The 576,716-nt window shown below is 40.8% G+C and overlaps 4 protein-coding genes and 1 pseudogene across 5 annotated transcripts; 2 read left to right on the top strand and 3 right to left on the bottom strand.

Moving 5' to 3' along the window:
• Window positions 1-140,402: 140,402 nt before the first annotated feature.
• Window positions 140,403-222,029, bottom strand: LOC124731927 (annotated as a pseudogene).
• A 68,187-nt stretch (window positions 222,030-290,216) lies between these two features.
• Window positions 290,217-448,874, bottom strand: LOC124789979 (nodal modulator 3). The gene is made up of 16 exons (XM_047257524.1): window positions 448,520-448,874; window positions 427,659-427,758; window positions 427,456-427,584; window positions 427,012-427,344; window positions 403,535-403,783; window positions 389,794-389,962; window positions 385,656-385,947; window positions 365,879-366,084; window positions 361,395-361,573; window positions 331,961-332,250; window positions 315,162-315,503; window positions 314,740-314,863; window positions 314,464-314,657; window positions 292,531-292,699; window positions 292,237-292,320; window positions 290,217-291,051 (listed from the first exon to the last, which is right to left on the bottom strand). Exons 1-16 carry the CDS (start codon window positions 448,648-448,650, stop codon window positions 290,422-290,424), a joined length of 3,621 nt encoding a protein of 1,206 aa, XP_047113480.1. The 5' UTR covers window positions 448,651-448,874; the 3' UTR covers window positions 290,217-290,421.
• Window positions 448,875-448,922: 48 nt separating this feature from the next.
• LOC124789989 (sorting nexin-17) lies at window positions 448,923-536,406 on the top strand. The gene is made up of 10 exons (XM_047257535.1): window positions 448,923-449,362; window positions 449,525-449,717; window positions 485,459-485,634; window positions 500,605-500,695; window positions 500,821-500,905; window positions 501,688-501,850; window positions 513,971-514,183; window positions 524,217-524,426; window positions 532,690-532,809; window positions 535,741-536,406. Exons 1-10 carry the CDS (start codon window positions 449,303-449,305, stop codon window positions 535,900-535,902), a joined length of 1,473 nt encoding a protein of 490 aa, XP_047113491.1. The 5' UTR covers window positions 448,923-449,302; the 3' UTR covers window positions 535,903-536,406.
• Window positions 536,407-551,584: 15,178 nt separating this feature from the next.
• On the bottom strand, window positions 551,585-559,338 carry LOC124789899 (cytochrome b-c1 complex subunit 7-like). Its single transcript, XM_047257420.1, has 4 exons — window positions 559,230-559,338; window positions 559,097-559,144; window positions 556,211-556,380; window positions 551,585-551,799 (listed from the first exon to the last, which is right to left on the bottom strand). The coding sequence occupies exons 1-4, from the start codon at window positions 559,264-559,266 to the stop codon at window positions 551,722-551,724; spliced, it is 333 nt and encodes a 110-aa protein (XP_047113376.1). The 5' UTR covers window positions 559,267-559,338; the 3' UTR covers window positions 551,585-551,721.
• Window positions 559,339-559,805: 467 nt separating this feature from the next.
• On the top strand, window positions 559,806-563,011 carry LOC124789883 (lipoyltransferase 1, mitochondrial). 2 transcript variants are annotated; one of them, XM_047257410.1, is made up of 4 exons: window positions 559,806-560,488; window positions 560,599-560,706; window positions 561,266-561,479; window positions 561,682-563,011. In XM_047257410.1, the coding sequence occupies exons 1-4, from the start codon at window positions 559,943-559,945 to the stop codon at window positions 562,071-562,073; spliced, it is 1,260 nt and encodes a 419-aa protein (XP_047113366.1). In that variant the 5' UTR covers window positions 559,806-559,942; the 3' UTR covers window positions 562,074-563,011. The 2 variants fall into 2 exon arrangements, with proteins under 2 accessions (XP_047113366.1, XP_047113358.1); XM_047257402.1 differs by having other exon boundaries at window positions 560,596-560,706.
• Window positions 563,012-576,716: the final 13,705 nt, after the last annotated feature.

Raw genomic sequence — 576,716 nt, 5'->3', positions numbered from 1 at the left:
TGGATATAGTAGGATCCAGGTTTTCATTAGAAAATGCTAGGCTGTTAATGGAAGAGGCCATACCTATGCAATTTGATAAATTGAAATCTCACCCACTTCTCCCTCTGAAATTAGGAAAATAATAAACTTGCTTAAAAGCAAAAACTCACATGGAATTGATGGCATTTCCAGTAAAATACTAAAAGCTTGTTCACAACAAATAAGTAAGAGTCTCAGCCACCTGTGTAATAGCTCTCTGGAACAGGGCATTTTCTCTGATAGACTGAAATATGCTATTGTTATACCTTTGCATAAAAAGGGGGATAGATCTGATGTCAACAATTACCGTCCAGTCTCCCTTCTAACACCTTTATCCAAAATTTTTGAGAAAGTAATGTATTCAAGAGTAGCTTCACATATCTGTAAAAATGAAGTACTAACAAAATGTCAGTTTGGTTTCGAGAAAGGTTTTTGAACAGAAAATGCCATATATGCTTTCACCAATCAAATTTTGAATGATCTGAATAACCGAACACCACCCATTGGGATTTTTTGTGATCTCTCAAAGGCTTTTGATTGTGTATATCATGAAATTCTGCTAGACAAGCTCAAATATTGTGGCATGAGTGGAACAGTGCACAAATGGTTCAATTCGTACCTAACTGGACGAGTGCTGAAAGTTGAAATAAGCAGTTCTCATAATATGCAAAGATCAGCACATTCCTCAAACTGGGGAACTATCAAGAATGGGGTTCCACAAGGTCAGTCTTGGGTCCTTTGTTGTTCTTAATATGTATTAATGACTTGCCATTCTATATTCATGAAGAGGCAAAGTTAGTTCTCTTTGCTGATGATACAAGTATAGTAATCACACCTGACAAACAAGAATTAACTGATGAAATTGTCAATACAGTCTTTCAGAAAATTACTAAGTGGTTCCTTGTAAACAGACTCTCACTGAATTTTGATAAGACACAGTACATACAGTTCCGTACAGTGAATGGTATGATGCCATTAATAAATATAGACCTTAATCAGAAACATATAGCTAAGGTAGAATATTCAAAATTTTTAGGTGTGTCCATTGATGAGAGATTAAATTGGAAGAAACACATTGATGATCTGCTGAAACGTTTAAGTTCAGCTACTTATGCAATAAGGGTCATTGCAAATTTTGGTGATAAACGTCTTAGTAAATTAGCTTACTACGCCTATTTTCACTCATTGCTTTCATATGGCATCATATTTTGGGGTAATTCATCATTGAGGAATAAAGTATTTATTGCACAAAAGCGTGTAATCAGAATAATAGCTGGAGTCCACCCAAGATCATCCTGCAGACATTTATTTAAGGATCTAGGGATATTCACAGTAGCTTCTCAGTATATATACTCTCTTATGAAATTTGTTATTAACAATCAAACCCAATTCAAAAGTAATAGCAGTGTGCATAACTACAATACTAGGAGAAAGGATGATCTTCACTATTCAAGATTAAATCTAACTTTGGCACAGAAAGGGGTGAATTATACTGCCACTAAAGTCTTTGGTCACTTACGAAATAGTATCAAAAGTCTGGCAGATAACCAACAAGTATTTAAGAAGAAATTAAAAGAATTTCTGAATGACAACTCCTTCTACTCCATAGAGGAATTTTTAGATATAAATTAAGAAAGAAAAAAAAACAAAAAATTATAAAAAAAATAAAAAACACAAAAAATAAAAAAATTGTTATATTAACTTAAGTATGTTGTTAAATTAACTTAATTATGTCATGTATTGGAAAATTTGACTTGTTACACATCATTACGAAATATCGTATTCATGATCCATGGAACTAGTATTAATCTAATCTAATCTAATCAGGTGATCTTGCAAGCCATGCACCTGGAAAACCTGTCGAGAGAACACATTCGCAGAAAGGTTGCATGAAGCAGATCTTTCAGTGGGCGACCTATCTTGCGTGGAGAGAGTGGTTTCCAAACAGCTGCTCTCTTCCAAAGAATGGATCACATACTGTACAATGAGGTCTCGATAACATGCAAACGTCACGGTACACCTGACAAGTACTCTGCAGGTTTTCTTTTCAAAGACGTACGGAACGAGAACAAAGGTGCTTGTGAACCCATATCACACAGTCACAAGTAGCGAGTGCACTGATAATTCCTGTACAACACGCGTTTTGACACTATCCAAAAGTAGGACGTTTTGCGTATTCATTGCACCATGTAGTGCAAAATGTGACTCGTCACTTCATAGGTTATGCCCGCCAACATGTCATCAACATCGATCCGTGCCAGAATCCGAAGAACAAATTCAGTAAGTCGACTTGCATCATGAAGTTTCATTTGCTGCACTATCTGGATGTCGTAGGGCTCCCAGTGTAAGAAAGATCGCAAAACTTACCATACTGTTGACCATTTGCTGGACAGTTCTCGTAACACAGGTCGAACACTAGCACCTCCCCGGGCACGTGCTGCATGCTCAGATACGGTAACAGCAACCTCGTCATTAACATCCACCGCGATAGGACGCATTAATCTTCCGTGTGGCACAGCAAGCCCTCATGTGTTTTCGAATTTCATTGTCCTCTTCTTTAAACCATTTAATGACATCAGGCCTCTCCTCAGGTCTTTCATCGGCGATACTCTCACAATAAAGCACTGTAACTGCTGCTATTCGCATAAAACACTTTCGCTGACAGCACACGGGCCCCATTCTCGAGAGCCATACTGTTCACTCACGTTACAGCTTTTCAAATAACAGCGTGGATATATACAGTGTGTAGCGTCACAGTTGCACCTGGCGGCCAGAATTGGAATTAATTGTTTTTCCTGCGTAAATTACTTTCGCATTAACGCATTAGCATATCTAGCAAGTTTCGCTGCCATACAATAGTTAAGGCAAACAATGAACCTCCGTGAGTAGGTGCACTTTAATTATATTCTCCCTGAAGCATGGAAATTATTCCTTCATGTTGTAACATATGTCCTACCATACTGTTCCTTCATGACACTGTTTGCCACATAATCCTCTCCTTTCGGATTCTGCAGAGAACCTCCTCATTCCCCGTCTAATTCCTGATATCCTTTTACACCACCGTATTGGCTGGCTCTGAGCACTACTGGACTTAACTTCTGAGGTCATCAGTCCCCTAAAACTTAGAACTACTTAAACCTAACTAACCTAAGGACATCACACACACCCATGCTCGAGGCAGGATTCGAACCTGCGACGGTAGCGGTTACACCACCGTATTCCAAATGCTTAGGTTCTCTCCTTTTTCGATGATTCGCTACAGTGTAATTATGTGTTGCAAACGTACATTCTCAGATACTTCCTCCTCAAATTAAGGTCAATGTTTGATAGCAGAAGATTTCCTTTGGCCAAAAATATCCTCTTGGCTTGTGCTATTCTACTTTCTATGACTTTCTTGCATCATTCGTCGTGTGTTGTGTTGCGTCCAAGGTAACACAGCTCCTTAACTTCGTCTGCTTCGTGGTCATGTTTTTGATGTTAATTTTACCGCTAATCACATTTTCCCTGCTCGTAATTACTTTCGTCTTTCTTCGATGACCTCTCAGTTCATATTCTATACCTATTAGACTGTTCATTTCATTTAGAAAATCCTATAAGCCTTCTTTATGTTCAGTGGGGAGGGCAAAGTCATTAGCTATTTTTTATTTCTTCTTTTTTTTTACACGTCTAGATCCATAGAACCAAATTGAGGAGCGAATCCCTAAGGTCATGGAACATGTCAGTACATGAAATAACGTAAAAATAATAACAGATAAAATAAAATGTTTATGAACCGAAAAAAAGGCAAGCCATAACTTTAAGTAAAAGCAATCAACGATATAACATAAGTATTAGTTTAATTTGTCAAGAAACTACTCGACAGAACAGAAAGAGTGATCCATGAACAAAGCGCGTGGATTACTGCTGAAATTTTTGAATTCTTGTGGTAGTTTATTGAAAATGGATGCAGCAGTATACTGCACACCTTTCTGCACAAGAGCCAACGAAGTGCGATTTAAATCCAGATTGGATTTCTGCCTAAATTGAGTGAAAGCTGCTAATTCTTGGGAACCAGATGATACCCGGACTAGTAAACAGGGGTCGACAAGAGGTTCGTCGACGAGTGGTTCCCGAATTTAGACCACCTACTGCCCAAACTGCCTGCTTCTGAGCCAAAAATATCCTTTGAGAATGGAAAGAGTTACCCCAAAATATAATACCATGCGACGTAAGTGAATGAAAACAAGCAAAGTGGACTACTCTTCATGTCGAACTGTCACTTACTTCAGATACTGCTCTTATAGTAAAAATGGCAGCATTAAGTCTTTGAACAGGATCTTGAACATGAGATTTCCATGACAGTTTAATATCTATCTGAACACCTAGAAATTTGAATTGTTCACTTTCACTGATCATATGCCCATTCTGTGAAATTAAAATATTAGTTTTTGTTGAATTGTGTATTAGAAACTGCAAAAATTGAGTCTTACTGTGATTTAGTGTTGGTTTATTTTCTACAAGCCATGAACTTATGTCATGAATTGAAGTATTTAAAACAGCGCCAGTGTTGCACACAACATCTTTTACTACCAAGCTAGTGTCGTCAGTAAAAAGAAATATTTTAGAATTGCCTGTAATATTAGAGGGCATCTCATTTATATAAGTAAGGAACAGCAGTGACCCAAACACTGATCCCTGGAGCACACCCCATTTGACCGTGCCCCACTCGGACCCCACATCACAGCCATTCTCAACACTGTGAATAATGACCTTTTGCTGTCTGTTGTTAAAGTACAAGGTGAACCAGTTGTGAGCTGCTCTCCATATTCCATAATGGTCCTACTTCTGGAGCATTATTTTGTGATCAACACAGTCAAATGCCTTAGTTAAATCAAAAAAGATGTCTAGCGTTCGAAACCTTTTGTTTAATCTAACCAGTACCTCACAGAGAAAAGAGAATATAGCATTTTCAGCTGTTGAACCGTTTCTAAAGCTGAACTGTGAAGTTGATAGCAAATTATGTGATATAAAATGATCAATTATCCTTACACACACAGCTTTTCAATAACTTTAGGAACACCAATGGCATAGAAATGGTCTAAAATTGTCTAAATTATCCTTTCTGCCTTTTTATAAAGCGTCTACACAAATATGACTAAGTACATGGCTAACATGCGCAGCACAGTACTTTAATATGCTGTTAGGCACTCCATAATATCTACGAGAGTCCTTAGTGTTCAGTGATTTGATTATTGACTGAAGCTCCCCCTTGTCAACAACACAGAGGAATATTTCAGACATCAATCTCAGCAAGGCATTTTCCAAGAGAGTTACATGATTCCCTGTAGAAACTATGTTTTTGTTTAATTCACCAGCAATGCCCAGAAAATCGTTGTTAATTACTGTACGTATATTTGACTTACCAGTAAAAGAAATATTTTGTTACGAACTGACTTTATATTGTCGATTTTGTGCTCCTGACCAGACACTTTCTTCACAACTGACAATATAATTTTAATTTTATCCTGTGGGTTAGCAATTCTGTTTGCGTACCACATACTCTTTGCCGTCCTAATAACATTTTTAATCACCTCACAATACTATTTGTAACGGTCTACCGTAGCTTGACTGTGACTACCTCTAACATTTTGTATAATTCCAACTTTGTTTTACATTGCATCCTTATCCCACTAGTCAGTCACCCAAGCTGCCTTTCACCGCTAGTACCCAGTGCAGAACATTTTACTGGAAAGCAACACTCAAAGAGCATGAGAAATGTGTTAAGGAAAGCATTATATTTATCATCTGTGTTATCAGCACTATAAACATGCTACTACTCTTGTTCCTTAACTAAGTTTAAAAAACTCTCTTTTGCGCTGGATTAGCTTTTCTTCATAGTTTGTAATTATATATAACATTTGTTTGAGTACGAAAGACCTTTAGTGTTAAAATTTGTGCATCATGGTCTGAAAGGCCATTCACTCTTTTACTAACAAAATGCTCATATAGTAATGAAGAAAAATATTGTCTATGGCTGTGCTGCTGTTCCCTGCAGCCTGGTTGGAAAAAACACGATCTGCAACAGAACATATGAGTTTACGATCTGCCAACGTCCTTTTTCTTGCACAATCACATATAAAATTAATATTGAAGTCACCACATATAACTAATTTTTGGTACTTTCTATAAAGCAGAAGTAAGTAACAGTAGGGGGACAACCTTTGCGCCACCCCACTCTCCATTGTTGCCAAATTTATTCAAGATGGCGGCGATGATATCATCCAAGATGGCGGCATGTAGACTTGGCAACATCGCATGACGTCATCCAAGATGGCGGCTTTTGGCGGGAGAATAGTCCAATTGTGCTACCTCCACTAACCTAACCTCAAGAAAAAATGGCGGGAAGTTTGAATTTTGGCGGGAAAATAGTCCAATTGTGCTACATCCACTAACCTAAGCCTCCAGAAGAAAAACAAATGGCGGGAAGTTTGAATTCCAACAGGATAATGCATGCAAAGATCGTACTTGTCTTTATTATTATTATTGATTATCAGTCATTAACATTCATTATCATTCATTATCATTTATTAACATTCATTATCATTCATGGTCATTCATTATCATTCATTATCATTTATTATTATTTATTATCATTTATTATTATTTATTATTATTGACCCGCCTCCACTAGAAAATTCCCTCCAACTTCAAATTCCAACATGATAATGGCTGCAAAACCTTACTTTTGTTTATTATTCATTATCATTCATTATCATTTATTAACATTCATTATCATTCATTGTCATTAATTATCATTCATTATCATTTATTATCATTTATTATTATTGACATGCCTCCACTACAAAATTCCCTCCAAATTCAAATTCCTACACGATGCTGACCTCACACAGCCGTTCGCCACATGTCCCTGTGGGAGCGAGAACGCCGTGCTGCACTTTTGGCGGCAAAGTTTGCTCGACAGTAGAATCCGCCATGACTATATAACACCACCTTTGGACCGCACTAGAACGCCTGCTAATTCACTCGCTCTCGCGCGCGCGCAATAACTGTACAATCACTGTGCCGCCACCCCACCACGTCACACACACTCCATAGACACGACGCACATAGCCTTCTGTAAATACCTGGAATATGACTCTTTATTTCAGACATTACGGTCATGCAGGTGTCTCCCAAATGACGCACACCTTGTCCTCATAATAAAGCACACTGGCCAATCATGTGACAGCATGAAATTAGGAAAACATGCTGTCACATGATTGGCCAGTGTGCTTTATTACGAGGACAAGGTGTGCGTCAGAATATGGTTATCACTGGTTTGTGTTTAAGTATATAATATTAAATGCCTTATCCTCAGTGAGAGTGGTGTGTATGTCGGTAAAAGTATTTGCTTATTTGATTACATGTATGCGTAATTTAGTACATTTAAGTGTTCAAAAAATATGGCTGTCTGTGGAAAACGGAATTATTATGTTCTATTGAGCTGGGTTGTATGTGGAGGCGTAAATGCTTGTTCAAAATTATTATAACAGGGTGGGTGGCACATAAGTAGAACAAGTTCTGTGAAAGCATGTGTAGAAGGAGTGAGCGAGTGGATGACACGACTCACCTACGACTGTATTATTAGGACATGTAAATAAATGTCGGATAATCTAAATTGAGGGCATTTTTTTTCATTTTAATCATATGCATGACTTCTGCTTGGAGTTATGTTTGTCTATTTGTTCTAAATGAATACTCATCTTTGCTTAGAAAGTGAGTTTTGACAGAATTGTCGGCGCAACGTGAATGACGACGGGTTCGCTGGCTGGGGGAGATACTGTTTACATGTCGAGTTGGAGATGCAGGGGAGGATAGAGATCTGCGCTATTCAGGAATCCATCTGTGCAGTGTATGTCGTTAGACAATAGCTGGAGAGCAGGTATAGAGAGAGAGCCCACTACAGCATACTGGTCCTGGGGCTTAGTGGACGGCTGTTTAGATGGACAGATATATGGCTTTGACATGCCGCCAGCGGCGCTTGAATTTCAGGCGAATGGTCAAGATAAGGTCCTGTTGCAGTAACTGAGGTCATTCTGCTTGTAGACAGGCTGCAGAAGGTAACTGATATGTCTTTCTCCAACTTAAATTGCATATATCAGATGCGCAGAGATGTGGAAATGGGACCAGTTGAACGATGTGTAGGGTGTGACTAAAGCCAAGTTGGAATTTTAATGTAGCATGCAGGTTCGGGAAAGGTGACACATTTTTCACTGGGTGCAGCCATCTTGAATAATGGTAATTGCGTAATCAACTGACGTGATGACAGAGCACTCTGGTGGTTGTCATAGGAGCTAAACACAGTTGAACTAGGAGCCATTTTTGTTAGGTAACATGATATAAATAATAATAAATATTAAATCATAATAAATGAACATAAATGATAATAAATAACTGGAGCAGCTGTCTGAATGCAGAGACCTGTTGTGGTGTATGGATCTGTACGAGCGAAATTTGATGTCCTCTAGACGACCAAATAGCGAAGTAATATTATGTGTTGGGTGGCTTTGGTAATCAAGTCAGAATTTGAGAAGATGATTGATTTGGGTTGGAGTGTTATTAGATGGGATGTAGATTGTTCCGTTGACTACTTCTGCCATTTTCTTCCTTTGTTTAGCTGAGTGAAGATCGATTGTGGTGTGTTGGATACATGCTTGTCTGTTCTCTAGACCTGGGACAGACCTCAGTTGACATGTACATTATAGCCAAGATCTCGAAAATGTTTGAGACTGGTATTCGAGAGTGGAAATATCATTTTGCGTATGTTTGTTTCTAGTTAGTCAGTGGTTTACAGCATGCTGCACATAGATAAAGTTCGGCGTTTGTAGAGAATTCATTTGAAGTCTATATCTTGGGAATTATGATGAACTAGTGATCTGTAGGGTGTAGCCTAGTGCATGATATTGAGAAGTACAGCTAAAATGGTGTAATATTATGGAGGAGGGGACGATAACGAATTTGTAAAAAAGAGTTCTGAGGGTGACTTAGGTCCGCTGATGTAAGAGGGAAGATTAGCTCTGAGTGTCGGGTCTGTAGAGAGAACAGGTTGACGGTGCTTTCCTAGGATTGGGGAGCATTGCTGTATATAGACGCTGTAGGGATAGGATATTTTTTTCGCATGCTGTAGAGATATATGGGATAAGTGCACTGTTTTGTGTCAAATGTGTATATACTGTATTCCGAAGTTAATGTGGTTTACATTGTGTAGCGTTTGTATATACTGCACTGTAAAGTTAATATTGATTATGTTATGTGACGAGTAGAGAGGAAGTAGTAAGGACGGTAGAGATATTTCCAGAATAACAGCTGTCAAGAGAGTGTATTTCCGATACTTCGCTCATTGTGAAATGCCAATCAAATGAGACCGCGATCGTAAGATTTAACTGCATAAGTATAATGAGATCAACGACTTCGGTATTCGAGACTGCGAATATAATTTTTTGGTCTATTTGTTTTTAGTTATTGAGTGGTTTAAAGGATGCTGTACTTAGAAAAAAAATTGGTGTGATCTTGTAGTCTATGAGTCTGGATAAGTTTGTAGAAAAAAAGCGAGCAGTCAAGGAAGAAGAAGAGAGAGTAATGCATTTGTGTTGAGGGGAAGCGATCGCCGAATTTGTAGAACAGTTCTGAGAGGGACTTCCGTCCGTTGATGCAGAAGGGCTGATTACTGCTGAGTGTGGCGTGTGTAGAATGAAAGAGTAGTGGGTATTGTAAAGTTAATGTGGTTTACATTGTGTAGTGTTTGTATATAATGGATTGTAAAGTTACTAATGCTTATGTTATGGGTTGAGTAGAGAGGATGACCGTATGTGTGTGTGTGTGTGTGTGTGTGTGTGTGTGTGTGTGTAGATTGAGGGGGGCTGTGGAGGTAATTTAGCGATCTCTGTAAAAGTAAGCACAGGAAGCATCAGAAAGAAAAGCAGGATAGTACTTCGATAACGGGTCCTTAGGAAATTAGACCAGTAAATTCGATACGAAGGAATAAGAATGATTAATCGGTTGTGCTGGGATATAGGAGGGTTGAGAACATTTGCTTATGTTGAGAGCTGGAAAGGTAGGAGGTGGGGAGCGCATTCAGTATTATTTTGGTGAACAAGTTCTGTTAGGGTAAGAATTTGAATTTACAAATAAGCTTAGAAAACACGAAAGCGAGCGTCAACTATTTTTGGGGGCACTATACAGTTTCGGAGAGGTTGACTGGGCTCTTATTTTTCTTTTTTTTTAATTTTCAAATGATCGTTTTAGATTGAGAGGGGAGAGAAGCGCTGGGATGTGTGCGGACGGTGTGTGTGTGAACTCGCTCTCGGCTATTCTGACAACAGACGTGAAGGTGGAGATGTGTCGCATATAGGCCGGCGAGCAGTGTGTGCTGCACCGCACTGAGTTAGGGCGGTGACAGACGACTCGCGTGGCCTGGCTTGGATAGTCATGTTCGGCGTGTAGGTGATATGAATTTCTCAGGTGTTCGGTGTGAATGCGGCTGTCATCAAGTCATGTTTGAAGGGTCGAACAGAGCCCTTTGAGCAAATTGAGAGCTGTCGGACGTGGGACAGGTTGATTGTGCGCGTCTGTTGAGCTACTTTGCTGTGCGTTATTTGGACAGATTACGAGTACTGATGGTGTGTACAGTTATGTGTACTACATTATTTAGGAGCAGTTTGATATTGTGCACTGAAATTAGGAGCTGTTTGCGTGTCTGCCGACTTTGCAACATGACACCAGGTATATCAGGACGAATGTTTTTTGTATGAGAGTGATAGGTATACTCGATGCGTAAATAAAATGTACGTTAAGTATTTGTGGGACGATATAGAATATGAGAGAGTTCGAGTTGGTTGTTAGTTTTTCTACTTGGAAGGTTTGTTAGATCGAAATGCTGAGGAGGGTAGCTACGAGAGCGCGAAGGATGTGGTTGCAGCATATCTCCGTCTCTCAGCGGTTAACTAAAGATGGGGCGAGCAATGTTCTCAGCTTAGGTACTGGGGGTGTGCTCTGGCCATGTGCTAGACCGTGTGTATTGAACAACAGTATTAGGGTCATAGTTTAGCTAGAATATTTATACAGGAGTATGTCCGACGCTAGTATAAAGGTCCAGACTGTGATGTGGAAGGTCTCGCGCTCGGGGTGTGTGAGAGAGGGAAAGCAGACGATTTTGAGTCATCACAGGTGACTTAGGTTAATGGCTTCATTTGCCACAATTTTCTTGTGTTTGGTAGCGAAACACAAACTGACCATCAGAATTGAAGCTTGGCTTATTTGTATAGACAGATGGTATGTAAGTTAATGTGGGTTAGTACACGTTAGTGCACTTTAGTAAACGGAAGCAAGCATTAGTACATGTTAGCCAACGAACACGGGTCGGTAAAAAGACGTGGTGGTCAGTAGGGACTTTAACTACACTCCTGGAAATTGAAATAAGAACACCGTGAATTCATTGTCCCAGGAAGGGGAAACTTTATTGACACATTCCTGGGGTCAGATACATCACATGATCACACTAACAGAACCACAGGCACATAGACACAGGGAACAGAGCATGCACAATGTCGGCACTAGTACAGTGTATATCCACCTTTCGCAGCAATGCAGGCTGCTATTCTCCCATGGAGACGATCGTAGAGATGCTGGATGTAGTCCTGTGGAACGGCTTGCCATGCCATTTCCACCTGGCGCCTCAGTTGGACCAGCGTTCGTGCTGGACGTGCAGACCGCGTGAGACGACGCTTCATCCAGTCCCAAACATGCTCAATGGGGGACAGATACGGAGATCTTGCTGGCCAGGGTAGTTGACTTACACCTTCTAGAGCACGTTGGGTGGCACGGGATACATGCGGACGTGCATTCTCCTGTTGGGACAGCAAGTTCCCTTGCCGGTCTAGGAATGGTAGAACGATGGGTTCGATGACGGTTTGGATGTACCGTGCACTATTCAGTGTCCCCTCGACGATCACCAGTGGTGTACGGCCAGTGTAGGAGATCGCTCCCCACACCATGATGTCGGGTGTTGGCCCTGTGTGCCTCGGTCGTATGCAGTCCTGATTGTGGCGCTCACCTGCACGGCGCCAAACACGCATGCGACCATCATTGGCACCAAGGCAGAAGCGACTCTCATCGCTGAAGACGACACGTCTCCATTCGTCCCTCCATTCACGCCTGTCGCGACACCACTGGAGGCGGGCTGCACGATGTTGGGGCGTGAGCGGAAGACGGCCTAACGGTGTGCGGGACCGTAGCCCAGCTTCATGGAGACGGTTGCGAATGGTCCTCGCCGATACCCCAGGAGCAACAGTGTCCCTAATTTGCTGGGAAGTGGCGGTGCGGTCCCCTACGGCACTGCGTAGGATCCTACGGTCTTAGCGTGCATCCGTGCGTCGCTGCGGTCCGGTCCCAGGTCGACGGGCACGTGCACCTTCCGCCGACCACTGGCGACAACATCGATGTACTGTGGAGACCTCACGCCCCACGTGTTGAGCAATTCGGCGGTACGTCCACCCGGCCTCCCGCATGCCCACTATACGCCCTCGCTCAAAGTCCGTCAACTGCACATACGGTTCACGTCCACGCTGTCGCGGCATGATACCAGTGTTAAAGACTGCGATGGAGCTCCGTATGCCACGGCAAACTGGCTGACACTGACGGCGGCGGTGCACAAATGCTGCGCAGCTAGCGCCATTCGACGGCCAACACCGCGGTTTCTGGTGTGTCCGCTGTGTCGTGCGTGTGATCATTGCTTGTACAGCCCTCTCGCAGTGTCCGGAGCAAGTATGGTAGGTCTGACACACCGGTGTCAATGTGTTCTTTTTTCCATTTCCAGGAGTGTATTTCATTTCGAGTCCAGGTAGATGTGGCAGTGGCGAAAATTGATTCCAAGTCTAGGTGGACGTGGCAGCTTTCCGCATCAGAGAGGTTAATTAATTGATCAGATTAATTAAATAGTCATGTGGATTTTGCTACATTCACTTGCAGAGGTACTAAGCAAGGTGCGCGCTATCCTCATGTGTACGGACGTGTAAGGTTTTGCAGCCATTATCATGTTGGAATTTGAATTTGGAGGGAATTTTCTAGTGGAGGCAGGTCAATAATAATAAATGATAATAAATAATAATAAATGATAATGAATGATAGTGAATGACAATGAATGACAATGAATGTTAATAAACGATAATGAATGATGTTGTTGTTGTTGTGGTCTTCAGTCTTGAGACTGGTTTGATGCAGCTCTCCATGCTACTCTATCCTGTGCAAGGTTCTTCATCTCCCAGTACCTACTGCAACCTACATGCTTCTGAATTTGCTTAGTGTATTCATCTCTTGGTCACCCTTTACGATTTTTACCCTCCACACTGCCCTCCAATACTAAATTGGTGATCCCTTGATGCCTCAGAACATGTCCTACCAACCGATCCCTTCTTCTGGTCAAGTTGTGCCACAAAGTTCTCTTCTCCCCAATCCTATTCAATACTTCCTCATTAGTTATGTGATCTACCCATCTAATCTTCAGCATTCTTCTGTAGCACCATATGTCAAAAGCTTCTATTCTCTTCTTGTCCAAACTATTTATCGTCCATGTTTCACTTCCATACATGGCTACACTCCATACAAATACTATCAGAAACGACTTCCTGACACTTAAATCTATACTCGATGTTAACAAATTTCTCTTCTTCAGAAACGCTTTCCTTACCATTGCCAGTCTACATTTTATATCCTCTCTACTTCCACTATCATCAGTTATTTTGCTCCCCAAATAGCAAAATTCCTTTACTACTTTAAGTGTATCATTTCCTAATCTAATTCCCTCAGGATCACCCGACTTAATTCGACTACATTCCATTATCCTCGTTTGGCTTTTGTTGATGTTCATCTTATACCCTCCTTTCAAGACACTATCATTCCATTTAACTGCTCTTCCAAGTCCTTTGCTGTCTCTGACAGAATTACAATGTCATCGGCAAACCTCAAAGTTTTTATTTCTTCTCTATGGATTTTAATACCTACTCCGGATTTTTCTTTTGTTTCCTTCACTGCTTGTTCAATATACAGATTGAATAACATCGGGGAGAGACTACAACCCTGTCTCACTCCCGTCCCAACCACTGCTTCCCTTTCGTGTCCCTCGACTCTTATAACTGCCATCTGGTTTCTGTACAAATTGTAAATAGCCTTTCGCTCCCTGTATTTTAACCCTGCCACCTTCAGAATTTGAAAGAGCGTATTCCAGTCAACATTGTCAAAAGCTTTCTCTAAGTCTGCAAATGCTAGAAACGTAGATTTCTCCTTTTCTTAATCTAGCACCTAAGATAAGTCGTAGGGTCAGTATTGCCTCACGTGTTCCAACATTTCTACGGAATCCAAACTGATCTTCCCCGAGGTCGACTTCTACTAGTTTTTCCATTCGTCTGTAAGGAATCCGCGTTAGTATTTTGCAGCTGTGATTTATTAAACTGATAGTTCGGTAATTTTCGCATCTGTCGACACCTGCTTTCTTTGGGATTGGAACTATTATATTCTTCTTGAAGTCTGAGGGTATTTCACCTGTCTCATTTATCTTGCTCACCAGATGGTAGAGTTTCGTCAGGACTGGCTCTCCCAAGGCTGTCAGTAGTTTTAATGGAATGTTGTCTACTCCCGGGGCCTTGTTTCAGTGCTCTGTCAAACTCTTCACGCAGTATCATATCTCCCATTTCGTCGTCATCTACATCGTCTCCCATTTCCATAATATTGTCCTCAAGTAAATCGCCCTTGTATGTTATTGTTGTTGTCTTCAGTCCTGAGACTGGTTTGATGCAGCTCTCCATGCTACTCGTTTCGACTCAGGTCTTTCAGTGCTATGTCAAACTCTTCACGCAGTATTATATCTCCATCTTCATCTACATCCCCTTCCATTTCCATAATATTGTTCTCAAGTACATAGCCCTTGTATATACCTTCTATATATTCCCTCCACCTTACTGCTTTCCCTTCTTTGCTTAGAACTGGGTTTCCATCTGATCTCTTGATATTCATACAAGCGGTTCTATTTTCTCCAAAGGTCTCTTTAACTTTCCTGTAGGCAGTATGTATCTTACCCCTCGTGAGATAAGCCTCTACATCCTTACATTTGTCCTCTAGCCATTCCTGCTTAGCCATTTTGCACTTCCTATCGACCTCATTTTTGAGACGTTTGTTTTCCTTTTTGCCTGCTCCATTTACTGCATTTTTATATTTTCTCCTTTCATCAATTAAATTCAGTATTTCTTCTGTCACCCAAGAATTTCTACTAGCCCTCGTCCTTTTACCTACTTGATCCTCTGCTGCTTTCACTACTTCATCCATAAAAGCTACCAATTCTTCTTCTACTGTATTTCTTTTCCCCATTCCTGTCAATTGTTCCCTTATGCTCTCCCTGAAACTCTATACAACCTCTAGTTTAGTCAGTTTATCCAGGTCCCATCTCCTTAAATTCCCACCTTTTTGCAGTTTCTTCAGTTTTAATCTACCGGTCATAACCAATAGATTTTGATCAGAATCCACATCTGCCCCTGGAAATGTCTTACAATTTAAAACCTGGTTCCTGAATCTCTGTTTTATAATTATATAATCGAACTGATACCTGTCAATATCTCCAGGCTTCTTCCATGTATACAATCTTCTTTCATGATTCTTGAACCAAGTGTTAGCTATGATTAAGTTGTGCTCTGTGCAAAATTCTACCAGGTGGCTTCCTCTTTCATTTCTTCCCCCCAATCCATATTCACCTACTACGTTCCCTTCTCTTCCATTTCCTACTGCCGAATTCCAGTCATCCATGACTATTAAGTTTTCGTCTCCCTTCACAATCTGAATAATTTCTTTTATTTCATCATCAATTTCTTCGTCATCTGCAGAGCTAGTTGGCATATAAACTTGTACTACTGTAGTAGGCATGGGTTTCGAATCTATCTTGGCCACAATAATGCGTTCACTATGCTGTTTGTAGTAGCTTACAGGCATTCCTATTTTCCTATTCATTATTAAACCTACTCCTGCATTACCCCTATTTGATTTCTGTTTATAACCGTTTATCACCGTTCACCTGACCAGAAGTCTTTATTCTTCTTCCACCAAACTTCACTAATTCCCACTATATCTGACTTTAACCTATCCATTTCCCTTTTTAAATTTTGTAACCTACCTGCCCCATTAAGGGATCTGACATTCCACACTCCGATCTGTAGAACGCCAGTTTTCTTTCTCCTGATAACGACGTCCTCTTGAGTAGTCCCCACCCGGAGATCCGAATGGGGGACTATTTTACCTCCGGAATATTTTACCCAAGAGGACGCCATCATCATTTAACCATACAGTAAAGCTGCATGCCCTCGGGAAAAATTACGGCTATAATTTCCCCTTGCTTTCAGCCGTTCGCAGTACCAGCACAGCAAGGCTGTTTTGGTTAGCGTTACAAGGCCAAATCAGTCAATCATCCAGACTGTTGCCCTTGCAACTACTGAAAAGGCTGCTGCCCCTCTTTAGGAACCACACGTTTGTCTGACCTTTCAACAGATACCCCTCCGTTGTGGTTGCACCTACGGTACGGCTATCTGTATCGCTGAGGCACGCAAGACTCCCCACCAACGGCAAGGTCCATGGTTCATGGGGGGGGGGGGGGGGGGGAATGATAATGAATGACAATGAATGTTAATGAATGATAATCAATAATAATAATAAAGACAAGTACGGTCTTTGCATGCATTATCCTGTTGGAATTCAAACTTCCTGCCATTTCTTTTTCTTCTGGAGGCTTAGGTTAGTGGATGTAGTACAATTGGGCTATTTTCCCGCCAAAATTCGAACTTCCCGGCATTTTTTCTTGAGGTTAGGTTAGTGGAGGTAGCAGAATTGGACTATTCTACCGCCAAAAGCCGCCATCTTGGATGACGTCATGTGATGTTGCCAAGTCTACATGCCGCCATCTTGGATGACGTCATCGCCGCAATCTTGAATAAATTTGGCAACAATGGAGAGTGGGGTGGAGCAAAGGTTGTCCCCCTACTAGTAATCTTATTACTGATATCACTTGAATTTGAATTCTGATGCGCTCCTGAACTTTTCTCTTCTTTTCGTCATTGCTTCTTCGGTGTATAGATTAAACAGAATGACGAAAGAATCCAGCACAATCTAAGATCCTTTTTAATCAGAACCCTTCATTCTTGGTCTTCCATTCTTACTGTTTGTTGCTCTCTTATTTATGTTAAACATATTCAGTGTTACCCGTTGTTTCCTATCGCTTACTCCAATTTTTTTCTCAGAATTTCGACTTCTTGCACCACTCGACACTGTCGGATTCTTTTACTAGATTGATAAATCCTATGTGATTGTCCTGCTTGCATTATAAAGCGCAACGTCTGAATTGCCTCTCTGGTGATTTTATCTTTCGTAAAGCCAAACTTATCAACACTTAAGAGAGTATCAGTTTTCATTTTCATTCTTCGCTACGTAATTCTTATCAGAAACTTCAATGCATGAGCTTTGAAGCTGATTGTGTGATACTTACCAGCCCTTGATATCTTCAGGAATGTATGGACGATATCCTTTCAAAAGTCAAATAGTATGTCTCCAGCCTCATAGATTCTAGACACCTACCTGAATTATTTGTTTGCCACTTCCTCCGAGCTGGCCGGAGTGGGCGTGCGGTTCTGGGCGCTACAGTCTGGAACCGAGCGGCCGCTACAGTCGCAGGTTCGAATCCTGCCTCGGGCATGGATGTGTGTGATGTCCTTAGGTTAGTTAGGTTTAATTAGTTCTAAGTTCTAGGCGACTGATGACCTCAGAAGTTAAGTCGCATAGTGCTCAGAGCCATTTGAACCACTTCCCCCGATAATTTTAGAACCATTTAGTAATATTATCCATCCCAGCTGCCTTACTTGATCGAAAGTCTTCCAAATCACTGTTAAACTCTGACTGCGGTTCTGGATCCCGTATATCTTCCATTTTGACGTCCATTTCTCTGTGCATCACGTCATCAGACAAGTCCTGTGACGTTGGTTTTCAATGTACTCTTTCCACCTACCAACGGCCTACCCATTGTTCAACAGTAGAAATACTCTACATAAATTTAGAGGTATTAGACATGTATTGTTATCGCTAACTTTAAAGTCCTCATATAACACTTTTCACATGGTAAAGATTATTTTTGAAAAATGGCGTTTCCACGAGTACCCAAATTAATCATATTCTTGGGTCTGAACTGCAGCAATAACTTACTGAAAAATGTCTTCATTACCCAGGAACTCTCTGCCACTGCACAAAATCGTCTAGCAACACTATTACAGAGCGATACACTGCAGTCTGCATCAAAATATCTAGGCGTAACTATTCAGAGCGACCTTAAGTGGAACGACCATGTAAAACAGATAATGGGAAAAGCGGACACCAGACTCAGATTCATCGGAAGAATCTTAAGGAAATGTAACTCATCCACGAAAGAAGTGGCTTATAAGGCGCTGGTTCGCCCGATTCTTGAGTATTGTTCATCTATCTGGGATCCCTATCAGGTAGGACTGATAGAGGAGATAGAGAAGGTCCAACGAAGAGCAGCGCGTTTCGTCACGGGATCGTTTAGCTGGAGAGAGAGCGTTACGGAGATGCTAAACAAACGCCACTGGCAGACGTTACAAGAGAGACATTGTGCATCATGGGGAGATTTACTATTGAAATACAGAAGCTACCGACAATCATTCTTCCCACGCACTATTCACGAGTGGAACAGAGTTGGAGGGATCAGATCGTGGTACCAAAAGTACCCTCCGCCACATACCGTTAAATGGCTTGCGGAGTATGATGTAGATGTAGATGTAGTGGCTAAAATAATGGTCTTGTAAGTAGTAGAGTAAGGGGATTCTGAGCCCACTTTTGATATCAGATTGATATGCAAATTAATTAAGACGATTAATTAATTACACCCCTCCACTATACCCATCACAACCTCCATCACCGGAATGACATCATGTATTTTCCTCAGCCCGCATGTTAGTCGCTGCCCCCTCCATCTTCTCACCCCTCCTGCTACCTTACCGTATTGGCAGGAGTTTCTAGTTTTTGAGGGAATTTCTGATTTTGACATTAATTTCGAATTCTGGTGAGAATTTCTTTGTCCCAGGGCTGTGCTGACATTACAAACCCCATATACATATCGCCAGTGTATAAAATTTAAAATAAAACTTCCACTATTTTGCTGCAAAAACTACAATTTACTGGAGAATATCCTCGTTATTTCTAAACCACCGTCGTAGTAAAGAAAAATCGAGACTTTAAACTCCGAAGAAAGAAGAAACATCTGTGTTAAGTGATTTCTTTCAGCTTGATGGGCAAATTTCAGGGTTTCAGAGCATCCCTCATGTTCAGATCAGTAGCTGTGAATAAACTGTTATGCATGCGTGTATTACAAACGTTTCAGACACATGAAACAACGTTCAGAATAGAGCCTTTCACATAATTTGCTCACATGTCGCAAAAAACGCAATCATTTTACATTCGACAACATCTAGCTATAATAATTCAAGAAGACATTACTGTTGTACTGTTGCACACTATGGTAAATCCCATTTCACCAATCCGATACTATACCACACTGGGTTTACGAAACAAATCGTGAGAGCCTGTCTTGTAAGAGAACTTTCTCTAAGAATTTATCGCATCTTTCTCTTCCGGTATATTGAAAACAAATACCATCTGAATGTTTATATTTGACATTTCTCCTCCATAACTCGCCTCTACTGACCTGCCTCTAAAGTTTCTTAATCCAGCAGACAATCATTCGCAACAGCAGCAGATTCTTGCGTTCTAGTTTCATAAGTAATTTGACCATCACAGCCTGTTTCACGCAATCTACTCACATGTTAATAAAAACACTATCATTTCTGGACTCCACAACAATCTGTAATTCAAGTGGAGTCCACTATATAATTAAAGGTTATGAAGTATGAAAGAATGCAGGACTTGAAGTGACAATTATTTTTAAACACACAATTGCGACGATAACAATAAAAACAATCATGATTCCATAAGAATATCTTCACTTCCATTAGTGTTATAAGCACAATGGGTGTAGTTTTGAGAGAACTATCTTAAACAAAAGTTCAACCAGTTATACCACTCCTTGTAACAGAACCTCCTGTAAGTTACTAAATCAATTTAGATGAATCCTAGGATGTTCCCTTAAACAATGCCATGCCCAAATGCTATCGCTGTCCTTGTCAGATCTAATCAAAAGGTCTGTTCTTAATGATCTTGATGTCGGCAGCACATCAGATTCCAAAGCCCTTAATGTGCTGTGGAGACAGAGTCGCTGCACTCACAACATAACTAGCGACTGCTGTGAATGTGTCTGTTGAGAGCAGCAGAACTGCGGTTAGCACCACTGATAAGGAACCCCTTGAGTGTGAGGTTGCAAGGTGAGTCTTCAGTAAGAGTCCTTTGAAGGTGTTGTGTTAATAACTGTGACAGGGAAAATATTAGCTGCTAATGACTAACCACGTGCATCAGAAAGGCGACAGAAGATGAGTATCCGAGAGGTGCAGAGCTCGAACTTCTATGGGGTGTATGTGTTATACCTCACAAGAGACAAAAGAGACATCGTCGAAATTCAAGAAGGTGTAGGACGTGAGGTCCGCCAGTTATACAAAACACATTTTTTTCTCAGTACCCAAACATGTTTCAGCACCACTGTGCCATCATCAATGGGTTTCCTTTTTATTTATTCTTTATACTTGAATAAATGAAACGGAAACTCACTGATGAAGGTACAGTGGTGCTGAAATATGTTTGGGTACTGAGAAGAAACGGTGTTTTGCATAGAAGGCAGACCTCACATCCTACAATTTTAACTGCAAACGCGGTCAACACAAGGAGCTGCAAATGCAAATGATGAATTAAAGAAATGTTCAGAACAATAAATTAACTTGCAGAATCAACACTGAATAAAAATGGCGCGCCTCAGTAACAGTGATAAAAAAGGTTCTCACCATCAAGATCGAATACGATATTTCAGTGTCTGTGTTATTCCAAATTATGATGCAAGGTTCCTTCAGACATGCATACATGTCCAAAGGACGAGACACTGTGGCGGCTACGACCGTTATTAAATGCAAGAAATGTATTCACAGTTGCGAACATGACCAATCATCAATTATATTATGGAGTGACGACAATGAAAGTCTGTGCCGAACCAGGGGGATTTTGCGTGTACCGCGAATGCTCGCCTTACTATTTGGCTACCCAAGCACGACTCAGGGCCAGACCCAAACTTCCATATGTCCACAGCCTGTACTCGTACGTTCATTATCTTGCATTGTAATCTGGAGTAACAAGGGCAAGCAATATCTCGTATTTATCTGCCATTTCCGGGCAAGCGACTTTCAAGTAAAGTGTCACTCCTGTACGGAAATATACATAATGGATGTACTTGTGGAGTCTGTAGAAAGATGGTTGGCAATGTATGAAGGTTTGCGTCTGGGCGTGAGTCGTGCTCAGGTAACCAATGGTAAAGCAACCGCTAGCGATAAGAGAAAAATCTGGGTTCGAGTCCCAGTCCGGCACAAATTTTTCAATCTGCCCTTAGCAGGGCAGCGTCTCGGACGTCCTGTTTACGTCCCTGCCACGCTATCGTGCGCGCAGTGTTGCTGTGATTTCCAAAAAAAAAAAAAAAAAAAAAAAAAAAATGGTTCAAATGGCTCTGAGCACTATGGGACTAAACATCTGAGGCCATCAGTCCCCTAGAACTTAGAAATACTTAAACCTAACTAACCTAAGGACATCACACACGTCCATGCCCAAGGCAGGATTCGATCCTGCGACCGTAGCAGTAGCGCGGTTCCGGATTGAAGCGCCTAGAACCGCTCGGCCTCCGCAGCCGGCTGTGATTTACAGCCGTCTCTGTGCGCCTTACTTCCTTCCACACACCACGACAAATTCACAATGAAAGTCGACACTTAAATTCAGTTTTACGACCGAGTATGCGCGACTGAAAGCATTGGCAATGGAACAGTTTTTATAAGATCCTTTTCACATTGATTGTTATAAAATAATAGGGTCTCAGCTCTCCACTGTGAGCAGCATGGTCTACGTGAAACAGGCGGACGACGAAACTTGTGAAAGGAATCTCAAAAAGACGAGCGACCTTCAATTCAGACATTTTTATGGACACATTGGCCAGATGAAAGTAGAACATGTAACTCTAGGCCACAGGACAGTCCGTGTCTTCGAGCTGCCATCTGAGGTGCCAGCAGAGATAGTGATCGCCGTGTTGAGACCCTATGGCTCTGTGATAACCCATATGGCGGAAAAATGGGCACGCTTTACCGCGTACCCAGTCCTGAAAGGCGTGTGCCAGATGAACATAGACCTGACTAAACACGTCCGATCCTGTTTGAATATCGTCGGATGCCATGCCGTCTTAATTTATGATGGCCAGCCAAAGACCTGTCGAGAAGCGGGCAAGAGGAACATCTCAGTTCAAGCAGTGTGCAACAGTACCTCAAACAATTTCCGACAGGGCAGCAGAAGTTGTCGCCCGATCTAATGGTGCTCCCGTTGACGTACGTGGGAGCCTTTCAAACAGCTCTTTCTGGTCACTGGCCGGCCGGAGTGGCCGTGCGGTTCTAGGCGCTACAGTCTGGAACCGAGCGACCGCTATGGTCACAGGTTCGAATCCTGCCTCGGGCATGGATGTGTGTGATGTCCTTAGATTTAATTAGTTCTAAGTTCTAGGCGGCTGATGACCTCAGAAGTTAAGTCGCATAGTGCTCAGAGCCATTTGAACCATTTTTCTGGTCACTGACTGTCCACAGAAGCGCCGCCTGCAGTCAACACTGAGCAGCCTCCGATGCGGCAGCAGGGCACTACAAACGGACATTCTGCACTGCCAGACCAACACTTGACATCGGTTTTGCAATGCAAATAGTGAACGTCCCTGCAGGAGAGGCTGGCTACCGCAGATCTGCTGATGAGAACCGGCACTTTTGTCCCTGACGACAACGACCTTCAGTCGTTGTTGGTTGCCAACATTCATGCGCAAAAACAGTTGTCTCCAAAGCGATGGGTGAAACGTCGACTGGCTCCATCCGATACCTGCAGTATGATGTCAACAGAAGACAAAGATCTACACGGTGATCACCATCCCCAGAAGGATCGTCAGTTCCCCTGATGGGATTCGATCAGCAGCGGATTCGAACGAGACCTCTAATAGTGCCATGTTTCTGGATGATGGACAGTGGATGGATTTAATTTCCGACCCTATCACAGACGTACTACAACCTTCAGCCACCCATTAATTCTGAGGGATAGTTGCAGCTCAAGCCTGATCGCATGGGCTGACGATGTCAAGTACGTGGCGTCTGCTGCCATAGCTAAAGCGGTTGCAGTGCTTCACATCACGAAAATTGAATGCCAGTGGACGTAGGAGTGACCTGTTGTTGACGGTGGTCCTTCTTCGAAGTCTACCACCCCCACTTCTCCCAACCGGTGCCAAGAATTCCGCCTCCCCGTGCCAGGCCTACCAGATTGGCGCCATCAACCACAATACAATCAGTCCTGAGATCAAGCCGCAGATGTTTTATGACTTGTTGCAGGTGGCAGATGTCGACGTCGTACTCCTCCAAGAAGTGCACCTCGACCAGTTCCTGTCTATTTATGGATATGTATTGCCATTCTTGTGCAGGAGGGTGTCGTAATCGATGATGTGATCTACTACCTTCCATCATCACGAGGACTTGCTACCACATATCATGGTGTCAGGATTGTGAATGTGTACAGACAAGAGGTGGGACCATTCGATATTTTATGGGGAAGATGTCACGCCCGTATTCGATTGATGCTATGATCATATGACGACTTCAACTGTGTCCAAATACAACATGTTAGCACATGCAGGGAACTGCAATGAATGGTGCAAGACTTACGTCTCGTCGACGCCTGATGGAGTGGTGGTCAACCACAAATATATGAATAGCTAGAGACTCCATTCCACGCATATGGTCGATTCTTCGTTTTGTCCACCGTGCCATCTACCTGACACAGATGAACACCGTCTGGACTTTGGATCTGCCATGAAGGTGTGGAGGTTGACGAGACGGTCCCACTTCAGCTAACGACCCCCATAACAGTGACTCTGACATCCCTTCTTGTCACAGATATGACGTTTTATCCACATACTAAGATTAATGCAGTGATATGGAGCAAGGGTTTGACAGTATTGTATCGCTATCGTGATGCTGAAAAACACTTTCTCGATTTTTGGACTTTCCTGTTGGAACATTCACTCGTCTATAACGCCACCCGTGCTACCACCAATACTTTGCTAATTATGTGGGTAGTGTCTTCTTGGACTTCTCCATAGTTGGAGTGTGCCGGGTATGAGAAGTTAACCTTATGTCTAAGTTAATTTTACGAAACGGAATAAGTCACAGAACCATATGAACGCTTTCTTTGTGAAAATGTGTCTGGCCCTAATGGTGGTTTAGAAGGATCCTTGGACATGTTGATCGATGGTAGCAGCGGGTGTAGTGTCAAATGTTGATTCCGTCGGAAGGGCGGCCTTTAGTTCTACTTATGCTTTAATTTTTTTGTTCCACCGCTTGCGGTCTCGCGGTAGCGTTCTCGCTTCCCGACGACGGGGTCCCGGGTTCAATTCCCTGCGGGGTCAGAGATTTTCACCTGCCTCGAGATGACTGGGTGTTGTGTCGTCTTCATCATCATCATTCATCTCCATTACGGTCGGAGGAAGGCAGTGGCAAACCACCTCCACTAGGACCTTGCCTAGTACGGCGGTGTGGGTCTCCCGCATCGTTCCCCTACGCTCTGTGAAGGAGTATGGGACTTCATCACCGTCATCACTTCCTTTATCCCTAGAAGGGTACATTTTAAGAATAAGAAGTTTTGTTTAACCCACCTCCCTGCTCCACACAGCAACAAAAAAAAAAAAAAAAAAAAATTGGATGAATGTGGTTCAGTGACGGAATCGGGGAGAGATTGTAGCCAGACATCGGGCCTGCCTACCCTGCGCCCACTGGCCTGAAGAGGACTGCTCTACTTCCTTTAAAAAGATGTGGCTTAGTGGCTAACGCACAAAACAAAATAAAGATGAAAATGGTTAGGCGACCGCGGAAAATCCGGGTTTGAGTCCCCGCCCGGTACAAACTTTCTGTCGTCATTCTATAATATTGCCGATGGTTGTTCATATCCGCTGCCGTGAATACCTTTCCTGCATATCAAATCGAAGGCGGACTCCTTCGGAGTTACAAACCGTGCAGGACGTTCAGTTAGGTATCCACTCTTAAAGAATGCATACGTATAAAATCATATTGTTGTAAAGGGGCGATGAGAACTGATGGGATGTGACGGCATGCAACCGAATGCGAAACTGTCCGTCGTGGAGCTTATCGTAAATCTAGCTATTCTTCAAGGCATAGCTGCAGATAGTGCGATAACATGTTTTATAGGAACGGAGCAAACTAACATCCATGTTGTTTGTTGTTGTGGTCTTCAGTCCTGAGACTGGATTGATGCAGCTCTCCATGCTACTCTATCCTGTGCAAGCTTCTTCGTCTCCCAGTAACTACTGCAACCTAAATCCTTCTGAATTTGCTTAGTGTATTCATCTCTTGGTCACCCTCTACGATTTTTACCCTCCACGCTGCCCTCCAATACTAAATTGGTGATCCCTTGATGCCTCAGAACATGTCCTACCAACCGATCCCTTCTTCTAGTCAAGTTGTGCCACAAGCTCTACTTCTCCCCAATTCTATTCAATATCTCCTCATTAGTTATGTGATCTACCCATCTAATCTTCAGCATTCTTCTGTAGCACCACATTTCGAAACCTTCTATTCTCTTCTTGTTCAAACTATTTATCATCCATGTTTCACTTCCATACATGGCTACACTCCATACAAATACTTTGAGAAACGACTTCCTGACACTTAAATCTACACTCGATGTTAACAAATTTCTCTTCCTCAGAAACGCTTTCCTTGCCATTCCAGTCTACATTTTATATCCTCTCTACTTCATCCATCATCAGTTATTTTGCTCCCCAAATAGTAAAACTCCTTTACCACTTTAAGAGTCTCATTTCCTAAACTAATTTCCTCAGCATGACCCGATTTAATTCGACTACATCCCATTATCCTCGTTTTGCTTTTGTTGATGTTCATCTTATATCCTCCATTCAAGACACTATCCATTCCGTTCAACTGCTCTTCCAAGTCCTTTGCTGTCTCTGACAGAATTACAATGCCGTCGACGAACCTCAAAGTTTTTATTTCTTCTTCATGGATTTTAATACCTACTCCAAATTTTTCTTTTGTTTCCTTCACTGCTTGCTCGATATACAGATTGAATAACATCGGGGATAGGCTACAACCCTGTCTCACTCCCTTCCCAACCACTGCTACCCTTTCGTGTCCCTCGACTCTTATAACTGCCATCTGGTTTCTGTACAAATTGTAAATAGCCTTTCGCTCCCTGTATTTTACCCCTGCCACCTTCAGAATTTGAAAGAGTGTATTCTAGTCAACATTGTCAAAAGCTTTCTCTTCGTCAACAATTGCTAAAAACGTAGGTTTGCCTTTCCTTAATCTTTCTTCTAAGATAAGTCGTATGGTCAGTATTGCCTCACGTGTTCCAATATTTCTACGGAATCCAAACTGATCTTCCCCGAGATCGGTTTCTACTAGTTTTTCCATTCGTCTGTAAAGAATTCGCGTTAGTATTTTGCAGCCGTGACTTATTAAACTGATAGTTCGGTAATTTTCACATCTGTCGACACCTGCTTTCTTTGGGATTGGAATTATTATATTCTTCTTGAAGTCTGAGGGTATTTCACCTGTCTCATGGTAGAGTTTCGTCAGGACTGGCTCTCCCAAGGCTGTCAGTAGTTCTAATGGAATGTTGTCTACTCCCGGGGACTTGTTTCGACTCAGGTCTTTCAGTGCTCTGTCAAACTCTTCACGCAGTATCATATCTCCCATTTCATCTTCATCTACAGCCTCTTCCATTTCCATAATATTGTCCTCAAGTACATCGCCCTTGGGTAGACCCTCTATATACTCCTTCCACCTTTCTGCTTTCCCTTCTTTGCATAGAACTGGGTTTCCATCTGAGCTCTTGATATTCATGCAAGTGGTTCTCTTTTCTCCATAGGTCTCTTTAATTTTCCTGTAGGCAGTATCTATCTTACCCCTAGTGAGATAGGCCTCTACATCCTTACATTTGTCCTCTAGCCATCCCTGCTTAGCCATTTTGCACTTCCTGTCGATCTCATTTTTGAGACGTTTGTATTCCTTTTTGCCTGCTTCATTTATTGCATTTTTATATTTTCTCCTTTCATCAATTGACTTCAATATTTCTTCTGTTACCGAAGGATTTCCAGTAGCCCTCGTCTTTTTACCTACTTTATCCTCTGCTGCCTTCACTACTTCATCCCTCAAAACTACCCATTCTTCTTCTACTGTATTTCTTTCCCCCATTCCTGTCAATTGTTTCCTTATGCTCTCCCTGAAACTCTGTACAACCTCTGGTTTAGTCAGGTTATCCAGGTTCCATCTCCTCAAATTCCCACCTTTTTGCAGTTTATTCAGTTTTAATCTACAGTTCATAACCAATAGATTGTGGTCAGAGTCCACACCTTCTCCTGGAAATGTCTTACAATTTAAAACCTGGTTCCTAAATCTCTGTCTTACCATTATATAATCTATCTGAAACCTGTCAGTATCTCCAGGCTTCTTCCGTGTATACAACCTTCTTTTATGATTCTTGAACCAAGTGTTAGCTGTGATTAAGTTGTGCTCTGTGCAAAATTCTACCAGGCGGCTTCCTCTTTCATTTCTTCCCCCCAATCCATATTCACCTACTATGTTTCCTTCTCTCCCTTTTCCTACTCTCGAATTCCAGTCACCCATGACTATTAAATTTTCGTCTCCCTTCACTGTCTAATAATTTCTTTTATTTCAACATACATTTCTTCAATTTCTTCGTCATCTGCAGAGCTAGTTGGCATATAAACTTGTACTACTGTAGTAGGTGTGAGCCTCGTGTTTATCTTAGCCACAATAATGCGTTCACTATGCTGTTTGTAGTAGCTTACCCGCACTCCTATTTTTTTTTATTCATTATTAAACCTACTCCTGCATTACCCCTATTTGATTTTGTATTTATAACCCTGTATTCGCCTAACCAAAAGTCTTGTTCCTCCTGCCACCGAACTTCACTAATTCCCACTATATCTAACTTTAACCTATCCATTTCGCTTTTTAAATTTTCTAACGTACCTGCCCGATTAAGGGATCTGACATTCCACGCTCCGATCCGTAGAACGCAAGTTTTCTTTCTCCTGATAACGACGTCCTCTTGAGTAGTCCCCGCCTGGAGATCCGAATGGGGGACTATTTTACCTCCGGAATATTTTACCCAAGAGGAAGCCATCATCATTTAACCATACAGTAAAGCTGCATGCCCTCGGGAAAAATTGCGGCTATAATTTCCCCTTGCTTTCAGCCGTTCGCAGTACCAGCACAGAAAGGCCGTTTTGGTTAATGTTACAAGGCCAGATCAGTCAATCATCCAGACTGTTGCCCCCGCAACTACTGAAAAGGCTGCTGCCCCTCTTTAGGAACCACACGTTTGTCTGGCCTCTCAACAGATACCCCTCCGTTGTGGTTGCACCTACGGTACGGCTGTCTGTATTGCTGAAGCACGCAAGCCTCCCCACCAACGGCAAGGTCCATGGTTCATGGGGAGTTATTAGTAATGAAATGTTTATGATTAAAGTAGATGATAGCTCTATTGTAAACCCAGTTCAACTGTAAGAGTGTTTAAATGAGTTCTTCATAAATGTGGTAAAGTTGGATGTTGATGTATCAGAATAAAGCAAATCCACCAAGAAGCTGAGTACCTTATGGGTTTAAAAAAAGTCACAATTAAGGATGTGGAAAATATTATATTATCATTAAAGAACAAAAAGTGGCATACCCACTAAAGAGATTAAAACGGTGTGTGGCACAATAGCACCTCCCATAACTAAAATATTCAACCAATGTTTTTAACAGGGATGCTTTCCCAATGTTTTGAAATATGCCAAAATCAGACTTCTGTTCAAGAAAGTGTCAGGGGAAATTATGGGAAACTATCGGCCTATTTCTATTCTTCCAGACATGTCAAGTGTGTTAACGAAAACGGCTGCAAACCAGATCAAAAACTTTATTGTAAAAAATGATATTATTATAAGAAACCAACTTTGATTTCAACCAGGAAAAAACACTCTATATGCACTGAATAACTTTACTGAAAAGATAGGCAAATCATTGGATCAGAGAAGTAAAGTTACAGATATCTTCTGTGACCTCACAAATGCATTTGACTACGAGAACCATGACTTGCTTGTCTACGTATTGGACAAATACGGGATTAAGGACAACGCTCTAAATTGGCTAACATAATAATTACACAACAAAAAACAAAGGGTACCAATCAGATGCAGTGAATTGTTATTCTAAATGGAGTACAGTATCACAAGGTGTACCGCAAGACTCCATTTTGGGGCTAATCCTGGTCCTATTCTACATAAATGACTTACCCATAAATATAAATTTCCCATCAGTTCTGTTTGCAGATGATACTTCTGTTTTAATTGAAGATGCCAATGCAGAAAAAATTCCGAGCTCCATCGTAAGCACGCTGGATACCTTAGAAAACTGTTTCCAATTAAATGGGTTGAAACTCAACATTGCAAAAGCATCCATCGGCTGGATTTATCCAGTGGTTCTAAGTGGTATGAATTGCAATGTCACACACTTTTCAGACGGGGTAGTTTGCTCCAAAGGAGTATGATTTTTATGTACAGACCAGGAATCAAGCAAAATTTTTATTTCGAGCAGCTATTGGCCAGTACTTGTAGTTCTCGTACGCCCATTTTCTCACCCTTGTTTGCTGTGACGTCAATATTCCCTACTACCGTTGCAAGATCATGCACACGAGAAAGAATCGTAGGGGGCAGAGCAGCTCCAACCGCTCGCAGCAGGCTGCTGTGGCCGAGCGGTTCTGGGCGCTTCAGTCTGGAACCGCGCCACCGTTACGGTCGCAGGTTCGAATCGTGCCTCGGGCTTGGATGTGTGTGATGTCCTTAGGTTGGTTAGGTTTAAGTAGTTCTAAGTTCTAGGAGACTGATGACCTCAGAAGTTGAGCCCCATAGTGCTCAGAGCCATTTGAACTCTCGCAGCGCAATAAATAACTTTCCAGCCAATTAACCATCCAGATTAACAGTTGGCATAATTGTATGCGAATGCGTTAAGGCATTGTTTTTCGTTGATTTTGGTACACCTCTCGTAGTACTTCTGATTTCCAGGGTTCCTTTCGTAGGTATTTCCTCTTAAAAATTCCGATTGGTCCGAGTTGAAAACAAATTCCTTTATGAACGATTGGATAAGTTCGTTTATCTCATCTAAAAATTTTCGGGCCGATTATACAGTTTGCTGTGCAACTTCAAGTTGACCCTTGTTTGAAATTTCGTTATCTTAGGTCTTCCATTTCTGTAACACTGTTTGAAGTTATACAATCATCCACTGCTTCCTTTGAAATCCCTGTAATCTATGTCGCGCGCATATTGATGTGCGTGACGTAGTAGGTTGCTGTCATGCACATCCTGCACATCCATGAAACACGCAAACACCACAAGTGCACCTTGTCCTGCCTTGAATATCCGTAGTTTTTCTTATAGTTTTTCTTATACACTACACGATCATATTGCTGCGGACTTATTTGAAATCTATGCATAAATGTTTTTTTACTGTGCTTCGGATAATCTTCCATGTACCCGCTCCTTGGATAAGGATTGTCCTTTACTACGTTTCACTGGAGTCGGGGTTTGTAGCTCCCTATCTGACAAGAATGATGAACTACATGCCTCGTCACCTGTTTCAGTTCACCTGTTAAGCACGTATCGTCGTCATTGTACTCCTCAGAAACATTATCCGCACAGACAAGCTTAGTAACTCATCTTGCAGAAACTCTAGTATTTCATCCGCCACTTTTTTCTCATTCTGCGGTATTGCTTTGGTTGTTCCTTTCTGATGAAATGTCAGTTTCGGCAAGTGCTGCTGCAGATATAATGCAATGTTTGCTTTGTTTATCGTTGCAGTAGACTTATGCTGTGCTCATGACTGGATACTTCCAGTCTCGCCCCCTGTTGCTATTAGCAGCCGTTATTGTGATAGCATGGCAGACAGTACGTGACCGTCGAATGCCGTAAACGTCATTGGCCTTTTGTGACCTAGCACTCAAGAGATTCCTTATAAGAGTCCTCAACAATGCCGAGTAGGAACGCATTGAGTACAGCTGGGCTGCGACCAACGGCATGGCTCTGGCTCTGAGCACTATGGGACTTCTGTGGTCATCAGTCCCCTAGAACTTAGAACTACTTAAACCTAACTAATCTAAGGACATCGCACACGTCCATGCCCGAGGCAGGATTCGAACCTGCGACCGTAGCGATCACGCGGTTCCAGACTGAAGCGCCTAGAACCGCACGGCCACAGCGGCCGGCTTTCATCACTGGTCATATTATTTAACTTATTTGACATTTGAGAGGTAATGTAATGAAAAACCCACGTGTATTTGCGTGAAGTTTCATCTTATTTGACTATTTACTATTTTTAATTAAATTTAATTATTAGACTACACATATTTATAACTATCGACAAGTAAATGAAGAAACGCATAGAGATTTCCTGAAAATGTATTCCTGTCGTGATTTGCGAAGGCCCTTATACATGTCATCTGGTAAGATACCAGGAACAGCTTTGCACCTCGGCGCTTGGAGCTGCAGACACAGAGGCAGGCCCCATTTGTCAGTTAACCTGCGTAGCGGTGACACGTTGCAATTTTTTTGAATACCATAGGATTTAGACTTGTATTACAAAAATGAAGGTTTGAGCGGGAGTCGAACCGGCGCCTCATACACTTTCGTGTTACGATGCTCGTACGCTAACCATCTTTTTTTTTTCGCTTTTGTTGCTTACACTTGGTCGAGGTGGACGTTGCATGACAGCCGTTCAAGTTCGTCGTAGATCCTTTCACTGAGTTCTTTTATTAGAGAGAGCAACCAGCCCTCTTTTTTTTCATTTTGTTCAGTATAGTTCGTTGCGTTTGGTCTGTGCGGACGTCACATGGCGTCCGTTCAAGTTGATCGTTGATTCCTTTACTCAATTTTTTTTATTACAGAGGACAATCGGCCCTCTGACCGAAAAAGCTTTTTTTTTCTTTTTAATCTCATTTTGTTCGCTCTTGTTCTTTGCATCTGCTCAGGGCGGACGTGGTAAGACATCCGTGCAAGTTCGTTGTTGATCGATTAACTCAGTTTTTTTTTTATTACAGAGGGCAGCTAACCCTCTGACCGAACACGCTGAGATACCGTGCCGGCTAAACCCTCTGACCGGGCACGCTGAGCTACCGTCCCGGTCCGGCCGATGTGGGCAAGCACTTCTAGGCGCTTCAGCCCGGAACAGCGCTGCTGCTACGGTCGCAGGTTCGAATCCTACCTCGGGCATCGATGTGTGTGATGTCCTTAGGTTAGTTAGACTTAAGTAGTTCTAAGTCTAGGGGACTGATGACCTCAGATGTTAAGTCCCGTAGTGCTTAGAAGCATTTGAGCCCACCATCCCGGAAACCGCTTGACTACCGTGAGCTCTGACGTCGAGCACCTACACACATAACAAACACGCAAAACTTCTCTTGCGATTTTCTCGGAATTGACAGAGTGGTGCACTTTAGTACTTGGACAAATGGTTCAAATGGCTCTGAGCACTATGGGACTTAACTTCTAAGGCCATCAGTCCCCTAGAACTTAGAACTACTTAAACCTAACTAACCTAAGGATTCGAACCTGCGACCGTAGCGGTCGCGCGGTTCCAGACTGGAGCGCCTAGAACCGCTCGGCCACACTGGCCGGCAGTACTTGGATATTAAGTCGTTTTCATGGCCTGTTAGAGGCGTATAAAGTTTGAAGTAAATCCGCGATCCCAACGTCGTGGCCTCTCCTTGTGAGAGTACAATTAAGCCTGTAAGCTTAGTTAAGCACGTATTGCCTCGATGTATCGATTTTAATTTTCTCGTTGACAGTTTTTGTTACTTTTTACTATTCATGTACGGTTTTGCTTACTTCATTTCGTACTTTGATACACGTGATCTGCCTATAGTCGATTTCAGACTGAAACAGTTTGATTAACGACAATAATTTGGACTGGACACCGAAGAGAAAAACAAAGCCTTGAGCACCATTTCAAACTAAAAACAAAAGTAGTTGCAAACTTAATACTTCAACAAAACCTTTGTAATGCCATTGGCTATGTAGTGTGACTGCCTTTTTTGTGGTCATCAGCCTTTGATTGGTCTGGTGCACGCTACGACTTCCTCTCCTGCGCCATTGTATTCCTGTCGCAGTAGCACTTACACCCAGCATCCTCTATGGTGTTTTGGGTATATTCCAGTCTCTGTCTCCCTCTACAGTTTCTGTCATCTGTGGCTCTCTCTAGTACCATGGAAGTTGTGCCCCATCTCTTCATCTCTTTAACAAATATGGAGTCAGTATTTTCCATAAATGTTCGTAGGACCTCATTTCTTATCTTATAAGACAGTTTAATTTTCAACATCGTTCTGTAACACCACATTCCAAACGCTTCGAATCTCTTCTTTGCAGGTTCCCATACACTCAATGATTCACCTACATGCAAGTAAATAACAGAAGCCAGTACGTTGTCCTGGGGGACGAGTCTTCATCAGAGACAAGGATATCGTCAGCAGTGCCCCGTGTAAATGTGATAGGCTCGCTCTTTAGCACTAACTATTCACGGTGCTCAAATACTTATATGATCCCCGAAGAATACAAGATTTTTGATCAGAGATTTAAAAAATTAGAATTAGTAGGAGACTACTGCTGTATTTTTTATATTATTCAGTACCTGATCACTTTTCGTAAAAAGGAGCAAATTGTGGACGGACTAAGCTTTTTTATTTGTCTGTTTTATTTGATCTTTTGATTGTACTTGTCTTGAAATGTATAATGTAAAACTATGAGGGGGTCGTAGAATTTTTGAGTCTTTGTTTGATGTCTACGTTTATTGTCGGAAATAATAGCGCTAAAAAACCTAAAATCGGTTATATCAGAAAGCTGTTATTTTGAGAGGTTTTAACACTCATGATAAACTGCAGATAAAAAAAACGGTTTAAGCGAAAACCAGTTGTTTCAGATATAACCGCCGTTTTTCCTGTTAACTTGTCGCTTTCCAAGGGCTACAGGCAAATATTATATAGACAAAGGCAGCAAATCAGCTTCTTTTTCTTTCTGTTGCAAACTATGAATGAATTGTTAAATTCTTGGTTTATTACTGTTATCATAACTGCTTTTGGCTTCTGTTATTTCGCACAAGTGACAGACAAATAATAAGATTTTTGTAAAATATGTAGTGTTCTTTTTGTTTATTTCGAATGAACACTCCGTTTTTAGTCAAACATACATTTTTACTTTTTAATATGGATTTGAGTACAATTGCTTTTTAAAAATCTTTCAGAAGGCACAGAACTTCTTGCCAAACTCGTTCTTAAGAAAGTTTTTTCTTTTAAAAGCAAAAATTTTTGCACCAGTGGTACGGCAAATTGATATCTCGGTTCTGTAGCCGGTAATTAGTGAAAAATGAACATACTTGTTAAAACCGAGGCCAAGCAAATACCGAAAAATGACAGTTACTCCGAACTGGAATGCCGGTATCAGTTTTAATTGGTCAGTTTTTCCCATCTCTACGTTCTTTCCCAAGAACACTATTAAGAAAATTTAGAGAACCGACATTGCAGTTTACATCTGAGCACTTCTACTGACGCCAGCGAACATTAAACATAGGGACCGCGAAGAAGAGATAATACATGGTGGGGCTCGCGCGAAGTTATATAGAGGGTCGTTTTTCCCTCGCTCTATTTGCTAGTGAAACAGGTAAGGGGATGAGTAGTAATGGCACAACATATTCGGGGCTACGCTCTGTATGGTAGCTTGAGGAGTAAAAAGCTGTGCTTCGAAAGTAAGTTCTCTGAATTTTCCTTCCCGCCTGTGTTCGATACTATAAGACTTCGTTTAGCGGGGAATGCCTTCTTTACCCGTGCTAGACTGCTTGTTACGCTGACAAGCGAGGCATTATGACCAGGTGTTTCAGTAGCATGTTGGCCACCTTTGCAACGTAATACAACAGCTCTCTGCGCGGCGTGGGTTCGGCAAGTCCTTGTTAGACTTACAGAGGTTTGTGGCATCGCGGTGGTTTGCGGGCGCCGAGCCAGTGCCCGATAGCATCCCAAATGTCTTCCATCAGTCAAAGATCAGGTAAATTTGGTGGTCACCAGCGCAATTTTCCTACCGTGATTCTCAGACAACTATAACACGTTTCTGGCCTTGTGACACTAGCAATTAGTCTCCTGGAAGACGCCACACTGTCAGGAAAAAACATCAAGCATGAAGGGATACTGTCCACGTAGTACACCATTATCATGGTGCCATGAAAACCCAGCTGAATTTTCCCCGTAGCACGATACTACCTCCACCGGCCTGCATCCATGGAGCTGTACATGTTTCGAGTAGCCCATCGTCTGGATGATACATCTAGACAATGCTGTCAACGTGGTACAGCAAGAAACGTGATTCATTCGAACAAGGGACACGTGTCCATTAATGCAAAGTCGAATGTAGATGATCCATACCCACTGCAATTGTAACTAACGATGTCGTTGGGTCAACATGAGAACACGTCTGCTGCGAACCTTCCTGTGCAATGTGCGCCGAACGTTGTGCTCCGAAATATTTTTGCCTGCGCTGGCAATATACGCTGTCGGCAGTCTTGCTTTACAGATCGGACAAATCTCTTGTCAACTACTCCTGTTTCATCTATTTTCAACCAGTAGCAATACATGCTCACGACAGTGGCACGTGAACAAGCGAGCAGCTTTGCCGTTTGCGAGATGCCAGTTCCCAGGCGCCGGACCATAACAATCTGCCCTTTGTAAAAAGTCGCCTACCACAGTGGATTTCCCCATCTGCGGTCGTATGGTCGCTATAATTCTTTCTCATTTGCCTCTGCTCCGCTTATATAATTTCCCTTTTTGCGTCACGTGTCCTTGATGCCACTTAAGCTGCATTGAATCTTGCGATGGGCAGTAGGGATAATACACTCTAAGAAAAAGGAAATGACGCACCACTAAGTATAAAATAAAAAAATAAAATAAAATATTGGTTATTGTATATGTATGATAGTGATTGGTTGTAATTAATATTTGCTTATCTGGAACGTGGACGTTTAATTATATGGTATCAGACGCTTGACAATGGATTTTTCGTAAATGCAATAGTATTCGTAGTTGACCGTGAAATAAGACTCAAATAATCGGACTTCGTATTTAAATCGTTTCCAAAGACTGCTGCGGTAGGTGCGGACTTAAAATCTCAACATTAGAATAATTTGCTAGCCATGTCAATACGTCGTACAGAGGTTACTGTCTACTAAACATAAAAAAGTTTACACAATTAGTTAAATCAGATATATTCAACGAATAAGCCTACAGTTAAATAATTCAACTTACTTTCATAAATATAGAATCTTTACAGGGTCGAGTGCCTAGCGATATTGCAACTCGCAGTGTTCTTATATAACATCAAATATAGCGGTGTGCCAGTTAATAACATATACGTACTTCCCGCACCAGTCATTGTACATGACCTACTTCTTCTTAATGAAACATAAGAGTGTCGTAATTGTATTTTGTTTTATCAGCGGCATAGCGCTACAGTTCTGTGCCATAGGCTTTATTTATTTGTCAAAGATTAATTATTTAATTAAGATTTCGCGTTTCCGAGGAAACTCACGCACGGCATGCAAATGTGCCTTTATATAATGAATTATCCAAATGGAAAGGAAACAGATGCGACACACATGTACAGCAAACAAATGACTTTGATTTCAGAAACATTGAATGATTTGTTCAAGAAAAATAGCTACAAAAATTGAGCAAGTTAATAACGTGTTGGTCCAATTCTGGCCCTTCTGGAAGCAGTTATTCAGCTTAGAATTAGTTGATAGAGTTGTAGGGTGTCCTCCTGAGGAATATTGTCCTAGATTCTGTCCATCTGGCGCGTTAGATCCCGAGCTAGTCGAAGGGCCCTGCGTATACAGCTCTACACGCTCTCAATTGGGGAGAGATCGGGCGGCTTTGCTGGCCTAGGTAGGGTTTGATATGCACGAGCAAAAGCAGTCGAAACTCTCGTCGTGTGCGAGCGGCATTATCTTGCTGAAATGTGGGCCTAGGATGGCTTTCCATGAAGGACAACAAAACGGATATCGTCGACTTACCGCTGTGATGCAACACGCCTTCGCTGTTCATCAGGATCTGAAATCTCATTGACTACAGTATAATTGTCTTCAATGATGCCGCGCGGGGTAGCCGCGCGGTAGAGACGTCTTGCCACGGTTCGCGCGACTCCCCCCGTCGGAGATTCCAGTCCTCCCTCGGGCATGGGTGTGTGTGTTATCCTTAGCGTAAGTTAGTTTAAGTTAGATCAAGTAATGTGTAAGCCTAGGGACCGATAACCTCAGCAGTTTGGTCCCATAGGAACTTACAACAAATTTCCAAAAAGATTCTTCAGTGATGAGTCACGCTTCGAACAGACCCCCGACAACCAGCGAAGACTTGACTAGAGACACCTCGCCTGACTCTCACCAGCCATATGGACCGACAACCAGGAGTGATGGTCTGGGGTGTCAATTATTTTTATTGCAGGACTCGTTTGGTTGTCATCCGCAGCATCCTTGCACCGTAGCGTACGTCGACGATATTCTACGCCCCTTATGCAATTTGAAGAAGGAGAGGGAGAAGGGAAAGGAAATGAAAGCGAATATTAATGTGAGCTGCGTCAGGACTGTGTGCGGCATTAGTGGCAACGAGTGAAGATGTGTCGCGGACCGGGATTCGAAGCCGGGATCTCCTGCTGTCTAGGCATTAGCGCTAACCACTGCACCACATGGACACAGTGTTTACTGAAACTGCGCGGACTATCTCGGTGAGCCTCTCACACTTCCACCGAGTACCACGTATCCACAGCCCATGTCCTCCATGCTCGCTATTTAGAGATTCCTTCAGGAGGTCGGACGTAATTGTGCGTTCACACCAAATATGGTGGATCCATTGTCCATCGAGGCGAATCAATTATATGAATGCGTTCTGTTGCGCTTCATGAAAAAGCATCCTGGGCATACATTTCAGCACATGGCGAGAGTTTCTTCGTGCTTCCTAAACCCTACCTTGGCCAGCAAGGTCACCAGATCCCTCCCCAATTGAGAACGTTTGGAGCTCGGGAATTTGACGATCAAACGCGTCTGGCACAGTATCACTCAAGAGGACATCCAACAATTGTATCAATCAACATCATGCCGAATAACTGCTTGCAAAAGGGCCAGAGGTGGACTATCGCTTTACTGGCTTGCTCGCTTTGTGAAGCTCTTTCTCTTGAAGAAATCATCCATTTTTTTTGAAACTGCAATCGTTTATTTAGCTTTGGGACCATTTCATGGTTGTATCGTGGTGGTTTTTTTATTTTTTTTAATTTTTTTCATGGCGGTGTATTTTGTTCATCAGTGTATATACTCCTTGTTTAGTTCGTCGTCATTCGTTATTTCCTTTCCAGACATTTCATCTAATATACAGCCCGCAATTCTGATAAGTCTATCACTCATCTCATTTCTACTACTCTTCTTTACTAAGGCCTCTCTGCTCTTCTCATTACACTAATCATTTAACAGGTCCTGTGAGCCTTCATGCCTTCATTGCGGATAATAATATCATCCAGAAATCGTATCATTGATATACTTTCATACCGGATTTTCATCCCACACTCGAGCCGTTCATTTCTCCTTTGGTGTACAGGTTGAGCGGTAGGCGGGAAAGGCTACATCTGTCTGCTGCCACTTTTTATCCAAGCAGTTCTTTCATAGTCATTTGTTCTTATTGGGTTTAATTCTGATTGTTATTACGCTTATGAAACACGCAAGCATATCTTTTATTTTGTCTGAAAACAGCGGAGGCATTCCACATTAATTATTTTCAACAAATAACGAAAACGAAGTGATCAGCGTCTAGCACCGCAGGCTCTGAGAACAATAATTGATAACTATTTTCCGTGTGACCTTTGTATTCCTTGCAAGCAAAATGTTACTTTTTGGATGTGATAGTAGTTCGAGGTGCCTGTGTGGCTAAAAAGATCGCAAAGATACCTATAGAAAAACTAGCCCTATATGATATCCTCCATTTGTAGGATTCTGTAAAAAAGGAACGGGGTTAGGATCTCTTTGATGTTCGCTCGTCTGCCTGCCTGCTTGTCCGGATGTTACAAACCCTTTACTTAGCAACAGGCAACAGGCTACTTGCTAAAATCTACGTCTGTTCGCGGTGCAAAAATTGAAGCTTCTAAGTCAATGCAATCAAAAGACGCGGCTATTTATGTCACGTATTTTGATACTCGAAAAATTACTCATCAGAAGCTATAGCCCGTTGACCTGCAGTCACGAAATCTAGCAAGGTTTCACGGTACTCCTAAAGGCAAAATGTAGAAAATTTTTACTTGTCATTATATCACGCGGAAAGAACATTTTTTGTCATTTGTTATCCGACTGTCCGTCCATCTGCTAAATTCCTTTTTTCTCAGGTATGGATAGACGTATCATCTTGAAATTTATGTCACATACTTACGTCTAATATCCCTTGGTAGTATAATAAATATAAGCTTCTAAGTCACTGTAGTCAAAAGATTCGGCTATATGTGTCACGTATTTTGACACAAACTTGCTCATCAGAATCTGTAGGGGACTACGCTTTGGCCTAGAATCATTAAATTTGGAAGAAGTAAGGTTTCGCAGTACAAGAAAGGGAAAAATCCGAGAACTTTTAATTATATCACATTAAAATATTATTTTTATTATTTGTTATCTGACAGTCTGTCGGACCGTCTGTTAAGACCCCCTTTTCTCTACATAGGCAGATGTATGGCGTTGAAATTTATGTCACATACTAGGGTCTATGGTCCCTTTATGATGTAAAACATCTAAGCTTCTATGTCAATGCAGTTAAAAAATACGGCTGTTTATGTCACACATTTTGATACCTTGTCAGTCTCAATATCAATAACAGACAAAAATCGTCGAAATTCTCAATTCCGGGGATGGATCTACCTATATACATAATTAAGTTTGTCTAGAACCCTCGGAGACTGATTCCTCCTCGCATTTATGCCATTTTTTCGACATACTCACTCTTATTCATCGAGTACTTTTTCTCAGTATTTTTAAATCCTTAGTACAGAATTACGATTACGGAGATTTCCGACAGTACAAAATTTAATTTTTCTTCATACACTGAACGTTCGAAACGTGTAGGAAGAAATGTTTTCTGAATATACAGGATACCATCATAACCAAATTGTGAACTCTGTCTCATATAATCTTCAGTTTTTGTGAAACTTATTTCGAAAGAAGGAAATGGAGGGTAGAAGTTAAAATTCCAGCTATTGTTCAAACGATAGTAGTAGGGCTAGGAGAGCATCGTCCCACTCTGCATTGTTGCCAATTTTATTCAAGATGGCGGATCCAAGATGTCAGCCATAGATGATGCAATGTCACACTGATGTCATGGTGGGAAAATAAAATTTTGGTGGGAAAAAAGATCAATTGAGCTATCTCCACCAACCTAACTCAACCTCCCCTCCCCTGTCCCCTCTCCTCTCCCCTCCTCTCCCCTCCTCTCCCTCTTACGGCAATAGGTGGGAGAACGAATCTGTGCTAGACTGATAGATAGGATGGATGTAAGTTTTTATTTTGTATGCAGTGTGGTATATTGTTTATTTAAACAGTTTGAGTTGCCATTGATCGAGCACTAGACAAGAGCTCCATCCAGTGTGTTCCGCTAGAGGTCCAGAGTCCAACTGACCTCATTCACAGCATCATGACCAGAAGGTGTTGTTGGCACTCTCCATCCCTCCCCGTGACATAATCCAAGAAGGTGGCACAGGGAAAAAATGGCGGGAAATCCGCTCAGTCTATGCTGAGCTTCCCGAGAGGATAATCATAATTGCTTATTATGTACTACGTGTTCAGTGGATGAGATGTCTGTAATGGAGAGGGAGGAGTTTAATGAGTGTATTAACGGTCATTGTGTAGCTGAGGACTGTGTCCAAAGCCACTTGCGTGATGGTTGGGAAGTGATGGTTTTCAGTGAATGAACAAAGGAGACAAATACGCTTCATCAAGTTATGAAGATGCAGCAGAAGGGGCCTAAGTTATACTTCGCAACTCATTCTGATAAATGCATGTGATGTAACTGTAGATCATTCACCATTTAGTCTTTTGAAGCTCAAGAGGCAAGATGTTCACCCACTCGGATGAGAGAATCCTTGTGTACAATTGAGGAAATACTGGTGATGAGCAGGGATGAATTTAATAAGTGTACTACATGCAAGCACGCAGCTGAGGACACAATCCATAAGAAAATATAATGGATGAGCGTGTGGTGAATACTTTTTGTCAAATAATGGTAATGCAGCGGGATGGAGTGAAGATGCATTTCAGAACTCATGAAGATAGATGCTTGTGCTGGAACTGCCTACCTTTTTTTAAATTGCCAACATCCCACATAAACTTTGTCTTGTTCCACAAAGAACCATTGGCGTTCACCTTGAGGTTTGGAGACCAACTGGCCTAGTTGACACCACCACCAGAGGATGCTGTTGGCCCTCCTCTCCTCCATCTTTCCATCCCTCCCATGATGTAATACAAGAGGGCAGTCCAGAAAAAGAGAGCACGTGATTGACTTCACAGTAGGATGGCAATATCTGGTGATGTCATCAGAGGAGATACAGTGTGGGCTCAGCAGCTCCATGGCCTCAGTCTCACTCAATCAGCTCACAGCAGCAGGAGAAAAAGCACCATTAAGTGTCAACAGCAGCAGTTGATATCCAGCACAGCCCTGCAAAACAGGAAGTAGCAGAAAAGTAATTATCCCATATCACATCTTTGTCTGTAGTTAGCATTATTATTGGCTGTTTTTGTGTCTTGGTCTGTAGTAACCCTTCCTCCTCCTTGTTTATCAGAAGCCTTTGACATGTTGAGGCCTGAAGGGCAGGCACCAGCATGTCGAGCACAGCCATATTTGGACATGCAGCAGCCTCGGGCACCATCTTGTCGAGACCTGCATCGACCTCTGGACCTGCAGCAGCAACAACCTCCATCATGTTTGAACCTGTAGCGAACATGTGCAATATTGTAGTGCACTCGCTGGAGCGGGACAAGCAGCTGATATTTTTCGTCCAACTCAACGATTTGGGTGTTGAGGACGCCCAGTCTGTTCTTGATGTCTCTAATGCTGCTAGTGGTCCTAAACAACAGCAAGATGGAGGTCAGTACTGGTCACTGAAGTATGACAGATCCCCCTGATAGTGCAGGGGCAGAGTGCAGATCCTGTGGAAAAGAAGGTTCCACACATAGCCCACTTACTGAAGAAGGACAAGGAGCTGTTATTGCCTGTCTCCCTCATCGATTTGTGTGATGAGGTTGCGCGGTCTGCTGGTGGTCCTAAGAAAAAAGATGGACGACAGTACTGGTCACTGACATATGATCCTTCCCAGAAAAACACCATTGTGCTAGCACAGGGACAGAGTGGAGATGCTGTGGATAAGAAGGTGTTCATACTTTCAGTTCTACTTTTTTTCCTGTATTGTATTTCAATTCCCCGCTCCCCCCCCCCCCCCCCAACGGGCAGCCTACAGATATAGTTAAAAAAAACATAATGAGGGGATGTAACAATAAAAAGAGGGATAAAATGGTGACTGTTTAAAACTGATACATGGAGAAAAAGTTGTGAAGAAAACATAAAAAACAAAGAGGTCAGTGATGCTGATTAAAAACACTTAGGAAATAGACAAGTACAATTAAAAAACACGGCGACAGTCTGGTTTCTGTTCGCAGCAAAAAGGGGACGCAGAGCACTGAACGCTCACAGAAAACACCACACTATAGAGTACGATGGGATTTGGGTATTGGCGGGGGAAGGGGGAGGACCTGGACAGATGAGGGGGCAAAGGGGGGTGCTGATAGAGGGAGAGGGCACAGGAAAGGGGGGGGGGGATCAGTTCCACATACAATTTAACTCCTATTGGAATGAAACGTGTAAATGTGGGTATGTAAGCACATCATGACTGGAGGTTTCATGTGAGGATAGAAATTGAAAATGCATCGAAGGGTATTAAAGTGCCTATTTCTAAGTTGGTCTGGGACGAAATATACATTATGTAATCAAAAGTATCCGGACATCCCCAAAAACATACGTTTTTCGTATTAGGTGCAATGTGCTGCCACCTACTGCCAGGTACTCCATATCACCGACCTCAATAATCATTAGACATAGTGAGAGAGTAGAATGCGGAGCTCCGCGGAACTCACGGACTTCGAATGTGGGCAGGTGACTGAGTGTTACTTGTGCCATACTTCTGTACACGAGATTTCCACACTCCTAAACATCCCTAGGTCCACCGTTTCCGATGTGATAGTGAAGTGGGAACGTGAAGGGACACATACATCGCAAAAGCGTACAGGCTGACCACGTCTGTTGACTGACAGATATATCGCCGACAGTTGAAGAGGGTCGTAATGTGTAATAGGCAGACACCTATCCAGATCATCACACAGGAATTCCAAACTGCATCAGGATCCACTGCAAGTACTATGACAGTCAGGCGGAAGATGAGAAAACTTGGATTTCATGGTCGAGCGGCTGCTCATAAGCCACACATCACGCCAGTAAATGCCAAACGACGCCTCGCTTTGTGTAAGGAGCGTAAACATTGGACGACTAAACAATGGAAAAACGTTGCGTCGAGTGACGAATCACAGTACACAATGTAGCGATCCAATGGCGGGGTGTGGGTATGGCGAATGCCCAGTGAACGTCATCTGCCAGCGTGTGTAGTGCCAACAGTAAAATTCGGAGGCGGTGGTATTATGGTGTGATCGTGTTTTTCATGGAGGGGGCTTGCACCCCTTGTTGTTTTGCGTGACACTATTACAGCACAGGCCTACATTGATGTTTCAAACCCCTTCTTGCTTCCCACTGTTGAAGAGCAATTCGGGGATGGCGATTGCATCTTTCAACACGTCGAGTACCTGTTCATAGTGCACAGCCTGTGGCGGAGTCGTTACACGACAATAACATCCTTGTAATGGACTGGCCTGCACAGAGTCCTGAGCTGAATCCTACAGAATAGTTTTGGGATGTTTTGGAACGCCGACTTCGTGCCAGGCCTCACCGACGGACATCGATACCCCTCCTCAGTGCAGCACTCCGTGAAGAATGGACTGCCATTGCCCAAGAAACCTTCCAGCAGCTGATTGAACGTATGCCTGCGCGAGAGTGAAGGCTGTCATCAAGGCTAAGGATGGGCCAACACCATATTGAATTCCAGCATTACCGATGGAGGGCGCCACGAACTTGTAAGTCATTTTCAGGCAGGTGTCCGGACACTTTTGATCACATAGGATATTGTGGAGAGCACTACATCAATCAGCAGATGACCACAGAGTGTTATCGAACTCGTACCCTCCCACCCATTGGACTTTTGCCTTACTGCTGTAACACTAGCTATTACAACAGTGTATGATGAATGCACAATGTTTGAAATCAGCGACTAGTGTGTTTATCTATGGCATTCCTCAGTTATGAACTTATATGATGTGAATACTGTGCTACACCTTGCATTGGAGAGACTGAGTCAGCCGTTGTCAAGCATACACTCCGCATGCAATGATGTTGTAAGCTTTCTACATGTTATAGTGTACATGTTGATGATTTAGAACAGTACCTTTTGTTTCCACATGAAGGCAGAGTTGTAAGAGAAACCGGTTAAATGTGCATGTAAAAATCCTGAGTGTTGTGAGGTGCCCATTGGTAAGAAGGATATACGCGCGGAATTTATTGCGCATCATAAAGCTTTATTTGGCAAACATTGTGCAGGTGCAAACAATATAAAGAAAGAGTATGATGATTTTTTTAAAATTCTACATACAAAGTACGATATTTAAATAAATAATGTCTATATATAATCTCAAACTGTGTTTGTGTTTTATTTTATAATTCTCTCACTATAGTCCAAGTATTACACTTATTAACATTATTATTTTCAGTGCTTCGGCTATAATCATGCAACTCCAGACAATTGTCTTAAACACTTCCTCATCAGTCGTTGGCAAACTGAATGATGAAGTTTCTAATAATATTACGAAAAGGTAAGCTGCTATTCACCATATAGCGAAAATATTGAGTCGCAGATAGGCACAACAAAAAGACTGTCACAAATAAATCTTTCGGTCAGTAAAGCCTTCGTCAAAAATAGACGACAACCCACACACACACTCACGCAAACGCAACTCTCTCTCACAGTCACACACACACACACACACACACACACACACACACACACATATGACTGCAGTCTCAGACAACTGAAGCCACACTTACTTGCCGAAAGCCTTATTTGTGACTGTCTTTTTGTTGTGCCTATCCACGACTCAGCATCTCCTCTGTATGGTGAGTAGCAACTCTCCTTTTCGTAATATTGCTACAGTCCATCCTGGATTTTCCATTGTTTGACTGATGAAGTTACTTTTCATTGTGTGTGCGCGCACGTGTGCGTGCGTGTATGCGTTTGTGTGTGTCTGTGTGTGTACAGCTGAATTCTCTGTGTAGCCAATGTCTCTCAGTTGGTTAAGTGATGGAGCTATAGTGGCTACACATATCATTACCATGCTTACGAGTTTGTCTTTCTATATATGGCCACTACTTGTCGGTGCTAGACACAGTCAGTATCATGGCGGGGTGGGTGAAACATTCTCGCAACAAGGACTTTGTTGAAGGTGACTGGTGCTGTGAAGATGCAAAAGAAGACCTGAAGAAGAGAACAATGGAATACTCCTTCCTGATAATATACGAGCAATCATTGTAGGTACATCCAATTTTGGCAAGACTAATGTTCTCATGACGCTGCTAACACACGTAGATGGAGTCCGATATGAACATGTTTGTGTATTTTCAAAAACACTGTTTCAGCCCAATTATCAGCTATTACAGGAGACACTGCGAGGTGTAAAAAGCGTTACATACACGACATTCGGCTAGAGCAGTGACATCCCCCACCTGAAAAAGTAAAGCCAAACACTTTGTTCATATTTGGCGATGTTGCTGTGGAAAACGAGGACCAAATTCGAAGATATTTCTCTTTCGGCCGTCATATGGGTGCTGATATATTTAACCTGTGACAAACACATTTCATAATCCCAAAACAGATGGTTGGAGATAATGCGAACCTCATTATAGCCTTCAAATAAGACGGTCTGAATTTAAAACACATTTACCAATCACATGTAGGAACTGACATGTCAATCAATGATTTTGTAGAGATATGTACCATTTGCTGGAATCATTCACAGTATAGGTTTCTCGTTATTGATAAGTCAAGAAAACTGAATAATTGCAGGTACAGGCGAAACTTCCACGAGTTTCTGTATATATAGCCCGGTAAGAGAAGTGAGTACATCAGTACAGGCTGCACGATGGACAAATTCGCGCGCATGTCTGGCTCTCAACCCGAGAGATTGGGTGTACATAGACAGAACATTCGCATGTACATGGATGCGAAAATTCGGGTTATGGTGCATAAAATTAGAGGCATGCGCAGGGAGCTGGAGACGTATTACCAGACTCTTTTGAGAATGATCAGCGCATTAAATGAGATAGTCAATGAAACCGGTAAGAAAGTAACCGACTTAACAGAAACGGTTGAGGTTATTGAGAGGATAATAGATGTAGAGGCCCTTGTTACTGACAAGGGAACCTCCCCATCGCACCCCCCTCAGATTTAGTTATAAGTTGGCACAGTGGATAGGCCTTGAAAAACTGAACACAGATCAATCGAGAAAACAGAAAGAACTTGTGTGGAACTATGAAAAAAATAAACAAAATATACAAACTGAGTAGTACATGTGCAAGATAAGCAACATCAAGGATAGCGAGAGCCCAGGAGCGCCGTGGTCCCGTGGTCGGCGTGAGCAGCTGCGGAACGAGAGGTCTTTGGTTCAAGTCTACCTTCGACTGAAAATTTTAGTTTTTTATTTTCAGACAATTATCAAAGTTCAGGCGCACACACACACACACACACACACACACACACACACAATCAACTTCGCTCTGCAAAATTCCAGGACATGTTCAGATTTGCTTGGACATATGCAGGATTTGACGGTCTACACGCGGAAAGATTTGAAAGCGTTAAAAACATATGTTTTGACACAGCACAGGGAAAACTGTGCGACTGTGAAACTGTTGCATTCATTTGTTGCAGTTTATGTGACAAACTCTTATGTTTTCAGCACTTTTTTGGGAGTGATTATCACATCCACAAGAAAACCTAAATCGGGCAAGGCAGAAGAATCTTTCTACCCATTCGCCAAGTGCACAAGTTAGGTGGGTCGACAACATATTCCTGTCATGTGACGCAAATGCAGTCACCAGTGTCGTGTAGAATATATCAGACGTGTTTTCCTGTGGAGGAATCGGTTCACCTATGACCTTGCGATCAAATGTTTTCGGTTCCCATTGGAGGGGCACGTCCTTTCGTCTACTAATCGCACGGTTTTGCGGTGCGGTCGCAAAACACAGACACTAAACTTATTATAGTGAACAGAGACGTCAATGAACAAACGGACAGATAATAACTGCGAAAATAAAGAAATTAAAATTTTCATTCGAGGGAGGACTTGAACCAAGGACCTCTCTTTCCACAGCTACTCACGCTAACCACGGGACCACGGCGCTCGCGATCTCACTTTGCATTTGATGTTGCCTATGTTTCACATAGACTACACAGTTTGTATATTTTGCTTATTTTTTCATAGTTCCACACGACTTCTTCCTGTTTCCTCGATTGATCTGTGTTCAGTTTTTCAAGGCCTATCCACTGTGCCAACTTATAACCAAATCTGAGGGGGGTGCGATGGGGAGGTTCCCTTGTGAGAAGCAGGAGTGGTCACAAAATAAGAGGAAGAAGAGCGTCACTCTGCAGAGAAGTCTGATTAGTACACATCGAGATGTCAACGAAGCAGAAAGTCATTCGGGCGCGAAAAGCCGTTCGAGAGAAATTACGGTTGCTAACTTTAGGGCATATGGATCAACAGAAACCACTAAGAGAGACCTTTAAGCCGTTACTGAATCTCTCAGGCAGCTCTCAGCAAAAACAAAACCACACGATAACGATGGTGTTGCCATTGACGAATTAATTATCGTCATGCCCCTGGCCTGATAGACATAACATTCCGCGTCAGCAAGGGAAGATTGTACGCAACCTATAAATGTAACTAATGACACAATACAGATTGGTGATAGGCACTTTAAGAGAACACCTGGCTTAATGAATCTTATTTTCCTAAGACCCATGAAAAAGCCCTTGAAGTTAATGATAGAGAAATGTACCGTGAACTACTGCAAAAAATGGCTCTAAGGACAATGAGACTTAACATCTGAGGTCATCAGTCCCCTAGACTTAGAACTACTTAAACCTGACTAACCTAAGGACATCACACACATCCATGCCCGAAGCAGGATTCGAACCTGCGACCGTAGCACAATGTGGTTCCGGACTGAAGCGCCTAGAACCGCTCGGCTGCAGCGGCCGGCCGAACTACTGCACTCAACTGCTGTACATAAGGTCGCAAAAAGCCTGAGCAACAAGAAATGTAAAACCATTATAAAACCAATACTTCATGGCGGAAATAACAACAGTAGCAGCAGTGATGGTATTGACATTAGGCATAAAGCAGTGAACAATCCAATCCTCCAATACATATGTTATGACGACTCCAACGAGCTCGTGGATCGACCACATCTGCTCATGGCATCAGTTGCTGCAGGTAATACAGCTCATTCGAATGAGGTTGTTTCAATAATCTCTGAGCTTAGAGAGAGGTTATCATCGAATAAATATGGAGACAGCAGTCCAAGAGCTGCAGAAAACAGCACGCAAATCATCCCCACGTAGGCATGTTATTATTAAAGGTTTGGATGACTTGTGGCAGACTGATCTTGTAGATATGAGGTAATATCCAAATGAGAATAATGGTTTCAAATATATTTTAATGGTTATTGATACATACTTCAAATTTGCCTGGGCGTTACCCGTTAGAAAAAACGGGGAGAAATGTTACGGATGTATTTGAGCGTTTGTTTGCAGACTGGGACAAATCAATGCCTGGACAACCTCGAAGCCGGCCGGTGTGACCGAGTGCTTCTAGGCGGTTCAGTCTGGAACCGCGCGACCGCTACGGTCGCAGTATAAAGGCACATTTGCATGCCGTGCGTGAGTTTCCTCGGAAACGCGAAATCTTAATTAAATAATTAATCTCTGACAAATAAATAAAGCCTATGGCACAGAACTGCAGCGCTATGCCGCTGATAAAACAAAATACAATTACGACACTCTTATGTTTCAGTAAGAAGAAGTAGGTCTTGTACAATAGCTGGTGCGGGAAGTACGTATATGTTATTAACTGGCACACCGCCATATTTGATGTTATATAAGAACACTGCGAGATGCAACCTCACTAGGCACTCGACTCTGTAAAGATTCTATATTTATGAAAGTAAGTTGAATTATTTAACTGTAGGCTTATTCGTTGAATATATCTGATTTAACTAACTGTGCAAACTTTTTTATGTTTAGTAGACAGTAACCTCTGTACGACGTATTGACATGGCTGGCAAATTATTCTAATATTGAGATTTTGAGTCCGCACCTACCGCAGCAGTCTTTGGAAACGATTTAAATATGAAGTCCGATTATTTGAGTTACATTTCTCCATCAACTACGAATAACATTGCATTTACGAAAAATCCATTGTCAAGCGTCTCATACCAAATAACTAAACGTCCACGTTCTAGATAAGCAAATATTAATTTCAACCAATCACTATCATACATATACAATAATTAATATTTTATTTTATTTTTTATTTATTTATTTTATAGCAGGTTCGAATCCTGCCCCGGGTATGGATGTGTGTGATGTCCTTAGGTTAGCTAGGTTTAAGTAGTTCTAAGTTCTAGGGGACTGATGACCTCAGATGTTAAGTCCCATGGTGCTCAGAGCCATTTGAACAACCTCCAAACCGATCACGGCTGAGAGTTTTACAGTAGATTTTTCAAGACTGTCATGCAGCGGTATGGAACACATCACTACTCAACATTCACCCACCTGAAGGCTAGTTCTGTGAAACATCTGAACAGAACAATAAAAGGTCAAGTGTGGATGCATTTCAATCTTCGCGGATCACATAAATGGACAGATATCCTCCTAGAAATAATTGCTCAATATAGTTGAACCAAACATGGGACAATAAAAATGAGACCAATCGAGGTTCGTGATAATAGACTCATGGATACGGTGTACTATAGCATTAAAATGCTGGATAAAGTCAAACATAAATTTAATGTAGGTGATTTTGAACGTATCTCAAAACACAAAACAGCATTTGAGAAATCATACCTGCCAAATAGTCAACAGAGATATTTACAGTTTCAAAGGTCCATAGAACAAATCCCAGAACATATATCTTGAAGGATAGTAACGGTGAAGAAATTGCAGGTTGTTTCTACACCGAAGAATTGCAGAAAGGCTCAGAACCGGATGTGTTTCTCATGGAGAAAGTCATAACACGTCGGGGAAAGAGCGTTAGTCAAATGGCTTAGTTTTCCTGCAGCACAAAACAGTTGGTTTGGTGATAACGATTTGCTATATAATGGGGTGTGCAGTTCACAACCACCGCACTAACAGAACGTGCGTGCTAGGAGACGCATTATAGGAGGTGGTGGTATTCTATACAAACTGCCAGTGGAATTACACATTCCGGGATATAACTTCCATGGACCTGGAACAAAGCTTCAAAAAAGTTTGGCACGAGATGATAAGGGGATTAATCTGCTCCAAGAAGCTTGTATGTAACACGACATCGCATACACTGCAAATAAAGATCTCCCAAGTCGTCACATTGAAGACAGAATTTAAGCTAATAAAGCTAAGGCGATATGCGGAAGAAAGGATATTGATATAAGTCAACGCATAGCAGCATTTGCAGTTGATAAAACCATCTATGAAAAATTTATGTTGGGCTTAGGGGTGATGAATTTCAAGCGAACTGTGAATGCTATATGTTGTGCACTAAAGAAGAAGAAGAATTGGAAGTAAAGGTGTTTGAACAACTGTATCCTGACAGCGCTGTATACAGCTATAAACGCTCTGAAGTGTAAGGGTGCGGGAAGAAGAAGTGGAAAGGTTACAGCACCTCGAGTTCTACCAACACCCAAGACATCTGGTGGTTTTCTTCCAGTGCTCATCCCAGCCCTCTCCGCGCTCTCGGCGGTAGGGTGCCTCGCCGGTGGCGCTGCAGCGCGCAGAACTCCTAAGCGCAGTTAGAAGAAACAAGAAGACATAACCGCATGACGGAAGCCGCAGCCATCAGAAAAGGACTATCCTTGAAACCGTACTGGAAAGGGCTTGGTCTGTTCATAAATAAAAAAAAGAACTCACTCGCAGTTACAGAGTACAAACCATTTACTGCATGCATACCTCTAAAATTGCTTACGAGTTACTTTGAGAACACGAAGCAGATTATTATGAGTGCTAAACAGGAACTCATTCTGGTACGGAGTCCGACGGATAATAACTCACAAATATTGATCTTCTTAAGTGTGTTAGGAAAACAACATATCAATATTCCGTGTGTCTTTATAGCGGATACATTACCGAAGACTATGTGGAAAACTGGTGAATGTGGTGTTGTGAATTCAGATGTTGCTGGAGGCCCCACACCCACTGGGTGTCATATGTTATGAAAAATGCAAATACCGTCTACTATTTCGACTCACTTGGTGACCTGTAACAATTACGACTATTTTTCACTCGCAGAAGACGTGTGTTCTACAGTTTTCTGCGCTATCAGGACTTTAATACACACCTCTGTGGACATCTATGCATAACGTTGCTCTTGAAGAAGAATGTATAAGGAAGAGCTTTAAACATTCTTTCATCAGTTGAGGTTCAGTCACAATGTCGTACAGTTCGACTTTAAAAAAACGAACATCTATATTTCATGCAAATTACTGCCCACCAATTGATTTGAGCATTGCTGAACGGAGCATTGCATTGATTATACTGAAGACGTACAACAGCATCCCAAATATCACCGAGGCTAACAACAAACTGCAGATGGACATTAATGATGAAAAAGACATTGTGGGAGTAACAACTGGTGCATACGATGTCGACGATTTAAACGAAAAAACAGTTTCGGAAAGGTATTGAGCTACGTGAAAAAACCAATACACTTAAATCTGAAATGAGAACTGTGAATGCAATGATTGACTTTAACCAGAGAGTTTCGGTAGGGCGCTTACTGGGTTTCACAAAAGGAAAATTTTTGAAGAAGGATCCTATTAAATTTGGCATGTCAGATCAGATTGTGGACATACTGCCTGTCTGCACAATCTGAGTCGAACTTAACATTGCAACAAACTCCTATCTCAGCTACAATCTGATTCATACTATTTACTGATTCTTCCCCTCAGTTGCAACAGGGTATAAGATTGTTGAGACTCCCATCAATGCAATATTCCTTTCCAGTGGCAGTTCAGACACTGGACTATTTGGAGTTGTGTATTGTGGACCAGAATAATCAACTTATCGACTTTCGCGATGAGGAAATCGTTGTACTACTACATCTCTGGCAGGATGGGCGTACGGTATAAAACCACAATCCACAGCGCATCACTTCACTGCCGAGCTTCTTAAATCAGTTAACTTGAAGCCTCGCAATAACGTCCTCACTCAATATAACCAGCCCAGTAGAGCACGATGAGCGAATTGTACGTCAGAAATACTTCTCGCATGAACCTTATGCTTCAACCACATTTAACAAGAATGATGAAATTAGGATTGTTATCCAGCATCAAGACATGGTGACCCTTCGATGCAAGAGTTTCATATGTTTGGAGGCATCATTAAAAAAACTGACAGCAGCGCAACTGTGGGATCCAAGCTTACAGGTAACCCTTTAGCATTCCTTGTTCAAGAAATACGCTATGAACTCCATGGGTCTGAGATCGATCGTATACGCAATGTGGGCATAACACCAACCCTTGAAACACAAGTCTCTGAATGGTTTATAAAATGCAAAATGATTCATAGAGGATCCAGTGGATAGAACAGTTACAGAGTACAAACTATTTACTGCATGCATACCTCTAAAAATGCTTACGGGTTACTTTGAGAGCGTCAAGCAGATTATTATGAGTGCTAAACAGGAACTCATCCTGGTACGGAGTCCGACGGATAATAAAACATACATTCAAGGAGCTCAAGAGGGGAATATGATCACAATCAACAAGATAATAGGGTAAATGTCTCACGTCAGTGTATCAAACGAGGAGTGTTTGAAGCTTTTAAAAGTTCTGAATTCCGGTACATATCTATCACTAACAATACTCTCTTTGGAGATTTTCGAGTACCCAGTGCTACAACTGCAAGCAGACAAACATGGGCTATTTAAATCTCTTCTCAGCTAGAGATTCACCACACTTGAATCTGAGACTCAGAGAAGAGGGAATAGAGCAAATGATTCCACTGTATTCGACAACTGCAAGTTAGCTAATGCTAGAGTCTATCTACATTCAGAATTCTACCCATACTACAGTTTACACCTGCAATGGGATGAAAATGTATACAGTCCAGCACATGATATGTATGCGTGGTTGCGTGCTTCTTGCTATGAAAGTGCCGAAGAAGGAGGAGGGTGTCTATTCAGTCAACGGAAAGTCAAGGAGCTATCACCGATCATTGTAAGAGACTGCCCAAAAATAGAACGATATAATTAAGTCTGGATCTACAGATGTACGGAATGTATTTGAATCTTTAGCAAAGTTCCCGGAACACATTGCAGCGTATGCCCTAGTTCTACATGACCGTGTGATCAACTACTGCCTGCTCACTGGTGTTATACAACGAGCTGTATAATTGAACAAGTGCTGTGCCAACCCAGAGCATTTCCCACTGCTATCTCAAGGTGTGAACATCGTTGCATACTATGTCTGTGGTTTTCTTCAAGCACAGGAGGAATAATTTTAAACGTGTTTGCTATATGTCTTTGGAAAAATATGTGAAAATAGAATACAGTTTCATCCAGATACGATGTCCGTGGATTTCTTCAACCCTGAGAGGGTTTCTATGATGATGACTGTAGAAAGTTCATATTTGACGTTGCGTTTGTAGTCTACACAGAAGATGCCGGAATGATAGACATTCTCAGCAAAAATTGCATCACGGTGGTCTTTCGAGGATGTGAAATGCTCTAAAACACGGAATAGTGTAATATGGTTGACATATTTCTACCATGGAACTCACTGGAAAGATCCTGGCATGCCCTATAAAGATATGGTGAAGTCGCTTCGATTATTCGAGTCCCACGAGGAGGACAGGCCGCGGCGTGTACGTCACAAAAGTAGTTCTGAACTCGCTCTCTCGCCCAGCTCAGCAGACAAAATCCACTTCAAAACTTGTTAACTAGCAGCTGGGCGTGTACGTACTAACGATAATTGCATCTTCCACTGGAATCTGCTATTATGAAGCCTTACTGATTAACAGTACTACAGCAAAATTTAATTTAAGATCAATACTCGATATAAATGGTATAACGGTTTGTTTATGGCATTTAATCTCTTCTGCTTAACAGTACTCATTACATGCTGGAAGTTGTGCCTTATGCAACTGATAATCATTTTAGCATGATTTTATTTTATTGTATGCCAGTACAGCTGTAACAAATTATAAGTGGGCCCATGGACTTCCCATCATTATAGGACTAATAACAGAAAGATTCCATAATAGCGGATTCCAGTAGAAGACTCAGTTTTAGTTTGTGCAGACACGCCTAGTTACGAGTTAACAGGTGTAGAAACGTAGTTTGTCTGCTGATTTGAGCGAGCGAGCAGGAGTACCTTCGTGACGCGCGCGCCGCGGCCTGTCTTTCTCGTAGGCCTCCGATTATTCGACCACAAGGATACCATCATTTACGTGAAGGGAAAGGAAAAGATCTCAGTGATGGGTCGAATCTTCAAGTTCGCTGCTATTCAAGACCTGGAATTCTATGGGTGTCCCGCTCACCATCGACTCAAAATAGAATACAGTTTCATCCAGATACGATGCCCGTGGATTTCTTTAACCCTGAGAGGGTTTCTATGATGATGACTGTAGAAAGTTCATATTTGACGTTGCGTTTGTAGTCTACACAGAAGATGCCGGAATGATAGAGACATTCTCAGCAAAAATTGCATCACGGTGGTCTTTCGAGGATGTGAAATGCTCTAAAACACGGAAAATATGGTTGACATATTTCTACCATGGAACTCACTGGACAGACCCTGGCATGCCCTATAAAGATAACAGGTGTAGAAACGTGTGGAATCTTGAGATACAGTAGAGTTCTTGAGGTACAATTTGGTTTCCAGCAGTACCGGTATTTTGCAGGTATATAAATCTGAGCTAAAACTTGATACAGAGATATTTCTTTTTCTTTTTTAATACTACAACTAAATTCCACATTCCCAGAAGCATAGCTTTTACAATAATTCCGATGGACTGTCTACACTTAGAAACTTATTTTGCACTGCCCCAATAACAACGTGAAAATAGTGTATAGTTTCGTCCAGACATGGGTCTGTGGTTTTCTTCAAGCACAGGAGATATAATTCTAGACATGTTTGCTATATGTCTTCGGAAGTGGACGCGGTTACGTGCCTCCTGCTCCCATAATCCAATTTGTACTGCACGATAGGCGTAATTCCATGCAAATATTCTATATATTTTGTTTTATATCAACTTTAATTTCACCTCCTCAACAACTCTCATCTTCAGAAAAATTGATGTCATTTGTGTCATGCACATGCTTTATATATACACACAAATAATAAAAATAAAGAAGTATGATAACGATTTTTTTCGTTTATTCAAATCACACAAATGCAATATAGTTCTTGAGATTACAATTCAGTTCTTAGGATTACAGTTCAGTTCTTGAGTTTACAATTCAGTTCTTGAGGCACAGTTCAGTTCTTGAGTTTACAGTTCAGCTCTTGAGGCATAGTTCAGTTCTTGAGGTACAGTATAGTTCTTGAGGTACAGTTTAGTTCTTGAGATACAGTAGAGTTCTTGAGGTACAATTTTGTTTCCAGTAGTACCGGTATTTTGCAGGTATATAAATCTGAGCTAAAACTTAATACAGAGATATTTCTTTTTCTTTTTTAATACTACAACTAAATTCCACATTCCCAGAAGCATAGCTTTTACAATAATTCCGATGGACTGTCTACATTTAGAAACTTATTTTGCACTGCCCCAATAACAAAGGTTTTCACAAAATTCTGATGGACTGTGAGCTATGTATACACTTAAAAACTAATCTGACAGGGATGGCTAGCGACATACATATATCCTTGTTTTTTTATCTTTTTTCCACACATGGCGTGTGTATATACACATATACACAGTACACATAAATAAATAAATATTTACACACACACACATACACAAAATCACTTACGCTATGATAAAAGGGTTATACTGCTACTCTGCAGACACTCTCTGTGCCTCTCTTATTCTCTCCCTCTCACTAAATCAACGTCCACCACCGCTTCTCCCGCTACAAGTGCTTAGTGTGAGTACAGGAAAGTTTCAATACCGTCATCACAAATTACTCTTTTATTGTCATGAGGTGACAGGCCGATTGTAGACTGCAGCACAGTGTACACTTTGAGTCCTCTCTATCGAATACTAGTTTGTCATGCAATATGCGCCAGCTGCAAGGCAGCACCACGAATACCGCTGTACAGGCATCGCAAATAGTCTTCGATAGAGAGGACTCTCGATGTCATATGACCCATACCCTTAGCCCGCCTCTGGGTGGCACCTTCCATCGTGTGATAAACAAACATTTTGAATGTAGATCTACAAACTCCACAATTGGCAATCCATTCGCTTTGTCCTTCATAAGACCGATAACCTTCTTGTTCTGTGGGATAACACCATAAGGATTATCGGCCATGTATGAGGACGTGTCGAGTTCATTACCGTGGTACCTCATCACTTCATATGGATCTCACTTCTTTACCCAATAGATGAGGCTATCTGCTATATGCTAAAGTAATTTACGACCTATGAAATGAGTTTTCGCAAATTCGTAATGACAGTGGTACGTGTGGAATTTGGGTAGGTCTTGTGTGCACATCCCCACACAAGTGGGTTTCGTAAACTTAGCTGCAGTCTTCGCCATCTCCACAACAACAGAGTTCTTACTGAATATGGTGACCCACTTAAAATTCGGTCTGGCAGTGTATTTTCTTGTGTCATAACCCCCATTCCATTCCGTTCTAACCAAACTTTCATGGCGTTCCTTCAAATTCTCCATTGCTTTGCCGAAAATTGAATTATTCGTTTATTTATAAAAATCTTTCACAGAGTCACATGTCGCGGAAGCTCCATGTCTTGTATTCAAACCAATATACTCCTTCAACCAGGGGGACTGCTTGAAGGAGATAGCCCAGGTGATTCTAACCAGCTCCATCTCCAAGCTGAGACTCTGCTCGAGATTGCCGGCCGAAGTGGCCGTGCGGTTAAAGGCGCTGCAGTCTGGAACCGCAAGACCGCTACGGTCGCAGGTTCGAATCCTGCCTCGGGCATGGATGTTTGTGATGTCCTTAGGTTAGTTAGGTTTAACTAGTTCTAAGTTCTAGGGGACTAATGACCTCAACAGTTGAGTCCCATAGTGCTCAGAGCCATTTGAACCATTTTTCTGCTGGAGATTACTGTATCTCCACTTATTTCCTAACATTGTCATCAGTTTTGGGGTGGAGCCTCCTCACGGAACTAGTTGCTCTGGACACAGCAGCACATCAGCGAGCACATCATGCAAAGTAATAGGATATATGAGTTCTGCCTCCACAACATACCCTACATCAGAATCAGCCACCATACGCCCATGATTTTTCTACCTAATCCCTTCCATTTGTCTTTGAGCACCCATCGAAACTCACTAATCGGCAGTGATTGTTTCATGGTGTGCCCGTATAAGTTATTTTACATCCAAGTACATTATGTAACTCGCATCAAGGGATGCGTCCAGCCTGGGTTATTAACCTTCTCATGCCTATGGACACAGCGGCAAAGTCCCCCACGGATCCCTCACTCAAAGAATAGCATGTCAGCATCGGTCAATAATTTGATGCCCGTTTTCTTGAGCATTGCATCCCAAGACAATCTAGGTGCCGTGTAATAAAAGGCGGGATACAGAGAATATGTGGTCATGCGTAGGCTCCGGAATTTCTCGAGTACGTCCGCAAGCAAGTGCACAGCTGTGTCCATGTAAACTGTGCGTACTCTCCTAAAGTGGAGATGTTGAATTCCTGCCAGACATTCACAGCAGAAGAGGGCAACCAGGCCACGAGCGGTCGTCCGACACAAATGTTGGCAACCAGCCAACGGGATATCGTTCTGCTGACCCCGGTGAAGTACTCCGGTATCTTTCCTCTACGAAGGCCCTCCTTGCGTAGCTCGTGGCTTCGGCCACCTGGACCTCGTGACCGCCTCTTGTCGCGACGTTACCGCCAGTCCCCGAACTTGGTGCATCCTTTCTCGGGCCAGCGAACCCGTATATACCGGGTGATCAAAAAGTCAGTATAAATTTGAAAACATAATAAACCACGGAATAATGTAGATAGAGAGGCAAAAATTGACACACATCCTTGGAATGACATGGGGTTTTATTAGAACAAAAAAAAAAACGAAGTATTGCTAGACGCGTGAAAGATCTCTTGCGCGCGTCGTTTGGTGATGATCGTGTGCTCAGCCGCCACTTTCGTCATGCTTGACTCCCAGGTCCCCAGACCTCAGTCCGAGCGATTATTGGCTTTGGGGTTACCTGAAATCGCAAGTGTATCGTGATCGACCGACATCTCTAGGGATGCTGAAAGACAACATCCGACGCCAATGCCTCACCACCATAACTCCGGACATGCTTTACAGTGCTGTTCACATTATTCCTCGACTACAGCTATTGTTGAGGAATGATGTACATATTGAGCATTTCCTGTAAAGAACATCATATTTGCTTTATCTTACTTTGTTATGCTGATTATTGCTATTCTGATCAGATGAAGCGCCATCTGTCGGACATCTTTGAACGTTTGTATTTTTTTGGTTCTAATAAAACCCCATGTCATTCCAAGCATATGTGTCAATTTGTACCTCTCTATCTACATTATTCCGTGATTTATTCAATTTTCATATTTATACTGACTTTTTGATCACCCGGTATATCGGCAAGCTAAGAGCTTCCGAGGACACAACCCACAGATACCAACTCCTTCTCATAGATAATGGCAACGGGACCGCAAGAGGGATAGTCGATACTACCCTTGAGCTAGTGGCACCAGACAGAACAGTCTACTAACTTAATGGCGCCACAGCTGAGGGTGGTTGAATTAAAGTGCAATTACTCACTGGCATCCAGAGTGAGCTGTAGTCATCATATGGCAGCGAAACTTGGTACATATGATAACGCGAATGACGAACCGATTTATGCAGCAAAAAATTTAGTATTATAATTATAGGATAAGATATTCTCCTGTGACATCTGATCAATGAGTTTGGCGTTTGTAGTTTTCTCTACAGCTTTTGCACTTAGATAATTTACCGGAAATTTGAGACGTACTGGCATCCTCTCATGTTTCACAGACAGAAATTTATTTCATGGGTAGAAATGTTCCGATTTCTCGGCGAAACCCCTTGGGTTTATGACAAAACTGTTTGGTTCAACACTTGAAGACTGCTGTATTAGTAGTTTGTCACGCCACAGCAAGGGTGTGTGTTGGAACGGCGTGAAAATTGGTTCAGAAATAATTGCACAGGTCTTGGAGACACTGTTCTTCTCAGAAGTCGTCTTGGAATGTAGTAATGGTTTGGTTTCTTCTGTAGATATTGTGTGCATTGCCGGTGAGGCGTATGCACGGTCTGTTCCACCATTCGGAGCGAGGAGACGATAACAGCACCATAGAGGTTGATTTACGATCCGTTAGTGGCTCTTTGGCGTGATTTTGATCTTGCCACCGATACCGTTGGGGGTATCTTGTGAGATGGATATGGGTTGTCCACGCCACAGGCGTGTTAATGGGTATGGTTTTTTTTCTCGCTGTGGTTCGATTAGGGTCATTGCCAGTGGAGCGATGTGTTGCCGTTGGTGGTTTTCGAGTGTGGTTACTCTTATGATAATCGCCTAAGGTGTGATTTTTTTCGCTGATTGTACTTTTTCATCTGTGGTCATCGCTTATGGATTAACGCCAGTAGTGCGATGATGTTTGCCTTGTGGTATTCGACTGCGGATCAGCAGCGCCAGAGGTGAGTCATCGGCGGAGTTTTGTAGTACGTGGCGTGAGCACATGGAGTGCGAGTCACGGTAGTACGTTTTTAGATGAATAGGAAGGAAATGGTGAAGGGGTTCAGATGAAAATGGAAGATACAAATCCTTATGCACTACAAGTTATAAAAAAACTGGTATTTTATGTCTTTGCAGCAGCTACTATTTTATAATATCTATACATAGATTTTTGATAGTTGTTGGTCAATTTCAGAGGGAAAGGTGAATTCTTGCCCCAAGTCTGATCTATCCTGAGAGCACAGTAAGGAGTGTACAGATGGCGGTGAGCGGTATTCGACACAGATTCTGCGCCAGATAACCGCATCAGCGACACTGTCCAATAAACTGGCATCAATAGAAGTATCAGAGTCCAAATTATCGTAAAGTAGAAAGCGTTAGAGATAGTTAGATTTGGTAACTGGTAGAATAATTAGAAGTAGGTGTTGCACGGTGTAAGAGTGTTTGAAGTATGAATGTGCAGGATGTGCCAGCTTAGTTCATTGCAGTGCATGAGTGATGTTGGGAAACTAACAAAACACTGACATATACTACAGCAACACGGTTTCACCACTAGAAAATGATTAGTTTATGTCTTTTAGGCAAGCGATTAATTGTCAAGGATTGGAATTTCCTTAAGAGAACCTTCGTAGAATATTGTTTAACTGAATCCATTAATAGAATTGTAAACTTTAACTACAAACTTCATATTTTTGTTACGATTTTCTGTTGTGTGTTTATTTAAGCATTCATTGGCAAAACACGGTACCAAAATACGCGCTAAGGATTGTGCAGAGGCATACAGCGTTCCAAACAGCGAGTGAGAATCAAACGTGGCTGGGCGCAGAGAAGGCAGCCAGCAGGTAACGGCGGCTCGGCTCGCCCCTAAGGTCACGCGACCACCTGGGGCACAGCCTCCGGTGTGACGTCACAGCAGAACTACCCCCGATCGAGAGATGAGCTGAGGCGACAGGACAGGCAGCTGGCTGACGTGATGACACTGGGCAGCTCAAAGGCGACAGAGCCGCACGGCGTCCCGCTCATCCCTTTGACTCGTGACAGTGGGGAGTGAAAGCATCAGCAGGGGCGCCTGGCCTGCAGGTAAGAGAGACTCGGCTCCCCTGCCGCTACGTGACCACCTGGAACCACCGTTGTTGACGCTAGAGTCTCGAGGGACCGGACCCGAATGTAACGCTGCTGCTGACCAGAAAGGAGGGATTAGAGAGCGCCGGACCAAGCGACTGATGTCTCCGGATACTTTCCACAAAACTGACCACAGTTGCTGGAGGAGAGTCTTCAACAAGAGCGACAGTTTGTCAACTGCTACCCCATTTGTCGTCTGTCAGTAGTCAAGATACCTACCTGTTGCTGTCATAGCCAGGAGACAGATCCTGCCACAGACACCGCTGCCACCACTGATGCTGTTAAGTAAAGGGGTAAATCTTCTCTTAGCACCAACCCACCCCCTTCAGCTGCCACGCCCAACTTGTTACAAACTCATGAGTCTACTGTTGTATTTATTTGTGAGACTTCCTGACGACTTTTGAGAAGGGGCCAGTAGGAGACCTAAAAATGTGTTTGTGTTTTTCAGTTCATATTTTTGTGTGTTTTCCTGTATTTATTTTATAACAAGTAGATTAAATGTAATTTTTTCACTTTTCTTTCTAACTATGTATGCCGTGAGGGACACCACCCTTTTTAGATGTGTACTGGGGTACAAGGTCACTCGCACCTAAAATCTAAGATTGACAAAAGGTTACACACAACAAATACACTAATATTCGAACCATTTTTTGAAACTGATTCGTGTTTTTATTTTGTCTTTGTTATTTGTTGTTGCGAAGTCTTACTATGTTCCACATGTCACTTAAATGGTTTTTTTTGTTAACACCATTTACTCCATTGTACTAAAAGAACTAGATTTGGTGGATGCATGGAAGGATTTGTCATATTATTGGTGGTGTTTCTGGTTTTTGGTTGGCAAAACTGTCATGGTCCAGCATGTGATTCTCGAAGACTCTGTTAAAGTGTGATAATTTTTCTGCTCTGTGTCACACCAACGTCCTTATTGAAGTACGACACTCACTATGCAGGAAATACAGGCTAATGGGGAGGTAGTGGGAGGTGGCGCACCACTCTTTCTCTTTAACAACATCGTCAATCACATTAAGTTCCTATTTTAGGTGATGATCTCTGTGTTCCCCAGGTATACATTTGATATGAGTGGCTTATGATCTTTTACACCAGGAAATTGTGAGCAGAATGTTCCTATAACTACATGTGTAATCTGTAGAGAACTTGAACCTGAGGCGCTGCAGTGGAGATGATGAAGAACAGAGGGAGAAAGATCGATTGGGTGGCATAAATGCTTAGCGCACGACCAGGCTCTGTGAGCGATTCTGGAAAGCAGCGCTCAGTGGATCGTACCTGCAGAGGAACTTCTGGCCATAGCCCTCTCCTCCTTCCACTTACGGTCAGGCAGGAGGGAGCTGGTTCACAAAACATTTCACATGGGCTAGGCAGCAGTCCATTGTGAAGGGGGACAGTTGGTGAAAAGTGGGTGGAGGAAGCCATTTAAGAGAGACTACAGTAAACCAAGTCTTTCTGCAAATGGTGGAAAGATCATATAACTCTGTGTATTCTTATGTGCGCACATGTTTGGTGGAGGAAAGACTGTCGCCCCCTGATGCCAGGGAGTCGCCAGGTTCTTTTAGCGAGTGGAAAAAAAAAATATATTTCTCTGGTATGACTGACTGGGAAGCTTAACAGCATCCTTTCAGAAATGGGAATTGGTCGAGCTGGAAAGATTAGATCTCTCCGTAAATGAGGGGCTGTGGTCCCATCTACTTAGATGTTTTTTTGCCAAAACATGGTCCTGCTTACTAGTCAAAAATATCCTTTTCAGACAGAGAGATTTGGAGGCGCTGATTGGCTCCTCTCGGGATATACGGAGTGGAGGAGGGATGCTCCCTCAGCAGTGGAACACCACTGCTGTTTCTGGATTGGCAACCAGGCCAACAGAACAATCAAGAGGGGAGATTCAATGAGGAGAGGATAGTTCGGTTGGTTTGTGCAATGTGGGGGCGGTTTCGTTTCTGCTAATTCAGCTCCCGTATCGAGACTTGGTGGAAGGTGGTTTTGATTCTTTGCCTTCTTCTTCTTCTTCTGGCCCTCCTCTGGTGGAGAACTTCAGGTCTTTCCCTAGTGTTTGAGACTTGTGGTCTGTACCTTGCGGTGGATTAAGAGCAAGTGCCAGTTTCCAACTGTACCGACAGTGGAACTGCATATCTTCTCGGACACACTGTGTGTCACGAGGGTAACTTATTCGTCCTGAGTCGGCCGTCTGAGGTTTGACAATTCCAGCACACACCGTCATGTCTGTGAGTCAAATTGGTTTGGCCAAAACAGCGAATCGGTGCACCTTTTCCCACGTTCGGATAATCAGAACGCCAGTCCACAGGTTTTCGTGGACGCTGTAATGCGCCAAAATTTTTTGTTACGATTTTTTCGTTTCGCATTACGTAATAGAGACGACTCAACTTAGTCTCGACAAGAAAATGGATGTTTAAACTTTGCAAAAGCTTTGTTTTAATGTGTATTCCTTTGATATGTTATAGCATCTAAAGACCGAGAGAGAAAAGCTGACGAAAACCAGGTCGCAGTCAGAGATCTTCCATCACCAGAGCGAGTCGGTAGCAGCGCGAGTCAGCGACGCTACAACTACTGCAGCAGGCCACCAGAAACGTTACCGAAGGCCACTAAGAATGAACTTAACACGTACAAGGGTTAATCACCGTTTTAAGATTGTTCGAAAAATGGTTCTTAGTTCGATCCTCGAGGAAGGAAGAGTGAGTAGTCGCTGTTAGGACGCAGACGGGTAACGGTCGGTCGTAGCGGTGAATACAGGACACTGATGTTTCATAGTTTGTTTCTGAATTCTCGTTCGTCATCAGTAATGATATACTCTGACAAGTTAATTGAAATTTATTTGTTCAAGATTCGGCAGCCAGACTTGAGGTCGGGAGTTTAATCGATCGGAATAGTACTGAGAAGTGTTGGTGTCTGCGTGGCAGAGCAACGTGATTGCTATACAAGCGCATGATAATTTAGATTCCGAAGATAGCTAGGTGGGCGTCCGTGTCACGCTAAGCACTGTGGATAATGAGAACGGAAACACTATAAGCAATTATATGGTAGATTTGCTGATGGCTTTTGAAGAATAGTTGGTCGTACCGGCTATTAGATGTTGCGGAGGTTTCTTTTCTTTGGTTAGGGATTTGTGTGAATGTTGGAGAATTCATCCGTTAACTATCCAATATTTTGGATAGTTTGAAGTATTCATTGCGTGCACCTTAACTGGTGACACAGATGATATAATAGTGGGTGTAGAAGAATACGGAGTGAGTATCGGCCAATTAGGATTATTATTATTGCGTGTTCTAAGGTATTTGAACAACGCTTGAAAACCCCACGACCACCTACTGAGTTGAGAATTGTAGTTTTGGGGTCCGGACGGCGGAACTTTACGTCATTATACATTAATATACTGTACCATACATCGCGATTGTCTTTGGAAACAGACTATCTTCCTATATTTTGAAAGTGTCATGGCAGGAAACGACCCAATCAAGAACCATTTAAAGGAGGGACGAACAGTGATTATCTTTTACGGTTCAGATGCTGTAAATGATGTAGTAACTTCAAGGTGTAATGGGTACGCGAATGTCAACGCCTAAAGAGGTCTGAATTTTGCGAAAATCTTAAATTAGAAAACAAAGTGGCGGTGGCACTCAGGTTTTATGTTTGTGTTTTTTTTTTAGTTTGTTTTCCGATTAGAAGGGGAATAGCTCATAAACAGCACTTGAACCAACCACTATAAATTGTGACCATTGAGATTTTCAAGATAAAAATAAAGTTGTTTAATTATGTGAATGTTTAAAACTGTATACTGCGTACGTCATTTGTAGTACAGAGAAACTACTAAATAAAGTTTTCATTTTCTTAGTAAAGAGAAAGAACGAGACAAAGAGACTGGGATAAAGAAAGAAAGAGAGAGAGAGAGAAAAGGTGATTATTTTTTCAGAGTTTCTATAAGGAACGTTAATTAAAATAAAGTTAAGCCCATTTATTGGACTTGGCACTGACCAAGAATATTATATTACGTGAACTTAGAAAACCAATGATTTAGCTATAAGTTATTTGAGAAATGTATAACAGTAACTGGATTGAGTCGGACTTGGGCAAAAGAAGAAATCATTGGAAAGCAAAAGATAATACAAATACTTAAATAGAGGCAACATTACGAAAGAATAGGTTCGCAATACTCTTGAAACTTTGGAATAAAAATGGTGATTTCTCAGGTTGCGAATAATACAGTTGCTGGTTCGCAGCAGAATGTAAGACGTAATAATAATATCGTTGCTTCATCAGTAACGAAGGGCGTACAAATACCTAATATTTCATGAAAGTATACTAAAGCTCAGCACTGTTAGATGGATTTTTTGAAAGTGAATAGAGCTGTTGGTTAAGTTAATATCAGTCGATCGCTATTACTGTGTGTTCCATCATAATACTCGGAGAGTGACGCTGATACGTGGTGTCTATGTGTCGACGTGAGTTGTTATTTTTTGACTACGAAAATCTGCATTCTAGTGAGGAGAACATACTCTGGTTTCAACGTCGTTGTATTTATTTAATACCTGCCAAACTAGTCTCATAGGTGTTGATTATCGCAAACTGTAATTCTTCTTGTTAGTTAAAGTCAGATGCGTTATCCTAAAACTTTTTCAACTGCGATATCTAACATCGGCCATCTCGCCCGAAATTAGTATTGTGTCAAGGTTCAGATTGGTATTGTGTTTGTCAGCAGCAATCTTCCTTCGGAGATCAGCTATTAGTTTCATCGTTGTAAACGAAATAACCACAGTTCACTTTTGAACAGGAGTAGCTCGTCTAACAAATCGTAACTGATCTTCCGACAAGTTTCATCATATGCAATGCGGTGTACCATCCATTGTTCGTTGTCAATTGGACTAGGTATACAGGGATTGGGAAGGTGGATTTTTCTAATCTGTCCGCTGCAACACGAGGTGTCAATCTAAAGTGCACGGCGCATTACAACACGTCAGAACATTACAGCAGCCGCAGCTCACCGCTCCCCTCCCACAGCCCTCCGTTTTCTGCTGCCGCCTGAATCAAGGTGAAAGGGTCTAGTATTGCTGCATCGGTGTAGGTTTGTTAAACAGCGTTCACAGCTCCCTGTTCTCTGGTGAATCATAGTTTTTGGTATACCTGGTCGTACGTAGTTGATTCCATTTGAATAGAGTTGGACCTCACACTGGATTAATGTAAACAAAATCAAACTGCTTTGTAACAGGGATTAATTCACAGGAGAATTTCTGTAGCTTGTATCCCAATGTATAATTTGGCAACCATACACTATTCCTTTTCTGGTAAGTATTTGTCATTTTTCTGTAAGATTTATCAGCGAGTTGTAGTCACGAAAGGATTAATAAAACTTGTCTTTATTTTGGAAATTCAAATACGCCACTATTCTCATTCATAGTCCCTCATATTCACTGTTTTTATTTTATCATGGTGGTACATGGGTACACCAGTAATTTAAAGCTCAGTCTTATTAAATTAATTAGTTTGATTAACAACAAAAATGCCATGTAGAAATTCACTAATTCATACATGTAAATTAAGGGTGTAGCTCACGATTTAAAGGCCACTGAGAAGCTAATACTTCTCTTTATGTAAAAATAATAATATTTAGCATTATTCAGACATATATTTATGATTAAAGGAAGTCACAGATTGCAACATTTACAAAAGTACATTTCTGTCTCAGACTTGAATAACTCTTTAATGCTGCTCTATATGCTGACTGCTTCAGCTGAGGTGACGAACTGGGCACAGCACTTCCAGGCTCGGTTCTATATTGACCTCTGTGTGAGGACACTGTTACACTGAGAGAGAGGCGTGGTGGCCGGCCGGTGTGGCCGTGCGGTTCTAAGCGCGTCAGTTTGGAACCGCGTGACCGCTACGGTCGCAGGTTCGAATCCTGCCTCGGGCATGGATGTGTGTGATGTCCTTAGGTTAGTTAGGTTTAAGTAGTTCTAAGTTCTAGGGGACTGATGACCTCAGTAGTTAAGTCCCATAGTGCTCAGAGCCATTTGAGCCATTTTGAGGCGTGGTGTACAGGAGCGCCTATGATTCGTCATCATGGATTGCAGCGAGACCTCGTTAAGTCTGTGGTTTCAATGTGCATTGTCGACTCCGGTGTGACACTGCAATTTCTGGTCGATACCGCATTAATCACGCATTCTTCCTGCTACACTGTATACGCACAATGATTCAATCTGCGTTATTTGCTCTTCTTACAAGGTATTGCAGTTTCAGAGACCAGCAACGAATTTTCCATACACACCTTATATCTTGTCAGATGGGTAAGGATTACCAAGCTACGCTACGATACGATGCGGTACAGAACACACCGACAGTACGCCTGCACTGCGTGTCGGCGCCTCCCGCGGCAGTCAGCCCACCAGAGCGGCTCTACAGCGCAACGGCTCGGCAACCTCCGCCCCCCCCGCCCCTATCTCCCGTTCCCAGGCCCCTGCCGGAGCGCGTTAGCCGCTGTTAGCGCCCGCTTCCGCGAGCCAGTCACGTCCGCTGCCGGCCTCCTTGTGAACAAACATGCCGCCATTATTGGAACAGGGAGCCTGCCTCAGCGCCAACTTATCCTCCGCCTCCGTCAGTTTACCCTCTGTGGTCAGAGCTACACGGTCCTAAGAGCTTGTTCCTTTCACTTGCAATTACAGTAGTTCAGTTTTCTCACATACTGCTCTATTTCTGGGAACATATTTCGCTTCCAAGAGTGTGTTGTTATTACGTATCTGAATTACAAACAAAGGTAGTCAAAAATTTTGTCCCTGCACCATGTCTTACACCAGTGCACACAGATAATATGAGGCGATCTCCAGGGTTTAGTATTAGGACCGATACTATTCCTATTATACACCAATGGATGTGTCGTGAGCTCTGTACCATTGTAAACAAATTACATATGCTCTTAAGCATAACACCAGCAGAAATCTGTCGAGAAGAATATCATGCATCCCCAAATGCATTGTCTCTATGGGCACAAAATATAAATTTAAAAATAAATCCCTCAACAATCGAAGCAGTACTGGGTGGCCACTCTTGGTTCATTAGTCCGATCTTTCGAGAATCGTTGCCCTACATCGTACTTCTTTTCAAACTTAAGTCCGCAGCTCGTGGTCAAGTGGCTAGCGTTGCTGCCTCTGGATCACGAGGTCCAGGTTCGATTCCCGGCGGGGTTGGGGATTTTCTCTGCCTGGGCACTAGGTATTTGTGTTGTCCTCATCAGTTCATCATCATTATCATCATCATCATTCGTGACCATGACTAGATTGGACTGTGTAAAAACTGGGACTTTGTATGGGCTCTGATGACCGCGCAGTTGAGAGCCCTACAAACTACACATCATCAAACTTCTTCAACAAATTTATGCATTTATATAATTCTGCAAGATTTAGTGGCAGTTCTCGTCTGTGACAAAGCCTTCTGAGTCGTTATGTTGCATTTTGTTCCTCTTCAAACTTCTTCAGTGCTCGACGTTTCTATAGTTCTGCTGGGATCTTCTTCAGGATTCCCCTGATCATCAGTGAGAGTGAGACAGGGATGCGGCCGATCCTCGATGTCTTTCAATCTGTAGACTGTACACTGATACACTGAGAAAGCAGTAAAGGAAACCAAGGAAAAATTGGGAAGGGAATTGATAGGAAGGGAGGGGGGAGGGAGGGGGGGGTCGGGATTGGTGGAGGTAAATGGAATTACTTTGGAACTAACGACCTTTTTTAAAACCTTTACAGCGGGATAACTTGGACACAGTGATCCTTGAGTGGAAAACTATTGGGCGATATATTTAGAAAACATTTATTAAAATCATTTAAGAAACATACATTGGTACTTAGAGCCTTCACAGGATTCCAAATCATGATGGTTTTACTGAAAACACATATACACACACACACACACACACACACACACACACACACACACACACACAGAGTTAACATTACCCAGGTGCGGCTCGTAATTAACGGCTCTGAGGTGGAGCTGTCCAAAAATATATATTACAATAAATTTCTCAATAACGTATTACAGAATTTAAATCATCAGAAAGCATTTCACATGTTTCCCAAACGGATTTAAATAATGCGGGTCAAAGTTTTTGGAACCGTTGATATGTGATACAAAACGATGTCTTTCGAACAGGTAGCGGCTAGTCTTAAGGTTGCCTATTGAAGTGCCGCTTAACTCTAGGTAGCAGGGTTTTGGGGGGGCATGGCTTTTTCGGAGTGCAATCCTCGTGGGCGTCCCTAAGTCTCTGGTGTTTCAGCCTACGGATGTCTTACGAACCTGCACATAATTTTCGCGTTCCACTGTTTACATCAAAAGGGAATGAACACAGTTGGTGAGACTCCGCTATCGAATCCCTGTCTCTATATATCTCTATTTTGCTTTGACGTGCTATTTATTGACGTTTAGTGTTATTTTTTTGACAGTGTTTTAGTTTTTTTTTTCTTTCTACCATTGGTTATTCTATCTACCATTGGTATAAGTTTGCAAATGTTCCGCCAGAGTGCTCTAGCGTACGGTAACCTAAGTCTTACCATCTAGTGAGAATTTCACGAATAATTTGAGGAAAAAGGGCGCGAAATATAGCCCGTGCGCGAAATACACTGAAGCGCCAAAGAAACTGGTATAGGCATGCATATTCAAATACAGAGATACGTAAACAGGCAGAATACGGCACTGCGGTAGGCAACGCCTATAGAAGACAAGTATAGGGCGCAGTTGTTAGATCGGTTACTGCTGCTACAATGGCAGGTTATCAAGATTTATGTGAGTTTGAACGTGCTATTATAGTGGGCGTACGAACGATGGTACACAGCATCTCCGAGGTAGCGATGAAGTGGGGATCTTCCCGTACGACCATTCCACGAGTGTAGCATGAATGTCAGGAATTCGGTAAAACATCAAATCTCGACATCACTGCGGCAGGAAAAATATCCTACAAGAACGGGACCAATGACGACTGAAGAGAATCGTTCAACGTGACAGAAGTGCAACCCTTCCGCAGATTTCAGTGCTGGGCCATCAACAAGTGTCAGTGTGCGAACATCATCGACATGGGCTTTCGGAGCCGAAGGACCACTCGAGTATCCTTGATGACTGCACGGCACAAGGCTTTACTCCTCACCTGGGCCCGACAAAACCGACATTGGACGTGTTGCCTGGTCGGATGAGTCTTGTTCCAAATTGTATCGAGCGAATGGACATGTACGGGTATAGAGACAACCTCATGAATCCATGGACCCTTGCATGTCAGTAGGGGACTGTTCAAGCTGGTGGAGCTCTGTAATTATGTGGGGCGTGTGCAGTTGGAGAGATATGGGCCTCCTGATACGTCTAGATACGAATCTGAAGAATGACACGTACGTAAGTATCCAGTCTCATCGCCTGCATCCCTTCATGTCAGTTGTGCTTTCCGACGTACCTGGGCAATTCCAGCAGGACAATGCGACACTCCACACGTCCAGAATTCTTACAGAGTGGATCCAGGAACACTCTTCTGACTTAAAACACTTCTGCTGCCTACCAAATTCCCCAGACATAAACATTATTGAGCATATCTGGGACGTCTCTCACCGTGCTGTTCAGAAGCGATCAGCCACTCATACGGATTTATGGAGAGCCCTGCAGGATTCCCCTCCAGTACTACTTCAGACGTCAGTCGAGCCCCTGCCACGTCATGCTGCGGCACTTCTGAGTGCTCGCGGGAGCCCTACACGATATTAGGCAGGTGTACCAGTTTCTTTGCCTCTTCAATATATATCCATTTACTGTAGTTTCCTTGCCTGCTGACTGCGAGTAACGTACGTTATTAGCAAGTTTCTTTTTCTGAGTGTGTTATGAATGTGATTTTCTTTCTTGCGAGTAACAGCAGCCTACCGCGAGTTAAAAGACAACAAAATACGAATTCAGAGTGCAATTTATCGGGTAAAATTTTGGTACATGCGGTTAGGATGAAAGTGAAGGAAGTAGATGCGCGCGGACCCGATGTAAACATGAATCAAGAACAAAAACAGGCAAGGGTATCCACGAAATTTTAAGAAAGTGATGAACAAAATGCATGTTTTCGTAATACATAAGTATAAATACGATAATTACTGTGTGTGAACTACCTTGGTCGCGCTTATCAGCCCATTATAGCACAAGATTCGTGACGTCAGGGCAACGCCGCTGTTTCGTCAAGCGAACTCATAAATCCCGCGGCTTGAGGGCACAAAACATTAAACGTCTGAAGCTTAGAAATAAAAGTACCAAGAACATAAAGCGTGCAGCGAAACTAACATACACCGCACTAAAGATCTCTTCTAAACGTGTCTTTGGTTACGATTTGTTGTGGTAAATTGTCGGGAAATGGAGTTAGCTTTTGATGTTATTTAGTAGGCCTAGTTCATTATGAAACGGAAGGAAGACATAGTATGTAAACGTTTGGCTAGAGTGTGATATTAACCCCCCCCCCCCCCCCCCCTCCCGCCCTGAAATTTTGGTTGCGGTGACAGACTGATTTGCAGCGTAGCCCGAGGTCAAGGCTGGTTCCGATCGATAAATTTCGCACCCTTACCCATTATGGAAACCACGAGCCGCACGTGGCATTACCGATTAGTGGTACTCAGTCGAACACAGGTACATCACTGGCCCGCTTTCGAAGCTCTCCGGTACGAGAGAACAACTGCCGAATACCGACTGCCGAGGCGCGGCCATGTCTACCGCACGGGATTCCGTCAAACCTCCTTACAAGGGACCTCTGCCGTTCACGACCCACGGCTCACTGTTTAAGCGCACGGCCAGAGGACTTTTTCTGTGCAAGGAACAGGTACGACCTCTGACTTAAGCCGCAGCCACACAACTACAAGGCCGTGTACCTCAAGTCTTTAGAGGAACGGAAGGTTCCAAATGATTGGAAAAGAGCACAGGTAGTCCCAGTTTTCAAGAAGGGTCGTGGAGCATATGCGCAAAACTATAGACCTATATCTGTGACATCGATCTGTTGTAGAATTTTAGAACATGTTTTTTGCTCGCGTATCATGTCGTTTCTGGAAACCCACAATCCACTCTGTAGGAATCAACATGGATTCCGGAAACAGCGATCGTGTGAGGCGCAACTCGCTTTATTTGTTCATGAGACCCAGAAAATATTAGATACAGGCTCCCAGGTTCTAACATTCTGCGTGGTGTCTGTTTGTTCTAAGTCGTGTCTCCCTACCACTTTCGCGCAACGACGCTCTGAGCGTGTTTTTTAGGGAATTGACTAGTTTGAAACTGGGACCTGTTGCTGGAAAGGAGACGCCAGACCACACATGACATGTAGAGTTCAGAACAGTTCAGTGAGACTAGCGATGATATAATCAAATACTTAATGATTTCAGCGTCAGCTCCACTGCACTCCCTGTAAAAGAATCTTAATACTAACTAAATTTAGTGGAAGAGGTTCAAGGCTTTCCTATTTTTAGTTAGCTGGTAAAACAACGTCGAAAAAGCAGTTAAGTTTACCACTGGAAATTTTATTCTACTCACAAAACATTGTTTATAAATTGCACTATTGATAAAAGGAAATATTTTAATACAGGATGATAAAAACCAACTGCGTTCAACAAAAATGTGAACGAATATTCCCTGAATGGGTTTCCAAGTTCTACACTGGATCGAAGGATGACCTATGCCATATCACATCTATAATCTAGATTTAAGTTAAGTCTACAGTGACCCTCAATTATCTTTAATTACTTATCTAACTTCTTGTAAATTACAATGGCTGATGTGGCTTCTCAATAATTATATAACAGAAAAATCATCGCGTTTCAGATTTTTACTTCGGGTAGCAAATGTGAACACCATGAGATTTAATTGACGATCGACACTAGTATTATGTAAAGAGGGGATGTAACAGATGAGACTTCTGCAGTTCTGAGTGAAGTCTTATGCGCTCAAAAATGCGGCATCACGTGCGTTCATTACCTTGACGGTGTTTAGGCAGCGTCAGGGGGCGGCGGGCGGCACAGCTCCACCTCTCGCCGTCTCGGAAGCAACTCTCTCCTAACTTCTCCTTACTACAATTTACCGAAGTAGGTTTAAAAAAAGCTATCTGGCTGTGTTTTCAACTGACCAATCAGGGTCTCAATGTTAACCTTAAGCTCCACCTACAAAAATTCTGTCTATCCAATGAGAAACGTTATACTTTTCGTGGTGGGGCAATGTTTTTAACGTTTGCAACGTACCAGAGACGCGAAAAAGTCTCACGTTAAAACTTGCAGCTGGTGTGGCCCTTTTAGTGTTATCGTAAGATCTATACTGTTCTTCTGGAGGGCTCTATCTTTTAACATGGGCTGGGGGGTGGTTTTGGCGGTCAGCTGGCGACGTGGGTGTCCGTCCCTTATCGTAGGGCCTCCTAGCCTACACGATTCTGCTCTCGGCTTCTGTTCTCGTTTCTCCCCTCGGAACTGCGTCTGTTTCACTGTGGGAAGGTGTGACATGCATTTAGGCGTTCTTGTGTTAGTCTGTGGTATTCCATTTGCTGACTCGGTGATCGTATTACTTTGGTTAATTTAATATCAGGATTTATTTGGAGCTATGTGACATACTGCCGTATTTGTATCATGTCAGGGTTTTCATGGAAGGTGTTGGATTTGCCTGACACCTTACAAGGTAGATACCATTTTCCTTGACTTTAGGAAGGCGTTCGATACAGTTCCGCACTGTCGCCTTATAAACAAAGTAAGAGCCTACGGAATATCAGACCAGCTGTGTGGTTGGATTGGAGAGTTTTTAGCAAACAGAACACAGCATGTTGTTCTCAATGGAGAGACGTCTACAGACGTTAAAGTAACCTCTGGCGTGCCACAGGGAATTGTTATGGGACCATTGCTTTTCACAATATATATAAATGACTTAGTAGATAGTGTCAGAAGTTCCATTCGGCTTTTCGCGGATGATGCTGTAGTATACAGAGAAGTTGCAGCATTAGAAAATTGCAGCGAAATGCAGGAAGATCTGCAGCGGATAGGCACTTGGTGCAGGGAGTGGCAACTGACCCTTAACATAGACAAATGTAATGTATTGCGAATACATAGAAAGAAGGATCCTTTATGGTATGATTATATGATAGCGGAACAAACACTGGTAGCAGTTACTTCTGTAAAATATCTGGGAGTATGCGTACGGAACGATTTGAAGTGGAATTATCATATAAAATTAATTGTTGGTAAGGCGGGTACCAGGTTGAGATTCATTGGGAGAGTCCTTAGAAAATGTACTCCATCAACAAAGGATGTGGCTTACAAAACATTCGTTCGACCTATACTTGAGTATTGCGCATCAGTGTGGGATCCGTACCAGATCGGGTTGACGGAGGAGACAGAGAAGATCCAAAGAAGAGCGGCGCGTTTCGTCACAGGGTTATTTGGTAAGCGTGATAGCGTTACGGAGATGTTTAGCAAACTCAAGTGGCAGACTCTGCAAGAGAGGCCCTCTGCATCGCGTTGTAGCTTGCTGTCCAGGTTTCGAGAGGGTGCGTTTCAGGATGAGGTATCGATTATATTGCTTCCCCCTACTTATACCTCCCGAGGAGATCACGAATGTAGAGAGATTAGAGCGCGCACGGAGGCTTTCCGGCAGTCGTTCTTCCCGCGAACCATACGCTACTGGAACAGGAAAGGAGGTAATGACAGTGGCACGTAAAGTGCCCTCCGCCACACACCGTTCGGTGGCTTGCGGAGTATAAATGTAGATGTAGATAGGTCCAATTGATACGCACACCAGAGAGAAGGAATAAAAACTTTGAGGGAGCATTTCGCTGGTCTCCTGTGTCACGAGTACCAGGTGGGATGGTTTGTTATAATTAGTACTCCTAAGATTTTTAAAAATTTGATGGTATGTTGCCTGCTCCAGGTGCCTTACTCCGACTTAAACTGAAGACATGCGCGGAAAAATAGGCTAACCCTCAAATGTAAAAACTTAGAGATAAGTGTTGCCATCTGTTGCTGGGTACGAGAACTATCAATATTGGCATTGGAGTCACCCCTACATATCCTAATGTGATATTTAGGGGTGAGACCAATGTCAATTTTTGATAGTTCCCGTACCCAGCAACAGATGGCTCAAAAATGGCTCAAATGGCTCTGAGCACTATGGGACTTAACTGCTGAGGTCATCAGTCGCCTAGAACTTAGAACTACTTAAACCTAACTAACCCAAGGACATCACACACATCCATGCCCGAGGCAGAATTCGAACCTGCGACCGTAGCGGTCGCGCGGTTCCAGAATGTAGCGCCTAGAACCGCTCGTCCACTCCGGTCGGCGCAACAGATGGCAACACTTATCTCTAAGCTTTTACATTTGTGGGTTAGCCCATTTTTCCGCCCTTGTCTTCAATTCTTCTCACTGTGCTTCACTTCCCTACCCCTACCCCCACCCTCACCGCCAAGCTTTAAAGAAAATGTAATTCATCCACGACTGAGATTCATAGGAAGAATCTTAAAAAAATGTAACTGATCCATGAAAGAAGTGGCGTACAGGGCGCTTGATCGTCCGATTCATGCTTATTGTTCATCAGTCTGGGACCCTTACTAGAAAGGACTGATAGAAGAGATAGAGAAGATCCAACGAAGAACGGCGCGTTTGTCACGGGGTCATTTAGTCGGCACGAGAGCGTTACAGAGATTGTCAACAAACTCCGGTAGCAAAAGCTACAAGAGAGGTTTTTGTGCATCACGGAGTGGTTTACTATTGATATTTCTTGATAGTGTTTTCTGGGAAGAGTCGGACCCATTATTACTTCCTTCCTCGTACATTTCACGAAATGACCACGATGATAAAATTCGAGAAATTGGAGCCAATACAGAGACTTGCCTAAAATCAGTCTTACCACGCGCCATTCGCGAGTGGAACAGGGAAGGGAAGATCAGTTAGTGCTGCCAGAAGTTCCCTCCGCCTCACACCATCAGGTTTTTTGCGGAGTATTGATGTAGATTCCTCTGTTCCTTCCCTTTCCATAACATTCCCTTCAAGCTTCTGTTCTTTATATAGCCCTTTTACACTTTCCATTCACCTTTCGCCCTTCCCTTCGTTGCGTAAAACTAAAGTCCCATCTGAGCTTTTGACGTTCATAGAGCTGATTCTCTTTTCTTCAAATGTTTCTACAACTTTGCTGTATGCGACATGTTACTTTCCCCTAGTCATGTCTGCTTCTATAGCTTTGTAGTTCTCCTGTGGGCATTCCTGATTTGCTAATGTGCACTTTCCTACATTTTCATTAATTTCCTTTAATGAAATAAGTTTAATATCACATGTGTGAGCCAAGTATTTCTACTGGGTCTTACACTTTTGCTTCGTTGTTTCTCTGCAGCCTTCTCAGTCGTTGCCTAATGCTCCCACTGAAACCCTCAACAACCTCTGATTCTTCCCCTTTATCCAGGTCATATCTCCTTGATTTCCTATCTTTCTGTGTATCTTCAGCCTTAATTTGCATCTCATTACTAATAAATTATAGTCATAATCCAACCCCCTACTGGAAATATTTCGCATTTTAAAACCTGATTTCTAAAATCTTAACATTATATAGCCTGCGTAAACGTTCTGATGCGTCCTGGTTTCTTGCGCGTATACTACCTCCTTTCATAATTCTTAAAGAGTGTTAGCAATCATTAAATAGTGTTCTGTACAAAATTCTACCAGTCGGCTTCCCCTTGCATTCTCTTCTCCCAGTCCTTGTTTTCTCACAATTTTGCCTTAGCTTCCTGTGCACCATAAAATTACATTTTCGTTCTTTTGACTTACTGAATAATATGTTTTGTTCCCTCACACATTTCTCCAGTATCTTCATCATCTGCGGAGCTATGCATATATCTTTGTTCTCTTGCAGTGGGTCTTGGATTTGTGCTTGTCATGGCTATGATGATCTATTCAGTATACTGTTCATAATACTTCATCTACATTCCTTGCTCATTGTTAGGTCTACTGCTACGCAGCCTAATTTTTTTATTTTTTTTTTTATTTTGATAATCAGAAATTCTGTTCTTCCTGCCATCAGTTCTCACTAAATCTACCTTCAGCCAAACTCTAACTTCATTTCTCTTTTCAATTTTTCTAACCTACCTACTAATTTCCCGTGCTCTGACTCGTAGAGCACCATATTTTTTGTTTTCGTGATAACATCCTCCTGAGAAGTGACAGCGCGAAGACCTTAAAGAGGGAGTGTTTCACCTCCGGAATATTTTATCCAGGAAGACGCTATCACCATTAAAGTTAGAGCAACATGTCCTCGGGAAATATAACAGCTCTCATTCCCCCTACACCTTCACCCTAGCGCAATACCATGGTGCCATGTTGGTTTGATGGTATATTAACTAGATCAGTCAATCATCCAGACTGCAGCCGTTGCAACATCTGAACTGGTTGCCGTCCCTTTTCAGCAACCATATGTTAATCTGACCTTCTCACAGATACCCCTTTGATGTGTTGTAACAACGATACGCAATCAACCCACCCTAGCAATGTCAATGGTTTGGCAGGGGCTGTACAGTCACACAAATTAGCCCTGTGACATTAATTCTTTATTGCATTGTACCTCGATATTTTTGAATATAAAAATGTCTCCTATTAGTGTGATGACTATAATTAGAACTTGGTGGTACTTATCTATGAAAAGTAGCTGCTTCTCCTTACACGCATTTCCAGTTGCGTCAGTAGCAGTGATAATAATTCTCCAATGTTGTCACTAATAAAAATGTATTTAAACAGGGCAAGTACGTGTAATAGCAGAGTTTAAGTCTTAGCTAAAAATGTGAACAAACAGCATTACAGAAAGCCGCGCGGGGCAGCCGAGCGGTCTGCGGCGCCTTGTCACGGTCCGAACGGCTCCCCTCGTCGGAGGTTCGAGTCCTCACCCGGGTATCTATGTGTTTGTTGTCCTTAGCGTAAGTTAGTTTAAGTTAGAGTAAGTTGTGTGTAAGCTTAGGGAACGATGACCTCAGCAGTTTGGTTCCATAGACCTTACCACAAATTTCGAATTTTCAAGCATTACAGAAATCATGAGAAAATCCTTTTTTGAAGATGAGGACAGGCGCAATGCGCAATACTCACCCGAGAAATACTTCTACTATATGACAGTGATGGCTCCAACAGAAGAAGTACTGTATATATTGCCCTTAGCAGCGTATGGGAGAGTACGGAACTGTGTTGCTATAACAGAATGATTATCACTGGGTTACATTGTGGATAATGGCACTGAATCCATATCGAATTGAGAGAGACTGACGAAGAAATTATTCGTTCATTTATAGGATTCGCTGGCCCGGGTGGCCGAGCGGTTCTAGGAGCTACAGTCTGGAACCACGCGACCGCTACGGTCGCAGGTTCGAATCCTGCCTCGGGCATGGATGTGTGTGGTGTCCTTAGGTTAGTTAGGTTTAAGTAGTTAAAAGTTCTAGGGGACTGATGACCTTAGACGTTAAGTCCCATAGTGCTCAGAGCCATTTGAACCATTTTTATAGGATTCTTTTACTCTTTCTATTTTTTGAGTACTCCGCTGTTCCCTATAACCACCATTTTTGGCACACAGCTTTGAATTGTTTTAAACTCCCTTACTACAGCACAACGTGAAGTGCAAGCTCCCTGTCAACGAACGGACTGTCAAAGTGAAAGCTTTACTGTTTATGGATTCTGAAAGAAAATTTATTCGAATTCCTTCACACTCTGCTGTATTTTCACCCATAAAGACCGAAGATCCTTTTGACTGTGTTCTGTATAAAGGTCCAGTTTGTAAATAATTGGTTCAAATGGCTCTGAGCATTATGGGACTTAACATCGGAGGCCATCAGTCCCCTAGAACTTAGAACTACTTAAGCCTAACTAACCTAAGGACGTCACACGCATCCATGCCCGAGGCAGGATTCGAACCTGCGTTCGTAGGGGTCGCGTGGTGCCAGACTGAAGGGCCTAGAACCGCTCGGCCAAACCGGCCGGCAGTAAATAATTCCTCGTACTTTCAAGCACTTATGTTTTATTTTTGACAAACCTGCAGGAATGCTCCAGGTATCGATTCTATACCCACTCTTCCTGTGGTGTCACCGCCAGACACCACACTTGCTAGGTGGTAGCCTTTAAATCGGCCGCGGTCCGTTAGTATACGTCGGACCCGCGTGTCGCCACTATCAGTGATTGCAGACCGAGCGCCGCCACACGGCAGGTCTAGAGAGACTTCCTAGCACTCGCCCCAGTTGTACAACCGACTTTGCTAGCGATGGTTCACTGACAAATTACGCTCTCATTTGCCGAGATGATAGTTAGCATAGCCTTCAGCTACGTCATTTGCTACAACCTAGCAAGGCGCCATTATCAGTTGCTATTGATATTGTAAAGAATGTACAGACAAGAGCTACGTTCAACATTAAGGGATTAAAGTTAAGTATTCCACCAGTTACTTCCTTTTTTTCTAGTCTAACTACCTTGTCCTGTTCCCGACCTCACGCCAGCCTGCGTGAGCTTAAACGCGTGCCTTTCGGCTTCCTCCAAACCCCGTGGGTTGGCTCCTGCCAATCCACAACACTTCCCTCTGCCTTACGCGGCTGATGTGCCTGATTAATCTGTTACGAATCACGTTCTTCAATGTGCTGATGGCACCCTCTGCCTGAACAACTGTGCTTACTGGTGCAAACGTTAGCACATAAAAACTGATTCTATCAAAAATCAAACAGTAATCGTAGTAAAAATCACGTGTCGGGCTCATCCTCTGAGTTTGATATCTCTCTCCAGAACCACCACAAATATGTTACCAGTCTACTAAATTATTTTAGACAAATTCTCGACCGCCACCTAGTCTGACGAACTTGTCTACTAATCATCCAACATATTACTCAGGATAGACCGAAAGTAACGGTAGGTGGACATCCGGCCACGATCCACCACCTATTAATAAGATATTGATGTAAAATTAAAGCCTTCAGATGGATAAACCCGTATTTTTAATATACGGCTGCATTTAATTATAAAAACACCTGTCATTTCATTGAAAACAGAAGCACAGACTTTTATAAGCAGCAAAAATGATAATTAAAGGGAGACAGGCAAAACCGCTGCTTTCAATAAACAGCTTTACCAAATTACCTTATTAAACAACCAGGCAAAGTTTTCTTGGGGGGAGGGGGGAGGGACAGTAACCACTTAATGCACTGAAAAATCTCAGCAAAATTCTTGATATACAGATACCATTAATTATAAAATATCTTTTCATATGTTGAAACCAAGTACAGGTTTTCGTAAGCAGCAAGCAACTATTTTCAAAAGCATGGAGGGGGGAGGGAGGGGGAGGGGGCAGGCAGGTAGGACAGCAACCTTCAATAAACAGTTTTAACAACTAACTTTATTACGCAGCAAGACCTGGAATTTCTGGACAAGAGCAGTAACCACTAAACGGACAATAATAGACAGTTAACTGCACTAAATAAATTGAGGATAATATCTCATACACAGCTGTCGTTAATTATGAAACACCTTTCATACCCTGAAACAAAGTACAGGTTTTTCATATGCAACAAACAACCATTTTCGAAAGGGCGAGAGGGGAAAGCAAGACAACAGCCTTCAATAAACAGTTATAGCAAAAACCCTTATTGCAGTGGGATTGATTATGCTTGTAAGTAACACAAAACCCACCAGAAGGTGAAAAAGGAGAAGGAGAGGCGAGAGGCAACGGCAATTCAGTTGTCTTGGACAGGACGAGGATGTTCTTCCGCTGCTTAAGACGCCAAGAGATTGGGACGCCTCTTCTACCGTCGAACCGGTTACAAAGATTTCAAAGTAGCTGTCAGTTCCAAGCCACTCAAGGATGGCTTCTAACAGAAAACACTTGCAGGGGCAAACAGTGACCGCTTGTGAATCAGCAGTTCCACCATCATCAGGGTTTTCCGTTGAGCCCCGCAACATCAAAAGCCTCGAGCCGCTCGCACTTCCAAAAAAAGCGCCAGTTTCTCATCGACCTCATTGATCATGTAGCCTTCCCGCATCGCGCTTTTATCGCTAGCGAGGGCGCCACTCGAGAGGTCCAAAGTTAAGAAGTTAAGAGGCAAGGACGGTCCTGGAAGGAGGAAATCGATTGAGTATCGAGCCTACACGGCTCAAAATGTATCAAGCAAACGTTCTTTAGATACCAGGGTCATATTAACCAGCATGAATGCGTTTCTTGTACCTTCGTTCGTTACGAGGATATGCACAGCAGTGCGTCTTTTTTACTCGGTAATCCACCTCCTCTCTTCAAGACCTATTCTAAAACGTACCTCGTATCCACATAAACACAACATTCAGTGCGATAAGAAGATGAAATTAGAATCTTTCATAGCATATTGTAGCGCTGTAATACGTCACAGGAACAAAACACGGGAGAATATTCAAAGCTGCTCAGAGTGGTATCGAAGCACAAGGATACAATGATCCACGCATTGGTTAAAAGAATTCATCGCTGCTACCAGTGTTCCCAGAAGAAGTGAATTCAAGGAAGCACTATATGTTCATACATGTTCTCTGTAGTTGTTGGAATATCGTGATAGACAACTTCTTTTATGCATCCCCAAAGGAAAAAAGTCCACAGGAGCTAAGCCAGGAGACAGAACAGATCAATACACTCTTTTTCCACGATCAGCCAATCTGACAGGTCGCAACACGACGTGCACGCTACACATTAAGCATTAGACATCCATCGTGTTGGTACCACGTAAGCATTCTGGTTCTTTGGAATCATGCTGGTTAATATCCACCAGGTAGCTAAAGAATATTTTTTTCTTCTTTAGGGCCAGCAGCGTAATATATGTCTGATAACGGCATGATTGTTAGAGTACATACACCAAATAGCTGCTTACAATTAGTAATCTTTATTTACGACAGACTGTTTCAGCTTAATCGCAATTTTCAAGTACGTCTAGACTGATGTGAGGTCCATATTGCGTCGTTAGTGGACTGTTTTGTAACTGGCCCTGCTTTATTAAGATCGTAAATGGTGTCAATATGTTGAAATTGGAAATGGAATTGAGCGTTTGGCATCATTGGCCGGGAGGACCCTTACGGGGCAGGTCCGGCCGCCTTGGTGCAGGTCTTATTACATTCGACGCTACATTGGGCGACCTGCGCGCCGGATGAGGATGAAATGAGAAAATCCCCGACCCAAGCGGGAATCGAACCGGGGCCCCTTAGGACGGCAGTCCGTCACGCTGACCATTCAGCTATCGGGACGGACATGTTGAAATTAAATGTTAGTTACGAAGTGACAGCAGTTTGACAGTACCACTCTTACGACGCTATATGTTTACAAAGTAAACATATAGCATCTTTGTAAACATATAACGTAGTAAGAGTGGAACTGTCAAACTGCTGTCACGTCGTAACTAACATTTAATTTCCACATCTTGACACCATTTACGATCTTAATAAAGCAGTGAAAGTTACAAAGCAGTCCACTAACGACGCAATACGGACGTCACATCAATCTAAATCAACTTGAAAATGGCGATTAAGCCGAAACATTATGTCCAGTCTGTCGTAAATAAAGATTACTTATTGTAAGCAGCTATTTGGTGGATATACTCTAAGAATCACGTCCTTAAAAAACATTTGCTTGATACTTTCTTTATTTTGCTTCTGAACAGAATGTTATTAGGGATGGTCAAAAAAATGGTTCAGATGGCTCTGAGCACTATGGGACTCAACTTCTGAGGTCATTAGTCCCCTAGAACTTAGAACTATTTAAACCTAACTAAGGACATCACACACATCCATGCCCGAAGCAGGATTCGAACCTGCGACCGTAGCGGTCTCGCGGTTCCAGACTGCAGCGCCTAGAACCGCACTGCCACTTCGGCCGGCTGGGATGGTCAAGAAAATCGGCTACCCTTTCACCTTGTTTCATGATCTGCACCAGCAAACAATGCTAATGACTTTGTATTCTAATATTTTGCTGCGTATTTAAATTTTCCTCTCTCGAAGATGAGAATTAAATTCCTGAATCTCCTTGCGTTCATGTCGACGAACTGTGGAATGAACTGTAACTGAAGCTGTTCCTTTGGTTTGTTAATAATCACGAATAATTACTCAACAAAGAATACGCGTCTCAGTAAAAGCTGTGGAAGTTGGAAGGGATGCTTCGCTTCCTCCGCGTACGCGCTCCCCCTCCCAAGATGGTTGTCCATCAGAGACTTGACGATTGCAGACGCAGACTGCCCGGGTGGTTGTCTGCGGTTAAAGTAGCCCCGCGCGCCGCCTGATGTGAATTAATCAGCCGGTGTGGCGGCGCCGTCTTGTAATTGAGTTTATAACTCCGGCAGCGGGATGAATTATTCTGTGCACCATAACCGGCGGAAGTTGGATCCTCTGAGCCTGCCTGCTCCGACGTCACTAGCGAGACTCCAGTTAAGAAGGCTGCCGCTCCGGGGACAGCTTAGTCTACCCACCTGGCGCCGCCCCACATGCTTATCTCGAGAACCCCCGTGACGGGTACGTCGCACTATGAAAAGACTTCGGCGTGAAAGAGATCCTCTCAGATGCAATTAGACACGGAAACGGTAGTTTGGTAATGGATACGGTGTTCTGTACGGCTCATTTATAAACTGCCTGATAAAAAAAAGTGAAACATCTAGAAGGGGAGGAGGAAAAGAAATGGACGTTACGAGAGCGTGTGGCGTTATTTTAGTGATTTTGTTTAACGTAACGTTGTGCCATCAGAGTTCCTTCAGTCACTACCAGCTGTGGCCTGTAGTCACACTCAACGGCTCCCCATAACATAACACAAGGAGTAACGCTGCTGTGATTCTGCAAAACACTGAAAGAATGGGATCTCTCCCCATGTCACCGTCGTCTTCCCTTACGATGGCCATCTGGGGCTGTGCAGAACAGCGATTGATTGGTGAACACAACGCGACGGCATTAATCAGCAGTCCATGCTTCCCAGTCACGACACCACTCCAAACGAAGCGCTTTGTGTTGTGGTGTCAATGGGGGGCCTACGCTTTGGACGGTAATTCCCTAGTCCGAAAACATGATATTTCAAAAGTTATTCCTATTCAGAAGTACTGTATTTCAAAATATTCGAATCTTAAACATATAATCCTTTAAACATTAAAATGGTACAATTTTGTAGCCCTAATTTTATTATTTCCAAAAAATAACTTTTACGAAAATGACATGTTACAGTAGTTAACAAGACATTCCAATTACAAAATTTAATGTGACTCTTGAAATTTTCCCGGCGTATCGAATATTCCAAAAGATTTCGGGATTGCAGCCGGATCTCATCGACTTCTTTCCACGAAATTTCGGCTGACAACCTTACAGCCATCTTCAGGCGAGTGTTTGACACTGGAGATTGCTAGTGCAACTCGCTCTATTTATACGTAAAAGTGCCGCAAGTTACCTGTCGATTCCAAGGCCCTCTACAATATTACTGAATCTATGGAGCGCAAACGAATGCGTGAAAAAAGTAAAACATGCACGCAGACGTGTCCAAAACAATAAAATACAAAATTTCAATATTAAAGATAAAATTACTTGTCGCTCGACATGTCAGAAGCCATAAAAAGTTTTCTTTTGGTTGAAATTAAAGAAATCAACGGGTCCCAGGCCTTATTCAATAAAAAGCCGCCATCACGATCAATGAGGTTTTCCGCTAAACGTTTTTCCACGAATTCCTTCACAACTGAATCCCAGAAGGATGTCGATGGGGCCAAGATTTTCGTGGCCGAATAATCCGTAGTATGTCCTGTGGAAATACAATGTTCAGCTGTGGCCGACTTACTGGGCTGTAAAAGGCAAGTGTGGCGCTCATATTCAACGCAGCGGCCGTGTACTGTGCGTGTGATTTGACCAATGTAGGCTTTCCCACACTCGCAAGGTATTTTATAAATTCCAGCCTTCCGTAATCCCAGATCATCCTTGGCTGAGCCCAGAAAAGCACGAGTCTTTGTAGGTGGCCGGAAGATTGCTTTCACACGATGTTTCTTTAAAATTCTGCCTACTTTCGATGGAATGTTCCCGACATATGGGAGAAATGCTCTGGACTTAAACACCTTCTTATCCTCTTGATCTTGTGGGTGGTCACGTTTTTTCCTCCTTAAAGCAGTACTGACCTGATGTGCAGAATATCCATTATGTTGAAATACCGATTTCAAATGCTCAAATTCGTCTGCAAGGCTGTCTTTATCAGAGTGAGACAACGTACAGGAAGCTTGATAAAGACCCTACTCGGAAAGTAGAAAGGAAAACGTCAGAGTTGCTAAACTCCTCTTCTCTTCCCCAAGAAGTTGTGAAAAGATTGAGACCTCACAGTTCTGTTCCACCGAGGTTATATGGTCTTCCAAAGATCCGTAAGGATAATGTGCCCTTACGCCCCATAGTGAGCAATGTCGGTGCTCCAACATATGATTTATCTAGTCATTTGGCTTCGCTACTGAGACCTTTTACTGGCAAAGTACATCCATGACTATTACCGTGCCAACTGGAATGCCTACCGGGACACCCTTTCCACCCAGGTCGGTAGTCACCCCTTCACCTACCACCATCCTGACGATGTAACCCATGCCGCCTCCTTTCTCCAGCAGACCTTGTCTGAGGCCATGGAGGCCCACGTCCCTACTGTCGCCATCCACCCCCACCATCCTACCTTACCCCCACAGGCCGTCCTCCTCCGTGAATCCCGCCGTCTCTACTGTGCCTTCCTCCGCAAGCATGACCCGGACACACTACGACGCCACCGGCAACTCCAGCGACACGCTCGTAATTTGCTCGCGGCTAAGAAACGCCGGGACTGGCGACAGACATGCACCCGTTTAAATGCTACCCTACCTATCAAGTACCCGTGGTCTAGGGGTAGCGTCTTTGATTCATAATCAAAAACGTTTTCGGTCCCGGGTTCGATCCCCGCCACTGCCTAATAAGAAGTCAGCCTCATTCTGCCAACGGCCTTGTCAAAGAGGGCGGAGGAGCGGATAGAGGTTCAGGGCAATCTCTTGTCCTAGGGGTGGGAAATTGCCCCTTAAGGCGGAAGAATCAGCAATGATCAACGACATGAGGATGCAGAAGGCAATGGAAACCACTGCATTAAAGACACGTAGCGTGTATCCACAGGACATGTGGCCTGTAATTGAAGAGGTGTCATGATGATCTCTCCATTGGCAAAAGATTCCGGAATAGTCCCCCGGTCGCATCTCCGAGAGGGGAGGTTACCATGAGAAAAAGTTTGAATAATCAACGAAAGGATAACGTTCTACGAGTCGGGGCGTGGAATGTCAGAAGCTTGAACGTGGTAGGGAAACTAGAAAATCTGAAAAGGGAAATGCAAAGGCTCAATCTAGATATAGTAGGGGTCAGTGAATTAAAGTGGAAGGAAGACAAGGATTTCTGGTCAGATGAGTATCGGGTAATATCAACAGCAGCAGAAAATGGTATAACAGGTGTAGGATTCGTTATGAATAGGAAGGTAAGGCAGAGGGTGTGTTACTGTGAACAGTTCAGTGACCGGGTTGTTCTAATCAGAATCGACAGCAGACCAACACCGACAACGATAGTTCAGGTATACATGCCGACGTCGCAAGCTGAAGATGAACAGATAGAGAAAGTGTATGAGGATATTGAAAGGGTAATGCAGTATGTAAAGGGGGACGAAAATCTAATAGTCATGGGCGACTGGAATGCAGTTGTAGGGGAAGGAGTAGAAGAAAAGGTTACAGGAGAATATGGGCTTGGGACAAGGAATGAAGGAGGAGAAAGACTAATTGAGGTCTGTAACAAGTTTCAGCTAGTAATAGCGAATAGCCTGTTCAAGAATCACAAGAGGAGGAGGTATACTTGAAAAAGGCCGGGAGATACGGGAAGATTTCAATTAGATTACATCATGGTCAGACAGAGATTCCGAAATCAGATACTGGATTGTAAGGCGTACCCAGGAGCATATATAGACTCAGATCACAATATAGTAGTGATGAAGAGTAGGCTGAAGTTCAAGACATTAGTCAGGAAGAATCAATACGCAAAGAAGTGGGATACGGAAGTACTAAGGAATGACGAGATACGTTTGAAGTTCTCTAACGCTATAGATACAGCAATAAGGAATAGCGCAGTAGGCAGTACAGTTGAAGAGGAATGGACATCTCTAAAAAGGGCCATCACAGAAGTTGGGAAGGAAAACATAGGTACAAAGAAGGTAGCTGCGAAGAAACCATGGGTAACAGAAGAATACTTCGGTTGATTGATCAAAGGAGGAAGTACAAACATGTTCAGGGAAAATCAGGAATACAGAAATACAAGTCGCTGAGGAATGAAATAAATAGGAAGTGCAGGGAAGCTAAGACGAAATGGCTGCAGGAAAAATGTGAAGACATCGAGAAAGATATGATTGTCGGAAGGACAGACTCAGCATACAGGAAAGTCAAAACAACCTTTGGTGACATTAAAAGCAACGGTGGTAACATTAAGAGTGCAACGGGAATTCCACTGTTAAATGCAGAGGAGAGAGCAGATAGGTGGAAAGAATACATTGAAAGCCTCTATGAGGGTGAAGATTTGTCTGATGTGATAGAAGAAGAAACAGGAGTCGATTTAGAAGAGATAGGGGATCCAGTATTAGAATTGGAATTTAAAAGAGCTTTGGAGGACTTACGGCCAAATAAAGCAGAAGGGATAGATAACATTCCATCAGAATTTCTAAAATCATTGGGGGAAGTGGCAACAAAACGACTGTTCACGTTGGTGTGTAGAATATATGAGTCTGGCGACATACCATCTGACTTTCGGAAAAGCATCATCCACACAATTCCGAAGACGGCAAGAGCTGACAAGTGCGAGAATTATCGCACAATCAGCTTAACAGCTCATGCATCGAAGCTGCTTACAAGAATAATATACAGAAGAATGGAAAAGAAAATTGAGAATGCGCTAGGTGACGATCAGTTTGGCTTTAGGAAAAGTAAAGGGACGAGAGAGGCAATTCTGACGTTACGGCTAATAATGGAAGCAAGGCTAAAGAAAAAACAAGACACTTTCATAGGATTTGTCGACCTGGAAAAAGCGTTCGACAATATAAAATGGGGCAAGCTGATCGAGATTCTGAAAAAAGTAGGGGTAAGCTATAGCGAGCGACGGGTCATATGCAATATGTACAACAACCAAGAGGGAATAATAAGAGTGGACGATCAAGAACGAAGTGCTCGTATTAAGAAGGGTGTAAGACAAGGCTGTAGCCTTTCGCCCCTACTCTTCAATCTGCACATCGAGGAAGCAATGATGGAAATAAAAGAAAGGTTCAGGAGTGGAATTAAAATACAAGGTGAAAGGATATCAATGATATGATACGCTGATGACATTGCTATCCTGAATGAAAGTGAAGAAGAATTAAATGATCTGCTCAACGGAGTGGACAGTCTAATGAGTACACAGTATGGTTTGAGAGTAAATCGGAGAAAGACGAAGGTAATGAGAAGTAGTAGAAATGAGAACAGCGAGAAACTTAACATCAGGATTGATGGTCACGAAGTCAATGAAGTTAAGGAATTCTGCTACCTAGGCAGTAAAATAACCAATGACGGACGGAGCGAGGAGGACATCAAAGGCAGACTCGCTATGGCAAAAAAAGGCATTTCTGGCCAAGAGTAGTCTACTAATATCAAATACCGGCCTTAATTTGAGGAAGAAATTTCTGAGGATGTACGTCTGGAGTACAGCATTGTATGATAGTGAAACATGGACTGTGGGAAAACCGGAACAGAAGAGAATCGAAGCATTTGAAATGTGGTGCTATAGACGAATGTTGAAAATTAGGTGGACTGATAAGGTAAGGAATGAGGAGGTTCTATGCAGAATCGGAGAGGAAAGGAATATGTGGAAAAAACTGATAAGAAGAAGGGACAGGATGACAGGACATCTGCTAAGACATGAGGGTATGACTTCCATGGTACTAGAGGGAGCTGTAGAGGGCAAAAACTGTAGAGGGAGACAGAGATTGGAATACGTCAAGCAAATAATTGAGGACGTAGGTTGCAAGTGCTACTCTGAGATGAAGAGGTTAGCACAGGAAAGGAATTCGTGGCGGGCCGCATCAAACCAGTCAGTAGACTGATGACCAAAAAAAAAAACCTATCAACTCGTCCAAGTTCTGGTCAGCCTTCCATCGCCTTACTGGAACTAAACCCTGCCCCTACTATCCTCTTCTCCATGATGATCACCCCTTCCCTGACTCCCTTAGTAAGGCCAATCACTTTGCCTCTTACCTCTCCGATGTCTTTTCCATCCCCGATGATCCCCAGTTCGATTACCCCCTCGTCCCGGATGTCCGAGATCGAACTGACACCTCTGTCCCTCCCCTTGTTCCTGGTTTCCAGTACTTGGACAACATTGCACACACGGAACTCAATGCCCCTATCACTACACAGGATCTCATTGCTACACTCCGCACGAAACGCAACACCGCTCCTGGTCACGATCGTGTCACCTACCGTCACCTTCATGAAGCTCCTGTCTCTTTCCTCTCCACCCTGGCCAGGCTCTACAATGTAGTCCTGTCCACCGGTTAGTACCCCGACCTATGGAAAACCTCCAGTATCCTAATGTTCCTTAAACCTGGCAAACCGCCGTCCGCCGTCTCCTCCTACCGTCCCATCAGCCTTACCTAGGTTTTCAGCAAGATCCTGGAATCTATCCTCACCCGCCGCATCCACCAGCATCTCCACCAGCACCGCCTCCTTCCCATTACCCAGTGTGGCTTTCGGCCGTCCTTCTCTTCCAACGACCTTCTCCTTCACCTCACTCATCTCCTTTCCGACCAGCTTAATTCCCGTCGCTCCGCAATCTTCCTCTCCCTGGACCTCGAACGAGCTTATGACCGCGTATGGCATTCCGGTCTCCTCTTCAAGCTCCAAACCGTCGCCCTTCCCATTAACTACGTCCGTCTGATCGGCTCCTTTCTCTCCCGCCGTCCTTCCTATGTCACCATCCATAACACAGATTCCTACACCTTTTTCCCCTCCGCCGGTGTGCCCCAAGGCTCCATCCTCTCCCCCCTTCTGTACCTTTTGTACACGGCGGACATGCCGCCGCCATCACCCCCCATCCACCTTCTCCAGTTTGCCGATGACACCACTTTCCTTGCCCTTGCCCCCACCCTGCAGCACTCCCAACACCTTCTCCAATCCCATCTTGACCGGTTCACCGCTTGGTGCAACCAGTGGTTGCTCAAGGTCAATCCCTCCAAAACCCAGGCGATCATTGTAGGCAAAACCACCCCTTCCTTCCGCCTCCTTGATTTCTATCCCACCATCTATGGCCGTCCTATCGCCCTCACTCCCACCCTTAAGTACCTTGGCGTCACCCTCGACCGTCGCCTCTCCTGGACTCCCCATCTTTGGTCAATCCAAGCCAAGGCATGCTCCTGACTCTGTCTCCTCAAGCTCCTTTCCAGCCGAACGTGGGGTCTGGACCCCTCCACCATCCTCCACACCTATAAATCCCTCATCCGCCCTATCCTTTGTTACGCCCATCCGACCTGGATCACCGCCCCCCTACCTTTTATAAATCTCTCCAAATCCTTGAACGCCATGCTCTCCGCCTCGCCTATCGCATCCGTCTCCCCTCCCCCACGTGGATCCTGTACGATCTCATCCCCTTCCCCCACCTCCTCCTTTTCCTTGAAAGGATACGGATCCTGTACACCTCCCGCAAACTCGATCCTCCTCATCCGCTTGTCTCACCCATCCTCTCCCACCCCCCACCGCTGCCGCGCCTGTATTCCCACGTCCCACCCGGTCTCCATCTCTCCACCCTCCTTACCCTCTCCCAAGGTGGCTTCCGCCAGCTCCCTCTCCCTGATGATGTCCTCCTCCCCTCCATCTACCCCTCCTATCAACTTTGATCCTTTCCCTCCCCTCCCACTTTCCGTGTCCTTTCCTTTAGGCATCCTCCCTCCCTTCCTTTTCCTTTTCCCCCATCCCCTCCCTCCACCCCTCTTCCCCCGGGCTTCCCCTCCCCCTTCCTCCCTTCCCCCTGTCTCCCCTGCCCATGGCATCTGCTCTCCCCTCTCCCTCCCTCCCCCACTCCTCCTCTCTTGGCAGGTCCCCGGAGTCGTACACGGTTAGTGAACATTCACGCGCCGGAGATCAACGCCTCGTGTTCTGTGTGTGCCGTCGTTTTATGCTTAAGTGGTTCAGTGTTATTCGTTTTGTGCACCTACGTTCACGTGTGACAATTCTCGTTTCTGTCTGTGTCCAAGTGTTTGAACAATTTTATCTTGGACTATACGCCCGTGAACGGCACCTTGTATTTTAAAAAGTGTTTGTCTCCGTTTATATGTCCACCATGTTTTTTCTCTAAATGTCTTCATTTGTATATCTGTGTTTCTCTGCGGCCAAAGAGCGGCGTCGTATGCTGCTGCAGGCCTGCCTGTACTACAGGTTTCAAAATAACAATAAAGAAAAAAACCTAGCAATCTCCAGTGTCAAACACTCGCCTGAAGATGGCTCTAAGGTTGTCAGCCGAAATATCGTGGAAAGAAGTCGATGAGATCCGGCTGCAATCCCGAAATCTTTTGGAATACAAAATTTAACTTTACAGAAAATTGTTGGCGGGCTTCGGAACGCCTAGTGCGAGTTAAAACGTTCCTCTGATAAGATAGCGTTTACTATTTTTGCCATTTTTAGGGTTCCATAATTTAGTTGGTAAAAACGGGAACCCCTTAGTATAACTTTGCTGTCCGTCTGTCTCTTTGTCCTTTTTTGAGGAAGGGGTAGAGTTATAAAGCTGAAATTTACGTCACATACTAAGGTCTATTGCCCCTTGACAGTGGACAAAATTTAAGCTGCTACGTCAAAGTAATCAGAAGATACGACCGTTTGTGTCACATATTTTGATGCTCGCAAACTCACGCGTCAAAACCCATAGAGTGCTTCCCGTCGACCTAGAATCATAAAATGTGGCAAGAAGCAAGTTTTCAGAGTAAAAGTAATGGAAAAATTAGAAAATTGTTAATCTGTAATTATATCACATAAAAATATACTTTTTCCATTTGTTGTCCGTCTCTTTGTCTGTCCACCTGTGGAAGACCGCTTTTTCTCAGAAACGGATAGACGTACCAAGCTGAAATTTGGGTCAAATAGTAAGGCCTGCGGTTCCTTGGCGGTGTAGGTCCTTTAATCTTCCAAGTCAGTGCAATAAAAAGATACGGACATGTGTCGATAGAACACACACGGGCGCGGTAATCAAACGGTAAAGCGTGTGCGTCGAATATGAAAGTTCGTGGGATCGAATTTCGGTCGGACCGCGGACTATGCAGTCCTCGTTTCAATCTAGCCTTCACATCTCGGCAATATGAAGAGTCGCCGAAAACAGTATATGGTTCTAGTTCGCGTTAAGCTGTAGATCGCCTTTCCCCGCTTGGACAATTCCGGCAGTTTAGGGACACGCAAGTGGAAGATGTAGCATCCAATAGAAAGACTTGCACCAGGCCACTCAGACACGCGCTGTTATTGTTATATTCAATTAAGTCTGTACGGAGTCTTCATAGCGCTAGCCCTTCTCACACATGTCCGTTTTTTTATTTTACTGCAGTTTATTGGTAAACAATATTACTTCATTGTCTAATGTGTATAGTGCATTAACTGATCAAAAGTGTCCGGACATTGCTGTGGGGTATGGTCACCCTTCGTCTTTATGACGTTTAAACTCTGCTGGGAACACTTTCAATGAAGCGTCTGAAGGTCTGTAGAGGAGTGGTTGACCATTCTTCCACAAGAGCGGAAACCAGAGAAGATGGTCATGTTAGGCGCTGGCGTCTGGTGCGGAGTCGACGTTCTAACTCACCCCAATGGTGTTCCGTTGAGTTCAGGTCGGAACCTTGGACAGGCTAGTCCACTTGACGAATACTATTGTCCACAGACGACTTTCTCGCATATGCTGCTTTATGACATGGTGCATTATCGTGCTGACAGAAACAGTCGTCGTCTTCGAACTGTTCCTCTGCTGTGTGCTGTACACATCGCTAAAAAATGTGTTCACATCCTTCCGCATTTAGCGTTTCCTTAACCACAAAAGGGGATCAATGCCTGGCACTTGCCAAACACAAACCCTGCCACTAGGTTGCCGCGGAGGATAAAGTGGTTCATCACTCCAAAACACTCGTTTCCAGTCGTCTACTGTCCAGTGGTTTCGCTCTTTGCACCACCTCAAGAGACGCATAGCGTACAGAAAACTGTGGCTTTTGAGCAGCCGCTCGACCATTCTTTTTAATTTCCTACGTAATCGTGTTAACTGGACTGCCGGTAGCTGTTTGCAGCTCGTGAGTGGTGCGGCTACAACGCGACCAAATACTGGCTGTAGCTAACTGGAATTTTAGCTCAACCAGGAGTTACAAAACTCATTATATTTTTCCGTTTAGCATATATCGTTGCATCCGACACATATAGTTATAAATTTCTTTATATTCACATGTTTATCAATTTCAAACTTTTACGACACCAATGCGAATCCAAGAAATAATTTTAAATCACATTTTGTGTGCTATCAAACATGAATGGGCAAATTTCACCAATGAGTGCTTGCACGATTACACATCAGTTTCACGCATACTCTTTCTACATCTACAGCGGTACTCTGCCACCTGTTGTCAAATGCATGGCATAGTGTATTTCCCATTACGGCCACGTATTAGGTTTTCGTTCCGTTAAAATTGCGTGCGGAACGCTGGAAGAACGTCGAAATGCCTCTGTACGAGCAGAAATTTGTCTGATCTTGTGTTCGCAGTCCCCGCGGGAGCGATACACACGACACAATATTTCTAGATAGCCCACTTAATACTGGTCCTCGGAACTTGTTATGAAGAATTTCGCTGGATACGTACCATTTATTTTTAAGTTCATACCGTTCGTCTTGTTCAGCGTTTTCGTGTCTCTCTCCTGTGGGTCAAACAAACCTGTAATCATTCCTACTGCGTTTCTTTGTATACGTTCAACATCCCTCATTATGCCCATTTGATATGAGTTACACACACTTTAACAGTATCCTACCACCTAACCGAAGTCTGCCAGTCGTATTACCCACAACTGAGCCTACGTGATCATTCCATTTCATATCCCTACAAATTGTTACACCCAGGTATTTGTATAAGTTGACTGATTCCAATTGTGATTAATTGGCATTGTAATGTTATGTTTTTATGTAATTTATTTAGCGTATGGCTAATACAGACATATCATAAAATTAAATTACATATACATATGTACACTTGACAGCAAAAAAAGTGGGTCACTGCCGAATGCAACCAACATAACGTAGCTGTGTTGCAGGTCCTCTAAACACCAAAATCCCATGGGGTACAGTCGTTTGACTACACACAATGGGTACCGCAAGAGACTACTAAGAGACCAAAGGTTTTTATGGCAGTCAATCTAAGAGTCAACTAATATCGTCATACAAAACATATTAGAAAACACATTCTTAGCGATGAGACACCCCATAACACTCATAAACTAACCTTAATTACAACAAGCGACATTCCAAAAGTTCTGAAAAAACGGATTATTTTACATATATCATACAGTAACCCTCAGTCAAAATTAAATACTTGAGACAATATATGGAGTCACAAAGCTGCACGGCAATTGGATAAAAGTTTTTCGCTCTCTTAAAGGTGCTGAAGGTCGCTCAACGGCGAGTGGCTCTAGAAACTGGATATTGAACGAACCAGTAGAAAAACGCGATTAACTGCAACAAGCACTCTAAGGAAATCTCAACATTAACAGCGAATCTCCAGTAATATCATAGTTCAAAAAATGGCTCTGAGCACTATGGGACTCAACTGCTGAGGTCATAAGTCCCCTAGAACTTAGAACTACTTAAACCTAACTAACCTAAGGACAACACACACATCCATGCCCGAGGCAGGATTCGAACCTGCGACCGTAGCGGCCGCGCGGCTCCAGACTGTACCGCCAGAACCGCTCGGCCACCAGCGGCCGGCAATATCATTGTTCTCGTAACGCATCAACAGCTACGTGTACACAAATTTGAACTTTAAATGACATGACCAACGTCGTCGTTCTGGACGTGGATTCAAACCCAGCACCTATAGACATTGCTAACTAAGCTAAGCTTTGTTTGTGCCTTATTGAGATTGGATCACTAGGCATAAAGAGAGGTGAAGTATAGACGTTTGCACCAGTATCAGTTATCAATTCAGATCCTGAAAATAAATGACGAAAATGTTTGTACTGAACTGGGAATCCTGTCATAACAGTTACCGTCCTGGGAACTACACCCAACGACGTTTAATATAGTGTCATTGACAAGGAAAAAGGTATGCTCATGTTTAAAATTGAAATGCCACCATATAAAACTTGTGACAGGGATGCAAACCCAGCACCTAATCGGATTGTTAACGAAGTACAGTCATGCTCAAAAGTATCCGAACGACCTGGATTGCATTTCGACTGATTCCCATGCAACCCACATAACGCAGCTGTCTAGCAGGTCCTCTAATCGCTCCATGATACAGGCGTTTGACTATTGAAAATGGTTCCAACAAGTCACCACTAGAAAACACTGCTCTGTATCGCAATAACTCAGGATGTAAAGTAATACCACGATACTAAAAATATGAAGGAACACCTCGCCACAGATAAGACAGTCCATAAGGCTTGTAAGCTCGCATTTATTGCAATAACTGACATACCTGAAATGTTAGCACTCTCATTATTACGTCAGATAGGTAATAGGAAATTTAAAAAGGGAAATGGATAGGGTTCAGTTAGATATAGTGGGAATTAGTGAAGTTCGGCGGCAGGAGGAACAAGACTTCTGGTCAGGTGACTACAGGGTTATAAACACGAAATCAAATAGGGTAATGCAGGAGTAGGTTTAATAATGAATAGGAAAATAGGAATGCGGGTAAGCTACTACAAACAGCATAGTGAAGGCATTATTGTGGCCAAGATAGATACGAAGCCCACACCTACTACAGTAGTACAAGTTTATATGCCAACTAGCTCTGCAGATGAAGAAATTGAAGAAATGTATGATGAAATAAAAGAAATTATTCAGATTGTGAAGGGAGACGAAAATTTAATTGTCATGGGTGACTAGAATTCGAGTGTAGAAAAAGGGAGAGAAGGAAACATAGTAGGTGAATATGGATTGGGGCTAATAAATGAAAGAGGAAGCCGCCTGGTAGATTTTTGCACAGAGCACAACTTAATCATAGCTAACACTTGGTTTAAGAATCATGAAAGAATGTTGTATACATGGAAGAACCCTGGAGATACTAAAAGGTATCAGATAGATTATATAATGGTAAGACAGAGATTTAGGAACCAGGTTTTAAATTCTAAGACATTTCCAGGGGCAGATGTGGACTCTGACCACAATCTATTGGTTATGACCTGTAGATTAAAACTGAAGAAACCGCAAAAAGGTGGGAATTTAAGGAGATGAGACCTGGATAAACTGAAAGAACCAGAGGTTGTACAGAGTTTCAGGGAGAGCATAAGGGAACAATTGACAGGAATGGGGGAAAGAAATACAGTAGAAGAAGAATGGGTAGCTTTGAGGGATGAAGTGGTGAAGGCAGCAGACGATCAAGTACGTAAAAAGACGAGGGCTAGTAGAAATCCTTGGGTAACAGAAGAAATATTGAATTTAATTGATGAAAGGAGAAAATATAAAAATGCAGTAAATGAAGTAGGCAAAAAGGAATACAAACATCTCAAAAATGAGATCGACAGGAAGTTCAAATTGGCTAAGCAAGGATGGCTAGAGGACAAATGTAAGGATGTAGAGGCCTATCTCACTAGGGATAAGATAGATACTGCCTACAGGAAAATTAAAGAGACCTTTGGAGATAAGAGAACGACTTGTATGAATATCAAGAGCTCAGATGGAAACCCAGTTCTAAGCAAAGAAGAGAAAGCAGAAAGGTGGAAGGAGTATATAGAGGGTCTATACCAGGGCAATGTACTTGAGGACAATATTATGTAAATGGAAGAGGATGTAGATGAAGATGAAGTGGGAGATATGATACTGCGTGAAGAGTTTGACAGAGCACTGAAAAACCTGAGTCGAAACAAGGCCCCCGGAGTAGACAACATTCCATTGGAACTACTGACGGCCTTGGGAGAGCCAGTCCTGACAAAACTCTACCATCTGGTGAGCAAGATGTATGAAACAAGCGAAATACCCTCAGACTTCAAGAAGAATATAATAATTCCAATCCCAAAGAAAGCAGGTGTTGACAGATGTGAAAATTACCGAACAATCAGTTTAATAAGTCACAGCTGCAAAATACTAACACGAATTCTTTACAGACGAATGGAAAAACTAGTAGAAGCCAACCTCGGGGAAGATCAGTTTGGATTCCGTAGAAACACTGGAACACGTGAGGCAATACTGACCTTACGACTTATCTTAGAAGAAAGATTAAGGAAAGGCAACCCTACGTTTCTAGCATTTATAGACTTAGAGAAAGCTTTTGACAATGTTGACTGGAATACTCTCTTTCAAATTCTAAAGGTGGCAGGGGTAAAATACAGGGAGCGAAAGGCTATTTACAATTTGTACAGAAACCAGAAGGCAGTTATAAGAGTCGAGGGGCATGAAAGGGAAGCAGTGGTTGGGAAGGGAGTAAGACAGGGTTGTAGCCTCTCCCCGAAGTTGTTCAATCTGTATATTGAGCAAGCAGTAAAGGAAACAAAAGAAAAATTCGGAGTAGGTATTAAAATTCATGGAGAAGAAATAAAAACTTTGAGGTTCGCCGATGACATTGTCAGAGACAGCAAAGGACTTGGAAGAGCAGTTGAATGGAATGGACAGTGTCTTGAAAGGAGGATATAAGATGAACATCAACAAAAGCAAAACAAGGATAATGGAATGTAGTCTAATTAAGTCGGGTGATGCTGAGGGAATTAGATTAGGAAATGAGACACTTAAAGTAGTAAAGGAGTTTTGCTATTTGGGGGGCAAAATAACTGATGATGGTCGAAGTAGAGAGGGTATAAAATGTAGACTGGCAATGGCAAGGAAAGCGTTTCTGAAGAAGAGAAATTTGTTAAGATCGAGTAGAGATTTAAGTGTCAGGAAGTCGTTCTGAAAGTATTTGTATGGAGTGTAGCCATGTATGGAAGTGAAACATGGACGATAAATAGTTTGGACAAGAAGAGAATAGAAGCTTTCGAAATGTGGTGCTACAGAAGAATGCTGAAGATTAGATGGGTAGATCACATAACTAATGAGGAAGTATTGAATAGGATTGGGGAGAAGAGAAGTTTGTGGCACAACTTGACCAGAAGAAGGGATCGGTTGGTAGGACATGTTCTGAGGCATCAAGGGATCACCAATTTAGTATTGGAGGGCAGCGTGGAGGGTAAAAATCGTAGAGGGAGACCAAGAGATGAATACACTAAGCAGTTTCAGAAGGATGTAGGTTGCAGTAGGTACTGGGAGATGAAAAAGCTTGCACAGGATAGAGTAGCATGGAGAGCTGCATCAAACCAGTCTCAAGACTGAAGACCACAACAACGACAACAACAACAACGAGCAGCTAGTTGAGAATATGTATCAATTTCAAATGACACGACAAACCGACTCGTTCTGCATATGGATTCAAACCCAGGTCATGTAAACTAAGATTTCGTGACTGACGAAAATTAACAGCCATTCCTGAATAGGCATAAAGAGAGTGATATACCTCGATTTTAAACAGTATCAGTTAACAAATATCAACTTTAAATTACATAACGTGAAACGTCCCCTTAGAAAAATTATACAGGACTGTGCTTAAACTGACACACAATATTTTTTAGCGCAACGCAATTTGACTTTCAAAAATCCCTACAAAAGAATGGCCCTGACTAACATTAACCTATACCTTTCACAAATCACTTACCTCACAAAAATCTTCGTTACTCGAACTACTGCAATACAGCGAGCGCCACTACTGCCAGCTGAATAAAAGATTCGAACTACGGAAGGCACTAACTACTGATAGGCATAGTTAGCAAATGAAAGATTTTAATAGAGAACAAACAATGTATTTACCTTAATAGTGTTGAAAAGTCATAATGTATATAGCAGTTCATGGCATCCAGTCTTACAAATTTCAAAACTCCGCCATCTCTCTCCCCACATCCACCACTGCTGGCGGCTCACCTCCAACTGCGCAACGCTACGCGCTGTTCACATCCAGCTGCCCAACACTACAATGGCAGACAACAATGCAAACTAGCCACAGACTGCACACAGTACAGCCAGTGATTTTCATACAGAGCGCTACGTGGCGTTACCAATAAGAAAACCTAAACAGCCTACTTACATAGCCCCCATGCTCCCCACAAAAAATTTTACAAATTTTTTGGGCAGTGGCCAATAATGACTTGATAAAATTTTTCATAATTACAATAACAAAGATATCAAATGCACACACTTATTGATACAATGTTGGTCAAAAGATAAAATTTTCTCACAGTCCATAAAGACAGTTCTGATCGTTCATCACAGTAAAATAGCTGTGTTTTTCTCAAAGTCTGAACAGTAAAAGAAAATGCACATAGAAGTAGTGGATTTCCATGCAGTCTTGAAGAAGTAGTGTTGTCCTTCCAACGGAAAGACAGTGCTGACTCTCGACACGCAGACAGGTAATGGGCCACAACAGAGCAAACCCACCGCAGAGTCAGTCGAAGTTTTGAAGAATATTGGTAGGCAGGTCATCACAGAGTAGACTCACTGTAGTCCTGGTAGAGATTACGGTATTGGTGGGCCACCAGAGGTGCAGACCCACTGCAGTCCTTGTAGAAATAATGGTATTGGTGGGTCATCAAAGATGCAGACCCACTGTAGTCCTTGTAGAGATGGCCAGCAGCCATCTGCTGCGACTTTGCAGGTGCACAATCACCATCGAAGAGTCTTGCGGACAATATAGCAAGTCCATAACCACCACTTGTGCACTCACAAAGTTTTTGGAATTGTCCTTAGAACCAGCAATGCTGTTATCCAGTCCCTTGCTGAATTATTAACACACGTGCAAACACTAACAGTCCCTACTTCTCACATATTGTCCATATACTATGACCAACAGAAACGTATGCAGTGAAATGGAACTTACAAGTTAATAATATGATGAACTGGTGTCAATTACAATTTTATAACATAAGAATACAATTACAAATGTACAAAATACATCATTAAAAACGTAATAATACAGGTAACATTTGTAGTAATAGGGGCTTTACAAAAGAATAGAAATAAACATATACATCAGTGTTACAGGAATTATGACATAAGTAAATACATAAAAGATCAGAATAATTATTGAAACATCAACTTCACACATGAGCATTAAAACAGAACAGAATTAATAATGTCTAACATCTTTACAAAGTAAATAACATATTACTTGAAAAATTCTACAACATAAATCTTATTAGATAAACATATAAAGCCAGGAAGAACATAAATACACAAGGGTACACAAACACATAGTGGGATAACACAAGGAAAGGACAGGGTTTGTTTTACTGCAGTATTTTGCAAACAAAACTTTCTTTACTTTTCGGAGATCTCCCTTCGTTCTTCATTATTTCCAAACAGTCCTATCTATACCTGCTTTCTGTACTTTTCTCGTATAATCTGTCAGTGTATTTCTTCAAATTCATCGCAACTCATTCTCTTATAGGCTACCCCCTCTTAAGCTAACTTAAATCTACTGAGCTCAGATGCATAAACTAAGGGACGAGGCAATTCAGCAGCACAAAACAATTAACACAAACAGCAATGACAAAAAAAAAAAGAAATTGGAAAAGCAAGCAGCAGCAAATGCAATAACTTATATCTAAACATGACAAAGCTCAAGCAGAAGAAATATTACAGCAAAAATGGCCATGTTTAATACCTATGTCACATCTTAACACTAGGGTGATGCATCACCTTAACTTACACTACTAAATAAGTTACCTAGTCATTGACAAAAATTATGTATGCAATTCCTGTCTGTGATTTTCATACAGAGCGCTACGTGGCGTTACCAATAAGAAAATCTAAACAGCCTACTTAAAAACGTAAACATTTTTAACGGGTGCGAATTCCTACCCAGCATCTTTTGTCCCTGTTAACGAACTACGAGAGATGTTAAATACTGCTTCTCCACAAGTAACTTACTTGAAATGCAGTGAGGTGAAGCTTTGTGTTGGACAGGGATTCGAACCCAGAACCTAATCGGATTGTTATCGAAGCACAATCAACTTTGACATATCGAATTTTCTCAGCAGTAGCTAGATGTATTAAATGAAATGACGAGAAGAAACATTAATTTTTCCTTTCCAGGATTCCAACCCTGCACATATCGCTGTTATATTCTAGAGAAAAGGAACGTTAAGTATGGGTTTGTTACACCAGCAGCGACATGTGAGCATGTTTGAACTAGAAATAATATGACGAAGTGTTCAGTGCTGACTGAGAATCGAACCCCAAAAATATCGTTGTTGACTACACACAAAGAGACGACACTTAGCGAATTTTTCTCCACCAGCAGCTCGGAATAACGTCCTTGAACTTACAGTGATCTCGCAAATAGTTCTGTGTCTCATTGGGAGTCAAAAACGTCAGATATCGTTAGTGTTGACAACGAATGAAAATGCATTAAAAATAAAAATTATTATCTACCAACAGATAGGTGTTCTCATGCTAGAGCTTGATAATACATAGTGAAAAGTTTAGTGGTGGGCCAGGATTCCAATCCATTCATGCGCAATATGTGGAGATGTTGAGGAATCTGCAGTTTTGAACAAACAACAAGTTGTAGTCGAGCTGTATTGTCACGAAGGGATCAAATTCCGCGTTAAGGACGGTCTGAGTTGCATTCCCAGTTCAGAACCAATTTTATCGACATACAGAAGCTCAAATAAAAGACGGAATAAGTGTCCTGTGACCATACACAGGGTTTGTTTCGTCACTAGAAATAAATAACTAGTATAAGAAAGTTTACTGGTGATAAAGTTTCTACATGTCGCCACTCCTTACTTTATTGTGGTTCCACCTAACGTCTACATGGTAGACAAGGAATATCATGTTTAATGTGATTTTCAGACCACAATGCCATTATACCTTCTTCATTTGGCGTAGCCAGAAGAGAATAGAATCTGCCTCTCCCTATTAAAAAACATCGGCAGAAGTTGGAATCGAACCGAGACCATCATCATGTGAAACTATCATAAGTCCAACAGACCACAAAACCCTCTTCTCTACGACTCCTTTCTCTACCATAACACCGCTGTGGCACACAAGATGAGAATTCCGACACACAGGCTCCCTGTAGTGTTTTGCAGGATGCTCAGTACATTCATTTACTTGGTTGACCGAAACGCCATGAACTAGCTGCCTTGGCTACCCAGTGCATACATTCGACTCTATTTTGTAATCACCGAAATAAAATAACGAAACTGCCACCTACACAGAACTGCCAATAGTGTAGGATGCAGAAATTTAAATAGGAAGTGTTCCTTTTCCATTGAGCTACTCTATTCCGTTATCTGTTTGTTGAAACCATCGTGCAGTGCAAAAGAAATGCTGTAATTGTCTGTCTCTCAGAAGTCTATATCCGGCCAATGCATTATCTCACAGAACTGTGGAATGCCGAAGTTCTGGAGAAACTGTTGTTCACTTCCAGAGGTGCTGTAGCTGTGTCACAGCTAGTAGCATAACAGTAAGCTTTGCGCACTGTTGATAAGACGTCGCGTGTTCTATTACATTCTCTACTACATTTTTTTAAAACGCAATTCTGATGTCTGCTGAAGTTATAAATTTAATGGAAGTTTGAACATAATTCACTTCTCAACCCAAAATAGTCGCATGTTGAAAAAAGGCTAACTTCTGCGTCATTTTGTTCTTCTCAGGCTTAATAGACGGCCAGGCAGCAGATGCGCTCGAAGCTTTTGTATTATGTATGGGGAGGGCGCATCGTGCCAAAATAGTCAGAAAAGTATTTTCTACATTAGCTGTCGTCTGGTAGTGGCATTTTATTCTTCTTCAAATCTTGTTTGACAGCATTAACTCAGAACAAGTTTTCTACATGCATGTAATCATTAAACTGCATGTGCATTGTCAGACCGTTATAGATAACATCAGAGAATTCGCATATATCGTTGATGATTAATTTCTCTCTCATGTTTAGTACTGTTTTAACAACACTAAAAGAAACCTTACGAAAACTGTGCACTGTATTGTAAGAAATGAAATAAAACTACCCATGATAACTTTACGACGAAAGTCTGTTTCAACAAAACTGAGTATCTGTACACAAGCGTGTCTCCATCTGCACGAATTAGTAAAACACTAGTCACTTAGATTTCGATTGGGTCTGTGTTTAAACGGTATGCTGTGTCATACTCAACAGGTATGCAAACGTGGCATTTCATAAATAATGTTACGTATTCCTAGAAACCCAAAATTTGCTTGTCAGCAGCGGAAAGAGGTTGTGCATCATTGTAAGTTTTTCACCATTGCACTTTGAGCTGAAAGTATTTTCTTACGATTTGCTTATCGATGTTTGATCTGACTGCTTGCAGCTCTTACACAAAAGGGAAGAAAAACGTTACATTCAGCGAGGCTGGAACCGCGAACCATAACAGTCGCGTTTCTACAGGTCAGCACGTCAACACAGAGCTAGCGGATAGATAGGGTTTGCGCCATCCTCTTACGAGGCCAATAGAGGCTGGAACTCGTATACCGCTATTTACAGGACGAGATTAGTTGCGATTGCCACGTTCAATGACTTTTCTGGGCTGAAAACCGTAAATTTACAATCTTCTGTTACACCTCAAGCGATAACAACTCAGGTTATTCAATGGAAATGACACGAGAAATCAAGTGAACTTTGAGGCTTAATTCCGTGTACACCAGGAAGTAACTCGTCGATCACAGAGTTGCCACACATACCTTGCGTTGTTGCCAAATTTCAGTTACATTACCAGCAGGAAGAAGACGAACCGATGTGATCCTACAGCGGGCTGGGAAGTGACCATAGCTGGCGCCTCAAATACGCGGCTGCTACGGCCTGGAATACGTAATGCGACTGATTCGCATTTCTGTAACTAGGTTTAGGGACTGGAGCTTAGTTGCTAATCACATTCAGAACTGACTGCTACTAAGCATCATAAATCAGTAACTCTCATAGTTGTTTTTATATTTCTTTCGTAACTGTACGCAAAACTAAGAAACTCATTCACGGACGTTTTCGTGACTCGCCGATAGTCGAGCACAACAAACAAATAAAAATAAAAAGAGAATGTGTGTGTGTGTGTGTGTGTGTGTGTGTGTGTGTGTGTGTGTGTGTGTGTGTGTGAGAGAGAGAGAGAGAGAGAGAGAGAGAGAGACAGAGAGAGAGAGGGAGGGAGAGAGAGAGAGAGAGACAGGGTAAAAAATTGTTGTAAAGAAATTGAATACTGGTATGTAAAGAAATCTTTCATTAAAATAACTCGTTCCACATCATTACGAAATGTCGTATTCATGATCTATGGAACAAGTATTAATCTAATCTAATCTAATCATATCATATTGCTGACTATCCATGAAGAGTCATGAAGTACCGAAATTTTCACCTATATCAGTGCCCAAATCTAAACTTGAAAATAAAAGACGACAGTTTTTGTAATAAACCGGGACTCCTATCAAGACCCTTTCATCCCTGTTAACTAACCATGAAAGATATCTGATATACCTCAATTCAGAAGTAACGAAGTGTGTGTGAATTTAAAGATGAAGCGCATGATGTGAAGTTCTGCGACGGAGATACAAACCCAAGACGTAATCGGATTGTTAACTAAGTAAAATCAAATGTTACGTATCGGTTTTTCTTGCCAGCTACTAGGTGTTTAATATAAAATAAAGACACACATTTTTGTGCCTGAGCGACAATCGAACCGCACTCCTATCGTTCTTCTTTATTGTCCACGAATATTGCTTAAGTATCAATTGCTTACTCACCAACAGTAAGATGTGTTCGTGTTTGTCCAGAAATTGTTGGCAACATGAACAGACATTAAAAATGCACGTTAATTTTCACTAGCAGGCCGGTGCGCACGTGATAGGGCTTGAAATGAAATTATGAATATTTTTGTACTGGATCAGGATTCGGTCCCACATATTTACTTTTGGAGGAGACCTAGAGAAGACTGCAGTCTTGGGGAAAAGGAATGAAATGATTGAACTATACTGTTCCGAGAGATTCAGATCCTCGAAAGAGGAGATACGAATTCGAATCACAGTCCAGCACCAAATTTTTCAACGTCTCTAGTGCAATTAAGTACAAGTAAAATAAGAGCCCTGTTCCTTTAGGCGGCTATCAGTTCATCAAATAAAATAAAATTTTCTAATGTAAGCAAGTTTACTGGTGACAGTATTTCTGTTTACCCTGACCTCCACCTATGTCATTTTCCAACGTAAACCGGCTCTGCCTAGTTTGGAATGAAGGGACGTGATGTTTAATGCGGATTCTGGATTATAACAGCTTTCTCTTGAGGTTACCAGAGGTAAAGTAAATCTGTTTGTGTCTCTTAAAAGTAAATGCCTTAACCCACGCATTGCACTTGAATAGTTCGTTCCACCAGACCATTGTGGCCACATTTCCCAGCCCCAGGAGTGTGCTGTAATGGATGATGTGCTTAGCTTACTAAACTAGTCACGGTGGAAAAAACGCGAGTCTATTAAATGGTTAAGTAGAAGCAAGCTTCTGAAGTGGAGATTATGCTATTCTCATGTCAGCAGGATGTAAAGACCCTTCTAGGCGTCATAGCCTCGATTTGAAGCCATTTTGAAATTTTCACTAATTCAGGAAATTTCTTAGTTCCAGAAAATCCACTGTGAAGTGTGAAGTTACCGGATAATTCGATTATCAACGTCATTATTACTATCATTTTCTTCATACCGCTGCTGGAACACATGTGCTTGAAGATCATTTAATTCCTTTTGGTCATTATAGAAGTAGTTGCCCAAGAACAAGTTCTTTCCCTGTCTACGGAATCCTTTTCATGTTAATATCAAACACCAGCAATTACTCGTAGATCACATTAAAACTAAAGTAATTGATGAAGACGTTACTTGATAACGAAAACGCGCTGCCTCTCTTCACTAACTTGCGCCTGTCGAATACTGCCAAACCAAAAGCCAAAGGATCTTACTGCCTTCCAATATACGTCGCTGTCGGTTCTTCCATATGATTTGGTCGACGTGACCTGTTTCAAGTTGTGTATGACACAGAATGTTTTAGAAAATCAGTTGTTTGTAATAAACAGAAAGATTTTCATTCTAAGCTATCCAAGTCCAAAATTTTCGCAATATTAGTTCAAATTTAATATTCGCTTCCATAATGTAAGGAAAGTATTTCACAGTTGCAAAACCCGCGTCCGACTCACTGTCCTTACACTTAGTCGCTGGCCATTAATTATAGCTCAAAGTGGCGGCAGTTTAAGTAACCTAATGTAGCGAAGACTGTTTGCGAGTGCTCTTTCTCACCGGAAAACATGCAATTCACTCATTGTGCTCCATAAGTACACTGTAACAGTAATTTCTGTGTGTATGCAATGCATACTGATTGTAGAATTTAGTGGTGCTCTCTCTTCCACTTCTGTGTACAATATGCGTGACCTAAACGGGCCATTTATCATTACAGGCCCTGGGCGGTGCAACATCATACTGACAACAGTAATGTGCTTATATTGACAACCTTATTGTTCGTTTTACACGATTTTGTAATCATTTAAGTAAAACAATATGACCTTCGAGTGGGAGACATTTCGTCCCCCTTTTCCTTCTGTGAGATTTGTCAGTAAGCTTTTCGCCTTCGAACCAGCGAAATGCGGCAGAGTACGGCTGGTAAACGATTTACAAACAACGATTTAGTGCCGTTAACACGATTCCTTTAAACACTGGCGTAGCTGAAGGAATTTAGTTTCTTCCTAAATCGTCTTATGCAGCAAAGTTCACAGATATCTCAAATAGGAAAAGCTCTTTATCCAGGTACGAAGTTTGTAAAACAAACTTCCCACAGATTGTGTCAGGTTGATCTTTTTGTCTGATAGCACTGCGTAAGTATTTTGTGCAAGAGGTATTAAAGTAGTGTTCCTGTAGCTGTGGGAATCATTGGTAGAAAACGAGTTTCACACCAATGGGCACAGTACTATAAAATATTCAAAATGATTATCAACCTAAGTCTGCGTTCATCCACAAACAGAGGCGTATTTGTAAATTGAAGCTAGACTAGGTATCCTTGTCTTCCTTGAGTGGGCATTGGAAGGCGTTTACACACACGTATACGAGGGTAATCCGAAAGGTAAGGTCTCCTAAGGGACACGCAAGTGCCAACGCAGGCACAAACGAGAGATCCTTAATTTTAATGGCAAGCAGAAACCACAGTGTTGGCTGCATGGTGGCAACGTGATAAAGAGCAAGATGATATATACGAAGGTCTCAGGTTCGATCCTACACCAGTCCCACGATTTTTATGTGCCGTTTTACACATATTTCCCCTGGGCCAGTGTTTGTTGATGTGAAAAATGCCGAGTTGCACCGTGGCCCGAAAGCCACGTAAAACTGTAGGTTCTCCTATTAAATGGCTAGGTAAGTCAACTCAAAGGTCGGATGAAAGCAACAGCATACCACCTCCAACAAGTCCGTGCCTATTAAAGCACTGTGGTGTTCAAACTACTCTTGCGACTGATGACTGCTTTACTTTCTATGGGTTCCAAAACTAATGATCTTCGGGTTATTAACATTTTTGTGTTTTCATGCTGTAGCTTTGATACCAGTAAACGTAAGTAACCGGCCGAGCACTGTCACCGTTCGAGCTGTCAAGGTGGTAGACGATGCTGTCGACCCCAGTTACAATTTTGGTCATGGCTATGTTTCAGTCGAATACCTCTATGGACCTTTCTGCGTATTTCAAGGTATACTTTTATACACTTGGTACGCTTCCAAATTGATATCTGATAGAGCTGTATTTAGCAACATGAATCAGATATGTTTTCCGTGCAATCTATCGGACAACACGTCAGTGCAGCGAGATTTCGTTTATGTGTTGCGCATAGTGCAAGAAATATTTGTGTTTTGCTTGCTTCTGTGATAGGTTTCACCCCACTGAATGCGAGCAAGCTCACGAATAGAGTGTCAATAACTGTAATTACGCAATAACACACTTAAAAGTTGTATTTTTGCATTATGTATCCCGATGAAAATAACTGTAAACAGGTTATATGCCTACTTGCTTATTATCGCACTTCTCGATGCTTTCCTCAAAAAATTAAAATAAAAATAAAAAGAGAGAGAAAACAGAAATGCATTTCAAATATCAGCTCAGTGACGCCATGTTCGTCTCGTGATGTAAAGCAAGGATAGTTGATAGGTAATATCTCGTTGTACTAGCGATATTTATGGCTACAGGGTTCTTTGTTTTCTCTCTGCAAACAACTAGAACAGAATTCAGTAACAAAGTGATAAGAACACCTACTCAGTGCGCCAATTAAATACTCAGCCATTCTTGGTTATTTTGTTAATCGCCTGTAATGCAGTAAACATCCTTGATTATTGATTTGTAATTACTACCATTGTTATTGTTATTCGTCACCCCACAACAGCTTTCCTATCACTCATTGCCGCCGATGCACGTAACGAATAAATCAGTATAAATGGAATGTGGGATGTTTCGTCACGGAGAATATACACATTTATCTCGGCATCATGTGTCAGGGTAATATGAAAATCTCAATAAGAAAAGACGACAATAACACCCAACTATTTCTGTCCACTTCACACCATGACGACAGACAAATTGGCGTCTCACTGTATTTTGATTACAATTCGTTAGGCTTTTTGCGACCTCATTTTAATACCTCGTGGAGCAGGCATAATATTTTGCTTTTTGAACACCGAACAATAACACACAAAGATAGTAGATGGAAGGATACAAAGAAAAAATCAGACTCATGGGTGTGGATCCAGTTCATCATAAGAAGACTAAACAAGAGGGAAACATTACGAAAGCAATGAATACGCTGGTTAGTATACATTATTTGTATAGATCCGAAGATGATAAAGCGCAGATCTGCACAGTGCCCGCATCTGCACTTTAGTTTCTGTCTTAATGGGCATAATTTTTAGTTTCTTCTGAATTATCAAATGAATTGGTTATTACGTGGTACAGAATAATTACGTAACTGTGTTTCTTACAGCTTCCATTCGCACCAACATTTTTCTACATTCTCGTGCAATTCATGAAATTGTACTTGGATGCTCACAAGACTGCACATAGATGATGCAATCGATTTCGAGGTGCAAAGTGTTTGTTATCTTACTTTTCGTGACAGGTTGGCAAAGTTGATTTCCAAAGACTTTTTATTGTACTGAAATAATCTTTTGTAACAAAATAACAAGGTAAGTGTTTTATTCGTATATATTTTGTGGGAAACTGGTATCGTGATGGAAGATTACACACCTGAATGTTTGACACACCTGGTAGGAGAAAACGCTGCATATTAACCAAACCCCGCGCCTCCTCTCCGTATCCTCCTATGACACGAGCACAGGATTCTCTTCCTATAACGCTACAGTGCTGTTCCTAGCACAGCTGAGAATTGGCAACATCGTCACAAACATTTGGCAACACTGTGACAGTGCAATCACTTCCGCGTATGGTAGTACTGCACTTACTCGCTAAATTCACTTGATATTCCCTTTTCATTTGAATGACTCGTGATATATATAATCCTCACGTAAACTAAGACACTGAGACAGAAATTTCAATTTTTTGGCTAAAGAAATGCTATTCTTCACATAAGTGACAACTTTTAATATCTTTCACGATGCGTTACGAGGCTGAGCGACCAATACCATGACGAGAGTGGCGTGCTGGCAGCAGTGTGTCCGTAGCCCCGTGGTACCGCCCGTGTCTCGTGTTCCAACAGTTAAGAGAATCGTCAGTTCTAACCGTGGTAGGGACAGCGCGTGCGAGCTTTTTTTGTGTATTATTTCATGGAGCTGCGAATTCCTAGAAAAAATTCTATAACAGAATCAGAAGAAAACCTTTACACATCAAATCCTCTTGGCAGCTCGACTCAGTAAGTTGTGTTAATGGTCGTAGATCTCGGCTTTCTGACTGCCAGGCTGCTATACAATACAAGCGTCTCTGAAGAAATTCGAATCGACCGTCAACGATACGAAATTCAATAATGTTCTTCACTTAAGACTCCCATGCCAGGGTGATACGTATAAAGGAAATAAACTGATTAGCAAATCGCAAGAAAATACTTTCAGCTCAAAGTGCAATGGTGAAAAACTTATAATGCTGCTCAACAGGTAACGCCTCTTTCCGCTACTGTCAAGCAAATTTTGGGTTTCTAGGAATACGTAACATTATTTATGAACTGCCACGTTTGCATACCTGTTGAGTATGACACAGCATACCGTTTAAACACAGACCCAATCGAAATCTAAGTGAATAGTGTTTTACTAATTCGTGCAGACAGAGGCACCCTTGTGTACAGATACTCAGTTTTGTTGAAACAGACTTTCGTCGTAAGGTTACAGTGGGTAGTTTTATTTCATTTCTTACAATACAGTGCACAGATTTCGTAAGGTTTCTTTTAGTGTTGTTAAAACAATACTAAACATGAGAGAGAAATTAATCATCACCACCAATAACGACGGTCCATGAATCGTTTACAGGCCGCAAGGGACTCGCCATCGACGCGAATATGTAACCACGACGAGAAAAAGTGGCCGGATATTTGTTACCTGCTGGGGTTGGAATTCTGCGAGAGGGGCGGGAATTCTTCACAGGATAGAAGGAACTCTGGATGGTTCAAATGGCTCTGAGCACTATGGGACTTATCATCTGAGGTCATCAGTCCCCTAGAACTTAGAACTACTTAGACCTAACTAACCTAAGGACATCACACACATTCATGCCCGAGGCAGGATTCGAACCTGCGACCATAGCAGTCACGCGGTTCCGGACTGAAGTGCCTAGAACCGCACGGCCACCGCGGCCTAGCCTGCATGACCTGGGTTTGAATCCATATGCAGAACGAGGCGGTTCGTCGTGTCATTTGAAGTTCATACATATTCTCAACTAGCTGCTCGTGAATAACGTTATTTTTTAATGACATTTTGTGTTAAATAACAAGTATGGTATGTTACTTTGAAGAGGAAATCATGAATACGACGAACTTACTACGTGCATTACCTATCTGACGTAATAATGAGAGTGCTAACATTCCAGGTATGTCATTTATTGCAATATGTGTGAGCTTACAAGCCTGAAGGACAGTCTTATCTGTGATGAGGTGTTCCCTGATATTTTTAGTATCGTGGTATTACTTTACATCCTGAGTTATTGGTGTTTTCTAGTCGTGACTTGTTGGAACCATTTTCAATAGTCAAACGACTGTATCAAGGAGCAATTAGAGGACCTGCTAGACATCTGCGTTATGTAGGTCGCATGGGAATCAGGTGAAATGCAATCCAGGTCGTTCGGATACTTTTGAGCACGACCGTACATAAAATCAGAGGTTAAATATCAAATGTTTTCACCAATAGCGAAATGCTGGAACTTTGACTATAGAATTGTTTTTGCCTGACTGGGATTCGAACCCAGCATCTAGCACCGTCGTTTTCTAGCCAGGAACAGACGATAAATAGCTATTGTTGTATCACCAGTAGCGAGATTGGCGCATGTTTGGCTAGGCATCAGGCGACGAAAAGTTTTGTGCTGAATGGAATTCAAACCTCGCACACGTGGTGATGAAGAAACTTTAACTATCAAATTCTTTTCCATTAATATCTAGGAATGGCATGTTTGTACTTCCAATGATGTGATGGAAAATACTCTGCTGGCTAGAAGTTGAATCCACAACATGTCGTCGTTGCTGATCACGACGAACACACGTCAAACTCAAATCTGTTTTCACCAGTAGGATGGAGAGGAATGTTTGAAATTGAAAAGATGTAAAGAAACGTTTGATCTTGGAATGTAGTGATAAAACGCTCATCATGTGGCTGTGAGTTGAAACGAACACGTTACACCTGACAACGCACGAAGAGACGTTGAAAATGCAACTATTTTTCACCAGTAGTTCGGAGAGCACATGCTACGGCTTGAAATGAAATAATGAATATTTTGTGCTGATCAGGATTCGAAACCAGATAGGTGCCTTTCGAGGACGCCTAGAAGAGTTTGCAATCTTCGGGAACACAGTGAAATCGAATTCTAATCCCAGTCCAGCACCACAATTTTCAACGTCTCAGTTTCAAATAAAGTAAGACCCTTGTGAACTTACATGGCCATTGGTTCATTAAATGAAATACGTTTTCTAGTTTACGACGGCTTGCTGGTGACAGAGTCTCTGCCTTACGGGGTTTCTCCATCTGTCACAGCTCAAACGAATGCCCAGTCGGCAGCGAAGGGAAGTTATCTTTACTGCGGATATTGAACTACGGAGCTTACTGGCGTTCTGCACTTGGCGTTACTAGGGGTGAAGGAGAGCTACTTGTGTGTGTTAAAAATCTACGCCTGACTTGAGATGCGAACCTACACGTTTTACACATCAATACAAGATTAATCAACCAGACCACAGAACCCCCTGCCAAGCACATAATTACGAATTGCAGAGTATTCACTTAGATGTAGCTGCAGATGTCAAGGGACACGTAACAGGAAGGAGGGCAGGATCTGGGAATGGATAGAAGTGCAGAAGTGCAAACTATAAGCGTGAAATGCTTGCAAAGTATTGCTTACTTAGACGTGTGCAACAGTTCGTTTTATCTTAGGACCGAGAGATAAGGAAGGACTGTTCTCAGAACGAAGAATGGGTTATAGGGAAGGGGAGATCAAAGGATACGGTTTCATAGGTGGTGAGAGAAATGATAAAGAGTAAAGACAGCAGCAATTAAAAGAGAAAATGTAGCGTCATTGGAAACCGCCAGATTTGTTTACAAAGTTTTGGGGGAGTGTAATAGAAGGGCACTTGCGGCGATAGTGTCAGAGAGAGAGTGTGTGAGAGAGAATAGAAGAGATATTAACAACGAGTAAACATAAATGTTCATATGTGTGTGAAATCTTATGGGACTTAACTGCTAAGATCATCAGTCCCTAATCTTACACACTACTTAACCTAAATTATCCTAAGGACAAACATATACACCCATGCCCGAGGGAGGTCTCGAACCTCCGCCGGGACCAGCCTCACAGTCGATGACTGCAGTGCCCCAGACCGCTCGGCTAATCCCGCGTGGCGAGTAAACATAATATGAAATCGTTGGCGTAGCGTGTGGAGGACGGAGGGTGTATTCATGGATGGAGAGGAAGAGAGAGACGTATTTGAAATAACAAAAACTACTGTGACAGAGTCCATCTACGCTGATTAGTTTGTAAGTATGTAGACACGGTATAAATGAAATCAAAATAGAATACTTAACAAACCGTATATTTAAAAGAAACCCACTTGAATTAAAAGGACAACTCAAAGGAAAGCTAACCCATATTGTATCTTTTCTGTTGCCACGCGATCTTCCACTAGCTCCCAATGAGGAAAAAAGACGAAAAAGAAGACATAACAAAACATTTTAAGAACTCCTCTAATATTTTATCCAGAATCCTTCATTATTTTGTACTTCTGTCACGCGTCTTGGCATAGAATGTATAAGCCGTCGGACGTAACAGCCTGAAGAAGCAACTTCCTCCCAGGCTTCCAGGACGCAGTCCCAAAGAGCGTCCGCAGTAGTTGGTTGGTTTCGTGGCCAGTTCTCTGTTAATGTTCTGGCGACCTCAGCCCACATATTTTCCATGGAGTTCATATCAGCCGCCCGTGGCGCCCAGTCCATGACGTTGACGCCAACCGTGGAGAGCGGCTGCTGAACAAATCCAGACTTGTGAATGGGAGAATGGTCCTCTTCCAATGTGACGTCCCCTCCTGCGTACAGCATTCGCACTGACGAAAGCATCACATTTTCCAATATGTGGGCATACTGCGCGCTGTCCAGAGTTCCTTGCCGGCCGAGGTGGCCGAGCGGTTCTAGGCGCTACAGTCTGGAACCGCACGACCACTACGGTCGCAGGTTCGAATCCTGCCTCGGGCATGGATGTGTGTGATGTCCTTAGGTTAGTTAGGTTTATGTAGTTCTAAGTTCTAGGGGACTGATGACCTCAGATGATAAGTCCCACAGTGCTCAGAGCCATTTGAACCATCCAGAGTTCCTTCTGTCCTGTGAAGAATTCCCGCCCCTCTCGCAGAACTCTAACCCCAGCAGGTAACAAATATCCGGCCACTTTTTCTCGTCGTGGTTACATATTCGCGTCGATGGCGAGTCCCTTGCGGCCTGTAAACGATTCATGGACCGTCGTTACTGGTGGAAAACACCTTCTCATCAGTGAAAATGACGTTGTCCCACGACGCCCTCAGATGGAGCTCCGCAAATGCTAGCCGGTATAAAACGTTGTCTTCGCTGAGCTCTTGTTTCACGGCGGATCGTCGTGCATGCCGTCCAGCGTCCCTCAGCCTTCGGCGAATCGTGTCACTGGAGCCGAGGAAGTTCGTCTCCCGCCGCAACTGCTTCGCGTTCAGAAAGGGATTTTCTCTGCTCCTAGACACTAGGTCCCTGTCTTCCTGCTGTGAGATCACTCTCTTCCTGCCTGAGCCAGGAGCCCTGTTGGTGGTGCCTCTTTCAAGGCAGATCCTCCACCATCTCGTTACAGTGGTATGTGGTATGCCATACCGTCTGCCAGCTTCTCTGATGGAACATCCTCCTTTCTCAATGCGAGCGACGACTCTACCTCGGCCGGCCGGAGTGGCCGAGCGGTTCTAGGCGCTTCAGTCTGGAACCGCGCGACCGCTAGGGTTGCAGGTTATAATCCTGCCTCGGGCATGGATGTGTGATGTCCTTAGGTTAGTTAGGTTTAAGTAGTTCTAAGTTCTAGGGGACTGATGACCTCAGATGATAAGTCCCATAGTGCTCAGAGCCATTCGAACCATTTTTTGACTCTACCTCGAATAGACCTCTCCCAATGAGCTATTACGGCAGACAGCCTGATGTGTATTTCTGCTTGCCGCTCTTATACTGATTCCAGGAGAGGGGGTAAACATATTTACGTCAAACGGAGCGGCAGAGGCAGAGGCATGCGGCGCAGCCGTGCTGGCTCGTCCCGGGCTGTTGGCCCACCAACTCCACCGTCAGCTCGCTCACTTGCGTCTCTCCTCGGCCAGCCTGGCTGGCCCGTAGCTCGCGAGCCGCGGCTAGTACAGACCCGGGCCGCATGGCCACGATCACCCCTTGAAGGATCAAGAGTTACAACTAACCTACCCAAGTCTGTAGTACAAACTAACGCAGCTGCAGCTATTATGCTATAACATGTGCAGGCACACCTACAGTAGACGATTTATTCAAATATTTGACGAACAGTACTTTCAAAAATACATTCATTTTAAACATAGCTACCACAACTTATTTCACCTAGCTAGCAATAGCATGACGCAGGAAACTATACTTTCTTGTAAGCGCTGTGCATTAGATGTATCCTTAAGAAAACCTGTATTCAACCACGACAACTAAGCGGAATGTAAAAGTAAACAGGTTTGGCGGCAGCTTCTCCAAATAATAGTATATACTTAGTATATAATACACGTTTTGTGTGCTTATAACATGTTCTCAGTGTCTCTGAAACAATACTTGCTGCACGACGGAAATACTTTCTGCTGAGGCACTTCATTTACATCTCAATGATACACATCTACTAGAGAACATTGCTCTTTACGGCAGTCAATCCACTTGTAAATTAACATCATGATATCGCAGATATTAGGCAACACGTTACTAGGGATGAGTAAGGCCTTAAAGTTTGCAACTAAACATGCTACTCCTAGCTACTACTGAATATGAAGTTGATTAATAACGTGTCTTCATAACCATGTGTGCGGCGTTCGACTCTCAGTCAGCGTAGACGTTTTCGTCACCTTATTTCTAGTTAAACGCGTGCACATCTCGCTGATGGTGGACCAACATTGGACATTTCTCGTCTGTTCCTGGTTAGACAACGACGGCGGTAGGCGCCGGGTTCGAATCCCGGTCAGGCAATACAACTTCAGTCGTCATTTAAGGTCCCAACCCCACTACTGGTGACAAACTGTGATATCTACATTCTGATTTTACGTACTTATTCAACAATCCGATTAGGTGCTGGGTTCGCATCCTTGTCCCCAGCATTACATGATGGCATTTCAATTTTAAACACGTGCATCCTTCATTCCTTGACAATGCAACACTATACAACGTCTTTAGAGGTTAATTACCAAGAAGGTAATTGTCATGTTAGGGTTCCTGCTTTAGTACAAACATTATCGTCATTTACGTTCAAATTGAGAAAAAATGGTTCAAATGGCTCTGAGCACTATGGGACTCAACATCTTAGGTCATAAGTCCCCTAGAACTTAGAACTACTTAAACCTAACTAACCTAAGGACATCACACACACCCATGCCCGAGGCAGGATTCGAACCTGCGACCGTAGCAGTCCCGCGGTTCTCAAATTGAGAATTGATAACTGATATTGGCACAAACGTCAATATTTGACGTCTCTTTCTGCCTAGTGATCGAGTCTCGATAAGGTACAAAGCTTTGCTTGGTTAACAATGGCTTTACGTTCTGGGTTTGCATCTGGATCCAGAACGAAGACGTTGGCCATGTCATTTAAAGTACAACTTCGTGTACAAGTGAACATGTGAACAATGATATTCCTTGTGATTCGCTGTTAATGTTGGTATTTCCGTAGAGTGGTTGCCGCCGTTAATCACGTTTTCTTTTAACTGCTAAGTATTACATAAAGTTGATGCGAAACCACTCCCCGTTGAACGTTGAACGACGTTCAGCATGTGTTGGGTAAACCTTTTAGACAGCAAAGAACTTGTTTCCAATTGCCATACAACTTTATGAATCCATATACTGTCTCAAATATTTAATTGTGCCTAGGCATTACTGGCTGATTTATGTGACAAAACTAGTTGTCCCATAATATTTGAAATGTCACTTATTGTAATTAAGTTTAGTTTACAAACGTTAAGGACTGTCTGATCTCTTCTGTACTATCGTGGATTTACTTTACATCTGGACGGACTGTCATAAAGACTGGTGTTCTCTAATAGTCTCTAGCGGTACCCATTGTGTACCTCACAACGACTGTACTGTGGAGGGTTGCGACTATGTGCAACACAGATATGCTATGTTGGTTGCATACATTCAGGTGCAGCCTACACGTTGGAATTCAGGGATGACCTACTTTTTTTTTTGCTGTCGAGTGTACATATTTACACACAAGAAACTTAAGTTTGGCTTTACAAATGAATATCCAGTCCCCCAATCCAGCGCACTGCATGTGGAGTTTCTAGCGGGAACAGTACCGTGATGGGCTAAAATTCTACATTCACTGACAATGTGGTGAACAGTCTGGTATGGAGCCCCGCAGTCACAGGCTGGATTAGGCAGCTTCTTCCACTTAAAGAGAGCATCCCTGCATCAGCCATGGCCGGTACGGATTCTGTTGAGGGTAGTCCAGGTCTTGCGTGGTAGGTCGAATCCAGTTGGAAGTTCAGCATCTGAGAAGACGTTATGCAGGTGCACATCTGTCACTGCTTCCCACCGATCTTTCAATTCTTCAAGGGGTTTGAAATCCTTAGCAACCATGTCAGCAGCATCGCACAGAGCTGGATGATGTGATTTCAGTCTCTTACGATTTAAAAGTGGCAGGTCGCTATGCAAGGGTAGCTTACAATTCCTGAATATCTTGTGGAATTTCCTCATAGTGGCAGTACTTGTCCGCAGATCAGGAGGCATTATACGGGTTAACAGTGGAAGCCAATAAACTGGAGTAGATCTGACTGCGCCAGATATTGTGTGCGTTGTCGCATTCAGCTGGGTGTCAACAAGCCTTTTATGATGACTGTTCATCCAAACAGGTGCACAATACTCAGCACTTGAGTACACCAAACCCAGAGCTGAAGATCGCAGGGTGGTTGCTGAAGATCCCTGGGTAGTTCTGCATAGCTTATGGAGGATGTTGTTTCGAGTCCTTAACTTTTGAGCTAAGTTAAGAAGGTGTTGTTCGAAGCATAGTGTACGGTCGAGGATGACACCAAGATATTTTGGGTTCCAATTATGGCGAAGAATTCTACCTCTGAAACTTACTTCCAGTTTTACGTTCGCCAACCGATTATTTAAATGGAAGCAACAAACTTCTATTTTACTCACACTGGGTTGGAGTCTCCAGATTTTGAAGTAACTGTCCAATACAGACAGGTCGTTGGTTACAATCTCTTCTGTTGTCTTCATTTCTCGGTATTGTACAGCTAGAGCCAGGTCATCGGCATAGCAGAATTTTCTGGACGAAGTGTCAGGTAGATCAGATAGATATCGGTTGAACAGTAATGGTGAGAGAACTGATCCTTGGGGCAATCCGTTGTTTAGCTTCCTCTCCTTACTTATGTTGCTTCCAGTGATTACCTACAGCTTCCGATCGCTTAGCATGCTGTTAACCAGTCGAACCATTGTTCTGCAGGTATGATGCGGAGAAATTTGTAGATAAGACCTTCCCCCCACACAGTGTCGGAGGCGGCAGTTAGATCAAAAAATGCTGCAGATGTTTTCTGCTTCATTTGGTATCCTGACTCAATGAAGGATGTGAGAGACAATACTTGGTTGCAGCACCTAAGCCCTGGTCTGAAGCCTGCTGGAGCATTCTCTAGGATAACGCTACTTACACTCCTGGAAATGGAAAAAAGAACACATTGACACCGGTGTGTCAGACCCACCATACTTGCTCCGGACACCGCGAGAGGGCTGTACAAGCAATGATCACACGCACGGCACAGCGGACACACCAGGAACCGCGGTGTTGGCCGTCGAATGGCGCTAGCTGCGCAACATTTGTGCACCGCCGCCGTCAGTGTCAGCCAGTTTACCGTGGCATACGGAGCTCCATCACAGTCTTTAACACTGGTAGCATGCCGCGACAGCGTGGACGTGAACCGTATGTGCAGTTGACGGACTTGGAGCGAGGGCGTATAGTGGGCATGCGGGAGGCCGGGTGGACGTACCGCCGAATTGCTCAACACGTGGGGCGTGAGGTCTCCACAGTACATCGATGTTGTCGCCAGTGGTCGGCGGAAGGTGCACGTGCCCGTCGACCTGGGACCGGACCGCAGCGACGCACGGATGCACGCCAAGACCGTAGGATCCTACGCAGTGCCGTAGGGGACCGCACCGCCACTTCCCAGCAAATTAGGGACACTGTTGCTCCTGGGGTATCGGCGAGGACCATTCGAAACCGTCTCCATGAAGCTGGGCTACGGTCCCGCACACCGTTAGGCCGTCTTCCGCTCACGCCCCAACATCGTGCAGCCCGCCTCCAGTGGTGTCGCGACAGGCGTGAATGGAGGGACGAATGGAGACGTGTCGTCTTCAGCGATGAGAGTCGCTTCTGCCTTGGTGCCAATGATGGTCGTATGCGTGTTTGGCGCCGTGCAGGTGAGCGCCACAGTCAGGACTGCATACGACCGAGGCACACAGGGCCAACACCCGGCATCATTGTGTGGGGAGCGATCTCCTACACTGGCCGTACACCACTGGTGATCGTCGAGGGGACACTGAATAGTGCACGGTACATTCAAACCGTCAACGAACCCATCGTTCTACCATTCCTAGACCGGCAAGGGAACTTGCTGTTCCAACAGGACAATGCACGTCCGCATGTGTCCCGTGCCACCCAACGTGCTCTAGAAGGTGTAAGTCAACTACCCTGGCCAGCAAGATCTCCGGATCTGTCCCCCATTGAGCATGTTTGGGACTGGATGAAGCGTCGTCTCACGCGGTCTGCACGTCCAGCACGAACGCTGGTCCAACTGAGGCGCCAGGTGGAAATGGCATGGCAAGCCGTTCCACAGGACTACATCCAGCATCTCTACGATCGTCTCCATGGGAGAATAGCAGCCTGCATTGCTGCGAAAGGTGGATATACACTGTACTAGTGCCGACATTGTGCATGCTCTGTTGCCTGTGTCTATGTGCCTGTGGTTCTGTCAGTGTGATCATGTGATGTATCTGACCCCAGGAATGTGTCAATAAAGTTTCCCCTTCCTGGGACAATGAATTCACGGTGTTCTTATTTCAATTTCCAGGAGTGTATTATGTTATATACTAGCCTTTCAAAAAGCTTGCACGCTTTTACGTTTTGTGAAGTGCACAGTTTTACATTTCTGAATATTTAAAGCAAAATGTCAGTCATTGCATAACTTTGAAATATTATCAAGATTTTTCAGGTAGCACTTCGTTGTAGATAACTGCATTGACTGCAAAAAGTCTGAGATTGCTTTTAACATTGTCTGCAAGGTAATAAATTTGCAAAATGAACAGCAAGGGGCCCAGCTCATTTCTATAGAGCACTCTTGAAATTTCTTCTACGTCTCTCGTCTCGACATCGAATATAATACGCTGCGTCCTCTATATCAATAAATTCACAATCCAGTTATAACTTTCTTTGGTACCCCCTACAAAGGGACTTCCGTTAGTAAACGTTAGTGTCATACTAGTCAAACGCTTTTCAGAAGTCAAAAAATACTGCTTCTGCCTGCTTTTCTTGGCGTATGGCTGTCAGTATGTTATTTGAATTCGGTTCCGCTTTACAGTTTTTTTTTTTTTTCGGGATCCAATCTAATTAGAACGGAGGCGGTCATACCGCCGTTGCGTTTGAGTTCATAATATGTTCTAATATTATGTAGTAATTCGATGTCAGTGATAATGCATGGTAGTGTACTGAATCCCTTCTGCTACCTTTTTTGTATGAGGATGTGGCTTGCGCTTCCTTCTAAATACTACGCATAGTTTTCTGTTCGAAGAATCTGTGGTGTATTATAGTTAAAAGAGTGGCTAACTAAACTACTAACTTTATGTATAATCTAAGACGAAGTCCATCGTATCTAGGGCCTTATTTCAGTTTCAACAATATATATTGTTTTTCTTCGCCAATGATACTAACATCTATAAAACTCACCTTTGCTGCGGTGCGACAATTAAACTGTAGCATGACTCCCCTACATATCTTCGTGAAGGAACATTTGAAAACAGTTCAGCATTTCTGCTTATTATTTGCTGTCCTCAGTTTCACTTCCTTTGGCATCCATAAGTGTCTGGACACTAACTTTGATGCCATTGGCGGAATTAACAAAACACTACAATTTCTTTTTTGTGAGAGGCCTTTCTGTTACGGCAGCTGTTGAAGGCCACACATTGATCTTTTAACAATCAAACTATTTCATGTTACATTTCGCTATAGCCCTATGCTTTGTTTGACAGTTTTTGTGCAATAGTCGATGTTTCTTTAGAGTCTTTTTCTTTTATTGTTACAGATATTGTACTCCATGCTGTGTTCATCCCATCATGACCTGTTCTACTAGCAACATGTCTATCCAGTGCTTGACCAATTATTCGTGTAACCTTGAACATTGCCTCTATATGCTCCTGGCCAGAGCTACGTGTTTCAAGTTCCTCCTCAAGGTACGACAATCCTGCGTCTTTATTCAGTTCAGTAAACATGTAAATACACTGACGGAAAAAACAGCAGCACCAGGAAGGAGTTGTGCGACATAAACGAACGTTGGTAAGCGTGTTTCTACATCTGAAAGATGATGTCTACACAAATTTCGCACCTGTTGCATAAGAGTGCAAATCAGGATTGCTTTAAATAAACACTGTAATCGTCGTGAGCATTAGTTATCTTTTACATTGGAAGCAGTGAGTTGAGGTTAGTCAATAGTGCCTTTAAGGAGGCAAAAGACGCCAAATCAGCAACACACTGAGCTAGGACGAGTTCGTGTAATAGGGTCACGGGAAGCTGGATGTTCCTTCTGTGATACCTGAGAAATACTTGGCAGGAAAGTGGCCATTGTACATAATTGTTGGCAGCGGTGGTCACGGAAGTATGAGGTCTCAAGAGGACCGGCTCCAGACGGCCACGTGGCACTACCAAGATGGAAAACCACCAAGTTGAACGTATGGATCTGGCGAATCGTACTGCATCTGCAGCAATTTGAGCTGGAGTTAGCACCACAGTGACACACCGAACCAATACAAATCGGTTACTTCAAGGACAGATCCGTGCCAGACGCCCTACAGCGTGCATTCTACAGGTCCCAAACTACCGCCATTTGCGACTTCAGTGGCGTCAAGCAAGAGCTCATTAGAGGGGAGGATGAGGTCTGTCGTCTTTTCTGATGTCTGTGTGTTGGTTAGAAGGAGGCCAATTGAGGACTTTTAACCAGCCTTTCTGAGTGCTCGACGCTCTTGGGGGTTGGGGTTGGGTTGTTTGGGGAAGGAGACCAGACAGCGAGGTCATCGGTCTCATCGGATTAGGGAAGGACGGGGAAGGAAGTCGGCCGTGCTCTTTCAAAGGAATCATCCCGGCATTTGCCTGGAGCGATTTAGGGAAATCACGGAAAACCTAAATCAGGATGGCCGGACGCGGGGTTGAACCGTCGTTCTCACGAATGCGAGTCCAGTATCCGACGCTCTTGGGGTCAGATTTCGTATGACAGGAGGAGCACTCTAGTGGTTATCCTCCGCGCCCTGACTGTAAAACTGTGCATCAGTCTGGTGATTCAACCTGTTGTGCTGCCATTCATGAACAGCATTCCAGGGGGTGTTTTCCAACGGGATAACTCTCGCCGCCGGCCGGGGTGGCCGAGCGGTTCTAGGCGCTTCAGTCTGGAACCGCGCGACCGCTACGGTCGCAGGTTCGAATCCTGCCTCGGGCATGGATGTGTGTGACGTCCTTAGGTTAGTTAGGTTTAAGTAGTTCTAAGTTCTAGGGGACTGATGACCTCAGATGTTAAGTCCCATAGTGCCCAGAGCCATTTGAACCATTAACTCTCGCCCACATACCGCAGTTGTGACCCAACATGCTCTACAGAATGTAGACATGTTGCCTTGGCCTAATCGATCACCAGATCTATTTCCAATCGAGCACATATGGGAAATCATGGGACAACTCCAGCCTCAAACAGAATTAACCGTCCCTGTATTGACCGACCAAGTGCAACAGCAAGGAACATCTCACAAACTGAAATCCGCCACCTATCCAACATAATGCATGTACATTTGCATGCTTGCATTCAACAGTGTGGCAGCTATGCCGGTTATTAATGTACCAACATTTCACATTTGCAATGGCTTAACTCGCGCTTACATTAACCTGTGCTCTTGCAATGTTAATCGCTTCAATATGTTGTGTAGATCACTGTATTCATAAAAATTCATTACTCTACATTAATCATTTTTTGGTGTTGGGATTTTTTGTCAGTGTGTTTATGTTTGTTTTATTTGTCCTTTGTACTTTGGTAATCATTATTACAACAACTGTCTGACGGCCATTATTATCGGTGAAAGTGTAGATACCCTCAGATCTTTTTGTTGCCATAAGATCTAACACATTTTTGTCATCAGAGGACTTCTGAACCACCTGTTTCTACTCGTTTTCAGAAAAATTATTTAGGATTGCATCACAGATTGTCTTATCACGACCTTCGCTTATGAAACTGTACTTACCCTAGTATATTGGTGGGTGGCTAGTCTCCTTCGGCGAGGATAATATGACTAGGGAACGTATGAGGTAACGAGCTGATGTTTCTTTAAAGTTTTCGATTGCAGCCTTGGATGAACCTAGTTACCAATAGAAGGAGTTAGTTTTAAGTTTTACACTGCGAAAACACGGGAATCCAATCAGTTAGAAGTAAAGCCCAACTGTTTCTTCATGCCTGACGATGTTGCAGTGGGAAACCAGGATTAAATACGTAAATATTTTCGTTTTGGCAGCTATATGGGAGTTGACGTCTTTTATTTAAGCCAAAGATATTCCAGGATACCGAAGCAATTTGAAAGTGAAAATAAGGTTCTCGTCATCTCTTATTGGGCAGTGCGTGATCAGTGCCAGATGCTATAGGCCTACATCACGTGTGACAGAGATCAGTTATTGCTGTCTCCAGAAAAGTTATCAAGCAAGTATGTGACTGCAAGCGCAGACTGAACGTTGCAACTCGGCGTCTCTTTCACATGCGAGGCGGCTGGCAAGACAGGTGTCCCTCCACCGTTAGCAAGAGTGCACAGAGCAGGGGTTGTCCGTCTCTTACACGTTTAGGATGCTCCTTACCGATTGCGTCTCGTATACGGGCAGCGGTGGCTCGTGACAACTGATGGCATATCGAGAATGTATCTCCCAGGCACGATCATTGTTACTGTGTCTCCGACCGAGTGCTGAATTACCACATTTGTGACACAGTAGCAGTGGCAGCTGGGCTGGAGTGACCCCTAGTCCCTCGTAGACTTGGTGCGTATTTCTTGTAGTGTGCTGATTGTTCGCCGTAGTATTTACTTGAGTCTTTGGTCGATGATCGGATGCAAATAGGAATGTGAAGTGCTTACAGAAAATGCTGTTAACATGTGGACAGCCACCCCTATCCAGCAAATCTTTACAAAACATTTGAATGACAGGATGTAATGGAGGAAATAAATATAATTTTGTAGGAAGAATTTTTTATTATATATACTTCCACAGATGATCAGTGATCATAATCAAATTACAGTCATTGTGTTTTTTGCAATATTTTGCGAATTATCTTTTACTTTATACTTTAAATTCACCCTGTACCGCATTGAACGCTATAGGAGTAACAAAGAACATGAATATTCTGTCTGTAAATTCCACTTTATAGTTCTGTACTGAGGGGAGCAAAAGTTACGTACTTTGGCACTGGATGAATTGACTTGTATTTACACTATGCTCATTAAAATCATATAATACGGCTCCTATATATGGTCAACAATGACTCAATGTGTCTGTCGCGACAACTAATGCCCTATGTAGGTCGCGCAAGTTCACTACACTTCAATGTACAGTGTAAATGCAAGTTTCTCCAGAAGTTAATCCTAGTATTGCTTCACTGTACACATCGACTATGGACACCTTCCTTCCAAAACAAATGAACCTTAATAGGTGTATGAGAAGCGCCATAATCGATCATCATTTTCCTGTGAGTGTATTCCATCACGCTACATAGAAAATCGCACTCAGATCACGTCTGCACTCTAGCACAAAACGTTGAACGTTTTCTATTTCAATTATTAGATCAAAGTCACTGTTAGATGCTTGACCTACATTCACGTGTTTCAGTCTCTTGGAGAACACTGCATTCTGGTCACTATGATGGGCCTCAGAATAGTTTGTGCTGAAAATCAATGCAAACTGAGAAATAACAAATTATATTGAATGAAATGTAAGAAGAAACTAATATTTAACCGAAGAATTATTGAAGGTTATTACTGTTGCCGTTAGCAACAAATCAGCAACAAAATGTTATGGCAAAATAAATAAGTAGTTAATATCCAAGACAGCTAAAAGTATTTGGGAATAAATAATTTGCCGATGAGTAATAACTAATTTAACTTACAACAATTGCGACTACGAAGAATTTATAAATCTATGAGTCGGAAGATAGACGGCAGAGACTACAAACGGCTGAAACTGATTCCATCAGCTCCACAACTATGCTACAATGATTAACGGAATCTGTGGCAGCTGCTCACCGCCAGATTAATTTTCAAACTGAATATTATTTCAAATTGGAAATTTGTGGGAAGGTCTTATAGCACCAAACCGCTGAGGTCATCGGTCCCTAAGCCTACACAGTACTTAATCTAACTTAAACTAACTTACGCTATGGACAACATACACACACCCAGGCCCGAGGGAGAACTCGAATTTCCGGCGGGATATTGTTTCAACTTCATGCCTGTATTGACTAGAAGTTTGGGGCAGCGTTTAGTAGATGTATTCAGAACCTTTATTGACAAGTTAAGAAAGCTAGGTGCAAATAAGTCTGCTTTAGTTAAACAATTAGACGCTCAAACTTCTAGATGAAAAAAAACTGTTCTGGAGTCAAAGAAATAGATGATCTTTGAACTTAACGACAAATTAGAGGTCACTAATGCAAATTTAAAAGCTTATTTAAAGGCGCAAGGGGATGATGTAAAAGATGAATTACAAGTAATTAACCAGAAAATCTATCAACATGCTACGAACTCCCGCAAGGGAAAGTTACAAATTGATAATAAGCAGAGACCGGATTATATGCATCATAAAAACCTTAAAATATGCATGCAAACATGCATGAAAAATGCTTAAAAATTCATGAAAAGTGTTGAAATAATAAAGAGACAAGGCAGCTACTGTGTGCATCATATCCCAAAGTCAAACCTGTGCATATCATTTACGAAGAAGAGCGCCGGCCACGTAAAAAATCGGTACATTTAGAACGCTGATATTATTTTCTGAATACTTTCTGCTAGAGGTTAGGAAGGGGGCCTTTTTGAGATTATTTTCTAAAAATTTGCAAAATGGTGACGCATAGCGTGTCGCAAGAATTGTTCCTTCTTTTCTATTGTTAGTGGTAGCAAGGGAATGCGATGCGAGTGAGTCTCAGCGAAACCAACAAGCGTCATGTGCAGGACCAACTTCGAGATCTATCGCACGCAGAGGGGCACTCTCAAAAACTCCGTAATATTTTGTAAAAAACGACATACAAACATGAATTTTTTTGAACAGCATTAACTTTTAATTAATGCTGTTGGGCCAAAGCATCATTTTCAATTTATTTTACATTTTTCTACTATTGTAAACAAAAACGACCAAGTATTGTTCCAAATGTTCGGTAGTAATATTGTCTCTTCGATTACTCAAAAAATTTTTATAAGCAGAAAAGGACTGTTCTACATAAAAAAATGGTTCTCATGGCTCTGAGCACTATGGGACTTAACTTCTAAGGTCACCAGTCCCCTAGAACTTAGAACTACTTAAACCTAATTAACCTAAGGACATCACACACATACATGCCTGAGGTAGGAGTCAAATGGCTCTGAGCACTATGGGACTCAACTGCTGTGGTCATCAGTCCCGTAGAACTCAGAACTACTTACACCTAACCAACCTAAGGACATCACACACATCCATGCCCGAGGCAGGATTCGAACCTGCGACTGTAGCGGTCACGCGGTTCCAGACTGAAGCGCCTTGAACCGCACGGCCACACCGGCCGGCAGGTAGGAGTCGAACCTGCGACCGTAGCGGTCGCGTGGTTCCAGACATTAGCGCCTAGAACCGCACGGCCACAACGGCCGGCTGTTCTACATCAACTAAGGTAATTGTACAGTATTTGAATTTGGGTGCTATGCTGACTCTTATTGTTTCTGGTAAACATTCACCCGTCCCATTAACAAGATTATCCGTTTGGGACAATGGTTATTGTTTAAAATGTGTTCAAACTTTCTTTAAGTGGAGTACCTCCGGCAATGAAGAGTTCACTAGAATAATTATATTCATTAATTGAATAGATTCATTCAACACCAAACCTTGAGTTTCAAGCTTTTGATATTTGCACGTATATGAGAAAAATGAGCGCTAATCACAGGAATGTCTTTTTTAATACCGGTATCATTAAATGCTTCATTGCACTGGCAAACTGCCAAAGCCTCTGCACTATCGATGTCGTTTACTACCCTCTAGTGGCCTCCAAATGTTCATTGTAAAACAACACAGCTTCGACCCACGTACCTCAACGAGTTACCACTGGTTCGGGAGGTAAAATCCGACGACCGTAGAATGATTTACTATTTCAAGTTCTTTGCGGGCTGCTAAATAGAAAGAAGAAGGCTCTTCTTTTAAAACACCAACAACTAAATTTGCAATGTAACGGCCACAAGTGTCAGTAGTTCCGTCAATTGAAATCCAGGTAATACTGTCCTTGGGTTCATTGTGTGTTTCTTCCAGAATATTTATGTAAATTATCGGTATGTAATTTTTACGCAATGTTGATTCATCTGGTATATTTTGATTTACGCAATATTTACGCAGAAACCCTTTGAGGATAGGGTTTGTAAGCTTGTGAAGAGGAATATTGCTTGCAATGAATGCTTCACATAGATCCATATTAAACCGACTTTTTTGGCTACCTTTGGACAAATCCCTGCCACTGCAACTTGCTGTCGTCAGATGCTGTTATCGTTGTCCTTTCTTCTGCATTCCTGCGATGAAGACTTGTCTTGACATGCTGGTCTATTTGAAACTTTTATTTGCACGAAACGTTTTTCTCGCAAACTCGACCATATAAAACAATTCCGTCATATGTAAATGTTCAAGGATGGTCAGCTCTCCAAGCAACGACATTTCATTTTTCGGGTGGCATGGCGGACAACACGTTCAACTGTGTACAAATAAATAGAAAGCTAAACTGGAAAAGTGGACGTGCGACTGAAAGCTTGCGTAGTTTAATTTAATTGTTGCCGACGCGTACTGTATGGCAGCGGAGGGGATTAACCGGGGGCGCGGGCGCAGGAGCACTGACTCTGTCTGCCTGTTCCTGTTCCTCTTCTGTAATGACTTCCCTAGGCAGTGGCCTCTCGGTTAGCGGCTGCACGCGGTTCTAGGTCGCGGTCAATCTGTGAGACACCGAAACCAATCAAGCTCGAGGCCGCCCGTCTAAATTTTTAAAATATTTTAAACATAGGGCGAAAATATGCGTCGTCACTGGTCGTTAGTTAAAATATGCAGTAACCGGTGAAGAGGAGCCAAATATGTAAATGTATATGCAACAAGCAAGTGCATATAAGCCGGTCTCTAATAACAAGATACCTCAATCACTATCTACAATTTCTAATTCAGGTTCGCTTACTCGACAATGTCAAAATCACTCCATTTTCTTCATTTAGCTTTATTAGTTACTTTCTGAAGTGTCAGCATCGAGGTGCTATAGGTTGTGAAAAGTATAACGCGTACCTGCTGGTGTGACAGTTTAAGCTGTGTTCTAGGAGTCAGTATGCAATGGTAAGTGTAATAAACAGTTAACTATATTTATTTACTACTTTTTATTTAACATTTTATGCAGTGTATGTAGTAATTTTTTCAGTGCAGGCTTGGTTTTTCTTAAAAATATCCATGTCGTAAATTTTACAATATCCGCCTGCTCGTGTGTCGACTTCAGGCGTGCCAACCAGAAGTTTAACCCTCCAGCGGGTGTGCTGTTGCGTGACGGACGACAGCAGTGGTTTGTACGCCTTATCGATGTCTTGACCTTGAGTTACTGCATCAGGTTTGCTTTCACTTAAAAATGTCCATCTTGTAAATTTTACAACGCTCACCTCAACACGTGACAATTTTTGGTGCGCTTGCTGGAAGGCTAAGAGAGAAGTTACATTCTGAAATGAATGAAAAAGATGTCTTAGTAAGAAATGAGATTGATGAACAATTTAGGGACATAATAAGGATTTAAAACAGATTTATTTCACTGAACAAGAATTCACAGAAGCACATGAACAAATATCATACACTACAGAAAGATAAAAAAAATTAGAGCAAAATATAGATTCCGAAGCAACTGCAAGCACAGGCTCTAACGTTGCAAATTTGGAGGAGCATGATGGTTATTTTACTCAACAGAAATTTCAGGAAAATTTTGACTCGTCTGTCACCACACCTCATCCATCTGCTGAGTGAGAAAGGACAGAAGCCGAGTTACACAGTTGCGGGATGAATGAGCTAAAAAAAGGATGAGGTTAGCAAAATGAAGTGTAATGGCAGTTGCAGTTCCCTCTATTAACAAGGGAATTGCACTTAGAAAATGCGACAAACTTATGCAAACATTTTCCTAAATTTAAACTGGAAGAGAATGTTCACACTCAGAGGATTTCGCTTCTTGGGGTGATTTCCAAGAAAATTAAAAAACAAATTGTCATCCAATAATCAAGAGAAGTTGACACACTTGAGTTATTGGACCTTAAATGTTGTAGTAATAGCTGGGGTAGTTTTAAAAATTTATCGAATGGCACGTAACAAAGACATAATACACTCCTGGAAATTGAAATAAGAACACCGTGAATTCATTGTCCCAGGAAGGGGAAACTTTATTGACACATTCCTGGGGTCAGATACATCACATGATCACACTGACAGAACCACAGGCACATAGACACAGGCAACAGAGCATGCACAATGTCGGCACAAGTACAGTGTATATCCACCTTTCGCAGCAATGCAGGCTGCTATTCTCCCATGGAGACGATCGTAGAGATGCTGGATGTAGTCCTGTGGAACGGCTTGCCATGCCATTTCCACCTGGCGCCTCAGTTGGACCAGCGTTCGTGCTGGACGTGCAGACCGCGTGAGACGACGCTTCATCCAGTCCCAAACATGCTCAATGGGGGACAGATCCGGAGATCTTGCTGGCCAGGGTAGTTGACTTACACCTTCTAGAGCACGTTGGGTGGCACGGGATACATGCGGACGTGCATTGTCCTGTTGGAACAGCAAGTTCCCTTGCCGGTCTAGGAATGGTAGAACGATGGGTTCGATGACGGTTTGGATGTACCGTGCACTATTCAGTGTCCCCTCGACGATCACCAGTGGTGTACGGCCAGTGTAGGAGATCGCTCCCCACACCATGATGCCGGGTGTTGGCCCTGTGTGCCTCGGTCGTATGCAGTCCTGATTGTGGCGCTCACCTGCACGGCGCCAAACACGCATACGACCATCATTGGCACCAAGGCAGAAGCGACTCTCATCGCTGAAGACGACACGTCTCCATTCGTCCCTCCATTCACGCCTGTCGCGACACCACTGGAGGCGGGCTGCACGATGTTGGGGCGAGAGCGGAAGACGGCCTAACGGTGTGCGGGACCGTAGCCCAGCTTCATGGAGACGGTTGCGAATGGTCCTCGCCGATACCCCAGGAGCAACAGTGTCCCTAATTTGCTGGGAAGTGGCGGTGCGGTCCCCTACGGCACTGCGTAGGATCCTACGGTCTTGGCGTGCATCCGTGCGTCGCTGCGGTCCGGTCCCAGGTCGACGGGCACGTGCACCTTCCGCCGACCACTGGCGACAACATCGATGTACTGTGGAGACCTCACGCCCCACGTGTTGAGCAATTCGGCGGTACGTCCACCCGGCCTCCCGCATGCCCACTATACGCCCTCGCTCAAAGTCCGTCAACTGCACAATCGGTTCACGTCCACGCTGTCGCGGCATGCTACCAGTGTTAAAGACTGCGATGAAGCTCCGTATGCCACGGCAAACTGGCTGACACTGACGGCGGCGGTGCACAAATGCTGCGCAGCTAGCGCCATTCGACGGCCAACACCGCGGTTCCTGGTGTGTCCGCTGTGCCGTGCGTGTGATCATTGCTTGTACAGCCCTCTCGCAGTGTCCGGAGCAAGTATGGTGGGTCTGACACACCGGTGTCAATGTGTTCTTTTTTCCATTTCCAGGAGTGTATTTCAAATGCATTTTAACAAAAGAATAAGAGCGGCAAACCAATAAATATCATTTAACTTAAAATGGGCGTCTTATTAGTTATTAATATACATTTTTTACCCTGAACTCCAAAACAGTTACCAAAAACTACTTTCAGCAAAACCAAATTTTACCGGTTTGTCGGTGGAGGACCCCAACTCTCCTTTTGTTAAGCGATATACCATTTTCACAAACCCCCTCCCCCCTCCATTAGCTCACCCCCCTTCACCGACTTCTATAATCGCCCCTGGGTAGCGAAGAATGCCATCTTGCGCAGTGCTGAGTGTACGGTTTCCACTTCGTAGGCCCATCGATCATGAGCTATGGTAGAATAGGGGATGTAGGTTTAGTTCAATGTTCAAATGTGTATGGATTGCTAAGGGACAAAACTGCTGAGATCTTCGGTCCCTAGACTTACACACTACTTACAGTAACTTAAACTAACTTATCCTAAGAACGACACACACACACCCCTGCCCGAGGGAGGACTCGAACCTCCGGCGAGAGGGGCCGAGCAAACCGTGACATAGCGCCTCAAACCGCGAGGTCACTCCGCGCGGCGTAGGTTTAGCGTTCTATGTCAAGCTAAGGTAAATAGAGACGGACCTTTGTTCGGATTTTTTGTTGTTGGAGGGGAAGGAAGCGAGCGTGGCCTTTTAAAGGAATCATCCCATCATTCACCTAGAGTGAACAAAGAAACCACGGAAAAGCCAAATCTGAATGGCCAGCTCTGGGGTTGAACCCTGCTCTTCTGAAAGCGAATCTAGTGCGCTAGTCCCTGCGCCACCGCGCTCAGTACTATGAGAAAAATGACAAACGAAAATCATAAGGTTTCTCAAAGGTACATAATAGGAACGCTTCTGTTCAAGTGAGATCCTTATAGTAATGAACACGAAATTAAATTAAGCGTGTTGTATCAATGCTAGATCGCTAAGGTTGGTAAGGTTCCTTAGTTCGCCGTCAGCACAAATGACCACACTCACGATATGGTGGAAACCGTTTTAATCACTCAAATAGGCCTATATGATATGAATAATGTGAGTTTTCCCGTATTTATGAGAGTAGCTTCAGCCGTGATGGAAAGAAAACAATAAAAATTTCGGACTTTTTCTACGTTTTCTCAAATTCTTCCGAAATTAGCCGTTTAATCGAAAACCTTAATATTACCAAATACGTACAGCATTAAACTCTGCATCGAATCATGTGTAGTAAGTTTGCACGAGCATTTCGTTACACATAATGCTCTAGATTTATTCTGTGAGGCAGTATTTAATTGCGTCTTCACTGTGAATTCATGTGTAAATAGCTTAAGTAAAAATAAATAAAAGCTTTTACTTTAACAATAAAATTCGAGGTAGCTTTCGATTGTACACGAAAGATAACATGCTTCAAAACAAATTGATGTTTGCAAGGAAAGAAGTATTTGCCATGAAAGAGTATACTCCAGATATGGTACTTCATTTTAAAGGAACTAGATGGTAAAGATTAACTATGGTATGCAAACAACTTAAAGAAACAGCATACTCTCCGTAATACGTACAAGGTAAACTCGAAGATAGGCAAATTCTGATCGAAACACCGGTGGCTGTCAGAAAGGCATTCCGTGAAGCATTCAATAACTACCGAAGCAAAACATTACCACACGGGTTCTGCCTAAATCCTAAAAAAATTGTCGTAAACTAAAAGAGTCAGTGGTAAAAAATAAATGTTCATACACTCGTTGTCGAGACAGGAACCGAAGTACAAAATAGGAAAATTAAAGCCGAAATGTTAAATTCGGTCTTGAGATGCCCCTTTTCAAAAGAAGATCAAGAAATATTGTCACCATTTAAAAATCGTACTCACACAAAGATGAGTAACATAATAATCAGCACTAGCAATGTTGAGAAACAGCTCAAATCTCTAACACAATAAATCTCAGGGCCCTTCGGAGTCCCTGTCAAATTCTATCCTGATCGATTTTGCCCCCCATCTTAACTATGATTTACCGTGTGTCGCTTTAGAAAGGAATTGCTCCTAGTGATTGGAAAAGAAAACAAAACCACACCCGTCTATATAAAAGAAATTAGAACGGATCCACAGAACTACAGCCCTATATCGCTCACGTCTATCTGCAGCAGAATACTATAACATACTCTGAATAAAAAGATAATGACCTACCTGGAGCAAAATAAACTTCTCCATGGAAGTCAGTATAGATTCCGAAAGTATCGATCAAGCGAAACCCAACTTTCGCTGTACACTCATGATATCCTCCTAAGCGACAGCAGCAGCCAGGTGGATTCAGTGTTTCTGGACTTCCAAACGGCGTTTGATTCGGTGACACATCATGCGACAGAAAATACTCTCGTACAAAATATGTAGACAGATTTGTGACTGGATCGAGGATTTCTTGACAGGCAGAACACTGCACGTTATCTTTACTGGAGAATCTGCCTCAGATGTTGAAGTAATATCCAGAGGGCCCAACGGGAGTGTAATAGCACTATTACTGGTCATGTTGTTTATTAATGACGCAAGGGATAAGACTGAAAGCAGATGACGCGGCTGTTTACGAAGAAATTCTGTAAGCGAAGAATAATAGTAGCATCCAGTTAGAACTTGACGAAATATCTGATAGTGCACGGTTCTGGCAAATAACTCTAAGCGTAGATAAACGTAAAATTGTGCATTTCACGAAACGTAAAAGCGTAGTAGCCTCTGATTACAAGATAAATGGTTCGTTTCTGGAATCAGTCTTGTCTTACAAATACTTAGGAATAATTATGTATAAAGACGTGAAATGGAGCGATCACCTGGGAGCAGTTGCTTGAAAGGCAAACGGCAGACTTCTACTCTTAGGTAGGATACTTGAAAACTGTGACTTGTCTACGAAAGAAATTGCTGACAAGATGCTTGTGCGGAATAGTTGAATATTGTACAAGTTTGTAGGGGCTCATATCAGGTCGACTGATGAGGGACATAGGGCGCGTACAAAGAAGAGCAGCGCGAATGGTTACAGTTTTGTTTGACTGTGAGAGAGCATGTCGGATACGCTGAGAAATCGGAACTGCGAACACTCGAAAAAAGGCGTCGCATATCTCGATAAAGCCTACTTAAAAGTTTCCACACGCCAGATCGTAAGACAAAAACGACATGCACCTACGTATAAATCCCGTGAATATTACGAAATTAAAATTAGGAAATAAGAGCTCACACAGAGGCGTATAACCAGTCCGTCTTCCCACGCTCCGTTCATGAATGGAATAAGAGGAAACTATAATATACGGTACAATATAAAGTACCTTCTGCCATGCACCTTGCGATAATACGAGAAGTCTAACTTTAGATGTACATGTGCGGCATGAGAAGTGGCCAGTGAAGATTTTGACAACCAAATTCGGGTCAATATATACTTTTTTATTAATATGGTTCCATCGTCGAAATCCAAGGGCATACCTTTACCATAATCCACTTTCTATCATTGTTTATCACCGATGTGTGGCCTTGCGTTGTCATGGAGAAGGAGACCTTCGTTTGCGTTCTTATGACAACGAAGAAGATGAAGTCGTTTATTCATTTTCCTGAGGATGTCGCAATTCACTTCAGAGTTGATCGTTGCACCATGAAGGAGGACACCAGACCGAATAACCCCTTCGTAGTCCCACAAGACAGTCGCCACGACTTAACCGGCTGAGAGTGCGGCTTTGAACTTTTCCTTCGGTGTGGCATCACTCCACAAATTGCCGTTCTGTTTCCGGTTCGAAGTGAGGAACCCATGTTTCATCGTCTGTGCAGATGTTCGCCAAGAAATTGTAACGATCGGCCTCGTAATGCGCAAGCAATTCCGCACAGATGGTCCTTCGTCGGCGTTTATGGTCTTCTATTAGGCAGCTAGGAACTCGGCAGTCACACAACTTTAAAAACCCCAACTGGTGGACGAGTGTGTCTCCACTACCAACAGAGACGTCCAACAGTGTATCGAGGTGTTTTGACTGTGATCCGTTGACTATCTCGAACGAGAGTGTCCGCACATTCCAACATGCAGGAGTCGTAGTTCTGTGCGGCCGGCCAGCTCGCGGGAGATCGGACAGGTTTGTGCGACCTTGTTGCGATGGCGAGACACGCCTCGCCCGTCGACTCACCGTGCTTTTGCCCATTGTCAGGTCTCCGTAAACATTCTGTAGGCGCCTATGGATATCTGCGATGCTCTGGTTTTCCACCAAAAGTAACTCAATAGCAGCTCTCTGCTTGGAATGCAACTCCGCTACAGACGCATTTTTGAACGCTACGTATAGCGCCGCCACCAATCGGAACTTCATGAAACTAAAGGGGCTGAAGCACGAATATTTCACAATGTCTCACAACAAATTCTGCATTTTTTCAACTGAAATTGACCGAAAAAATAAATATGTTGAATTACTCATTGAATACTTCTCAAACGAAGGTAAATGTAGAATAGTAAACAAACGAAAATAGAGAGATTGTCATATTGTTCATACCAGCCGTTCCTCTCTCCTACATAACGATACAACATCAGGAAGCGCGATGCCCTGTGAACGAATGTTTGCTCAACGCACGCATCCTTATCATCTGTGACAATTAGGTTAGCCCACATGCGAGGACAATGCTACCTGTAATTCCCAGGACTCCAGACAAACCATATTCCTTTGAGGCTCAGTCCACACAGTGATGCCAATATCATCACCAACGCTGGCTCATCTCTGCCGTAATTCCCTCGCATACTACTTCACGCTGGCAACAGTGGAGGTTTGAAAAACAGGTAAGTTTCAAATAAAGATTAAATTGCAATCGATTTTAAGATCACTTATCCCTTTTTTTTAGCTTTGTCAACCATTCGGGAGGGATCTGAACCTCCCAACCTACCCCCCCCCCCCCCCCACCTCCCTTCTGGGGACACCCAAGATAAACTTTAAACGTGAACAAATTAGTAAAACCTCTACACCTAGCAGTTATGACAAATATTATAGTAGTAGAGAAACAGAAGTAAGGAGGAGAAGAAATATTAGACAGTTTAAAATTAAAAGCACAAAATCTAACATATACTGATGTGACAAAAGTCAGGGGTAGCGATATGCACATATGCGGATGGTGGTGGTATTGCGTACACAAGTTGTTGGGCAGTTCATTGGCGAAGCTGTCATTTGTAGTCAGTCGATTCATGTGAAAAGGTTTGTGACGTGATGACACCTGCATGACGGGAATTATCAATCTCTAAATGCGTTATGGTAGTTGGAGCTAGACAAGTGGAACATTCCATTTCTGAAATCGTTAGGGATTCAATATTCCGAGATCCACAACATCAAGAGTGTGCTGAGAACACCATATTTCATCCACAACATCAAGAGTGTGCCGAGAATACCAAATTTCAATCATCACTTCTCACCATGGGCAATGAAGTAGCTGACGGCCTTCACATAACGACTGAAAGCAGAAGCGTTCACGTAGAGTTGTCAGTGCTAACAGGCAAGGAAAACTGCGTGAAAAAACCACAGAAGTCAATGTGTGATGTACGACGAACGGATCCATTAGGACAGCATGGTGAAATTTGACATTAATGGCCATGGCAGCAGACGACTGACACAATGCCCTATCACATTAGCATCAAACATTTATAACTGTTCCTCTTGATGCACAACATGTTACCAATATTAATTCACATTGCAGTGGTGTGTGTGTGTGTGTGTGTGTGTGTGTGTGTGTGTGTGTGTGTGTGTGTGAGTGTGTGTTACTAAAATGTAGACTTTCACGGCCGGAAATATCATGTCCATTATAATTATCCGGGCTGTTATGCCGTGGTCGGTTGACGAATTCTGTGTCGATTCCCAACGTTTCATCTCCAACTGCGGGAGACATCTTCAAGGGGGTCCATAGCTCAATGGAAGGTCCAACACACCCACTGGCTCACTCAGAGACAAAATTTTACTGACACTTCCCAATGACATTAGGAGTAATTTGGTATTCATCAGGCCTGAGCGGCAAGATTTCACTGAACTAACAGGGTCTACTAACCGGGTGTGTGACATACTTCCTACCCCAGTTAATTGATAGAATGATTTTTAGCAAGAAACCTTAAGAATGAGTGTCTCTAATTAAAGAAATGTATTTAAGAAGGAAATCAGGAACTTTAATTTTACTGGGCCTATCCCCTTTTGTATGGAGTGACAACTGGATTAAAGGTAACAAATAAGGCATACATATGCTGCAGAGTGTCTACATCCTGCCACATCTCAGGAGCACAAGCAATACAAAGGGATGTCTAGCATCAGTGTCTACGACTTTGATGCAAAGAAAATGAAACACACTTGCTCACCATGTAGCAGAAATGCTGAGTCGCAGATAGGCACAACAAAAAAACTGTCAAACAAAGCTTTTGGCCAAACAGGCTTCCATCAGAATTAGACAACATACACACATATTTTTGTGCAAACGCAACTCACACACACATGACCACAGCTTCTGGCTGCCAAGACCAGACTGCGAGCAGTACCCTATCATGAGACAAGCAAACTGGGTGATGGGGGCAAGGAAACTGGTGTGGGGAAGGATAGCAGAGTAGGGACGAGGGCAGTAAAGCACTGCTTGTGGGAGCATATGGGGACAAGATTTGGAGAGGGTAGGGCAGTTAAGCGCAGTTGGAGGGTTAAATGGAGAGTGGGGGCAGCAACTAAGAAAAGACTGAGGCCAGGAAGGTTACAGGAACATTGGGTATGTTGTAGGGAGAGTTCTCACCTGCGCAATTCAGGAAAGTTTGTGTTGGTGGGAAGGATCTAGATGGCATAGGCTGTGAAGCAGTCATTGAATTGAAGAAAGACGTAACGGGCAGCGTGCTACGCCACAGTTTGTTGGTGGCCATTCAAGCGGACAGACAGCTTGTTGGTATTCATGCTAATGTAGGGGTATGTGATGATTGAGACCGGAGGAGGTGGTGGTGGGAGGGTGTATGGGCCAGGTCTTGCATCTAAGTCATTCTCCTACCCCCACCTATGCCAGTTTTGTACAAGCATCACCTATCTCATCAAAGGCAGGGCTACCTGTGAAAACAGTCATGTGATCTACATGCTAAGCTGCAGCCACTGTGCTGCATTCTACATTGGCATGAAAACCAACAAGCTGTCAGTCCACATTAATGGCCACCTGTGAACTGTGGCCAAGAAACAGCTGGACCCCTCAGATGCTCAGCACACTGCCCAAAATGATGTTCTTCACTTCAATGACTGCTTCACAAGCTGTGCCATCTAGATCTTTCCCACCAACACCAGTTTATCTGAATTGCATAGGTGAGAACTATGCAATATATCCTATGTTCTTACAAACCTTTTAGCCTCAGTCTTCATTAGTCATTGTCCTTTACCCACCTTTCCCCTTCCCTGTTCCCATTCCAGCACTACACAGACCTCTGTTCTATCAATGCACCCACAGTCTTTGTACTTCTCTCCTTTTCCATTACCTCCCCCCATCCCCCCCTCCTCCCCAGTTCTGTCAACATTCCAACTGCACCTAGCTGCCCCCTTGCCCTATCCTCTTCCCACCTCATTCTTGCATGCTCTCGCAAGCTGCACTTTACCTTCCCCCACCACTACCCTGCTATTCCTTCCCCTGCACGACCCAGCCTCCTCCTTACCGCTCTACGCAGTTTGCTTATCCCATCATGTGCTGCTACTCACAATCTGGCCTCGGCAACCAGACTATGGTCATGCGTGTGTGCTGAAAGCTTCGTTTAACAGGCTTTTTGTTCAGCCTATTTGCGACTCTGCATCTTTGCTATATGTTGAGTAGCAACTATCCTTTTCATAATATTATCATTTTCTCATATTTGGGTTTTGTATATACAAAAGTGTAACTGCACTTGTCACTTTACAAATGAAGTTAATACTTACTGATAACTGAGAGCAGCATTCCTTCTGTCTGTGACAGATTCTGTCAGTTCTGCCATCTCAGCAAGATTCCTACTCACAGTTAAGGATCAGTACCATGATAGAATACATTCAAAGAGAACATTTAAACTTTAATTTTTTTTTATTTCTCACTGTTTACTTGGTATCATCTGACTTACATTTCTTAAAATAATATAACATTAGATAACTATAGACATTGTGCCTTAGAAACACTATTAACAAATTAAATTAAAATTTTTGTGTTGCAAGCACAGAATCATTCTTTTTTCTTCACAAGAGGCACAGCATACTTCTCATAAGCTGCAGACAAGGCCTTTAGTATGGGGCCAACATATTCCAATGATCTAGAACAAAAGATATTACGTATTGATAAGTACCTCTGTTCTGTGTGAGCAAATGAATTTTTTCTGATTAAAAATCTTACATAAAAATTAATAATGCTTTTTATCACAGGGAAAAAAAATAATAAAATTAGGAAAACAGAGGGGTGGGTCAAGTACTCACCGTCAGCAGCCAAAATACCTGTATTCCCAATGGACATATTCAAAAGTGAAAAAAACTATTCACAGCATTCAAAACAGTTATTAACATTGCTCTTGAAGATGTAAAAATATAGTTCCATCAAAGGGTAACCTTGAGTTTCAATATTATTTTCAAATGAAAATTAATTTGAAATATCAGACATAAAATGTATAGGCTCACATTGTATATACAGGGCATGAAAATGTATTTCAGATATACAGTGAAGGGTCAGAAACGCATCTAATGCTGCAGGCTGGTCAAAATTAAACTGGCACAGGAAATATTTCATGCACTTTAAAACAGACAGTCCAACTTATGTCACCCAGACCTGATGTGGATAATGTAAGTAGGGTTGCCTGTTTTAAGGTGCCAACCCTGTAGAAAGGAACTGTGCTAGATTACTGAAGTAACAGCAAACAAATTCAAAAATTTTACGTAATCAATTACAATTAAAATAACTCAGTTACATTGTGATTAACTTTCACTCTAATGATTTAACATGTAAGACTTGGTGGAATGTAAGCAATGAAATGAGAAAAGATAACTACCAGACATGCAGAGAAGTCATGTATCAATCGATTGGTATAAGAAAAGGAACTTAAAATTGTGGTACAAGGTTAGAAACTTGAATCTATCTTCTGAGCATACAAAATCAAGCAATGGAAACACAAAGTGGCAACATCAACAATGTAAGGAAAAGATAAATTGCTACTTACTGTAAAGATAACATATTAAGTTGCAGACAGACACAATTAAAAGACACTTACACATCAGCTTTTGGCCACGGCCTTCATCAGGAAAAGAAAGAGAAAGATACACTCATTCATTCACACAAGCAAGCACATGACCATCATCTGCGTCAGCTTGGACCAGCATACAGATAATCACTTAACATGTAGATCAAATTCGTAAGTGTAGCTGTGTATGTACATGTGCATCAGTGTGCTCTGAAGGAAAAAGCAACAGGGGATATTCAATGTGTACCAAGAACAGCACAGAAAAGGATCACAGAAATTCTGAAAAACCTGAATTACAGGCTCTTGAAGATAGATTCCAGCTATCCTGTGAAATTCTACTTGCAGTTTAAAGAGCAAGTATTGAGTGAGGAACTTAGGAACACACTACAGTCTCTTATATATTGCACCCCAAGGGATTGCAAAAACAAAGTTACACTAATTACAGCATGCTCAGAAGCATTTATCAATCATTCTTCCCATGCTCCAATCACAGATGGAACAAGGCAAAACCCTGCTAAATGTTGGTACACAGGAAGTACCTTCTATGATGCACTTCATAGTGTTTAGTGGAGTACGGATACAGAAGTAGATTTCCACCAGTCAACAATTTACTCCACTGTATGGTGAGTGGTTGCCTCCACTAATTTTTATTTTTTAATTCCACACAGTCTCAACTCCCCCCCCCCCCCCCTTCCCGCTCCTCTGGTACGTTTTAAGTGGGAACACAAACAGAAGTTGGTGGAAGGCGGATACTTGATTTCAGAAGGATTGCAAGAAAGAGGATGTGCTGGAGGGACAGTTCCCACCTGCATAGTCTAGAAAAAAAGAAAGGAAGAATAGAGTTTAACATCTTTATTTATTTTCACCAATTTCACTACTTCTTAGTCATCTTCTTTTTATTGCTGTCAGAGCCTCGTTCATAGAAAGTTCTGCTTCATGTTCTTCCTAAGCCTTCACATAAATACCTCCATAGGAAATTCTGCTTCTCATTCCCCCTAAGCCCTCACCTGTAACCTCATCCATATTTTCACCAATTTTAAACTGTCATATAATTAGCTAACATTTCAAACTTGTATGCATCAATGGATATGATATGCAACTGCAGGTGCCAAATAATTATCTTCTAAGAGGTATCTGAGAACAGCAGTCTTGGTTTCTGGTGAATCTCAGGCATGTTATAATCAGTACTAATAAATACTGGTATTTTACTCTTAGTCTTTATACTATTTGAACTGATTGCTGACAGGATTGTTGTGGCAACAACCACAGACCAGACTTTTCAATGTGTGAAGGGGCATGCAGGTGAGCAGCCTACAAAATCCTACCACCAGGCACTAGAACACTGCTGGCACAGCATGCTGTAACTTCGCAGTCTGCTGCAGTTGTGGGCTAGACTTCCACATGCTGTGGCATAGCACTGTGCTTCTGTAGTCAAACCTTGTGATCGGAGGTGGTCTCCTGTGACAACATAGGTGGCCTAAGCAACTATAAATACTTGCCACTCAGCTCTTGGCACAACTTGAATTTGTACTATGCCCTATTCCAGGACTACCAGCTGCAGCCGACACTTTGACAGGCTTCACATCAGCTGTGATCCAAGTAGCCCAAGCAGCTTCAGCTTCATCTAGCAGCAGCATCATACAGCCACTGGTCTGCAAGCCACTGATAGATCTGAAGTAGGTTCTGTGTCTTGAGCAATAGCCACGAAGTGAAGACCTGCTGTAGGATTTCTTTGACTGACACTTCAGATGACTCTGAGGACCCCCAGTTTGGTGCGGGGTGTCTGAAGTGCACAGCCACCAGTGCGTTAGTTCAGTGGCTACTGAGAATGTATTCCTTGCATCAGCCCTATGGCCTTGCTGGCCATAGCTGGCCATAGCTGGCCATAGCTGTGGCAGCTCTCCCCTGCTTAACACACACACGCACTGCCGTGGTACCTAGCACATCATGAAGAGTTATGCTGAGGTAGCAATCCAATGCCTGGATGACCACACACAATACTGAGATGTTGACAACAGTCCCTGAACAGAAGTCTTGCTGAATAAAGTATGTTAATACTGAACGTTCTCTTGTGATTCATCACTCACCGTGGCAAGGTAGAATGCAACCCCCAATTCGTGCACATGCCATTGTGGGGCAGAAATGACTATTCTGGCTGATAGTAGTAACAACATTGCACATTTGGTGTCAGAAGAAAGCCAGTAACACAATGATATCAAGGGACAGCAGCATCATTTCAACATGGTGATTGGAAACAAGATATTTTTTGAGTTTTTTCGTGTGATTGCACTGACGTGCCAAATTGCCTGGATTGGAGGATCGAATGGAAGGTTCAACTGGTGAAAGTTGTAACAATCCAAGGGTGATTTTCTCTTTTCCAGATTGCCTGTACTGATGACAGTCTCTTGGTTTATGAATCATCTGATATTCTTTTGATCAACATTTGCATGATTATCAGCTTTTGCAAAGAAGCTGATTTTTAAATTTATTTATCCCTTATTTCTACTTCTGTATCCTAATGGATAGTTATGAAAATCTTTGGTATTTTTTGGTATGCATATAAAAATTTATGCACTCTAAAAAGCTAGTCATCCGGATTTTTTGCATTTAATTTTAAAAAATCACATAAAATTAATTATTAATGTTAATCCAAATTATATTTTACATTAATGCATCCATCTCTACTTTTATAATTTACAAAATTAATCAAAAGACAGAGTCATTTTCCAATTTTGCTGTTTTATTACTATTATTTTCCACTTTCTGTAGTAATACAGCAAAAGTGGAAAATGACATCATCTTTTTACTAAATTCATTGCTTCAGTATCCACTATGAAGAAAATACAAAATTAATTTTATAGTGTAGATCAATGTAACTTCTTTGAAAATTATCTTTGGTGTATTATGGGCTTTGGCCATAAGTTGAAACCATGTGAGGCAGTTTGTTTTCTATTGTTGTTGTGGTTATGGCTCTGCTTGGCTAAGTCTCATTTCAAATCTGTTGTTTGAAGTTATGGCAGGTGTACATTGTCTGTTGTGACTCACAAAGACATAAATTCACTTCACGGAACTATGTAAATCAAAGAAATATTATGTGGTAGAAAGTGTGGCATGGAATGTGTTTGCAATCAAGTTTATGATTAAATACATCAGCAGCAGCAAATACAGTGTTTAGCCACTTATAAAGCAAACCCCTGACCTCTATACTGCAAAGTTTTACTCAAATGAGTTTCAGTCTCTGGACCACTGAAGCCACCAAAACGACAGGTAGAGGTTGACATTTTACGAAACTACCATTCAATGGACTATTTTTATTTTGCAAGAATGATATGATTGACCAGAGTGGCATGCTACATATTTTTCTAATTATTTTTCATAACACATTTATGATGGATAACTATAAAGTGGACTCCATCAGTGATTTAAGTGAGGAGGAGGAGGATATTGGTGTTTAACATCCCGTCGACAACGAGGTCATTAGAGACGGAGCACAAGCTCGGATTGGGGAAGGATAGGGAAGGAAGTCGGCAGTGCCCTTTCAAAGGAACCATCCCAGCATTTGCCTGGAATGATCTCCTAAATCAGGATGGCCGGACGCGGGATTGAACCGTCGTCCTCCCGAATGCGAATTTAAGTGACTTTAGGTGGCGCACTAGAGAATAGGTGGTGGTTTGTGTCCAGTTAGGTACAGGAAGTGTAACTTGTCAGGGCACAGTCCTCCATATGCCCAGGCCTTCCAGTGATTTGTTTTAAATGTATGAGGCTTGGACGTTATGTCAGAGAATGCTTTCTTCCAGGAGTGCTAGTTCTGCAAGGTTCGCAGAAGAGCTTCTGTGAAGTTTGGAAGGTAGAAGATGAGGTACTGGCAGAATTGAAGCTGTGGGGATGGGTCTTGAATCGTGCTTGGATAGCTCAGAGGGTAGAGTAGCTCAGATGGTAGACCACTTGCACGCGAAAGGCAAAGGTCCCAAGTTCGAGTCTTGGTCAAACACACAGTTTTAATCTGCCAGGAAGTTTCATATCAGTGCACACTCCACTGCAGAGTGAAATTCTCATTCAGTAAACATATTGTATGTGGTTGAGCCACTAAAAGTGAATTATATAAGACATGGCATTGCATGTGGTAGTGTACTTGGTGAGGATGTACTGTCTGTCAGAACAGATTACTTTGGGATCAATGACATAGACTTGTCTTAAGTGTTGATGGTTGCCAATTTGGAGATTTTAGAGGAACATGATCTGGACAGAATGAATTCAGACCCTTTACCTGTTACAATACATTACAGCAAAACATAAAACACTTGAAAGGAGTAATAAAGTTAGCAATGGCACTGTTGTTATTAGAGTTTGAAGATCTGTTTGATCCTCATTACTCTTTGCTTGTGACCCTAGAGACACAGCATCAAATCACAACTGGAAAGTCATTGCCCATGCATCATAAACTATACGGAATACAACGTCATCTGCAACCAGTGATGGAATAGTCCATTGATCAGGCATTAAAGGACAGTATTATTGCAGTAAGTAATAGTCTTAGGGGAGCACCATTGATGACCATTCCAAAAAATAGTACAGATGGCACAAAGGCCACAGCAGTTTTGTTGCGATTACAGTACCTAAATAGTTGCAAGATTACAGACACTTATCCAATCCCAAATATAATGTAACTTTGGATAATCTGGGGCAGTGCAGGTATTTCTCCACCATGTATCTGTGGAATGGCTATCATCATCTAGAAGCAGTATCAGAGAAACAACTGAAAACATTTTTGATTCCTTCCAGACACTACCAACATCGATGCATGCTGTTTGGATGAAAGAATGCACCAGTCACACTTCAATGTTGTCAGGTGGAGGTTTTTGAGGGTTCAAACCAAGGCAATGTATGGTATTTTCCAAGGAAAATGGCAAGTGTTTAAGTGGTTGCATGCAGCACATCTGACACTCAATGTAGAGAAAAGTCATTGCGCACTACTGGAGTACAATACTTAGGACATCTGATTAGTCATGAGAGACAATACGTAAATAAAATCAGTGCAGGAACTAAAATCTTGTTTGTGCCTAGCAAATTATTACAGAAAGTTTGTACCAAAATTTTCATAGATAAGATGGCCTCTTACTCACCTACTGAAAAAAGGAGTGAAGTTTCACTGATCATCAGAATGTCAAGATGCATTCAGTAAATGGAAAGAAATGTTGACAAGTGGCCCATTGTTGGTTTTTACAAATTATGAGTAGGAATTCATATTGTCATGTGAAACAAATAATCATGCATTTAGCTGTGTATTGGGTCAACAAGTGGATGGAGCAGAATATCTGGCTGTCTTTGCCTCACATCAGTTGAATAAATTGGACAGAAATTACTATAGAACAGAGAGACAAATGCTGAGTCTCATACATGGCATTACATACTTTTGATGTTATTTGCATGTTAGGAAATTTAAAGTGAAAACTGATCATGCAGCTTTAAAATGGCTATTAGATTTGAAAGATCCACCAAGCAGTTTAATATATTCTGCACTGAAATTCAGAGAGCTTGATTTTGAGGTAATCCAACGACTAGGAAAAAAACATTAGAGTGCACATTGCTTCAGGTGGAAGGTTTGTATCTTACAAGGAGTGGGTCACACTGCTGGAGAATGTCAAAAACTTTTGAGCTCAGGCAAACACCGTAAGCTATTTGCAATGCAGCCACAATTCATTGTGCATGACAGTGTTATGTAAGCAAACAAAACACAGACTTAGTGTTGTGGTTGCAACTGTGCTGTGGAAAGAAGTACTGAGATAGGCACAAGGTCATGTGTCAGCAGGCCATGGGGTTGAAGAACCTCAGAACGACATACACTCAAATAGTATTGGTGGCAAACACAAAAGCAGGCCATGGAGCAGTATGTCAAAAACTGTGTACAGTGTGTAAAGTGTGCTGAATTGAGCCATCAGCACATTCCTCTCCAAAGTTTACCAGAAGCCAGTAAACCATTTTAAGTGATTGGTTCAAATATCTTAAGTTCTTCTGGGGAAAATGCTGGCAGGGACTCACTATGTACTAACAATAACAGATCACTTTTCATGCCATGGGAATGGTGGCTATCCCTTATCAGCAATCTGACATGGTGGCTCAGATCATGGTGAATAATTCATTGTTGAAGTATGGTATTCCAAAAATGTGGATATTTACCAGAGTACTAATAGTATGTTAGTGTTAATGAAACAGTTTTGTCATTTGTTAGATATTTATAAATTAGGGGCAAGTGCTTTACATGCACAAGTAAATGGAAGAACTGAGTGAATTCATTGTACAATAGGGAAAATGTTAAGCCATTATGTCAACAGTCATCATAATGACTGGGATACCTTATTATCCTACAGTGTGGCAGTGTAGAATTCTAAAGTTCATGAGAGTATGGGTCTGTCACTGTATGAGGTAATATGTGGCTGGAAAATGCCATCACCAAAAAAAGGGAAAAATAGGAAACTGATACAAAATTTCCTGAGAACTTAATCAAGTGCAAAAAGTAAATATAAAATCCCTGGAAAATCAGGTACAGGTGCAGCAACAGACTGCTAAGTTATCTGAATACTGTGAAGGACAGTGGGCAATGTTAACAAGCCTTATAACCTGAAAGGAAAGACAAAGAAATTGTTCACTTATTATCAGGGTTCATACCATGTAATTGAGATGACCTCATCAGTGAGTGTGAAACTGCAACTTCCTATTTGTATAACAGTTGCCCACATTTGGCATATCTGAACTTTTTGTGGTATGCTGAGGTCTCTGCCACTGTTACCAGCTTCAGCCCCATATATGAGGGCAGCAGCAAGTGGAGAAGACCGTTCTTGCACAATCCATGCGCACGTTGTCTTATACATTAAAACGTAGGGTGAATGATATAAAGGAGACTTGAGAGGGTTTGATGCTTCCCTGCTTCAGGGAACACTGCCTGGGGAGATGTCCATGAAGGGAATCATGTTACTGATGCTGCTGCACTTCTCAAGCTGCAGAAGGATCAGCACCATGCAGGTAAAACCAATAGAGGGTGGGGTGCTTTTCACCTGGCAAAAATATGTCATCATGATGGATCATTGAAAGACATTGAAACTGACATACAATGCTGAGATTTGAAGAATGAGGTTGAGAAGCTGTCAGTAGTGGGTACCAACACAAGGTATGAGTGCTATGCAATTCACCTGTATCCCGTAAGATGAGTGAAACTTTCATGTGTTTGGACAAAGGTGATTGTCCTGGTTACACCAGATGGGAAGAGGCATACTTTGGTGACAGCAAATGAGCTGCAGCAATGCCAGAGGGAACATATTATGGTATGTCCTTCCATGGTGGCCCAGACTGTCACAGAGACATGCAAGATAGAATGTTTTTTGGGGGAAGAAGTGCAGGAGGATGTCCACATGACAAACTCGCAACACAATCATGTTTTCAGAAGGCAAGCTCTCATGATCATATATACTCCTTGTATGATTCGGTTGTATCTATCACCACTTGCTTCAAGCAAGGATGTTCAAGGGGAACAATACACTTAGAACTACATAACAGTGGGATATTACTGGATGGAATGAAGTATGATGTAATAGTGGATATGCTCCAGAACCTAATCGATCCTTAACTGTATTTATGTGATAATACTTTAGAAATCTGCCAGCCAGGAATCTGACATACCTGAATAATATCCTAGTCACCACCATACTCAGTTCTCTCAATGAGCTTATAGCCACCCAGAATTGGCTTATTAGGGTAGAACAGATGTTCCAACATCTCCAATAATACTGCAGTGAATAACAGCACAGGGTTCTGGTAACAGAAATTTCATCCTTGGGTATAATCTTAACCCCAGTCTTCACTTATATGTCTGTCAGTGGCAGAGAATCATCCGGCCATCTACACTTGCACGACCACTCTGCAGTTCACACTCAAATGCTTGGCAGAGGGCTCATCAAAGCACTTCCACAAATTTCTCTGCTGTTCCGCTCCTGAACAGCACACAGAAAAGAGAACATTTAAATCTTTCCATGTGCATTCTGATTCCTCTTATTTTGTTACTATGATCATTTCTCCCAATGAAGGTACACTTCAACAGAATATTTTTGCCTTTGGGCGAGAAACTTGGTGATTAAAATTTCATGAAAAGAGCTCACAGCAGTGAAAAATGCCTTTGTTTTAATTATTGCCACCACAACTTTTATATTGTATCCATGTTACTCTCTCCCTGTCCTTCTTTGAACTTTATCAGTCCCATCTAGTATGGATCTCATGCTGTACAGCAATACTCTAGCAGAGGACAGACAAATGTGGTGTAGGCCATGGATTCACTGTATCACCTGAGTGTTCTGCCAGGAAACCACAGTCTTTGGTTCACCTTATCCACAATATTATCTGTGTGATCATTCCAATTTAAGTTGTTCATATTTGCAATTGTTATAATTGTTAGGTATTCAGTTGTACTGGCAGCCTTTAGATTTGTGTGATTCATCATGTAACAGAAACTTAATGGGTTTCTTTTAGTACTCATGTGTATGACCTCCATTTTTCATTATTTAGGGTCATTTGCCACTTTTTGCACCATAAATGATAGGATCATCAGATAATAATCTAAGAGGGCTGCTCAAATTGTTTCGTAAATCATTTGTGTAGATTATGAACAGCAGACGGCCTATAATACTTCCTTGGGTAACATCAGACATTACTCGTTTCACGTGATGACTTAGCATCAATTTCTATCAACTGTGGCCTTTCTGACAGTAAAACACAAATCCAGTTGCACAACTGAGATGATATACTCAATAGGCTTGCTATCTGATTTGAAGACAATTGCAAGGAACAGTCTCAAAAGGAAATCAGGAAATCTGGAAATATGGCATCAATGTAAGATCCCCTGTCAATAGCACTCATAACTTCATGAGAATAAAGTACTTGCCTTTATTAAGTGATTTGAGTTGCTGAGGATGTCCAATTCTAAGTTAGGTTAGCAGCTGTTTTTGATTCAAGTTCTGGACTATTTACTTCATATTCTTTGGTGCAAGAATTTTGGATAACTATATTAAAACTACTTTTGTAGTACTGTCATTGGTAACATTACCAGCACTGTTGGCAATGGAATCATGTGAAACCCAACTCACATTTTTCTCGCATGATATACTGAAAGCTTTGGATCAAGGCAGTTAGATAGATGCAGTATTTCTTGATTCCTGAGAAGCATTTGACGCAGTACACACCTACGCTTATTGTCAAAATTACAATCATATGGGGTATCAAGTGATATTTGTGACTGGATTGTGAACTTTTTTGGGAGGGAGGACACAGCATCATCTCTTGGATGGAGAGTCATTGTCAGATGTAGAAGTAACTTCAGGTGTGTCCCAGGGAAGTGTGTTGGGGTCCTTGCTGTTCAGGATGTATATTAACGACCTTGCAGGCAATATTAATAGCAACCTCAGACTTTTTGCAGATGGTGCAGTTATCTATAATGAAGTACCATCTGAAAGAGGCTGTACAAATATTTGGTCAGATCTTGATAAGATTTTAAGGTGGTGCAAATATTAGCAACTTGCTTTAAATGCTCAGAAATGTAAAATTGTTCTCTTCACAATATGAAAAAAAACTAGTATCCTATGACTATCGTATCAGTGAGTCACTGCTGGAATTGGCCAACTCACTGGGTGTAACACTTTGTAGGAATATGAAATGGAATGATCTTGTAGGCTCAGTTGTGGGTAAAGCAGATCTTAGACTTTGGTTTATTGGCAGAATTCTGGAGAAGTGCAATCAGTCTACAAAGGAGATTGCTTACAGATCACTCGTGTGACCTGTTCCAGAATATTGCTAAAATGTATGGGACTCATAACAAATAGAACTAACAGATGGTGTTGAATGTATACAGAGAAGGGCAGCATGAATGATCACAGGTTTGTATGATCCATGGGAAAGTGTCACAGAGATACTGAAAGAACTGAACAGGAAGACTATTCTGAGAAAGTCTATTAATAAAGTTTCAAGAACCAGCTGTAAATGATGACTCTAGGAATACCCTGTGTATCACCCACACAAGGATCATGAGGATAAGATTAGAGTAATTACTTCACGTGCAGAGGCATTCAAACTATCATTCTTCCCATGCTTTGTACATGAATGGGATAGGAAGAAACCCTAATTATTGGTATAATGGGATGTACCCTCTGCCATGCACCTAATGGTGGTTTGCAGAATATAGATGTAGACGTAGATATAGAAGTACTGATTGTGTCTTGCTACTGGTGTACTTTACATATGAGCAGAATCTCTTTCGATTTTCTGCCAAATTTCGAGACAGTTTCATTGGGGAGTCCTTGCTAAATTTTGAGCTTGACAAATCTTGGCAGTTTTGCGTTGTTTTAAATTTAGCATGCTACTTCCATTGCCTCTGCAATTGCATTCTAATAAGTTTTATGTACCATGGGGAATCAGTTCCATCTCTTATTGATTTATTTTGTGTAAATCTTTCAATTGCCATTGATACTACTTTCTTGAATTCAAGCACCATCTGTTCTATGCTTACATCATTAGTTCAGAAGGAATGGAGACTTCCTCTTGGGAAGGTGCGAAGCAAATTTTTACCTACTCTTTTAAATAGATATATTTTAGATTTATTTCTGGTGGGTTTGGATTTTATGATATTCAGTGTCACTGTAACTACCTTGTGGTCATTAACCACTGTACCCATCATGATGCTCCCTATTTGTTCAGGATTATTTGTTGCTAAGAGGACAAGTATGTTTTTAGAACCATTTACATTTTGAGTAGGCTCCTAAACTAATAAGTCAAAATAATTCTCAGAGGAAGCATTCAGTAAAATTTTGGATGAAGCTTTATGCCTACCACCAGCTTTGAACATGTATTTTTGCCAACATATCGAGGGTAGACTGAAGGCCATCACCAGTTATAACTCTATGAGTGGAGTATCTATTTGAGATGATACTCAAGTAATCTTTGAATATTTTAGCAACTGTATCATCAGAGTCAGGGGGTCAGTAAAAGTAACCAATTACTAATTTATTCCAGTTTTCAAGTGTAAGCTCTACCCATACTATGAGTCACACTCTCCCGCAAGTCACATCATTATCAAAGGCACCTTCAGTGCTGGGTGAGAGGGTTTGCATGTTTCAGTGCAGTCAAGTGCAATGTCGGCAGTAGCATAGCTGCTGGCAGGTCACCCAAGCCAGACAGGCTTTGACAGAGGAGCAGGATGAATCATGTCTCACATAGAGCAGGGGGCACTCTATAGGTGAAGGGAAGCCAACCTGGTCCTCAAAGTTGGGGGCTGGGCATTCGGCTAAAAACCCCAGCTCGTAAAATGGAATTGTTGCAGATACTGCACATCAGCCTAGAAGGATATGGATTACAGGGTGCTGGCATGCCAAAGAAAAAGGTTAACAAGAAGTAAAATGGATATCATGATAACCACCTGGAACCTGAGGACACTTATGAGACCTGGCAAACTGCAAGCGATTATAGAAAAAATAGATAAGTATAGAGTAAAACAGCTGTACTACAACAAATACAATGGAAAGGACAGGGAAAGACTGATTCAAGGAATCGTATATTGATGTATAGTAGCAGGGATACAGGCCGTCACAGTATTGGCTCTCTTACATGTAGCTCAGTGAAGTCAAATATAATTAGTTTCAAAGCAATTAACAACACATTGCGTTCTTTGAGAGTTAGGGTAAAATTTTTCAGCGTTCAATGTATGTGCCTATGTCCCTAAGGAGAAATCAGATGAAGATGAGAAGGATGCAATTTACTCCAAACTGGAAGAGGAAATCAGCAAAGTCCAAAGGCATGATACAAAAATCTTTGGGGATCTGAATGCTAAAATAGGGAGTGAAGAAGTGTATAGAAACATAATGGGGAAAGAAAGCTTGCATGAAGACAGTAATGATAATGGACTAAGGCTGACAGACTTTGCCAGTGGTAAGCAGACAATAATAAAAAGCACATGGCATCAGAGGAAAGATATTAAGAAATGCATGTGGGCATTACCAGATGGAGTTACAAGAAACCAGATAGACCAAGTAATTATAGATAAATGGCACACATCAGACAATATGGAAGTAGTATCTGTAGAGGGGCAGATCGACACACAGTCCATTACTGTACTTAGTGTAGATCTGATACAGACAGTATGCAGATATGGCAAGAAACAAAAGGAGTAGGGTGAAAGTGGAACACAGTATAGAAAGTCTCCAAAATAAAGAAAGGTAGGAAGAATGCAAGAATAAATTAGAAGAGACTATTGATGCAAAAAAGACTGCATGGAAGGAAGGGGGTGTAGAAACTGAATGGGTGGAGATGAATATTGGAAACAGAAAACAGCCATCATGCAGCTGTGGCAAAAGTACCAGGAGGGCAGGATACCAGAGAACAGTGAAATTGTTCAACGTGGAAGTGCCCACTGGTACAAATATAGGAAGACAACAAAACTGGCAAAGGAAGACTATAGAGAGAAGAGTAAAAGAGTGGATAAGTAATGCAAGTTGAAGAAAAGGCTGTATGAAAGGAGTAAGAGCAGTTGAATGAAATGAGAGATAATAATGAGATACAAAAATTCTTTGAAAGATCTAGAGGGATGAAGAGAGGACTTCTATAAAGGTAAAGATGGAACTTATTGGAAATAAAAGCAAAGCTTTGGGAAGATGGCAAGAGTGTTTTGCAAGTTAATTGATGGAAAGGCAGGTGGGAAGAGAGGGGAAAGCTTGAGTGAACAACAGGAGGAACTGAATTTGGAACTGGAATTAGAATCTGAAGTGGGATGGCAATTTTAAAATTAAAGAATAGTACAGCAGCTGGAGAAGAAGGCTTAGAGGCTGAATTATTACAATTGGGGGTGGGGGGGGGGGGGGGGGGGGGGGGGGGGGAGAGGGGAGAGAGGGGAGAAGGTGGAGATGGCTGTTAATGAATTAATAAAGGAAATGTGGATTAAGTAAGGAATGCCTAAGGACTGGAGCATGGGAATAATCTGCACATTACTTAAGAAAAGTGTGCAACGAGTGGTTCTGGGACCTTTGACTGCAGCAGATGCTAAGAGATTCCTCCATGCCAGCCATTGGTCAAATGTGGGGTCAAGCAACTTCAGCTTCAGCTAGTATCATCATCAGCTAGCCTCTGTTCTGCAAGTTGCTACTAGATCTGATAGCTCCAGGTCTTGAGTCAGTTCCAATGAGTGAAGACCTTCTGTAGTGTGTCTTTGTCCAGGACTGAGGCAGCACCCCACTGCTTAACACACACATACACACATACACACACACACACACACACACACACACACACACACACACACACACACACACACACACTGTCGCAGTGCCAAGAACTCCACTGAGAATTAAGCTGAGGCAGCAACCTGCTGTCTGGATGACCACACACCCCACTGAGACACTGATAAAAACCCCTGTATGGAAGTCTTGAGTATTGGAGAATTTTAGTACTGAATTAGCTCTGCCCTCGCCATAATACTGATAGAGCACAACCCCACATTTTCTGCCCATATGGTTCTAGGGCAGAGGCGACTATCCTGGCTGATAGTGGTGTCCACATTGCTGATACCATGACAGAACTCAAATGACATATAATTTTCTTCTTTCCTTTTTTAAAACTAGTAAACTGTTTTCCTGAAATGATTAGAAATAACTGACATATTTCATTTAAAACATTTTAAATACTGAGTTTTGGTAAATTAGTTGTTACACACTCTATACAAGTAAGTGGAGTATCAGTGTCATAAAAATTGTTGTGCAAATTATTTTAACTTATTTACATCTGCACTACATACTTACTCTGCCAGCCACTTATAGTGTATGGTGGAGGATACCATATAGTACACACAGTGCTCCTCACTTCCTTTCCTATTTCACTCACAAATGGAATGAGGGGAAAACAACTGTTATATGCCTCCATACAAGCTCTAATTTCTTTTATCTTGTCTTTGCAGTCCTTATGCAAAGTAGTGATTCTCCAACAGAAAGAGGTTCCTACTCAATGGTCTGAAGATGACCACAGTAGTGGTCGAAACCGGTCACCTTGTTAAATAAATTGTGATCAAGACTGTTTTTAATAGTAATTATTTATAAGACATTGATCACTGCTGTTCCCATAATGCATTCAAAAGTAATTCTTATGCAAAGTGTACATTGGCAACAATAGAATTTTTCTGCAGTCAGCTGCAAGTACCTGTTCTCTAATTTTTCTCAACAACATTTCACAAATACGAATATCATCTTCCCTCCAGGGATTCTCATTTGAATTCACAAAGCATCTCCTTGACACTCACATGTGGATTGAACCTACTGATAACAAGTCTAGCAGTATGCCTCTCTATTGTTTTGATGTCTTGCTTTAATCTGACCTGGTGAGAATCCCAAACATTCAAACACCTCTCAAGAATAGTCACACAAGTTCTCTATATATAGTCTCCCTTATAGATGAGCTACAGTTTGTTAACACTGCCAGTAAAGTAAAGTCAACCATTCATATCCCCTACTACCATCCATATGACCTTGTTCCATTTCATATCACTTTGCAACATTATGCCTAGATATTTAATCAATGTGACTGGCGAGCAGCACACTGCTAATACTGTATTCAAATTTTACAAGATTGATATTCTTCCTCATCTGCATTATCTTATATTTTTCTTCATTTAGAGCAAGCTGACATTGCTTAAATATACAGCTAACAATTATTTGAATTTACTACAACATTATGTTCACTTATAAGTAGGTGCCCTTCTGCTGGCGCAGACAGTTCAGCACCATATGTGCTAAATAAAAGTGCTTTCAGTGTGAAGTGTTCTTGTTAATTGTGCTTGATTCAGATTTCAGAAAATGCCAGTCTGACAAATACTCTGTTCAGCTTGCTGGAACCAACCAGACGTTAGATTTTAAAATGTAATTATATTGAAACTAGATTTTTTAGCTCAGTTAGATAAATATGCTTTGTTATATCTTACCGCTTTTGGTACGCTGATGACGAATAAGCAGTTGAAGGAACTGGATTGTTAAAAGTGGCACCATTGGCATAAGCATCATATTGAGTTCCCACAGCACCAAGAGGCTGACTGAAGTAGGTGACATGTTCACAGGTGCCCAACAGGTAGCACAGCTTGATGCCAAAGAGTGGTAAGATAAGAGAGAGTATAGCACCTATCACCAGTACCCGCGAGAATGATAGCGCCAGCAGTAGCCAGGAAGTACATCACGTTGGCTGGCAGGTCTTCTGTAACAGTCCTCAGGCCCACTGATGACATGCATACAGTTACACTAGACTCTGGCTATTTCTAACTACATTAATGTTTATATGATAAAAGTCTAGCTGAGCATATCAGAAAAGAAAACCACACACTGTACAGAGAAGATGTTGGATAGTGGCCAGACACTTAAACAAAAGAGTTGAACAAGGCAACTGTGTGTGTGTGTGTGTGTGTGTGTGTGTTTTTGTGCACACATGCACCTGTGTGCTATATGAAGTTTAGCAAACATAACATCACAAGTATACAGTGTAATCTTCCACAGCTGTGTCTTCTTTAGTTAAAACTTCCAGGCTGAGAAGCCATAGTCAATGTACAAGACTGTTTCCTTACATTTCGTCTCTAACTGTGGGAGACATCTTCTGAAGTAAAATGACTACTGCCACTAAGGTTTGAGGGGCTCTCACACTTATTGGGTGCATAGAGGACACAATCATACGTCACATAATGCAGACTGTGTGACTCTCTCTGGATGGCATCATCGTTCTTGATCAAAAATAAATGATTGTCATTCTGTTGGTGCAATGTCGACATCCATATTTTATCTAACTTCAAAACTTCTTCTTTTCTATTAAAATTGTTATGGTGTTTACGAATCTCTATCTCTTATTTATACATGTGCACATGATAATGTGAGATGGAAACCACAAAACAAAATTCAGTGAGATGAGCATTTTAGCAATGACATTACATTATCATCAGACATGTATAGAGAAGCAATAGTGATTCATAAACACTGTAATAATTTTAATATAAAAGAAGAAGTAACTATGTAGGCTTTCCCGGCGTAATAAGTCTTGAAAGTCTTTTCGGGTTTGCTGCCGGATCTGGCAGCTGCCGGATCTGGCAGCAAACCCGAAAAGACTTTCAAGTCATAAAAGAAGAAGGTTTGAAGCTAGATAAAATACGAACATTGACTTTGTGCCAACAGAATTACAATCAGTTATTTTTGATTGAGAATGTTGATGCCTTCCAGAGTAATCACATAGTCAGCATCACATGATGTCTGGTGGTTCCCTCTATGACTCTATAAATGTATAAATGTGATATCCCTTGAAGCCTTAGTGGCAGTAGCTACATTACCTCCTGCAGTTGGAGGTAAAACATCAGAAAACTGTTTTATACATCAACACAGCCTCTCAGACCACAATTTTTAACTTAAATAACATCAGAAAGTCAGATGTACTACTTAGTGTCTATTTTATGCACCTGTTCAATGTTTTTACTTAAATTTGTGTTTTAACATCTAATAGAAAGCTCAAAATATCTTCACAGAGGCAACCTTGATGTGAATAGAAATTTTATGAGTAAAATTATATATTTAATTACAAAAACAAAGCAATGATATAATTACACAGTCAAATCATCTGTAGTCTCACTTTGTAATGTATCAATTCTATGAATATATTTGTAAAATGATGTCACACCACTCACACAACAACAATGATAGAAGGATTTTATTTAATGGCAAGTTCATAGAAACTATGAGTCATATCTAGACTCATGACACAGTGCGCATTTCCTTGACTCTGTGTGTAAAAAAGAAGATTGAACTTTAATTTGAACTGGTTTGGTTTTTGGAGAGGAAGAGGAAAGCTGTGATTTATGCTTGGCTCATTCAGAGAATTTTCTTGGTTAATTGGGTCCCATGACTGATTTTCATTGCACCTAAATGTGTAACTAAACTCTACAAGCATCATTTCATGTAGAGAATTGCTGTGAATCCAGGACACCCATACCTACACCTCTCAGGAAAGCAAAAATATTATTTAAAAGTCTGTATTGTGCAGACAGGTTCATAACTGGAACTTTTCTGTGGCTAACTACAAGTCACCATTCATCTTCCAAGACATTAAAAATACTCCATAGTTCCAGATCTAGCTAGCCCCCCCTCCCTCCCACCCCCCTCCCAAAAAAAAAAAAAATCAGAAACTCTCATATGGGTGTCCTTGCTACGAATGCTATGAAACATTATTAGTTGTGCAGATAAACAGAAATATTGTTCAAAGAATAGGTATTTACAAAATCTACCATGACTCTTGGAATGTTTAAGAGTTGGATGGTTGCACGTATAGACATCTCCACACCAAGAAAAGAGATCACTGGTACGTGCCTGCACCCAGTCCAATTCTGTCAGCTTAGGAATTCTCATTAATTGCAGTTGTGTTTTGTTTTGTCCAAATTCGTATACAGCACTCTCAATTGGAACTGCTGATCATTATTCTGGAGAACAGATCATATTGCACTAAAGCAATTTATGATATGTTTGTCATGCTACTTTGAAGAGACAAGTTCAGTTCTAGAAAGCCAGAGAGTTCACAAGCTGCAGCTAGATGGAGCAGAACAGAATTTTTGCTGAGTAGCAAATCTTATTTGAACTGTACAAGGTTTTGACAGGTGGTTTGAAACTCTCCCATGAATTATGGTCAAGTAGTATCTAATCAAAAAGCGTATATCTATTCACTGATTACTCAGAGGCTAAGAGTGAACTTCTGCCACAATTTTATGCCTAAGAACCTAATTGTTTTTACTAAGTACAAATTAGTAATCTCCTTTCATAGAACATATTTGAGAGTGATCCAGGTTAAATGTTGAAGCTCAGCAAAAATACTCTGACATATTTAAGGCTAACTAACTTCCAGTTGGTAGTGTCAGAACATTTTCATAGTTAACCCTGATTTTTGAGTTAAAATATTATCCAGTCATTGATCGATAAGAATTTTTTGACTCAGTGAGATAGTTTGTAACATATTCCACCATTGAGTGAAATACAATCCCAGTGATGCTCTTCATAGGGGAAATTTCCTAGAGCAATTAGAATATTTAAGTATAAGGACATAAGGCATCTGGTCAAGAACATATTGAGACATCATGTATGCCAATTGTGATTAAAAAATTCAAGAGTGTGGTATATTCAGTTGTGAGATCCTGTCCCTCAACAGGCCCATCATTACTGTGTCTGTATTTGAAAAGAGTATGTTCAATCTTTGTATGTTAAACCTTGCAATTGTATGTTAAACCTTGCTATGCATGACATATATGAAGGCTACTATATTCACAGAATTTCATGAAAATGACTGTACTTGTGAGCATACAACCAACAAGTAACTGTCATTGTGGGGAATTTGTGCACCTAACACACCAAGTGAGGTAGCCAGTGGTTGCCGTACTTGACTTATATTTACCAGGAGCAGGATTCATGTTTTAGATGTACTGTGGTTTCCTCACGTCAATTAATGCTAAATGTTGGGACAGCTCTTTCAAAAAGGACATAGCCAATTCCGTTCCCCAACATTACACTGTCTGAGCTAGTGCTTTATTTCTAATGACCATACTGCTGATGAGAAATTAAATCCTAACCATACCTTTTCCATGGGTAATTAATGACATTGTTATCTTTTCTGCTGAGAGATTGTCATATTTATTGATAAGAATATAACATGTAAGGTGGCTAAAACATCTCCAAAATCTTGACACTGTTAGATAGAATGATGCATATGATACGGCATCCCATTCAACATCAATCATTATCCTGCAGTTCTAAGCCCATAATGATAAACTTTTTTTTCATTCTTGCCAACAATTCAAGGCAGCCAAAACTAACAGCAGTGTGAGTACAAACCTGAAAAAGTTTTCTGATGTCACAGGCTAGGTATTTGCATAATAGCCCAATAATGTTTTCTTGTATAAATAAAAATTTGATAGTCCGTGACTATACTGTAACATCTCAATGCAACACTTCAAATGTGCTATCTCTTAATGATAAGGAATAACATATTTTTTGTGACATAATCAATTTATGCATGTTGCTTGATTGTCAGTGCTGATTTCATAGTGTGTTTCATTATTATTGACACACAGGTAATAATTTTTTACAGTTTTAAATCCACACTGCCCTAATTATGTCCCCTACATTACTTTAACGGTCCACAACTGCTGTTTGAATATGAGGGTCCTGCACCACAAACTCCCTCCCAGTCCAACTAAAAATTACTAATCATGATGCATGTACAATAACAACAGAAAATTGCAGTCAGCTATATCTGTATATTGTTAAATGAAACTATCTGATTTTCAAATAATGTAAGGTGTATAAACCTTGTGTATTATGCAAAATCAAAACTGCAGAAATAAAGTTTGTACTAAAATGAATAAGGCAAAAAATAGGACACTTGCAAATTCAATGCAATAACATACCAGGAAGATTCATCACAGGAAGAGAGTGTCTGTCAAGTGGTTCTGAATCATCTTCTGCTGTGTCATCTGCATATGAAGAAGCACTTATGCACAACAGAAGAATGACATAAAAGACGTGGAAAGCCATTCTGTAACAAAAAAGAAAAAAATTTGACATTAAAACTTTCTCTTAAATAATAAACAGTAATTTCAACATTGCAACCAAGGCTGTTTTCTACTCCACATCAAAACTTAACCAGTAAAATTACTGGAAAGACAAATACATCTATGGACTAGAAATGGAAGCTGAAACATTTAGGCTACTGCATAGAAATCTAGTTAACATAAAAGTTTTTAGAGCACAGACTAGCAACAAGTTCTACAATAACTGTCACTAAATGTCCATCACTTTTAGTAACTGACTCTGTCCAAAAATTCTGTACTCTTTCATGAATACAGTACAAAAAATACTGAAATACCTTAAATACTGCAAAAGAAAATTAACACAAAAGAGGTACTGAGATGTTTACAAAGCACATATAGCCATGTCACATAACTGGACAGATAAAAATAGTGTACTCACCAAGCAGCAGGGGCTTTGATGGGAAGGAAGAGCAGTGAAGGAAAAGGACTGGTGAAGTATAAGCGATGACGAGGGAAAAGTCACCCAGAACCCCAGGTTAGGGGAGACTCACCAGATGGGATGAGAAATCCAGTAATTCTTCACTGGCCCAGGGTTCTGGGTGACTTTTCCGAGCCCTCCCCATTTCCTACACCACACCAGCCCTTTTGATTAACCCCTCTTCCTTCTTCAACCTTTCTGATGAAAGAAGGAGCCATTTGCTTTGAAAGCTTGCAAATTTCAATACCTTTACATGTGGGTTCTCCTGCTGCCACTTGGTGAGTAGATTTTTTATGTATCCAGTTACATTCCATTCTCAAAAACTGATTATTTTTGTTCATATATATGAATGTCAGTGATTTTAAGAGGAACGATAACTAATATTGTGAAGCAAGATCACTGTGTTCCAAAATTATATTGTGTTAAATTAGCTATCAAAAATGGCAGAAAATTTTATCATCTAAGGAGAGACAGAAGGCACAGAGTGGTTCAATTACAGAAGTTACTAATAAAATTGAGAGAGTGTTGAAGAGTGAAGACAGCAGGGGGAATGTATTTCTGCACAAAAGAAAAATACAGTTATATTCATAATAAGATTATAAATAATATTATTATTAATAATAACACTGTGAAGATCATACTCCCAAACATGCTATATCTTTCAGACTTTTGCTAAGCAGACTACTGCTGGCTGGAAAGGAATTACAGTGATACCAAATGCCTACCTGATACTTCTGTCAAGTTATTGCTAAGCCCTAGGAAATTAATATGAGGTTGGAAGGCATTACAGGGCTGGCAATCTTTACAAGTGCTTCTTTGGAGTGTTAGTCATTGTCTTTCAGTCATGAGATGTGATACTGTTGTGAGGCATTTCTGAATTCAGTTCTGGAACTACTGTATATTTTACTTCATTGTCTGAGTTCTTCATATTGGTGCAAAGGTTTTAAACATGCTCCCTCAAATCATTATACATTCAAAAGGAAATTAAAAACATACCATATTAGCCACTCTTTCAATTCATCTGAGTATCTAAATTTATGAATAGAAGATTCTGGTTAACTTCACAAGTCATGTAGGGAGCTATTATTGTATGATTAATATTAATGTTTTCATTTAGATATTATTGCAGTTGAGGTCTTCAGTCCTGAGACTGGTTTGATGCAGCTCTCCATGCTACTGTATCCTCTGCAAGCCTCTTCATCACCAAGTAGCTACTCCAATCTACATCCTTCTGAATCTGCTTAGTGTATTCATCTCTTGGTCTCCCTCTACGATTTTTACACTCCAAGCTTCCCTCCGATACCAAATTGGTAATCCCTTGATGCCTCAGAAAGTGTCCAACCAACTGATCTCTCCTTCTAGTCAAATTGTGCCACAAATTCCTCTTCTCCCCAAGTCTATTCAATACCTCGTCATTAGTTACATAATCTATCCATCTAATCTTCAGCATTCTTCTGTACAACCTCTTTTCAAAAGCTTATATTCTCTTCTTATCTAAACTATTTATCATCCATGTTTCACTTCCATATATGGCTACACTCCAACTTTACATAACTGAAAATTCCCTCTGATTATTAAGATCCTTGGAAGAGCCAGTGGTGATTAAACTGTTCCACCTGGTGTGTAAATTATATGAGGCAGATGAAATACCCTCAGACTTCAAGAAGAATGTAATACCTCCAGTTTCAAAGAAACCAGGTGCTAACCAGTGTAAATATTAATAAGCCATGGTTGCTAAATACTGACACAAAATTATTTACAGGAGAATGGAAAAACTAGTAGAAGACAACCATGGGGAAGATCAGTTTGGGTTCCAGAGAAATAGATTAACACATGGGATAATGTTGACCCTACAACCTATCATAGAAGGAAGGCACACCTATGTATGTTTATAGCATTGGCAGACTTTGAGAAATCTTTTGACAATATTGAGTGAAATACACACTTCCAAATCCTGAAGATAGCAGGCATAAAATACAGGGAGTGAAAGGTTATATGCAGCTTGCACAGAGACCAGACTGCAGTAATAAGAAGCAGAGGATATGAAAGGGAGCCAGTAGTTGAGGAAGGAAGTGAGATAGGATTGTGGCTTATCCCTGATGCTATTCAGTCTGTACTTTGAACAAGTAGTAAAGGAAACTAAAGAAAACTTTGGGAAATGAATTAAAGTTCAGGTACAAGAAATAAAAACTTTGAGATTTGCCAGGAACATTGTAATTCTGCCAGAAACACCAAATGACTTGAAAAAGCAGTTGAGTGGGATCAGGTAAAGGACTGTAATTGAATTAAATCAGACAATGCTGAGGGAATTAAATCAGAAAATGAGACCCTGAAAGTACTAGATGAGGTCTGATATTTGGGCAGTAAAATAACTGATGACGGCCAAAGTAGAGAGGATATAAAATGCAGACTGGCTTCAGCAAGGAAGGAATTTCTGAAAAAGAGGATCTCTTAACACTGAACATAAATGTAGGTAGTAAGAAATCTTTGGAGAAGTTATCTGTCTGGAATATAGCCTTGTGGGAAGTGAAACACAGACGATAAGCAGTTCAGACAAGAAAAGAGCATTGAGTTTTGTAATGTGGCACTGTGGAAGAATGCTGAAAATAGGTTGGGTAGATCATGTAACTAATGAAGAGATACTGAATCGAATTGGGGAGAGAGGAAATTTATGGCAAAACTTGACTAAAAGCAGGGATTTATTGATAGAACACGTTCTGAGGCATCAAGGAACTGTCAACTTGGTGTTGGATGAAAATTTGGACAGTAAAAATTGTAGGTGGAGACCAAGGGATGATCACTGTAACCAGATTCAAGTGGATGTAGGTTGTAGCAGTGATTGGGAGATGAAAGGGCTTGCACAGTATAGATTAGTATGGAGAGTACATGAAACCAGAAGACTACAACAACAAGTGAAAAATCTTGTCACCAGCAGTTAAACTGTGTCAGCTCCTGATTCCAGACAGGAAGACAGTAAGCACTTATGCACACATAATATTATATTTCATGTGGTTGATGCACTGGGACTACAAAACTACCAAGAAAAATTGGTCATTTTATTGCTCTTCTTCATGAAAAATATTAAAAGCTAAGGGTTTCAGTCTACTTAAAACCCTATTTATCTTAGATAGGTTGCTTTGATTTTCAATGTTAGATGCAAATAAATACAGAAAGGGAAGCCCAAACTGTCAAAGGCTTGTTTGTCTCATGGGAGGTATTCACAAAAGTTCTGAAAAACTAAACTAGCAGATGCATGAAGACAGATGTCAACTATTCTATGTAATCTCTTGTATTGCATCCAAAGTGATCATTAGGGCAAGATTTGACTAATTACTGCATGTACAGAGACATTTAAGCAGTCTTCCCATAGCCCATGTGTGACTAGATTGGAAAGAAACCTTAATCTGTGATATAATAGGAAGTATCCTTAGTTGTGTACCTCATAGTGGTTTACAGAGTATGGATGTAGATTTGGATGTGGAGGAAGAAGTGTATCATCATTTGAGTCAAAATTAGTGGTTGTCTGCATCAGGACCACAGATGTGAATCAGCATTTCTTGCTAGCAGATGAGTGCATTGTCTACGCTGAAGTTTAATGATCAAGATACTGGATGCATCTCATATAAGTGAGATTCAACTCCATCTCCAGCTCTCCTGATGTACATTTCAGTGGTAATCATAGCCCATTCATGGTGACTGCCCATAAAAATGTGGCTTCTTCTTTGACTATTATCCACCAAAGACACTTAATTATAACACTTATTTTGAAGGAATATGCATACTGTATTCTATAGAGTCCAACTTGACTACGAATTTTCATTTATACTGTATGAGTCAAGGAATATAGTACTTGTAAGAAGACACCATTGCCTCTTTACATTGCACTGCTATCAATAATGCTACCGTCTTTTTGAGTTACTGATTAATGGCATGAGGTCTGTTATATATCTGATGTCACTGTAAACAAACACACAGAAAAGTCGCTACCTTAACATGAGCAGACTCTTCCAACTATAATATTAATTTATGTTTATCTTTTGTTACATGTTCAAAATTTATGTAACTACATGAATAGCTTCAAAACTATAAAATTGGATACTTATTTTACTATGAATTTTATATATAGATCAGGACACATATTAGATACTTCAATGCTGCAGAACAGTATCCCATTATGAGCTCAGTAAAAGAAATGAAACCAGTTTCAAAATTATTTTAATTTCTCATGTTTTGGTTTACACAGAGTGAGATGGCATAGTGGTTAAGGCAATGTATTCGAATGGAATGAATGAGCATCATATGAATCTCTGAAAACACAGATTTAGAATTTTAATGGATTTCCTAAATCACTTTAGGCAAATATCCTGCTCTGTTCTAGTCTAGTCTGAACTTTCCCTCCCTGTCTACTCACCTTGACCTTTCTCTATTTTTTGTAAGGATCAGTTCCACCTGAATAAACTTTTGTTAGTCAGTGAGTGAAAATAATGTCAGGGTCATTGCCTTAATGTATTTTTATTGCCTACTTTAGTAAAAAACTAAAAACTTCACCCAAACAGACCCCTGAAGGTCCAATGGTACTGACTGATCACTGTGTCATCCTCAGCCTATAGCTTCTCAATTTGTCTCACAGGAGTTGAATGCACCCCACTAGCCAACAGTGCTCAACAGACTGCTGGCCATGCCCGATAGCACTTAACAGAATAGAACACTTATAAAACTGTGGTGGACATTTTAAGAAGACATAAAGATATCACTCGTTCATTAACAAGTGAAACACTACTGATTATCAATAACAAAATAGATGCTGTCACCATGTTGTGACTATATGAAACAAACTCAATAATGTGTGACATAAAAGTATTTCAACTCAGATCACTGCATGAAAAAAACAAAGAGGACACAGAAACAAAGGAAACCACTGTCATTTCAAAAATTGGTAATGGCATGATGCAAATGACCAATAAAGCTGAATTACAGTTTACTTTTGGTGTGTTGAAAACAGCAATGAGTGCTAGCTGTAGCATTTTTCTTTTGTCCATAGCACAATGGATAAGGTACAGGAGACTGTAGAACTCAGTATATGCTGAACTGATCTTTTGAATTGCCTTGCTTGTTATCAATCTGGATTAGTGACTGCAAAATTGAGAAGTGAGAATTGCAAAGTTCTTGATTCCAACGCATTCTGGTTGTTCTCAAGAGCTGACCTTGGTTCTCAGTTTTTAGTTCTCTGTGTTTGGGTCTCGGTTCTCACTTCTATGTCGTTTCTCAGATCTCATTTCTTCCTTGTCACTTCCAAGTTCTCGGTTTTCAGTTCTCGTTTCTTAGTTCTCACTTGTTACTTCTTGCTTTTCAGTTTCGGCTGTGTATTCTTTTCCATTTACGAACAGGTGATCATAGTTTTCGGTTTTCAGATTTGTATTCGTTTTCAGTTTATGCCTGTTGCTTTTTTCTACAGGAATTTGAGCACGTCATTGATTTCTTTTGTTGAACAAGTTACAAAGTTGAATTGAAATACATATTAAAACAACTAATATAATTGCAACGATAAACACGTAGAACTATGTAACGACACTTCCCATTAACTTTCAAAAAAGGTTTTCCAAATAGAAATGGGTAATATATTTCTCAAACAAGTGTTACCGAAAATAATGAAGGTGTTTGTTTATGGGAAGAGGCAACAAACTCCGTGGGCGCCCCATAAATACGAGTAAAAGCCACAGAGAAACGACACAGAATCAGGATAGCTATGTGTCTAGGTGTTGTAAGTCGACCCCTGGCCGGGCACCTGTCGTCTACAGGTAGCGTTAATGTTCAGCGGGGATCGCGGTTTCCAGTTTCATAAGGGTAGGCCTATTTACGAGCACTGTTCGTTTTTTGGAGTCCGATCGGTCGCGAAATCGAAACCACAGTGAAGATCAAAAATGTTTCATTATCAAGAGTGAGCTACACCTTCCAGCTATTGCTACATAGTCGCCGCTCCAACTTGGACATACGTCGCAACGTTGTACCAACTTTCCGGAACCGCCTGTGCTTTCCGACAATTCCTTACGCTGGTCTGCAGCTCGTTGTCTGTACCAAAATGTAGTTTTCATAGCCAGTGGTTCATGTGTCCAGAGACGGAACTTACAGGGAGTAAGTGGTAATCCAACATGCTCACTGTACGTTCAGAACCGAAAGGAGCGACGTAATGCGATTGACGGGAATACTAAACACTGTCCAGCACAGCTGTGCAAAGTTTCGTTGGAGTTTCACTGTGGTTTCCATTTTGTGACAGATCGGACCTCAATAAACGAACACAATGAGATTGCTGGACACATCATTTGTATGGATCAGTTGCCAGATTTCAATTTGGTATGGCTTTAGTACGTGAGAAATCACTTCTAAAGCCTGGTTTACACAGGAGCGACCATAAGCAGACGAGAATATTCTCTCTAGCGTAAACGGTACCTAGACGAACGAGAGCGTACAACGTTTTGTCGTGTTCGATTTGCATTCACGGATGCCCGCTCGTGTTCCATTGGTTCTCTTTCGGCGAGTCGTCAAAGAAAGCCCGCGTCTGCTGCGCTTCAGCGCTAGCAGCACGAAGAGTATTCGTCTGCTGTTTTGATAGTGAACCTTCGTTATTGCATGAGTTGCGTGATCGGTGGAACGTTACGAAAAGAATATAACGTTTCTTAAAGCAGAATACAGAAGTCATGGGTGTCTGTGAGATCCAAGATATCCATAACACAAAAGCCGAAGGTCTCAAACTTCAAAGGTTCAAGTGGGGACGTGAGAAAAACGATAAATTAAAAAGATGCTTTAACCATGGAGGAACAGAGTGAATAAGCGCAAGTTTTGTGTTTATTTTTATTATAAATAACAGCACAGTTAAATCCTTTGAAAGTAAAGAAGTACGAATATGTAATTATGTATCGATTATTTTAATTGAATCAACATGCCGATTAAAATTAAAAATATACGAAGAACTGAACATTCTCTTTTGACTTGTTTATTGTGACTATAATCACATGGCTGATGTATCGCTGTTAGTTTAGAAATTTTTTATGTATTGGTAATAACCTAACAAATAAAAACCTTTCCCCGCGATTATGCTGTCTGCCTTGTAACAAAGTTTATAGAAGATTTTCACAAGTAATTTATATGACTTGTTGTATGTATATCCACATTTCATTATTGCACTTTACTGAAATTATCTACCTTATATGCACTTTAATAAAATCCTAAAAGTGCTTACCAAATGGCACTCGAGCCCCAAGAAAGTAACTGAGATACAACAGCTATTAAAATGTGAAACAACTTTCACGTAAATGTCTCCAGTTGTTAATAACTAGAGTGTAAACGTTAGCCTTTCTTTAAGTTCTGTTGCTCTTCAGTTATTCGTGTGCTGTTTTTAAATTTCCTCCTCAGTAGTAATGCGGAACAAGCGAAAATCGTCAACCACGATGTATGAAATGTTTTGAAATAATGCTAAGGTTGACTGGAGCTGCAATTCAGTGCTATTTTACTGTGTATCATCTCCCCCCCCCTCCCCCCCCCCCCCAACCCTCCAAGCGCGTCACATTGGTGTAAAAATTCTTCTTTTCGTACATTTTCCTTCCTTTGGCAAAATCAACACTGCTCCTTCCTGAACACGAGTTTTGCTTCTTGGCTAATGAAGCCTCCGTGTTGATTAATTATTAGGGCCAAAGATCAACACAGCGTTCAGAAACCCAAGGTTCAGGGAAGTCCGGTAGATGCATTGTTCGTCGTTTTTCTACAAGCATTTGACTACAAGTTGTCTTGGACACAGAGTCATCGACAGATGTAGAATTAACTTAAGGGATGCCCCAGGCAAGTTTGTTGGAACCTGTTTTATTCACAGGGCCGGTTCGAGAACATTTTTACACACAAGCATCATATCTTTTGGCGCCCGCGCCCTTCTCCATTTTTCTACTACACAAGCGGAAACTCATTCTTCCCGCGCTCCATACGTGAACGGATCAGGAAAAAACTCTAATAACTGGTACAATGGGACCTACCCTCTGCCATGCACTTCACAATGGTTTTCAGAATGTTGACGTAGGGTTGGCACGTCTTGCTCGGTACCTTGTGTTGTCTACTGTCCCCTCTAGTGTATACGCTTGTTCACAGGTACAAGCGATGGTAGTGAACAGTGAACAATGACAAAATGTGTGCAAATGCTCTCTCGATTCCATCCCTTACGCTGTAAAGGAGGCTTAAGGGGGAACAGCAGGGTGACGGTCAGAAAAACTCGAAATTTTTTAATTACATGTTACGAATTTATATACATTGAAGAATTATCCCCCAAAACGTTACGCGCAAACTCCAATAAGAACGATTATGTGAGCGTTTGAAGCCGAGCATGCACGGCACGCCTTGGCGTTGAGCGTCCATGGCTGACTCTAATGGTGCAAATGTTCACCAATGTCTCGAACACACAATTGACTTTCACTTTTTTCATGTAGCGCCCCCCTGTTCCATGCTGAATTAGCGTCAGTCGGCGTCATGCAGAGACGAGTGTTTTTATTGGTATTTTTTACATTTAAAAAATGGTTCAAATGGCTCTGAGCACTATGCGACTTAACTGCTGAGGTCATCAGTCGCCTAGAACTTAGAACTAATTAAACCTAACTAACCTAAGGACATCACACACATCCATGCCCGAGGCAGGATTCGAACCTGCGACCGTAGCGGTCACGCGGTTCAAAACTGAAGCGCCTAGAACCGCACGGCCACACCGGCCGGCTTTTACATTTAATGCACGTGGTAAATGCCCTTCAAATCAAAACCGGCGATGAAATGCACCAATTCTCTGAAGATTGAGATGCCAGCGGCGATGCGCTCAACGATGAGAAGCGCTGTGAGGACGAAAATGAGGGCTTATCAGGTCAGGGTAGCAGAAAGCGGCCATCCACTAGTCGGGGCGATAGTTACTATGGATCGGGCATCGATTATATCCCGTAAGTTTCAAGCTTTGTCACTCTTTTATATAATAAATGTTTGTCAAACTTTAAACGCGTTTTCCTCAAAACAATGTTTTTCGACATGGTTGTCATCGCCCACGATACAATTTTCATCCGATTTAAATGATTATTGAGTCTCCCTTGATGCAAACTGAATTCTCGTCAGTGTATCGCAGCCGATGTTTTTTATGTTGATATTTTCCAGTTTTTCGGGCAAAAAAGAGGTTTCTAAAAATGGCCATTTTTTTAATTTATTTTTTGCAAATGCTTACTATGAACTAAAGTTTCAGATAACCACAACCGGAGTTACAGCGACAACCGTCATCTACCTCCGTTCAGAGGTGCCTCGGGAAAATCCCAATTACACAGGGAAGTTATTAATATTTTTCAATGAAAAATACCAATAAAAGCTTCAATGTATGCTTTTTCCATCGCAGTAAACACCATTTGTCTACTACATTCCAGCACGGAGAAAAAAATCCTGAATTTGAGCAATGTTTTGGTGCGTCACCCTGTCGTTTTCCCTTAACACAAATAACTTATAGCATGTGATACGTAATTCAGTAGTGATGAGAAGATCAAACAGAATGTGTGGATGTATATTTCGAAGTGCGTCTGGAGCAATATTTACCTGACTGCTTACTTACTAATTGAACAAAAGTACTATGAGGATAACATTGTCGTAGTGTGTGATGGAGGGGGGGGGGGGGGGGGGGTACAATATGAAAGTGTTTACATGAAGCGAAAACTAACGACATTAGTATCAAATCCTCAGTTTTCATTGTCTCTAGGCCGATTGATAACATGCCTTCGTTTAGTCGAATAGAACATTATAAACGAACAGAACTCTTTAGAAAGTTCTGTTAAGAAATGAAATAGAAGACATTTTGCACCGTTATGTCCTGAAACATCAGTCATCTTCCCCTTACACGTAAAAACACAGATGAATATAAGTGGTCCGGTCGCGGTGACCGAGCGGCTCTAGGTGCTGTAGTCTGGAACTGCGCGACCACTACGGTCGCAGGTTCGAATCCTGCCTCGGGCATGGATGTGTGTGATGTCCTTAGGTCAGTTAGGTTTAAGTAGTTCTAAGCTCTAGGCGACTGATGACCTCAGCAGTTAAGTCGCATAGTGCTCAGAGCCATTTGAACCATTTGAATACAAGTGGTAACAATTTCCATCCAAATTCCTCGGATATTATCTTCAACTGAGTAGGAATGCCTCAGGTAATATCTTCAATTCGTCGAGTAAGAGTGATTGCAGAAAATTAGCTGCGGTTTACCACACATAACTGACAGTGCACTTAAAAATTTTGACTGTGTAATCGCAATACGCAGTGCAAACACTGCATCTCGAACGAATACATTCTTCTTTTAACTACGTAAATGAGCGCAAATAGAAGAATGAATTGCTTTAAAAAATTGCTGTTGTACGTATCAAAGTTTTGAGTTCTTGGATGTTTGTTCGATTTCTTTTGGTTTTCGAGGAAGGAGTTCTCGATTCCCTTAAAATATCATTTCTGCCCATTTTTAATCTGGATACTAAATAACCTCAAATATGGAATTCTCTGCCATGAAGGCACTGTTACCTAACTATACATGACGCATTGGTTAGGACACTGGGCTTATTTTGGAGAGGAACGAGATTCAAAACCCTGTCCAGTCATACTGACACAGGCTACCCATGATTAACCCGATCCGCTTAAGAGGAATGCTGGGATTATTCCTTTCTTTTTCAAGAAAGTTCTGTATTGACCTCAATTTCAACAATACGTTAAATCCTACCTGTTTTCATTTGTAATTGTTTAGAATTCCATAATATCCTCTCCTTCAAAAATATTCTTCTGACCGTGTATACACACAGCATCGCGTCGCAAGAAAGGCAATTTCGGTCATAGCTCAACATATAACGCATAAAGAGGCCAGTGTTACGATAATAAATCCATACATATTATAAAAATGTGTGTGTGTGTCTCCCACGTCTCCTCCTAAACCACCGGACCGATTTTAACCAAATTTGGTATACATATCCCTTACCGTCAGGCAATAATCGCTGTGGGGGTAAGAACTGCCTACCTATCGTAGTTCAGGAGATATGACGTCATGAACAGTGACATGCGTGAAAAATTGCCGCATCGTACATGACGTTTAAATGTATTACTTCTTTGCAAGTAACTGTATTGGCAATAAATTTCGCAGGCAGAATCCACATTTGCTGCTAAATGCATCTACAAAAGTATATCATGGTATGACACATAGTTCAGAAGATGTGACGTCATAAATAATGCGTGCGTCAAATACTGCCGCGTTGTGGATGACATTTAAATTTATTACTTCTTTTCTGCCAACTCTATTCGCAACACATTTTGTAAACAGTATCCACATACGCCCCTGAAAATACTTACAAAATTAGATCATTGTATGACACATAGATCGGGAGAAATGACGTCATAAAAACTGACATGCATGAAAAACTGCCGCATCATGCATGACGCTCAAATTTATTACTTGTTTGCTACTAACACTATTCGCAACATATTTCGCTGACAAAAATTCATTGAATGTATCTAACAAATATATAATTGTAATGGCTCTGAGCACTATGGGACTTAACATCGGAGGTCATCAGTCCCCTAGAACTTAGAACTATTTAAGCCTAACTAACCAAAGTGTATCACACACACCCATGCCCGAGGCAGGATTCGAACCTGCGACCGTAGCGGTCGCGCGGTTCCAGACTGAAGCGCCTAGAACCGCTCGGCCACACTGGCCGGCTATATCATTGTACAAACAAAGTTCAACAGATACAGCATCATACACACTGAGTTCGTAAAGAAGTGCCACAAAATGCACAATGTTTTAACACTTTTTTTCTGCTTAAGATATCCCTGCAATCGAGTCACCTAACGGAAGCCCCGGCACCTGGCAGCGCTCTTGACAGCTTTCAACTGTGAAACGCAAACGGCTGTAGAAGAAAACTATAGCTGTCAATAGAGTTTATGAAAAAGCGTTGCCATTGAGACGGTTACAAGATCGCGTTGTAGACGCGAAGCAGCTGTTCCCAGCGTACAGAAGCTGTCCGGAATCATGTTTGGATACCGTACTTATACATTTGTACGACTGTTTCATAATTTCAAAGTCGTTATCAAGAATACATGAAAATGAATTTTTTTCTCGATATTCCAACACAAACACAGTTAAGTTTTTGTTTGCGTCTCCAGTAGAAAATTACAAAAACAAGAGCAGGGCAATGCCGAGCTTGTCAGCGACTTTATTACAAACCGAGATAGTCTTCTAATCAGGTAATAATTGTAATATCCAGTCGAATCTTGCCAAGATATTAGTCCGATGCAGTAACAAGCAGTTGATGTACGTAAATATGAAGTTGTGAACTTCACAAAACGTAAAACTGTAGTAGTCTTCAACTACACGATTAACGCAGCTTGAGTCTGTTATCTCTCGATTAACACAATATGAGACAGTTAACTCTTACAAATAGCTGGAAATAGCAATATGTGCAGACAGGAACTGGAAGGGTTCCGTAGACCCAACAGTAGGAAACCGAATTCACTCTCAGTGCGTCAGGAAACTGCTGTAAGCCGACAAAAGCGATTGCTTACAAAATACTTTCGCGGTCTATGCTCAAGTGTATGAGAACAATGTCAGATCGACCTATCACGAGACTTGCAGAGTGTAAGTTAGAAAGGACAGCGTGTATATGGTTACATGTTTATTTTACAGGCGTAGGAGGTCTATTTTTTTTTTTTTGTTGTTTGTGATCTCCAAGCTTGATCAATTAGGCCCTCAGTTAAAAGAGGGTACGCCGGCCGGTGTGGCCGTGTGGTTCTAGGCGCTTGTCTGGAACCGCGTGACCGCTACGGTCGCAGGTTCGAATCCTGCCTCGGGTATGGATGTGTGTGATGTCCTTAGGTTAGTTGGATTTAAGTAGTTCTAAATTCTAGGGAACTGATGACCACAGATGTTAAGTCCCAGAGTGCTCAAGAAATGGCTCTGAGCACTATGGGACTCAACATCTTAGGTCATAAATCCCCTAGAACTTGTAACTACTTAAACCTAACTAACCTAAGGACATCACACACACCCATGCCCGAGGCAGGATTCGAACCTGCGACCGTAGCGGTCCCGCGGTTCCGGACTGCAGCGCCAGAACCGCACGGCCACCGCGGCCGGCCCAGAGTGCTCAGAGCCATTTGAAAGAGGGTACTGTCGGCTGTGAATATCTGACTGAAGATGAAAAAACGTAATTACATTCTCAAGGAGCGCCGGTTCGAGAACGTTTTTCCACAGAAGCGACTTATCATTTGGCGTCCGCCCCCCCCCCCCCCTCTTTCCCCCGCGCCTGTGCCCCTTTTCCTGTGTACATCATCACTCGTGTCAATTTTCGTTACCATTTGCGGAATGCACGGTATACAAATCTTGGATCTGGCACCAGGGGCGCCGCAAGTGGCCGCTGCTGGCTGTGGTACGCCCTGTATAGAAATCTTACAGTTGTGCCCCTTCCCCCCCCCCCCCCCCCCCCCCCCCCCCCTCCAGCATGGAGCCCCAGGCGGCGGCTTTTGTAGATTAGGCCTACAACAGGCCCTGTTCTCAAAAGGTTTCGACAGCAATATCGGCCATAGGCATCTTAATCAGCCGAGTTCAAGTTAATTGTTACTGGTCTGTGAAGTATCGTGTGCACGTCTGTGACACATTGAGGCAACATTAGGACTGTTGATGAAGAGTGTGCGGAGCACTCACTGTCGCTCCGTGTAAGTATTTCATTGAGCCTTGTCACTTAGCATGAGTGACTCTTTCATGCTTTGCTTAAAATGTAAGTTACCCTGCATTCGTTGTCTTGAATATTATTTGCATTTTCCCCGCAACAGAGAGATGCCGAAGTTGTATCCTATTTGCCTACTCATTTATGTACAATTAATATGAATTTAATCATTTACTCTTTTCCGAATATTACTCGTCAGTTTGATAGTATACAGATAGCTAAAGATTAGATGGATAGACCACATAACTAAGGAGGAGGTACTGAACAAATGTGCGGAAAAAAGAAATTTGTGGCACAACATGGCTAGAAGGAGAGATCGACTGATAGGGCACATTCTGAGACATTAAGGGTTCACCAATTTATTGCTGGAGGGAAATGTGGAGGATAAAAATCGTAGAGCGAGACCAAGAGATGAATACAGTAAGCAGATTCACAAGGATGTAGGTTGCAGTAGGTACTCGGAGATAAAGAGACTTCCGCTGAATAGAGTAGCATGGAGAACTGAATCAAATTAGTCTCCGGACTGAAGACCACAATAACATAGACAACTAAGGCAACATAAATGAAGTGCTTTCGTGAAAGCTGAGGCAGGCGTTAAGTTGGCTGTCTGGTAACCTTTGACTACGTTATTGGTGCAAAATTGTTCAAATGGCTCTGAGCACTATGGGACTTAACATCCGAAGTCATCAGTCCCCTGGACTTAGAACTACTTAAACCTAACTAACCTAAGGACATCACACACATCCATGCCCGAGGCAGGATTCGAACCTGCGACCGTAGCAGCAGCGCGGTTCCGGACTGAAGCGCCTAGAATCGCTCGGCCACAGCGGCCGACGACTACGTTATTAACTAGTCACAATGGAGGCAGTAATTTCATACAGATACCTGTAATTAACAGTGTGTTCATGCATAAAAGTGGAGCATTCACGTAGACTCAGTTACGTGGAAAACCTGTTGGAAGGATGTTGAGTAGCTTTGGTTTCGCTATGTAAGACATGCGCGCGAGAGAGTGAACAAAAATACTGAAAGAACTTAAGTGTTAGGTACTTGGAGATATATATGGAAATATACCACGTATATTTGCTTTGAAAATTCCAACAAATTGTTTTCACAGCGGGAACTGTGAACAACCTTCAGCCTCCCATGTATTGTTGCCTCAGAAACAGTACGAAATATATTAGATCAATTATGGCATTCACGAAGGTACATTGACAGTCATTATTCACAATCTTCATGCTCGGGTGGAATGGGAACAAATTGTAATACAGATACGTTACAATGTCACAATTAAATATAACCTCTGGTATGCACTTTTCAGTGATCAGCGGAGCATAAATGTAGATGGAGACTTGTTTCGTTTCTTCGATTAACTACCGGATGCCGATTTAGGTAAAAAGATATGGCCTATGAACAGTTTTGCTGTCACGTAAAGGAGACTTCCATTATTACTTGACCCTACCAAAATATAACACCTTACACTAAATAGGAAAGTAATAAATTTTCTGCTTAAAATGCTAGACGTTGTGTTGTCACGATTCACTTATGCCAACCTGCAAAAACATTAAAAAAAAAGAGAAATGTACACACGGTGAAAGTATTTTAAAGCTACTCGTAAATAAACCTGTTACACCTCAAGAGCTTGCTGAGCATCTTATAAATGCTTCTTTGTCCTAAAGGAAGCTTTACTTAAAAATTTGTACTAAAACAAATAATAAAAAAGAATTAAAATCGAATGGAGAAAAAAATATTCTTCGGAAAATTTGTACAGGAACATAGAGAAAAGGCAGTTACATACTAATAAGCAACATGGAGCTCTGTAAATGTGTCTTGAAAATCTCAGACGCAATCCAGGAGAGGTGTGCTATGTTCTCTCCTCACTTCGATAGTTTAGTTTGCGATGCAAGGGCGTGCTGGTCTGCGAGCATTATACGATGCTGAGCACATCCTGGCGCGCTTAGAGTAAGGCCCGTCACCAGAAAGTCGCCAATGATCGGTATCGTGGCATATGGTAACAAAAATCTATAAAGTTCGGAGCTCGAGCAGTGTTAAGGGTGTGCTCAGTTGAACACCTCAAAAGAATGAGAGGTTAATGAAACAAATTCCCTGATATTTCGATAGTGAAAGCAAGATAAGTAAATAAACCAACGGAACTAAAAACCAGAAGAAACGCAGAACTAAAATTAAACACTTCCAGAGTTTTTAAGGAATGGAAAAAAATCTTCGTCTTGGAATAAGGAAAACAACATAAAAGTGACGAGATGACGAGAAGACAGGTAACAGGACAGCAACTGAAAGAACAAATTATGAGTAACTATTTGAGTTGGTTCACTATTGGCTGGATGCGAGTGAAGGAAAGGTTAGAAAATTCAGTACGATGTGCAGAGAATCAACATGAGCGACGGAAATCCACTACAAAATTACGCGTCAAGAAGACTGCATACCTTTTAGTTCAGCAGGACACGGCGCCAGCAGCGAAGCTCCCCAGACACGTACGAGAGGCACCGAAACCCCTGTGCTTTTAAAGCGACACCCCCGCGCACCGCCCCTTAAAGGGTCCAGCCAATGGGCTGCGGATGCGACCACTGCCTACCCTCTTCTCGCTTCCCGTGCTCTTCCTCTTACATTTTTAAAGTGGTGATTCCAAGCAAATCGCGGGAAACTATTCATGATGACACTGTTTCTATACTCAGACCTCTTGTGAACTGTCCTACACTCGTAATTTAAGATCTTGTGGGATGTCATGTACGAGAAGATAAAGTACAGAAATGTGAACGCATTGAAAGCTGTCTCGGGGCAGACAGGTATCCAGCGGAAACTATTGAGGAAATATTGTAGACTTTTCCCGCGAAATATTCTAACTCGAAAAGTGATCTTACAAGGATCTCACACATTTGAGCGTTGTCAGACGACGTACGCCACAGCTCTCCTGAGCCTCCTCTGTCTCAGATGAACCGCAGTCTCCAAGTGCTCTTATTAATAAAGAAAGCAAATTTTCTGAACAGTTCTTTCAACCGTTGTGGGTGTTCTGTGAATAAGGCCATTTAGGTCGCTTTATTGTGTTTCCTCTTCTTATAACATCGCTTCGGCTGCTGCCATCATAAGATAAAATTTAATAAGTAAAGTATCTTACAAATGAAGAGATACATCAAACGATCTAAGGCGCTGTTTTCAAAATATCTGCAAGTAGTCTACAAAGAAATCGGAGTCTTACACTTGCTTTCACTATCACTACTATCGTCGAACTTCATATCTTCACCCACTTCACTCCCAGAAATGTGTAATTCATGACTAAGGGCAAGATATTTCGTTTTTTTAATGGATTTCAGTCCTTTTTAGGCATGTACAAACTATTTTACCCTATTATTTATTCGAGTTTCTGTCATAGCTACACGGAATATCTTAGTGATGACTATTTTAGAATGTTAACGTTCATCCTCATACCGTAGCCTCCATTTCGAGTGTTTGTTAGATTATTGACTGCATTTCCTGACTTTTGGTAGTGTTCGGCATAATACATAGCTGCTCAGACCCAGATGCACCAACGTATAAGTTTGGACTCAGGTAGGAAGGGAATGTTTGGAGCTATTTCATAAATGGACTGAACGCGGGCTGCAGCTCCGAGTAACACTTTCTTAAGAGAGGAAATGATGCTGTTAATCTCACTAAAACTATTCTTGACATCCTCTGTAAGACGCTGTAGGCCATGGACAATACATGTACAATGGATCATATTGGGATTGAATTCTTTCAGTATTGATCCCGCTTTTAGCACACAGGCAGTATGGTCTGCCGTCAACAGGAAAAATTTTCCATCCCTGCCTTCTCGTGGCCATAGTATATGTAGGGCAACCCCGACAGGGGAAAGAACACCTGTAGATAAAATTAATAATAGAAAACTTACTAACTTATTTGTTTTTGACAGGCTTGGTAAAAAAATCAGTTGTGACATTGTAATCTTCCTCAATCCACTGCCGGAAAAGACCAATTTTTGATTATATCTGTCTAGGCATGATGAAATTACATCTATAGCGCACTACTCACTGCGAGTCAATACGCTACGCAACTCTACTTAGTAACTATAAAAATAAATAGACTCAAGTGTTACCTGTCTCTAGTGTCCGACATCATTTAAGTAAAGGCTGTCTGGGTTTATCCCAATGCGCAGCGACTTGTAAACATATTCTCAAAGGGACTATGCATCATACAGTGTTGAATTCAGTGCGGGCTAAATTCTTATATGGGTGGGTATAATTAAAGTGCAGCTATTCAAGGTGTCGAGTGTGGGCTGTAATTATCGTATGGCAGCGACAGTAGGTAGATGTACTAATGTGTTACTGCGGAGCCGATTTACGCTGGAAAAAATTAGTTCCAATTTTGGCAACCATGTGCAAATGTGGCGCTGTGAATACAAGAAAGACGTATAGAAATATTTCCCTATGCGATGGATTAGGAAAGTGACTTGGGTGGAAAACGTTAAATAAATGAGGAAGGCATAATGTCCATTTTATTGTTAACGGCTACTTTCACAGAATGAATTGTTCAGAATGAGCACCAGAGACGGCGATGAAATGCTGTACGACGTCAGATTTGCGCTGGGTGGCCAAAACAGAAACTATTTTTTTTCAGTGTAAATCATTTCCACATTAACGCATTAGCCTATCTATCAACCCCTCCCCTTGCAGACTATTATGGACATATGTATTGTGAAATAGTAGTCAAAACAGCAAGGATTTCTTTTTTTTTTTTAGTGCATGTCCACCATCAGATATAATTCTTACGACACATTTACACACTTCTCTGTATTCTGAAAATACTGCCCTTGTATTATTAGTTTCTTCATTGTTATAAGAAAAAAGAGGATTACGATTTAACCTCCTGTCGACGATGAGGTCGTAAGAGAGTGAGAAAAAGCTCGGAGCAGCGGAAAGGAATCCACCATGTCCTCTTCGTAGGAACCATCCTGTAATTTTCCATTAGCGCTTCAGGGAAACCACTGCTTATCTAAACCTGAATGGCTGGATGTGAATTTGACCCGCCTTCCTCCCGAATGCGAGTCCAGTGTGCTAACTACTGTGCCGCACCATCTACAGCTGTACTCGCCAAACTACTGTGAAGTGCTTGACAAAGGGTACGTTCCATTGTAACAATTATTAGGGATTTTTTCCCGTCCATTTGCGTATGGAGCGCAGGAACAGCGATTGTTTCAACGCGTATGCGCACACTGTAATTGTCTAATTTTGTCTCCACGATCTCTGTGGCAGCGATACTTAGGGGGGGGGGGGAGGGGGGCAGTAGTAAACTCCTAGTCACCCCTTAAAGTTGGTTCTAGAAACCTTCTAAGTAAGTTTTCACGGGATAGTTTGCGCCCATAGTCAAGGATCTGCCAGTTCAGTTCTTTCTGCATCTTCGTGATACTTCCCTATGAATCCAGCAATGATGTGACCTTCTTTGTATCCACTCGTTATCTCCTCTTAGACTGTACGCGTCCCCCACGCTTTACCTATATTTAAGTCACCTGTAGTAAAAATCTTGCCTATCGCAAATGAAACTGAAATACGTGTGTCGTAAATTCTAGGATGTGAGATGTAGAATTAAGGGTGTGATATATCCACAGGCTCAGAAACTTAACAGTCTCTACTCCTTGTGAAGTAATGCATGAAGTAACGAACTATCGTGCATTTCCGCTACGCAGATTGATATGTCTCCGCTCCAAGACCGAACGCTTTCCTCTACATCTTGTCTCAGTGTAGTGTGAGTGCCAATCTAAACGAGTTGTAATTACACATTCTATGATTGTGTACGTTCTGTGAGGTCGAGGTGTTATTCAATCTTTGAATGCTCGGAAGTTGAAACCTGAAAATTTTTACCATCAACCACTCGAGGTATGAGGTGATACAAGAATCACTGTGATAAAGTGGTGTCAGATGTTCAATTATAGAACATATGCCCTTGAAGAAAATCGACTCGGACGCCCATCACACCATTAGTGTTTCGCTAGGTTCAAAAAATGGTTCAAATGGCTCTGAGTACTATGGGACTTAACTTCTGAGGTCATCAGTCCCCTGGAACTTAAAACTACTTAAACCTAACTAACCTAAGGACATCACACACATCCATGCCCGAGGCAGGATTCAAACCTGCAACCGTAGCAGTCGCGCGGTGCCAGACTGAAGCGCCTAGAACCGCTTGGCTAGGTTCCTGGCTAAACGTATATCTGTGTGTTTTGTGTATGTATTGTTACTAAATTATCCGCTAGTTTGGTTTTCATTTTATCAACAAAAAAAAGGTCTTCTGACCTGTGCTTTTCTGGATGTCATAGCATATCACACAGAAATGTGTAAGTAAAAATCGCGTTTCAATATGTTTCGTAACGAACTTTTTAGAACCATAAAACAAATCAAATTTGTAAATATGTTTCATTCAGGACCACTGAGGATATTTTACGTCAAAGCGAAATTCGTGTGATACGATAAATACGCATTTTTAAATAATTGCAAAGACCGATTTCAAATAGCTTTAATTACAGTACTGTGGGCACACAAATGAAGATTTCTATATAGTTTTCCCGAGGCCTCTCATCATCTTCACTCTTCTGCTACAACTCCTCCATGTTTCTTTGCTACCGAGAAAGTTTTCGATGATCGAAAAAGAAAAAACGCTAAAACTGTTTTATGGACCTCCCACTGAAACAGCCCCTTTGTTGCAGCTGAAGTTCGTGGACGTTGCATCGGATGGTCTTGCTGAAACTATAAAGTATTTTGAGCATCTGTTCACAGCCTTCAAGTGACGTCATTGACTGTCTGTGGAATCGCATCAGGGCGTCAACTGCCTGGCGAAATGGGCAGCCAGCAACAACGAATCCGTCTTCATAATCTACTTCAAGTAGTTGTTTGACATGTATAGGGGGTACCTCGTGCATGAGCAGATCTGCAGCGCCGAGTCTGATTTTTATCCCCAATTATTACTGTATGGAAAACTGGATGACGGTGCAGAGTGTCGCCGAAACTGCTCTCATTTGAATAAAGAGATTTAAACACGCGGCTGAAGGTGTTACAATTAATTCTCATACGCTGACCATCAGTCGTCCCACTCTCCATCCGAAGTAGAAGACAAAAATACGGAGAAAAAGCTTTGATCCCTGGCTTTTCCGCATGACATATGAGAAAAGTGGAAGTATCGCATTATAGATTTTTTTCGGTACACAAGATGGTTTGCATGAAGGTTGTCATTGTGTTCGAGATACCTTATTATGTTTGTGTTCACAATAACCTTCCGTATTCTTGTCGATTAAGATCTTTTTTTTCTCTAAAGACGGCCAGTTAAACACTAATCTTTCTACCTTCAACAATGAAATGTATTTCGGAACACACAGTTCTATCATCCGATAAACGTTGCTTCGATTTTATTTGTACTGTGGAGTAATTTAGAAACGTATCAAAAGTGATCTTGCACTCATTCATTATCGGATTTATAATGCGACATTCCTGAAACCTAACGTCAAATATCTAATGAAATAGACACGAGTTTATACTTTCTTATCATTTTGCTGGTGTCTTCCTTAGGTACACATACGATACCACGATAGGAAGCACTATGAAAGGCTACTTTCGGTATGACAATGTACAGGCTGGTGTAATAACATTTTCAACCTAATGATTACGGTTTTTTAAATACCCCAGCACCTGTCAAAGACAGAACTGTTGTCGATAACGAGACAGATTGGCGTTCTCCTCGGTTCCCGGATATGAGATCTCGGCGTAGCTTCTCCATCCCCCAAGTTTTTGTCTACCTGCCTAACGGATCTGCTGGTGGAGGGCAAAAACTCTCGGCGCAGAATAGGAAGAGATAATGTTCGTGCAACAGGATGTGTGGACCCCTCCACATAGCTGACCTCGTTTCCCAGGTATCCCTCGGGCCCGTCGCATCTCCAGTCGGGGTTGTTGCCCTATATCTGCTCTGCTCTAACAGCTAGTCTAAAAAAACCGCAGAAAGGCAGAAGGCGCCGCAGACTGTAATGAAAAGACGTCACATTAAGTATACTGTGTGTTTCCTAGTCAGTTACAAAACCATAATTTGAAAAAAAAAAATGCTTTAATTTCCTTTTCAAGATCATTTGCTGCTAACCCGATGTAATTATAAGGAGCAGCGTCTATGGATTCGTTTTAGCGTGTGTATGGTCCTATTGTAGTACTATATTTTTGAACTATGTAATGCGCTACGGCCGCAGGTTCGAATCCTGCCTCGGGCATGGATGTGTGTGATGTCCTTAGGTTAGTTAGGTTTAAGTAGTTCTAAGTTCTAGGGGACTGATGGCCTCAGATGTTGAGTCCCATAGTGCTCAGAGCCATTTGACTATGTAATGCGTTACGAAAGAGTGTAAACAATTTAGGTCTTGGACATAAATCTGAACTGAATATTCGTACCTGCTTATTCATCGGTTCGTCCCCGCTCTTTGACACAATCCTGAATAAAATCTTCGAACTTAATCACTCATTGCTTCGTCCCATGAACTTCGCGTATTTGGCACTGAGCGTTTGCAGTTGAAATGTCGGCCATATTCAAAAAAATGGATATAGCAATCGTTAGACAGATAAGATGAGTCAGCAACGAAAATGACTGCGTGATGCTACTTGAATCGTCCTGTCAAGATAGGCCAATGATGATCTGACCATACTCTCCTAACATAGTGTAATATACATTTTTCTCAAAATCTATTATTCAACTAGGTAAATATCTATTAGCAGCAATTTTATTTTTCCGCTAAGCATTTCGAAGAATTACACCTCAGCCATCAGCTGGAATTATTTTAAAAAATCAACGTAATGTAGATGTCGACTATTGTGAGTGCGATTTTCTGTGCATCTAGCGTACTGCCTTGTACCTTTTCTAACCGTGTGCGTATTACAGGCTTCACTGTTTATTTTCCGATCGTGTAATGGAAACATACAGATACGGGTGCATTTTATCTAATATTTATAACAGTCACGGTTAAGCGAACTGTAACGAAAATTTTCTTGTTCTAAGTTAATTAATTCCTTCAGCCAATCTTCATCATTACAACAATACTTTTACGAGGAAAGTAGAACTAAAACAACCAGACGTATCTAGTTACAGCTGCTCTTAGAAAGTGTTGTATGAAAATTAATTTTATACGTTTGAGTACAAAAACTTTTGGACAGATGCGGCAGACCCTCGTGATATTAATTCGAAAAATAGGCGTGGCTGTTAAATTGAACGTTACGATTCAAGCTCCTTGCAAGCCATCGTTCTTGCAGCCAGTCTCAGTAAGTTCTTACGAATCAAGTATCTGTGCAACGCGCGGTTCTCAGGCGTATTTTACTCTAATATGCCCAAGCAACTAACGTTAGGGGCTTTTTGAGAGTGTATACTTAAAGAGGCAGTAATATTTTAACATGTGCATAATTTTAATTGGCGTTTGTGAATTCGACTGCGCTAAGTAAAGTCTGCCGCGTATGTCAGGGGTAGCGTGGTATGTAGCGTGGCTACTATAGGCATAATAGAAGTGAGAGGGCCGGCCTTTGTGACCCAGCGGTTCTAGGTGCTTCAGTCTGGAACCGCGCGACTGCTACGGTCGCAGGTTCGAATCCTGCCTCGGGCATGGATGTGTTTGATATCCTTAGGTTAGTTAGGTTTAAGTAGTTCTAAGTTCTAGGGGCCTGATGACCTCAGATGTTAAGTACGATAGTGCTCAGAGCCATTTGAAACATTTTTAGAAGTGAGAGGGAGGAACATTTTATTGTTTGTCTTCCAATACTGACACCTAAAGAGCGTGCGCTGCTGTCGTCCTATTAAAATTACTTGATAGTTGACGTACGTCACTTACTGCTACGGTGTAGTCACGTGGGCTGCCGGCTACTGTTCTGTTATAGTTGACACACCAACATGGCGCGTCATTTCACAAATGATGTTAATGTGCAACGTGGAGCAATGCTGGAAGCGGCCGCTGCGATGTATGACGGAAATGCGAGGTGCTCTGTCAGCAGCTGATGTTAAGTGACCAAAGACTGAACTGCGGCAGACATGTTTTGAAGCTTCAACTTCGTGGTGTGCTGTGTAACTGTTACCGGCCAAATCCGATTTTAGGATGAACTAGTTTCGCCTAGGTCAAACTCATTCATCCTGTTACCGATAGGATAAAACACTTTAGTTTAGGTCGAATCGGTTTATCCTAGTTAGAATTTACATGCTTTAGGATAAACTGGTACGTCCTACTTTGAACTAATTTCACCTATTTTGTATCTTCAATAAGCTTTTCAAAGTAAACTGAATAAAGGAATAGAAATAAAATAACCATTATAATTCATTAAAGTTATTTATTAACTAATCAGTAATTTCACATTTATCACTAGATCAAATTACATACACTACTGGCCATTAAAATTGCGACACCACGAAGATGACGTGCTACAGACGCGAAATTTAACCGACAAGAAGAAGATGCTGTGATATGCAAATGATTAGCTTTTCAGAGCATTCACACAAGGTTGGCACCGGTGGCGACACCTACAACGTGCTGACATGAGGAAAGTTTCCAACCGATTTCTCATACACAAACAGCAGTTGACCGGCGTTGCCTGGTGACACGTTGTTGTGATGCCTCGTGTAAGGAGGAGAAATGCGTACCATCACGTTTCCGACTTCGATAAAGGTCGGATTGTAGCCTATCGCGATTGCGGTTTATCGTATCGCGACATTGCTGCTCGCGTTGGTCGAGATCCAATGACTGTAAGCAGAATATGGAATCGGTGGATTCAGGAGGGTAATACGGAACGCCGTGCAGGATCCCAACGGCCTCGTATCACTAGCAGTCGAGATGACAGGCATCTTATCCGGATGGCTGTAACGGATCGTGCAGCCACGTCTCGATCCCTGAGTCAACAGATGGGGACGGTTGCAAGACAACAACCATCTGCACGAACAGTTCGACGACATTTGCAGCAGCATGGACTATTAGCTCGGAGACCATGGCTGCGGTTACCCTTGACGCTGCATCACAGACAGGAGCGCCTGCGATGGTGCACTCAGCGACCACCCTGGGTGCACGAATGCAAAATGTCATTTTTTCGGATGAGTCCAGGTTCTGTTTACAGCATCATGATGCTCTCATCCGTGTTTGGCAACATCGCGGTGAACGCACATTGGAAGCGTGTATTCGTCATCGCCATACTGGCGTATCACCCGTCTCGGTCACCTCTTGCTCGCATTGACGGCACTTTGAACAGTGGATGTTACATTTCAGATGTGTTACGACCTGTGGCTCTACCTTTCATTCGATCCCTCCGAAACCCTACATTTCAGCAGGATAATGCACGACCGCATGTTGCTGGTCCTGTACGGGCCTTTCTGGATACAGAAAATGTTCGACTGCTGCCCTGGCCAGCACATTCTCCAGATCTCTCACCAATTGAAAACGTCTGGTCAATGATGGCCGAGCAACTGGCTCGTCACAATAAGCCAGTCACTACTCTTGATGAACTGTAGTATCGTGTTGAAGCTGCATGGGCAGCTGTACATGTACACGCCATCCAAGCTCTGCTCCACTCAATGCCCAGGCGTATCAAAGCCGTTATTACGGCCAGAGGTGGTTGTTCAGGGTACTGATTTCTCAGGATCTATGCACCCAAATTACGTGAAAATGTAATCACATGTCAGTTCTAGTATAATATATTTGTCCAATGAATGCCTGTTTATCATCTGCATTTCTTGTTGGTGTAGCAATTTTAATGGTCAGTAGTGTATATCCATCCACAGAAGTCATCTTATCTGTAATCTGCTTATTTACTTATTTTTGCAAGGTTTACTTTGGTGGCGCTTAGAATTGCGGAGTCCTTTGTTTTTCTTACAATTGCATTTGTTTGTTGTACAGTTTTTCATGCAACTGCATTTCACGAAACCTTGCCCTGATCCAACAGAATGTTTTGTGGCTGCAATCCGTAAAGATATTTCAATATCTTGGTCAATATCTCCCACATCTAAATTCTTGTGAATGCAGACGTCGAAATCAGTTCTAACAAAATAAAAAAGCTGTTTTTAATATTTTATTACAAAAAATTATGGAAAATTTTAATAAAATTATACCTGCAATAATGTTCTTGAAGTACGCCATGTTTGGTGCCAACTTTGTAGAAGCCCTCATCAGTCTTTTGAAGTATTACTCCAATTATGTTTCGAAGGTCACCTCTGCCTTTATCTACATCTGGAATAGGTATGGCTGCGTTGTCTCCAATGTCAGCTGGTGGATGGGGTTTGTCAGAGGAAGCTTTCATTCTTTTAGCTTGTCTTTTTTTTTTTAATTTCCGTCGCAATTTTTCTACCATTCTGAATGTCGTTTGTGTCAATTTTCACAATGCCATCATCACCACTGTCTTCGTACTATTCAGTATTGCTCTCATCTACGATTGCCTTCTGTAGGTCATCTTCATCCTGAATATCATTTATGATTTCTTGAGGCAACGAGGAAGCGGAAAGTCCTACTCTAGGTTCGATTCCGAATAATGCTTTGTAAGGTGATTTTTATATGCCAGAGTGGTAAGCTTGATTTTTCATGAATTGGACAACCTTAATCCTTCAGATCACTTCGTCGAATTGTTGTCCTTCAACCAAGAACTTATCATATTTTCAAATGTCTTGGTTGGCACGTTCAACAGAACCCTGACTTTGGCCGTGCCTTGGTTTTCCATGCACAATTTTCAGTTCTGACCAAAGCTTTGCGAGTTCACTTATAACATTATTGACAAAACATTACTGACAAATTCTCTGCCATTAACAGATAGAAGAAAGCACCGCGCCCCTACGGTTAGGAATATGTCATTCAAATGATAAGCCACTTCTTCAGCCCTCTTTGTGTTAACGCACGAAGGAGAACAAATTTTGTGAGATGGTCTTGGTAAACTAGAATGAATTTTAAATTCCCGTCTGGTTGTGTTTGGAACCCAATCAAATCGACTTGGTATCTGCTATTCATTTCCGAATGGAGAACTGGCTTTGAAACTAGCCCTCTTTTCTTTTTTGTCTTTTTTTGTTGACAAACATCACACATTGATAAATAGAGACATATCATTTCTTTTGTGATATTGGCATAGTTTTTTTCATGTCTCGGCTAACATCCTATCGCGGCCACCATGACCCACAACTATATGAGCTGCGTCAATCACATCATAAAGTTTATCAGCTGGAACAAAGTATTTTATATTTCCTTCACACCGTGCAATGAGTTTTTTCACATCGCCAATTTTCAAAACAGCAAATCGTTTTAGCCTTCTTTTCTGTAATGATGTTCTTTTTTCAAACTTTTCCGCGTCTTCTACTTGTTTAACCAGTCCCGCATATTCGTCTACTGGTAACATATCATAATGAGAAACTTTTTGTTTTCACTCTGCAAAATTTTCTCCAGAAACTTTTCTCTCCACAGCTTTTGATTGATTTGTCTACTAAGGCGCGCGGGGTAGCCGAGCGGTCTGGGGCGCCATTCACGGTCCACGCTGCTCCCCCTGTCGGAGGTTCGAGTCCTCCCTCGGGCATGGGTGTGTGTGTTGTCCTTAGCGTAAGTTAGTTTAAGTAGTGTGTAAGCTTAGGGACTGATGACCTCAGCAGTTTGGTCCCATTAGACCTTACCACAAATTTCCAAAAATTTGTCTACTACACGAAGGCTCATCCATGATGATGTTTGTTGTACACAGTAATTATGTTAGGAATATAATAAAATCTTTTAAACACAACCAGCAACTTAACACGCGCACTCGTCGATGCAAAATACCGTTCAAAACAAAGAACAGTGCAAGCGAAGAGCGGTTGAGAGGTGGGAGGGGCGAGCCAGAGATGATTCGGGGATAGCCCGTTCGTACAGGCACCGACATGCGTTCCGACTAGGTAAAATTAGTTCAGACTAGGACGTACCAGTTTATCCTAAGCATGTAAATTCTAACTAGGATAAACCGATTCGACGTAGGCTAAATTGTTTTATCCTGTCGGTAACAGGATGAATGAGTTTGACCTAGGTGAAACTAGTTCATCCTAAAATCGGATTTGGCCGGTAACATATACATTGACGGTAATGGAGTGTTGCACCACGTACACCTTGACTGCACACTACTAAGCTGAAACTCCAGTATTACCAAACTTAGGAGATATGTTAATTAAAGTTTCATCCTTACACTAGCTTATTTCCATTATTCTCAGAAATTATCCATTCCTGCAGGGAAGAATGGTATGTGTACATGATGCTATTGGATGTCTAACGTTCCTGGAACTTTTCAGCTAGAGGTCGCAAACAGCATAGCAAGAAGACGTGAACGTGTAGTTTATCATTGTCTTTTGGTGTTTGAAAAATGTCGGATCATTGGCAATAAGGGACATGAGCGAGTCATACCGATAGATCACGCTGAGAGCTGGCTGTAGCGCAATGACTGCAACACGACTGATAAAGGACGCGAACTTAGGCCGGCGATATGACAACAACAGTGGAAGGGAAGGAAGATTAGGTTTGATGTCCCGTCGACATCGAGGTCTTTAGAGACGGCGCACAAGCTGAGATTGGATCAAATATGGGAAAGGAAATCAGCCGTGGGCCTTCAAAGGCCTTCAAAGGCATTTGCTTGGAGCGATTTAGGTAAATCACGGAAAACATAAGTCTGGATGGCCAAACACGGGTTTGAACCGTCGTCCTTCCGAATTAGAGTCCAGTGTACTAATCACTACGCCACTTCCCTCGGTGACAATGAGAGTGGGCACGGGTCTGACCAGAAGGACTACAGCTCGAGGAGATCGTAGGATTGTTCGAAGGGCTCTGACGAATAGACAGTTCAAATCCGGGCAGTGGTTACAGACAGAACCGTCGGGAACAGATTCCTGAAAGCTGGGTTGGGATCTCGATCTGCCATACGTTGTTTACTGCTGACGCCGTGCCACAGAAATCAGTGAATTGCATGGTGTAGATCCAGACTCAGATGACATAGTGTGACAGTTGTGACAGTCGGTGGTATTTAGTCATGAGACCTGCCTCTGATCAACACCACCGTGTTTGTAGACGACCTGTTGAACGTCACAGGTAGCAGCGAAACTCGAGAGCCATACCTCCTGCAATCGCAGTGTATGGAGCTGTTGTATGTGACAGTAGGAATGATTTCGTAATTATGTATTATGCTATGAACCAAGACGCTGCTATATTCGATTAAAATTTTATTTTAATATGTCTATTTCGGTTTGTTTGCAATCTTCGCGTTCTTTGTGGAAATACATACTTTGGTACAATATTTCATATTTTGAAGTAGATAATTTAATGTATTGTGGAACAGCATTATGCTGTGCTACGTACCTCAGGTGGTCTTCATGTCTATATGGTATCGCAGTCACTACTGTATAAGTTTGCTCCGTTGATGTTAGTGGAGCTATACAAGGTGTTAAACTTTAACTGGAACAGTTATTTCTCAGATTGTCGAATCAAGAAAGTTTATTTCATAACGACTTTATGTGTTTATGTGGTTCTACACTCTTACGTAATCAATACTACTTTTTCTTTGGCTCTGAGCACTATGGGACTTAACATCTGAGGTCATCAGTCCCCTAGAACTTAGAACTACTTAAACCTAACTAACCTAAGGACACCACACACATCCATGCCCGAGGCAGGATTCGAACCTGCGACCGTAGCAGTCGCGCGGTTCCGGACTGTGGCGCCTAGAACCGCACGGCCACCGCGGCCGGCCTACTTTTTCTTTTTGGAATTGATTATGCCAGCTAGTGTTGTAGTGTGCGTTGTTCATCACAATTTTCCCCTGTTGTTTTATTCTCAGTGACATGTTTGTAGATATTTTTTTCCACTCGTCTCGTGTTTGCGAGGATAAATTCAATAACATTTTCAGTGTAATGTTTGTGTATAAATCGATTCGTTCATTCAGAATTATTTGAGGATGATTTTGGGTATGTGAATATATTTCGATCTCTTCAAGAATATTTATTAGTGATCCTGTTTGAGCAACGTATGAAACATAGACAGGCCGTTCTATATCGTCCGGTGTGTTTCGTTCTGTCTTTGTGGCGGAAGAAAGTTGACGTGTTACTGTTGCTCTCTCTAACGTCTTCTCGGTATCAAATATTGAAATTCCGTCCATTTTGACCTATATAGACTTCACCACACTCTTCACATTGAATTTTATATATGCCAGAATTAGAGTGTATAGTTGATTTTGTTAGTCCGGAGTGTAGTAGTTTTAGAGGATAGTGTCGTGTCTGCTACGCAAATTTCATGTTACTGTATTTTAATAATGCGTTAACTGTGTGAGATATTCCTAGCTGTGTAGTGGGTATATATGTATACATTTTTGTTTTGTTGGTAATACTATTGCCTGAGTTATTTCCATACGTATCGTGGATTTTATTGGCTTATTGGGTTTATCGTATAGGTGTATGGCAATTTTGGGATAAAAATCATTTCATTCTGCAACGTATTTTAGGATTTGCAACTGTTTTGCTTGGTATTTTGTTCCCAAGGCAGGTTACCATGAAGTTAAAAACAACCACTGGAAAGCATACGTTTGAGAATAAAAGAACATCGGAAAAGTTATCATTAACCTCACACACTACAACAGTATCTGGTACAATCAATTTTTAAAAAAAGGAAGTAGGATTAAATTACGTATGAGCGTAGAAACACATAAACACGAATCATATAAACAATATAATGTAGCTGATAAGAACAAAAATATGACCTATAGAATATGGTTCAAATGGCTCTGAGCACTATGGGACTTAACATCTGAGGTCATCAGTCCCCTTGAACTTAGAACTACTTAAACCTAACTAACCTAAGGGCATCACACACATCCATGCCCGAGGCAGGATTCGAACCTGCGACCGTAGCAGTCGTGCGGTTCTGGACTGAAGCGCCTAGAACCGCTCGACCACCACGGCCGGCCCTGACCTGTAGAATATCATAGAAACAAATAGCCTGTGACCATATAACATCGCTCACTCAACTGTCAGTACAGCAGTCAAGTACCGTTATAATGAAATAAACTTTGATATTTCGATAACTTCAGAAATTACTGCTCTGGTTAAAGTTCAACACCTACTATAGCTCCACTAACATCAAAGGAACAAACTTAAACAGTCGTGACAACTAAGACAGCAATATCATTTGGATATCAAGACCTAACAGAGCATAATTCTATTCCATAATACGTTAAATTATCTACTTCAAAATCTGAAATATTGTGCCAAACAATGTATTTCCACAGAGAACCTGAAGATGGGAATCACACCGAAATAGGCCTATTGTAATAAAAATATAATCGAACAAAGCAGTGTCTTCGTCTCATAGCATAATGTATAATGTCCTTATATGACGTATGCGTCGCGGCGGGCCCGGATGAGTATAGATTTGATAATTGTTGCACGTGGCAAGAACGGCAAACCCTGTTGTCGCACTTCTCATGGCCGTGTCAACGAATCCAAATCAAATGATTCGTATCCAAATCAATAAACGACTATCCCGGTACCCGTGGCGCGGTACACTGATATTTTGCGGGCTGCCTATCTAGCGGATTCCAGAGGCAACAAAATTTTGATTTTCAATATTTCGCGAAATTATCTGCCGAATTTAAAAATTTAAAACGCTGTCGTAAACACTCACAAAGAGGTACAATCTTATATCAAAAGTTAGAGCAATAAGACAAGTATTAAGATTAGAAACTGTGTTCGTCTGTAGGCAACGTAAGTGACAGCGTGCAAATGCCCGGACTTTCCTCAATGACAGCTTTTGGGGATTTCCAACTAACTTGACACATAGTTTCAAACATTTTAGAATCTTTTTCTCGTTGACACCACCCTCAAAATGATGAAATGAAAAAAAGTTTATCGCTTACTACATTTCGGCCGTTCATACAATAAAAATGGTTCTGAACACTATGGGACAACATCTGAGGTCATCAGTCCCCTAGAACTTAGAAGTACTTAAACTTAACTAACCTAAGGACATCACACACATCCATGCCCGAGGCAGGATTCGAACCTGCGACCGTAGCGGTCGCGCGGTACCAGACTGTAGCGCCTAGAACCGCTGGGTCCCACCGGCCGGCTCATACAATAAAACAACAGCATCAGGGGTGACGTTTTGAGTTATCACCTCTTTACTACTAACCCTGTTCGCAACACATTTTGCAGTCTGTATCCACATGTACCACTGAATGTTCCTGCAAAATTATATCATTGTACGACACACAGGAGATATGACATCATAAACATTGAGCACAAATTATCCAGTTTATATACATCTAATATTTCATAATGACAGCACATAGTGACTTCCAACAAACTTTAAGTATAATTTCAAACTCTACTAAACGTTTTCTCATTTACACGCTTAAAGGTATATATTGAAAATATTAACTTATTTGTAATCATACGTCTGAAGCTGCTTTATACATGCGAGTTCGATTCTTTAAGGAATCGGTAGTTTACTGGTATTTTAGAAGCTTCGGTATTAAGCTGTAACTTGGACTCGTTACATTTTGCGACCAAGTCGTGAAAAAGCTCCGTTTTACTGTAACGCTTAATTTGCAGTATATGCTTTGAGAGTGGAGAGCCCCCAACTGCTGCTATTACTCGCCTCGCAAATACAATCCTTTGAAAATATGTACATCGTTGCAAACCTGACCTACCTCTTCTACCTGGCCCCCGCTTTCCCACCGGGGCCCACCAGCCTTCAGCTTGTCTGAGCTAACAGCACATCGACCCCGGATTCAGGGCTCCGGAACGCGCGCAACCACAAAAAAAATGGTGCGCAAGGTGTGGGGGGCTGACGAAACACCCCCTACGCCCGTCCCCTACACCGTTAGGGCAGACAGACGCATTCCACTCGGGTCGTCTGCTTAGCCCCTTCCGGGAGCGAACAATATCACTGGACGATATTCAGCTTCTCGGACTTCTTAGTCCTTGCTTGCCCAAAAACTCTACAAAAATATATGCGTAGTAAACATTCAAACAATGTTTTACCCAGAGGAAGTAGTTAGTATATGATAATTAATTGGATTGCCTTCAGTCGTGTGTTTAAATCTCTTTATTATTATTATCACATCTTGACCCAATAGGACCACGCAAGGTAAAATCCAACAATGTCACTTTTGATGGTTGGCCTCCTTTTATGTCCAAATTTCTTTCATCCTCTGAGAATGAAATCTCCTTCTTTCATCAGATATTGGTGTTCCCGTCCGTTTTCTAATTTCCCCCTGACCAACTTTCCATAACAAATATCATTTGTCTGAATGTTTTTCTGTCTGTAACGTTTGCCTGAGTTATACCGGCTACTTTAAGATCCTCCTTATTGCAGTGATCCATTTAATTGGCTCAGTTTTGGCCTTAATTCAGTTTTCGTAGAGTTACATTATTTGTTTTGTCAACCTAATGAGTGCCATTCTTTTAGTGTGCCCGTAAAATTTAAGACTTCGCTTTCTCATATCACCATGTATGCCTGTGAATTCTTCTATTTCCTTATTACTTCTCAGCCTATAAGTTTTTCTATCAGAAATTTTGGGGCCTAATATTTTCCGAGTACTCTTTATTTCTTTCTTTTGAATTTCTTCATTGTCCCTCTTTCTATTTTAAATTAAAGTTTCTGCTCCATAAAGACATCCCGATTTGATTATAGTGCTGTAATGCCTAAGATTACTGAATTTAGAAAGTGATTTTTTATTATAAATATTTTGTGTTAATCTTAATGAGTTGCCATTTTTGACAGCGATCTTCGTTTGCAGCTTTCTGCAGACCGTTTTCTTGCATGATTACCCCCAAGTATTAAAACTGAGAAATTCTTTTTATTTTCCATGTTTTGTGTTCAAAAACTTTGGTGCTTGTTTGTTGCATGCCGTGTATTCCTTTCTTTCAAATGATATTTATAGCCCTACTTTTCTCGCAACTTCTTTAAGAATTTCTATTTGTTTTTGAGCTGTGATAATATCCCTAGTTCATATTTCCAGATCATCTGCAAAGGCGAGGCAATCTACACTAATATTACTTCTACCTAACTTGATTGATTGATCTATATTTTGACTTGACTTTTGCTCTCGCCATTCTGTAATTACCTTTTCCAAAACACAGTTAAACAGTTAAGGGGAGCGTCCATCTCCCTGTCTAACACCAGTCTTTATATCAAATGGTCCAGAAATTTCTCCTGTGAATTTAACTTTAGAGCTAGTGTCAGTTAACGGTTCCTTCATCAGTGTTAGAGTTTTATTATCTATCCCTTGTTCCTTTAAAATATGCAAAAGAGATTCATGATCAACTGAGTCGTAGCCCTTTTTAAAATCCACCAATGTACATACAATATTGTTACCAGAAATCCTTTGTTACCTAAGGATTAGTTTTAAATTAAGAATTTGTTCCCAACAAGATCTGTCTGGTCTAAAGCCTGCTTGGTATTCACCAATTTTTGGTTCTAACTGTTCTTGGGCTCGATAAAGTAAACATTGCGAGAGAATTTTGTATGTGACCGGAAGAAGAGAGATTCTTCGGCAATTTTTAACATCGGTTCTATTCCCTTTTTTATGCAGTGGATTAGTTGGGCAGTTTTCCAGTCCTCGGGTATTTTCTGTTTGCCTGATATGTTCTATTAGTTGAGTGATCTCTTTTGTAGTGTTAGGGCCAGCTGGTTTTAGTAGTTCTGCAATTATACCGTCTTCCCCGGATGCTTTATTGTTTTTAAGTCTCTTAATTTGTTAATTATTTGGATTTCGTCAGGTTCTTTAGAGTTAGGGTTGGTGTTATTAGTTTGCTGTGATTGGAATTTATTCGCTGATTCTGGGCAATTTATAGTTTTTCAAAATAATTAGCAAGTTCCTTACAATTTTCCTGGTTGTTAAGAGCCATATTGCCATTTTCATTTTTGAAACAAAGACTTTGAGGTTGGTAGCCATTTAGTTTTGTTTTGAATATTTCATAAAAGTTTCATGTATTGTTCTTTCGGAAGTCTTTTTGTATTTATAAAAGTTGGGGATCTTCGTAGTTTCTTTTAGTCTGTCGGATTAATTTAGATGTTTCTTTTCTCACAGTTAATAAGGTGTTGTACATATTTTCAGTTTTGTTACTATTCCAGATTTTGAATGCCTCATGCTTAGACTTAACTGCCATTACACAATCCGCATTCCACCAAGGCTGTTTTTGTTTCTTTCGATGCGGAATGAAATTTTGTGCTGTTTTGATGAACTTTTCTTTTAGGCTTTGCCAATTGTTGGATTTTTGGTCAAGTTCGCTTGTTAGAGTTGGGGTTATTTTAGCAGTGTGAAATTTTGGGATTTTTTGTTTTGAAAAGCCTTTGAGTTTGAAGTTTTATTTTTATTCGCTTTAAATAATGGTCAAAATTAACATTGGCCCCTTTCCTAACTTGGAAATTTAAAATTTCTTTGTTGTTAGGGTATGATCGATTTGAAATTCCCCAACAAATGTATTGGGTGCCCATCAAGTTTTTTGTTAAGAACTGCTCTTTTTAATTAAAATTTTTGCAAATTTCAATAAGTCTTTGGCCATTTTGGTTTGTCCATTTATGCGCAGGAAATCCATTCACCCCATTTTTATATTTTTTCTCTTTACCTAACTGAGCATTAAATTCACCCATAAAAATTTTAAAACGGTTTAAAGGATTTTTCGAGATGATGTGTTCTAACTTTTCCCAGGCTTCATGAACTTCTTCAGGTTTTTTACGATTTCCTTATTGACTGACATATCGACATTAATTAAAATGTATGCTTTATTTGCGCTTTTAAGAGAAACTGTCATTAGTCTATTATTAATGGATTTTTACCTCTGTTATTGAATTCAAAATATTTTTGGAGACTGCAAAAGCAACACCCAGACATGGTGTATTATTAAGTATTCTTTTATCAGTTTTACTTTTAAAAAGACGATAATTAACGAAATGCATGGTGTCATTGTCCGTCATACGCGTTTCTTTATGTGCCAAAATTTGAATCTTCTGTTCTTTTAATATATCTCCCAATTTATGATGTTTGCTTGGTTGCAAAAGTGTTTGTATATTAAGTGTTGAAAAAAATGTATTTGTTTGAGGTTTTAAGTTGGCCAGAGGACTCTTAACTTCCTGTGCTAAATCACATACTAGTTTAACCTGGCGGCCCCAAAATCCGCAAAACAAGTTGCATTAGTAATACTGGCGGTGGATTGACCACCTGGGGTAATATTGTGATTATCAAAATGTTCTATGATTGTTGTACCTGGAATCAGGTGGGATGGAGTAAACTCATTGAGTGAATTCAGAGTGTTAAGAGTGGAAGGATTAGTTCCAGAATATACATTTCAGCCGCAGCACTGGTGAACAGATACTGACCACTTTACCGCTTGCTACAAGACAGACGCAAAGTGGATTTGGTTTTATTTTGCCTCGGTCTGGGACTGCTTATTCTGTAATCACAGCTGTCCACCATATCTGACAGAACGTTCACTATCCGCCACCTGTGACCCGTCCAATACCCTGGGCAAGGTGGGCTTCTTAGACTTTTAGCTACAAATTCTTGAAGCCTGAATAATTCTCGTATACTGGCCAGCCGTTGTCCCACACTCCATCCGAAATAAAAGACGGATGTACGAAAAGAGTAGGTGGCGGGTCAGTGCAATAATTTTCTCTCGGGTGTCTTGTCTAGTCTTCTGGCAACGATGATGGTGGAGGGGTGGAGGGGAGGGAGAGTGTATGCCTTCCGTAATGTCGCGGACGTTTTCAAAACTGATTGTTCAGTAGATTGTTATTTCGTTCAGTTTTCCAATCGAGTGAAGTAACTAAAATGAAACTAGTCTTTGCGGCTACAGTCAGGTGCACGAATGTTTTTCACTCTCCGGGTTTCAGTGGTTTAACTTAATGTGAGACGACCCATCGGCACAATACTCCGATGCCTGCATCGGCGTCTGGATATTTTCATTCAGAGCCCAGGCAGGAGTGTATTTACTTTCATACTTATTAAGCCATTTAGGTTGTATATGAGCGGCGATTAGGGTTGCCTACTTTTTAGACACAAATAATGAAATTTATTTTAAGGAGAAGTAGAAAAAAAGCATATTTCTAAAAATTAATCCTTTTCATAATTTATGTAATTATTTACGTAAATACAAATGTCCCATAAATGTTGCCACAGACTTCTAGGGGAGGTGGGGCACGTCATAAGGTTTCAGAACTGCATAGCAACACATGGTCGCAGACGTTGGGGATAAGTGGTATCAGAGATCGAAAGTCGGAAAGGAAAGAAGAGTGTCACTAAACTGAAACATTTATTGGACATAATAAGTACACATATAAGACGCACCATGCTGTTGCAACGTGATGGAGCTAGCTGCTCGTAGGCATCTGAATAAATCATTCCCACATCGATGGATGGGCGTAGTGGACCAGTGCCCTGGCTCTCACGTTCACCGGATCTATCAAGCCCTGATTTCTTTCCGTGAGGAATCATAAAGTGTCTCATGTATCGCGTTCCTGTGGAGTCTGAAGGGGCTCTCGTCGCAAGAATCGTCGGCGCAACTGATACAATCAAAGAAATCCCGGTGTGTTCGTACATTTCCGGCAACCAATGCTCCGTTGGTGTCAGGTATGGGTGGCGTCTGATGGTGCAAATTCCGAGCGCCTGTTGCAAAATTAGTATTGTATTCATGTCGTACACGATGTGTACTCTTTACTTCCAATAAGCGTTTCAGATGACTCACTCTTTTGTTTCCTTTCCAATCTCCGACCTCTGGTGTATCGCTGACATTTGCGACCTTGGATCGCTATGCAGTTCTCAGTTCTCGTGATGTGTCCCACCTCCTCCAGCAGTTAGCCGCAAAATTTCTGGGCAACCCTATAGACGGAATGTAGATGACTTTACTTATACTCACATTGTGCAATTGCACTGAAATACTAATCATCTGCATAGCCAATCATCTAGCACGCTTCATGACGATTTACCTTTTATTGGATGACTTTCTTCATGGTTTGGCTCTGTACATAAGAGCTTGCACTTGACAACGCCCTCTTCCTGTTAGCTTCTATAATACTCTTCTCCTTCACGACATTTTTTCCCATTTAGATAAAATTATTCTGGGTTAATGATCCCATCATGGCCGACATTACGGCAGGTAACCTTCATCAGGAAATTCAAGTGACTCTGACTGTCGTCTTTGTAAGTTGGAATGTGTTGGTTATATATATATAAAAATAGTGCATCGGTCTACTTAAGTCGCGGAAGAACATCTGTGCCGTGATGTACCGCTTCCTCCCATGCGACAGCAACGATTCTCTAATACCTGTAAGGAATTGTTAAACAGACGGACCCGGATCAATATTCCGCACTGTTATCTTAGTGAAATAGATTTTTCGTTAACATAGTCAGCCTTGTATGAAACCGCCACGTTATGACACCTCGCAAAGCTGTTTTTAGGGATCCGTGCCCCAACCAGTAAAAACGGAATATTTATAGGATCGCTTTGTTGTCCGTCTATGTCTTACTGTCTTTCTGTCTGTCTGCCCGACTGTAAAGAACCCTTTTTCTCAGGGACTGGTTGACGCATCAAGTTCAAATTTATATTACGTATTAAGGTCTATCGTCCCTTGAATGTGTAAAAATTTTAAGCTACTAAGCCACTTCAGTCAAAAGATACGGCTATTTATATCAATACTTTGATAATGAAAAACTCAATCATCAAATCCTACATTGTACTTCTTGTTGACCTAGAATCATGAAATATGCCAAAAAGCAAGGTTTCACAGCACAAGTAGAGGAAAAAATCCGAATGTTGTTAATTTGTAATTATATCACACGAAAAATATTTTTTGGTCATTTTTTATCCGTCTGCCTGTCTCAAGACCCATTTTTCTCTGGGACAGGTTGGCGTATCAAATTCAAATTTTTGCCAGATACTTAAGTTTATGGTCCCTTGGCGGTGTAAAAAATTTTGGCTTCCAAGCAAATGGAACCAAAAGATTGGTCATCTGATCAAAATCTGTAGGGCACTTCCCGTTGACTTAGAATCATGAAATTCGACAACAAGCACGGTTGCTTAGCACAAGTGAAGTAAAAAATTCGAAACTTTTAAATTGTAATTATATCCCATACAAATATCATTTGCCATTGGAAAATACATTTCGTCCACCATCCGTCATAAGTACAACGGACGAACATCACTGCATGCAAACATAAAATACAAGTTGCAGTCATGTTTTAGTAAGTAAATAAAAATGTTTTATTTAATCTTCTATCTTTACATATATAAACTGAAGTCCCCTGCTAGCTTCTTTTTGTATGTCTCGGAACAAATATCTCGCCAGTACCGTTATCGGTAACAGGCAAAAATCGTCGAGCTTCTCGATTCCCAGGATGGGTGGACTATATACACTGTATATTATACAGGGTGAACGTTAATAAAACCGACAAACTGCAGGGACGGATTTCTGACTGGACATGGGGGAGAAAAGGTCCTGGTGTACATGTGTCCAGATATGCATCGTTGCCAAGGTAGATGGCGCTGGCGAATGGAAGTTCCTCTGACGACGTGCCGTGTGTTACTTGTGTTCTGCAGACGTCTGACTGACGCAGCGTACTGTAAGCAGCAGGAAATCCGGTATTCGTATCGGAAAGAAGCCGAGGCGGAGTTTGTGTACTCCCAACCAGATAAAAACGGTTGAGAGGCAGCACAGCTGTACCATAACAAGTACGCTCACAGACACCAACGCCGCCACACAAATTTTCACGCCCTGTTTGGTCGTTTGTGTGATTATGGGTCCTTTCAGACAAACGAACGTGCAGGGAGGCGGCGGTCTTTGCGTGCACCAGATGTGGAGGACCGGGTTCTGCGATTCTTACTCGCACCTGGCGATTTTTTCTTTTTACCAGCCCTTCCTTCACCTAACCATGAAACCATGACTTATCACTCCGAATAATAACAACCAAGGCCTAAGTCAACTTACAAAAAAATAACTATAAGGACTATGGGATTTAACATCTGAGTCTGGAACCGAACGACCGCTACGGTCGCAGGTTCGAATCCTGCCTCGGGCATGGATTTGTGTGATGTCATTATGTTAGTTAGGTTTAATTAGTTCTAAGTTCTAGGCGACTGATGACCTCAGAAGTTACGTCGCATAGTGCTCAGAGCCATTTGAACGATTTGAACTTAACATCTGAGGTCATCTGTCCCCTAGACTTAGAACTACTTTAACCTAACTAACCTAAGGACATCACATACATCCATGCCCGAGGCAGGATTCGAACCTGCGACCGTTCCGGACTGAAGCGCCTAGAACCGATCGGTCACAGCGGCGGTCTAAGTCAACTTACAGTCGAGTATGGAAACCACAACTGCCCGTTAGCTGTTACTACAGCAAAGCTGCCGCCATAAAAGAACTTTCCAGAATTTGCCTTAAGCGGTTTCGGGGAATCCCGGACAACTTATGGGTGGCCAGGCGAGGATTTGAACCGTCGTTCTCCCGAATGCATATCCAGTGTGCTAGAAACAGCGCCACCTCGCTCGATCTTTCACGTTATAAAATGGTAACAATTATTTTAACTGTAAATTTTTTTGCGTACCTAACACCAAGATATTATTTTTTCTCGAAATCTGGCAAATGATTTGATTTTTTAAAAATCTTGATGCTACTGCTACTGCATTTGTTTTCTGCAATGATGGCTGGCGCACATTCATGTTCTTTGAAAAAGTGGTTCGGATCTGAATAAGTTCCAGTCCCGATGCAAGGTTATAATGTTCGGTGAAGCATCTTTGTTGAATTACCGAAATAAATTAACACGCATTCTACTGCAGCTTTCTAATGTTAAACACTACAGAAATGATGTTTCTCCTTTGGAAAATGGAGTCGTTCGTCGGTAAGTGCCACGCTTAAGAAAGCCTGAAGACTGACACTCAGTAGTTAATCAGTCCTAAGACTTTTTTCGTGCCATGAAAAAGATATTTTTCTCTCAGAAATTCAATTCGTCGTTCGGTAAGTGCCACACTTCAATGTCAGAAAATTTGACATTCAATCACTGGTCAGTCCTACGACTTTTTCCTGCCATGAAAATGGTATTTCTCCCTTGGAAATTCAATTCGTTATTCGATAAGTGCCACATTTAAAAGTCTGAAGGTTTGACATTCAGTCATTAATCAGTCCTACGACTTTTTCCTGTCACATAATAGCTTCTTTCTCATCTGGCAATGTTAAGTACAATAGAAATGGTATTTTTTCTTTGGAAATTCAACTCGTTATCAGTATATGCCACACTTGTAAGTCCAAAGGTGTGACATTCAATCATTAGCCAGTCCTACGACTTTTTTCCTGTCATATAATCGCTTCTTACTCCTCTATTAGTGATATATGCGTATGAAAAATCCCAAGTGCCGCTGCAGCTCGCTGTTCATGTCGAGCTGTAGGTCCCCCTAAAACTGGCTGAAGAAGTCAGTTCAAAGATCGGAGGAAGGAACGGTATAGCGCCTTCTGGTTGAGGAAGCTTTACTTTTACCAGTTCTTTTTATTGCACAGTATTTCTTTTTGTGTACCTACGTGACTACACTATCGTAAAACATTTGTGATCGTTATACCACTTTTTCACAGACACAGTCACCCTGAAACTGTTTCCCACACAAAACAGGGTTTGAATCGTCCGAACAGATAGAAGTCCGACGGAATTAGCTCGGGACTGTAAGCGAGTTACGGTTCAGCTGTCCAACTCAGCTGACCAGTCTTCTGTACAATCATGGAGACAACAGGCAGCTTTCTGTTGTCGCGATAAGTTTTACGCCCCTTACGAGTAACTACAGCGTCCTTTGACTCTTACGAATACCTGGGTTTACAATTTGTAGGGATACTGAATAGCTCAGTCGTAAGTAAAGCAGGTGGCATACGTCAGTTCATCGGTAAAATATTAGGGAAATATAGTCACTCTAGAAAGGAGATTGTTAACAAAACACTTATATGATCCATCCCAAAACTGTGCTCAGGTGTGTGGGATTTGCATCAAATAAGACTGAAACGGGTACTGAACACATACAGAGAAGGGTAGCACGAATGTCCACAGTTTTGGTTGACCACTGGAAGAATGTCACGAAGGTGCTGAAGAAACCCAATTGGCAGACACTTAAAGTAAGACGCGAACTATCCCTAGAAAGCCTATTTACAAAAGGAACCACCTATGATTATCCCCATCCCAAGCCGTCAGCATACCGCTCCCGTAGCGATCGTGATGGCAAGACCTGACTAACAAAAAAAGGACGCACCACGAATGAATTATCCGAAAGGGACGGAAATCAGTAGATGTGATGCGCATGTACAAACAAACAAAAGATTACCATTTCAGAAAAAGTGCATGATTTATTCAAGACAATAAGCTTCACATATTGAGCGAGTCAGTAAAGCGTTGGTCCACCTCTGTTCCTTATGCAAACATTTATTCGGTTTGGGACTGATAGAGAGGATGTCTTCCTGAGTGATATTACGCCGAATTCTGTTCAGTTGGGCGATAGATTGTCAGAATACCGAGCTAGATGGAGGGCCCTGCCCCTAATGCTCCAAACATTTTCAACTGGGGAGAGATCCGCGACATTGTTGGCCAAGGCAGGGTTTGTTAAGCATGAAGACAAGCGCTAGAAACTCTCCAGAGTTATCTTGCTGAAATGTAAGCCCACGATGACTTGTCATGAAGGGCAGCAAAATGGGCGTAGATTATGAACGACGTACCGCTGTGCTGTATGGGTGTCCCGGATGATAACCAAAGGGATCCTGCTATGAAATGAATGGCACCCTAGACTACCACTCTTTGTTGTCAGGCCGTAGGGCAGGTTGGTATCCCACCACTGTTCGGGGCGTCTCCAGACACGTGGTATCTCTTTAGCTGGAGTGACCTGCGTATTATTCCCACACAGAAGCCTTGACAATTGGCACAATGGGGAATACACTGTGTCATGCAGCATCTTAATCAACAGTCTCGACAAGTAACGAGCTACATGAACGTGGCTAATCCTATATACCGCAAACACCATTATAAAATCTCTGAAGACATTAGACCATATTGTTTCAATTCATTATGTTGTCCCTGTCAACTCACAATACATTGTTGTGAACAGATGTTGCTGGGTGATTTCAGGATTCGTAGACGCATTGAATCTTTGCACGTTTCTTCAGCTTTGACGTCTGCGGTGGCTTTCGATAGGTGAAGCCGATCTTAGGTATGTGTTAGATGCTACAGGGCCAACGCTTCTAACTATAAACTATCATTTCCTTAGTGCGCATTATTGCAGGGCTACAGAGAATTGTGCGCTACTTTTGGACCGACCTTTGCATACATCACTACGAAAATCTTTAAAACATAGGTACTACGGTCATTCTAAAAGCAAAGAACCTTTGTTTTTACAGATAATTTTATTCGAAATAATCAAAGAAAAATAATTTTACAACATATTTTGATATGTTAACTGTTTTTCCACACGGTCGCCGGTTAAATTATGAAACATTTGTCGTAGCGCTCCACAATCTTTCCTATGCCCTCTGCATATTTAGTTGCCGCCAGGTCGTTGAACCAACCACTAACGCGTTCTTTCAGTTCCTTGTCTTTTCTATAGTGCTTTCCGAATGAGTGGAAAGCTCTTTTGATCCCAAAACTGTGTGGCCATAAAACTGCTCAGAATTTGTTCGGCGTTTTTGGTTTTGTTATGGATCACGAATGATGCCATTCATTGACTAGCTCTTCGTTTCTTGACTTTTAGGCGAATCCCAGGTCTAATAACCAGTACAAGTGGTTCAAAAACTCCTCGCCTTCCTTACCGTAATGAGTGAGAAAAGTCCGTGCAGCCCCCATTCGTTGTTTCTTGTGTTCACCTATCAATAGTCGAGGAACTCACGTGGCACACACTATATATAAAATAATCATCACTAATATTTTGATAAAGACCGTATGGAGTATCAAGTGAACTTTGTGACTGGACTGAGGACTTTTTGGAAGAGAGGACACAGCATGTTATCTGCAACGAAGAGTTATCGTCAGATGTAGAAGTAACTACGGGTGTGCCTCAGGGAAGTGTGTTGCGGTTGTTGTTCATGTTCTATAATAATTGCCTTGCGGGCAATATTAATAGTAGCCTCAGACTTCTCGCAGACGATGCGTTTTTCTGTAATGAAATACTGTCTGAAAGAAGCTGCAAACATATTCAGTCAGATCTTGATAAGATTTGAAAGTGGTGCAAAGATTGGCAACTCGCTTTAAATATTCAGAAATGTAAAACTGTGCAATTCACAAACGAAAAAACATGGTATCCTATGACTATAATCAATATATCAATGAGTCACAGCTGGAATCGGCCAACTCTTATATATACCTAAGTATAGCACTTTGTAGGATACAGAATTGGATGATTACCTAGGCTCAGCTGTGGATAAAGCAGGTTGTAGACTTCGGTTTATCGGTAGAATTTTAGGGGAAGTGCCGTCAGTCTACAGAGGAGACTGCTTACAAATCAGTTGTGAGATCCATTCTAGAATAATGCTCAACTGTGTGGGACCCATACCAAATAGGACTAACAGGGATGTTGGACGTATATATAGAAGGGTAGCACGAATGGTCACAGGTTTGTATGACCCGTGGTTCTGAAAAATATGAACTGGAAGACTCTTGGAGACAGACGTAAACTATCCCGAGAAAATCTAGTAACAAAGTTTCAAGAACCGGCTTTAAACGATGATTCCAGGAACGTACTACAACACCGTACAAATCGTTCGCGTAGGGATCGTGAGGACAAGATTAGAATAATCACAGCACGGACAGAGACATTCAAACAATCATTCTTCCCAAGCTCCGTACGTGAACGGAACGGGAAGAAACCCCAATAACTGGTACAGTGGAACTTATGCCATGCACTTCGCGGTGGTTTGCCGAGTATGGATGTAGACGTACATGTAGATCGCGAAACTTCAGGAAATCATAAGCTCAGTCCATCAATAATGAAACGTCTACCCTGCTGAATTTTTTTCTTACTCCTTGATTTGAGCTCGCCGGTCACTACTGAAGGTCAGCCTCACCGTTTCTCGTCATGAATATTCGTTCGTCCGCCATTAAACATGATGCACCACTTTCCGTATAGTTCAGTAATCTGTAAATTTCGACAGGATGGACTTTTTCGCATTCAGAAGCCGTATTACCAACCTCAATCACACTTGTCGGAACCGTGAATTCCGTCAGATATTTTAAAATGGCACAAATAAACAGTGAACGACCGTTTCTGCTCGCTGTTGGCGTCATACCCGTGCCAGCGATTAGGGGGATCTGAGACAAGGCGTTGGGACGGAGAAAGAATTGCGTGGCTCATGAGACCGAAATGTTATTTACTTTTTAAAATGTACAAAACTTTTGATCCACTGCGCCTATCTGATCGCCACGTGTCTTGTGTACTTATAAGTTACTAATGATCAGATTTCTGGAAAGTACATGAATATTTTGCACTTTCTTTGAATTCGGCACAGGTAACGAGGCCAACGGACTAGGTCAGTAGAAGCAAACTTGAAGACTGCAGTTGAAAGCCGGGAGGTTCTGGTGAGTTACCGCGCCGGAGGTGATAAGTGACGGTAACTGACGGGGAACACTGCGTCACAGTGACCAGAACACGGCGAGAGTTGCCTCCTTGTAGCTTATAAAGGCACCCCGAGTCGTTATCCGAAGGCAGTCCTTGATGCTGAACACTACAGACTTGCGTTTTGGGCATCAATACTTCTTCCACCAGGTAAGGGTGAAGACGATGTTTTCATTTTGCTATCGCTCGGGCGTTTTCTCCATATTGTGGTTTGCTATACACTGAGGTGTCATGGTACAACGATATGCACATATACAAGTGACGGTAGCTTCGCGTACACAAGGTATAAAACGGCAATGCATTGGCGGAACTGTCACTTGTACTCAGGTGCCTCATGCCAAAAGGTTTCCAACTTGATTATGGTCGCACTTCGGAAACTGACAGACTTCGAACGCGGAATGGTAGTTGGAGCTAGACGCATGGGACACTCCATTTCTGAAACCGTTACAGAGTTCAATAATCCGAGATCCACTGCGTCAAGAGTGTGCGGGGAATAACACATTTCAGGTTTTCAGGCACTACCTGATGCTACTGACAACGCAGTGGCCGACGGATTTCATATAACGTCCGAGAGCAGCGACGTTCGCGAGGAAATGTCAGTGCTAACAGACAAGCAATCGTGCGCGAAATAATCGCAGAAATCAAAGTAGGGCGTACAATGAACGTCTCCATTAGGGCAGTGCGGCGAAATTTGGCGTTAATGGGCTATGGCAGCAGACGAACGACGCGAGTGCCTTTGCTAATAGCACATCAAATTTTGATTTCAAATTTTGGTTCAGGTGGCTCTGAGCACTATGGGACTTAACACTGAGGCCATCAGTCCCCTAGACTTAGAACTACTTAACCTAGCTAACCTAAGGACATCACACACATCGATGCCCGAGGCAGGATTCGAACCTGCGACCTTTGCAGCAGCGCGGTTTCGGGCTGAAGCGCCTAGAACCGCTCGGTCACAACGGCCGGCTCAGCACGACATCGCCTGCAGCGCCTCTCCTGTGGTCATGGTTTGGTTGAACGCGTGAAAACTCGGGTCCTAGTCAGATGAGTCCCGATTGCGCTTGGTAGGAGCTGACGGTATGGTTCGAGTGTGTTTACACGGAATGGACTGCATTCTCTGGTCCAACTGAACCGATCACTGACTGGGAATGGTTATGTTCGGCTACGTGGACTTTATATCCCCAAACAACTAAAGAATTTTTATGGATGACAATGCGCCACATCACGGATCAAAATTGATACCGACTGGTTTGAGAATATTCTGGATAATTCGAGCGAATGGTTTGGCCACCCAGGTCGTTCGACATGAATCCCATTGAATATTTATAGGACATAATCGAGAGGTCAGTTAGTGCACAAATTCCTGTACTGCCAACACTTTCGCAATAATGGGCGACTATAGATGCAGCATGACTCATTATTTCTACAGGCGACTTTCGACGACTAGTTGAGTCCATGCCACGTCGGGTTGCTGCACTATACCTCACAAAAGGAGGCCCAATACGATTGTAGGAGGTATCCAATGACTTTTGCCAATTCAGTGTAAATAGCATGTCTGTATTTATACGGGGGGTGTTTAGTCATGAAGTTATAACTGTCACATCGAAGAAGTAAAGATGTGGTCGTGAAATTTTGTTGATGATATCACTCTTTCTTTAAATAGAGGGTGATTATCTTATAATCTTATATAATGTTTGATGGATGACGGAGACTGGTACATATAGGAATTTGAGGTAAGGTGCTCTGGTTCGGAAACAACCGAGTCGAAAGTTATTAACGAAAATTGGTGTAGTACCTCTGACAGTGACAGTGCATTCCCTGTACTGGTACTGTTGTTGCTGTAATTGTAGGGTAGGAAAGTTTCAGAGGTCGTAGCATGGGCCAAAACAGGAAAATAAAGTCTAGTAAAAATGGGTTCTAAAATGCATGTCTTCAAGAGCTAGGGTCACTTGTTCAGTAGAAGAGATGTGTTTCACGTAAGTGCTCATTTTTAAGGTACGCATTTTAGAGGCCATTTTTACTAGACATTTTTCTCTTGTTTTGATCCAAGTTGCCTACCCTATATTCTTAGAAACAACAGCAACATTACATATATTCCACCGTCAGAGGTACTAGAACGATTATCGCTTATAACTTTCGTTTCCGAACTAGAGTCCTTTATCTCAAATTGATACATTTACTTTTCTCCATCATCCCTGAACGTTCCTAATATCATCACCTAATCACCCGGTTTACAGGGTTGTCGAAAACAATCTGAAGAGCTTGTGATGGTGTTGCAGGGCAGCTTGTTAAGAAAAAAATTTGGTAAGTTGCGCCGTCTCCGATTTATTTAGCATTGGATTTAGCCAATAAGGTCACCGCGCTCGCAAATCCAAGCAGCTTCCCAGATGCTGTATTGCCAAACGTGTTCTTCGTTTGGTTTCTTAAAACCGAACAAACGTCGCTTTTGCTCACATAGCTTATATTTATCACTTCCGAAAAAAGCACATTTTAACTGGTAATGAGCATTTTCATACGTAATAACTAAGGAGCCGACAGATCTCATACCGTATTTTAGCGCGTGCAAGTGCTTGAATAGGGGCGCGCGACGACCTGATTGACTTACTTCAGAGCTCAATATCTCGGAAATGGCGCAACGTATCGAAATTTTTTTCTTAACAGTTATTGCTCAACACAACCCACCCTCGAATACTCTTGCAAGCTTTCCATACTACTCCTGATCAATCTGTGTATTCACCCTTCAAAGCGATGTACTTTTTCCAACAAAGTATGAGTTGGTAGAGAGCTTTTTTTTTGCTGTTATAAGTCTGCGCTTTGGCTGTTCGGGAAACGTTCTACGTCCAAAACTACCTAGTCGTCATTATGAAAATGGTTTCTTCATGCAAGAAAAGAGGAAGAAGTGCCATGTCAGGAGAATATGAGGCATAAGGCAAAATCTGATAGCCAAAACAAACAGCATGGGGGAGTCTGTTGTGTGCAGAATGAGCTGGGGCATCGTCGGGAAGCGGATACGCTCCCTCGTACAGCTTCCGTGACACTTCCTCTTGACTACCATCCGTAACCTAGTCAGGAGATTTCGGTAGTATGCTTCTGTGACTGTTTGACCCCTACGAGCATAATCTGTTAGCACCACACCGTAGCAGTCCCAAAATACGCTGAACACCTTGCCCGACGGCGGTCACGTATTCGCCTTTTTTGGCGGTCGTGAATCCTCCGGTTTCCACTGCTTGCTTTGCTCCTTTGTCTCGAGTTCACAGTGATACACTCATCACACGTCCACAGTGATCAGCCGGCTAAACAAGTCATCTTGATTGGCCTCACACAACTGCACCATTTCCGTTGTTGTCTCGGTTTTGCCGAATGGGCGTGAGCAGTTGCGGCGACCGGCTTCGTGTCCAAAATGCCGTGCAACATGTTGATAAAGGATCCGTGACTGATTTTCACTTCTTCCACTATTGCCTTGATTGTGATACGCCGGTTTTCTAGCACCAGAGCCTTCACTTCCTTTGCGATTTCTGTTCTTCATAGAGAGATGGCCTGCCATTTCATTCTTGGTCAGTCAGACTTTTTGACCACACTCGAAGCGTCTGCGCCACTTAACCACTGTATCATATTATGGTACAATGTTGCCATGTACTTTCGCTATATCAGCATAGGTGTTATAGCTCTGTACCCTTCAAATGCAGAAAACTAATCACCGCACGATACTCCACTTCATGAACGGGCTGCACCACTTTGTTTTGGAGCCTCTACTGTTGCATGGGGACTTCAGTCAGGGTGACCAACTCTCACGGGATCTCTCGTATTGTCGCAATATTTTTTAATGCTCCCGGCTGCCTTATTAACCGCCTGTTTCTCCCACATATCGCCAGTGATCACTGATGTAAATTTAATCCCGCGAAGTTTGGTGACCGACAGATCTCGAAACGTTTTCGTATAATAAGCAATACTGTTTGGTTTCTGTTCGTGCTTCTGCTAAAAAAAAAGACGGTTTGACTCAAGAGAATGCGAGGAGCGTGGAAAGAATGACATAGCCTGCGCGGTCTAGATCTACCGTGAGGGGAGGAATTTCGCTTGTTCCACGATCAGTACTGACAACGGATGCCTCCTATCAATCAGCAGCTGTGGTACAAAAAACACACGATTCGCGAAAGAGGACTTTAGAGACGTCCGTACACAAAGGTGGCAAAAGTGTTGGGATAGCGATATGCACGAATACAGATGGCTGTAGTATTGCGTACACAGGGTATAAAAGGACAGTGCATTAGTAGAGCTGTCATTTGTACTCAGTAATGATGTCAAAAGGCTTCCGACGTGATTATGACCGCACGACGGGAATTAACGGACTCTGAACGTGAAATGGTTGTTGGAGCTAGACGAATGGGACATTCCATTTCAGAAATCGTTAGGGAATTCAACACTCCGAGAGCCACAGTGTCAAGAATGTGTCAAGAATACCAAATTTCAGGCATTACCTCTCACCACACGGATAACGCAGTGGCCGATGGCCTTCGCTGAACAGCTGAGAGCTGCGGCATTTGTGTAGCGTTGTCAGTGCTAACATACAAGCAGCGCTGTGTAAAATAACTGCAAATCAATATGGACTTACGGCGAGCGTGTCCTTTAGGACAGTGCGGCGAAATTTGGCGTTAATGGGCTATGACAGCAGGCGACCGACACGAGTGTTTTTTCTAACAGCATGACATCGCATGCAGCACCTCGCCTAGGCTCTTGGCCATATCGATTGGGCTCTAGATGACTGGAAACCATGGCCTGGTCAGAAGCATCCCAATTTCTGTTGAAAAGGGGTGATGGTAGGGTTCAAGTGTGGTACAAACTCCACGAAGCCACTGATCCAGTTGTCAACAAAGCACCGTGCAAATTATTTGTGGCTGTCTCTACACGGAATGGACTGGGTCCTCTGGTCCAACTGAACCGATCACTGACTGGGAATGGTTATGTTCGGCTACTTGGAGGCCACTTGCAGCCAATCATGGACCTCATGTCCCCAAACAACGATGGAATTTTTATTGATGACAATTCACCTTGTCCCCAGGCCAAAATTGTTCACGATTGGTTTAAAGAACGTTCTGAACATTTCAAGCGAATGGTTTTTGCCAACCAAGTCACATTGCATGATTCTCATCAAACATTTGTGGTATATAATCGAGATATCAGTTCATGCACAAATTCCAGCGCTGGCAACACTTTCGCAGTTATGGATGGCTGTAGAGGCAGTATGGCTCAATATTTCTGTAGTGGACTTCCAGTGACTTGTTGAGTCCATGCCATGTTCAGATGCTACGCTACGCTGGGCAAGAGGAGGTCCAACACGATATTAAGAGGTACCACATTACTTTTGTCACTATGTATTCCTCAACTGACACGCACAACACAACATTTCTTAACGCTTTGAAAGAGTTTTTTTCCACTTATGAACAATCAGAGGACTGTTCAAAGAAAAATCAGCAGCTTACACCTCATTAAGTCAGAGCTTATGATTGAAATCGGTTTTGATTATAATTGAAAGAATTTTTAAATTTATACAGTAATACACTACAGAATTCTGCAGGTTTTATAAATAAGTCCTTTCAGGGCGCACGTAATAGATATGTGCGAATTTGTTAAATTTTATTGTGATTATATTTGTGTATTATATGCGATGAACAATTGAATAGTTCCATTTACATTACATTAGATTTAATTTTCTTTCCATAGACCCAAAAATGTGAGGACTAAAAATGGCTCTGAGCACTATGGGACTTAACATCTGAGGTCATCAGTCCCCCAGAACTTAGAACTACTTAAACTTAACTAACCCAAGGACATCACACACATCCACGCCCGAGGCAGGATTCGAACCTGCGACCGTAGCGGTCGCGCGGTTCCAGACTCAAGTGCCTAGAACCGCTCGGCCACATCGGCCGGCTATGTGAGGACTCTCATAGGTGTGGAGCATGTGAGAAAACATGACATATATATTTAGAAGACTTAAACGTAACACTCATTTCTGAATTTACATCATAAATGAGTCTTGTTACGCACTTATTCGCCCTAAAGCATTTCTCTCTCTCGGTTTGCGGAGTTACGGTACACCACATTACGATATCATAACACGTAATACAGTGAAAGTACGCAAAATATTCCAGGTTTTTTAAAAATATTTATATCTCTGTTGTCGCCCACTTCAGGAAAATGCGACATAGAGGTGTGGCTGAAATTTATTGCGACCAAATCTCCCTTGAAATCGTGGCCAGATGTTGGTCATTTCCCTTAAAACCACGATCAAACGTTGGTGGCCTTAATTTCAAAGTGTGCCAGACCAGCAGACATGTACTTGCACACAAACCAATAATTAATTACCGATAAGTCATTTTAATTTTTGAATTAGTTATTAAAACTTTGGATAACCTCAAGTACCTTTTATTTGCATTATAGTTTGGCGCACGAAAACCTGAAGCTATTTCACTAACTTTTTAAGGTATTGGCACAGGAATAATTTTTCGGCAGCCACATTTTGCCTAGATCGATCGGACAAAAAACTTAGTTTCTGAGAACATTCCTCTTTTCAACACCTTTTCAATGTGGCCTCTAGGCCACATTACCTAGACACTAAGGCTTTGCAATAGGAGTATTGAATGATTTCTTCACAAAACGCAACAGAAGCATGCGTTTTGCACCAATTTACTACGTTGACATGCGACACGTCTTCCGAAAGGCGAAAACGAAAACCGTTTTTCGCTGTCGTGTTTACTAAAAAAAATACTTAAGGTCTGAAGCGGATATGCTAGCCCAGTTAAATCAGTTAAATATGGCGGCTGGGAAACAGCTAACCCAGTTTCTCATTCAGTCAACACAATCAATTCTCTTCGCTTAAATATTACATGTGCTCAGTCTAACATTTCCGCTTCTCCTTCACTTCACAGTGAACCCATGTTAATCGAATGTTCTGAAAACAAGACTTATCTTGACAACCCACGACCTTTTCAAAACCAACTGCGGAATTGGAAAACCGACAACTAGAAGCGGATTTCCATAATCGAATTTGAAGTGTTTACGTGACCACCGAGAAGCGGTATTGGGAAATCGGTTTACAAAATCTAGTTCTGGGAGCCCCATGTAAACTGGGTGATTGTTAGTTCGTCTGATAGAGGGCCACGATTTCAAGAACAACAAATAAAGGTCTGTGGCTGAAATCTCGACAAAATTGGCGCCATATAATATTCATCACTGGGAATCATAACTGGTCACAGTAGATCGCCAGCAATAGTCCTCGTGATGTTCGAGATCCCATATCATAATAAATGGATGCTTAGTCAGTAACAGTATTGTCCAGGAATATTGAGGTCTTAGTGCAGAATACAGTTTAATCGTTCACGAAGTATCAAAACAATGCGCACTACGCTTTGTACATTGTAAGACTCATTCTGGATAAATTCCCCAATATTTCGTTGAATACATGCTTTCGAAATGGTGGTGAGTTGCCTTATTTAGCCTGTGAATAGAAAATTGAATAAAATTGTAGTGTATTTTGGATCTGATCATAAGAAAATTCTAAATGATTTTCCATCTTTCATCTCAAAGTAAAACCGATTCTTCACATTTAATTAAAGTTGGTAAGTACAATTCAAAGCATGAAACTACAAGGGGTGTACAATAAGTAATGCAATACATTTTTTCCTGAAGGCAGGTAGGTTTTATTCCGGTTTCCAACACACCATATTATTCTCCATTCTTTGGGCTACAAAACTCTATTTTTCATCATAACCTTCAATGTGATGGCCTTACGCCAAATTATTGGGAAGGACTGTATACTGTTTGACGTTGGAGCCAGTGTCTTGCTGCATCAAAAACCTCCCCATCATTAACGTACTGCTTCCAGCAGAATGCATCCTTTCATTTCATCAGACAGATGTGCGAGATCCCATTTGTAGAATGGATGAGGAAGAACAGTCCAATGAAGTTTTGTGAGCTCCTTTCAGGTTTGCAGACTTGGGTAAGGGCTTGCATTCTCATGGAAAAGGAGAAGTTTGTTTGCATTTTTATCATGATGAGCATGCAGAAGTCATTACTTTAATTTCCTAAGGATAGTACAATAACTTTTAGAGGTGATCATTGCACCATAATGGAGGACATCAAACAGAATAATCCCTTGAGAGTCACAGAAGACGATCACCACGATTTTAGCGACCAAGAAGAAGGCTTTGAACTCTTTCTTCGCGGTAAAGATAATGTGGTGGCATTTCATGGACTGCCATTTTGTTTCCAGTTTGAAGTGATGAACTCATGTTTCATTACCTGTGACGATGTTTGACAAAAAATTGTCACAATCAGCTGCGTAACATTCAAGGAATTCCTCACAGATGGTCCTTTGTTGCTCTTTATGGTCTTCTGTTAGGTGACAAGGAACCTAGCAGGCAGATACCTTTCAGCATCCCAGCTGGTGGATGAGTGTTTCAGCACTACCAACACAGACATCCAGCTGTGCAATGATGTACACTCCTGGAAATGGAAAAAAGAACACATTGACACCGGTGTGTCAGACCCACCATACTTGCTCCGGACACTGCGAGAGGGCTGTACAAGCAATGATCACACGCAAGGCACAGCGGACACACCAGGAACTGCGGTGTTGGCCGTCGAATGGCGCTAGCTGCGCAGCATTTGTGCACCGCCGCCGTCAGTGTCAGCCAGTTTGCCGTGGCATACGGAGCTCCATCGCAGTCTTTAACACTGGTAGCATGCCGCGACAGCGTGGACGTGAACCATATGTGCAGTTGACGGACTTTGAGCGAGGGCGTATAGTGGGCATGTGGGAGGCCGGGTGGACGTACCGCCGAATTGCTCAACACGTGGGGCGTGAGGTCTCCACAGTACATCGATGTTGTCGCCAGTGGTCGGCGGAAGGTGCACGTGCCCGTCGACCTGGGACCGGACTGCAGCGACGCACGGATGCACGCCAAGACCGTAGGATCCTACGCAGTGCCGTAGGGGACCGCACCGCCACTTCCCAGCAAATTAGGGACACTGTTGCTCCTGGGGTATCGGCGAGGACCATTCGCAACCGTCTCCATGAAGCTGGGCTACGGTCCCACACACCGTTAGGCCGTCTTCCGCTCACGCCCCAACATCATGCAGCCCGCCTCCAGTGGTGTCGCGACAGGCGTGAATGGAGGGACGAATGGAGACATGTCGTCTTCAGCGATGAGAGTCGCTTTTGCCTTGGTGCCAATGATGGTCGTATGCGTGTTTGGCGCCGTGCAGGTGAGCGCCACAATCAGGACTGCATACGACCGAGGCACACAGGGCCAACACCCGGCATCATGGTGTGGGGAGCGATCTCCTACACTGGCCGTACACCACTGGTGATCGTCGAGGGGACACTGAATAGTGCACGGTACATCCAAACCGTCATCGAACCCATCGTTCTACCATTCCTAGACCGGCAAGGGAACTTGCTGTTCCAACAGGACAATGCACGTCCGCATGTATCCCGTGCCACCCAACGTGCTCTAGAAGGTGTAAGTCAACTACCCTGGCCAGCAAGATCTCCGGATCTGTCCCCCATTGAGCATGTTTGGGACTGGATGAAGCGTCGTCTCACGTGGTCTGCACGTCCAGCACGAATGCTGGTCCAGCTGAGGCGCCAGGTGGAAATGGCATGGCAAGCCGTTCCACAGGACTACATCCAGCATCTCTACGATCGTCTCCATGGGAGAATAGCAGCCTGCATTGCTGCGAAAGGTGGATATACACTGTACTAGTGCCGACATTGTGCATGCTCTGTTGCCTGTGTCTATGTGCCTGTGGTTCTGTCAGTGTGATCATGTGATGTATCTGACCCCAGGAATGTGTCAATAAAGTTTCCCCTTCCTGGGACAATGAATTCACGGTGTTCTTATTTCAATTTCCAGGAGTGTATTTGATTCTGATCTGTCGATCACCTTGAATGAGTGGCACTTCAAATGGGAGTGCCCATATGTTCCGAGGTTGCAGGCGTCACAGTTGTGTATGACTGGCTGTTATGCACGAGAACAGACAGATCTATGCAACCTTAGTGCTAAGATGACAGACACCTTGCCCAATGACTCACGGGGATTTTGTTCACTGTCAGGGCTCTGCAGACATTCTGCAACTGCCTACGAATATGTGCAATGCTCTGTATTTACAACAAAAGAAACTCAATGGCAGCTCTCTGCTTGGAATACGCCTTGATTACAGATGCCATTTTGAAGGCTATGTATAGCACTACCACCTTTTGGAACTTCATGAATCTGTAGGGGCTGATGTGGAAATATTCCACAATGTCTCACAACAAATTCTGCATTTTTCCAACTGAAATTAGCCATGAAAAAAAAAAGAAAAATCAGAGGTTAGTTACTTATTGAACACCCCTCGTACAATCAGCATTATCTGTTGAGAGATCATCTACATTGACGTAGAAGTGAGACATATTACATGGGAATTTTAGAGTTCACATTTGCGGGAGGCAATTTGCACTTAAGTCATGGGAAGGCAATGGACATGATGTTAATAGTCGACAGCTGAAGACCACATAGTGCTTTTGTCTCTGTATAGCCTTAGTACAGATGGGTTCCTGACACCTCACATTCAAATTTGCAGTTATCTGACTCAAAAACGCAAATTCTTGTGTAATCTCTGATATGCTGTGACTCAAGCACCTTGCAATCGTCATCATTCCATGTTCATGTTTTGTTAACTAGTGACATGCTGCTGTGTTCAATACACGCTTGAATGTAACAGACCATTCGTATATTGTGTCTACACTCATGCTATATGCTGCATCTAGTTGCAACATTTGTGCATCATACATGGCACATCTTCAATTGGATCCTGTCATCCAGCTAAGGAATGATGTTTTAGACAGCTGCAGTAGTAAGCTCGTAGTGCTTCTCGAACAGCAAAGGCAAGTGACACTCAGCGCTGAGGATGAGATACTTTCTAGGGTGCTCATATCTGCGGACAAGCTCTCAGGGAATGGAAAAAAATATAGTACAGTCAGGTGTTTTTTACTTCAAGAAATGATTTAAAAGTTGGTACTATCCAGGTTTTTAACAGGGTTGGAACTGGAACTGTTTCGTGGCTACTCTACTTACAAGTTGCCGTTCGTCTTCCGAGATATTAAAAATGCTCCATACCCACCGGACTGCACCCCCCCCCCCTCCTACCATCCATTGTATGGGTGCCATTGGGTACCTTCCATCTAATACACAATTATTCCTAAAACAGGCCTCAGTATGGGGCCAGTAAGCATAACTTGGAAGGACACATGTGGAACTAGGTGTCTATGAATTTGGAATTTGCCTGCACAAATATTGCCACATATCTGCTCTACTTTTACTTGTTAGAGATGGTTGTCTGGACTAGCTTTAAGAGTTTCCCATGATGTAAACCAGAACTTTGATGCATTACAATCTGCCTGATGGTTATCAATCATAGACCCAACCAAAAACATGTTTCAGATGTTTCATGCTCAAGTTGGTGCAGATGCCAGATTGCAGTTCATAATTCACTAAAAAAGGTTAGAATTTACAAAATATTTGTTCAACTACTTATTGATAACTCCTCAGCAGTCTAGAACCCATACCAGATAAGATTAACAGAGGTGATACTGAAGATTCAAGATTAGGCTCCTTGCTACAGCATAGATTTGTCTAAATAAAAAAGGTCAAGTAGTCCTCAATCTGATCAGTTTGAACATGGCATTGATTTACTAGGTGTGGTCCTATTAGAGGTTGTATGCCCTTTCCTTATTCTGACTTCTGGACTGACAGTTATAGGGGAACCTAACAGATTATATGAATTCCAGACCACATTGCACCCTGGTATTTTTCACATTAACAAAAGCAAATCATTATCAGAGATCAAGAGGAAAGTCACAGATAAAATATGTGGAGAGGCTGGGAGTCAAAACTCCAGGTCTTTGGATTTGTAATTCAGAACTTACCAACTGAGCCATCAAGCAATGGAATATTCATCAAGCAAACACCAGAGCCTTGCAGAGTTGCTCATCTAACTCCATCAGAAAACACCACAAGAGAGGTGATGTGTATCACAGAGAGGTTTAATGTTTGAATTTTGAGAGTTTACATTCTCTGAAGAGCAAATCAACACTTTGCTTCTTCTATTTACTTCTAGCAAAATGATGATGATGGCAAAATCAGAAAAACCAGATCTCATTCTATGACTTCCCAACAGTTATTCTTTCCACGCACCATTCATGATTGGAATAGGAAAGGATAGGGGAAATGATAGTGGTATATAAAGTACTTCCACTCACACTTAGTAAGGTGACATTCAAAGTATGGATGTAGGTGCAGAATCAATGACTGCAAGTATTTGTGCCTTATAAATAATTTAGTTGAAAAATTATGTTGAAAGTGGAAGCTAATTGAGATAGTTCGGTGATTTCAGAGAGATGCTGGCTATCAGAATACAGTAGGCCTAGTGTGCTGTTGTTAGAGAATTGGAGGAGTGGGATCTTGTGGGACTCATGTGGCCTGACATGTGGGAAGTAAGATGATGGGAAGTTGAGGGCATGAATGTTTATTAGACTTAATGTAACATAGAATTGGAATAACAGAGCTGATTCAAGTGATGGTATTGAGAAGACTCTGCAGATGGATAATGGTGCGCCTGCAGACGTTAATTAAATAACAGCAGAGAGGAGGAGCTCCATCACAATACGTCATGCAAGTGGACTTCTGCAGGTACACTATGATCACACTTGAGGGCCTTATCAAGGGGTATCCTCATTGCTCAAAGGATATTACTGGCAATACATTGATAATTCTTGGAAGAAGATGAAACGTTGCAGAGAGCTCATGAAAAAACAGATTTTGATATCAGATACTGGATTGTAAGACATATCCACAAGCAGATACTGACTCAAATCACAATTTAGTAATGATGAAAATGGATTAAAAGTTAAGAGAACCATCAGGAAGAATCTCTGTGAAAGGAAGTGAGATATGCAAGTATCGATGAATGATGATGAGTTTTTGCAGTTGTCCAAAACTATGTATTGTAACAATGAGTAGTATAATAAGTGAATTGGTGTCCTTAAAAGGGCAATTATAGAAGTTAGACTGACAAATGTGAGTACAAGGAAGGTTACTGTCATGGAACCGTAGATAACACAAGAAATGATTCAATTGATCAACAAAAGAAGAAAATACAAAACTGTTCAGAAAATACAAAACTATTCAGAAAGACAAGAGCATACATCAAAGTAAGTCACTTAGGAATGAAATTTGTAGAAAGTACAGGAAGCTAAAGCAAAACTGCTGCAGGAAAAATTGAAAAAGTAGAAAAGAAAATTGTCACTAAAAGGAGTAAGCAAGCATACAGAAAAATCTAGCCTACATAACTTTCAGTGAAATTAAAAGAAAATGTGCCATATTACAAGTGCAAAAGGAATTTCACTGCTAAACACCAAGCAGAGAGTGGGAAAATGGTAAGAGAACATTATGGGCTTCTACAAGGGGGAGGAACTACTAGCTGGCATAATAGAAGAAGAAATATTAGTCAATGCATATGACATGGGGGATGCAGTATTAGTCAGTGTGACAGAATGTTGGAAGACTTGTGATCAAACAAACCATAAAAGATAGTGTTGTAACTCACAACATAAAAGAAAACATGACAGGACACCTCCAGATCAAGAACATTTAATGGTCACACTGAACACTAGTTCACAATATATATAATGTGTGGCATAGCCATGTGGCAAGACAAGTACAGTTTTAGCTATGGTAGCGAGTGGCATGTAGAGTGTGAGCAGACAGTGTGATCTCCTGGCAGCAATTGTATAAGTAGACAGAGTGTTGGAAGTGACACTGAGAGGTGCCTGCATAGCTGTCGCAGGTGGTCATTCGGCGACGGTGTCTTCTCTTGATGGTCACACTTTGCCGCAGTGGATGCAGAGTGACTGTCACATCGTATGTGCCAGTCGTCCAATGATGGCCGACGTCAAGACTCGGCTGGTGGCCGACATGTAAGTGGTAGCCTGGTGGGTTGCTACAGCCCTTCTTCCATGGGGAAGCAGTGAGCTGCTTCATGGCAAACTGACATCCACCTAGCCGGACACCCAGGCAGCTCTCAAAATCAAGCCATTGCCATCGGGCAATCACTCTGGTGTTACAAGAGTCTGGTCAGCATGGACAGTAGCATATGGCTGGAATGTCCCCACCTGGTAGCACAATCAGAATCTTGGTCACCCCGATGCTAGTAATGGAGGACATACTATGTCCACATCAGGTCCTGGCATGGAAGGAAGCAACAACAGTGGGGGCAGTGCTGGTGTGGACGGTATCACAACCTGAACTCCTTCCAACATCCGGATTATCTTGGGTGGCCTAGAATCAGAGGGAGATGAGAGCATGACTGGGAGTGGTGAGCAGGGCTGAGAACTAAGAGGGCAGAAACAGTACAGGAGGAAGAGGGAAGACAGCATAGTGTATGGTGGAAGAGAAACAGAAAGTGGCATCATCCTGATGTAATTGATTGGCGACTCCATGGAGTGTCCTGTGCACCACGACCAGATAATGGATATACTTAGAAGGAGAGACAGCATTGGTTGTATTTTTTTGTTTTATTAACCACAAAATTGATTTTCGGTCACTTAGTGACCATCCTTAGTGCTGTAATATACAATTTAAATTGGTAGGCACTGGTGTCAACAAGCTTAGAGCGGTCACATAATCTGTGATCGCTCTAAGCTTGTTGACACCAATGCTTACCAATTTAAATTGTATATTACAGCACTAAGGATGGTCACTAAGTGACCGAAAATCAATTTTGCAGTTAATAAAACAAAAAAATACGACCAATGCTGTCTCTCCTTCTAAGTACATCCTGATGTAAGTTTGCTGTAGGCCCAGAGGTGGCGGCAGCTGGATCCCCTGCCACAGGCAGAGCTGATATGGATGGCACACCCCTGTCCAGTTCTTTGTGGCCAGAATGAACATACAGCATCCCAACTGCTGCCATGCGAGCAGGTCCACTTGTCCTGACATCCAATCCCCAAGTCCACATGTGGTTACCTGACCAGAAGCATGCAAACCTTGCCACGGATGGGCTCACAGACTTTGATAGCTTGAGTTGGAGGAGGGTGTGGGGCTGACAGCCATTTGGAGGAGGGTGTGGGGCTGACAACCATGGCGAAGTTCCACTGGACTCTTCTCCTCTATTTGTGTCAACCTGTAGGAACTTAAAAGAAAGTGTTAGTGTCATATCCATTTGAACATTGGTCACATATTTCTTCATTTGTGTTTTAAAAGTTTGTACAAATCTTTTTTACTCAGCATTTGATTGGGGGTGGAAATACAGAGGCAGAAGGGGTTGAATGCTGATTCTGTGGCAGTGGGAGTGAAATTGTGGTTCATTGTCTGACACCAGTATGAGGGAAAGTCCTTCAATAGTGAAAATTCTACTGTGGGCTGCGACTGTACTCTCCACACTTGTAGGCTGACAGTTGACCACATATGGAAAATTGGACTAGGCATTGAGGACAATAAGTCAGGTACCATCCAGAAAAGTGCCCATGAAACCAACATGTATTTGCTCCCACAGGCATGAGGACATCAGCTAGGAGGAGACATTTGGTGGAAAGCCACTTGCTATTGTTCACAATGATAACAGTTGTAGACAAGATGTTTGACCTGCTGGACTATGCCTGGCCAGTACACAAGGTACCTGACAAGCATTTTAGCTCATGGGATGCCCCAGTGACCTTGGTATAAGAGCTGTTAAGATTTTTGGGTGCAGAGGTTCTGGAAGGATTACTTGGGGAGGTGACTGATGCATGGTTAGTAGGGTAACTCCATACACGAGGATTAACTAGTGACAGAGATGGGAGTAATGCCACAATGGGTTGGAGTCCTGACTGGGAATGAGGTCTGGTCAGCCCTGTAGTATGCACTGCCGTGCCTGTTGTAAGCTGGTGTCCTTGTGGTCTTGGCCACAGCCACATGAGCCCCCATGATGGGAAAAACATCCACCATATGTTGAGCCTCTATGTCCAACTGGAAGCATAAGATCTCATCTTGGTTGAACTCTGGGTCGGGGCCCACCTGGAGACAGGGAACGGCATTCATGGTGGTGAATGCAGAAGTAAATTTCATAATTGCGTTTGCTGAGAGTATCCGGCACTGGAGTCAGTGGGCAGTTCTCTTAGGTAGCTTTGCTGCAGAACTGAAGAGGGAGATCAGCAGCTTCAGATGAGGTGAAACTTTGTTCCTTATAGAAAAACATGGAATTTCTTCCGCATGAAGGTGATTGAAAGGGCTTCTTTTTTGATTTGTGAATACCTCTTCTATGTGGCATTGAGCATCTTCAATGCAAATGTGACTGATTGTTCTGTGTGATCTTAATACCTTCATGAGAGCACAGGCCATGCTGAAAACTAAGCGTTTGAAATTATATAAGCCATGTGGCATATTGGCTACCAGGGCTTTCTGTGATTCCTTGCAAGTAAGCTCTGGAAAGCTCAACATTCAGAAAATAGTGGCGTTCCTTGAGTGCAGTGTAAAGCTTGCCTGGTTTTTGAATGGGATACATATCGATCGCTGACTCGGAATTGACTGTAACCTTAAGTCTCCACACAGGTGTGGTTTTTCCAGTGTTGCCCACTCACTTGCAGACTTGGGTTCAATGACATTGAAGGCTGTCAATCTTGATGGCATCCCGCAGTGCGAGGGGCATGGATAATGCATAGAAGAAGCAAGGGCACACTGATTTATTTAATGTAATATGATATTGCAGTTCCTGTGTTGTTCACAAGTATGATGCAATGTTTCTTAAGACATGCATGCATGTCTAAAGGGACAGGCACTGTGGTGACTACAGCCATTATGAAATAAATGAAATGTAGTCACAGTTGAAAATATGGGCAATCATCAGTTGTATAATGGAATACAAATTTGTGCCTGAGTAGGATGTGAACCCAAATTTCCCAATTATCACAAGTGGTCACCTTAGTATGCGGCTATTTGAGCATGCTTCATGGCCAGAACATGTCCGAAGGAACACTGTGTCATACTGCTGAACAGCACAGACACTGCAATATCATATTTATCCACTTACACTGGCCAAGTGACTTTCAATTGAGGTGCCTGCCCTGTTGTAGACACATGGTTGATGACACATGGAAGTTTGGGTCTGGCTGTGCAGTGTTCTCAGATGGCCTAATAATAAGGTGACCACTCATGATAAGTGAGAAATCACGTTCGGACACCAGTCTGGCACGAATTTTCGTTGTCATCAATCTATAATACAGGTTGTCCATATTCACAACTGTGAATACATTTTATGAATCTTGAATGCAATGTACACTATTCCAGGGACACTTGAGCTTTTGGTTTTAAACAAAAAATGGGGGAAGTTTTGGTGGTATTGGTATTAGCTGCAGTTTAGTGTATGAATTGAAGTAGTTGCTTTCTCAGTATAGAGTGAATTTCAAGATCACTGTTATTAGTTCCTTAAATTGTTCTGCTGTAGTAATTGAATTTAGGTGATGTTGACATTTAGTTTTTTCAGTAATTGTTAACATTTTACAATGAATGCGAAGTGTGGGCTTTGTCGTAGTTTGTGAGTAATGAGTTATGGTGTGAGATTTGTTGAAAATATTTTTTTGGGGGAATGCAGTGGGGAAGTTAGCAGGCATTCTAGTGAGATCCTCTCCTGGAAATGGAGAATTTGTTGCAGAAATAAGTTAACAAAGAAGTAGGATCATAGGATCTGTGCCCTTCAGATACAGTTACAAAACACAAAGGAGGAATTAGATATGATGAGGAGGAAGAATGGCACTGGGGAATGGGAACTGGCAGTCAGTAAGAAGGCAGATAGGAGGAGGAGATATTCAGACAGTTGCACTTTGCATTTCACCGATAGATTTGACTAACGGTCAGACTTTAGTGGGGAGGAACCTCTTGTAGCTGTAGGTGTAGGAAACATGCGGCAGACCTTGGTAGTTAAGGACCCTAAGACAGATGCAGTTTCAAATAGAAAGAAGAACGTTCTGCTGTTACATAGTTCACATGGCAAATGTGTAGGCCAGCAGTTGCAGGAAGTGTTGGGGAGTGTGTACCAGGTCACCAGCATTGTGAATCCTACTGCAGGGTTGTCTCAGGTGACTGTTAACTCAGGGGAGTTATGTTGGAGTTTTACAAAAGAGGATCAAGTTGTGATTGTGGGTGGAACTGGGAATAGTCTTGGTAGGGATGGAGAGTACGATGTAGGTAGTGACCTGGGAAAGGTAGCTACTAAAACTGGTGCGACAAATCTGCACTTCATGCAACTCTTTCAGTGTCATGATCAGTCTATTCTTAATGTTGCTCTTAGGCATGTTAACATGGGGCTTGAGAAGGCACTGATGGTGTGGGACATACCTTACATTGTGATGGTACAGCTGAGAGATCAGGTTTACAAACAGTACCGTAAGGTGCTTTAAAATGTTACTAGGAAGACAAAGGGTGTATGGTACGCAAATAGAATAGTTAACCCAAGGATAAAATTAAAACCATATGGTCAGTCCTGAAGGAAATGTGTGGTCAGCAGCGTAAGGTTTGGATATAAAGTCAGCACAGAGTAAAAATGTTTCTGCTACTGATAAGTTAGATGTATGTACAGCACTTTAAAACTGCTTTTTGAACATAGCTGGTGAATTAATAAAAAGTTAGTTTCCAGGGAATCACATAAATCTCTTGGAAAATACCTTTCCAAGACTGATAGCTGAAATACTCCTCTGTGATAATGACAATGGAGAGACTGAATCAAGAATTAAATCACTGAATACTAAGGACTCTCATGGATGTGATGGAGTATGTAGCAGAATACTAAAGTACTGTGCTGCATATGTAAGCCCTATACTTATCCATATTTGTAATTTTTTTTCTAGAGGAACGGGCAGTTTCCAGAGTGTGATTACAATATTCAGTAGGAAAACTGCTTTAAAAAAGAGGGAGAAAGAGGTCATGTAGACAATTTTAGAAATATTTCTATGCCATCATTGTTTGGTAAAATTATTGAAAAGTCTGCGTATGTAAGAAAAATTGATATTTAATTTCACATAATTTGCTGTCAAATGCGGTTTGGTTTTAGTAGAGGTTTAACAACTGAAAATGCTATATTCTCTTTTCTCTGTAAGGTTCTGTGTAGATTAAACAAAAGGTTTCAAACGGTACTCATCTTTCTTGGTTTAATTAAGGTGTTTGAGTCTGTTGATCACAAAATATTGCTTCAGAAGTTGAACTGATATACAATATGTGGATCAGCTCACAACTGATTCAACTCTTACTTTAAGCAAAGGGTCATTCTCCACAGTACTGAGAATGGCTATGATGTGGAGTCCGAGTGGGCCACGGTTAAATGGGAGGTGCCGCAGGAGTCAGTGCTGGGGCCACTCCCGTTCCATACTTATATAAATGATATGCCTTCTAGTATTATAGATGATTCTAAAATATCTCAGTTTGCTGATGACACTAGCCTACTAGCAAAGATGTTGTGTGCAATGTTGGCACTGTTTTAAATAATGCAGTTCAAGACATAAGTTCACAGCTTGTAGAAAATTAACTAACACTAAACACAGTAAGACTCAGTTTTTATAGTTTTTTACATACAATTCAACAAAATCTGACATTTTGATTGATCAGAATGTGTATATGATTAGTGAGACTTAACAGTTCAAATTTGTAGTTGTTCAGGTAAATATTAAACTGTTGTGGTAAGCCCATGTTCAGGATCCTGTTCAAAGGCATAATGCTGCCATTTTTACTATTAGAACAGTATCTGACGTAAGTGATAGCTTGACATGAAAAGTAGTCTTTTTTGCTTATTTTCATTCACTTATGATATATGGTATTCCATTTTGCAGCTTTCACTCAGTTAATATGTTGCAGAAATTCAATCTGCATTTGGATTGCTCTTCCTTGACTCTTGTGCAGTAAGACTTGCAATATTCTGCTGCATCCATTTGCAATAAGCTACCAGAAGAATTTAAAAAATCTTAGCAGCAATCCACACACTTTCAAATCCAAGCTGAAGAAATTCCTCATGAGTCACTCCATCTATTCTGTCGAGGAATTCCTTGAAAAATTAAGCTGACTTCTGTGTTACATTGCAGATTGCATTTATATAAACTTATAGCTTGTTGTCGTTTTAGGATTCAAAAACATTTTATTTGATCTGTTATTACTTTTCTGATGTAATTTCAAGTTCTGACACTTTCTGTGACCATGTAGATTTGCTCCACAATTTGTTCCTGTGGAAGTAGATACATAAAATAAAATAAAATTCTTTTGCTTTGCACAGACCCCCAGGGAAAATGTCAGGGTACTTCTTACTGAAACTTTCCAATATCTGAAATGGTATTTGTTCTGAGACCAAGTGAACCGAGTCTTTGATGACAAATCCGAAAGCTGGAAAGGCATCAAGGCCAAATAGAGTCACTGTATTCTTGCTGTGAACCAAAAGGAAGGTAAAGGGCCATACAACATTTTTGTACATCTCCATATTTGTAAGTTGTCCTTTGAGTAGAATGTTTTGTTTGTTGCATGCCATTAACCATCAAGCTGTGGGTAGGAGGTGTGGTGCTCCCAGCTGGAGATATGTTTGAGTATTTAATAGGGATGCAGAGACTCCAGTGTCAACCCGTAGCTGAATGTGTTTGTTGCACAAAGTGAGCGTGATGAACAGTTTCTGAGATGACGTCACCCTGGCATGAGATTCCAATGGACTCTTCTCCCCTATCGATTTTGATCTGTAAGAACTTAAAAAAAAGTGTTAGTTCCTTATCTGTAGCAGCATTGGCCACATATTTCTTCATTTGTATTTTAAAAGTTTGTGTAAGCATTTTTGCCTCACCATTGGTTGGGGGTGGAAAGGTAGAGACAGAAGGGGTTGAATGCTGTTTCTGTGGCACAACTCACTGAAAACATGAAAGTGATATTGTGGTCCATGGTTAGTGTTCATTAGTTCCTGTTGAAGCTACTGTTTTTTGTCCACATCACAACAGACAGATACGAGATGTCCTTCCTTCCAGCATATCTCGCACTATACCCCTCTGTCAGAGCAGTATTCTCTGATATGCTTTCCATTTTAAAATGTCCTCCAAAGAATATCCTCAAACTGTAGAGCTTTCTGATGCATCTTCTTATCTTGATTTGCCCACGTAATTGTGACCCTAATCATCACTTCTGCGTATGAATCCTTATTTGTTGGAATCACAAAATGGCATTTCCCACTGAGTCCCTGCAGTCCTGCTGCCCATGCTTGGTATGGTTGGTTAGGCTGCTTATGACACTGATAAAATTTCACATGGAATGCAAAGACAGAGCAGGGTCAGTGAAAGTAGATAATTAATAAACCACACATTTTGTTAAAGGTCAGGTGTGCTGATTTGTCATAAGGCAGGAGTGGTGGCAGATTCATAGATGACTGCTGGGAGCCAAAGCAGACAACAAGGTTTCCTGATATTGTCATCCCCCCAACTGCTGCTGAGAAATTGCTGTAGCATGACATTAGTTGACACACCAGGGAAGGTAGTCTGTTGCACAGGATCTGAACAAGTATATTTAATGATCTCACTGAATACTACTTCACAGTGGATTCTTGCCACATGGCAAGAAAAGTATAGTTTTATCTAGCTAGTGAATGGCAGAATGAGTGTGAGCAGATTGAGAACGATCATTGGGTGATGATCACATACATAGAAGGCATGTTGCAGGTAGCACTGAGAAGTGCTTGCACAACCATTGTACATGGTCACTCAGATGTAGTGTCTACTCTGGCAGCCGTACTTCACAGTAATGGATGCAGAGTGACTCTCGCATCATATGTGCCAATTGTGATGATGGCTAGCATCTAGGTGGTAGGCCATTAGGTTACCACAGATAGATAGCGTTCTTTTGGAATTTCTAAAATCATGGGGGAGGGAGGGAGGGGGGGAGTGAGATGTACCATTGGACTTTTGGAGGAATATCATTCCCTTTTGGAGGAATATCATCCACACAATCTGAAAGATAGCAAGAGCAGATGAATGCTAGAACTACTGCACAACCAGATTAACAGCTCTTGCATCCAAGCTGCCTGAAAAGAATAGTGTACAAAAGAATGGGAAATAAAATTGAAGATCTGTTACCTGACAATTAGTAACCATAGGAAAGGCAGAGAGGCAGTTTTGAAGCTGCATGTGGTAATGGAGTCAATACTTAACAAAAACTGACAAGCAAAAATGAACACACTTCATAGGATTTGTTGACTTAGAAGAACTATTGAATGACATAAAAAGGGTGCAAGATATTCAAATTTCTAGAAAAATGGGTGTAAGTTAGAGGGAAAGCTGAGCAATACACACTATTTATAAGACCGAGATGGAGCTTGAAGAATGGAAGACCAAAAGTGAAGTGGCCATACTAAAATATGCTTAAGGCAGGGATGCGGTCTTACTTCTCTACTGTTGAACATGTATATCAAAGAAGCAGTGACATAAACAAAAGAAAGGTGCAAGACTGGGATTAAAATTTAGGGTGAAAAGAGATAAATTATAAGATTGTCTCATGAAATTCCTATCCTTACTGAAAGTGAAAATTGAATGAGAAGTCTACTAAGCACAGAATATTGACTGCAGTTAAAGTAAAGTAAGACAGAGATAATGAGAAGCAGCAAAAATTAGATTAACATCAAAAGCAGTGGCCTTTTGCTACCTCGGAAACAAAATAATGCACACAAGGATGGTATAAGACACAGATTATAATAGAGAGAGAGAACATTCCTCACTAAAAGCAGTCTGTTAGTATGAATCATAGGCCTCAATTTGAGGAATAAATTTCTGGAAATGTGTGTCTGGAGCACAGCACTAAACTGATTCGTGGACTGTGGAAAACTAAAAAAAAAAGAGATTCAGAGCATTTAAGATATGGTATTACAGAAGGGTGCTAAATATTAAGTGGACTGGTTAGATAAGAAATAGAATTGGTGGAAAATCCTGACTAGAAGAAGGGACAGGGTGAGAAGACATGTGTTAAGACATCAGGAAATAACTGTCACAGTATTTGAGAGAGATGTTGTGGGTAAAAACTGCATGGAAACTGGAGACTGGACTATGCCCAACAAATAAGTCATAGTGGGCTGCAATAGATCCCCCCATCCGCCCCCTCGCATGCTCTAAAAAAATTCACTGTGTATTCATGAAGTAGACTAGGGTCTCATTATTCTAATATACATCTACAGCTACATAGATACCCCGCAATCCAACCTATGGCACATGGCAGAGGCTACCCCATACTACTAACAATCATTTCTTTTCCTGTTCCACTCACAGATAGAATGAGGGAAAAATGGCTATCCATATGCCTCTGTATGAGCCCTAATTTCTCACATCTTATCGTTGTTGTCCTCACTCATAATGTATGTTGGAGGCAACAGAATCGTTCTGCTGTCAGCTTCAAATGCTGGTTCTCTAAATTTTCTCAATAGTGTTCCTCAAAAAGGGTGTTGCCTTCCCTCCAGGGATTCCCACTTGAATTCCTAAAGTATCTCTGTAACACTTGCATGTTGTTTGAATCTACGAGAAACAAATCTAGAAGCCCACCTCTGAAGTGCTTCGATATTTTCCTTAAATCCGACCTGGTATGGATCCCAAAAACTCAAACAATACTCAAGAACAGGTTGCATTAGCATCCTATATGTGGTCTCCTTTGTACGAGGTTTGGAACTTAAATAGTGGTAAGTATTTATTCACAATTGATACAAAAGAGTTAAATGTTTGCACCTGTTACTGTCTTTCAAAGTAGTCACAGCGTTGTGTAGAAATCATTGCCAGCGATGTGGAAGGTGTAGTATACCGGTAGCAGAGCCTGGTTTGTTGATGATGTGAATGGAGCGGTCTACTGCCTGTCGAATCTCTGGAACAGTTCTGAAGCGAATGCCACGATGTGGTTCCTTTATCTTCGGAATCAAATCAAAGTCACAATAACTTAAATGTCTGGGGAGTATGGTGGATGGTGCAGTACTTCTCAGTCCCATCGACTGAACAGAGCAGCCACAGCTTGCCAGCTTGCGCTGCATGTGCTCGCGCATTGTCATGCAAAATGATTGGGGGGGGGATTGTGCAGAAAGTGTTGCCACTTCATTCGCAAAGCTGGTTGATGCTCCAAAAACGAACAGTAATACTGTGCATTGATGGTCTGCCATGGAGGAACGTAATGCATTAGGATAACACCATCACAGTCTCACATGAGAATCACCATAACTTTAGATGCTCCATTTGCACCATCAACAGAACAGGCTCTGCTAACAGTATACTATACCTTCCACATTGCTGGCAACAGGTTGTACACAACGCTGGTGACTACTTTGAAGGACAGTAACGGTGCAAACATGTAACTCTTTTGTATTGGATGTGAATAAATAGTTGGCGCTATTTAAGTTCCAACCCTCGTAGATGAACCACACTTCCCTAGAATTCTCCCCATCAATCAAAGTCGACCATTCACCTTTCCTACCACAATCCTTACGTGTTTGTTCCATTTCATATTGGTTTGCAACATTATGCCCAGATATTTAAATGATGTGACTGCATAAAGCAGGACACTACTAATGCTGCATCTGAACATTGTCAGTTTGTTTTTCCTTCTCATCTGTGTTAACTTACATTTTTCTATATTTAGGGCTAGCTGCCAATCATCACACTAACTAGAAATTTTGTCTAAGTCATTTTGTATCCTCCTACAGTCATTAAACTTCGACACTTTACTATACACCACAGCATTATCAACAAACAACTGCAGATTGGTGCCCACCCTGTCTACCAAATCATTTATGTATATAGAGAACAACATTGGTCCTATCACACTTCCCTGGGGCAGTCCTGATGACACCCTTATCTTATGATGAACATTCACCATTTAGGATGGTAAACTGGGTTCTGAGTGGCTTGCATCTTCTTTAACAGCCTTCAAGGGACACTGTGTGAAATGCTTTCCGGAAATACAGAAATATGGACTCCGCCTGTTGCCCTTCATCAATAGTTCACAGAATATCATGAGGGAAAGGGCAAGCAGAGTTTCCCCATGAGTGATGCTTCCTAAAACCATGCTGATTTGTGGATATATACTTCTTGGTCCCATTGTGTTCAAACTGAGAATATGTTGAAGAATTTTGCAGAAAACCATTAGGAATATTTGTCTGTAATTTTGTGAGTCTGTTATTTTGCTCTAATGAAAGAAGTTATACTGAAGTATGATAGTAAAGAGTGGTGGAGTATTAGACACTTCAGCAGTGACAGTGTCAAAGGTGATGAAGACATGATGACTTCTATGTGTACATTGTCAGGAATAGCCAATGAAAATTTGTCCTGAGAACACCCAGTAAATATGCAAACTGGAGAAAAATGACACTACATTGAACAATGGCAATTAGAATACAATAATTTTATTTTTTCCTGTATTTGTTTTACCTGACAAGATGAAGGTTTCCAGTGTATCTCATAAATCTAATCAGGATCTGGCACCCTGCAACTAATCAGGCATTTAGCCCCCTTAGAGGTTATATTTACAATAAAATTGCAGTGTGCACGTACACAAGTTACACAAGCAACAACAACAACAACAACAACAACAATGATAATAATAATCTTTATAGTTATAGTAAGTAACTTAAGTATTAGAATAATGTCATTGATATTAATATTATGTTAAGTACATTCCCTGTAGTAAAATATTACTGTGGACTGAGAAGCAGGTATTAGTGTATCTGTACAGGGTGGTGAATAAAGGTACACCCAACTTTTTGGAAACATTCTTCACAGACAGAGGGAGGAAACGTATTACATGAACATGCTTTATTCCCAAATTATTACTCATTTTCTACAACCTGTTATAGCTCCTTAACCACTGAGAACACAAGAACAGAATATACCAGCATAGTATAAGAAACTCTTTCGTAGAGGAAATGTTCAAAATGCTCTCTTGGGTATGGTTAGTTGAGTTGTAATTGGAGACAGACTTTTCACCTATGTTGTGCAGTATCACAGGGGTACATCAGTGCTTCCAGGATTCAATTTGATAGGGAATACCTGTGCAATCAAAGGACATTTTGAACATTTCAAGTGTGAATGAGTTTCATATGGTATGCATGTTCTTTCTGTTCTACGTGTTTCCTGTGATTAATCTGCTATGAAGAGCTGTAGACTATGAGTCCTGATATATAAATAAAGTGTTCAAGACCCATGCTAATACTGATTCCACAGAATAGGAAAAAAAGTCCTAGTACAGTCTGGAGTTGTGCAGCAGAGACTGTGGTAGGATGAAGATTTGTATCAGTCCAGGAAGTGTTATGAAAATTCAGTTTCCAGCACACAATCTATGAAAAAGCAGTATCAGGGATTGAACCTACGTGCACTCTTAATCTTTGACACAAGTCCAGGTTTTAATTTTCTAGATGGTTTATACTCAAGTAACTGTGCATGAAGCTTTCAGTTTGTTGATATCTTTCACAGTGTTTGCAAATTTTTATGACAGTTAGTTTCAGCATACACAGAACTGGCAATTCCTCTGTGGTGAATCTGTGGTAGAGAATTCCACCAGTAAAATATATTTTCAAGGGCTTTTACTTTATGAATATATTTCAGAAGTAGGAAAGATTTTAAAGTCCTCTCAACACCGGTGTCTACATTACAGCTACGTCATACCCTGTAAGCCAACAAGTGGTGTATGCCAGAGGGTACTTCTAGTACCACTAATTGATTTCCCCCTTCCCTGTTCCACTTAAAAATGGTGCATGGGAAGAATGATTGTCAATAAGGCTCTGTATTACCTCTGATTTCTCGAATTTTCTCATCATGATCATTTCATCAGATGTATACGAGAGAAAGTAATATAGTGTCCAACTCTTCCGAGAAAGGGCTCACACAAAATTTCAGTAGTAAACCTTTCTGTGACACACAACACCTCTCTTGTATTGTCTGCTACTGGGGTTTGTTAAGCATCTCTGTAAGGGTCTTGCACTGACTAAATGATCCCATGACAAAACGTGCTGCTCTTCGTTGGAACTTGTCTATTAGTCCTACTTGGTAATGCTCTCCGATTGATGAACAGTACTCAAGAATTGGTTGAACAATTGCCTTATAAGCCACTTCCTTCGTGGATGACTTACATTTCCTTAAGATTCTTCCTATCAAACTCAGTCTGGCATCTGTTTCTCCTACTGTTTTATATAGTCACTCCACTTAAGTTCGCTCCAGGTAGTTACTCCTAGATATTTTATGGTAGATAGTGTTTCCAGCAATTTGTCGTACAGTAGTGGATTTCTTTTCTTGTGTATGTGCAAGACGTTACATTTATTTACATTAAGGGTCAACGGCCAGAGCCTGCAAGACTCACCAGACCTGTGCAGGTCACTGTGGCCTTCCTACTTTCTTATAAACAACTGCATTATCTGCAAACAGTCTTAAAGAGCTTCCAGTGCTTTCTAATATGCCATTTATGTACTTTGTAGACAGTAACAGTCCTATCGTACTTCCTTGGTGTGCTCCAGAAATTATCTTTAAATCTGACAATTTTATTCCGTTCAGAACAACATGTTGAGTTCTTTCCTAAGGTAAGGTAATTTGATGGTGTTGATTTCTGCCTAGGAGGAAATCTATCGAGATGAAGTAATATTTCATAAAATTACAAAGAGGCAAAATGATTGGTTGTTGTGGTCTTCAGTCCAAGCTATTCTATCCTGTACAAGCTTCTTCATCTCCAAGTAACTACTGCAACCTACATCATTCTGAATCTGCTTAGTGTATTCATCTCTTGGTCTCCCTCTACAATTTTTACCCTCCACACTGCCCTCCAATACTAAATTGGTGATCCCTCAGAACATGCCCTACCAACCGATTCCTTCTTCTAGTCAAGTTGCGCCACATATTTCTCTTCCATCCAATTCTATTCCGTGCCTCCTCATTAGTTACATGATCTACCCATCTAATCTTCAGCATTTGTCTATAGCATCGAAAGCTTCTATCCTCTTTTTGTCTAAACTAGTTATTGTCCATGTCTCACTTCCATACATGGCTACACTCAATACGAATAATTTCAGAAAAGACTTTCTGACACTTAAATCTATACTCAATGTGAACAAATTTCTCTTTTTCAGAAACGCTTTCCTTTTCATTCCCAGTCTACATTTTATATCCTCTCTACTTTGACCATCATCAGTTATTTTGCTCCCCAAGTAGCAAAACTCATCTACTACTTTAAGTGTCTCATTTCATAATCTAATTCCCTCAGCATCACCTGATCTAATTCGACTACATTCCATTATCCTCATTTTGCTTTTGTTGATGTTTATCTTATATCATCCTTTCAAGACACTGTCCATTCCGTTTGACTGCTCTTCCAGGTCCTTTGCTATCTCTGACAGAATTACAATGTCATCAGCAAACCTCTTAAGTTTTTATTTCTTCTCCATGGATTGTTTCCTTTACTGCTTGCTCAATATACAGATTTAATAACGATGGGGATAGGCTACAACCCTGCCTCACTCCATTCCCAACCACTGCTTCCCTTTCATGCCCCTCAACTCTTTTTAACTGCTATCTGGTTTCTGCACAAATTGTAAACAGCCTTTCGCTCCCTGTATTTTACCCCTGCCACCTACAGAATTTGAAAGAGAATATTCCAGTCAACATTGTCAAAACCCTTGTGTAAGTCTACAAATACTAGAAACTTAGGTTTGCCTTTCCTTAATCTATATTCTAAGATAAGTCATAGGGTCGTATTGCTCACGTGTTCCAACATTTCTACGGAATCCAAACCGATCCTCCACAATGTCAGCTTCTACCAGTTTTTCCATTCATCTGTAAAGAATGTGTGTTGGTATTTTGCAGCCATGACTTATTAAACTGATAATTTGGTAATTTTCACGCCTGTCAACACCTGCTTTCTTTGGCATTGGAATTATTACATTCTTATTGAAGTCTGAGGGTACTTCACCTGTCTCATACATCTTGCTCACCAGGTGGTAGAGTTTTGTCAGGGCTGTCAGTAGTTCCAGTGTAATGTTGTCTACTCCTGGGGCCTTATTTCGACTTATGTCTTTCAGTGCTCTGTCAAATTCTTCATGCAGTATCATATCTCCCACTTCATCTTCATCTACATCCCCTTCCATTTCCATAATATCGCCCTCAAGTACATCACCCTTGTAGAGATCCTCTATATACTCGTTACACCTTTCTGCTTTCCCTTCTTTGCTTAGAACTGAGTTTCCATCTGAGCTCTTGATACTCTTACAAGTTGTTCTCTTTTCTCCAAAGGTCTCTTTGATTTTTTTGTAGACAGTATCTATCTTATCCCTAGCAATATATGCCTCTACATCCTTACAGTTGCCCTCTGGCCGTCACTGCTTAGCCATTTTGCATTTTGTGTCATTTCATTTTTGAGACATTTGTATTACTTTTTGCCTGCTTCATTTGCTGTATTCTTATATATGCTCCTTTCATCAATTAAGTTGAATATCTCTTCTGTTACCCAAGGATTTCTACTAGCCCTTGCCTTTCTACCTTTTTGATCCTCTGCTGCCTTTACTATTTCATCTCTCAAAGCTACCCATTCTCCTTCTACTGTATTTCTTTCCCCTGTTCTTGTCAATTGTTCCCTAATGCTCTATCTGAAACTCTTTACAACCTCCAGTTCTTTCAGTTTATCCAGATCCCATCTCCTAAAATTCCCACTTTTTCACAGTTTCTTCAGTTTTAATCTACAGTTCAGAGTCCACATCTGCCCCTGGAAATCTCTTACGATTTAAAACCTGGTTCCTACATCTCTGTCTTACCATTATATTATCTATCTGAAACCTTCCAGTGTCTCCAGGCCTCTTCCATGTATACAACCTTCTTTTATGATTTTTAAACCAAGTATTAGCTATGATTAAGTTATGCTCTGTGCAAAATTTTTACCCCCTTTCCATACTCACCAACAACTTTTCCTTCTCTTCCTTTTCCTACTATTGAATTCCAGTCCCCTCACTATCTGAATAATTTCTTTTATCTCATCATACATTTCTTCAATATCTTCATTGACTGCGAAGCTAGTTGGGATATAAACTTGTACTACTGTGGTGGGTGTGGGCTTCGTGTCTATCTTGGCTACAATAATGCGTTCACTAAGCTGTTTGTAGTAGCTTACTCGCATTCCTATTTTTTTATTCATTACTAAACCTACTCCTGCATTACCCCTATTTGATTTTGTATTTATAACCCTGTATTCACCTTACCAGAAGTCTTGTTCCACCCGCCACCGAACTTCACTAATTCCCACTATATCTAACTTGAACCTATCCATTTCCTTTTTCAAATTTTCTAGCCTGCCTACCTGATTAAGGGGTTTGACATTCCACACTCCGGTCCGTAGAATGCCAGTTTTCTTTCTCCTAATAACAACATCCTCCTGAGTAGTCTCCACCCGGAGATCCAAATGGGAGACTATTTTACCTCTGGAATAATTTACCCAAGAGGACGCCATCATCATTTAACCATACAGTAAAGATGCATGCTCTCGGGAAAAATTACAGCTGTAGTTTCCCCTTGCTTTCAGCCATTTGCAGTACCAGCATAGCAAGGCCATTTTGGTTAATGTTACAAGGCCAGAGCAGTCAATCATCCGGACTGTTGCCCCTGCAACTACTGAAAAGGCTGCTGCCCCTCTTCAGGAACCACACATTTGTCAGGCATCTTACCACATACCCCTCCATTGTGGTTGCATCTACAGTATGGCTATCTGTATTGCTGAGGCACGCAAGCCTCCCCACCAGTGGCGAGGTCCATTCCAGTACTACCAATAATAACTCTTGAAGTGAAAACAGTAATACCGGTTTTCAGAGCTATTTCTCAGACACGGAAGAGGAGCAGGTGACCCAGGGGCTGTAACTCAGAATGCAGGATGATAGGGTGATCTCTGCTTCTGGTTTTTTAGTGTGTCTATTGGCAGTAGTGAAATCCTGCCTCCTGACTGGAATGTCATTCTGTAGTTTTACAATTTTCTCAGGTAAATTTTCTTTTTGGTAGGAGTAATATTTCAGTTGGGCAAAAGGTGGGGGAGGATGATCTCGATTTCACTCGAAGAAACTTAAGAGAATTATGCAATATCTCTATCAGAATGACTGGATGGCAATTTGAGCTCCATTCCCCCGAATATCAATCCAGTCTTATAATTACTGTGACACATCAATCAATACATACAGGGTATTCCCATAAGAGCATGCAAAAATTTAACAGGACATAGAGGATACTCCACAGAAAAATTTGAGGTAGGGAGCTCGGGGCTGGAGCAGCCAGCTTGAGGATATAATAGGAATAAAATCACATTACTGTGACTTTTTTATCTACATTAGGTACAGTTAACTGCAAATACCATCACTGACACAATGTATGTACCATTTGTACTGTAACTTACAAAATGTGCTGAAACTTATGGCCATCAACCTCAATGCAAGCGTGACACTGGCGAACAAGATTCTGATGCACCCTGACAAATATCCCTGGTGTGTTTCAAATCACATCACAGGCAGTACAATTCTGGCAACTAATTCCATCTCCATATCCACTGGGGTCACATAGACAAGTGACTTTAGATATCCCCATGGGAAATAATCAAGGGGATTCAGGTCAGATGACCTCACATGCCATGGGATAGGAACTCTCCTTCCAATCCAGCAACCAGGAAATACAGCAATGAGATAGTTGCAGACATCCACTCTGAAGTAAGGCAGTGCCCTGTCATGTTCTATCCACAACGTCTCACGAACAGCCATGGGTACATTCTCCAACAACTCAGATAGAACTCTTTGCACAAAACTCAAGTACAAATGGCCAGGTAGGCTTCCTAGTAATCAGGCTTGTCCTCATTGTTTCCTTGAAGGAAATAAAGAATGCAGATGTAAATAAACAGCACAGTATTTGTAAACTTGTACGCATGTTAGTTGTAAACAAGCTGAAAAACAATAATGTTAAATGAAGAGGTAGTCAAGTTTACTTCAATATCTCCTTAAGATGGCTTCCCTGACCCCCAGTTTCCTACTGTTAAGCATCTCTGTAACAGTCTTGGAGCATTTTCTATGTCCTGTTCATTTTTGCACACTCTTACGGAAACACTCGTATATGTTGCAGTTGTCCCACAGACTGCTTCCAGCATCTCTGCAAAGCATCTGTCTATCTTTATGTATACATCTGATATATCTGCAATGTCAATACACACTTTTTTTCATGAAAACGTGCCAAAACTTGCTTATTATAAGTGACACTGAATAATTGCCTTAATAAAGCCTACACGCAACACTGTAGATCAAATGTAGATTGAATTATGATTCTAGTGATGCATTTATTAATAATATTCACTGGTGCCCAATGGTGAGATTAAATAGTTCAATAATGAGGTGTGAAATTTTTATCAATCTTGTTTCTCACACTGATGAATAGTTGCATTGCATTTTTCAACATTTGTGGTGCCAGTGTAACTTTGACTACAGCATTGGAGTATTTACTTTCTACAAAAGCATCCCTATTTCAAGTACATATTTGCTTCCACTGTTAACATCAAGTTCTTGAATACAAACACGTGTAGCAGTAAAAGTATGCAAATAGATATTTTTGCAGAAATTCATAGCTCACTTTTTCAACTACTTGAAATTACATATATTGCTATTTTTTGAATTTTACAGAGACAATGAAGACTCTTGCAATAATTCTAGCCATTATTCCCCTTGCCATGGCAGGGAAGAAGCACAAATATGAACATTTAATACATGATAAATATGGAGCACTATGTAAGTTGAACATTCAATGGTATGATTTATATAATCATTGTACATTTTATTTGGTACTTTAAAACTGAGAAAATAATTATGCAAAAGTGAAAATTAAGCTACATTATAACAAACAGTTGATCATGTATCTTGAGAAATAAATCTTCATTGAAATTAAAGTGTCTGATATAGTTTCACTGTCACAACTTTAATGCTGTTTAATGATTAAGGCATTAAGCTGTCATTCAGACAAAAGTTCAGTACTACTGATAACAAATAAGGTATATGACTGGACACCCAATTTTAAAATTAGAAGCAATAGCCAATCTCTTTTCAGCCATGCTGTTACTTAGGGGGGAGGTGCACTTTAGGTACTTTCCCCAGGGCTCCCATTACGGTATTTACACCCCTGACGGGAAATGAAAAAGAAGACCTGAAACGTATCTCCTAGCTGTCACCTCAACACAGAGCTGGATAACATTTCACTTAAGCTGCTAATTGAATGCACAACAGAATTATTTAAACATCTGACACACCTAATACATACCTTCCACTACCATGGTGAATTTCCTGATCTCTTGAAAATCACTTAAATTCTAGCAGTGTATAAAAAGAGAATAAAAATTCACACAAAAAGCTACAGAGCAATATCGTTTTAACTTCAGAACTCCACAAACTGCTAGAGGGAGTAATATTAAATCACCCCGAGGCATATTTCATCAAATATAACCTATTCTACAATCCACAGCTTAGTTTTATGAAAGGGAGATTTGCTGTAACAAGAGTAGCACCCTTTATACATGAAATCATAAACTGGATAAAGGAGACAAAATAAGAAGCACTTTCGTAGATATAAGCAATACTTTTGATACTGCAACTCATACTATACTGCATGCTGCATAAACTGGAAGAATATGGGATGAAAAGAGAAGTACTAACACTATTTACTTACTATTTAACAGACAGAAAACAATGTATGAGGAGTAGTCTGAAAAGTTTGCAACCTCATCATGAAGACAGTAACACTTGTCAACAAAAGTTGGGGAATTTTTTCGCACTTGCATAATAATGCACTCACCACAATTTCAAATATTTTAGACTTGCATTTGTTATTTGATAGTCTTTTTAGCGAGTTGGTATGAGGATTTTTGTGAAAATGAACAAACTAGAGTATCAAGCTGTAATTAGATTTTTGTTATTAAAAGGCAATAAGCCAAAGCAAATTATATATGAGTTGATTGCTTTGTATGGGGACTCTAAACTGTCATTTAGCACTGTGAAATTTTGGGCAGCTGAATTTGGATATGACAGTACCAGCTTGAGTGACAATGAATGTTTTGGATGGCCAAAAACAGAAACCACTGATGATAACATTGCTCAGGTTCATGAAATAATGCTAGAGAAAAAGGAAAAACTATTACAGGATCATAATACACATCATTATTTGACAAGCTGAAAGCCGAAATGACATTTTCAGGAGAACAAAAATTTGTTTCACCAAGAAAACACACCATCTCACACCTCAGTGGTTGCCATGGTGAAAAGCCACTAGTTGCAGTCTCAACCACTTGAACAGCATCCTTATACACCAGATGTATCCTCAAGTGATCTCCTCCCCCCCCCCCCCCCCCTCCCCTTTGCTAAAAGTTGAGTTCAGAGGACAGAAATTTTCATCGAATGAAGAGGCCATCACCTTTGTAAACAAATGTTTTGCAGAGAAAGTTTTACAGTAGATTGCCCTCTGATTTTATGATAACTAATTTAAATAACTTAAAGAATAAACTGCAATACTTATTAGTAGAGAAATGCTGTTATCCAATAGAAGAATTCAAATTAAAATCCCTCTTGTAAATCTGTTAGTGTGTTTAACTATAAGTTTATTTTTGTAACAAAAACCTGATAACTTCTGTTCTTCATCAATGCATGCATTTGTCTTTTAGTGGTGCTATCTTATGTTTCACCTTATATGTAAATTAAAACTATGACAGTGTCTGAAAACTGATTTTATGTGGGCAGTGAATAAATAAATAAAAATAAAATAATTGGCATTATAATGTTTCTTCCAGGTTATATAACAGAGTATAATTTCCATACCCACAATATTATGAAAAGTATAGTTGCTACTCACCATACAGTGAAGATGATGAATCACAGATAGGCACAACAAAAAATTGTCTGTAGCTGCTGAGGCCAGACCAAGAGCAGCAGTGCATGATGGGAGAAGCAACCGGGGGGGGGGGGGGGGGGGGAGTAAGGAGGAGGCTGGGGCAAGGAGGGGAAGGGATATCAGGCTAGGGATGGAGGTCGGTAAAGTGCTGCTTCTGGGAGCATATAGGGATTAGGTGGAGAGAGGGTAGGGCAGCTACATACAGTTGGGAGGTTAGCTGTATGGCAGGGGGGGGGGGGGGAGGGGGGGAGGGGTAGTGGAAAAGGAGAGAAGTAAAAAAAACTGTGAGTGTGTTGGTGAAACAGATGGCTGTGTAGTGCTGGAATGGGAACAGGGAAGGGGCTGGTTGGGTAAGGACAATGACTAACAAAAGTTCAGGCCAGAAGGGATATGGGAACATAAGATATATTGCAGAGAAAGTTGCCACCTGCACAATCCAGAAAAGCTGGTATTGGTGGGTGTTATCAAAATGTTTAGCTCCAGGACAAATTTGCTGTTTGTTACAAGGCAACAGATAGATTAAATGGGGTTCCCAGGATATTGCCAATGCACTAACTTTAAAGGCCCTTTCTCAAAAAGCTTATATGTGTTTGAGAAAGCACAACATTCCTTTGCTCTGTTGTGCAATGCTTCAGAAGTGGTCTAGAAGTTTTAAGTGCAATTCAGGCATTTTGGAAGAAATTTTGACAATTTTGAGAGCAAAGACTCATACATTTACTGTGTTAGAAAAGAAAATTGAACTGGGTTTTGATGAAATGAACATTGATGTGCATGTCTGCAATGATGCGATGGAAGAAAAGATTTTAGGACCTCACAGCAGTGTGATAGTTGTGATGGTTCATTGTCTATGGAAATCTTGGAAGGAGCCAGTTTATTATGATTTTGATATGACAATGAACAGTAATCTGCTCCAAGGCATAATAAGGAAAGTTGAACATTCAGGGTTGCATGTTGTGGCTGTAACATGTGATATGGTAGGAAAAAATTTTAGACTGTGGAATGAGCTTTGTGTTGACACATCCTAAACATTTTTCACAAATCCAGCAGACAAGGAAAGAAAGATCTGGGTTTTCTACAATGTGACTCACTTACCGAAGCTTCTTAGAAACCACTTTTTGGATGAATGAGTAGTTCTACCTAATGGAACTTCAGTAATGAAGAAGTTAATTGAGAGCCTTTTAGACAGTCAGAAAGGTGAACTGATTATAACACACCACTTATCAGAAGCTCACATCAGTGTCACAGGTAGAGTGCGGCGACATGTTAGGATGGCTGCTCATTTATTTTGACACTGCATGGCTAAAGTTCTGATGTATGTTCTAGGAAAGGAATGTGAAAGTATTTTCTTTGAATTAGTCACTGATGTGTTTGACATTTTGAATACTAGAGTTCCTTTTTGCATAGCACACTTCTACATAGTGGGTTCACCCTTCCAAGCCAAGAGAACAGTTTAAGGTTTCAAGATGTTTGCCATGATATGCACTTTGGAAACAGAAAGGGTTTGTTTCTGTTTCAAAAGGGGTTTATCATCTCCATCACATCACTTCTAGGACTGTTTGAAGAAGTAAGAAACGATAAAGGAAGGTATATCCTAACATCTCGACTAAATCAAGACTGTCTGGAAAATTATTTTTAGAGAATTCTATACTTGGTGCTTTCTGTAACAACCCTTCAGCAGTTGAAGTCAAGCACAGAAACTAAAATGTGCTCAATTCCTGGAACAAATTCTGATTCCTGGATTTCTATTCTTTCTCAAAGGGGTCTTTTAAATCTGACAACAAACTGGGTGAACACAGTAAAATAATTTGATATTGTATTTTCTGGGTTTCATGGGCATACCATTTCTAAGTGTGATAAAGTAATTAAAACTTTGACATCAATCATCAAAGCAAAGTTTCCTCTGGTGCACAAAGATATAATTAGTTTGTATGCAAGTATGAGAACATTTATCTACTTAGGCATTTGAATAAAGAGAAGCAGTTGCAAGCAAGGAAGAAGAATGCAGCAAAGAAGAATTTGATGTGGACAGCATCTTGACTATGTAAAAATTGAAAATTCACATCCCTTCAATCGCAACAGGCATTTAATTCACTTAAAAATTACAGGATGCAGGTATATTCATTTACCGAATTGAATTATTGCATCTAGAGTGGAATTATTTTTAGTTATGTACTTGTTAGGGCCAATTTATTTATCTCTGTTTCTTTAACACACTTTAAAAGCATTTAAATCATTTACAGAAGACACATGCTGTGTAAACCTTCACTTAACCTTGCTTTCATACAGTGAGCTGTCTGGCATGACCGGCAGTTGTCTGTCTGCTGACATCACGTGAGAACGACCAATCACAGTTTCTTTGTTGTTTTTCTAAAAGCTTTACCTGTTTTTGTAGACAAACATTACATGATAGAAAATGTTGTTTTTCTAAAAGCTTTACCTGTTTTTGTAGACAAACATTACATGATAGAAAAAAAAAAACAATGTAATCAGCACCAAAACTACATAAAAAATCAGTTATCAAAACTAAAAAAAAAAAAAAAATGTTTAAAATATTTTTGGTAGACCTTTTTTATCAAAGGCATAAAAATGAAAATTAGTAAAGCAGAAGGGCCTGTTTGCTGAGAGTTGTTAAAGCAAAAAATTGAACTATAGACTTTAGGAAAATAAAGCTGACAAAATTTACAGTAAGCCTGTTCCATACTCACTTCCAGAATTGTGTAAATTTAATTTTGCTCCAGTCACATCCTGAGACATCGAAAGCTCTTTGTCTGTACAAAGCATTGTTCTGTTCAGACAGAAATGGTTTTAATAGTTTTAATTTTGAAATTTTTTAAAAAGTGTGTGTAACAATACAAATAATGCCAGGGAGACTGAAGAAGGATACAACTGCTTGTTTTTATTATAAAAAGTGTGGTTTATTTGAAAATAGTAGTTTTTTGGTCTCCATGTTTTATATTTTTAAGCCCATATTATATGTAAATATTTTGTCATGTTTAATACATATTTATCTGAACCCTAGTGATTAGGCTGAGTGCTCATTCTCATGATTAGACTGATTGCTTGTCCTCTCTTCAACAGTTATTGTTGGTTATAGTTCAGCTGTTTACTCTTTTAAAACTAGACTTTGTCTTTTCATCGTTTATAGTTCATGTGTCCAATAATTTGTAAAAGGGTATAACAGAAGGCTAGAAACTTTTCCATTCTCTCTTTTCTCTCCTTTAGCTAGTACTCCGTAATATTGGGCACTATTCCATTCTCCAATGCTACATTTCAGCTCTCATGACAGTTTGATTTTCATGCTGTTTCATGCTTTGCATTAATTACTCCACTTCCCCGTAAGTACTCACAATCTTCAGTTAGTGATATTGGTATGTTAAAATGTATAATTTTTGTAGGTTTGATTTACATTTTGATACTGTGTGGTGGTCCTACCTTAATAGAATTTGTTGACATGAATTTGTTTTTCTTATACATCTTTCAAGAAGAAAATTAATAAAAACTGACTTTTTAAGGACCACATGCAACCAAAAATTAAATTTATTATGTTTTGTAAACAATAAAGAAACTGCATAGGATTTGGCGGTCATACACAATTGCAAAATTTCATGTGGTCAGAGACAAATAAGTTGCAGAGTAAAAATATATACAGAGTTACAAAAAGCAAACTTGTAAGGCAAGTAATCAGAAACGTGAGTCAAGAAAACTTATTTACCTACAGAGAGATTGCATATGAGATTAAATTAAGTGATGAATTCAACATCTTAGAAAGTGAATATTATATGGATGTAGTTGAAAAGAACAACTGCTTATCAAGAGGTATGTAGGCTAACAGCAAGATTTACTACAGATATGAGCAAGGCAAAAGAAATGAAACTCTGAAATGGGATAAGAAAATTATTAGAGAGCAGGAAAGAATTTCATCCAAATTCTAACAGAATCATTATAGAATTTGCTGCAAATTAAAGATTTTTTTTTTAGTAATATCTTTTAAACAGAGTGAGAAGTACACCAAAATTTTGATAAAAGGAACAACTGAAAAAAAGAGAGAAAACAATGTCATTCTGGAACCAACACAGTAGTGCTTGAGTAAGTGTATAAAGCTATTCGAAATCTCCATCTATATCTAGACTCTGCAAACAACTGTGAGGTGCATGGCAGAGAGTACATCCCATTGTACCACTTATTAGGGTTTCTTCCTGTTCTATTCACATATGGGGTGTGAGAAGAATGATTATTTGAATGCCTCTGTGTGTGGAGTAATTATTCTAATCTTATCCTCATGATACTTATGCAAGTGATACATAGGGGGTTGTCCTATATTTCTAGAGTAATTATTTAAAGCCAGTTCTTGAAACTTTGTTAACAGACTTTCTAGGGTTAGTTTATGTCTATCTTCAAGAGTGAGCTCAGTTGCTTCAGTATTTCTGTGACACTCTCCCATAGATTAAACAAACCTGTGACCATTCACACTGCCCTTCTCCATCTACATTCAATATCTGCTGTTAGTCCTATCTGGTACTGGGCCCACACACTTGAGCAGTATTCTAAAAACCAATCACACAAGTGGTGTGTAAGCAAACTCTTTTGTAGACTGATTGCATTTTCCCAGTATTCTACCAATAAACTGAAGTCTACCACCTGCTTTATTCACAACTGAACCTCTGTGATCATTTCATTTCATATCCCTACAAAGTGTTATACCCAGGTATTTGTATGAGATGGCCAATTCCTACAGTGACTCATTGATCTTATAGTCATAGGATACTATGTTTTTTTTGTTTTATGATATGCAAAAATTTACATTTCCAGACATTTAGACCAAGTTTCCAATCTCTGCATCACATTGAAATCTTATCAAGATCTGACTGAATATTTATGCAGCTTCTCTCAGATAATGCTTCATTAGATATAACTGCTTTATCTGCAAAAGCCTGATTTTACTATTAATATTGTCTGAAAGGTCAATAATATGCGGCATGAACAGCAAGAGCCCTGACACACTTCCCTTGACTCACCCAAAGTTACTTGTACATCTGATGATGACACACTATTCAAGATAACATGCTGCACCCTCCCTACCATAAAGTCTTAAACCCAGTCACAAATTCCACTTGATACCCCATGTGATTATACTTTTGTCCAAAAGTGTAGGTTTGGTGCTGAGTCAAATGGTTTTTGGAAATCAAGAAATACAGCATCTACATGATTGCCTTGATCTAAAGCTTTCAGTATGTGATGTGAGAAAAGTGCAAGTTGGGTTTCACATGATCAGTGTTTTCGAAATCTGCTGGTTGGCATTGAGGAGGGCATTCTGTTCTAGATACCTCATTATGTTTGAGCTCAGAATATGTTCTAAGGTTCTACATCAAATCAATGTCAAGGATATTGGACAGTTTTTTTGTGGATGACTTTTACTATCCTTCTTCCCGTGAATGTCGTCTGTGCCTTTTTCCAAGGCACAGGCACAGTTTTTTGGGGGATCTACAATGAACACAGGGGCTTACTCAGCCATAAATTCTGTATAGAACCTGACAGGAATTTCATCAGGCCTGGAATTTTGTTCAGTTTTAATGATTTCAGCTGTTTCTCAACACCACTGACACTAATACTTATTTCATTTATTTTTTCAGTGGTACGAAGATTAAATTGGGGAAATTCTCATGGATTTTCCTTTGTAAAGGAACATTTGAAAATGGAGTTAAGCATTTCAGCTTTTACTTTGCTACCCTCAATTTCAGTTCCTGTCTCATTCACTATGAAGTGAGACAGGTGCCCCAACCCCCCTTCCCCTGGAGTATTTTTAAAAAATCGATTTTTCAAAAATATGTTAATTTTGTAACACACATCTTTCTGAAGACATATAAAACATATATATTAGAGGAAATGTAAGACATGTTATTTGGTCTTACATGTGCCAAAGTGCAGTGACATGCCTCTTCACTCAGCATTCTTCTATTGAATGTTACTGTATTTCACTCTGTGGAATTCAAACATGTGTAGTTTGTAATGGGAGCCATCAAACCTACATTCAGGATAGTGGAATTTAAAATGCCCTATGGTGTCTCTCCTGCTCACATTTGTCCAGTTTGCCATCCTACCCCTCTTTAAAAAAAACTCATGATTAATATTGGGTGGGATTATTTATGGCCAGTACGATAAGAACTCTTCAGAAAATTTGCACTCTTTATTTTCTGTTAGCTAATAACTTTCTGTTTTGTGTGACATAAAATTAAAATAGGAAACATAAAACCATTGAAGACAAGAGACAATGAAGACAGTACTCATTTCTCCAATCCTTACATGCCAGCATTTTTTTTCTCTATAATCTTGCTTCAGCTTTACATGGCCTGCTTTCCTTTCTGTGAAATAATCTATTACATCTTCAAAGTTTGTCACACCTTTTGCTACAAGATAAATCAATATGTTGTCTAATGCTGAAACAGCTGTTAACATGAACAGTTCCCAAGACTGGTGTGGTTTCTTCATTCGATTATGTATATTTTGTCACTGTCTGCTAGACAAAACAAAGTAGGCCTTTCTAATATTGCAACAATTGTAACACACACCAAATAAGCGTGACTGCTTTGGCACAAATGGGCATTTTTATCTACCTCATTTACATAAGTAACACACCAGAATATAATTCACGAAGTACAAATATCAAATGCCTATGAGCCCTACTACAAGCAAAAAGTATTGTGTTAGGAAATAGTTTCACATTTCATTCATATGCTCCAGTTCCTCAAGTATGAGATCGAAAAGTATTAGTAGTACAAAATTTTTATATAAATTTGGAATTGTCATGTTCTTCCATATAATTTGTGTGATGTCCTTGTTTCTTCTCCTTCTTTGTTCTAACAAACAATCTTGTCATAATTAACTCTGTAACTATTCCTGCCATTGTCAAAACTTATTCTCCAGTTAACTTCACTAATCCTGTCAGAATCAATGGTTTAGTATCCTGTGTTATTCTCTAGTTGGGCATGTTGCATGTTTATACAATGCATTTTCTGTGTTATTTCGAGAATAGAACTTAAGTGGCTGCTAACTGGGGACTGTACAACTGGCCTTTAGTAGTGTAGTGATTTGGAAAATTTCTGTCAAAACTTCACTTTCTTGCCTATTATTCCTGCTAGTCGATCATTTCCACTGGTAGTCTGAATCTATGGATTTCACTGATAATTATGACAACACTTATCATTCACACACAAAATCAACCACGTTAAGAAACAGCTATTGGAATTCACCCCTTTGGATTTATTCAGCTCAGCTCATATAGACCCGTCCCCTTTTGTCTGAGGGAAAGTTTTTTATTTCTTGATGCAATGGGGCTTCCTCTGGCAGAGACATCACATATACTGGTCACGCATTCAAAAATAAACTTATGATTCATTCAGAAATCAACTTAGAATGTGTTCAAAAATGTTAAAAAACCAACAGAGATGAATTTCAAAACAATACGAACAATCTATAGACCAAAGTGCGCTCGATGCTGGGTGCTTTGTGAAACAAGGTTTCTTTTTTTTGTTTGAGAATGTGATTTTGACACTCCCTGAAATTGCTGCCCGGGGCAGATACCCAGGACTCCCCTTGATAGGTCATGGACATACAACACGAAGGAAACAGCTACTCAGACAGCAGAGTACTTGTGGAGTGCAGATGGGGGCTTTTAGGTTAGGCAGTAGATTGAAGATGAACACGCACCAGCTGATATACAGATAGGAAAATCAGATAACGTTCAGATTAAAGTCGCCTTGCCTGTCAGTATTTTATAAGTACATCATTGAAGTATTCGTAACAAGGTTCCTGAATTTACTGCTCTCCAGGAATGTTCTGGCACTCAAATTATTCTTGTGACTGAGAGCTGGTTGAAACACCAAGTAGAAAGCTCTTAGATATTTTTTGAATCATGAAACATATATTGGAGGGATGGTGTTTTGCAGTTGACAAAAATATTGTCTCTATTGATGCTGACATTGAGTGTGATGGTGAAGTTATCTGGCCATGTATAACAGGTCTAGGTGAAACCAGGTTAACTGCTGGATTTTTTTTACCTACTACCCTTTTTTGCTGTGACAGTTCTAGAGTCATTCAAAGAAACTCTGTGGTCAGTGGCACACAAGTACCCAGATCAAGCAATACTAGTTAGAGGTGACTTTAACCTAACAGGTATAGACTGAGCCATCTATGAATTCTTTGTGAAGTGTACAGACAGTCTTGTGAAGTACTTCAGATCATGTTTTTGGAAAACTGCCTTGAGCAGCTCGTTCAGCATCCCACACACAATGGAAATATCCTAGACCTTTTGGTTACGAACAGGTCAGATCTTATCGATGGCATCAGAATAGAGATCATGATGTAATACAGGGAGCGAAAGGCTATTTACAATTTGTACAGAAACCAGATGGCAATTATAAGAGTCGAGGGGCATGAAAGGAAAACAGTGGTTGGGAAGGGAGTGAGACAGCATTGTAACCTATCCCTGATGTTATTCAATCTGTATATTGAGCAAGCAGTAAAGGAAACAAAAGAACAATTCGGAGTAGGAATTAAAATCCATGGAGAAGAAATAAAAACTTTGAGGTTCACCGATGACATTGTAATTCTGCCAGAGACAGCAAAGGACCTGGAAGAGCAGCTGAATGGAATGGACAGTGTCTTGAAAGGACAATATAAGATGAACATTAACAAATGCAAAATGAGGATAATGGAATGTAGTAGAATTAAATCGGGTGATGCTGAGGAAATTAGATTAGGAAATGAGATGTGTAAAGTAGTAAATTAGTTTTGCTATTTGGGGAGCAAAATATCTGATGATGGTGGAAGTAGAGAGGATATAAAATGTAGACTGGCGATGGCAAAAGGAAAGCATTTCTGATTGAGAGAAATTTGTTAACATCGAGTATGGATTTAAGTGTCAGGAAGTCGTTTCTGAAAGTATTTGTATGGAGTGTAGCCATGTATGGAAGTGAAACATGGATGATAAATAGTTTAGACAAGAAGAAAATAGCGCTGATGACCTCGATGTTGAGCGCCCATAAACCCCCCCCCCCCCCCCCCCCCCAAAAAGAGAATAGAAGCTTTTGAAATGTGGTGCTACAGAAGAATGATGAAGATTAGATGGGTTGATCACATAACTAATGAGGAGGTATTGAATAGAATTGGGAAGAAGAGAAATTTGTGGCACAACTTGACTAGAAGAAGGGATCGCTTGGTAGGACATATTCTGAGGCATCAAGGAATCACCAATTTAGTATTGGAGGGCAGCGTGGAGGGTAAAAATCATAGAGGGAGATGAAGGGATAAATAGACTAAACAGATTCAGAAGGATGTAGGTTGCAGTAGGTATTGGGAGATGAAGAAACTTGCACAGGATAGAGTAGCATGGAGAGCTGTATCAAACCAGCCTCTGGACTGAAGACCACAACAACAACGTGTCATCATAGTGACTATGTTCATGAAAGTTAATAAATCAGATAAGAAACCTAGCAAAGTGTTTCTGCTATAAAGAGCAGAGTCGCAGTTGTTAGCATCTCACTTAGACAATGAACTGATGTAATTTAGTTCCCATAAAATAGACATAGCAGTATTATGGGCAAAGTTTAAACAGACTGTGAATTGTGCATTGGAGAAGAATGTGCTTTGTAAGCATATTAAGGCAGAAAAGACCCACCATGGTTTAACAACAAAATTTGGAAAATGCTGAGGAAGTAAAAGCTGTTGCACTCATGGTTCGAAAGAGAATGCTCAAATGACAACAGGCAAAGTTTTTCAGAGATTTGTGTCTGTGAAAAGATCTATGTCTGAAGCAAACAGCAACTACCACCATCATAACTTAGCGAAAGATCTAGCTGAGAACTTGAAAAAATTCTGGTCCTATGTAAAATCGCTAAGTGAATGTAAGGCTTCCATACAGTCACTCACTGACCAGCCTGGTGTGGTAACAGAAGATAGCAAAACTAAAGCTGAAGTTTTAAATTTTGTATTTAAGGAATTGTTAACTCATTTGACCACCACACAAAGTCTCGTAGGGATGTTATAATAGTAAGCATCCCTGGCACAGAGAAACAACCAAGAGAGTTGGAACCAAATAAATCGCCATGTCTGGATGGGATCTCTGTTTGGAATTGCAGTTCAGTTTTACAAAGAGTATCCTGTGGCATTGGCCCCTCACTTAGCTTGCATTTACTGCATGTCTTTCACCCAACACAAAGTTCCTAGTTGCTGGAAAAGGTCCAGGTGACACGTGTACATAAGGAGAATAAAATAATAGACCAGCAAAATTATGGATCAATATCCTTAACACCAATTTGCTGGAGAATTCTTGAACATATTCTGAGTTTGAATATAGTAAACTTTCTTGAGACCACAAAACTTAGGTCTATGAATCAGCACAGTTTTAGACAGTATTGGTGGTGTGAAACTCAGATAGTCCTTTTCTCACATGGTATACTGTGAACTAAAAATGAAGGGCAACAGGCAGATTCAAAATTTGCAGATTTCTGAAAAGCATTTTGACATGGTGACCCAGTGCAGACTGTTAACACAGGTACAAACATACGGAATAGGTTCCCAGATATCTGAGTACCTCGAAGACTTCTCAAGTAATAGAACCCAGTATGTTGTCCTCAATGGTGAATGTCCATCAGAGACAAGGATATTTTCAGGAGTGACCCAGAGAAGTGTGATAGGATCACTATTGTATTCTAGAAACATAAAGGATCTGGCAGATAGGGTGGGCAGCAGACTGCCATTGTTCTTGAGTTCTGCTCAAGTGTTTGGGATCTGCACAAGGCTGAATTACAGGAAGACATCAAAGCAATTCAGAGGAGGCCATTAGATTTGTTACCGGTAAGTTCAGACAACATGCAGTTATTATGGAGATGCTTTGGAAACTCATTTGGGAATCCCTGGAGGGAAGGTGACTTTTTTCAAGGAACACTACAGAGAAAATTTAGAGAACTGGCATTTGAAGCTGACTTCAGAATGATTCTTTTGCCACCAACGTACATTTGATGTAAGGAACACAGAGATAAGATACAAGAAAATGGGGCTCATATGAAGTCATATGGATCGTCGTCTTTCCCTCCGTCTATTTGCAAGTTGAACAGGAAAGGAAATAACTAGTATTCATACAAGGTACTCTCTGCTGCACACTGTGAGGAGGTTTGCGGAGTACATGTGCAGATATAGATGTAGAATGAGTCATACACAGAGAGTTCACATCACCAACACCATTTTCACTTTTAGGTGCTTAATATGGGGGAAAAATAAGAAGGAATACAGGCTAATGAAAAGTTCATGTACCACTATTGTTTTCCTGATGGTATACAGTGTATTGTTTGACTTTAATGCTGGCAAATTTCAATGAATGGAAGACCTTAACAGACTAAGACCAAAAGTATGCCTGAAAAGCAGTTACAACCATACTAAGTTAATGTATGATCAACACAATGCACAGATATACAGTGAACGGACAAAACAGGCTGATGATTCTTTTTTATTTATGAATGGGTGGACAGTAAAAGAAATAAACAGAAAAGTAAAAACAGGCCAGAGTGCTCTTGGAAAACTAAGTATTTTTCCAAATTAGGCTTCTAGTGCATCTGAAGCAAAGTTTACAATCAATTGTATTACCAGCTTTGAAATACAGTGCTAAAACATGAGCTTTTAATGTAAAATCTATTCAGAAACTGCTCAGCAAGCAGTGTGGAATCAACTGACTTCTCTTGGCTGGAACATATAACTAGAAAAATAGTTTGCAAATGGGACAAGACTACCTTTGCTGAATCCCAAGAGATAAGAAATGAGTGACTTCATGACCCAACGGAAGGTAGGCAGACATTAGAGAAAGTGGAGAAGTGTGGAGGAGAGCTTTATCCAGCAGTGAATGGCAAGTGGTTGATGATGATTGATAAGAAAAATTCGGTAACTCAATTGTTCAGTTTACTTTTTTGCCTCTCTTCCCTATTTAAACTGATTTCAAAATTTGCTACACCATTTATAATAATGCAGTCATCATCCTACAATTACCTCCCTAAGATTCTAAAATGCCTTACTTTAGCCTTTCCATTTGTGTCTTCCGCTTCTTCACTTTCAATTCTTCCATTTTCCTTATTAACGCACAGAATATGTGTTTTATTCAGATCCTTGCATTTCTGCATTAGTTGTCATAAATGGTTTTTTTGAAGTATTGCAATCTCTGAATACATTGTTCCATTTAAATTTCAGGTACTACAACAAAGTTGCTCAAAATAAATTCTGTTGTGCTTTTGCACTTCAGGTTACATTCATTGGATTTCATCTATATTAGTGTACAATATAAGATTTAACAGTACTGCTATTTGTACAGCAGCATCAGTTTTTATTATAGCTATTCCTTTATATTAAATTAGAGTCCTATTTTCCTGGTTCATAATATGTTGATCCAGGGTGTCAGACACCCATCTCCTCACACTCTTATTTGTCTTTGAGCCAAAGAACAGAATAGCCATGCAGGAATGTATCTGAAATAGTATTAACATTAACATTCCTATTATCATTCTTATCTAACATTCTTATCTATCATATTATTTTTCTTGTAGAAGAGGTAAATACTTTAACTGTAGTTCCTTATTAGCTTTTTTTATTGTATTGTTCACAAACCTCTATGGTTATGGTATTTTCTTGTTACCTTTGCAACACAAATCATTTATCATCACTTTAACAGCCAAAGTTATAAGGATAGTTGGCACTATCAACAAGTTGTGCAGTTGCTATTGGACTTTGTTGTGGGTATGTTTCAAAATATTTAGGATTTTCTCAGTATTCTGCCTTACACTCATGAGCATCTTGTTGAAGACGTTTACAGTAGACCATAGAGCTGTATTCTGAACATTGGAGATGTGTGCAAAATTCTGAGATAGAATTATTTTATTTTTCAGTACTTCACCATTTTTATTTTTTCACCCCTTCTGTTCATAGTGTTTTCTTTCCCTTCCTTATGTATGATTTTTCAAATATCTACTCTGCCACTTCCACATGCTAATATGTTTAAATTTAATTTGTTGCTACCATTTCAGGGTTGGTTTTCCAAATACTTCACAAATCCAGAAAATCTGTTAACTAGCAAATTGCGTTCATTCTATTGTTATTAAGAGTAAGTCTCTCTCTCTCTCTCTCTCTCTCTCTCTCTCTCTCTCTCACACACACACACACACACACACACACACACACACACACACACGCACACACACACACATATACAGAGAGAGAGAGAGAGAGAGAGAGAGAGAGAGATATCTGAAGTTCGTTGTCCAAAAGCTCAGCAATGTTTTCAATCCTGTTTATGTGCCCATCAAACTATACCTTCACTCCTTCCATTATTTGCATTCCTCCCAGAACTTTCCAGTATTATATTAACACAGTTCTCTGCTACTGCGATCTAATACTCATCATAAATATGTTTATACTTATCATACTCTCCTTGTATCTGTTTAAGGATGTGTTTCCCACATTTTCTTTTCACTTTCTCATTTCTTTACCTCATAAATCTTTCTTATGTTTGGCAAATAATTAGTATTTCTTGCAGACCAGTTATATGACACACAATTATACTTAAATAATTGATGTTGTAATATGTTAATACTTATCATTTTGTTCTGCTTTTTCCTTCTTCAAGTTTATCATGATTATGCTGCACTCAGCACACTGTTCGCCTTGAAAATAAAAGCAGCTTTCCTCATTGCTGCATTTATACTTGGCATAGCATGGTTCTACAAGGCATATGGTTTTGGATACAAATGCCATTATGGATATAACCATCATGATCGTTTAGGTGTGCATCGTGCACCTTATCAGACTGGCAGAGAAATGGATACAAGTTTCATTCAAGATATTGCTAACAGGTGATTTACATTATTTCTAGAAGAACAGACAGTTTTAGAGGAAATATGTAAACATTATTTCTTCTTTGGTTTCCAAATTCAATTTATTTTTTCGGAAAGTATCTTTCAATACTGGGTTAAGAGTTATTTACTGCTTTGTGTGTTACTTGAGTCACATAATAGTTAAGTATAATTTTTAGTTTTATGAAGTACGGTTTCTTGTATTTTCTTATGTCAGATATTAAATTTCTAGACCTGTAGTACAGTATGTACTCATTATTTTTGACAGCATTATTGGATGTTCTCACAGTGCTGATCTGCTGTACAAAGACTTTACAGAACAGCTCACAGATAGTACTATTTGTTAAAGACATAAGCACCTTATTCATGTCTTCAAAGTCACTCATACTATACATTTTTCAAAGCAGTAAGTTAACTGACATGCAAAGGTTTCATTGCTAATAGTTAAAGCTGTAATCATATAAAACTTAATAATATAAATTATGAGACAGGATTGTTGGCCAGTGCATATCTTCAGTACATGAAATATTTAGTACTGGTGACATGTAAAAGCAAAAGTAGCTTTCAGAACTATTAATTCCTTCCAAGGTAAGTGGAAAAGTATGGTTAGGGGGAAGGTTGAAAAGGGAAAGCACGCCACTTACATGATATTACTGTTGTAGTCTTCAGCGCAAAGACTGGATTCATGCAGCTTTCTATGCTAATCTATCTAGTTCAAGTCTCTTCATTTCTGTATAACTGCTACAACCTACATCCATTTGAATCTGTTTACTGTACTCATGACTCAACCTTCCTTTATGATTTTTAACCACACATTTCCCTCTCTTACCAAATTGAGCATTCCTTGATGTCTCAGGGCGTGACCTATAAACATATTCCTTCTTTTTAGTCAAGTTGCCCCAAAGATTTTTTTTCTCCCCAATTCAGTAAATTCCTTTAGTTGTTTGGTCTACCCATCTAATCTTTAGCATTCTTCTATAACATCACATTTCAAAAGTTTCGAGATCTTGTCTGAACTTCTCATTGTCCACATTTAATTTCTGTGCAAGGCTACATTACAGACAAATACCTACAGAAAAAGACTTCCTCACACTTAAATTTATATTAGATACTAACAGATTCCTATTTTCAGAAATTCTTTTCTTGCTATTGGCAGGCTGCATTTTATATGCTCTATACTTCAACCATCCTCAGTTATTTTGTTCCCTAAACACCTAAACTAACCTGATATTTTAGTGTCTCACTTCTCAATATAATTCCCTCAACATTGTATGATTTAATTTAGTTATATTCAATGAGCCTTGTTGTTCATTTTATAATCTCTTTCCAAGACACTATTGATTCCACTCAACTGCTCTTCAAAGTCTCTTGCTACCTCTGGAAGAACTACAGTGTCATTGGCAATCCATTTTTATTTCTTCTCCTTGAACTTCAAATCCCTTTCCAAATTTCTCCTTGGTTTCTTTACTGCTCACTCAGTGTACAGATTGAATAACATTGGAGACAGCTACAATCCTGTCTCACTCCCACTTTCACTATGGCTTCCCTTCTAAGTCCCTTGACAATTGTAACTGTAGTTTGGTTTCTGTACATGCTGTAAATAAGTTTTCACTCCCCCCTGTATTTTATCTCTACTACCTTCCAAATTCCAGAGAGTATATTTCAATAAACATTGTCAAAAGCTTCCTCTAAGAGTGTAAATGCTGTCAATGTAGGTTTGCCTTTTCTCAACTTACTGACATAGGGTCAATATTGCCTCCCATGTTCCCTTGGACACAGGCTGATCTTTCCAGAGTCACTTTTGACCAGGGTAAATACACTCCAAGCTAAAAAAAGATGCACCATGAAGTATTATGCAAATTGGTAACAAATTGATATACAAACAAATATCAAGGGAAAATACAAAATTCTAAACTTTGGCGGCTGACAGATAAATGTACACTCCTGGAAATGGAAAAAAGAACACATTGACACCGGTGTGTCAGACCCACCATACTTGCTCCGGACACTGCGAGAGGGCTGTACAAGCAATGATCACACGCACGGCACAGCGGACACACCAGGAACCGCGGAGTTGGCCGTCGAATGGCACTAGCTGCGCAGCATTTGTGCACCGCCGCCGTCAGTGTCAGCCAGTTTGCAGTGGCACACGGAGCTCCATCGCAGTCTTTAACACTGGTAGCATGCCGCGACAGCGTGGACGTGAACCGTATGTGCAGTTGACGGACTTTGAGCAAGGGCGTATAGTGGGCATGCGGGAGGCCGGGTGGACGTACCGCCGAATTGCTCAACACGTGGGGCGTGAGGTCTCCACAGTACATCGATGTTGTCGCCAGTGGTCGGCGGAAGGTGCACGTGCCCGTCGACCTGGGACTGGACCGCAGCGACGCACGGATGCACGCCAAGACCGTAGGATCCTACGCAGTGCCGTAGGGGACCGCACCGCCACTTCCCAGCAAATTAGGGACACTGTTGCTCCTGGGGTATCGGCGAGGACCATTCGCAACCGTCTCCATGAAGCTGGGCTACGGTCCCGCACACCGTTAGGCCGTCTTCCGCTCACGCCCCAACATCGTGCAGCCCGCCTCCAGTGGTGTCGCGACAGGCGTGAATGGAGGGACGAATGGAGACGTGTCGTCTTCAGCGATGAGAGTCGCTTCTGCCTTGGTGCCAATGACGGTCGTATGCGTGTTTGGTGCCGTGCAGGTGAGCGCCACAATCTGGACTGCATACGACCGAGGCACACAGGGCCAACACCCGGCATCATGGTGTGGGGAGCGATCTCCTACACTGGCCGTACACCACTGGTGATCGTCGAGGGGACACTGAATAGTGCACGGTACATCCAAACCGTCATCGAACCCATCGTTCTACCATTCCTAGACCGGCAAGGGAACTTGCTGTTCCAACAGGACAATGCACGTCCGCATGTATCCCGTGCCACCCAACGTGCTCTAGAAGGTGTAAGTCAACTACCCTGGCCAGCAAGATCTCCGGATCTGTCCCCCATTGAGCATGTTTGGGACTGGATGAAGCGTCGTCTCACGCGGTCTGCACGTCCAGCACGAACGCTGGTCCAACTGAGGCGCCAGGTGGAAATGGCATGGCAAGCCGTTCCACAGGACTACATCCAGCATCTCTACGATCGTCTCCATGGGAGAATAGCAGCCTGCATTGCTGCGAAAGGTGGATATACACTGTACTAGTGCCGACATTATGCATGCTCTGTTGCCTGTGTCTATGTGCCTGTGGTTCTGTCAGTGTGATCATGTGATGTATCTGACCCCAAGAATGTGTCAATAAAGTTTCCCCTTCCTGGGACAATGAATTCACGGTGTTCTTATTTCAATTTCCAGGAGTGTATGACACTGCAGCACAGTTTCACCTCATGGCTGTCAAGGATAGTGAACAAGGGACATGTTGATACCAGGGTATAAAATATTTGTGCATTTCATTCCATGTACTCAGTTGGACAGTAACTATGCCTCCCAGACAGGTGCCTGAACAGTACATGCAGATGTCGGCAATTGAGAGAGGATGTGTAGTTGGGCTGAAAGAAGCCAGTTGAAGTAGTCAGTGAATTGCTCAATATTTGAATAGGAGTGATGCTACTGTTCGATGATGTTGGTAGGAACCATGGCTGAACATGGTGTCAAGAAGAAAGCGGTTGACCTAGAGAGACAACAGGACGAGAGGACTGAGCGACTGTCACATAGGCACTCGGGGCCACAGATCCATCATTATAATTAATATGACATGCAACTGGTGCTTCAGTAACCACAACAATTAATAGGCATCTCACAAAAAGGGGGCTGAGCTCAAGGCATCCCTTGCGCTGGCTATCTTCAACCTCTGTAAACCAACAAGCTCATTTGCAGTGGTATTGCCTGTAATCTCTTTGACTGAAGTGGTATTGTCTCCAGTGGTGAGACCTACTTTGACTTGAGCCCTGATGATCAGTGAAGACAAGCCTGGAGGCATCCTGGACAGTGGTAGGATACCTATCTGAGCCAGTATTGATGGTCTGAGTTGCCATTTCATTTCATAGCAGGTCCCCTTTGGTTGTCATCCACGGCACTCTTCCAGCACAGCAGTATGTCAATGATATTCTATGCCCTGTTTTGCTGTCCTTCATGGGAAGTGGTCCTGGGCTTACACTTTAGCATGATAATGCCCACCCACATATGGTGAGAGTTTTTTTCTACTGTTTATCTTCTTGCTTGCCAAACTCTACCTTGGCCAGTAAGGTCACCAATTTCTCCCCTGTTGAGAATGTTTGGAGCATTATGCCAAGGGCCCTCCAACCAGCTTGGGATTTTGGTGATGTGACATGACAGTTGAGCAGAATTTGGAATGGTATCCCTCAGGCAAACACCTAACAACTCTGTCAATCAAAGTCAAGCCCAATAACTGCTTGCATAAGGGACAGAGGTGGACCAACTTGTGTTATTGATTTGGTCAGTTTGTGAAGCTCTCTCTCTCAAATAAATCATCCAATTTTTCTGAAATTCTAATAACTTGCTTGTGTGTACATGTACATCACATCTACCAATTTCTGTCCCATATTACATTCTTCGTGAAGTCTGAGGGTATTTCCCCGACTCACACAACTTGCACACCAGATGGAACAGTTTTGTCATAGCTGGGTCTCTGCTCTGCCAAATTCTTAATGCAGTATCCTGTCTCCCGTCTCATCTTCACCTACTTCCTCCTCACTTTCTATAATATTGTCCTGAAATTTGTTTCCTTTATATAAACCCTTCAAATATTCCACCTTTCAGCTTTTCTTCTTTGGTTGATACTGTCTTCCTATCTCAGCTCTTGGTGGTTATGCAACTGCTTCTCTTTTCTCCATAGATCTCTTTAATTTTACTCTAGGTGGTATTTATTTCCCCCACTGGTTATGCATGTTCCTCCAGACTTGCATTTGTTCTCTAGCATTTCCTGTTTAGCCATTTACATCTTCTGCCAGTCTCATTTTTCAGACATCTGGATTCCCTTTAGCTTGCTTCATATGCTACATTTATATTTTTACAGTTCATTAATTACAAATATATTCAATATATCCTGTTATCCAAGGATCTCTACTAGCTATTGTCTTTTCACTGATGTGATCCTCTGCTACCTTCATTTCTTCGTTCCTCAAAGCTACTTATTCCTCTTCTATTGTATTCCTTTCCACTGTTTCAGACCATTGTTGCCTAATACTCCCTCTTAAAATTTCAACACCTGTTTCTTTCAGTTTATCCAAGTCCCATTTCTTTAAATTGCTACCTTTTTGCAGTTTCTTCAATCTTAGTCTGAATAATTACAAACAGCCTAGAGGAATCATAAATAGGCACTAATAGCCCTACCATTAAAGAAACACAATCTGTAAAATTACATGTGTCTATCAGATGAAGTAATTAGGTGTTTAGCATCAATAAATAGTTATCTTGGTTATCATGCAATCATAGCCCATAAACATACACACAAGTCTTGAGATTTTATACTGACTCAGAGTTGGCATTTTTTTCTATATGGTTATGAATGAATCTTTTCACTCACTTTTTAATTCTATGACAAACTTTACTTTCTTGTATCATCTTACTTAACTGAATCCAGTACAAGTTGCAAAGAATTTTACTTGATTGTTTTAAAGATCCAGAAGATCAGACCATAAGTAACTACTAACTCATAAATGTAACATATTGCACATAAATAGATGGAAAGACTCATTATTGTGTGACTTCATTATTGTCGAACAATCACTGGAAAACTACCAAATTATTAGACAGAATTGCTAGCCAGTGATTTCCTTCAGGAGGCAAAATGTATAGCACTGCGGACAGACACATATAAAAATAAAAGTGACAAATTACCTAGTTTTCAGAACTATTGGCCTACTGGAATCACACAATGCAGTCACATCCATTTAATTTCTAGATGTGTGCCTATAAACTGATTTAAAATGGAATAACTACATAAAACTAATCACATGAAAGGCAGATGCTAGACTGAATTCATTGGAGGAATCATCAGTAAGTGTAGTCTACTCACAAAGAAGGTACCTTTTAAACCCCCCATTTGACCAAATATTGTTAGTCAGTCTGGAGTCCCTACCAGATATGATTCATAGAGGAACTAGAGCAGATCCAAAGCAGAGCAGCATGTTTCATCACAGGTTAATCTAATTAAGTGTGAAAATAGCACAGAGATGTTTCATCCAACTCCAATGGCAGATGCTACACAGGAGGCATCATGCATCACAATATGGTTTACTGTTAAAATCTCCAGAGCATACATTCCTAAAAGAGGCAGCCAATATATTAATTTCTCCTACATATGTCTTGTGTAAAGACCACGAAGGCAAAAATCAGAGATTTTTGAGCCCTTACTAAGACTTACCAACAACATTTCTTCCAGCGGACCTTCCACAACTGGAACAGGAAATGAAAAAGTGACTGTGGTACAAAAAGCACCCTCTGCCATATGCCATAAGGTGCCTTGTGGAATATAGACATTAACGTATGCCAGTAATTAAGTAGAATGGCATCATGACAGAGAGATCATCTGCCTTTTTGCTGTAATCTGCTGCTGCAGATAAGTAGACACATGGTCAATATCTGCCAATGGTTGTCACCAGCTTGGCAAATTAAGTTTGCAAAGTACAAGTATATAAGAAAAAAAGTACATGTATATAAGAAAAAAAGTAATTCCATATGAGACAGTAAATAAGTTACTCCTTTTTGAAGTTATTGGTTTTGCCCAGTGACATAAACGAAACTTGTTTTCTGGAATGAGTCATTTTAAATATTTAGCTGCTGCCTGCCACTATGGAAGGCATCCACTATATGAGAGTTATGAAGAAAATAAATTGTACATCAAAACACTGTATAATAAATGGAGTAAGCATATTGTGTAATTGAAACTGGTTCAAGCAGAAATTGATAAAGAATATAGAAGTAGAGAGTAGTTTAAGAATTGAAAGCTGTTGCAGACCCAATATTCAAAAACTGTACTTAAGTGTTTGGGGGATGAAGCCACAAAAAGGCTTCGAAATTGATTGCAAATAGAGTAAACAATAAACATGTCAGAGGAAACAGAGAATGAAAATAGCCTACATGCTTCAAAACCAAACTTAAAAAATTCAGCAAGGCCTCTCTGATAAATAATTGATTATAGCCTAATAAAAAGTTGGTGTGTCTATAGACGTGAGCCATTGCATAATGTGATTTCTTTTTTTTAGGATTGATGTTACAGATCTGGCCTTCAGCATTATGAATATTGATAATACAGCATGCAGGAAGAAGTTTGCCTGCAGTGTTACAGAGCTTACTGATAAGCAACCTCTTCTACAAAATGTTATAAGTTACTTCAGGTAATGTTACCATGGTAATTCCGTAATTCCCAGATAAATATTTTTCTGATTCATTTATTATTTGGATACAAGTAGCTGCAATGTCATTCAGTTCACTATCACAAAAGAGGCAAAAAATACATTTCTGATGCCAAATTGTGATACCTTGGTGTCAACTTTGTTGCAATACCACCCATCTGACAAATTACTTATTACATTTAGTGGGCTACCTCACTGTTTCTTGGCTTTCACATATGAACTTCTTTCTATTGTTTCTGTTATTTAAGTTTTGTTATAATAGTGTTACATATACTGTGCATTTAGGAATTCATCACACACACCATGAGTTGCATCTTTCTCCAGTTCTAAACATTCATTTCATGGTGCAGAGAACAGTTTCCTACAGCTATGACTAGGCTACTATTAAATGACTTTTGTTAGATCTGATTTCATTCTATATTTTTAATGTTCTTACTCTGAAATATAACAAGTATTAGAAAGGCTAAGAAATAATGTCTTATTTATGTCATCATCTAGAACTCCATACTTCATCTTAAAGCTTGGTGGTGGTTGTACCATTCAGATACTGATAATGTTCTTTGTACCTAACTGAGGGCTTTTTATTATTGTAATAACTTTTGCTACCCCAAGATCAGATACCTGCAAAATCATTTATTGCTCTTCATCAGTCAGGTTTTTACAACCATTCACTTCGAAGTAATCACTGTGCAGAATGCAGATATCACCTAGGTGAATGGGTGTATTTCATCACGCTAATGAATGACTGATAAGTATCTGGTGTTATGATGCTTAAATGTGTTTCTCAAGTACTGCACATACATTGCATTGCATTGAGATACGTGCCTAGTTTCATAACTTTTATTTGTATCATGTCACAGTGGCACATGATAACGTTCAGTTTCATGTCAGATTTTCACAGTGATTAGTTTTTAATTCATAATACTCTTTTATAACATTATGCAGGAATTGGAAAATTCATAACAGGAGCACACAAATAGTTCAGACCTAAAAACAGTGTTGCTTGTAACACAAAAAATAATGATCATTTGTTTTTGGGAGTTAACAAAATTTTCCATTTTACATATGACTTTAATAAATGATCGTATTTGAGTGGTCTACCATACATCTTAAATGGTGATGACACTTGCTCATGAAGTGATGTACAAAGCTACGCTATTATGAGTAAAATGCAAGCGCTGGTCATTATAATGCGGCTCTTCTTTCTGAAAAATGGTATAAAATTCCTTTTACCATAATTTAGTAATTTCAAGCATCAGTTTTCATGATAATTCAGTCTGTTTTAGATTCCAGTGGTAGCCCTATACCTTAATATATGGGTGTTCTTATTGTTTTGGGTGGTGCTTGTCTTTGCACCTTAAATCTAATGAATGTTCAGTTTTTGTGTGGCTCACATATCTGTCATAATTTTTGCACTATTATTTCTGTAAACAGCAAGGAGCTTGTACGTTGGCTGCATTTTAAATTTGTATTGCACATATTGCTTATAATAAAACAAGTGAATTTTCTAATATTTGCAGGGAAAATCTGGAGCAATATGGAAATACAAGCCATGTCACAAATTCAACCAGAGATTGTAATGCCATGTTCCCCAGCTGCTCACAGAACTTCTTTCAGCTACAGCAAACTGCAGGAACTGATACAATAATTATGTTGCCAAGCAATACCTGAGAAGCAAAAAGGCAGAGATACTGAATATAATATTCACACTTCTTTACAGAGGATAAAAACCCACAATGTTGTACAATAAGCTAGTCATAGCACAAATTGATTAAATGATGTTTATTTATTTATTTCTGTCTTGAGAGTGTGTCCTTTTTAATTCTGAAAAAAAAAAACCACAATTCCTTTAAATATTTCTCTTTTCTGGATGAAGGAACCACTGGTTCCAAAAGCTTAGCATTCATATGATGATGTTTCTACTAATTGCACACTCCAGTAAGACACTCAGCATGGTGATTGATGGATAAAGGAAAACTGATAAAAGTCGCAAACTGTGAATTACTGGATTGTTTCAGTTACTACCAACCTCAGCCGAGCATACAACACAGTGTGTTCTGACATTGTTGTCACCATTATGTTTTGCATATTGTGTGATGCTAACTCCATGTGCTATAACTGATTTCATATAAGAAAGCGGACTACATGGTAAACTCAGTGTTGCCTGTTATTGAAGCCAGGCTAGGTTGGCAGTGAGGGAGGAATGTTAGGCTTTTAAGTACTTTTGATTTGTAGCAATTAAGCTTGCTCCATCAGGCACCACATCACGTGTCTTCAAGGAGTGGAAGAACAGTGAGTGTGCCTTTATCTTCTGCTAGTTGGTAGGCAGATACTTTCCCATTTATAACTGATATTAGTGTATGTGTTTTTTTTTATTTTTACATACCCTTTTGTGTCTTTGATGTGCTTGTAATCAGTAAAGAATAATACTGAAGCTTCCTGGCAGATAAAAAATATGTGCCGGACCAAGACTAGCCTTGGGAGCTATGCCTTTTGTGGGAAGGTGCTCTACCAACTGAGCTATCCAAGCACAACTCATGACAGCTTTAATTTTGGCAGTGCCTTGTCTCCTACCTTCACAGAAGCTCTCCTGTGAAACTTGCAAGACTGGCACTTCTGGAAAAAAGGGTATATGACTTAGCCACAGCCTGGGGGGAGGGGGGGGGGGGGGGGGAGAGGGGTGTTTCCGGAATGAAATTTTCACTGTGCAGCAGAGTTTATGCTGGTCTGAAACTTCCGAGTTCGCATCTCGGTCCGACACACAGTTTTAATTTGCCAGGAAGTTATATACCAGTGTGCATTCTGCTGCAGAGTGAAAATTTCATTCTGAAAGAATACTACCTTTGCTTGGATAATAAAATATGTGTGATTGTGTATACTCTGGTTTCCACAGATTATGAAGAAATCACAGCACAGCAATTACTTGGTAAAATTTTAAAAAAATCATACAGAAGTTGAGAAGGTCATTACCACACAAATTTTAGAAAAGACTTTCACATGAAAAAAACCACAAGAATACCAATGTGCTTGTGGCAGCTGTACATGGTGTTCAATTGTACATTCTCAGTGACTTCGTTAAACTATGTCAAGGCATTACAAAAAAAGGGATACTGTGGGAAAAAACAATTCGGGGAACTGCAGATTAGTGTGGAGATGTAGGTATGGCAGGTGGTTATATGTTTGCCCTGTTCTACAAAAACTGTCCTAATAATTTCTGATTAAAGATTCATCCTCCATCTTAGTTCACCCAGGCTGGACAAGACCTATGACAGATAATGATGATCTATATTTTGTGTTAAGCACTGGAAGGAAGAGTACAGCAGAGCCAAAAATTATGACCACTGCCTACCGTAAGACTGAATACTGCCTGGTGCTATTGCGGGTGCATGACATTGCAAGGAAAGTATGTTCATTGAGCAGAGATGCCTTGGGAATCATTCCAAAGACAACACAGCCTGTAAATGAGGAACACCATTGGCATAAGCAACTCTGATAAAGTGTAAATTTTTATTGCATGGCAACTAGGAACAAATGTCTCAGAAATGGTGAAGTTGGTTGGGTGCTCACAAACATGTTATTGTCATTAGCATATGTGAAAAATTCTTGCAACATGGTTAACCCACAAGTAGGTAATAAGATGTTGTTGTTGTATGTCCATGCCGCTTCACAGATGTCAGAGGCTTGGTTGCTCTGTAAAGTAGAATAGGTAATGATCTGTGGCTGATCAGATGACACAGTACACTGCTGGTGCAGTTATGAGTGTTTTAAGGTACATTGCTCAGTGCACACTATTGAACATGGGACTCCATTGCAGATGACCTCTGTGTGTTGCCATACTGACCAGACGTCAGCATCAAATATGACTGCATAATATATGGGATCATTGAAATTGGACATAGGATCAATGGAAAGGTGTCAACTGATCAGATGAATTACACTTCTTGTTACACAATGTCAGTAGTAATTCAGTATTAATGTATTGATATGCTGTCATGCAGGTGAACAGCTGCAAAAGATGCATTGCACTTGAATTTCCATAGGACCTCTGGTAATAATCAAAAGGCACCATGACAGCTGGGGATTACATGAATATTATTGTGGACCACCTGAATCCCTCCAAGCTTGATGTTTTCCTCAACAGCAATGGCATCTTCTTTCTGGATAATGTCCATTTCACAAGGCCAGTATTGTGCTGCAGAGGTTTGAGAAGTGTGGTTTGGAATTTACACTGATGTTTTGCCTCTCAGATTCATCTTATCTGAACCTGATGGAACACATCTGGAACATTATTGATCATCAGCTACACATCTAAAAACCATTGCACATAATTATGTGAGCTGTGCATAGACATCCATTTCCACAGACATACAGAAACCTGTCAATGACTTAATGGTTCCATGCCATGGAGAATCACTGCTGTATTGCTTTCCATAGGTGCACCATTATTATATTAAGCAACTGATCATAATGTTTTGGCTCATCAGTTTATATTTCATCGTACTGGCACCACCAGTGAGCATACTCTCAAAAAGAAAAGAAAAAAATGAGGGGGACTGTTATTCATTTACAGTACTAGTCATCCGTAAAACTATATCGCAAGCACTAAGGAGAGTTACAGATTATTTATCCTGATAGATGAAAAAGTTTTGATATATAATTCTTTCACATGACTTTCTTGTAAAATTCCTTTCAAAACATTTGTAATATTACTCCTAATTTTGTGTGTACTTTGGACAAGCATGTTCACAGACTATTTGTGGTGTACATTTATTCATCAAGGAAGTATCAAACTATGAAGGAGCTGTAAGATGATCACAAAATCTATGCCAGACATAACAGTAAAATAAATATATTGATAAAGTTGTAAACCAACGTACTGTAGAATAAGTAAATTTAAATGTTAATAGCATCTGTGAGCAATGACACTAAATCAAAAAATTGTTGTATTTCATAATGGAATACTGCCTGTGAAACTGCTGCACTGCTCTGGCCAGTGGAAATTTGAGTTCTTATGGAAACTTACAGACTGTTGTTCTTCCCACACACCATTCATGGATGGAACAAGAGATGGTGCTGCCTGAAGCATCCTTCACCATGAACAGTTAAGTGTCTTGCAGCAGTGAAAACAGCCCAATGAGCATATTATGCAATAAAAGAGATTTGATGTATTGCGAATGCTTTACACCCTGATCACAATCCATGCCACTACAAAACTATCAGAGATACAGCAAAGAGAGGAGATACCCAGATTCAGTTAGTTTCCTGATTATTGATGCATTCAACAAGAATCATGATGTAAGATGAGACAAAGACCTGAACCAATGTACCTAAGGTTACAAAGGACACACAATGGTTAGCAGTGAATTTGACTGAACTTGCAAAAGTTAAAGGTTGCAAGAAAATGTTTCACATACATTGTCAGGATTTGATGTTTTACATAAAAGTATTTTGTATGTAATTAATAGTCTTGAATATGAGGTGTAATCTGATAAAGGAAAATTCATATTACATGTACCTGTTCATTGCCAGTAAAATTATTGAACTTCAGCAAAAGAATGTGTGCCCATTTCTAAGGTCACACAGTATACTAACAGTAAGTTTAATAAGCTACTTTCAAGAGAATATTAAACTCTAAAGGGGCACGAAGGGCGGGGGGCAGGAAAATTGTAGGAACACTTCACTTCCAAAGATTTTGGCATAAAAAAATCATATGCAAAAACCTGTAATTCCCTAGAGAATTCATAATGATTAGTATTATCTGCATCATATCCATTTCTCAGACACACAAAGCACCTTGTCAGAAAAACTGAAGAAAACTGTTCTAGAAAAGTGCTGAAATATACAAGAAACCCAACTGCAACAGAGAGACAGACATGTATTATAATGTGTTCCAGACACAACACAGTGACTTTTGTTCCCAGAATAGCGAAAATTTATTGTACGGGAGATGGTCGTTATGGTGAGCTAATCGCGCCCCTCCCCCTTTTTCAAATTCTGGGAGATGGATGAGATACGATTTCTGAAGGCCCCCCCCCCCCCCCCCCCACACACACACAAATATTTATGTAGAGAGAAATCATCATCTACAGGCAAGGCAGCAACACAAAAAGTTTTTTGTTTTTTTTGCACATCAGCAAATATGCAATTAGTTTTTCAGTTGATAGCAATCTTTGTTTATAACTGAACCAAACTTTACATCCTTGAAGCCAATGTTAAATGTCCTATAACTATTTTCTGTCCTGCTCAGATGTAAGGTTCCTTGAAAGAATGAAAGATCTTGAAAATCAGAGTGTGACATCATTATGAAGAACAGAGTTACAGTGTCCTTTCCTATGGTAGGACTGCATTATATTTGTCCACATAGGCAGCAATAGGGAACCAAAGGACGGCTTTTCTTAAAGATGGTTTCTGTAACTGGAAGAAAATTACAGAAAAGTTCAAAATATACAAGAGGCATTTTCCTTGAGAGTTCATCACAGTTATTCAGCAGTGTGAAAATAACATGCCAAAATAGTATGCCAACTCACATGATATCTACTGGCTTATCAGGAGAAATCCAGAACTGCTTTATTATTCATTATCAGTCCACTCAGGTTCCTGGATAGAACAGGAAAAGGACTGAGAGGTCATGAAATTAACACAAGAAACCTCAGGACACTTCTCAGTGAGAGGCAGCATGACTTAAAAGAACAAAAGATCTGGCTGAAAAGCCACATCATTTGGTTGGCAACAGCAATACAAAACAAAATATTGGAAATTAAGCCTCACATGATTCAGCAAGGCAGTGTGCACTACATTTAAAAAAATTCCATTTTATGAAATAATGGCAAATTCAATGGTGGATGTGGCTGGCCAGGAGCAGTTCATTCTTTGTGTAAATTGTGCTCAAAGCAAAAGAAATTTTTCTGTTTATTCAATCCACTGGACTCCAGTGCACTATTGCTGACAATTACCACCAAATGTGTCTTCTTAAGCCTAGGAATTCAATTTTTTTGTACCCATTGTTTTGACTGATGGTGCATTTTCTTTAAGATCAGCCAAAGAGCTTTTACATCCACTGCATTAATCATTTTTTGGATCTTGCACTACAGGAAGTTTCAAGAAACTGTGATACATTTTGCATTGTCTTGCTAACTATGAAAGATATCTCAAATATAATTCTAGAAGATGCAAAAAGGAAACATGTGTATGCAGATGTATGTTCTGCTACCATCTGGTGTTGACAAGAGGAATCCAAATTTGAAAGTTCAGTGGTTCATACCAACGTGTCCAATGTGATGAGTTGTAAGGCATAAAATCTTTCATACATTTTATCCCATTTTAGACGATGTATTGGATACTACAGTTCTAAAGCAAGTCTAGATGTTTGCATGCTCAAAGCTAGGCATGTAAAATATCTAAATTAAGAAATAAACATTGGGATATGTACTGTGACATCTATACTTATATAATGTTCTGTTCATATTCTCACATGTTAAAGCTTTCTGACTGACTGTAATTTCAACTATCTAAATATCTAAAGATAACTTTATGAGAAGCAATTCAATAGTGGCTAACACTTGACTTACTTTGCCAGTGACCACACCTTATGTAAAAAACTGAAAGGCTAGCTAAACTATTAAAGAATACAAATTGGTTCTTAATCAAATGAAACATTTAGCTTTAAAAGTTGCATATTTATGAAATTTCATTCCTTTTGATTATTTACAGCTCACTGGCAAGCTTATAGGATGGAGTGACACAATGCAGTGTAAGTCCTGTTAAAACTATTGGTTGGATTGAACTCCAAGTATTAATTACATAAAGTGGATCTCAGTTATTTGTACAAAAGTAATTGCCTTTTGATAATGTAGGTTAGAGAATGGAGTAACCACAATACACTTTTAACTCACATTGAAACTGTTGTTTTGGATTAAAATCCAAGTATTAAATATGTAAAATTCTCGAACACACTTAATTCTGAAAAATACACTAGTCCTATTTGGATTTTTGTAAAACTGAAACAATATGTGAAATGTGGGAAGTCATTTTGCAAGAAAAAGTAAAAAATTAAAGTGTAATGTTTTTATGAATATCAAAACAATTTCTGAAATAAAGTTCCTTCCACTGTTAAAAACAGGCACATTAAGTTACATTTTTCTAGTTATTGATCATTACGAAGAAGCAGTAGATACACTATATGAAAATTACCAACATCCATTTTATGTTTAATATAAATATGAAAATTTACTAGTGACATGTGAAAATAGATTGAAGTATAATAGTTGTATTGTTAAGAGCCAGGAATGAGACACGCTGATGTGATGTGCCAGCAGACAGATGTGTTGTGTAAATGCTCCTTATGCATTGGTGCTGTGCAGTGTCAACACTTGTGTTGCAACTTTCACACTTGTGAGAAATATGTGCAGAAATAACTTGAATATATTATTAAAATTATTGTAATTAACAGCCAGCTTTTTATTTATAGTAGTTTAACATTTTGCTTGTTCCTGCAATGATGAGATTGTGAACCTGAAGATGTTGATTACGTAGTTTGTCTTTGTCGGGAAATAAGATAAGGGTTGTGTCTGTCTGTTTACTTGAAAAGTAATGGAGTTAGTGGTGATGAACTCTCAACAGGTGTGACAGCACACGCTAATTCCAGCCAATAATATGAGTACATGGCCGCAATCTCAGGGAAAACTATGACTGGGTTCAGAAAACTGTGGCCAGAGTGTTGAATGCACAGAGCTCAGTTACAGAGGAAAGATGGCCAGTTCCTGTGCAACTATACAAAGAACTGGCCAGATCTCTAGATAATCCAAATTTCAATGCAACTGGAGTGAAATGTTCTGTGGACATTTTAAAAGCAGCTCTTGCAAATCTGAGAACTGTAGAAGCATCTGATATGCTGCTACAGAAAGCCAAAGATTATTCCACGAACCTAAATCTAAAAGACCCAACTATATCACTACCAAGAAAAATACCAGCAAGACTGGAAATATAAAAACACTGTCTGTGCCTGAAAAATTGTCTCATTGATGAAGATTTTAAAAAAAGATGTGTTTGAAATTCTTAATTTCTTTCTGTACAAGATTGGTCAAAGTATAACAGTGATGATGGTGGATGGTTCCTGCACATTTGGTTACAGTGGGTGTTCCAGTAAGGCTAGTTGTGGGCTGAGGTTATTTACTCAAGAAGGTCTGGTCAGGGTTACAATAACTTCTTTATTGCAGCTTGTTTATAATCATTGTCTTGGAACTGCAAATAATGATGCTGGACAAGTTGAATACCATAATGTTTACCAGTGTGTCGGCCCCCACCTGCTGACCACATGCCCTGCTGGCACTTCACCGGATTTTCAATTTCTCCAGCTAGGGAATGTGTGGCCGGCAGTGGTTGCTGCAACAATGTCTGGCTATGTAATGCCTCAGCCTCCAGAGTGTAAAGGTCTTTGTGACACCTCGACCAGGGCAGGGATGGCTGGACTCTCATGTTGTACTCTGGAATAGCGGCAAAGGATGGGTCTGCCATGGACCCATATGCTTTGGTGCCAGGCATTGGTTCACGCCCCAGCAATGGTACATTCATCTGCATTACCAGCACTGCGTGCTTAGCAGCACAGGCTCAATGTCACATAACTGCCCAGCTGTTTGATTACTGAAGTGCTGATTCAGATGGGCTTATACACTGTTGCTCCCCAATGACTTTGCAGGAGTGGTGGGATTTGTGTGTTGCACAGAATTATCTTGAATGAAGGCAATGACCAGCTGTTGTGACTGTCAGCAAGTTGGGCTGTAACACTTCCTGGTGAATGGCCTGACTTTGTCACATGGTAGGCTGTGATACAGAATCAGTGTTGGCCCACTTAGCATGTGGGCCATTGATCGGCACATGGCTGATTCCATTGTGATCTGTTACAATCCTGACACTTCATCTCTGGTTCCAAGCACGATTATAACTTTTTTTCTTTACAATTTCTCCCCTTGAAAATAAAGTCAGCTCTTGGATTTGGCTGAAACACAGACACTGGTTTATTTACACTTTCTGACTGGCTTCACAATACTTGGCTCTATACATAAGTCATTTTTTCATGGTTCACTTTGTCTTGGTCAAACTGCTTCTTGTTGGTCCTGTTATGGCTAGTTTGAACCCACAGGTTGAAGATTGGAAGGGATGGATTTGGACTACTTTTTATTTGAACTGGTAGTATACGATATCTATTACTGCTAAAATCTTACAGTCAGTTGAGGCTGAGACTCATATAATTATCAATCATTGATGATGTTCAGTATGATACTTTTGTTCGAGGTCTAAAAAGTGTTCTATCAATATGTAACAATTTTACACAGCTAACATTTGGTCTAGGAAGGTAAGCAGAGTCGGATCTAACGTGTGATTTAGGTAAATTAGATTTGCTGTAGATAGAATTTTGAGTGGTAAGTTGGGGACATAAATCATTGTGTGGGTTATATTCAGGTTCATAGTTCCTGTTATGGCAGTGAGTTATTGGAAGGTAAGTTTGCATATATCAAGTTAGGTATCATTCAGTAACAACCCCTTATCTTTCAGTTCTATTTGCTGTGTGCCTCGTATTGATCTTGCTTGTAACAAGTACAAATAATGAGTGGTTTGCCACAGAATATAACTGGCGTAGATCCACTCTTCAGAAAAATTCCTTTTTGTTTGTTTGATATTGTCCTTGCATGTCACTGTACCTTGTCTGGTTATTTACCATGCACAAAAATTTGTCAAATGTGTCTTGTAACTGCCAAATTTTGTTCTCCAGTCCCAAAAATTGCAGTCTAATTGTAGGCTCTATTGATAGTTTGACATTGTCACATCTGTTTGCCATGTAAACATAACACCGTATATTAGAGGACGCACCCTGAGGTCTTCTGCCATATTGCAACAGCACAGTGGACTTATTATTCAGTTTCTTGTGTTCCTTCTCATGTTTGTCCAGGTCATGATTCCTGGCACTGGAACTGTTTTTTCTCAGCCTCAGTTAGAACCATGTGCCCTAAAGGAAGAGGAAATTCTGTTTTTAGTTTATTATTCTTGCTTGTGGCCTTTAAGTCCACAGGATTTTTGGGGCATCTACAGGACTCCCTTGCTTTCCTTGCCTAACCTTTCCTTCTTACCCTTTTTCCCAAATATTCCCCCTCTCCTCTTCTGGAGACACTGCCGACACTGGCGGCAGCACCTTCATGGGTTCCTTAAAAGGATGAATACAACTGGTGTGAAGTATCGTGAGGTGAGTTGGAGGTTGCAATTTGATGTTAACAGATGACATCATTTCTGTCATCTGAAAGGGACCCTGATAATGTGTCACAAACTTTTTTGTCTTTCCTTTTGGTACATACAGGTTGGTCATCATGATCCATTGGCCTACATTATAAACAGCTAACACTGCAGTGTTATGGTTTCTGTCTTTTCGTTCCAAAGAATGTTAACAGGTGACATCATTTCTATCACCTGAAAGGGTCTCCGATATTGTGTCACAAACTTTTTTTGTCTTCCCATTTGGTATATGTGAGTTAGTCATCATAACCCATTGACCTATATGACACAAAGCTAATGCTGCTTTCTTACAATGGGTTCTGTCTTGTCATTCCAAAGCTTTAGTATTCATATTTTCCACTTGTCACCAAATAAGTTTTTAAAGTTTTAGAAAAATTTTTCCCTGATGAAATATCCCTTCTTGGGAGAGGTTAACAAAACTCAAAAGGGAAAAGCATCTTCTGATCAAGAGCCACTTCAAAGGAGATAGTCCAGTGTTTACATGGATTTTTGAATTATATGCTCCTATGACCTTCAGAAGCAGAGCGTTCCATGCATTAAGATGCATATTAATGTAGCAGCTTAGCATTTTTGCAATCATACAATGGACTCTGTCAGTTTGATCTTTTGCCTATGGCTGTAAAGCACTGGCCTGAGGTTTCTTAATGTGCAACAACCAGTAAAAATGCTTCATTAAATCATACATAAAATTTGCCTCTTGGTCAGTTATTACTGTTTCAAGCATTCTGAATCACTTATGCTACTGTATCTGCCTGCTGGTTTGGAATGGCTGTGATAGAAATGGGAGGAGAAAAATGATCGATTATTATGAGTATGTAATGGTTTCCTGCTGAATGTTTTTGCAAGTGGCCCAAGGATATCCATTCCCATAATTTTGAATGGTTTATCTGCCTTGGGTTAACTTTGTAGGTAATCTTTAGGAGACTCAGTTCTGCCCTTTGCACATAAGGAATACAATCCTTGATATAGCAATCAGCATCTTGTTTATGCCTTACTCAACAACAATGTTGTGCTACTCTGTGACACACTGTGCTTTGATTGGCGTGTTTGGCTAAAATCAAGACATGGCCATGCCTCAGTATCTCTTTTCTTAACTTTTCAGGTACTACCATGTGCAATCCAGTTCTCGTATTTCTGTATAGCATTCCAGTTTCTGTAGTGAGTTGTGGCAGTTTGATGAACTACTGAAAATCTGACTCACTGCTCAATACTTCCTTTGATTCATCCTTATTTATGCCAGTGCATTCCATGGGCTGTATTTTGCAGCTGAGACCATTTGTGTTTGCGTCTGATTTACCTGGATGATATTTTACTTTGAAATCAAATTCACTGAGGCGCATAACACATCTAGGCAATCTGTAGGGTGACCAAAGCTATATATATATATTGTTGTCATACGGGATCTCCCGTATGACAACAATATATATTTTTTTTAATTTCTTGTCTCCCTTGTCAACAGCCTGATGCTTCCATATATTTTGCTAGTGAACACTGTTGTAAATATTAATACCACACAGTGCTACCAATAGTTCAAATTGCCTGACTGAATGATCTGTAAAAGTTTTCATATAATAATTGACATTATTCTTAACATATAATATTTTTTCTTTTCAACTTTCTGTGAAAAAAGAGGGTTTGGCTCAAGGTAATGTGAGGAGTTGAGAAAGAATGACATAGCCTACATTTCTAGAGGGGCCCTGAGTGAGGGAGGTTTAGTTGTTTTGCAGTCAGTACTGCCAATCCAAGGACGCATTTATCTTGTGCCAGTCAGCAGTTACAGTTTAAATAACACATGGAACTATCAAGGAGTCGTGAAACAGGATTATGGAGACCTTCATGATCAGACACACTGGTTACAGTATTTTGAAAAGGAGAGTTGCCACTCCCCATATAACAGAGATGCTGAGTCGCAGATAGGCACAACAGAAAGACTCACAAATAACCTTTTGGCCAACAAACTCATTGTCAAAAATATCTATCTCTCTCTCTCTCTCTCTCTCTCTCTCTCTCACACACACACACACACACACACACACACACACACACACACGCACACACACACACACACACACACACACACACACACACACATGACTGCAGTCTCTGGCAGCTGAAACTTTGTGTCGGTTTTTTTTTGGTGTGCCTATCTGCGTCTCAGCATCTTCGCTATATGTTGAGTGGCAACTTTCCTTTTCATAGTATTGTTACATTCCATCCTGGATTTTCCATTGTTTGGTTACAGTAGGTATTTCTCAACTGTATAGTTGCATAGAAATTGTCAGCATAAAGACTGCGACATTTTCCAAAAGAGGCTCACACACTTTCACAGTGATAGCCTCATAGTGACCTGCACCTTGTAGTTTGTAACCTTTTCCTTGATCCTGACAGGTATGCAAGGAAAAAGTGTAGCCTTTCTCTATACAAATTTTGTTTAGTTTTATACCATACTTCTTGTTGGGGACATACTGCCTAAAAATCAAACATCCTCTCCAAGGAATCATAGATTCATCAGTTAGCATGTATCTTCCAGGGGTTAGGGTATTTTGAAAGTTACTCTATAGGTGTTCAACTAACAACTGTACTTTGGAGGTCCTCTTGTTATGTTTCTAGGGGCATCATTATCAGCAAAGTGCCAGCGAGATGGTAATGCCAGAAATTGATCAGAAGACAAAGTGGCTTTTATAACTTTATTTTTGTACAGTGGGTTCTTTGGCCAATAAAGTGAAATTTCTGGGACCTCATCGAACCCTATAATTAGCATTATGCCAATAAACTTGCCTATTTATCCCTCAGAAGCATCAACCCAGTTCACCAGTCAAGATCTTTTTGGCCTGGAATTTTGGAGTTTCTGTGCTGCATATCTGTCTGTTTCTAACACCATATTGTTAGATATGGATTGTGTTACCAGCAGTTTGTAAACACCAGAAGGGATGTCAAACTTGATGGAACTATTAACTTCTGGATCACGATTAAAAATTACTCTTGTTATATTTTGTCCACTTGGTTTCCAAATTGGGACATCATTTTCATTACCATTATCAGAGTTACATATGGTATCGTGAACCTCATCAGAACAGGAGTCATCATCACTTACATTTAAATACGGATATGATCTTGTATCTTGGGAATTGTAAGCTGGATCATCATCACATGCAGGAGACGCCATAGTCATGAACTCACTTTCACTTTGGGTAGCAGTTCAGATAGTAGCGCATTCCTTCCTCATCTAATGGTACACTACATCTTTGTTTCCTTATTACTGGCAGCCCAGAAGTAAATGGATCCAGTTTCTAGCTAAATGTGCAATGAAATGTTATTAAAGCTTGTGGCCAACCATAATTATTATAGAAGATAAACAATCATGTCATAACCATAAACAATATTTCACTACATACCTTAAAGCAGCTATTCTTGGCTGCTAGCTCTAACAAATGATGGCATGTCTATTTTAAAGCATCTTATCTTGCCTGCAGACACTAACAAACGACAGTGTGTGCATGTTAATTTACAATGATAAGTGACCTGTTTTGTGTAGCATTTGGCGCTAAAAGGGTGCAGTACAACTGAGACACAGGGTGACCCAAACAATGGAAAATCACCACAAAAAAAGTTATCGAGTCAGATTAGATTAGATTAGATTAATACTAGTTCCATGGATCATGAATACGATATTTCGTAATGATGTGGAACGAGTCGAATTTTCCAATACATGACATAATTAGGTTAATTTAACAACATATTTAAGTTAATATAACAACTTTTTTTTGTGTTTTTTTATTTTTATTTTTTTTCTTAATTTATATCTAAAAATTCCTCTATGGAGTAGAAGGAGTTGTCATTCAGAAATTCTTTTAATTTCTTCTTAAATACTTGTTGGTTATCTGTCAGACTTTTGATACTATTTGGCAAGTGACCAAAGACTTTAGTGCCAATATAATTCACCCCTTTCTGTGCCAAAGTTAGATTTAATCTTGAATAGTGAAGATCGTCCTTTCTCCTAGTATTGTAGTTATGCACACTGCTATTACTTTTGAATTGGGTTTGGTTGTTAATAACAAATTTCATAAGAGAGTATATATACTGAGAAGCTACTGTGAATATCCCTAGATCCTTAAATAAATGTCTGCAGGATGATCTTGGGTGGACTCCAACTATTATTCTGATTACACGCTTCTGTGCAATAAATACTTTATTCCTCAGTGATGAATTACCCCAAAATATGATGCCATATGAAAGCAATGAGTGAAAATAGGCATAGTAAGCTAATTTACTAAGATGTTTATCACCAAAATTTGCAATGACCCTTATTGCATAAGTAGCTGAACTCAAACGTTTCAGCAGATCATCAATGTGTTTCTTCCAATTTAATCTCTCATCAATGGACATACCTAAAAATTTGGAATATTCTACCTTAGCTATATGCTTCTGATTAAGGTCTATATTTATTAATGGCGTCATACCATTCACTGTACGGAACTGTATGTACTGTGTCTTATCAAAATTCAGTGAGAGTCCGTTTACAAGGAACCACTTAGTAATTTTCTGAAAGACAGTATTGACAATTTCATCAGTTAATTCTTGTTTCTCAGGTGTGATTACTATACTTGTATCATCAGCAAAGAGAACTAACTTTGCCTCTTCATGAATATAGAATGGCAAGTCATTAATATATAATAAGAACAACAAAGGACCCAAGACTGACCCTTGTGGAACCCCATTCTTGATAGTTCCCCAGTTTGAGGAATGTGCTGATCTTTGCATGTTAAGAGAACTACTTATTTCAACTTTCTGCACTCTTCCAGTTAGGTACGAATTAAACCATTTGTGCACTGTCCCACTCATGCCACAATACTTGAGCTTGTCTAGCAGAATTTTATGATTTACACAATCAAAAGCCTTTGAGAGATCACAAAAAATCCCAATGGGAGGTGTTCGGTTATTCAGATCATTCAAAATTTGACTGGTGAAAGCATATATGGCATTTTCTGTTGAAAAACCTTTCTGGAAACCAAACTGACATTTTGTTAGTACTTCATTTTTACAGATATGTGAAGCTACTCTTGAATACATTACTTCTCAAAAATTTTGGATAAAGCTGTTATAAGGGAGATTGGACGGTAATTGTTGACATCAGATCTATTCCCCTTTTTATGCAAAGGTATAACAATAGCATATTTCAGTCTATCAGGGAAAATGCCCTGTTCCAGAGAGCTATTACACAGGTGGCTGAGAATCTTACTTATCTGTTGAGAACAAGCTTTTAGTATTTTGCTGGAAATGCCATCAATTCCATGTGAGTTTTTGCTTTTAAGCAAGTTTATTATTTTCCTAATTTCAGAGGGAGAAGTGGGTGAGATTTCAATTGTATCAAATTGCATAGGTATAGCCTCTTCCATTAACAGCCTAGCATCTTCTAATGAACACCTGGATCCTACTATATCCACAACATTTAGAAAATGATTATCAAAAATATTTTCAACTTCTGACTTTTTGTTCGTAAAGTTTTCATTCAATTTGATGGTAATACTGTCTTCCTCTGCTCTTGGTTGACCTGTTCCTCTTTTAATAATATTCCAAATTGTTTTAATTTTATTATCAGAGTTGCTGATTTCAGACATGATACACATACTCCTGGATTTTTTAATAACTTTTCTTAATATAACACAGTAGTTTTTATAATTTTTGATAGTTTCTGGGTCACTACTCTTTCTTGCTGTCAGATACATTTCCCTTTTCCGGTTACAAGATATTTTTATACCCTAAGTAAGCCATGGTTTGTTACAAGGTTTCTTACAAGTATATTTAACTATTTTCTTGGGGAAGCAGTTTTCAAATGCATTTACAAAAATGTCATGAAATAAATTATATTTTAAATTGGCATCAGGTTCACGGTACACCTCATCCCAGTCTAACTGCTGTAGGCTTTCCCTGAAATTTGCAATTGTTAAATCGTTGACTGAACGTACTACTTTGGAGGACTGTTTAGTATTGCTGAATGGAGCTATGTCATATATTGTAACTAGCTGTGCACCATGATCAGAAAGACCATTCTCAACAGGCTGAGCATTTATCTGGTTAAACTGATCTTGGTCTATAAAGAAGTTATCTATCAGTGAGCTGCTATCCTTTACCACCCGAGAAGGAAAATCAATAACGGGTGTCAAATTGAAAGAACCGAGTAATACTTCAAGGTCATTTTTCCTATTACCCTCTTTCAGAGAATCTACATTGAAGTCCCCACGAATAATAATTTGCTTCCCCCTGTCTGACAGATAGCACAACAAGGAGTCCAAATTTTTCAGAAATAGATGAAAATTTCCTGATGGGGACCTATATACAGTTACAATTATAAATGTGTCTTTATTTAATTTAAGCTCACAGGCACATGCTTCTATATGTTTCTCTACACAAAACTTTTTTTTTCTATACTTTTTGCACAATGATAACTTTTGACATATATGGCAACTCCTCCTTTCTCCATATTTTCTCTCATTACATGTGCAGAGAGCTTATAACCACTTACATTTACCTTATCCAAATCAGTAACAATGTGATGCTCAGACAGGCATAGTATATCTATTTCATTCTCAGCTTCTAAATCTTCTAAACAAACCAGAAGCTCATCTACTTTATTCTTTAAACTCCCAATATTTTGATGAAATATACTTACATTATTTTTAATTATACTTTTATGAGAACCTTTCCTTATTCTAACATTTGCAGTACTCTCCTGTCTGAGTTTCTCATTGTGCTTAGGCCTAGTTCCTATACCAGTGGTCACATGGTGTTCAGAGAGGCAGATTATGTCAACTGGGTTGGGTGACTTTAATTCATCAATGGAATTACCTAGGACTGAGATACACTGGTGGGCCAAAGAGAATCAATTACATATTTGAATTATTTACCTCATGGTTATGAACTGTAGATTAAAACTGAAGAAATTGCAAAAAGGTGAGGATTTAAGGATATGGGAACTGTATAAACTGACTAAACCAGAGGTTGTACAGAGATTCAGGGAAAGCATAAGGGAACAATTGACAGGAATGGGGGAAAGAAATACAGTAGAAGAAGAATGGGTAACATTGAGGGATGAAATAGTGAAGGCAGCAGAGGATCAAGTAGGTAAAAAGATGAGGGCTAGTAGAAATCCTTGGGTAACAGAAGAAATATTGAATTTAATTGATAAAAGGAGAAAATATAAAAATGCAGTAAATGAAGCAACAAAAAACATTACAAACGTCTCAAAAATGAGATCGACAGGAAGTGCAAAATGGCTAAGAAGGCATTGCTAGAGGACAAATGTAAGGATGTAGAGGCTTATCTCACTAGGGCTAAGGTAGATACTGCCTACAGGAAAATTAAAGAGACCTTTGGAGAAAAGAGAACCACTTGTATGAATATCAAGAGCTCAGATGGAAACCCAGTTCTAAGCAAAGAAGGGAAAGCAGAAAGGTGGAAGGAGTATATAGAGGCTCTATACAAAGGTGATGTACTTGAGGACAATATTATGGAAATGGAAGAGGATCTAGATGAAGATGAAATAGAAGATATGATACTGTGTGAAGAGTTTGACGGAGCACTGAAAGACTTAAGTCGAAACAAGGCCCCGGGAGTAGGCAACATTCCATTAGAACTACTGACAGCCTTGGGAGAGCCAGCCCTGACAAAACTCTACCATCTGGTGAGCAAGATGTATGAGACAGGCGAAATACCCTCAGACTTCAAGAAGAATATAATAATTCCAATACAAAGAAAGCAGGTGTTGACAGATGTGAAAATTACTGAACTATCAGCTTAATAAGTCACAGCTGCAAAATACTAATGCGAATTCTTTACAGACAAATGGAAAAACTGGTAGAAGCCGACCTCGGGGAAGATCAGTTTGGATTCCGTAGAAATATTGGAACACGTGAGGCAATACTGACCCTATGACTTATCTTAGAAGATAGATTAAGGAAAGGCAAACCTACATTTCTAGCATTTGTAGACTAAGAGAAAGCTTTTGACAATGTTGAGTGGAATACTCTCTTTCAAATTCTAAAGGTGGCAGGGGTAAAATACAGGGAGCGAAAGGCTATTTACAATTTGTACAGAAACCAGAAGGCAGTTATAAGGGTTGAGGGGCACAGAAGGGAAGCAGTGGTTGAAAAGGGAGTGAGGCAGGGTTTTAGCTTCTCCCCAATGTTATTCAATCTGTATATTGGGCAAGCAGTAAAGGAAACAAATAAAAAATTTGGAGTAGGCATTAAAATCTATGGAGAAGAAATAAAAACTTTGAGGTTTGCCTATGACATTGTATTTCTGTCAGAGACAGCAAAGGACTTGGAAGAGCAGTTGAACGGAATGGACAGTGTCTTGAAAGAAGGATATAAGATGAGCATCAAGAAAAGCAAAATGAGGATAATGATTAGATTAGGAAATGAGACACTTAAAGTAGTAAAGGAGTTTTGCTATTTGGGGAGCAAAATAACTGATGATGGTCGAAGTAGAGAGGATATAAAATGTAGACTGGCATTGGCAAGGAAAGAGCTTCTGAAGAAGAGAAATTTGTTAACATCAAGTATAGATTGAAGTGTGAGGAAATTGTTTCTGAAAGTATTTGTATGGAGTGTAGCCATGTATGGAAGTGAAACATGGACGATAAATAGTTTGGACAAGAAGAGAATAGAAGCTTTCGAAATGTGGTGCTACAGAAGGATGCTGAAGATTAGATGGGTAGATCACATAACTAGTGAGGGGGTATTGAATAAAATTGGGGAGAAGAGGAGTTTGTGGCACAACTTGACTAGAAGAAAGGATCGGTTGGTAGGACATGTTCTGAGGCATCAAGGGATCACTAATTTAGTATTGGAGGGCAGTGTGGAGGGTAAAAATCGTAAGGGAGACCAAGAGATGAATACACTAAGCAGATTCAGGAGGATGTAGGTTGCAGTAGGTACTGAGAGATGAAGAAACTTGCACAGGATAGAGTAGCATGGAGAGCTGCATCAAACCAGTCTCAGGACTGAAGACCACAACAACAACAATCTCATGGTACATAAATATATACTTCCGAGCCTTTTGCAGTGAAGAGTTTGACATAATAATCATTTTCACAATTTCGGGAAGTTGCCAAAATTCATGCCAATCAGGTGGAAAGAATTGCATTGGGACACATGGTGAGTCAAGCTATAGGACACATGTTAAAACACGGTCCACATACGTAACATCAGAAATAAGTTACTGCCTATATTAATGCAAGCATTTGTTTCTCAGTTGTCAAATAATTATTTTCTATGCCATTAATCTGTCTGGATGCATACACTATGCGGTGGACTTGTCCATCCATCTCCTGACTTAAAATGCAACCTAAGGAAAAATTGCTTGTGTCACATGACAAGCAACCATGGGCCCTCGGATCGGAGCAGGTGATATGGCGCCCTCAAGTGGCCAGTGAGGCTAATGAGCCCTATGTCAAAGAGAGAAGTAGAAACCCCTTTCACAGGTAAAATGTACAAGCAAATCAGCCAATTTGGTGTCACCCGCTAGCACCAGAGCAGGCATGTCAGCAAGTTTAAGGTTTTGCCATAAGGTGGCCAAAATAGGGCAGTACAGTAGGGTGTGGCCACTGTGAGATGGGCACTACACTACAGTGGGGTGGATCCTCATGTCGGAGGACACAGCCGTGGGTAAGCCAAGTGTGGTTAATGTGAAATACTAAGCTGACAGAGGGCAGTAGATTCCCTGCCAGAAGCACAAGGGAAGACTGCCACATAGCCACGGGCTCCCCAACAATTGCTGGTGTAGAGTTGAGTAAAGGTCTGGTTCGGGTATCCCCACCTTCAAAGTTGTCATCCTAGTAGCCAACTTGGCCAACTGGTCAGAATGTCTATTCCCTGGGATCCCAACATGATGAGGGGGCCATACAAAGATTCCAAGCATCCGGCATGATGGAAGTCATACAGGAGAACCTGGATAGTCACAACTTGAAGACTGCTCAATAAGACATTGCTGATTACGAATGACTAGCTATTGCATGAATGAAGGTGGGTAAGGGCTTGAGCAATGGCCACCAATTCTGGAGTGAATATGCTGCATCCATTTGGCAGAGAGTGTAGTTCATTGCATCTTGCATGCTGGTTCATTTATTGACCATCGAGACAACAGAATATATCACATCTGAGCCTGAAAATGCATCAAGGACATACAGGAACAGGTAGTAAAAAAAGGTAGGTTCTATTGAGTCTTTTGGTCCAAATGATAGGTCAAAACAGATCCAAGGGCTGGGTGTACACCATATGTGTGTGTGTGTGTGGGGGGGGGGGGGGGGGAGGGAGGGAGGGGAGGGGCGCATACAAATTCTCCCTGACAGAGGTGACAGTGGGGAAAGATGGAGTTCAGAGCTGAGACTCTGTCTGCAAACTGTGATTGTTCCTAACAGGAAAAAGGACAATGTAATTGGGATGCTCAGGGGAGTAGCAAATGTGTATTGCATAGTTTACAGGAGTTGTTGGCGCCTGATCAGTAGAGGAGGAACGTCAGCGTCCACAAATAGACTGTTCATAGGGCTGGTCCAAAAGGGACATGTCAGAAGTGTGACTCCAGCATCTGCAGTGCACCAGGTGATGCTGAGCCTTATGCCAGGCTCCCATGCAGAACAAGGTTAGCAGGAGAGCTTCTGTGAAGTTTGGAAGGTAGGAGATGAGGTACTGGTGGAATTAAAGCTGTGAGGATGGGGCGTGAGTCGTGCTTGGGTAGTTCAGTTGGTAGAGCACTTGCCCGCGAAACGCAAAGGTCCCGAGTTCGAGTCCAGTCCGGCACACAGTTTTAATCTGCCAGGAAGTTTCATGTTCTCAAGGTGTCTGATGATGAATAATGACTTTGTAGTAAAAAAGAAATCACTATCTGTTCGTGGATGAACAATGAATTAGTTTTTTCAATAGCTGGCTGTGAGGTCTGGCAATGACAGTGAATTTTGGAAAAAATTTTTGATAAAAATATGTAGGGCCTAAAAGTGAATGTAATTTCTTTATTGTGGTGGGTGTCAGAAACTTTTTTACAACATCAATGAGGTACAGATTGGCACAAATGTCATCTTGGCCTGTTGTATGACCCAAGTAATGTTTCATTGTAAAAAGGAAGGGGCGCGAGTCGTGCTTGGGTAGCTCAGTTGGTAGAGCACTTACCCGCAAAAAGCAAAGGTCCTGAGTTCGAGTCTCGGCCCAGCACACAGTTTTAATCTGCCAGGAAGTCTCATACCAGCGCACACTCCGCTGCAGAGTGAAAATCTCATTCTGGAAACATCCCCCAGGCCGTGGCTAAGCCACGTCTCCGCAATATCCTTTCTTTCAGGAGTGCTAGTTCTGCAGGGTTCGCAGGAGAGCTTCTGTAAAGTTTGGAAGGTAGGAGGCAAGATACTGGCAGAAGTAAAGCTGTGAGGACAGGGCGTGAGTCGTGCTTGGGTAGCTCAGTTGGTAGAGCACTTGCCCGCGAAAGGCAAAGGTCCTGAGTTCGAATCTCGGCCTGGCACACAGTTTTAATCTGCCAGGAAGTTTCATGTGTAAGGGTTTGTTCTGTTCATGGGTTTCTCCTAGGACCTACCAGCTGTGCTAGTTAGAACCACTAGAGGAACCTGTGTCACTTTTGTTCAATGAAATGTGGAAGTTGTTGTCATAAAAAGCCCTAGCAGTCCTAATGGGATTGGGCAGCTGAACTCCATGGCCTCAGTCGCAAATGTCAGTTTGTTATCAATGCTCATAATGATTCCCATGCCGATTCAATGGTCCGTGACGTCATCATTAGGTTGGCTCCTGACAAGAGGTGTACCAACGTGCACTACAGTACAAAACTCCATCTTTGGCTGAAGTGTTAATTACTGCTCAATCGTTCAGGGTATCTTGTGCTACCGATGATCAGACTGAGGTTGATGTGACATCACTGTGGTGGCTCCTGTTGGTCGCTGGGCATCAGTCAGTTCTTGGGGGCAGGATGATATGGCAGCCATACAAACGTGGCCTCTGTGCCACTCTGGACAGTGATGTGCCAAACAACCACCACAGCAATTGCAGTGCTCCGTGCTCCCATCTTGACCATAGTGTTTCATGCGATATGACAGTTCTGTGTGCCCTAGGCACTGGGTGACTTGCAACAACTGTAGTAAAAGAGGACATCTGTGTGTCATTTCTAGCCACCTTCTGCAGACATGGACATGGAAGTTCATTGTGTGTCTCCAGTTTCTACGAATCATAACAAAGTGCGAGTGATGGACAAACTGCTCAGACTACAAGTGGAGAAGGGTGCAGCCGTGGTGTTACTGAACTCTCAAACTTGCTTGAATTTGGGATCTCCAGAGTTGTCTCCAGATACTTGATGTCTGGTGGGTTACAATAAGCAACATGTTCCAATTTTGGTGCAATTTATTGTTCAGACGATGTATAAATCTGCAATATGTTCATTGCCTTTTTGGTAGAGGATGATGCTGACATCACATATTATTTGGGTATGGATTCTTTCAGTCCTTTGGTTTTTCCATTTTGGATATGGTGCAACTTGTTTCCAACCAGGGCCCTTGTCAGCAATTAGATTCTCTGTGTTATAATTTCTTGTCTCTTTCCTCATATGGGTTAGGTTGTCCCACTAATTTTGTGTCTCTCATTACCCATAAACCTATGGTGCAGGTTCGATTTTTCCATGTGCGCCCAATTCCAGTGACTTTGCATGCGCAAGTGAAATCAGAATTGGACAGACTGACATTATTGGGGTTATACAGCCTATTATGATGACTGAGGGGTCCATCCCACCACATGATTGTTAAAAAACTTGGCCCTGTATCAGTTTCGGGTAACACTCAATCTGTCACTGACACGTATCCTTTACCTAGTAGAGATAAGTTATTGGCTAAACTTGTCAGGGGCCAGTTTTTCTCCAAAACTGATTTATCTGAAAGCCATTGACAGGTTCTGCTAGATGAGCATTCTAAACAGCTCTTTGTGATTAACACACCTTTTGGGTTGTGCCAATATTAGTGTCCCCTGTTCAGGGCGACTAGTGCTCTGGCAATTTTCTTTTGAACAATTGATGGTGTCTATCCTGGCTTCTGTCAACTATCTTGATGACATCATCAAGATGGGTGCTTTACATAATGTACACACCTTGTTCACAGTCTTACATACTGCAGGGCTGAAATGCAACTTGGTTAGGTAACACTTTTTTCAGTCACAGCTCTGCTTTGCCCTGCAAACGTCAAAAAACTCCAAGCATTTTTAGGTAAAATTGTTTACTATCACAAATTTAGTCTGAGTGCAACAGTGTTGGTCCATACCTTCCATGAGTCGCTTGACAGGGAGATTCCTGTTCAGGAAACACCAGCCTGCAAGTGTGCAGTCACACTTTTGAAATCCAAATTACATTCTGCTCCTTGTTTGCCTACTTTCCATCCCGACCTCCACTTGGTTTTGGTTAATGGACATTTCACAGTATAGACTCGAGACCATTTCACACATTGATATGAGGATGTTTCCAAACACCTGATAGCTTATGTACTAAATCCGCTCAACTCTGCTCAGCACGCTGCTCCTGCGTTGAACAGGAAGCACTTGCTATTGTCTACACCCTCAAAAAGTATCATGTTGTTGTAAGTGTCTAAGTCCCTTGGTTTTGTTATTAAATCTTCCTGCTTTGTTGCCCAACAACGCAGCACATCACCTCCAGCATTGGGCCATGTATCTGTCTCACTACAACTGTGCAATACAGTTTCGGCCTATAGGGCACCACACCAACGCCGATGTGATGTACTGTATTCTGATGGGGCCAAATCCTTTGGATCAAGATGAACTCCTTTGTTTTCACTTAGGTATTGAGATGCAATAATAGTGGAAGGATTTCCATTCTTTGAATAACTATTTTGCCCTCCACCATAGCCCTTAGGTATTTGACAGTGTTGTTCTCTTAGCTACGGACGAGCTGTCATCCCAGCCACCCTATGGAGGGATGTGCTTCAGCTCCTACATCAGGACACTGGGGGAGAGGGGAGGAGGTCCTTGCTTACCAAGTTATTGGCCCAAAGGCATGTATTTTTGCCCAGCATCAATAGCGACATTGTAGATCTTGCAGGGCCTACCCACAGTGGGCTACGCAACAGGTGACGCTGCAGGCAATGCTCTTTCCATGGCTTACTGGTTATTGGTTGTTGATGTTTCCTCTAAATTTCCATACATTATCCACTGTCCTTTGAAGTCAGTCGTAGTTATGACTAAGGGCCTCTTCAAAATTCTTACTATCGAAGATTTGCCTTATATGCTTGTGACAGATAACAGTTCACAGTTTGTGTCTCAGTCCTTTCACAATTTTTATGCCCATCAAGGCATTCGCCAGGTGGCTGCTCCTCCTTTTCACCTCCAATCTAACGCCAAGGCAGAATGTCTTGTCCACACATTCAAGGTTCAAATGAAGAAGTACGTCATGGACTCCTCTAAGAAAGATGCCCTCACTCCTTCTTGAGATCCTACAGGTTTGTACTGACACTACATCAGAATCCGGCCAATATGCTCTATGGTTGCCAGTCATGCATTCTCTGCTTCAGCTCATGCTGCCCCACAATCCCCCTTTGGCACAGCCCAATTTGCAGTTTGCTCCTGGCTCTGTGGTCTGGGCTTGGGGCTTCAGCCACTGACCAAAGTGGATTCTGGCCACGGCCCATAGATGCCGAAGCCACCACCTCTGTAAGGTACGCATCAGTGATGGGCTGGTGGCGCGCCAGCACGACAAGCTACATTCTTGTGCCACAGATCTGCCTCCTCCCTCTGCCAATGACATTTGTGCGGGCCAGCAACCAGTGGTTGCCTGCTGTGGGTCGCTTGACTTGTGCACATGGTACAGCATCGGACATGCCGTCTATTGGAGCCCTCCTCTTTATAACTGCAGTGAAGCAGGTACTCACTCTCACATTGTGTTCATACTCATTGTCAGCAACTCCTGAACAGTTTCCATGTTTGTGTCAATGTTCTCAACTGTTGTTCCCTGTATGTGGAAGAAGAATAAACTTTGGTTCATTGTGACTGTGCTGTTGTCTGTGTCTCACAGTACGATAAAGTATGCCCTTGCATTCTTCTAACCTTTGGACTGACTTATACATCCTGTTATAAGAGTGTCTACAGACAAACAGACTTTGAACCATGGTGTAACTTGGAATTTTTTACATTAACAAACACTACCAGAGATGAAAGAAGCAATAAGTTACATATAAAAATCCTAAATTTTAGGACTAACCTGAGACCTTTGGATCTTTTGTTTGACACTTTACCACTGAGCCAAACCAATATAAGGTAACATCTTGCACTGAATTTGTTTATCACAATTTTAATATGGCATAGACAGTGGACTATTGAAAACTAGAAACACACAGCTGTCAGCAACAATACAGTTCACTGAACGACCATGCAAAGAAAATACAATTTATCATGCTACTGAAAAATTTGAAAGCTTTCAAATGTTTTTAACACTAAAAAAAAAAAGAGGAGGAGAAAAAGGACAAAAAGATCACAGGTGATGAGAAATTCTATTTACTTCAGAAGCAATATTTAACAGCTCTGTACATATTACGAGGAAAACGAAGTGTAGACCCAAATAGTTTGGAATGAAGTGTGTATTATTATTTCCATTCAATCCACTTACAAAATAATCACATCAGTACAATGTTCACATAAAAACACAGTGGTGGGGACATTTAATACATTTTGGAGCATTAATGATTAAGTTAGCACATTCCTAATTTTAATGAAGTTGTCTGACACTTTTTAACAAAGTACACTCTTCAACAATATTCACAGCCAGTATTACTAAAAAAAACTAATATAAATATTTATTTTTTTCTTTCACAAACAGTTACCTGAGACCGCATACACCCAAAGAGGAATGTACACTACATGGAGAAACACCATAACTGCAGTAATGCAGCTTGCCATAAATTCTTGATCTCCACACTATAAATATACCAACACAGAACTTCCAACCAGTCAGTTCCTTGTAAGTCACTACTTCTACCATATTCTCTGGATTTTATGCATCACACAACCATCTATGTCTTTCTTGGTTTTATCTTCCTGCTCCTGACATTTAGAATTGGCTCTACCATAACTGCATCAGCCACATTATGATCTTGAGGTATGGTAGTCCTTCCACTACCACTTGATGGTGGTGATGCAGGAGTATTAAGAGACTGCACAAGACGACTTAATACTGGAACAACTTTCACTCTATTTATGTATGCTAAAACCACTATTATTATTAGAGGCAAGGTCATGTATGATGTATGACCAATATCCTGTTCTACAACTTTTGGCTCAGGCTGGAACATTAATTTAATGTGTTTAAAGGAACTATTTGCACGGAAATGAACTGCATGAGTCGTGTAAGTGTGTGTTGCACGAGAAAGTGTTGACTCAAGTTGAAGGAAGTAGTTTCGCCCATCCGCAGGTATCGGTGGAAACATTATCATTGCAGCATTATGCCCCTTTGCAGACCGTCCTGGTGTTGAGTCTAATTTGACTACATGGACAGGAGATTCAGGGGCATCCTCTCGACACAGCTTTGCTCTCAAAGTGCGAAGGTGCTCGACATTTGATGCTTGCACATTCGCTGTCACATCCATTTGTGTTAATGGATAAAAAACTATTAATCTTATGTCCTTAATATCACCTTCTGTTGTCTGAAAGAGAAATAAATATACAAATTAGGCCACATCTACACAAAAATAAATTGTCTATTATTATGTGAATAAATAGTAAAAATGTGGAGAAATAAATGCAGTAGATTGGTGCACAAGTTTGTAACATTATTGCATTATTTGTAATCTATGAAAAAACTAAAATAAATATGAAAAAATAGCCTTGAAACTTGGTCTTTTAACACAATTCATTTTGCGTAAAAGGAAATTTACTTTGAAAGTAACATTTCTCAAACCACCATTTGCAACATTTTCCTGTGACCTGTTAGAAAGGTAAACATGCACACCAAAAGCAGTTTGTCGTTATGAAGTATTGTGTAGCCTTCATCCCAAAGCCTTTGTACATTTTGCTGTCTGCAGATGCTTGTGTGTGCACTGTGTTTTGTTGTGAATGGTACATTTTCTTTGCCACTTAAGTTTTATTTTGGTGTTACTATCTCATTTACGTTTTATTGTTGCAGTATTATTCTGCAGTAGTGGGCTAAAGTAAAATTCTTTGTTATAGTATTAGTTCTTAACTAAAACACTAAAAAAGTACTGCGTGTTTCTGGTGTTTCTCCCAGATGAAAAAATTCCTGTGTTTTTCCTTGATTTCCCAGCTGTCCTGCGGTGTATGTACCCTGTTTGAGCAATTTTTGAACCTTCCTCACTGTATGCAAATATCGCACGATGGTGGAATGATCACAGTTCATCACATTTGCCAATTCTCCAGTTTAGTGACATGGAACATTGTGGATTGATGTGTTTCAATGATCTTCATCAAACCCCAAAGGTATTCCTGAATTGCATGTTGTGTTCCACGGCATTATTTCCATACACTGCACAAATGTTTCTGGCCACCTCCACTACTGTCACGCCTCTAATGAATTCCAACAGAAGAATAGGTCAGAAATGTTCCGATTTCTCCACTTGATTCTCCATTTTCTAGTGTCCACAACTCCACTCACTATCTCCAAAAGAAAAAATGTCAATATGTAAACTCAAATAGCATCGGTGGACTACAAATAAAAAAGGACAATAAATAAATAAACCCATAACAGCTGGAATACCAAGAGGCAAAACAAAAACACTGTGCACTTATGCACCAACTTAAACAAATTAGGCCACATCTACACACAAATAATAATTGTCTTATTATCATATGAATAATTAGTACAAATGTGTTACCTTCACAGGGATACCATCTGGAGTCGCTCTATAAATATGCTGATTAACACCAGGTCCTTGCTTGACTCGCACTGTATATTCACACTGGAAAATGTGGTTTGGTTATGTAATTAAACAATCATTACAGCGGATGGAAATATAAAGAGATGTGATTTTTTTTTTTTTTTTTGCACTTTCTGAATAACGTGACAAAGAATGGGTACTAAGATATTGTCAACTCTAATAAAATATGATCTCAATTTTTTGTTTTATTGGAACACATTTTATCTTTGTGCTATGAGTTAAAGGACTAACCTGTGGCTGTAGGCCTCTTATACGGAACTTTCCATTTGCTTCACTTGTGCTTTCTTCTTGATATTGAGAACAAGAATCTCTTCCAACCGCTTCTACAACAATCCCTTCCTCAGAATCGCCACTTAGTGATGTCACTGTGCCATAAGCACTGAATGCTACTTGGTGTCCCCTGGAATTAAATTCATACTCTTTTCCTTAAAAAATGGTAAAGAAGGTAGAACATTAAGCACAGTACATTGTTCAAAGTATGACATTGCCAATTCTACAGCTATGTGAACATAGCTGTCTGTACATCCACAAATATTGATTTATCAGTCCACAGTGCATTACCACGAGAAACATAAAACTGTAAAGTAGAAGAGTTAGATAACACAGAGCAGTAGCTTAACAATATTGAAAATATACAACAAACTTTGTAACCTGCAATTACTTCTTCTCCCTCTACATACAATGAAGAACCAGATTGTAAAATCAAAACCAAATTCACTTTTACACTCATTTCTAGTGAAACCACTAATAAAGGAAAATTTAGTTGCTGTTTCTTATACAAAATTGGAAGAATTATTGGCATTATTCACTGATAATGCCTAAAATGAAAAACCATGTCAAAAGCACCTCCACAATAATTTATTAGAAGATATTGCTACTAATCCTATGTAACAAATGTGACACGACATCTATCTCCTTTCTCTAAATAATGTATTACATCCACAGGAGTACCAAGTGCAACTTCTATAATGTGATGACTGAAGCTAAGCACTACGGCAAGGACATTACGAAATTGTCATCAGCCCATTTATAATAAAACACCCCAGTTTGTGCTTGAAGAAACTTTGGAACAACAGAACTGAAAAAACCTCAATTCAGGATGGCTGGACTGGAATTTGAGTTCAACATCCATCAAGTATCTTCCACACAACATTTCATTTGGTCTCAAACGAGCATATTCAAGTGAATTTCCCATTTCCATATAAAACATAACTGTAACTTCACCAGTAAATTCAGGGAGTTCAAAATCACTATCTTATCTAAGAAATTGTGTAAGAACCCTAAGAAGTTTTGGTTTTATATATAGTCGGTCAACAAATCAATGCCCTATCCAGTTGCCCAGTGATCATATTGGCTGCAAAACTGACAAACACAGAAATATGGACAAAACACTGAATTCTGTCACCCAAAATTGTTTCGCTCAAGAGTATATTCCCAGTATCAAAATCCTCTCTTTGCAATGATGGAAAATAAAGTAACATTATTCGACAGTAAAAAAGTGACTAGATCTGGTGGAATACCTGTTTGGTTCTTCAGTGATTATGCAAAAGAACCTGTTCATCTTCTGTTAATTAGAATTTGTACAAGTAACCAATGTACCCCAAGCAACTGTAAAAATGCACCTTTCATACTAATTTTCAAGAGGGGTTGTTGGACAGAAGCGTGCAACTACAGACATTTATAACTGACATAGAACTGTTGCCAAATAATGAGACATGTTTTAGGTGCATAGATTATGATCTATTTGAAGAACAAAATGCTCCACTGTAGGAATTACCAAATAATGTACAAGCACCAATCATTAACTTAGCTCACTCTGTACATCTTGAAGAACTATGAGGCAATACACATCAGCACCCTAGTTGATGTGTGTTCCTTGACTTTCAGAAGGCACATAATATGGTTCCATAATGTCACCTAGTTAACAAAATATGAGCTTACAGAATAGCACATCAGCTGTTTGAGAGAGTTACACAGGTTTTATATCAAACAGAAATCAGTATACCATTCTTGGCGGGGAGAACCTGTCCATGTGAAAGTATATTTAGGCATGATGATGAAATTTTACAGGACAATTACAGTTCACAATACAGACAAATGATGTCACAGGAACTTTCATGATCTCCATGAGTCTGTCAGCAAATTGATGATGATGCTGCTGTTATAGGGAAGTCACAATGCCAGAATTCAACAAAATACCTACAAATTATAATTACGAACAACTTAAATTGGAATGATCGCAAAGACAATTTTGTGGGAAAGACAAACCAAGGGCTGCATTTCACTGGTAGAATGCTTAGAAGATGGAACAAGTCTAGTAAAGAAATAACCTACACTGTGTTTGTTCATCCTCTGCTAGAGTACTCCTGTGCAGTACGGGAGCCTTACCAGAGAGGCTTGATGGAGAACATCGAAAAAGTCCACACAAAGGCAGCTCTTTTTGTATTATCACGAAAGAGGGAAGAGAGTGCAATGGATAAGATACACAAGATGGGTTGTCATCGTTTAAATAAAGGAGCTTTTCATTGCAGCAGGATCTTTTCATGAAATTTCAGTCACGAACTTTATCTTCTGAATATGAAAACATTTTATTGTTTCCAACCTACATAGAGAGAAATGATAATTGTAAAAAAAATAAGGGAAATTTAGAACTCACAAAACAAAAAAAGATGACTCAAAAAACATTAAGGAGGATTAAACATCAATATCAAAAAAATATACTTTCTACGACAGAAACAAATAGTAAGAAAACAAGCTCACAAGATTACCACAAAACATTTAGTAGACATCTCCAAAGAAATGGTTTCCCAACACTAATGCTAAAATATAAAAACATAAGATGGTCCGTAGTGATAAAAGAAATCCAGAGATTTTAGCAGAAACATTTAATGAACTACTAAATTGCGAGGATCCTCCTGTGCTTCTGGAAGTAAACACAGAAACTCCAATAAAAACCCCACCAGAAAATATAAACCCACCAATAATTCAGGATGTCTACAAAGCTTTGAGCGAGGTTAGAACTGAGACAAACCTTCAGTTTGAGAAAGAAATCAAAAAACATAATTCCAGCTTATTACATCAACATAAACAGCCATTGGTTAAGAATTTTCAACTGTCAGCAGATATTTTAACTCCATCCAATTTTAAGTCAGTCAATGTGAAATTTCAGCTATCTTTATTGCATCAAAATATTCGAGGACTGAGAAATAAAATTAATGAATTAACTATCTGCATAGATGAATTAGAGTCTTCAAACCCAGCTGACATAATCTGCCTCTCTGAACATCATGTGACCACTGGTATAGAACTTTTAAGTGTTACAGGGTTTAGGTTAGCATCTCACTATTGTAGATCAGAAATGGAGAAAGGAGGAGTTGCCACATTCATCAGGAACTGTCATAAATTTAAGAACATAGACATTCATAAATTTTGCCTAGAACAGCATATGGAAGCATGTGCAACAGAATTAGATTTTCACAAAAAATCTTTCATAATATTAAGTGTATATCGAGCACCTGCAGGTAACTTTAATCTGTTTGTAAACCACCTTGAAGCTGTACTGGCCCATTTAACAACCAAAAACAAAGAAATAGTGGTTGCTGGTGATTTCAATGTAGATTTCCTTAAAGACTCTCCCAATAAGAACCTATTTGAGTTAGTAACACTATCATTCAACTTAATTCCCACAGTAAAGTTCCCCACTAGGATAACCACTTGCTCACAAACAGCCATTGATAATATCTTTATAGAAAAGTCAAATGAACAAAATTATATTACAAAACCAATAGTCAATGGCCTCTCAGACCATGACATGCAGTTCCTTCTGTTAAATGTTAATACTGAACAGGATATAAAATCTGTTAAATCTGAGCTCAAGAGAGTAATCAGTAAGCCAAAAATTGATTATTTTAGGACACTCCTCAGAGACATTCACTGGACTGATGTTTACAGTGCTCATGGCATGAATGAAAAATATAACATTTTTGCTAATAAAGTGCTTACCTTATTTGAACACTGCTTTCCCCCAAAACTTACCAAGGTTAGAGCAAAGTCTACAAAGAAGCCATGGATTACTCGAGGAATAGGGGTATCTTGTAAAACAAAAAGAAAACTGTATCTGTCAATCCGAAACATTTCCAATGTTGATGCTATAGCACATTATAAGAAATACTGCAAAATATTAAAGACTGTAATACGGATGTCAAAGCAAATATATTACAAGGAAAAGATAGTCATATCAGATAACAAAATAAAGACAATATGGGATATAGTGAAGGAGGAGACCGGTAGAACCAGACATGAAGAGGAACAAATAGCATTAAGAGTAAATGATGCATTGGTGACAGATGTGTATAGTGTTGCAGAACTTTTTAACAAACATTTTATAACTGTTACTGAAAAGATGGGGTTGTCAGGTTCGGTAGATGCTGCTATGGATTACCTTAGACCAGACATTTCAAGTAACTTCCATAATATGAATTTGACCCTCACTACCCCAACAGAAATAATGTCCATCATAAAATCTTTAAAATCAAAAACATCTAGTGGGTATGATGAAATATCAACAAAGTTAATTAAAGAATGTGATTCTGAGCTAAGTAACATATTAAGCTATCTGTGTAACCAGTCGTTTATCAGTGGAATATTTCCCGAATGGCTGAAATATGCTGAAGTTAAGCCACTGTTTAAGAAGGGAGATAAAGAAATAGCATCAAATTTCCGTCCAATTTCACTGTTGCCAGCATTCTCAAAAATTTTCGAAAAAGTAATGTACAGTCGTCTTTATAACCATCTTATCTCAAATAACATACTGTCAAAGTCACAGTTTGGATTTCTAAAAGGTTCTGATATTGAGAAGGCTATCTACACTTACAGTGAAAATGTACTTAATTCATTAGACAAAAAATTGCAGGCAACTGGTATATTTTGTGATCTGTCAAAGGCATTTGACTGTGTAAATCACAATATCCTTTTAAGTAAACTAGAATATTATAGTGTAACAGGAAATGCTGCAAAATGGTTCAAATCTTATATCTCTGGCAGGAAACAAAGGGTGTTATTAGGAAAGAGACATGTATCAAGCTATCAGGCATCATCCAACTGGGAACTAATTACATGTGGGGTCCCACAAGGTTCCATTTTGGGGCCCTTACTTTTTCTTGTGTATATCAATGACCTTTCATCAGTAACATTACCAGATGCCAAGTTTGTTTTGTTTGCTGATGATACAAACATTGCAATAAATAGCAAATCAAGTGTAGTCTTAGAAAGATCAGCCAATAAAATATTTGTAGACATTAATCACTGGTTCCTAGCCAATTCTTTGTCACTAAACTTTGAAAAAACACACTACATGCAGTTCAGAACTTGTAAGGGGTGTCCCAAGAGTATATGTCTAACATATGATGACAAGAAGATAGAAGAAGTGGACGGTGTTAAATTCTTGGGATTACAGCTTGATAATAAATTCAACTGGGAGGAGCACACCACAGAACTGCTGAAGCGTCTTAACAAATCTCTGTTTGCAATGCGAATTTTGTCAGACATAGGGGATATAAAAATGAAAAAGCTGGCATACTATGCTTACTTTCATTCCATAATGTCATATGGGATTATTTTCTGGGGTAATTCATCTAGCCAAGCTAAAGTTTTCCGGGCACAAAAACGTGCAGTAAGAATTATATGTGGTGTGAACTCAAGAACATCCTGCAGAAGCCTGTTTAGGGAACTAGGGATACTAACTACAGCTTCCCAATATATTTATTCCTTAATGAAATTTGTCATTAAAAATATATCACTTTTTCAAACCAACAGCTCAATTCATGGAATCAATACTAGAAATAAGAATAATCTTCACAAGGATTTAAAGTCACTTAGTCTTGTACAAAAAGGTGTGCATTATTCAGGAACACGCATTTTCAATAACTTGCCAGCAACCATAAAAAGCTTAACAACCAATGAAATTCAGTTTAAGAGAAGCCTAAAGGATTTATTGGTGGCCAACTCCTTCTACTCCATTGATGAATTTCTGAGGAAAACCAACTGATTTGTATATAAGTACAACATAACTTCTGCACAATTTCAGTGCAGTAATGTGTTCACTGAAAATTGTGTGTGTGTGTGTGTGTGTGTGTGTGTGTGTGTGTGTGTGTGTGTGTGTGTGAGTATAATCTAACTTCTGCACCATTTCAGTGCAGTAATGTGTTCATTGTAAATAAGTATTACAGTAGTTGTATTACATGTTTCTTACCTTATAAATAAATAAAAAACTTTTTTATTTTAAATTCAGTGCAATAGTATTTGTAAAATGACTCTTAGTGTTCATTAAAAAATGACGATCATTCCACTTGGGACCTGTGGAATGGTACATTAGCTTATTTGTTTTAGTTTAAATATTTGTCATGTATTGTTGTTTTTCTGACATGTTCCACATCCTGGAGGACCTCCTCACTACGGATCAATTGGAATGAAAGTAAATCTAATCTAATCTAATCTAATCAAGAACTACAAAGCAAGTGGAGAAGATCAAACATTTGCAGAACTCTGGAAATACGCAGCAGGACACGTGAAGATACCTTTACATCAATGCATAGTTAAAATCTGGATCGGAGAAGAGCTACCAGAACATTGGACTATAGCTATCATACACCCATTACACAAAAAAGAAGAAAAATCAAATCCGGACAACTACAGAGGCATTTCCTTATTGGATTGCAAATATAAAATATTGTCAAGAACTCTCTACAGTCGCTGTATAGATCAGCTTGAAAAGGAGCTAGGAGAGTATTAAGGAGAATTTAAACCCTGGAGAAGCTGCCCAGAACAGATCATCACATTAAAATTAATAATGGATGCCTACAAAAGGAGACAAGGAGCAACTAGTCATAACCTTTGTAGACTTCAAAAAAGCTTATGATTGCATCCACAGATCTTCTATGCTGGACTTATTAAGAAATTGTGGACTTCATCCCAAATTAATAAAAATGATAAAATTAACCCTCACAAACACCAAGTCCAAAGTAAAATTCGGAGGAGAACTATTGAGCCATTTACGATTAAAACAGGGTAAAGACAAGGAGATGGTCTATCACCATTGCTCTTCAACTATGCTCTTGAGTGCTTGATGACAGAATGGTACAAAGAGAATGCTAAAAACATAACAATTGGAACCAAGAAAGATGATATAAACCTAAATTGTTTGAGATTTGCAGATGACTTGGCATTACTAGCTAATAATGTACAAGAAGCTAGAAATAATGAGCCTGCAGAATATAGTGCAAAAAGTAGGGATCCAGATATCTTTTGAAAAGACTGAGATGATGGTAACAGACCCACTAGTAATAGACCAAGTAACAGTAGACAACAGAAAAATTAAAATAGTGAAGCAATTTAAATATCTTGGAGAGATTATAATACATGACTTGGATGAAAAACCTGCATGGCAAGAAAGAACCAAAATGATAAAAGCTCAAAACTAACATGGTCTACATACAATAAGAAATGTCTATCAATTCAAACAAAATTAACACTACCAGATGGTGGTTCAGCCAGAGGCAACTTATGCAAGTGAGACACTTTTTAAAGTCACTCAGAGAGTCAGGGTCGACAAAATACTAAAAGTAAAGAGAAGAACAGCTAGAACATGCATAAATAAAAAATACCAGAAGGAAGGACAATTGTGGATAGTGCCGAGTGAAGTAGTGTACAGGGAACTGGAGCCCATCACAGATACTATACATAAAAAGAGGATTTGTTTCTTTGGCCACATAATGAGGACACCAGGAACCAGATTAGCAAGAAAAATTATGCAGAAACTGTGTAATCTGAAGCAACAAGTAGGATGGATCAAGGAAATTACAGAGGGTATGGGAGAACTGCAAAATGAGACAAAAAAATCTCAATAAACTGAAAGACAAGAGAATAAGATTTAAACCAAAAGTAGACAAATGACACACAATGAAAAGGGTATTTGCAGATGAGGAAAGACAGGAAAGATCAGAACGAATGAAAAGATACTGGGCAGTTACGAAAGAACGAAACATGCGCTTACTGAAGAAGAGGACCAGGGAATGACTGACTAAAGTGGTCCAATGAGGCCGTAAAAGAAAGTAGTAGTAGTAGTAGTAGTAGTAGTAGAAATCAGAGCATATACAGAGAGACCTAAGTATTCATTTTCTCCAAATGCTGTTTGAGAGAGGAACAGTAGAGAAATAGTCTGAAGGTGGTTTGAAGAACTCTCTGCCATGCATTTTACTGTGAACTGTAGAGTAGCTACAGAAAACTTGTTAGATACAGAGTACTGATAGTTGCTGTAAAGACTGTCACCTAACTCACAGTGCAAACAAATTTAATGAATAGTACACAAGCTGACAGATTGATTACAAAATTCATTATCTAACATTGCAATCAGTGAAATAATAAAGTATTTATTGATTTAAGGTGTAATGATCAGATACAAATAGCTTCATTAGTTCACGAGCATCGCATTGGATAATGTTGCGGGAAGCTGCATAATATTTCAATGGGGCAGCTGCTAGTCATTTTCAGGTCCTTACTGATGTGTTGCTGCAATGGCTCGCCAATAAATATGCTGACTTCTAGAAAAGTGCAGGCACCAGGGGGTGAGGCTATAACATCACTGTACACAAATCATAGAGCACAATGACAATCAGTGCCCCTGCCTGAGAAATGGGCCATGATCTTTGCATGTGGGACGTGGGAAAAGCATGGCCACAAATCATGGCCCAGTGTGCACGTGTGCAGGATGCTCGAACTTAGGTAAGTATGTGGGCTCTGATTCCCGTCTGTGGTGACTCAGATTCATTTGTCTGTGGCCGAAGATGCCTTAGTACTGCCAATACTGGTTCCCACACCTTGCTGAGTTGAAATCCTGTGTCTCTGTTAATCAGGTTGTTACTAATATGTATCTGAACTACTCCTTTAATGATAGAGCATCAACACATGCAAGCAGATGAAAGGATCTTTGCCTCACCGTAGTTCAGGCTACGTCCCGTGTCAAGACAGTGTTCAGCCACAGCAGACTTTTCGGGATGACCCAATCTGGTGTGACGTCTATATTCAGCCATCTACCCTTAACAGTGTGACATGTCTGGCCAATGTATGATTTTGCACACTTGCATGGGATTTTATATATCCCTGGTTTCCTTAGACGTTTCCTTAGACTGTCTTTAACAAAACCCATCATCATTTGCACTCACACAAGAGGGTGGAAGACACATTTTATTTTATGTTTCTTGAACAGCATGCTGATCTTAAAGGACACATAATGTAGAAAAACTGTCCTTGTGGAGGACACAAAATTTAGTCTCTTTTCCCACATCAATATCGCAGCATCATCTAGTTGTTTAAAAGTGAAATTCAACACAGTGTGTCTGCATAATTTATGTTCTTTTCATGCTCTATGATTCATTTACAATAATTCCAGTCCCAAAGAAAGCAGGTGCTGACAGATGTGAAAATTACCGAACTATCAATATAATAAGTCACAGCTGCAAAATACTAACACGAATTCTTTACAGACGAATGGAAAATCTGGTGGAAGCCGACCTTGGGGCAGATCAGTTTGGATACTGTAGAAATGTTGGAACATGTGAGACAATACTGACCCTACGGCTTATCTTAGAAGATAGATTAAGGAAAGGCAAAGCTTAGTTTCTAGTATTTGTAGACTTACAGAAGGGTTTTGACAATGTTGACTGGAATACTCTCTTTGAAATTCTGAAAGTGGCAGGGGTCAAATAGAGGGAACGAAAGGCTATTTACATTTTGTACAGAAACCAGATGGCAGTTATAAGAGTTGAGGGGGAATGAAAGGGAAGCAGTGGTTGGGAAGGGAATGAGACAGGGTTGTAGCCTATCCCCATTGTTATTCAATCTGTATATTGAGCAAGCAGTAAAGGAAACAAAAGGAAAATTTGGAGTAGGAATTAAAATCCATGGAGAAGAAATAAAAACTTTGACATTTGCCGATGATACTGTAATTCTGCCAGAGACAGCAAAGGACCTGGAGAGCAGTCGAATGGAATGGACAGTGTCTTGACAGGAGGATATAAGATGCACATCAACAAAAGCAAAATGAGGAAATGGAATGTAGTCAAATTAAATCAGGTGATGTTAAGGGAATTAGATTAGGAAGTGAGACACTTAAAGTATTAAATGAGTTTTGCTATTTGGGGAGCAAAATAACAGATGATGGTCGAAGTAGAGAGGATATAAAATATAGACTGGCAATGGCAAGGAAAGTGTTTCTGAAGAAGAGAAATTTGTTATCAACGAGTATAGATTTAAGTGTCAGGAAGTCTTTTCTGAAAGTATTTGTATGGAGTGTAGCCATGTATGGAAGTGAAACATGGATGATAAATAGTTTAGAAAAGAAGAGAACAGAAGCTTTCGAAATGTGCTGCTACAGAAGAATGCTGAAGACTAGATGGGTAGATCACGTAACTAATGAGGAATTGGGGAGAAGAGAAATTTGTGGTACAACTTGACTAGAAGAAGGGATCGGTTGGTAGGACATGTTCTGAGGCATCAAGGGATCACCAATTTAGTGTTGGAGGACAGTGTGGAGAGTAAAAATAGTAGAGGAAGCCCAAGAGATGAATACATTAAGCAGATTCAGAAGGATGTAGGGCGCAGTAGGTACTGGGAGATGAAGCTTGCACAGGATAGAGCAGCAAGGGGAGCTGCATCAAACCAGTCTCTGGATTGAAGACCACAACAATAACAATGTTATAGCCCCACCACTTGGCGTCTGCACTTTTCTAGTGAGACAGTCTATATATTGATGAGCCACTGTAGCAACACTTCAGTAAGCACCTGAAGATAATGAGCAGCAGTCTCATTGAAATATTGTGCAGCTTCCACAGCCATTGTCTGACATGACACCTGTGAACCAATGAAGCAGTTATTATGACAGGAAAGTCTCAAACGGCACATCAGACACAAATAGTTGTAGGAAAGGTCAGACTAAGATTCATTCAAAGAATCCTCTGGCAATGTAATCCTACACCTACATCTATACACTGCAAACTATTGTGAAGTGCTTGACAGAGGGCACTGTCCACTGTACCAGGTATTATTCCACTAACTTATGGAGAGTGGGAAGAATGATTACTTAAATACCATTGTGCATGATTTGGTGAGTCTAATCTTGTCTTGGTTAACCGTATGTGAGTGGTATGAAGGGAGTTGTATATTCCTGGACTGTTCACTTTTGAAACATTGTACGTAGGCTTTTGTAGGAATACTTGCTTTTATCTTCTAGCATGTGTCAGTTCAGGTTTTTCAGCATCTCTGTGGCACACTCCCATGTAGACTTATTGAATTTGTCTGGTATTCCACCAATGAACTGATGTCTGCCACCTGCCTTACTTACAACTAAGCTGCAGTTTTTCCACTTTACACCCCCATATACTGTTATAATACAAGCATCTGTATGAGTCGACCTATTCCAACTGTGAGGAAGGTATACTGCAGACATAGATAGTTTATTTTTTCATTTTGTAAAACACATAATTTTACATTTCTGAACATTTAAAACAAGGTGCCAACCTTCGCAACATTTGCCAATATTTGTGTGGATTTTTTCAGGCTTTGCTTCATTATACAGGGTAAGTCACTAACTATTGCCACCAAGAATAACTCCAAAAGTATGATAGGAGCTGAAAAGTTTGTGGGACAAAAGTTATATGGGACAACGGGTGCCATAATATGAAGTTAGTTTTTTGTTGCTAGGTGGGGTTGCTTCAGAGATATGGACAACCTTTTTTTTTTTTTTTTTTTTTAAAAAAAAGGGATGCTAAGGTATGGTACTTATTCTCTGATAGCGGCTATCGAGACGAATCCAATGATGCGTAACAGTAAGGTCTTTGAAGGACAACGAATGTCACAAAGGTGGCATGAACATCCATTTACAGAAGGTGTTTGAAGTGATGACCATTGGTATCAATGCAGTGCTGCAATCTTCTTATCATGGATTGAGTAGTATTCCTTATCACATCAGCACTTATCAAAGCACATGCTCTGACAATTTTCTCTCACATATCTTCAGGTGTAGTTGGAACAACTTTATAAACAATGTCTTTTACGAATCCCCACAAGAAAAAATACAGAAGTGTCAAGTCTGGCGAACAAGCCAGCCACGACACAATCCTCCGCATCCAATCCAGTGATTTGGGAATTGTCTCTGCAACTCATTTCTAGCCATCAGTGAAAAATGTGCTGGACACCCATCATGTTGATACCACATTCTGTTCCTTGTCCCTAAAGGTATTTCTTCCAATAAGAGACCTAATGTTTCTTGCAGGAATGTGGTGTACTTCCTACCAATAACATTTCCTTCGATGAACTAGGGGCCTATAATTCTGTCCACCAGAATCCCATACCATACATTCACCGACCACAGTTTTTGGTGTGCAACTTTTCATGGCCAACATGCATTTTCAGTTGCCCAATAACGCATGTTATGTAAATTAACATTTCCATGGCTTGTGAATGTAGCCTCATCAGTAAAAAATATCAAATTAATAAATGTGTCATCCCTCTGAATCTGAAGTTGAGCCCATTGGCAGAATTCAATGTGGCACATACAATCCGTTCCAGTTAATTCTTGTTGGAGACTGATATGGTACGGATGATATTTATGGTGATGCATAACACGAACACTACTACTCTGGCTCATGCCAGATTCCCTTGCGACTTCTTGCGAAAAACACATGGATCTCAAACCATCGTGTACCAATTTCCGCTTCCTCGTTAAGTAACCTTCCTTTGCCAGATATGTTTCCAATGCATTTAAGATCCAGTTGTTTTCAATTTATCATACACATATTTAAATGTACGACACGCAGGGTGAATACGTGGGGGATATCTTTCAGCGTATAAGTCTGTAACTCTCACAGAATTTCGTGGGTATTCTCTGTAAATGACAATCATATCGACTTGTTCTTCAAAGGAATACATCATTCACATTTGCTTGATTCAACGATACTAGTCTTACCATTCCTAATAGTGTTGTACTGTGAAATTGTTGAATGGTATTTACAAGTCACTGGCATGTTAGATGGATACACCGTATTTGGCGAATATTTACTATTTGTATGTTATATGAGAGAAATTGTCAGAGCACGTGATTTGATGAGTCTGGAGTGATAAGGAATACCACTCAATCCATGATAAGTAGATTTCAGCACTATATTGATACCAATGGTCCTCACTTTGAACATCTTCTGTAAATGGACATTCATGCCACCTTTGTTACCTTCATTGACCTTCAAAGACCTTACTTTTATGCATCATTGGATTCGTCTTGATAGCTGCAATCAGAAAATAATTACCAAACTGTAGCATCCCACCTAACAAACAAAGCGTCCCATCTAGCAACAAAAACCCAATATCATATTATGGTCCCCGTTGTCCCATGCAACATTTGGCCCACAAACTTTTCAGCTACTATCATACTTTCAGAGTTTTTCTAGGTGGCAATAGTTAGTGACTCATCCTGTAGATAACTCTATGATTAGTGAAAAGTCTGAAGCTACTATTAATATTGTCTAGATAAAAAATCTACTCACCAACCAGTGGCAGGAGAACATACATATAAAAAAAGGTTTTGTTCATGCAAGATTTCAGAGCCAATGGCTCCTCCTTTTGGCAGAAGGTCTTTCATTCTCATCCCCTCCGGCAAGTCTCCACTGACCTTGGGTTCTGGATGACTTTACCGAACTACACGCCTTTTTCTTTACCTTCACCGCTTCCTTCCCTTTCAACCCTGCTGCCAGAATAAGGAGCTACAGGCTCTGAAAGCTTGCATAAGTAAAACCTTGTTTTATACGTATGTTCTCCTCCGCCACTTGGCGAATAAATTTTTTCTCTATCCAATTACATTTTATTGTCAAAAATTGATTATTCCATTGTTATATTAATATTGCCTGCGACTGGATAGACGAAACATCTACTAACCACGCACCATAGATCACGCATATAAAAGGTATTACATATGCAAGCTTTCGGAACCAGTAGCACTTTCTTTTGAAAGAAGGATTGAACAGGAAGGAAGAGGAATGAAAGAAAAGAGCTGGTGAGGTTTAGGAAAAGGGGTAGAGCTTGGAAAAGTCACCCACAACCTTGGGTCAGAGAAGACTTACAGATGGGATGAGAAGGAAAGACTGATTCTTGGAGACTGCACCAGATGAGATTTGAGCTTAAAGGTGGAAGATAGGCTAATATGCACAACAGAGATTCCTGCAATAGCATTATGCACAAGTTAATAAGAGCTACAATCTAAGTGCATCATATGTGATAGAGGTGTGAGGAGGACAGAAAAAAATAGACAGGTCAGAAAATGAAAGATGTAGAAAACTAAAATGGAGTGAAGATGGGAAAAGTTACTGTGAAGAAATGCTGATACCGAAGAAATTAACATAAATTAAGACCAGAGGGGTGGTAAGAACCAAGAACATGTTGTTGTGTCAGTTCCCACATGCAGAGTTCTGAGGAACTGGTGTCTGGTGGAAGATTCCAGATGGCACATGTGGTAAAACGGGCATCATCATCACAACTGTCATGTAGTGCACACTCCGCAACAGCATATTGTGTGTTATCAGTATGCAACCTCTACCTATGCTCATTCATCCTAATTGATAACTTGATGGTAGTCATGCTGCTGTAAAATGCTGAGCAGTGTTTACATAACAGCTGGTACATGCTGTGACGTTTCACAGATCACTCTCTGTTTGATAGTACATGTTTTGCCAGTTACAGGTCTGGTACAAGTGGTGGTATGAGGATGCTTAGGCCAAGTCTTGCAGCGGGGATGGTCACAGTGGTAGGAGCCAAATGGTAGGTAGATAAGTGCAGAAGGAGCATAGGATCTAACAAGGATATTGTGGATATTGGGAGGGTGACGGAAAGCTATTCCGCGTGTGGTGGGTAAAATCTCAGACATAATGGATCTCATTTCAGGGCATAATTTTTAGGAAGTCATGGCCTTGTCGAAGTAGATGATTAATACATTCACGATGAGCATAATACTGAGTGACAAATGGTGTACTCCTAAGTTGTTTTTCGGAGGGATCAGCAGCACCAGGATTGGATGTGATGGCCCAGGAGATTTGCTTTTGAATTAGGCTGGTGGGGTAATTATATCCAGTGAAGGCTGAGGTGAAAATGGTGGTGTATTGCTGTAAAGAATCTGCACCTGAACAAAAACATTTGCCTCAAATGCCAAGGCTGTATGGGAGGGAATATTTGACATGGAAAGGATGGCAAGGGTCAAAATGTAAGTATTGTTGTTTGTTAGTAGGTTTAATATGAACAGATGTGGTTAGCCAGCCTGCAGTGAGAATCAGCTCAACATCAAGGAAAGTTGCATGGGATTCAGAACAGAACCATGTGAAATTTTATTGGGAGAATGTATTTCAAGATTCCAGGAATTTTAACAGGTCAGCCTCACCATGAGCCCATATGATGAAGATGCCATCAGTGTATCTAAACCAAACCAGGGCCTGAAGGCTTGTGAATCTCGGGAAGGCTCCCTCCAACTAACACATGAAAAGGTTGGCATAGGAAGGAGCCACCTTCGTTCCCACAGCTGCACCTCTGTTCTGTTTGTATGTCTGCTCCTCAAAGTTGAAGTAGTAGTTATTAAGTATAAAGGTGATTAAGGTGGGCAGGAGGGATGTCATAAGTGTGGAATCAGCTGGGCACTGACCAAGAAAATGTTCAGCAGCAGACAGGCAATGAACGTGGGGGATGTCGGTATGGAGGGAGGTGGCATCAATGGTGACAAGCAAGGTGTGTGGTGGGAATGGGATGGGCACATATTTCAGATGATCTAGGAAATGGTTGGTGTCTTTAATAGGAAGGAAGTCTTTGTACTATGGGTTGCAGGTGTTGATCAATTAAGGCACATACATGTTCAATGGGTGCTTTGAAGCTAGCAACTATGGGGCAGCCAGGATGATGGGTTTGTGGATCTTAGGAAGAAGATAAAAGGTGGGGATGCATGGTTTAGACGGGATAAGAAGTTCTATGGATTGAGGTGTTAGTCTTTGTGAGGGGCCTGGGGTTTTAAGGAGGGACTGCAGGTCAGTTTAAATCACAGGGATGGGGTCTCGATGGCAGATGCTGTATGAAGAGGTGTCAGACAGCTGGTGTTGAGCTTCACTTATTTACTCCTGTTGGTCAAGTACCACAGTGAGAGACCACTTGTCAATTGGGAGGATAGTAATGGAGTCATCAGCTTTTAGGGAACAAATAGTCTGGAGTTGTGCAGAGGTGTGTGTGTGTGTGTGTGTGTGTGTGTGTGTGTGTGTGTGTGTTTGGAACTTATGTTTGCTCAATGCTGAGGTTATTACAGCCATTACACATATTAAGAGAAATGGTTGTAGGCAAAATGACTAAGATTGTTGTCACAGAATGAGGAGGAAACACATAAAATGACACTCATTCACTTACTCCCACCTCACTCACAATTACACACACAATCACTCTATTTCACAGATCTTAATACAACATAGGAGGGTTAAAGGTGCTATACATGAGAGTAAAACAGAAGTAAAACCACAGAAGAGCTAAAAGAAAGACACTGGGAAATATGACTGGCTGACTACTTACAATAAAACTTCGGCGACACATTAAGACCATTTCCCTAAAATTTGTGGACAAAAGTTGGACAGAGCACAAAACCTTAAAACTTGAACCACATTCGTGTCAATGTTAGTCAAAATAGAGAGCAAGTCTGCCAGCAAATCTGCTAGTGCCCTCTGGTCCAAAAATTAAACACAGTCTAGTAAATGCGGCACACAGTGATTTGTAGGCCACAAGCACCACACATTGGAGGGTACTCACACTGGAATTAAGAAGCCATGTATCATAGGGCTGTGGCCTATGAGAAGACAAATACAGAGGACCTTGTCCTGTTCACATGGCCGGAAGGAGGTATGCCACAGCTGTGTTGTGGGCTTTACTAGATGCAGATTATTGTCTGTCACTTCCAGCCGCTCATTCTCTCATCAATGCAAGACTCTGTACCTCAAATAGTGACGCTAGAGCATGCAAGGGAATGACACACCAAAATAACTGAGGATTACGACACACTTCCTTTGCTGCTAGAGCCACCCTTTCATTCCCCGCAGTACCCCTGTGCCCTGTACCCTGCAGAAAGACATCTCCTTCCCCAGCAGTATATTATGGAATACTTTATCTGCTGGGTACAAATATTGTAGAAAGTGAAGAGCACTAAGAGAATTGGAACAGACAACGAATTTAACACTTTAAAAATGTCTCATCTGCTTCACCGCCCACAAGACTGCATATAATTCTGCATTGAACACATTAAGGGCTCAAGGAAGTCAGACCTTGATGACAAGATTACAAGATTCGGGAAAACAACAGAGCTCCCTCCTATATAGACCCATACATAAAGAGAGCCCCCCCCCCCCTTCCCCCATATAAAGCCACCCGTAAAGACAGCTACATAGCTGTGGTGCTCATTTAAAATGTCAGAGAATATCACATTAAAAACAGAAGCTGGAGTGCAATCTCTCTTTACGGCACCAGATCTAAAATTACTCTGGGCCTGTGCAGTAACCAGGCTGTCAGACAGTTAAAGGCCTGGGTTTGGGGTTGTGCTTGCTCCACTCCAATTGACTTCAACACAGGCCACGCACAGATCTCAATATAAAAATGCAGTAAATGAAGCAGGCAAAAAGGAATACAAATGTCTCAAAAATGAGATCGACAGGAAGTGCAAAATGGCTAAGAAGGGATTGCTAGAGGACAAATGTAAGGATGTAGAGGCTTATCTCACTAGGGCTAAGGTAGATACTGCCTACAGGAAAATTAAAGAGACCTTTGGAGAAAAGAGAACCACTTGTATGAATATCAAGAGCTCAGATGGAAACCAGTTCTAAGCAAAGATGGGAAAGCAGAAAGGTGGAAGGAGTATATAGAGGGTCTATACAAGGGCGATGTACTTGAGGACAATATTATGGAAATGGAAGAGGATGTAGATGAAGATATAATTGGAGATACGATACTGCGTGAAGAGTTCGACAGAGCACTGAAAGACCTGAGTCGAAACAAGGCCCCGGGAGTAGACAACATTCCATTAGAACTACTGACAGCCTTGGGAGAGCCAGTACTGACAAAACTCTACCATCTGGTGAGCAAGATATATGAGACAGGCAAAATACTTCAAGAAGAATATAATAATTCCAATACAAAGAAAGCAGGTGTTGACAGATGTGAAAATTACCGAACTATCAGTTTAATAAGTCACAGCTGCAAAATACTAACGCAAATTCTTTACAGATGAATGGAAAAACTAGTAGAAGCAGACCTCGGGGAAGATCAGTTTAGATTCTGTAGAAATATTGCAACACGTGAGGCAATACTGACCCTACAACTTATCTTAGAAGCTAGATTAAGGAAAGGCAAACCTACGTTTCTAGCATTTGTAGACTTAGAGAAAGCTTTCGACAATGTTGACTGGAATACTCTCTTTCAAATTCTGAAGGTGGCATGATTAAAATACAGGGAGCGAAAGGCTATTTACAATTTGTACAGAAACCAGATGACAGTTATAAAAGTCGAGGGACAGGAAAGGGAAGCAGTGGTTGGGAAGGGAGTGAGACAGGATTGTAGCCTCTCCCCAACGTTATTCAATCTGTATATAGAGCAAGCATTGAAAGAAACAAAAGAAAAATTCGGAGTAGGTACTAAAATCCATGTAGAAGAAATAAAAACGTTGAGGTTCACCGATGACATTGTAATTCTGTCAGAGACAGCAAAAGACTTGGAAGAGCAGTTGAACGGAATGGACAGTGTCCTGAAAGGAGGATATAAGATGAACATCAACAAAAGCAAAATGAGGAAATGGAATGAAGTCAAATAAAGTTGGGTGATGCTGGGGGAATTAGATTAGGAAATGAGACACTTAAAGTAGTAAAGGAGTTTTGCTATTTGGGGAGCAAAATAACTGATGATGGTGGAAGTAGAGAGGATATAAAATGTAGACTGGCGATGGCAAGGAAAGAGCTTCTGAAGAAGAGAAATTTATTAACATCGAGTATAGATTTAAGTGTCAGGAAGTCGTTTCTGAAAGTATTTTTATGGAGTGTAGCCATGTATGGAAGTGAAACATGGACGATAAATAGTTTGGACAAGAAGAGAATAGAAGCTTTCAAAATATGGTGCTACAAAAGAATGCTAAAGATAAGTTGGGTAGATCACATAACTAATGAGGAAGTATTGAACAGGAATGGGGAGAAGAGAAGTTTGTGGCGCAACTTGACTAGAAGAAGGGATCGGTTTTTAGGAAATGTTCTGAGGCACCAATTTAGTATTGGACGGCAGCGTGGAGGGTAAAAATCGTAGAGGGAGACCAATAGATGAATACACCAGCACATTCAGAAGGATGTGGGTTGCAGTAGGTACTGGGAGTTGAAGATACTTGCACAGGATAGAGTAGAATGGAGAGCTGCATCAAACCAGTCTCAGGACTGAAAACCACAACAACAACAAGTCAGTGGCATGATGGGTCGCTCATGTGATGTGGTCCACCATTTCTGGATGCTGTTGTGGTGTTCAAACACAGTCAGCTGGCTGAACAGTGTCCAGTTAGCCCTACTGTCCATCCATTTTGGTGACTTCTGTTCAGGTAGTACTCCATCCAGTATGTAAATGTGGAATGGGAAGTGGTCACTACTGGAATGTATGTCATCAATGACTTCCCATTGAACAGAGTCAGAAAGAGAAGTTGATGGCCAAGAACAATCCAGTCGCAACACAGAAATGAGTGGGAGTACCAGTGTTGAGATGTAAAGAGGCTCTCCAACAACCAATCCCGAAGGCAAGTAGAGGTTGAGCCGCACAAGCCATGATGTGCACTTAAGTCCTCCCTCCAGTAGGAGAAATGGTTGGGGGAACTGTTCTATAAGATCTGTGAGAGTCTCATAGTCTACTGCATCTCATAGAAGCAAACAGAGTGAGGAGTGATCCTCTGACGCACAAGAATTTCAACTGAAACTACCTGCGGGTCAGTAACTAGGGGGAAGAGCAGACAAGTGGTGCGTGTTATTGACTCACACAGTAACCCCTCCCTTGGCTCTTTCCCCAGTCAGGTCATCCTTGGGGTGTAGGATATAGCCCTGTATCAGTATCTTTAAAATGAATTTCTTGTAAGCATAAGCACAAAGGGCATGGTTGTGCTAGAAATTTCAGTTCTTCTACATGAGTCCTGAACCCATTCACGTTCCACTGTAGTGTGGGAGCCATTTCATCAGTGTGGTTTTGATTTACCTATGTCTTTGTGCAGGGGAGGTGAATCACTTGTAGAGCGACTGGGAGTGGAACGGTTCACTGGGCCGGTGATGAGGCTTCTAAACTCCATGATGTCCTCCTCATCAGTGAGACGTGCCAGAATCATGCCTGACAACATCTGGGACAGCTTTTGACCCGAACATTGTGATCATTTCTCTGCACACTATCCCTTCGAGGATGATGGAGAAAGGAGGCATTGAGAGGCACTTCATTTTCGTGTGTCTTCTTGAAGCTCACTGGTCTTTTCTGTTGCAGCTGCCTGGATTCCTTTGTCTTTACTTGGTTTGTCTTGGCATGTAATGTCAAGTACAGTTGCTGGACATCACCTGCTTGAGCTGGGGAACAGATTACTGTACCATGGAAGTATACAAGTGGCAAAGACAGGGGGTTTCATTGCCTTATATTAATTGTTGGCTGTAAGTCACAGAAACCCTGCTATAGTATGTTCAGGCAGCATTGGAGAATTGAATTTGACAACGAAGGTGGCAGTCTTTTCAGTTTTTACATTATTGTTTCACATTTGTTGCTCTACATCTGCCATTCCCTGTGATGCCCATTCTTGTTCAGCTCTGCTACATCCAAGTTCATGATATTACAGCACGACCATAACCTTGCCTGAGTTGAGAGAGTTGTGTATCTCAACAAAGATATCATATTTACCCAATTTGGGTGATTTCTTAAGAAGTTCAACCTGCTTTAACTGGATGGTTTCCACCAGCAAGAAACCATTACATAAGCATTTAATAGACTCTAAGGTGCCAGGAAGTCCTTCCAAGCCTTTATGGCAAAGAATGGAGACACTTCTTCAAACGACCCCTTGTTCCTCTCAATCAGCAGAAACACATTTTGTTTTAAGATTCCTTGAGCCCTATTACTTTAGCACAAATGAGTCCGATTATCAGGAGAGTTGGCCCCCATCATTCATTCATTAGGATGAGTGGATAAGAGTACAAGACAGAGCCCTGTGTGCATGAGCAAGGCTTGTACAACTGAAGTGCGGCAGGTTCCCAATAGGTTGCCCACTCAAGACTGATTCACCTCAACTGCCGTGCATTTCATCAACATGCAGTACACCTTCAGATTGAGGAGTTTTTTATATCCTCGCAATCCACATGGTCGAACCACGATTTCCGTTCTCTGTGACACACATCATTCCACTGCTGCACCACGTGGTGGTCACTGAAGCACACCCAGAACCTATGGTAGCAGAGGACTGCTGGCACTTACCTGCCCCCTGCTCAGGAACCCTGGGGTCACCAAGCCCGTACACAGCAAATGAGCATTAAGACCCAGAAATGAGTTCTCCAGAAGATAGGTTAAGCCATGACGTAGGGACATCAAGAGGGGCTGTGAAGCAACACTGGATGTGAGGAATTCTTGGATGGCTTGTAAGAGATGATTTTGTAGTAGTGTTGGTGGATCAAGTTGCGATGTGGTTGGAACTGTTCAAGGCAGAGTTCAATGTCAGGTTTGGTGTTGGAGAGGTATTAGGATTGGATTGCAACGTGAAGTTTCTTCCTGACATTATGTGTGAAGGAAAGTATGTCCTTCACTACAGCAGCATGATTAAATCTGTGTTTAGAGCTGAAAGTGAGATCTTTGGATAATACAGATAACTCAGGAAGGGTGAGTGCTCTAGACGAGAGTTTGAGATCACACTATTGTTGTGACTGGTTATTTTGAGTATGAGCTGTTATTGGTCTGGCAGTGGTGAAGGATGGGAAACATAAAGGAGGTTGGCCAAGATGGTTATTCAAGGTCTCAGTAATATATGTACTGTACCACTACAAAATATCAAACAAATTCAATTAATATACTCACATCAACTGGACTTTGATACTAGCACCTTCAACAACTGTTATCATTTTTGATGATGGTTCAAATCTGTACTCCTTCATCATTGGTCTGAGATAATATTCACTTGGACTGAGTGAACTGAATGTCCTTTTACCATCAGCATCAGTCTGGCTGTTGCGTCGAAAACTTTCACCTCCAGACAGGGACAATAATACACCCTACAAATGAAGAGGGAACTTTTTTTTATTAATGTGAAACTAAGTGGTGCACAGGGCTTAAAACATAATTCTGATACAATACCTGCAATGGTTTCCCATCAGCTTTGTCTATTACTTCTACCACAATTTCTGCTAATTTGTGGGCTTTGAAAGTGGTTTTAGCGTCAGGACCAGACAACACATAGCCTTCTTTTTCAGCTGATACACTGCAAATGAGGTAAACAGCGGAAATGTCACACTGAAGAACTTGATAAACAAATCTGTGTATAATTAACAATCACATAATGTAGATTAATTATCCTGAGCACTTTTACAGCTATTTGATTAACTATGTTTGTTCTAAAAAACAAAGCTTGTCTTGAAATATCTATTGAAATTTCATATTATTCAATCAGAAAAGAAACAAAAAATAAATGAAAAGGGAAACACAGGTAAGTCCTACATCTGTGATTCAGTTCGGTAACATACACTTACATTAAAATATACAGACGAAAGTTGACATACCGGTATTTTAATCCATCAGAAAGAGGACCAAACTTAAATTTTCCATCAGTGGAAGTGTCTGTGCTTGTAACGATTTCCTCAGAACCTTCTACAAATACTGATACTTTAACACCGACCAGTGGTGGCTCTACTTTTCCTTCTATTATATGACCTTTATCAGCATAAAATTCAACACCTTTATCAGTACAGTCAGAAGGCCCTGACAAAGCGCTTTTTACAGGTGTGAACAAAAGTGTACTGGCTGCCGGAACAAATCTGAGTCTCTCCCCTTCTACAACATGGAGCTGGAATTTGTACTCATACTGGCCATTATTCAGTGGTTGTGGCTCCAGTGGTCCAATCCTAAACAAAAGAACAATTTATAAATAAAAGGAAGTGATTATTTGAATTCTGTTCAATAGTTTTTGCTCATTGCCAATAAAAAGATAAGTCCTAGAAAAATTCAGCTCTCACTGGACTCTGAAAGTTTTTTTTGGCTACAAGCAGTGCGTGTAGAAAGTATCTGGATCCACATAGACTGCTTCAGGAATGATGATACACAAGCCAGAGTCAATGCAGCACAGATGCAATTATGTGAAGTCACAAAGCCTCTATGTTACAATCATTCCAATCCAACTTAAAGCTCAAGTATATCAGATGTTGGTACGAGGGCTATGCCGAAAGTTTTTAGCAGCCTGTAAACCATAAGGCGAAGGACAATGGGGCTGTTTTCATTTGAAAGAGCGATGTTTTTCGACCTTGGGACATGTCTGCACAGCCCCTGGCTAGCGGCGATCCCCCCCACAGCGCGGTAAGAAAGCACGGGCAGTGCTGAGTCAGAGATGGTGCAGGATGGAGCTGTCGCGCCGCGACTTTCGCGCCATGATTTTTTACGATTATAAAATTCTAATGGTACGCAAAGTGCAGAATTCCCCACAAAAAGTGAAGGTTTTGTTATATCTGTAACACTCCCTGTTCCTTTGTTTAGTGGCAAATCGACACAGCTCACATCACCAATTCTTCACTGAATATTGTTTATATTCAGGGCTATCTGTTTTTCATTTTCATGTCAACACTTCAATGTTAAATCTTCAAAATGTCACGACTGTAACCATGAAATGACCCCATACTGACAACAGCCTCTCACTACACTTACTCCTTTGTGAAGTCTGTTGCCAACAATCAATAACACTTAGGAAACAACAGTAACATTCATAAATAAAATACTACAAGCAGAAATGACTAACACTTTGCATTACTCAGCATTGATGTCCCACAGAGAGGAGTGAGTAGTCAGTGATAAAAACCTTTGACAACCTATCCAGTGATGTAAAGAGTAAAAAAAAAATTAACTTCAAACACAAACTGAAATCAAAATCGTTTGACAACTCCTCTACCCCATAGGAGAATATATCTGTGTGTGTGTGTGTGTGTGTGTGTGTGTGTGTGTGTGTGTGTGTGTGTGTGTGTGCGCGTGGGGGGGGGGGGGGGGGAAGGCAGCACATACAAAAGGTCAAGAGAAAAGGGATGAAGTGGGGAAGAAAATATACAAATAGTTGAGTACCAAATATTGTGTAGAAAAACGAAGTAACTTAAGACAATTATGTAACTGATCAAGATAATTCCATATTTTTCACTGAAAATTCGTAGATGAAAACTGACTTGTTCCGCATGATAGCAAATGTCCAAGCTAAATTTAACTAAACCTCTAAGCCATTGAAATGCAGATGCTGTGTCAGATAACAGGAGTGACTGGCAGACAGTATCAGAAACATCATCATCAGACAGCAGGTCAGTGTGAAGCCAAACACTGAGAATATGTTAAAGGGCATGTATGGAGAGCAGCACAGAGCGCAGTGAAAAATTATGGATATCTCGTCAATGTGGATGGATGAAGATCACACACAGTACCAAAGAAATCAGAGTTGATCCACAAAGCAAAATCCAAGACCATGTTAGGAAGAAAAATAAAATGCTTCATGCAACTACTGGCTGTTTATGCCTCGAAATGCCTTATTAATGAAAGAGAAGCAGTGATTTTTTTTTATTTTTTTATGTTTGACCATCTGACTTATCTCCTGCATGTTGGGTATACTGGGACAGCAACTCATTTTAGAATGAGATGCAAAAAGGGACAACAAGACTTGCAACTACAATGGATTACATTATTTGGGGCCATACAAGTATGTACCCACTTTATTTACTCCTATTTTGGGTGGACATTTTACTTTGCAAACATTGGTTTGTTTGAGAATAGGCATAGCCCAAAGCTTGTCACTGATTAAATAAACATCCATTTTAGTTGTAACTCTGGCAGTCTCTTTTTGCATCACAACAATGTGAATTGTTTCTGTTTTCAAGTAATAATTTTCTGTGTGGTAAAGCCTTCTGAAAATGACAGGAAAGTGAAAATGAATTCAATAAGAAGAAGAAGAAGAAGAAGAAGAAGAAGAAGAAGAAAAGTCCTGCTTTATAATACAATTACATACATATTTTTCATTTACCGATAACTTCTTTCAAAAACTACAGTCACCTTCTTACAAATATTGAAAGGAGGACCAGGGGAAAATGTTCTATCAGTATGACAGTAACAAAGTTGTCAGTTTGAATGAACAGATAGACAGACACACTACCGTATGTATGAAGAACATCTTGCTGCAGAAAGTTCAGAATGTTGCTGGGATCTTTGTACCTGATCTCCATTTAACTGACTTAGATTGTTCTTAATAATACAAAGATTTCGTATTTTCACAATTGTCATTTTTGTTGATCTTCAGCTACAACTTGTTTTAACTTCTCTTGATTTCCTTTTAATTCTGCTACATATTAGTGTGCCTACATTAATTCTTAGAACCCATTCATTATTCACATTCCCCAAAACATACACAGGTACTGAAGGCAAGGAAACATCAGTCCAAACTGGAGAGACAAACAATACTGGAAGTGATCAAAAGTAACAATGAATTAGTGTAATTTCAATTAGTAAGTTTGTCAACCAGTTTCAATGTTTCTTGCCACAAGGGCTAAAGTAGATTAGATAACATGTATTTTTCATTCCATACTGTGGGTATCCTTCAGAATACACAACTTGGGCGTGAGTGGACCCCATTCTGGACTCTACCTCAGAAAAATCCGAGAAGGCACCAGGAACTGAATCTAGGTCCTTTCACACCAAAGACAGTGATGCTAACCATTTGGCTATGGGGATGATAAAATATTTTCATTTGAAAGGTAATAAATAACTTGCCACAAAAATGTAAATGTACAATACACTGAGGTGCATATGACAATTCTTAGGCTATTGCAGCCATGCATCATCAAATAAAATATCATTTTACAACCCTATTTACAATGCTTGCATTACTGTACTGATTTTTTACAGTCATATTGTATTAATACTAGGATTGGTTTGGTTGATATTATTAGTAACATACGCACATCAGTTGGTTCTACGAAGAAATTCATCCATAAAATTGGAGTACTTGGTCACCAACAAATCCTTTAAGCTGCTCTTAAAATGAACTTTATTAGTAGTTTAACTTTTTATGGCTGTTGGAAAGTTACTGAAATGTGCGAGTCTGAATAATGAACACCTTCCTGGACCAAAGTGACTTCCAACCTTTGTAAAGATTATTGTTATTTCTAGTACTGAATTATTGGTGTGAAAAAGATATACAAGGTGTATCAAAAAGAATCATCTGATTTTAAAAAAATCAACTATTATGTTATTTGAGATATGCGTGTGAACAACATACTGTTGGAAAAAGCAAACACTCGAGTTTTACATGGGTAGATCAAAAAGAATCATCCAATTTTTAAAAATCATAACTATTTTGTTATTTGAGATAAGGTATATGGTCCATTTTTCTTTGCTGGGAACATGCAGGAGATAAGTCAGATGGTCAAACATAAAAAAATAAAAAAAATCACTGCTTCTCTTTCATTAATAAGGCATTTCGAGGCATAAACAGCCAGTAGTTGCATGAAGCATTTTGTTTTTCTTCCTAACATGGTCTTGGATTTTGCTTTGTGGATCAAATCTGATTTCTTTGGTACTGTGTGTGATCTTCATCCATCCACATTGACGAGGTATCCATAATTTTTCACTGTGCTCTGTGCTGCTCTCCATACATGCCCTTTAACATATTCTCAGTGTTTGGCTTCACACTGACCTGCTGTCTGATGATGATGTTTCTGATATTGTCTGCCAGTGTCACTCCTGTTATCTGACACAGCATATGCTTGAGAACTTTCCTTTCCCACGGTTGGAGACTGATTCAAACGACTTCATTTACTAACAAGATGGGGCATTGCCACATTGGCATCTGGAAGTGCAGGAATTTTTAAATCAAAGGATTACTGAAAGATGGATTGGTCAAATGGACCAAATGATTCAGCGTTACATTACTGGACTCCAAGGTCACTGGACCTCACTGTATGTAATTATTTCTTGTGGGGGTTTATAAAAGACTCTGTTTATACGCCTCCATTACCAACAACAGTGAATGAACTGAGACATTGCATAACAGCAGCTGTGGAAGCTGTAACTGAAGACATGCTTGCTGCAGTGTGGGAACAATTTGAATACCCCATTGACGTATGCCATGCATCTCAAGGGGGGCATATTGAACACCTATGAGAGAAGGGACAAAAAACTTTTTGAGTTTCCTGTTCATCAAAAAACAATCCCATTAATAAACAAAAAAAATTAATTGCATATATTTATTAGTTTCAGAAATATGTACATGTCAAATTGGATGGTTCTTTTTGATACACCCTGCATATCTTAATGATAGATTTCATTAAGGAGTAAATACACATGGAAACAGTAGTTACTATCCCTAGTTCTGTAAACAGGAACCTGCAGGATGTTCTTTAAGTTCACACCACAAATAATTCTCATCATAGTTTTTGGACCTGGAAAATTTTCACTTGGCTTGATGAGTTACACCAATAGATAACCTTGTGTGACATTATGGAATGAAAGTAAGCATAGTACGCTAGAATGAAAGTAAGCATAGTACGCTAGCTTCTTTTAATTTTTATATCAGTTATGTCTGACAACATTCACACTGCAAATAGAGACTTGTTTAGGCACTTCAAAAATTCTGTGGTACACTCCTCTCAGTTTTATCTATTATCAGGCTCTAATCCCAAGAATTCTATGTCATAAACATTGTTAGTATTCAGTTTTTACTTTCATTAAGTGTACATGTTTATTCTTAATCTTCCATAATAAAATAAAAGACTTCATCAACTTACATTCATTAAACAGGATCAAATCGACAGGCAGCATAGGGTCTATAAACTGCATGTCTCATGTTGAGGTACTTCTATGAATGGCAGAATACTATAAGTATCATGCCAGCACAGCTCAGACCCCACTTTGAACCAGTATCAGACTCCATTGTATCAAGACTTAGTTATAACAACAGCAGGTAATCATGTATCACAGAAAGATTTAATTACTGTATTATTCCTGTTTAACTAGCAAATACTGCACTGTCAATGCTCGAGATGGTGATATATATTACTGAAACAGGAACACCATTGTGCTTCATCTGCTAAATCCAATGCTTGTCTTACATAACCCATCAAATACATCCTTCTGCATTTTACCACCATCATTCTTTACATATGCTTAATTTTCCTGGATGTGTGAACTTTAAGATGAATGTAAAATATACTGTTGGACAAAATCAAGATTGTATCAAGTGCAGTTATATTTCATTATTTGCTTTTTTAACTGTGCAGTGACATGAAAGTAACACAACAGAATCATAAAGAATGTAACTTATCTCACTTTCTCTGAATATATATTAAGAGTTTAAAATTTAATCTGTTGTGAAAATATAAAATTGGGCATGAATAATAATAACATTAATAACAATAAAAATAAAATGATTTCTTGTTCCCAGATAGAAACAACCTGGCAAAATCAAAACAAAATAAAATCAATTAGAAACTGGAAGCTTCAGTCATTGTTATAACCTTATTTCTTTCAGTTGGAAAAAATAATGTTGAAAATGGGACTTTCTGTGGTTTCTCTACATTACATTTAAGTGAATACTGGGATGATTTCTAAAACAATGTGATGGCTGATTACTACCAGTGTCCTTACCCAATATGGTGTTCAAGCCTGAATCCTCTGTCTGGATATTATACATCCTGACCCCTCAGCCACAGAGATGGATATTCAGACTTTATATCATGAGGACATATCTTATGAAGCAATACTTGAAATGCAACTTCTCTGATTAAATAGGATAAATGCTAGCTAAAACAGTGTCTGCAAAGAGCTCATGCAAATAACTGTTAGTATGTCTAACTGACATTCACTTGTTATTGTAAAGGTTAGGTTCAGCCCTCATATGGCTTGGTTTACAAGTCATGATTACTTTTATGCATTAAATTAGGCAATCACTTATGCAATATAATCATTATCACCATAAAAACATAATATGGTCAGAATATTTGGATAAAGAAAAGAATCTTACCAAAACTATATGTATCAAATTGTGATATCTATCAATATTTATATGAATGTATGCGGGAAATAACTATTCATATAAATATTGATAGATATCACAATTTGATACATATAGTTTGGATAAGATGAATGTATGCGGGAAATAACTATCCCATGTGGAGTTGCTGGTCTCCCATCGTGCGCTTCCCTGGGTGGTGGATAGGGGAACACTCACCAGATATGGTGGGTAATAAGGAAATAAAATACCCAGGGCGGACCAAAACTAGCAAGCCTCCGCCCCTCTAACAAGGGAAGGGGGTTGGCGGCAGGAAGGGCATCCAGCTCTAAAAACATTGCCAAAACAAGAGGAATGATGGATGCTTCTCAAGATAAATGTTCCAGAGTAATAGCCTCCCATTCGGATCTCCGGGGGAGGCGTTTTGCGAAGGATCCAAAGGTGTTCAAGATCAGAGTGGGAACTCCAAACGTGGGAATGATGACGGAAAAGGGAAGAGAGATAGTAGACATGATGCAGAGGAGGAAGATAAAGGCTTTGTGTGTGCAGGAGACAAGGTGAAAGGGCAATAAGGCAAAGATCTTAGCTGAAGGCTATAAGCTACTTTATAGTGGTGCAAGCCCGGAATCAAAAAATGGAGTTGGAGTTATTTTACACAGAGAGCTTCAAGAAGAGGTATGTGAAGTCAGCAGAGTAAATGATAGGATCATGTATATTAAGATGATGTTTGGTGGAGAAATGGTAATAGTGCTGACAGCCTATGCACCCCAAGTGGGATGTTCAGAGAACGAGAAGGAAAAGTTTTGGGAGAGATTTGGATGGAGTAATGGTCGGAATACCAGAGAATGAAACAGTGATAGTTGGAGGGGATCTAAATGGTCATGTTGGCAGAAGGAAAGGTAGGGAAGAGAGGTGGCATGGACAATGGGGGTATGGCGAGAGAAATGAGGAAGGAAAAAAGATAGTGGAGTTTGCAGTGGCTTTTGATCTAGTGTTTATGAATACCTACTTCAAAAGAAAAAGAGAAAAAAACTAATAACATATAGGAGTGACAAAAATAAAAGCCAAATTGATCACATATTATGTAGAAGGAAAAATAGTGGGGAGGTGCAAAATACTAAGGTCATATACGGTGAAGGAATAGCAACACAACGTAAGTTGATCGTAGCGGATTGTGAGACGAAAGTATGTAAAAGACAGAGGAACATAAATCAACGTGAAAGGAAAATTAAGTGGTGGAGATTAAAGGTTAAAAATTTGAGAGAGGAGTTTAGTGAAAAAGTACTGGGAAAGGCAAAATTGGCACGGAGTGTGCAGGAGTGGTGGAAAATAAATATAAATAGTGCTGTTATAAGGAAGACCGGGGTGGAAGTGTTTGGGTTAACATCTGGGAGAAGGGTGCCAAAAGATAAGGAAGCATGGTGATGGAATGAAGAGGTGCAGAAGGTTGTGAAGGAAAAGAAAGACACTAAGAGGAAGTGGGATATGTCCGGAAGTGCTGAGGATGGACAAGCATACAAAAGTGCAAAGGAGGAGGCAAAACGAGCCGCGGCTAAAGCTAAAGCTGAATCAGTAAGGGAGGCATACGAACAACTACAGAAAAATCAGGATATGAGACAACTGATATGGATAGGCAAATCAAGAGATAAAGCTTCTAAGGATCTAACAGCAATAAAACAAAGAAAGATGAAACAAGAATAATTCTGCATGACCATGGAAAAATAATCCAAAGGTGGTTGAATTATTTTGAGAAATTGCTGAATGAAGAAAATGTAAAAATGAAAACTGAGGAAGGAGGGGCAAACGAAGGATTAACGATGGATGTAAGTAGAGATGAAGTCAAATGGGCACTATAGAGGTATTAAACTGATGGCACACACAATGAAAATTTGGCAAAGAGTTATAGAAGCAAGATTATGCAAGGAGACTGTGGTGTGTGAAGAACAGTTTGGGTTCATGCCAGGAAGAGGAACGACTGATGCAATACATGCTTTAAAGCATGGGGAGTTACAAGCCGATCTACATATGGTTGTTGGTTGGTTGGTTGTTTTTGGGGAAGGAGACCAGACAGCGAGATCATCGGTCTCATCGGATTAGGGAAGGACGGGGAAGGAAGTCGGCCGTGCCCTTTGAAAGGAACCATCCCGGCATTTGCCTGGAGCGATTTAGGGAAATCACGGAAAACCTAAATCAGGATGGCCGGACGCGGGATTGAACCGTCGTCCTCCCGAATGCGAGTCCAGTGTCTAACCACTGCGCCACCTCGCTCGGTGATCTACATATGGCCTTGCTTGATTTGGAGAAAGCATATGACAGAGTCCCAAGGGACAAAATATGAAGAAGCATGAGATAGCAGTGCGTGTCAGAGAAATATGTGAGATTAGTGAAGGAAATGTACAGACGTGCAATGACACAGGTGAGAAGTAGTGTGGGCATGACAAAGGAGCTTCCAGTAAAAGTAGGGTTACATCAAGGGTCTGCACTTAGTACCTACCTCTTTGACCTAGTCACTACCTCTTTGACCTGATTATGGATGTGCTGGTGAAAGATGTCAAGAAGGAAGCGCCGTGGAATATGATGTTTGCGGATGATGATGTTCTTTGTGAGCAGAGCATTGACAGACTTGAGGAAAAGCTGGAGGATTGGAGGAAGGCACTAGAAGAAAGAGGGATGAAAATTAGCAGGACAAAATCAGAATATTTAGCACTGAAGGATGTGCAGATGAGGTCTTGCAAGATCCAGGATGATGAGCTGAAATCTGTCTGCGAATTTAAGTACCTGGGGTTGTACATACAGAGGGACGGAGGACTGGAAAGCGAGATACAACATCGAATAAATTGCGGTTGGAACAACTGGAGGAAAATGAGTGGAGTGTTGTGTGACAAGAAGGTGAGCATTGGGTTGAAAGGGAAAATGTACAAGTTGGTGGTAAAGCCTGCTATGATATACGGGGCAGAGACATGGGCAATCACAGTAGCCCAGGAAAGGAAGATGGAAGTGACAGAAATGAGGATGCTGAGGTGGATGTGTGGGGTAACAAGGAAGGACAGGATTAGAAATTAATTTGTTAGAGGAGCTGTGAAAGTGGGACCCATTGGGAAAAAGATACAAGTCAGCAGAAAAAGGTGGTATGGACACTTACAGAGAAAAGGGGATGAGTATATCGGAAACAGAGTTGAAGATATAAAGATTGAAGGAGCGAGGAGGAGAGGAAGACTGAAGATGAGGTGGAAGGATAAGATATCCGGGGACCTAAGGGAGAAAGGATGGAAGAAGGAAAAGGCAATGGACAGAGTACTATGGAGGAGAAGGATCCAGAAGAGCAATGCTGACCCTACGTGACGTGGGACAAGGCGACGATAAAGAAGAAGAAGAAGAAGAAGAAGAAGAAGAAGAAGAAGAAGAAGAAGAAGAAATAACTATCTTGCTACCTAACATAAAAATTTTACACCAACAGTATAAGCACAGCCAATGCAATGCTCAGTCGTGGCTGTGTACATTGCAGGCATCTCGGCAGTTCCACACAGTCTGGTGAAAAGAATTTTGCAGTTTTTGGACAGCTGCAAAGGGAGACTAACACTGACAATCCCAAACAATATGACCACTGCCCTACACAAGACTGAATGCTGCCTGCTGCCACAGCAGACATGTGATGCAGCAAGGGAAGTATAAAAGCTGACCACAGATAGAAAGGGAATGATTCTAGAAGCAATAGAGACTGCAAATATGAACACACCCCCCCCCCCCCCCCCGTTGTAACTGCCGTCTGCTTCACGTCTGCTGTGCAGCGAGCTACGTTAATTGTATCAATTCTATTTCTCTTACTTGTCACTTCTTCTTCCGTGTGTTTTTGCTTTTAGGAAGCTTTAATTGTCGAGTGCTAGTAATAGTGTTCCACAGATTTCGTGTTTGTTTTGAATACAGTCAGAGAGAGTCCCTTTAGTCAGCCATAGTGCCAGTGTCGTAGTAACTGCCGTCTGCTTCACGTCTGCTGTGCGGCAAGCTATGTTAATTTAAGTATTAACTGTATTTTTCTTACTTGTAATTTCTTCTTCCGTGTGTTTTTGCTTTTAGGAAGCATTATTTGTTGAGTGCTAGTAATAGTGTTCCATAGATTTTGTGTTTGTTTTGAATACAGTCAGAGAGAGTCCCTTTAGTCAACCATAGTGCCAGTAGTGCTAGTGTTGGTTTCAATACAGTCCAGAGACAGGTGGTGCTATTTTCATTGTTTTCTTCAAGAAGTGTCTAGCAACCACAGTTCAGTCAACTATCAGCCACCTTTAGTGAATTAGCAGTCTAGTTAAAAGTTAACTCTCTACAGTAAATTGATTTCTTAGGATGGATAGGATGTGTGACTGCTGTGAACGGATGCAGGAGGAGCTGGCCACTGTTTGTGAACAGCTGAACGTGTTGATGGCCGCGGTCAGGCATCTTCAGGCTGCTGCCTCAGAGTGTAGCGGCAGTGGGGAGTCTGGTGCGTCGCATAGTACACCCCAGGTGTTACATGCTTCACCCACTGTCCCTGCTGTCGAGACATCTTCGCGGGTACCGGGCGCAGTTGGGTCACCCTCTCCCCAAGGGGACTGGCGGGTTCAGAAGCGCACGAGGCGGAGGGTCAATGTGGAAGCTGGTCGTGTGGCATCGCCCGCTCTGCCTGTGAGTGGACATGTGGCCGCTCCTTCAGCAAGGTCCGAGCAGGCACACAGGGGGAGGAGTTTATTAGTTATTGGGAGCTCCAACGTTAGACGGGTGATGGAGCCCCTTAGGGAAATAGCGGAAAGGTTGGGGAAGAAAACCAGTGTTCACTCTGTCTGCTTGCTGGGGGGTTTCATCTGAGATGTGGAGGAGGCCCTGCCGGCAGCGATAGAGAGCACTGGGTGCACTCGACTGCAAATTGTTGCTCATGTCGGCACCAATGGCTCCTGCCGTCTGGGTTCAGAGCTCATCCTCAGTTTGTACAGGCGGTTGGAGGAATTGGTGAAGGTGGAAAGCCTCGCTCGCGGGGTGGAATCTGAGCTAACTATTTGTAGTATCATTCCCAGAACCGATCGTGGTCCTCTGGTTTGGAGCCGAGTAGAAGGCTTAAACCAGAGGCTCAGACGATTCTGCGGAGATCTGGGGTGCAAATTTCTCGACCTCCGCTATGGGGTGGAGAAATGTAGGGTCCTCCTGAATAGGTCAGGCGTGCACTACATGCAGGAAGCGGCTACAAGGGTAGTGGAGTACATGTGGAGTGTACATATGAGTTTTTTAGATTAGAGAATTCCCTCCCTAGGCCCGACAAGACGCCTCCTGAGACGCGGCAAGGTAAGAGTAGGCAAAATGCGACAGGGGATAACAATATTAATGTGCTAATAGTAAACTGCAGGAGTGGCTATAGAAAGGTCCCAGAACTGCTCTCATTAATAAACGGTCACAATGCCCATATAGTACTAGGGACAGAAAGTTGGCTGAAACCAGACGTAAACAGTAATGAAATCCTAAACTCAGATTGGAATGTATACCACAGAGACAGGCTGGACACTGAAGGGGGAGGCGTGTTTATAGCGATAAGAAGTGCAATAGTACCGAAGGAAATTGACGGAGATCCGAAATGTGAAATAATTTGGGTGAAGGTCACGGTTAAAGCAGGCTCAGACATGGTAATTGGATGTCTCTATAGGCCCCCTGGCTCAGCAGATGATGTGGCTGAGCACCTGAAGGATAATTTGGAAAATATTTCGAGTAGATTTCCCCACCATGTTATAGTTCTGGGTGGAGATTTTAATTTGCCGAATATAGACTGGGAGACTCAAACATTCATAACTGGTGGCAGGGACAAAGAATTCAGCAAAATTTTTTTAAGTGCTTTATCTGAAAACTACCTTGAGCAGTTAAACATAGAACCGACTCGTAGCGATAACATATTAGACCTTCTGGTGACAAACAGACCCGAACTATTTGAAATAGTTGACGCAGACAGGGAATCAGCGATCATAAAGCGGTTACTGCATCGATGATTTCAGCTGTAAATAGAAATATTAAAAAAGGCAGGAAGATTTTTCTGTTTAGCAAAAGTGACAAAAAGCAGAGTACAGAGTACCTGATGGCTCAACACAAAAGTTTTGTCTCAAGTACAGACAGTGTTGAGGATCAGTGGACAAAGTTCAAAACCATCGTACAATATGCGTTAGATGAGTATGTACCAAGCAAGATCGTTAAGAGATGGAAAAGAGCCATCATGGTACAACAACCGAGTTAGAAAACTGCTGCGGAAGCAAAGGGAACTTCACAGCAAACATAAACATAGCCAAAGCCTTGCAGACAAACAAAGATTACACGAAGGGAAATGTAGTTTGAGGAGGGCTATACGAGAGGCATTCAATGAATTCGAAAGTAAAGTTCTATGTACTGACTTGGCAGAAAATCCTAAGAAATTTTTGTCTTATGTCAAAGCGGTAGATGGATCAAAACAAAATGTCCAGACGCTCTGTGACCAAAATGGTACTGAAACAGAGGATGACACACTAAAGGCCGAAATACTAAATGTCTTTTTCCAAAGCTGTTTCACAGAGGAAGACTGCACTGTAGTTCCTTCTCTAGATTGTTACACAGATGACAAAATGATAGATATCGAAACAGATGACAGAGGTATAGAGAAACAATTAAAATCGCTCAAAAGAGGAAAGGCTGCTGGACCTGATGGGATACCAGTTCAATTTTACACAGAGTACGCGAAGGAACTTGTCCCCCTTCTTGCAGTGGTGTACCGTAGATCTCTAGAAGAGCGTAGTGTTCCAAAGGATTGGAAAAGGGCACAGGTCATCCCCGTTTTCAAGAAGGGACGTCGAACAGATGTGCAGAACTATAGACCTATATCTCTAACGTCGATCAGTTGTAGAATTTTGGAACATGTATTATGTTCGAGTATAATGACTTTTCTGGAGACTAGAAATCTACTCTGTAGGAATCAGCATGGGTTTCGAAAAAGACGGTCATGTGAAACCCAGCTCACGCTATTCGTCCATGAGACTCAGAGGGCCATAGACACGGGTTCACAGGTAGATGCCGTGTTTCTTGACTTCCGCAAGGCGTTCGATACAGTTCCCCACAGTTGTTTAATGACCAAAGTAAGAGCATATGGACTATCAGACCAATTGTGTGATTGGATTGAAGAGTTCCTAGATAACAGAATGCAGCATGTCATTCTCAATGGAGAGAAGTCTTCTGAAGTAAGAGTGATTTCAGGTGTGCCGCAGGGGACTGTTGTAGGACCGTTGCTATTCACAATATACATAAATGACCTTGTGGACGACATTGGAAGTTCACTGAGGCTTTTTGTGGATGATGTTGTGGTATATCGAGAGGTTGTAACATTGGAAAATTATACTGAAATGCAGGAGGATCTGCAGCGAATTGACGCATGGTGCAGGGAATGGCAATTGAATCTCAATGTAGACAAGTGTAAGGTGCTGCGAATACATAGAAAGATAGATCCCTTATCATTTAGCTACAATATAGCAGGTCAGCAACTGGAAGCAGTTAATTCCATAAATTATCTGGGAGTACGCATTAGGAGTGATTTAAAATGGAATGATCATATAAAGTTGATCGTTGGTAAAGCAGATGCCAGATTGAGATTCATTGGAAGAATCCTAAGGAAATGCAATCCGAAAACAAAGGAAGTAGGTTACAGTACGCTTGTTTGCCCATTGCTTGAATACTGCTCAGCAGTGTGGGATCCGTACCAGATAGGGTTGATTGGAGAGATAGAGAAGATCCAACGGAGAGCAGCGTGCTTCATTACAGGACCATTTAGTAATCGTGAAAGCGTTACAGAGATGATAGATAAACTCCAGTGGAAGACTCTGCAGGAGAGACGCTTAGTAGCTCAGTACAGGCTTTTGTTGAAGTTTTGAGAACATACCTTCACCGAAGAGTCAAGCAGTATATTGCTTCCTCCTACGTATAGCTCGCGAAGAGACCATGAGGATAAAATCAGAGAGATTAGAGCCCACACAGAAGCATACCGACAATCCTTCTTTCCACAAACAATACGAGACTGGAATAGAAGGGAGAACCGATAGAGGTACTCAAGGTACCCTCCGCCACACACCGTCAGGTGGCTTGCGGAGTATGGATGTAGATGTAGAGGTAGATAGGCAACTTTGATGAAGGGCAAATTGTTGTGGTCTGGTACCTGGGAACAAGCATCTTGGAAAAGTGAAGCTGGTCAGCTATTTGGACACCACTGTCATGAGCATCTGTGGAAACTGGTTGAAGAATGGTTAAACAATGAATAAGTGAAAACGTGTCAGATTTCCACATCTCATCAAAGAATGTAGAGGTTGGAGGCTTGCCGGCTCTGTGAAGCAGGCTAGGCTACGATCTGTGGCAGATTTTCTGACAGAGGACAATGCTGGTGCAGGCACAAATGTTTCAGAGCATACTGATGAACATGGAGCTCCACAGCAGATAAACCATTCTTTTTCCCATGTTTATCCAACATCATCAATTATGGCAGCAGTGGACACAGTATCATTGAGATTTGGACTGTGTATCAATGAAAATGTGTCACCTGGATGAATCACATGTCTTGTTACACTATTTTGATGGTTGTGTCACCTAGGCGAAAAGCTGCTCTAAACAGACACCATACCACACATGAGTGGTGGTTAGGTTCAAATGGCTCTGAGCACTATGGGACTCGTGGTGGTTAGGGCAGCACTGTGCTGTGTAGGAAATTCACATGGGATATCACTGAACCTATGGTAGTAATTGACAACTGTGGACTACATGAATATTATAATGGACCACCTGCATCCCTTAATGCTCGACTCTTTCCCTGATGGCAATGGCATCTTTCAGCAGGATAACTATCCATGTCACAAAGCCAGAATCCCACTGCTCTGGCTTGGAGAGCATGATAGTGAACTTATATTGATGTCTTGGCCACAAAATTCACTTTGGCTAAACCTGATGGAACACAGCTGGGATGCTTTTGGTCAATAGCTCTGCACCCACAAACCACTGGGCCGTAATTTACTTAATTAGAATTGGGTGATTTGTGTGTGGATCCCTGGTGCCAAGGGAAGGGTTCAGTATCCTCTGTCCTGAGGTTGTTGGCTTTCTTGACCTCAGAGCCTCTATTTATCACTCAAGTAGATCTTCAAGACTGAGTGCATTCTGTTCCAGTCCTCCCACAAAGGAACAATCCCTGGCAGTACTGAGAACTGGATACAGGTCCTTCATATATCAGGCAGATACACTAACCACTGAGCTATAGAGGCAGACATGACTTGTCTTACAACTTTTCAATAAATCATCAGAGTATGGAGTCTTTTTTGCTACAGTTTTTCACTACACTCATAAGCAGATTGATGTATCAGTACAAATTATTTATATTCCAATAGACTAGGCAGTAAAAGGAAATAATTAAGATGAGTATGTACAAAAATCAATACCACAATGCACACTATTTAGATCACCCATATTAAAGTAAAGGAAGATAAATGAATAAAGAGAAAAGATGATGGAACTGATGAAAGTGTTTAAACTGCAAAATCTTCTGGCCTGTAATGAAGGACATAGTAAGCTTAACTGAGAAATGAAGCACTGATGTCACTAAATGTACCTTCACATGACAGTTACTGAAGCTGTGAACACTTCCACTTAGAAGAATATCGGGCCTAGGAAACTGGCCATTTGTACCATAATTTACAGCCACATACATAACTGTGGTATCATCAAGAATAATACATACTAAAAAAGAACAAGCATCAAGATTTATTTTTCATATTTACTTTAGTTCTATGATAGATCATAAATTTTAACCCCCCCCCCACACACACACAAAAAAGGGTGTGAGGTGAATTACACAGCAATTTCTTCCTCCTCAGCTTCCAAATTTCTTGCTCACTCACAAGTATGATGTATTTGCAGAAAAATTATAGCAAACTGTAGGACCTAATGAGTACACACACAAAATTATGTCAATGCAATCATATTGGCTCAGCTATTTGCGACGGCAGGTGTTACATTATTTGATGTTTCGTTCAAAATAATTCTAGAAACTGGCAACAGATGGCAGCAGTAGTCTGTGAATTGGTCTCATATGAAACGAGTCCAGTTTTTGAATGACAGGTGACTCGTGTGTTGGGAAAAATGCAACCCGACCTATACTTGGGTGCAGTCTTTTTAAGACAAAGTTGCTTTGCTCAGGTTAGGTCTCCAAAGTGTTAACACATTACTAGTTCATGAAAATTTAAGTACACAGGAAGACATGCAACTGCTTACAGTTTCTGGAATAAATTAAAAAGAAAAATAAACTACATCTCTGGCAAAAGAGATACATACCTGGCTTTTAGTTTTTCACTCTCAACCTCAAATACATTGATGATGAGATCATTAACTTTCTGTTTGGATTTAACAGAACCCCCAACAGTGTGGGCAACTGCTGTTAGCTTTATAGGTGAAGCAGCTGCAGAGTTCCACAGGAATACTGATGGAGAATACTTATGACAACCTGCAGGTACAAATTCATAGGCACCTGGGAGGCTGACACAAGCTTTGTTCACACCCCTCTCAACTGACAGATTCTGTACAGATGCAGCTCCAGATTTTTCAGACACAAGTTTGTATTGTACCTGAATATGAAAGCAAGATTAGAATAGTTACATAATTTATTAAGCAGTATTTTTCTCAAACACTTAATTTTAATATAATAGTAGTACAATAACAATAAAGTGAAGTTAAGTGACATTTCTGGCTGATGGACTCCATGATGTTAATTCACTTGCACATATTGAAAAGGAATTTTTAACTACTGCACTTCAGTATGTTTGATGTGAGTAAAATTATTATGTATGAGGGCTATTCAGAAAGTAGGGAACATTTCCATCTGACACCGCTAGGTGCGCACTGATAGCGTACATTTTGGTATGTGCGTGCTCGACAGCTCAGTCGGCATCCATCTGTGACAACGGGAATGTCTCTGCGCGTCTGTTTTTTTTTTTAATTCGAATTTGAAATGTGCGCTGCAATTGAAAATCTCACCAGTTGTGAGGTGCAGTCTGTGATACGGTTTTTGTTGGCAAAAAACCTAAATCCTATAGAAATTTATCATAATTTGTGCGAAGTGTACGGAAATAACATAATAAGTGAATGTTCTGTCTGGAAATAGTGCATTCAGTTTAAAAATGGCCGAACCAACATTCATGATGAAGAGAAGAGTGGATGTCGAGCATTGTGACTGACGATCTTGTCACTAAAGTTGATGAAACGATTCGTGAAAGCCGTCGCTTCACAATAACAGAGCTTTTGCTTTCTTTTCCACAAGTTTCATGGACTTTGTTGTTTGAAATTTTCACTCAAAAGCTAGGTTACCACAAATTTTGTGCACAATGGGTGCCCAAAATTCTTACAGAGCACCATAAAGAACAGCGAATGGGGAGCAACGTTGACATTTCTGGAGGCCTACCACAAACATGGTGATTCATTACTGGATTGAATCGTAACCAGTGACAAGACTTGGGTGAAACACGTCAATTGTGAGACAAAATTACAGTCCATGGAGTGGAGGCACACAAAGTCCCCCCAAAAACCAAGAAAATGTTTGCAAACCTTGTCAGCAAGGAAGTTGATAGCAACAGGGTTTTGAGATAGGCAAGGTGCGCTTCTTATTGATTTTCTTGAATGTGAAGCAACCATAAATTCTGTCCGGTACTGACAAACTTTGCACAGCATTATAAGAGCAGTTCAAAATAAACACCGAGGAAAGATGATGTCCAAAATCTTGTTTTTGCACAATACCTGACCTCACACAGCAAATCGCACTAAAGAACTTCTTAATCCATTCAAATGAGAAATTTTCCCTCATCCGCCCTACAGCTCTGATCTTGCACCAAGCAACTTCCACTTGTTTCCCAAGATGAAGAACTGACTTGCAACACAGTGCTTTGATGATGACACAGAACTCCAGGCGGGCGTGACTGACTGGCTGAAGTCTCAGGCGGCAGAATTTTACGATGAAGGTCTTTCAAAGCTTGTCCACCACTATGATAAGTGCCTCAATGTGTTTGGTGACTATGTGGCAAAGTAGTATATCAGTTGCTATTTCAGATGTATATAATAAAATGTATTTCTTGCAATGTATTTCTTTTTAAATGCCAAAACATTCCCTACTTTCTGAATAGCCCTCGTATAAAATGGTTATTGTTTATAGTTGACGAGTTAATACTGAGTGTAGAGTGCAATGTAGTTTTTGTAATGTCAGTGATCAAGTAAGGGGCAGGGAACGAGGGGAGGGGGAAGGTGGAGGAGGAAGAGATGATGAAGCCTAATATCAGCTCACAGCTTGCTCCTCTTAAAAATAATCCAAAGAGCTGCCAGGTTTAAAAACCCAACACACATCACTAACTGAAGGTTTTTTCCAAAGAGACAGAAATACGCTGACGTTAAATCTCTCTTTAAGAAAGATGATAAGAGAGATGTCAATAACTAACAACTTGTTTCACTACTGAAATTATTTTCCTATCTTTGTATGTGATCTATTGTAGAATAGTATCACACCTCAGCAACAATAATATCCTCAACAAATCACAGTTTGGTTTCAGAAGCATTGCTCTACTAATTAAATAACAAAATAGTGCAGTCTAGTATTTTCTGTGACCTATTTAAGGTGTCTGACTGTGTGAATCACGGAACTCTCATAGATGAATTAAGTTCTATGAGGTTGATGGTATAGTCAACTAATGGATAATGTCACATATGGAACAATAGCGGACCTAAGACTGAGTCTTGGGGAACCCCAAAAGTGATTTCTTCCTGTTCAGAATAACGTCCCTGGACTACATTGGCTGATCTACTAAGTACAGCTTTCTGCAATCTTTGGAGATATATATACATATATATCTAAAAACAAAGATGATGTGACTTACCAAACGAAAGTGCTGGCAGGTCGATAGACACATGTTTGTGTGTCTATCGACCTGCCAGCGCTTTCGTTTTGTAAGTCACATCATCTTTGTTTTTAGATATATTTTTCCCATGTGGAATGTTTCCCTCTGTCCTATCCAAAGGCCTCACCTTCAGCCCCACTCCCAGATTCAACCAAACAGCCCTCGTCAAAGATTTACTGTCCTACACTCGTACTCTCTGCTGGAAGTATCACTTTGCCACGAAGAAAAATGATCCTAATCCTACCCCTAATGATCCAACTACTATCCAAATTGAACCCTGCCTGGAACAGTTCCGTCCTCCGTCACAGCGGGACCCTCCTCCCCTTCCTCAAAATCACCCTCTCCAAACCTTCCAGGAATTTCTGACTTCCAGCCTTGCCTCTCAATCCTTCTTAAAAAACCTTAAACCTACTCCCAACATCACCACTGCTGAAGCCCAGGCTATCCGTGATCTGAAGGCTGACCGGTCCATCGTCATTCTTCCGGCGGACAAGGGTTCCACGACCGTGGTACTTGATCGTCGGGAGTATGTGGCTGAGGGACTGCGTCAGCTTTCAGACAACACCACATACAAAGTTTGCCAAGGTAATCCCATTCCTGATGTCCAGGCGGAGCTTCAAGGAATCCTCAGAACCTTAGGCCCCCTACAAAACCTTTCACCTGACTCCATCAACCTCCTGACCCCACCGACACCCCGCACCCCTACCTTCTACCTTCTTCCTAAAATTCACAAACCCAATCATCCCGGCCGCCCCATTGTAGCTGGTTACCAAGCCCCCACAGAACGTATCTCTGCCTACGTAGATCAACACCTTCAACCCATTACATGCAGTCTCCCATCCTTCATCAAAGACACCAACCACTTTCTCGAACGCCTGGAATCCTTACCCAATCCGTTACCCCCAGAAACCATCCTTGTAACCATTGATGCCACTTCCTTATACACAAATATCCTGCACGTCCAGGGCCTCGCTGCGATGGAGCACTTCCTTTCACGCCGATCACCTGCCACCCTACCTAAAACCTCTTTCCTCATTACCTTAGCCAGCTTCATCCTGACCCACAACTTCTTCACTTTTGAAGACCAGACATACCAACAATTAAAGGGAACAGCCATGGGTACCAGGATGGCCCTTCGTACGCCAACCTATTCATGGGTCGCTTAGAGGAAGCCTTCTTGGTTACCCAGGCCTGCCAACCCAAAGTTTGGTACAGATTTATTGATGACATCTTCATGATCTGGACTCACAGTGAAGAAGAACTCCAGAATTTCCTCTCCAACCTCAACTCCTTTGGTTCCATCAGATTCACCTGGTCCTACTCCAAATCCCACGCCACTTTCCTTGATGTTGACCTCCACCTGTCCAATGGCCAGCTTCACACGTCCGTCCACGTCAAACCCACCAACAAGCAACAGTACCTCCATTACGACAGCTGCCACCCATTCCACATCAAAGGGTCCCTTCCCTACAGCCTAGGTCTTCGTGGCAAATGAATCTGCTCCAGTCCGAAATCCCTGAAGCATTACACCAACAACCTGACAACAGCTTTCGCATCCCGCAACTACCCTCCCGACCTGGTACAGAAGCAAATAACCAGAGCCACTTCCTCATCCTCTCAAACCCAGAACCTCCCACAGAAGAACCACAAAAGTGCCCCACTTGTGACAGGATACTTTCCGGGACTGGATCAGATTCTGAATGTGGCTCTCCAGCAGGGATACGACTTCCTCAAATCCTGCCCTGAAATGAGATCCATCCTTCATGAAATCCTCCCCACTCCACCAAGAGTGTCTTTCCGCCATCCACCTAACCTTCGTAACCTCTTATTTCATCCCTATGAAATCCCCAAACCACCTTCCCTACCCTCTGGCTCCTACCCTTGTAACCGCCCCCGGTGTAAAACCTGTCCCATGCACCCTCCCACCACCACCTACTCCAGTCCTGTAACCCGGAAGGTGTACACGATCAAAGGCAGAGCCATGTGTGAAAGCACCCACGTGATCTACCAACTGATCTGCCTACACTGTGATGCATTCTATGTGGGAATGACCAGCAACAAACTGTCCATTCACATGAATGGACACAGGCAGACAGTGTTTGTTGGTAATGAGGATCACCCTGTGGCTAAACATGCCTTGGTGCACGGCCAGCACATCTGGGCGCAGTGTTACACTGTCCGGGTTATCTGGATACTTCCCACTAACACCAACCTATCTGAACTCCGGAGATGGGAACTTGCTCTTCAATATATCCTCTCTTCCCGTTATCCACCAGGCCTCAATCTCCGCTAATTTCAAGTTGCCACCACTCATACCTCACCTGTCATTCAACAACATCTTTGCCTCTGCACTTCTGCCTCGACTGACATCTCTGCCCAAATTCTTGTCTTTAAATATGTCTGCCTGTGTCTGTATATGTGTGTGTGTGCGCGAGTGTATACCTGTCCTTTTTTTCCCCCTAAGGTAAGTCTTTCCGCTCCCAGGATTGGAATGACTCCTTACCCTCTCCCTTAAAACCCACATCCTTTCGTCTTTCCCTCTCCTTCCCTCTTTCCTCATAAGGCAACAGTTTGTTGCGAAAGCTTGAATTTTGTGTGTATGTCGACCTGCCAGCACTTTCATTTGGTAAGTCACATCATCTTTGTTCTTTTTTTTTATATATATATATATATATATATATATATATATATATATATATATATATATATATATATATATCACACACACAATCTTCCAGCTGATATAAGACAAGCAGAATTAGTTTTTCTTGCAGATGGCACTAGTATTATAATCAATCCAAGCATACATACAGAAACAGTAAACAATGTTCTTAAAAGTATCACTGACTGGTTTTCTGTGGGTGGTCTCATCTTCAATTTTAAGAAGATGCAACATATTCATTTTTGCACATCTAAGGGTATTATACTAGTGATAAGTATGACACAGAAGAGGAAATAATAAATTGGTTGGGAACTTCAAAATTCTTACTGATGAGAATTTAAACATTATATGATTCCCAAAACAATGTAGTTCAGCCATATTTGCATGAATCATTGCAAGTCTTGGGGATAGGCGAACTGGTAAGTTGACATATTTTGCATATTTTCATTCAATAATGTCATATGGAGTAATGTTTTGAGGTAACTCATCTTTATGGAAGAAAGTCTTCATTGCTCAAAAATGGGTTGTATGAATATGTGGTGCTCACACATAATCATCCTGTAGACACCTGTTTAAGAAGTTATGCATTCTGATTGCTGCTTCACATTATATATTGTTGTAAATAATCCACTATAGTTCAAAAGGAACAGTGATGTACATAATTACAATACCAGAAGAAAAAGACGTTCATTAGCCCATGTTAAAGTTGTCTTTTGCCCAAAAAGGAGTGCACAACACTGCAACAAAAATTATTGATCACTTACCTGTTGATATAAAATGTCTGACAGTCAACAAGATAAAACTTGAAAACAAGCTGAAAAAAGTTTCTCCTTGATAACTCCTCCTATTCAGTAGAATAATTTCTATTACTGTAACGTGGAAGAGGCGGTGGATAGAAATTACTAACTCACGTCTGTATATTTTCGTAAAAAATAAAAAAAATCTTAAAAATGTTCAGCATTTAATTTGTGATCTGAATGTAAAAGGACTTGTTCCACATCATTAATATTTATCATGCAAAACAATCCACGGAACATGAAACTAACCAACATGAATCATTACGTTACATTTTCATGGCCTTCCTCAGGAGGCTGTGGAAGGATTGGAACATAATTTAGAATACTGACATGCCACTGGTGATCACAAATTATACGGATGCCTCTCCTATCTTCCTTGGCCAAAATCCAATCCTGACAGCTCATTTGTCAAGACTCAATCCACAGCCTCATAGTATATCTCAAATCAGATGATGATATGATTTATGTCTTTCACAATGTATTGTTTTTCAGTGTTCATTTTGTTGACTAAATAATGACTACTTTCTTAGGCTCAATAGAGGAAAAATAGCACCTATTGTAATCACTTCTGATTTTCTTGCTATAAATGAGAGTGCTTCTGTTTTACTCTGAGAAAAGTACGTCCCAGTAGCTGAATGGTCAGCATGACGGAATGTCTTTCCAAGGGGCCTGGATTCGATTCCCGGCCAGGTCGGAGTTTTTCTCCACTCAGGGACTGGGTGTTGTGTTATCATCATCTCATCCCCATCGACATGCAAGTCACATAAGAGGCGTCAACTCAAAAGACTTGCACCAGACGAATGGTCTACCCAACGAGAGGCCCTAGCCACATGACATTTCCATTTCCACTCTGAGAAAAAAGGTAAGTGTTGGAGATTTTCTAGAAATGTGTGTGTTATAATCTTTAGAAATACAAAGAATATTTACTTTCACAAGGTGGGGGGATCAAATATGTATAACAGCAACAGGTATCAATAAACAATGCAGAATGTTTTAGAGGTACATGTTAATGAGGATATAAAATCATAAAAATTATAGCCACAATCTTCTAAAATGTGCTTTTTCAACAATCTTATTTGTCTACATTGGGTATAAGGATTTGATAAGTTGATATACATTGCATATTTCCATCCACTGGTGTCCTAATGGTGTAATGCACAGCAGTATGGAACTGTTTTCACAAAAAATGTTCGCAGAAGAAAATGAATAAAATTCTGTGTAAAGTAGCACAAATTTTAAATGTATATTTGTTCTCTGATGAAATTTGTCACCTATGACTAATAGGGTTAACGTGCAGTGGCCTCAGAGACCTTTACAGTTAACTGTGCACTCATTAAATAGACGCACATGATACATCAGCAGATCCCTGTACCCTACAATACATTATTAGGACTTCTGTTCCATTACATGTAAACACTTGTCAAAAAATTACTATTCTGAATTGTACCCTGCTGCTATGAGAGATCCACTGCATGTTGTGCTTTATGATGCTGCCATTCCTGCCTTCAGCATATAACAAAAGGCAATGATAACTTGTTAATTTAGGTGACTGTTTTCAATGATACAAGCAACCAGTTGCAGTATTTCTGCACTCATGCCAATTTCTCAGTTCTCTAACATGAGGTTATCAGAGGTAAATGTAGATGTAAATGTTAACGAGCTGCTGCTGTTGTTTGCTAATGAATGTGTGCTGATGAACTGAAGACAGCAGTACTGGGATTTAACATCCCACTTCCACCATTGTTATTAGAAAGGAGGATACTAACTCAGCCAGACAAGAATGACGGAAGATATCAGTTATCAACATTTTCTGGAATCAGACTGGCTTTCGTGTAAAGTGATTTATGGAAACTGCAAAGCCTTTAGCAGAATTTTTGTTTGTTAAGTTTAACTCTACCGTCTTCACATGTGAGGCCAGCATCTAGAATCAAAGTAGAAGAGCACTTCTAGCAAACTGAAGCTGCTGAAAAGGCATTGAAGCATACATGGGTAGCTCAGTCTGCGTGACCATTGCTCCAAAAAGGAAGGATTTGTTTTCAATCCCATCCCATCACACAGTTTTAATCTGCAGGAAAGAGTCTAATCTATTAACTACTACATCACTTTGTTTGGCAGCACTGAACTGATGCATGGTCTGCTGCACTGTGGCCCTTCTATCTATCATTTCAGATCAAGCTATCTGATAGCTACACATCACCCACACACTGTTGAACATGACAGTGAATTTATTTTGAATGTTTAGTATCCCCACTAGTGGACATTAATATGGACACAGATTTGCTGGTGTGGGTCCCGTGGGAGAGTAGTGCAGCAAGCTGGCACAGATGGTGTAGGTAAAGCAAAGGACTCTGTGGGTAAAGCCACTGACACAGGTGTTCATCTGTGTTTGGCGATAGGCAACAGCCCGTCAGTTCTTATGCTGATGTTAACTACCTCAGACCTCGCCTTTGCCTCACTTTGTGCTCTGTTTCCCCATGATAACGCTCAGCTGTTTGTGCTGGTCGCATTTTGTGTTTATCTCTGTGCTAGGCTCTACGTGGTGTTCAGAGACTCTCCTCCTGTCACAGATTGACTTGCACATATGCCTTTGCCTCACTTTGTGCTGTTTCCCCATGATAATGTTCAGCTGTTTGTGCTGGTCGCATTTTGTGTTTATCTCTGTGCTAGTCTCTACGTGGTGTTCAAGAGACTCTCCTCTTGTCACAGATTGACTTGCACATAAAGTTTTGTTCCCTCTATTGAGGTCTAGCTCCCTGGCTTTGTCAGCTAGTACAGTTAAATTTTTGGGACAGTGCTGGTTTTGTAGCATTGTCATGCCCTATGTAAATACATAAGAATGAATGTACTCAGGGTATTCCATTCTAGGCCTTTGAATGGTGCTTTCAAATACCCCATTATCATCATGACTTCACAGCTGAAGTGTCTCTTTTAGAGTGGTTCTAATTATTTTACCACAATCAATCATGTTGAGACCTGGTGTCTAGGACTAACTGTCCACCACCGGCGCCTGGACTATCAGTGAACATGCTAACAGTATATAATACTATGTCATGCCAAACACTGCAACTTATAGAGGCAACAGAAGCATACCATTCATCTCTATTCATTTGCTCAGACTAGATATTTTGAGTAGTGAGATAAACTGGTCCAAACATGGTCAGAAACATAGGGTTAACCATACTATATTTCACAGGTAAATTAATTTTTAATGAACTTATTCCTCATAAGTGAACAAAAAGTTACACAATGGATGATAAAGTCAGCAACATCAGACACAGCAGAAGTATACAATTATGTGCAGTCTCATCATGAAAACTTGATGCCAATGTTGGGTCGGCTAGTTCTAGATAAAGACACTCTAATACAACACGGCATGACTATAATCTTAAAACATGAAATTTAAGTTATTAAGTCTTAGAATACTAGTAACTTTAGTCAATAACGGCATGATGGAAAGATGCTGGTTTCTGTGGAATTGTTATATTTACCCCAAAAATAAAGCAGCAAAGTGCACAAAATAAATATGCCATTGTAAATGTGTAAGTAAGAAGCAAGATCATTCATGCGAAGTACAGACTGGAATATCAACACTATTAAGAAAAGAACAGATTGTTACTCACTGTAAAGATGACATGCTGAGTTGCAGACAGATGCAATAAGGAACTGTTACACACCGAGCTTTTAGCCAAAGCCTTCTCCAGAAAAGAAAAAGCACACATTCACACAAGCAGGCACATCTCACGGACACATGACCGCTACCTCTGCCCACTCCAGCCGGAATGCAACTGTCACATTGAATGAAAGCAGCAATCTGGAATGGGACAGGGAAGAGGGATGGATAGCAAAGTTCAGCTGGGAGTGGAGCCTCTCTGCCGCTCCACTGGATGAAGGGTGGAAAGGGGGGCTATGGATATGTTTGATACCGTTGGCCTGGCAGAAGTTGCGGAAGGAGGACGCTGTGAATTGGGGACCATTATCGGAGACCAACATGTGTGGCAGGCCCTCAATAGTGAGAACCTGGGCCAGGGCCTTGAGTGTTGCCTCCGTGGTGGTGGATGCCATGCGGACGACGTGAGGGTATCTGGAGTAGGCATTAACGATGAGTAACCACATGGACCCCAAAAACAGACCCACAAAATCGACATGGATGTGATCACAGGGCCGGCGAGGCACAGGCCAGGGTGAAAACGACTGAGGGGGACTTGCCTGGTGACGCGCACACACAGTGCGCCCATGGACCAGGTGGTCAATGTCACCATCGATGCCAGGCCAATACACATACCGGTGAGCCAAAACTTTTATATGGGACATACCCCAGTGCCCCCGCGGTGTAACAAACTGAGCACCCGAAGCTGTAAATCCGGAGTGATGACCACTCGATGGGCATCCAACTCTGTGACCAACGGAAGGACATCATCAACCACGGAGAACCTGTTAGGACAGGTGGCGCCATGGGCCGAAATCGGACTGCATCCAATGAGTAACATAGGAGGGCCACCTGTGGACCACGTAGTGGAGAACCTGCTGCAAGATAGGGTCGCGGTGGGTAGAGGTGGCAATGTGAGCAGCCATAAGAGGCAGACCGTCCAGCACATCCCCGTGGGCGGAATCAATGTGAAAGCAGAGGACCTCCTGTTGGTCAAAGGCAGGATTGGGAACTGCTGGGAGACGTGACAAAGCGTCCGCATTAGCATGGGGGGTAGTGGGTTTATACCAGATGGTGTAAGCGTAATTTCATAAAAACAACGCCCAGCGAAGACGATCGCCAGGGCCTCCTTTTAAATCTGGGCATAGTTCCGTTGTGCTGGGGTCAACGTCTTAAAGGCATAAGTGATGGGCTGTTCAGAGCCATCAGCATCCCAATGCGCAAGGACGGCCCCAATGCCGTATGCCGATGCATCAGCTGCCACAACCAAGGGGTGGTCCTGAGAGAAGGGCGTAAGGGAAGGGTCGGACTTCAGTATCGCCTTTAAACAGAGAAAAGCCTGGTCACAGGCAGGCAGGAGTCCAAGCAAAATATACCCCTTTGCGATGCATGTGATTGAGGGGTTGACCAATGGAGGCAGCCTGGAGCAAGAACTTTAAGTAATAATTAACCTTGCCCAAAAACCCCTGGAGTTCAGATAAGTCCTTGGGACGAGGAAGGGCCTCAATGGCCATGACATTACGACCCGAAGGGTGAATGCCATCTTTGCTAAGCCCGTGGCCTAAGTATTCCACTTCCAGTTGAAAAAAAAAAACAACACTTGTCCAGCTGACAGCAAAAAATAGAAGATTGCCGAGTATGAAATAAGGCGCTGAGGGTTTGCAAATGTCCCTGGTGGGAATGCCCGGTGACCAAGATGTCATCCAGATAATTCACAAAGGCGGGGATAGGCTGTGTAAGCTGCTCCAGGAACCACTGGAAAATGGCCGGCGCTGAAGAGACACCAAAGGGAAGGTGCTTGTACTTATACAATCCGAAAGGCGTGTTGATAACCATGATGTTCTGAGAGTCGGCATCCAAGAGTAACTGGTGGTATGCCCCTGCCAGGTCAATCCTTGAAAAATACTCCCCCCCCCCCCCTCCCGCCAAGCTTGGCGAGAAGGTCTTCCTGTCGGGGAATGGAGTAAGTGTCAACGAGGGACTGAGCATTGACTGCAGCGCCGAAGTCCCCACACAGCCGAAGGGACTCATTGGGTTTCTGTATGACCACCAATGGCGTCACCCAGGCACTGTAAGACACAGGCTCCAGAACGCCAGCGGCCTGGAGCTGATCAAGTTCCTGCTTGACTGTCGGCCGCAAGGCCAACAGAAAGGGCCAGGCCCGGAAAAAGCGAGTCTGCGTATCTGGCTGTAGGGTGATGTGCGCCTGAAAACAGGAAGCATATCCGAGATCCATTGCAAACAACAACGCAAAAGCGGAGCACAGATTGTGCAAGTCCTGAAAAGGAACAGCCGTGGAAACGACCTTAACTTCGTCGGAAATTGAAAAGCCAAACAGTTGAAACGCGACAAAGAGGCTAAGGAGCTGGGGAACACGCTTGTATGTCGCCTGGACGACGAACTGCCCACAAAGGCGAATGGAACCATTTCCGTAGGTGACCAAATGGTGAGAGGGAGGTGACAACTCAGGAGAGCCCAGCCGCGTATATGTCACCATATTAATCAGGGAGACAGTGGCCCCAGCATCGACCTGAAAACTGACATCCTCAGTGAAAAGGCGAAGCGTGAGGATAAGCTTTCACGCTGGTGGGTCATCCTGTGGGATGACCAACTGCAGAGCATGAACTGTATCTTGAGACCCAGGATGGGCAGGATTGGAGCGAGTCGAGCGACTACAACAAACCGGTCAGATTTGGTCCTTCTTATTACACAGCGTACACGTTTTCCAACGTGGGGGACAATCAGCTCGAGAATGTGCAGTAAAGCACTGTGGGCAAGATGGAAGTGGGCCTTGCGATCGGCGACGAGGGGTGACTGGAGGCGCCGATGCCATAGAGATGTCAGACAACGAGAAGTTCTGACGGCGCTGGCCACGTCCTCATCGCGAGGGCAGAACCCGCCATGATGCCTCAATTGCCGCCACCTGCGGCCCCGTCATAAGATGCTAGTTAGCTGCTTGAGCAGTTTCAAAGGAGTGGGCAATGCGGAGAATCTCTTCCAAGGAGGGGTTGTTGAGTTTCAACACCGCAGTATCGACCTCAGGATCGGTAGCCAGCTGAACCACCACATCCCGGATCAGGGAGTCCGCATACGAAGCCTTGCACTGCTGATTGGTGCCCGTAAAATCGCATTGACGGCTGAGACCCTGCAAGTCTGTCACCCAGGAACGATACGATTGACCATGCTGGTTATGGTACTGGTGGAACTTCAATCGAGAGGCGACCACATGGTAGCGTTGGCAATAATAGTTTGTCAGGAAAAGACATATCTCCTGGAAAGAGAGAGCCACAGGATCGGACAACGGTGCCAACTTGTGGAGAAGAAAGAATGTGTCTGGGGAGGCCCACAACAAAAACAATGACCGCTCCAAGGAGTGGTCCGTGAGTTGAAAATCCGTAAAATGTTGTTTCAGCTGATGTAAGTAGCTTTCCCAGTCCTCTTTAGCGTCATTAAAGGGTAGGAACGATGGCGGACATGGGAAAGCATTGGAAACCCAAGGACTCGGAAGTTGTTGTGGTAACACATCCCGGGCATTGACTTTGTCCGTTAGCAAACCACAGTGACTGTTTTATGATGTCTAACTGGAGCTGCTGCTGCTGCGTGAGCTACTGCTGTTGCTCCCGAAGACAGACCAACTTCGCCTCCATGCCAGCAACTACCACCATTTACCTCGTCGCCAAAAATGTTGTAACAATGAACTGTTCCGGTTGCGGGGTGCCCGAGAAAGTGCAGCGGGACCAAACGGAGAGTGGTCCGAGAACAAACAAATAAATGGAAAGGCTGGGCATGAAAAAATGACGGACGATCGAGAGAGATCTTACGACGACAACACGCAAGAAGCTACAGAGTGAGAGGAACAACCACACGAATCCAGGACGTCCACTAGTAATGAAAACAAAGAACGGTAAACATGCTGTCTGTTGTCGAGGCAATATGTCAAGACTCATGTAATGATTAGACTCGCTGGCTGAGCGAGAGGCAGGCACTTAAATACACAATCGGGGGCACCACTATTGGTTGCTGGGACCACGTGTTCCACTGTGGCTCCCTCACACTAAATGTGGGCCAGGAGGCACATGCCACCACAGCTTATGGCGCGATGGCGCAGAGACCTTCAGGGGTCTTTGACGTCCATGACGTCTGGTGTGGATTCAAATTCTGCGGCATGCGGTACCAGAAAAACAGCCTCAGTTTTCAGCCCACCACAAAGGCTTAATGTGTAAGGTGACATGTCAGTAAACTGAGGGATGGCTGGTTGGTTGGGTGATTTGGAAGGAGTGCACAAAACAGCGAGGTCATCGGATTAGGGAAAGATGGGGCAAGTAGCCAGTTGGGTCCCTTCAAAGGAACCATCCTGGCATTTGCCTGAAGCGATTTAGGGAAATCACGGAAAACTTAAATCAGGACAGCCGGGCCCAGGTTTGAACCATCATCCTCCTGAATGGAAGTCCAGTGTGCTAACCACTACACCAGCTCACTCGGTGCTGAGGGCCATTGATTCAACTTCACTCTAAAATAAATTTTGGTTCGCTTTTTTTTCTTTATCCTTTCTCTATTTAAATTTTTAATAACAGCTGATAACCACCTTTATAACATTGATACAACTGATTTCATGTTTAACTCGCAACAGGCATATATATATTTACTTATAATGTTACAATTTATAATTTTTTGAGAAACTATGGCAACAAAAATAGTTATTGCACAATGAAAATTGTGTGAAACACAGCAACATTAAATTTCCAATAAATTTAAAGGGAAACAAGTCATTAACATTTGGCAGTATCAGTTCTTCATACGTTAATTTTGGACCCATAAGTCAGTGTGTAACCTAAATTCAGAAGTCTTTTCCCTTATTTCTGGTTGTATACATGAACAGCAGCGCCCCCAATCGTGCATTTAAGCGACTGCCTCTCGCTCAGCCAGTGAGTCTAACCGTTGCGTGAGTCACACCATTCACTCTTGGCTGCTTCACCACACCAAAATCAGTACCACTTTAAAGGATGGCAAGTATGTGCTTCCTCTCTGATTTCAGAGGATGATATTCCGGCATGGAAGCTATAGTGTGATCTGATGTTTGATTTGTGGGGTGCTCAACTGCGCGGTCATCAGCACCCGTACAAAGTCACAATTTTTTGCACAGTTCAATCGATCCACTGTCAAGAATGATGATGATGATGAAATGATGAGGTCAATACAAACACCCAGTCCACGGGCAGAGAAAATCCCCAACCTGGCCAGGAATCGAACCCGGGACCCCATGATCCAGAGGCAGCAAAGCTAGCCACTACACCATGAGCTGTGGACACTACAGTGTGAGATAGCAAGCATCTTAAACTACATCATCACACAGTTCATTCTCCAATCCCCAACCCTGATACATCCTTCCCTTTTGAGAAAAAATGATGTTTGCATGAAATTGTTTTTAAACAGTTCAGAATAAATGAATTATCAAGTAGGAACAAGAAAACATGTTTCAAAAATAGCACAATACATTAGATTTTTAAGAAAAAATGAGGCATACAAATTCAGATAAAATATGAATTCGTACATACGGTATTATTCTGGGAACAAAAGTGCCCATCTATGTCTAACTACTGTGCTATGCAGACCTTGGTGTACAGAAGCATAGTGCGTGACTGTGCTCCACTTACTAGAATACTGGAGTGTAGAAAGTTACTACACCCACTTGCCTGTTTCTCAAGACTGAACTGCCACTCTGACCAGATCTTTCATTCATTTTGCCGGATAATAAGTGAAAATGGTGATAAACAGTTAATACTTATACATGGAAACATTTATGAATACAATGCAAAAACTATAGTCCACCTTTTTAATTGTCAGTAGTGAATGGTGACAAACATAAAAATTAAGGTATGCAGAGTACCAAATAGACCATATTCATAATGCCTGCCTGCGCGCGCGCGCACACACACACACACACACACACACACACACACACACACACACACACACACACAGAGAGAGAGAGAGAGAGAGAGAGAGAGAGAGAGAGAGAGAGAGAGAGAGAGAGAGATATGAGGGGGGGGGGGGGAGAGAGGGAGGGAGGGAGGGAGGGAGGGAGAGAGAGAGAGAGAGAGAGAGAGAGAGAGAGAGATGGGGGGGGAGAGAGAGAGAGAGAGAGAGAGAGAGATGATGATGATGATGACTGCTTAATAAAGATGAAGATCTGCACGTAATCTATTTCATAACTTGATTGTACTCCTACACGTTTAAGACGTTCAACTTTACTCTTAACAAGCTAAATGGAAAAAAGGGGAAGTCAGAAAGAATGCCTAGCGGTCTAGATAATGTTACAGTAACATTATCTAGAGAGTGAGAGAGAGAGAGAGAGATGAGGGGGGGGGGGGAGGGAGGGAGGGAGGGGAGGGAGAGAGAGAGAGAGAGAGAGAGAGAGAGAGAGAGAGAGAGAGAGATAGAGATGATGATGATGATGATGACTGCTTAATAAAGATGAAGATCTGCACGTAATCTATTTCATAACTTGATTGTACTCCAACACGTTTAAGACATTCAACTTTACTCTTAACAAGCTAAATGGAAAAAAGGGGAATTCAGAAAGAATGCCTAGCAGTCTAGATAATGTTACAGTAACTTTCTCCAGCCATAATGCTGTTCCAATTACCTCACTTTTCTTACAGTGCTTGCAAAGAGTTTATTCTTTGATGTTCAGAGGTCACACTAACACCCATCTGCCTTATGGAGCAGAGAGCACTACCCATCATCAGCAATTTAGTTTTGATATGGGCAAGCAAGTTCTATCTTGTATACAGGCACCATCAAACTGTTTCAAGGTCTCATATGCTGCAGTGTTCACTGAACTTCTGTTGCAGATATGTGTTTTGATATCTCTTGTTTATGTAGCTGCAAAGCTGTTCAATTGTAGCAGTTTAGTAGTTAGTGCTCACCTATAAAGCACTGCAGTTTCTGTGAAAGATAGTCATATGGTGTCCTTAGATAAATAATGATTGGCACATGGGAAGCACAATTGTCAGTAAGCCTATATATTAACTCTAATTTCTTGAATTTTCTTGTTGTGATCATTTCACAATACATATGTGGGCGGAAGTAATATGTTGTCTACCTCTTCCCGGAAGAACTCTCTTAGAATTTCAATAGCAAACCACTCCATAATGCACAACGCCTCTCTTGCAGCATCTGCTACTAGTGTTGATTCAGCATCTCTCTAATGCATTTCTGCTGTCTAAATGATCTTGTGCTGGAAAAGGGCACTGCTCTTTGCTGAATCGTTTCTGTTTCCTCTATTACTCCTACCTCGTAAAGTTCACAAAGTGATGAGCAATACTCAAGAACTGGTCGAACAAGCACCTTCTAATCCACTTCTTTCATGGTTAGGTTACATTTATTTATGATTCTTTCCATTAATCTCAGTCTAGGGCCAGTTCTTGTGAAATCAATCAACGACCAGGTTCTTGACATCTCAGATTCGATGATTTTTTGTACATTTATAATAGTCTGAAAAATCCCACATTAATTTGTTTTTAAACTTTTAATTCTTCACAATTTTTAAAACTTCCAAAATTATGTGATTTTTGTTACATTCATAAATCTTAAAATCACCACATCTCAAAAAGTATTTGACTTGCAGATCTAAAATCTGATCCATTTTATTCAGTTTCTTATAAGCTTTAAAAGTATGCACTAATTCTTGATATTCATAACAGTGCTGAATTTTCCAAGATAATTTTTTTTAATCCTGAAATTTTGAAATAAGATTTGTTTATTTTTTTATTTTTGTAAAAAATTTATTTTAGTCAAACATTATTTGTTAATATGTGTGCCAAATTACTGTTAAAATTACAAGTTTGTGTTTCACTGGGAACTTTTCATAATAAATTTTATTTTACTGTTAAGTACAGCGACAAGTGCATAGCCTGTAAGGATTTTTACTTGTTGCTAAGTTGTAATGTGTCAAATTCCAAATAAGGCTGTTGAATCATTATTTTTTATTTACTGACAATAAATTTATTACATTATTAGAATTATACAATTTAATTTGGCTTTCCCCTGTTAACTGTAAAGATACTTTAACATACACCAGAATTACACATGTCCAAAAGACTGTGAACAGTTTTCTTCATTATAACTTCATTTCACAAATATATTAGTATTAATCAATACCATTTATTAAACAGAGATGTAGCTGTTATTATTTAACAATGTGTTATTTGGGTGCTTTGCAAAGAGGATTTCTTTACTCATCTCCAACAAGCAAAATGTTATGATGATCGACAATCGATCTTTTTAGAGTCTAAGATTATGTATTGTAGTTTTCTTTTAATTGATGTAACCTAGTTCTCCCAAGCAATAATGTAACAACGTGTTCTTCTCCAGTATAATCTGAAGCTTTACGCAGCTCTTCATTGGATAATCAATACGTTCTTCCAATGACAGTTATTGGATTTGATTTATAAAGTATGAAGTTTTTTAACTGCAGTCAAGTTATCAGGTCTTTTTGGTTAGCACAAAGAAAGAGCTAGTCTACAAGAATGGATAAATAAAAGTTTACTTCTTTTGTTTCATCTCTTAATAGCACATAAGCCATCCACAATATGTCATTACAGACACAAGCAATAAGTACTTTAATCTGGAACCACTTGAATTTTATGAACACCAAAATCCTTAAAATCAAAAAAACAATTTTTGTTTTTGAGGGACAACTTTGTTGGTAGGGCAACTACAGCTATGAATAGCTATGAAGCTCCAACCAGTAGATGAAGGAAACTCCTTACAAGAAACTCACATGATCCAGCCTAGAATACTACTCACATGAGTTTGACTCATATCAAAAACAACTAACAGGGGGATATGAAACATATACAAAGAAAATCAGCATAGCTGTTGACAGGTTTTGTTAAGTCCACTGGAGAATCTCACTGGAAGTGCTGAAAAATCTTAAAGATAGATAGCTTCAGCTGTATTTAGTCCTTTATTACTGAATCTCTACCAGTTTCCTGGCACTAAAAGTTGCATCTTCAGATGAACACGGAACTGAAACATTAGATCTGAAAAGCTTGGAACTTTGTACCCAATATTTGTTATCCACCAAAATAAAACTCTGCTAAAAGGCGGTACCCCCTTGGAATAAAGCAGCCAGATTCCCATGTAGTGGATGGGTCTGCTTCTCTGGTCTGTACGCATTCATGAACAGGGGATGCGGACATGAGCCGTCCACAGTCAAGATGTCTACTTTCCTGCCATCAGCATACCACAGCACACTGCTATGTCCCCTATTCACAATTGTGTATAGACCACAGAGATGGACCTAATTATATATTGAAATATATTATATTGGAATCAGACTGTTTTATTCTATGACATACCACCTTTTAGCTGTGTTTTGTTTTGGCGGACAACAAATGTTGGGTAAAAAGTTACGAGCTTTTCATCTATATAATGTTTTAGTTATATGTTCACCTGAAGATGATGTTTTTAGTGCCATGAAACTTGTAGTGATTCAGTAATAAAGGATTACATACAGCTGAAGCAATTTATTAATACCCAAAGTTATTGTTTTGCCTTTTGCTTTGTTCACAGGAATAAATGCATGATACTTATAAGTTCCCATGACTGCTACGACTTTATAAAATCTTTTTGCCAGGCTCCTTTTTAAGTTGTATGCTCATTATTCATTATATATAAGTGACTGGCCGTATACATGCTTTACCCCACTCACACAACTGGAAGGAAGTTCATATTTGATCATGTTGCACTTCCATAGTTGATTAATGTAAACATTAAGAAAAACACTTCGACATTTATTTTATGTGCATTTATTAAGCCAATGGTTTCATTCAATAAGAACATCCTCAGGGACAAAGTGACACAAATGTGCCAGTGTCGAGATTTAAAATGGTTAACTTCCCAATAAAATGTTGAACTGAACATGTTGGAATACAACAAGTTCAGTATTCCACTTTTTGGCTCTGCCTGGTACTTGTCATATTCCAAAATGTACATTTCAACATTTTAACGGGTGATTAAGCATTTTAAATCATACACTGGCACTTTTCTGCCACTTTATCCCCTGAGCACATGTGCTTAATGAATTGTTCATGAACACAGTTAGCTGGTCCTCTTTCTCTCACCAGCACTTTCTTAATATTATCTCAATAATTCATCTCTACTGAAGTGAATTGGTGTCAGTAGAAGTGTTTCATACGTATGTTTTATCTATAAAAACTTAAAACTAAATCCTGTCTGAACAGACTTCAGAAGAACCAAACAGTATCAACTGACCGCTGAGTCATCCTCAGCTGATAGGTATCACAGGATGCAGAGATGGAGGGGCACGGTGTCAGCACAGTGCTCTCCTGGCTGCTGTCACCTAAACTCTTGAAAACTGATTTTTACAGAATACTCTAATAAACATTCTGGTGGAAGGAAAAGCTGGCAAAAATCTCAAAGTTCATGTCTAAATTGGCACTTCAAACTTTTACGCAACAATACAATGATGGACTTAGACCACATCTCTCTCTCTCTCTCTCTCTCTCTCTCTCTCTCTCTCTCTCTCTCTCTCTTTCTTGCAAACACGCACGCTCTCTCTCTCTTGCAAACACGCACGCACGCACGCGCGCGCACACACACACACACACACACACACACACACACACACACACAAAAGAAAGCACCATGAAGGAATTATCCAAAAGTGATGGAAATTGGTAAATGTGGTCATGTACAGACAAAGAAATGGTTATAATTTCAGAATAATTGGACGATTTATTCAAGAGAAAGAGCTTCACTAATGGAGCACGTCAATAATGCTTATGCAAGTAGTTATTTGGCTTGGCATTGATTGACAAAGTTGTTTGATGTCCTCTTAAGGGATCATGCAAAATTTCACACAACTCACACATTACATAGTTGAAATACCTCTGCCCATAATGCTCCAAACGTTCTCAATTGGGAGAGATCCAGCAACCTTTCTGACCAAGGTAGGGTTTCACAAGCATGAAGACAAGCAGCAGAAACTCTTGTCGTGTGTGGGTGGGCATTATCTTGCTGAAATGTAAGCCCATGAAGGCTTGCCATGAAGGGCAGTAAAACACAATGCAGACTATCATCAATGTACCACTGTGCTGTAAGGGTGCTGCAGATGACACCCACGGGGTAGTGTTACGAAAGAAATGGCACATGACAGGTAGGCCACATGGTGGATGATAGTCAGGTTAGTATCCCACTGTTGTCTGGGATGTTTTCCAGGGATGAATCCTGCTTCATATGAGCCCTGATGACCAGCAAAGGAATGTCTGGAGATGGCCCTGATGGTGGTGGAACACCAACCTGCCCTGTCCCCTGCCATATGGCCCAACAAACAGCAGTGATGATCTGGGGTGCCATTTCTTTTCATAATATAACCCCTTTGGTTGTCATCCATGACACCCTTACAGCAGAACATTATGTCGACAATATTCTATGCCCTGTTTTGTTGCCCTTCATGGCAAGTCATCCTGAACTTACATTTCAGCACGATAATGCCCATCTGCACACGGGGAGAGCTTCTATTGCTTGTCTTCATGCTTGCCAAACCATATACTTTGGTGAGCAAGGTCACTGGATCCCTCCCCTATCAAGAGCATTTGGAGGGTTATGGGCAGAGCCCTCTAACCAGCTTGAGATTTTGACACACTGACATGCCAACTGGACAAAATTTGACATGATATCACTCAGGAGGACATCCAACATGTTTATCAATCCACGCCAAGCCAATTAACTGCTTACATAAGGGCCACAGGTGGACCAGTGCGTTATTGACTTGATCAGTTTGTGAAGATCTTTATCTTGAATGAATCATCCAATCTTTCTGAAACTGTAATCAGTTATTTGTCTGTAAATATACATCACAACTACAGATTTCAGTCCCATTTGGATAATTCTTACATCATGCATCACTTTTTGGCCTTGTTTTATTTGTGTGTGTGTATGTGTTCATCTGTTTCTGTTGTTCTATAAATATGAACTACAACTACCATAAATTAAAAATTGCATAAAACAGAAAATGCATACTATCCATTACATTATTTACGTTAATTGTTATATGGCCTAGTTTAGTACAATTTTAAAATGATGAATTGAAGTGTTCTTAATTAGTACTCAGTTTAACAATTGTTTTATGAACCAGCTTGCAAACCAAGCTGGCTGTGGCTCCATTATGCTCTGGGGAACATTCAAGTGGGCATCCATGGGTCCAGTGGGGCTCATACTAGGTACCACGATGGCCAAGGAGTATTGTCCACTGGTAGCAGATCATGTGCACCCCTCCATGGCGATCATGTTTCCTGACGGCTGGTTGGTTGGTTGGTTGATTTATTTGGTGGATGGGACCAAATCCCATTGGACCAGGAAAAGGAAAGGATAGAGAAGGAAGTCAGCTGTGCCATTTCTAAGGAGCCATCCAGCATTTGACTGAAGTGATCTAGGGAAATCATGGAAAACCTAAATGAGGATGGTTGGAGACGCGTTTGAACTGTTGTCCTCCCGAATGCAAGTCCTGTGGGATAACAACTGGTCTCGACAGCAGTGGCATTTTTCAACAAGATAAGGTGCCATGCCACAAGGTCAGCAGTGTGAGGCAATGGTTCAAGAAACACAGTGCTGAGTTCCAACTCGCCAGATATAAACTCAATCGAAAACATCTGGGGTGCGACTGAACGTGACATCATAACTTACTGTCCCCCTCCCCGGAATTTACAGGAATTATGTTACTTGTGTGTGCAGATGTGGTGCCAACTCCCTCCAGCGACCTACCAAGGCCTCATTGCTTCCATGCTAAGACGCTTCACCACTGTTATCCGTGCCGAAGGTGGACATACCGGCTATTAAATAGCTGGTCATAACGCTCTGGCTGATCAGTGTATATGGTAAACAGTTTCAAATTAGCCACTAATGTAAGTCTTGCACTGCACCAGTCAAATATATGGAAAATTGGCCACGAGATCAGTAAGTTATCTACTATCACACATATTGATCTCATGGCCAGCTTTCCACTTGTATGGCTGGTGCAACACAAGACTTACATTTATGGCTGATCTGATAATGGACAAATAGTCCAAAACCAGTCATCAATAAATACATTTTCTTCCAGTGAAACTTAAAGACACGTTTCATACTGATTATTGTACTCCCCTTTTGGCTTACCAACAGATGAAAGATAGTACGCATTGCTGAGAGTAAACATGAGCTATCAATAAATGCCATATCTGTTGGGACTGGAACTGATTTCCCAGAAAGGTTCAAAGGGCAAGGGAGGGTATATTAGACAATGCAGCTTCATATTTAAGAAGGAAATTAAGCACCTCAGTGAAATAACTGGAAGAGTGGCAAAAAAGGCCAGTGGATCTCATCAAAAATTTAGAGAGGGCTCCATAGGTGGCTAATGACTGTACTGCATGGCTCATCAGCATGAACGATATCAACCAACTGGGATCAGAGGCCATTTTTTGGTACCTTTAGATTGGTGGTTAAATTAGTGATGACAGTTACACCTTACACACACATGGAAGTACAACTCGTGATATTCAGCACTGTTCCTAGAGCCAGTCAAAGTCCTGGTTTGGACATGGGTTGAGCTACAGACTCAGGAAATAGTGCGATTACATTGGATGCCAATTTCTTGACCTCCGCTGTAAGATACATTTGTGAACCGTCATATTGTGAACAAAACGTAAGCTTATGGAAAATTAGCTTCTGGCTGAATTGGAGACTTTCCTAGAGGTCAGTGATTCTCAGTGGGGAATTAATGGCTTATTACAAGTGTGATGAAGGAACAAAAGACACTATACAGTTAAGTGTACATCATACAAAGACAAAAAATTACATGGTATATGCTAAAAATTACCACCAGCTCTATACAAACTTCTACTTTTAAGGTTTGTGATGATTCATTATTTTGTCAGAGCACCTGACAGCTATTTTTACTTTCATTGTACTTTCTCTGTAATTCTTCTTCAGTGTACTATTTTTCTTCCTCTACTAAACTACTTGCAACGATTTTCTAACCTATTTTTAATGTTCAATTATGAAAAATATCTGCCACACATGAACTGCCATTTATGATACTACCATTCTCTGTAATAGAAATAGCATCACGTTTTATGGCATAAATCTCAGCCTCTCTTTTAAGAACATACTATGAAGATTTTATTTTATTGTCTGAGCTACCAATTTAAGACAAGATGTGGTTCTTTTACATTTTGCCTATTATTTATGAATCATTGCTTGTTGTAACAGTTGAGTAAATGTCCCTTTTTTATTCTGGGGACACTCTAGCCTCCGCAGTTGCTGTAGCCACCAGAAAGATCGTGGGAGGTGCACATTGGCACGGTGCATCATGGACGGTAGTTGCTGCAAGTAGAGTCCCGTCCACCAGAGGGCACGCGAGAATTCGGACGCGACCTCTGCCAGCATAACAACAACAACAACAACAACAACTCCGGCAGCACGGGTCGGGCCCAGTCAGTTCACATCGGGCAGGTCTAGCAGACAGTTCCCGGTCTACACTAGGTGAAGTGCGACGGAAACGTGAATCGTGTTACTACACAATTGGCGACGAGTAGGGTCGTTCTTTCGCGTGTTGCGTCGTTGTTCCGGTTTCGCAGCTTCTCCATGGCATGGAGGATTTGGTGCGGGTTTTGGTTGCACAGCAGATGGAGCTCATGGCCACCATGAAACAAGTGCTTCCGGCGTTGCTCTCCACGCCGTCTGCTCTGGCGCAGTTCCCTCCTCCCTTTCCCCCGTATGACGAGACGGCGGAGGATTGGGACGCATATGAACATCGCCTTCGGCAGCATTTCCAGGCGTTTCATGTTGCCGATGCGGAGGTATGTCGTGCTCTCTTCTTGTCTTGGATATCTCCCTCGCTGTATCACGTTTTGCGGCAGCTAGCGCCATTGCAGGAACCCTCGTCCTTGTCTTTTGACGCATTGTGTTCCTTGCTGTCTTCATATTATCACACATGTTGTGGCGGCTAGGGTCGAGTTCTATCAATGCAAGAAACAGCCCCATCAGTCTTACCGGGCGTAGGCAGCTACCCTGCACGGTCTTAGTCGCAAGTGTCATTTTGTCATGGAGCAATCGCGAGAGTTGTATGCCCACGTTATGGTACGCGACGTCACTGTTCGTTCGGCCCCTGATAGGGAGGTCCAGCAACGGGCCCTGCAGTTAGAAGACCCTTCCCTCGAGGAAGTCCTGTCCATTGCTCAATTGTATGAAGTCTCTCACGCAACAGGTCAACAGCTGGAAGTGTGGTGCGTCGTCGCGGAAGTTCAGGGCGGTGCGGCCGCGTCCACTGTGTCTGGGGTAGACGACGTGCGAGTGGTACAATCCGGCCGTTACGGCCGCTCCCGCACGGCGCGTAAACAAAATTCCGGCCGCCGGCCCCTGTTGCCGTCCTGTGCGTCGTGCTATATACATCATGATCGGTCAGAGTGCCCCCAGCATTGGGCTGTTTGTCGCAAATGTAATAAAAAAGGTCACATTGCTAAAGTTTGCAGCTCAGCCTCAAAAGAATCGAAGGAAGCAGGTGCAGAGGACATGGACGTTGACATTCAGGAAGTTTCATCGGGCCAGGCTCCCGACGCATCGGCACGCAAACTCTTTATCGAGGTGTCGGTTCGGTCGCGCCGGTTACAACTGCAAGTAGATACGGGCCCGGCAGTTTCGTTGTTGAATGCACAAACTTATTCCGACCTTGGATCGCCCCCGTTGGCGCCAGTTTACCGGCGTCTACGCGGTTATGGTAAACAGTTCATTCCCCTGTTGGGTCAATTCACTACCGACGTGACTTACAAATCAGTCACTCAGCCTATTACTTTTATTGTTGTCAGTGATGCGAGCTCCGCTAACCTTTTTGGCCTGGATGCCTTTCAAGCTTTCAGGTTTTCTATCGCTGACACCATACAGTTGGTCTCCGAAGACGTTCCCTATCAATCATTGGAATCTTTGATCTCAGACTTTCCAGATATTTTTGAGGAGGGCCTGGGGCGTGTTTCAGATTTTGAAGCTCACTTAATGTTGAAGGCGTCGGCTCGCCCGCGTTTTCTACGCGCGAGGCAGATCCCCTTGGCTCTCCGCCCTCAAGTAAAGGAAGAGCTAGACCGGCTGACAGCCCTAGGGGTCGTTCTTCCCATTTCTTCCAGTGAGTGGGCTTCGCCCCTCGTTATTGTAAGGAAGCCCTCGGGAAAATTACGTCTTTGTGGCGATTTCAAGGCCACCATTAATTCACAATTGGTGGTGGACACCTATCCTTTGCCTCGTGCTGATGAATTGTTCTCCGCTGTGGCGGGAGGCCAATATTTTTCGAAAATTGATCTGTCGGAGGCTTATCATCAGGTACTACTTGATGAGGACTCCAAACGGCTGGCGGTCGTCAACACTCCGTTTGGCCTTTACCAATACCAGCGGTTGGCCTTCGGAATATCCAGTGCCCTGGCGATATTCCAGCGTTATCTTGAGCATGTCACGTCGACAATCCCTCATTGTATTAATTACTTGGATGACATAATTGTCACAGGCCGCAGCACGAAGGAACACTTGCACAACCTTCGCACCCTCTTTCTCAAATTCAGGTCTGTGGGCTTGCGTTGCAACCTGCATAAGTCAACCTTCTTCCAACCGTCCATTGAGTATGTGGGCTACACCATATCTCGGCACGGCATCCAGCCACTAGGAAGTTTGGTCCAAGGTATCGTCAACCTTCCTCGGCCCGCTTCGCTGAAAGAGTTACAAGCTTTTTTAGGCAAGATAGCCTATTACCACCGGTTCATTCCCAGGGCTTCCACTATAGTCCACCCCCTGTATTGCCTTCTGCACAAGGGTGTTCCTTTTGATTGGTCGCCTGCACGCGAGCGAGCGTTCACCTCGTTGAAGGGCCTCCTCACGTCAGCCCCTTGTTTGGCTACGCTACAGATGCTTTGCAGTATGGGGTGCAGATGGTTCCGAGCAACCACTGGCGTTTGCGTCTAAAATGCTTAGTCCCGTGCAGGCCCATTACTCCCAGGTGGAAAAAGAGGCTTTGGCCATTGTCTACGCTGTTACCAAGTTTCATCCTTTCTTGTATGGCACAAAGTTTCAGTTAATCACTGACCATAAGCCGTTAATATCGTTATTTGGTCCCGCCTCTCAGATCCCGGATAGGGCGGCCCACAGACTACAGCGCTGGGCCTTGTTCCTCTCTAAGTACCATTATGACATTCATTTTCGCCATACAGGACAGGATGCCAACGCCGACGCTCTTTCCCGTCTTCCGGTGGGCCCGGATCCTACGTTCGATCGAGAGGAGATTATGTGTTTTCACTTGGATGTGGCGTCCTGCCACGCGGTTGATGGCTTCCCGATCACTAGTTCTCGAGTTGCCAGGGAAACGGTGGCTGACCCGGTTCTCCGGCAAGTAGTTCACCTCATTCAGCATGGGTGGTCTTCCCGCCCTTCGGGCCGGGCCTCGGACCCTCTTCGTAATTATTTTCTTCTACGAGTCCGCCTCTCGGTCTTGGAAGGAGTTCTCCTTCTGGCTACCGATGATACAGCTCCTCGCGTGGTTGTTCCTGCAGGTTTACGAAGGGAGGTCCTCACGTTATTACATGCGGGGCACTGGGGTGTTTCCCGTACTAACACCTTGGCTCGCAGACATGTGTACTGGCCTGGTATTGACACAGAAATTGAGCACTTGGTGGCCGCCTGTTCCCAGTGTGCGAGCCAACAAGCATCTCCCAGGGCAGCGTTCTCTTCATGGCCGCCGGCAACCCAAGCATGGGAACGTGTTCACATCGATTTTGCGGGCCCGTTTCTCAATGGCTTTTGGCTCATTGTCATTGATGCTTATTCCCGATTCCCATATGTGGTTCGCTGCTCCTCAACCACTTCAGAAGTTGCAATCCAGGCACTAGCAAAAATCTTTTCTGTGGAAGGTCTGCCAATCACCCTGGTCTCGGACAATGGACCGCAGTTTATTTCGCAGACCTTCCAGGATTTTTGTAGGCGCTTCGGTATTCGGCACGTTTGCTCTCCCCCCTTCCATCCACAATCGAATGGGGAAGCCGAGCGCATGGTGTGCACATTTAAGACGCAGATGAAAAAGTATGTGCACGAATCTCCTGCGGAGGAAGCATTGACGTTTTTCTTGACGGCATACCGGACCACACCAATGGGAGAACGCAGCCCCGCAGAGCTCCTCCATGGGCGTCAACCTCGGACTCTGCTGCACCTCCTCCGGCCTGGTCCTCGCCAGTCTTCACAAAACGGATTGCCTGGCTTTCCACTAGGTATGTCAGTCTGGGCCCGTGGGTTTGGTCGCAATCCACATTGGATACCGGCGGTGGTCCTGCGCCGACATGGCCGCCGGCTCTATACCTTGCAGGCGGGGGACCGGGTGGTACGTCATCACCAAAATCAGCTACGTCCACGTTCGGGCACCCACCCTCCGACCTCTCGGACACCGGCTTCCCCATTGCCGGCACCTGTGTTGGTTTCACAGGGGACGTTACCTCCTCTCCCCGCTGTGACTCTGCCGTACTGTGATGGTTCTCAGCCTTGGCAGCCTCCAGTAGCTCCAGCACCGGCATCACCATTGTTCGAGATGCCACAGCGAGAGCCGGCCCCCCTAGCAGGCCCGGTATCTCAGGAGGCTGGTTCACCTGGGGTCGTCCCTTCCCCTTCGTCCCTGCCACTGGGTCTTGCCCCTCCCGCGGTGGAACAGGATCCAGCGTTCGACAGCTTGTCGCGTGTTCTGTCCCGGGCTCCGGTTGTGGGACGACGGGGGCCTCTTCGTGTGGGTCACTTCCAGCCGTATTCGAAGGTTCCTGCTCGAGGGTTGGCAGATCCCCTCGACTCCGGCCATCCAGTGGATGTGGAGGTCATCGCTCCGGCCCGACGCTCCACCTTCCGACGCAGTGGATCACAGTGGCTGCACCCCCCGAAGGAGGAGGAGTGCTGTAGCCACCAGAAAGATCGCGGGAGGCGCACATTGGCACGGCGCGTCATGGACGGTAGTGGCTGCAAGTAGAGTCCCGTCTACTAGAGGGCACACGAGAATTCGGACGCGACCTCTGCGCGCATAACAGCAACAACAACAACAACAACAACAACTCCGGCAGCACGGGCCGGGCCCAGTCAGTTCAGTAGTGATCCAGTTTCTTTAACAATTCCCTAATATTGCATTTAATTGAATTTTTGGTGAGGAGAGGAAACTATTTCCAAAAATTAATGTAAAATTATCAGTAACAACAATGAATTTAAAGCTGTCTCTGAATTCACTGCAATATTAATTCTAACAAGATTTTTATAGCCTTTTTTTCTTTAATTCCAAACTGTTTATACAGCTATTTTACATAACAAGAATAACAGTGCATCACGATGTGAAAATATACTTGCTACAAAATAGGCATGTGTTAGTTTCACTTCAGTTTGTGGTATGTGAACCCTTCTCCAATAAGGGTACTGTCATCCTGAGCTACTCGAAAAGTGAAACTGATTGCTGATAGTAAATTATTCTGGCTAACTGGTCAATAGTATCCTATATAAATTTGTTTCTCGTTGAGAAATTAGCATTAAAATCTCCTCAGACTGTCTACATGATGAGTCATTAAATTTATAATTCTAAACAATACGTTACACATCAGCTGCTTTTACAAAGTCCACCTTAAGGAGCAAGGTTATAAACTAAATGTTATTTCATTAAGCTACTTACATTGGTGTTGTGTGATGAAATAATTGTTACAGAGAAGCCAGTGTGTCTGAAAGCAGGTACTCTTGACTGTGCTGTGTTCACACTCACTACATGACTGACAGATTCCCAACACCAGTCTTCCTTGTCAACAGAAACTTGATACTTGCCAGGAAGTACATCACTAAATGTGAAGTGACTATCTGGAAATGAATTCCACAAGAAAAATTTTAAATGAGTGTTAATTTTCAGATTATATAACGTGCAAGTGAGAAATATACTGAAAAATCGAGGTGTGAAAATATAATACACCGTGCTTTTTTAAAAATAAATAATAATATAAAAGCTACCAGGAACAAGTGAACATGCAAACTGCATCAACGGAAACATCCCCTGGCGAAGAGGGGTTATAACAGCAAAAATAGAGAAGTGTTGTTTGTCCATGTAGATTATTATGCTTTTTTATCAATATTTGAACAGATATTTCAAAAACAAATATTAATAAACAAATATGAATTCTGAAGATTTACGAGAGATTATTTCAAAATTAAGAACATTTGTTTCTGTCAACGACAGAAGATCTTGAGTCCAGTCACTCAGTCAGAATACAGGTAAAGTTAGAAAACAGGCATTAACACTGTTGATCTGAAGAAGTCATCAGTTGCTAGTAATATTAAATTTAAAACATAGTGAGAAAATGTGTGCGCAGGTTGTGTGCTGTGCCAACAGATATTAATAGTGCAGAAGGCAGGTGCAAAACCTCACCAACAGGAAAAGAACCCCCACCTTGCCCAATTAACATTACAAGAGTTATGTGGTGGGACAGTGAGTATGCCATCTATTTCTTAAATGCCTTTAATATGAGAGAAAAAAATGAAATATCTTGATAAGAGCACAGCTGGGAATGCCACGTGATCATGAATGGTAAAAGTATTCATCATACTGAAATTCATAGAAATGTAACTGAAGCCAACTGCTTTCACATAATGAATTAAGTTTCTTTAGAAATTTATCTTGTCTGGGTAATCTACATTGACGTTTAATTTATCTACATTTATAAAGAATTCATTCAATAATTCAGAAATTTTGGCAGGATTTACAATAGTTTTATACTCTATTTCAGAAATACCATGGCCTCTAGCTGTTATGAATGACAAAGAAGACTTCAGTCAACCCTGATTGGTTGGTTGATTTGGGGGAAGGTACCAAGCAGTGAGGTCATTGGTCCCATCAGACTAGGGAAGGATGGGGAAGGAAGTCGGTCATACCCTTTCACAGGAACCAACCCAGCATTTGCCTGAAGCAATTTTAAGGAAATCACAGAAAACCTAAATTGGGATGGCCGAACACAGATTTGAACTGTCGTGGCTCCGAATGCAAGTTGAGTACCGTATTTACTCGAATCTAAGCCGCACTTTTTTCCACTTTTTGTAATCCAAAAAACCGCCTGCGGCTTAGAATCGAGTGCAAAGCAAGCGGAAGTTCTGAAAAATGTTGGTAGGTGCCGCCACAACTAACTTCTGCCGTCGAATATCTGTAGCGCTACATAGGCATGCTTTGTAAGCACAAAGATAAATACAGGCGCCAAAACCTCTGCGTCAGTAAATAAATTAAAAAAGAAAGGTGGAAGACGAGCTTTTTTTCTCCGCCCCGAGTTTCGACCACTGCATTTACATACATTATCCAACAAAGTAAATACAAATTCCGTATTGTTCATCTTCGAATGTAGCAGCATTTCAATGTACTACGAAAATCCGACTGGCAAGACTGTTTGGGATGTTCGTCAATATGGCCAACTCTACGTTCTGTATTTTTTCCTACCTTTGAGAAGAGATGGTTGCTAATAGGAACCTGATGAAATGTGAATCACATGCAGTATTCTCTTCACCATAAGAATAATATGAATATAAACATTTTGCCATGTATTCTTTCTTGTTTGCTGCTATCTCATTTAAATCCTGTCTGCCTAATAAACTACGAAACTAGAGTGCGACAACAGCAAACGCGGAATAATATATGTTTATATTCGTATTATTCTTATGCCTAATAGTGATACAGTCAGAAATGAAGCACGGCAACTAACTAGATTTTTAAATCTAAGATGACTCTAATTTCTGTGCAGAATTTGATGTACTAAAGAAGCGGCCGCAAAGATTTTCAAACGGAGAAAAATCTTCGCCTAACTCTCGTTCTGAACATGTTCTATCATATGCAGTCTATTATTTGGTTCTTGGAGATCATTATCAAAGAAAGCAGCAGTGTAAGTAACAACAAATAGCAGTCTCTTGCCATTGTTTCGCTAATGAGACGATTCCTCTCCTTTTTTTTTTAAATTGTAAGCGGTGGTAGTACGCACAAAAGCAAGCCATGCCGCGAGCAGCGACAGGCCGTAAACACGCACTATCAGAATGCGGCAAACAATGCATGACAAGGTACAGTAATGCATTTTCAGCTTAGAGTGACGTAAACACCCATAGCAAAGAAAATGGCACTTATCAGATCAAAGCAAAATAAGCTATCAATTCAAACCAGACGAATCACGTGAAAAAGGAAGGGTACCCGTATAAATACGGACGGAGCACCTGACGCATAGCAATGGCTACCTGGTAAAGCTTAACTACTAAGCGCACAACTCGAACCAAACTACTGTAGCTGTATCGTCATTCATTCGACCTAAATTTTGTCTCATATTACAATGGACCAACTTTGTTTCGATTTGGAGGTGCGGCCTAAAACTTCTCTCCCCTTGAATTTCAAGTCTCAAATTTCAGGTGTGGCTTAGATTCGGGATTTTTTTTTCCATTATTTCGAGTCTCATTTTTCAGGTGCGGCTTAGATTCGAGTGCGGCTTAGATTCGAGCAAATACGGTAAGCTAACAACTGCGCCACCTCATTCGGGAGTCAACCCTGGATACAGTACCAATTTTAAAATAACTTGGAGTATGCATCTGTAATGACCTAATGTGTAATGACCATGTTAAACTAGTCTTTGGAAAAATATTCAGACTTAGATTCAATAGAAACAGTTTGTAGTATCCTCCTGGGATCCACCACCACACAACACTGGGCTGCTGCCTCTCCAGGCTGCTGGTGATACCACTGCGAAGAAGCAGTATGTAGAGGCATGAGAGTCACTGCAATTAGTGCTGCCCTCGCGGGCACTGGTTATTCTTCCACCGATTGTGTGTCCACTCATTTTCCAGAAATATTTTCCATCGGGCAGCTATAAAGGGCGTCACCTGCCCGACTGCAGTCAGTTTGCACCAAGAGTCACTTCGAGCCATAGTGCCAATCCCCGATCCTCCAATCATAGTGCCCATCACCCAGCACTTCTGTACACATGGAGTCCCATCTGAGTCTTCGCCCCACATCCCATCTGAGTTCTCTGCATAGGGCGCACACATCTCTGTTTCAAGCTGTGTCTTCACTCCATGCCTCGAGTTCTCCACACCAGCTGCTGAAGCCTTCACTATGATTCGCATTCAAGCTGTCACTTCATGTCTTGGCTGAATTCTCCATGCTGGGCCCAATTCCTGCTGCACTCGTGGCCTATCTGTGCACAACTCGCCTTCACTCCCTGATTACATCAGCCAAGTCATTAGTCCACCTGAGGCCTCTCCTGGCGCATCCTCTAGCCCTACCACTCTCCACTGATACAGCTGCACGAAGATCGCTCTTTTAAGAAATCTCCAAGACGAATGTCAGTAATTACTGATGGATTGGAACCAAGAAGCACTGTAAAGTCCCAATGAATGTTTGGTGTTATATTCAGTTTGGCTGTAAATAAAGTTTATTTATTTCTTGCTACCTGGGGCATATTATTTGGTGTGGCTCCCTCTGCCATGACACAAGAAAGCTTAATGGGATATAATTCACCTAGAAAAGAAACAGTTTATGAATTTCTCATGTTTCATCGCAAATACATTTAGATGGCATGAGAGTGTTACAGAGATACTCATCGAACTACAGTGGCAGAAGTTACCAGGAATTCATGTGAAGGTCTGCTGTGAGAATTCCAAGAGCTTAAGTTTATGAAGAGTTACACAAAGTATTACAAAATGAGAAGCCAATGCTTATGAAATAAAAGGTGTAGTAAGAGAAAACCGTAAAAACAAACAACAACTCACAGATTTTATAGTTTCTATGTAATTATACAAATAAATATAATATAATAAAACATAATATAAATTATTCTTTTATTCTAAACAAGTTATTTAGCAACTGAATAAACCAGAAGTCTAAAGTTTTAGTGTATATGAATTCCCCACCGCATTAACCTACTCAGTGGGCCTTCTTGTTAGAGGGAGAATGGGCTGAAGCTGTAATTATCAATTTGTGTGTGTGTGTGTGTGTGTGCGCGCGCGTTAAACAAGACTACAATTTTAAACTGATTTTTCTAAATACTTCGATTCTGGGAACATGGATCTAAAAAACTTTAAATATTTTACACTAAAATGGTAAAATTGTTATTCTCCTTTGATAAGAAATGAACATGAGTGCCTACATACCTCGTGCAACTGTTATCCCAACAGGTATTTTGGTATTATCATTATCCGGAGGTATAGTGTTCAAAACAACTGGTATATCCCCACAGTCATTACCGGGATTCAAACACAGCAATTCTCCTGAGAGTTGCACTTTCAATTGTGAAAACACAATACCTGACAAAACTGGGTGATCAGTGATTTCAAATGAATGAACAACTGGCGCAAACCTATAAAAAGAAAGAACACCAGCGATAATGCAGCTAGTTCATTGAAAATTATTATTGTAATCTAGATGTAAAGACAGATACAAAATTTATAATAATAATAATAATAATAATAATAATAAGTGATGCAATACAATGTGTAGGAAATTCCACACAGTGAAGTAATAATCAGAAAAGAGAATTCACCTAAGGCAAGGTATAGGCATATTAGCTACATTACAAAAATTACAGATCAGTGGAATTACAAAATGACATAAAATCAATTTTGATAAACCACCATAAGCCCCAATAAGATCTTCTCATGGTATTGAATCAAAAGAGGACACATTCATGAGATATTGGCTTTCAAGCTAATTCATCCCACGGCCAACTGAAATGTGGCCCGCTTCTTCCATTTTTGAATCCAGACATAAGCAACTTAATACAGTAATTTTGGTGCAATACTGAGCTACATCACAATTATTTGCTTCCCAGCTCTCCAAAGATAAACTGGAACAGAGAAGTGGGGCATTCCAGAATATGCTGCAAGTCTTGAACACATTCACAAAGAGTATCATTCTCATCTTTCAGGCCCCAACTTACTAAGTTGGTCCTCCCCAGCACTACATCCATTTGTGGCCAACTGAGAACTCTCAAAGTATTCCATGGAGAGTGACAATATTAGATTACTACTCATCATACAGTGAAGAGGTCGAGTCACAGATTGACAGATCAACACACACACACACACACACACACACACACACACACACACACGACCACAGTCTATGGCTGCTCAGCACAGATTGCAAGCAGCAGCAGTTGATGGTAGAAGCAATCTGGGTGATGGGGGTAACAAGGAGGCTGTGGAGGGGAGAGGGAGGGACAGCAGGGCAGGGGTGGGCAAAGGAAAAGTGCTACATGTGGGAGCTTATAGGGATAAGGTGGAGAGGAGGCAGGGCAGCTTAGGTCCGGTCAGGTGGTCAGACGGAGGACGGGGATGAGGGCAGTGGAAAAGGAGAGAAGTAAAAAGACTGTGGGTGTGTTGGTGGAACAGAGGACTATGTAGTACCGGAGTGTGAACAGGATAGGGGATAGGTGGGTGTATGACAATGACTAACCGAGGTTGAGGTCAGCAGGGTTACAGGAATGTGGGGTATACTGCAGGGAGAGTTCCCATCTGTACAATGCAGAAAAGCTGGTGTTGATGGGTAGGATTCAGATGGCACAGGCTGTCAAACAGTCACTGAAATGGAAAACACTGTGTTGGGCAGCATGTTCAGCAACTGGGTGATCCAGTTGTTTATGGGCCACAGTTCATCAGTGGCTACTCATGCAGACAAACAGCTTGTTGATTGTCATGACCACGTAGAATGCAACACACTGGTTTCACCGGCAACCCTACCTCTGGTGGAATAGCTGATGCTTGTGACTGGACTGGAGTGGGTGGTAGTGGTGGGAGGGTGCATAGGACAAGTCTTGTATCTAGGCCTATTACAGGGATATGAGCCATGAGGCAAGGGATTGGGAGGAGGGGTTGTGTAGGGACGGACAAGAATACTATGTAGATTCCATGGGTCATGGAATACCAGTATGGGAGGGGTGAGAAGGATAGTGGGTAGGACATCCCTCACATCAGGGAACAGTGAGAGGTAACAAAAACCCTGGTGGAGAATATGATTCAGTTGCTCCAGTCCTGGGTGGTCGTGAGTCTTGATGGGAACACTCCTCTGTAGCTGGACGGTGGAACATTGCAAGGTGGTGGGCGAATGGAGAGAAAGGCACAGGAGATCAGTTTCTATACAAGGTTGGGAGGGTAAATACCGTCTGTGAAGGCCTCAGTGAGACCCTTGGTGTATTTTGAGGGAGACTGTTTGTGATTACATATGCGACAGACATGGGTGGCTAGGCTGTGTGGAAAGGACTTCTTGGTACAGAATAGGTGGCACCTGTCGAAATTGAGGTATTGCTGGTGGTCGGTAGATTTGATATGGATGGAGGTATTGACGTAGCCATCTTTGAGGGGGAGGCCAACATCGACAAAAGTGCTTGTTGTGTTGAGTAGGACCATATGAAATGAATGGGCGAGAAGGTGTTGAGATTCTGGAGGAATGTGGATAGTGTGTCCTCACCCTCAACCCAGATCTATGTCTACATCTACATGGATACTCTGCAAATCACACTTAAGTGCCTGGCAGAGGGTTCACCGAACCACATTCACAATAAATCTCTATTAATTCAATCTTGTATAGCGCACAGAAAGAATGAACACCTATATCTTTCTGTGCAAGCTCTGATTTCCGTTATTTTATTAATATGATCGCTTCTCCCTATGTAGGTCGGCGTCAATAAAATATTTTTGCATTCGTAGGAGAAAATTGGTGATTGAAATTTCCTGAGAAGATTCTGCCACAATGAAAAATGCCTTTGTCTCAATGATGTCCAACCAAATCCTGTATCATTTCAGTGACACTCTCTCCCATATTTCGCGATAATACAGAACGTGCTGCCCTTTTTGAACTTTCTTGATGTACTCCGTCAATCCTATTTGGTAAGGACCTTACACTGCACAGCAGCATTCTAAAAGAGGACAAAAAAGCATAGTGTAGGCAGTCTCTTTAGTAGATCTGTTACATTTTCTTAATGTGTTTCCAATAAAACACTGTTTTGGGTTAATCTTCCCCCACAACATTTTCTATTTGTTCCCCCCAATTTAAGTTGTTTGTAATTGTAATTCCTAGGTATTTAGTTGAATTGATGGCATTTGGATTTGACTGATTTATTGTGTAATCAAAGTTTAACAGATACCTTTTAGCACTTATGTGAATGACCTCACACTTTTCCTTATTTAGGGCCAACTGCCATACAGGTATCTTTTGTAAATCATTTTGCAATTTGTTTTGATCTTTACTAGCACCATCTGCAAACAACCTAAGACGACTGTTCAGATTGTTTCTTAAATTGTTTATATAAATAAGGAACAGCAAAGAGCCTATAACACTACCTTGTGGAATGCCAGAAACCACATTTGTTTTACTTGACGACTTTCCGTTAATTACTACGAACTGAGACTTCTCTGACAGAAAAACATGAATCCACTCACATAACTGAAACAATATTCAAGCAAGCAACTTCACTATAAGCCGCTTGTGTGGTACAATGTCAAAAGCCTTCTGGAAATTTAGAAATATGGTGTCAATTTGATATTCTTAGTCAATAGCACTCAACATGAAGATTTCATTAATGAATCTGAACCTGGTGAAGGGTTCTGGATTCTGGGTGGTTAGAAAAGATTCTTCTAGAAGCCCATGAATAGGCTTGTATAAGATGTGCCGTGTGGGTACCCATAACCATACCCTCGATTTGTTTGTAGGTGATATCTTCAAAGGAGAAGTAATTGTGGGTGAGGATGTAGTTGGTGATGGTGACTAGGAAGGAAGTTGTAGATTTGGAACCCATTGGGCATTGGGAAAGGCAGTGTTTAATAACAATAAAGCCATGGGCATTATGGATATTAGCGCAAAGGATGGTGGCATCAATTGTGGCGAGTAGACACCATGTGATAACGGAACAGGAACTGCGGAGAGTCTGTGGAAGAAATGGTTGATATCTTCTATATAGGAGGGTACGTTCTGGGTAATAGGCTGAAGGTGTTGGTCTACGAGAGCAGTGATTCTCTCAATGAGGGTACAGTAACTGGCCACAATGGACTTATGGCTTTAGGAAGCATGCAGAAGGCAGGAGTGTAGGGAGTGGTAGCGGTGAGGAGAGAGATGGACTCAAGAATCAAGAATTTTATTCACCATAGATTATTTTACAATGATATTGGCTTTGTCATACAAGATGTAGTAGTACATACATAATAATAAAATAAACTAGAGTCAGTACATTATAGAATACATTTGAAGCATGGCAGTGTACCAAATTACACCAGAATAGTTTCTAAAAGTTAATGCAATAAGCTATGCTATAATACAATATAGTATTGTAGTATTGTATTGTGTATTGTACACACTATGTAATTACACACGATTAACCACAGCACACAATAATATGTTTAACTATAGACAATTTTTAAATGCTAATATCCTCCTCAGGCATCTCAAAGAATTCTTTAATGTCATAGAATGGATGATCTGACAGGCAGCAGTACCACTTTTTAAAAATATATATATATATATATATATATATATATATATATATATATATATATATATATATATATATATATATATATATATAGACTGAACATGAATTGGCAGTTTATTGAACATTTTGAGTGGGTTTACTTTGTGGTAATTTCCTGTTCTTGCTGATCTGTGGGACGGTATGTCTACATTACCCTTAGCCCTGGTGTTGTGTTCATGTATTTCCCCTCTGGCAATAAATTCTGAAATATTATTTTTAATATAGAGTACATACACATAGATGTATAAATTTATAATTGTGAGTATTCTGAGTCTGGAAAAGAGGACCACAGTGCTCCCTATGACCTCTTTTACATATTATACATAAGACTTTTTTTTGTAATTTCAAGATGTTCTTGATGTGAGGGGAGTGCCCCCATATAATCAGACCATATGAAATATGTGACTGGAATAGCCCAAAGTATGTCACCCTAAGGTACTCCAAGCTCACTACCTCCCTTAGGTTCAACAGATGATATGCCTCCCGAGATATTTTTTCACATACGTGATTGACATGTTCCTCCCAATAGAATTTTGAGTCAATGTGAATACCTAAGAGTTTACTGACTTATTACCTACCTTATTTGACATTCCCATTAAAAGTTGTTGGGTTTTATCAGGTGTTTCTTTTGTTAGGTTATTCAGATCTGAAATGTTCTGATGTGTGGTAAGTAGTGTTGTATTGTCAGCATAACATACAACAGGGTGGACTATGTTTTTAGGCAAATCATTAATAGCTATAATGAAGAAGAAGGGTCCAAGGGTCCAAGGATAGACCCCTGTGCTGATTTCCAGTACGGAAGAATTTACATCTCTGACAGTAACAAATGGTTTTCGGTTACTTAAATATGAATTTATCACAGCTAAAGTGCTTCGTGTCACCCCATAAAACTCTAATTTCCCAAGTAGTACGTCAACAGCAATACAATCGAAAGATTTGCTTAGGTCACATAATATAAGTAAAACCATGTCATTGTTTTCAAAGGCTGTTAATGTTTGGTCAATGATTTCCAAGATGGCCCTAGTTGTGTTTTTCCTCTTGCAAAAACCAAACTGATAGCTACATAGGATATTGTGTTTTTCACAGAAGCTGCTTATTTGTGTGTGTATCAGTGCCTCAAATATCTGAGAATATTGGAACAATGGAGACTTGTCTGTAGCTTTGGGGAAGATGTTTGTCCCCAAATAAAAACTGGGACAACTTTTGATACCTTAAGTGCATCCGGAAAAACACCAAATCCCACACATTTATTAAAAATAAAAGCTAATGGTTTGGTGATTGAGTGTATTGTTTTTTTAATTATGTTATTTGATAACCAAAAACAGTCTATACTATTAGAACCTGAAAATTTGGATACAGCTTTTATAACATCAGCAGGTGTGACAGCCCTCCACTGAAATACCAGGTTAACAGGCAGTGGTGTTACAACAAGGTCCATTGCAGATGAATTTGTTGCTTTAATACTGTTACTTAATTCTTTAAACGAGTTTAAAAAGTACTGATTTAATTCCTCAGGTTCAAGCACAGCTTTTTCTGTGCATTTTGGTGTACTGTCTTGTTTTATTATTTGTCAGGCTGCCTTACATTTATTGGGAGCCCTTTCTATATAGTTTTCCACTGCTTGCTTTTTTGGCAGAAGTAGTTCAGCTTTGTAGAATTTTTTGAGTTTCAGATACGACCTATGAATGTTCACACTCTGTTCTGCCCCTTGGTTAGCAGCTTGCTTATGCATCTGGTACAGCATACGCATGTTTCCTCTAATTTCTGCTAGCTCTTCGGTAAACCAGTTCAGACTTTTTTTTCATTTCACTTGGCTATCTAATTTTTTTACTAGTATACCACAAATCTGTATACTTTTTAAAGAAGTTATCAAGATAATTTCAGCTTCCCTTTTCCCACATTGACAATTATATATAAAGTCCCAATCTGCACTTCCTAATCTATCAACAAACATACTTATGTACTCTTCCTTTTGCCCTCGTACCATTACTACTTTAGAGTCTTCAATTTTAACTGGTTGCCTTTTACAGAGTGTAAGGAGTAGTGGCTCATGATCTGCAAGTCCACTTCCTGCAAGACTGACTGTAAAATCTTCCCTATGGAAATTCACAACAATATTGTCTATGCAGGCATTCTTACATGTGGCATGGTTATTTGTACAATAGGGGTCCAATGATCTTAGCATATTCAAGAATGTCTTAGTAACTAGCCTCTGTGTGTTTGCCATTTCTATGTTGAAATCACCACAGATAGAAATTCTTGTCTTAATCTTCAATATCTTTTAACTATTAATTCATATTTTTCAATAAACAAATTTACATCACCATCTGGTGATCTATATAGACTAACTAGCACTGTATTTTCATTCATTAGTTTTACACAGCTAAACTCCCCACCTAGTTCTGAGGAGTACAGAGAGACATCAATTCTGGAAAACTTTATTCCTTCTTTGACAAAAATTCCAGCCTCACCATCCTTTCTCTGTTTTCTACATATCATGTCTCCTACAACATACCCTTGGGGAAAAAATATATTTACTTGTTCTTGGGTTAGCCAGTGCTCTGATACACATGTAACATCTACATGCCCAGTGTTACATAAATGTTCTAATTCTAAAATCTTATTTCTAATACAACAAATGTTAACTTGTAGAAAAGTAAGTAGTTTGTCTGTATTCCTCTGAGAGCAATTTGACTCTATATTTGAAGTTGTAGGTTCAGTTAATGTCTTTAACCTTGTTGCACTGTGATCATCTGTGTTATGATAGTCATGTACCTGTTCACCCACTTGATGACTCACTTTGTTAACTGCTTCCTTCTGTGAAACCACTGCTGATCCCACCAAAAATCCTGGTCGCTTGGTTGTGGTTTTTTTCTTCGGGTTGACTGCCGTATTCCACCTGTAGGTATTCTTACTCCTTGGGCTTGAGTTGCTATTCTTCTTTTTGCAAGTAGGTCTCTCTTCTTAAACGGTATCTTCTTTTCTGCCACATCATTTGCTGCTTCTTCTAACTTTTGTACTGATCTCTTGGGTATGTTTATTTCTTGAGTAACTGTCCTCTCCACACATACAGAATTCACTTTTAATGATTCTGTTGTTATTTGTGCTGGAGTTGTGTCAGTAAAAATTTTCACTGATTCTTTATCTGAGACTGCAGCATCCTTCCATTTAAGTTCTATTGCTGTTTTGTACACTTCCCTGCTTGTTTCCACTGATTCATATAAATCCTTGTGGCAATTAGTTCTTTAGCAGTTGTGCTGTATATAGTCCTCGTTCCTAGGAGTATTTATTTTTCTGTTTGTGGATTGAATTTCTTGGTTTACACAAGACAATTCAGGCAGATCATGCCTGTGTGATACTCCAACTACAATCACATTTGTATTTTGTAATGCTGACAAGGCTTTTTGCGGTGAAGAAATTGCCAAGTTGGCTTCATTCTTTGCTGTCATTAGCCCCTGCCCACATAACTACAAAATCTTCATTTGTCAGCTTATGCAGATCATTGCATTTTTTAAATATTACACTAGTGGTGGCACCTGGTATCACCTTTCCTTCAGCGTCATATTCATCTGAAGCTAAATTTAAAATGTTTCTCGCACAGTCTCTGCCATGGCTATCAGAGGCAACAAATATTTTGGGTCTCCTACTCACTGACTCACTCTCAGGAGCAAAGGTTTGCATTTTCATTGCTGCACCCTTAGATTGCTTTCCTTTCAGAACTGCGTTCTGTGTTATAAATCATGCTTTATGTTGGACACCTCGAATCTGTAGTTTTTACACATTTCTTTCTTGGCTGATTTTCGCTTCTGTAGTTCGTTTTTTGTTAGTACACATATAATTGTTTTTGAATACTTAAGTTCCTTTCTTACTATTCTGACTTCATTCTTTAAGTTTTTGCACACACAAGTTTTTAATGGGTCTGCTTTAATTTCGGCCATATTGTCACATTTACTACGAAAACAATCACTGCACTTCCAACTTTTCACTCTATTCGTTACATTTACACACAAGTAATGGAATTTCCTCTTACACTTTGCACAACTCACGCCTTTTCTTGCTGTTTTGTTACAGGAACAAAGTATATTCACACTTCCTCCTCACTTATTTCGTAAATAGTATTCAAATTTTCCGAACTGGTCCGGCCATTGTGCACGGGTTAGTTGCAAAACACAATATGTCCCTGTTCTTTCAACAGATCGCCGTACTTTTAGTTACATACAGAGAACAATTACTAATCCACATGTACTTACCATAATATGTTTAGCTTAAGCTCATTAAACTATCAAAGTAACTTATTTTATGCAAAACACTATCAGTACACAGCCACTCTAGGGATAAGTTCTGAGATGAGCCTAAGGATTTGGGGTGAGACTGGAAATCTTGCCTGATTTCTGGAATGGGATCATCGTGGCAGGGTTTGTAGGTGGATGAATCTGACAGCTGGCAGAGTTCTTCTGAGAGGTAATCTTTGCGGTTCAAAACAACAGTGGTGGAGCCTTTGTCAACAGGTAGTATTATAAGGTTGGGATACGTTTTTAGAAGGTGGATTGCAATTTTTTTTGCAGATTTGAATATGTTATTATTGCTTGGTTAATTAAAAATATTCTTTATTTATTTATTATTATAAATAAATATTCTTTATGTGTACTTTTATTTTAATTATTGGTATAGTTATTGGTTTTAGTTGGTTTAGCTTAATTCTTATTTCCTTTTATCTTTACTCTCCTGAGACCCTGGAAAATATAAATATTTCAGTTTAAATACCACACGAGAGCAAGAGCTGTATTCCGCAGTGGCGATCTTGCAGAAATTCCTCGTTATTATCTGCTCCACCTGAAATCTCTAAAACCTTTACTCGCTATGCAGATCGCTCGGCACAACTGTGCGCTATTTTGTTTGACGAGTCTGGATGATACGTCCAACTATTTAGCAAGTTAAAGTTTATTAATTCGGAGATAATATCAAGACAAATCTCGACTGCAGAAAATGCAGGTTCACACTATCTTTCCAAACTTCACCTCCGAACGATCCTCGTCTCATAATATTTGTACCATGATAATTAATTTCGGTATGGAGATATACATAACTTGAGTACTCAATGTAAGTTATTGGATTGTATTTTGTGCAAAAAACTATTTGAACATTTACTACATACCATAATGGCGTCTCACAACAATACACTCTCTCTCTCTCTCTCTCTCTCTCTCTCTCTCTCTCTCTCTCTCTCCAGTCTCCTCTCACACATCCAATCTCTCCATTTCCTTCACAAAGAGTCCATAAAACAAATCTTTGGTTCAGTAAGTCACAGAGATGTGTTTGTATCACATCTGATTCTCGCAGTTGGTATATGCTGTTCACCACAATATCAATTCGTTGCATCCAAATTGGAGTTTTGCATACATCAGTACACCAAGGTTTGAGGTTAAAGAATTCTGGGGAGTTGATAAGGGGTGATTTTGGGGCAGTTGGGCTGGATCACAGTTGGGAGGAGGAGTGAACTAAGTGTGGCAGGGTTCAACATTGGTCTTTGGTTGAGCCCGACTTGTAGAGCAGGTTACGGAAAAGTGTTTCCACTGTAGGGGCTGGGAGAAGGAGGGAAGGTCTTTAACAAGTCCTGCATGAAAGGACTGATATTTCTGTGGAGCTAAGGCATGTTTTAGGTCTGGTTAGGTTCTGGATTCTGTATGGTGGGAGGGGTTTTTGAGGGTGGGGTAAACTTTGTAGGTCTGCATGGCTGGGCCTGTCACCTATGAGGGTATGTGGGGGAGATTTGGAGGTTGTTGGGGGAGATTTGGAGGTTGTTGTATATGTGGTGGATAGTGGTAATCCAAGGCAGGAGTAAGAAGTGAACAGGTTGGAGAGTTTATTGAGGTGGCACTGTGTACACACCTGGAGAGCAAGACTCAGGGTGTGATATGGGATACAGGAATTTCGGATCGCATAGCAAGAAAATTTTACAGATGGAGAGGAGGTATTGCATGAGGCTGATTGACGTGATTTTGCAGGACTTTGTTGGTGAGGATTAAGGACTGGAAGAATCTGAACAGATGGAGGTCATTGTGGAAGGAAAGGTTGCAGCTGGAGAGGGGTAATTTGATGGTAAGGTCATTTGGGGGGGGGGGATTCCATGAGCCAAGTAACAACGCATGAACAGTATGTGACACTTGGTTATGGCTAGGGATAAGGAAACTTTCCTGTATTGACGCTGATGGAAGGAGCAAGGATTCTTTGTGGAGGATAAAAAACATCTAAAAATACATATATAACATGCAAAAAGTTCACAAAAATACACCAAAGTATGTGGGAAAAAATCACATATGAAATATTGGGAAACAAGACGAAATAGGTCTAGATTGAAAACCAACTGAAATCGACATGAAAACATACTGAGATCAAAGAAAAAATAAATAAAAAGAGTGTAATGTGGGTTGCAAGTCTGTGGGTGGATAAGAGTAAAGAAAGGGGCAGCAGGTGTGACTAGATTGGGTGAGGTTAGTATATGTGATATGGAATAAGAGAGAAGAAAGAGTGGGGGTTGGGGAGGAAATGGTAGGATGAGGTACAAGTTTGTGTGGTCCAGGAAGGTACGGAAAATAACATGCTAAAATATGCAAGAGTGATGCAGACAGAGTGATCAATTTGAAGGTCTAGGATTAACGATACCGGCGGGAGTGGTGTGGGACATGAGATGCAGCACTAACAATCAGTGCGATCTTGTAGCCATCTGCTGTGCGCAGATGGTCGATACATTGTGGCTCATAAGTTGAACATGTGATGCAGTTTGAATGGCGACAAGTGACACACAGGAAAGAAGAGAAAGCAAGGTAGACACCAAGTATAGCAGTGCTTTAGAAAATTAGTAACAAAGGGAAAAAGTAGTAACAAAGGAAAACAGCACTGGTTTACGGGATGGATGAAAAGCCTTTAGGCAAAATCAAACAACTGAAAATCAAGGAAAGAATAATGCAATATTATGGAAAGGATAGATTACTAATCACCATGTAGCGGAGATGATGAGTCACAGATAGGCACAACAAAGAGATTTTTTGATGGGGTGAGGAGGAGGCTGAGGAAGGGAAGGGGATGGATAGCAGGGATAGCAGGATAGCAGTGACAAAAGGTAAAGGGCTACTTGTGGGAGAATACATCATGGATAAGGGGAGGTAGGGAGGGCGAGAGAGAGAGGCTACATGAAGTCGGAACATTGTACAGAGGACAGGAAGAGAGAGGGGCATGGGGGTTTGGGGGGGGATGGGCAGCACAAAATGAGAGGAGTAAAAAGACTGTGGGTACATTGGTGGAACAGAGGATTGTGTGGTGTCGGAGTGTAAACTGGCAAGGGGGTAGCTGGATGTAGGACAACAACTAATGAAGGTTGAGGCCAGGAGGGCTACTTGAATGTAGGTCATGCTACAGGGAGAGTTGTCACACTATAGGAAGAGTCCCCACATGCGTAATTCAGAAAAGCATGAGTTGCTAGGAAGGATCCAGATGGCACAGGCTGTGAAGCAATCATTGAAATCAAAAACATCATGTTAGGTGGCTTGCTCAGCAACGGAGTGGTCTAGCCGTTTCTTGGCCACAGTTCGTCGGTGGCCATTCGTGTGGACAGACAGCTTGTTGATTGTCCCACCTCTGATATGATAGGTGATGTTTGTGACCAGAATAGAGTAGCTGGTGGTGGGAGGATGTATGGAACAGGTCGTGCATCTAGGTCTATTACAGGGATATGAGCCATGAGACACGGGATAGGGAGCAGGAGTTGTGTAGGGATGGGTGAGGATACTGTATAGGTTCGGCAGGCGGTGGAATACCAATGTGGGAGGAATGGGAACGATAGTGGATAGGCCATCCCTCTTATCAGAGCATGGTGAGAAGCAATAGAATATGATTTAGTTGCCTCAGTACTCAGTGAAACTTGATCACAAGGGGAATGCTCATCTGTGACCAGGCGGTGGGACTTCAACAAGAGGTGAGGGACCAGGGACATCTGTTTCTGTAGAAGGTTGGGATGGTAATTATGGTCCACAAATGCCTCAGTGAGACCCTTGGTGTATTTCAAGAGAGATTGCTCATCACTACAGATGCAACGGCCATGATTGGCTAGGGTGTGTAGAAAGGACTTCTTGGCATGGAATCGACGGCAACTGTCAAAGTGAAGGTTTTGTTGGTGGTTGGTAGATCTGATATGCTTGGAGGTACTGATTTACCTATCTTTGAGGTTGAGCTCAATATCGAGGAAGGTGGCTTGGGTTGAGGAGGACCAGGTGTTGAGGTTCTGGAGGAATGTGGATAGTGTGGCCTCATCCTTGATCCAGATCAGGAAGATGACATTAGTGAATCTGAGCCAGGTAAGGGGTTTAGGAGTCTCAGTGGTTAGAAAGGATGTCTTTAGTTGGCTTATGAATAGGTTGGCATAGGATGGTGCCATGCAGGTGCCCATTCCTGTACCTAAGATTTGTTTATAGGTGACCCCTTCAAAGGAAAAGTAATTGTGGGTGAGAATATAGTTGGTTATGGAGACTAGGAAGGAAGTTACAGGTTTGGAATCTGTTTGGTGTAGGGAAAGGTCATGTTCAATAGAGGCAAGGCCATGGGCATCAGGGATGTTAGTGTAAAGGGTGGTGGCATCAATAATGACGAGCATGACACCATGTGGTAAAGGAACCGAAACTGTGGAGAGTCGGTGGAGGAAATGATAGGTATCTTTTATACAGGAGATTCATTGATAAATCATCATCATCTGCATCTAAGGTGAGGACAGCCTATACACATTTCTCCAAAACCTCAACACCTCTTCCCATTCAATTAACCTTGTCCTCCTCAATTCAACAAGCCACCTTCCTCAATGTTAACCTTCACCTCAAAGATGGCTATGTCAGTACCTTCATCTGTATCAAATCTACTAACCACCTGCAATACCTTCACTTTGACAGCTGCCATCCATTCCATACCAAGAAGTCCCTTCTATACAACCTAGCCAACCATGGCAATTGCATATGTAGTGACGAGCAGTCTCTCTCGAAATACACTAAGGGTCTCACTGAGGCCTTCATGGACCATAATTACACTCCCTACCTTGTACGGAAACAGATCTCCCTGGCTCCCCATCTCCCAATGTCCTAGCGCTGGCCACAGATGAGCATTCCCCTCATGAATCAGTTCCACCGAGGACTGGAGCAACCAAATCATATTCTCCACCAGGGTTTCTACTACTTCTCACCATGCTCTGAAAAGAGGAATGACCTACCCACTATGCTTCCCACTTCTCCCACTGTGATATTCCACCACCCACCGAACATTCACAGTGTCCTCATCCATCCCTACACAACTCCCACTCCCAACCCCTTGCCTCATGGCTCATATCTCGCAACTACTGTGTTGTGTTCTATGTGGGCATGACAACCAACAAGCTGTTTGTTTGCATGAATGGCCACCAACAAACTGGATCACACTGCTGCTAAGCACACTGCCCGGCACAACATTCTCCATTTTAATGGCTGCTTCACAGACTGTGCCATTTGGATCCTTCCTACCAATACCTGCTTTTCTGAATTGCATGGGTGAGACCTCTCCTTACAGTGTACCCTATGTTCCCTAACCCTCCTGGTCTCAACCTGCATTAGTCTTTGTCATGCACCCACTTATTTCCTTCTCTGTTTACACTACACTACACAGCCCAGTATTCCATCAAGCATCCACATTCTTTTCACTTCTCTCTTTTACCACCGCCCCTACCCCCCCCCCCCCCTCCACCGCCACTGCCCCCCCTCCATCTAACCTCCTGACAGCACCTAACTGTCCTGCGATCTTGTCCCTGTACGCTCCCACAAGCAGCACTTTATTGTCATTGTCCCTCCCCCCCCCCCCCCCTCCCTGTCCCAGCCTCCTCCTTACCCCCAACATCCAGAGAGCTTCTCCCATCAAGTGCTGCTGCTCAGAGTCTGGTCTTGATGGCCAGAGACTGTGGTCATGGGTGTGAGAGTTGCATTTGCATGCGTGTGTGTGTGTGTGTGTGTGTGTGTGTGTGTGTGTGTGTGTGTGTGTTTGTTCTCTAATTCAGGTAAAGGCATTTTTGACTGAAAGTTTACTTGATTGACAGTCCTTTTTGTTGTGCCTGTTTGCAACTCAGCATGTCTGCTATATGGTGAGTAGTAATCTACCCTTTTTATAATATTGTCATTATTCCATCCTGGACATTCCATTGTTTAACTTTGTTCAGCAGTGTGACATTTATGCAACCACTTACTGTGCGACATGTTTTATTTAGCATGACATTTACTTTCTTTGTATTGCAGATCTGTTCCAGATTTGTAGGCATATTCGGCTGGAGAGAATTAAAGGCCATTAGCTGTTGTTTCAAGAACAGGAAAGTTTGCATCATGTTTGCTGTACACCAATTTTCTCAGGGCATTATTTCTTGCTGCCAATTTTTTGGGTGTATATTCACAATGGTTCTTTAAAGTGTTTAAATAAGGTTATGACTTTGGCAATTACATGCTCTCCTGCAGCACCATAATTTTCAGTGACCAGAATCATCAATAATGTCCAATGGCTTATCCAACCTGTGTAGTAAAACAGTTCAAAATAGATGCTGACAACTAATTCTCGGCCATCAGTAACTTGTTAGCAAGAGGTTTCTACTTTATTACTTCCTGTAAGCATCATCAATTTAAAACTTCAACTAATTGTAGGACCCCAGAGTTGTTTTGCATCACATGCTGCAGCTGTACACATTCTTGATGCTTCTTCATGCTTTCTAGTGTTATCTGCTCACCTTCCATTATGTTGTCTTCTTGGTCCTTTCAAATCGTCTTAGCAATTCACCCAGCTGCTTGTTGAGCAACAATCAGTTTTTGAATGGTTTTCATACTGAAAATCCATGTGTCATTGATGTAAGTTTGATTATAAACCTTCCAATGCGTAAACATTGGCAGTTTAATTTTGAAAACTCTAGTTACAACAAAATATTGCTATCTCCACACCTCTTATCATTTTCTGTTTATTTCTTTTCCCGTCTTTCCAGTGATTAGCTGTCCTAAATACAAAAGTTTATCAAGTGGTTCTATCACTTCATTTTTAATTTATATAATATTCTTTTGATGTGCTGACCATATATAATTTTAGCTCTAGTGTATTTTAATTCCAAATTTCCTGTATTGACTACTTCTATTAGGTATCGAAGGATTTCTGACCTAGAGGCACACATGCAACACATATGAAAAGTGTGCAAAAGTGATTGAGTGCAGAAAGACACTATTTACTGCTAAACAAGTTTCAGATCAGATGATATAATTGTGTACAGGTATACATGTAATTGGACTTTAAGTACATTTTCCTGGGTTATATGTACATATTTATATCCTAAAAATGGACATAGAGGCTGAAAGCAGCTGATTGTGTCAGATGTACATCTTGTGTATAACAAAGGAGAAATGAAACAATGGAAAGTCCATGTTGGAATATCAAAAATGTTATGTAAAGGATAGATTGCTACTCATCGTGAAGATGACACAACTGAGTTGCAGACAGGCACAACATAAAGACTTACACACTGAGCTTACAGTCAAACCTTTCATCAGAAAGGAAAAGAAACACTCACTCATTCACACAAACGATCACACTTCACATGCACACGATCACTGTCTCCAGCACCTCCAGCCAGAAGAAAACTGTATCACATCGAGCAGAAGTAGCAATCCAAAGTGGGGCATGGTAATGGGAGGGATAGTAGGTTACAGTTGTGGGGAGTCAGTGTTGCCTCATGGAGCATGCACGGCCTAGGTGGCAGGACAAGAATGCTCTGTGCTGTCAGGATGCTCTGGGTTGGGAAGGGGGGCAGGGGCAGAAAAGGAGAGGAGCAGAAAAGGAGAGGAGCAGAGAAGGAGAGAAGACCAGCCAGTGTGTTGGCACACAGCAGTGCACAATGAGGGTGAGTGGACATTAATTAGGAGGAGGTGATAAGAAAGGGTGCAGAAACTGTTGAGCAGTAGCAAGTCTGCAATTTATTTACCTCTGCTGCTATCAGTTAATTTGTCTCTCAAATAGCAAAATTCATCTATATAATTTTCCCCATTCCCAAGCAAATTATTCTGTAACACTTCAGGATGTGTCCTATCAATCTATTCCTTCTTTTACATTGAAGCGTCATAAATTCCTTTTCTCCCTGGTTTGACTCAGTACATCTTCATTACTTACACATTCAGCCCATATAATCTTCATCAATCTTCTGTAGCACCACATTTTATAAGCTTCTATTTTCTCACCTGTAATGTTTGTTGTCTGTGTCTCACTTCAATATATTGGTCCACTCAAGAAAATAGTTTCAGACAAGACTTTCTAACGCTTAAATTAATGTTTGACATTAACAAATTTCTTTTCTTCAAAATAGGTTCTCCTCCAATATCAAGTCTGCATTTTATATCTCCTTTACCTCTGCTGCTGTCAGTTAATTTGCTTCCCAAACAGCAAAATTCATATATTATAAGGGGCGTTTAAAAAGAAATGAGCCAGAGGCATAATTACAGAAACCAGTATCTGTATGCTAGAAGTATTGACTCTGGCTGTTGAGACACTTGTCCCATCACAGTGGGCAGTGAATGGCCGTCTCATAAAATTCCCAGGGCTTCGACATTAACCAGTTCCACATGTACAGCTGGATTTCATTGTCCGAGGTGACTTGTTTGCCCCTCAGAGACTTTTTAAGGGGACCAAAAATGGTGTATTCACAGGGAGAGAGGTCCTGACTGTATGGAGGGTGGCCGAGAACCTCCCATTTTAATTTCTGCAGGAGTGCTGTGACTGTGTTGACTGTATGAAGCTTTGCATTGTCATGGAGTAACATGAGCCCACAGATGAGATTGCCTGGACATTTTGATTTGATCGCTTGGCGAAGGGTGGTCAAGGTTTGTGAGTAACACTGGGCATTCAGTGTTGTCCCATGCTGCAGGAAGTGAATCAGAAGGGGTCCATTTTGGTCAAAGAAGAACGTCAGCATAACCTTTCATGCACTCGTGTGGATAGCCTTGGCTTTTTCTCGTGGTAGTGATGACCCTGGATGCTTCCACTGGAGACTTCGTCGTTTTGATTCTGGTTCAAAGTGATGACACCATGAGTCATCTCCAGCCACCACTCATGCCAGGAATGCATTCCCTTCCAGAGCGTAGTGCAGCAGATGAGCAAGACAGTGGGCCATTTGACATGCTTCCTGGTGTGGTTTTAGACTGTGGGGCCCCCATTGGGCACACAGTTTGCGCATGTGTAGTCATTCCTTCATGATGGTGTGAACACTTCTGATGCTGAATCTGACCATGGCAGCTATTGCTTTCATTATCATTCGGCGGTCCTGGGTAATGAGTGCATCCACCAGCTGGACGATTTCATTAGTAAACCAGTGTGGCGCTCTAGACCATGCATCATTAGATAACGGCACCCATCCTTCCCTGAAGCACTTGTGCCATGCCTTGATCTTTGCAAGGGACATGCATTGTTTGCCGTACACTTGTGACACTTGTCGATGAATGTCCGTTCCTCCTACACCTTCCACTGTCGCAAAACACACAACACCTCTTTGCTCTTCTGTGGATGCCTCCGCATCACTGTTTGCAATGCGACTGGCAGTGCTGGACGACTGATGCATGCTGCTGCTAACTCTGTATAGGCACGTGTGCCACCTAGCGACTGGCTGTGAACTTCCACGCTCTGGTCAGAACCACACATCATTATACTTGCCATGATATTACCTTCCTGTCACTTGTTTGCACTTTCCAGACTCCAGCTTGTTTCTTTTTGAACATCCCTTACACTTTTAGTGTCATTCCTTAATGTAATTATCTTTGCATCACCTTATTTAAGATGATTGCATTCCGTTATGCTGGTATTATTTTTATTTATCATCTTATAACCTCTTTTTTTCAGCTCTATCCATTCTATTCACCTCATCTACCAAGTCGTGTGCTCTCTCAGATACGATCACATGCCATCGGCAAACTAAGTTTCCTTTTTATTTCTTTTTCCTAACATTTAATGTCTTTTCCAAATTTCTCCCTGGTTTCCATTACTGCTTTCTCCGTGAACAAATTGAACAATATGGATTTTAGGCTACAAATCTGACTCTCTCCCTTCTGAGCTACTGCCTCCCTTTTACGTCCTCTGATCTACCAGCAGCCTGGTTTCTGTATAAGTTTAAATAACCTTTCAACACCTGCATTAAATCACCAACAATTTCAAGATTTCAAATAGTGTATTGTTTCAAATTCACAAATTATAAATGTAGGTTTACATGTAGGTTTACCTTTCTTCAATCTATAATCTATGATAAGTCATAAGGTTAGTATTGCCTAGTGTGTTCCTACTTCCTTTCCATTTTTCTGTAAATAATTCAATTAAGTATTTTGCGGTCATGACTTACAGCAATAATGCTTCAGTAATACTCACACCTGTCTTCTTTAATACTGGGATATTACATTCTTCTTGAAGGCTATGGGAATTTCGGCTGTATCATGTATCCTGCACAGCAGGTGGAACAGTATTGTCATTGTTGGATCTCCCAAGAGTCTTAAAAACTTTGAAGCAATGTCATCTATCCCATGTGTCTTGTTTGAACTTACGTCTCTCAGTGCCCTGTCAAATTCTTCTCAGAGTATCGCATCCTCCATCTCATCTTCATCCACTTCCTTTTCCCTTTCTGTGGTGTGTGTGTGTGTGTGTGTGTGTGTGTGTGTGTGTGTGTGTGTGTGAGAGAGAGAGAGAGAGAGAGAGAGAGAGAGAGAGAGAGAGAGAGAGAGCGTGTTTGTGTACTCTTGCTCGTGGAAAAGTATTGGTCCTAAAGTTAGCAAAATTTTCAGTGTTGTTTATGTGCCTCCACAATTTGGTGGGTGGTTACCTTTACTTTACTTTATTATTTTTTATCAAGCATATTTAATAATTTTTTTTTTATCAATCACATTTAATAAACTGAAAAAGCTTAGTTATTCTCTATTGCTAAACAGTCTATTTCATCTCCCCGTGAAGGATGTTTAGTTTGGAATGAACATAGGAAGGGTGCGGATGAATTTGTAAGTGTAAAAACGTGGTGATGTATAAGATATTAGTCAGCCTACTTAGGAATCAAACTATTATCAACAAAAAATCAATACAAAGCTTGTGTAACCTGAATTTCATATGCTGTTGCCTAACATACTGGCAAAATCACCTGACAAAAATGTATTCTACATTTATGTTTTATTCTATTCATAGATGGAATGATAAAAATACTGACAGGTTCCACTCACAGCAAGGGATTATAATTACAGGTATGATCTATAGGATATGTGAATAAATGTGGGTCTATGTCCTTTCTAATGGACAGTGCTTGTATCTTCATTATGATCATTTTTTTTTGTGTGTTATATTCTATTAACACTTACTGTAATCCACGATTTTTCTCCTCTTCTGTCACTTCCACACTAGCCTCGTATTTTCCAGGGGCAAGAAAGTGGCAAAACTCGCCACTTCCATGGTTTAACTTCAAGGTAATTTTTTCACTTTCACTTCCTTTCTTGGAGATGAGGATATTTCTTGGGCCTCTTTCCGCAACACCAGTTGTTAAGTGGTGAGGTGTTATACTACCACAAACCTTGAAAGCAGAAGGATATATATCTGCCAGCTGTGGTGTATTAGGCGTTATCTTGACAGGCGTATCCCGGAATTGCATATCACCTGTAAAATAAAATAAATAGGGTAAAACTCTTATAGATGCTTGATTTTTAAGGGCTAGTGAGACAAGCCCAATCCAGACCATCATACTTGACAAACAATTAAAAGTGTAACTAGTTTATATCACAATGAAAAAATGCAGATACAAATTGCATCTCTTTGGCTATATACCTTTGCAAATATGCCTTAACTCTTAGACTTTCAGAGTCATCATCATTTTCTTCTAAAGTTTCCAGCCCCTGGCTGGGTCTCTTGGGAACATAAGTTCTCGAACTTTTCCTGTTGTCAGACTTTGGAATAATATACCAAAACATCAGTCTTGCTTGTCAATGAGTTATTGCCTCTACTATTTGATGAGCTGTTGCTTTTACACCAAAATAACTTCACTACTGTCAGTGTTTTACCATTTTCTATTGACCACATTTAATGAAAGTGGCAAAACTCACTACTTCCACGATTTATTTTCAAGACAACTGTACCACCTTCACTTTTTGTCTAGGAGATGTGGATATTTCTTGGGCCTCTTTCCACACACCAGGGGGAATGGCGTATTGTTTAGACCAGTAGACTGAAACGGGGGAGGGGGGGGGGGGTGATTTGTGGACAAGGAAGTGAAAGAAATTTTCCATTACTACTCAAGTTTCTTTATTTAATTCTGTTGAATGCTGTTGATCAGATCATGACCTTAACAATATCCTCTACGGAGTACAGTCTGCAGCCTGTTTCTGTTTGCATTCTGCTTGAAAGCACCAAAATTCAGACTAAGATTGGTTGGTTGGTTGGTGGGGAGGAGACCAAACAGCGAGGTCATTGGTCCCATCAGATTAGGAAAGGATGGGGAAGGAAGTCGGCTGTGACCTTTCAAAGGAACCATCCTGGCATTTGCCTGAAGCGATTTAGGGAAATCACAGGAAACCTAAATCAGGATGGCCCGACATGGGTTTGAGCTGTCACCCTCCTGAATATGAGTCGAGTGTACTAACCACTATGCCACCTCGCTCAGTCAGTCAGATTAATTATGAATAATTATTGAAAGAATCCAGTATGATAGTGGGCTTTCATGGAAAACAATGAAGGCCCGTGATGGTGGGTCTACATATTAATGTGCATAAGCTAATTTACATCAAGTTTCTTCAGATTCAGCACAACCTAGAAGATGAATTACTTATGATATTTACTACGAGATAGTCTAAAGTTTACATGAGAAGATGTAGGTATGCCCAGCAGGCAAAGAAAGACATTTCTGGTGCTTCCAGTGCGATCCTGTACTGCATTGCTCATGCATGAAAACTGTTTTTTCTCCATTGTCTACTCTTCATTCAATCACTATAAAATTCTTTACCTTTGTGTGTGACATCAATTTTGGGAAAAAATAAAATAAAATAAAAAATCTTTAGCCAATTCCTCTGATCACTTCATATGGAAAAATTGCATCTTGTAAAAAAAAAAAAAAAAATTATGTATTGGAGACATAATAACTATGGATTATATTATTTTTCAGGAAGATATTCCTGCACATAGTTACTTATAAAAATGAATGTCATATATGACAGTGGTAAAGTCACAATATGATTTCCCTTACTGTGAGGTGATCATCTGAAGTAACGTTATGTTCATCCAATTTTTATTAGATCCCGGAGATGACAAATGCAGAGAAATATCAGTGCATTAAGTTTCACAACTTAGAACATACCTTAGCACATAATTTAAAAGAATTCAGTGACTGTATTAAAAGGACAGTTCACTTGAAAAAAAAAACTGTAAAATTACAAAGAGACAAAATAGCTGGCCACTGCTTTCCTCCTGCATACAAAATTTCAAGTATTGCCAATAATTCATTTAAAAGTAGGAATACCATTACCTAGCTTTCATGATTGCTAGTTCCTTCTTCAGAGAGGAAGTCTGTGCTACTGCAACAGGTGACTATCAGGCAATCAACAGTGAATTGGCAGGTTGTACCCAGGAGCAGTATCTTCTTAAGGGGAAGTTTATTATATTTTGGTTAAAAAAAATCAAATTTTTTTTAATTTCATTTTTGGATCTGTAAAAGTGTTTAGAATCCACCCCTGAAGCACATGTGTGGCAAGTGCGACTAAAATGCCACGACAACCCGGGAGAGACCATCGATCGATTGAGAGGCCAAGGAAATTCAAAGGGAACCAGCACACAGCTGAACACGAGACTACGTTTGCGAGCACATCCGCGAAAAAGCTGAAATTCAGCGACTACAATGACGTTGAGATTGATCCTGGATTTTCCTACATGATGCTGGACTTTTTGGCATCCTTCAGCTTATTATCGACTTCCATGCGGAAGGCAGGTAGTAACTGATCGTTTACTACCTGCCTTCTGCATGGAACATGCCTATCTCACCACTGACTACTAGTGTTAGACACATACGGTTGCTGTCAACAAGTATGGGCCTGAAGATGATGATGTAACAACATCGAAACTAGTCGCCAATAAAACCAACACCTTAATACAGCTGGAAGAATTTTGTCATTTTTTAACAAAGGTCTTTCTGGTCTTAACTCATGAGCTGTGGGACAAACTTGGCAGCAACATGATGCATTCAAAGATGCTGTGTCAGGATTTCATGACATGATATAACTGATATGGTACATTCTTCTGCAATATCTTGGACAGTCAGGTTTTCTTGAGTTTCACATAAAATTTAATGCAGACGCATTGTTCCTCTAACTCTGCCAGCTCAAAATTTGCAAACTGTGTGACACAATGTTTTATTCAGTACATCACTGAACAATAACTAACATTCATACAACAATGAAACTTCCAGCAGTTACATTAACCACATGAGTGTGCTAGGATGTAACCGCATTTTGCTTCAAAACACCATTGGCATGAAATTACAAATGTTCTGAAACTTTTTGAACAGACCTCGTAATCCAGTGAAATACAATAATGTTACTATGATTGTCACCCAATAACTGAAATAAGACAGTACAAATAAAGAAGACCATCCCCAGAACCCAACAGTTTTGACATCCGGAAAAGGGCCACTACAAGCATGGTCAACTTTTTGGTTCTATTGTTGTTTTAGCGTTCATAATGACACTGCCTGACACCAAAGAGGATTTTATTCAAGCTGACACTAGCTGTGGGAGGCTACACACTCATATAAAACAGTCATTGGTTATAAGAAACCAGACCTGCAGAATTTTGCTTTGCAGCTTGAGTAATATAAATACTCACATCATTCACTGAGATTTGCTCACACTCGGATTTTATTGGCAAACTGTACTAAAAGAAAAAGGAAAAAGAAACAAGAAAATGAACTCTCAAAATTAATTACAGATGTGCAAAAACATTACTGGTGGTTCTAGATTAACAGGAAAATAATTACACTGCACACTGTGTCAACCTGTCAAGATGTACATTCCTACAGAAAGTAAAGTAAGTGAATAAGTGATTTTACTCTTAATTTGGACAAAAGCTACATTATAGTTTGGGCCCTTTTCATATTTTCTGGTCTTGATCCAACAGCATTAGTTCCTTGAAGTATGAATGCTAAAAGAATGACCGTTCTCTTTTACCCATACTTTGGCTGCACTTTGGAACTGACAATTTAGATGTCCAATATGAAAGTTCTGTTGTTCATAAAGTAAAGTCCATAATCAGGTGGCTCAATGAAATACATATGAATAAAACTAAATGGGTATGCTCCAGTCCTCATTCCATCCCCACTGAGATTACTGTGGACATGTTACAATGCCGTCTGACAACCAGACCCACTTCTTCGTAATAAGTGCTCATGGTCAGTCACTTAAAACCAATTTGAAATGCACTATAACAACTAGATTTTAACTGTGGAGCTATCTGTAAACTCACTTGCAACAACCTGGAGTTTGTATGTTCCTGCCTGCATGTTTTCTAAGTGATATGATCCATCCGATTTCGTAACACTTCTGATGGACCCATCCAAAAGTATAGTAGCTCCCTCTATGCCTTTACCATCTGGTCCAAGCAAAAGCTTTCCACTTACACTGAAACCTTTAACCTGCAAAAAATAGAAAAAGGTTTTTATGAAACTATACATTGCACATGCTTGTGGACACACACACACACACACACACACACACACACACACACAGGGTGCAGTGTAAATAAACCTCCCTCCAATGCTTCTGGTTCTTGTCTTGCTCATTTATCTTTGAACAACTAACACCTTGAATTTAAAGGCCTTAAGAATCTTTTTCACTCAGTTGTCATGTGAGCATCCTTCTCTTGGTCTCCTTCCTGCAACATTTTGATGGAAGCATGCCAGAGGGGTCATGAGGGGAGCAAGCCTCTATACATATCTGTACCACTTCAATCATTTCAGTTCAAAAGTCTCCAGCAGGCTTCTTCCTAATCCTTACAAAATTAGATTTCCTTGTTCCATAAAATATCTATTTTTGTTTTCTTTAGACAAATACAGAGGAACTTCTTATTTGATGCCTGAAGATAGTTCTTACATGTTTTAGCAAATACTGCTACTTCTAGTTCAAATGTTAGCATGGATTTGAAATATGTTCTGTAAAGGAAATTCCTAGAAGTTTGTTGAAATATTCAGAGTACCTAACATACCGTATGGTAGATCTTAGAAATTTTTTGTATTCTGTTTCCAATTTTTTGATATATAGTGTAGCTAAAAAGTACTACAAGTTGGCCACTATATATATCTCCTCATCTTCAATTTTTAGATGGACTCCTGGAGATTTCCTCCTTAACAGCAAACTTAATGTTGTATTTTTTCCAGATTTAGTATACATTTTCATGAATTCTTCCAGACAAAAATCTAGTTTGGTTTGACCTCAACATCTATCTCGCTACAAACCAATACACTATCAGCAAGTTGCTGAGTCTTTTTTTTTTCTTCTTCTTCTTCTTTCCCCCACTTCTTAAATTTCGAAAGACTCCCCCGCCATGAACCATGGACCTTGCCATTGGTGGGGGAGACTTGCGTGCCCCAGCAATACAGACAGCTGTATTGTAGGTGCAACCACAACAGAAGGGTATCTGTTGAGAGGCCAGGGAAACATATGGTTCCTGAAGAGGGGCAGCAGCCTTTCCAGTAGTTGCAGGGGCAATAGTCTTTATAATTGACTGATCTGGCCTTGTAACATTAACCAAACAGCCTTGCTGTGCTGGTACTGCTAACAGCTAAAAGCAAGGGAAAACTACAGCCATAATTTTTCCCGAGGGCATGCAGTTTTACTGTATGGTTAAATGATGATGGCACCCTCTTGGGTAAAATATTCTTCAGGTAAAATAATCCCCCATTCGGATCTCTGGGCGGAGAAAGAAAACTGGCGTTCTACAGATCGGAGCGTGGAATGTCAGATCTCTTAATCGGACAGGTAGGTTAGAAAATTTAAAAAGGGAAAGGAATACATTAAAGTTAGATATAATCAGAATTAGTGAAGTTCAGTGGCATGAGGAACAAGACTTCTGGTCAAGTGAATAAAGGGTTATTATAAATACAAAATCAAATAGGGTGATGCAGGAGTAGGATTGCGGATACGCTACTATGAACAGCATACTGACCACATTATTGTAGCCAAGACAGACACAAAGTCCACGCCTACCACAGTAGTACAAGTTTATATGCCAACTACCTCTGCAGGTGATGAAGAGATTGAAGAATGAGGCAATAAAAGAAATTGTTCAGATAGTTAAGGGAGAGACAAATTTAATAGTCATGGGGGACTGGAATTCGATAGTAGGGAAAGGAAGAGAAGGAAAAGTAGTAGGTGAATATGGATTGGGGGGGTAAGGAATGAAAGAGGAAACCACCTCATAGAATTTTGCACAGAGCATAACTTAATCATAGCTAAAACTTGGTTTAAGAATCATGAAAGAAGGCTGTATACGTAGAAGAGGACTAGAGACATTAGAAGATTTCAGATAGATAAAATAATGGTAAGACAGAGATTTAGGAAGCAGGTTATAAATTGTAAGACATTTCCAGGGGCAGATGTGGACTCTGACCACAATTTATTCGTTATGAACTGTAGATTAACAGAAGAAACTGCTGGATAAACTGGAGGAACCAGAGGTAGTAGAGAGTTTCAGAGACAGCATTAGGTAACAGTTGACAAGATCAGGGGAAAAAATACAGTAGAAGAAGAATGGGTAGCTTTGAGAGAGGAAATAGTGAAGGCAGCAGAGGATCAAGTACATAAAAAGACAATGGCTAGTAGAAATCCTTGGGTAACAAAAGAGAGATTGAATTTAATTGATGAAAGAAGAAAATATAAAAATGCAGTAAATGAAACAGGTGAAAAGGAAGACACTCATCTCAGAAATAGATATTACCTGCAGGAAAATTAAAAAGACTATTGGAGAAAAGAGAACCATCTATATGAATATCACGAGCTCGGATGGAAAACCAGTCCTAAGGAAAGAAGGGAAAGCAGGAAGGTGGAAGGAGTATATAGAGGGTCTATACAAGAGCGATGTACTTGAGGGCAATATTAAGGAAATAGGAAAGGACGTACATGAAGATGAAATGGGAGATACGATATTGCATGAAGAATTTGAGAGAGCACTGAAAGACCTAAGTCAAAAAAAGGCCCTGGGAGTAGACAACATTCCTTAAGAACTACTGATAGCCTCAGGAGAGCCAGCTATGACAAAACTCTACCACCTGCTGAACAAGATGTACGAGACAGGCAAAATACCCTCAGACTATAAGAATATAATAATTCCAATCCCAAAGAAACCACATGTTGACATATGTAAAAATTATTGAACTATCACTTTAATAAGTCATGGCTGCAAAATAGTAACATAAATTCTTTACAGACGAATGGAAAAACTGGTAGAAGCTGATCCCAGGGAAGATCAGTTTGGATTTCAAAGAAAGGTTGGAACACATGAGGCAATACTGATCCTGTGACTTATCTTAAAAGATAGATTAAGGAAAGGTAAACCTACAATTCTAGCATTTGTAGACTTAAAGAAAGCTTATGAAAATGTTAACTGGAATACTCTCTTTCAAATTCTGAAGGTGGCTGGGAGTCAAATACAGGGAGCGAAAGGCTATTTACAATTCCTACAGAAACCAGATAGCAGTTATAAGAGTTGAGGGGCATGAAAGGGAAGCAGTGGTTGAGAACAGAGTAAGACAGGGCTGTAGCCTATCTCCGATGTTATTCAATCTGGATACTGAGCAAGCATTTGGAGTAGGAATTAAAATCCATGGAGAGAGAGAGAGGGAGAGAGAGAGAAACCTTTGAGGTTTGCCGATGGCATTGTAATTCTATCAGAGGCAGTAAAGGACCTGGAAGAGCAGTTGAACGGAATGGACAGTGTCTCAAGAGGTGGATACAAGATGAACATCAACAAAAGCAAAATGAGAATAATGGAATATAGCCGAATTAAATCACGTGATGCTGAGAGAATTAGATAAGGAAATGAGACACTTAAAGTAGTAGATGAGTTTTTCTATTTGGGGCGCAAAATAACTGATGATGGTCGAAGTAGAGAGAGATATAAAATGTAGGCTTACAATGGCAAGGAAAGCGTTTCTGAAGAAGAGAAATTAGCTAACAATGGGTATAGATTTAAGTGTCAGAAAGTCTTTTCTGAAAGTATTTGTATGGAGTGTAGCCATGTATGGAAGAGAAACATGGACGATAAATAGTTTAGACAGGAATAGAATAGAAGCTTTTGAAATGTGCTACAAAAGAATGATGAAGATTAGATGGGTAGATCACATAACTAATGGGGAGGTACTGAATAGAATTGGGAAGAAGATAAATTTGTGGTACAACTTGACAAGAAGAAGGGATCAGTTGGTAGGACACTTTCTGGGGCATCAAAGGATCACCAATTTAGTATTGGAGGTAAGCGCGGAGGGTAAAAATCGTAGAGGGAGACCAAGAGATGAAGACACTAAGCAGATTCAGAAGAATGTAAGTTGCAGTAGTTACCTTGAGATGAAGAGGCTTGCACAGGATAGGGTAGCATGGAGAGCTGCATCAAACCAGTCTCTGGACCGAAGACCACAACAACAGCAATAACAACAACAAATTATGAAACGAAGAAGAAGAAGAAGTAGTGGTGAACAAATTTCTTGTTGAACTCCATTGTGTTTCAAAACAACCTCACCCAATATTTTCAACATGTACACAGCTCTAAGTGTTATGAGGAACTTTCTTGTGCCTCAGCTACTCACTCACATGCCTGCCTGGTACATGGTACATGGTTACAGAAAAAAAGAGAGGTGAATACTCACTACTCAAGATCTAAAATACATTCCTACTATTCCAGTGTCCTGATTCATACATTTTTAGTCCCTAGGTTAAAGAGTTACAACATTGTGATTCTTCTTTTTGTCACTCATTTCCTGCTCCCAGTCATGAGTAAGTACTGCATTTTCTTTCAAAATTTGTTAAAAATTCTGTACAGCTTTTGATGCCTGATCTCTGTAAGTACTTTGTTCATTTCTAGATTGACTTCATGTGATCTATCAGACTTCTTGTTTTATGCTGTAGGTACTGTCTCCTCCACTTCCAATCAAGTGAAATTATCTGCCATTACACTATCAGAATTGTGAAGCTCATCAGCAACAGAAGAGTAATCTCCAAAACAATTTATCAAAGTATGAAAATATCTTTGTAACTCCTGAAATATTTGGGTCATGTCACTTGTCGTCTCATCACTAGAGATTTGTATAACAGTTTGTTAACCCATGTATAATAGTCAGTAGAGCTAAAAAATAAAGTATCAAATCAAGGAACAACTAAAATATGTTTCACTACATCAGCAGATTTGAGTTTTATACAAAGGGTACTCACTTTCAAATTTATCTACCCTTTTTTCGATTTGGCAGCACTAATCCAAGAGGGAAATAAGCAAAAATGGAGTCAATGTGTAGATGCACTTTTCCAGAAGCTTTTTGCCTTGTTGTGCACTCTGAAATATGTATCTTTCATTGTGTTGACTTGAAGGAAAAGGTGCAACCAATTTTTTCCCACTCAGTGCCGTCTCGTGTAATTATGTTTTGGGGCAATGCAACTAAGGTAAGTAAAGTACACATTAATGAAATTGGATAGGTAAAAAAATCTGCTCACCAAGTGACAGTAGGAGAATACATAAATAATAAAAGGTTTTACATAAGCCAGCTTTCAGAGCCAGTGGCTCCTGCTTCCGGCAGAAGGGTTGAAGGGACAGAACAGGAGTGAAGGAAAAGGACTGGAGAGGTTTAGGAAAAGAGGTGGAGTTCAGAAAAGTTACCTAGAACTCCAGGTTGGGGAAGACTTAATGGGCAGGATGGAAAGGAAGGACTCATTGCAGGGGCTGCACTGGAGAAGATCTGAAAACCTGAGAGCTTAAAGGTGGAAAACAGGGTAATATGGAAGACAGAGATTAGTGCTAAAATATCATGCACAAGTTAATAAGAGTGAAAAGCTAAGTGAATTGTATGTAACAGAGGTGGGATGGGGACAGCGAAAGATGCAGAAAACTAAAATGGAGTGAAGAATGGAGTACTTACTGAGAAGAAGTGTTGAGACAGAAGAAATTAATGTAATTTATGGCCAGGCAGGTGGTGAGAACCAATGGCATGTTGTAGTGCTAGTTTCCACCAGCAGAGTTTTGAGAAACTGGTGTCTGGGGTAAGAATCCATACGGCTTATGTGGTGAAACAGGCACCGAGGTCATGACTGTCATATTGTAGAGCACACTCTGCAACAGGATGTTGCGTGTTGCCAGCATACACCCTCTGCCTACGCCCATTCATCCTAGTTGATAACTTGGCGGTAGTCATGCTGATGTAAAAGGCTGAACAGTGCTTGCATAACAGCTGGTATGTGACAAGCATCATTTCATAGGTGGCACTCCCTTTGATAGTATATGTTTTGGCAGTTACAAGGCTGGTATAGGTGTTGGTAGGAAGGCGCATAGGGCAAGACTTCCAGTGGAGATGGTCACAGGGTAGGAGCCATAGAGTAGGCAGATGGTTGCAGAAGGAGCATATGGTCCGACAAGGATATTGCGGATACTGGAGGGGGTGACGAAAAGCTGTTCTGGGAGTGCTGGGTAAAATCTCAGACAGAATGAATCTCATATCAGGTTATGATATTTGGAAGCCATGGTCCTGTTGAAGTAGCTAATTAATACATTCAATACCAGGACAATAGTGAGTGACAAGTGATGTGCTCCGAACTTGTTTCCTGGAGGGATCAGCAGTACCAGGATTGGATGTGATGGCCTGGGAAATCTGCTTCTAAACTAGATTGGTGGGGTAACTATGGCCAGTGAAGGCTAAGGTGAGAAGGGTGGTATATTGCTGTAAAGACTCTGCATCCAAACAAACGTTTGTCTCGAATGTCAAACCTAAATGGGAGGTAATGTCTGAGATGGAAAGGATGGTACCTGTCAAAATGTACTTACTGTTGTTTGTTAGTAGGTTTAATGTGAACAGAAATGTGTAGCTGGCCTTCGGAGAGGATGAGATCAACATCAAAGAAAGTGGCAAGGGATTCAAAATAGGACCATGCGAAATTTAAATGGGAGAATGTATTTCGAGATTCCAGAAATTCTAATAGGTCAACCTCACAATGAGTCCATAAGGCAATGATGTCCTCAATGTATTTAAACCAAACCAGGCTGTGAAGGCTTATGGATCTCAGAAATGCCCCCTCAAAGCGACCCATGAAAAGATTGGCATAGGAAAGAGCCACCCTGGTCCCCACGGCCACACCTCTGATCTGTCTGCCCCTCAAAGTTGAAGCATTTGTTGTTAAGTATGAAGTTGATTAACATGAGCAGGAAGGATGTCACAGGTGTGGGATCAGGTGGGCACTGACTGCGGAAATGTTCAGCAGCAGACAGACCATGAACATGGGCGATGTCGGAATAGAGGGAGGTAGCATCAATGGTGACAAGCAAGGTGTATGGTATGAGTGAGACAGGCACATATTTCAGATGATCTAGGAAATGGTTGGTGTCTTTAATATAGAAGGGAAATCTTTGTACTATGGGTTGCAGGCATTGATCATGCCCTGTAATGAGATCCATTCTGTCTGAGATTTTATCCACCACAGCTAGCATAGTTTTTTGTTGCCCTCCCAAGCTCCTGTCATATTCTTGTCAGACCCTATGCTCCTTCTGTAACATCTCGCTACATTATGCCTCCTACCCCTGTGATCATCCCCGTTGTGCGACTTGCCCTATGCATCCTCCGAACACCAGCCTTGTAACTAGCAAAACATATACTATCAAAGGGAGAGCCATCTGTAAAATGGCACATGTCATATACCAGCTGTTATGTAAACACTGTTCAGCCCTTTACATCAGCATGAACACCACTAGGTTATCAGCTAGGATGAATGGGCATAAGCAGAGGGTGTACCTCGATAACACACAATATCATGTTGCAGAGCATGCTAGTCATGACCTCAGTGCCTGTTTCAGCACGTGTACCATCTGGGTTCTTCCCCCAGACACAGGTTCCTCAGAACTCTGCAGGCGGGAGCTAGCACTACAACATGCCGTTGGTTCTCACCACCCACCTGGCATTAATTTACATTAATTTCTTTGTCTCAGCATTTCTACACAGTAAGCATTATTTTCTTCATTCTGTTTTAGTTTTCTACATCTTTGATTTTCTGACCTGTCCAACTTTCGCACCATCCCCGTCCCACCTCTGTTCCACACAATGCACTTATCTTTTCACTCTTATTAACTCATGCACAATGTTTTAGCAGTAAATTCTGTCTTTAATATTACCATGTCTTCCACCTTTAAGCTCTTGGGTTTTCCTATCTCATCTGGTGCAATCCTCAACAATCAATCTTTCCTTCTCATCCCATCCAATAAGTCTCCCCTGACTCGAGGTTTAGGAAGATTTTTTTCAAACTCTACCCCTTTTCCTAAACCTCTCTAGTCCTTTTCCTTCAGCCCTCTTCCTGCCCCTTCAACCCTTCTGCCAGAAGAAGGTGCCACTGACTCCAAAAGTCTGCATCCATAAAACCATTTTTTAAGCGTGTGCTCTCCCGTCGCCCTTGGTGGGTAGACTTTTGTCTACCTAATTAAATTATGTTGACAAAAAGAACATATTAAGCTATTCAATGACAATTAGTGATAATTGTGCAGCAAAATGAAGAGAACCAAAAATCCTGTGGGTTCCTAATTAAACATACAAAAATACTTGGACTTCTTATACTCATTTTCTCGTACATTAGCTCTTTAATGTTATTTGTGTTTAGTAATGGAAACCAGTTTCAGCTTAACTGAAATTTTCACTACCATAATATATGATGTGAAAATAATTTTCTAGTACATGTTGCATCTCTGTCTAGGGTTTGGAGTGGGGGTCTACATTCTGGAGCAGAGGTATTTTAGAAGTAGTCACACAACGAGTACACAGGAAATAATAAATGGAAACAAAAATTAGATAAAACACTTTAGAAAACACATCTATGGGCAAACCCCTACACATAAGAAAGAACTGGTTCATGAAGTATATCCTGACAGTATTATGAAAAGGATAGTTTGTACTCATCACATAGTGGAGCACAACAGCCAGACAGTCGGAAAGTAAGTTTTTGGTCAGCAAGATGTTCATCGGAATTAGTCAAAACACACACACACACACACACACACACACACACACACACACAATATGGAAATCATTTACACATGACTAATGACTCTGGCTGCTGAGGCCAGACTGCAAGCAACAGCGCACGATGGAAGAAGCAACCAGGTGTAAATAAGCAGGAGTCTGGGAGAGGGTGGAGGAGGCATAGCAGGGTAGGGGCGGGAGACGATAAAGTGCTGCCTGTGGGAGCATACAGGGATGAGTTGGGGAGTGGGTAGGACACTTGGGTGCAGTCATGAAGTTAGATGGAGGGCAGGGGGAGGTGTGGGGGAGGGGGAGGGCAACAAAAGAAGGAGAGAAGCAGAAAGACTGTGGGTGCATTTGCGGAATAAAGGTCTGTGTTGTGATGGAATGGGAACAGGGATGAGTTAAGGACCATAACTAACAAAGGTTGAGGCCAGGAGGGTTACAGGAATGTTGGATATCTTGCAGTGAGAGTTCCCACACATGCAATTCAGAAAAGCTGGTGTTGGTGGGAAAGATCCTGATGGCACAAGCTGTGAAGCAGTCATTGAAATGAAGAACATAGTGCTGGGTGGCAAGGTCTACAGTTGAGTGGCCCAACTGTTTCTTGGCCACAGTTTGTTGGTGGCCATTCATGCGGACAGACAGCTTGTTGGTTATCATGCCCACATTGAATGCAGCACAGTGGTTGCAGCGTAGATTGTAGATCACATTACTGGTTTCACAGGTAGCCTTGCCTTTGATGGGATAGGTGATGCTAGTGACCAGAGTGGAGTAGGCAGTGGTGGGAGGATGTATGGGACAGGTCTTGCAGGTTTATTACAGGGATATGAGCCGTGAAAGGTTGGGAGCAGGGGTTGAGTAGAGATGGGTGAGGACATGTTGTAGGTTCAGTGGGTGGTGAAATACTGCTATGTCAGGGGTGGGAAGGATAGTGGGTAGGATATTCCTCATTTCAGGGCATGACGAAAAACAGCCGAAATCCTGGCGGAGAATGTGATTCAGTTGCTCCAGTTCTAGGTGGTACTGAGGGACTACTCCTCTGTAGCTGGACGTTGAGACTTTGGGTACTGGTGAGTGGCTGGAGAGCTAAGGCATAGACGGCCTGTTTTTGTTCAAAGCTAGGAGAGTAATTACAGTCTGTGAAGGCCTCAGTGAGATGCTTGGTATATTTCGAGAGGGATCACTCATCACTACAAAGGCAATGGTCACAAGTGATTAGGCTATATGGAATGACTTCTTGATATGGAATGGATAGCGGCTGTTGAAGTGGAAGTATTGCTAATGGTTGGTAGGTTTGATATGGATGGAGGACTGACGTAGCCATCTTTGAGGTGAAGGTCACATCGAGGAAGGTGGCTTGTTGTGTTGAGTAAGATCAGGTGGAGTGAATGGGCGAGGTGTTGAGGTTCTGGGGGAATGTGGATAAGATGTCCTCACCCTCAATCCAGAACATGAAGATCTCACCAGAGAATCTGAATCAGGTGAGGGTTTTGCGATTCTGGATGTTTTTACATGTACATCTACATCTATTTTCTGCAAACACTTGTAAGGTGCATGGCAGAGAGTATATTCCATTGTACCTGTTATTAGGGTTTCTTCCTATTCCATTCATGTATGGAGTGTGGGAAGAATAATTGTCTGAATGGCTCTTTGCTTGCAGTAATTATTCTAACTTTATCCTCACGATCCCTGTGTGAGCGATTTGTAGGGGCTTGTAGTATATCCCTAGAGTAATCATTTAGGAAGGATTCCTCTAGATAGCCCATGAACAGGTTGGCTTAGGATGGTGCCATGCGGGTACCTATAGCTGCAACCCAGATTTGTTTGTAGGTGATGCCTTTGAAAGAGAAGATCCTGGGTTTCTGGAATGGCATCAGTCTCCAGCCTCTCCTCAAATCCTTCACCCCATCCTAGAACCTCTCCCCAAAATCCATCTCTCTCCTCATCTCTACCATTCTACATGCTTCCTAGGGTCCATAAACCCAGCCACCATGGACGACCCATTACAGCCGGTTACAGAGTTCCCACTGAGAGAATCACTGCTCTCACAGACCAATACCTTCAGCCTATTACCCACAACCTACCCTCCTATATAAAAGATACCAACCATAATCTTCACTGACTCTCCACAGTGACTCTTCTTTACCACATCACACCTTGCTTGTCACTACTGATGCCGACTTCCATTACATTAACAGCATGGCCTTGCTGCTAGTGAACACAATCTTTTGCAATGTCCAATGGTTCCAAACTTGCAATCCTCTTCCTAGTAGCCATGCCAACTACATCCTCACCCAAAATTATTTCTCCTTTAAAGTCATCACTTACAAACAAATGCGAAGTATGCCTATGAACACCCACACGGGACCATCCTACGCCTACATATTCATGGGCTATCTAGAGGAATCCTTTCTAACCACCCGGAATCCTAAACCACTCGCCTGGTTCAGATTCACTGATGACATCTCCATGATCTGGATCATAGGTGAGGACACCCTATCCACATCCTCCAGAACCTCAATACCTTCTACTCCATTCACTTCACCTGGTCCTCCTCAACCCAACAAACCACCAGCAATACCTTCACTTTGACCGCTGCCACCTATTCCATAATAAGAAGTCCCTTCTATACAGCTTAGCTACCATAGTTGTTGCATCTGTAGTGATGAGCAGACCCTTTCAAAATATACTATGCGTCTCACTGAGGCTTTTACAGACTGTAATTACCCTCCCAACCTTGTACAAAAACAGATCTCCTATGCCTTATTTCTCCAGTCACCTCCCACATCCCAAAATCCCACTGTTTGGAAGCAGAAGAGTATTTCTCTCATGACAGTACCACCCAGGACAGTAGCAACTGAATCACATTCTCTGCCAGGATTTCGACTACCTGTCATCGTGCCGATATGAGGAATGTCTGACACACTATCCTTCCCACACCTCCTATAGTGGTATTCCACTACCCACTGAATCTATACAATATCCTCATCCAGCCCTATACAATCACTGCTCCCAACTCCTTGCCTCATGGCTCATATCCCTCTAGTAAACCTAGGTGCAAGGGCTGTCCCACCATCACCTCCTCCAGTCCGGTCACTACCATCACGTATCTGATTAAAAGCATAGCTAACCATGTTGTGATCTACAAGCTAACCTGCAAGGCCATGACAATCTACACGCTGTATTTCCAAATGAATGGCCACTGACAAGTGGCCAAGAAACAATTGGATCACCCAGTTATAGAGCAAGCCGCCCAACATGATGTTCTTCATTCCAATGACTGCTTCACAGCCTGCACCTTCTGGATCCTTGCCACCAACACCAGCTTTTCTGAATTGCACATGAGAGAACTCTCCCTGCAATATATCCTGTGTTACCGTAACCCTCCTGGCCTCAACCTATGTTAGTCTGTCCCACACCCACCTATCCCCTTCCCTGCTCACACTCCAGCAGTACAAAGCCCTATTTCCACCAACACACCCACAGTCTCTTTGCTTCTCTCCTTTCCCACTCCCTCCCCCCCCCCCCCCTGCTCCATCTAACCTTCTGACTGCACGTAGCTGCCCTGTTCTCTCTCCATCTTGTCCCTCTATGTTTTCATAAGCAGCACTTCATTGTCCCCATCTGTACCTTACTGTCCCTCCCCCTCCCAATCCCAGCCGCCTCCTCACCCCCATCACCTGGTTGATGTTCCCATCATGCACTGTTTGTGTTTGTGTGTGTGTGTGTGTGTGTGAGTGATGTCTATTTCCTATGAAGGTTTTGTTGGCCTAAAGCTTACTTTCTGAAGGGCTTCTTGTTGTTCCTATCTGCAACTCAGCACCTCTGCTATACGGTGAGTAGAAACTACACTTTTCATAATTTGTCATATCCATCTTAGATTTTCCATTGTTTGATATATATGCTGAGGTATTCAAGCATATTTATCATATGAACACACATCAATTAAACTGAAAAATGTTACCCATTTTCATTGATTTTTGTGGGATGTACAGAAATATTGAGGTATGGTCCCATTAACTGCCTCAAGTTTAGTGTCATTTGCATACTGTAACATGAAGTTGATGTTTTCCATGTCACTGATGATTGTGATAATGAAAGATATGCTCATGGTGCACACTATAGGCTCTCTGGACGTAATGTATCGAAAGAGGAAAGCTGCAGCATCAGACAAATATCAGGATGTGTAAATCAATGATGTTGAGTGTAGTAGGCATGCAAAAGGTGAACAGATTAGCTCTGATTGCAGGCAGATGGAGGACAGCTCTAATCTACACATGAAAGAAAGCTAATGATCTTGGTGATCCACTAGTCTTTTAATCAGAAGAGAAGAAACCAGAAGGAGCCATTACAAAGAGTACTGTGGGTACGTAATACAATAAGGAGCCAAAATTAAAAGCACATTTTTCACATATATTTTAAGTAACTCGTCTTTTTCCAGTTCAAGTATACACCCTTACACAGCCAAACAATCAAATGCATCAAGCCTCGGCTGCAACTGTAGGTGGATGTATTTAGAGATCTGTGAGGTTGTATGTGTAAGAGTGTGTACAGAAACTCGACAAAGGATAGTAACTCATGAGCAAGTAAAATTATAAGTTGTTATGTGTTTCTACTTGCATCATTTGACTGTAGATAAGTGACTGTCTATTCTCTATTTTATGTTTTGTTCTCTACTGGAATTTCTGTTATTTGAATGATAAGTTCATACATACAATTTGCACTGCAAATAACAATAAATAAATAGACAATAGTAGTAAAACACCTAAAAATATAGCCATTACACAAAAAAGAAAGAAAGGAAAAAGAAAAGAGGTTACCATGACGGCTGAATTAATCTGCTGATGACAGAAATGCCAGACACACAGTCTTTGTATAACCACAAACAAAAACTATTGTACACATGATGCAAGTAACTTCTATTTTACATGAAACACTTATTGTTTGCTTTTATATTGCAGAACAAACATTTTTCTGGAATATGTAAATTTCTTTTATAAATTTAATTACCTGAAATGGTTTCCTAATTTTGAGACTGTCATGGGAAACAGTGAAGTCAACATGTATAGGTCGTACATCAAATTTTATGCTGTGTGGACCCTCATAGTGAGGAACCACTCTATATTTGCCTGGTGGTATGGACGGAAAGAGAAATGTGCCGTGATCATCTGAAGTAACATGACATAGTGGTGTAGATGATGACCGGAAGCCAGGCAGGGGAGACTTATTACAATCAGTAACTGCTGGAGGTGGTTTTCCCTGCAACACATAAAATGTAAATGACACATTTGGAGATACTTTGACTAAAAATAAGTGTAAAGAAGAATTCTTACACACACATTACAGGTACAAATTTGCCAACAAGTAATAAAATCCAACATCTGGTAATTTATTACCAGCAGTAAAAGTCAAATATTATGACAGTGTGGTATTTGAAACATTACAAAGAAGTACAACATCTAGGCTAATTAATATTTTTAGAGATACTATGGCAGGAGTCAGATGCAAAGATATATGCACTATACAATTAGCTGTAAACAAAGAGTTGGTTTCCTGTACAAACCAATTGTGAATTGCGTTTTATTCCTCTCATGACGTACATTCGCAGTCCATTTGGTTTGTGTACAAGCGACATGTCAAAAATTTATAAAACAGTTACAATGATTTTTATTTATTAATGTAATAGCACTATAATAAATAATAACACTATAAGGATATTGTTTGGAATGTGTATTGTATCCAGCTCAAAATTCCAGTTTGTCCTGCATTAATTCATCCACTGAGTGTCAGTACCTCATACAGATTTCTTTTAAGTGAACCTAAATTCATCTGCATGAACTTGTTCTCTTTTAATTTATTACAAATTTTCATTCCCATGTATTGCAGTCCATGGGCATACAATCTGAAGCAGCGGGTGGGAAGCATAAAATTTTCTTTGTTTCTAGTATCACGTGAATGGACAAAATGGTTTCCCTCAAATAATTCATGCCTGGTGTAAAAATATAATAATCTCATAAATGTATAAGGATGGCAGAGTTAATATTTTAAGTTTTCTAAATAATGGTCGACATGGTTCTTTCTGATTTGCAGTGCACATATTTCGAATGATTTTTTTCTGTATTTTTAGTATCCGCACTATGTTTGTCAAGTTACCCCAAAAGTAATACCATACCTAATAATGGATTCGAAATGTATATGCTACTTTGTGTCTAGTATTCTCACATAATGAAATTCTAAAATAATAATACCATATAAACAAAAAGTATGAGAAGACTGTACCAAGAATGACATCGTTTACAACTGTTTTCTTTGTCAGTCTCCTTTAGCTTAATTTCTTCAAAACTATTTCTTAATTATTTTGTTTATAGCAGCTATATAATGGCAGATTATGAATGATTGTCAGTTATTACAAAAAAAATTTCATTTGCCATCACAACAATGAAACTTTAACAGCTATATCCAGTTTCAACAGCTACATCATCTTCAAATAGCCTGTCCTTGTATCCACCTCTTGTACTGAAGATGCATCTGAAGACATTGTGTTCTATACTTTTCCACAAATGAAAAAGAAGCTGCTGTTTAAGTTGTGACTGTCACTGGCAATAACATTATATTGTAATTTCTTAATAAAGTTATAATGGTTTATTTTTACACATTACTGCTGTATAATGTAAATTTTATTTTTAATCCAGTTATTGCTCATAAGCAATGAAGATCTATCATAGACTTTTTAATGATCTTTCTTCAAGATTTTCACCCAGTGAAAAATCTAGCAAGGTACTTCCATTTATTTGGTACAGATAAGGTGGAACTCTCAACATTCTAACACCATATAGTTAACGTCCTCATTTGCCAGATTTTTTCACTATGGTTGTATATAAACGTACACTGAGGTGACAAAAGTCATGGGATACCTCCCAATATTGTGTCAGACCTCCTTTTGCCTGGTGCAGTGCAGTAGCTTGATGTGGCATAGACTCAACAAGCCATCAGAAGTCCCCTGCAGAAATACTGAAGCATGCTGCATTTACAGATGTTCACAATTGCGGAAGTGTTGTTGGTACAGGATTTTGTGCATGAGCTTACCTCTCGATTATGTCCGATAAATGTTTGGTGGTATTCATGTTGTGCACTTTAATCGTCCAGAATGTTCTTCAAATTAATCACAAACAACTGTGGCTCGGTGACATAGTGCAGTGTTGTCCATAAAAATTCCATCATCATATAAGAATATGTAACCCAAGAATGGCTCCAAGTTGCTGAACATAATCCCTTCTAGTCAATGATCAGTTCAGTTGGACCAGAAGACCCAGTCCAGTCCATTCCATGTAAACACAGCCCATACCATTGTGGAGCCACCTCCACCTTGCACAGTGCCTAGTTGACAACCTGCGTCCATGGCTTCATGGGGTCTGTGTCACAACCGAAACATACTGTTTGCTCTTACCAACTGAAATCAGGATTCATCTGACCAGGCCATAGTTTTCCCGTCATATAGAGTCAAACTGATATGGTCACAAGCCCAGGAGAGGCACTGCAGGCGATATTGTGCTATTAGCAACGGGACTCACATCAGTCAGCTGCTGCCATAGCCCACTCATATCAAATTTCACCACACTGTCCAACTGGATACATTCATGGTACATCCTATATTGATTTCTGTGGTTACTTCACGCAGTTTTGCTTGTCTGTTAGCACTGACAACTCTACACCAACGACACTGTTCTCGGTCATTAAGTGAAGGCCATCAGCCAGTGTGTTGTGTGGTGAGAGGTAATGCGTAAAATTTGGTATTCTCGGCACATTCTTGACACTATGGATCTGAGAACATTGAATTGCCTAATGATTTCTGACATGGAATGTCCCAGGCATTAGCACCAATTACCATTCTGCATTCAAAGTATTAATTCCCATTGTGTGTCCATAGTCACATCGGGAACCTTTACAAATGAATCACTTGAGTACAAATGACAACTCCACCAATACACTTACCTTTTTTACCTTGTGTACACAATACTACCACTTTCTGTATATGTTCATGGTGCTATCCTTGAATGCAGCACTCAACTAATGTCTGAAATAGTGCTGGAAGGAACTGACACCATGAATCCTGCAAGACTGTCCATAAATCTGTAAGAGTAAGAGGGGGTGGAGATCTCTTCTGAACAGCACACTGCAAGACACTCCAGAATATCCTCAATAATGTTCATGTCTGGGCAGTCTGGTGGCCAGTGGTAGCGTTTAAAATGAGAAGAGCGTTTCTGGAGCCACTCTGTAGCTATTCTGGATGTGTGGGGTGTCACATTGTCCTGCTGGAATTGCCCAAGTCCGTCAGAATGCACAATGGACAGAAATGGATGCAGGTGATCAGACAGGATGCTTATGTACATGTCACCTGTTAGAGATTTATATAGACGTATCAGAGATCCCATATCACTCCAACTGCACATACCTCCACCAGCTTGAACAGTCCCCTACTGACATGCAAGGTCCATGGATTCATTAGGTTGTCCCCATACCCATACATGTCCATCTGCTCGATACAAACTGAAACAAGACTCATCCGACTAAGCAACATGTTTCCAGTCATCAACAGTCCAATGTCAGCATTGAGGGGCCCAGGCAAGGCATAAAGCTTCATGTTGTGCCATTATCAAAGGTACACAAGTGGGCCTTCGACTACAAAAACCCATATCGATGATGTTTCGTTGAATGGTTCACACGCAGACTTGTTGATGGCCCAGCACTGAAATCTGCAGTGATTTGCGGAAAAGTTGCACTTCTGTAGTGTCGAACAATTCTCTTCAGTCATCATTGGTCCCATTCTTGCAGGATCCTTTTCCAGCTGCAGCGATGTCAGAGATTAGATGTTTTACCAGATTCCTGATATTCGCAGTACACTCGTGAAATGGCCATAGAGGAAAATCCCCACTTCATTACTACCTCGGAGATGCTGTGTCCCATTGCTCATGCGCTGACTATAACACCATGTTCAAATCACTTAAATCTTGATAACCTGCCATTGTAGCAGCCGTAACTGATCTAGCAACTGCACCGAATACTTGTTGTCTTATATAGGCACTGCTTGACCGCAGCGCCGTATCTGCCTGTTTACATATCTCTGTATTTGAATATGCATGCCTATACCAGTTTCTTTGGCACTTCAGTGTATTAGTTTGTATGTCAATCACATAATTTTTGTCAGACTTAGATAGATTAATTGGGTAATGTTGTATACAATCCACATACCATGCAGGCAATGCAGGCTGCTGCCTCCTGGAGGATGTGAAGAAACACCTCACTTCACCATAACTCACTGTGCTGTTAGCATGACTAGCCTCACAGGGCTCGGGCTGTTTTTGTTGTATCTTCACACAGAGTTCACAGCATCCAGCAACAACCTCACTAATAGGCAGAGTGCGTCTCTCAGTAAAAAGAATTGTAATCTGAGCGCCAATATCTTACACCACATCACATGCCCGTTAAGAGCCACATTGGTATCCCTCTGTTGGAGGGTATTTAGGCCACTGCCATACTATGCTATGGTGGTGCACACTCTGGGCTTCATGCCAGCTGCACAGCAGCCTTATGAGCAGAGTCATTGCCCTAGCTGTGCATACCAGTTGCCAATGTTATGCAGAACTGCTGCCTGCAACTCTTAGGTGTCACGCCTCAGAACACATCATTCCAGCAGTGGACGCCATACTCGAGCCTTTGCCTCCAACATATGGTGACACCCAAGGCCCCGAAGCATCTTCATCCCACTGGAATCCATTGTCGTCGACTCACACCCCCTACATAGAGCAAAGCCCAATGTCCCAGACACATTGTTGTCCTTGAGGGCATTCTCTCATATACGATGTTGGATCCAACCATAGATCATCCTCCCCACCCTTCTGCTCTGTTGTCTACTATGACTTGTGCACTTCATCATGTAGGCACATCCCAGACCAAATCGCAGAGTGACATTTCTACTTGTACTTTATCAGTGTTGTCATTTGTCCAAGGACACTGTGTTTTGAGTTCTGTATTTTATATTGATAATAAACTGTTGTTATGGCACTTGTAAATTTCACTGGTAGTCCATAGCACCCTTCGGCCATGGATACAAAACTGACAACGAGTCTGTTTCTCACGTCTTACAAGCATTTAGTCTCAGTACCAGACTTGTCTCCCACCCTTGTCTGCCGTAAACGTCGGCATGTGTGTCTTCATGTTACTTGATGGTCTTTCTTTGCTTTTCTGACACAAAATTTGTTTTCATGCACTGTTTGTGTGAGTTTGCAGATAAAACTGACAATGAATATTGAATTTAGGCCTCATTTTTTGTCCATCATATGCAAAACTGGACACTGTGGTTTGAGCTTGGAAGTGTACACTGCACACAAAACTTTGACCTTTGCATATGTACTATTACTCGGACTGTGACAACTTTTTGTGCAACTTTCTGGACTGTGAACTTATCTGTGAACTGTGGACACTGGTCCTATTGGCTTGAATGCGAACAGCAGGTGTTTTTGTTTCTTTACAGTCACCGTGGATGAACCATTTTTGGAAGCCGCTGGTGACTCAACAGTTGGAAAGTCAGAAACATATTGAGGTTCTCTTTGCCAGGGTACTGATTCAGTGGCAGATGGCCTATTCTTTGCCATTCCCATAGTACAAAGAGAATTCAAAGTAATGGAACTCTTATGAAAAACGGCTATGACAGCATCTTGTGGTGTTTTGAGGTCCCTGGGCGTCCTCCATCACCTCAGGATCCATCAACATGAGCTCTGATGCCTGTCAATGCACTATTGTTGGCCCTGGCACCTGCAAGGATGCCTTTTCTTCTGCTGCCCAAAGTCGCTGGTGTTGACGAAACTCCATTCGTTGTGCCCACTGTGGTAGCTGCATCTGAAACTACCTGCCCTTTTACAGCTGCTTCTGGCAATGCACTAGTGTTGGACCAGGTACCGACGGAGATGCCTTCACCTCCACCAGACTCTTTTGCAACCATCTCTGTTGCTGCATGGGTATCAGATCAGGTATATGCAGAGAGGTTTTTCTCCTCCTCCATCCCCAAAACCAGCTGCCACATCCACTGCAGCTGCCTCCTGTGTTGAAAGTCCTCTTGTCAACAATTTGGTCAATGCTGGACTGTTCCAGCCAGCCCTGTCACCACTGAAACTAGCCCTTCTGCTGTTGGCCTGACAACAACTGGACTTATTGTGGCTGCTCTACGTACTACCACCTTCGGTTTTGTTGCCACTATTCCTGCCCATGCAGCCATTCCTGCACACACACTATGGGGACATCTGCCTTCCGTTCCAGGGTGCTTCTCCCTTTAGGGTGCACTGGCCACAGGTTGTTCCTTTATGTCGCTGCCCTTTGGCTTTGGGATTCGTGGAAATTTTACCACAAACTATAGGCAATGCTGGGCTCTGGTCTGTTACCTATCCAGGTGACCAGATGATCCTTCTTTCCAATGACCCTGTCTGTCCTCAGTTTTTCAGGTTTCTGGTGAGATGGCCTTTTGCCTTACCATCCCATCAGCATTATTGGTTCGAGGCCAGCCACTACTGATCAAGTGTTGCACTCGCCAGTTGCCAATTCCATTGCCGGTTCTCCATTCCCAGGTACTTCTTCCTGGCAGCAGCGCTTTCACCTCAAGCTGCCTCGAGGATGTGCATAAACAGCTCACATCAACAGAACTCAGCAAGCTGTTTACAAATCTAGCGTCGCACGGCTCAGGCTGTTTACACTGTAGCTTTACACAGCACCTGTGGCGTCCGGCGGCACCAACCTTGCCAATAGGAAGTGTGCCTATTGTGGTAGAGAGAACTGTAGTCTGGGCACCACTTTCTTATGCCACACCACTTGCCCACTCAGTGTGATGCTGGTATCCCTCCAATGGAGGGTATATAGGCCACTGCCAGACCATGCTGCAGCAGTGCACACTCCAGGCTTCATGTCAACTGCACCAGCAGCCAACTGATCGGAGTCATTGCCCTCACCACAAGCAGCTGTCATCTATGCTACGCAGGACTTCTGTCTGCCACTCCCAGGTGCCATGTCTCACTGCACATCATCCCATTGATGGACACCGTCACTGGGTCCTCACCTCTAACACTGGCCAATGCCCAGCATCCCACAAGCTTCATTGTCCCAACAACAGCCTTTATCACTGAGCCAAGTCTCTGATATCTGCCGATGCCCATCATCCCAGAAGCACAGTGATTCTTGATGCCACTCTCTCGTGCTCCTGAAGACGGTGTACTGAATCACCAAAGCTGGTAGCCATATAATGAACAATAATGAAAAAACGGCTGTAGGTGTTCCATTTTATTACATAGGTTGGATCCTTGTTTACACACTTGTGTGTACATTTGTCAATGAACACTATATTTGAGTTCTGTTCTTATAACAATAATAAACTATTGTTGTGGCACTCGTGCATTTCAGTGGTAGTTCTAGCACCCTTCGGCCACAGATACAAAAGACACAATAAATAAACAATAACTACGATGAGGAAATACTGTGGACAGCTGCCTGCACGCTTTAAATCTGCTGCTATTTCTACAGTGAGAGGGGACATGCATACTACGCCATCTACCATGAATGGATAATATGCATCGGTCACATGTAGGAATGACGTTTGCAGACAGATGTGTCATATGTGGGAGTCTAGCACGGCTCAACGAGTATTCTATAGACTGGAGACAGTGAACAGTAGTTTGTGAAAGAGGAGGTTTCGCTATACATCATTATGTAACTTGGTTTTGGGGTCAGCAAGTGAAACTCCATGTGGCAGGAACCAACGTATGAACTGTAGTTGATGAGAATAGCCGGAACATTAAGGAAGAAGCTTTTGGTTAGATAATTTTGGCTGGATGATTCACAGCATTTGGAGTTGGAACTAGACATCACGGAGACTGGTATGTGTAATGGCTGGTGCTTTCAGGGAATGTGGCACATGTCGTGTGTTCTGCGGTTACAAATTACAAGGTACTGAACTGTGATTGTACTCTGCTCTTCCTAAATGAGATAAGTGGCTTGAACTCTATTCCAAATAACAGACATTGACGGCTGTCATTAGAAGTTTGAGGTATCCATACTACCGGTAGTGACGTATTAGAGACTTGGTGTGCACTGCTACCAGTTACTTGGAGCTTTTGTTTCCTTCCTGGACACATCTTGAGACACAGAAGTTATTTATGCATAGCTGTTGTGGGTATAGCATGTTTTGGTTGGACTGTTACCAGGCCCTCCCCATTTACTGAACGCATTTGCCCTTGAGCATATTGTCAGCTATTTTTAAAACATGTGGGTGCACTGGTTACTGCAGTTGTAAGCTATCATGTTAAGGGGGTTCAACTGATAAGTTCTTGGTAGTCTAAAGATTACTGCATGATGTTAATACTACTTCATTTTGAGGTTGTCATCTAAACGTTAAACTGCTTGGCCTTTGTTAAGGATGTGTAAGGGCAGGCACTACACTATAGGGGCAGTTATTTATTTATATTTATTGATGTGGAGAGCACAGTGGAGATGTCGGAGAACAGCTGGCATTTTTAGAAGTTTCATGACCTAAAAGTTTTTACAGATTTTGATCATTGTATTTAACTACATATTTCCTTTTTTCTTATGTTAAAGTATAAACTGTTAAATCCTAGCTGATGTTACAATCAAATGAACTCATGTCAGATAACTGTGTGACAAGTGATTCCTGATTTTGCGGTTTGTTGTCCCACATAAGAGCAAATTTTAATATCCTTGACATCTGGCAATTATGCTTAGAAAATTAATTCACTGATGACAACACTGAAATTGTTCAGTTGGGCAACACAACCGATATTTGTGCAGCATCAATTCCTTGTCTATGTACCCATCACAACAATGTCATATACCAAAATCAAATATTCCCTTTGTCAGAAAAGTTCCAGGACCTTTTTTTTTCCAAACAGAAAATTGCACTTACCAGATAATGATCCTAGCTTCTATTGAAGTAGTCCCATTGGCTATTTATACACAGTTGACAATGTTTCTGGAGGTCTTGGAAAGAAGCAGAGAAATTTTCAAATGCAATGTTTGTAAGTTCATTTGTCACATCCCACTTGATGTCTGCAGTATCCTGATGATGGTTTCTTTTCAGTCATGTTTTCATTCGCAGTAAAAGAAAAAATCACAAGGCAAGAGGTCAGGCCAATATGGCTGATGTGGGATGGCAATAACAGAATGCCTGGCCATATACTCGGTAACAGATAAAGCTCTATGGGGCCTTACATTGTCATGCAGTAAGAACCAAGCCTAAGAATTCCACAAATCAGGGCAGCGATGTTGAACTCTTTGTCGCAAACATGTCAAGACTTCAGTGTAAAGAGCTTGGTTCACTGTTTGACCTGGAGGAACACACTCATGGTGAACTAATCCATTACTATCAAAGAATGCGACCAACATTGTTTTTGTGCTCAAAGGTTTGTTTGACTTGTTGCAAAGCTGGTGGTCATGGACTCTGCCATTCAGCACTTTGGCACTTCGTGTGAGGGTCATACTGGTAGCACCAACTTTTATTCCCAGCAATAATCTTTGACAGAAATGTGGGATCATGCCTGGCTCTGTCCAGTGTTCAGCAGAAATTCATCTTTCTGTTCATCTGTTAGTGTGAGAGAGACGAGTTTTGCGTTAAGTTTTCATTTCCCTAAATCTTTGCGTAAAATCTTATGACATACATCACGATTCAAATTAAGTTTTTCCCATATCGCATGCACAGTTGCATGACAGTCTTCTTGCAATAACTATGTATAAAGCCATCTAATAAATTCATTTCACCTCATAAAAGATTATTTTGCATTGTGGCCTTATCTTCAATTTTGTGTATTTCACCAGTAGTGAAGCAGAGTTTACAATGGGAATGGTTACAGAAGTTGGGACCTTGGGGCCAGAATCATGTCACAGGTTCTGACAAGGATATTGTTAACATAAGAATGTTGTCATGAGGCAATTGTGGATGATGTTTGACAATAATGGGAAGAGAGAATTTTATTTTAGTGCTCCATTTGAGACAGTCAAAGTCCTGTCAGTATAATAAACTGATGCATTCTAGGCAAGGGTGGTCAGGAGTCTCTAGGGAGGGGCATCTGAGTTGTTCAATGGTAGGAACTTCACTACTATGAAAAAGAAAGGAAGCTGCAGCTCAGAAAATTTGGTTTTGGAGAATGTCAGTAGGTTAGTCGAAGGAGATGTGGCCACTGTAGATCCTGAACAGTATTTTGTTGAGGCTTGCATCCAATCTTTAATCCACATGAGTCAACCAACAAACCAAACATCTTTTCTTTTCTAGATACCCCCTGTTACATGTCAAATGCTCCTTCCCCTATGCCTAGGTATCCATGGAAAACAAATTTGTTTCAACACCAAATCCTTCATCACATATACCAATAAACTCATCCAGGCTTCTCTCTCCTTCAACTAATTCACTGAACTAGTTCCAAAGAGCAATCTCTGGGCACTCTCCCCCAGCCCTGTATCCCTTTCCTAGCAGTGAAGCAGCTCCTCTTAAATAAGAAAGCACCCTGCCTCACTCCCCTTCCCCCACACCAGGCTTTAAACACCTCAACAGATTACTCTGCAGGGACATGACTTTCACAACTCAAGTTCAACAAACAGATGCCTAGATATCTTGCCCACAGCTATATTGTATTACCTTTCTGACCTTCACAATGTGCCGTGAGTTGGTACATTTTTGGCATGAAGTAATCTGTGCTGAACACTAGTACCACCCAGAGGCGGAGGCGAGAACTGCACTCAGCAGCAGCGGAGGCAGGGTGAGATGAACAGAAGGGACTTGCAGCAAAAGAGTTGTTAGTTGCCTGTAGGACAGACCTGAATATGACAGCCATGCAGAACTGGTGAGAGTTCTGCTGAATAATACTGCTTCCTGTGGTTTGGAAGGGAAAGTCGCCCAGCTTGTGCTCAATGATGACATTACCAATGATATAGGATTGTGGGACTGTATGAGGAACTAAGTGTGCTCAACTCAAGGATGCAGTCAGACACTGTATGGAAATGGTACACGAACACTGTTAAATAGACTTTATGTCAGGAGAGCAACCTACCATCAGTTTTCTGTTTTATGCAGAGAAGAATCCACCCTGTGTTTACATACAGTATATGGAGGGGTACTTGACTAATGGAGTGAATTAATGTGTGCTGAGCTTTGTTGCTGCAATGAGAGGGTGTGATGACTGGCATTGCACAACTGTTGTGCTCTGTAGGCATAGGAACACTACAACTTGCATAGCTCTTGCAGTTGTATCAAGATACACTGAGCTTGTTTGATGTTTCAGTTTGTAATCTGATGAGATTGCCTGCCAATGCCATGTGTAAATCTAATACAGTGCTTGCATTGCAGGAGAATGTTACAAGTACTTCTGTGTCTAAAAGGGCAAGCTACTTTGATTGCAAATACTATTGAGTCTTTTACAATAGTGTTAGATTTAGACTGTATGCTATTTGCTTACTTACATGATATTGTGGCCGGAGTTGGTACTCATGGTTATGATGACAGCAGTTATTAAAAATTTTGGGGGATTATTTAAAGTTCCTTGGAACTGTAGCCATTTTGCTATAAATGTGGGTGGTCAGTGACTGTATGACAAGACATTAATAAGATTTTCTTTGCAGATGAGCTTATTATGGGCATCTAAATGATAACTAACTTGTGTACTACCTGGTTGCGGTATACTGTATACTGACCAAGCAACACTGGAACTGAGTATGCTGTTTTGTAAATGAGCCAGCCACTGTTTGCTGGACAGAACAGAAAACATTCTGTTTGACTATCCTGTTTTTAATGTATGCAGATGATTAATAATGCTTGTAAAAATTATGGCTTACTCTTTAGGAATGTGAAATTAAATTGCATTTGTGAAATTTAATTGGTCACATGTTTTTAAATAATAAATTGTCCAAATTGTCACTCTGCACTTATTGAACTCAAAGCTTGCTCCACACCACCCAATGGTACAAAAATTGGCAGCAGAGCAGAAAAGTCTGGCAGAATTGTGCAAAGTGGCACATTTTAATACAACGTACTGCTTCTGTTGTGTTTCAGCATGGCTACTGCTGTTGTAAAGGACCTGGCCTATCTACAGAAAGATGAGCTCAGAGATGAAATACAGTGGAGAAGCATGGAACTTAGGGCTGCAAGAAAGAATTAATTCAGACATTATGTGAAAATATGAATAAACCGGTTACCATTAAGTTTGGAGACCAAAAGGTAAGTTCTGCTGTCACTTTTATTCACATGGCACTAGTGATATGTTAGATAACAGAAATTGTTTCAAGTATCGAATCCCACTAGTAGTCAGATATGGTAATTGCAGGTGTGGATGAATCATTATAAAGGTAGATTGAATGACTTAGTGTGTGCGGGGGTTGGTGACTTTCATGAGTCGCAATTAAACAGTTTACAAATTACAAAATGGTTAAATTCCTATTTAGCTAAGAAAATACAGAATGATGACAACATTAATAGCAATAGTGATAGTAATATTCATATGCAAGCAGGTCAGATAACAAAAGTGATCAGGAAATTACTGAGAGGCGGCTTCGGCAGAGGAAACAGAGAGATGTAATGGGAGGTGGGGTGTTGGATATGCATCAGAGAGAAGTGGGTTATATGTATGCTAAACTATCCATCTCTTAGAAGTATATATAAATAGATGTAAAGCTCTGTCAGTGGATTCAGTAGAAGTAGTGCAATTTTTGGAAGTAGTATCACATTTACAAGTTCAAATAAAAGGAATGGGCTTAGCGGAGCATAAACATGTTACAAATATTGAGAAGTACAGTAAGGAGACCGTTAGTGGAATGGTTCATACAAGTAGTAGAGCATAAAAAGGGCATTGTTGAGTTTCAATGGACGATTTGTAAGAGCAGAATACCACCCAGGGCACTCACCATTTAGAAGGGAACAGTGCTGGTCAGAAAGCATTAGAAGTTACGTTCACAAAATATGAAAAATGTCTAGAATATTATGGTTATCATACATGGGGTTACACATTGTGCACCATAATTAGGTGTGTTGAACCATAGGGACAGACACAAAGCCACCTTTTGTCAATGACCTGTAGTTTTGACGAATTGAATATGGTTTTACAGTACATACAGGTAATACAATAAGTGGAAGAATGGTGTGGCGAACAAAACACAGTGTGCAGTCAGAGCAGCCATATTGCTCAGAACTGTGAATGTATGAAGAGGCAACGGCAGTCGGAATTTAAATAACAATGGGGGACAGCCACACAATGCTGATGTTGTGGAAAGGAAGGGCACTTTCAACAAAATTGTACAAGCAACAAAATTCTGTAAAAGAAGGATTTATCAAGGTGTGGAAACCCTATAATAAAAGACAAAACATGAGGGCATCTCCTGCAACCTTGAATTCAAGTAATTACCCCTAGAGATGCAAGTAAGTTACACTTTATTTGTATTCTGATTAATGAGGAACCCGTTCATGCATTATTAGATTCAAGAATGTGACTGCTCAGCAATGGAACATGCAACACTAGGCCCATTATAAATGGCCTAACATTACAGAGGGACAGGAGAAATATATGGCTGCGAACAATACCACGATAGGAGTGATCGGAGAAGATTTTGCTAAAATCAGAGTGGAAGTATGAGGTAAAAATAATATCAAGCTTGGTTATCCCATGTATACCGGGATCTGATTATATTGTGAAGGTAGGGTTGATTTTGGATTGGGCAGGAAAAAGATTTTACTTTAAATTAAAACATGACAATGTATTTATAAGGGCGAACCTAACATAATATGTACGAATAACAGGTAACAAGTAGCTCAAATTGACAGCTCAGCAATGTAGTCATGGTCCATTAAGTGATCCTGGCAAGGAAGACAAGCAACAAATTAAGACTATTTGCCAGAAGTTTAGGGATGTATGGACTTCTGAGGTGGGGAGGAGCTCATTAGTGGAATACATGATATAATTTATGATACATGATATAATTCTTCCCACCATGGATCTTGCCGTTCGTGGGGAGGCTTGCGTGCCTCAGCGATACAGATAGCCGTACCGTACGTGCAACCACAAAGGAGGGGTATCTGTTGAGAGGCCAGACAAACGCGTGGTTACTGAAGAGGGGCAGCAGCCTTTTCAGTAGTTGCAGGGGCAACAGTCTGGATGATTGACTGATCTGGCCTTGTAACACTAACCAAAACAGCCTTGCTGTGCTGGTACTGCGAACGGCTGAAAGCAAGGGGAAACTACGGCCGTAATTTTTTTCGAGGCATGCAGCTTTACTGTATGGTTGAATGATGATGGCGTCCTCTTGAGTAAAACATTCCCGAGGTAAAATAGTCCCCCATTCGGATCTCCAGGCGGGGACTACTCAAGAGGATGCCGTTATCAGGTGAAAGAAAACTGGTGTTCTACAGATCGGAGCGTGGAATGTCAGATCCCTTAACCGGGCAGGTAGGTTAGAAAATTTAAAAAGGGAAATGGATAGGTTAAAGTTAGATATAGTGGGAATTAGTGAAGTTCGGTGGCAGGAGGAACAAGAATTCTGGTCAGGTGACTACAGGGTTATAAACACAAAATCAAATAGGGGTAATGCAGGAGTAGGTTTAATAATGAATAGGAAAATAGGAATGCGGGTAAGCTACTACAAACAGCATAGTGAACGCATTATTGTGGCCAAGATAGATACGAAGCCCACGCCTACCACAGTAGTCAAGTTTATATGCCTACTAGCTCTGCAGATGACGAAGAAATTGAAGAAATGTATGATGAAATAAAAGAAATTATTCAGATAGTGAAGGGAGATGAAAATTTAATAGTCATGGGTGACTGGAATTCGTCAGTAGGAAAAGGGAGAGAAGGAAACATAGTAGGTGAATATGGATTGGGGGTAAGAAACGAAAGAGGAAGCTGCCTGGTGGAATTTTGCACAGAGCACAACCTAATCATAGCTAACACTTGGTTCAAGAATCATAAAAGAAGATTGTATACATGGAAGAAGCCTGGAGATACTGATAGGTTTCAGATAGATTATATAATTGTAAGACAGAGATTTAGGACCAGGTTTTAAATTGTAAGACATTTCCAGGGGCAGACGTGGACTCTAGACCACAATCTATTGGTTATGAACTGTAGATTAAAACTGAAGAAACTGCAAAAAGGTGGGAATATAAGGAGATGGGACCTGGATAAACTGACTAAACTAGAGGTTGTACAGAGTTTCAGGGAGAGCGTAAGGGAACAATTGGCAAGAATGGGGGAAAGAGATACAGTAGAAGAAGAATGGGTAGCTTTGAGGGATGAAGTGGTGAAGGCAGCAGACGATCAAGTAGATAAAAAGACGAGGGCTAGTAGAAATCCTTGGGTAACAGAAGAAATATTGAATTTAATTGATGAAAGGAGAAAATATAAAAATGCGGTAAATAAAGCAGGCAAAAAGGAATACAAACGCCTCAAAAATGAGATCGACAGGAAGTGCAAAATGGCTAAGCAGGCATGGCTAGAGGACAAATGTAAGGATGTAGAGGCTTATCTCACTAGGGGTAAGATAGATACTGCCTACAGGAAAATTAAAGAGACCTTTGGAGAAAAGAGAACCACTTGTATGAATATCAAGAGCATAGATGGAAACCCAGTTCTAAGCAAAGAAGGGAAAGCAGACAGGTGGAAGGAGTATATAGAGGGTCTATACAAGGGCGATGTACTTGAGGACAATATTATGGAAATGGAAGAGGATGTAGATGATGATGAAATGGGAGATACGATACTGCGTGAAGAGATTGACAGAGCACTGAAAGACCTGAGTGGAAACAAGGCCCCAGGAGTAGACAACATTCCATTGGAACTACTGACGGCCTTGGGAGAGCCAGTCCTGACAAAACTCTACCATCTGGTGAGCAAGATGTATGAAACAGGCGAAATACCCTCAGACTTCAAGAAGAATATAATAATTCCAATCCCAAAGAAAGCAGGTGTTGACAGATGTGAAAATTACTGAACTATCAGTTTAATAAGTCACGGCTGCAAAATACTAACACGAATTCTATACAGACGAATGGAAAAACTGGTAGAAGCCGACCTCGGGGAAGATCAGTTTGGATTCCGTAGAAATATCGGAACACGTGAGGCAATACTGACCCTACGACTTATCTTAGAAGCTAGATTAAGAAAAGGCAAACCTATGTTCCTAGCATTTGTAGACTTAGAGAAAGCTTTTGACAATGTTGACTGGAATACTCTCTTTCAAATTCTGAAGGTGGCAGGGGTAAAATACAGGGAGCGAAAATCTATTTACAATTTGTACAGAAACCAGATGGCAGTTATAAGAGTCGAGGGGCACGAAAGGGAAGCAGTGATTGGGAAGGGAGTGAGACAGGGTTGTAGCCTATCCCCGATGTTATTCAATCTCTATATTGAGCAAGCAGTGAAGGAAACAAAAGAAAAATTGGGAGTAGGTATTAAAATCCATGGAGAAGAAATAAAAACTTTGAGGTTCGCCGATGACATTGTAATTCTGTCAGACACAGCAAAGGACTTGGAAGGGCAATTGAACGGAATGGATAGTGTCTTGAAAGGAGGATATAAGATGAACATCAACAAAAGCAAAACAAGAATAATGGAATGTAGTCGAATTAAGTCGGGTGATGCTGAGCGAATTACATTAGGAAATGAGACACTTAAAGTAGTAAAGGAGTTTTGCTATTTGGGGAGCAAAATAACTGATGATGGTCGAAGTAGAGAGGATATAAAATGTAGACTGGCAATGGCAAGGAAAGCATTTCTGAAGAAGAGAAATTTGTTAACACCGAGTATAGATTTAAGTTTCAGGAAGTCGTTTCTGAAAGTATTTGTATGCAGTGTAGCCATGTATGGAAGTGAAACATGGACGATAAATAATTTGGACAAGAAGAGAATAGAAGCTTTCGAAATGTGGTGCTACAGAAGAATGATGAAGATTAGATGGGTAGGTCACATAACTAATGAGGAAGTATTGAATAGGATTGGGGAGAAGAGAAGTTTGTGGCACAACTTGACTAGAAGAAGGGATCGGTTGGTAGGACATGTTCTGAGGCTTCAAGGGATCACCAGTTTAGTATTGGAGGGCAGTGTGGAGGGTAAAAATCGTAGAGGGAGACCAAGAGATGAATACACTAAGCAGATTCAGAAGGATGTAGGTTGCAGTAGGTACTGGGAGATGAAGAAGCTTGCACAGGATAGAGTAGCATGGAGAGCTGCATCAAACCAGTCTCAGGACTGAAGACCACAACAACAACAACATGATATAATTTACAGATAATATTCTGGTGTGCAAGCTACGTTATCGACTCACCCCCTGGGATAAAAATTCTGCAAGAACTAATAGAGGACATGTTACATAAAAAGGATAATATGTCCATCGGGACGTCTCAACATGTGGCACCTATTTTCACTGTAACAAAATCCAGTGGGGAGCACGGACCAGTATTAGATTACAGAGAGTTAAACAAAAAGATCATTCTATGGTTGGTGCCTCTATCTCATTTAAATTTAAGTTTTGAGTGATTCAAGGAAGCAAAGATCTTCCCTACCCTTGAACTACACGAAGATTATAATCGGATACCCTTGGCCAAAAAATCTAGGTCACTAGCAACATTTACTTCAGACTGGAATATTTATGAATTTAATAGTGTTCCTTTGAGTTTATTTTGCAGTTTATAGATCAAATATTTTCTGATATTATGTGTGTGTACATGTATAATTAATATAATAGAAGGAAACATTCCACGTGGGAAAAATTATATATAAAAACAAAGATGAGGTGACTTACCAAACGAAAGCGCTGGCAGGTCGATAGACACACAAACAAACACAAACATACACACAAAATTCAAGCTTTCGCAACAAACTGTTGCCTCATCAGGAAAGAGGGAAATATGTCTGCTTGTGTCTGTATGTGTGGATGGATATGTGCGTGTGTGCGAGTGTATACCTGTCCTTTTTTCCCCCTAAGGTAAGTCTTTCCGCTCCCGGGATTGGAATGACTCCTTACCCTCTCCCTTAAAACCCACTTCCTTTCGTCTTCCCCTCTCCTTCCCTCTTTCCTGATGAGGCAACAGTTTGTTGCGAAAGCTTGAATTTTGTGTGTATGTTTGTGTTTGTTTGTGTGTCTATCGACCTGCCAGTGCTTTCGTTCGGTAAGTCACCTCATCTTTGTTTTTATATACATGTATAATTATTTGGATGACCTCATAATTTACAGCAAGAATATGGACAAACATTGTTGACATTAGCCAAAGTGTTCATGTGTCTTAGAAAGGCAGAACTTATGGTTAATCTGGAGAAAATAATGTAACCTGTGCTGCAATACAGTTTTTAGGTCATGTGGTAGCACTGGAAGAAGTGATAATTGGCCTGGGGAGGGTAGAACCAAACAGCAAAGTAATAACCAAATTCATAAGAAAGGTGGATTTCTTTAGGAGATTCAATCGCAGATTTGCACAAGGAGCCGCCCACTCAGTGAATTGAGGAAAATGAACAAAAGCACAACAAGAAGCCTTCAAGGCCTTAAAACATGTGCCAAGCACAGCTCACATGTTGGCAATGCCTGATTTCACCAAACAATTTGTACTGCAGACAGAAGCTTCCATGCTGGCGGTAAGGGCAGTGATGTTACAAGAAAGGGAGGAATGATGATAACCTATAGTGCATGCATTGAGAACTCTCAATGAATTGAGGAAGAAATGTCCATTGTATGAAATTGAACCATTAGCAGTTCTCTTTGGCTTAGAAAAGTTCAGATTTTATTTGGAGCACACACACTTCCACTTAAAGATTGATGATAAAGCATTGGATTGAGTACTGGGGAAGCTACGAAAAACTGGGCACATTCCCAAATGGGCTATGACGATATTAGCCTTTAATTTTGAGGTAGCTAACATAATGGGAAACGATAATGTAAATGCCGATACCTTGAGTAACATATTCGAAACTGACTTGGGGGAACTGGAACAACTGCCACACACCATTAACGTAATTCTCATGGATAAACCACAACTATTCAAAGGAGAATATTAGGATAACGATAGCTACATTTATGATATCACAGAAAGACTACAAAAGGGAGAAAATATTACACCATAATGAATGAAACAGTGAATGTTGTGTTGTACTGCACACTATAACAAGAAGGCCAATACAGGAGTCCTACATGAATTAGTACCACACAAACTCCACGAGCCCCAGTAGGATGCCACTTAAGAATATTTAAGACTAAAAATAAAATCCATAACTTTGTATGCTGCAATACAGACACCAACATTAAGACCAGAATTTCAGTGTGTAGGACACATGCAGAAAGTAAGCCAGCCCAGAACAATAAAATAGGTTGCTACCATCTAAACCTGCTGAAAATGTGTTTGATAAGCTTTATGTTGATTTTGTAGAACTTTTACATAAATCTAAGGAAGGGAATTGTTACGTCTTGGTTTGAGTAGACACACTTTCAATTCCTTGTGGTTCTTGTCCCTGAGGACAGTTAGCACCAAATCAGTTATATACACACTGAAGAAAATATTTGCCACATGCGGTCCTACATAACACTAGTTATGGACAATGACTCATGTTTTGCTTCGAAAGAATTTAAATACAAATTTTTGTATAAACCTAGGCACGGTGCAACAACTCCGTACTACCCAAACACCTCATATGTGGAAAGGGTTGATAAAACTTGCATTCAGCATTAAAAGCTTGCAACAGCAAAGATCAGTATGGTTGGGACCAATATCTACCATGGCTCTTGCTGACCTTCAACACTGTGGAACGTGGGAGTCACTGGGCCATCCTCGCAGAGTTGTTCCTAGGGTACAGGGCTACAACACCACTGAGTAACTTGTGGTCTATGTTGCCAGAGAAGATAACACCCCACCAAATGGTTACTCAATGGAGAAGGGCAAGGAACAACATCCACAAAGTGCAGCAACAAGAGAGGCAAAACTGTAACAGGACTCAACAGTCAAACCCCTACCAACTAGGTGACCAGTAATGGAACAAAATTTGGAACTAAGAAGCTATGACTTCCTTATACAGAACTATGGCAGATAGTAGGGATCTTAAAACTATGGTGACCCTCTTGCTATTTAATCCTCAGAAAAGGAAAAATATTTGGAGCTCATCACTCCCAAGGTAAGTGGATGACCAAAGCCATGGATGAGTAATAACATGTAGTATATGATCATTCAGAGGGCGCAGACCCATCATCTGGTTTTCTGGCATGATGGAAAATGTCGGGATGATCAATAAAGAATCAAAGGAAATTGAGAAGGTACAAGAAATTGAGGACATGTGAAATGGACATTTTGAAGAGTTACTAAGTCCCAACGGAAATATTGATGAGGGAAACGAGAAGCCAGGGAATGTAGAGGATAATGAGATGGACCCAAGCTGTAAAGAAGCAATAAAGACCATGAAAGGAGAAGTACGTGGACCATATGTAGTGAGACCAGTGACATTGCTGGAGTGCAGTGGCTCTATTAGGTCATGAGAACATAATGGAACCAAAGGAGGACACCTGATGACTGGAAAAATGAAATTATAGTGTCAATTTTTAAGAAGCGCTGCAACAAACTACATGAAATTTATAGGAGAGTTACTTTCATGTGTCATGCTGCCGGTATTTAAGAAGATTCTGGAAAAAGAGAGTAAGGAAAAGTTGCAGGAGGAGGGGAGAGAGGAACAATAAGACTCCAACAAGAAAAATCTGCAGTGGATCTAATTTGTAGTGTAAGGCAGCTACAAGAGATAAACTAAGAATATGGCAAAAGTTTAGTAATAGTGTTCCTAGACACTGAGTAGGCACACGATAATGTGAAAAGAAGCAAGATATGGAAATCACTTCAGAAAACAGGAATTTGAGGCCCAACTATGGAAAGAATAAAGGAAATGCATCAAGGAAGTGTGAGATGTGTAAAAGTAGGAGGAGAGAACATCGAATGGTTTGAACATAAAAACAGACTGAAGCAAGGGGGTGCACTATCCACTCTTCTACTTTTCATCACCATTATGGATGGGATAATGAGAGGCCTGGTAGTGTGATTAGGAGATGAAAATATGAAAAAATGGCACTTGCAGATGACTTACACACTAAGTGATCAAAAGTATCTGAACCCCTCCAAAAAAATACTTTATCATATTAGGTACATTGTGCTGCCACCTACTGCTAGGTACTCCATTAGCGACCTCAGTAGTCATTAGGCAGCGTGCGAGAGTGCTCTGCGGAACTCATGAACCTCGAATGTGGTCAGGTGATTGGGTGTCACTTGTGTTATACGTCTGTAAGTGAGATTTCCACAATCTTAAACATCCCTAGGTCTACTGTTTCCAATGTGACAGTGAAGTGGAAACATAAAGAGACACATACAGCACAAAAGTGTACACACACCGACCTCGTCTGTTGACTGACAAGAGACCGCAGGCAATTGATGGAGGTCGTAATGTGTCATAGGCAGACATCTTTCCAGACCATCACACAGGAATTCCAAACTGCATCAGGATCCACTGCAAGTACTATGACAGTTACGTGGGAGGTGAGAAAACTTGTATTTCATGGTCGACCGGTTGCTCATAAGCCACACATCATGACAGTAAATGCCAAACCATGCCTTGCTTGGTGTAAAGAGCATAATCATTGGATGACTGAACAGTGGAAAAACATGTGGAGTGACGAACCACGGTACACAATGTGGCGATCCAATGGCAGGTGTGGGAATGGCGAATGCCCAGTGAATGTCATCTGCTAGTGTGTGTAGTACCAACAGTAAAATTCAGAGGTGATAGTGTTATAAAGTGGTCGTGTTTTTCATGGAGGGGGCTTGCACTCCTTGTTGTTTTGAGTGGCACTATCACAGCACAGGCCTACACTTATGTTTTAAGCACCTTCTTGCTTCCCACTGTTGAAGGGCAATTCCGGGATGGCTACTGCATTTTTCAACACGATTGAGCACCTGTTCATAATGCATGGCCTGTGGTGGATTGGTTGTACGACAACACCTTTGGGATGTTTTGGAACACTGACTTCGGGCCAGGCTTCACCGACTGACATCAATACCTCTCCTCAGTGCAGCACTCTGTGAAGAATGGGCTGCCATTCCCCAAGAAACCTTCCAGCACCTGACTTAACGTATGTTTGCGAGAGTGGAAGCTCTCATCAAGGATAAGGGCAGGCCAACACCACATTGAATTCCAAAATTTCCGATGGAGGGCACCACGAACTTTTAAGTTATTTTCAGCCAGGTGTCCAGATACTTTTCATCACATAATGTAGGTGTGGGGATATGGAGAAGCAAAGGTATGAGAAACATTACATGTATGGGAGGAAGTGGTGGGACATTATGGATTGAAATTTAATGCAAAGAAGTGTAAAGTGATTGTGACAATATGTAATATGGGGACAGCAGCAGTGAATTTAAGTATTAGAGGGCAAGTATTAAAGAAAGTGGGAAACTTCAGGTACCTGGGAAGCATAATAGAAGACAAGGATGCAAATAAAAGGAAACGGCAAGCCTGTGGTTTTCGATAGAATGTAAGAAGCCTGGTCTGAGAAAGATGTACCATCAAAAAGTTAGCAAATGTTGTACTGAGTGTGTTACACCCCAACACTCATAGGAATTACTAGAAAGGATAGAATAAGGAATGAGTCCGTGAAGGAAATAGTGAAAGAGAATCCCATACAGGAGACTACAGAAAAGATTAAGATGGTGTGGGCATGTTAAAAGAATGGGAGTTGGCAGGATACTGTGACAGTCCCTTGACGTGAAAATAGGAGGCAAGAGACTGAGAAGAAGACCGAGAGACATATAGACCGTTAGAGTGAAGGACTGAGTGACGAAGAGAGGAGAAGACTGGGACAGGGTGGAGAGAGAAACATGGAGGACAGAAAGACATATTCTACACAAACAGACCCAACCCGGACTTGGATGTTTCAGAAGAAGATGAAGATGATGATTATGATGATGACGATGATGTTTATGATGATGATGTATCAATATTTATTTCTCACTTTGCCACTCATTTTGTCGTAGATCAAATGAGTGTGAATTTAATGTATTTATGAATGGAAATATACTTTTGATGGAAAACACAGTCAGCAAGGCAGGCAGTAGAAAGAAGGAACGGTGAAAAGACGTATCACCCTAAACATCTGCTGAAAAATAAAATTTGCACCTAGATACTGAAGAGAAGGACAAACTGTTTCTACAGTAAATAGAAATCAATATGAGGATAAGGCAAAACTTCCTTTGTGTAAAATAAGCTCATTTTAAATTAATTCCGTCTTTTCACTAACCAATTTTCCTTTTCATTCAGCGCAGATTTTCTTCCAAAGTATGTACTTCTGAGTGCTCCTTTTGGTCTCATTCTCATTTCACCTTTATTTCTATATCAAGTTTTAATTTTCAAAAATTTGCTGCTTAAATTACAATTCAGATTTACCTCTTCTGTGTGAAACAGAACAAAGCTAACTCCTTTAATTGGTTCATCATCACTCGTGACTGAACCAGAGACATCATATCCCGCTACAACAAGACTTCTGTCACCAACATCTGCATTTCCCTTGGTAACTTGAACTTGTACAATGTCTTGCACCATTTTCCATTTTGGGTGTGAGGCCTTTATAATGTACTGGCCTGGAAGAACTGGAGTAAACTGGAAACTACCATCATCACCTGTGCTCGTTTCATACAAATGAGGAGCAGCAGACTGTCCCTCGAGTGAAAGTGCAACTTTCACTCCCTTGGGACCTTGGCGAGCACCTGCACTGACAACCTGAAATTAAAACCAAGTCAAAATACAAATTAAATTAAATATTTACACTAATAACAGTCAAAAATAATGTGGTCTGATTTCCAACTGTTTTGCAAATAATAAATAGCATACCTTGCCTGATATTGCAAACCCTTTAAATATAAAATTGATATCTTGCCCTTTGCTGCATGCATCTGTTGTTCCATCCACATTCAATGAAACTACTTCTGGTTCAAATGTCCAACCTGCTGGTGGATGTATCTGAAAAAGTTTCTGTTAGTAGCAGCAATTATTCACTGATAAAAATAGTAAACTGAAGAAAGATAGTTCATTACTTTAAGGACATATTCTCCTTTGTCATACAGTGGTAGGAAATAATAACCATTATTTGGTGCACAATCTGTCTGATCTTTCAGACTTCCCTGTTTTGTGTACCTGAAAAGAAAAGAAACGAAGTGTATTTGAAGTTATTACACACAACACTGTCATACGATTAATGTACCAAGCAGACTCTAATTTGGCACAAAATAATCACTGTTTTACACTTCTAGGTTTTGGCTGATAATTGCTTGATGCATCAAATAAAACATAAAATGATAATAAAGTAATTTCTGAAAGAGAAAAGAAAAATGTGTGTTTTAACCCAATATGGAACAATAAATCACATTTAAATAATGCAACAAACATCAGTTTTCTTTGTATTCAAGATAAGCAGGAAATATGAAACAAAAACTAATTTAGAAATGTACTTTTTTACTGGAAGACATCTGTACTGCCTTGTTTCACAGTTATATCTGATTGTGTAAGTGAAATACACGATTCAGAAATTTCAATAAGCTTGTAAAGCTGAGAATAATGTCATTCAGGAGCCTTAGAAATGAACAAAAGTAATTCCAGTCAACATAATCAGAAAAAATTACTACACCTTAGTGAGGATAGACAGGGCAGGAAGATGTACCCTCACTCATGACTTGCGCAATTTCAGAGATCACGTGTCCATACAGTTCACAGGCCCACCTATTGCGGCCACCTGCGTCAGTCCCCTGGTGTGCTCTGGTGATCCATCAAAGAAACAGTATTGTTTAAGTGAGTGCTAGGCCTATTCTGTAACCTGTATTATTGTTGTCCATTCAGTGTGTTCAGTGCTACATGCAACCGGACTTCATTGTATCCTATGTTGATTCAATACAGCACTATGTTCCATAAATCATGTTTTTACTGCTATAACAAACTTGGTGACGAGTGTGGGTTAGGTTTTCTCTGCTTGTTAGTGTCAGTGCTAAGTCAGCTGACAAACGTATCATTGGATGAAATACTCCAATGCCTCACTGCCCAGCAGCAAGCATTTGCGGAACAACAGCAAGCTCTCACCACCGCTCTCCATCAGGTGGCATCTGTGTGTTCGCGACAGGTTACTCTTCCATCAGTGCAACCATTGCCCTTTCTAGCAAATGATGAATTGGCTGAAGACTGAGACTCCAATAAGACACAGTTACGCCAACATTTCTAGGTTTTTTTGCATGGGGAATGCAGACCTGTGTGAGGCTTTCTTTCTTTCCTGGCTTTTGTCGCGCATGTGTCAGTTGTTGGGCCTACTTTCACTTTTGCGAGAACTAGCCAGCTTATCATTTGATGAAATGTGTGAGCTTCTCTCAACCTGTTACTGTGACAGAAGGCATATCACTGCAATGAGTGTAGAGTTTTACTATTGTCAGAAACAACCAAATCAATCTAGCCTGGGCTACAGAATTACACGGGTTGAACTGTCATTGTAAATTTGTCACTAATAGCCATCACGAATCCTACACTTATCACATGGTGCATGATATTACTCATCTCACCCTGGATAAAGAAATTCGAGAAACAGCACTTCAATGTGAGAATCCGACGCTTACGGATGTGCTCAATATAGTACAGTCCTTTGTAGTGTCACAAGCTGCAGATGATCAGACTGTTGCGTGGGGGGAGGTATCGGATGTTGTTCAGTCAACCCACGTTAGGCAAGCTACAAGTATTCAGGATGACGGGGTAGCCTTTACTGCAGTATGACCTAAGATGGACACAGCAGAATAGGCTGCATCACAACAGCAGCTTCATGCCCCTCTTCTGTCTTGCCTGTACTGCTTTGTCGAACAGGAACATGCTACATGCCCTAAACATTGGGCTGTTTACAACAAGTGTTGAAAGAAAGACTGCACTGCATCAGTGTGTAACTCAGACCAGTTTCGGTTATATGTGTTTAATGCTTTTGGTTTCTACATTGCCATAGGGGTAAATTTTGCGTCAGATCAAGTTCCACATCAGCAACTGGAGTCCCTCTGCTCTGAGTTTCTGTCACAGTTTTGCCCTGGGCTCAGCTCTGCTATCGGTTTTCAGCCCACATTACCATGAAAGAGCTCGCCTGCCCTTGTTTTTTCTGGTTGGGTAGGTGCCTATCGCATTGCGCTACGCTGTCAACGTCAAATTAGACCATTAACGTTGCTCAATGTCATTCAATCAATTTCTTCCAGTGAATGGGCTACACCACTAGTCATCTTTACGAAGCCAATGGCTAAGCTTTGCCGTTGCGGCGACTTCAGTGTCATGATTAATGCACAGTCCGTGATAGATACATACCCTTTGCCCCACCCTGACGAGTTACTCGCAAAATTATTAGGCATCCAGTAGTTTTCCAAGATTGATTTTTTGGAAGCGTACCTTCACTAGGTGCCTCTTAATTATCAATACAGCTTTCAGCCTATACCAATATCAAGGCTTGGATTCTGGTGCCACTAGCATGCCTGCAATTTTTTTAATATTTTTAGAACAGTTGACAGCCTCTTTACCCAGCTGCATCAATTACCTCAACAATATTGTTGTTTCAGGTTCTTCCACCTTAGCAATCACCAACAGTTGTTTTGTATTGCAGTTTGTGGGTTTCAAGTGCAATCTTGTCAAATTCCAATTTTCCAGCCATCAGTTGAATACCTAGGTTTTGAGGTTTCTTGCACAAGGGTAAAACCAATGTGTCACGGCTTTGCCACTGCCGAACTCCATTAAGGAACTGCATGCATTTCTAGATAAAGTTGCGTATTACCAAATGTTTTTACAGGATGCGCCCACCGTTGCTCAGGAGAGGGCATGCACTTTTACGTAAAAATTTGTCTTTTTTCTGGTCCCCAGCTTGTAACCAATCATTCATTTTGCTTAAATATAAGTTTCAATCTGCCCCGTGTCAAGCCACTTTTCAGCCGGGTCAGTATCTCGTGTTAGCTACAGATGCCTCTCAGTATGGTCTTGGCACAATGTTGGTGTAAACATATGTAGATGGGTCTGGATGACCCACTGCTTATGCTTCTAAGCATTGGTATTGTCAATTTGAAAAGGAGGCTTTAGCAATTGTGTTTTCCCTTAAGAAATTTCACATCATCTTATATAATTCAAAGTGCCATTTAATCATGGATCACAAGCCATTGATTGCTCTTCTTAAGCCTTCAGCTTGCACGCCAGAAAAGGCAGTGCACCATTTGCAGCAGTGGACACTCTACCTCTCCAGTTTCCATTATCAGATCCATTACTGGCCGACAGCACAGCGTGCCAATGCCAATGCCTTATCTTACATTCTGATTGGGCTGGACCCAGCATTTGATCAGGGTGAGTTGTTTTGTTTCTGTTTACATACTGAGAACTAGAACGTAGTCAATGGTTTTCCCATCACAAGTGCCATGATAGCATCGCCCTACACCATGGATCATATACTTAGTCCTGTCCTCTCTTTAGTGCATCATGGGTGACTGGAAAAACCCCTGGGCCATGCCTTGGATCCTTGGAAAATTGCTTCTCCCTCCAGCATCACCTTTCTGTATTTGATGGGGTTCTTTTGTTAGCTACATAGGATGCTGCTCCCCCGATTATGATTACCACTTCATTAAGCCGTAATGTACTGCAGCTTCTGCATGTCAGTCATTGGGGGACCTCTCGCACCAAAGCTTTGGTCTGCCAGCATGTGTATTGGTTGGCATAGAAAGGGACATTATGCAGCTTAATGCTGCTTGCACTCACTGTGTTCAGCAGCAGACAGCTCCATGGGTGTCTTCTTCAGCCTGGCTGATGCTGCTGTGCACATGGGAGCACATACATGTTGAATTTGCTGGGCTCTTTCTAAACCAATATCAGGTTATTCTAGTGGATGCCTATTCCAAGTTTCCCTATGCAGCACGTTATCTGTCCACATCCATATTAGCTACTATTTTAGCCTTGTCTAAGGTTTTTGCAATTGAGGGACTTCCATATAACGTGATTACCGATAATGGGTACCAGTTTGTCAGGCTAGTGGTGTTCGCCATCTCACAGCTCCACCTTTCAACGTCAATCTAATGGTGAGGTTGAACGCATGGTTCGTATGTTTAAAATTCAGATGTGAATTATGTATCTGACAGGTCCCCTAAAGTTGCTTTAGACTATTTTTTGAGTTCATACCATTTCCGAGGACAAGAGCGTGGCTGAGCTGTTATGTGGATGCCAACCATGGACCCTCCTTCACCTGCTGTATCCGACACCACATCCACAGACATTGGTGGCTCTGCGACGGCTCTGGCAGGGCGTAGCTGTCTGGGCTTGTGATTTTGGCCTCTGGGCGAACTAAGTTCCTGTCACCATCAAGAGCCACCGGGGTTGACACCTGTGTGATGCATGCACTCCTAATGGGCGGATGTCCTGTCACTTCTACCAGCTGGGGTCACACACATGGGGGGGGGGGGGGGACACATCTGTTCTGGAGCACTCATTGCTCCCCTGCCCTGCATCCTGTTCCTGTACTGCAGATGGTCCGGTTCATGCCTCAGCAGGGGTCACTGCCTGGCAGATCGCTGTCGGGGTCTCTGCCCCTGATGCTGCTGCAGCCACAGCCAACTCCGTTGCTCGGTCCTATGTGGCCACTATCTCCAATGCCCCTGCTGACCTTAATGAGGATGTCACTGTGGAGATTCCATCTCCAGTTCTGCCCTATGGCCTCTCACGAAAGGTGGGATAGTGCACCAAAACACCCCCTCATCACTTACCCCTACTCACCGGTGTGTGCAAGCCACATACTGCAGCCGCCATCGTCGGGCGATGAAATGGACATCAGTGCCGTCATTGGTGTTTAGTGTGACTAAAAATCTCAGTGCATTGTGCAATCAGTGCTTTTTTTTCATGGTACCAGTGCTTTTTTCAGTACCGTTTTTTTTTTTTTTCAATACTAGTGATTTCTTTCAGTACTACTGCATTTTTTCTGTACCCTGCATTTTTCTGTGCCTAGTGTTTTTAAGTACGTATGTGGCTTTCTCACCAATTGTATGGGAGTAGTTATGTAGCTTCACGATTTCAGAGAGTGCATGTCAATACAGTTCACATGTCGCTTATAGAGGCCATCGGTGTTTGTCCCCTGGTGGGCTGCGGTTAGCCGCCAAAGAAACAGTATCATTTAAGCAATCACAAATGAGTGCTTGTCCTATTCTGTAACCTGTATTACTGTTGTTCTTTCAGTGTGTTCAGTGCTACGCACAACCTGTACTTCTCTGTATCTTACGTTGACTCTATAAAGTACTGTGTTCCGTAAATCAGATTTGTTCTTGCTACGACACAGGACATCCACACTCTTTGGGAAGACTGCTTTCATGTTGAATGGAGTTTTTGTGAAAGTGTTACATGTGACTGTGGTGTGGAGAACAGTCAACAAAATATATTTTGGAGAACTGATCACTTAATGCATTTAAAACTTGTCTGGATGCCTTGCATGTAGTGACACTGAGTTCTGCTGTCTGGCAGTCAAATTTAAACAATAATTTGTGATTAATTATGTACCTATTAGTGTATGTTCAGAAAGGCTATAAGATGAAATTAATAATAATAATAACTCAAATACATGTGTCAATACACGTATGGTAATTATTCTAATAGATTGCTTTATGGGGAACAAATATGGGTGGGCCACTAATCAATCTGCACCATACACAGTGTGGTGAATCACAGCCTGCTACCATTTGGATCAAATGTTAGAAAGACGATGATCCATGATCTGTTATGAACACCTGTTGAAAAGATTATACGATGTAACTTTTCAAAAGGCTTCATTCAGCATGTTTTAATCTGAGAATCATTTGAAAAGTTTGCACCAGAAAAGATGTTTGATTGATATTTATTTTCAGTGCTTCTGATCTGTTGTAGCTTGTGGAGTAGTATTCTCTTGAAAAACTTATGCTAATTTAAAGAAATTTTTGCATTACAGAAAAGAGCTACTTGAATCATGTCTCACAGTGCTACAGGGGTACACTGCAAGTTCCTATTTGAAAAATGTTTATACTTACAGTAGCACCCTTATACACATACTGGTACAAATGTGCATCAATAATCAGTGCCAAGCTCAGAGATATAAAAACTAACAGCGACTATCATAGATACCACCATATAAGCCTGCAAAAATTTATCCAGGGGAAGCAAGACTCTAATAGCCACTTTTTATATACATGAGTTGGTCAGTTTTGAGGGGTATTATGAAAAAACTAAATTTTATAGGTGACAATAAATGTTTTTACACCAGAAAATTGATGATTATCCATTTCTAGAAGTCTATAAGAATTCTGTAATTTATAAAATCTCTGTATTCCAGACTCCAGGGGGAGCACATGCCCCCTTCCCGCTATGCACTGCAAATATCTATGATTATAATACTTGCAACTGTGCTTCACATTATGTGGAGTGACCAAGAAAAACTTGTACTCAAAGACATCAGAGCGACATTGGTGTCAAAATTTATAATGCACTGCCAGTATACATCAAGAGCTTGCAGAATGCGAGTAAAAAACATGTCAACTCGAGAAACAGTTTTACATTTTAAGTAAACAATTTAGCTTACAAAAATACAAATCATTTGTGAAACTGTTATGCATATTTTTATTTACAATGAGTATACTGTTGTTACAGTGTGAGTATTTACACAAGATTGTTACTGCTGTGGTTTTCTGTTTTCTTTGTTACAAATGTAGTTGTTACATATGCATCAAATTGATTAAGTGAGTCTGACATACAAAGAGTAATGAAGTGTTATGGATGAAGCTGTGTTGCTAGGAGTTCATGTGTTTATCTTTCTATAGGTAATAAATGTACTTCATGTTATAGTAATGTAATTGTTTACAGATCTCGTGCACGGTGTAATCTGTTCGTAGTACGTTCATGATGACATTACTGAGCATTCCTTATACAAACAAACGGTTGAGATATGGCAGTGTTAAGCTATATGATTTGCATTTGGAAGGAGAGCAACCAGACTTAGGTTTTCCATATTTTTCCTATGTCACTGAAGTGAATTCTGGGACGGTTCATTAGAAAAGTCTGTGGCCAATTACCCATCCCATTCTGTTTAATACTGGACAATTTTTTGTGTAGATGTTAAAATATTTTTGTAATATATTGGACAAATCCTTTCAGCATCTTTCTACATGATAGCTATATGGCCAAATCAATAACAACATGGACCGGACATCAATAATGGGCTAACAAGGAGAGGCCACCAATTGTGAAATTCAGATTCGATTCATACTGCGCATAATAAAAGCTCACGGCCAGAGGTGTAATGTGGCAAAGCACCAAGATGCACTTCTCAGACGCTGTCGAGAAAATCTACAGTTAAAAGAAACCGTTGCGGTGAAATACTCTCTGCGATTAATGATTTTTCTACAGCGCTTACTGCTGCGCCACGACGCTGTAGAAAATTATTAATCGTAGAGAGTATTTCACCGCAACGGTTTCTTTTAACTGTCGATTTTCTCGACAACGGCTGAGAAGTGCATCTTGGTGCTTTGCCACATTACACCTCTGGCCGTGAGCTTTTATTATGCGCAGTATGAATCGAATCTGAATTTCACAATTGGCGGCCTCCCCTTGTAAGTGTCAAAATTTTAAAAAATAAGTGAAATCCAAAAAACAAATCTAAATACCATTGTCAATAACTTCAAAACCAGGCTAAATGCCATGAGCATTGACAGTGGTGGCAACAAGATTCAGCAAGTGGCAGGAGAGACTGTATGTGCTGGCCCAGAGCTCAGACTAAAGTGTAAAATGGGCTAAGTGTGACCAAGTTTTTACAGTTCACTGTGAGTCTTGTCTACATTGTAAGATCTAACCTTATTCTTTGGATTAAAATCTGTTGACTATGCCTTCAGTTTGTTGTTTTCAGTCTTATTTTTGAGAGCATTTTGTACAAACAATGGATATAAGAAACAAGTAGAATCAATTTGAGATGAAATGAAACATCATGGAAGTGAAGGTAAACCTTACGTGTAACATAAAAACAAGTTTGCAGGTAGGAAAACTGAGCCTAAAGAAAAGATATGTGCCAAATATTTATTCTGACAGGAAGGATCCTTCCTGTCAGCACCAGCTTTTCTGAATTGCACAGGTGGGAACACCCCCCTGGCCTCAACCTACACTACTGCCCATTCTTCAGCCACCAATCCGCTTCTCTGCTTCCATTCCAGCACTACAGACATCATTCTATTCAATGCACCTATCAGTCTTTTATGCCTCCCCTATTTCTCTCCTTTCCACTCACTCCCCCCCCTCCCCAAATCTTTCAAATGCTCCTAGCAGCCATACCATGTCCCACCACATCCCTGTACTCTCCCACAAGCACCATTACATCTTCCCACACCCCTACTTTTCTATCCCTTCACCTCCTGGCCCTTGCCTCCTCCTTACCGTACATTGCCTTTTTCCATCAGGTGCAGTTGCTGTGCACAGTCTCATTTTGGTGGCCAGAGGCAGTTATCATGTGCGAGCTGTGCTTGTGTGTATGTGTGTGTGTGTTTTCTACTTTAGAAAAAGGCCTTTTCAACAAAAGTTCAAATCGTAGCAGTCTTTTTGTTGTGCCCATCTGCTACTCACCACCTCCTCCACATGGTGAGCAGCAGTCTATCACTTTCATAATATTATTGCTATTCCATGCTGGATTTCCACTGTTCAAAATATTTATTTATAATATTCAATGTTGTTATCTAATATTTGACCATATATATATATAAAGCGCTGGCAGGTCGATAGACACACTAACAAACACAAACAACGTGTATGTTTGTGTTTGTTTGTGTGTCTATCGACCTGCCAGCGCTCATCTTTGTTTTTAGATATATTTTTCCCACGTGGAATGTTTCCCTCTATTTTCAAAAAATATCTTTCCTAGTCTGTGTGATGTAAGATTCTAATTTTTGCTTTAAGTTAAGCTGCAAGTGTAAACTAGTAAGTTTTTGCATCCCACTTAAAGAGAGTCCTTTTCAACAACTTCTTTGCATTCACAGGTAATGTGAAGCAAAACTCAATTTGATGGATCTGATTGTTACTACTTCTGTATGGAGAAGGCATCGTGGTCAATATGATGTTGCAAAGGACAGAAAAGGCAAGCTATGGTTTGTTATTCATTGCCTGTTGAAGATGATGGCATTTGTTACGGCACAAAATAGTAAGGGGTAAAATCAGAAATTTTTTTTTTAAAGCTCAATCATGCTGCCTCAGGCATATTCAAGTCTGCCAGAGACAGAGGTGGAAGTAGGAAGTGAGTCATTATGTTGCAAGTGTGTCAGGTCGACGATATTGTCTGCCAAGTAAGGAATAAGCATTCAGCAGGAAAAAAAAGGACCAAAAACCAAAGCAAGTGAGACAAGCATATTCATTAGCTTGTAAGGCACGTTGCAAGAAACTGTATCTGTTAATTCAGATCATAAAGGAGTGACTGACACAGTAGTTAACAGCCTGTTAAGTGGATGTAGCAGAATAAGGTGGACAAATTTGGTTATTATGAACCAAACTTGGCATCACAGCCTCACACTAGCTCCCTTTAAGTACTCCAGCTCTTATCATCAGTTGATCACTGGGATTAATGGCCTTCATAGCACTAGCACCTGATTCCATAATTATGATACTATAGTGAATCTAAATCCTAGATCTCCAGCACAGTCTATAAACTAACCAAAGATGTTCTCCAGATGATGGCTTTCACTGAATGAACATCATTCCGCTTGCTGCCTACCATCTACAGATGGAACAAATGACCATCCTCCGACAACACCTCATCATAGAGTGCTGCCAATACAAGACTTCAACGTGCAAGCCAGCATCAGAGTCTCCTGGGTTCACATTCATGTTCAACACTCAGGTGCCTTCAGATTGTGAATGAACAACTGAACTCTTAATGATGTGTTAGCGGCATTGTTGACACTTCACAGATTCCCAACAGCTATCCCAACTTCGTGCAGAGGTGTCTCCCATTGGCACTTTTTGCAATAATGATAACTCTCCTGTCAGCCAAAATACAGTGAAGTATTGTTCAAATAAGTGCACAGTGAAAAGGTCCAAGGAAGTAAGGGGGTTACCTCTAATATACAGGGTGTTACAAAAAGGTACGGCCAAACTTTCAGGAAACATTCCTCACACACAAATAAAGAAAAGATGTTATGTGGACATGTGTCTGGAAATGCTTAATTTCCATGTTAGAGCTCATTTTAGTTTCGTCAGTATGTAATGTACTTCCTCGATTCACCGCCAGTTGGCCCAATTGAAGGAAGGTAATGTTGACTTTGGTGCTTGTGTTGACATGCCGCCCAACTGAAGGAAGGTAATGTTGACTTCGGTGCTTGTGTTGACATGTGACTCATTGCTCTACAGTACTAGCATCAAGCACATCAGTACGTAGGATCAACAGGTTAGTGTTCATCACGAACGTGGTTTTGCAGTCAGTGCAATGTTTACAAATGCGGTTGGCAGATGCCCATTTGTTGTATGGATTAGCACGGGGCAATAGCCGTGGCGCGGTATGTTTTTATCGAGACAGATTTCCAGAACGAAGGTGTCCCGACAGGAAGACGTTTGAAGCAATTGATCGGCATCTTAGGGAGCACAGAACATTCCAGCCTATGACTCGCGACTGGGGAAGACCTAGAACGACGAGGACACCTGCAGTGGATGAGGCAATTCTTCGTGCAGTTGACGATAACCCTAATGTCAGCGTCAGAGTAGATGCTGCTGTACAAGGTAACGTTGACCACGTCAGTGTATGGAGAGTGCTACGGGAGAACCAGTTGTTTCCGTACCATGTACAGCGTGTGCAGGCACTATCAGCAGCTGACTGGCCTCCATGGGTACACTTCTGCGAATGGTTCATCCAACAATGTGTCAATCCTCATTTCAGTGCAAATGTTCTCTTTACAGATGAGGCTTCATTCCAACGTGATCAAATTGTAAATTTTCACAATCAACATGTGTGGGCTGACGAGAATCCGCACGCAATTGTGCAATCACGTCATCAACACAGATTTTCTGTGAACGTTTGGGCAGGCATTGTTGGTGATGTCTTGATTGGGCCCCTTGTTCTTCCACCTATGCTCAATGGAGCACATTATCATGATATCATACGGGATACTCTACCTGTGCTGCTAGAACATGTGCCATTACAAGTACGACACAACATGTGGTTCATGCACGATGGAGCTCCTGCACATTTCAGTCAAAGTGTTCATACGCTTCTCAACAACAGATTCGGTGACCGATGGATTGGTAGAGGCAGACCAATTCCATGGCCTCCACACTCTCCTGACCTCAACCCTCTTGACTTTCATTTATGGGGGCATTTGAAAGCTCTTGTCTACGCAACTCCGGTACCAAATGTAGAGACTCTTCGTGCTCATATTGTGGACGGCTGTGATACAATACGCCATTCTCCAGGGCTGCATCAGCGCATCAGGGATCCCATGCAACGGAGGGTGGATGCATGTATCCTCGCTAACGGAGGACATTTTGAACATTTCCTGTAACAAAGTGTTAGAAGTCATGCTGGTACGTTCTGTTGCTGTGTGTTTCCATTCCATGATTAATGTGATTTGAAGAGAAATAATAAAATGAGCTCTAACATGGAAAGTAAGCGTTTCCGGACACATGTCCACATAACATATTTTCTTTCTTTGTGTGTGAGGAATGTTTCCTGAAACACACACACATTGCATCAGCCAAATGCACAATGCCAGTGCAGCATTTCAGCAGGGCAATTATGGGGGCGACGGATGTGTTGCACTATCTGCACAGTTCAGAGAAGCTGGTAGTGGAGGGAAGGGGATCTTCACGACCTGGACCGAGGAGTTGCCACTGAAACTGACCATGATGTCTCACCAGGTGGAAAACTTTAATCTTGGCAACATTTTGGCAGTGGCCATTAATCTTGGTAGATAGCAGGCTGGTGACAACTGCACCGCCCCCCCCCCCCCCAACCTCTTTCATTTCAGAGTAGCACTTGCACCCTATGCTATGTCCTCAATTATTTGATGGATGTATTCTGATGTTTGTCTTTCCCTGCATTTTTTACCCTCTACAGCTCCCTTTAGTACCATGGATATTATTCATTGATGCTGTAACACATGTCCTATCATCCTGTCCCTTCTTCTTGTCTGTGTTTTCCATAAGTTCCTTTCTTCACCAACTGTGCGGAGAATCTCTTCATTCCTTATCTTATCAGTCCACTGATTTTCAAAGTTCTTCTATAGCACCACATCTCAAACGCTTTGTTTTTCTTCTGTTCTAGTTTTGCCTCAATGCATGTTTCAATACCATACGTTTCCGTGCTCCAAACATACATTCCCAGAAATTTTTTTCACATATTAAGGCCTAAGTCTGATACCAGTAGATTTATTTTGGCCACGAATGGTCTCTCTGCCTGTGCTTGTCTGCTTTTTTTATGTTAAGTTTCTTGCTAGTCTTATTACTTTCGTCTTTTTGTGGTTTACTCTCAATCCCCATTCTGTACTTATTAGACAGTTCATTCCATTCGATAGATCCTGTAATTCTTCTTCACTTTCACTTATGACAGCACTGTCATCAGTTAATCTTATTACGGATAACCTTTCACCCTATGGATATCCTTTCACTCTCAATTTTAATTGCACTCTTGAACCTTTTTTTTAGTCCGTCATCGCTTTTTTATGTATACATTGAACAGAAGGGGCAAGAGACTGTGTCCCTGCCTTATATCCCTTTTAATCAAAGCATTCATTCTTGGTCTTCCAATCTTAGTGTTCCCTCTCAATACTTGCACATATTGCATATCATTAGGTCTTGCCCCATGGCTTACTCCTGTTCTTCTCAAAATTTCAAACATCTTGCACCATTTCACACGGCTGAATGTTTTTCCTTGATTGACAAATCCTATGAGCATATCTTGATTTTACATCAGTCTTGCTTCCATTATCAAGTGCAAAGTTAGAACTGTCTCTCTGGTGCTTTTACCTTTCATAAAGTCAAACTGATTAGCATCCAACAGATCCTCAATTTTCTTTCCCATTCTTCTGTATGTTACTTCTGTCAGCAGCTTGGATGCATGATATGTTAAGCTGATTGTGTGATAATTTCTGCACCTAGGCTGTCACATTCCCCAAAGATTTTCGAAATTCTCACAGAATGTTATCTATCCCTTCTGCTTTATTTGCTCTCTAGCATTCTAGAGCTCTTTTAAATGTTGACTCTAATACTGGATCCCTTATGTGTTCCTCATCAACTTTAGTTTCTTCTTCTATCAATTCATCAGACAAGCCCTCCCCATAGAGGCCTTCAATGTACTCTTTCCACTTATGCAGACCTTCCTCAGCATTTAAGAGTGAAATTGACATTACATTCTTAATGTTATCACTCATGCTTTTAATTTCATTGATCATCATTCTGACTTTTCTATATGCCATGTCAACCTATCTGATGATCACTTCTTTTTCGATTTCTTCACATTTTTCCTGCAATACTTTCACCTTGGCTGCCCTGCACTTTTATTTATTCATTCCTCCTGTCATTGATCAATTGAAGTATTTCTTCTGTTACCTAAGGTTTCTTCCTTGTACCTATGTCTGACCATTCAACATCTGAGACTGGCCTTTTTATAGATGTCCATTTCCCTTCAACTGAACTGCCTACTGTGATAGGGAAAATCACAGTATCCACATCCTTAGCAAACTTCAAATGCAACACTTCCTTCCACACTGATTCCTCTGTATGATTCTCTTAAACCTCAGTCTACTCTTCATCATTCCTAAATTGTGACCTGAGTCTACATCTACTCCTGGGTATCCCTTAATCTCCAACGCATGATTTCAGGATATGTGTGACCATGATGTAATCTGGCTGAAATCTTTCTGTTTCTCTGGGTCTTTACCACATACACAACATCCTCTTGCACTCCCTGAACAAATTATTCACTATCACCATCCACAGTTTATTGCAAAACTCAATTAGTTTTTCTTCTTTCTCATTCCTGCTATCTAACCCTTTCTTCTGGTACTTCCCTACAACTGCATTCCAGTCCCCCATGATAATTTTCATCTCCATTTACATATTGAATTACCTATGCAATATCCCTATATACTTTCTCTCTCTGTCTTTCTCTCAAATTCTGCTTGTGACATTGGCACATACACCTAAACTATTGATGTTGCAACTGGTTTGATGCTAAATCTGATGTGAACAACCCTACATCTACATTTATACTCCGCAAGCCACCCCAACGGTGTGTGGCTCACTTTCTGCCATGCTTTCCTATTCACAATCACTCCTACTGTCACAACAGCATTTTCTGCTGTTGTTGACATTACCCTAAATTCCTCAGAACGAAAATCCTTATTTTCTTTCAATTTTACTTCACTGAACCCACTACAGCCTATTGACTCTTTGTGTTTCAATTTTCAGGCTTTCTAGCTTTCTTACTATGTTCAAACATCTGACATTCCATGCTCTGAGTCAGGAAAGGGTCCCTTCATTGGTTATTCCATTTTTCTCTCACGGTCATCTCCCCTTGGCAGTTCCCTCCTGGAGATCTCAATGGGAGAGAAATCCAGAATCTTTTGCCCATGAAGAGACCATCACAACACTTTTTCAGCTATGGACCACATGTCCTGTGGATACACATCATGTGTCTTTAATGCAGTGGTTTCCACTGCCTTCTGCATCTTCATGCCATTAATCACTGTATTTTTGAGGCAGTTTCCCAACCTAGAGGCAAGAGAGTGTTCCGAGCAACTGTCCGCTCCTGCATTCTTTTTGACAGTGTCGTTGGTAATGTGTGGGTGCCTCCTTCTGCCAGAAGTCTTTGCCTGCTATTGTTGATGATCTTTATACAAAATTTAATCAGCTGTTGGTCTGAGCCCGGGACCCATGATATTTTGTTTACTGATCAAAGATGCCACCCCTAGACCACAGGTTCAGCAATGGTGGTCATACTGAAATAAAAAGCTGTGACTCTGTCACAGGCTTACCTAACCCATCATAGGCCAGGCCATCTATGGAAGCAGTCACGTCATATATCAACGCTGTTGCAAACACTACAACAGAGTTAGTATATGTCAACCAGGGTGAATGGTCATCACAAACTGCTGTCAAGAACAAAGTTGATTGCCTGGTCACACAACATGCAGCTCAGCATAACATGCTCAATTTCAATAGTTGCTTCACAACCTGGGCCATCTGGATCCCTCCCTCCACCACCACCTTCTCTGAACTACACAGATGGGACTTATCCGTGCAACTTCTCTTTCTCTCCCATAATTGCCCTGGCCTCAATTTCCGGTAACTCGTTGTCCATGAACCCTCCAGCCAACAGTTTCCCTTTCCTCTGTTCAGTCACCCTCTCACAAATTCATGTCCCGATATCACCTTCAGCATATGCCACTCCACACTGGCTTCAACATCTTATGTTCGTATTTGCCTCATTTTTCTTAATAAATGTATGGCACTTAACATATTCTACATTTTTTCCTATAAAATATTACTTTTTATTCGTAAGAGGAATTAAGTTTTAAAATGCCACAACAATGGGAATCTCACCAGGATTCTAGCAACACAGTCCATGATACAACTGCCTGCCAGGCCAGTTTACCAAGAAACGTGAACAGTGCTAAACCTTGGTAGAGGTAGACTCACAGCATTCAATGGAACAACAGGCATGTGACATTACTTAAGAACATTGTTTAATATGTATTACAATGTGACTGGTTCCTCTAACAGATTAACTGGTAAAATTAGGGATTCATAATATTCCCCAACCTGAACTTCTTGTACTTGATGTATGACAATGGCATCAGTGCATTCAACTTCCCCACTGCCTTACAAGAAGCATCTGGTAGTGCTTTCCTAACTCACAACCAAACTGTCATCTTCAACCTAACTTAGAACTTGGGCTGCATTTCACTACAGGTTGGTCTGCCATCACAAACTCCATTCCAAAAAATAATACAGATGGACTATTCCATGCCAACTGATCTAATTTCGAAAAAGTTCCTGCACGATCATGACGGATTTTGCTGAAATTTTGTGTGAGGATTCGCACATGTTCCCAATAAACATTGGTAAAGTTTTACTTGCGAAATATAATACTTAATGAGTTATAGTCATTTGTTTGACCCCGTAGACAACTTAAAAAAGTGAACCCCTGAGTTTTCAGGAACTTTGAGACATAATATCTCCGGCAATATTTTCTTGAAAGAAACAAAACTTGGCCATCTCGTACAACTTTTTTTTCCTCTCTTAAGCAAAATAATAATAATAAGAATAAAATATTTCTTGAGCAATTTTCACATGGATACTTCAAAGCGAAGTCAGCTGAAAAAGTAGATGCTTTAAAAAATTTGAAGTTTAGTTTTTATATCTCCGGAAGTAACTGCAGGATAAGCCTGAAACTTTGTGCATAACACTTATCAATACAAGGTTTTGGAATATAAAATTTCATTCTCCTGTTGCTTTCCATTAGAAATTGGGGGGGGGGGGGGGGGGAGGTGGCTTTTTTAGTTCACTTTTACAAAAAATAAGTTTCCGCATTTAAAATACACTAATATTCCACTGGTACTCAAATCCGTTATCCTTTACTGTAATCTTCAATTGTTTAGTACTCTCCAGTGAAGGTAATATCAAAAGTCTTGATAGCTGCAAAGTAAGAGAGAATCAGAACAACCCGAAAAATTTCAGAAAGGGGTGTCTTGTCATGGCTCCTCATGACATATTACAGTCTGTTTTTCTGCTATGATAACTACAGAATCAAATTAGTTATAAACTTCAAAACTTAATTGTGTGTTACCTAGGTACTGGACATCATGGTAGTAAAATTGTTGTGTAACAGCTGCAATGCACATCATATAAACTGACTTCAAGTTTTAAACCACTGTCAAACTGGGTAAGTTTTCACACAGTTCATAGCAATCTGCCTGACATTTGTTTGAAAGGATTCATGTTACAGAGAATTTTGAGTGCACACATCAAAAAAAGTTTTGCATCACCTCGGTTCGAAGAGTTCTGGAATCTGTACAGAAAACTGGAACAGAGATCAACATAAACATTTCCACCCTCTTTATTGCTCATGAAAACCAACACATTGCATGTTGTACCACCATACAGTGAGACCTTCAGACATGGTGGTCCAGATTACTGTACACACTGGTACCTCCAATACCCAGTAGCACGTCCTCTTGCGCTGATGCATGTCTGTATTTGTTGTGGCATACTATCCACAAGTTCATCACGGCACTGTTGGTCCAGACTGTCCCACTCTTCAACGGCGATTCAATGTAGATACCTCAGAGTGGTTGGTGGGACACGTCGTCCATAAACAGCCCTTTTCAATCTATCCTAGGCATGTTCGATAGGGGTCATGTCTGGAGAACATGCTGGCCACTCTAGTCGAGTGATATCATTATCCTGAAGGAAGACATTCACAAGATGTGCACGATGGGGACATGAATTGTCGTCCATGAAAAAGAATGCCTCACCAATATGCTACTGATATGGCTGCACTATCGTTTGGAGGATGGCATTCACTTATCGTACAACCGTTATGGTGCCTTCCATGACCACCAGGGGTATATGTTGGCCACACATAATGCCACCCTAAAACAGGAGGGAACCCCACACCTTGCTGCACTCGCTGGACATTGTGACTAAGGCGTTCAGCCTGACTGGGTTACCTCCAAACACGTCTCCAACGATTCTCTGGTTGAAGGCATATGCCACACTCATCGGTGAAGAGAATGTGACCCAATTGTGAGCGGTCCATTCGGCATGTTGTTGGGCCCATTTTTACTGCACTGCATAATGTCGTGGTTGCAAAGATGGACCTCGTCATGGACATCGGGAGTGAAATTGTGCATCATGCAGCATATTGCACACAGCCTGAGTAATAAAATGACTTCCTGTGGCTGCACAAAAAGAATTATTCAACATGGTGGTGTTGCTGTCGAGGTTCCTCTGAGCCATAATCTGTAGGTAGCGGTCATCCACTGCAGTAGTACCACTTGGGCGGCCTGAGTGAGGAATGTCATTGACAGTTCCTGTCTCTCTATATCTCCTCCACGTCTGAACAACTTTACTTTGGTTCACTCCAAGACGCCTGGACACCTCCCTTGTTGTGAGCCCTTCCTGCCACAGAGTAACAATGCGGATGCAATCGAACCACGGTATTGACCGTCTAGGCCTGGTTGAACTACAGACAACATTCCTGGTGGAATGACTGGAACTTATTGGTTGTCGGACCCCTCCATCTAATAGGCGCTGCTCATGCATGGTTGTTTACATCTTTCGATTGGTTCAGTGACATCTCCGAACAGTCAAAGGGGCTGTGTCTGTGACACAATATCCATGCAGGTGCACAAAGCTTATTAAACCACCCTTCTCCTCAGCGAAAGTCTCTCACTTATTTCCAATCCACCATTCTTTTTCAGGAATGCACGCAGCATACTCTCAGGGCTAGAGGTCTCATGTTAATGTATCTCTTTCTTTACTACCACTAATTCTGGCCAGAAAAGATGATGCATTATTTGGAAATCTGTTGACCTGAATTGCTGTTTCATCGATTGGCAAAAAAATGCTGATTTTTCTAGTTCCTGCTACAGTATGCCCATGTTAAAGCCACTCTTCTTGTTAACACTTTATTTCATTCAATGTTTTCTTTGCGCACGAAAGCAAATTTAATGTTCTTAATGCAAAAGCGAAACAGATCAGATTTGCAGTCAGGACAATATGCTTCATGAATTTTTGAAAAAGAGTGGAAAACTGGAAATATCTGAGAGAATTCTGCTGAGAAGAAGAATGCTTTAATAAGCTTTACACACCCACATGGTGCATAAAATTCATTTTGTTTGCCATCACGTGGTGACAAGTCCTGGGTTCTAGAACAGTGCTTTATTACAGCAATTCCAGTATTCTCAGTGACATTTACATCTACATTCTGCAAACCATTTTGAGGTGCATGGCAGAGGGTATATCCCATTGTACCAGTTATTAGAGTTTCTTCCTGTTCCATTCACATACGTAGTGTGGGAAGAATGACTGAATGCATCAGTGCATGCAGTAATTGTTCTAATCTTATCCTCAAGAACATTATGTGACAATTTCATCAAGTTTAGAACACAGTCTTTCCAGTCAATATTGTTTAAAAGAGTCTGCAGTAGAAGTGGGCTAAACATATCCATTTTTACAAAAATCATCAACTCTTTCCTCATTTTGCAAACTACTGGAGATCAGTAGGGGAACTAAATTTTAACTTCTAAAACATTGTATTGGTAAGTCACTGTATACAAAGATTCAGATTAATCCTGCAACTAACTACCAGAGATACAAAATGCTAACTTCTGGAGATATAAAATGCTAAACTTCTAATTTCTTCAAGTGTCTATTTATTCAGCTGACTTTGCTTCAAATTATCCATATAAAAACTGATCAAGAAATATTTCTATTACTATTACTTTGCTTACGAGTGTGCAAAAAGTAGTACAAGATGGTATAGTTTTGTTGCTTTCAATAAAATATTGCCAGAGATATTTTGTCTCAAAGCTGCCGAAAACTCGGCAGAGTACTTTTGATAGTTGTTCAATAGGGTACAAAAAATTTCAGCAAAATTTGCCATGGTCTAATAGGCAGCCTCTAGATCACTTGGCATGGAATTACCTAATGAAAAACAAATAAGGTATTGAATCTTCGTGCCAGACCGGGACTTGAACAGAGCCATTCACGTATTACTCACAAACAGACCTCACACTTCACTTCTGGCAGCTCCTATTCTCCAAGCTTCACTTAAGTTCTGTGAAACTTGCATGACCAGTGATACTGGAAGAAAGGATATTGTAGGAAATGGCTTTGCCATAGTCTGTGAGATTTTTCCACGGATTCGGAAAACAAATACTGTCAGTGTTCTGTGTCTGATTGTGCATGTGTGACATCACAAACCACATCATTATTATGTAAGGAGTCAAAAATCATTGTCTGTTATCTGTAGGGTCAATTGACCATCTATATGCACATAATGAGAATTAGAACACAAGTCATAGATTTGTCTGTTATCTACTACAGCTGTTCAGAATTTACTTTGCAGTTTTGCTTAAATATAGTGCACAAGCACAGACAACATGCTATGCTACAAATCAACCTGTTACCATAATTTTTATTATGAATTCACATTCGTTTGCCTCACCAACACACAAACAAATTGAGTTCCTTCGACCTAATCTGGAGCTTGGCATACACTATAGATCAGACTGCCACCACAATATAGACTTTAGTGGCGACAGCACGGCGTGGTGTCCATCAATTAGAAGGTAAACATGTGTGCATCAATCAGAATTAGGACAAAAGTTACGTATTTAATCTCCCTTGCATTTTTTTTGTAGTTTCTGTATATAATATGCATCACAATACTAAGAGAATATGGGATTTCTAAATTTATCTTGGAGTTTTTGTTTTTACTGCAAAACAAACATTAAATGGGGAAAACGTGTTAAATATGGCGCGAATATAAACATTAGGCTATGCTAACAATGTCTGCTACCTCAATATTTATTTGACATTCACATCCGACTCACAGCATACTCCTAATCTAATTATTACTTTCCAACATAATCTGGATATCGGAATAGGATAAAAGAGTAATCTGTCCTAAAGCCAAGATTTCAAGGGCGGGAGGGGGGTCCAATAACACACTCCAGCGTAGAAGTAGTCATCGTAACAAATGTAAGCATCCCAGTCGCTGTATGGAATTGGGTTTCAACGCAGGAAATAAGCATTAAATTTGAGCAAAAGAATTTTGCATGTCATCAGTTTTGATGGCAACAAACGAAATGATACGGACAATGTCTGTTTAAGTTGACAGGAATGAACGTATAGTACTTAAATATTCACTCACAGTTTCACTTCCACATCGGAGAAGTTAATGTCTATGTCACTTTTCACAAACCCGCCGCATCCCAGTATTTCGTCTCCAGAGGCGCGTATCACCAATGCTAGCATGACACTGCACAGAATTCTAAACTGCATTTTTCGGCTTGTTCTTGTTGCCGAAGACGCGAATTCAGTGCCGAAAACTCTGTTCACAAATATTTCTTTTTTACAAACTATGCTTCGATTATGCTTCACGCAACAATACACGTCTGGCTATTTTTGTATTAACATTGTTCTTCACAGCACACAGTTTTTACACCATCCCCATACCACTCTTCGGCCGCTCCACGTTCTCGTGTTTATCAAAGAACAGCACTTCATCAAGATACTCCTATTACGTGGAGAACAGCTGATGTTTCCAAATAAACAGCTGTGGCTGTGGGAGTGCAGTTGTGCCAATAGGATTGTTTTTGAACGACGTACACAAATCTATTTGCTGACGTCGCTGAAGGATATCAATATGTTTGACATACACAATCTGTATACCACTGTAGGCTTATAAAACTAAAGTGAAGAAGACTTAGCGTTAGCCATGATTTTAATTTTTGACATTGGACGAAATGGGTCCCGCTAGCCGAGAATTATTACCAATGTTGGCTAGTAGCCTAGTTTAGACGAAATTAGTCGGGGGGTGGCATGGTGTTGTGGAATATTAGTCAATTTTTGTGATGTGCTTTAATTGTTTTTTGTTGCATTTCGTTACTTTATAACAATGGTTTAGTGTTATGTAAGTTACAAATCCCCCAAAATGCATTTCTCTATCCCTGATACGGAAGAATTCACCGACGATGGGAATTCGACGTATATGGTAATGCTTATTTGTCAAAAATGCTTGTATCATTAAATTGTTTGGCGTTGCGTAATCTTCATGCACAAGTCTAGGAGTTAGTAGCGCGAGACAAACGCCTACAATTGAAGTTTGTTATTCCGATGTAAATTATTTTTGTATTGTTTTTGTGTCATTTTTCAGGGGTACAACATACACGTGAACGGAGTGTTTCATTGTTCAGTGCGATATCGCCAGTTGCACAACCTTCATGAGCAACTGAAAAAGGAATTTGGGGTGAATAATTTACCAACATTTCCACCAAAAAAACTTCTACCATTATCATCCAGCCAGCTGGAAGAACGGCGAGCTTTATTAGAAAAATACATTCAAGCAAGTAAGATATAGCATTATCTATAAGTGATGGCTTTACAACGTTTGATTTGCACATGTCATCTTCACAGCACAGAACTGATCACATAGTTATGGCCACCAGAAAACTGTTATGCAACAAACCACTGTATACTGCTAGGAATCCACAAAGCAGTCTTATATCAATTCAAACGAAATGTGCCTCAAAATAGAAAGTTGACTTCCCTTATTTGTACCACCTCTTGCCACACTCCTTCAAGAGAGTATCTGAAAATGCTTTGACAGTGGTATAAGCTTTTGTTTGCAACTGTAACATCATGCATATGAACTATTTTAGCAACAAACTCACTCATGTATCAGAAATATAATCTGAGTTCTTCAGTGCTTTGCCTCAGATGCTACTAGTGGGTATGTTATTACTGTTTCTCTTCTGTTTGATTAAGAAGTCATCCCACCATCCGCTTTAAACTACAGCATTATGTGAAATCTTTACATCATAGTAGCTTTGCATTCTGCATGAGATATTTTTGCATGATGCACCTATTTATGAAACATCCATATTGACTTGAGCTGTGTAAAATGTACAACTGTGTGAAATTAAATGACAAATCCAGTAAGTTGTACGGATCACACTGTTTAAAAATATCATCATTTGGAATGAGAAATGGATGATAAAAGACATTTGCCACCTGTCACTCAATGTTTCTTTCATATGACAAGTAGTAGTCTTCTCACACATGTCAAAATTCCACTCAGAAGTTTTTCATTTATTAAATACATCATTTATTATATCACTGATACATAATGTATTAGATTCTAATATATAGGCCTACAGTATCAACAATGTTAAGAATAGATGTGGCATTACTGGTGTTATTTATTTATTTATTTATTTATGAGTTCCATAGATCCTTGACATGAGTGTGTCACCAAGATGCAGAATTTTCAAAAACTACAAACCAGAATGATTGCAGGAGAAAGTGGTTCACAAAGGGAAATTCCAGTAAACTTCTGAATAGGGAGTACTGTAACACCGTACCGACAGTTTATGTAATAAAACAAAAACAGTATGGAAAGTGATAAAAAAGAGAGAGAGGCAAGAGAGGATGCATACAGCATCGAAGTGCATCCATCAAACAGCAGCATTGTAGCTGAAGATGAAATAATTACAAGTATCCTCAACAACCTTTTTTTGACTGTAGTGAATCTAATTGGTTGTAAAATGATTATAGTTGAAGCCATAAACCTTTTACAAAAATTGGTGCTAGACAAAATTAGCCAGATGCATGTGAGACTGAGAAGGTGATAAGCAAAATGAAAAATAAATATGCCACTGACGTGGACAATATATAAATCAAAGTACTTAAGGACTGCTGGAAATTTATGTTTAAAGTTCTCTATCACATATTTAATGAGTCTCTAAATCAAGGTCTCTTCCTAGTAAACTCAAATATGTAATTGTCAAACTACTGTTCAAGAAAGATGATAAAGCTGTATTTTCCAACTACTAGGAAAACCTAACCATTTTAATTGCTAACAAGTCTTTCTAAAATTGTAGAGAAGCTGATGTGCATGAGCATAATGGATCACTTGAATAAACACAATACTCTAAATAAAAGTCAGTTTGGATTCCAAAAGAGTATTTTAATTGAGCAGGTCATTTTTTTCCATTTTCTAAACAACTCCTTGAAAGGATAAACAATAAAATGTAACCAGTTTGGAACTTCTGTGATCTGTCTAAAGCATTCAGGTGTGTAGATCACAAACGTCTACTTAAGAAGGCTGATCACTGCGGCTTAAATGATAATGATAATTCTACTTAAGAAGGCTGATCACTGTGGCTTAAATGATAAAGTAGGGATGCAGGCTCAGGTATATTTAAAAGACAGAAGCCAGAAGGTGGTGTTGAATAATTCTGCAGTGGCACCTGCCTGTTCCAGATGGGGCACCTTGAAAATGGGAATGCTGCTGGACTCAGTTCTTGTTCCGTTACTTTTCTTAATCTTTATCAGTGTACTGCCATAGTGTATGAACCAACAAGCACACTTCACCTTATATGCAGATGACACAACCATTATGATTGACAAAGCACCCAACTGCAGTCTAGAGAGCACTGTGACATCTATATTCAAAGAAACTGTAGATTGGTTCACTTTAAATGGTCCTTCCCTCGATGTTAACAAGTCTCACTTTATACAGTTGCACACAGCACACAAAAAAGGTGGATGTGAAATAAAATTGGTGACAAAGTAATATTTAGAGTGGGGTCTTCCAAATTCCTGGGGTTGCATAATGACAACAACCTAAAAGGATCAGTTTGATCTGTGTAAAAAACTGAATGCGGCAGCATTTGTTTTCACCCATTTGCATCTGTTTGTGATGTGGGAACAATCAAAGATGATTGCCTTCCATACTTCCATTCACTGGCAAAACCATTCAGAAGTAAATAAAGTTCTTATTGAGTAGAAGAGGGTCATCAGAATTATGAGTAGAGTTCACCCTAGAGGCTTTTGCAGAAATTTGTTGAAACAGCTGGAGATCCTCACCATGACATGCCAATACATTTTTTCATTTAACCCTGTGGTGCATGAATTTCACTGCAGTGGACAACTTTTAATGGTCAATTCTCTGGCAGTTTCAATGTGTCGTGAGGCAGAAAATTCATGCAGGACACAACACCAGTAGGAAGTGCCCACTGCAGCCTCAGGACTGATTGAAAGTGCCAAAGAAGCAACCATTAACAGCTGTCCACTGTAGTGGACACTATGCGCCATAGGGTTAAGTTCTTTGTCAACAATAATTGTACAATTTACAAAATAAACTGTGCATACCAGAACCATGATACAAAGAGTAAACATGATGTTCACAAAGATATGAAAAACTGTCAACGTGGTGCAGGAAGTAGTACATTATTCAAGCATAAAAGTATACAATAAACTTGCAGCTTATGTCAAAGCAGCCACTGTGGATCTGATTAAGTTCAGAAAACAGCTAATACTTTATCTTTCGGAGAACGCTTTTTATCCCTTGAAGGAATTTTTTTACTGTGTGTAATACTTTCGAACTGGGAAATGTTAAGCATTACGTTGTGAAATTTTTACAGGGTGTTCGGAAATTTCAGTTACAAAATTTTCAGATGTTTGACATTTCCATTTGTGCATGAGGAACTGAATTAGATGTGTGACGGTACAATTATTAGGTAACAGTTTGAAAGGAAGCATAATGCAACATCCATTTATCATTTAAGCATGTTTGTTTGCATTAACACTTAAACATTACATTCTGTACGTACAGTGTACTGGGTTCTTTTTTGTTTTGGAATAATGTAAACACACAACATTTAAGTGTTAATACAAATATGCTTAAGTGACAAATTGATGTTTCATTGTTTCCTTTCAAGCTCTTACCTAATAATTGTAGTGCTTCATGCCTACTTCAGTGTCTCAAGCAGAAGTGGACGAGTGCCATCTAGCTCTTGTTCCATGATTAAGTGTAATCTACTTGTGAAACACTTCCTGTTGTTTTCCCTCCTATGCACAGCAGAGCAGTAGATGTACTAGCTTGATACAGTAAGTATGTCCAGTTTCTTAAATAATTCTTTGCATTGAGCCTGACTACTACTTTTAATTATTATGTTTGCAACCATTTTATGCAGTTTTAATATTTTGCCCACGTTTTCTTCCTTTGATCCCCAGAAAAGAATCTCATAGCCAAGACCTGAATGTACATAGAAGTAGTATGTCGTCAGCAGGCATTGGTTGATACACACTGATTTATTTCTTTTGCATATAGTCATCAAATGCAAAATGATCCATAGAACATGAAACTAACTGATGACTTTTGCAAACAAAATACTGTGCATAAGGGTAATACGTATTATATTTGTGTACTCATCATATTTGTTTACAAAGGTTTGTACATAATGTATGGTAATTAAAATAAATGTATACTTATTTACATGATGATGGAAACCTAAGAACATAACATGCTGGTGACAATCTGTTTCCCAGAATCTTCCACTTTAACTGACAACCAACATCCATCCCTATAAACTTTTGTGTTTATGCATGTTCTATAGTATTATCATATATGGTTAATGTGTCAGAGTTGTTTTACCTCTTAATGTTGAACAGCTTGCAGTTCATTTTTTTATGTTTAGTTAATTTATTTGTCCATAGACTATTCAATACAATAGTATCAAGCATGTCAGATACATTACAGAAATAACACATTCGTATATAAAACATTAACAGAGTAGCGTAGGTTTAGGCAAGGATAGGTCAGGAAGTAGGCCATGGCCTAATGAAAGGAACCATACCAGCATTCACCTTAACAACTTGGGGAACCACGGAAAATCCAAGTCAGAATTGCCAGAGGGAGAGTAAACCCTGCGCCTCCCAAATGTGAGTGAAGTGCATTAAGACTGACATTGCCATCTCGTTTGGTATGTAATCGGAAGGGAAATCAAAACTGTTCATTTATTACATATTGCCCAATTGTAAACATCCTTGAGGGTTTCATTTGCTTTTTCTACTAGGAGTTCTGTTGTTTTAGCAGTGACTGTGATGTTGCTGTGGCCACTAAAGAGAACTTTTCCTCCCATGCCTTATACTATGTGGAAAGTCATCGACATATATTAAGAACACAAATGCGCCCAATATACTATCCTTGTGAGCATTTATATTTTTGTGTTTCCTGTCTGATAGTTGTTTTACTAAAAATTTGTCATCAACAGAAGTGTGAACTCACTTTACCTTTTGCATCTTATTACCAGGTAAGGCTGACACCACTTATTTGCTGTTGTTCTTTCCCTAGTGAGAGCATATCTAGGTCACACTATAGGCGGTTGCACTACTTTCTTTCTTGTCTTCTTGGCTGGGGCTACTTGTGTAGTAGGCTCTGCTTCACTGTCAAGTGGAGGTGGCTTGGAAACATTATACAACATTAACCTGTCAAAATGAACAATCACTGTCCATTCTGCTAACTGAACTTCTGCATTTACCGGCGAAGTAAGCCGCATGATGGGGTAATGGACCTTCATACATAGGAGTAAGCTTCTTCGTCCTTCCCTTCTTAACTACTGGATTGCGCAACATCACTATATCTCCTACCTTGTACTCTGGCATTATTGCTTTCTCATTACTCCTTTTTAACTGCTGAGCCATAGCTTTTGCATTGTTTCCTCTTACTTTCTTCCAAATAGCTTTTAAACATCGTGCCAAACCCTTCCGTCTGTGGATCTAATCCCTGGGGCCAGTTTGTCAATTTCAAAAGGTAAATTCATGGGTCGGCCATATACTGCCCCCTAGTGGGGAGTATCCAGTGGCCTCATGGACAGGCTATTATATGCTGATGTGACATATTGGACGTACGTGTCCCAATCAGAATGATTTTTGTTAACATAATAAGAAAGCATACGTGTAACTGTGCAGTGGACTCACTCTAAGCATCCATTAGCCTTACGATGAAACGGGGTCATTCTCCACTTTTTAATTTGCAATAGTTGACAAACTTCTGTAAATAATGCTGACATAAAGTTCATGCCTTGGTCTGTAAGTACAGCTTCAGGACTTCCATATGGTAACACCAAGTGGGTGACAAATGCTCAAGGTACAGTTTCTGCTGACATACCTCTGGAATTCAACATCTCTTTGCTGCGCTTCCCTCAAATCTTCAATAGAAATATCATTGGCAACAATTACTCTAAACTTCCAGTTTAACGCGTTGGTGTTTTGATGCAACTTGCCCGGTTTATGTTTCACCTCATATTCAAATTCGCTCACTTTTAAAGCCCTTTAAGCTTAGCATCCACCTTAATGCGGCGTGATCCGTAATGACAATAAACTTCCTGCAGTACAAATAGCATTGAAAGTAGGGTACACGAAACGTGAGCGCTAAAAGTTCATTTTCAGTCGGTAATTCAATTCCGCTTTGTTAAGCTGTTGAGACGCATAACCAATTGGTTGCTCTTCTCCATTGATTTCTTGTGACAAAATGGCTCCTACAGCATAATCTGAGGCATCTACCAGCAGAATAAATGATTTTTCAAAATCTGGGTAGGCTAGTACAGGGGCTCTAGTCAAAACATGTTGAATTTGTTGCATCACTTCATCATGTTCCTTGGTCCAGGGGAAACTAACTCCTTTCTTCAATAGTTTAGTCAGGGGCTTAGCAATGGTAGCACAATTGTTCACAAAACGTCTATAATAATTTGAAAGGCCTAAGAATTACTGCAATTCTTTATTACTTGTTGGTGTTGGAATGTCCTTTACTGCTGTGGTCAAACGGGGATCCACTTTGATACCTTCCTCACTTATTATATGTCCTAAATATTGTACCTGCGATTGGGCAAAGGCACACTTCTCCAGTTTCACACTCAGGTGGGCTCCTTTCAACCTTTCCAATACATCCCTCAGTCTCCCTGCATGTTCCTTTATGGTCTTAGACAAAATAATAATGTCTAAATATACTAAACATGTCATGGATTTTAGTCTGTGCAACAACTTGGTCTGTAAATCTCTGGAAAGTGGCAGGTGCATTCGTCGAACCAAATGGCATTCTTACAAATTCATATAGTCCGTAGGTACAATGAAAGCAGTTTTCTGGTGATCCTGGGGTGCAACAGGGATCTGGTGATATCCAGAGTGCAAATCAAATGTGGTGAAAAACTTACAGTTGACTAGTCGGTCCAAGGTTTCATCAATACGTGGTAGGATATATGTGTCCGGAGTAGTTACTCAGTTCATCGCGCTCATATCAACACAAAGTCGATAGGCTTTCTTACTATTTACTGAATTCTTCGGGACAACGACCACGGGAGACACCCACAAGCTTGAGGAAGGTTGAATGATTACTGCTGCTTACTGCTGCTGAATCGTATCTTCGACTACTGATTGCCAATGATATACAGTAAACAATATGGCTTTTGCACAATCGGCCAAGCTTCATTGGTTGGAATTTTGTGCTGAACCAAATCCGTAGCTGGTAGAAACTGCCTCTCTTCAAACAACCAAGAAAACTCCTCTGACACTGGCTGTAGCATCTCTTTCTCCTTGATACATAAATGGCTTAACTTCTTTGACAGTTGATTCCGTAATAGTGATGCTACATAACGCACTTCTCTAACTGGAAATTTCTTTTTCTTCTGTCCCTTCTCGTCTTTACTTTGTTGAATCCCAGATCTTCCTACTTTTTCCAAGATCTCTTGTCCACTAGCGACAATAGTACCTTTCAGTATTATAACATATTTCACACCAAAATTATCTGTACTCACAGGTATTGCAAAATCTTTCTGTTTTATTTCTGGTTGACAAATACTTCTCTTAATATGAACTTGTTGATGATCCAAAACATCATTCTGGGTGAGTGGAGCCACCAGAATGCCTGTCTTCGGCTGCCTCCGATTCATGACATTTATCCAGAGAATTTTTCCCACCCACATTCGCAGTTTTATGGGAGACTGTGAACGGCGCCTTTTACAGCTTCGTTGTGTCTGATGGGTCGGTGCACTGCCAAAACGATGAATTGCTCCACCTAACTGTGCAGTTTGCATCTGATAATTCACTATCCCCTGATAACGGTTTCAGGAAGTCATTCCCCAATATGAAGTCGAAATCGCTTTTCTTTAACATCCATACTTCCATCTCCTGACTGTAACTATTCTTATCTATTTGCAGGTTCACCACGTACGTACCTGCAGGGACAATTGTTTCTTCTCCAAGACCACTAATATGAAATCGGGGTGGCTGCAGCACCCTTCAATCATTTCTATCTACAAATAACACACTTACTTGTGCACCAGTATCAATTAGAATCTTAACTAATTTGTTCCCGAGTATGCCACTTACACTAATATGTTCCCCCTCTTTATTCTCTCTGGTCCTCACCAGGTGTATTATTCTAGTTGGGGGCGAGGGTGGGTGCCCCTACTCGTTTACCGGATTTGATCTCGCATTGCGGTGGTGACCGCGCATCTGATAAGAAAATAGTGACTTTATTGGGCAAACATTATTGAGATGGCACACAGTCTGGCAAATAGTGCAGAGAGGTGTGCGACAGTTCATTGCTGTGTGATTAGGTATCCCACAACGCTGACAAATTACTTCTCTTGCTAATACTGGTAATGGCTCCAGTGTACGCGGTGCGGCAGTGCAGAAGTGCAATACATCTTTGTGTACTACTGCCAAACAAACAGCATCAAACAAAGAGGTGGGAGAGGCCGCGTAAACTTCTCCACCAATTCTGGGGTGAATGCTGTGAATAAACACATCAATAGCACGAGCTTCTGCTTCTGAGTGCAAAATCCTATTCTCACTGGCGTTTTTGCCGAGCTTGTAGGTATGACAAGGTACATCTGCAAAAGCATCAAAATCCTCGTTAGGCTTCTGCCTAAGAGTTGATAACTGATCTCGGTAATATCCGATATCTCTGGTGTCGGAATAACGCGTAATTAATCCATGGGCCAAAACTTCAAAATCATACATATCACGCAATTCATCCACTGTCTTTATGAACATTCTTGCTTCCCCTATAAACTTCAATCTGGCTGCATTGACCAGTAGATCATCCGGCCAGGCACAAGTATGACCCACATCACGAATATTCTGTACGAACATAACCGCATCTTCATGGGACTTTCCAGAAAAGGTGGAAATGAAAGAAGCCACAGGAAAATTGCTTACACTTGCCATGTTATCTGAGGTTGTGGTAGTTGTATTAGTGACAAAATTAGTATTAGCTGTCACAGGTTGTACAGTTGTTACAGGTGTGGAGCTAGCCACAGATACAGAAGTTCGCACGCTGCCTTCCAGCGTAGTTTCAAGACACGATTTTGCTCGATTAACTCTTGATTTTATGTGAATAATTGGTTCATTCTAGCATTGATAGTCTTGAGCGGGTCTTGCAAGGCAGCTGCCTCCCCTGAAGTATCCTGTTCTATTGCTCGAGTTCCCATTGGCATGTTTACAAAATCAGGTGGCTCTAGTGACCATGAAATGAATGTTACAAAAAAAAGAGGGGCCACAAAATAACCTAGTCAAGTGGTGGACAGCCCGTGATGTTAAGGTTTGAAGCGGTGACTTACGTTGAAGTTGAGTTGGCGTGATGTGCTGGCGGCAGCAACAGCTTGGTGAAGTGGCAGATGGCAGGATCGTCAGTGGCTGTCATAGATGCAGGCTGGCTGGTACCGGACCCTCAGGCGGTGGTGGATGTGTTGGTGGCTGATGACGGTTGCTTGCCCGGCACTCGGCTGCATGCCCCTCACACGGCGGTGGACAGCGCGACCACGTCTGTCTCGCGTCGCTGGTTTTCCAGACTCAAGCAGCTGCGGCACTGCAGTGCGCACCCTGTGTATTTCTACTGACACAGCCACGTCCTGTGTGGTACAAACGTGGCGGGCGGCTGGCATATTCTATACGCGCAAAATGCTCGGCGCACAAATCATAATGAAGTGGAAGTGCCCTGCCATGGCGTACTGCTCATTGTCCATAGAAAACTGCTAATGATTTTATGACATGGGGCTACCACCAAGATACTCTCGCTGGAAGAATTTAAATTAGTGAGAAAGTCACTATGGGAACGAATCCCGATTCTGACACCAGTTTGAGCAGGAACAGCTCTGTTAGGAGCTTCTGAGGCGGTGGGCGAATGTGCTAGAAGAAATTGTTCTGACACCTTTTCTTGAAATGTGTCCATTTATTGGCAGAAAAACCAGCAGATGCAAATTCAAACGGGCAACATGAATCAGGCCTGGGGAGGCAAGGGTGAGCCAAGATGTAGTGGTGGGCAAAACATAGTTTGCAGCAAACTTAGGCGAAGTTAAAGAAAAGTGGTGGCTGCCATTCAGACAAGTCTGAATGGTATGGCAGCTACAGAAACAAAGTCCTCAGCGCCACACCACCAGGAAGAGAAATGATGTTCACAGCTACAGGGCACGCAGCAGAGAGATCATTTTTGGCTGCCGGGCAGCAGGGTACCTCCAGCACATCCACGCAATTTCCTTTGCCCTGATTGACCAGGAGCCGAGAAAACTGCAGGGGCAGCATGGAAAGTTCCATAGCGCGGCTTGGTCAGCTTTGCCTAAGCGGCGTTACCTTGTCAGCATACGAGGGAGGCGCGTGATCAAAATTGCCCACCTCGGTGCTGACTTGCTGCTGCCAGACCACGGGATGAGAAAATTACTATGGGCAGCTGAAGCTACTGGCTAAGGCTTGACCGTAACAAGAGAATGAAATAAACCTTTTGAAATAAAATAACGATAGAATCCTGGGTCAACCTTACACATTGCTTGTTCATTCTTTTTCTCATGGCCACTTTTCTTGTAGCAGTGCCCTCCCAGAAATCTGAATGGGAGACCAATTTGGGATCTTTTGGCAATGGAGAGATCATTGTAACACTTTTTCAATCATAGGCCACATGTTCTGAGGATACACACTGTAATGCAGTGGTTTCCATTGCTTTCTCCATTCTCGTGTCATTAATCGTTGCTGATTTTTTGCTTTTAGGATTCGTTTCTCATCCCAAGGACAAGAGGGTGTCCCCAGACTCGGTCCACTTCTCTTCCCTCCTTGATGAGGCAATTGACAGAATGTTGGTGACAGCTTAAACTGGAAATCTTTGGCTGCCATTTCTGATGATTTTTATTCAAAATTTAAACAGTAACTGGGATAAAATCCTGGAACTAGGAGACTTTGGATAATAGCCAATGCTGCTACCCCTAGACACAGCAGCTGGCCTACCATATTTATGGATAGCTTTATGGGTAACAAATATGGGTGGATTGCTCACTAATCAATTGTGTAGAGAACATGACTGTTCAATGTCTGCTATCCTTTAGACTGAATGTGTTATGCATGACACAAATAATGAGTTCATGTTGATCTCAGGCTCTTAGATTTAGAAGCACTCAAGCTTTAGCTTAGACTACTGTTACTGTAGTGCTGCCAATGTTTTGCACTGTTCACATGACTCATTGGGTTACTTTTCGGATCACCTACCACCAGGTTCAATTGTGACTGTTGGGGGGGGGGAATTTGCACCTCACTGTCTGATGTTCAGCTAATTAAACACCAACCAAGCTGCTTTTACTGCTTTTTAGTTGGAGATAGTACAGTACCTTAGGAAAATTGGAAAGTTAGTGGCACTGAAAGATGAGTTAAATAACATTAAATACGATATAGAAGAGTAATCATAAGTGTGATAAAAATGGATTCCAAGTAGTATTAAAATCCAAACTTATATTTTACTAACAGAAAAGAAAAAGTGTGAGGGAAATTCAGGTGTAAACAAGAGAGAGAAAAAAACATGGATATTGAAGGAAACTCAGCCAAAATAGAAAGCTTTTTTTAAAAATAAACAAAGTATATTCCATGGAGATGTTTGAAGTCCACGCTTAGAGCTTAATTCAGTCATCCCCCAACATTTTGTTTAAGAATCATGAAAGTGGTGTATGTGGAAGGAACCTGGAGACAATGGAAGTTTTCTGGTTGGTTGCATGAAGCTAAGACAGAGATTTTGGAGTCAAATATTAACAGCAAGACATTTCCAGGGCAGATTTTGTTTCTGGCCGTAATTTATTGGTGATGAACTGTAGACTAAAACTGAAGCATTTACAAAAAAAAGTAGGAAATTAAGGAGATGTGATATGGATAAGTTGAAAAAATGGGGGTTGAAGATAGTTTCAAAGGGAGCAGTAGGCAACAGTTGACTGGAACAGGAAAAATAAATAGAAAGGAAGACAAATGGTTGGCTTTCAGAGATGAAATAGTGAAGGCAGCAGAGGATAAAACATATCAAAAGACAAGGCTTAGTAGAAATCAGTGGATTTCACAGGAGATGTTGAATTTAATTGATGGTAGGAGAAAATATAAAAATGCAGCAGATAAAGTACATGAAAGAGAAGACATTAGTCTAAGAAATAAGAATGACAGAAGTGCAAAATGCCTAAGCAGGAATGGCTAAAGGACAAATGTAAGTGTACAGAAGCATTTATATCTAAGTAGATACCACCTGCATGAAAATTAAAGAGGCCTTTGGAGAAAGGAGAAGAAGCTGTGAATATCAGGGTCTGAGACAGAAATCAGTATTAAACAAAGAAGGAAAATCTGGAAGGTGAACGGAATATGTAGAGAGGCTGTACAAAGAAAATTAACTTGAAGGCAATATTACATATAAGGAAGAGGAAGTAGTTGGAAATGAGATGGAAGATATAACACTACAAAAAGAATTTGACAGAGCACTGAGAGACCTAAGCCAAATGAAGGGCCCTGGAGTAGATGACATTTCTTCAGAACTGCTGATATTCTTCAAAGAGTGAGCCGTGAGAAGACTATTCCACCTGGTGTCCAAGGTGTATGAGACAGAAGTACCCTCAAAACTGAGGAAGAATGTAATAATTACAATTCCAAAGAAGCAGGTGTTCACAGGTGTGAATATTATTGAACTATCAGGTTAATATGTTACGGTTGCAAACCACTGACGTGAATAATTTACAGAAGAATGGAAAAACCGGTTGAAGCTGACCTTGGGGATGATTGGCATGAGTCCTGGAGAAATGTTGGAACATCTGAGGCAGTACTGATCCTACGACTTAGGAGATAGGTTAAGAAAAGGCAAGCCTAAGTTTATAGCTTTTATAGACTTAAAGAAAGTTTTTATGACCATTATAAGAGTTGAAGGGCATGAACGGGAAGCAGTAATTGAGAAAGGAGTAAGACAGAATTGTAACCTATCCTCTATGTTGTTCTACATGCACACTGAGCAAGTAGCAAAGGAAGTTGAAGAAAAATTTGGAGAAAGAATGAAAGTTCAGGAAGAAGAAATAAAAACTTTGAGGTTTACTGATGGCATTGTTAATTCTGTCAGAGACAGCAGAAGACTCTGAAGTGCAGTTGAATGGAATGGATAGTGTCTTGAAAGGAGGATATAAGACGAACATTATCAAACATGTAAACAAAGGTAAAGTAATGTAGTCAAATTAAGTCAGGTTGAGTCTAAGGGAATTAGAGTAGAAAATGAGACACTAAAAATAGTAGATTAGTTTTGCTATTTGGGCAGTAAAAAAAACTTATTATGGCCAAAGTAGAGATGACATAGAACGTAGGCTGGTAATGGCAAGAAAAGCGTTTCTGAAGAAGAGAAATTTGTTAACATCAAATATAAATTTAAATATTAAGAAGTCTTCTTGAAGGCATTTATCTGGAATGTAGTCTTATACAGAAGGGAAACATGGATGACATGAAGTTCAGACTAGAAGAGAATGATGAGTACTAACTAGGCGGTACTGAATAGCATTGGAGAGAAAAGAAGCTTGTGGCATAATTTGACTAAAAGAAGGAATTGATTGTTAGAACATATTCTGATACAGCAGAATCATCAGTTGGGTATCAGAGGGAAATGTTTGGGGTGTGGAGGTGGTTTAAAAATTGCAGAGGGAGACCAAGAAATGAGTAAAATAAGCACCCTCAAATGGATGTTGGTTGCAGTAGTTATCCCAAGAAGAAGAGGCTTTCTGAGGATAGAGTAGCATGGAGAGCTGCATCAAACAAGTTTTTGGGCTGAAGACCTCTACTTAACTACATGCTTAAATGTGTTCATATTCTAATGGGGAAGGTAATTTCTACAAAGATGTACATAGTTTGATAAATAAACCTAGAACAAAAACTAAATACAAAACTAGAAATTGTCATGAAGGAAATTAAAAATGTGGATTATGAGCCTGTTTTATAAGAACAGGGGGTTTACTGGGTCACTTAAGTAAAAAATTCTTAAAAAATTAAAATTAGTACAGAATAGGTTCTTACGCAAACAGCAAATGATATTACTGGTACAAAGAATTATGTAGGTGAATTGCACACAATTTGTACCCTCCACTAGATCCTACATCTACATACATACTCCGCAATCCACTATATGGTGCGTGGTGGAGGGTACCTCGTACCACAACTAGCATATTATCTCCCTGTTCCACTCCCAAACAGAACGAGGGAAAAACGACTGCCTATATGACTCTGTATGAGCCCTAATCTCTCGTATCTTATCTTTGTGGTCTTTCCGCAAAATATAATTTGGCAGCTGTAAGATTATACTGTAATCATTAGTAGAGACTTTAGCCATCAACAATTAATTGGGAAAATTAATCTTGTTAGTGGTGGACATTCTGTGGTGCTAAATGCCTTCTCTGAAAATTATCAAGAAGTTTGGAATCCCACTCATGACAGAAATATATTGGATCTAATGGCAAGAAATAGACCTGACCTCTTTGAGAGACAACCAGGTGGGAGTGAGGAGGAGGCTGGAGTGGTAGGGAGGGGAGGGATAGCAGGATAAGGCTGGGGATGGGAAAGTGCTGCTGGGAGCGTACAGGGGTGAGATGGAATTTAGGGCAGCTAGGTGCAGTCAAGAGGTTAGACAGAGGTCATGGGAGAGAGAGAGAGAGAGAGAGAGAGAGAGAGAGAGAGAGAGAGAGAGAGAGGAGGGGGGAGGGGGCTTAGCGTATAAGGAGAGAAGTAAAAAGACTAGGTGTGTTGGTGGAGTTGAGGACTGTGTAGTGCTGATGGAAACAGGGAAGGGGCTAGATGGGTAGGGACAGTGACTAACGAAGTTTGTGGCCAGGAGTGTTATGGAAACTTACGATATATTGCAGGGAGAGTTCCTGTCTGCGCAATTCAGAAAAGCTGGTGTTGGTGGGAAGGATCGAGATAGCAGAGGCTGTGAAGCAGTCATTGAAGGGAAGGCTATTGTGATGGGCGGCATGCTCAGCAAGAGAGTTGTCCAGTTTTTTCTTGCCCACAGTTTTTCAGTGGCCATTCATGCGGACAGGCAACTTGTTGATTGTCGTGCCCATGCAGAATGCAGCCCAGTGATTGCAGCTTAGCTTGTAGATCACATGACTGGTTTCAAAAGTAGCCCTGCCTTCGATTGGATAGGTGATATTTGTGACCAGACTGGAGTAGGAAGTGGTGGAAGGATGTGGGACAGGTCTTGAATCTAGATCTGTTACAGGGACATAAGCCATGAGACAAGGGTTTGGGAGAGGGGTTGTGTAGGGATAGACGAGGATATTGTGTATGTTCCATGGGTGGAGGAATACCAGTATGGGAGGTGGGAAGGGTAGTGGGTAGGACATTTCTCATTTCAGGGCATGACAAGAGGTAGTCAAAACCCTGAGAGAGATTGTAATTCAGTTGCTCCAGTCCTGGATGGTACTGAGTCATGAGGGTAATGCTTCTCTGTGGCCGAATGGTGGGCATTTGGGAGGTGTTGGGTGATTGAAAAGATAAGGTATGGGAGATCTGTTTTTGTACAAGGTTGGGAGGGTAATATGACCTGCAAAGACCTCCTCCACTTCAGCAGCTGCCACCCATTACATACCAAGAAAACCCTTCCATACAGCCTAGCCACCCACAGCCACCGCATCCGTTTCGAAATATCCCGAGGCATTTACTAAGGCCATTACAGATCATAAATACCCTCCCAACCTTGCACAAAAACAGTTCTCCCATGACTTATATTTCCTGTCACCCAACACTGCCCAGAAGTCCCACCATGCAGCCAGAGAGGAGCATTCCCCTTGTGGCTCAGTACCAGTCAGTACTGGAGCAACTGAATTACATTCTCTGCCAGGGTTTCAACTACCTCTCATCATGCCCTGAAATGAGGAATGTCTACCTACTGTCCTTCCCACCCCTCCCACAGTGGTATTCCACCGCCCATCGAACCTACACAATATCCTCTTCCATCCCTACACAACCCCTGCTCCCAACCCCTTGCCTCATGGCTCATATCCCTGTAATAGACCTACACTCAAGACCTGTCCCACATCCTCCCACCACCACTACCTACTCCAGTCCGGTCACAGACATCATCTATCCCATCAAAGGCAGGGCTACTTGTGAAACCAGTTGTATGCTCTATAAGCTAAGTTGCAATCACTGTGCTGCATTCTATGTGGGCATGACAACCAACAAGTTGTCTGTCTGATGAATGGCCACTGACAAACAAGAAATGACTGGACCACCTTGTCACTGAGCACATCACCCAGCACGATGTCCTTCATTTCAATGACTGCTTCACAGCCTCTGCTATCTGGAGCCTTCCCACCAACACCAACTTTTCTGAGTTGCACACATGGGAACTCTCCTTGCAGTATATCCTATGTCCCCATAACCCTCCTGGCTTCAACCTTCTTTACTCATTATCCTTACCCATCTAGCCTCTTCCCTGTTTCCATCCAGCACTAACTAGCCCTCTATTCCACCAACGCACCCAGTCTTTACTTTTCTCCTTTTCTGCTAACCCCACCCACCTTTCCCCCAACCTCTGTCTCACCTCCCAACTGCACCTATCTGCTCTACTCTTCACTTCATCCCTGCATGCTCCCAGCAGCACTTACCGTCCCCCACCCCTACCCCGCTATCCCTTACCCTCCCCGCCCCAGCCTCCTCCTTACCCCCACCTGGGCAGTCTGGCACTAGCTGCCAAAGCCTGTGGTCGAGTGTGTGTGTGTGTGTGTGTGTGTGTGTGTGTGTGTGTGTGTGTGTGTGTGTGTTTTGTCTATTTTTGACAATGGCCTTGTTGGCAGAAAGCTAACTTTCACACAGTCTTTTTGTTGCACCTTTCTGCGATTCAGCTCTGCTATATGGTTGTTAGCAAGTATCCTTTTCATTAGATTGTTACTTTCCGTCCTGGATTTTCCACTGTTTGAGATCTTTGAGAATGTCTGCATTGTGACTGGTATTGGTGACCATCACACGGTTGTGGTAACAATGATTACCAAAGTACAAAGCACAACTAAAACAAGCAGAAAGATATATATTTATGGTAAACTAGATAAAAAATCAGTAGTGTCATATCCCAACGAGGAACTTGAAACTTTCCTTCCCACACTCTGTATGTGAATGGAATGGGAAGAAACCCTAATAACTGGTACAATGGGACAGACCCTCGCCGTGCACTTCGCATTGGTTTACAGAGTGTAGGTGTAGAACAGCCAGCTGTTTGTATTGTGTCATTTAAAGTTTGTGTGAGCTGATCCATTGATCCATGAATTGGAAAATGGCATGTTCTGGTAGAGACTTCTAAAAATTCAAACTTGGATTAAGTATTTTATTTTGGGATAGGTGAAGTATTGTTCTTACATACTTAATCATGTACTTAATCTTTTGTAGTACCTTAAGATGGGAGTAAGTTGTGAGAATGGTGAGAAATTGTTAGTGTCTGTATTACTGCCTTTCTTGTATAAGGGTCTGACAATAGCTAATTCCTGTCTGCTAGGAAATACAAGTGTGTTCAAAACGTGTCAGGAATTTTATAATTTTGCAAGTTGTATTAGTCCAATTTGTGTGCTATTTTGTTGTTGCATTGGTGAAAATGCCTGAAACATATCTGTACACTGGTAGCCATATTGGATGTTTAGTCTGTCATCAGTTGTCAAGAGGGTTACGTGAGTTTGCTTACAAGTGGCAATTATTGATTTGTTCTAAAAATGAATCAGAGGATTTTACTGTAATGATGGAATAAAATGTAACAAAGTGTTATAAATGTTGAATATTACTTTTGATGAGTCTTCTATGAGTAAAACAAGGGTTTACGAGTGGTTTAAGTGTTTTCTAGATGGCTGAGAAGACGAAGATGAGGAGCGTTCTGCACTCCCCAACACATCAACAACCGAATAAAATGTGGAAAAAGTGAAAGAAATGATTATGAACGCTCACCAGATCACTAACACTGAAGTTGCTAATGATGTTTGCATATCATTTGGTTCATGCCATAAATTTTTTTGGAAATTTTGGTTACGAAATGTGTGACAGCGCATTTGTGCCAAAGGCACCTGTTTACAATTCATTGCTTATTCATGAATTTTTGGTGAAAACCAACACTAATCATGCCCCATCCTTGATATTTCTGTTTCCAAAAATAAAGAGAACCTTGAAGGGCCAAGCATATATATGATTAAAGTCCATTACTGAAAGAGTCACGTGCTATTACAAACATAAAGTTCCAGAAACATTTTGGGGATTGGAAGAAGTGTTGGCATTATGGAGACTACTTTGAAAAGGTAGCATTAATGTAAATGAATAAATAAAATTCCAAAAAAATGTAAACTCCCAATGCATTTTGAACACACCTCGAATGCCATGTGATAGTGACGTACTGTGTGTGTGATTGAATACACTGCTTGTGTGTGAAGAATAGGATTTCAGTACTTTACTTGAAATTTTATCATCTTTATGAAAGTTCTTGCTTTTGATTAAATTAATTACATTCTCAATTTTTTGTGCCAGAACATTCTGTGATAAGAGTGTGTGTAAGTGGCATTGACATTGATTCTTCCATACATTCTACTGCTTTATCCCTTCAACTGTCCACGCCAATTTTCTTAGCCAGTCCTCTTCACTGTGATAAACATTGTCAAGTGGGTCTTCAGTCTCCTTGAACCTCCCATTGTCCATTGTGCCTCTCAGTTGCAGTAGGGCTTCATAAGGAGGACATGGACGATGTCTGTGCGGTTTTGTCTTTTTGATGATGAGTCATAATCCTCAGCTTCATATCTGATGTCTACCAACAAGGAAGGACATGATACAGCCCAAAGTAGTGCTTAAGTTTCTTGTCCAATAGTTCTACTTTCCACACAGGCGTAAAAGACTGTACCAAGTATACCAGTCTGTATCTCACCGACCAGTACTTGGTGATGTAGTGCTCTTGGTCTTTTTCCTTGGTGCCGAGGGTCATTTGTGAGCCAGAGACCTTTCTTCTTTGGTCCTGGTGATGAGGTGTTTCATATAATCATCCTGAGTATGGTCTGGTTGAAACAGTAACAGTGTATCCATTGTTGTTTCAGCCTCGTGACAGTGAAGCAGAAAAAACAGTGTGAAGCCTGTAGTTTCATGGTTAGCTGTGTTGTATGCAAATGTTTTGATAGGCAGTATTGTAAGCCAGTCTCTTATGTCGACATCAGCATACTTTGAGAGCGTACCTGCCAATATTTTACTGTAATGTTGTGTGAGGTCATTCTTCTGTGGATGGTAGGTAACTGTCACCCTGCGGGTGATGGAATAATGTGAAATTATCTTTGATGTTACTCTCAACTGAAAAACTTTTCCATGGTCAGATCATCATATAGGTTACTCTGTGCTTCAAAAATATGTCTTCTGCAAGGAACCTTGCAATTTCTGGAGGTTTGGCTTTGGTGTTCGCATAACAGATGAGGTATTCAGTGCAGATTTTTGTCCATCGATATTTGTTTATTGACTCTGGGAACTTCCCCATGAGATGAATACCAATTGAGTAGAATGGCACTGTTGCAGGTGGGTTTGGTACCAGAAACCCAGGAAGTAACTGTAGCACATGCTTCTGTTGTTGTCATTCCTTACAGTGGCTCACGTAGTGTCTAACAGTTGGTGGAGATGTGGCCAGTGATAACTGCATCTGATTCTGTCTAGAGCCTTCATAGTTGCTAGATGATCAGATGTTGGAGCATCATGGGAATACTTCAGAACAGCTGGTTGTAAATGAGCTGCGGTTACAAGCAACCATGTCCACCCCACTGCATTATAGTTCCTATAACACAATATTCGGTTTATTAATTGGAATTCTCCTGTAGTCACTTCCTCCCCCTTCAGGGCTTCTTTGGTTTTCAGCAGTGATGGATTTCAGCAGTGATGATTCTTCACTCTGTTCAGAAGCAAAGACATTTAATGTGGCCTTTTCAGTAGTTGCAGGGGCAACAGTCTGGATGATTGATTGATCTGGCCTTTAAACATCAACCAAAACAGCCTTGCTGTGCTGGTACTGCAAACGGCTGAAAGCAAGGGGAAAGTACAGCTGTAATTTTTCCTGAGGGCATGATGTTATCCATTTGGATAAAATATTTCGGAGGTAAAATATAGTCCCCTATTTGGATCTCCGGGTGGGGACTACACTGAAAGATTTCATTATCAGGAGAAAGGAAACTGACACTGTGTGTATCAGAGTGCGGAATGTCAGATCCATTAGTTGGGCAGGTAGGTTAGAAAATTTAAACAGGGAAATGGATAGGGTAAAGTTGGATGTAGTGGGAACTAGTAAAGTTCAGTGGCAGGAGGAACAGGACTTCTGGTCATGTGAATGCAGTGTTATTCAAAATCATGTAGGGGTAATGCAGGAGTTGGTTTAATAATGAATAAGGAAATAGGAATGCGAGTAAGCTACTACGAACAGCACAGTGACCACATTATTGTCTATTTTAGACAGAAAGCCCACACCCACCACAATAGTACAAGTTTATATGCCGACTAGCTAGATTGAGGACATATATGATCAGATAAAAGAAATTATTTGGATAGTTAAGGCAGACAAAAATCTAGTAGTCATGGAGACTCGAATTCAATAGTAGGAAAAGGAAGAAAAGGAAAAATAGTGGGAGAACATGGACAGGGGGAAAGAAACAAAAGAAGAAACTGCCTGGTAGAATTTTGCACAGAGCATAATGTAATCATCCCTAAAGTTTGATTTAAAAATCATGAAAGAAGAATTTGTATGTGGAAGAGACCTGGAGACACTGGCAGGTTTAGGATTGATTATATAATCTTATGAGAGAGATTTCAGAACCAGATTTTAAATCATAAGAAATTTCCAGGGGCAGATATGGACTCTGACTACAATTTATTCGCAATGAACTGTAGATTAAAACTGAAGAGATTACAAAAAGGTGGGAAATTAAGAAGATGGGACCCGGGCCAAATGAAAGAATCAGAGGTTGTTGAGAGTTTGAGGGGGAATGATTTGCAAGAATGGGGGAAAAGAATACAGTAGAAGATGAATGGGTAGCTTTGAGGTATGAAATAGTGAAGGCAACAGAGAATCAAGTTGCCAAAAAGATGAGGGCTTGTAGAAACCCTTGGGTGACACAAGAGTTTCTGAATTTAATTGATGAAAGGAGAAAATATAAAAATGCAGTAAAAGAAGCAGATGAAAGGGAATACCAAGTCTAAAAAATGAGATTGACAGGAGGTGCAAAGTGGCTAAGCAGGGATGGCTAGAGGACAAATGTAAGGACTTAGAAGCATATATCACTAGGAGAAAGATAGATACCACCTACAGGAAAATTAAAGAGACTTTTGGAGGAAAGATGCAGTATGAATACCGAGAACTCAGATGGGAAGCCAGTCCTAAGCAAAGAAGGGAAAGCTGAAATGTGGAAGGTGTATACAGAGGGTACAAGGGAGATAGACTTGGGGGCAGTGTTATAGAAATGGAAGAGAATGTAGATGAAAATGAGGTGGGAGATACGATACTGCATGAAGAATTTGACAGAGTGCTGAAAGACTTAAGTCGAACTAGACCCCAGGAGTAGATGACATTCCGATAAAACTGCTGATAGCCTTGGGAGAGCCAGTCCTGACAAACCTCTTTCAAAGTCCTTGGGAGAGCCAGTCCTGACAAACCTCTTCCACTTTGAAAGCAAGATGTATGAGACAGGCAAAATACCCTCAGACTTCAAGAAGAATATAATAATTCCAGTACCAAAGAAAGCAGGTGCTGACTGGTGTGAATATTACTGAACTATCAGTTTAATAAGTCAAGGGTACTAACACGAATTCTTTACAGAAGAATGGAAAAACACTACGACTTTTCTTAGAATATAGGTTGAGGAAAGGCAAACCTTATATTTATAGTATTTGTAGACTTAGACAAAATTTTTGACTGTGTTGAACGGAATTCTCTCTTTGAAATTCTGAGGGTGGCAGGGGTAAAATACAGGGAGCAAAAGGCCATTTACATCTTACGCAGAAACCAGATGGCAGCAATAAGGGTTGAGGGGCACAAAAGGGAAGCAGTGGTTGAAAAGGGAGTGAGGCAGGGTTGTAGCCTATCCCTGATGTTACTCAATCTGTATATTGAACAAGCAGTAAAGGGAACAAAAGATAAATGTGGAGTAGGAATTAAAGTCCAGGACGAAGAAATAAAAACTTTGAGGTTTGATGATGGCACTGTAATTTTGTCAGAGACAGCAAAGAACATGGAAGAGCAGTAGAGTGGAATGTTCAGAATCTTGAAAGGAGGATATAACATGAACACATCAAAAACAAAACAAGGATAATGTAATGTAGCTGAATTAAATCAGGTGATGCTGAGGGAATTCAATTAATAAACAAGACACGTAAAGTAGTAGATGAGTTTTGCTATTTTGGCAGCAAAATAACTGATGATGGCTGAAGTAGAGAGGATACAAAATGTAGACTGTCAATGGCAAGAAAGGCGGTTCTGAAGAAGATAAATTTGTTAACATCAAGTACAGATTTAAGTGTCAGGAAGTCTTTCCTGAAATTTTTTGTGTGGGATGTAGCCCTGTAGGCAATGGAAACATGAATTATGAACAGTTTAGACTATAATAGAAGAGAATCTTGTGAAATGTGGTGCTACAGAAGAATGCTCAAGATTAGATGGGTAGATCACATAATGAAGGAGGCGGTACTGAATAGAATTGGGGAAACAAGAAGTTTGTGGCACAACTTGATCAAAAGAAGGGATTGGTTGATAGGATAGGTTCTGAGACATCAAAGGGTCACCAGTTTAGTATTGGAGGGAAGTGTGAATTGAGGGGGGGAGGGGGGGGGGGGGGGATCGTGGAGGGAGACAGGGAGATTAACACAGTAAGCAGATTCAGAAAGATGTAGGTTGCAGTAATTATTCGGAGATGAAGAGGCTCGCGTGGGATGGAGTAGCGTGGAGAGATGCATCAAACCAGTCTTTGGACTGAAGGCCACAACATGAATCAGCGGTAGTACATGCACATTTTGAGAAAACTTCTCACATCGTGAATGGCCAAGGAATCGTAAAATTGGTGGTTGCTCGTATTATCTCTGAATCAGGATGCACTCCATTGCCATTCACTGAATACTTCAAAGTTTTTATTTCTTGGGTGGCAGAGGGGCACTTTTTCAGATTCAGGCAGAGGTCTGCAGATCAACAACTTCAACATGGTTGTCAGGTGGCTTAGATATTCTTCAGTTGTCTTCAGACAAAATGACTGTGTTACTCAGGTAGCAAACACACATCAACAATTTAAGATGTTGAAGCAGGTAGTCCATCGTAAGTTCAAAGGTGGGTAAAGAGTTACACAGTGCAAATGGCGTAACTAGAAATTCATAGAGGCCATCAGGAGCTATGAAGGCACTTCTTTCCCACTCATCCTTGTTGACCTCATTTTGTCGGTAGCCTGTTTGTGTGTCCATAGTTGAGATATATTTTGCTCTTTTCAAGCAGTCTAAGAGGTCAGCAATATGTGGCAATGGATTGTAGACAGATTTCACTGCGTTTTTTTCAGTTGTCATATTCAGTACAGAAACACCTTGTGCCACCCTTCTTTTTCATAAGACCAAGGACACACTGAAGATTCAGTGATGTTATCTTGGATCAAATTATCCACTTCCTATCAGATTATCCATTGTGCAGCTGTTGACATTCTATATGAGCACTGACTAATAGGTTTATGATCCCGAGTATTGTTACGTTGTTTTACGGGCCACTTGGTCTGCATTTTCTGCGCTCTGGATTTGAAAGCATCCAAAAACTGACTCATAATGGCTATCATTTGATGACATTGCTGCTTGGACAGACCAGATCCTATTGGCAGTATCATAGCTTCCTCCCTGCAGTGTTTGTAGTGATAGCAGAGCACAGTTCTTCATCGATAACAATAAGCTGCCCTTCTTGGACTGGTTAATCTGTCCCTGTGCATACACTTTTAGGGGTGAATGGTGGCTGCTCATGACAGTTAGTGATCTAAAGTTCTCCTTGACTGCCTACAATGCTTATGATCCTTGTTGGCATGCCTGCAAGAGCGGAAGCTGTCATCAAGGCTAAGGATGGGCCAACACCATATTGAATTCCAGCATTACCGATGGAGGACGCCATGGACTACTAAGTCATTTTCAGCCAGTTATCCGGATACTTTTGTTCAGGGATGGCTAGAAGACAAATGTAAGGATGTAGAGGCTTATCTCACTAGGGGTAAGATAGATACTGCCTACAGGAAAATTAAAGAGACCTTTGGAGATAAGAGAACCACTTGTATGAATATCAAGAGCTCAGATGGAAACCCAGTTCTAAGCAAAGAAGGGAAAGCAGAAAGGTGGAAGGAGTATATAGAGGGTCTATACAAGGGCGATGTACTTGAGGACAATATTATGGAAATAGAAAAGGAAGTAGATGAAGATGAAATGGGAGATACGATGCTGCGTGAAGAGTTTGACAGAACACTGAAAGACCTGAGTCGAAACAAGGCCCCCGGAGTAGACAACATTCCATTGGAACTACTGATGGCCTTGGGAGAGCCAGTCCTGACAAAACTCTACCATCTGGTGAGCAGGATGTATGAAACAGGCGAAATACCCTCAGACTTCAAGAAGAATATAATAATTCCAATCCCAAAGAAAGCGGGTGTTGACAGATTTGAAAATTAACGATCTATCAGTTTAATAAGTCACAGCTGCAAAATACTAACACGAATTCTTTACAGACGAATGGAAAAACTAGTAGAAGCCAACCTCGGGGAAGATCAGTTTGGATTCCGTAGAAACACTGGAACACGTGAGGCAATACTGACCTTACGACTTATCTTAGAAGAAAGATCAAGGAAAGGCAAACCTACGTTTCTAGCATTTGTAGACTTAGAGAATGCTTTTAACAATGTTGACTGGAATACTCTCTTTCAAATTCTGAAGGTGGCAGGGGTAAAATACAGGGAGCGAAAGGCTATTTACAATTTGTACAGAAACCAGATGGCAGTTATAAGAGTCAAGGGACATGAAAGGGAAGCAGTGGTTGGGAAGGGAGTAAGACAGGGTTGTAGCCTCTCCCCGATGTTATTCAATCTGTATATTGAGCAAGCAGTAAAGGGAACAAAAGAAAAATTCAGAGTAGGTATTAAAATCCATGGAGAAGAAATAAAAACTTTGAGGTTCGCCGATGACATTGTAATTCTGTCAGAGACAGCAAAGGACTTGGAAGAGCAGTTGAATGGAATGGACAGTGTCTTGAAAGGAGGATATAAGATGAACATCAACAAAAGCAAAACGAGGATAATGGAATGTAGTCGAATTAAGTCGGGTGATGCTGAGGGAATTAGATTAGGAAATGAGACACTTAAAGTAGTAAAGGAGTTTTGCTATTTGGGGAGCAAAATAACTGATGATGGTCGAAGTAGAGAGGATATAAAATGTAGACTGGCAATGGTAAGGAAAGCATTTCTGAAGAAGAGAAATTTGTTAACATCGAGTATAGATTTAAGTGTCAGGAAGTCATTTCTGAAAGTATTTGTATGGAGTGTAGCCATGTATGGAAGTGAAACATGGACGATAAATAGTTTGGACAAGAAGAGAATAGAAACTTTCGAAATGTGGTGCTACAGAAGAATGCTGATGATTAGATGGGTAGATCACATAACTAATGAGGAAGTATTGAATAGGATTGGGGAGAAGAGAAGTTTGTGGCACAACTTGACTAGAAGAAGGGATCGGTTGGTAGGACATGTTCTGAGGCTTCAAGGGATCACCAGTTTAGTATTGGAGGGCAGCGTGGAGGGTAAAAATCGTAGAGGGAGACCAAGAGATGAATACACTAAGCAGATTCAGAAGGATGTAGGTTGCAGTAGGTACTGGGAGATGAAGAGGCTTGCACAGGATAGAGTAGCATGGAGAGCTGCATCAAACCAGTCTCAGGACTGAAGACCACAACAACAACAACACCAACAGTGTATTTCCCTAGCTCCTCATGGAACTGAAATGGAACCCTTGAAAGTTCCTCTTCTTTCTCCTTGCAGAATAGATGGGCTGCTTCTAGGCACCAAGACTCAATCTACTAAGAGGGCTTGTGTAGCCAGACCTCCAGACCCACAACTTACAGAGTTCTTCACTCAGTAGCTACAGAATACATGCTGTTGGTCAGAAGGTGTTTTTGATTGTGAAACCTAAGGAGGGCAGCTTTGAGAAGGTATCACCTTTTTATATTTGAAAAGATTTTCAGGGCATTGCAAGTACACTGAAATCAGCCAAGCGATTGTGTACTGGAACATTGTTTGTTGAAACTGTTAGATTCCAACAAGCAACAAACCTCTGGAAAGATAAATGCCTTGGCAAATAACCTATAGAAATGGAGTTCCACATCGAATTGAACTATAGCAGAGATGTTGTGTCATGTAGAGATCTGGCCGTCACTCCCAAGGAGGAGTTGAAAGACGAGTGGGCTCAAGAAGGGATCTTTGGTGTGCAAAATATATTGAAAAGTGTGGATGAGGATCTCATAAAACCTGACTCCTTCATCCTTACCTTGAATAGCGCAAACCTCCCAGAACATATCAGGGCAAGTTGTTTCGTCTAAGCGTACAGCCCTGTGTCTCCAACCAATGTGCATTTTTAAATGCCAGCAGTTTGGGCATACCACTTTAGAATGTAGCGGTGAAGCTAATTGTGGCGAATGTGGCAAGGCTGCCCATGGCGGAGTTAGTTGCCTCTCTGCTCCAAAGTGTATAAATTGCTCTGGGGATCACCTTGTCTGGAGTAGGGACTGTCTTCCGCAAAGAAAAAAAAAAAAAAAAAAAATAGAGAAAATTAAAACATCGAAATGCATCCCTTAGTGTGAGGCCAAGGAACTCTATGAGGTCATGCAACCTCCCACATTCACTACATCTTTTGCTTCAGCCCATAAAAAGCCTATTTCGACAACTAGCACTTCTACACAAATGGAGGTTGCTAGCATTAGCACTAGTACCTGCGTGTGTCAGTGCACTAATCAAGCAGCAGTTGTTTGAGGGCCCATAGCCCTCTCGAGAACATCAGAGAAAGTCACAGCAGTTTGGGCATACCACTTTAGAATGTAGCGGTGAAGCCAATTGTGGCAAATGTGGCAAGGCTGCCCATGGCGGAGTTAGTTGCCTCTCTGCTCCAAAGTGTATAAATTGCTCTGGGGATCACCTTGTCTGGAGTAGGGACTGTCTTCCGCAAAGAAAAAAAAAAAAAAAAAAAAAAAAAACAGAGAAAATTAAAACATCGAAATGCATCCCTTAGTGTGAGGCCAAGGAACTCTATGAGGTCATGCAACCTCCCACATTCACTACATCTTTTGCTTCAGCCCATAAAAAGCCTATTTCGACAACTAGCACTTCTACACAAATGGAGGTTGCTAGCATTAGCACTAGTACCTGCGTGTGTCAGTGCACTAATCAAGCAGCAGTTGTTTGAGGGCCCATAGCCCTCTCGAGAACATCAGAGAAAGTCACAGCAGTTTGGGCATACCACTTTAGAATGTAGCGGTGAAGCCAATTGTGGCAAATGTGGCAAGGCTGCCCATGGCGGAGTTAGTTGCTTCTCTGCTCCAAAGTGTATAAATTGCTCTGGGGATCACCTTGTCTGGAGTAGGGATTGTCTTCCGCAAAGAAAAAAAAAAGAAAAAAAAATAGAGAAAATTAAAACATCGAAATGCATCCCATAGTGTGAGGCCAAGGAACTCTATGAGGTCATGCGGCCTCCCACATCCACTACATCTTTTGCTTCAGCCCATAAAAAGCCTATTTCGACAACTAGCACTTCTACACAAATGGAGGTTGCTAGCATTAGCACAAGTACCTGCAAGTGTCAGTGCACTAATCAAGCAGCAGTTGTTTGAGGGCCCATAGCCCTCTCGAGAACATCAGAGAAAGTCACAGTTGCCATCATCTTCCAAAGGAAGAGCCTGGTAAAAAATCTGGCACTACCTCCAATGCTGCAGTAGCTCCTACAAAACCCTCCCAGACCAAAAAAGAAGATGGGAGGCTTCCACAGCAGGCAAAAACAGGTGGACCATGTTATGTCATTGAACTTGATGGTTCTATTGCTTCTGCTTCAGATCTGATGGATTGCAAATTTTACTCTGCCAAAAGGATGGTCTGAATGGGGAGAGACCCAAGGGAGGGGTTGCTGTGTTTGTCAGTAACACACACGAGTCCTCTGCTCTCCTGTTGTTAATAGACCTATAAGCATTAGCCATTGCAGTTCAGTGCACTAATCAAGCAGCAGTTGTTTGAGGGCTCATAGCCCTCTCGAGAACATCAGAGAAAGTCACAATTGCCATCATTGTGGAGCTCCCAGTGCTTCCAAAGGAAGAGCCTGGTAAAAAATCTGGCACTACCTCCACTGCTGCAGTAGCTCCTACAAAACCCTCCCAGACCAAAAAAGAAGACGGGAGGCTTCCACAGCAGGCAAAAACAGGTGGACCATGTTATGTCATTGAACCTGATGGTTCTATTGCTTCTGCTTCAGAGCTGATGGATTGCAAATTTTACTCTGCCAAAAGGATGGTCTGACTGGGGAGAGACCCAAGGGAGTGGTTGCTGTGTTTGTCAGTAACACACACGAGTCCTCTGCTCTCTTGTTGTTAATTGACCTATAAGCATTAGCCATTGCAGTTCATGTAGGTCATAAGATAACTATCAGTTCCCTGTCTTTTACCTCCACAGGATGTGATAGGCTCTGAGACTCCCACAGGTCTTATTGCACAACTCTCCCACCCGTTTCACCTACTGGGTGATTTCAGTGCCCATAATGTATTATGGGGTACGAATTACACTTGCCCCAGGGGTTGAGTATTGGAGAATCTCATGATGTCTCAGGAGCTGTACGTCGTCAACACAAGCAGCCCCTCATTTCTCGACTCCTACTGGATTGTCCTCAGCCATCAACGTCTTTTTCTGCTCTCTGCCTATTGCAGAGTCAGCACAGTGGGAAGCAACTCATGACCTTCATTCCAGTGACCACTTCCCACTGTGGAGCCACCAACTGAATGGAGAATTGCTTGAACTTAAGCCACCAAAATGGATGGTCAGCAGGACTAACTGGCACAGTTCAGCCAGTTGGCTGTGTCTGAACGCCAGTGTCCAACAGTGTCCAGAATGGGTTCACCACATCACACGAGTGATCCATTGTGCCATCCCAAAGTCTTCAGATCATTATAGGCAACGTGTACCTTGGTGGACTGTTGAGTACCACTCAGCAGTCTGGGACAGGCATGCACCTCTTTGACAGTTTAAATGCTGCCCAACAGCAGACAATCTCACAGTCTTTCAAGTTGTAAGAGCCAAGGCTTGATGCATAGTTAAGGGGAGCAAGAAAAGGTCGTGGCAAGCATTCCTAGACTCCACAACCATTCCACTTGTTCTACAAAAGTATGGAAAGCCATCAGGAGGATTCCGATAAACACAGATGTTTACCAATTGCAGCAGTGCTGAGACAGGGATGTATCTAAACAATGCCCAGAGACATTGCTCAGATGATGCCAGAGCATTTTGGTGCGACTACTGCCAGTGCTAGCCACAGTCTGGCCTTTGCCACTACCATGTGACTGCAGAGAGGGGCAAAATGGACTTCAGATACCACAGTTCTGTCTTACAACTTTTCTCTATGTGGGAGCTGGAATTGGCATTGTGTGGGACTCTTGATACTGCACCCGGTCATGACCAAATCCAGTAGCGCTTGCTTCAACATTTGCCAGAATCATCAAAGGAAATCCTCCCCAAATGTTTTAATTTGATATGGCAGAGAAGCCAACTTTACAAGTCTTGGAGAGAGGCAGTATTTATAGCTCTCCTGAAACCAGGAAAGGACTGCACATGCTTAGTAGGTGCCAGAGTGTCTCCTTAACAAGCTGTGTAGAAAAAAAATGACCCTAGAGCAAATGGTTAACTGTTGTCTGGTCGGGTTGTTAAAGACCAGGCAATTCCTTAGTCACTGTCACTGTGGATTCCAGAGATTTTAGTCCAGTGTCAACAATATGACCCTGCTAGAGGTGGCTACGCAACAGGCTTTTGTACGTAAACACCATTGTCTTGTTGTATTCTTTGACATCGGCAAGGCCTACAACACTACTTAGAGACAAAGTGCTCTCAAGTAACTGCATCAATGGGGCTTTCATGGCCCCCTCCCTAGTTCCATGTGGTCTTTCTTGTCTGAGCGGTTTTTAGGTCCCACATTGGTGACGTGCTGTCGGATTGTTTTGTACAGGAGAATGAAGTTCCTCAGGGCAGTGTTTTAAATGTTACCCCTCTTTGCCATAGCCATAAACAGAACCTCATCTACGATAATGAGTCCCATAAAGTGCTCCTTATTTGTGGATGATTTTGCAGTTTTCTTTTCCTGCTCCAATATGGCAACAGGAACTAATCAGTTGCAACTTATGTTGAAGGGGCTGTAGGAATGGGCTACAAAGACTGGTTTTATGTTTTCTTTGGAGAAGTGGATGTGTTTTCATTTTAATCATTTTTGTCATATTTTTAATTAACCTGCATTGCATATATGGAACACCATTCTTACTTTTAAAGAATGTATATGGTTTTTGAGCCTCATTTTTGATTCCAACCTGTTTGGTTACCGCACCTGAAGGACATGAAAGCAAGGGCCCAGAAGGAACTAAACATTTTGAAGTGTCTTATTTATAGGGCTTTCATTCGATCGTGACTGGACTGTGAGTGCACTGTGTATTAGTCAGTGAGGCCTTCATGCCTGAAAATCATGGACGCTGTACACCATGAGGGGATTAGGCTGACCATAGGCATTAACAGGACCAGCTCCATATCCATTCTCTGTGATGAGGCTGGTGCACCATCACTTACCTTCTGGTGGCAGCTTCTCATGGTGCATCAGGCAAGTCAGCTCCTCACTACTCCCATTTCCCCAGCATACCATACCATTTCTCGTCCAACTATGGAACGTGTCTTAACGAATTCTCCATGGGAAATGAAGCCATTTGGGATCCATATGAAATATGTGCTGGAGTGTCTTGGTATGAAGCATGTACAGTTTCAAATTTAGGCTTTTAAGTGGCAGCCACCGGGTTACAGCAGAGGCCCAGAGTAATTTTAGATAGCGCAGTACTAGAGAGTTTGCCCTCCTGCTTCTGTTTTTAGTGCAATATTTTCCAACATTTTAAAAGGTCACGACGTCTATGTTGCTGTTTTTACGGATAGGTCCAAACAAGGGAGACTCCATTGGTTGGTCCTTTTTTTTTTCAGAATCATGTCCTCAAGATTCACTTTCCACCAAGTTCACTGTGTCTGAAGCTGAACTATCTGCAATCTGGAGGGCACTGGAGGAGATGAGATGTTCTGTGCCTGGTAAATTCCTCATCTGCTTTGACACCCTGAGTGCTCCTCAGTCCCTGCAATGCTTGTATTCAGTTGATAAACTAGTCCAGGACATCCAGGACACCTTCTCTGTCAACAATGGCTGCAGAAGGATGTGTCTTTCTGGGTGCCAGGATGCATGGGTATTGCAGGGAACAAAAGGGTGGAGTAGCAACCAAGGAGGCTTGTCTTGATCCTCAGTTGGTTCAATGTTGCATCGCCCTGCATTTTTCATATCGCTGTTGTGGTACAGTGTCAGATGTCAGTGGGGAGATGAGTGGCTGGAAGTGACAGACAAAAAGCTCTGTCCAGTAAAGCCTGCAACATAGCAGTGGTGTACCTCCTTCCAGCCATGCCGACATGATGGGGTTCTCCCTACTCATCTTTGCATAGGTCACAGCCCTATGATGCACGGCTTCTTGCTCCTGTGGGAGAACTCTCCAATGTTTGGTGCTTGTGGTGTAGATGACTGTGTGCCACATTTTATTGGACTGTGCAGCAGAAGATTTTCCAACAGACCTGCTCTCTATTTTATGTAATATTTACATGGATGTATTGAGAGCTTTAAGGTATTGTGATACATCCAACTTGTTTCCTAAAATATTAGGGAGATGTTCTTAATGTGTTATCAGGGTGACTGGCTCACCCATGTTTTCTGTTAGTCAGCCACCTTTCTCTTAGAGACTTTATGCACATTCATTTGTTTTAATGAGGGTCATGGTGCCGATAACCTTGGCGTTGAGTTCCCATAAGCTTCACACACACACACACACACACACACACACACACACACACACACACACACAAAAAAAAATTGCTGGATTGCGCCAGTGAAGTAAAAGTATTATTTAGCATTTAGCAAAGACATCACATCATCCCACCCATTGTATTTGGTGACTTGGTTGAATCCTTTCAGCCATTTTTTGGGTTCTGACTAGGGCCTCCAAAAAAACACTGATAGATGTATCATGTACAGCTGACTTACTGCTGGCTTGGAATCCATTGGCTCCTGACTATAAGAACCTTTGGAATGATGTATTGCTTCTATTCTGGTTTCTGTCCTCGTAGGTGATAGCTTTTACATCACCTAATTGGAACCATGCTGTAGATGTTTTGAAGTGGCTGGTGTCTTCATGAAACAATGTCACGTCATAACCACAATCAAGTACAATATAAAACTTGGCTCTTCAATGAAATACAACAACTAATCAGGAGGTATTGAATAGAATTGGGAAGAAGAGAAATTTGTGGCACAACTTGACTAGAAGAAGGGATCAGTTGGTAGGACATGTTCTGAGGCATCAAGGGATCACCAATTTAGTATTGGAGGACAGCGTGGAGGTTAAAATAGTAGAGGGAGACCAAGAGATGAATACACTAAACAGATTCAGAAGGATGTAGGTTGCAGTAGGTACTGGGAGATGAAGAAGCTTGCACAGGATAGAGTAGCATGGAGAGCTGCACCAAACCAGTCTCTGGACTGAAGACCACAACAACAAACAACATGAAATCAGTGTTAGTTCATTGTTTATCCTAACCATTTCATATGATTACCTTTGCCATACACGAGACAATGTAATTTCTTTTGTAAACTGAGGCTTTCGTGGTGCCTTATTGCATCCAAGTGGAAGACCTGCATTTGACTATTGAGCCACACACAGTTATATTATTATAGTGACATTCTTGACTGTTATCTTGGGAAGACAGCTGTGAGATATTGAAAGAAATACACCTGTTAATACATTAAATTTAGAATTAACATCAGTCACTTTATACACGTCCCTTCAGTCAGTTTGCTGTGGGATGCCTTGAAACTTTCCTGTAAGAATGCCTTGTGACTTTCTGTTGTCCATTCAGTAATCACCGAGCGAGGTAGCACAGTGGTTAGCACATTGGACTCATGTTCTGGAGGATGAAAGTTCAGATCCCAATTTGGTCATCCTGGTTTAGTTTTCCCATAAAATCACTTAAGGCAAATGTCAGGATTGTTCCATTGAAAGGGAATGGCCAATTTCTTTCCGTTACTCAATCTGAGCTTGTGCTCCATGTTTAATGACCTCTTTGCCAAAGGGACACTAAATACTACTCTTTCCTCCTTCCTTATTCAGTAATCACGGAACTATTTGGCTAAATGGCTATGTGTGGATAGTTTCAGAGAGGCCACTCACTCATTAAGTATTTAGCTGTAAATATGTTATTCATTATTGTACTGTTTTCCTGTACAATTCTGGTAGGAAAAATCAGCAAAAGAATTGCGTTAAAATTTCCAAAGCATTTCTTTTATCTGAATCTTTCAGAAAATTATTGTTAAAATTTACATAGACTTTCTGTTCCCTTTTTTCATCTGATAAATGGCTTAATAGTGAGCCTAATTTTTCTAGAAATATTTAAAAATATCCTAGTAGGAATCTGTATACTGCAATAATTATAAATGAATATTCCCGTTGAATCAGTTCACAAGCACAGGGTTCCACTTTTTGATCAAAGTGTGAACTGTTAATTTCAATAGATTTGTCTGTAATAACATTTTAATTTATGAAACAAAACCTCCTTTCTCCACATTTTCTCTACAGAAATGGGGTGCTAATTTATAGTTCTCTGTGTTTAACATTTGGATTCCTGTGCTTATATGGTGCTTGGTCAGGAATAACACATGAACTTCATTTTGACATTCTGTGTTGTGTATGCAGACAAGAAATTAATTAGCTTTGTTTAGTCCTCCACCATTCTGATGCGTCATAGTAAGCTTTTCCAGACAAAGTTATTTTCTGTGTAGCACTCACTTACCAGAGCCTCTTTTAAAGCAATGTTTTTCAATGAGCCTTTAATAACAGGCACCATGCCATTGGTGGTATTTTCAATGGTGAGTTAAGCTTATCTGTTTCTTTCCCTACTGTTGAAGTGTAGACAATGCCTTATATACTTACCTTTCCAATAGCAGCAACTGACACACCGTTAATGCGAGCTCCACACAAAGTCAGCACCAACCCAGGCAAGAATTGTATTAATAATCAATGCAATAGTATGGATTGGGTTATCTGTTTAATTCAGTAGTTAACATTAAGAGTGTGTCTGTAACTACTTGAGAAGCAATAACAGGAGTGAGATGATTTGTCTTAATGACAGTGTATAACAAAGATTTCGGAAATGACCAGCTGTATGCTTTTGTCAGGGAATTTAGAAAATGTGACATCATTTATGTGTGTGCAAACAGAGGTACTTCCTCAAAGTCTGAGCTGCTTTGACTTTCTGTCCATTTTGGTAATTTCTGCTCTATCCAGTATAAATGCTGCTTCTGGCATCGCACTCTCAGTCTTGACACTTTATATTTTCTATGAGTTTTCAGGATTGCAGCCAGATCATGTTGACTTCTTGCCACAACATTTTGGCTGGCAACTGTCCAGCCGTCTTCAGGTGAATGTCCACAGCTGGAGACTACTAGTTCACGGCATTGACTTTACAGAAAAAATTAGCACGAAAACACATGCACATTGGCAGCCATCACAGGAGTATCCTACATCGAAATCTGCGCCCTGCAAATGCTGTTCTATCTGTGACGCAGAGGCAGGTGTGTAAAGGTGAAACTACATGTACGCCTCTGTTGGAATATGCACTCAAGTCGCTAAAAACAAACGTCAGATGTCTCCAGATTTGTCATTATTAATAAAATAAGTAAGTCGGCCATAGCTGAGCATTGTATTACCATAGGACACTCTGTGGACTATTCTGCCACAATAATCTTGATCTCAGCAAGATGCTTTTGGGATTCAGTAATTAAAGAATCTGTGGGGATACAACCAGCACAAAATCTTATAAACCATGACAGTGGCTTACAACTGGACACGGCTTGGGACCCAGTGAACTCTTTAATTTAATCAGAGAGAAAACATTTTATTCATAATGACATGTCTGGTGACATCTGATGTTTGTTTTTAGCAGCGCGAGTGCGCATTCTGAGAGAGGGCGAACATGTAGTTTCACCTTTACACACGTACCTGCACGTCCCATATGGAATGGTATTTTCAGAGGACACAGATTTCAATAGAGGGTACTCCTGTGATGGCTGCCAAAGTGATTGCACTTCTGCACCAATTTTTGCTGTAAAGCGACAGTGTGAACTAGCAGTCTCCAATGGCGGACACTCACATGAAGACGGCTGGACAGTTGCCTGCCAAAATATTGTGGCAAGAAGTCAACATGATCTGGCTGCAATCCTGAAACCTCATAGAATATTCAGTAAGCTGGGAAAACTGCTTTATATTTATTAGGACAGAACAAATTATCATCATTTCATTATCTGAATTCATATGACAAGAATCAGAAAAAAAACACAGTTAATTCACCAACTGTCAGCTGGTTAAAGCATTTCATCTCACACATGTGTATATGGAATTCATACAGTTTTAAAAGAATCTTCGGGTGAGTATGGAACATTGTGTGGTTCACCCATTTGATGAAGGAATTTTTAATGATTGGTGTGATATACCTGTAGGTTTGCAACAATACATGCATAAATGATTACATTCTAGACAAACTGATATTCAAGTACATTGTATCTTCAGTACATTGTCATAGCATACAAAGTAAAAAATTGAGGCAAATTAAGTGTGCATGTAATTATTTTTGTTTTCCTCTAGTTGGTCAAGATCCTCGACTGGTCAACTCTGATTTATTCAATGGATTCCTTCTATCAGCTCAGCAAGAAACAAGTTGTGAGAAAAGCCAAGAAGTAAATTTGGATGTTTACCTTATGAATGGTTACAGGATATTGCTCAAGGTTCTGACTACAGAAAGATCAGACCAGGTTCTTGAGGTACATATTTCATTATCCTTACAGCTTATATCTATTATAACCACATTATTGTGTACGTAACTTTGCAGAACAGTAGTGCAGTATTGCGTCAAGTTGTATTGAGTTTTGTAGTTTACCTGGACACTGGGTCACAAACATCTACATTGGAAGCCAAGAAAAATTGTCACTAATAACAGGGGTGAAAATCTTTTGTGCTAGGAAGAGACAGCATTATTTAATTCAAAGGGCAAGCACTAATCAGGATGTAAAAAGGCACTGTTTAGGCTGAAAAAAAGAAGAAGAAACAAATACACTTTACAAGGCAAATGATATTGAACTCCGTGATGGGAGTACGAGTGTGGGAAATGATATGAAATTTAAATCATTGGCTACTAAATTCAATAAATTATTCCTAATTGCCTATCAAAAGCAGATCCAGTATACTTACTTCGACAAGTAATTCTTACTCTCCATCAGATTTGTCAAGTGGTCTGTTAGAAAGATCACAAAGATCATTGGGTCACTGAAAAGTAGTAACTGTTCTGGCTATGATATCTCTGCCAAAATACACTGAAGTGGCAAAGAAACTGGTTTAGGCATACATATTCAAATACAGATATATGTAAACAGGCAGAATACGACACTGCGGTCGGCAACGTGTATATGAGACAGCAAGTGTCTGTCACAGTTGTTAGATCAGTCACTGCTGCTACAATGGTAGGTTATCAAGTTTTGGAGGGGGGGGGGGGGGATGTGATGTTATAGGCGGCACACGAGTGATGGGACACAGCATTTCCAAGGTAACGACGAAGTGGGAATTTTCCTGTATGACCATTTCACGAATTTACTGTGAATATCAGGAATCTCGTAAAGCCTCAAATCTCCGACATTACTGCAGCTGTAAAAATATTGTGCAAGAACGGAACCAATGACAACTGAAGAGAATCAGTCAACATGACAGAAGTGCAACCCTTCTGAAAATTGCTGCAGATTTCAATGCTGGGCCATCAGCAAGTGTCAGCGTGCAAACCATTCAACAAAATATCATCGATTTGGGGTTTCAGAGCTGAAGATCCACTCGTGTACCCTTGATGGCTGCATGAAAGGAAGCTTCATGGCTCACCTGGCCCTGTCAACATCGACATTAGACTGTTGTTGACTGGAAACATGTTGCCTGGTCGTATGAATCTTGTTTCAACTTGTATTGAGTGGATGGACATGTACGGGTATGGAGACAACCTCTTGAATCCATAGACCTGTATGTCAGCACCCCTGCTGTTCAAACTGGTGGAGGCTCTGTAATGGTATGGGGCATGTGCAGTTGGAGTGATATGGGACCCCTGATACGTCTAGATACAACTCTGACAGGTAACACGTACATAAGTATCCTGTCAGATCACCTGCATCCATTCATGTCCATTGCACATTCCGACCGACTTGGGAAATTCCAGCAGGAGAATGTGACACACCACATGTCTAGAATTGCTATAGAGTGGCTCCGGGAACATTCTTCTGAGTTTAAACACTTTCACTGGCCACCAAACTCCCCAGACATGAACATTAATGGCATATCTGGGATGCCTTGAAAGTACTGTTGAGAAGAGATCTCCACCCCCTTGTGCTCTTATGGATTGATGTTCAGCCCTGCAGGATTCATGGTGTCAGTTCCCTCCAGCACTACTTCAGACATCAGTCGAGTCCTTGCCATATCGTGCTGTGGTATTTCTGTGCGCTCGTGGTGGCCCTATATGATATTAGGCAAATGTACCAGTTTCTTCGGCTCTTCAGTGTGGTAATGTCTTGTACTGGCTTCGTACTGCCACAGTTGGGTTACCTTTGTAATCAGCTGGTGAGTCCAGGAGTTTTTCCTGGAAGACTGAAGTATGCAATACTAACGCCAATATATTAAAGTATAATGATAGATCAGTCTCAGTCCTTCCTGTGTTATCTAATATTTTTGAGAAAGTTGCTTACAGCAGAATGCTGAACCACTTGTCTGAGAATATCCTTTTAACAACACCTCAGTTTGACTTACGTAAAGGCTTCTCTATGCAGAATGCAAAATGTGGTCTCACAAACTCAATTCTAGCAAAAACAACAATTTCTGTGGTCTTGCCAAGGCCCTTGACTACAAAGATCATAAAACTCTGCTAGGGAGACTAAAATGGTATCGCTTTAAAGGCCTTCCTCTTGCATATCTTAAAAGTAGAAAAAAAGAGGATCAAAATTATCATATGATGTAACAGGAATAATATTCAGAATGGGGAAACATTAAATATGATTTGCCACAAGTCTTGGAGGTTGATACTCTCCTGTTCCTGATCTGCATAGATGATTTACTGAGGACATTGGAGGGCTGTTCAAAGACAGTAATGTTTGCTGATGATAAAAGTAAATTGATAAAAGGTCCACACCAGACACAGTCAACAGAATAATGGACCGGGCCACTATTGGTTCACAGCCAGCATCTTAACACTGAATCTTGCATAAACTCATATTATGCTATTCAGGATAAATAAAAATGACTTGCAGATACCAGAAGTAGAGATCAATAAGTGTACACTAGGTGATAGCACTTTCTGTGTGCATGTGGGTAATAAACTGAGGTGGCAACAACTTGTGGATAAGTTAGCCAAGAAGCTCAGTTCTGTTTGCTTTGCACTCAGAAATATCTCTCACTGTATTGACCTGCATAAAAAGTAGTTAGCATACTTTCATTCAGTTCATCCCTAAGGCATAATCTTCTGGATTATTATAGTTAAGGTGAAAAAAGTGTTGTTCTACAGAAGCATGCAATACAAATATTGTTTAAAATTGATGACTGGACATATTTGCAAGCCTCTTCATAGACCTAAGGATTCTTACACATAAATACCAATCATTACATATATTCCCTGATGATAGTTGCACTTAATCATGAAAGTAAATTTAGAAGGAACTCAGCAATTCACAAGCACAATACTAGAAGTAGAAATAATTTCCGTATAGAGTGTGCATGCCTCTCAAGGGTTCAGACTGAAACTTTACATTCTGGGTCAAAAGTCTGTAAGAGGGTGCCATTGGACATTAGGCAGGAAATTGGAAATCCACAACTCGCTGACCTTTTGCGTCATGTTTTAAGAATGGTTATTTCAGAAGTATACAGTGGAATGCATAACGACAATCCCTCTTTCTGCCATATGTACACTGAGGGAATAAAAGACATGGGCTAGTGATATGCACACATACAGATGGTGGTAGTATTACGTACACAAGATATAAAAGGGTGGTTCATTGGCGAAGCTGTCATTTGTAGGTGATTCATGTGAAAAAGTTTCCCATGTGATAATGACTGCACAATGGAAATTAATAAACTATGAACATGGAATGGTAGTTGGAGCTAGATGCATGAAACACTCCATTTGGAAATGTTAGGGAATTCAGTATTCTGAGATCCACAGTGTCAAGAGTGTGCTGAAAATACCAAATTCCAGCATTACCTCTGACCCAGACAACAAAGTTGCCAGTGGCCTTCACTTAACAACCAAGAGCAGCTATGTTTACCTAGAGTTGACAGTACTAACAGACAAGCAACAGTGCATAAAATAATTGCAGGAATCAATGTGGGATGTATGCCGAACATACCTGTTAGGATAGTGTGACAAAATCTGGCATTAATGGGCTATGGTAGCAGAAGACTGATGCAAGTGCCTTTGCTAACAATACAACATCGCCTACAGCACCTCTGCTGCCCATATGACTATATTGATTGGACTCTAGACAACTGAAAATGACCATATCAGTTGGACCCTGATTGACTGGAAAACTGTATCCTGGTCATGTGAGTCTCAATTTCAGCTGGTAAGAGCTGATACAAGGATTTGAGTGTGGCACAGACCCCAGGGAGCCATGGACCCAAATTGTCAACAACACACTGTAAAACCTGGTGGTGGCTGTATAATGGTGTGGGTTGTGTTTACATGGAATGATTGGGTCCTCTTATGCAACTGAACTGATCATTGACTGGAAATGGCTATATTCACCTACTTGGAGACCATTTGGAGCCATTCATGGACTCATGTTCCCAAATATGTCACCAGGCCACAATTATTCGCGATTGGTTTGAGGAACGTTCTGGAAAGTTTGAGGGAATGATTTGACCACCCAGATTGCTTGACATAAATCCCATTGAATATTTATGGGACATTATCAACAGGTCAATTTGTGCACAAAATCCTGCACTTGCATTTTCACAGTTATAGATGGCTATAGAGGCAGCATGGCTCAATACGAAGGGGCACCCAAAAAAAATCATTTTTTTTTTTTAAAGCTAGATATTTTCGAATTGTTTACAAAACCTCATCCCCTTCAAAATACTCTCCATTACAACTAATACATTTGTCCCACTGGTGCTTCCACTGTTCAAAACATATTTTGTAGTTATCTTTAGAAATAGCTGACAGCTACTCTCTTGTTTTTTTTTTTTTTTTTCTTGACTTCTTCAATGTTGTTAAATCGGCGTCCTTTCATGTCCCTCTTCATGCATGGAAACAAGAAAAAGTTGCACAGAGCCAGGTCAGATGAAAAAGGTGAGTGGGCAGCGGAACCATACCATTTTTAGCCAAAAACTGTCTAACAAAGATGGCTGAGTGAGCAGATGCTTTGTCATGATGGAAAAAATAGTCTCCTGTGTGCCACAAATCGGGCCTTTTTTGATAAACACTGTTGTGCAATCTTCTTAAAACTTCCAAATAAAAGGTTTGATTGACAGTCTGACCTGGGGGAACAAACTCTGAATGAACTAAGCCCTTGGCATCAAAAAATCAAATCTGCATTGTTTAGATGTTTTGAGTCGAAGAAATCTTGGTAAGCTGTTTTCAACATTAAAAGTTTCAGCAGCATTTTTACTAAGTAGAAACGAAAATTTCACAGCTGCACATTGTTCACTTAAACATGCCATCATAAAAAATGAAACAAGAACAAAACTGTGCTAGCAAAAACAGTCAGTACAGATGAACAAAACAAGCCAGGTTGACAACACAGGCGGCACTGAACTGGCAATGAGTTGCACTATGTACACCAAGCGGCAGAAATGCGTACTACACAAGATCTGGCCAGGGCAATATTATTCTGATTTTTTGTGGGTACCCCCTCGCATTTCCACATGGGACTTCCAGTGTCTTATTGAGTCCATGCCACATCAACTTGCTGCACTATACTGGGCAAAAGGAGGTCCGATACAATATTAGGAGGTACCCTATGACTTTATCACCTCAGTGTATAAGGAGCAGTCAGCTGAAAATGAGACAGATGAAAAAATAAGTAAACTGTTTATTATTTCAAAAGCAGTTTCCATAACTATTAATAAATTTATCCCAGTGTGAGACAGTATGGTCAGTGCCTTCATGGAAAAATGTTTGCGGTAGTTTACGGAACCGTATTTTACCCAGGTGTGCACCTCCTCACCCGAAGCAAATCAATGGCCATGAATGGACCACAAATGTCTTTCTTCAGGGCACCAAAAATATGGAAATCGCTTGGAAAGAGATGAGGACTGTATGGAGACCATGTAGAGCTACAGCTACAATGTTGAACTCTGCTTTATGTGCAAGTTCACTTTTCATCACTTCATCTACATATAAACTCCATAAGCAATCTTGGGGTTTGTGGCAGAGGTTACTTTATGTACTGCTGTCACTTCCCTTTTCCAGTTGCCCCACGGGGGCTCAAATCTCTCTAATTTTGTTTTCATGGCTCTTTCGCTAGATATACAAGATCTGTTCAAAAAATTCCAGTTTGTAATTTCATGCCAGTCGTGTGTTGGAAAGAAACATAGTTGGCATTGCTGCACACATCTGTGTTTAATGTGTATCTCCTGGAAGTTTCATTGTTGTATGTCTGATAGTTATTGTTCAGCACTGTGTTGAGTAGAGTATGTCTCACGGTTTGCAAATTTCGAGATGGCAACGCGATGGGTAAAATTTTGCGTGAAACTCAAGAAAATCTTTACAAAGACACACTAAGTGTTGCAGGAAGCCTATGGCAATGAGTGCTTAAGCCATACTTGGTGTTACAAATGGTTCACACAGTTTAAAAGCAGGGAGATGAAAGTTAAAGATGACGTCATTCAGGGTATTCTTCAATGTTTACCGATGATGCTCATGTCAGAAACATCAATGAAATTAAGCGTGCCAATCGAAGACTGACTGTCCGAGAGAGTGCAGAAGAATGTATCATTGCAGTTGGATCATGTCATGAAATCGTGACACAGCATCTTGGAATGCATCGTTCTGCCGCCAAGTTCATCCCACCGCTCGTGAGTCAAGACCAGAAAGACCTTCGTCTCTCTGTCTGTAAAGAGCTTTTGAATCATGCAAATGAGAAAAAAATGTTCCTTAACACAATCATAACTGGTGATAAGACGTGGGTCTACGGTTATCATGTTGAGACCAGGGTTCAATCTTCACAAGGGTTTGGGAAAGGTTCTCCAAGACCAGGAAAAACTTGTCAGGTCAGGTCAAATGCCAAAGGCATGCTGATAGTTTTCTTTAACTTTGAAGGATTAGTTCATCATGAATTCATGCCAAAGGGACAAACTGTTAATCAGTGGTATTATCGGGACATGTTGCGACACCTGCAAGAAAATGTGAGAAGGGAATGATCTGAAATGTGCCGAAGGCAATTCGTGCCTCTTGCATTATGATAATGTACTCGCATAGTCATCCCAGTTAGTGGGTGACTGTTGTACAAAAAATGAAATCGCTTTGCTGCTTCATCCTCCCTATTCTCCAGATCTGGTTCCTGCAAACTTTTTTTTTATTTCCAAAGTTGAAAATCCCCATTGAATGGGCGAAGATTTGCAGCAATAGGAAAGATAAAAGAAAATTCGCAGGTGGACTTTCGCACAGTGCAGTGGGAGGTATATGAAGACTGCTTCCAGAAGTGGAAATGGCATTGGGAGTGGTGTATCAATTGTGGAGGAGAATATTTTGAAAGAGACCATGCATAATAAATAAAAGGTAAGCATAGAAAAATTTTGTGGACAAAGTTCTGGAATTTTTTAAACAGATCTGGTGCGTAGGGAGAAGCAGTATATTTGTTTGACTCTTCTAGGTGTGTATGTTCTCCGAACTTCAAGAGTAAATCACTCTATGATGGAGAATGTGTCCCTAGCATTGTTTGCCAGGGGACGTAGTTGATTGTCTCTGCGACATTTTTATGCTTACCAAATGAACATGTAACACAGCACATTACTCTTCATTGGATCATCTCATATTTCTTCTATCAGTCCTATTGGACAGAGATACCATACTGCTGAGCAGCATTCAAGTCTTGGTTGAATGAGGGTTTCGTAATCTGCTCCCAAACTTAATTTTCCATAATGGGATATTTCACTGGTTTTCTGTTTCTTTATGAAATTTGTTCATAAGAATTAAATAAAAGTAATTTTACTGTAAGAATATGAATATAATAGAGGGAAACATTCCACGTGGGAAAAATATACCTAAAAACAAAGGTGATGTGACTTACCAAACGAAAGCGCTGGCACGTCGATGGACACACAAACAAACACAAATATACACACAAAATTCTAGCTTTCACAACCAACGGTTGCTTCGTCAGGAAAGAGGGAAGGAGAGGGAAAGACGAAAGGATGTGGGTTTTAAAGGAGAGGGTAAGGAGTCATTCCAATCCCGGGAGCGGAAAGACTTACCTTAGGGGGAAAAAAGGACGGGTATACACTCGCGCACACACACACACACACACACACACATATCCATCCACACATATACAGACACAAGCAGACATATTAAAAGCCCAAACTCTTTGCCTTTTAATATGTCTGCTTGTGTTTGTATATGTGTGGATGGATATGTGTGTGTGCACGAGTGTATACCCGTCCTTTTTTCCCCCTAAGGTAAGTCTTTCCGCTCCCGGGATTGGAATGACTCCTTACCCTCTCCTTTAAAACCCACATCCTTTCGTCTTTCCCTCTCCTTCCCTCTTTCCTGATGAAGCAACAGTTGGTTGTGAAAGCTAGAATTTTGTGTGTATGTTTGTGTTTGTTTGTGTGTCTATCGACGTGCCAGCGCTTTCGTTTGGTAAGTCACATCACCTTTGTTTTTAGATATAATTTTATTGTAATATTTTTGCAAAGGTGTGCAGAGAAATGGTTGTGAGAGGAATCCCCAGCAAATGCCTTACTGACCAAATACTGTAACAACCAATAGTAACAGTTTGAGCCTTTTCCCAAAAAGTAGTCATCATAACTCTGCCACTGGAGCAGAGGTAGTGGGTGCTTCTACTCCATTATTTGTCTAATTTGTGGTTAGTAGTGATGCGCCTATGACTTGTATCCTGTTATAATTAAACAGAGAAAAAGCATCTTTTTTATGTGCATAATGGAACAATTTTTCTTGGGAGATTGTTTGCTGTGCAACACTTCTTATTACTGTACAGCACTCTTGGTGCATGTAGCCAAGGTCATCTGGATGTAACTATATACAGATATATGGCTCATGCTGAATTCTGAAGCAATTTCATTAACAATGAAAAGCCTTTTGAAATAGATTGTGCACTTTGCAAACATGGTGCTGTTGCTGACATTGTGTCTTGTGTTTTTTAATATTTGACTCATTCATACACTTTCCCATTTCTTAAGAAATTATGTCCGTACTTGGCCTCTTTCTGTGCTAACCACAAAAACAAATACACCTTGTTATTCATGTACAGTCATTTTGTACTCTCTACGCAGCTGTTTACTAGGTAATCATCATGAAACACTTTGCCAAGGACTATATTGGATAATGCATATTAAGAGAGTGTAAATTGATATTAAGTCATGGTAAAACATTAGTTTTTGCCTGAAAAATTATGTTTCATTGAGATGTGTGTTTGGAGGTGTAAATCTACTCATGCAAATGAGAAACTATTTCTGCTGATAATGAGGTTAACAAATTAAGATGTCATATTTTGTCCTTAGATGTGCTCAACACCACTGTTGTAACATTATAGGGCACTGAGTCTGTTCAAACTTGGCAGATATGAATTTATTCATTTAATATTTATTTAGTTGGACATCTTTTTCAATGACACAATAGTATACGTTATAACACATACAGCACTCATTGACATAAAATGAATCAGAGTAATAAATCATGGACTTCAAAATTCCAAAACAAAAATAATATTGGTGCCGACAACAACAACAACAATAATAAACATACAATGTTTGGATTTAGTTCATTTCCAGTGTTAATTATGGTTGAGGAAGGAGAACCTGTTAGCAGAGACAGCTGAAAATCAGAATGACTGACTATGGTTAATGAGACTCCATCCTCTTTAAACAAACAGATTTTGTATTTCCTGTTGCACATTAGGGATTGACAATAGTAAATCTGCAGCACTTATAATAAATAGCATGAGCCATTTTTCCCTGTTTCAACAAATTTCATTTGCCATAGCAAATTTAAATGAACCTATGATGTTCCTACAGGAAAAGAAGGTAGAAACATGAAAGCATGTGGTATTAATTATATGCTTCTGTATATACAGCCAATTCTTTTGTTTCCATATTATGCACAATATTTTGATGACTGACACAGATCCTGCAAGTTTTTCTGCTATGCGTACCTGCTGCCTGGAGTCCAACTAGACTATGACCTATTGTTGATCCTGTGGTGCTACTTGTAGCTATGTTTAACTCCCGACACACATTACATCATTTGATGTTAATTTGTTTTTCTAAGCCCTAATTAATATTTTCTGAAACACACATTCCCCTAGAGTTTCACAGCAGTGGTGGGTGTGATGGGAGGTGAGTTTTTAACAAGTAGAGTTATGGAACTGAAGCCTTGTTTAAATTGAAAGCTTTTTCCCTGTTTATTAGATTTTCCAACATTTTTATTGCAATAGACTCCTTAATTACACTGTCCCAGATAACTGACATGCCAATGGCCTTGCCACAGTGGTAACGCCGGTTCCTGTCAGATCGCCGAAGTTAAGCACTGTCGGGCTGGGCTAGCACTTCGATGGGAGACCATCTGGCCTTGATTGAGAAATAGCGGCTCCGGTCTCATAAACTGACACATGGCCAGGAGAATGGTGTGCTGACCACATGCCCCTCCACATCTGCATCCAGTGACACCTGTGGGCTGAGGATGACACGGCGGCTGGTCAGTATCATTTGGCCTTGATACTGGTCTCCTCATATTTCAAGTGATGATTATATTTGAAGAAGTGCCTGTCAATAGCTGATTTGCGTGGTTGTTTCATTCAGGTGTGTCATTGATGTTCCTTGCATCTCTCCTCTAATAGTCAGCTCACCATAGGATATGCCACATTTGCATGGAATGTGGTACTCACTCAGTTTTTGGAGACCTATATTATCTTTAACATTACAGACAGGTACAAAGATGTCAGTCCTATGAATGAAACTGTGGTGTAACTGATAGAATACAGAATCAGTTAATGACAGACGTTTATTACTCACACCACACTAATACAAGTCCAGTTCAGAAGCCAAAGTCCATTCCAACAACAGTAGCCAGACAGTCTGGTCATAACTCTCAATTGTTGGTGCTGGTAGTAGCGTAGCGCAGCAAAGCAAGATGAACTGGATGTAGTGGCCTGCTGCTCATTTAAATAAGGCCACCTGTAGATTTGTGCCTTTATGAGCATAATGGTGGCTGAAGGTGAGACTCACTTTCAGATCGTGATGGTTTGCCCTGTATTGGCCATATCAAAGTCAGCCTGTAGGCCAGCCGGTGACTCTTCCCGGCATGTTGTGGCTAGTGTTGTTGTTGTTTTGTTGTTGTTGTTGTTAAACTCATTGGTGGATTGGCTGAGGTAGCTGTAGCTAATCATAGTGCTGTCGCTACTTGATCTGCTTTGGTTCTCATATCCAACTGTGACGTTAAGTGGCAGTCACTGCAAATTGAGAGGAAAGTGATGACTCTTCTCAATGAGTCAGGCTTGCCATGTAAGTCTTTAATGGTCTTAGAGCATGAGCAGCTATGCCACCTGGACTATATGGCTTTCCTAAGGTTCTGTAGCAGGTGGCAGGATGACTTGCATGTTAATGACACTGTTTTAGATTGTGATGTTTGGTGGGGAAGCAGGTACGAAGAGCCAGGTGTATGGCTGTTGTAAAGTCATAGAAACAATGAGAAGACAATAGTTCATTTATTCATTGCTTACTGTATAGTAGCTGAAATGTCGTCTTGCTGTGGTCAGTTCCGAGGGACACAGTCTAGCCCTGGACAATGATGTGCACTTATTTCAGCACACAGCCTTGTGAGACTGCCAGTGCCCATAGTCGCCATGCCAGCAGGTGGCGGTGATGATGATTTTATGTTATCAACACCTTGGCAAATGTAGTGTCCCATGAAGCCTAGGCAGGAGGCCAACACACAGCAACAGGGAGCTCCCTAGGAAGTCAGATGTTTTGTGTGGCGCAGACATGTGATTCAGGGCAGAAAGCATGTAAATGTGGAGACAAACCAAAGCCCTCCCCCCCCCCCCCCCTCCAAATGCAAGCCTGCAGTAGCAGCGTGCACACAGGCAGGGCAGGCAGTGACTCAGCAACAAGTCAGACCCAGGTGCAAGCCATGAACACCCAGAAAGGCACCCTGAAGTCAGTAGAAAGCAGCTAGCCAAAGGTCCACAGCTGGAAGGCACCAGTTCAGCCCCTGGCAGCATCAGGACTAAATGCAGCCTGTAGTTCCACAGTTAGCAGGGACAGCATCCAGTAGCAGTGTGTGGGGTGTCCCTCACCAGGTTGATGACTGTCAGGAAGTACTTCTCAGAGACAACTGCAGGCAATGACAGACACTGTACAACTGGAAGGGTGGTAGTGTGGCTGCTTGTCCCATGCCTGTTATGACAGGACATCATTCTTCCTCACATAAGCCGAAGATTTGGCGCACTGCCAGGTTCAGATGTGTGGTAATTGCGGTCGCCTTTGCAATGGTCTGGCCCCAGTACTTTCTTGTGTTCATAATTTTCCAGTCCTGGTGCTAGCATCAATGCTGGACATGTGGTAACTAACCCTGTCCTATAGTCTGATCCATGAATGTGGCGGTTCACGCATGTCGAGGCACAAATGGGGACTGCATAGTTGACAATTCCAAGTGTCAGTTGCAGTACCTGCATACGCGTGTTTTCTGCTTGAAGAAAGAGTATATTCTGCAAATTATGTCTCTCACTTACTTATGCAGAATTTATCACTTACCACCATGAATCAGCAATGACAACTTGCAACAAATGGAATCGAAATTCACAAGACAACTCACTATGATCACATTTAATACTTGCATTAGCTACGGCATTCACAGCAGGGTGCTCAGAACATACTAAATGCTCATTGGCTGTCAGAACATGAGTGATGTAGGTGCACAGAACAAGCCTAAACTTGACCATCATCATTCGTGACTGCAACTATTGTGCCAGGGCTGAGTCTTCTGTAACATTAGCTCAGTCTCTGAATAGATCCTGCTCGAGACTGCGGTGACAGCTTTCCATTTGCTTGGCCACAGGCTTGATTCCAAGTTAAAATGCAGTGGTACAAAAGTACACAAGGAAGATATTCCTCTAGGACACAGTTAATATTGGTACATTTATGTACTAAATGGAAAAAATACTTGAAACACATTTTCAACAAATATTTAGAAAAGTGCGGACACCACATTTGAAACTTGGCTCACTCTGTATACCATCTCAGTCAGCTGTGAGTCCAGGGTATTGATATTATGGTCAGGTTCAGTGTAGCCTTCCTCTTCATGAATCCTTGGAATAATCACAGAAAGATTTGATGATTGTTTAGCTGAAAGTTCTAGGCATGCTCTGACGTCAACTTATGTCCTCTTTGATGGAAAATACTATGTGCAAACCGATAGCATGACAATGTCTATTCTGTAGTCTGTTATTGCTTGGCATGGCAAATATATACGTAGAACACTTCAAAACAAAGGTACGAGAATCCACCTTTTCATACCAATGTTTCTCTATAGATGTGTGAACAATACATTTGTGGTGTGGTCATATGGAACAGAGAAGCTTGAAGAGTTCCTAGAACATTTAATTTCATCCATCACAATATAAAATTCATGATGGATGTGACCTGTATCTTCAAACATTGGGATTTCATTATCTGTCATAAGGAAGTTTGATGATAAAGACTCTGGTACATAGAGCTTGAACACTTTCATCAGACAAGGAGAGTCTTACCAAAGAATTACATCTATAAATTGTGTTATGAAGGAATGATACTCAGATCATAAAACTGAGCAGGAGTTAACAGCCAATATCAAGAACAGCTGGGAAAGAATTTGAAACCGAGACAGGAAGAGAAGCCAAGAAGCGGCTATCTACTTTATGCTGGCCCAGTATGCAGAAAGATTGGCAAGCTTCTACAGAAACTGGGTTTCAGTTTATTTTTTCACCGTTAAAAAACATAAAAAATATTCTTCGTAACGTTAAAGACAATCTAGGCCTTCGAAGCTGGGTGTATTAGGCATTCCATGCAAAAGTGTCATGTTTTACATGGGGCAACCATTAGAACAGTCGAGGAGAGATCCAAGGAACATCAGCGACACACCTGACTGAAACAACCAAGCTACTCTGCTGTTGCTGAGCACTACCATGAATATGATGAAACGTGAGGTGGCCAGTATGGTGATGTAAACACCAAGTTTCTGGGGCAGCTTAATTAAAGAACCTGCTGAAATAAAATTTTTGGAAATTCTAATAAACAGAGAATGAGCTATCAATTTAAATAAGGCTGGGGGTCTCAGTCGCAATTTATTAAGATCTCAGCTGCCACGAACCCAACAGAGCTGGCAAACACTTTTCAGTGAATATCAGTACAGTCTTTGAAAAACAAAAGAGTACAAAATGGTACAGTGGGCATCAGGAGTTAAACTTAGCTATAACTGGCAATACAGGACCAACAATAGTGCAGTCTAGTTGCAGTCCAAGCAGCAAGTACACATTACAGCAAAACTTTCATCACATGAAGAAGACTATGTTTCCTGTCAAAATATTGTGCACGAAATGGAATTAACAGCTCAGCTGTTTACTCAGAAGCACACCATTAATCAGTCATGCCAAGAAAGTCTGAGAGATTACAGCATTTGGCGTGTTACTAAGACCCTAGAATTCTTGTAGAACACAGTTGAAGATGTAGGTCTCAAAGAGCCGCATAGCTTTCTTTTTTTTCAGTGGTTAAAGAGGTGCTTGATATATAAAATTGATTGTCTGCTTTGTATTCACTGAATGCCTGCTGCGGTTTCTTTTAATCAGACACACATTGTCATCACAAGCAAGGAGATGTATTGGTCTTTTTAAAAATCTCCAGATACTTATATAGAAACCTATGTGAACTTCATGAATTAATATCGTGTGGTTCAGATGCCATGTTCTTGGGCTAAAAATATTCACCATGCCTAAGAGAGTTGTAACTAAATTTAATTCCAGGTGACCTTAAGAGATAAACCTTGATAAGTAAGCAAGTTTCAGTGTGTCACTGATACTAACAATGGACAATATTCTACAAATAGTAGTGACAGAGCTGCATTCGGCTTATGAGTAACATCTTGAATATGTGCCTTCCACGGGAATTCACCCTCAGTCCCAGAAATCAAATGTCTTCTGGCTTCACTAACTGTACAAAGATTGTAAGAATGTCAGTGCAGATAGAATTGTTCATAAGGAACTGGATAGACTCTGTTTTATTGGGAGGTAGAGCCAGTCTCTTACCTGTGAAATGTGAGCTGTTTGTCTGATGTTTAGATCATCATCTCAGTTTTATTATTCATTGTCAGTCTGTGTGCCCAGTGAAACCATATCTTGTATTAAAAGAACTGTGATTTTCAAATAATGGCAACCTTATGCAATTTTATGCCTACATTTGGTTTTCAGTATCAGTTAGTTATAGTTTGATATGTTAGTTTTAATTGGTAAACTTATTGATAGTATTCCAGGTATTAATGTACTCTGTTTTGCATTTTTTAGAAAGTTTGCCAGCAAATAAACCTCCCAAGTGAATATGTCTACTACTTCTCATTGTTTCTCATCAAACGTGAAGATGATGGAGATGTCACAGGTAAGTCAGCCTCTCTTGTATATATCACTTTGAACACTCAAAGTAAAATTTCCACTACACTTAAATATTGCAGGTACCGTCAAAAGTAAATAAAAAAGGCTTATTGTACATTATTTTGATTCCAGTATTGCGGAAACTTCAGGATTTTGAGTCACCATACATATCACAGAAATCCATCCAGGGTGTTCATCGTCTTGTTCTCAGAAAAAGGTAATGCAATATTTGGTTTACTGATATCTATAACAGAAAGGAGATAAATATTAGTATGTAACATATGCCGCCGTCCCCCCCGCCACACACACACACACACACACACACACACACACACACATATGAACTGTATTTATTATTAGTGTACATTGTAACGGAAGTTAACATATTCTCTGAACTTGGATTCTAAATGTTTTATCTTTTTTTGTATTGAACGTTGTCTTATAATTTCGGCTTTATCTGTCTGTTAAAAGAGTCTGAGTAAAGTATTGTTTTACAGTCTGTTGTTCACCTTATTTTTTGAAATGTTGTGGGTGCACTTTCTGAGAGTCCTTTGCAAGTGGAGTGACAAAATAAATAAATTTGATGTTGGTGATGTGGCCGAATGATAAAATGGTTTAATTAGCTATCTGAATGCTGAAGAATATGAAAATGGAATTTTGGCAGATTATTTTTCAGGAATGTTTCTTTTATTATATGTCTTAAATGATGACAAAACATAAGTATCAGTGTTATAAGTATGGCAATGGAAAGTTCTGATATAATGTAAATAATGTTTATTCTGCCAGCACATTGTAGACATACTGTGTGTGTGTGTGTGTGTGTGTGTGTGTGTGTGTGTGTGTGAGAGAGAGAGAGAGAGAGAGAGAGAGAGAGAGAGAGAGAGAGAGAGAGAGAGAGATACATCTGTGTTAAATGCACATCTATGTTAAACTGTCACACACTAATTATTCTATTATTCTGTGACTTATTTGTAATTTATGGCTCTCTGTCTCTTCCAGTTACTGGGATCCTAGTTATGACATTGAGCTTATGTCGGACAAGGTGGCTCTGAATCTTTTGTACGTACAGACAGTAGCAGATGTTGAAAAGGGATGGATTTTGAGTTCAAAGGAGACACAAAAGCATTTGGCATCATTGCAGGCCAGAGGAGCCAAGAAAGAGGTACTTCATTACCAGATACATTTTACTTTGTCATGCTTCAGAAACATGTTTTAAATGCTATATTAGTTACAAGTTGCATATCAACATGAGCTCTGCTAGCAAAGACCTTGTGAAACTCATCTTGACCTATTTATCCACATAGACTTCAAAGGACAAAGGTGGCAGCTGTGTTCCTTGACTTTGGAAGGCATTCTGTACAGTTCCACACATTCGTTTAGTGAACAAAATACGAGCTTACTGAATATAAGACCAGACTTGTGATTGGATTCCGAACTTTCTTGCTGATAGAACTGCACATGTCATTCTTATCACCAGTCGAGTAACTTAACAGTTAGTAGCAGAAAACTGAGACTCCACAAATATTGAAAAACCAAGTAAAAATATGCCTTTTTAGCCACTCCTCGTACAGTTTACCAGAATATTTGAATTCACAAGGGAACATAACTAACTTGACCTCATATCTTAAGGGGGGGAAAGCACACTTGTCAACTATCAAGCTCAGCAGTCAATCCCATGTGAAAATTTGGGACATATTCATGATAATATGCAGTTTTGACATTCTGAATGTACAATTTTCAAACATCCAGCCACATTGCTCATTTGACACTCGCTCCACGCCACTGCGGCTGCCTAATGCTCAGGCACAAAGTATTGTACAACAGGATGCAACAAATGACAACCAGAATCGTCTCTTTGCAGAATGTTGAAGGTGAGGAACAAATGGTGAGGGTGGGACGGGGAGGAGCAGTCAAGTCTGCTCAACTAGTTTTGAAATCTTATTTGAGAATGCATGTCATTTTAGATGAAAAATGTGCGTGTGTTTGACATATTATGTGCTCATATTACTTACCTCTTTTCACTTAAAGTAACATGTGTTTGTGAACAAAACTTAAAAGCACAATTGCTAAATTATTACCTGCCTGGAAGAAACTTTGCTTCACTCACAGCTCAGCTGTGCCAGTTGGGTCTTTTAAAATATAAACAGAGCTGACAGCAAGTGTCTATGTGCAGATATCATAAGCATTATTGTGTGGCTTCGTGTCATGTTATTGATGGAATGTACGACTGTGTTGACATCTTTCGTCCCTTTTTTGGCAAGAGATTGATCAGACACAGTTTCTAAATTAAGCTTGCTCTTATTCGTATTGTACACATCCTGTCTACCAACCATTTATATAATGACACTGGTGTCAGCGACAAGCTCTTCACATGCAGTAAATATGGCTGTCTTATTACCTAGCTTTTTAGCTGTAGTAACATGGATTATTATTCAAAACAAAATACTGTGTTTTTTCTTGCCTTTAAAATGTTTTAGTACTACCTCCACTGCAGCTTGACACTGTACATTAATGTTATAGGTTGTTTGACAAGGGAATCAATAACAGAGAACTCTCAAAACTAAAACTACCAAAGAATTCTAAAAATGGCTTTCTAGTCATTTTCTGTAGCAGGCACTTCCCATACAGCCCCCCTCCCCTCCCCTCCTTCCCCTCCATTATAGTGGAGCTCCTGATAAGTTTTAGTACTTGTGATGAACCTGCTGACCTGCCCTTGTGAAAGTCACTGGTGTTCATTGCTCTTCTTCTGGGTTTGCTGGTTGTGCCAACGGTGTCACTGCTGTAAGTTGCCCTGTACCCATTTCAGATTGAGCTACTGTACGAGGGCAGTTCAATAAGTAATGCAACATATTTTTTTTTCTGAAACAGGGGTTGTTTTATTCAGCATTGAAATACACCAGGTTATTCCCCAATCTTTTAGCTACACAACACTATTTTTCAACGTAATCTCCATTCAATGCTACGGCCTTACGCCACCTTGAAATGAGGGCCTGTATGCCTGCACGGTACCATTCCACTGGTCGATGTTGGAGCCAACGTCGTACTGCATCAATAACTTCATCATCATCCGCGTAGTGCGTCCCACGGATTGCGTCCTTCATTGGGCCAAACATATGGAAATCCGACGGTGCGAGATCGGGGCTGTAGGGTGCATGAGGAAGAACAGTCCACTGAAGTTTTGTGAGCTCCTCTCGGGTGCGAAGACTTGTGTGAGGTCTTGCGTTGTCATGAAGAAGGAGAAGTTCGTTCAGATTTTTGTGCCTACGAACACGCTGAAGTCGTTTCTTCAATTTCTGAAGAGTAGCACAATACACTTCAGAGTTGATCGTTTGACCATGGGGAAGGACATCGAACAGAATAACCCCTTCAGCGTCCCAGAAGACTGTAACCATGACTTTACCGGCTGAGGGTATGGCTTTAAACATTTTCTTGGTAGGGGAGTGGGTGTGGCGCCACTCCATTGATTGCCGTTTTGTTTCAAGTTCGAAGTGATGAACCCATGTTTCATCGCCTGTAACAATCTTTGACAAGAAATTGTCACCCTCAGCCACATGACGAGCAAGCAATTCCGCACAGATGGTTCTCCTTTGCTCTTTATGGTGTTCGGTTAGACAACGAGGGACCCAGCGGGAACAAACCTTTGAATATCCCAACTGGTGAACAATTGTGACAGCACTACCAACAGAGATGTCAAGTTGAGCACTGAGTTGTTTGATGGTGATCCGTCGATCATCTCGAACGAGTGTGTTCGCACGCTCCGCCATTGCAGGAGTCACAGCTGTGCACGGCCGGCCCATACGCGGGAGATCAGACAGTCTTGCTTGACCTTGCGGCGATGATGACACACGCTTTGCCCAACGACTCACCGTGCTTTTGTCCACTGCCAGATCACCGTAGACATTCTGCAAGCGCCTATGAATATCTGAGATGTCCTGGTTTTCCGCCAAAAGAAACTCGATCACTGCCCGTTGTTTGCAACGCACATCCGTTACAGACGCCATTTTAACAGCTCCGTACAGCGCTGCCACCTGTCGGAAGTCAATGAAACTATACGAGACGAAGCGGGAATGTTTGAAAATATTCCACAAGAAATTTCAGGTTTTTTCAACCAAAATTGGCCGAGAAAAAAAATGTGTTGCATTACTCATTGAACTGCCCTCGTATTTGGTTTAGCCATCCCCTGGCCCTGTCATTGTACAGGTGCTTGAGAATTGAGCACATAAGCTGCCTCCACTCACTCCTAAGGCATTGTCAGTGGCATATCACTGTATGGTATTGTACTTTATGTTTGTTGCACTTTGGTATCCAGAAAGGTCCCAAATAAGGTGACTGTAATGGTGTGCATACCATATCCGTTCATAACATAACATGTAAGCACACTGCAATGTCCTTGTATACGAACACTTTTCTTTCATGTGCCATGAGGCTGTGGGAGTACTCAGTGTAACTATGTACCTTCTAATCTGCTGCAGTATATACAGTGGTTCTCATGTGGTCCGAGGTGCCTTGCCATGGTTTGTGTGGCTCCTTCCGTCAGAGGTTCGAATCCTCCCTCGGGCATGGATGTGTGTTTTTTCCTTAGCGTAAGTTAGTTTAAGTTAGATTAAGTGGCGTGTAAGCCTAGGAACCGATGATCTGGACCCAAAGGACCTTATCACAAATTAATTTAATTACAGTGGCTCTGGTGACTTATTGATCTGTTGTGCTATGAAAAATTCCGTGGGTAGGTCCAACATTTCCTTGTAAATCATTTCATCAGTTGAGACCCCTGTGTTGAGGCTGTCCACAGCACTCAACAATACCAGTGATAAGGCAGTCATCCATGAGCTATTGTGGCACCTAAGTGCAGTTTTTAATGTCCTGTGCCTTCTCTTGACCATCTCAATGCTTGATGGACGGTAGCTGGTCATGTGGTGTTGTTGGAGTTCAGATAATTTAGATAGCTCTAGGAATAGCACAATTCTGACTGTCGCTCTTGGTCAGTGGTGACATGAGCTTGACATCCAAATCGTGACACCGATTGTTTAAGAGGTCCATTGCTGTAGTTTCTGCTGTTGTGTCTTAAATAGGCACTGCCTCTGAGCAGCATGTATATTCTGTCAATTGCTGTGAACAAATAATGATGTCCCTCAGATGGCAGCAGTGAACCTATAAGGTTGATGTGCACATGGAAGAATTGATTTGTCATTTTTGGGAAGTCTCCTATGGTCTTGGGCAGTTGTCTACCTACTTTACACCTTTGACAGCCTGGGTATGTCCTCACCAGCATGTGACAGTCTTTTTTTATACCAGGCCACACTAATTTCTCTCATCAGCAATTTGGTGGATGTGTTAGCGCTGGAATGTGTGAGGTTGTGAATACTGTCAAACACCAAGCATTGCATCCTTGTAGTCACAAACAGTCTTGGGTGGCTTTTGGACATATCAACCCAAATAAGTCCCTTATTGCCTAGCATTCACACTTGATTGCATTTAAGGGGCATCATTTTGTCCTGTAGTAACTTCTGCAGCTGTTCGTCCATGGCTCACTCTGTTTTTAGCTGATTGTTATCTACTGATGTATAAATATTGCCAATCCACGAGGAAAAAAATCTGCTGCTATATTATCTGGCCCTTTTATGTGCTTAATATCGACGATAAGCTGCTCAATGAACTTCAGCTGGCAGAATTTCCATGGAGAAAAACCTTATTTCCTTCCCTGAAAGGTAAAGTTAATGGGCTTATGATTGGTATAAACAGTATATGGTTGAGCTTTGACTTAGTGCAGAAGCATCGGTTAGCCTCATGAATGGCCAGCAGCTCCATCTGATATGCATTCCACTTAGCTTGTGCTTTTGAAAGCTTTACTGAGAAAAACCCTTAAGGTTTCCAAATGCTCTCAATGTTTCGATGCAGATCTACCACAATGTCAGACTGCCTAGTGTCCACTACAGTTGCTAACGCCACGTTATGAACAGGGTGTGCCAAAAGGATTGCTCTGTGTAAGCTGGTTCTTACCTGCTGAAAGGCCTGTTGAATGGCAGGCATCGAAGGCAGGGTGTACGAGGTATGATTGGAAAGTTTTAAGAATGGGCTTTTAATTTACAATGGTGGTACTTACAAGCTATTGTGATGCATTTCCTTCAAAATAGCCCCCTTTTGACTGAACACACCGACTCCTATGGTGTGTCCACTTTTGAAAACATTCCTGGAAATTGTTTTCCTGAAGTGTGTTACAGACGCTCTCCGTATTTGCCTGGATGTCTTCAATGGAGTCAAATTGCTTCTCTTTCAGTGAAAATTTAAGTTTAGGAAACAGCTAGAAGTCTGCAGGGGCCAAATCAGGGGAATATGGCAGTTGTGGAAGCACAGGAATTTTGAATTTGGTCAAAAATTCAATGATGGAGAAGGCACGATGAGCTGGAGCATTGTCATGATGTAGCACCCAACTCCTGTCCTTCCACAATGCAGGCCTTTTCTTCCGGACCTTTCCTCACAAACGCTCAAGGACACATTTGTAGTATTCCTGGTTAATTGTCTGTCCTCCATGTCCTTCATGATGCACAATACCGGGGGGAATCACCAACATTGTCTTCACCTTCGACCGACTTGTCGTGCTTTTTTCGGTCGTGGTGAACCTGGAGTCTTCCAGTGCGAAGACTGCACTTTGGTTTCAGGATCTTATCCACATACCCATGATTAGTCATCTGTAATTACCCTATTTAACAAATCTGGGTCATTTTTAGTCTGATTAATCAGTTCTTGGCACACTTCAAGTCGGTATTGTCTCTGGTCACTTGACAACACTTTTGGAATGAATTTTGCGGACACTCGGCACATGTTCAGATCTTCAGTTAAAATTGACTGAACTGCATAGAAACTTAAATTAAGTTCATGAACAATCTCCCTAATTGAAAGTCTATGGTCAGAGTGCACTAAGTTGTGAACTTTCACAACATTTTGATTCGCTTTTGGGGTGGAAGGACAGCCGGACCGTAGTTCGTCTTCAGATGATTTGCGGTCACTTTTGTATCTGTTGAACCATACAAAAACATTTGACTGGCTCATACAATTATCTCCAAAAGCTGTTTTTAATAGTTCATAAGCCTTAGGAACTGATTTACTGGTTTTAAAACAAAATTTCACACAAACTCGTTGCTCCGTTTTTACGTCCATTTTCATGCAGGCAGAATCTGGCAACAAGCCCAAACAGACACATACTCAAGCAGCTGCCACAACAAAATGAATAAAGGAAACACAGTTTACTGTCAGAGGGCATTCAAGGACAAGGCAATGACTCACTCCCCACCTTCCGTGTACCTGCCCGCCAAACCAGTACGCAGTAGCGGATGATTCTTAAAACTTTCCAATCACACCTCGTATTTGTCAGTAGAGTTGTTACCTGTTGTGCAGCAGTGAGTGGTGCCTGCATCTCTGCTGCCCCAGTTATAGATGGTGCCTGTAGAAGTTGATGATCCCCAGGAATGTCCTTAACTGATGATAAGTTGTTGGCCTTGGGATGTTTTTAATGGTCTTCACTTTTTCTTCGAGAGGATAGATACCCGAAGCTGATACTTCATGCCTTAAGAATGTTGCTTGCTTCTGCTGGAGGACACACTTAGCTTTATTTGTTACTAGCTCATGCTAAAGGATTCTCTCAGACACTGTCTTGAGGTAGTCTTTGTGTAATTCAGCTTTCTGTGAAAATATCAATATATTGCCAGGTATGCGAAACAAAAATCTATTCCCATCAATACTTCATCAGTGAATCTTTGCCAAGACTGGGCTGCATTTTTAGACCAAACAGTATGCTGGGAAACTCAAAGACACTGAAAGGGTTTACGACAATGGTCTTGGGAATGACTGCTCCAGCCACTGGCATCTGGTTGTATGCCTTTTTGCAGTCTACCACACTGAAAACTGAGGCTCTGGCTAAACATATGTAAAATCCCGTAGATTGGGAACAGAGTAGTGGTCAGGGATTGTACTTTCATTTAGCACACAGTAATCTCTGCAAGGTCTCCAAGTCCGTCCTTCTTGACCAAGTGCAAGATGATGCCCGTGGGCTATCTGATCTCCATACAGTGCCCACTTCTAACATGCTATGAAACTTTGCCTTCACCTCTGCAAACCATTCGGGCGCCATTCATCTCGGCTTTTGAAAAACTAGTTGACCTCCAGTAGTTGTAATGTAATATACTTTGTTATGAAGTACCTTATGTCCTAGCTGCAGTGAAAATGCTTTCTTGCCTAAATTGACAGCATTGCTTGCAACTGTGCCCATCGTTACCTCAGTGTTCCATCTCATTTGCACTGTGTTCAGCTGTATCTGTGGTTAGTGGTGGTGGATAAAGTCTACACGCAGCATTGGCTCGTGCACTTCTGCTACTATGAACTTCCATCTAAATCTCTCACTGAACCCTCGATGAACTGTTACTTATTGTTCATCATATGTCTTAATTGGCGAGTTGCTGCAGCAGTTAGATGAAGTGCTGCACCCACTATTTCCACTTTATTCTGTTTATACAGGAGCACACTGGTGCCTAAGCCCGTGTCAACTAGGTAACACCAGTTTGCTTGTATTACCTAAAGGTTCTGGGACAATGTAAGTAAGTAAACATTTATCTTTGTCTGTTCAGTTCTGTCTAAACTTTCCCACATAATTAGTCTGACCATGGATGCAGAAACTTGTTCGTCTCCTGTAACCTTACGCTCAGCTACTACGGTTGTAGTGGTCATCTCCTCATTTATATCTTTGTAACTTTCAGAAAACGTGGCCTGCTGCTGTGCCTGTTGTTGGCGGCTGAGCTCGTTTGGGAACAGCCAAGGCGAATTGTACCTTGTAGCTCTTTTGCTAAACTGTTGATGGCACCAACATATCTATTCATCTCGTCCCCTGGTACCTACCTCTTTCGTCTGGCGGATCCCTGCTTCTTTGCCACTAGAGTTGACAGCTGCTTCTGCATTGCAACAGTCTGTAGCTTCAGATGATGGAGTTGCGCATTTGCGCATACGTTCCCTCTCAGTACTTGCCTTGTAGCTGCAGCCTACCTCTTGCTGTCGTCATCCACACCTTGCATTATCACTGCTACACCTTCTTGTCCCACAGGTTTGTGTACTGTGTCTGCCACCGACATCACAGAGGTGATGTCATCAGTGCTACACATGACTATCATTGTTTTTACTGACAGTGGCAGCTGTGTGAGCCATCATCTTCTCCTCTACGATACTTTGGAGATGTCATGAAAACTCAGAAGGGGTCCCATCACCAATAACTTCAGAGTGCAGGACCTGCTGTATCTGTTAGTTTATGGATTTGCGTAGAAGTTGTCTTACCAAGTCTCTCAAGAGTCGGTACGTGTCTTGTGTGGGCGATTTGAATATCACATCTGCCACTGTCTCTACCGCTGGTGCGTCCGGGCTGTTGACAGCCACCACAAACTTAATGTGATCTTCTATAACATTGTTCTGTGTGAATATTAGATTCAACATGATAACCCATAGCTTGGGCTTCTCTAGTAGGAATTTTTGTACTTGTGTCTTAATTCAAGGGCCAGTGACCACATAGGTGTGAAGTCTTGTTGTCCTGAAATTCATGGGCCAGCGACCACATAGGTGTGAAGTCTTGTTGTCCTGAACCGTAATTTTCATTTGGAAATTTTTAACTTGTTTCTCCAACTGTTCCTGTAGCTGTCAAATTTATTGTTCTATCTGATTGTGTTTTTCTTCATAACATGAAGTAAATCACTCACTTCCAGCCATGCTTGACTTTGCCATTTTGTCTTGCTTTTCTGGCATCACTGTCTAATAGGTATAACTCATTGCATTATCTCTGTAGCTGCACGCAATTGTAAGCACAATAACTATTTATTTCTCTCAGAAACTCAGTTCACCAACTTGATAACAGAAACAATAACAGAGAACTGTCAAAACTAAAACTAGCAAAGAATAAATATATTAAATCTCAGCTGCTCAGCAAAAGAATAATAGAAATGTCTTTCTAGTTGGCATTCTGTCGTAGATGCTTCCCACCAATATAGCTAGACAAATTGTATTGACCTTCAAAAACTACTGTTTATGCATACCCTGTTTTTCAGCATATTTACTTTTTGTTTTGACAGTCCTCCAGTCAGTGTTGCCATCATCGTGGAGGCATGTGCTTGGGTGTCTGTGTGGTTGTGTGTGGGAATGCGTGTACTGACTACTAGAAGAAGGGCCAGAGATCTCAAAAGCTATGAACATGGTTTCCTACAGAATCTGCCAAAACAATGTGTTCACACTTTGTCAGACTGTACTGAGATATCAGTATTATCACTTGATTTGAATTACACTTATGTTGCAATATGGTCTTTGGCTCAACAGATGTTAGTACTTTAATCAAAATAGTGTGGAAATGACATGGCTTGAGCATACTTGACATTCAAGCTGTGAAAATACATTCTGAATTGATTTCTCAAGTTTGATAATGCTGTTGAGGTGCAATGTCAATGGAGACAAGAGTTTGAAACAGAACTGCCAAACTGTGTACCAATTGAATGCAATACAGATAAGTTTGAGGTGCATCAGTGATTTGTAATATTCACAAAGGAAGATTGAGAAGACCATATAAGCTTGTAGTTCTGCTTCATTAGCTTTCTTGTTGAAAAAATTTGTTACTTCTCCACTGAAGTCAGCTATGCAATGTGCACATGAAATGTGAAATGAGGATTAGCAATACAGTTGTATGGCAAATTGTAAAAGCTGCTAAGTGGAAAGTATACATCCCATGATTATTGCACGTGATTTATGTGTTCATGCAGATAAGTTGGTTAGTTTACCAGGCATTCATGTGTGGTGTGGACTATTGTGTAAGGGCTCTGTAGACCCTTTTTCATTGATGGTATTGGCATTGGTGAAGTGTACCTGAAAATTTTCAATGAATAAAATATACAGCCAACCTGGAAATGTTATGCAAATTAATTTTACCAGCTCTATGTGTGCTTTATGGAGCTGATGAAGAGGGGTCTCCTATCAGCAAGCCGTACGAGCTTTCCTGGGTGACAACCTGCAGGGTCATTGGATTGGACAAGGAGGGCCTACCAAGTTCCCCTCATGCTGTGCAGATGTAGTCCTTATAGACTTTCACTTGTGGGAAGCTGTGAAACATCAAGCCTTATCAGTGTAAACCGTGCACAGTGGAGGATAAGTTGAGATTACTTTGACATGTGCAGTGATCTCTACTCAAACAGTGACTTACATAGCTGCAGCAATGCTCCTCATTCTACTATGTTTCTGGCTGCCAGGCATTTTGCACATCGAACATAACAGTATGCTTAATTGAAAGCCGTACTACATGTGTGATCCATATTTCAACATAAAACAAATATGTAATAAATAGTGTTAGTTGCTTTAATTCCTTTTTTTGTGGATTCTTTATTAAGTTTTCCTGTGCACCACACATCAGTCTGCTATGGGTCAGTGGTAGCCTCTCCTGTATTTCATGTATTAAAGTTACTCTTGATTGTCCTGAAAGACAGATTTTCCTTCTTTCCACTTTTCCAAAAGATGACGTTTCATTTTATCTACATCTCTGTTATGGACAGGGCCAAAGTGGTATCCAACAATATTACATCTTCTAAGCAGGCTTTATCAACACTTCCTTTCTCATCCTTGCCCTATTGTACCAATGAAGCTGTTTGATGAACGTGGCTGTAGTGAAAGGGCAGCCTCATCAGCATCATCACCATCATCGTCATGTAAGGAAACATCAAATGTCAGTCCATTGTTTTGCTCTATAACTGGCACACCTTCATTTGTGAAGTTGTCTATGATTTCTGCAACAAAATTAATATGTGTAAATAATAGCACAAAGAAATCCCCTATGCTTTCATGTACCTTGTATAAAATTTAGTCAAATGGGCTCATATAATGATACTTACCAGTCACAACTTTTAGTAGTTCTCGTTCTTTGACTCTTGAATATTGTAATGTGATTGTCATTCTGTAGCACTCCTAGAGGTGCCACACTGTCAGTTGTCACTTCACCAACATAATGAACACACCTTTTACTTGCTCCTCCCTACAGTATTTTGCACTTTGGCATTAAGCAGCTGCAGTGGAGCAGAGTGAGTGACAGGTAACCAGTGTGCAAGCAGAGCTATAACACCATTGCAAGAAACATTTACGACTAGATTTCCCTGCTAGAGAAACAAGCTACTGTTCTAGCAAATCAACATGTACAGTAAATTGGTAAGCCACTACATCTCCCTATAGCTGCACCTCTAGGAGACTAACAGCTGTCTCATTCTGCAGTTTCCACACCACCACGTGATGCAATGCCCAAAAACCTTTCAAACGTGTAGAAAATAATTCATAAGTAATTCTTACAATTGTCAGTATGAATAGATTAGTACAATGCATACTTTATGGAGGTGGCTGCTTCTGCCTGTTAGAGCATAGCATCTCTGGGGCTCTCCTTCATGGTGGGATTTCAGAAATCTGTGCATGAATGTAAGAATGAATGAATGAGTTGATTTAGAGCAGGGGTAGTCAACATTTTTTACCTTACACCCACTTTTGTATCTCTATTAACAGTAAAATTTTCTAACCACCCACCGATTCCACAGTAATGGTGATTTACGAAGTAGGGAAACAACTTTAATTTATAAAAATTATAAAGCTGAGTTGTTGTTGTTGTTGTGGTCTTCAGTCCTGAGACTGGTTTGATGCAGCTCTCCATGCTACTCTATCCTGTGCAAGCTTTTTCATCTCCCAGTACCTACTGCAACCTACATCCTTCTGAATCTGCTTAGCGTATTCATCTCTTGGTCTCCCTCTATGATTTTTACCCTCCACGCTGAGTTACAGCAAGTTAAAGCATGTAATAATGATTACCAACCAAAATCATTACATCAAAATTTTGTGAAAACTTAATGAAAATGTTTTTAAAACCACCTATTACCCTCCGTGAAATATGGAATGCCCACTAGTGGGCAGTAGGGACCAGGTTGTCGACCACTAATTTCATTCCTCCAAATCTTACACTTGTTTGTATTCACTGTACACATCCTTAATAAGAATATTTTACAAACAACGAAATATGGTGTTGGTTTGATTTGGAGTATTAGTAGACTTGAGATCTTTCTTCCTATGTATACAGGTAATGTAACAGTTTAAACAAATAATAGTACATAATGGTTTGCAGCTGTGTAGTAAATGACATCACATCACAGTATGTAGTTGCAAACTTTTGTGTAACTGTGATAATGTTGAAGAGTAACACTTTAAAAAAGTAATTACTTTTGCTTTATTTCTTTTTATGCAGTATTTGGAGCTGGCACGTACTCTTAAATATTATGGATTCTTGCAATTTCGACCATGCATTTGTGATTATCCAAAGCCTGGATCTCGTGTATTGGTTAGCGCAGGAAACCGTGAACTTAATTTAAGAGTTAGACTCTCAGATGGTCAAGATATGAGAGAAGGCAGTTTCAAAGTTACTCGTATGAGATGTTGGCGTATAACCACGTTGCATAATGTAAGTTTTGGAACAAGGTAAAGTTAAAATATTCTTTAGCATAGTACTTGGAATTGTACATGTACGTGTGCTCTTATTGAAACTAATAATACCAGTTACAAAATGGGCACAGCTTTACTTAACGTTTCTTGTAATGCCAAGAAGACTTTCTTGTGAGTGTCCAGTTTTTAATCAGTCTCTCACCTTACAAACTACTGTTAGTGCATGGGAATAAATTTTTCTTACTTAAGATTGTTATGAATGAGAACTTCTGTATTGGCTAGTTATTATATGTACTCAGTATGTAATAAATGTTATCTCAACTGCTTCAAACTGTGACCACATTATTTTGGAGTATCAGTAAATAACAAGTCATGGGCCCAGGAGACACAATTTGCTAAAGATTATTGAAATGCAAAAGTCAGCAATCTGAAGCAAGAAAAAATACGATACAGAACATTAGAAACATGGCTACTTTCAGCACAAATTCATTACCATAAGAAGTTATGGGAATGTGTCTCAGACAAAATAACACAGAATAGATGAAAGTGTTCACTACTGGAGCAACTTACTTGCATCTGCAGAATGCACAAGCATGAAAGAAGACTGGGATAAATTGAAGGAGATGTATAACTAGGGGCTTTGTAGAAGTAGTGGCTTTCTGAAAACACTCCTCACAACACGACTGGAGAAGTGCTCATCAAGATGATTTGTAAGAACAGATTTATGTTAGACGCCATTGAATTAATTAATTTCAAACAATGGAAACTCCAGGTAGGGATATAAACAATGTGGGAAAAGATAGATTGCTACTTACTGTAAAAATGACATGATAAGTTGCAGACAGGCACAATTAAAAGACACACATAAGCTTTCGGCCACAGCCTTTCTGATGGAGGCTGTGGCTGAAAGCTTATGTGTAAGTGTCTTTTAATTGTGCCTATCTGCAGCTTAGTGTGTTACCTTTATGGTAAGTAGCAATGTCTCTTTTCCTACAAGTTAATTAATTTGTCACTTTAAGTGTTAAGGAAAAATGTATCACAAGACTGAAGAAAGAAATTTATGGCTTAAAGCCAGCTAATAGCAACTGGTGTATTAAGCTAAATGAAGCACTGTATGTATAGCACAAATCCCAGATAGATACAACATGGAGGACTGAAATCCAAGATTGCTGATACATCTGGACAGTCACACATGACTGACAAAGAGAGAATTGCAAGGAGAAATTTTCATATCATACTTGATAGAAACAAGTTTAACACAATGAAAAAGTGAAGGTGCTAATGTTTATGATCACTGAAATAATAGTGGAGATGTGGAAGATGTGCAACTTTAGTTCAGAGCTGTGGCCAACATATTACCAGAACAGGCCATAGTTGCTAATTTCTACACTATGTGATCAAAAGTATTCGCACATCCCCAAAAACATACGTTTTTCATATTAGGTGCATTGTGCTGCCACCTACTGCCAGGTACTCCATATCAGAGACCTCAGGAGTCATTAGAAATTGTGAGAGAGCAGAATGGGGCACTCCGCAGAACTCATGGACTTCAAATGTGATCAGGTGATTGGGTGTCACTTGTGTCATACATCTGTCCATGAGATTCCCACACTCCTAAACATCCCTAGGTCCACTGTTTCCAACTGATAGTGAAGTGAAAGCGTGGAGGGACACGTACAGCACAAAACTGTACAGGCCGACCTCATCTGTTGACTGACAGAGACTGCTGACAGTTGAAGGAGGTCGTAATGTGTAATAGGCAGATATCAATCCAGACCATCACACAGGAATTCCAGACTGCATCAGGATCCACTGCAAGTACTATAACAGATGTTGGGAGATGAGAAAACTTGGATTTCATGGTCGAGTGGCTGTTCATAAGCCACACATCACGCCAATAGATGCCAAACGATGTCTCTTTTGGTGTAAGGAGCGTAAACATTGGACGATTGAACAGTGGAAAAATGTTGTGTCAAGTGACAAATCTCGGTACACAATGTGGCGATCCGATGGCAGGGTGTGGGTATGGCGAATGCCCAGTGAACTTTATCTGTCAGCATGTGTTGTGCCAACAGTAAAATTCGGGGCGGTGGTGTTATGTTGTGGTGTTGTTTTTAATGGAGGGGGCTTGCACCCCTTGTTGTTTTGCATGGCACTATCACAGCACAAGCCTACAATGATGTTTTAAGCACCTTCTTGCTTCCCACTGTTGAAGAGCAATTCGGGGATGACAATTGCATCTTTCAACACGATCGAGCACCTGTTCGTAATGCATGGCCTGTGGCGGAGTGGTTATACGAGAATAACATCCCTCTAATGGACTGGCCTGCACAGAGTCCTGTCCTGAATGGGGTGTTTTCTAACGCCGACTTCGTGCTGGGCCTCACCGACCGACATTGGTACCTCTCGTCAGTGCAGCACTCCATGAAGAATGGGCTGCCATTTCCCAAGAATCTTTCCAGCACGTGATTGAACGTATGCCTGCGAGAGTGGAAGCTGTTATCAAGGCTCAGGGTGGGCCAACACCATATTGAATTCCAGCATTACCAATGGAGGGTGCCATGAACTTGTAAATCATTTTCAGCCAAGTGTCCAGATACTTTTGGAGATGTGAGTACGAGAGCAGACATTTGTCCCTCTCAGTGTAATATGAGTCCTTCATCGTTTCCAAGCTTCCCAACCAATCATTCTCCATGAGGAATGAAACTAAAAACTCTGAACACTAGATAGTTTTCTTTTGCTTTCAGATATGGAATTTCGCCACTTGGTGGTAAGCACTGGCCATCCTTTCTGTTTCCTGGTATTTTAAAAATGTTCTTAATTGAATTTTTCCTACTTCAGCACTTATTTTCCTTATAATTCATTTTTATAGATTTAAAATATTTTACAGATTAGTGATTCAGGAATGAAAAAACTTAGCATACCTTATACACAACAATATGTTTGGAAAGACCATTTAGTTTACAAATGTTTTACTACCTTCTGAAAAACATTGGCAACTGCGGGACTCTCTCTCTCTAAGAAGACAGTAAAAGCTGTAATTTGTAAGAGCCTCTGTTTGCTCTACTTTTTTATCATTAACTGTTTAACATCATTAGTCACTTAAGTTTTTGATGTGAAGATGCTATGAGTACTTGAGGCAGTCACTACTTGCCTTTCTTTTGTTACATTGGTCCCAGATAATCACTGATATTACAATTAGAAAAAAACTGTGGATAATGGAGACTTTAAATAGTACTGTAATTATTTCTTTAATTTTGCTTGAAAAGGATCTGCTCCTTCTGAATTTGCAGTTTTGCCCATAACGCTAAAATCTCCATTCAGTGGGTGTCCATCCTACAACCGATCTGTTTTGCATCTTCATTTAATAACTTTTCCACCCAATGAAATACTAAGTAGTTTCCTTTACCCATTGACACTTCTTCTTCATTCGCTCAGAGTGATTTCCTGTATTTCTGTTGTCCTCAGGTGCAAATTCATGAAGAACATCTATTTCAACGATTTCCACTTTTTATTCAAGCTTACTGCTGTTTCTACATATAGACATGCTATAATATGCTAGCAGAGTATTATTATAGTCAGTTTCCGGTCGGAAAAAAAAAAAGGTTGATCCATGTAGCCTTATACCCCTCCAGTCTCCGTACCGTCACTCAGAATAGATTACAGGCTATTTTGTTCTTTTGTTGTCATTGGGCAGTTTTAACCTATGACCTGTGCTGTCATTGGCCTCTCCATAGGTAACATTAAACTTTTTAAGCTACACAGGCAGACAACTTGTCATTTCAACTTGCTGCCTTCTCCACCCTCTCCTACTAATTCTGGCATAGAATAATACCTTCCGACCTTCTTTCTACAGGGTGTTCAGAAGTTTCCATTACAAACTTCTAGGACTTGTAGGCGGGAGTGAGTACATAATATTTTGAATAGGAAACCATTCCCAGAAATGTACTGTTTCGTTTAGTGACATTTGCAATTCAGATGTTGAACTCATCCCTTCTGCTTAAGGAATTGACTTCGGCTTGATGCAGTACAGTTCTTGGGTCGCAATTCAGAAGGAAACATAATGAAAAATCCATTGCTCACTTCAGCACATTTATTTATATTAACAGTAAAACATTACGTGTTTACTGTATTCCAGAGCAAAAACCAGTCTGGTGTACTGTACATTCAAAACAGTATTGGTGTGTCACAACAGTGTTTCAATGTGGTGTCCTCCAGCATTGTTACAAACATTGTACCTCTGAAGCATATTCTGGTACACACTCTCCATCCCATCTTGTGCCTCTTCAATTTCTAGTGCGGCAGCCAGAACTCATGTCAGCAGATCTTCTTCTGTCTCTACAGGAGTCTCCCAAATTAAACATTGCACAGACCATGATAAGTGGATGTTTCGTTGTGTTTCCTTTTGGATTATTACCTAATAACTATACTGCACCGAGTGTAATTCAATTCATCAAGCAGAAATCAATGCAATAAACATATGAATTGAAACCATCATAGAATGGAAACAGTACATATTCAGGCATGGGTTCCTATTCAAAATATTATGTACTCATTCCCCTCTGCAAGTCCTAGAAGTTTGTAATGGGAATTTCCGAACACCACGTACATTTTTCTTTTTCTCTCATTCCTTTTTTTGTGTTTATTCTTATTCTTTCTGTCATCAAGTTGTTATTTTAGACCATCCATCCTTTCAGCGTACTGGTATGCATTTCCAGTCCATCTGCAATGACTTTATTGTAATCAGAACATTAAACCCTAATTTCTTACCTTCATTTCTTCTTCCAGCACTGTTCCTGGTATACCCATCTGTTGTGTATTAAAGGCACATTGCTGCTTGAATTTATGGAATAATTAATAGTGTGGGGTTCCTTTATGTGTAAATGGTTCAATTAACTAACTGAGCTAGGTGCCACATTGGCTATTACAAGTCAATTAAAACATGCTACTTTGTGCATACAACCCTGAAAGAGAGATGAGCTGACAGAAATGTGATACGGAAATCAGACGTATTAGGCAATGAAAGATTAACATTATGAAGTACATGTATTAAACAATTGGAAATCATCTTAAATAAAGTGGCAAATCTTTAAAATTTAATAACTTGCTGAGGAAAACTGTTTGCATTGGAAACATGAAATTCCAAGCATCACAAAAAGTACCACGTATTTTAATGTCTGTTTACAGTTTCATTCTGGAAGGAAGCTGTGCTCTTATTAACCAAACTGAAATTTAAGCCTAAACTTGAAAGATATTCTCCTGTTTGACACACACACACACACACACACACACACACAAGTATATATACTGATGGAAAGAAAAATTGCAACACTAAATAATAATTAATGTAGAGTTATGAAATTTCAGGAATATGAGGTCTGTTCAAAAAAATTCTGGAACTTTGTCCACAAAATTTTTCTGCATGTTGTTGTTGTTGTTGTGGTCTTCAGTCCTGAGACTGGTTTGATGCAGCTCTCCATGCTACTCTATCCTGTGCAAGCTTCTTCATCTCCCAGTATTTACTGCAACCTACATCCTTCTGAATCTGCTTAGTGTATTCGTCTCTTGGTCTCCCTCTACGATTTTTACCCTCCACGCTGCCTTCCAATGCTAAATTTGTGATCCCTTGATGCCTCAAAACATGTTCTACCAATCGATCCCTTCTTTTTCTTAAGTTGTGCCACAAACTCCTCTTCTCCCCAGTTCTGTTCAATACCTCCTCATTAGTTATGTGATCTACCCATCTAATCTTCAGCATTCTTCTGTAGCACCACATTTCGAAAGCTTCTATTCTCTTCTTGTCCAAACTGTTTATCGTCCATGTTTCACTTCCATACATGGCTACACTCCATACAAATACTTTCAGAAACGACTTCCTGACACTTAAATCTATACTCAATGTTAACAAATTTCTCTTCTTCAGAAATGCTTTCCTTGCCATTGCCAGTCTACATTTTATATCCTCTCTACTTCGACCATCATCAGTTATTTTACTCCCTAAATAGCAAAACTCCTGTACTACTTTAAGTGTCTCTTTTCCTAAACTAATTCCCTCAGCATCACACAATTCAATTTGACTACATTCCATTATCCTCATTTTGCTTTTGTTGATGTTCATCTTATATCCTCCTTTCAGGACACTGTCCATTCCGTTCAACTGCTCTTCCAAGTCTTTTGCTGTCTCTGACAGAATTACAATGTCATCGGCGAACCTCAAAGTTTTTATTTCTTCTCCATGAATTTTAATACCTACTCCGAATTTTTCTTTTGTTCCCTTTACTGCTTGCTCAATATACAGATTGAATAACATCGGGGAGAGGCTACAACCCTGTCTCACTCCCTTCCCAACCACTGCTTCCCTTTCATGCCCCTCGGCTCTTATAACTGCCATCTGGTTTCTGTACAAATTGTAAATAGCCTTTCGCTCTCTGTATTTTACCCCTGCCACCTTCAGAATTTGAAAGAGAGTATTCCAGTTAACATTGTCAAAAGCTTTCTCTAAGTCTACAAATGCTAGAAACGTAGGTTTGCCTTTTCTTAATCTTTCTTCTAAGATAAGTCATAAGGTTAGTACTGCCTCACGTGTTCCAACATTTCTACGGAATCCAAACTGATCTTCCCCGAGGTCGGCTTCTACCAGTTTTTCCATTCGTCTGTAAATAATTCGCGTTAGTATTTTGCATCCGTGACTTATTAAACTGATAGTTCAGTAATTTTCACATCTGTCAACACCTGCTCTCTTTGGGATTGGAATTATTATATTCTTCCTGAAGTCTGAGGGTATTTCGCCTGTCTCATACACCTTGCTCACCAGATGGTAGAGTTTTGTCATGACTGGCTCTCCCAAGGCTGTCAGTAGTTCTAATAGAATGCTGTCTACTCCCAGAGCTTTGTTGCGACTCAGATCTTTCAGTGCTCTGTCAAACTCTTCACGCAGTATCTTATCTCCCATTTCGTCTTCATCTACATCCTCTTCCATTTCCATAATATTGTCCTCAAGTACTTCACCCTTGTATAAACCCTCTATATACTCCTTCCACCTTTCTGCCTCCCCTTCTTTGCTTAGAACTGGGTTTCCATCTGAGCTCTTGATATTCATACAAGTGGTTCTCTTATCTCCAAAGGTCTCTTTAATTTTCCTGTAGGCATTATCTATCTTACCCCTCGTGAGATAAGCCTCTACATCCTTACATTTGTCCTCTAGCCATCCCTGCTTAGCCATTTTGCATTTCCTGTCGATCTCATTTTTGAGATGTTTGTATTCCTTTTTACCTGCTTCACTTACTCATTTTTGTATTTTCTCCTTTCATCAATTAAATTCAGTACCTCTTCTGTTACCCAAGGATTTCCACTAGCCCTCGTCTTTTTACCTACTTGATCGTCTGCTGCCTTCACTACTTCATCCCTCAGAGCTACCCATTCTTCTTCTCCTTTTTTTTCCCCCCCCATTCCTGTCAATTGTTCCCTTATACTCTCCCTGAAACTTCCTACAACCTCTAGTTTAGTCAGTTTATCCAGGTCCCATCTCCTTAAATTAGCACCTTTTCTGCATGTACCTGTTACTTACTGTGCTCAGTCTCCTTGCAGATACTCTCCTCCACAACTAATACACTGTTCCTAACGTTGTTTCCACTTCCAAGAAGCACTATCTTTGAATTTTTTTTATCTCATCTACTGTTGCAAATCTTCGTCCTTTCAACTGGATTTTCAACTTTGGAAATAAAAAAAGAGTCTGCAGGGCACAGGTTTGGAGAGTACGGAGGATTGAGGCAGCACAGTGATTTTGTTTTTTGTGCAATATTCATGCACCAACTAGGATGAGTGTGCGGGTGTGTTATCGTGAAGCAAGAGCCATGAATTGTCTTTGCCACATTTCAGGCCGTTTCCTTCTCACATGTTTTCACAGGTGTCACAACACGGCCCGATAGTATCATCGATTAACAGTTTGTCCCTGTAGCATGAATTCATGATGAACTAATCCTTCAAATTCAAAGAAAACTATCAGCATGGCTTTGACATTTGACCTGATCTGACTAGATTTTTTGGTCTTGGAGAACCTTTCCCAACCCATCGTGAAGATTGAACCTTGCTCTCAACATCATAACTGTAGACCCACGTCTCATCGCCAGTTATGATTCTCTTAAGGAACATCTCATTCTCACTTGCGCAGTCCAAAAGCTCCTCACAGATTGCGAGGTGAAGGTCTTTATGGTCTTGACTCAAGAGACAGGGGACATACTTGGCAGCAACATGATGCATTTCAAGGTGCTTTGTCAGGATTTCATGACATGATCCAACTGAGATGTTACATTCTTCTTCAATTTCTCAGACTGTCAGTCTTCAATTGGCATGCACAATTTCATTGACATACCTGACATGAGCATTGTCAGTGGATGTCTGAGGGAATTCTGAATGAGGGTCATTTTTAATTTCTGTCTGGCCATTTTTAAACTGTGTGACCCATTTGTAACACCAAGTACAGCTTAAGCACTCATCACCATAGGTTCCTGCATCATTTGTGGTGCCTCTATAAAGGTTTTCTTGAGTTTTTTTGCAAAATTTAATGGAGACGTGCTGCTCCTCTAACTCTGCCATCTCAAAATTTGCAAACTGTGTGACACAGCTTCTCCTCAATACAACACTGAACCGTTACTAACAGAATACAACAATAAAGCCACTGGCATTAAACACAGGCATATGCAGGGATGCCAACCGCATTTCGCTCAGACACACCATCGGTGCAAAACTACGGATGTTCTGGAATTTTTTGAACAGACCTTGTACATTTGTGTAGTAGAGCACGTTATGTTACAACAGTGGCATTTGGGCAAGTGCTATCATGTTGGAAAACACACCATGGAATTCTGTTCATGAGTGGCAACACGACAGGTCAAATCACCAGATTGATGTAAAATTTTGCAGCCAGTTTGTGTGGGATAACCACCAGTGGTCTTGCTGTCATATTAAATTACATCCCAGACCATAACTCTAGGTGTAGGCCCAGTGTGTGTAGCATGCAGACAGGTTGGTTGGAGGCCCTTAACTGGCCTCCTTCTGACCCTCACACAGCCATCATTGGCAATGAAGCAGAACCAGTTCACGGCCATCATTGGCAATGAAGCAGAACCAGCTCACCATCATTGGCAATGAAGCAGAACCAGCTCACGGCCATCATTGGCAATGAAGCAGAACCAGCTTTCATCAGGAAACACAACAGACCCGCATCCTGCCCTCCAAGAATCTTTTGCTTGAACCATTTAAATCGCAAATGGTGTTGGTTTGGGGTCAGTGGAACGCACGCTACAGGGGTGTGACTTCCAGGCATCCTTGAAGTAACCAATCTGTAACAGTTTGTTGTGTTATGGTGGTGCTAGCTGATGCTCAGATTTCTCCTGCGGATGCACTACAATGCACCAGAGCCATATGCAAAACATAATGGTCTTCTCTCTCAATAGTGTCACATTGCCATCTGGAACCTAGTCTTCTTGTGACCATACATTCTCATAACCACTGCTGTCAGCAGTCACTTACAGTAGCTACTTTCCTGCCATGTCTTTTTGCAAGATCATAGAAGGAACATTCAGATTATTGTAGCCCTGTTACAAGGCCTCATTCAAACTCAGTGAGGTGTTGATAATGGCACATTCGTCTCCTTAAAGTCATTCTTGACTAACATCAATTCATCATGTCCAGTCTCAAAGGTAACTAATGTTCACAAGCATCCTTGTAATGGTGCTGATAGTGCCCGTCTTATGCGATTGGCTTAAAATTTGAATAAATGTTATTTTTCAGATGTCGGAACTCATCCACCAACTTTAGTTTATGTTGGACACAACTCCTCCTTTTTATTCTCTCTCTCTCTCTCTCTCTCTCTCTCTCTCTGTGTGTGTGTGTGTGTGTGTGTGTGTGTGTGTGTGTGTGTGTGTCTGAGACATAAAGCACCGTATAGTATAGTTACAGATTCATATAAGGAATATGCTGTTTTTTCATCATTATTGCGCTGGTGTTATTATTGTTACAATTATACAGTTAACACTGCATTTCATTTTCAGCATGGTGAAGGCAGCAGCGTTCACAGTAATAGTAGCAGTACCTCAGACAACTCACAGCCACAGTTGGAGCTTTCATTTGAATATCTTATGTCAAAGGACAAGCTCCAGTGGATTACAATTGCAAGTGAGCAAGCAATTCTGATGTCTGTGTGCCTTCAGGCTATGGTTGATGAATTATTACTCAAAAAGACTGGAATGAAGAGAAGACAGGTGTGTACCTTGTTGTTTTCATAATAATAATATGGGGCTGAGTGGTCTAGTGGTAAAGTATGGGCCTGGAAAGTGAAAGGCCATGGGACCGAATTGTGGCCCAACCACGGAATATTCCAGTCTTCCATTAACCTAGCCTTCGCCTATCAATAATGCAAAAATTTGCCAGGAATGACACATGGCTTGCATCTACATTAAAATATAGGTCTGCTTTCCCCAGTAGTGTTACTAAGATAGCTTAAGGACACATAAGCTGTTGATGTGGCAGCGAATGGAAAGACTTGTTCTACTCTGTTGAGCCATGTGGAATTATTATTATCGTAATAATATTAATGTTGTATGTCAGTATTATTTTGCTGTCATCAGTTTTAGAGCATTTAGAAATTTTTGCTCTTAGATTTCATTTTGTGATAAAAGTTAGAAATCTGTTGTTCAACATAAATAACTCAACTTGCCTGCTGTATTCAATAATCTCTCGTGCATATCTCAAAATAATAGAATAGAATAGAGTAATAGAAAAGAATAGTAATCAGAGCCAAAATGCAAAAGATAATCGAATGTTACAAACACTTTTGAAGTTTTTATTGAGCCAAAAGAAATTTGGTGACACTGTTCGCATTGACACAAGCATTCAGGCCAAGCTGTAAACTTATGCAGTTTGGAAGAGGTGGTGTATGGGTTATTAGTAATGTAAGCATATGACTTCCAGTGGGTGTGCTTCCTAAATATTGGTAGACAAAATAGACTAGTGGGGTACTTGGTGTCAAGAACAGAAGTAGGGAACTCAGTAGTGGAGAACAAAGACTAACAAAGAGTTACAAATGTTAACTGTTTACAGAATTTTGATACACTGATTATTATGTGTGCCATTGCAGACTAATGAAAATAGGTAAAAATACCTCACATGTACTCATTGAATTGGAAACATTTAATAGAATATTCTAAAATATTGCACAAGTGTGTGGAACCCATACCAAATAGAACTAACAAGGGATACTGAATGTATACAGAGGAGGGCAGCATGAATGGTCACAGGTTTGATCCGTGGGTGTGTGTCGAGATACATAAACTATCCCGAGAAAATCTATTAACAAAGTTTCAAGAACTGGCTTTAAATGATGACTCTTAGGAATATACTACAATCCTGTATGTATTGTTCACATAGGGATCATGAGGATAAGATTAGAATGCACGCACAGAGACACTCAATCAATCATTCTTCCCCTGCTCCATATGTTAATGGAACGGGAAGAAATCCTAATAACTGATACAATGGGACATACCTTCTTCAAGCACTTTGATGGTTTTCAGAGTATAGATGTAAATGTAGATGTAGAATAGGTGTATTGTGATGAAAGAATCATAGAGATGGAAATGGTGTTAGAAGATTAGATGGTAATTGTAATTTGAAAGATGAAATATTAAAAGAATAGATTTGAGGCAAATGAAAGAGGAAGGTGGTGGAGAGGAAGTGGTGTTTAAGAGTGCTAGGTAGATGTTGCAGACTTCATTATATTGTATGGAAGTATATATTTTTGGGGTGATGCTGAATAATGTATAATAATAATAATAATAATAATAATAATAATATGTTTTTATTCTTTATTTTAACCCTTTAATTGCTGGAGGTGCACCATATGCTTGGTGTGCTGAGGCGCTGCGACCTGCGGCATAATCCGGCTACCTGCGCTGCATGCCTGTCCCTTGGTGCCGCTGCCAGGAACGGAGCGGCCCATGCTGCCCAACCCACCCTGTGCTGAATACTTCTCAGCTGATTATGACTTGCACAGAGCCAGCATGAATTTTTGGCGACTTTGAACTGTAATATCTCAGGCAATACTTTTTGTAAAGAAATAAAAATTGGCCATCTTGTACAACTCTATGCGTTCTCTTAAGGATAATAATGACAAGAATTTTACGAGCTATATTGAACCAGAAAATTGTAGATAAATCGGCCAAAAAAATAGGTACCTGAAAAAATTTCGAAGTTTTGCTTCTTGCATCTCCTGATCTAATGCTATGACAAACATGAAACTTGGCATGTAGTAACCTAACAACACAAGGCTCTTAAATATAAAGTTTCATTTCTGTAGCACTTTCCAGTACTGAATGAATTTAGCGCAAAATAGAAGATTTTGTAAAAATGTCAAAAAATGCCGCGTTTTCATTCTGATTTTGCGAAAAACTATGGTCTATAAAACATACCAAGTTGTATAATTGGAATGAAAGTTGGATGTGAAAATCAGGCCCAAAAACAATTTAAACTTTGGCTTCGCATATCTAGTAGAGTGAATGCATATGAAAATGAAATTTAGAGTGCAATAGATTGATAGCACAACAATATTTATTTATTTTCTGTCTATATAACAAAAAGTTTTCGGCCATTGTCAGGAAAATTTAGCTTACATTACACATATACAGTAAAATATTTACATTCTTTCATAACATCATATGGATCAGACACACGTCTGTACACACTATTTTTCAAAAGGACATTACAAATAGATTCCTCTATAGTGTAACACAATTTATCTTATATTTATAATAGTACAGTACACATAATACAGTGTATAACTACATTCTTTCATACCACTGACAGATCGGAGACATTGTCTATATACAGTGTTTTCCAAGATGGCACTACAACTTAAAGTCCTCTATAGAGTAACAACACTTCTCTATTTATAATTGCTTCAGTCTACTCTTTAGCATATTTAGATTTGCTTTCTTGAGTTCACAGGATAGTGCATTGTAGAAAATTGCTCCCATTCTATGTGGGCTGTGGTCCGTTGCCTTTTTATTGGTCACAATTCTATGAAAATTTGCCCTCCCCCGTGTATCATAGTTGTGTACGTTACTGTTTGTCATATTAAATTCGCGATTTTGTTTCACGAACATGGCTGTCTGCAGTATATACATGGAATACACTGTAAGAATTTTATATTTTCTAAAGATGTCTCTACAAGGCTCTCTCTTCATTACGTTGGCTACCATTCTTACTGCCTTTTTTTGTGATCTAAAAAGTCTATCTATATGAACTGCTGATGCCCCACCCCATATCTCAATACCATACTGAAGGTGCAGATGAATCAACCCAAAATATATTTGCCTTAAAGTATCATGGTCCAAGGAGGCTGAGACCTGTTTCAGTAGATACACATTTCTACTGATTTTCTTGCATATATTATCTACATGTTCTTTCCATGATAAGTGTTCATCAACAACGATGCCCAAAAATTTATGTGAATTTGTATATGCAACACCCAATGGGGATGTAAATACAGTATCAGTTATGGCAGCATTATAACTGAGGATGAACTTCATTATTACCGTTTTGTCTTTATTTACAAGAAGCTCGTTTGCTGTAAGGTATGCGGACAGGGTATTGAAACTGATCTCAGTACTGTTAGCTGCAGACTGCATATCACTGCCACAGCTGATGAAGGATATGTCATCGGCATAGCTTACAACCAAGCAATTTTGGGGTTCAGATAAGTTATTTACATACACGGGGAACAGAAAAGGCCCTAGTATACTTCCTTGAGGCACGCCACATTGAAGTGTCCTGAAGGTTGATTTGGTTGTTAGAAACTGCTCATTATTTTTATAAGTTAGCTTTACACACTGTTTCCTGTCTTTCAAATAGGAGGTAAGTAGTTTCAAGGCTAGTCCTCTCAACCTTACACAGAAGAATGGTATGATTCACAGTATCAAAGGCTTTACTCATATCTAGGAAAGTGCCTATTACCTTGTCACTTTTGTCCAGCTTATTTAATAATTCATGTATAAAAGATGCTACTGCTGTTGTAGTAGATCTCCCTTTTCTAAATCCATGTTGTAGGTCGTTTAACAGGTGTTGGGTGAAATATGATTCAACTTGATTTAGTATTACTCTCTCTAACAATTTGCCTAGATCTGAGGTTATTGATATTGGCCTGTAGTTTTTAGTGTCAGTTTTTAATCCCTTTTTATGCATTGGTATAATTTCAGTAATTTTCAAAAGGTCAGGGAATACACCATTACTGAGGGAGGTATTTATCAAGTGAGTCAGGGGTTTGACTAATTCAGCCCTGCATTCCTTTGGCACTTTAGGTGAAATGTCATCCCAGCCATGAGACATTTTTGGTCGAAGTGCTGATATGATTGCTAGGACATCCCTCTCATTAATGCCGTGCATATAAAAGGACTGGCTAGATTTTCCAAGACTAAAATTTTGTGGCTTGGCATAAACTTCATTTGTACCAACTGTACTGAACTTTTGTATAAATTTCTCACACACTTCTTTTGGGTCATTTATTTCTTCAACATTTTCTTTTAATGTTATGTTGCTGTGTTCACAAAATTCTGTTTCCCACTTTCTTTATGCATTATTTTCCAGGCAGTGTTACTGATACAGCTAGAGTTCCTTATTTCAGAGGTATATTTCTGTGCTTTTAGGTTAGTCAAGGACTCTCATTATGTTTTTCTGAGAAGTTTATATTTTGTTGAGAAATATTGTAGTTTAGTATCTCTCAAAAAAGTATATAGCAATCTTTCATTTTCTCCCTCAGTTCAATAATTTCAGAAGCGAGATTCTCGGCTTTATGGTTTACAGCTTTATTTACTTTTTTAACTAAAGGACAGGTTTCATTTAAAGTGTTACTGAATGACTTACAGAAATATTCCCATTTTTCATTCACTTCAGTTGCATTGTACGCTGGTTCCCATTTTTTATTCCCTAGTGCCATCTTAAGCTTAGAATAATCAAATTTTCTTTTATATATATAACTGTTTCACTTTCAGTTACATCTATGTTCCCTGCATCAATTTCCATAGTAAGAGCTCTGTAATCACAAATGTAGTTTTCTAAGGTGTTTTCATTTACTTTCTCTTTTCCTACATTTGTGAGAACATGGTCAATACATGTCTTCGTATTTGCAGTGGCTCTTGTAGGTTCTGAGTTCATTTGTTTAAAGATATAACACTGTAATACATCCATATAGTGCAAATAATTAACACTATTATTTAATGAGTCTATGTTGATGTCTCCAACAAACAACAAGTGTTATTTATGCACTGCTGTCCCCTCCAGCAAGTCCTCTGAGCAATTTAGAAACTCTTCTGTGTTACTTCCAGGTGACCTATACAGTGCTGCTGTAATAAGGCTGTTGTTTCCATACTTTAGGTTTACTGCTGCAACCTCAAATACCATTTCAGTTCTCAGATCATCTATCCATTTCACTTTTTCACGTTTTACATCATTTCTACTATAAATGCCTACCCCACCACTTTTGTGTGTCTTTCTGCAGTACAAGTTTATAAGTTTGTAATTTTTTAGCCTGTAACCATATGCTTCCTCTTCTTTGGGTCCCAATTCACTCGCTAGGAAGAGGTGTGGCTTAGTTTCATTTAGATAAACACTCAACTGCTCTGTTGTATTAATTACATACTGGACATTCTGAGATGCGAGGGTTAATTTATTATGCCTTGCTCTAAAGAAACATCATTGTTTACTTTGTGACTGAGAATTCTGTTTAATTCATCTTTTTCTTTGATAATTTCCCATATTTTCTCACACAAGAATTTTTTGCCTACTGTGGGCTTTATTATACTGGTGCAATGTACTTGGCATAATTACATTTGCTGCAGTACATATATTGTGCAATCTCAATCACCAAGTCCATTCATTTGCCAGTAAACTGCTACATATGAAGCAGTCAGGCAGTGTTTGAATAGTTTTACACCTGTTACATCTATTTCCCATCCTTCTTTTCGATCTGGGATTTAGAGAGGCACTAGCAAATTAAAAAAATAGATTTTTTTTAGTAATTCTTTCAGAAGTGTCAATAAATTTTCTCAGATTTAGTTCCCAATGAATAGTAATGTTTCTTTGTATGATAAGTCTCAAAGCAGGGTACAACATGTAATGGAACACTTCAAGTTTTGCATTGGTGTCTAGTTTCCCAGCATACTTTCTGTTTCGTGCAAACCACACATCTGCACATTAGCATACTTTTCTGCGAATGTTCACTCACAATAAGAGATGGAAAATGTCTCCCTGTGAATTACAGAGGATTCTCATCTTCGTAGCGCCTTCCCCTACCAGCTTCTTTCCGTTATGTAGCATATTTTTCTACCTCTCCCTTACGAGATAAAGGTGAAACTCTGTGAGTGCCATTTTTCGCCCTGTTACTGACCGGGGGAGAGCATGCGCATGTAGAATGATGCAAAAGTCCAGAATGTGAAAAAAATATTTCTTGTACCATTTCACAGTCTTACGCACTGATCCCACTGAGCTGCACCCATACTCGAATTGCAATCTACAATAACATTGCGGTTTCTTTATTTTATTTTTTTTTTCCAGTATTTCTGTCAGTCTTCTCTGTGTGAACCATTTGTTTTGTGTGACTTGTAGTTAACGTGCACACCTCTCTTACTGCACCACTTGATAGCAAGGATCTTGTCAGTGGACTTAAACTCAGTTTCTCCTTGTTTTAATTTCTTCTGCAGTTTGGCATGTTGCGCCTTTTCTTACAAACAGTGCCACATGCAGCTGTTCCATGGTTGTGAAACCGGAGGAACAGGGCCAGGCTGGAGTACCGATTATCGACATATAAAATATGACCCTGTTCAAAATACAGTCCCATAAGAGTTGCCACTACGTCGCCACATTTTCCTAAATTGTGGAACCCAAGTTCTGTTGTTGCACCTGTATATATAATAAAATCCAAAATATACCCACTCTGACAGTCACACAGTACAAGTCTTCATTCTGAATCTACTTCGCTTGGTTGGAGTAAGCTGCTTAAAAGATAATCATCCTTTGAACAGCAAGAGACTTTCATCTATACAAAGCTTGTGATGTGACCGAAATGAATTACGAAACGTCTTACAATATTTGTCAACAATTGTCCTAATCTTGAATAAACTGTCACCTCCAGTCCTGCAGAGTTCTCACTGAAGTGTAACACGCTCAGAAGTAGTCAGAAACGGTCTCAGGACATAATTTTGCTGAAAACTGGTGTGTTCAAAAGTGTATCTCTGGACCAATAACCACTTAATTTTAACTTCTTAACTTGTGTCATTAGAAGGCAAAGAGCAACAAAACAATACATTTCCTCAAATCCAGTGTCTTTCCACTTTGACAGTCGAGAATGCACAGATTTTGTAGTATTTTCTCTGGTGTAAACGTAAAAATGACTTGTTTCACCTGCAGTAAATTACAACAGTTCTTCAGACATAATTATTACAAAAAATAAAAGAATGCTTGGGTCAGTATCTAGTCATCAAAGTAATGGTTTAACGGCTAGAAATCTGTTTCTTTCCAGTCAAATGTGTCACTTCAGTGTGCTCTTTTCAGAACCGTTTCACTGTCACTTTCTGATTCCTCAGATTCAGAGGAACTGCTGACTATAATTCTTGCTCTCCCCTCTGATGTAAAAGGCTGAGGACTACAGCTTTGAGATTCTGTTGAAGACTCACCACTGCAAGCAACATCAGATAGTTCACACTCACTGTCGCTCTTAGTGAGCATATCCAGGGTCTCTTTATCTGTGCAACCATGGCGACTTGACATGAAAACTGACGAAAACACGGGAATTGAAGGCGAATTCTGCAAAGAGGGAACACAGCAACAAACATATATGCACTCTCGAACTATATATTCAGTCCACTGAACAGCTACTGGGAAAGCAGGGTGGAAAGACAGCTCTGCGTGTTTGTGTAGTCTGTCGCATTTATGTAGCTGTGACACAGCGCGCCTAGCAGTGGAAAGGCCGGTGGCACGGTACGCGTCAACACGTCCTTAGTGCTGTAGAGAAGACCAAAGGTCGGCGCTTAAACACGTCATGCACACCAGAGGAACGGCGAAGCATGACGAGTTAACACATACCCAGCAGTCAAAGGGTTAATGATGATGTGATTTCAAGTGAAAGAAAGAAATCTTTAACTACTTGTGCAATACTGCTTGTACAATCATAAATTTATCAAAGAGCAATAACGCATGTAGACTTGCTTCCAGATGCTCGGCAAATCTAAGCTTGTAATTAATGTGAAAAATATAAAAACAATTGTTATTTCATTTTACAAATAGTATTCATGTGTGTGAGCTGTTCACTATAGATATTAAGATAGCTGTTTATTATTTTTAGTCTGAGCCACAATATCAAAATATATAATCTTTGAACTTATTGTTTTCATTAAGTCCTGTAAAGTGTACTAAAATGAATTTTCAGACTTTAATCAAGGATGTTTTATTTGTCTCAAGTGAACATGTTGTTTTCAGCCTAGTGATAATTCTAGGAAGGGTAGCTGGTCGTACATGAAACGGGACGGGAGCAGCCAGTTAATAAGCATCAGTCAGTCAACATCAACAGATGGAATTGCAACAAAGCCCAGTGCAGAGGTATGTCCATCCATTAGAAACAATTCTAAGAAACTACATCATCATCATCATCATCATCATCATCATCATTTAAGACTGATTATGCCTTTCAGTGTTCAGTCTGGAGCATAGCCCCCCTTATAAAATTCCTCCATGATCCCCTATTCAGTGCTAACATTAGTGCCTCTTCTGATGTTAAACCCATTACTTCAAAATCATTCTTAACCGAATCCAGGTACCTTCTCCTTGGTCTGCCCCGACTCCTCCTACCCTCTACTGCTGAACCCATGAGTCTCTTGGGTAACCTTGCTTCTCCCATGCGTGTAACATGACCCCACCATCTAAGCCTGTTCTCCCTGACTGCTACATCTATAGAGTTCATTCCCAGTTTTTCTTTGATTTCCTCATTGTGGACACCCTCCTGCCATTGTTCCCATCTACTAGTACCTGCAATCATCTAGCTACTTTCATATCCGTAACCTCAACCTTATTGATAAGGTAACCTGAATCCACCCAGCTTTCGCTCCCATACAACAAAGTTGGTCGAAAGATTGAACGGTGCACAGATAACTTAGTCTTGGTACTGAATTCCTTCTTGCAGAAGAGAGTAGATCGTAGCTGAGCGCTCACTGCATTAGCCTTGCTACACCTCGCTTCCAGTTCTTTCACTATGTTGCCATCCTGTGAGAATATGCATCCTAAGTACTTGAAACCGTCCACCTGTTCTAACTTTGTTCCTCCTATTTGGCACTCAATCCATTTATATTTCTTTCCCACTGACATTACTTTTGTTTTGGAGATGCTAATCTTCATACCATAGTCCTTACATTTCTGATCTAGCTCTGAAATATTACTCTGCAAACTTTCAATCGAATCTGCCATCACAACTAAGTCATCCGCATATGCAAGACTGCTTATTTTGTGTTCACATATCTTAATCTCACCCAGCCAGTCTACTACAACAATAAAAAATCTCTGGTGACTAAAAGCTGCACGAAATAGCAAAACGATAGCTAAACTAAGAGAAAAAGGAACTATTTTATTCCTGTATTTTTATTCAGTATAATCACTTAGCATTGTGAAGGGCATAATGCTCACTCAATATTGCACTTTTTATATTTATGTATTTTTATGTTGTTATACGTATCAAATCTTTTTTTTCTATGAAAGAGATAATGTTGACTGTGGCCATAGCATTCAATAAGCCACATATGCCTCTGGGGCCATTTCAAATAACAAGTACTTCAGGAACTTAATCGCCTTGTCTAGTTTTATAAGTTTGGCTAATGTGAGCTTCTTAAGTTAGGTGCTGATCAGCATCAGCAATCTTCTGTAACCTAAAGCTAAGGATATGTTTCAGCACCAGGCTGGCTCTATGGTCTAAGGGTTAATGTCACTGACTACTAACATGGATGTCTCATGTTTGATTCATATTTTTCTGTGATGGAAAGGGCTGGAACAGGGTCATCGCAGCCTCTTGAGACCAAATGGGAAGCTGCTTAAATAAATGAACAGTGAAACTGACACACAATCTGCAGAAGTCTGTAGTTACACAACATTTATTGTTTATTCTTGAGCAATAACCTGGGTAGCTCTGCTGAGTTAACTTTTATTCTCTTAATTGACGTGGGAATAAAATTATTTCCAATTTCTCTTGTAAAAGACTCCCTGTGGGATGGATGCATTATCTAAAACAAATAGCACATTCTCAACAAAGAGGGCTCCAGATTGCTCACTTTCAGCAACAGCTCTGAAGAGAATTCCATTTTGTAACAGGGCTCTTACATGTCTCAAAATGTTTCCCAAAATTGTTATCGTTGAACATTTTTGATCTTAATGTTTATTGCAGAGCATAGGTAGATGGGATTTTAAGTTAAAATGTTTATCAATGTGCACATCCAGGAGATATGAACATTTGCTTTTATATATTTTGTTTCCACCTCTTCTATTGTTATCCTTCCTTGTAATGAACCAAATTATTATTATTATTATTATTATTATTATTTTTTTTTTTTTTTTTTTTTTTTTTTGTGTGTGTGTGTGTGTCAGTTGATGGAATACATAGAGAAAATAATTTTGTGATAATATCATTTATAATTCCCTCTGTTGGTGCATCAGCAAGATGTTATCAACACTTTGTTAGTTATTGTTCTAGATGTAATCGGTCAAATGAAGATAAATTGTTTTCTTGTGCCTGTAACATAGCTTCAACTTTGACTGTAAACTCCCTCTTTAATTTTTGTGAAAATGCAGTAATTTTGTTTGACTTCGTGAATAAAATTTGACTGGGGTGGCCAAATGGTTGAAATGTTTTGGGATAAAAGTCTGTCCTTTTAATCACTCTTGTCACTGGAAGTAGCCATATCTGTTTGTTACTCTCAATTTACTGTGCAGGTAGAAGAAACTCTGAGCCTTTGTGGACCTTCCATTGTCATTAACTTTTGTGATTTTTTTCCTGTAGTATACTGTGTATGAATGGTTGAGTGTTTTAGTGTGCTGTCATGTTTGTGGAGTAGTGCCAAAATGTGTATGCAAGTTTGTGTTAATGCTTTAATGGGAGTGGCATGGGAGAATGTTAAACAGAGCAGATTCTAGTTTGTTCAGGCGATAAACACTTTACTGAATATTACTAGACATCCGTAAACTGCCTCGGACATTAAGTTTCCATAGGAGTGTCAGATTTGTTTTTGTAGCTTCACTGTTATCATTACCTTGTTCCATTCTTTGGTATGTCCCCAAGCCGTGGATTATATTGATATAGATTTCACTGTTAAAAGTTTGTGCCACTTTATTTACACTTCAGTGATCGAGGAAAAATTATTTCACCTCAGAACACCTAGATGGTGTTAAGAACCTACGATCTACAATTGTGCACTTAAAATATGTATCACGAATGTAAAAACCAAGTTGTGCTATTGTATTTTTATTCACACTTTCTTTTCTTGCCTGCAGAATGGAGACACAAAACCTCCAGCCAAATTGGAATCCACATCATCTATGAAACGGCTGTCAGAAAAGTTGGCAAGTGTGTCACTTAAGTCTTCCATCAGACTGCTGCCTCACCCACTTGTTGAGAATGATGCATTTGAAGGAATTGGTGATGATGATCTCTAACAAAGTGAAATGTCTCATTGCTGAATAATGTGCAGTATTTATATTCAGCATTTAACTTTTTTTCAGTGCCAATGAAATATATAAATAACCATAAGTGTTGACATTCCAGGATTTAGAAATGTGCCGACAAAACTTTTAAATTTCTGTTTCTGATATTTTATGATGCTATTTTATGTGCGACAAAATGGAAGATATATTTTGAACTAAAGATATACACGGAAATACCAGCTGAACTGGATGGAAATATATTGGAAGCATTTTCATGACTTCAATATACTTTTTACATTGTTAAGCACGTATATCTTTTTTATGTAAAGTGATAACTTTGTTTCGTCCATGACAAGATACGTGATCTGTGTAGTTTGTGTGTGGCTATAAGTAACTTGTTGACAAGTGCATTGTAGTGTTTTGTGTCAGTTGCACATGGGAAGCTGAAGGCTTCAAAGACCATGAACTGTTTCTTACCGGTGAAATTTCATAATAATAAAAATTTTGAAAGTGTCACTGTGGGCTCTTTATTCAGTTCCCCTTTCTTTACTTGCAGGAAACATGACAGCTGCTGAATGAATGCCTTAGTTACCATAAATTTCATCACTGAGCGAAAGAGGGTGATTTTGAGGTTAGGACATCAACATCTCAATTATGCATTTTCTTTTTTGTTTCACTGGTAAGAAATATTTCTTGTTAAAATGTGATCCACTCCTTCATATTTTCATTCATCCATTCATACTGAAGCAAACAACATTTTAAATTACTAATGAAGTCTTGGTGTAAAATCTATTGTTGAAATAAATTAAAACATAAATGAATACAATAATAAGAATGTATCACTAACATTGATGAGCTGGCCATCCTTGTGTAGACATTAATTTGTCGTTCTTTACGTAGCTTAACACATGAAAAAGTGTTTAAATTAGGCCATCTTCAACACATCTCCAGGTAACATCATCACTGCACTCTTGGCTGAATATGAAATGCAATAAGTTAATTTGTAACACACTACACAATGGCAGCCCCTGCGCTAATAGGCACCACGTGTCATTCAGCAGTGCCTATTCAAAGACAACTAATTACCATTTCAATCCACTCATTGGCTAGAATATAGCCAGTTAATGTGATATACCAACCATAGTTTACTGATACCGAATGCAGTCCTCCCCCCCCCCCCCCCCCCCCCCCTCCACTTGTATGTGACTTCTCAATACCAATGGAAGGGTACAAGGGGGATGGGTTTCACATCATTGTATGACCCTACCTTATCCGGCAAAATAATATCTCTCGTGTACTTTTATAAGCAGACGATGGAGTTTTCGTATGTTCTACACTTTTTCTTTATACTTACACAGGCTGAGCAGCTCATCGAGGTCAGAGCAGTCAAATAATTTTTCAGAACTGATATGCAAAACTCAATGCATATATATATATATATATATATATATATATATATATATAATATAATGGAAGGAAACATTCCACGTGGGAAAAATTATATATAAATACAAAGATGAGGTGACTTACCGAACAAAAACGCTGGCAGGTCGATAGACACACAAACATACACACAAAATTCAAGCTTTCGCAACAAATTGTTGCCTCATCAGGAAAGAGGGAAGGAGAGGGGAAGACGAAAGGAAGTGGGTTTTAAAGGAGAGGGTAAGGAGTCATTCCAATCCCGGGAGCGGAAAGACTTACCTTAGGGGGAAAAAAGGACAGGTATACACTCGCACACACGCACATATCCATCCACACATACAGACACAAGCAGACATATATGTCTGCTTGTGTCTGTATGTGTGGATGGATATGTGCGTGTGTGCGAGTGTATACCTGTCCTTTTTTCCCCCTAAGGTAAGTCTTTCCGCTCCCGGGATTGGAATGACTCCTTACCCTCTCCTTTAAAACCCACTTCCTTTCGTCTTCCCCTCTCCTTCCCTCTTTCCTGATGAGGCAACAATTTGTTGCGAAAGCTTGAATTTTGTGTGTATGTTTGTGTTTGTTTGTGTGTCTATCGACCTGCCAGCGTTTTTGTTCGGTAAGTCACCTCATCTTTGTATATTTTTATATATATATATATATATATATATATATATATATATATATATATATATATATAAACCAACCTGATGAACCAGTATTCTGTTTGAACTACATTGTTGTGTTCATCAAAGTCCTCTCAAAACATAGACCTATAAGTAATTTGTGGATCACAGTTATCTTTTTAATACAGTATTTTAATTTTGAAACATGTCTTTGCTTCTTCATGTTTATGATGGTGAGCCCTAGTTTGACAACTGTGATCAATATCTGATGCTGCACTTGTTGCTTTCTGGTGATATGAGAATTGCGCCAATTCCATATGGAATGGTGGTGGTTGCAAAAAAGGCACAATGGCAGTTTGAAACAAGACTGGGAACCATACAGTATTCACCCATCACTGAACTAGGACAGCATAAAAGTCTTGCAAAACTAAAGCAGATGTGCTTGTTCTTATCACTTTGATCTTTAGATACATTAATTTAAAGTGCTGAGTAACTGAAATTTTGCCTTTGGGTGTCTTAGATGCAGCAACCATGTCATAAGCAAAAGTCAGGTTCAGCATTGTCAGTGAATCTGTTAAACTTTGAACATTGTAAAAATTTTTGTGAGTTGTTGTATGAATTACAACAGATTGTTGCATAGAGGTGGTGGTGTATGGCGGCCGGCACATTTAAGCAGAGTGTTGGATATTATTAAACTATTAGAGCAAGTTCTTTGAGAGATGTAGGTAACCTAAATGCACGTGAGCATACACAAGCCACTGGTATCTCTGGGCAGTATGGCTTGTGGTGCCCAACATTATTTACTTAGAGTTGTTCTCTGAATTTTATTCATAACTCTATGCAGTGGCCTATTAACAAGTTGTCAGACTGTAGATGCTTCACACTACCCATGTGAAGCCGGGCTGGGTCATTACTTCTTAATAATATTGAACAGGCTACCTAAATGTGCCTTTCTGTTGCTCAGCAACTACTCTATGTGGTGAGCAGCAATCTTTCGTAACTAATATTTCTGTTTTCCCATTCCAAATTTTCCACTGTTTGAAATCATCAAATTGTGCTGCTTGCAATTAATGAATACAATTGTATGAAGTGGTACCACACGGTTGTTAACTTGCAGTCAGTGGGCATTCTTGGAATGTTTGCAAGGCTGGTTCAGCTGAAGTCTGCTTCCATCCTTACTTCTGGCTATGACTACTCTACAGGCACCTATTGACTTTGTGTTGCTGTGACGATATCTTTTGTGCAAACTGTGAAGTGTATTCTAGATTATGTCCCTGGCTGCTAACTACCTGGGAGAACTGTGAAGTTCCTGCTACCCTCAGTTAACACTTTGTAGTGCTTGAGTGGCCAGCTGAAGAGTGTAAACATTTACTGGTAGTGCACCAATAAAATTAACATTGTGGGCATTATTTTCTGTAAGATGAAGCAAGCTCACTTACATATTAATGCATGAAGCCACATTGTAATAGCTGGTTTGTCAAAAATTTAGCTATGCATTTGATGGCAAGGAGAAAATCAAGCCACAGTGGCTTTTTTTTACATGAATGAAAGCACAACATTCTGGATGTTCTACAGTACTAATTCATTTATAAATATAACTTTATACCAAGATGTGATGGAAGAATCCATTAACATGATACAGTGACTTCTTGTGTGTATAAAAATGTACATTCTCATATGGAGACCTAATTGGGACTTCAGATACGTTACATCATAAAGGGCAAGTCAGGACAGAATAGTGTGATTACCTTCTTTAACAAAAGGAGAGAGAAATTCCTAAGGTCCCTCCAAATCTGCGTATGGAGATGGATTTATTGAAACACTACAGTTAATTGTTGATGCAAGGCCCAAGTACAGTGCAGTAAATGCTAAGGAATTGCTACCTCGTCCAACCACCATTTTGAGGCAATCATTACAGTAACAGTGAAAAAGGAAAACTTGTGGATTGAGTGTTGTGCACAAGAGTGTTCAATAATGAGATGTAAAAGTTGGAGAAAATATTGAACTGGAACTGATAAAGATATTATGGTCTTTTTGATTCAGTAATGTGTAAAATATTCAGACAATGGAAACTTCATGTTGGATAGTCAAAAGTACTGGAAAAGGATAGATTGTACTCACTGTAAAGATGACAGTTAAGTTGTGGACAGGAGCAGTGAAAAGACTGTTACACATTATAGCAGTGGGCATCAAACTGCGGCCAGTAGTTCTGAGCTGTATTTTATAATAATGCCTCTTGGAAACTTAATACCAGAATCCAAAAATGTCAACTAATGTTTTTTGCTCAGTAACAAACAAAAATACTGCTACGGTATAATTTTCAAATGGACGAAACATGGATTCGTGAAAGCGCATTACTCTACATGGTCATATTCAAAGGTAGTAGATGTTTGTAGCAAGTAACATGAAATCAAATTAAGATTGTTATTTATTTTATTGGTCGTATGGCAATACATATACAAAGATTACAAAACTACAACATTTAAGCACAGCTCTCCAGCATAAACTAAAAAAAAATGACAACAGCTATATCAAGGTCTTTTATCATATCACTCATTGCTGTCGGGAAATCTTCAAAAGGACCCTTGTAGGCATGTGCAGGACATGTTGACACAAAAGGAGCAACTGTCTGTCCTCCTGCATCACAGTCAAAAGATGAAAAAGATTATCCCACCTGACGAGCAAGTCTGCACATACTCCATGGCCCTTTCAGATGCAGTTCAGGGAAGCCCAAATCGCCCGAGGCTGGTTGAATCCAGGGGGTTTGTTCTGGATAAAGGCAGTTTCAGGTATTGTGGTGGACAGTTTTATTGCCAGCAGTGTTTCCATTCATCAGTGGTATTGAATTCAGTCCTGGCTGTGATGAGAGTGGGATGTCTTGATCTCAGTCTTTTTTCCTCCACAGGGAATACATCGTTCGATACTGGAAGGTCAGTGTTATCAGCAATCTTCTGGTCTTCATGCAGTAGTGTGCTCTTCTGTTTGATATCAGGAGATGAAATGTGTCTCAAGATAGGTAACCAGTATGTGCGAGTAGGTTGTACTGGCATACTAACAATGTCATCTTTTTTATGTGTATACTATTAAGCCAGTTGGCTGTTTGCATCTGTAACATTCCATGAGTCACACAGGCTCTCTGGTTGGTGCTAAATAGCAGTCACTTTTTCAAAGCAAATGTCTGTAGCTAAGAAGCAGAGGCAGTCCAATAATCTCAAAGATCTCCTGGCTAAAATAAATTACCACTGTTGTAATACAGAACAACGAGTAAAAGGTTCAAATGGCTCTGAGCACTATGGGACTTAACATCTGAGGTCATCAGTCCCCTAGAACTTAGAACTACTTAAACCTAACTAACCTAAGGACATCACACACATCCATGTCCGAGGCAGGATTTGAACCTGCGACCATAGCGGTTGCGTGGTTCCAGACGGAAGCGCCTAGAACCACACCGGCCGAAGATGACCTTCAAAAGATTTAGTAAACATTCTTGATTGTGTCGCACATTTCAATTACTGTTAGTAATTAATATAACATACTGATTTATGTTGGTCACCAATTAATAGTAAGATTGGTAGGGGAAAGGTAGTATAAACATTCTTGATTGTGTCGCACATTTCAATTACTGTTAGTAATTAATATAACATACTGATTTATGTTGGTCACCAATTAATAGTAAGATTGGTAGGGGAAAGGTAGTAAAGTGACCAGGATGGGAAAGTTCATATTTTTTGCCCTGACGGCTCTGCCGAGAAGTTGTCAGACTATTTCCAATGTACATAATGTACACCACCATTGTTGTCGGTGAGACAGACAGAGGCAGCTTATTCTGTAAATTTTTAGTAAAAGCTTTTGTTTTGTTTTTGTGTCATCTACTGTAAAATAAATTAATAGAGGGAAACATTCCACATGGGAAAAATATATCTAAAAACAAAGATGATGTGACTTACCAAACGAAAGCGCTGGCACGTCGATAGACACACGAACATACACACAAAATTCAAGCTTTCGCAACAAACTGTTGCCTCATCAGGAAAGAGGGAAGGACGAAAGGATGTGGGTTTTATGGGAGAGGGTAAGGAGTCATTCCAATCCCGGGAGCGGAAAGACTTACCTTAGGGAGAAAAAAGGATGGGTATACACTCGCACACTCACACATATCCATCCACACATATACAGACACAAGCCACCTACTGTAAAATAAGTCATTTATAATATTTCTCCACTTGTATGGACTGTAACGATTTTTTATACTATCAATGTTTAAACATCTTTTGGCCTACAAATGTAGTTCCTGATCATTCATTTCAGTCTGATAGTCTTGTCTGTGAATTACTAATGCTGAGATGACATCCAGTCAGGAAATGTAGCGACACTACTCGTCACGAAAAGCTGCCAAGGTGGTCATCCCACTTAGATTTAGTTACTTCAAAATGATAAGCATAATACAACATATAAAACTGACTTTTAAACTGATTCACACACAAAGCTATCATCTGTCATTATATACCTTTGTAAAAATTTTGAATTAATTACCTTAAATTGTTTAAAACTATCTGTTCTGTTATTTTTGGCCTAAAACAAAAATTGGATTGAAACCACTCTGCTGCAGTCACTTGGTATTCTTTCAGACACTACGGCATTAAGCAGCCTAGAAAATGTACCTAGCAATCAGAAAAAGAAATGTGGGATCCTGCTGCAATGACATTGGCGACATTACCTACTTAGGTACGGAAAATTGGTCACTATGAAAGTCTTCAGAAAAATGCATATAGTTCCAAAATATATTTTTTTTTACTTAAAAATATTTGGTATGAAATCTTACAATATTCAAAATGTGTAAATGGTAAGCTTCTATCAATAACCATGGTTTGATGAAAAACGAATCTCTCTTTGAGTGGCCACTTTACTCCCTCCCCCACCCTTTTTATATAGCCTGAGGTGTCGCCCTACTATGTCAATATTGGTTCTTAAGAAGAAAAGTTTGACAACCACTGCATTATAGCTTTCAGCCAAAGCCTTGTTCAGCAAAGAGAACACACACACACACACACATTCACATAACGTAGCACACCTACACATGCATGACCATTACCATCAGCAGCTCAGGCTGGAATGCGCAGCTCACTCTCAACAGCACCTTCCTAGTCATGACAAATTCTACATATGTTACACCATTTTCAGCAGATTTGACTAGAAATCTGTATCTCGTTTCCATTACACATCAATGACCCCCACTATCTAGACTAAGCCCTTTATGGACTTTTTCTCTTCCATACCACATTCTGACTTGTGATATTCCACATTCCAGCTTGTAGAATGTTATTCTTTTATTGGTTAATCATTATTCAATCTTTTTCTAATTGTTACCCCCCTCTTGGTAGCCACCTTCCAGAGATCCAAATGTAGGACTAATCTACACTCTTTTGCCAATGGTGTGTGTGTGTGTGTGTGTGTGTGTGTGTGTGTGTGTGTGTTACACTCTACGGCAAGGAAATCAGTGCCCTTACAAATATTAATATGAACAATTGTGGTTATAATGTCATAATACTGGGAAGAGTAAGTCGTAACAAATACATGTTCTCTCTCTCTCAACCTACTTTGCAATCATCCGCACATTCTAACTAACTAACATCCAGTAAGGCATCATAAAAGTGGGCAGGCGATATAAAACCGGCAATTAAAAGATAAGTAAGATAAAAGGAAAGCTAAGCTAATTACACAGGAAAATGTGACTGGCTGATCACTTACAAAAAACATAGATGAGCCAGCAAACCTGATAACTCATTAAAATTTTACGAAACAATTTGGAAAATTCATAAAATTTCAAAAGTTATACCACATCTGTTTGACTGCCAGTTAAAATATGAGGCAAATATGTTGGAAAATGAAATGCTGCCCTCTTGTCTGAATATAAAACAGTCTACTAAAATGTCACACAGTAATCTGTACACTATAAGTACCACTCAGAGGGTCCTCTCACTGGAGCAAGGAGCCACGTTTCATAGGGCAGCAGGGCTTCATAAGGCTATGTCCAATGTGAAAACGAGTCGCATAGACCTTATCCCGACTGCCTGGTTGGAAGGTGGCAGGCCGTAGCCACATTGCTGATTTTACTACGTGTTTTTTATTGTCCGTCACATCCACCCATACTTCTTCCCATCTGTGTATGACTCTGTACCTCAACAGAGAGATGATAGCACACGTGGCGAAGGCACACTGAACTATCCGAGTATCACGACATACCTCTCTGGCTTGACATCCTCCATTTCACTTCTCTTAATACCCATATTTCATGCTGCCCAGCAGAAAGAAGACTCCTTTCCCATTCACTGCAGATGGCAAATGGTGTCCTGGATATCCTTGACTAAGCACAAGTGTCATAGGGTTATGGGCACTCAGGGAGTCAGAAAAGATGATGAACTTAGCAGGCATTGACACATCTCATATGCTCCATTGCCCTCAAGATTGCACAGAATTTGGCATCAAAGGTGGTGAAGTCTGGAGATAACCAAATTTTGAGGACACAATTAGGGAAAACACCAGAGCAGCTAAACGACTCCCCATTTTTAGTCTCATCCATGAATACAGCTACATTGTTGTGATGCTCATTTCAAATATCATAAAACATTGTATTAAAAACATATGCTAGTAAGAAAACTCTCCTGTAGTGTATTAAATCTAAAATTACTCTGGGCCTCTTCAGCACCAGGCTGGCAGTCAATGAAAACCCAGGATTTGGGTCTGTACTGGCCCCACGCCAAGTGATTCTAGTAAATGCTTTATGCAGATCCCAAAAGATCTTGCTGCTCAAGGACAACTGGAGAAATGAAGTTCCATAGCTCTTACATGCTTGACACAACATGATGAGTTGCCACCAGATGGTCTTTGGCAGTCTTCCAGCCTCAGCATGGAGACCGACTATGGGGCTGACCCTGTAAGCACCCAGGGCGAATTTTAGCCCTCATGGTGGTTAGCATCAACAGCCTTAAGGAACAAAGCTCTTGTTGATCCACACAATGTGCACCCACAGTCTTGCCACAGTCTCACAGAGCCCTATAAAACTAGAGTGAACACGCCCTGTCTGGTCCCCCAAACCTGTGACTTGGGGACTTGATATTCAGTGCTTTCTGGGCCCTTGCTTTCACGTGGTAACCACATCAGTTTGGAATAAAAAATGAGGCCCAGAAACACCATAAAGTTTTTAAAAGGTAGAATGTTGTCCCTCATATGGAAGTTAGGTAATTTAATACAATAATGAGAACAATTAAAATTAATAGAATTGGAAGGAAAATCAGCATTGGCCATATTTTGTTGTTTTATTGTCAGCAAAATCAATTTTCGGTCACTTAGTGACCATCCTCATCGCTCTAAGCTTGTGGTTATAGCTTGATACCAGTGCCTACCAATTTTAATTGTATATTACAGCACTGAGGATGGTCACTTAGTGACCGAAAATTGATTTTGCTGACAATAAAACAACAAAATACGGCCAATGCTGATTTTACATGCTATGGAGTCGCCAATCAATTAAAATTAACACACACACACACACACACACACACACACACACACTCTTATTTACGGAAAATGTAAAATACATTTGATATTCGTCATACCATGTACTTGTAATCACCTTTCCTAAACATGATTGATTGCTGGATTGAATGAATGTGGATGTAATGGCAAACACATGCAACTTGGTAAATTTAGGTGTACTTTCTTGGTTCAGCTTTACAGCTGGCAGTTGACTTTGATTTTCGAAATTGGTTTGAGGTGCCACACGAACAGGGATTTATCTGCATGGGCTTTATTAATGGGCGACCTCTCAATTGGTTCCTTTAGACCCATGCACAAAGCAAGTGTTTGTTCAAATTTTAGTCATTGAACCAATGGAAAATGTTGCACAGCTGGAAGCAGGTGATGTCTCTCCTGTTTTCTGATTGGAGAAGGCACCTGGTACAACTGATAAATTCATCTTGTTGATTGGTCAGTTTGCCTCCTCCAAGTTTTTTTTATCTCTGAGGCGGGAAGCAAGGTAGACTGGGTTCTGTGTAGAGGCAGTCAGTCGCAGAAGAGCCGCTGAGCTCGTAATGTGCCGTTTCTGTGACTTTGGGTGAAAGTTAGTTCAGATTTCTCAAGTTAAAAACTTTCTGTATCTTTAAATTCAGCTGTTAGAAACATTATGGGGGTTCTCATGATGATTATTTTGCTACCATTTAACCAATTCAGAGAGGGCCTAACCTGTTGCTCACCCAGTCATGATTCATGTACATATTGTGATCCCAACTGAACTTCATGTTCCTTTCCACTGCAATTCACATGTCAGTTTTGACGACTCAACTTTTGCTAGAATATACTGACTATTATCTTCAGTTATTGTGTGAATGTGTTGAATCTTTGTGTGTGAGCACGAGTGTTCATGTTGTGTCCCTGAGCCAACCTGCTTCTTGCTGAATGATGATTAGTACAGCTGACCCTTACAGAACCATGGTGTCAGAATTTTATACATGTTCCATGTTTAATGACTTCCAGGCATACACTCCACTTTATGAATAACTGCCCTTTAAGCATCAATTTCATTAAACTTTTCCCTGCGGTGCATACTAGCATGTTTTCCCCCCTCCTGTGATCACTAACCTTGTGCACCCAGTAAGAGAAAGTTATTAGGAAGCCTTCAGTAAAGTTCAATCCCTGCTTGATCAAGATGAAGTCTGGTAGCTACATTTCCATTGTGCATTTTCTCTGTGACAGGGTCTAGGGCTAAATGCAATTAATATTTCTGGGACCTCAGATAAATTGGCATTCAGAGGGAGTTAGGGGGTGTCAAACATTCCTTTATTCAAAAGGAAGCTCACGGCTATGAAAAGTCCACATTCTATGGTCAAAGAGTGTCCCACTGAAGAACCAATTACCAATATTTAAATGTCAATAAACAGTGAACGTTTTTTGACAAACCTTTGCTGTAGTTCAAGCAGTTGTGTAGCTCTGTTTTGATTGCATATTCCTTCAGGCATTTATCTTTCTAGAGGTTCATTACTTGTTGGGAACTAGAAGTTTCAACCAACAGTCTCCCGTTTTGCAATCACTCTACAGATTTTAAAACGGCAGCAGTGACCTCTAAACGCTTTTGAATGTAGAAAAGTGAAACTTTTTCAAAGTTGCTTTCTTTCCAATCAAGTATTAAAAAGCACATTCTGACTAGCAGCATGCATTTTTGTTACAAGAAACAAAAGGGTGTGAATGAAATCCTGTATCGGGACTGCCAACTCAAACCCTTTAGTTAGATTGGGCATTGATACCCACCAGTAGTACACCCATTCCAATGTGAGTTAAAAGAGAAAAGTTTGAAGGTTCTACCATAGTCCCACAAGCAGCTAGGGATGTAAGTGTCCACTCAGACATAGCCCCACTTTCCTAGAGAAGCCTTATACAACTGAGGTGAGGCAGTTTCCCTACTAATGACTGTTCCACCTCAACAGCCATACACCTCATCAGTGTACAGCATATCTTGATATCGATGATTTTTTAATAGAGGTTTTAAAGGGCAAGGTCCACATTCCTTGACACAATGTTCCAACAGGGCTTGTACCCAGCAAATGAATGCTGAGCTTCCTGTGGTGTTCACCAATTAGAATGTAGCACGTGGGGCTTATTCAAAAATATTCCTGGATGCAGCGAACATTACTCCTCTTTTGCCAAGAGAGAGATCATGACAACACATTTACAATGACAGTGCCCCATGTCTATGGATACACATTATGTCTCTTTAATGTTGTGGTGTCCATTGCCTTTTGAACTCTTGTGCCACTGGTCATTACTAATTACCAGAGCGTTCTTTGTACCTATGCCCATTCTTTTGCCCTCTTTGACAAAACTGGTGAAAGACTAATGCTGACTCCTTGTACCAGAAGTCTTTGGCTCCTACTGCTGCCAACATTTACTCAAAACAACATTATCTGGGTCCCAGGTCATTTTTATTAGTAGTCAAACACACTACACTTAGCTCACAGTGACACCTCACATCTGTGTTGTGTGTTTCTTTTGCAGAAACAGAGTGCATTTCTGTAATTTCTGAAAGGTGTGAAGTGATACATATGCTGATCTACGACAAGCTGTTTTAGAATCTTTGTTTCATAGTAATCTGACTCTTAATTGTGAATCACATGTGACATAAAACATGTTGAGTATAAAATTGGTGAATCATGTTCTTCCTAAGTATGTGTAAAGTACGCACTGTGATGTTTGTTACAGTTAGTAGTGTAGCACTTTGATATTATTTAACACTTTGGTAATTAACATAACATATGACATACAAACTATGTGACTTAACATTTAACTCTACATTACAAAGCTCTCATAAAATTTACGATGGCAGTTTAGTACAAAACAGGAAATTATGTACTTAATTTGGTGTGTAACATATCACTGGAGACTTAATAATGGTAATTAACTAATGCATAACCTGTAGATTATGGCTTCCTTTGCATAAAAGGTAAACTTTACAATGGTTTACTCACAATGTAACATCTCCCACCCCCTTAGTGTTCTAGGGTTAACCATTTCAATATGTGATTACTTTTACCATGAATTCTTTTTCTTCTACAAGTTGCAGGAATTTTCTGCACAAAATTTTGCAAACTCTATTTCCAAAATTATGAAAGAATGTTATAATTTATCATTCCTGTAACACCAGGCATTAGTCTCTGCTAGATCCCTGTCTCTCTCTCTCTCTCTCTCTCTCTCTCTCTCTCTCTCACACACACACACACACACCCTGCTCCATTAATCTTACTTCACTCACCCTGAAACCACACCTTCTTCTAAGTAATGCCCCTGCCCTGTAAGTTATTCCTTCCCAATACACTCCTCCATGTCTTCATCATCATGTGCTACATGAAATTGCCAATGCTGGTGCCCATGTCACATTCCTATCTCATGCATCTGGTGTCCCTATCTCCTGAATTCGTATTGTGATCGTGATTTGCCTCTATGTTCTGATGCTATGAGATGGGAATTACAATGTCTATCGAAATCTTAAAAATTGTATAAATTTCCTCTCAGCAAAAGGCCTTAAACACACAATATAAGGAATAAAAATGTTATGTGCCACTCTTAGAACGCAGAGAGAAATGAATTTAAATTTGATATGACTGGCACTGCACTATATCGAGCCATTTGTTCACAGTAAAACTTAAAGCCAAGTGCAAATTTCGGCACATGAAAATTAACACCAGGTCCAAGCCTGTCATCAGAGCTGCAGTGTATTGAGTGAATTAAAGTGCTTTACAAAACTTTAAAAGACTTGCAGATAGCATTTTTCTTACCCAAACAGGCCTCTGCCTGTAAATGTGTATAATTGCCCATGGAAGGCCCATTTTTTGTGCAGCTGCCCCAAGCTACTGTTCATCCAAGAAGGCACCTATAAGATGATAATGGTTTAGCGGTCAGGCTCATGTCATCACAAGTGGAATATCTCCTGAAGCCTCCTTTAAAGTGACTATGAAGCTTCTTTATTTGATGACTTCAACACTAGTTCAACATGCACCAAGCACTGAACAGAATTTTCAGAGATATGGAATTGTTTAAAAAGACCCTAATCCTGTGATGCACTGATTGTATGCAATGTGATAATACTGTAGGGGAAATTTTTCATTGTGAAGAAAGATGAGATTCTGTAATAATTTAGTGTGTCATGCTATGGTTTTCAGTGGGTCCTACATGGTCACATAACTAGAAGTATCAAATATAAATTTAAAGAACACATCATCACTGGCCTCCAGAAGTACCAGATTTTAGTATTACATTGTCATTCTAGGAAGTGATGGGGAAACACTGACAGAAACATTATCTTTCTCCTGCATGTCTCAAAAAAAAATCAAGAGTTTTCTCTGCAGGCAGTGCTATGAATCCAGTCAGTATGTATATGTGGCGATCGCAGAATTCTGTTAGGTTTACCTCTCTCTCTCTCTCTCTCTCTCTCTCTCTCTCTCTCTCTGTGTGTGTGTGTGTGTGTGTGTGTGTGTGTTTTACTGATAATGCTTCATACACATTTTAAGTTTGCTCTCATCCTTATAGTGTTTTACTGTAATCAATGTAATGACTCTAGCACTCCACATGAAGAGTAAATTTCAATTTAGTCAGATTTACTATTTCTAAGAAGAATGGAATGTGAATAAAATCCTCCTCATTGTTAGGCCACATTATTATAATGATTATATTAAAACAGAATGTGTTTTGAAGTGTGATACAATTTACAAAATGATATCCATATAAAATGCAAACTTGCATGATTGGAACTAAGTCTATTAACTCCATCCCTTTGCTATAAACTCCACGGGGAGGAGAAACAACACTGAATTTTTAAAGTGAAACCATAAGATTAATGTGCATCATTTGTTTTATGTCTTTATTGATGTGTGTCAGGAATATGAGTGTATTGAGAAATTTGCTTCTTGTTTGCTTACAGAAAGCCAAGGACTTTTTAAGTTCTCCCATCATTAACCCATAAGACTGCAATTCCAAACATCCACATTTCAACCCCAGTTCACTCTATGACCTTTCTGTTGATCCTTTGGCAACGATTTGTGAAAATGAAAAATGCAAAATTGCAATGCAGGTCAGATTCCACATCAAACAGCCCCAATAACTGGCTGAACCAGTTCAACAGTGGGAGGAAAGCAAGTATATACCACCAATACTATAATTTATATTAAAAGACAACAGTATTGTAACAGATCTTTGCACTCAGCTTTACTTTTTCACTGAAAAAATGAACTGGGGTTCAAACCAAGACCAGTACCAGGGGGTACTTACGTGTGTCGAGCAGCATGTTGTCTGCGCTCACCGTGAGGTATGACGGGTAGAAAAGTAGGAGCATCAAGTGCCGGTTCCATGCAGCCAATGAGCAAGCAGTGGACAAATGACATATTTTTGAAGGAATATTATCATATTCTCATATCCTCCAAAAACTTAACGCATTCGGAAGAAACAGGTAAATATTTTTACAACCAAGATTATTAATTTAAGTGGTACTATTACAATCCAATCTAACCACAACCATGTAATTCATGGCATATTCGGAAGAAATAAATATGTGTGGCAACAAAGATCATTAATTTAATTTCTGGGACTACGACTGTCTCATTCCAACCTAACCTTGGCGTGATGCTAAGCTACTGATCAGACTGTCACAACAACCAGGTATTTTAGCTTTCACATACACTGGCTCCATTCCATCCTAATCATAAGCTCATAATTTGTAACATATTCACCACTTCACGTGTGTGCAACAATGATATTCATGATACTGTATGTCAACAATATTTGTCTGCTGAAACTGAATTATTAGGTCCCAATATCACCGCAAATTAAAAAAAAAAAACATATTCAGAAAAAAAGAGTAAACTATCTGTGACAATATCGAAGAAGATGATGGTTTCTATATTGGCACTACAAATTCACTTTCTCTTTTGTTGCCTCTCACTGGTTACATGAAAGTATGAGCCCATTAGTGAAACTGACATGTTGCCAACTCATGAGCAGTAGAGAAACACCAAATGTGATTGATACTGGCTATGATCTAGACATTAGCCCAGAACTGGCGTACACCTTCGAACAATGTAACACACAGGTAAATTTGGTAATTTATGGTAAATTTGGTAATTTATTACGCTAATATGTACAGCATATTCACAACATTTGATGAGCCCTTCATGCTATAAATAACCAAACAGTACAGGCACTAAAAATGTGCCTCATTTTCTCTGCTAGTGATTCATATTCACTTTTTGTTCCATTCTTCTTTTTCTAGTCTTTCTTTTATGACTTCTTGAAGGTAAGGCTGAAGGTACTTATTATCCTGCAAAATAATTTTTATATTAGTTTATTAAATAATAATGTGGGTGATCTATCATCACACAACCTTACAATGAAAACTTGTTAGTATAGGAACGACTGCATAATATTTACTATTTGCTTCAACAATGTATGAGAGACCAGAATAAAAATTGTTATTCATATTACTCTAAAAACTTTGCAATTGTTGTACCTATTAATACACAGACACTTCCAAACCATAACCAGCTTGTGTCTGTATATGTGTGGATGGATGTGTGTGTGTGTGTGTGCGCGAGAGTGTATACCTGTCCTTTTTTCCCCCATAAGGTAAGTCTTTCCGCTCCCGGGATTGGAATGACTCCTTACCCTCTCCCTTAAAACCCACATCCTTTTGCCTTTCCCTCTCCTTCCCTCTTTCCTGATGAAGCAACCGTTGGTTGCGAAAGCTTGAATTTTGTGTGTCTATCAACATGCCAGCGCTTTCGTTTGGTAAGTCACCCACATCATCTTTGTTTTTATATATTTTTCCCACGTGGAATGTTTCCCTCTGTTTATATATATAATAGAGGGAAACATTCCACGTGGGAAAAATATATCTAAAAAGAAAGATGATGAAACTTACCAAACAAAAGTGCTGGCAGGTCGATAGACACACTAACAAACACAAACATACACACAAAATTCTAGCTTTCGCAACCAATGGTTGCCTCGTCAGGAAAGAGGGAAGGAGAAGGAAAGACAAAAGGATATGGGTTTTAAGGGAGAGGGTAAGGAGTCATTCCAATCCCGGGAGCGGAAAGACTTACCTTAGGGGGAAAAAAGGACAGGTATACACTCGCACACACCTGTCCTTTTTTCCCCCTAAGGTAAGTCTTTCCGCTCCCGGGATTGGAATGACTCCTTACCCTCTCCCTTAAAACCCATATCCTTTTGTCTTTCCTTCTCCTTCCCTCTTTCCTGACGAGGCAACCATTGGTTGCGAAAGCTAGAATTTTGTGTGTATGTTTGTGTTTGTTAGTGTGTCTATCGACCTGCCAGCGCTTTTGTTTGGTAAGTTTCATCATCTTTCTTTTTATATATATATATATATATATATATAAAAAACACAGATGATGTGACTTACCGAACGAAAGTGCTGGCAGGTCGATAGACACACAAACAAACATACACACGAAATTCAAGCTTTCGCAACAAACTGTCGCCTCATCAGGAAAGAGGGAAGGAGAGGGAAAGACGAACGGATGTGGGTTTTAAGGGAGAGGGTAAGGAGTCATTCCAATCCCGGGAGCGGAAAGACTTACCTTAGGGGGAAAAAAGGACAGGTATACACTCGCACGCACACACACACACATATCCATCCACACATACACAGACACAAGCAGACATTTGTTTTGGCCTTTACAAATGTCTGCTTGTGTGTGTGTGTGTGTGTGTGTGTGTGTGTGTGTGTGTGTGTGTGTGTGCGCGCGCGCGCGCGCGAGTGTATACCTGTCCTTTTTCCCCCTAAGGTAAGTCTTTCCGCTCCCGGGATTGGAATGACTCCTTACCCTCTCCCTTAAAACCCACATCCTTTCGTCTTTCCCTCTCCTTCCCTCTTTCCTGATGAGGCAACAGTTTGTTGCGAAAGCTTGAATTTTGTGTGTTTGTTTGTGTGTCTGTCGACCTGCCAGCACTTTCATTTGGTAAGTCACATCATCTTTGTTTTTATATATATTTTTCCTACGTGGAATGTTTCCCTCTATAATTTGAGCATTTATATCCAATCAGGATCATTACTTTGTATAGGACAAGGATGCAGCAGGAAACGTGCCACAGCCTTTTGAAAGGAAAACTTTCATTCATTTAACCTCCAGAAAGAAAAAGTACTGATCATAAACTAAGGTTATGAGGCCAATATTCCAGGAATTTTGTGTTATGGAGAAATTAGTAACTGTGCAGTAATTCTGATACATGCACTTGGCAATTGAGCAGAGTTTCTGCCATCCACCATTTACATTCCCCAGTAGTTGTAGGTAAATAGAAAATGTTACCCACTTGGAAAACTGGTCTTGCAAAGAAATCCGCTCAGTTATTCAATTTCTGTGGGCAAACATGTAACTGCACCTGAAATTCACGGGCAGCTGGTAGAGGTTTGTAGAGAGACGGTAATGTCTTAGCAGCATGTTGCTTAACAGTGTTGAAAGTTTGCAGACAGTAGAATAAATGTCACTGACAAGGATTGCAGTAGTCCAGCACAGCATCAACAGATTTGAGAAGAGCTGATTCAACAGGAAGATCGTGTTACAGCGTATGACAGTAGTACTGGGTATGTCATTTGGAAGCGTTTGTCACATTGTTTATGATATTCCGCAGTAATGGAAAGTTTGTTCCCAATGTGTTTCACGAAATCTGACCAACCAACAACGGGATAAGCCCATGATGGTCAAGCCTGCAACTTTTGTTATAGTTCTCCACAGAGGGAAACAGGTTTCTTTGCCACATTGTCGCCAGTGATGAAATGTGGATGGTTGTTAGTGAAGTGGAAAACCCTCCTCTTCAATGCTCTGGAAGAGCGTGGGTGTCATGTAGTTTTGGAAAGCGGGGAGACAGTGTCTGCTAAGTGACACCGCAAGACCAGGATAAATGACACCGCAAGACCAGGACACGCTTCTGCTAAGCAATCAGGTGGAAACAGCCAGTACTTCTCACCGAAGGGGGCATCTTTCTTCACAACAATACAGAACCTCACACAGTCAGGAAGACCATCACTGAAGTAGTTTCAATTGAATGTCATCGACCGCTCTCCCTACAGCCCAGACTTCACTCCCTCCTTACAGCCCAGACTTCACTCCCAGCAACTTTCACCTTTTTCTCACTCGAAGGAGCTTGTAGGAGGCCAAAAATTTCCTTCAGACATGGAGGTAAAACTCTGCGACAATATGGCTGAGCATGCGGGGGGAGAATAGGATTTTTAGAAGGAGCGTCTTTTCAAATTCATTCTACGAAGCAACATGTGCCTAAACCAATATGAAGACTAGGTTGAAAAATTACATATTGTCTGGGCTACCAGTTGGCTGTATTGGTTGTATGAAATAAAATGTATACATTTCACTCCAAGGCTTAGCAATCTTAGTTTCTTATCACCTATTGTGTTTTTTATGTGTGATCATGGCTGGTACTAATTCTGATAAAACTGCATTTACAGTGTCTGTGGCTTTTGTGTTGCATGCTGCAGTTGGTACCCATTAATGTAGTGAATGGCAGGAAGTGAACATAATGAGTGATGAGTCAGACGATTAGACAAGATGGCACAACCAATGAGAAAATAGTGTTCATCATAACATGGAGAGCCTGAAATTACATGGCAGTATAATGGAATACAACATGTAGAACATTGTCATATAAAACACACGCATTTTCGAAACCATCACTGGGCTGCGCTACACATCAATCCATCACCACAACCAGTTTCCCTCCATCACATGTATTGACTTCCCTAAGTCAACAGACTGTAACAGTCCAACCTAACCCATACCTCAGTCTATGCATGGCATAGTCCATCATCACATCTTACAATCGCTTTCACTGGCTTCAACGACTCAAAACCAAACTATAACACTGGAATACAAAACAATACCTGAGAAATCCTGTCATAATACAAGAAATTCACCCAAACACTATAATCCACAATAGCCAGATCAGTGATCCTCAATTTTCCACTACCCATGCTGAAAATAAAAGTAATCAGCGTGTATCTTCTGCCGAAACTAGTTACTGGGTACAGCTATTCTCACTGCATACAGTATACAGTTACTCCATTGGCTGTGACTAATGGACACAAATTACCTAGAGCAGCATGCAGAGGAAAAGCTGCTGAAGTGCACTTAAACCCCAATTTCAGTAATTTGTTCTGAGATGTCTGTGACATTATGGGGGAAAAAAATGCTCTTCCCAAATAATAACATTACGATTAGGTGGGGAAGGAATGATCATGTACATACTAAATCTCTGCAGATATGTTTAACCCGTCTGAAGCTGTTGCATGGTAAGCATGACAAACTTTCGCTGACCTGAAAGCTGCTATACATAATCTAACCCACACTTTCAATGGTCTGAAAACCATTACATGCAAGTGAAAGTTTTCTAATAGGGCAAAATATTTTAGTTGCTATATTTCAAATCAGTACAACTGAAAAGAACAGCATTCTTAGACAGGACAGCAAAATGTACACTTGTTCAAATATTTATGGAAACTAACATCAGTTGTAATTTCAAATATTTATAGAAACTAATGTCAATTGTAGTAAAGTTTGCTGCAAAATAAGAAAATGAGCTACCATTGCTTAAAATAGGGAGCCTTAATTCTTTAAAACTGAAGAATGAAAAGGATGCAAATAGATTGTTTAATCTAAAGTTTTGTGCTATTACTCTCACACAGCTTCCCTTGTTCTTACCTCTTCATATTTTGTCCATTCTTCCTTTGGGAGATACTTCTTTATCATTGATAGGTGCAGAGCACGGTTTATACGGAAGTTCCTTTCATCTTTTATGCTGTCTGGCAATCGTCTCAGAGCTTCAGCCACATCTGGGTTCAATTCATCCAAGCAGTCATCATAGTGTAAGCCTGTTAAATTAGAGTCATTGGTCACACAATCTTACTTATCAGATTTCATCCAGGAATATAATTTTTGTTGTCCAAAAGATCAAACATGTAAAATACAGAATAACTCCAACATTCTGAGTGAACCCTTGAAAACATAGAGCAGTGACCATAATTAGAAACTTCTGGCCTACTGTGTCTACCAGGCCATTGTCATGAAACTTCGTGACCTGCACTGAATCTTCTAAAATACAGATAGCTTCATCAGAAATACTCTGTCCTCTTGCTCTTTAAATGATATTTAATAACAAAAATCTCAGACAAACTACACCTCAAAATCCAGTATGTGTGAAATATGAGTCTTCCGACCTAACCTAGCAACACAAAGGTATGATGTCATTACAAACGAAGATACGGCACACACATTTGTTGACTGACAGCTCTCAGTCCAACTTAACCTAGATCTCAGGCTGCACTACTGAGCAGTGTCACAATATACATTGTAGAGGCTACAGAAGTAAAATAAATACTGAGTGTGTTCCATTCTCTCTCTGTTGTGCTCATATGACGTCACACACCACAATATCATTGTCTCATGGGTCAAAGCTAACATCTGGTATTGATAGGGTCAAACCACACCTTATGAAGAAAGAAGTCATACAGTATGTAGTGAATCAGATATCAATAGTAGATGGTGCTAAACAACAAAACACTAATAAAAACTGAGTTGATGTGATGGAAATAAAATGTCAATACATTTGATGACAATGCATTAAATGCAGTTTATGGTGCCAGAGTTGTGGCCAGGCAAGGCATGGCTTGTTCCCCAGCACAACTTCTCACACTGTGGCAGTCTTTGGGGTCTAGTGCAGCAGGGGATACAACCCGTCGGCTTTGGACAATGACGTCACAAGTTGCCAGATAGCAGTTTACCATTTTCGCTTTTGCTGTTATGTTTCAGTTTCGTTTTTTTACTGATTGCTTCATAAAGTGGATCTGTTTATTCTATCTCGTGAGATTTTTTTTTAAAAAAGCCAAAAACCACTTATCAGCCACTGAAGGGAGCTACAACACTAAGAAGAATCGCTTCGCGATTGGCGACTTGTGACGTCAATGTCCAAAGCCAACGGGTTGTATCCCCTGCTGCACTAGTCCCTGTCTTTGTGGTGGCAAGGATTGCTGCATCTGTTCCCTCTTCTTAAATCTGCCAGCAGGAAACATGCTAAACAAAGCTGTGTACCACAGATTCTATGTTGCTTTAAGGGATTCTAATGGCTATCTGAGCTGACACACCTAACAAATATGTAATTATGTTGCACTGCATACATTGATAAAGACATATTACTCTGCCATGTCAACACCGACCTTATTTTGTCATGTGATTAGGTGCTGATTACCAATTCAAATGTCTTCTTACCCATGACTATTACAGGCCGATTTGCCAAAGTCTCAATGTGATTTAACTATATACAACCAATTTATTTTTGTACAAAAGTTCACAACAGTACACTAACTACTATATGTGTAAATCAAGTTGACATTCGGCACAGTAGCTGATGGGAGCATCTGTAAATGGAAAACGCCTTTATGGTTGCTCTCACTAGCCACTACGCCAAGTGCCAACTTAGTTTGTGCATACAATACACAGGTGTTTGCTGTAATACGTCTATTACATGCGTAAATTCATGTGAATAATGAAACTGTGCCTAAAGTTAAGACCTCATAACCTTTTAGGTGGCAATACATTTTCTTCATTTTATCCTGTACCTTAGCTCTTTTGCTCACAAGCAAATTGTCACCTTAAAACTTAACCAAGATTTCGAGGGGGGGGGGGGGGATTTTCAATGTGTAACTTTTGCTCATGATCTAGATACTTGCAGTGGGAACAGCCTGAGCTGTGTAATTATTGTTTTAATACTGGATTATCACTACTGAGCAATGCTTTCAGGTTTCTGTGGGCTTCATTACCAGTTAAATAATTTACATTTCAAGTCATAATTTGTATGTTACTGCATGTGTGACAGAAGGTGCCTCATACACATATTATTCATTCTAACTTACATTTGATTTGAAAATGCAATATGTGGAAAACCAGTCTGTCAGGTTGAAGGTGTTCGTGATGTAAAGAAAGGGTGTGGGTGAGAATGAGGGGAAGAGGGGGAGCACTTTCTCAAATGTTCAACTGAATACACGACTCCCAGCTTTTAAGAACAGCTTTTCAACTATTGCACAATGGTTTATTTTGAACATTTCATTGGGTATCATGTAACGCCTACATAACTAATCAACCCATTTTAAAAAATCCATTGCTTGATACTGAAGAACGCTTGTATTCAGCATACGTCTAACTGCAAAACAACTGAATATACAACTTCAGTACCGTGTGAGATATACGTAGAACATTACTGCCACACAATTAGAAATTAACTTTTTATTTCACCAACACATATTAATAGTTTGTTATTTGTGGCAATTTCGTAGAATCGAAGGGCAATATGTTTACTAGCAGAGGTCATGTTTCTCCCACACTTTTAACATAACAAATCGTACCCAAAAAGTCTGACTGTTCAGGTTAATCGTAAAATGCGTAAAAGGCTCTGAAACGATATTTATAAGTTGAATGGTATTGTGAAGGTTAAATGGATCTCATCAAAAACTGAAAAGAACCGACAGAGCGCACAATGTCCCCTGCACTATTTATAAATTACACATTATTCGTCAGTAATAAACAGAGGCTTACCATATTTATTGAAACCTGAAAGATTGTACGCCCATTTTCGTACGGCGCCTGGAACAAAAATTAAATATTCTTTTCATTTGTATGACATAAACACAAATTTTACATCAATGAAATACAATTTTTCGAGATTTACCCATAAACCCAACACTCCTCGAACCTACAGCAGCCATTTTGCAATTTGCACAGACAGGTCGATCTATATCCTAGGATCGCAGTATACCGAAGTCGATACAGATCACTACCGCTAATCGAAAAGTGATGAGCAAACTCAGAAGCTGCTGCCATCTGTATCCTTCCTGCTTGTTGCTATGGCTTTCAGTGTGTGATGAACTTCTTATCATCCCTGATAACCTGATTGGGGCAAGTATATAACTACATGCTTCCGTAAAGCAGCGTACAGTTTCTTGTGAGCCTTCGGAAAAGTTGTTAGTAAAGCGCTACTACACTTCTGAGTGGGCGGTGGGAACCAGTGTGCTTTGGATTTCGACGCACAGCAGATTCGTAGAACTTGTTGGACTTAGTTGGATTTAGTTGTCAATCTGGAACTGCATAGAGGGATGCGAAAAGACATTCGAGACTGTCTTGGAATCAGGTACCGTATTTGCACGCTGCATCAGACTTGGAAGTGGCTGCACCAGACGCAGACTCTTCACGACCATCTGATTTCTCTTTGTTCGTCTGACTCTGACGTACAGTAACTTCTGCTGTCCGCCAGGTAGTTGTGGACTTAAAACCATAACATTGGGATTGTGTGCTGTTGCCATTGTAAATATTCTAAGTGTTGAGACACTAGAAGCGCCTGTCTTTGTAACGAAGGACTTAAGGTTTTTTTGTAAAAGATAAAAAATGGCTCTTGTTCTGTGCAAGAATGTTTTGAAGACAAGCCAGTTTTCTCTTGTTTCTCTTTCGAGAGGCAGCTCTGGTGTCTTCAGCAGTTGTATGCTTAAGAACAGTTACTCTAAAAGCGCATCTGAAAAGACTGAAGAAAATTCACCAGTGACGAAGTCTGTGTTCATTTCTCAATCAAGTGACGTTTTCACAAATCTTGCTCTTGAGGATTGGCTGTACAAAAATTTCGATTTTACCAACCACCACGTTTTGCTCTTGTGGCGTAATTCACCATGTGTTGTAATTGGGAGACATCAAAACCCATGGCTTGAAGCAAACACTGCAAACCTGTCTTACCAGGGAGTTGAACTAGCGAGGCGTAACAGCGGAGGCGGCACAGTGTATCACGATCGTGGCAACTTGAACCTTACCTTTTTCACACCAAGAAATAAGTACAATCGACGAAACAACCTTGAAATTATAAGTAGAGCGCTGTACAGGGAATGGGGAATTGAAACCTCGATATCTCCCAGAGAAGATGTTATCGTCGAAGAGAATTACAAAGTATCCTTTTAATGCTTGTTTATCAATCTGATAGAATCACCATGTTTGCAATAATTCACGATAGTATAAATATTGTTACATTTGTGTATCTTCCTTAACCTTAACAGCAGATCTCTGGTACAGCATCAAAACTGGGTCGTCCAAATGCATACCACCACTGCACGCTCTTGGTTGATGTTAACAAAATCAGCTTGCGGCAATCGCTCCTGAAACAAGACGTAAGTTTTCCATTGACAGTGTCTCTCTCTCTCTCTCTCTCTCTCTCTCTCTCTCTCTCTGCAGCACTAGTTTATCAGATATTATATGATCTTGTCTCTGAAACATAGCTAAGTCAATGTGTGTTCTGGTAAATTTGAAACAAAATTCGTCATGGATACTTTGATTTGTAGAACCAAACCACCTACAACCCGTATAAGCTATTAACTATGAAAATTGAGAAGAACATTGCAGGTTTAAAGAGTATCATATAAGTGGGAGGGGAAAGTCTCAATAATAAATAGCAAGTTTTTCGAACATTCTCGCTTCCTCTTATTATAGTTTACTGTCTGTAATTCTGGGTCTATCTTGTCTCTGTATTATGATGCTTTCTGATTTGTTTAAAATGTTGGAATAGATGGCTGTCACTTTTCAATATGAACATCATCAACTCTTTTTGATGGGAATAGCATTTTGTAGTTTGTGATACTATTTTTCTGTATGTGTTATCACTACCTGCTTAGGTTCAGAGAATTTATATTTATGTTTGTCATATTTTAAACAATAATTTTTCTGCTACAGATGGGAATATCAACTAATGCAACAAAGAGTGTGCCTGCTCCCATTATTAACTTGTGTGAAATAAACAGACAAGTCAAGATTGGTAAATTGCTCTCTGCCATTGGATGGGAATATCTAAGAACATGTCCAATAACATTTGAAGATGGTGGAAAGGAGCAAATTTCTAAACAACGTGGTTTCCAGATGATTAATCCCACAGAGTCCTGGTTTCCAGGTATAGAACTTTAACCAGCAAGTTTCTCAGACAGTGTTAAGTTTAAGTGTCTGAAGAATTCATACTACTTGTAGAATTATAATTAAGAGCCTAAGCTTTTTGTGCAATTGAATTTCAAGAATAGCCACCATTTTTTAAAAACTCATGTAATTCAACTTAGTAATGTCAATGACTTTGTAGTGACATATGCCTCTATTTTTAGGTTTGGAAAAGATAAAAGAAGAATTTTCCAGTTGGGACTGGTGCTATGGAAAGACACCAAAATTTGAGGTAACTCGGTCGTTTCCTGTGTGTCAGGAAACTGCTGGAGAAAGCACCAAGGAATTAAAAATAACACTGGTTGTTGAAAAGGGCATTATTCAAAACGTGACACTGACTGTTCCACCTGGCATTAAATCTGCTAATGGTTTTCATGGTGAAGCTCGTGTAGTCACATCACTGAGGGGAAGGCGTTTCTCTGAAGAAGCTGTCTTCATTTTGGAAAATTCATTGCAGGCCATGAAGTTTCATGAGAATGATCTGGTACACACAGTAGCAGTAGGAAAGAATGATTTTTTAGGGAACCGTAGGCAGCATGCTATACATTCAATGTGAAAAATTGTGTAACTGTAATTAGTAGTACCACAAACAATCTTTTTTCACTTCCTGCTACTGTCAACTGTTCTCAGTTGGAGTAAAATATTATTTGAAAAAGTCATCATAATATGAACAAAAATCATGTTTTGTGTGAAAATGTAATTGCTGTAAACAATTCATTCAGTGGGTTTTGCTTCGTCTAGATTCTCCACAATTTTTGCTATTATTCCGTTTCATAACTTCTTGCTTCATAAGAACTGTAATAATTGCAAGAGTAACAAAATATTTATTCAAAATTCGTACAGATGATGTGTTAAACTGGTGCTTAGTGTTATTACTTTCCTTGTACATAAAAATCTTAAGTCCTTCTGAAAAAAGGACTGTTGGTTGCTATTTAAGAAATATCACTGCCTTAATATATGTATTTATTGCTGACTGGCCTATTTTACAGGCTACTTAACTTTTTCTGTAATGTAAAGTTGTCCATTTTTGTGATTTGTAGCTGTCTTCAAATATTTGTATATTATGTGTTGATTAGTTTTTTTCTGGTGATTGCCACCTTGAGTTATTGTATGTGGGATGCCTATGAATTCCCATTTTCATTTTTAAATATTTTTATTTTTGGCTGTTGAAATACAGTTCACAAGAATACATCATATCAAAAGCCTTAGTTAAACAGTTTTCTGTTGTTTGTATGTATACTGTAGTTATTATTTTGTAACAAATCTTTGTTAATTATGTGTGATTATTAATGTACTGCTTTTTATTATATTTTTGTTTTTTCTGTTTTGTCAGTCCATGTAAAACTTTTAAAGTAAGGAACTGAAAATCATTGTGATATAATATGCACACAGAAATGTATGTCTATTACTAATTTTAAGTACTGTGCTGTTTGAGAACTATATAGGCAGTTGTAACAACTGGAATGAAAAGTAAAGTTTTTAATTTTTCTATAATTAGTTTTCTTTTTTATGTGAGAGTGTAGGAACTAATTATCCACCACTCCACTCTTAACTAATTTGTGATTAGTGAACAATGAAGAAATGTTTCCACACATTCCTTCCATCTTTGCCTAGCAAATGATATGCATTTAAGTTCAACTCAACACAAATTACACATACTGCATTAAGTTCAGTTTTACATATGTGGTGTGCTCCATAGTGAAACTACTTAAGTTACCAAATATCTAAATTGAGCAGAATTACTGAAATCTTTGAACCTATGTCTACTGAATCCTGAAGTGTTAGTGTTGGTAGATCCCCTTAAACATCTTCCTGTTGATATCTCTTCTGTCAACCAGAGGTTTGACATGTTGTTCTTATACTTCTAATACGTACACATACATGTCTCACATTTGAAACTGGATAATCACAAATCAGAATGGGAGCAATGGTTTAAGAGTTAAAACTACAATATCCATTTGCATTTCTCAAATTAAACTTCATCTCCACAAAAGATAAGGCAGTATTTTTCTTTATTTCGTGTGTAGTTTTATTTTGGTAGCTCGTGGTTTAATACCAGTAACATCGTATATGTAAATATCTTCATTATGGATACAGTTTGACAGATAGTTATATAAAAATTGCATTGACATGAGCAGAGGGATCAGAGAGATAGTGTGAGATGGAACATATTCAGTATGTTATATCGACTAGAGAAAAAATACAATAAAATTATATTCAAATTTTTGTGTGTATTGCATCTTGAATATTTCTAAAATCTGATGATGATCATCTGCCACGTGAACACTACTCTTGATAGAAGGCAATGGCACATCACCCCCCAATAGGACCATGCCTAGTAAAGCATCATTATGACAAACCAGCCTTTGGGTTAGTGACAGCTTGAGTTTACTGATCATGCTATACACAATAAGTATCTGATGCTCATTACTTCTTCATAAGTAGAATGTTCATCTGCCCTGTCATTATCTTTTTCTATTCAAGACTTCACATTGCTGTAATTGATATTCTGAGTGGCAGCTTCTGTTTGGAAGCTAACAGAATACACTATAATGCAATAAGTAGCAACTGAGCTCGATAATCTTTAGTTACTCCTTTTTGTTCCAGAAGGGTATGATAGTTTTCAGTTTGTCAAACCATGGGTCAGGTATTCTTTTTGTTGTGTGCTCTACAAGCTCCATCTTCTGCTGTATTTGTTTTACTGGAGATTAATTGTTTTGCACATTTAATTTAGATTTTGTTAATGTTTAATTCTTCAAATATGAGCAACTTTTTATTTTGAGCCTGTAGATGACACTGAAAATGACCAAAGTCACTGGGAAGAGGAGTAGGTGAGGTAGCATCAATTAGCAACAAGATGTTGAGGAGTGGACCTCATATGACAGGAATTTCATGCACTTAGTTATCATGATTAAAAGGACTTGATTATAAAATAGTGCACTATACTTCAGCATATGTTTTTGGGGTCAGAGATCCTTCAAGAGCAACACTTTAAACGGGTTTCGTAAATCTGGAACACAATCCACATTCTGGACATTTTAAAGCAATAATGGCTCAAGAAAACACTGATGCTATGAGAAAAAAAAGTATTGCAGACTGCCTACATGTAATATTATAAAGATCAATTAAAAATGGACAGATTGCAGCAGAAACCATTACATATGTATATCTTCATTATTTGAAGTGGAACAACCATATAAAACTAACTAGGAAAAGCAGAATTTCAGCTGAGCATTTTTTGGAAGAATTCAGAGAAAATGTAACTGATCTACTAAAGAACTACTGTGACAGATGCTACAAGAGTGACTTTGTTCATCACAGAGAGTTTTACTGTTGAAATTCCAAGAGTATTATGTTCAAAGAAGTCAGGCAACATATTACTTCCTCCCACATAAAACCACGATGGGGAAATCTGAGAAATACACTGGATAACTCATGAAGGAAACATGTGCTTTGGTAATATATTGCTACGTATGTTTATGTTGTTATGTGTTGGAAGCCAAACCAAAACTTGCCTTCCTTGTAGAAATTTATATTCTTGTGGACACACAAAACATAGTGATTGCTGAATGTTATGTAACAGTCTGCTTGCTTCAGGTAATTGCTAAATGCTCTTTGGTTAGAGAGGGATGGATATCTTGAGTACAACATCCTCTATTCACATCATAATTACATTTTTCAATATGTCTTTAACAGACACTAGACAGTATGTGCATTTCACAAGCTGTTTCCACTTTTGTGAAAAATGGATGTTCTCATAAAATGTTTCACACAACTTTCTAGACTGTATAATGACACTGAAGCATTACTGATAAATTTTCTTGTGGTTCACAAAATAACATTTCTGGTGAGTCTTATCATTTGGTGACGAGCACCAAATGGCTTAAAAAACTAGCTTGTTTCAAAAGACTTGCTACAAGAGAATAGAATGCAGCTGGTTGTTATTTCTGGCCATGTCATCCTCTTTTACACCAGTGGTTTAGAGTTTAATAGTGTTCAAAATTGACAAATAAATTTCAGTCTATCCATTCAAGTGTTTTGATTCGATTGCTGTTTCGATTAAGACTTAAAGCTTCAGATCAGATGCTGACATCGTCCTCCAAAATTTTTGAGAAAGTGGTGTATTCTAGAATACGCAATAACAGTATCCTCAGCAAACCACAGTTTGGGTTCCAGAAGTGTTGCTCTACTGAGAATGCCATTTAAATGTTCACTAACCAGATTTTACAAGCATTAAATAATAAAATAGCAACAGTTGGTATTTTCTGTGACCTCTATAAAGCATTTGACTGTGTAAATCACAGTATTCTCCTAGATAAATTAACATATTAGCATTGATTGTATAGCCAACCAATTGATGTCGTATCTAACCAAAAGAAAGCAGAAAGTTGTACTTAGTAATTCAAGCAATATAGCCTGGGAAATAATTCTGACAGGGGAGAAATTATGTGAGGGTCCCCAAGGTTCAATCTTAGGTCTACTACTGTTCCTCATATATGTAAACTATCTTCTGCCTAGTGTACAACAAGCAGAATTAGTTCCTTTCGCAGGTGACACTAGTATTGCAATCAATCCAAGCATACATGCAGAAACCGAAGGAATCATAAACAAAGTTCTGAAAAGTATCTTTGGTTTTCTGCGAATGAAATCACCCTCAATTTTATAAAGATCCAACATATTTGTTCTGCACATCTATAGATACTACACCAATGATAAGGATAACACATGGCGAGGAGTTAATAAATAGGGTGGAAATTTCATAATTCTTAGGGGTCATTACTGACGAAAATTTAAATTGCAAAATCATGTTTTGGAACTCCTAAAACAACTTGGTTCAGCCACATTTGTGCTTAGAATCATAGCAAATCTTGAGGAGAGACAGATCAATAAGTTGACATATATTGCATACTATCATTCAATAATGTCATGGAACAATGTTCTGGGGTAACTCATCTTTAAGAAAGTCTTCATTCTGCAAAAACTTGCCATGATAATAATATGTGGTGCTCATCCACAATCATCTTGTACACATTTTGTTTAAGGAGTTGGGTATTCTGACTACTGCTTCACAGTATATTTATTCTCTCATGATGTTTGTTGTAAATAATCCACTACAGTTCAAGAGGAACAATGAGGCATGTAATTACAATACCAAAAGGAAAAATGACATTCATTACTGCACATTAAGGTTGCCTTTAGCACAAAAAAAAAGGTACGCAATTCTGCAACAATAATTTTTGATCATTTACCCAATGGAATAAAATGTCTGCCAGGCAGCAAAATAAAATTTGATAACAAACTGAGAAAGTTTCTCCTAATCATCTCCTTCTATTCTGTAGAAGAATTTCTATTATTGTTATGAATAAAAGACGGTGGGTAGAAACTACTAACTCACATCTGTATATATTCTTTTCTTTTTGTAAAAAATAAAAAAACAGAATGTAACAGTACATACAAATTAATTTCTGATGTGAATGTATAATGACTCATTCCATGTTATTACAATGTATCGTGCAAACTGATACATGGAGCACGTAACTAACTAACTAATTGAAAAAGTGGGGAAAATTGCAAAACATGGTAGCACCACAGAAGTCTCTTAGCTTAAGAAATTGCAATCCACCATGTATGTATGTACTGGCTACTTCTTGAAAAAACAAATAGTTTTACATCATTTCATAGTAAGCAACATACTTTTCTTTGTTTTGTATAAAATCAAGGCTGTTGGCACAATAATGCAACATATTTTGAAGATGTATTCACTTATCTATCTTGAGTAGATAACTAATTCCAACATTTTAGTTATTTACATTTATTACAATCTTGCTTGTAGGGTCAACAAGTGCAAGTCCACCATATAAAACTGATAAACTTTATCAATCCAAATATAACTGTACAAACTGAATAAGAATAGGTACAATTTCTATTGAGATATTCATTTTCTGTACGGACAATTGACAGTGAATAGTAAGACATCTACTTGCTGTTAAATTATCTTGCAGAAATTTCTGGCATCCAGAAAATTTTGCCAGGCACCTCTTGTTTTGATACTTGTCCCACACTGTGGGTCACTGCCTTCTGTCACCCAGAAGCCCCTGAAAAATTACTAATGCTCTGAAATAACTTTAAAATACAGATAATTACTGACTTTTAAACCCACGCAGTTCTCGCTCTTTTATGACATTAGTTTCTGATGCTGCATTACAAGACACAATTTGTGCTGCCATGAGAGGACATATTTTAATTATAGTGACTGTCCCTCAGGTGAATGGATCAGTCTGTACAGACAGGATGATCTCACTAATTGAACTGTAATCAAACATAACACCCTGTTGCCCTTATTTGTGACTCAGGAGCCTTTGACAGGTGGGTATTCATTAATCTTCTTTCACCACTACCCCAATGATTTCACTTATAGAGTTTTCAATGCTCATAATGTACTGTGGTACTGCACAATGACTTGTTGGAAATCTCATGTTGTCAGTGGAGTTCTCTCTTAACAGTGAGTGATAGCAGCAGCACTGCAATGGGATACATCCTTGAGATTCATCTTGCCCATCTATCCTTACACACATTTTTCAATGGGAGATGGTGGAATTCTTGAACTAAAATGACCATAAGACCATTTTGAATTCACTTGTATTGTCCACAGTCTGTAAAAGTAATATACCGCAGCTTTTTACTTTGTCTCTGTGAAGTAATATAGGATAATATTTTGAGGAGACTCAGCTCTGATACAAATAATATTTTCTGGCGGTAAGTGAGCCACAGAGACACCCAAGTTGGTGAATTAGTACACTTTTGTTGCATTCTGTCTTTTGTATATGAATTTATAGCCTACAACATGAACGTGTTTAAAAGGAACAGTGCCATCCATTCAATGAACACAAGAGATAGGAAAGATTGCTGTGTTACTAGAACATTCATATGTAATGTTCAAAGAATTTTGAATAATAGCTGAAGGCTGTTGGTGATGTATGAGAACCGAACCCAAAACCGTATATGCTTTTGCTAATCCTCATGATACTGACCTCCAAGTGTCATGAGCTGCCACTAGGAACGCCAAGCTGGGAGGCACCACAAGTGTAAGGCCTTGTGCACACTAGTATACAAAGTCGAGCGATTTTTATATCTAGATAGTCTCTATAGACAATCGAGTGATTTTGTATATAGACAACTGAGAGACGTTTCTTGTCTATAGGCACGCTTTTGGAACAAAGTTTTGGATTCGTGAGATAATTCCTAGACAATGTTGCGCAACATTTCATAGTGTGGGCGCGTTGGTAGACATGGTCTCCAGTTACGCTCATTGAGCCGAGGACAACGCTTCGTTTGTTTCTGATTACCGTACTTTTGTTTTTCTTTTTGTTAAACATCGGGTATGAACATGTGGCCACGGAGAAAGTGTTCCACTAGATTGAAGATTTTCACGTATCATCATGTTTGTGGGGAGTTAGTAACTACGAATATAAAAATCGCAACAACAAGAAGTTGGTTATCAAGGAACCGACCAAAAAAGTATTAAGTATCACTGACCAGTGAATGCTGTATATACATGTTGTCTTCTACTTCCAAAGTTGAAAGTAAATTTCTGCCAAAATGAGATCCCTCCCCAAACGAGTTCATCAATGTCTGCTCTTTCGATTTCTTTCACTGTCCATTATTGTCACTGTAAAAGTCGCGATCCCGTCAAGGCCAGCCACATTTAGCAAATATCGAGGAATAAGGCATTCAGGTGCGTACACGGGACAAAGTATCTAGACTGGCTTGTACATTGCAAAGCTACATGTCTACAGACAGTCCCTCTAAATGCCTATAGACAGTCGCCCGATTTTGTACACAAGTGTGTGCTTGCCTTTAGATTTCTGTACGTGGCGTTATCACTGTTAAATGGCGGGCGCATGGAGCGCCAAAGTGAGCGGGGCGCCCAAGTGCAAGATTACAGTACTTACCACAATTAATGGCGGAAACCGACACGGGTGGAAGTGTACGAGAGAAAAGGGGAGAGGGAGGGGTGGGAAGGGGGACATCAGATGATCAATCTCTTGTGTGGAAAAATGTTCTCGAGCCGACTCTTTGCTGAGGGTGGGGAAAGGGGTAGTTAGACGTAACCAGTAAACCCCCCCCTCCACTCCCCATTCTTTAAAGAACCAAACTCCTATGTAACTATAAAGAGAGTCAAACGTCTAATTGCTCTATAAGGTTTAGAGAAAGTATGTTTAAAGTTTGTTGGAAGTCGCTAAATGCTGTCATTATCAGATACTGGATGAATATATTCTGTGTAATTGGCACTTCGTTTTAAGAAAAGATAATTTTTCACACTTCTCAATGTTTATGACGTCATTTCTCCTGGGCGATGTGTTGTATAATGACATAATTTTGCAGGAACATTCAATGGGGTATGTGTATACTGTATGCAAAATGTGTTTGCGAATAACGTAGTGATAAAAAAGTCGTAAATTAAAAAGGCATACCTGATGCTGAAATTCTACTGCATGAATAACGAAAATGTTATAAGTGGTAAACTTTTTCCCTTTCATTATCTTATGGGGAGTTTCTAAAAGATTTGAAATTATGTATAAAGTGTGTTGGAAGCCGCTAAATGTGCACGTTCTCAAATACTGGATGAATATAGTGTGGGTAATTTGTGTGCAATGATCTGCGCTGCCTCAGGATATATCCACATATTCTAAATTATTGCTTGTTGTTTAAAACTTCAATGTAAGGTTATACCTCTTAATGAGTAGATTATGAGAGCGTTTTAAATTCGGTCAGTAATCATATGTAATACCGTGACCAAGGACGTAGCCAAAGGGGTGGTCCGAATCCGGACCCTCCCTATCACCTAAATGAAATTATACAACCTCGTTGTCGTGTAGTGACACTGAAAGCTGAGAGATATAAGGAGCAATCAAAAAGTTTCCATTTGAGAACATTGCTGCAGCATATATGCAACGTAGTGCGACTCCGATGCAGGTATATAAGCACCGAAATGAAGACAAGGGTTGGTGTGGCATTCTTGTCTTTATGAAGAGCGTGATGTAAATGCGCAATCGTGAACTATGACGAAGTTATTACCAGATGCGTCCAAACGAGTTCAACGTGCTGTTTTTCGTTTCTTGGCTGCTGAAGAGTAAACACCGGTTGACATCCATCGGAAAATGAAAAATGTGTATGGGGTAGCACGTGTGTCGAAAACCGCTGTTGTGAGATGGTGTGACAAGGGGTGCCGCTGTTCCATGATTACGCACGTCCCCATATTGCAAATGTTGTTATGCAGGAGTTGCGCCAAATTAAGCGGGATATGCTCGAGTACCCGCCCCATAGTCCTGATCTTTCGCTATGCAGTTATCATACCTTTGATACCATAAAAAAGGCTAGTTACAGACTTCTCCTCGTAGCAGGGGACGGAGTTTTACCAGAAGGGTCTCTTCAACCTGGTTCTTGTGTAGGACGATTGCCTCAATGCCCACGGCTATTTTGGCTTAGTTTCATAACGATTATGTACTGTAGGGTCTTCGAAAGGAAACTTTTTGATAGCCCTTATGTTCTCATTTTAAATCATACGACGAAATAGTGATATGTACTTTCGATAGTCAACAAGCCCGCCCGGATAGCCGCGCGGTCTAACGCGCTGCTTCCCGAGTGGGAAAGCGTGCCGGTCCCCGGCACGAATCAGCCAGGCGGAGTAGTGTCGAGGTCCGGTGTGCTGTCCACCCGGTGGATGGTTTTTAAGGCGGTCTTCCATCTATTCCGGCGAATGCGGACTGGTTCCCCCTATTCTACTTCAGTCACACTATGTTGACGATTGCTATGCAAACACTGTCTCCGCGTACGCGTAAACCATGGTTACTCTCCACGCAAACATTTGGGGTTACACTCGTCTGGTATGAGACGTTCCCGGGAGGGTCCACTGGGTGCCGAACCGCACAATAACCCTCGATTCGGTGTGGGGCGGCGGTGGGGTCTGTGGACTGCTGTGGCCTGTTATGGGGTTGTGAACCACGAAGGCTGTGGCGGATCGAGCCTCTCCGTCGTTTCTAGGTCCCCGATTTAATACACAATACACACACGATAATCAACAAGGTCATCGATGGATTCAAATTATCAATATATCGATAGCAATTTCGGCTTTCGCCTATCCCTGCTTTGGTTGGTTGGTTGTTTTGGGGGAGGTGACCAAATAGCGACCGGCCGCGGTGGTCTCGCGGTTCTAGGCGCGCAGTCCGGAACCGTGCGACTGCTACGGTCGCAGGTTCGAATCCTGCCTCGGGCATGGATGTGTGTGATGTCCTTAGGTTAGTTAGGTTTAAGTAGTTCTAAGTTCTAGGGGACTGATAACCACAGCAGTTGAGTCCCATAATGCTCAGAGCCATTTGAACCATTTTTTGAACCAAATAGCGACGTCATCGGTCAATATTCCTGCTTTAGATCAACTGTCGTAGTTGGATAAGTTTATAACAAGAAAGAAGTGGAAAACTGATTCTGATGCGCCCACTGGTGTTATGATAAGTTAAAATATGTGTGCACTATTATAATAGTTTTATTACTCATCTATAGCAGTTAATGTTAGCAATGGAGTCGTTCTTAGGAGACCGACAGAACTTTTGGGTTTGTAGTATTTCACAAGGCAACGGAGCAGTGAAGATTATTTCAAATAACATTAAATTAAAATCAGTGCATAAAAATATTCTTGGATTTGTCTGTGTCGCTCAAAAATGGCATTGATCAACAAAAATATCGCCCAAACGACGATGGTCGCATTTCTTTAAAAATTTTCTCAGAATTTTATAATTATAAGCCCAAATAGCAAAATATCGCCTAATCTGGGCAGCCGGGCGGTATTCGATAGTGAAATCTGGTTACGGTACGGGACGATGGGGAAGGGCTTGTGGACATCGGAATGGATATGTGATGACAGCACATTCTATAGTTTTTTCGTTTCTAAAGGATTTTTTAAGCAAGGTGCTTGAATTTGTTGCGCCCTGCCTGTTCAGGAGGGTAACACGGAACGTCGTGCTGGATCCCAACGGCCTCGTAGTACTAGAAGTCGAGATGACAGACATCTTATCCGCATGGCTGTAACGGATCGTGCAGCCACGTCTCGATCCCTGAGTCAATAGATGGGGACGTTCGCAAGACAACAATCATCTACACGAACAGTTCGACGACGTTTGCAGCAGCATGGACTATCAGCTCGGAGACCATGGCTGCGGTTACCCTTGACGCTCCATCACAGACAGGTGCGCCTGCGATGGTGTACTCAACGACGAACCTGGGTGCACGAATGGCAAAATGTCATTTTTTCGGATGAATCCAGGTTCTGTTTACAGCATCAAGATCGTCGTATCCATGTTTGGCGACATCGCGGTGAACGCACATTGGAAACGTGTATTCGTCATCGCCATACTGGCGTATCACCCGGCGTGATGGTAGCACTCCCTGTATTCAGGAGGTAAGGTGGTTCGAATCCATCTGCCGGCAACATTGAAAATGGTTTTATGTGGTTTCCCATTTTCAATTTAGGCAAATGCCGCGTTGGTCCCTTACTATAGGCCACAGCCATTCCTTCTGAATTCCTTACTTTCCTGGCAGATTACAATTCCCTTAAAGACGCAGCCTCTGTGCTTAAATGAAAAGAGCTGCATCAAAGGCGAGCCTAACATATTTTCGGAGACTCCCTGCACCAAAAGCCATATTTACAATGGAAGGCAGCTAGCGATCATCATTTTGTACTGTGTATCTGTGCAAAAAGACGGCTCACTTTTGGACAAAATCCATGGAATAGCTACAAACAACATACACATATGGCATTAGTATGCGTACAAAAGGTGTAAAGGGCAGCGCAGTGATGGAAATGTCAGCTGTTCTCAGGTGAGTCATGTGAAAAGGTGGCCGACGTTATTACGGCCGCACAACGGAAATTAACAGACTTTCAATGCAGAATAGTAGTTGGAGCTAGACGTATTGGACATTCCATTTCGGAAGTCATTAGGGAACTTAGTATTCCGAGATCTACTGTGTCAAGAGTGTGCCAAGAATATCACATTTTATGCATTACCTCTCATCAGGGACGGGGTAGTGGCCGACGACCTTCACGTAACGAGCGAGAGGAGCAACGTTTGCGTATTTTCGTCAGTGCTAACATACAAGCAATACTGCTGATAATACCGTAAATATCCATAGGAAGTACGACGTATCCGTTATGATAGTGCGGCGAAATTTGGAGTTAATGGGCTGTGACAGCAGACGACTGACTCGAGTGCCTTTGCTAACAGCACGACATCGGTCCACAGCGCCTATCCTGGGCTGGTGACGACATCGGGTGGATCTTATACGACTGGAGAACCGTGGCCTGGTTAGATGAGTCCCGATTTCAGTTGGTGAGAGCTGATAGTAGGGTTCGAGTGTGGCAGAGACCCCACAAGGCCTTGGACCCAGATTGTCAATAAGGCACTGTGCAAGCTGCTGGTGGCTCCATAATGGTGTTAACTGTGTTTACATGGAATAGATTGGGTCCTCTGGTCCAATTTAACCGAAGACTGACTGCAAATGGTTATGTTCGGCTGCTTGGAGACCATTTTTAGCCATTCATGAACTTCATATTCCCAAATAACGATAGAATTTTGATGGATGACACTGCACTGTCACCGGACCACAATTGTTCGTGATTTTTTTGAAAAACATTGTGGACAATTCGAGCGAATTATTTGGCCACCCAGATCACCCATCATTAAGCCCATCGAACATTTATGGGACATAATCGAGAGGTCAATTTGTGTACAAAATCCTGCAGAGGCAACACTTTCGAATTGTGGACGGCTGCAGAGGGGGCATGGCTCAGTATTTCTGCAGGGGACTTATAATGACTTTTTGAGTCCATACCACACCGAGTTGCTGCATTAAGTTAGGCAAAAGGGGATCCGGCACGGTATTAGAAGGTATCCCTTGACTATGTCACCTCATTGTATATTATGTCTTCAAGTTTTACTTCAAGAACGATCTTCTGCTGTGAATTATCTTATTCGTAATACCATTGTAACAATGATTCCGACCGTACGACTCTAACGAATTTACAAATAAATATCACAAAAAGACAACATGTGTTTTAGATGGTAGAAGAGTTTATTAACATCAAATACTGTAGAACTATTTTTTCAGAGATAAATACAAAACCATTTACGAGGTCGCATACAACAGAAGTCTAGTTGAAATTAGTGTGCGGTCAATCGTAAGATCTGAAAACTGCAGCTCGCAGCGTTTGTGTAGTCCCTTTTGTTTCATAAATAAATTTAGTTGAGTTAGTTTCAAGCTGGCTGTAGTAATAATAATTTTAAAAAAGCTATTGACCGCTCAAAGAAATTGAAGAGTTTTAATGAAATGAAAGACACTTAAACAGAATTTGAATCTGAGTTGAGGGACTTGGGACATGGTTTGATGTGTTGAAGAAATCCTGACTTGTTTCAGATAAGTCGAAAAGTTAAAAACAAGATTGCAGTAGGAGAAAGACAGCTGTTGTAAGAAGAGATTTGGATCCATTTAACTTCAAGAGTTATTCAACTCAACGTTAATATTTTTCTGCTCTGCTATCGTGAAACTTATATTAAAAGACTGAGCCGTGTTTTGTTATCCAAGAATTTTAATTCTTAATATATATATATATATATGTATAGATGTGTGTATAGTTGAGAATATACGTTACCCTTTTTCAAGAAAAAAATTGCTTAATTCTATAGACCGAATACTATTTGTACAAAGGCCTCCCAAAAGCAAATTATGGACATAGAATGTGCTTTCGGAATGAATGTGAGAAACAAGAACCCCCTGCCCCCTTTGACAAAACACTGGCTACATCCTTGCTGATACTGAAAATCAAACTTTTGTTGCCCCTGGAGAGCATTATATAGACATCCTGCAACTAGGATTAGGAGAGCTTAGCCGTTTAGTAGCAAGTTAGCCCTAAAGACTTTCAGACCGAGTTTGGAGTCTTTTTCTCTCTGCAAACTGCTCCTACTCCCCATAGGAATAGCTTGCGTTTGCTTAATCATGATAACAGAATGCAGTTCACTGGCAAGAAAATACCGGTAGTAGCGAACAACATTGGTATTACATGAGTTCCTTAAATTCACTTAATTGTGATACACAGCTTGTTACTCACTAAAATGATATCACAATGGTAAAAACGGGCGTGGAGCTCCAATTAAACATATTTGTAACATATCATTTTGTGGGGCATCCTGCGAAAGCCAGGACAGGCATATGGGGGAAGGCGGTGTTGTCTATCCTGAAAATGATTCACTGGGCTTCCTCCATTCCTTGTAAATGGTTTGTGACTGGAGCCTACGTGGGTGGGTTACAGGCTTGTGACTTTCCATGATGACTGGTGTATTCTACCACGTACTGGAAGAAACTTCCAAACACCTGGTAGTTAGCAGCCCCATAAAGCAATAGAGTTAGCGGGAAATGGCGAATTGAAGTGCCTACAGTCGTCTGTGGAGACTAATTCGCTGAAAGGACTCAATGTTAGAAGAAGTTCGGGGAGCGTTTCTGGACCTCGCTATATGAGGAGTCCGTCAGCAGCCCTCGTGGGCCAAAGTGCACTTATGGTGTCAGCGGCTCTTGCGCTGTGTGCGGATGTTGACAGCTCGTTGACTTTGGTCGTAGTTACCTACATCTTACTTATGATTCGTTGTGTCGGCTTCCCACGACCCATCAAGCGAACTACTACAACGACAGCACACAACGGAAAAGCCAAGGACACCGCAAGTGCACTTTTTCCACCCTCGTGGGATTGAGCTGACAACTGATGAGTCTGATAGAGCGGAGTTCTTTGTATCAAAGTGTTTAAATGAAATCGGGAGTTAATTATCCTTAGTGATCAATTAAGTTCATTTTAGAATATGGAAATACTACAAAAAATCAGATGTGCATACCCACATCTGATTTTCTGTTTAGTCCTTTTCTAGTTTTCTAGACGACAGTTGCCTTTTAGCGAGCGTGCACGTGCGCAAAAGAAAGATGTATCTTATGTCAGGGTGTGGAGTCCTTAGGTAGGTGAAGGTAGTGTTTACGGAACGAAACGGACTTGGTGAGGTTTAACTGAAACTAATAAATTCCATTTGTTGAGTGGAAATCGGTGTGTGATAGCTTTGCTGTCATTTGAGCTATCGACGTTGAAATTTATTCCTGTTTTGTTGTT

Source organism: Schistocerca piceifrons, chromosome 1 (assembly GCF_021461385.2).
Source record: "Schistocerca piceifrons isolate TAMUIC-IGC-003096 chromosome 1, iqSchPice1.1, whole genome shotgun sequence".
Classification (NCBI taxonomy): Eukaryota; Metazoa; Arthropoda; class Insecta; order Orthoptera; family Acrididae; genus Schistocerca; species Schistocerca piceifrons.
The sequence above is the reverse complement of the archived record's forward strand: the minus strand, read 5'-3'. Positions and strand labels throughout refer to the sequence as shown.

Coding starts and splice junctions, on each gene's coding strand:
- LOC124789979 (XM_047257524.1), bottom strand. CDS start 448,650: ATGCAGTTTAGAATTCTGTGCAGTGTCATGCTAGCATTGGTGATACGC. Junction 314,864..315,161: donor TCTGATGGATTAAAATACCG/GTATGTCAACTT, acceptor CCTCATTTGCAG/TGTATCAGCTGAAAAAGAAG. Junction 292,700..314,463: donor AGTATCAAAGTCCAGTTGAT/GTGAGTATATTA, acceptor ATTTAATTCCAG/GGGACACCAAGTAGCATTCA.
- LOC124789989 (XM_047257535.1), top strand. CDS start 449,303: ATGCATTTCTCTATCCCTGATACGGAAGAATTCACCGACGATGGGAAT. Junction 485,635..500,604: donor GATCAGACCAGGTTCTTGAG/GTACATATTTCA, acceptor TGCATTTTTTAG/AAAGTTTGCCAGCAAATAAA. Junction 500,696..500,820: donor AGATGATGGAGATGTCACAG/GTAAGTCAGCCT, acceptor TTTTGATTCCAG/TATTGCGGAAACTTCAGGAT.
- LOC124789899 (XM_047257420.1), bottom strand. CDS start 559,266: ATGGCTGCTGTAGGTTCGAGGAGTGTTGGGTTTATGG. Junction 559,145..559,229: donor GAGGAGTGTTGGGTTTATGG/GTAAATCTCGAA, acceptor TTTTTGTTCCAG/GCGCCGTACGAAAATGGGCG. Junction 551,800..556,210: donor AATGGACAAAATATGAAGAG/GTAAGAACAAGG, acceptor ATTATTTTGCAG/GATAATAAGTACCTTCAGCC.
- LOC124789883 (XM_047257402.1), top strand. CDS start 559,943: ATGGCTCTTGTTCTGTGCAAGAATGTTTTGAAGACAAGCCAGTTTTCT. Junction 560,707..561,265: donor AATCGCTCCTGAAACAAGAC/GTAAGTTTTCCA, acceptor TTTCTGCTACAG/ATGGGAATATCAACTAATGC. Junction 561,480..561,681: donor CACAGAGTCCTGGTTTCCAG/GTATAGAACTTT, acceptor CTCTATTTTTAG/GTTTGGAAAAGATAAAAGAA.